This window comes from Xyrauchen texanus, chromosome 31 (assembly GCF_025860055.1).
Source record: "Xyrauchen texanus isolate HMW12.3.18 chromosome 31, RBS_HiC_50CHRs, whole genome shotgun sequence".
In the NCBI taxonomy this organism is placed as follows: domain Eukaryota; kingdom Metazoa; phylum Chordata; class Actinopteri; order Cypriniformes; family Catostomidae; genus Xyrauchen; species Xyrauchen texanus.
Window position 1 is genome coordinate 39,159,182 of NC_068306.1, and position 572,659 is coordinate 39,731,840.

Sequence of the window (572,659 nt, forward strand, 5' to 3'; positions counted from 1 at the left end):
GAGTGGTGACTCAACCCCAGGGGTCCAGCTGGTTTGGAGTCAATTCGGTCAAGCGCAGATAGGCCTGTTCGCTTCCTGGGATTCCTCACACTGCGACTTACAGTGCATTTATTACAGGGACAATCCCCCCAGAGCAACCTGGAGTTAAGTGCCTTGCTCAAGGACACAATGGTGGTGGCTGTGGGGATCGATCGAACCAGCAACCTTCTGCTTACCAGTATAGTGCTTTAGCTCACTACGCCACCACCACTCCTAATCATCAGGTTCCTTAGAGGTGCTAGGAAGCTGAACCCTCCAAGACCACACTTCGTTCCCTCATGGGATCTCTCCGTGGGCCTGTGGGAAACCCCATTTGAGCCCTGGAGTCAGTTGAGCTAAAGGTGGTCTCTTGATGTCTGCCCTCCTGACTGAGCTCACGTCCATCAAGAGGGTAGGGGACCTGCAGGCATTCTCTGTCAGTGACATGTGCCTGGATTTTAGTCCGGAATACTCTCAACTGGTCCTGAGGCCCTGACCAAGCTATATGTCCAAGGTTCCCATGACCCTGTTTAGGGATCAAGCTGGGGAAGTGAAGCTGGTTACTTTCATAACCTCTGTTCCCTGATGGAGGGAATGAGACATTGTGTCCCTCCTGCCACAACACTGAACTACCCGCTGAAATGGCCGGGACCCTGTCTTGGCTCCTCAGCACAAAACCTGAATGAGTGGTTGCGAGCCAGCTCTTTTTATACAGGTATGTCTGGGGTAGTGACATGCAAATTCCACTTGCCAATTCCCATTGGCCTTTTCTCAAAGATCAGAGGTGTTCGGGGCTCCCAAGGGTGATCCCTAGTGTCACTACATCAACACTAGTGTTGTCACGGTACCAAAATTTCAGTAGTCGGTACCAATACCAGTGAAATTTCACGGTACTTGATACCATTTTCGGTACCAAAGCAAAACACAAAAACAGGTTACTAAACAACAGTCTACAAAACATTAGCAGCAGAACTAAAACAAAAAAATGCCATTGAGCAACACTTCAATTTAAATATATTATTTTTTAATTATAACAAAACTGAACAATGTACGCTTAAAGTATTTTTGAACACTTATATAAGATTTGCTTCAACTTTTGCAACTTTTAATTTAAATGTTTACCAAGTACTAAAAATCAAAACCTAAATAAACAAGCATAATGCAGCTTTATTAATAAGAGAGCACTTTGCACATTAGTTTGGAAATAGATTTTAATTAATTCTATTTTTATTCTAATGAATAAAATGAATAAAAAACTATTTCCAAACTAATGTGCAAAGTGCTCTCTTATTAATAAAGCTGCATTTTGCCATTTTTCTTCTTGATAAGAAATGCATATGGACATATATATAGATATTATTATTAAATAAGTTCTAATCTAGCTGCATGAAGCTGTGACCTGATCACACACACACAAGATGAGACAGTCACAATGTTGGATGAAACTGCTTTTAATGTTTATTAAAAGCAGTGCAGGCAAAAGTACAAAACAAGGGAAATCCAGTGAGAGTAGTCGAGGGGGAGCGTAAGGTCGGAAGCCGGGGAAACAACGATATAAACAAGGGGGCAGATCTAATGAGGGAGGTGAACGATAAGCGGGGAAAACAGTTAACAACTAGGGCGAAGGACAAGACGAGACTAGCGGGAACAAAGACAGGGGAACGAGAGAGTTGGCAAGCTAAACAGGTAATCAAACAGTGGGGAGGTCAAAACTAGACGAGACTAGCAGGGGCAAAACTAGACGAGACTAGCGGGGGCATAAACACGGGAATCTAAATACATACAATAACCAACCCGAGTGAAACGAAAGGGTTGTGATATATATAGGGGAAGGTGCAGGTGTGAACAATGAAGGTGACGAGACGAGTGCAGGTGAATCTAATGTGTGGGGATAGGATGCGCGTGAGTGTAGGTGGTCATAATGTAGGGGTGATTGAGAAAGTGCCGGTGGTCATAATGTTCTGGCCACCGGAGCGTGCATGCGAACATGAGTCAGAGGGGGGAGAGAGTTACGAGCGAGAGCTCGTAATTGCATAAAGAGCGTGAGTGCTCGAGGGAGGAAAAAAGAGCGTACGAGCTCAAGGGGGTGGAGCGAGGGAGCGGGAAGTGAGCACGCTCGCGGAGTGGCAAGCGTGAGCGCTCGAGGAAGCAGGGATGGGGCAGAGGAGCGGGGTTCGTTACAGTACTCCCCCCTCTGAATAGGACGGCTCCTGACAGCCGCGCTCGGCTGCGAGGAGCGCAAGGGGACAGAACGAGCGTGGGATCTCGCGGGAACAGAACGAGTGTGATCTCACGGGGAACAGAACGAGTGTGATCTCGCGGGGGACAGAACGAGAGTGTGATCTCGCGGGGGACAGAACGAGAGTGTGATCTCGCGGGGGACAGAACGAGAGTGTGATCTCGCGGGGGACAGAACGAGAGTGTGAGCTCGCGGGGTGCAGAACGAGCGTGTGAGCTCGCGGGGTGCAGAACGAGCGTGTGAGCTCGCGGGGAACAGAACGAGCGTGTGAGCTCGCGGGGAACAGAACGAGCGTGTGAGCTCGCAGGGGACAGAAACACACAAAACACACAAACCATATGGGGACAGAAGGCATAAAGGGAAAATGAAACAGTCCATGGGGGTCAAATGGGCAGTTCAATGCAAGGTCAAGGGGAACATAGCGGACAGGCGGGTGGTCGGGAGATCTGGGGGGCAGCCTTAGGGCAGAGACTGGGTCAGGGGGTCTGGAAGGCGACTGGAGGACAGGGACTGGGTCCAGGGGTCTGGAGGGTGACCACCGGACAGGAATAGGGTCCGGAGGCCAGGGAAGAGGCCACAGGACAGGTAGAGGGTCCGGAAGTCCGGGCTGAGCCGTGAAAGGCGGAGCCGTCAGAGGCGGCACCGTCGTTGGCTCTGGTGGTGGGGTCCTGGAAGGCTCCGGAGGTGGAGCCGATGGAGGCTTTAGGGGCTGAAGGCCTGGCAGGCTCTGGAGGTGGAGCCAAAGGAGGCTTTAGGGGTGAAGGCCTGGAAGGCTCTGGAGGTGGAGCCAAAGGAGGTTTTAGGGGCGAAGGCCTGGAAGACTCCGGAGGTGGAGCCGAAGGAGGCTTTAGGGGCGAAGGCCTGGAAGACTCAGGAAGTGGAGCCCATGGAGGTGGCGCCGTAGGAGGCTCCAGAGGTGAAGCCCTGGAAGGCTCTGGAGGCAGAGCCGAGGGAGGTGACGCCGTGGGAGGTGGCGCCGTAGAAGGCTCCAGGAGTGAAGCCCTGGTAGGCTCTGGAGGCAGAGCCGGGGGAGGTGGCGCTGTAGAAGGCTCCAGGAGTGAAGCCCTGGTAGGCTCTGGAGGCAGAGCCGGGGGAGGTGGCGCCATAGGAGGCTTGGGAGGCGGAGCCGCAGGAGGCGAATCTCTAGAAGGCTCTGGAGTCTTAGGGAGCAGAGCTGTAGGAGGCTCGGGTGGTGGAGCTGTGGAAGGCTCAAGAGGCGGAGCCCTAGGAAGCTCTGGAGTCTTTGGGAGCAGAGCCATGAGAGGCTCGGGAGGTGGAGCCGTAGGAGGCTCTGGAGGGGGAGCCGTAGGAGGCTCGGGAGGCAGAGCCATAGGAGCCTCTAGTGGCCGAGCCCTGGGAGGCTCGGGAGGTGGAGCCGTAGGAGGCTCTGGAGGGGGAGCCGTAGGAGGCTCGGGAGGCAGAGCCATAGGAGCCTCTAGTGGCCGAGCCCTGGGAGGCTCGAGAGGCTTGAGGGGGGAGCCTTGAAAGACTCGAGAGACGAAGCCCTGAGAGGCTTGAGAGGAGGAGGAGCCCTGAAAGACTCGAGAGGGGGAGCCCTGAGAGGCTTGAGAGGGGGAGGAGCCCTGAGAGACTCGAGGGGCGGAGCCCTGAGAGGCGGAGGAGCCCTGAGAGACTCGAGAGGCGAAGCCGTGAGAGGCTTGAGGGGTGGAGCCATGAAAGGCTCGAGAGGGGAAGCCCTGAGAGGCGGAGGAGCCCTGAGAGACTCGAGGGGCGGAGCCCTGAGAGGCGGAGGAGCCCTGAGAGACTCGAGAGGCGAAGCCGTGAGAGGCTTGAGGGGTGGAGCCATGAAAGACTCGAGGGATGGAGCCCTGAAAGACTCGAGAGGCGAAGCCGTGAGAGGCTTGAGGGGTGGAGCCATGAAAGACTCGAGGGATGGAGCCCTGAGAGACTCGAGAGGCGAAGCCGTGAGAGTCTTGAGGGGTGGAGCCATGAAAGACTCGAGGGATGGAGCCCTGAGAGACTCGAGAGGCGAAGCCGTGAGAGGCTTGAGGGGTGGAGCCATGAAAGACTCGAGGGATGGAGCCTTGAGAGACTCGAGAGGCGAAGCCGTGAGAGGCTTGAGGGGTGGAGCCATGAAAGACTCGAGGGATGGAGCCTTGAGAGACTCGAGAGGCTAGGCCGTGAGAGGCTTGAGGGGTGGAGCCATGAAAGACTCGAGGGATGGAGCCTTGAGAGACTCGAGAGGAGGAGCCCTAGGAGGCTCGTGAGGGGCCCTTGGAGACTCGTGAGGCGGAGCCCGGGAGGGCTCAGAGGGGCGAGCAGAACCCGACAGAGCCGTGGGAGGCTCTGAGGGCGAGCAGAACCCGCAGAGCCGTGGGAGACTCTGAGGGCGGAGCAGAACCCGGCAGAGCCGTGGGAGACTCTGAGGGCGGAGCAGAACCCGGCAGAGCCGTGGGAGACTCTGAGGGCGGAGCAGAACCCGGCAGAGCCGTGGGAGACTCTGAGGGCGGAGCAGAACCCGGCAGAGCCATGGGAGACTCTGAGGGCGGAGCAGAGGTCTGCAGAGCCGTGGGAGACTCTGAGGGCGGAGCAGAGGTCTTGAGCACAAGACGAGACTGGGGAGAAGGGGCCCTCTTCCTTCTCTTACGTCTTCGGCCAACAGGGGACGTGGCCATGGGGACGGTCGAGGCTACAGGCGCTGGCTCAGGGGGGGTCGAGGCTACAGGCGCTGGCTCGCTGACCGTGGCAGACATGGGCGCTGGCTCACCGGCCGTGGCAGGCAGGGGCGCTGGCTCGTTGGCCGTGGCGGGCATGGACGCTGGCTCGTTGGCCGTGGCGGGCATGGCCGCTGGCTCGCTGGTCGTGGCGGGCATGGGCGCTGGCTCGCTGGTCGTGGCGGGCATGGGCGCCGACTCGCTGGCCGTGCCAGGCTTCGAGGCTGGGGCCGTGACAGGCCTCGGGACTGGGGCCGTGCCAGGCTTAGGGACTGGGGCCGTGCCAGGCTTAGGGACTGGGGCCGTGGTAGGCTTCAAAGCGGGGGCCGTGGTAGGCTTCAAAGCGGGGGCCGTGGTAGGCCTCGAGCCGGGGCCGTGGTGTAGAGCTGGTTCAGTATCTGCCTCCCCACAGTAAACGAGGAACCAGCGTACAGTAGGGCGAGGTCAATAAACTGAGCCAGGTTGAGGGAGCAGCGACCACCAGGCATTAATGATGAGGTTGGCTCATTCAGTCCACATTGAAAAATAGTCTTCAGAGCCACCTCATTAAAATTCACCTGGTTGGCCAGGGCACAAAAATCCACAACATAATCCTCCAAGGGTCGACTCCTGGCGCAAACACACGAGTCGAGCCGCTGGCTCCACAATGTTAAGGGCGGGGCTATGGGTTACATAACCGCTGCCTCGCAAAAAACCCCTTGGTCAGCGTCCAAGAGCCGCCAAACCTCTCAGGGGTTGAAGGCTCACGGCGCCAGAAATGCGCTGGGAGCATCAACGGGCTCAGGGACAGACACAGGTAGAACAGGGTGACAAAAGTCAAACAAAGTGCTTACCTGCTGTCCCTGGGCCGTGAGTGCGTGGTAATCTCTCCCAGCCGCAAATCCGCGCTCAGAACACGCCACAAAAATCCGCTCTAGAGAGCTGCGCGAATCCGTGGCGTACATTGTGACTGTCTACGGTGAGGTTGGTTATTCTGTGACCCGATCACACACACACAAGATGAGACAGTCACAATGTTGGATGAAACTGCTTTTAATGTTTATTAAAAGCAGTGCAGGCAAAAGTACAAAACAAGGGAAATCCAGTGAGAGTAGTCGAGGGGGAGCGTAAGGTCGGAAGCCGGGGAAACAACGATATAAACAAGGGATATAAACAAGGCAAAACTAGACGAGACTAGCGGGGGCATAAACACGGGAATCTAAATACATACAATAACCAACCCGAGTGAAACGAAAGGGTTGTGATATATATAGGGGAAGGTGCAGGTGTGAACAATGAAGGTGACGAGACGAGTGCAGGTGAATCTAATGTGTGGGGATAGGATGCGCGTGAGTGTAGGTGGTCATAATGTAGGGGTGATTGAGAAAGTGCCGGTGGTCATAATGTTCTGGCCACCGGAGCGTGCATGCGAACATGAGTCAGAGGGGGGAGAGAGTTACGAGCGAGAGCTCGTAATTGCATAAAGAGCGTGAGTGCTCGAGGGAGGAAAAAAGAGCGTACGAGCTCAAGGGGGCGGAGCGAGGGAGCGGAAGTGAGCACGCCACGGAGTGGCAAGCGTGAGCGCTCGAGGAAGCAGGGATGGGGCAGAGGAGCGGGGTTCGTTACAGTACTCCCCCCTCTGAATAGGACGGCTCCTGACGGCCGCGCTCGGCTGCGAGGAGCGCAAGGGGACAGAACGAGCGTGGGATCTCGCGGGGAACAGAACGAGAGTGTGATCTCGCGGGGGACAGAACGAGAGTGTGATCTCGCGGGGGACAGAACGAGAGTGTGATCTCGCGGGGGACAGAACGAGAGTGTGAGCTCGCGGGGTGCAGAACGAGCGTGTGAGCTCGCGGGGTGCAGAACGAGCGTGTGAGCTCGCGGGGAACAGAACGAGCGTGTGAGCTCGCGGGGAACAGAACGAGCGTGTGAGCTCGCGGGGGACAGAAACACACAAAACACACAAACCATATGGGGACAGAAGGCATAAAGGGAAAATGGGGCAGTTCAATGCAAGGTCAAGGGGAACATAGCGGACAGGCGGGTGGTCGGGAGATCTGGGGGGCAGCCTTAGGGCAGAGACTGGGTCAGGGGGTCTGGAAGGCGACTGGAGGACAGGGACTGGGTCCAGGGGTCTGGAGGGTGACCACCGGACAGGAATAGGGTCCGGAGGCCAGGGAAGAGGCCACAGGACAGGTAGAGGGTCCGGAAGTCCGGGCTGAGCCGTGAAAGGCGGAGCCGTCAGAGGCGGCACCGTCGTTGGCTCTGGTGGTGGGGTCCTGGAAGGCTCCGGAGGTGGAGCCGATGGAGGCTTTAGGGGCGAAGGCCTGGCAGGCTCTGGAGGTGGAGCCAAAGGAGGCTTTAGGGGCGAAGGCCTGGAAGGCTCTGGAGGTGGAGCCAAAGGAGGTTTTAGGGGCGAAGGCCTGGAAGACTCCGGAGGTGGAGCCGAAGGAGGCTTTAGGGGCGAAGGCCTGGAAGACTCAGGAAGTGGAGCCCATGGAGGTGGCGCCGTAGGAGGCTCCAGAGGTGAAGCCCTGGAAGGCTCTGGAGGCAGAGCCGAGGGAGGTGACGCCGTGGGAGGTGGCGCCGTAGAAGGCTCCAGGAGTGAAGCCCTGGTAGGCTCTGGAGGCAGAGCCGGGGGAGGTGGCGCTGTAGAAGGCTCCAGGAGTGAAGCCCTGGTAGGCTCTGGAGGCAGAGCCGGGGAGGTGGCGCCATAGGAGGCTTGGGAGGCGGAGCCGCAGGAGGCGAATCTCTAGAAGGCTCTGGAGTCTTAGGGAGCAGAGCTGTAGGAGGCTCGGGTGGTGGAGCTGTGGAAGGCTCAAGAGGCGGAGCCCTAGGAAGCTCTGGAGTCTTTGGGAGCAGAGCCATGAGAGGCTCGGGAGGTGGAGCCGTAGGAGGCTCTGGAGGGGAGCCGTAGGAGGCTCGGGAGGCAGAGCCATAGGAGCCTCTAGTGGCCGAGCCCTGGGAGGCTCGGGAGGTGGAGCCGTAGGAGGCTCTGGAGGGGGAGCCGTAGGAGGCTCGGGAGGCAGAGCCATAGGAGCCTCTAGTGGCCGAGCCCTGGGAGGCTCAAGAGGCTTGAGGGGGGGAGCCTTGAAAGACTCGAGAGACGAAGCCCTGAGAGGCTTGAGAGGAGGAGGAGCCCTGAAAGACTCGAGAGGGGGAGCCCTGAGAGGCTTGAGAGGGGAGGAGCCCTGAGAGACTCGGAGGGGCGGAGCCCTGAGAGGCGGAGGAGCCCTGAGAGACTCGAGAGGCGAAGCCGTGAGAGGCTTGAGGGGTGGAGCCATGAAAGGCTCGAGAGGGGAAGCCCTGAGAGGCGGAGGAGCCCTGAGAGACTCGAGGGGCGGAGCCCTGAGAGGCGGAGGAGCCCTGAGAGACTCGAGAGGCGAAGCCGTGAGAGGCTTGAGGGGTGGAGCCATGAAAGACTCGAGGGATGGAGCCCTGAAAGACTCGAGAGGCGAAGCCGTGAGAGGCTTGAGGGGTGGAGCCATGAAAGACTCGAGGGATGGAGCCCTGAGAGACTCGAGAGGCGAAGCCGTGAGAGTCTTGAGGGGTGGAGCCATGAAAGACTCGAGGGATGGAGCCCTGAGAGACTCGAGAGGCGAGCCGTGAGAGGCTTGAGGGGTGGAGCCATGAAAGACTCGAGGGATGGAGCCTTGAGAGACTCGAGAGGCGAGCCGTGAGAGGCTTGAGGGGTGGAGCCATGAAAGACTCGAGGGATGGAGCCTTGAGAGACTCGAGAGGCGAGCCGTGAGAGGCTTGAGGGGTGGAGCCATGAAAGACTCGAGGGATGGAGCCCTGAGAGACTCGAGAGGCGAGCCGTGAGAGGCTTGAGGGGTGGAGCCATGAAAGACTCGAGGGATGGAGCCTTGAGAGACTCGAGAGGCGAAGCCGTGAGAGGCTTGAGGGGTGGAGCCATGAAAGACTCGAGGGATGGAGCCTTGAGAGACTCGAGAGGCGAAGCCGTGAGAGGCTTGAGGGGTGGAGCCATGAAAGACTCGAGGGATGGAGCCTTGAGAGACTCGAGAGGAGGAGCCCTAGGAGGCTCGTGAGGGGCCCTTGGAGACTCGTGAGGCGGAGCCCGGGAGGGCTCAGAGGGGCGAGCAGAACCCGACAGAGCCGTGGGAGGCTCTGAGGGCGGAGCAGAACCCGGCAGAGCCGTGGGAGACTCTGAGGGCGGAGCAGAACCCGGCAGAGCCGTGGGAGACTCTGAGGGCGGAGCAGAACCCGGCAGAGCCGTGGGAGACTCTGAGGGCGGAGCAGAACCCGGCAGAGCTGTGGGAGACTCTGAGGGCGGAGCAGAACCCGGCAGAGCCGTGGGAGACTCTGAGGGCAGAGCAGAACCCGGCAGAGCCATGGGAGACTCTGAGGGCGGAGCAGAGGTCTGCAGAGCCGTGGGAGACTCTGAGGGCGGAGCAGAGGTCTTGAGCACAAGACGAGACTGGGGAGAAGGGGCCCTCTTCCTTCTCTTACGTCTTCGGCCAACAGGGGACGTGGCCATGGGGACGGTCGAGGCTACAGGCGCTGGCTCGCTGACCGTGGCAGACATGGGCGCTGGCTCACCGGCCGTGGCAGGCAGGGGCGCTGGCTCGTTGGCCGTGGCGGGCATGGACGCTGGCTCGTTGGCCGTGGCGGGCATGGCCGCTGGCTCGTTGGCCGTGGCGGGCATGGGCGCTGGCTCGTTGGCCGTGGCGGGCATGGGCGCCGACTCGCTGGCCGTGCCAGGCTTCGAGGCTGGGGCCGTGACAGGCCTCGGGACTGGGGCCGTGCCAGGCTTAGGGACTGGGGCCGTGCCAGGCTTAGGGACTGGGGCCGTGCCCGGCTTAGGGACTGGGGCCGTGGTAGGCTTCAAAGCGGGGGCCGTGGTAGGCTTCAAAGCGGGGGCCGTGGTAGGCCTCGAAGCGGGGGCCGTGGTGTAGAGCGCTGGTTCAGTATCTGCCTCCCCCACAGTAAACGAGGAACCAGCGTACAGTAGGGCGAGGTCAATAAACTGAGCCAGGTTGAGGGAGCAGCGACCACCAGGCATTAATGATGAGGTTGGCTCATTCAGTCCACATTGAAAAATAGTCTTCAGAGCCACCTCATTAAAATTCACCTGGTTGGCCAGGGCACAAAAATCCACAACATAATCCTCCAAGGGTCGACTCCCCTGGCGCAAACACACGAGTCGAGCCGCTGGCTCCACAATGTTAAGGGCGGGGCTATGGGTTACATAACCGCTGCCTCGCAAAAAACCCCTTGGTCAGCGTCCGAAGAGCCGTCAAACCTCTCAGGGGTTGAAGGCTCACGGCGCTCAGAAATGCGCTGGGAGCATCAACGGGCTCAGGGACAGACACAGGTAGAACAGGGTGACAAAAGTCAAACAAAGTGCTTACCTGCTGTCCCTGGGCCGTGAGTGCGTGGTAATCTCTCCCAGCCGCAAATCCAGCTCAGAACACGCCACAAAAATCCGCTCTAGAGAGCTGCGCGAATCCGTGGCGTACATTGTGACTGTCTCACGGTGAGGTTGGTTATTCTGTGACCCGATCACACACACACAAGATGAGACAGTCACAATGTTGGATGAAACTGCTTTTAATGTTTATTAAAAGCAGTGCAGGCAAAAGTACAAAACAAGGGAAATCCAGTGAGAGTAGTCGAGGGGAGCGTAAGGTCGGAAGCCAGGGAAACAACGATATAAACAAGGGGGCAGATCTAATGAGGGAGGTGAACGATAAGCGGGAAAACAGTTAACAACTAGGGCTGAAGGACAAGACGAGACTAGCGGGAACAAAGACAGGGGAACGAGAGAGTTGGCAAGCTAAACAGGTAATCAAACAGTGGGGAGGTCAAAACTAGACGAGACTAGCAGGGGCAAAACTAGACGAGACTAGCGGGGCATAAACACGGGAATCTAAATACATACAATAACCAACCCGAAGTGAAACGAAAGGGTTGTGATATATATAGGGGAAGGTGCAGGTGTGAACAATGAAGGTGACGAGACGAGTGCAGGTGAATCTAATGTGTGGGGATAGGATGCTGCGTGAGTGTAGGTGGTCATAATGTAGAGGTGATTGAGAAAGTGCCGGTGGTCATAATGTTCTGGCCACCGGAGCGTGCATGCGAACATGAGTCAGAGGGGGGAGAGAGTTACGAGCGAGAGCTCGTAATTGCATAAAGAGCGTGAGTGCTCGAGGGAGGAAAAAAGAGCGTACGAGCTCAAGGGGGCGGAGCGAGGGAGCGGGAAGTGAGCACGCTCACGCAATAGTATCCAGCTGCAGAACCGCAGCACCACCAGTTTCAGAACCCCAGCGCCAGAACCGGAAGTGAGGGGCGGAGATTACGTTCTAAACCGAGTAGCGCCACCTAACGTTTTGGAGAGTAGGCTACACCACCAGTTTCAGAACCCCAGCGCCAGAACCTGAAGTGAGGGGCGGAGCTTACGTTCTAAACCGAGTAGCGCCACCTAACGTTTTCGAGAGTAGGCTACACCACCAGTTTCAGAACCCCAGCGCCAGAACCTGAAGTGAGGGGCGGAGCTTACGTTCGAAACCGAGTAGCGCCACCTAACGTTTTGGAGAGTACTTTGCTTTTATTACAAATGAAACATCATACTTTATACGTATGTTATAATGATTCTTTAAGGTACAGTACAATAAGCATTTTAAAACATTGATCTTGTGTAATTTAATTGTATATAGTTATCCGTTTCATTGTATTATGAGAGTTACTTCCTGATCATGATGGTGAAAAATAATGCTTGAAACTTATGGGCATTTTATATAAAATATACTTTATTTCACAAGAACATGTGCAGCATGCATTTTTCTTTATGTAAAATAAAACATGTCAAAAAAACTAAAAAAGAGAGTACAAAAATATATACAACAAATGACCAATTCACCCCTAGGCCCATTTTATCATGACAATCCTGTATAAATTAAACTTAAAATGTATCAAATGAGGCATTCACTCTCAGGCCCATTTTGTCCTTACATTCTTGTCAAAATAACTCCATGTCATCCCTGAACACAAAATGAAATAGAAAGGGCTCTCTGGAAGCTTCTGACTGTTCCAGGAGATTGTTGCGGGCCTTTTCCTTGTGGTCTTCATTCATTCGAATGAAAAGAGGCTCTTCCACTGGACCCCTGAGCAGATGGCTGTTGGAATGGAGCCATTTCACAGCTTCTTTCATGTGCCGGATTATTGGGAGCTCCTTCATTACAGAATATTAAAGGAAAATGTGACTTTATAAATGTGACATATAAATTTATTATATGTTATTAGATTATATATATATATATATATATATATATATATATATATATACACACACACACACACACACACACACGCCTCACTGCTGCTAAGCGTAGCTTGTACTTCACATGGAAGGGACTCTTGTAGGGTTTCTGCACTGGAATATATATATCTTGGTTAATTTAAAATTAATCAGAAGAGGGTGCAAATGTAACGGTGGGCTGGAGTAAATGTCCAGTATCTACCTTTCAGAGAAAACCCCAAAGTTCTCCAGAAGAATAAGAGTCCACCATCTCCGTATGTTTGGAAAGTCGCACTGGAAGACAAAAATAGAGAAATCTTGATATTTCAACTGCTACAACATCATAAAGGTCAATTACTTGAACTGGTAATTACTTACAGATGTAAAATCAAAGGGTGCTCCCAAGACAAGATGTAGAGCATACTGGAAAACTGCAAAAATTAAGGAACATTATCTCTGTAAACGTCAAATTAAAAAAAATCTTCCTTGTTCCGTATTTAACAACTTTAAAAAATTAAAATAAAAACACCACCACACCAATCATTGGTTTAATTATATCAAAACAATGTCTCACCATCAACATGAAGACTCCACAGTCTACATCACCAATCTGTTGGGGGATATCCTAAAAAAAAAAAAAAAGCACGAGTTTATTAAGGGTTTGACACTTCAGCACTCCCAACTTTAGCAGACTTCTTTATAACAACCTTGTTTTTCAGTAGCATCCATGTGCCAGGTGCAATTTTGGCTGTCATCTTACTGCAACAAAAATACAAAAATAATAAAACAGATTTGTTAATATGAAGTTACATTGTGCAGCACACAGTTTGAAGCTCTGAATCCATGCAAAAACACAGTCAACAGTATTTGGGTCTTTCTTGTAAAAACTGTCACAGCATGCAAAATCAGAACATCATGCAAGTAACCATTAAGCAAGTTTATTAAACTCTTGAACGGCAAAACTTGAACACACACATTGAATTTTTCACCACATGATGTCAAAAACTTTAGACAACGTTACACAACTCACCATGCTCTCCGCCATGCTTGTCTCATTGTCAATAACTCCGCCCCTCACTTCAGGTTCTGGCGCTGGCGTTCTGAAACTGGGGTTCTGAAACTGGTGGTGCTGCGGGTCTGCAGCTGGATATGTCTCCGCTCGCGGAGTGGCAAGCGTGAGCGCTCGAGGAAGCAGGGATGGGGCAGAGGAGCGGGGTTCGTTACAGAAGCGTCCTCGCTCGAGGGACGAGTGTCCCCTAGGCAGAGTCTCTCTCAGCCGGGTGCAGTTTCAATCTCTCTCCCTTAGATCGGGACATTCGCGCAACTCATTGAAGAGGCACCGACCACACAGAGAAATGTCAGTTTCTGAGTTTATAGTTATTAACATGAGCTGCTTCTGTATTATTTGAACTTTAATAAAGTTATATTGCATTCAATTGTACTGCATTTAAGATATAATGCCGGGATGTTTTCTTTAAAGGGCTCCGCCTCCGCTTATTCCACAACGGTACATGCTTCTGAATGTACTTTTTTTTTTATTCCCTAATACTTTGGGATCTACATAAAATAAACTGTGAAAGTTTCGAGTGCATCTGGACTGATCTGTGTAATTCTTCCTCCATCAGGCGTGAATTGCTGCTCTCACGCGTCATTGTTACAGTGATTTCATGTTACGTTAAATGAGATCAAACGACTATATAACAACAAACATTTTTCTCGTTTCACGTTTCAGCCCTAATGCAAATGATAATATGCTTTAGTTGCTTCAATAAATCCGGGTGTCTGTCTTTCATGTGCTTTATTAAATTTGATGTGTTTCCTCCTTTTCGTCAGAAAATTGCAAAAGCAGCATTTATAAATAGGTTTTTGCTGATATATGATGTTTCCGTAACCTATGAATTTCCAAACCTGGCTTTTTCCACTTTACTTTTCGACAAGATTCAGTTGAGACTCCGCTGCAGCTTTCCTTGTCGTCATCTTTTTTTCTTGTTGTGAGCGTTTGAAAGTTCCCGACTCTGCATGGGTACCGGGTCCTCCAGAAATTCTGGTATCGTAAATATTTTTTTTTTGAGTACCGACTTGGTATCGGTATTTTTTATTCAGGGCCTGGTGTGTATGTGTGTGTGTGTGTGTGTGTGTGTGTGTGTGTGTGTGTGTGTGTGTGTGTGTGTGTGTGTGTGTTGTGATTTACGAGGACAATTTTGTAAGTTACAAACTGGTAATTACAAGGTTATTATGCTATAAATGTGATTTATGAGGACATTTATAGTGTCCCCATAATTCAAATCGCTTAAAAATCATACTAAACAATGTTTTATTGAAAATGTAAAAATGCAGAAAGTTTTCTGTGATGATTAGGTTTAGGGGTTGTGTTAGGTTTAGAGGATAGAATGTATAGTTAATACAGTATAAAAGTCATTATGTCTATGGAAAGTCCTCATAATGATAGGTAGACCAACATGTGTGTGTGTGTTGTGTGTGTGTGTGTGTGTGTGTGTGTGTGTGTGTGTGTGTGTGTGTGTGTGTGTGTGTGTGTGTGTACCATTCAAAACTTTTGAAACACTTGACTGAAATGTTTCTCATGATCTTAACAATCTTTTGATCTGAAGGTTTTGTGGACAAAAATATAATTGTGCCACCAAATTAATTTATTTCATTATTAAACTAAGATTTATTTTAGCTAAGACTTGGACCAAATAATAAAGAAAATCAGCCAATAAGTGCCCAACATAGATGGGAACTCCTTCAATACTGTTTAAAATGCATCCCAGGTTAGTTACATTTACATTTTACATTTATGCATTTGGCAGACGCTTTTATCCAAAGCGACTTACAGTGCACTTATTGCAAGGACAATCCCCCCAGAGCAACCTGGAGTTAAGTGACTTGCTCAAGGACACAATGGTGGTGGCTGTGGGAATCGAACCAGCGACCTTCTGATTACCAGTTATGTGCTTAGACCACTACACCACCACCACACCACTACACCACTAGTTGATAAAATGTCAAGTGTACATGTCTGCAAATACTAGGCAAAGGGTGATTACTTTGAAGAAACTAATATATAACACAATTTTGATTTATTTTGGATTTTGTTTAGTCACAGCATAATTCCCACAATTCCCATTTATGTTATTACATAGTTTTGATGACTTTACTATTATTCTAAAATGTAAAAAAAAATATATATATAATAAAGAACAAGTGTTTCAAAACTTTTGACCAGTTGTTAAGTAGCCCAATAGCCAGTGGGGAAAAGCTGTTCTTTAGCCTTGATGTCCTCGCACAGATGCTTCTGAGCCACCTCTCTGATGGATGAACAGACAAAACTAGCTAGATGTCTGAGCGGTGTCTGGAGAATAGCATAGTATTTATAGACAATTGAAACAGGATTGGGGGTAGGCCTGACCTGCTAAAGAGAGATGGACTCCATCCTTCCAGGGAAGGTGCCGCTCTCCTCTCTAGTAATTTGGCTCATAATATTAATAGTGATAGCATTTAACTAACTGGGGCCCAGGTGAGGAAGCAGACAAACTGGTTAATCTGAATGTCTGCTATCTGCCGTGAGACATCACACAGGTCACATTAACTACAACCCATAGAGATTGTATCCCCTAGATATCATATAGAGTCTGTGTCTTGAGCAAGATCGTAGTTTGGATGTGCTTTGTTTGACTGAAACCTGGCTTGAACTGGATGAATACATAAGTTTAAATGAATCTACTCCCCCAGGTTATTGTTATAAACATGAGCCTCGTTTGAAGGGTCAAGGAGGAGGTATTACTGCAATGTACAGTGAAGTTTTTGATATTACTCTGAAGACAAGATATAAGTTTGTCTTTTGAACTAATAATGCTTAATGTGACACCATCAGATATAAATAAAAAATCTCTGTCGTCTTTTGCCCTTGCTACAGTGTATAGATCACCTAGGCCGTATTTTGGTTTCCTTGGTGAATTTGCACATTTTCAATCAGATATAATAGTTAATGTAGATAGAGCTTTAATTGTTGGTGACTTCAACATTCACATAGATAATGAAAATGACACATTGGGATTAGCATTCATCAATATTCTCAACTCTCTTGGAGTCAGACAAAATTTGACAGGACCAACTCATCACTATAATCACTTTTTAACAATGCACCCAATCTCCAAAAAGGTTTTAGAAGTTTGAATATTTATTTTAGGAATTATAGGCTAAAAGCAACCCCAAAATACCTAAATAAAGAACTAAAGATAAACTTTTCTTTGATAATTATTGACCTAGGGAGTCCTAGATGTAGTTCACTATAGCAGTTAACATTGAATAATATACAATAATTTACACACCATTTATAGAGCCGTTTTGCTGAAAAATTATTGGCTGCTGGCGGCCATGTTTTTTTATGAGTCATATTGTAGAATATGTAAGCATTTGGCTCCTACAAGAAGCATACCAATTTTCAACTTCATTGATAATACAGTTGCAGAGTTATTAGCATTTTTTAGTTGTAGCTAAAAAAAAAAACCTATAGGCTAATGGTTTCACAATTTTGTATGCAGACTCAAAACGTGTTGTTGTACATGTGTATCAAGTTTCGTAACATTTGGCCTTTTTGCTTGACAGATATTGGTCAATACGCACAAAATGGATGACTCCTGACCAATTAGTTGTCAGGAGGGTTCATAGTAGACACACACCAATTTTTGTGAGAATCAGATATACGGCCTAGGAGGAGTTTTAAAAAGTTGCCTTTTTAGAAAATTAGAATAGCGGAAACATTTTATAGAATGCCATAAAACGAAGATATACATTTTGTAGGCCTTGGTGCAAGGACTTAAAGAAAAAATAATTTTGAGATTATTCAACTCGGTTGCGGAGTTATTGGTGAAAATGTAAATGTCCTTTTTATAGTGCCACAATGTGGCTGATTTTCAAAAAAACTTGGTACACAGCCTCATTCTAACACTGTCTACAAATATCTCAAGTTTCGTAACGGTCAGCCATTCAGATTTTGGCCATGTTTTTTTATTTGTCTAACTGATATTGTAGAATATGTTAGCCTTTGGCCCCTACAAGATGCAATTTTCAACTTCATTGATCATATGGTTGCGGAGTTATTCACATTTTTTTGTTGTAGTGCCCCCTAATAGGTGAAACGTTTTACAAATTTGCGTGCATCCTCAGAATATCCTGTTGTCTATGTTTATCAAGTTTCGTAACATTTGGCCTTTTCGTTTGGTAGATAATGGTCAATACATACAACATGGACGATGCCAGACAATTCGTTGGCTATATCTGCGTAACGCTTTGGCGAATCAAAATTCCTTTGATACATTTAGTAGACACGTGGCAATTTTAGTGTGTATTGGACATTTGTTGTTTGAAAAAGTAGTTTTTTCAAATTATGCAAATTAGCGCAAAACGTTTCAATTTGGAAATTATGGAGATATTTGTTATGTTCGTCTTGAGCCAAAGAATCCAATGATGTAAGACACTTGAATGTGCAATAAACGGTTTAGGGCCAAAACGTAAACATGATCACTATAGCGCCACCTTGAGGCCGATCGGGCTGAAACTTTGATACGCTATAGTGTTCTGGGGGACTACCATCCCTCAAGTTTCAGCTCTCTACGACTTACAGTTTGGCCTGCATGATCAGTTTTAGGGCAGAATAATAAAAATAATAATAATAATAATACAAATCCTTACAATTACAATAGGTTTCTAGCCATTTGGACTTGAACCCTAATAACAACAGCAATACTAGGTGTTCATTAATGTGGCGAAGCAAGCGGATCAAGGGAGTAGAGAAACAAGGCAGGCTAGATACAGGGCTTTAATAATGCCCGCAAAGGATAAATACCCACATGTGCACCAGATCTCACACACACTCCAGCGAGAGTCACTGCAAAAATATGCACACAGCACTCAGTGAAAGAAACACCACCAAATGGGGACGACTAGCCTGCCCGCTCCAGATACCCAGCTCCTGGAAAGACAAAAATAACCACAAATTCAGCTCGAATGCCAGCAGAAACAAAACACCAAAGCAAAACACTGAAACCCAAAACAGAAAACAAAGCAAAGCAGTTAAGCAAAGCAAAACAATTAATCAAAACAAAGCAAAACAATTAATCAAAAGCAAAGCAAAGCCAAGCAAAGCTATTAAACAAAACCCCTAAAACAAAACAGCAGCGTTCAAGCCATGCAGCGACAGAGCAGGAAGAGATGTACTAATGGGCTGATTTATTCACCTAAAATGTAAATAAATGTTGAAAAATTATCCACATACCTTTAAAGGTGGCCATAGAAACATAAGTAGGTTTTACATACCAATATGCGGAGCCCATACCATCTATCCAGCAGCAGATTCTTCAATATTCACTAAACGGGAAATTAATACACAGATCATGCACCTCAAAACCTGCGCCACATACTGAACACACCCATAATAAATGGAGGATACACTTACCGAGCAGGAGAGCAACAGTCACCGAACGACACATAGCATAAGAGCATTCATTATTGCGGAACAATCCGACTCCAATGAGCAGCGATCAGCTGCACTATACGGCACAGCGAGCACACCCAAGCATGCACCAGCTATCCAAGCTAATTAAACGTTACAATTAGCGATATACAATAAGCAAGAGTACAAACACGCAAAACAAACACATACCTCTGAAACGGAGCAGCGATCAGCCACACTATGCAGCACAGCAAAACACTCCCGAGCAGACACCAGGTCTAACGCGGAGCAGCAGAAACAGCAATCAGCCACACCATGCGGCACAGCAAACACACCTGAGCAGACACCAGCTCTAACACAGAGCAGCAGAAATCCGGAAACAGCGATCAACTGAACAAATGACGCACCCTCTATCGGACCTTGTGACGCCTTTTTTTTATACCCCCCTAAATGCGGCCTAATAATAGATAAATGCCAAAGGGGCGTGGGCATCAAACAGCCTTAAAGATAGAGGCAAATAACTAAATTTCACCACAATCTACCCCCCACTTTTGCATTGCCGACCCGACGATGGACTAACCAAATGATGGCCACAGGAATCAATTCCAAGGCCTGAAGATAGCAGTCACAGAGTTAGATACAAAATTAGAGGGGAGTAAAGCCCCGACTGTACGAGGAAGATGATGAAAATTAGAGTGGCGGCCAGCAGTTACTCACCCAGTTCGTCGCACCACCGTTTCACCTACCGCAGATGGACCTCCGGACGAAGGGACCGATCCGGATGTGGGACCTACCTCTTAACACCTCGGACTCGCCAAGAGAATTTTCTGGTTCCACATGAACCAAGTCTGAAAGCCCCCTCACTAACTGGGGACTGGTTTGCATAGGCAAGACTAATGTTCTGGACTCGAAACTCTGTGCAATCTGACCATGTATAGGTACCACACCCACCAAATCCACCTCGTCTTCATCCTCCTGCACTGACACCTCCAGTGGTTCACCACACTCCTCAAAAAGGTGCACATCCTCGAGAATCCTTCTGGACTCTACCCTTTAACAACGAAAGGTGTACGGTCTTAACTTTACTCAGGTCATCCACGGGTGCAATTGAATAGACCGCACTGCCCTCCCAAGGCACCCGCACCACCTGGTACACTACCGGACTTCAAAGGTCCTGGATCTTATGGCGACCCTTGATGCCATGATCACGAAGGTATACTAACTGACCTTCTACAAATGGTGCATCCCGGACATGCTGATCATTGTTCTACTTGCGTCTAGTTGCCATGATCCGCAACAGCTCTTGTGCACCCTCAAAAGCCACCTGCAGCCTGGTTTGATGTTCCCGGACCCACTCATGCACACTGCCCGCAAATGGCTCATCCACCCTACCTAACAAAAAGTCCACTGGTAGCAGTGGTTCCTGACCAAACATTAAAAAAAATGTGTGACTCACCAGTGGATTGATGAGGGGTGGTGTTATAGCAAAAGAGGACCTGGGGCAGACATGCTACCCAGTCCCTCTTCCTGGAAACCGGCAGAGTGCGCAATAAATTGTGCAGGGTCCGGTTAAAGCGCTCGCACTGGCCGTTTCCGGCTGGATGGTAAGGTGTGCTATGAGACTTCTTCACCTCATATAGACCACAAAGCTGGCGGATCAACAGAGACTCAAAATTACGCCCCTGGTCAGAGTGGAGAGGGCCTGGAACACCAAACTTAGAAAACCACTCCGTAACCAGGGCCTGGGCCACAGTCTCAGCCCGTTGGTCTTGAGTGGGAACAGATAACGTATATTTACTGAACACATCCATCATAACAAGTACATTTTCGACCCCGAACTAGGTGGCTCCAACACAGTGTAGTCAATGTCTAGGATTTTGTTCGATCTGGAAGCCAAAAGATGACCCATAAAACTTTGAGCAGGTGGCTGCATATCCTTAGCAGACTGACATCTTTCGCACAATGTCCGATGACATACCTGGCCAGTAGCACTGCCTCCGAACCAGTTCTGAAGTCCTCTCTATACCCTGATGGCCATGTTGTTGATGCAACTGTGTTAGCACTTCAGTCTTCAGAGCAACAGGCAACAGTAACTGGAGGAGTTCCTCTCCACCGTTTGGGCAATAAACCCTACGATAAAGTACCCCGTTTCTCTCCACAAAGCGATCCCATTGACGGAGCAATGTCAAGGCCAGAGCAGACATCTGCCGACGTTCTTCTGGACCAGGACGGGCCTTCCTCCTCCAGAATGGCAAGATCTCAGAGATGACCGGGTTCACTGCCTGCAATAAACCAGAATCAGCAAGTGACTGGCTAGGCAGGGTAGCAATCATTGATTGTTGTACCTCCCATTGTGGTTCTGCTTCCACAAACTGTTGCAATGATGCAGGCACTATCATCCCTGGGCCCAGTCCACCCATCACCCCACTCCCCGGTGGATTCTGTCAGGAAAGGGCATCCGCATTCTTATTACTCTTCCCCGACCTGTAACGGAGCTCAAAATCAAACGCAGCAAGCTGGGCAGCCCAACGCAGATTTGCAGTAGACAGATGGCTAAGAGGATTGTTATCTGTAAAGACCACACACTGCCTGCCCAACAGGTACTCTCGAACCTTCTTGGTCATGGCCCACTTGAGGGCCAAAAACTCCAACTTCATGGGGCTATAGTTAGACATGTTGCGCTCTGTGGGCCTCAGACTGCAACTGGCATACGCAATAGGTCGGATTTTGCCTTCCTGCTCCTGGGAGAGGACCGCTCCCAGTCCCCCATGACTGGCGTCAACTTCCAGGATGAATGGCTGAGAGAAATCAGCGTATGTGAGTACAGGGGCAGTGGTGAATTTTACCTGTAACTCCTCAAAGCTCTTCTGACACTGCTCACTCCAGGCATCACTAAACTCAAACCCAACTCGCTTCCGGGGCTTGGCCTTAGCACCTGAGAACTCTGCTACCAGCCTATGCAGGGGGGCTGCGATCTTGGCAAATCCCTCCACAAAACGCAGATAGTAGCTCGCAAAACCAAGGAAGGAGCGCAACTCGGTAGCACTGGACGGCCGTCGCCATTGGGCCACAGCCTGGGTTTTGCCAGGATCTGTTGCTACACCCTCAGACGAAATCACATGGCCCAGGTACCTCACCTCTGGCTGCAAGAACGCACACTTTTCAAACTTAGCCTTGAGACCCTCCCACTAAAATCGGCTCAGGACAACCTCCAGCCGTTCCAGGTGCTGTTCAATAGATGAAGAGAACACAATAATGTCATCCAAATAGCAAAAGTAAAGATTGACACTGCTGGTCTCCAAACAAACATTCCATTAATCGCTGAAACATACTGGGGGCATTGCAGAGCCCAAACGGCATTCGATACCACTCGAATAATCCGAATGGGGTGCTTATCTCCCTCAGCGACTGGAACCTGATTATACCCACTGGCCAAGTCCATAGTGGAAAACCAGCAGGCACCAGTCAATGAATCCAGCGACTCCTCAATACGAGGCAAGGGAAATGCATCTTTCCTAGTTTTAGAGTTCAGTTGATGGTAGTCTACGCATCCTTCTTAACCAGCACAATTGGTGAGGCATACGGGCTACAGCTCTCCCAGATTACCTGTGCATCCAATAACTGGTTAATATGTGCCCTAACCACTTTGTATTCCGATGGGGGTATGCGCCGATACCGCATATGAGGTCTGTGCATCCCAAATTCCCCTCAAAAGTGGAGAAAACAGACCGATACTTCTGGAGGAGGGCCCTGACCTTGATCTGCTCCTCCTCTGAAAGAAGAGACAAATCCACAGCATCAATAGGTTCTCGCGCAAATAACTACATTTCACCACATTAAGTACTGTGGCTAAATGTCAAGAATAAAGCATCGACTGAAACAGATATTCCATTGCAGATTAATAGAAATGACTTCATGAATTTATTTATTGATAAAATTGAAATAATCAGAAATAAAATTGGAACTATTCAATCAACTGTCACAGCACATCAAAACAGTGTCTCATCCTTTTCCTAATCAACAAATTCAATTATTCGCTGTCATAGGTCATGAAGAGCTAACCCAAACTTATCAAAAAATCAAAAGCCTCAACATGTATGTTAGATCCAATACCAACTATGATTTTAAAAGAGTAATTTCAGAACCTCTTCTTAATATGATTATCTCCTCCCTATCCTTAGGACATGCCCCAAGAAATTTTTAAATGGCAGTTACATAACCGTTTATTAAGAAGCCACAGCTTGATCTTGGAGAATTGGCTAGTTATAGATTGATTTCAAATGTCCCATTTATGTCGTAAATACTAGAAAAGGTAGTATCAAGTCAAGTCAATTTTATTTGTATAGCGCCTTTCACAACACACATCGTTTCAAAGCAGCTTTACAGAAGATCAGCATTAACAGATAATAAAACTGCAATGTCTATAAAGTTGATGAATCATCATTGTGTAATTAGATAAAATACGATTCTTAGTGTTTAAAAATAATTACATAATAATTGTATTAATAACCCCATTAAGCAAGCTGTAGGCGACCGTGGCTAGGAACAAAAAACTCCATAAGATGTAGATTAATGGAGAAAAAAAACCTTGGGAGAAACCAGACTCACTGTGGGGTCCAGTTCCCCTCTGGCTAACATCATGAATATAATGTAAATATTACTTATGTATGGTTAAAATCATGATTTAAAATTATTTTAAAGTAAGTGTTAAGGGTCAGTGTTTAAACATTGATTGTGTTTGAACTGTAATGTAACTGTATTAATGACCAATGTCTTTGAAGTCCATCCTTGATTAATTGCAGAAGTTCACATAGATGCAAATGTCCTTGTAATTGGCTGATGAAGGCTTTTGTTGGCAATAGTTAGTCTATGCATTCCATTTCGAGATCGTAGTCCATCAATAGACCAAGGTGATGCAGGTTGGAGTTGGCATCAGTTCATCCTCTGAAGTCCATCATAATAGACTGAAATGATATTTGGCTGGCACCGGCTGCATTTAGTCATCATCATTCAGCAACATGTAGCAGTGGAGTCCAACACGAAGCAGGAACAGAGCTGGATCCAGCTGGTTCTGGTGACCTCAGGATAGGAGTCCCGAGGTTCTTCGCTGTTGAAGATGATGTAACAGTACATCCATCTAGAGTCAAATTAGATTTTAGCGGCTTATTTTTAGAGTTTTTTGGTCCAATAATTAGTACCTCTGTTTTGTCAGAATTGAGTAGAAGGAAATTTCTGGCCATCCAATCTTTTATTTCATTGATACACTCTGCTAATTTAGAGAATTGTGATATCTCATCAGGTTTTGAAGAAATATAAAGTTGTGTATCGTCAGCATAGCAGTAGAAACTTATTCCACGATTCCTGATTATATCTCCCAGGGGAAGCATATACATGGAGAAATGCAGAGGCCCTAAAACTGATCCCTGTGGGACTCCATAATTTACTTTTGTTTGGTTTGACAATTCCTCATTTACATAAACAAAGTGGTAGCAGTCTGCTAAATATGACATAAACCATGCTAATGCAACTCCACAAATTCCAACATAATTCTCCAGCCTATTCCAGAGAATGTCGTGATCTATTGTGTCAAATGCAGCACTAAGATCTAAAAGCACTAGAAGAGAAATGCAGCCGCGATCAGATGATAAGAGCAAGTCATTTGTAACTCTGATAAGTGCAGTCTCTGTACTGTGATGAGGCCTAAATCCTGATTGAAATTCTTCATATATACTATTTCTCTGTAGAAATGAACATATTTGGGAGGATACTACCTTTTCTAGTATTTTTGACATAAACGGGAGATTTGAAATCGGTCTATAATTAGCCAGTTCTCTAGGATCAAGTTGTGGCTTCTTAATAAGCAGTTTGATAATTGCCGTTTTAAAGTTTCTTGGGACATATCCTAAGCATAGCGAGGAGTTAATGATATTAAGAAGAGGTTCTGAGATTACAGGAGATAACTCTTTTAAGAGCTTAGTTGGTATAGGATCTAACAAACAAGTTGTGGCTTTTGATGTTTCGATAAGTTTTGTTAGCTCTTCATGACCTATGACAGAGAAAGATTGAAGTTGCACGTGATAAATTATTAGGCACTGTTTTCTGAGGTGCGATGACAGATGATTGCATAATTCCATTAATAATCATAATCATAATTGATTATTTAAATTTTATCTGTACAGAAATTCATGAAGTCATTACTCTTGAGCTGTGATGTAATATCTGGTTCTGTTGAGGCTTTATTCCTAACCAATTTAGCCACAGTACTGAATAAACATCTAGGATTGTTGTGGTTATTTTCTATGAGTTTACAAAAATATGCTGACCTGGCAGCTTTTAGTGCCTGTCTGTAGCTACAGACACTATCCTTCAATGCACCACGAAATACTTCTAATTTTGTATTTTTCCACATGCGCTCAAATTTTCCGAGCTGCTCTCGAGAGCATGAGTGTGATCATTGTACCATGGTGCAGGGCTTATTTCTTTAATTTTTTTTAATTGAAGTGGGGCGACAATATCAAGGGTGCTAGAGAAGACTGCATTTATATTTTTAGTTATTTCATCAAGTTCGGCTTTGGGGTTTATTGAGTGTATGAGATAGATCTGGAAGATTATTAGTGAAGCTATCTTTAGTGGTCGAAAGAATAGTTCTACCTGAACGATAGCGTGGTGTAAATTGAGTAACATTAGTTGATTGCAGCATACAAGAGACGAGGTAATGATCCGTGATGTCATCGCTCTGCTGCAGAATTTCTATATTATCAACATCAACTCCCATATGAAATAATTCAATCTAGCGTATGATTATGGTGATGAGTTGGTCCTGTTACATTTTGTCTGACTCCAAGAGAGTTGAGAATATCAATAAATGCTAATCCCAATGTATCATTTTCATTATCTATGTGAATAATAATTGTTAAGTCACCAACAATTAAGTCTCTATCTACAGTAACTACAAGATCTGATAAAAAAATGCTAATTCACTAAGGAAATCAGAATAAGGCCCGGGTGATCTATACATTGTAGCAAGGGTAAAAGACGACAGAGATTTTTTATTTATATTTGATGGTGTCACATTAAGCATTATTAGTTCAAAAGACTTACATTTATATCCTGTCCTCTTGAGTAACACCAAAAACTCCACTGTAAATTGTAGCAACACCTCCTCCTTGACCATTCAGACGTGGCTCATGTTTATAACAATAACCTGGGGGAGTAGATTCATTTAAACTAATATATTCATCCGGTTTAAGCCAGGTTTCAGTCAAACAGAGCGCATCCAATCTATGATCTGTAATCATTTCATTGACAATTAGTGCTTTGGTAGAAAGAGATCTAATGTTTAGTAGCCCTATTTTTATATGATGTGTATTTTTAATTTGTTTGTTTTGTTCAAGTTTGACCTTAATCAAATTTTTTCTAAATGATTTAGTGAGGGTATTATGTTTGGTAGTTCGGGGAACAGACACAGTCTCTGAGATATCTAGGTGATACAGTCTCCATGTGTTGTAGTTTATGTGACCTGTGTGACATCTCAATGCAGCTAGCAGACGTTTGGATTAACCAGTTTGTCTGCTTCCTGATCTGGACCCCAGTTAGTCAATTGCTATCATTATTAAGACTATGAGCCAAATTACTAGAGAGGAGAGCGGCACCTTCCCTGGAGGGATGGTGTCCGTTTCTCTGTAGCAGGTCAGGTCTACCCCAAAAACTCTTCCAATTGTCTATAAATCCTATTTTATTCTTCAGACATCCAGCCATTCAGTGACACTAATCTACTATAAAGTTGTGAGTGTCCTCCCAACTATTTTAATTTCTACAGAGAAATGGTATACATGAACAATTTCAGTCAGGATTTAGGCCCCAGGAGTGCCACAGGGATCAGATTTAGGGCCTTTGCTTTTCTCCTTTTACATGTGTGGCGAAGCGAGCAGATCAAGGGAGTAGAGAAACAATTAAACAGAGAGAGAGTTCTCAGATGATACCCCTCTCAGGAGGTTTACCTCTATAGCAAGTAGCGACTACGCCACCCTGGTATAATTATCCAGGGAAATACCCAATAAGGGCACACAGGTTCGGTTTCTCTTACGTAGACAATGAGACATGGATATGTTTATTATGAAAAATATATTTATTCGATCACAGTAAAATAATTAAAAACACAGAAGAAAAAGGCATTCAACATGATATAACAATAAAGTGCCAAAAGCACAAAGCTGCTGTAATAGAACGTCACCATAAAAATGTACAAGGCTGGCTAGATACAGGGCTTTAATAATGCCCGCAATAATAAATACCCACACTTGCACCAGATCTCACACACTACAGCGAGATTCACTGCAAAAATATAAAAAAATTAAGCTCGTAAGCCAGCAGAAACAAAACACCAAAACAAAACACTGAAACCCAAAACAGAAAAACAAAGCACTGAAACAAAAACAAAGCAAAGCAGTTAAGCAAAACAAAGCAAAATTAAATCAGTTAAGCAAAACAGAACAAATAATCAAAGCAAAGCAATTAAACAAAACAGCAGTGTTGAAGCTTCAAGCCATGCAGCGACAGAGCAGGAAGAGATGTGCTAATGGTCTGATTTATTCACCTAAAATGTAAGTAAATGCTGAAAAATTATCCACATACCTTTAAAGGTGGCCATAGAGACATGAGTGGGTTTTACCTACCAACATGCGGAGCCCATACCATCTATTGAGCAGCACATACTTCAATGTTCACTAAATGGGAAATTAATACACAGATCATGCACCTCAAAACCTGCGCCACATACTGAACACGCCCATAGTAAACTGAGGATACACTTACCGAGCAGTAGAGCAACAGTCACCAACAACACACAGCATAAGAGCGTTCATTATTGCGGAACGATCCGACTCCAATGAGCAGCGATCAGCTGCAGTATACGGCACAGCGAACACACCCAAGCAGACACCAGCTTTCCCAGCTAATTAAACGTGACAATTAGCTATATACACAATAAGCAAGAGTACAAACACGCAAAACAAACACATACCTCTGAAACGGAGCAGCGATCAGCCGCACTATGCGGCATCGAAAACACTCCCTAGCGGACACCAGCTCTAACGCGGAGCAGCAGAAACAGCGATCAGCCACACCATGCGGCACAGCAAACACACCTGAGCAAACCCAAGCTCTAACACAGAGCAGCAGAAATCCGGAAACAGGGATCAGCTGAACAAATGACGCACCCTCTAGCGGATCTTGTGACGGCACTAATTATTGGACCAAAAACCTCTAAAAATAAACCGCTAAAATATAATTTTATTCTTGATGGATGTTGTTACATCATCTTCTACATCGAAGAACCTAGGTGTTAGACTATTTGATACCAATATATCCATTGACAATATAATTTCCAATGTTTGTATAACAGCCTTCTTCCACCTCAGAAATATTGCTAAATTACGACACATGCTCTCTGTTGCTGATGCCGAAAAGTAATTAATGCATCCATGACCTCAAGACTTGATGTAATGCATTACTGGGAGGATGTCCATCAAGTTCAAACACTGCCTGAACCTTGGACTTAGGTTGGGCCCCACAGAACCTCTTGAAATGGAATACATAGACTATCATTGAATTGCCAACAAAAGCCTTCATCAGCCAACTAACAAAGGACAATGCATCTATGTGAACTTCTGCAGTTAATCCAGCATGGACTTCAAAGACATTAGTCATTAATCTTAAAGTTAATAAAAAAAAAAATGTTTAACACTGGACCTTAACGCTTAATTCACAAATTTTAAACCATGACTTGTACTGCACACAAATAACTAATATTGGCATTATATTCATGTTCTTTCGCCAGAGGGGAACTGGCCCCCATAGAGAGACTGGTTTCTCCCAAGGTTACTTTTCACCATTAACCAACATCTTATGGAGTTGTGTGTTCCTTGCCACAGTCACCTTGAGCTTGCTCACAGGAGTTCTAAAGACAATTATTATTTTATTTTTTATACACAATTTACAAATAATATTTAATGAAAAGTATCAATACACAATTTACAAATAATATTTAATGAAATGAATCAAAGACTTTATAGATATTATAGTAAAAAAAAAAATGTGATGCATGATTTCCTGTAAAGCTGCTTTGAAATTGTGAAAAGTGTTGTGAAAAGTGCTAAACAAATAAATATGACTTGACTTATACAAGGGGTGGGTGTTGTACTTTGAGAAGCTTTTATCTTTTTTCGAGTACTGTACCATGTGGATATCTGCGATGTTAGGAAGGCTGGATTTACTGATATGCTGTGCAGTCTTGGTCACCTGCTATAAGGCTTTTCTGTATGCAACAGAGCAGTCGCCACACCAGACTGTGATGTTATTTGTCATAATGCTCTCCACTACACATTTGTAAAATTTTGTGAGGATAGGGGTGCTTATGCCAGCTTTTTTTAATCTCCTCAGGAAATGTAGGCATTGTTGGGCTTTTTTCACCAGGGAGGTGGTGTTCAGGCTCCAAGAGATATGGACCGCAAGGAATTTGAAGCTGTCGACACTTTCCACCTCAGCAACATTGACATACAGAGGGAATGGATCGCATGTGACTTCCTGAAATCAGCAATTGTCTCTTTAGTCTTTGTGACATTAAGAGAGAGATATTTATCCTTACACAACAGCTCAAGGTCTCTCCCTTCCTCTTCACACGCACATCATTGTTTATGATGAGCCCCACAACTGTTGTGGCACCAAGCAAACTTGATGATTTGGTTGCTTGTTTGCTTGGTGACATATTCGTTGGTGAGAATCATGAACAGCAGGGGGCTAAATACACATCCCTGGGGTGTTCCTGTGTTTAGGGTGATGGAGTTCGAGGTTTTGTTTTGGATCCCAACTACATGAGATCTGTTGGTCAAGGATCCAATTACACATTGTAGTGTTAAGTCCAAGCATGAAGAGTTTATCAGAAAGTGTCTGGGGGATGATGGTGTTGAATACTGAGTTGAAATCAATTTAGAGCATTCTAACATAAGTATACTTGTTGTCCAGATGAGAAAGGACCAAGTGAATAGTGTGTGTTATTGCATCATCGGTGGACCAGTTCTGCCTATAAGCGAACTGCAAGGGGTCCAGTGTGGGTGAGAGGGCAGCCTCAATGTGTGTCATCACTAGTCTCTCAAAGCACTTCATGATTATGGGTGAAAGTGCAATAGTGCGGTAGTCATTGAGGCAGGTTATTGTTGCCCTTTTAGGCATGGGGATGGCTGTGGCAGCCTTTAAGCATGCAAGAACAACAGCCTGTGAGAGTGAGATGTTATAGATATCCGTGAGGGCATCAGTCAGCTGTGATGCGCATTCCCTCAGCACCTGGCCTGAGATCCCATCCGGACCAGCAGCCTTACGTGTGTTCAGCCTGAGCAGGATCTGTTTCACTTCAGCCACCGTGATAGACAGTTCCTGGTAATCCGCAGATGAAGAGAGTTTTGTGGCTTGTGAAGTGTTGGCTGCATCATACCGTGCACAGAATTTATTCATTGCATCATGTAGAGAAGTGTTTTAAAAATGGGTGTTTCATTCATTTTGACACACTTCGGTTTAAGCCCCACCCACTTGCCGTTGTGTCCCAATACAGATACAGATAATTTTGCCATAGCAACAGATACAGATACAAATAATGGTAGATAAAATCTACATTGACCTGTTTCAGTGACATCACATTTTCCATGTAGCCACCATATGTGTGAACATTAGTGGGAGGACACAATGGAGGTGAATGGAAAAACACTCGAAAAACAATAAAAAGGAAAACCTTAAAAAACGCTTTTGATCCATGCCTAGACTCTCTCAGCGATAGCTTGCGACTTATGTCCAGCACTGGCCGCTCCTCCTCAACCATCTGTGAGAGCACCGCCCCCAGCCCACTATCTGAAGTGTCTGTCTGTAAAACAAATGGGAGAGAGAAATTAGGTGCATGTAAATGTGGCCCACCGCAAAGTGCAGCTTTCACCTGTGTAAACACCTGTTGATACTGCTCCATCCACTGGACTGGGTCTGGAGCTCCCTTTTTAGTGAGATCAGTCAGCGGGCTGGTGATGTCTGAATAATTAGGCACAAGCCTTCTATAATAGCCAGCCAGCTCCATGAATTGTCTCACCTCCTTTTTGGTCTTGGGCAAGCCGCAACCACTGCAGTCTTATCAATTTGGGGACACACCTGCCCGTGACCCAAGTGGGACCCCAGATACCATACCTCCAACCATCCAATGGCACATTTCTTGGTTTTTGCCGTGAGTCCCGCTTGTCGCAGAAACCTCAGAATAGCCCTCAAATTCTGCATATACCGCTGTCAATCATGACGGTACATGATGATATGATCCAAATAGGCAGCAGCGTAAGCCGAGTGCAGTCCATAAGGCACTGAAACGTAGCCGGGGCCCCGAACAAACCGAACGGGAGTGTCACGAATAGGTGAAATCCAAATGGTGTGGAGAAGTCCGTTTTGGGATCGTTAATGACATCAACGTTAATGGGATCTGCCAATAACTCTTTGTCAAATCCAGTGATGAATAAAAGCGAGCATTGACTTTTCTGTAATCCATGTAGAATCGAACCGACCCATCGCGCTTAGGAGCTAGAACGACTGGGCTAGACCAGTCACTGTGGGATTTTTCTATTTTCCCCATATAGAGCATTGCATCTAATTCTTCCCCAACTACTTTTTTTTGTGTTTGGGAAAAAAATAGGGATGACTACGTTCAACTACCTTGGGCGTAGTTTCAGTGTGGTACAGTATGAGGTTTGTACATCCAGGCAGAAGCGAGAACACAACTTTATAATCTCTTTATAATAGAAACATGTGGGTATGAGTCTGGCTGAAGGTGTTGACCATCAATTACTTTCACTTTTTCTAAGGTGTGTCCTAGGGTTTCATCTTGCATCTGCTCCAGAGGGAAATCTCTAAGGGCTGGGGAAGTCAGGACTTCCCCCTCCCTTGCGTCATCCTGACATGGAGCTGATGTAGATGGCCCTGGCTCCGGCTCCCCAGCCAGCGCATAGCACATCTCACATGTAAAAACTTTCTAGCAAGACTCATTCACACATATTCCTTTTATTTGTGCCCAAAGACTCTAACCTTTAACCAAATATTGTTGGATAGTGGTCTGTTTACAAAGGCTTGATATGTACTTCCCCTGATACTCACAGGAATTCTGTACAGTCAGGCTCGATTGGGGCAGCCAGCGGAGTGTCGGGACCTAGATCAATGTTCCCACCTTCATCCTGGTACATTGGTCCCAGAAATGCCCATGTTCCCTGTGACTCCAACCGGCCGGCAAAGGAGTTACACCTGCACTTGCGACAGCGGATTCAACCACCTGAGGGGGAGAGTGCAGAGACATCTGGGTCACCGGCAGCAGGGAAACCCCCTTTGAATGGGGAGCTGCCTTCAGCGGTACCTGTGAGAAAGAAGAGAAGGGGGAAAACAAGAGGGAGGGGAGATAAAGTGGGAAGGCTCCAACCTTGGATACATTGACACATAGTTCTCAGCCAGTTGGTTGGCTTCCTCCAGTAACGCAGGTCAGTGACGCTGGACCCACTCCTTCATTATTTCTGGCAGACGACGGATCAGCTGTTCCAGCACCACAAGATCGATGACTGCCTCTGCGTCATGGTCCTCAGCCAGCAGCCACTGCCGGCAGGCGTCATGGAGTTGTTGTATGAAGGCAAACAGGCGGCCACGTGCAACCATCTTCATCGAACGGAAGAGTTGTCAGTGGTATTCGGGGCTGTGACAGACCAAGATGGACTTCTTCAGGTCGTCGTACACCAGGATACTCCCCACCGGTAGTTGTCACACCATGAGCTGGGCTTCCCCGGACAAGGGTGTAATGAGTCTGACTGTCCACTGAGCACACGGCCAGCTCCAGGTCTCAGCTGTCTTCTTGAAGAGGCCAATGACTGCCTACCATCTTTTGCACACATCACCTGCCGCTCCTTTGCTTGAGCCCGGAGCACCTCCTGGAATCACCAATCCTGGTGCTGGTGCAACTCAACAGGGCCTGTTGTTGAGCATGATGCATGCTGGTAAGGGATTGTATAACTTTCGCCAATGGCAAGGAATCCATGCCAATGTATATTTCCTCCAAATTCCAGGGTTTTGGCACCGGTGTAATGGGGTTAATTTGTGGGGTAAAGGAGGAAATGGGAAACGTGGCTTCAACTCAAAAAGGTCAGTCTTTAATAATAACTAAAAATAGCTTTCCAGCATTGAACACACAGACAGCTTGGTTCGACTTGGCTTTCTCTCTCTCCGAACAAACGCCACCATGCCCCCATAATAAATACACAGAAAGCGGCATATTAGTGTAAATGACTAATATGTTTACATTGTAGTCTGGTGGTGTGATTAAAGTATGTGCTTCATAATTTTATGATGTGTTGTTTATTGACAAACATTAGTATATACACATTAAACATATACTGTACAATAAATTCACATTATAGAGATTTTTTATTTTTTACAATGTGTTACAATTATGACATACCTTTTTCTAGGTGTTATGAATAACATTGTCCTATACATTTCTAGTTTAATTGTGTTGATATTATAATAGTATTATAAATACAATTAAAGCATGTACAGATAACTGACATGTCTGAATCTGCTCTTCCCCTTCATAAACTGCTTGACTTTTGAAAAATGAATACGTCACTTAAAAAATACAACTTTACTGAAAGTTTTTTGAAAATTATATTCTGGTACTTAAACAGCAGTATCACCTTTACAAGATTTATAAATAGAAACAACTATTTTACCAGCTTTTGGCACAACGCCTCACACTGAAGGCAGATGGAATTTTGTCACAAACATAGCAGAGTGATGGACTATGATGTTTCAATTACGGTAGGCACTTTTCACAGAGGAGGCAACAAATACAGCATCAAAATTCATAAACCAACCTATCACTCATTGTCCGGTGAAGTCCTCTTCAAACAGCATTAAAATAACTCCTGTGCTGTGAGTTTTGACAGGACGCTTATGTAGAGCCAAGCTGTAAGAGCTAATTTACATCTGTGACCATTAGAATTCTGCAGATAACAGCTATTCCTTACGTGAGAACATGTCTGTGAGTTGAACATTTAATTGGCAATTAAGATGAGGTGTTATTTACACACAAATGTTCAGTCTGTATGTTTTATTCAGATTCATCTATTTTTCACATGTAACATGTAAACACTTGTAAAAATATGAGAGATATCAGATTACAGTTGCTAATGAAAATCCTGTAAAAATTTTAAGGTTATAATAAATCTTGAGCTTCTTGTAAATTAAAAAGAAGCAAAAAGCTGATTATACTGGGAAAAATGTCCTATGTCAAAAAACTTTCATTGAGGAGGGTAGAGTTCAAACTGCCTCTTGTGTGACATAGGAGCGAAAGCCTCCTCTGCATAGATATTCATGCATAGATTCCTTAGCTGTTTCTATGGACTGCGATACTGTTTCCACACAAAATAAGTTTATGTAGCGTCTGAGCAAGGAGCTCGGTCAGAGGCATCTCCTCCACACACTCACTTGCATTTAAACTGATTCAAACAGCTCTCCTTGTTGAAAGTTCAGTTGGCGCAGCAGTTGGCGTATTCAAATCAGCCAAACGAGGCATCTATGTATATCTATGCTCCTCTGTTGTAAACAACACTGTGCTTTTTTTATTTTTTCCCCATAATTCATGTGTTAGTTCTTACATGTGTGAACTTGCCAACGCACTTGACCTCGACCCTTGTGAATTTTTAGTAAAAAAGTTTTATATCTTGATCTATTTCTTACACCTAGCATTTTGCTTCAGAAGACATTAATTAAATCTTATAGATTCCATTTATGATGGCTACATGTGCTTTGTGGAGCTTCAAAAATTGCATTTTATGGACCTACAGAGCTGAAATATTCTTCTAAAAATCTTAATTTGTGTTATGCAGAAGAAAGAAAGACATATCTGGGATGGCATTAGGGTGAGTCAATTATGAGAGTATTTTTATTTTGGGGTGAACTAATCCTTTCATTCTGATAAAAGTAATGGCCAGCAACCATGCAGCTTGAAGCGTTTACATATTTCCATTGATCATGGAATAAATAATAACTTGCATGCTTTAATACTGGGGGGGTATTACCTCGCCCCCATCCCCCCTGGAATCTACGCCCCTGGAGACATTCCTTCCCTCAGGCGTTGAACTAGCTCTCCCTTTTGGACTTAGTTGGACTTGATTTCAGGCATCCGACAGAACCCATCCCATTTGTGTATCTCAATTGATCAGTTTTGGTTTGTGTGTCCCATGGCTATCATTGTTTTCTGGTATTTCTGCATTGTTTGTTAAAGCAATGACATTGCCTCGTTATGCAAAAAAACCAAAAAACAACAACATCGGAGGGGAATGAAAGAGATTTTAGCTTATAACATGGCAATTTGTAGCTGAGATGCTGGACTTTGCATTATTAGGCTATGGCAGAGACAGAGGAGGCTGTCATGCGGCACTTTATCACCGCTGGCATCATAGTTCAAAGCAGTGTGTGATCCAGACAGACTAGCAGTGACTGGTGGACTCATGTTGTTGCCACTCTGATGAAACGATTTGGCTGTCAAACTTCAGAATACGTGCAAGAAGATTCCATTAATAATGGAACAATCTGCCACCACACAGCTTATTTCCACCACCACTGTCAATATTTTTCCTGCAACAATGTGTGACATATAACGTGTCTTAACGTAGTGTGAAAAAGTGATGTACGGCAAAAATCTACTTGAGATCTGTTTAGAATGGTCACACTGAAACAGATTACCAGAAAATTTGAAACCAGACTTGCTAAATATGATCGTATTCCAATTGGATATGCACAAAAATAAGATTTGTACTGATTGTCTGAACATGGCCAAAGAATTCTGGTGAGTCCTGTACATTCTTATCTGACTCTGTGGAGAGAGATGGAATTGTTTTAAAAACAGGAGGTGGCGGGCACCACACCACACACGTCCTTCTGCTAAATAATTTTCCAAAATTATGTCTACTCCTATGGGTATAGAAGGCCGTAGAGCAATCTCAACTTCTCCCTGCACACGATTCTCAGTGTCTGCCTGACATCTGATTCTAATGGAATTTTATGAATGGGCACAGAAAATATTTGTAACATAGTCCCTTGGAACAAAACACTATTCCCAGCACTCAACTCAGAAGAGAAGTGCAATTCCGACTCAAATATAAAGGATTCAGAGGACCCCATATAATGCAATATTTTAACCAGAACTTTGATAGCACAATTCACCAGGAAAACAAATCCGATAGTGATGAAAGGCCCATAGTCTCAAATGGGATTTGGCCAGTACTATACTGATCCCCAGTAATCTCAGCTGACACAACAGCTGACAATTTTTCACCAAGAGCACCTGTAGATGCACCATCGTAAATAAACACCTGTCAGTAAGTAACTACTGGTCGTGAAGTAGTAAACTTGTAAACTTTATTTTACCTCTGAGCACTGGACAGTGTTTCTTCCAGTGCCCCTTTTCCAGACAGTTATCCCTTTTACAAGTATAGCTTAGTTACTTTTCGACTCTCATATAACTTTGGTGAAGTTGATCTAACCCCAACCTCTTATTTGCGATATTCCCTGTGCATATGTTCATTGTTACTTTTGTGAGTCAACAAAAACTCATCCTCAAGAAAAATGACGTTGGCTGCTGTTTTTACCTTGTGTTTGTTGAGGTATGTGGCAATTTGATCCGGAATATTGTTTTTAAATTGTTATAGAACTACCAGATTGCAAAGACTCTCAAAAGAATTTATGCCAACAGACATGCACCAATGGGTAAAATGACAGGTAAGCTCTTTAGCATCCTGACATGAGTTTGTTTACACCTTTCTCCAACCCTAAGCCATCGTCGATAAGCTTCAGCGACAAGCTCATATGCCTTTAAAACAGAATCTTTCATGGTCTTGTATACCTTCACATCTGCTCCTTACAGGTTGATAAAGGCCTCTTGTGCTTTATCCTCAAAAACACGTTGCAATAGGAGAGTGTGCTTGGCATCATCCCACACTCTATAATCAGCCACATTCTCAAAAAAAGAAAAAAATATATGGATCTTTATTCATAATTTTTTTTAAATAATTTTTGTTATCCTCATATTTGGCAGTCGGCCAACATTTGAACATGTTTGTTCAGCTGAGGAAACAGTGGCCCCTGCTTGCCATTTTTTTTTCACAAAGAATCTTAGACGTTCGGCTTCTTCAGCCAATTTAATCACTTGAGATTTAAACTTTTCAAATTCTAGTTCACATTCTTGTGCCTGTACTAAAATTCTATACTTTTCAAATTCAAACTGAAGGTCTAAATCAGGTTCTTGACTTTGCCTTTTCATGAGTTCCTTTTGCTAAACTAAAGTTAACCCACAATTTTACATTCCCGCAGCCGTATGTGGAGTTGAGGTGCCCTTCGGCGATAGCGTTTCATCCAACCACGTCTCTAGTCAATACTAACCTCACCACCAATTTTTCTTTAATGGCTTTCCTATGTTGGTTTAATTTATTGCCTTTAGTTAAAGGTTTTTTGAAGTTATAAAGTTCAAGAACAAGTGGTGTAAAATAACTAAATACAAATACATCATTACTGTACTTAAGTAGCTTTTTTCTAAATGTGAACATTGAGTATTAAAATGTAACTTTTCTCTACCTTTTTAGCCAAATAAATAATTTTTACTCTGATACAAACCCTCTTTTTACACAGTACCCTGATTAAAATAGGCTTGTTACATTATTTGCGAGTGCATGAGAGTGCAAGCACAGACACTCAGCATATGCACACATAGAGTGTGCGTTAGACCAGCATGGCTTGATTTTATGTACTGGCAAAGGTCTGAACATATTTAAGCCTAAACGTGCTTCCAAATGCTCAGATAAGATGCAATTTACCCTAGCTTTATACAAACCTGATGGTCTACATTTTTTTTGGCATTGTATATAAGCCACAGAATACAAGGAACACAGAAACCTTGGATAACTTAAAGATATTGTGGAATAATGACAGTATGTCTTTTTACCGCATTATTTTACTAAATTTATGATTGTAGTCAATGGAGGAATTTCATGCAATTTAACTCTAAATAAATTGGATCTGGCCCCTTTAAGATGGAGTTTTTAACACCTGCTTTCCAGCACACTCTCGTCTACACAAAATTTTGTTAAATTTAATTGAATATGTGTTCACAAGAGTTATGTTAAAATTACGTTTTTGCTATGGGTTATTTTTGAAGGATGCATAGGGATTGCATGTGTAGAGTTTGACCACGTTCTGTTCACACGTGAGAACTGGGTATGTAAATTGAGTATCAATCATATCTTATTTACAGATTTATAGCCCAGAGCATTTTCCAATTAAGTGAGCATGTGTAATGATAATTGTATTGTTCTAAACTGTTGTACATGTCCTTAAAGCCTGGTGCATAAAATTATTTGAGTGATTTCAGCATGTGTTGAATGCATAAAATACTGTGAGTTTATCATGTGTTAAATGTATAAAATGCTGTGAATGATATAAGCATGTGTTAAGATGATGTATGCTGAAGTCTATGGGTAAGCTAATGCCCTGTTTGTATTTTCTTTTGACATTAGCCTCTGCCATATTTCGTTAAAACCGTATTTCAGTTCCATTTAATTATTCGCATTTTGCATAAATTTTTTTTATTTAATTTTTTGTAATTCTTTTTTTGTAATTCAGTTTTGTATTTGGCCCCATCGACCGCTTTTTTTTTCTTTTGTTATTTAACAGCCATCAGATAATCCTTTTTTTTTTCATTTTTAAATATGTTACAGCTGAAGATAGGTGCCTGTGGGATACAGATTGGAGACTGTCTTCAGTGCTGCAGTTGTCCAGTGAACAGACGTTGGCCAGGGGTGACATGGCAAGATGATGAGACTTCTGGATGAGAAAGAGAGTGCCTGATTCCACTGTTTGAAATTCTATTCCAAAGTTGTGTTCGACAAGATACCTATCCAGTGACTGTCTACAAGAGAAAATAGAAGTATTATACTGACATTAGGCGATATATCCTTTTCCTCCAGAGGAAAGAAAAAAGAAATATTACAGACTGATTAAGAGACTTTTTGCCCACAAGTGAACTTTCATTGATTTTTTTAATGAGTTGGAACTGAGATAAATTGATAATGATAGTCCAGTATTACAAAACATTAGTGGTGAACATGGAGCAGGTAGTAGTATGCATTATGTTCAGGAACAGATTCAAGAACTCAACAGAAAGCATGACAAGACCATGGCAGCTATCGACAGTTTCAGTAGAGAGCCTACCATGTCTTATTTTTATGTGCCAAGAGAATGTCACATCCAACCATTTAGTTGTGATTTCAGCAAAGATGGGAGTCATGTTGATAAGATTATTAAAGGGTGCAGCCTTAGAAGAGGTCAGATTAAGGATGGGTAATGAAACAAAGAGACCATGTGACGTCTTTTTGTACCTAAGAGAAGCTTTTCGAGAAAAGTGCAGTGTGTCTCAGTTATTTCAAACATTATATAGCCGTAAACAAATGGAAGGTGACGATGTTTGTACTTACTCTCATGCTTCGTCCCAAATTCTGAGTTCTATCCTGAAGCAGTCATCAAATGCAATATCAATGAGGGGAATAGGTATGAAGGCCTTAGAAGGGAGCTTTGTAAGCTTTGAGAGACAAGCCACAGACAACACTAATTGAAATGCGAGAGGAAGCGCTTTTTAGTAGTCACTAGAAGATCCTAAATCTTGTTTCACAAAATATGTCAGCAACAGAAATGTTGTGTCTGAGACAGCAGAAGGTCAGTGTGCTGCTGTTTGTGTACCTGAGAAAAACCCTGCTACTCTTGAAGAAGTTTTAAAAATTGTAGCAGAACAAGGAAAAGCTATAGGAGAGCTAACACAAGCTGTTGAGAAACCCGCTTTGTGGTGCACTAAGTTAGAAACTGTGGCTCATTGTAAACCCAAAATGCAGCCAAGGTTTCAGATGATGGTCAGCCAATATGTTTCTGGTGTAATGGTGAAGTAGGTGCTCTGGAAAAAATTAAGAGGATTTACTAGATGTATAGGTATGTGTTTGAGTAAAACATTTTTGATTTATTCTATAAAGTACTGAAAACATTTCTCCCCAATTCCAAATAAAATTATTGGAATTTAGAGCATAATTTTATTAATGTTTTTTTAGAAAATGACAACTGGTCAAAATAACAAAAAAGATGCTGTGTTTTCAGACCTCAAATAATGTAAAGACAACAAGTTTATATACATTTTTAATCAACACAGTACTGTTTTAACTTAAGAAGAGTTCAGAAATCAGTATTTGGTGGAATAACCCTGATTTTCGATCACAGCTTTCATAGATCTTGGCATGCTCTCTACCAGTCTTTCACATTGCTGTTGGATGACTATAAGCCACTCCTGGCGAAAAAATTCAAATTTTCCTGTTTCAGCTTATCGTGGCCCGTTCGGCCCTGTTTCTCCCTATGGCCAGTCCGCACTTGGCTGTAGCTAAGAGGTGTGTGAAGAAAAACAAACATACTGTCACAGAGAATGCTAAATCATCTGGCGCACCGGGAAAAGTCAGTTTCTCCCTATGGCCAGTCCGCCCCTGGATGTAGCTAACATACTGTCACAGAGAATGCCAAATCGTCAGTGCAGCAGGGAAACATGCACCCTTGCTGTGAGTCAGGCAGTTCAAGGGCAGTACATTGGCACAGCCAACATACTGTAGATATTTGTTATGACTGACTACTCCAGCCTGCTGTGGAAAAACGTCCAGTCGGTAATCTAAAGATTAGTGGAATAATGGCCTCTTGTTTACTTGAAACCATGGGTATTACCCTACCAGAGTGTGGTTTTCTAGAAGTCAGAGATTCACAGAACTCTTCTGCTGTACCAGCCCTCATTGGCATGAACATCATTATCAGATGTAGACAACTGGTTCATGCAGAGTTTGATACTACCCTAGGTGGAGAGTTGCAGTATGATAGAGTGCCAGCAGTCTATAGTGGCAAAGCATAGTCTGAGTAGCTGGAAAAGACATGGTACACATACCTGCTTCATAAGTTGCAATGGTCAAGGGTGCAAAGAGTGTGTTAAATAATGGTTCATGGGACTTCCTGTTAGAACCAGCAAACACAACCTTCTTGTGTCTTCAGAGAAACTGTTGTTTCCTGTACAGGTTGTGAATCTCTCCCCAGAATATATCTGGTTACAGGCCAGAACCAGACTTGGTACTTTGTCTCGTGTCGAGAGTGTGAAGTCCATTGTGATGTGTGACGTGATATTTCAGAGATCAGTGTAAACACAAAAGGCAGTCAGTTATTAGAGGACATTTTCAAAGAGTTTCTCAACAAGCTACACATTGGTGGTACTCCTGAAAAGCAGGCAGAGCTGAGTGTTGATGAAGTACTCTGATGTTTTTGCTTTTGAGGATGAAGGCCTTGGTTTTACAGAAAGGGTGCAACATGAGATTCATGTGGTGGATTATGTACCGGTTGCCTAGCCTTATAGGCATATTCCACCCACTCAGTATTGGGAAGTCTGAAGCTCTAGTGCTTATGCTTCACCTGTTGTGCTAGTTAGGAAATGGATGACAGTCTCAGGCTTTGTTGATATTACAGGCAGCTGAACTCAAAGACCAAGCATGACACATTTCCTCTGCCCAGGATAGATGAAAGCTTTCATGCATTACAAGGAAGAAAGTAATTTTCTTCCATTTATTTAGCAAGTGGATGTCATTCGGTTGCTAATGGACATATAAATAGACATAAAAATAATAGGACATATAACAGAATGGTGTATGAACATGTTCAAGTGGTAATGTATGTGCAAGGTAGGGGTATGAACATTTATTAAATATGTGAATTTACACAATAGAAATGTATTTACATTATTGCACTATGAGGGAGTCCTGGGCCAGTTTAATTGTTCATGTGGAAAATGGCCTGAGGGTAAAAAATGTTCTTGTGCCTGGATGTCATGGTGCTCAGTGCTCTGTAGCGCTTGCCAGAGGGCAACAGTTCAAAGAGGGATTGGACAGGGTGTGTGGGGTCCAGAGTGATTCTACCTGCACATTTCCTCACTCTGGAGAGCTTGACACTGGGGTCTTTTGCAGTGCAGTCATTTGTGTACAGGGAGAAGAGCATTGGAGAGGGAACACATGCCTGAGGAGCACCAGTGCTAATAGTTAGGGTCCCGGATGTGAGTTTCCCCAGTCTCACTAGCTGCTGCCTATCTGTCAGAAAGCTGGTGATCCATTGACAGATTGGGATGAGCACAGAGAGCTGGGTCAGTTTAGTTGAGAGAAGATCAGGCATGATGGTATTGAAGGCTGAACTGAAGTCCACAAATAGGATCCTTGCATAAGTCCCAGGCCTGTCGAGGTGTTGCAGGATATAATGCAATCCCATATTGACAGCATCATCCACAGACCTGTTTGCTCAGTAAGCAAACTTAAAGGGTTCCGGCAGGGGTCCCATGATGTTCATCAGGTAGGGCAAAACCAGTCTCTCAAATGACTTTATGACCACATACTTGAGAGCGACATGTCTGTAGTCATTAATCCCAGTGAATTTGATTTTATTTGGGCCCGGAATCATGGTGGAACATTTGAAGCAGCAGGGAACTTCACACAGCTCCAGTGATCTATTGAAGATATGTGTGAAGATGGGGGCAAGTTGTTCAGCCCAGACAGGCAAGTGAAACACTGTTTGGGCCTGAAGCTTTCCTAGTCTTTTGTTTCTGAAAGACCCGCAAAGAGAGAGATTAGAGCTTTGTTGTCATCAGAGTGTCAATCAGCATTTGAGCAGCTGAAGGAAAAGCTTACTTCTGCTCCTGTCTTAGGGTATGCAGATTGCTATCCTCCTTTCACATTGGGTAGTGTCTTATACCAGCAGTAGGGTGCATGTTGGAGAGTCATAGCATATGCCAGTAGGAGACTTCGTAAAGCAGAAAGGAATGACTGAAATTACAGTGGCATGAAGGTTGAGCTACTGGCACTCAAGTGGGCTATCTCTAAAGAATTCTTTGGTTATATACTGGGTTCCAAGTTTGTGGTTATCACAGATAACAACGCTCTGTGCCATCTAAAAGTGGGCAGGCTCAGTGAGCAAAGATAGATCACTCAATTAGAGGTGTTTTTTTCGGTGAAATACAACCCAGGACATCATAATGCAGCTGCTGATGCCCTTTCTAGGCAGTCTTCAACAGGGGAGCAACTCCTGAGGATGTAGAATATGATGACTTTATTGCCATCAGCAATATAATAAACCACGGAAGAGCCTTAGAGCATGACTTAGTGATGGCTGGTGAAAAGTGCTGTAGGGTTAGACAGATTTGTGCTTTAGAGTGTGAAGTAGACCAAATCAGTTACCCTCAAGGAAGTACACCTACTCTAATGAGTTATACAACAGCAGAACTGAAGGATTTTCAATTGAACGATCCCACTCTCAGTTCTTTCAGATTCTTTTGGGAATGTAAACAAAAGCCCACCACTTGTGAGAAATCTGTTCTATCAAAGTGTGTACTGTCACTGATAAAGCAATGGAAGTGTGTTACAGAGCTAGATGGCATGCTGTGGAGCAAATGCTGTCAAAGGTGCATCTTGACAAAGATGCCACAGCTATGGATACATCCTCCTATGAAGCCATTTCTGGCTTCAAGGCACCTTGAAGTCGAGGCAGCAGATTTTACTGTGCTTGAACCCACCTCTGATGGTCATGAGAATGTGTTAATTGTGACTGATGTTTTCACAAAGTTCACACAGGCATTTCCAACCTAGGTTCAGAGGGCTGATACCACTGCCAAGATCCTTCTGAAAGAGTAGTTAATGAAATATGGTGTGCATGAATGTGGCAGAGAGGAGGGCGGGGCCGGGTCGTGATGCTGCACACCTGGCCCCAATCAGGCTAATCAAGCCCTCGAGAGGGTTAAAGGTGACCGGAGGTGGTAGTTAGAGAGAGAGAGAGAGAGAGAGAGAAAGTGTGTTACGGAGAGGTGCCCTGCATGTATTTATTTTTGTGACTATTTGTTTTATTAAAAGATTATTTATATTGTCAAGTCGGCTCTCACCTCTTCCTTTCCATTGAACTTTGTTACACTGGTGCCGAAATCCAAGAAGGAGGAAGGCTGTGCCGTAGTAGAGTCCTCGCCACTACCATCCACCCCAGCAGAGCAGCCGCGGCCATCCGCCGGGGGATGGAGGAGCCTGGCCACCTGAGAGCAGAGGACTGGCTGCTGACTGCGAGGGGAGTAGGGGCTCCTAGCTGACCACCTGGAGTGGTCAGGGCCGCTGCCAGGGGCGGGAAGACCCCTACCGTCCACCGAAAACATGACGGGGCATTCCGTCCACCAGGGGCTGGAGGACTGCCTCCAATCCACCTGGGGAGGCACGGCTGTCTTCCACTAGATGGTGGAGGAGTGACCGAGGACCAGACTGTGGCATATCGGAGAACCAGCAAGTACGTTTTTCTTTTCTCTCTCTCGCTGTTACTCCGTGTTAGCCTTTCCCTCTCGTTTTATTTGTTGTTGTTGTTTTTCCCTCCCCTTGCCACCCTTCGTGGTCTGAAGAAGTGGGGATTAACTGAAGGGCAAGGCTCCTAGAGTGTCTGGTCCAGAGAGGGTTAAGCCTGACACTGGCACATCTCCTAGAGTGTCTGAACCAGAGATGAAAAAGCCTGTACCAGCACCAAGAAGAACTAAAAGGGCCACTGCTGGCATACACTCAAACCCATTTAATGTGCCAAAATCAGCATACAATGCTGTTTCACTCAGTCCTGAAGTCTTCTCTCAGGTGTTAACAAGCCTGGGTAGTGTGTTCTTTAGAGAAGTTATCAAAGAAGTGAAAAATATGCATTAAGTCCTCAGGGACAATGACTTTTAGCAGGGGAGAATGTAGCCAAGTGGAGGAATTTCATGTAATTTATCTCTTGTCATAAATTGGACATGAACCCTTGAAGACCGGAGTTGTGACACAGGAGTTTTGCAACACGTTGCAGTGTGCAATAGAGCTCCCGGTTTTGTTCATCAGTTGATAATTATTTGAATAAATATACAATTATAATATATTGTTAAATTGTATTAAATAGGTGTTCAAAACTTCACATGATATGAGCGCAAATCTATCATCTATCATCGTGTTCTGCAACTGCTTTTGGGTCCTTGAATAATTTATAACGTTAGGAGTGCCCTACTAGGGTAAGATGGTGCCCCCCTAGGGAGTTGGTGTCCTACGCAGACTGGGTAGTCTTCTTATAGGGAGCGGCATTACTGGATTAAACCCCAAAAAATATATTTTGGTTTTCTGTGGTGATTTTTTTCAACCCACCTGCTACATGATAATGAATGGAAAACTGGGTATTACGTGCTTTTGCTTCTTTCTACAGGGCTGGTAGCACAGAGTATTGACTCAATATGGAACCTGTGTGCTGTTTAACATTAATTGGCTGCTTTCAAACTCTCACATGTGTGCATATGTCTGCATGTGCTATTAAGAGCACTCATGTCGAGTTACAGCCTGTCCAAGATTTCCCAGGATCATACCATTTTTTGGCCATCTGTACACCCGTATACACCGCACTTGTTTATGTGCACAGCACACTATTCAAAAAGATGACAATGATCAAATGTGACCTATATGAATTTTTAGAAAGTCTGATTCATTTTAGTGAATTGGATCATTTGGATGATTCATGTATGTGAAGCACTTCTAAGCAGTTCTCACCCTCTCATATGAAGCATTAGGAAGTTCCATTCATTTTAGTAAATCAGTTTGTCAGAATAATTAATTTACATGAACGGTATTAAAGGACGATTAATTTGAGTTATGCATAATATGCGTCTTACTTGTTGCTGAATTTTAGGTAAAATGTTGCTCTTCACTACTTTTTTCGATTATGTTTACATTTAATTACACACTGGTGTATCTGTTCAAATCCTGTTAAATACTGATGTTTTTTAATGTAAATGTTTTATATATATCTTTTTTGTAAAGATAATGCTTCAGTGTAGCGAGGCCCTATTGTTTAGTGTAGTGTAGCTAACTATTTTTTAAATACACACTTTGGTTTTGGCTCTAGAGCCCCCACAGCAGGGTGTTTGGGTGACGTCTTGGCAGCATACTCGGTCAGCAAAGCTTTGTAACAGCAAAGCGTATGATATCAGATCAAATTTACAGATCAAAAAAAATGCTGGCTAATGATAAATGTAGATTTTCAAAATTGTTCTTCATGTCAGTGCTAATGACACTAGTGATAATGTTTAAGAGGTGTGTGAACTTGTAAAAACGATGTCAGAGAATGTAATATGCTCTAGCAACCTCCCTGCTTGCAGTGGTGATGAGTTTTATAGTAGATTAGGATCACTGAGCAGTTGGATGTCTGAGTGGTGTTTGGAGAATAGCATAGGATTTATAGACAATTGAAAGAGTTTTTGGTGGTACACCTGACCTGCTAAAGAGAGACGGACTCCATGCCTCCAGGGAAGGTGCTGCCCTCCTCTATAGTAATTTGGCTCATAGTCTTAATAATGATAGTATCTGACAAACTGGGGCCCAGGTCAGGAAGCAGACAAACTGGTTTATCCGAACGTCTCCTAGCTGCTTGTTGATTGTTGGTGACTTCAGCATTCACATAGATAATGAAAATGAATAGCATTTATCAATATCTCAACTCTCTTGGAGTCAGACAAAATGTGACAGGACAAATTAATCGCATAATCATATGCTAGATTTAATTCTGTCATATGGATTTGATGTTGATACTAAAGAAATTCTTCCACAGAGTGTTAACATCTCAGATCATTACCTCGTCTCTGGAATGTTGTGATCAGCTAATGTTACTCAATATACACCACACCATAATTCAGGTAGAACAATTTTTGGACCACTAAAGATAGCTTCAATAATAATCTTCCAGATATATCTCATAAGTCCCAAAGTCTAGAAGAACTAATAAATACAGTCTTCTCTAGCACTCTTGATAGTGTCATCCCCTTCGATTAACGAAAAAGCCAAACACACTGGTACAATGATCCCACTCATGCTCTCAAGAAAACATGTCTCAGAACATGGAGCACAAGTGGAAGAATACAAAATTATAGGTATTTTGCAGTGCATGGAAGGAGTGTCTGTAGCTACAGACAGGCATTAAAAGCTGCCAGGTCAGCATATTTTAGCAAATTCATAGAAAATAACCACAAAAGTCCTAGGTGTTTATTCAGTAATTTAGCTAAATTGGTTAGGAATAAAGCCTCAAGAGCTAACAAAACATATTGAAACATCAAAAGCTACAACATGTATGTAAGATCCTATACCAACTACGCTCTTAAAAGAGGTATTCCCATTCATTTCAGATTATTTTACTCTGGATAGGGGCACCTGGCAGGTTTGCCCGCTTTCCCCATTATTGTTCTGTCTTGCCCTGGAACCATTAGCAGCCATGATAAGAAAGGAGGAGGATTTTCCAGGGGTGATGGTGGGAGGTGTGGTGCATAAACTTCTGCTTTAAGCAGATGATATTTTATTATTCATCTCTGACCCTTCTAGATCTATGCTTTGCCTCACCAGAATTATGAATTCCTTTTCTAAGTTCTCTGGATACAGAGTTAACTGGTCTAAATCCGGCACTAACAGCATACTGCCCGATAACGGCTTTTCAGCCAGTTGCCTTTCAGTGGCCCAAACAGGGCATTAAGTATTTGGGTATTTTATTCACAGCAAAGTTGTTTTATTTAGTTAGAGATAATTTTGACCCTTTAACAAAAACGTTTTTGAGGGATTTGGTCAGGTGGGCTTAATTGCATTTATCGATGATTGGGAAGTTTAATGTTTTTAAAATGAATTGTATTCCAAAATTCAACTACCTGCTACAGTTATTCCCTATAGATGTCTCCCTCTCTTATTTCAATCAATTTAATAACATAGCAAAGTCCTTCATTTGGATTAGGAAATGTCCCAAATTACGTTTCAGTAAGCTGCATAGGCCGATTGATAAAGGTGGGCTAGGCCTACCCAAGATTTTTTTTATTATTATGCATTTGGTCTCAGATATTTGGCTCATTGGTCGCTTCAATGACAGCTGCGCCTCCTAATCTGTACTATTTTTGGGAGTAGCATACACCCCCCTAAAGGGGCAGATACTCTAGAAGTGGTGATTACTGCTTTTGGAAAAGGTCATGAGGCATCAGTGTATCACCTGTTAATTCAGAGTCTGGGTTGATGGAGCTTCAACTTTTCACAAGAGATCATGGAAGAGAGATTTAAACTTGGTATTGGAGGAGGGAGTATGGGCTAGTATTCTAAAAAATATTAAGTCTACATCTAGAGATTCAAGGGTGCATCTGATGCAATTTAAAATTTTGCATTGATTATATTGAACACCCTCTAGATTGTGTAGGCTTGGTCTTAAAGACACATCCACCTGCTGGTCATGCCAATCAGAGGATGGAGACAAAACCTATGTATTAAGATCCAGGAGTTTTGGTTGAAGGTTCAGAGTCTTGTGTGGGATGTATTGGGCACTCGAGTTTCATTTTGCCCCAGACTCTGTACTTTGGGCGATGGGGCAGTCATCGATGTTGAGAATAGACACATAAGAATAAGAGTTGGGTCCTATCCAGCGTCATGATCGCCAGACAGATTCTTTTAAGAGATTGGAGGCCAGCTGGAGCGCCCTCATTTCAGGAGTGGTGCCAGGAGATGTGGAGGGTGGCGGCCTTTGAAGAAGGGTCTTTTAGAAGACTAGGGAAATTGAATTTGTTTATGGAGAAATGGGGCGGATATCTGACATTGCTGGACATGTGATTATAATATTTTTTTCTTTTTTGTGTGTCTCTATAATCATGTGTATATTCTCACATGTGACCATGGGGATGTTTGTAGGGTGTCAGGGCAGGGTTGGGTATTGGGAGGGGGAGGGGTGGTTGTGGGGTTTAAAATGTTGATTCCATGTATATATGTTTTGCTCTTGTTTGTTTAATGTAGGTATAAATAAAAAAAATGTAATTACAAAAAAGAGGTATTCCCTTTAATCTCAGAACCTCATTCCTTACTATCCTTGGGACATTTCTCAAGAAACTTTAAAATGGCAGTTATCAAACTGCTTATTAAGAAGCCACAACTTGATTCTTGTAAGGGACTCGACATGGAGGTGAAGGTAAAATCCAAAAGCAGGAAATTTATTAACAATCAGCACCCAAATCCAAAACACAAGGTAGAGACGTAGTCGTGAAGCAGGCAAAGTAGTCGTTAACAGGTAATCAGTCCAATCAGGCAAACAGAGCAAAACAGTAATCCAAAAACGGTAATCCAATAAAGCAGGCACAATGGTCATAACAGGTAGGCAATGAAACAGACAATGAGAATAATGCTTGGTAGGCAGTGAAACTGGCAACACTTCGCAAAGTCATAATGAAAAGCATGGCTATTTATATGGTTCAAACAGTAAGTCACCATATAAGAAATGGTACAGAGTCAGTATTCAGGAGAGGGCTCCCTCTGGTGGTCGGCTGAAGGGATACAGCCTTGTTTGTTACAATCCTGGAGAACTGGCTATTATTTATAGACCGATTTCAAATTTCCCGTTTATGTTGAAAATGCTAGAAAAGGTAGTGTCTTCACAACTATGTTCGTTTCTACAGAAAAATAGTATATATATATATATGAACAATTTAGGCCTCATCACAGTACAGAGACTGCACTTATCAGTTACAAATTACTTGCTCTTATCATCTGATCACAGCTGCATTTCACTTCTAGTGCTTTTAGATCTTAGTGCTGCCTTTGGCACAATAGATCACAGCATTCTCTTGAATATACTAAAGAATTATGTTGTCATTTGTGGACTTGCATTAGCATGGTTTAGGTCCTATTTAGCAGACCGCTACCACTCTGTCTATGTAAATAAGGAATTGTCAAACCAAATAAAAGTCATGTATGGATGTGATCACACGATGGGGGTTCACTCTGAACACAGGCCGTGTTATTCTCTGTGGTTGGCCTTGCTTTTCCACTGATAGTGGTACTTGGTGTTCAAACTTGATCTCGGCATTTATTGACATTCACTTGGAACAATCTCCTCCTGTTGCTGATTCTCCTTCGATGTGGGCGGAACTTTCCTGCAGTGGTTGGCATGAACCCATGTAGCTCTCTCTGCGACCTTCACTGCCGTGTGAGTTGGAATGGTCCCAGCCACCTTTTTGCCTTCCAGCTCTTTCTCCTCAGGTCACGAATCACAACGAAATCGCCAGGACTGATTTTATGCAGGAAGGTTTCAGCAACCTTCCCCTGAGTGGCTTTCACTTGAACACAAACATTGGACAACAGAGAAGACATTTCTTTGCAATAATTCAACATGTCATTCTCACACAGATCTGTTGATGGCAGCCTTTGTTTCCCCCCCTCTATTCCCATGAATGGTGGTCTACCAAAGAGTATTTCAAATGGACTTAAATTTGTTTTGACTCTTTTTCTCATTCTGGTGTACATCAACACAATTGGGAGTGCTTTAACCCATGTGAGCCCAGTTTCCTCACAGCACTTAGCCAATTTGTTCTTGATCGTTTGATTCTCCCTCTCAATAGCGCCTCCACTGGCGCCGTGGTAACTGCAGTGTGTTCTCATGTCAATTCCCAAAATCTGACCCACCTGCTTTATTGCTTCATTGACAAAGTGTGTCCTATTGTCCGAGCTGATTTTTCTTGGAATTCCCCATCTCGGAACAATCTCGGTTAAAAGAGCTTTCGCTACTGCTGCTGAGTCTTGTTTCGAGGTTGGGAAGGCCTCAAGCCATTTGGACCACATGTCAACCATCACTAGGCAGTATTTCTGTTTCCCACAAGGGGTTAACTCAATGAAATCCATCATCAGATACTCAAAAGGCCCCCCTGATGGTGGTTGAGATACTAATAGGTGTTTTTATCCCTCTTGCCACGTTATGTGTTACAAATGACAAATCTTTTGCAAAAATTTTCAGCAAATATCGTGAAACCCTCTGTAAACCACAATTCTTTCATTTTGCGCAACCATCCCCGCTTTTGATACATGGTCTAACCCGTGTATCAACTTTCCATAAAGAGGAAAGAAGTGTTTGGGTAAACAAGGCATGCCATCACAGCTCATCCACACATTCTCCTTAAAACTACAGCCAGCCGCCTTCCACTTGTTTTTCTCCTCGCCTATGGAAAAAGTTTGCATGCTCTGTAAACAAGAAGAAATGTTAAGGTTATTGTCAGATATCAAAAGCACATGTAGTTTCTTTTGTCTCCATCGCTGCTGCGTCTGCTCGTGCGTTTCCTGTTGAGACTGAACTGTTATCGTTAGTGTGTGCTGCGCATTTGCAAATCGTGACCTTATCTGGTAAAAGAATGGCCTCCAAAAGCTCAGACACAAGAGATGCGTTTGATATTGGACGACCATCTGAGTTCCAAAAGTTTTTTTTTCCTGTGCTTACATAAAGCATTAAAATCGTGTGTTACCCCAAAAGCATAAAACGAATCTGTGTAAATTGTCACACATTTGTCTGCCATAAGTTTACATGCTTCTGTTAAAGCAACCAGTTCAGCTGCCTGAGCTGAATAATTTGATGGCAGTTTGCCAGATGTCACGACCTCAAATTCAGTGGTTATCGCGTAACCAACCTTATTTTTTCCTGTTTGTGGATCTTTGGAAGCCGAACCATCCACAAAGAGGATATTGTCACAATTGTCTAATGGCGTGTCTAATAGTTCTGGACGCATTGTGCACACCTGTTCAAGCGCTGACAGACAACAGTGATGTTCCTCGCCATCCTGCTCTGTGGGGAGGAGGGTGGCAGGATTCAAAGTTGTGCATCTTTTAACATTTATGTTTGGCATGTCCAATAAAATGTCATGACCGAAAGAACTAGGTCACGAGTACAAGCGGCCGAAATGGGCTTCCTCAGAAGGGTGGCGGGCTTCTCCCTTAGAGATAGGGTGAGGAGCTCAGTCATCCGTGAGGAGCTCGGAGTAGAGCCGCTGCTCCTTTGCGTCGAAAGGAGTCAGTTGAGGTGGTTTGGGCATCTGGTAAGGATGCCCCCTGGACGCCTCCCTAGGGAGGTGTTTCAGGCACGTCCAGCTGGGAGGAGGCCTCGGGGAAGTCCCAGGATTAGGTGGAGAGATTACATCTCCACACTGGCCTGGGAACGCCTCGGGGTCCCCCAGTCAGAGCTGGTTAATGTGGCTCGGGATAGGGAAGTTTGGGGCCCCCTGCTGGAGCAGCTACCCCGGCGACCAGACTTCGGATAAGCGGTTGAAAATGGATGGATGGATGGATGTCCAATAAAATTGTGTGGTACCTCAGCCATCGGGCTGTAGATAAATGTGACATTCTCTGTTCTTGCAAAATCATGGAGACTGCGTGTGGAACCATCAAAGTTAAATCAGAATACCCCAGAAATTCCCTGGATGCCAGTACTGCCAGTTCAGCAGCCGCCACAGCCCTCAAACAGTGTGGTAAACCTGCTGCTACTGCATCAAGTAGAAAAATATGCCACAGGTCGCAGTCTGTCTCCATGAGTCTGCAAAAGAACAGAAGTTATAAACCCATTTTTCTCATCAACCATCTGAACAAATGGTTTGTTTACATCTGGAAGACCCAAAGTGGGAGCCAGAGCCATTTGTACTTTCATGTTAGCAAATGCCTCCTCGGCTTCGCTTGTCCAAACAAGCTTGTCACATGACCTCAGCCCTTTCCCTGTCATCAGGGCTCATGAAGGCTGTTCAAGAATAGCATAATTAGGAATAAATGTACGACAATAAGCACACATTCCTAAAAATGACAATAATTGTTTTTTCATAATTGGTTTTGGCACATCTTTTATGGCCTGTACACGTTTGTCACAGATGGATTTACTGTTTGGTATGATAATATGTCCCAAAAACTTTATTTCCTGTTTCACAAACTGCAATTTTGAAAGACTGACTTTGTGTCCCTCTCCTTCTAGGTGCTTCAAAAGGGACACAGAGTCAGCCGCACACGTAGCTTCATCACACGCACAGATCAACAAATCATCCACTTACTGTAAGAAAGCCGTTCCAGCTGTCAGTGTTAAGGGTTCAAGGCTTCTTCAAAGCGCTTCATTATAGATCGTCGATCGTCTGTGATTCAGCGTACCCCTGGCACAATCGTGTGAACGTATAACCCTTATTGTCAAAATCAAACCAAACTGACTTTTCTGGTCCAGTGGGACGCTAAAGAAAGCATTAGCCAAATCCACCACAGTAAAATACATTGCATTTTGCGGAATTTGTGACAAAATTGTGTAAGGGTTTGGTACATGTGCCGCCCTAGCAATGACAGCTGAATTTACGGCCTGAAGATCTTGCACAAATCGCCACTCAGTCGGTGAATGTTTATCTCTTATTTTCTTCACAGGGAAGATTGGAGTGCGCACTGGAGAATTATGACATGGTATAATTATGCCCTCCTTCAATAAGGAGTCAAAAACTGGCATAATACCCTGCAATGCCTCCCGTCTGAGGGGGGTATTGTGCTTGACACGGTCTATAATCAGATTTTGGGGTGATTACAACCGGTTCACAGCCTTTTATTAGACCCACATCGTACTTGTGTTTTGCCCACAGCCTAGGAGGTACTTCTGTCAGAGCAGGGTGAATGTCTGAGACAGAAGTAGCCCCCCTCCCATTTTTCTCCACTGCACTCTTCACAATAGCAGTTACAGTTCTCTGTACTTCAATCTAAAAATCTCATTTTGACATAAATGCTCCTGCACTTCTGTTGTGTTTCACTTCTGCACTTATTTCAGCCCAATCTGTTGCTTTTATGCATTCTCTCACAAAAGGACTCAGATCTGTCCACAGCTGCTCTTTGGCCTTGATCGCTGATAAATGTGGCACAGCTTCTCCTGCTATCAAATAGAACTGCATTTGTTTTTCTGTCAGGCAAGCTGAGAGCACACACACATTTTCTGTCCAGAAAATCTTATCAAATTTCACATTCTCATTTTCTACCCCGTTAAACCACCCCTCCTCATATTGTGGTTCCCGTTCAATTACGACATGTGACGTGCAATGCAATTGGTCAGGCGTCATATTTTCTGTGTTAAATTACATTGTTCGATCTTTTGCCAATTTCAAGATCATTTTTGCCCAATCATCATTTTTCACACGCCATTCATATGCCCACTGCGGTTCAAATTTAGAACAACATATTTGTGGTTCTTCCTCAATGCTAATTCCAAAGGAACCCCCCATAAGGGTCAAATTCAATTCACACATTAAATCTCTGGCCATTAGAGGTACCGGACAAGCTGGTGAACACAGAAACGCATGTTTAAATGTTCTCCCCCTCTCTGTCTCACACTCCAAGGGCACTGTGAATTTTTCAGAAATCAAATGGCCCGAGGCCGAAGTGCTCTTTATGCACTGAACATGTCAATTTTGGGACACATGGCAAGTCACATGGTCGTATCTTGGAATAGCCAGCCCCAGAATCTACCAAAAAATCGACTAATGTCCCATCAACTAACATTTGATATCTCGGCATTTGTAAAAACCCTGAACTTTTGTACATTCTCAAACATTCATCCGAAACATTATCACATAAAGCTTCATCAGTCACACTCAAAGATTTGCAAGCATTGTCTTCACTGCAGAGAGCAGTATGTAAATCAGTGTATGTGTGCGTGTTGTATGTGTGTGTGGTTAAAAAAATGTAACTTCCCTTTTCTGTAGCCAGCAGCTGATCACCCTCAGCTCACCCCCTCCTCGCTGCTCTCCACTTTGCTTGCTTCAGTCTGCCTTTTTCTTCCCCGGACAGTCTGTAGCCCAGTGTCCCTCTTGTTTGCACAGTTTGCATTTCGTGCATTCTCTGAACTCATGGTCGTCAGTCTCACACAAGCCGCAATTCCACTTCCACTGGTCTCTGTAGCCTCTCTTCTTTTTGTCGGCCCATTTCTGCTGCGGTTTCGATGTGCTGACATTAGATTGTAGTCGCACAACTGCCAGCTGAAGATCTTTCTCCCCCTTTGCCTTGACTTTTCTTTCTTTGTCAGCAGCTGTTCCTCTGCATGCACAGCGTGTGCCAGGGTGGAGGTCAGCCGCCCGCTCTTCCATTCAGTGTAAATTGCTTTCACCGTTTAAGTGATCTCAGGTCTCAGAAAAAAAAGTTCATTCAGGTCTCCTTCTCTGTCCGAGTCGGGAGGAGCTGCTTGTGGTGCTTGTCTTCTGGGCGGAGAGCAGTCGAGGTCGGGGTTCAGTTTCAGGGCTTTCAGCTCCGCCACAGGATAGTGATGATTATACGCCGGCAGCGCCGGCACAATCACCGTTGCATGTGGGGAAACAAACATACTTTTCATTAGTCGGTTCTGGTGGTGCTGACACACAAACAGAGCTTTCACACATTTTATTTTAGTTTTTTCCTACACTTTTCAATCCTACATGCTAATTCTTTCTGCATTTGCTTTCGTTCTCTTCTGTCTGCTTCCTTAAGCCAAAAGCCCACTGTCTGTTCACATTCTATACACACATGTTCAACGCAGCCACAACAACCTTTTTGTGCCTCGCTGCCCTGTTCCACTGACTCTCACACCACTCTCAGTCTAGTCGTGCTCAGTGTTCCCTCTCCTGGGGAAATCGTGGTATTTGATCAGTTTCTCTATGTCCTCCATACATTTTCTCCTATAGTTTTTCTCATTTGACAGAAAACCGGTCTATCAAATTTGGCAAGCTTGCTTTGAGATTTTCCCATACTGGCTGTTTCTGTTTCTCTGTGGATTTACCATTCAACGCACATCCAATAATCTGTCGGATGTCTCCAACAGATCTGATTTCTTAACCCAAGATCAGATAAGGGTGCACTCCCTAGTGCTTTGTTAATTACGGTTTACTCAAAATCTTTCTCTGGAGTACATTCCAGCACTCAGTATTTTAGCTAACCTAATTAAACAATTTTTGCGAGAACTCAGTCTCTGTTTAGAAAACCTCTTGACCTGTTCGTAGGTCTCAGTTTCTGCTCGAGAACCTCTTGTACTCGCACCACAGAAAACAGTCTCAGCCACTATGGTTCACTCACTCTTATACCAAAAGAAAATAATTTAGTCGTCTCTTATCAGAGATATTTGGGTTGCCACGGGTTCGTTTTCATTTGATTCCAGTGGAGTTTCTCCTGGCCCTGATGCGGTCGGTCCCTCTCTCTTAAGCTTACGAGGTAGAGCTGGAACTTCTCAGTCCAGGTGGCCAAACACCATCCGCTCTCAGGTCCAGAAGGCACTTCCAAGGAATCCCACTATTCTGACACCAAATTGTTGTGGCAAAAAATTATTAACCAACCATTATCACTGCGTAAGAGACACACTGAATCAAACAGTCTTTTAAAAGAATTTATTCTTGCAAGAAGGACCCAGTCATTACACAGGAATTACTCTGTGCCATGAGTGAGACCCTGAAGGGGAAGGCTGACTTGTTTTATATACCTCTTTTCCCCAAGGTCTTCAACAGAAGCAGATCCTCCCCCTCTACATTCCTCAGACACAGGGGCATTCCCTTGCAATGACTATTACTGATCAATGAGTATTAAAATTTCTACAACATTTCCAATAAGTCAAAACAACCACATAAGATATGGCACTTATCTGCTCAGATGACATGTTTTCAGATATCCATCTTTTCCTTTCTTTCATTATTTATTTGTCCATTTACTCTGATAAGATGTCCTGTATCCATGTGTAGTCCTTGACCTAGGACTAAAGGATTTATTTATATAAATTATTACCATTATGAAGAAAAATACACACGTGTGCTAGCAAGTGAAAAGTTCTGCAGTGATTACAGTTTCATTATTGAATTACACTACACAGATGTGTGTGTGTGTGTGTGTGTGTGTGTGATTACACAACAATACATAAACCATATCAATAAAATATTTTACCTGTTGAGTAAGAAAAAAGCCATCACTGAGTTGCTTTTAAATCCTTTCAGTTGTTGCCACCTCTGATAAGCCAAGCCGATGTTGATTCGAGTTTTATTACAGACTCCTTTTGCTTGTAGACAATGCTCTGTTCGGGGTTTCTTTGTTTTTACAACCGGTGATTTGGAGGTTTGCTGTTTTGAATGATCCATGGTATATTTTTCTCGTTAGTTGTGAAAACAATGTTTTAGCTTCAGCTACTCCCACACCATACACGCGCTACAGAATCTTGTTTTCTCTGTTTACGGATATGACATTTTAACCACTGGATTTTAAAGCTTCAAAATTTTGGCACCCATTCACTTCCATTGTGAGGACCTGTGGTGCTGAAATATTATTTTAAAAACCTTAATTAAAAAGTTAAAAGTAAATAAAAAATCTTTCTACATTTCAATTCAGAAGAGTGCTGAAGAACTTCCTGGTGATTATTTCAAGTGTTGCATTATTTGTCTATTTTATTTAATTTTGGAGAGAGATTTTATTCTATTTAAAATTTAATAAGGACTGGATATTGATTTTGTCCTTGCAGTGTTATTGAGATGCTCCAGCAAATAACAGACAACTTGCTATCTATGTATTATCTTTAAAACATCTAGCACAGACGGATAAACTTTCAGCTCCACAGTGACCTAACCAATATCATATTTAAACAGAGCTTATTATGTCACAAAAAATTAAGTTAGTTTAGAAACCTAGCTAGTAGGCTCAGCTGGGGAGCCATTTCTGACTTGACGATAATTGTACATGCCAAAATTATTTAGCTATATATGTCATGTATTTATTGAATAGATTAAGCAATGCATTTTTCCAATCTGTTACTAAGACAATGTTTACTAAACAACATGTACGGTTAATATTGAAACTGTAAGGTTAATGATTAGGAGTCTTTGAAAACCATCTTAAATTGACTGTGTAAGGAGTCATTGCTGAGATGAGACAGGAGATGTAGGATCTAATTGCAAGCTTTAATAAAGATGATAAAAGTGAAAAAACAAACGTGAACTCAAATAACAACAAACAAGAACTGACAAAGGCATGCAAAAACTAGAGGGTATATATACAAACAAGAACTAATGAGGGAATGGAAAACAGGTGAGAATAGTTGGGAACAGATGGCAGTGATGAAGGCAGAGCATACTGGGAAATGTAGTCCGGGGGGAAACACTTCAAAATAAGAGTCCTAGGAAACACGAGGGAGACAGACTGTGACATAACTCCCCCTTAAATTGGTGACTCCTGGCATTCCAAAGATGGCTAAGGAGGGCAGGAAGATACAGTTGAGGAAGGGAACCCAGAATACAATCGTGTGGCCAGGGAAGAGACCCCAGGGTAAGGATTGGATCCAGAGGCCACAGAGCAAGGACAGGGTCATGAGGCCTGGGAGGCAATCCATTCAGAGGAGGTGGAAACATCGGAGGAGGATCCATAGGCGGATCTGGATTTTAAGCAACTGGAGTAGGGGTTGGAAAGTTGAGAGGTGGAGACTGTGGTGAAGCAGGCTGAATCGAAGGAGATGGAGTTTCTGGAGTTAATGTTGGAGTTGTTAAAGATTCAGGAGGCAGAGCCAAGGGAGGTTTGTTGTAGACAGGTGGAGTGAAAAGAGGTTTTACGAAGGCATGCGGAGCCTGGAGGGGTACGATGGGAGGAGCCATTTGAGGCGGAGCCAGGAAAGGCGGAACTGTTGAAGGCTCAAGAGGTGGAGCAGTGGGAGGCTTGAGGGGCAGAGCCAAGAAAGTTGGAGCCGTGGAATGCTTGAGGGGCGGAGCCATGTGAGGCAGAGAAAGGTGGAGCCGTGGAAGGTGGAACCAAGAGAGACTTGAGGGTTGGAGCCAAGGAAGGCGGAGTCATGGGAGGCTCGAGGGGCAAAGCCATTGAAGGCAAAGCCGTGGGAGGCTTGAGGTGCAAAGCCATGGAAGGCAGAGCCGTAGAAGGCTCGAGGGGTGAAACCATGGAAGGCGGATCCATGGGAAGCTCGAGGGGAGAAGCCATGGAAGGCAGAGCTGTGGGAGGCTCAGTGAGAGCTGGCAGTGACTGGGAACTGACCTCCATGATCGAAAGCATAGGCAGCGACTGGTGAATGACCTCCATGGTCATGAGCACTGACAGTAACTGAGGAACGAACTCCATGGTCATGAGCACTGGCAGCGACTGTGGAACAACCACCATGGTCATGAGCACTGGCAGCGACTGGGGAAAGACCTTAGTGGTTGTGATCACTGGCAGCGACAGGGAAGAAGGTGTTCTTTTCCTTCTCCTTTTCTGGACAGCTGGGAGCGTAGATAAGGTAGCGGGCGAGGTCACAGGCATTGGCTCTGAGACGGTTTAGGCTACAGGCATGGGAAATGGCTCATTGGCCGTGGCAGGCATAGGCGCTGGCTGGTTGGCAGTGGCAGGCATGGGTGCTGGCTCGTTGGCCGTGGTAAGCTTGGACAAAGGAGCCATGGCATTCTTATACGAAGGAGCTGAGGAAGGCTTGAATGAAGGAGCCATGGAAGGCTTGGATGAAGGACCCATGGAGGCTTGGACGAAAGAGCCATGGCAGTCTTTGACGAAGGAGCCAAGGAAGGCTTGGACGAAGGAGCCGCGGAAGGCTTGGATGAAGGAGCCATGGAAGGCTTGGACAAAGGAGCCAAGGAAGTCTTGGATGAATGAGCCATGGAAGACTTGGAAGAAGGAGCCGTAGAAGGCTTGGAGCAAGGAGCCATGTAAGGCTTGGGGCAAAGAGCTTTGTTTGCAGGTTTTAGCCCAGGGTTCCTGCCATAATCCAGTGTGAAAGGGGAACCGCAAAGTTTCAGAGCCTTCTCAACATATTCACAGATTGTCCAATGAGGATCAGCCGGAGGCAACAGATTCTTCAGTGCACTATTCAGACTTGTCCAGAAGAAAACCACCAGAGAGCAGATTAGATTTTTAGGTTTAGAATTTGCTAGTTCTAAGAACTCACGGACGTGATCCTCAACTGGATGGTCCCCTTGCTTAAGACCCTGAAACCCTGGGTCCTCCTATACAAACTGTGACAGAACAATCTGGCCAAGAACGGACCCAGCAGAAGAAACTTCAATTCACGCCACCCTCAGCCAACAGAGGGCACTCCTCGGTCATCAGCAGGAGCAACTCAACACCACCAGCCATGGCATTGAACAGATGGCAGATAGGATAGCCAAATTAACATCTATGCTTCAGAGACTGCAAGTGTCTCCCAGTGCCGATCTCACCAACACTGTTGCTGAAACCACTCTTCCCGCAGTTATCTTGTCCATCAGACACTCCGAGCCCAGATTAAACCCATCAGCTGCCTACTATGGTGAGCCCAAAGCATGCAGATCATTCCTGTCACAATACTCATTAGTTTTGACTTTCCAGCCATCTTCGTTTTCCAATGAGAATTCTAAAGTGCCGTACATCATCACCCTCCTCTCTGGTTGGGCTCGGGAGTGAGGAACCGTGGTGTGGGATAATCAACAACTGTGCTGCTCATGCTTCTGAACTTTTTCCAAGGAACTCTGCAATGTGTTTGACCAGTCTCTTACATGAATGGAGGTGGCAAGGGTGCTGTCTGACCTTCGTCAAGGTGAAGGATCTGTCTCTGACTACAAGATTGAGTTTTGCACCCTTGCTGCCTTGTGGGGATGGAATGAGCTGACACAGTGGGATTGGTTCCTGAAAGGGCTCTCCGACTGGATCAATGATGAGATCTGGACCTTCCTAAAAGCCTTGATGACCTTGTGGATTTGGCCCTCAAAGTGGAAAACCACCTTTTCATCTGACGCAGGCATCGAAGAGCTGTTCCACCTAGGGAGGCTTCTGCTGTGTCTCCACCATTGACCAGCCCATATGAACCAGTGTCTGATGATGAGGCCATGCAGGTTGGGAGAGTTCGGCTGTCCTCCAAAGAATGCCACCATCTATCCAATGCCATCCATCACCACGTCAGTACTTTGTGCTTGTACTGCGGACGACTGGGGCACAGAGCCACTTCATGCTCATTAAAAGACCAAGATCACCAGTAGGGCAGGGATTACTTGTGGGCGTCACTCTGCTGCTGAAATCTCCCAGTAACAAGACCCTTCTATCAGCCTGGTTACAGCACTCCAACTCTGTTTTTTCTGTAACTGCTCTGGTGGACTCTGTAGCTGAGGGTAACTTTCTGGACTCTGAATGAATCATCAAATTGTCTATACCTCTGTCTCCTCTCAAGGAGAACTCTCTGTGGAACACATCTTACCATGGTTACTCATGTCACAACACCTTTCATGCTTATCATTTCACGCAACCGTGTTGTCATACGGTCACCCTCAGCTCCAGTGGTCTTGGGACATGTGGTTGGTAACCCATAACCCTCATGTTAACTGGGGAGATAGTTTTGTTTTATCATGGAGTGCTTTATGTTTGTCTCATTGTCTTGTTTCTGCTCTCTCCCCAGTCTTGTCCTTCTCAACATCACAAGAGGAACCGGTGGACATCACTTGTGTACCAGAGGTTTACCATGACTTAAGGGCGGTATTCAGCAGGTCCCAGGCTGCTTCTCTGCCTCCGCAACACCCGTACGACTGTACGATTGATCTGTTGCCAGGCACTTCTCCAGCTCGAGGTTGTCTCCATTCGCTCTCAGCTCTTGAGAGGGAGGCCATGGAGAACTACATCTGCGATTTCCTGGCAGCTGATATTATTCATACCTCTTCTTCTTAGGCTGGGGCAGCATTCTTCTTTGTTGGTAAGAAGGATGGCTCCTTCAGACCCTGCATAGATTATCAGGGGCTGAACGTCATCCAGGTGCAGAATCATTACTCTTTGCTATTGATGTCATCGGCATTTGAACTATTGCAGGGGTCCACTGTCGTCACAAAATTGGATCTACGCAACGCCTACAACATGTTCAGGATTAGGGTAGAGGATGAGTGGAAGACATCTTTTAATACCTCGTATTGTCATTTTGAGTACTTGGTCATGCCTTTCAGCCTTTCCAATGCCCCAGCTGTCTTCCAAGCTCTAGTCAATGTCATGCTCCAGGACATGGCCAACCAGTTTTTCTTTGTACACCTTGATGACATTTAGATTTTTTCTCGTAGTCATAGCGACCATGTCCAGCGACTGCTAGAGAATCAGTTTAAGATCTCAGTTTATGTGTGTGGTCAAAGGGTCTGGTTGTCATCTAAATACTTGCCACTCAGGCTACCCTAACGTAAGCTGGGACCTAAAATCATTGGACTGTTTACCATCCATAAGGTGCTTAGTCCAGTGGCAGTTCGACATAAATTACCCATTCGGTTTAAAATAATCCACCCGGTCTTTTACGTTTCCCAAATCAAACCCGTTGTTCGATACCCTCTTCATCCCAAAACTCCTGTTCCTCCACCTCCCTGTCAGATTGAGGGGGTTCTAGCTTACTTTGTTAGACGTCTCGGACGTGAGGAGGAAGAGCAGGGGTTTTCAGTACCTGGTAGACTGGTAGGGCTACAGTCCAGAGGAGAGAATTTTGGTTCCAGCCCGTGACACCTGGAACCCACCCTCATCACTGATTTCCACCAGCATCATGGTGGACCTTCTGGGGATGTCAGAAGATGTCCTTAAAGGGGGTGCTGTCATGGTTCTGGTGGGTCTGCTGTGTTTTTCCTATGTGTATGCATGGTGATTGTTTCCATTTGTGTTTTCCTCCTCATGAGCTGCGCAATTGCCATTTCCATGGGAACGCACATTCACGCCGATCACAAGTTATTAATCTCACATGCAGTTTATTAACTCTGCCTATATATACCCTCTTTTTCACATGTTCAGTGCCAGATTGTTCATTGAGTTTTGTCAATACCATCTCACCATCTCATAAATCCATTCTTGTCTTGTTTTTTCCCTTGTTTTATTTTGTTTCTCTGCCCAGTGTGCTCCGGTTACTCCTGCTGCCTTGACTCATTGGATTACCGCTCTGTGGACTCTATCATTGGAATACTTTCCTGGAATTACTAATCACCTGTTTCATTATCTGTTTCTCACCTGGGTCTCACCATGCTGATCATTGCTGTCATCATCCTGCCATCACTGTGTCCGTCTCCAGCCATCTGCATCTGTTATATCATCTTATAATAAATTGAGTTTGTGTTTTCTACATCCCTATGTCCTGCTTTACAAACTGTGACACTTTCAATGCAAGTCAGTCCACTTGGCGGCCACCTTTGGAATGCTCCCAGGCATAAAAGCAGCATAAAAGTAAAGCTCCAATCCACTTGAATGGGTAAAGACAGAAATCTCCAAAAAGGTTGGTCAAAGAACATATTTCAAATCAGCAACTAAATCTGACAACAAGAATATCTTAAATTGTGCATCTTTAGCTCAGAACATGCTAAAAATATGCTATTTTTCAGGCTGGTCTAGTTAATGGGCATTGTTGAGTTGACTAAAAGTCAATGTCTGTACTTGAAAGGTGATTGGCTCTTTTATCTCTAAAGTGGGATTTCCTTTTCTACATCTAATTTCTGCTATTCATTTTAATTGAAGTGGTCTGTCTTGGGCTAAATCAGGTGTCAGAAAACTTTTTGACATGGAATGCCATTTTTTATTTACCTGGTCAATGGCTGTGCCCAAAACAAAAAACACTTGCATGTATGTGATTTTCGAAGTTTGAGTCCATGTGTCTGATTTTAATAGTTTATTTTTCATTACAAATGTTATTATCAGCATAACAGCATAATTTTTGCAAACCCTGATGATTATGATATAATCATAATCCTGCATATGAATTTTCAGAGAGAATCTTAATTGCTTTAATGAAAGAAAATATGTCCTTTTATACAAAATGGGTTAACAGTTAATATCACAAATTTGCTTATTTGATTACTGATCATGAAATTGTGTGGATTCTCAGAGAAGCAGGCATTTTTTTTTTTTTACAGTATATGACGTTTTTCACACCTACATTCCAATCTACATCTTTATGTAATCCTTCTTCATGTTCACGCAGTGTGTTTTCATGAGCTGAATGGAATACTAAACAATTTTAATGTGTGACGAGACTCGCGCTGCATGTGCAAGTCATTCGGGCATCACAATCCGATCAACTATTTAGCCCTTTTCGGTGAATCGCACCTGCAAAATCCTAAAACTATATTTCCAGGTTTAATTTATATTTTGAATTGACTTTTTTTTTATGTAATTTTGAGTGTGACTATGGTTTAAGTGGGTGTACCTGTACAGTATGCTGGGTTGGAAATCTCAAGGATTAATAGTGGTGTTTTCCTTATTACATCACGCATTGTTCTGAAAACAAAAACAAACAAATGAAACACGGAATGTAGGCTGCCATCCGCGCAGCCTGACTGAAGCAAATCAAAGTGTTTACTTACAAGATTAACTGAAAGTGAAGCGCTGCTGGCTCATGATGCGCTGTAACGGTGGCGGCCCCGTTCTAAATTTAAATTAATAATTGTAAGTAAAAATTCAGGTGTCAGACAGGTTTAGGCCCATCAACATGGATACTGAATGTTGCCCGCTGGTTCACGGAGAGCTTGCATGTACCTGAATGATGACTGTGGGCAATACTGCAGGACGCAGAATGAGAGTCCAACATATGGGAATAAAGGTAGGTCAGAAGAATCAAGGAATCACCTGACACTTCCACTTTAGACCTTTAATTTTACCGTCACACCTTGACCATGGAGCTCTTTGGCGACTGAAGATCCTCTGAACTCATGCCACTCCACTTTCACTCAAGAAGTGCAATCAACATCTATGAACAAATCCAGGCCTAACTCTCTGGTGATCAGCACTGTCAGATTTGTCCATTTGTGGTTTCTTCCTCTCTTCTCCGTTCACGTTCCTAATCCAAATCACCATACACAAAAACAAACTTTCTCGTTACTTTCTCTTTTTTCCTCGTGAACGACCATCTTCCTGGTTACCTTGTAGTTGCTTTTATCATTGACACGTGGTAATCTGACAAGCAGCCATTTGGTGGTGGTGGATCCTTAAAGGGGCAGTGCGCAGTTCTGCTCTGCCACATCGCGAATGGCTTGCATGCGCAGTGTGAGTCTCATCACATTTTTATATTGTTAAGCTTCCCATTCAGCTGAAGAATACACGCTGCGTGATCACGAGGAAGGATTACATCAAGATGTAGTTTGGAATGCTATATATATAAATTATTATTATTATATATATATAAAATAGTATACTCCTCTCTCGCAATTGCTGACATGCCAGTTATTACCCCTCTGCATGCCAATGCTGGCATGCATGCCATAGGTTACAAATCCCTGGGCTAAATAGTTGATGGTCCAAACAAGTAAGCTCAAAAGCTCAAAGAGATAGGACAAATCATGAGATAGTTGCTAAATTTGACAAAACAGCCTCAAATAACACCACTAAACTAAATAAAATCTGGTCCCTCAAGCAAAAAATAAATAAAATAAAAGTAATAAAATCTTGTTGAGTTTAAGTTTGCAGAAAGGCAAAGAATGCTGTTTTTAAAAGCAATGTGTGTTGCCAACCATTAAACATGTTTAGAACCTATGGTCTTTTGGGAATAATTAGATCTAACGGTTGCTCTGCATGTAGTAAAACAGAGAAGTGAACATTGTATGTACTGTAAGATCTTCTACTGGGTGAGGTACAGTTTGAGTTCCACAGCTGAGGCCTGCCTGCCTGCCAATATACAAAAATCACAATATAATACAAGTTTGTATTATTTGGTAGATTTCTGAAAAATGTTTCTTCAAAAGTTTCCACCACGATGCTAAGGTATTGTGGCCAGTTGACAGGGCACTGCTATGTGGTTGCTAATTGCTCTGAGTCGTTGATTGGGCATTAGGTGGTTGCTTACTGGCTTAAGTCAAAGACCACACTATGCCTCTAATGGCGCTTTTCCATTACCAGTACCAGCTCGCCTCAGCTTGCCTCGCCTCAGCTTGCCTCGCCTCGGCTTGCCTCGACTCGGCTCGCTTTTCGCTCCGTTTTCCATTGCAGACAGTACCGCCACAAATAATACCCGGTCGTCATAGCGACACCGCAGGAAACTGCCGTGACGTAATCTTATACGCGACACACATCCGCTACCCACACACACAGGACAATGGAGGAAATCGAGTGTATGCTGTTTTTGATCCTCGGGATGTGGCTGTTTCTCACAGCAAGAAGACAAACGTTGTTTCATGAGAGGCTGAGGGCAGCAAAACGAAACACTGCTGAAAAAAACAGGAGAGTTTGGAAATTACTACAGAGTTCAGACTACGAGACGAATCCGGTTGTTCACAGCCGACGCAAGAGGTTAAGTTATGCTAACATAGCTAACGTTTGCATATGTGTAAATACTATACTATATGCAAAGTATTTAATCAACTTTATAGCTACCAGTATTACGTACTAAAATGTGCATGGTTTATGTGTTTCAGATCTGTTTAGCTTTGCAAAGTCGCCGCGGCAGACCGTCTGTTTGGGCTTTCAACCGAGCTACTGATTCACTGACACTGGACGGCTGACAGTAGAACAGCAGATCTACAACAAGAAAATATGTCGAAGCACGGGTAGTGGTTGAAAACGCTTTTGGTAGACTGAAGGGAAGGTGGCGTTGCCTCATGAAAAGAAATGACTGTGATGTTACAATTGTGAAATCTATGATTCTTACTTGCTGTGCTTTGCATAACCTTTGTGAGAGTCACGGAGAGGACTATGACAATGACTGGGATGCACCTGCAGCAGCAGAGCCTGTGGTGGCAGTGGCACAGGGTGTTGAGGAGGAGGGCAGAGATGTACGAGAGGGTCTGATGCGTTATTTTAATTGCTAAATAAATACATTATCATTAAATATGTTGTCTCTGCAGTTATTCATTAAAGGTTATCACAGTATACAATCTGAAAATACTTGTTCAAACCCTTGTAAAAAAGCAAACCATCAAAAAAAGACACAGTTTGTAATAAGTTTCAAAAAGGTTTTATTTAAACACGCATACAAATAGAAAAAATATAATATTAATATAAATTCACACATCCAACTATATACATATGTTACATGTAGTGCAAACATTTAATGAAAATAAACAAAGGGGTTTCAGTCCAGGGGCGGTGGAACAGCATCCCGCCGGTTCAGTGCCTGGACAAGCTGGCTCAGGGTTCCCAGAAAGGCCTGGTTGAAGGACGACTTTGCAGCAATCTCCTCTCTCCTTAAAGCCGCTTCGAGTTCTCGGGCATGTGCTGCATCATCGAGTGCCATCTGTAAATGGCGCTCCGCTGTGCCATAATAATAGTTTAGTAGGCTATATCTGTGCAAACTATTTAAAAATGGCGGAGTTATTCTGGATACTCCGTCTGGCTGCGCAATGATGACGCAGTGAATAGTGACGATTCTCTCTGACCAATCAGCAGTCGGCATTGTTTTTACGTCACATTTTAGTATCGCCTCAGCCCGCTCAGAACCTCGCCGGAGGTGGTACGAAAAAAAGTACCCGAAAGCAGGTACAGGTACAACTTTTACACAGTGGAAAACCAAACAAAGTCGAGTCGAGTTGAGCCGAGGCGAACTGGTACTGTGTAGTGGAAAAGCGCCATAAGTCTCTGTGATATTCTGGTCTGTAGAGATGGCTCAAGTCCCTCTAAAATGTATGATTATGGGATTTTTTCATTAATTTTTTTGTCCGACAGTTGATAATAAAAAGTCAGATTCAAGGACACACAAGGACACTTTCTTATAAATTGCAATCATATCTTGCATTGTCCTTTAGTTCAATAGGGTTGCAGTCCAAGGACATTTAGTTATGCAGAGCAAGTTCACATCCCCTACTTTTTTGTTCAAAATATCATACCTGCCCTATGGTAACCTCAGGCAGGCTGAGTTAGGTCTCCTCTTGAGAATATGTATGGATTACTGTGTGTGCCTTTTTTCATGTGCTGAACAGCATTATGTTGAGCCCATAACCAAGAAAGCAGTCATCAAACACACCAACATAGAAGGTCAGCAGTGTAGTCTCTCCGATTCCATGCATTCTCAAAGTCATCACATTCAAATTTATTTTCCCTGCATGTCTTGTAATAGAAAGGGAAGTACAGCGAAAATACCAGAAAGAGGAACTGAATGCGTCCTTTTATTGCAGATCTACTGAGTAACAGCATAGGTCTGACCTGCAATTGTATGGTCACTTCTCCAGATGACATACTGTATTAATAGTTTATTCATCATACGAACACAAAGTGTATAATTTTGTACATTTACATTGATTTGTTTAATAGACACATTTATCTAAGTGCTTTGCAAATGAAGATACATCTTTTTTTATATATATTCATTGTCTTCTAACCAGAATAATTACTATTTAGACTTTACTATTTTTTATAGCTTTTTTAACTTTTTTTTTATAGCTTTTTTAATAATCACAGAATAGATAATTAAGTGCAAGTGCAATGACAAACTGCATTAATTATTTTTTTTTTCCATTGTATTGCTTCTGTTGGCTTAATTTATAGATTTACACTTTTAGAATATTGTCTGTTTAAAGTCTTTGTGGAGCGGAGGGGGGCGGGGCCGGGCTGGAATGTCTCACGCCCGGGCCTCAATCGGCCTGATGGGGCGCGCGAGGGATAAAGGCGGCCGGTGACGACGGTTCGAGAGAGAGAGAGAGGGGTTAACCTAAGGGGGTTAAGATGGGCAAGGAGGAGGCAAGAACCGGCTTGTTCAATATAAATAATAATTTAATGAAAACTTAAACCAAAACACACACATTGGTGCCGAAACCCGGGAAGGAGGAGGGATGCCTGTTGCAGAGTCCTCGACACAGCCATCCACCCAGGGGAGCGCCGCTGCCATCTGCCGGGTGACGGAGTAGTTTTTTTGTTTTTGTTTTCCCCTCCTCGTGCGCAAAGCACGCCCCTCCCCAGGGAAAAGAGGGGGTTAAGATGGGCAAGGAGGAGGCGAGAACCAGCTTGTTCAATATAAATAATAATTTATTGAAAACTTAAACCAAAACACACACATGACATACATGCCCGTAATTCTCTCTCACTCGCCATTATCCCTCACGTGCCCCATCAGGCCGATTGGGGACCGGGCGTGCGACATTCCAGCCCAGCCCCACCCCCCTCCGCTCCACAGTCTTTTTAAAAGCCACTGTACTTACAACTTACTACAAGGTATTTCCCCTTGAAATGTATAATCATCTCAAGTTGTTTAAAATGTACATAATTCATATCTTTACTGCTAAAGAAAATAATAATTTAATGTATTATTGTAATTTTATAAGTTCATCCCCATCATTGTTAAATCCTTGTTTTATGTTTTTAGTTTACATTGTTATTTTGTGCCGTGCAAAGACTAGAGTATTATGGTTTTACTTGCATTATCAACTGAGGATGTACAATATAATCTAAAATAATAAAATCTTCCATTGAACTCATATCAACCATATCACAACCTTCACCTCTTAAATTGAAGTGTAGTACAATGCAAACATTAATAGTAGAAAAAATATTTGCAAGATCATTAAAATATGCTGGTCACTGATGGTGCTTTTTTTATCTATTAATGTAAAAGCATTTTAAATGTAGTGTCAGAAAAGTGCTATGTGTAAAATTAATTCAAATATGTAAATTAGGAGTGTTATTTCTTTATCAAAACAAGTAATATTTATGTTTTAAATGTTTAATAGAATAGTTGATTGAAATATCATACAATAAAGAGTGCTGTATGGCCCTACAAAAGCACAAATGTGATTCGGCTGCAGGCACAAGGCCGCAGGTAATCACAGTCATGCTGATTTAGGGACATACAGCATGATTGTGTGTGTGATATTGCTTTTATACAACAGTTCAAAGATGTAAATAATAATAATAATATATATGTAAATAAAAAAATGAGGAAAAACTAAGGACTGTCTAAAAAAAAAACACACATTTGTGATTCCCACGCAGTAGTGTAATGTTAGTCAGCTTGCTTAAGATACTGGGAATTCTGGTCAAATACATCCTATTTTCTCGGTGTAAAAATAGCTGTCCAAGCAGGGGTCCTCACTGAGTATTTCGCGGTAGCCAGTGTGCAAGAGTCATTAGAAACCATTCTCTCCTCCACCATGTTGACTAAATATCCTCACAATGTGGAAACTTCAGTAAAAGATAAGCTTCTTCAGTATGTTTTTGATTACTCCAACTGTTGTACGATCATGGAGTGAGAGACAATGCTGATGACTTCAAAGAAACCACTCACTGTGGTTGATGTGTGTTGACTCAATTCACGTCAAATTAACAAGCTCATAAAAATTGTTTTTGTCGCCACCTGCTGGCTGAAACCATTTATGTCACAGGGAAAAATTAAAAGACATAAAATACATCTACTGTAGCTCTTTTGCTCATCTGTGCTGCTCTTACTCTTTAGTTTAGAATGCCACAAACACAAGTGGAATGATACAAACAGTGAAGACATCACTACTCATGGAACGTCTCTCGTCCAATCATATTTGAGGACCAGAACTAACTGTTGTCTAATATTAAGCAGCTACCAGCAAAAGCATCTACAAAATGTTTTATTATGTTTTGAGTAGCACTAGTTGAGCTCAACAAGTCCTCACACCGTAGAAATACAGGGAGCACATCATTACCTGCAATGATTAAAGGAGATAGGGAGGTGGAGAAAAGAAGACACAATTGTGACAAATTTGATCATGGTTTCAACAAAGGCACAATCAGTGCTGTTAATAATGCATAATTGGTTGTTTTACCACAGACCAATTATGCCAGCCCAAGTCTTAATGAAATGTGAAATCATGCTCAGATAATAGGCTCTTATAATAGAATTTTCCAGTTTTTAGAAATGAGATTCACTAACGGAAGACAGGACAGAAGCTTATGCAATGAATGGACACTGACACTTTGTGTATTCATGTGGAACTGCATGCATTTTTTCTTCAAAGAACTAGTGATGCACGTCAGCAAATTGTTCTTTTGAACCCTTTTTGTGAATGATATATGAACATATTTAATTCTAATATGTTTACATTCAAATGTTAATCTTGCATTTTACCTATTTGATTACTGTTTCTGTAAAGCAGTTTAATGGTCCAAAAGCTAATACACATTTAGACAGAAAAACTAATTGTCTGCAGTGTTGTGTGGTCAGGTTGACTGTTCAACAACAATCAACAAAAAAGTTGTGAATCGTGATAGCAAACATTTTTCTGTTATGAAGAAATAATGATATACTGTTTAACAATCTTTTACAGGATTGAAATCACTGCTGTGAACATTCGATTCTTATGCTTTTTTAATTTTATTTTTCTGAGTGAAATATTCAAGGGCAAAACTCACCACCACAGTGCTGGGTGGTTGCTTACTGGCCCACCCCGTCAGTGACAGTCAAGGTACTGGAATAATTAGGGAACTCAGTTTTGCAGTTTTGTTGAGAGGAGACCAAACCTTGCTGGAATAAATGAAAATACATTTTTCTATGAGTTTTCTAACCATTGTGCCAAAATTACGAGAAAACCTTTATGTATACAATTTTAACATGAACAATTGCAACTACTGGGCAGCGTTAATCTTCTCTTAAATCATCTTTTTCATCTTCAGTCTTAATTCAGAGACTTCAGAGGGTTGTGATGTATAATGCATATTGTGAATAGCAATTTTAACTTTAGAATATATTGAAGGAGGCCTGCAGGAATAAGATGAGACTAAAAAAGACTAAAAGCGTCCGTTTAATGCTAGAAAATATTCTCTGTTAACTTTGCAGAGCTTTGAACATGTTATTTAATATTCCGATGGTAATACCCCTTTCCTCTCTTCATCTGAGCTCATCACATATCAGTGACAGAGAATAATTAACCAAAACTCACTTCAAATTTTTGAGTCCAAATCATTCCTTGATTTTTATCCCAGGTGTGTATGACTTTCTTTCTTTGCCAGAACACATTTGAAGGGGGGGTATTGCAAGTGGGGTGGGCAGGCTTCATTCATAGCACAATCATCCTCATAGTACACCTGTTAGATTTCTCATTTCTGTAGCCTATAGGTATTTTCATTCTGTGCTTTTAGTATCAGTTAGTTTTGGCCTTGTTTGGTTTTTTTAAATGTATGTTTATCTCCACACTCCACCGACTGTATATTACACACCACAACTTAGTAGCGAGGTCGCCTCTCTCTTGAATTCATGTTTTATTATATTCAACCAATAATCAAATAAAAATTTTTTTCAATTAACATTTTTATTGATTCATAAACACAGAACAAAATAATAAACTCAACATATATACACTGAATCAACATTTAACATTTAACCCCCCAGAATACCTCTCCTCAATCACCAAACCCACCCTAACTCCCAAAGAACACCCCTGTTTTCACAATTAGATACACAAAAAAAAAAAACACAAAAAAAATATATAATAATCATATACTGTAATTAAAACTAAACATCTCTCTCCCCAGCCCCTCCCTGAGAGTACCCCCAAAACACCAAGTAATTGCCCCACTTCCAGTTAAACAAAATCTGAATTTTGTTTTTTCAATTTGTGCTTCCCTAAAAACTTACCGTCTACTGCATCGTGGTGTGCCGATATAGCGGCAACAAACACCTTCAAGGTGGGGGGTGGGGGACAGCCACCCCCACAGCCTCTCCTGTAGGAAGGAAAGAACTGATCTGACTGCATCTCTGGGGGTCTTAGCGTCAGGAAGAACACCACTTCGCAAACACACGCCTCTTCAGGGTATACTGCTGTAGAAGGAGCTCTGGCCTAAGAGACCGTGTTTAGCACTGCGGGCAGTAGACCACTTAAGTCTTCTGCATCCTGCCCAGGGAGGTGCTGTCGCGAGGAGCGTGAGGTCCGAGAACCAAGTTTGGGTGGGCCACGAGGGTGACTTGTTCCTCGTAACTCTTGAGAGTGTGCTATTATCAGCCAGTGGACGAGGTAATTGAGTATGCAAACTCCCATTTCCCTTAACAGGGCAAGGGCTGGCTATGCAACCTATGTGAAGACGCAATGGGACAGGGACAGGCCGAAGGGGGGGACCTTGTACTGACATGCCCAACCGTCTAACGCGAACCATAAGAAGGGTCTGTGTCAAGGTAAAATCGAGACTTGAAAGTATGTGTCCTTCAGGTCTACAGCCACGAACCAATCTTGATGCCAGATGCATGTCAAAATTTGCTTCTGCATCAGCATCTTGAACCGGAGTCTGTGCAAGGCCCGGTTCAGAACTCAGAGGTCCAGGATTGGCCGCAACCCACCGCCCTTCTTCAGAATGATGAAGTAAGGTTCTGTAAAACCCTTGCCTCACCTTGGTTGGAGGGACAGGCTCTATCGTGCCCTTCTGCAGAAGGACTGTGATCTCCGCACAAAGGATGGTGGCATTCTCACCCTTCATTGATGTGAAGTGAAAGCCATGGAACCGGGGCAGTCGTCTGGCGAATTGAATCACATAGCTGAGTTGGATGTTTCTGGCCAATCAGCGTGACGGGTGGGTGAGCAGGGAATTCCACGTTGGGGAGCGATGCACTGACCCGAGGTGGCCGTGCTGAGAGAGTTCTCAAAGCACTTACCTCCCTCTGCATGCCCGGTGTAAAGCGGGCCAGCGACTGAGGACGAGGGCCTCTTGGGCCATCCTCGAGACTCAGGGTGTGGTTTATGTGGTGCAGCGGGGCACGAGTGGTCTACTCATCAGCACCAGAGTTCCAGCAGTCATCTCCTTCCTTGGGTCTCCCGTCTCAGGGGCGCTTAGGAGCCCTCTTGGGGGTCTTAGCGGTGGGTCGAGAGGTGGGGGGCATCGCTCTCCTGCGGGGGGCTCTATGTCGGGGCAGAGAGCTTGGTTCAGGCTGGGGCAGAGCCGCTTATACTTGTGTCACCACAGGGGGACGCCCTCGGCGAACAGACGAGGTGCGCACTCTTGAAACGCGCTTAGGCAAGATGTGTTGGTTGGCTTCGTTCTGTTGCTTCACTGCCGAGAACTACTGGGTACAAGTCCTTGACAGTGTCAGCGAAAAGGCCTAACAGGGAGATGGGTGCATTTAGGAAATGTGCCTTGTCCGTGTCCCTCTTCTCAACCAGGTTCAGCCACAGGTGGCACTCCTGCACCACGAGAGTGGACAACATCTGCCCGAATGCGTGTGCCATGACCTAGGTTTTATGGAGGGCGAGGTCGGTCACCGAGCACAGTTCTTGTAGCACATCGAGATCAGAACTACCCTTGTGCAGCTTTTTTAGTGCCTTGGCCTGATGGACCTATAAGAGTGCCATGGCATGCAGGGCAGAGGTGGCCTGACTGGCAGCGCTATACGCTTTGGTCGCCAGACACAACATAGTCCTACAGGCTCGGGAATTGATTGCCGGGTGACTCCGCCAGGTGGCGGCGCTCAGCAGGCACAGTTGTGCCGCAATCACCTTATCCACCTGGGGTATTATGGCAAAACCCTTGGCCGCTCCACCGTTGAGGGTAGTGAGAGTGGACGAGCTGAAGGATCGGGTTCGGGCAGTGAAAGGTTCCTTCCACGTCCTCGTCAGCTCATCATGCACCTCCGGGAAGAAGGGGATTGGAGAGGGGATAAATATACGGGGATAAATATACTCTTTTAGTGCTGTCGAAATGCCTAGGAGTGTTGCTCTACTCTAAGCATGCAGATGGGGAGAAATCCACTGGAATGCACCATATAGCCAACAGCAAACGCTTCTTTAGAGGAGAATTGGAACAGCAGTCGATTCAGCTCGCTGATACACAACCACTCGGCTCCAAAGAAAAAAATCTGAATGAATCCTGCATTCCAGTTCTCTATTATACCGTATGTCCGGGGGAGTGGCATCTCAAAGATTTGAAGGTGTTTTGGGGCTCCCAAAAGTGACCTCTACATCGACACAATGTTGAGTGAGTGATAGAAGGGGACCTGAAATTAATCCATTTGTTTGTACTGTCGCTACCTGGTTTCTATAAAGTAACTTGTTCCATCCAATGAAAGTTTTCCCGAACACGTACATTTCCAAAATCTTAAAAAGATAATCCCATTCTACTATTTTAAACAAAATTTTGGCATCAAGTGAGATTAGACCCCGAAGCCGCCGCCAGGCGCCGCCATTTCCGCCATTTCGAATTTCAGCCGCCGCCAGCCAATAATTTCGTAAGCCAAATTGAGCCGCCATCTGATAAAGTTTGGCTGAGCCGGCTAGAATTATTTGCATAAAATAATAATTCTATCACATAGTGACATACACACACGAAAAACAATACACGAGATCTATTTTCCCACTGGATTCATAACAGCACAGTCTTGTGCTCGTTGCTACGATACACAGACTCACAGTGAATTGACGACCAATTAAAATGGCTTGTTTTCCGTACAGAAGAAGCGATGCATTTTTTTCTCGCACTGAGGTGAAATGGCGGAAAGAAGCAAGCTAGGTAATTTTGATCTCACTTCTCACATACTTTCCTAATTCCTACTTACTTTTTTTTTTTTAACTTAGGCCTACCCAGACTTTTGTTAAATCTTCAGGGCACGGTTGCACAAACACCTGAATCAAAGATTGATGTTATGAACCAAATATTCTGGAACGGCGAGATTTATAGCACGGAACGTGATATTACTGCAGTAACAAACCACCGTTTCCACATTGCTAATTCACGACGCATGCTTCAGTGTACATTGAAGTGAAATGTGCAAAACTTTGTCCAAAATAATACTGATAACAGTGTGTGTTTATATTAAGGCGAGACACGGCAGGCAAAAACATCGTTTTTTTTTTATACAGACTACAAAATAAATATGTACATACGTTGTGAAAGTAAAATCTGGTGTTTTCTTTATTACATTGTATTGAATTTTGTAGAAATATAGTGTAAGCCATGCATTGCTTGGAAATATTGAGATCTAGTAAATCAGTATAACATAGACATCTGTAGTGAAGTGGCAGCTTCAGCCATTTGCAGCTGTGAAAAGTTTGGCGGCTGCAGCAGCCATTTAGGTTTTGGCTGAGCCGGCTAGCCAGCCAATAACTTCATCAGCCAGCCATTAAGTGAGATGGCAGCGACTGGAGACTGATCATTCGCCACTGACCACATGATATTGATGAAATGCTCAATGTTATTAGAAGAGCTTTGGCCCCAATAAACCCCACCTGATCTATATGTATAAGAGATGCCATAACTTTACCTAATCGGTAAGCCAGAATTTTTGACAATATTTTTACATCTTGCTGGATCAGGGAAATTGCATGGTAACTTTTACACTCGCTTGGATCTTTGTCTGTTTTAAGAATCAGATTGATCCGGGCTTGTGTCATGGTTGGCGGAAGCTTTCCATTCTTTAATGATTCTGTGTAAACTTCTAACAAATGTGGAGCCAGCAGTGTAGCATAAGATCTAAACAAATTCAGAGGCAAACCATCTGGCCCTGGAGCCTTGCCTGGAAATTTAGGGAGTTCTAATAGTTCCACAAAGTTTCTTATATCTTCATCAGTAGACGAAGATGTGGAACTGTAAAGATCAATATTCTTTCAAGAATTCTTTAAAAGCATTATTAATATCAATGGCCGAGGTAAATATTTCACCACCAGCAGATTTCACTGAGGGAAAGGTAGAAAAAGACTGCTTTATGTATCTAGCCAAAAGCTTCCCTGCTTTGTACCCTACTCAAACTTTGACTGTCTTGCCCTGAATAGCCAAAACTCCACCTTCCACTACAAAACAGTATTATATCTGTATTTCAATCAGAGGCCATCAGACGACATTCGGCACTTCAGCTCTGCCTTAACTCCACAAGTTGCATTGGATTTTTTGATGAATGAGGCATATTGTATTATCCGACCCCTAATAACCACTTTAAGTGCCTCCCAAGCTATGCTCACAGAGGATACTGAGGACCAACTAGTTTCTATATAAACATTGATTTCAGCCTTTAAAATTTGCAAAAAGATTTTGCAAAAGGGATATATTAAAGGGCCAATTATATGATATTTTTTTCTCCATATGTGGCAACACGACTCTAAACTCACCAGGGCGTGATCTGAAACTAAAATGTTTCCAATTTACCAACCAACAACAGATGAAATGAGGGACTTAGATATACAAAAAATATATATATTCTAGAATAAATCTTATGGATTGATGAAAAAAAATTATAGTCCCTGCCAAATGGTTGCAAAATCTCCAAATATCTGTAAGACCAAGATTTTTACACCTTCTGTGAAGTGTCAGTGTTGTTCTAGGGGGCTTGCACACTTTTGCTTCACTATGATCAAGGACTGAGTCCATCAAAGATTAAAGTCTCCTCCTAATATTATATCATGAGGAGTGCCAGTGGCTTGCAACATTCATTCAAGCCCTATAAAAAAGCCATGATCATCAGTGTTAGGTGTGTAAATATTAGCCAAAATCAACCTTTGCCCCTGAATTTCTGCTAAAACAATAATGACTCTTCCAAATGTATCTTTAACCTGTTTGAGACATTTGAATTGTGGATGTTTACTTATCAATGTAATGACTCTCCTGCTCTTACGTGATCCAGCACTTAAGAAAACATGTCCACCCCATATCTTACCAAAACGTTTATCTTCCTGCGGGGAAAGATGCTTTTCTTGAAGAAACACTATATTATATTTCTTACATTTAAGAAAATAAATAACTTTCCTTCTTTTTATGAGATGCGCCAACTTAGTATCTATTCTCAGTTTGGCCAGAAACATCAGAGCAAAAGTTTAACCTTCCGTTGATGTAAGAGTTACTTGCATTCCTTGAATCGTTCAAATTTCTCTCTTGTCAAATTCGCAAAGTCTGGGAACATGACTGTGGTTCTTCCAAGAAAGCTTTCCTTTACTCCTCACCTCGCGAAATACAAGATCTTTATCGGATGATGTCAGAAAAATTTCTATAGTGTTGAGTCCTGCAATGAATGGAGATTACAGTCAGCATATATGCCATCGATACAATTTTCACTTAAATTAATGTATTCTAAAGCAATACAATCACTTTTGTTGCAAAAAATATAAATATTTAAATACTTCTTAACTATAAACCAATGCTTCCGGAGAGGGTGGCGATCATGTGGACTCTAGCGTGACGTATTCGCATTGCTACGATACAGAAGTAATCTCACAATCTCCACTCCATTGAGACATCCAGGATAAGCACACCAATGCAAAAATGTGAGTAAAGAAACAGATAAATACAGATCTAAATCAAATCCAACCAATCTACTGTACAGAAGTCCTCTGCCTCACTTGTAAACAGTGCTGCTCTTCCAACAGTCATGCACGTGCGTCAGTTCTCACGTGTTTCAAATGCCAATGCATTTACGTTCACTACATTCACTTGCATTTTAAGGACCCACTGAGCTAGTTTTTAAGGACCTACTGAGCTAGTTTTCTTCAAATGTGTTCTAGTAAGGAAAGACATCTTTATTTACAGTCTGTGAAAGAGGGGGTTGATATTTACATTAAAGTGCAAAGAAAAAATTTAAAAAAGCAAATCAAAAGAAAGTAAATTTGAGTTATTTGTTCAATGTATGTAAATTGTCATGAAAGTATTTCAAAGTATGTCTGTTTACCTTTTATGGTTTAAAATGCCATGGCTATTTAAATATTGAAACACACATAACAGTTATAGAGCACACATATGTAAACAAGTGACATTCCATCATAAACAGCAGAAACTGTGTATATCGATGGCAGAAACTAAGCTTTCCGAAAGTTTGAGTCAACTGAATCAATTGCCAGTGATTGGAAAATTAAGCTTTCAGAAACAATGGGACGTTCATCGCAAATGTTTTGATAATTAATTAATTAATTACTCAAAGCTTCAGTATAAGGTTCAATTTACTGCCTTATTGTGGTCAAAAAAATATGCACACCTAGTAAGCCACTGTGGCTGGCAATGTTTTGAAGCAAAAAAATATATAAAATAAAAACATTAAAAAAAAGATTAATCAATGCTGTTATATCGTTTTTGTGTCATTTACTAAATTGTTTACGAATAAGTCATGACCGAATAAAGGTCAAGATACAAGGGCTTCATATAAAAGTTAAGAGATTGTGTTAAAATTAATATGATTGTAAATTAATGACTCATTATTAACATGTAGTTTGGAAAATAAATATGTAGGTGGGCTGGCCAGTAACATTTTGCTAAAGGGGAGTGCAATGTGCTTATGTGACTGTACTGGATTCAAACTTGTTCAGGGTTTTGCCATAGTCTTTCTAGCAAGTCAGTCTACTGTCAGCCATCTTTGGAACGCTCTCGGGAGGCTATTTCCAGTCATGCAAGTGCAGCTCCTATCATAAGACCAAAAGCTCAAAAATGGTTTGTCAAGATTAGGTTCAAAGTACATATTTCACTACCACCACTGGAGTCACCAGTTCCAATCCAGGGCGTGCTGAGTGACTCCAGCCAGGTCTCCTAAGCAACCAAATTGGCCCGGTTGTTAGGGAGGGTAGAGTCACATGGGGTAACCTCCTCATGGTCGCTATAATGTGGTTCTCGCTCTTGGTGTGGCCTCCACATGCGCTATGTATCCGCAGTGAAGCGCTCAACAAGTTACGTGATAAAATGCGTGGATTAATGATCTCAGACATTGAGACAACTAAGATTCGTCCTCTGCCCCCAGGATTGAGTCGAGTCACTATGCCACCACGAGGATTTAGAGCACATTGGGCATTCCAAATAGGTGAGAAAAAAAAGAACATATTTCAAATCAGCAATAAAATCTGACAATACTGGAATCCTAAATTGTGATTTTATTTTTACCTCATGTTACGATTTATTTATTTTTTAATAATTATCCCGGCTTGTATAGCTGATTGCACAAGCTCTGATGATGACACAGCTTATTACGATTGGTCAGACTCACTAGTGTGACAACGGTTGCATGTGTCTCATGGGCTGCTTTCGCAACTGTATACTTCACTTTCTACTCTTACTACTTCTGCTATGTCAGTCTATGGCAGAAATAAGAGTAGTTTATTAGTATGCCATTATCATTGTGTTTATTGTGACACCTCCAGTTCGGCGAAAACTTTCACAACTCTGTTTTTATAACAGTACATCATTTTTATATCATGCAGTATATATTTTTCATAGAGATATCATGTTTATTCTTAAAGATTTTAAATATTGACTCCTTTATTGGTATTAAAATAATTCAGGCTTTTATTTTTTATTTATTTATTTATTTTATTTTTATATAAGCAATGTATTAAGCAGCACAAACTTTTCAAATTAAAATATTTTATTATTAATAATCAGAATTCCACTTGGTCTGTAATAAAGAAATCAAACATTGCGCAATCTTTCGTTACCGGCTTAGGTTCAGCATGTGACTGGAAGCGCAAAGGCTGAGTTCGGAATGGCACACTAGCATACAACTCTTACTATTTCAGCCATAGACATATATGGCTGATGTATAAAGAGCAGTAAAACTTGTATGTCATTCTGAACTCAGCCAAAGTGTCCGGCTTGACGGCTTTTGTTTTTATTTATTTTTCTTTTTAATACAACTTTATTGAGAACAAATCAAGATATACACAAAATAATAAATTAACAATAGAATATAATCGAAATACAATACAGACTGAGCAGATAACCAGAAAATTTAAAAATAAGTCCAAGGCTTGTTTAGCTTTTATATATGAGTGTTTATTTTATTTTTTTTTAATCTTTTTTTAACACATTCAAGAAGACGAAACAGAGGTCTGACATTAATAAATCTACATCTATGGATAAACTGTTTAGCAAGCTGTTATACATAGTTTCCCTTTTTTTGTCCTCCATTAAAACACCAAATTTAATATCATTGTATATCAACTTGGTGAATAAACATCGTTTTCAGATATCCATTTTTTAAATGATTCCTAAAAAGAACTTATATAATTACAAAGAAAAAATAAGTGCTTCAATGTTTCAATATCAGAAACACAAAACGTCTAGGTTACGGATGTAACCACCGTTCCCTTATGGAGGGAACGAGACGTTGTGTCGGAGAAGCGACACTAGGGGTCTCTCTTGAGCGCCGAATATGCCTCTGATCCATTGAAAAAAGGCCAATGAGAAGTTGGCAGTCAGTATTTGCATACCCGCCCCGGACATACGGGTATAAAGGCGAGGCAAATACTAGAGTTCATTCAGGATTTTTCTGAGGAGCCGGAAATGGTTCTGGCCACTACAGCGGTTCGGCTCAGCGACGTGGCCGGGAAGACACAACGTCTCGTTCCCTCCGTCAGGGAACGGAGGTTACATCCGTAACCTAGACGTTCTCCGTCTGTCGCTCTCTCCACGTTGTGTCGGAGAAGCGACACTAGGGGTCCAATTTAAATCCGCCATGCGCTGAGCCGTGTACGTGTTCTGCTGACACAGGAGCGGGCAGGTATTTGTTACGTGCCATACGACCAGCTGTGTCAGACTGCATGTACCCTTCCCCAAAGCCCCAGAAAAGTCGTCGGAATCCTTATGGTTACCCTAGGCAGGGGAACAAGGCGATGCTTGCCAACCTGGGAACGGGCCAAGCCTGGCTGGGCCTCTTTTCTCTCTATGCTTCTCCCATAGAGCAATAGACAGCCGGGCCCTTACACACACTGAGGGAAGGGGTCTTACCCAATTCCCATTCTTCCAGGGGGGAAAAGACCCTGCGGAGACCACCCCTGCCCAACTGGGGAGGTACGGTGGTGAACAGTATCACGTGAAATACACACAGGGGGAGTCCGCGTATGAGTCCCTACTCTGTGGATCACCTATTCCAGTACAGGGTAGATCTGAGTACCCGCAGTGGATTGGGTCGGCAAGTTCCTCCGCCGAACTGCGGACCCATGAGGGCTAGGGAGGAATCGACCAGGGATTCGCGTTGAGTGGAGTCTCCTGGGAAAAAAGACGCACTGTTTTACCTCAAGCGAGGGAAAGGGCGTATATGCAAGCGATTCACCCGGCCAGCCCATCAGCATGTTACCGAGTTCTACTGGCTCGGACCTGAGAAAACACAGGATGAAACTGACTCAAACCTGAGATTGTAATATCTCGCAAAGGTGTTGGGTGTCGCCCAACCCGCTGCTCTACAAATGTCTGCCAGGGAGGTACCCTTGGCCAGTGCCCATGAGGACGCAACACTCCTTGTCGAGTGAGCTCAGACCCGCAAGGGGGGGGGGGCATGGCCTGGGTGTGATAAGCCAATGAAATGGCATCTACAACCCAGTGGGAAAGCCTCTGTTTGGAAACAGAGTTTCCTTTCCGCTGTCCCCCAAAGCATACAAAGAGCTGCTCAGAACGTCTAAAGCTCTGCGTGCGGTCCAGGTAGGTACGCAAAGCATGTACCGGACACAGCAACGAAGGGGCTGGGTCTGCCTCCTCCCGAGGCAGCGCTTGCAGGTTCACTACCTGGTCTCTGAAGGGTGTGGTAGGAACCTTGGGCACATAGCCCGGTCGCGGTCTTAGGATCACATGAGTGTCTGCCGGACCGAACTCCAGGCAAGTGTCGCTGACAGAGAATGCTTGCAGGTCCCCGATCCTCTTGATGGAGGCGAGCGCGATCAGCAGGGCAGTCTTAAGAGAGAAGGCCCTGAGTCCAACTGATTCTAGCAGCTCGAAGGGAGGTCTCTGGAGGCCCGCGAGGACTACCGAGAGGTCCCAGGAGGGGAACCGGCTTGGCCGGGAGGGATTTAACCTCCGGGCGCCTCTTAGGAACCTGATGATTAAGTCGTGCTTACCAAGGGACTTGCTGTCTACTGCGTTGTGGTGAGCCGCGATAGCAGCGACATACACCTTTAGGGTGGAAGGGGACAGCCTCCCATCCAGCCTCTCTTGCAGGAATAAGAGCACCGACCTAACTGCGCACCTCTGTGGGTCTTCCGCCCTGGAAGAACACCAATCTGCGAACAAGCGCCACTTCTGAGCGTAAAGCTGCCTGGTAGAAGGGGTTCTGGCTTGGTTGATCGTGTCTACGACGGTAGGTGGTAGACCAGCTAGATTTTCCGTGTCCGTCCAGGGACCAGACGTGGAGTTTCCAAAGGTGAGAAAGAAGGTCCTTCCTCAGGGGGATTCACCAGGGAGGGGCTGTCGCGAGGAGCACGAGGTCCGAGAACCAGGCCCGGTTGGGCCAGTAGGGAGTCACTAATGTGACTTGTTCCTCGTCCTCCCTGACCTTGCACAGCACCTGTGCAAGAAGGCTCACTGGGGGAAATGCATACTTGCGTAGCCCCGCGGGCCAGCTGTGTGCCAGCGCATCTGTCCCAAGGGGAGCCTCTGTTCGGCCGTACCAGAGCGGGCAGTGGGAGGTCTCTCTCGGGAGGCAAGCAGGTCTACCTGGGCTCTGCCGAACCGTTCCCAAATCAGCTGGACCGACTGGGGGTGGAGCCTCCACTCTCCGCTGGGTAAGCTTTGTCATGACAGTGCGTCCGCTACCACATTGAGCTTGCCGGGAATGTGAGTGGCACGCAGCGACCTGAGTCAAGTCGTGACATGTGGCGAGAGCGTACGCCGCCTTGGCAATTTATGTACGCTACCGCAGTGGAGCTGTCTGACCTGATTAGGACAGGTTTGTCTTGAATTAACGGGAGAAACCGCAGTAGGGCAAAGAAGACAGTCAACAACTCTAGGCAACTGATATGCCAGCGCAGCGGGGCCCCTCTCCAACGGCCCACGGCTGCGTGCCCTTTGCACACGGCACCCCAACCCAATCTGGAGGCGTCGGTAGTGACCAGGACGCGTCGGGACACCTGCTGCAGGGAATTCCTATGAGGTCTGTCCAGGGTTTTAGTATTTTTCGGTAGGCAGGGGTGATTGTCACACGGGGCGTGCCGTGGCGCCATGCTCGTCTCGGGACTTGAGTCTGAAGCCAGTGCTGAATCGGTCTCATATGCATCAACCCCAGTGGCGTGGTCGCGGCGGAGGATGCTATATGCCCCAGGAGCCTCTGGAAGAGTCTTAGAGGGACCGTAGTGCCTGGCCTGAATTTGGCGTCGCATTTCAGCACCGACTGCGCACGCTCGTTGGTGAGACGTGCGGACATTGAGACTGAGTCTAACTCCATGTCGAGAAAGAAGAGGCTCTGGATCGGGGTGAGCTTGCTATTTTCTCGGTTGACCTGAAGCCCCAAGCGGCTGAGGTGCCTGAGCACCTGGTCTCTGTGAGCGCATAGTAACTCTCGGGAGTGGGCTAGTATGAGCCAGTCGTCGAGGTAATTGAGTATGCGAATGCCGGCTTCTCGGAGCGGGGCAAGAGCTGTCTCTGCGACTTTCGTGAAGACGCGAGGGGACAGAGACATGCCGAAGGGGAGGACTTTGTACTGAAATGCCTGGCCGTCGAACGCGAACCGTAGAAAGGGTCGATGTCGCGGCAAAATTGAGATGTGGAAGTACGCGTCCTTCAGGTCTACCGCTGCGAACCAATCTAGGTGCTGGACGCTTGTCAAGATACACTTGTGCGTGAGCATTTTGAACGGAGTTTGAGCAGCGCTCGATTGAAAACTCGCAGGTCCAAGATTGGTTGTAAGCCCCCGCCTTTCTTGGGTACAATGAAGTAAGGGCTGTAGAAACCCTTCTTCATTTTGGTTGGAGGGACAGGCTCTATCGCGTCTTTGAGTAAGAGAGTAGCGATCTCCGCACGCAGGAATTTTGCATGTTGGCCGTGCACTGCGGTAAAGCGGACGCCCGTGAAGGGGGGCGGGGGCCTGGCAAACTGAATTGCGTAACCGAGTCGGATGGTCCAGGCCAGCCAGCGAGACGGGTTGGGAAGTGAAAGCCACGCATCCAATCTCCTCGCTAGGGGAATCAAAGGGACGGTTATTTTTGACGTACGCGGACGCGTCCCGAGGCTCTGGTGCTGAGAAAAGACTCAAAGCACTTACCTTGCTCCGGACATCCGGCAGGGGGCGGGTTGGTGACTGAGGAGGAGGTCCTGTAGTGGCGTCCTCTGGACTCGTCAGAACCGGCCGGCCGGGGAACAGACGTGGGGCTGAAGGCTGGCCTGGGGCCGCGTCCAGCGTGCCGGGACTGTTGAGATCTGGGGGCAGAGTGCCGTGAGAACGGCATTTGCGGGCCAGATGACCCAGAGGCAAAGGAAATAGCTCTTTTATTGAGAATTTGGGTACCGCTGCCCCGGTTAAGGGGAGCGGCAAAAGAAAAGTTAAAGGAAAATTCTCCTCCCGGCCCTCCACCGGGGGACGGAGTGGTCTTACCATCTCCGGAGCTAACGTATTGGGCTCTGGGTCGTCCGTCTCAGGAGCGCCTGGGAGCCTTCCGATTCCTCAAGGGGGTCCGTGAGACGGGGGGCGTCTGCTTCCTGCGGAGCGCTCAACGCGTGGGCTGAGAGCTGGGCCCAGGTTGAGGCAGAGCAGCTTGTCGTTTCCTCGCAGGGGGACACCCTCGGCGAGCAGACGGGGCAGGGCCCGGGGCAGCAGGTTTGCGGCGGGGCAGGATATGTGATATCGCCTCCATCTGTTTCTTCACCGCGGAGAACTGCTGGGTGAAGTCCTCGAAGGTGTCACCGAAGAGACCAAACTGGGAGACTGGGTTGTCGAGAAAGCGAAGCTTGTCGGTCTCACGCATCTCGACCAGGTTCAGCCATAGGTGTCGTTCCTGGACCACGAGGGTGGCCATCGCCTGCCCGAGTGACTGCGCTGTGACCTTCGTGGCTCTGAGGGCGAGGTCGGTCACTGAGCGCAGTTCCTGCAGCTCGTCGGGATCAGGGCTACCCACGTGCAGTTCTTGCAGGAGAGCCATGGCGTGCAGGGTGGAAGCGGCAGTTCCGGCAGTGCTGTAGGCCTTCGCTGTTAGCGAGAATGTTGTCCTACAGGCCTTGGAAGGGAGTACAGGGTGACTGCGCCAGGTGGTAGGGTTTCCAGGGCATAGATGGAGCGCAACAGCCCTATCCACCGGGGGGATCGACGTGTACCCGTGGGCCGCTCCGCCGTCGAGGGTAGTGAGAGCGGATGAGCGTGTGGCTTTGTGATGTCGTGTGGTGAACGGTGCCCTCCACAGCGACGTCAGCTCATCGTGCACTTCCGGGAAAAACGGGACCGGGGGGGGGGCGCGGCTGTGAGCGGCGTCGGGAGGGGAAGCAGTCATCCAACCGCGATGGCTGTGGGGAGGACGGGGGATTCCAGTCCAAGTCCACGCTGGCGGCGGCCCGGGAAAGCATGTCGGACATCTGAGCGTCAGCCTCGGCTTGGGCGTGCTGGCCCGAAGGCGGCAGCCCAAGGGAGTCATCTGCATCAGACACCGCGCTCTCCGATGCAGCGTCAAGCTCATCCACCTCTAGCTCTAGAGGATAGGCAAGCTGGCTGTGAGGCGAGCTGCTGTTGCCTCGAGCACGGACGGGAGTCAACGAGCGTGCCGGGGGACGGGTGGTCCGAGGGGGGTTACCCGACGGAGAAGCACCCGCTGCCATCCCCGAATCGCTTCCAGCGCCACTCGCACCGTCCTCAATCCCGTGGGAAGAAGGAGCAATGCGAGGTGCGGCTGGAGTGGCTTGCTTACAGTTGTAAGCGAGCCGCGACCGCAACGTTGTCATGGTCATGTTCTCGCAGTGAGACACGAGACAACACCTGTGTCCATCTGAAGCGGAGAGCACTCTGCCGCATCCAGGAACTACACAGGGGCGGAAAGGCATCTTTACAAAGACCCGTCCTGAAAAGGACGTTCCACGCCGCTGTGTATTTGCTCTTTTAGAGAAAATGACTCTTTTAAAGAAAATCACTCTTTTAAAGAAAATTACTCTTTTAAAACTCGTCTGAGTTTTTATACTGAGCTGTCGAAGCGCCCAGGGGCAATATGCACTGCCGTGCAAGGAGAAGAATTGCCGCTGTAATGCGCCCTCAATCCAACAGCATGCAGTAGCGTCAGAGGAATACAGGAACGGATGTGTTTCACTGCGAACAGCATGCACAACCATCGGCTCCGAAGAAAATTTCTGAATGAACTCTAGTATTTGCCTCGCCTTTATACCCGTATGTCCGGGGGTGGGGTATGCAAATACTGACTGCCAACTTCTTATTGGCCTTTTTTCAATGGATCAGAGGCATATTCGGTGCTCAAGAGAGACCCCTAGTGTCGCTTCTCCGACACAACGTGGAGAGAGCGACAGACGGGGAACCTGCAAATGTTTATATCGATGTTGAATCTTTGTCTCAGAAACTCATTACAAGGGTAAATATAAGTGAGTTTCTTTAGCTTTCGAAGAGATGGGGAGAGTGAGGTAATTCTTTCTGATAATATTCTCTTTAGGGTAGTCTTTCAACATATTTGTCCTTTTCAATGGTAAAGGGAAGAGCACAGAAGTGAGAGGACTTTTTATCATTTTATTTGTAAATTTTCTTTCCTGAAAATCTGATTCCATTATATAAAGTGAAGGTAACTGTGGAATTAACATTTCATAAGACAACATACCTTTTACCATATTCACCAATGCTAGTGGATTTGCCTTGATAATCACTGAATATTATTTTTCACTACACTTCACATTATATTTGTCACTAAAATCATTGTACTTGAGATGATTACCTCTAGAATCCATCAAATGTTAAATTCTAGTAATCAAGATTCATCCAAATATTGCTAAGTCTCTCTGTAGCCAAGAACAGGTTGTAGCCTTACTTTTCTTTATAACGAGCTCGATGTTTAGTGCTTCCCTAGATTTTGATCTTTTGTTACAACCACACCTATAAACTTTACTTCATTTTTAACTGGAATTCTGTATAAATCTATCAGCCGGTGTTCATGTATAGTAAGTAGTTCACAGTTTTTAAGATTTAAATATAACCCTGAAGCTTTCGAAAAATCATTAATCTTTTTGATTACTAAAGGGATCTGTTCAGAATTCTTCAGAAACAAAGTAGTGTCGTCCGCCAATTAAGTTATAACAGATGAGTACCCAGGACATTTAAGACACTATAAAAGTAAATTATTTGTCAACTATTTGCATTTTGTTTAAACCACTTTTGTTGAAGGGTGAGATTTTGCAATGATGACACAATGTGCGTAAAGTCAAAACTGACCATGGTGTGCAGTTCCCACATCTAAGCGTAAACTTTCTCAGAGTGGGGTCAGACTTTGATCTGACCTTGAAGTGTGTGTGTGTGTCCATTTTCTGCATTGTGGGCTGATATTTGTGTGTGTATGTGTGTCCGTGTTCAGCATTGTGGCTGATATTTAGGGCCAGAGCACCGATGGACATTATTGTTCTTCTAGGAATTTATTATTTTAATATTTTGTTTTTAGTTTTCGAGCATGTTTAGGCCTCAAAAATGTGACTTGTTTCATATTGAACTCCGTCAGGCCGCTACAGACACGCCGTTCAATAAAAACTCAAAAGCTTTGTAATTTAACATCACCAAGGCCTTTAGATTAAGACTGACTAAATATAATGTTGATCTGATTAAATCGGAAGCTTTTGAGTTATTTGTGTGTGCGTGTGTGTGTCCGTGTTCTGCATTGTTGGATGATATTTGTGTGTGCGTGTGTGTGTGTGTGTGTCCGTGTTCTGCATTGCTGGATGATATTTGTGTGTGTGCGTGTGTGTGTCCGTGTTCTGCATTGTTGGATGATATTTGTGTGTGTGTGTGCGTGTGTGTGTCCGTGTTCTGCATTGTTGGATGATATTTGTGTGTGTGCGTGTGTGTGTCCGTGTTCTGCATTGTTGGATGATATTTGTGTGTGTGTGTGTGTGTGTGTGTGTCCGTGTTCTGCATTGTTGGATGATATTTGTGTGTGTGTGTCCGTGTTCTGCATTGTGGGCTGATATTTGTTTATGTGTTTGTTTGTGTGTGTGTGTGTGCGTGTGTGTCCATGTTCAGCATTGTGGCTGATATTTGTATTTGAAAAAAAAAAAAATACAAATTTAACTGAATGAAATTAAAGACATTTTGAATAATTTGATAATGATTTGTTTGATATTTATTAAGTGTTTAGATTTTTCTGAGTTTTATTGTACTTGAATTAATTAAATATAATATTTTAGTAATTTATTACTAGAAAGGCCAATAATAATTTGCCTTAAATACTGGCTTATAAGCAAACTTGACAGTTGATCTCTGAAATAGAGCACTAATTACAATAACTTTATACAACAAATAAATAAATAAATAAAACATATAATAAGTTGTAAATTGACAAAGATAACCTTACTCTACTTCAGTTAATAATTAATTAAATCATATCTATGCTTAATTGGTGCATTATATTGGACTCTTAAAATAGTGTTATTAGTTTTTTGTGTGTGTACAATGATGCAACTCACTGCTTAACTACCATTGTACAATGTATCGTCTGGCTGAGTGTAATTTATTACTATAACATTTTGTTTTTAAATGTTTATTGCACAATCTGTCAAAGCTTAATTATTAAAAAGAATATATATTTTTTTACAAAACAAACGTTGTTTTAGAATATAAAAATAAAAAAATATATTTTTTGGCATTTAAAATAATTTTTACTAATATATGAAGGTCTACATATTCTCCAGATATTCAAATATATTCCAATGCATTGTAGCTGCTTTTGACTTGCATCTTCTCATTGCATTTCCACACCTCTGACCAGCAGATGTCCTCAGCGTGCAGCGTTCGTTTAAGATGATCTGCACAGCACCGATCACTAGTGATCACCGCCGGTTGGAAATATGTCAGAGTGTGGTCCAACTTGCTCTGATGACAGGCTAATGCATATGCCAAAAAAACTGTCGCGATGGCGAGTGGGCCATGTCAGGTGGTGCAGTTGCTCTACCTCGACTGCGCAGAGTCAAGGCATGATGGGAAACGACTTGCTGATGACACAGCTTAATGCTGATTGGCTTTAACAACCGTAACACATAATTGTTTTTACATTTTTTATATTTTTAATTATCATGTTTAGGGTATAAATTATGTGTTCAGTCTCTGTATGGGATATGTGATTGATATTATATTTCTGAAATATCTCAAATATGTGTCTTTATTAAGCACGCAATTTATGGAAAGACACGTCTTATTGGCGAAATTAAATAACAGGTACATTAAGTGTATTTTTCATCATATTTATTTTAATTTTAAAGAAACAGAATTAATATTATATCCACTTTATCAGCAACAGTGCAAAACAGCATGTGGTGGTAATGCACTGTTTAGTTGTGATCCGCCAATAAAACAGATCAAGAAGAAGAAGCAACAGCGTATAAACCTGAATCCCGTGATATCTTCCTTATCTCGAAGGTATCCGATCCACTATGAGAAGTGAGAATTGTCCGATTTCACAGCACTTATTTCACTCCTCCCCTGACTGCAGCCGCCTCTCGTCTACTTTCAAGATGAGGCATTTGACATCTCGAACATGTCTAATGATTTTACGAATCAACTGGTAGTGATGGGACATTCAACACCGAAGCTTCGATGCGTGTGTCGAAAAAACAGGAATGTTCGACTTGAACTGCATCTCGATTGGCCGATTGACGAGATTTGCTGGTTGCAGCCAGAGGAGGAGTTAAAAAGAGAGCTGTAAAACCGGACGAGGGGGGCACGGGCAAGATGGCGGACTGATCAGTTGTACTTTTGAGTGCACATGTTAAATCTCAACCCTCACTGAAGATTTGGGTTATGATTTTATTTGTTTAAAGTGTAAAAAAGGAGATAATATCTAAGAAAAAAGTACAAATCTGATGACTAACACGAAAGATAGTACCAAGGTTGATGTACCTGACACGCTCCAACAGCATAACTATATCATGAAGCTACTAATGCCGGGCCCGATAAACGAAACATTGAAGAGTTGGATAACTCGCCTTGTAACACACCAACTAAGGGCTCCCACATTTGGAAATAGGATCTAGGTGAAGGAGGGCACACTGTTATGGAACCCTACAAGAAAAGACAAGTGTTGGAGGGGATGGAACATTTCTGTTCAGAGGAACTTCTATGTTTAACATTCACTTAAAGAGATTGGTTCTTTTACTTGTTCATAAAGTGTTATAAAAGTAAATTGTAATTCCCTCATTTATATGTTCTCTCTAAAGTCGGAGATTTCTTTTTAATCTTTAAATGCTAGAGGTCTAAAGGATAATACAATGCACAAGTCTACTTTTTATTTTGTAAAGGTATAAAGCACACTGCATTTTTTGCAAGAGACTCATTCATTTGAAGAGGACAGTACATTTTGGAGAAATCAATGGGGAGACAAAATAACTTTTTCTCAGCATTTGTTCTGGGGCCATATGTTTTTATAAGTTCCCTGGGGAGGTAGTAACATTTAAACTCGATAAGGATGGTCACTGGATGGTTGTGGTAGTTAATTTAGAGGGGTCGTTTGCAATTTTTATCAATATTTATGGTTATAAGAAAACTGTTCAAAACAAAATTTAACTTGGAACTCTTACAGAAGTCATTGCTGAATATAAACAAACTTATGGTATAGGATTTACTGTAATGGTGGAGATTTTAATATGGCTCCGGATGAATGGTTAGATAGATATGGCACAATTCATAATTATTTACATTATAATATAATGCTGAAGGAATTCATAAACACTTTTATTCATATTTGAAGAGATAGAAACCCTCATAGCAGACCGTTTCCTTGAATTAAACCCAATGGGAGATCAAGGTCCAAAATAGACCTTTGTCTGGTATCCCCTGAAATCACAAATTTGGTTACAAATGTTACAATATCTGCTGCTCCCTTAACAGACCATTGTGTAATTCAATTTACTTTGAATCCAGAAACTAAGTTTAAAAGCAAAAAATAAATACAAATATTGGAAGTTCAATGCTGATTTGTTGAAGTCTGAAGAATGTATTAAGGAAGTAAAGTCCTTAGAGGTAGAAATTAAAAGTAATATAGAATTAGATACTGCAGGAAATTGGAATATTTTAAATATAAGTTCAAGAACCTCTCCATTAAATGAAGTAAAACCAGATGTAAACATCAAAGGGAATATGAATATAAATTGGTTCAAGAAATGAATGAATGTTGTAGGATAACATAAAGATTTTATAAAGCCTTTGACTCAGTGGAACATCCATTTATAATGAAAACTTTAGAACTTTTTGGTTTGGGGTCTAAATTTACTAAGTTAATCAAGTTGATGTATAATGACATTAATAGCTCAGGTCCTCTCCCTCAAGGAACATCTAAAAGATTTGAGGTGAAACGTGGAATTCAGCAGGGCTGTTCTTGCCCCCTTTATTATTTATTTTAGTTGTAGAACTAATTGCTATTTCCATAAAAAATAGCCCAGACTTAGAAACTTTAATATATTGTATACCACAGATAGTTCCGCTCCTCGAATCTGATTGGACGAGAGATGTTCCATGAACACTGATGGTGTGACAGCATCAGCACTCAGACGCTTCACTGTGTGTGTATCACTCTGCGTTCATGTTGTTCTAAACTAAAGTGTATCTGTTAGGAGTTACTGGCTTTATTTTTGAAATTACATATGTTAGCCAGCAAGTGGTGGCAAAAGATCATTTTTGTGTGTAATATGAGCCAGTTGGTGAAGTAAAGTGAATTCGTTAGTCATTGTTTACATAGAACTGCGCTCAGGCGCTGGTATTACTAATACATTACCAAAGCTAGGAAATAGCTTTAAACGGCTTTAAACGGACAACTTCAGGATTACGGCTCATGTTGAGAGACACTACAGACTGATTTATTACAGAATTCAAGTGCTTACCTTTATTAGAGTTTCCACATTGGATACATACTGTTTAAAATGGCGGAGGACATCGCTGTTTCTATAGTGAATGACTCTTGCACACCGGCTAACGTGAAATAGAGAGGAATACCCCTGCTTGGACGTCCATTTTCCACTGAGACAGCTGACAGCATCTCTGATTGGGTGTGGCAACAGGTGATCGCACACTCTCCATCTTTCTCTCTCACACACACACACACACACACACACACACACATCCAGCCGTCTATCCTTGTTTGTCCACTAACTTGTTAGAAACAGCACAAGCCATATTATTTCTGAAGTGAACTTTTTGAATTACTAACGGAGGCTTGGATGCATCATTTGTTTTGAACCAGCAATGGCAGATTCTGATTCGTCACGTAAGAACGTAGTTCCATGCACAAATGTATTTTTATGACCCTACTCGGTTTTTCCATTTTTTTAAAAAATGTACTTGTTCATTGAACGGTTGTATTTAAGCAATATCACACGAGCAAGACTGCGATATGGCCCTACATCAGCACTGCTGTAATTACCTATAGCACTCAGCCTGCAGCCGAATCACAGCAGTGCTGATGTAGGGCCATATCGCAGTCTTGCTCATGTGATATTGCTTAAATATTCAATGCATACCTTATGATATTATCTAGAAATTATGTTTGCTAAACTGAAGACCCCACAATCCTCCGACTGGCCATAGTTATTGTTTTTTATTTCAGTAGATGCCACCAGACACCCCAGTATATTACAGATTTGGACATTTCTACAATCTTTCAATGTACTTCTTGGTAATTATTGAAGTCAACATAACATAAAATGTGCGTATTTTAAATGAACATGGATGGATTGAGTAATTTAAAGGAAAATACCATATTCTTTTGTCTTTACTTTAGCAACACATTAATTTGACCCGAACAAATGGAGCAGGATTCTCTATTGATAAGTATACAATGGTACATGCTGAAACAAATGATACTATTATGAAAAGGCATTACTGTTTTCTACTCATATTTACAAACAAGGCACAAGTCCATCCAAGATGTGGCAATTACCTTAAGCACTTTAAAGACAAAACAAACCAACCACCACTGTAATTAACATTTTTATTACAGACCCTAGTCATAGCAGTATATTTTATCTGAAACAAAAATATAACAAGTTTTTAACATGTCATTAATGTAACACTGTAAGCTGAAGGCGTCTAGTGTACTGCATTCCAGCGAAGTATACACAGAGCAACAACTCTAGCACTCTAGAAACACTCTAGAAAAGACTGAACTGCTGCAAATGATTTACCTTGAGCCATTCAAAGATAAAACCTGATATGAAATGCTTACCTGAAAACCAAATTGTGTTGAGCCCAATATGCACTGACTGGACCCACCTCAACAATTATACATTTATTAACGTCCTAATTCATAAATATAATACTGTGTTATATGGAACGAGGAAGAAGATAGAATTGAATATCCAAAATGCATTACCAAATATCTATTGTGCTCTAAAATACATCAGTCCAAACTCCAAATTAAATCTTCTCATTCAAGCTCTATGCACAGATTAAGGAATGTTCCAGGATTGACTCGCATGACAGTTTGTATAAACAAAAAACATGCTTTGATATTTAGCAGTGGATGTCTATGGGGCATTTTTCTGATTTTACAAACTGTTCAATGGTTGCCCCATTGACTTTTATTGCAGTGCATTTCGGTTTATTGGGGTTTCTGTTTATTATTTTTAATTAAGAAACCACAATTAGTCTAATTATGTTCAACAGATACTCCCCATGGAGCTTAACTTTAAACCAGAAAATGTATTTTTTAACCGATCGTTGCAATTGCACATTTAAGATTTAGATTTTAGAGGCAAGAAAAAGGGATGTAGTTGACATAAAATAAATTATAACAGAATTATATGCCATAACAGGAGCAGTCACAACCCCAGATTTATTTTAACAAAATATTCAATATAGTTTTTATAGAGCATTCTCTTCTCAGCTGTACATGATCAGTGAAATTAATTTACAACAAAATGTTTAAAAAAAAAAAGAAGAAAAAAAAAAAAACCTTATTAAGCAACAACATAGTTGCAACATAATAATAGTAATAATGAAAAAGTCCAGACAGGTAAATCATAAAAATGTAATACTCCAGTCCAGTTATATCCCTTGATATAATACATTTTTTGTCTTGTTTTAACCATATACAGCAAAGGTTTCGTCCATGTACAAATGTATTTATTTGCTTACAGAGCAACAACTATTAAACATTTGCATTCTATACAAAATGTACTTTCCAAAGAGCATTAACTAAATAGGAATGAAAATGCACATCTAGCATATAAATATATTTTTCTTGACAAGCTGTAATTGATTTCTTGGTCACTATATACAACAACAGGAGTAGCAAATCCAATAGCTGACACTATACAAATCAGATGTAGGTTGAGGTCAAGTCCCAAGTGCAGCGTCCACACAATTCTTATTGCATAAAAAAAAAAACATTACTTCTAGCCACACACGGCACAATTGCGTATTTCAGTTCTGAAATCGACAACCATTAGCTCTAAGAAATACTGTAAACAAATGTTAATAATCTGTGTAAACACACTCAATGCTGCAAGAATGTGCAATGTTGAAGCATTACAGTCTGACAGTGTTAATGCAGATGTGCAGCTGCAGTAAAAACCCATGAGCTTTGTTCATCAACTCAAACAAATAAAACCTGCTTTATAAAACAAAACAAAAAAACAGTGCATCATAAAAGTACATTAAACGTTTGTCTCTGAACAGTGTAGCAGGTCAATACTTCAGTTGGATATGAGAACCGACATGAGGGGAAGTCATGTAGCAAGATTTTCCATATATGAATCTTAATTTGACCAAGTGTTGTACATTTACATAACATTTATGTTAGATCTGTAGCAACATGACATGCTTTGTCTATTATAACAGCAACATGTAGCCAGGCTGTCTGTTCATAAATATCATTTGTAATAGGTTGTAAACTTCAGTTTAGAAACATCTGAGATCACATTGGCTGTGTTCGGAATGGCAAACTAATATACTTCTCTTACTACTTCTGCAGTATACAGTATAGCCTAGTTTCTATATTGTACACATCAACTTCAACTTTCTGTACGCACACAATACCCAGATTTACCAAATGTGTAGCAGCCTATACAGAGCATGCCTTCCAGTGAATTCCAATTCCAGTGTGATGAGTCATCCTGCAGTAATATCAAAAAGGCCATTTTTCTCACACTGTGTAAGGTGTTAAAAGAATGTAAAACATTTTTTAGTCTTGCGACATCTGCATTCTGTTATATGCACTGCATCTATGTTTTTTAGTGGTAGGTAGGGCTGTTAGATTCCAGAAATTTTGGAATCGACTCTGATTCCAGATTTTGGAATAGATTCCATGAGATTCATTTATTCAATTCTTTTTCAATTCCCAAAAAACGGGAGGTAGAGTTAAATCTCATAATAAACTGCTCACTTCAAAGCGCTCTTTGCTCCATTTATAATAGCATGAATGACATTCACAATTATTAGGTCCATTCTAAAATTAAATCAGGGCCTGTATGCACAAACCAAAGCGCGATGATTCGATCTCATGAGATAAAATCAAGGAAAGTTTGAGTAGATGTGCTTGTATTTCAAAGAACTACCACAAATAGTATTAAGGGGGTCGCACCCGGGATGAGAAGCGCCACCTCGTTGCAGCTAGGACACGGCACAGGTATTAAACACGAGGCACGTCGATGCGGTTCAGGTTGCAGACAGTACACACAAAAGTTACCAAAGTTTTTCCTTTGTTCAAGAATGAACAGGGTTGGGAGGGTTACACTTCAGATGACAGAATACATGCTGTAAAATGTAATTTGTAATGTATTCCATTAGATTACTCAAGGTCAGTAATATATTCTAAATACTTTGGATTACTTCTTCAGCACTGGTAGATTATTTTCACTTGTTTTGACTATAAAAACTCTGACAGTACAGTAAGACAAAATACACATTTTCAAAACCTAAATATCTTATGCAGTGTATTTTCTAAAACAAGATCAATCTAATTGATCTTATTTTAAGGATTTTTAGATATTTTTACAGGAAAACAATACAAAAAATATCATCAAGAATATGATTTTTGCTCTAATATCAAAGGTCTTACTAGAAAAAAAGATATTTTGATCCAATGTGAATTTTCTTGATAGAAAATATGATTGTGCCTGATAACATGAGCATGTAAAAAGGCTAGAATTAGCATCTTCTTGTGCTCCAAACTTACTCCAAACGTACTTCTCTGTCTGCTCGTATGAATGTAACACATCATAAGAAAGTGTTTCACCGCTGTTCAAATGCTCTTTGGATCGCATCATTTCTATGTAGAAATGTTTTCCATCTGAAAGGACTAAATATTAAATGAAACAAATTACAATTAAATGCAAAGTAATCTCTTCAGTAATCAAAATACTTTTGAATGTAACTGTATTCTAACTACCATTGATTTAAATTGTAACTGTAGTGGAATACAGTTACTTATATTTTGTATTTTAAATACATAATCATGTTACATGTATTTCATTACTCCACAACACTGGGGATGAAGAACACTAAAGTAAATAATCGATGTCCTTTGATAATTATTTGGGTTGAATTTAATAGAAAATATGCGAGCTGCGCTCCTTGACACGGCAAAAATTTGAGTAACCTCCGCAGTCGTTGCTGGTACCGTCAGCAGACACTGAGTGGCGGCGGTGATGTGTGTACCTTCATTGCAAACAGTTCTTTCTAATATTAGAACATGCCATGTTGTCCACCAGACACATCCAGTGTGTGACCCCCCTTTAAACTATTTTGAAATTGTCTGTTACCACTCACAATGTGTGTAGTGTAGAATGTGCAGTAACTGTCCACTACCGTTTGTACACTAAATAAAATGTCCAAACAATAAACCTCAGATTTATTAAAAAGTCCAACAATATAAAAAATATATATACATTTCTTTATGTGTATCTACATGTTTTGTTTTTGTATTATTGTAATTTTTTTTAAATATAATTGAAAGGTAAAATTGGGTAAAATGCGGGCTAATTAAAAAAGAAATATATGCAAAAGGTTTTAAAACTGTAAAAATGTTGAGAACGAGTACAGACACATTAGATTCTCACTTTAATAAGTGCAGCACACTGATTATTTAATATTTTACATACCGATTTATTGATGTGAACTGGGAAGCGGACTCAACTCTGCCATCTCCTTGTTGCAGACTTGTGTTGTTATTGTATGCCAATTTACTGTCACAATTTGGTATGTTACTATATTATTAGTTTAATCCAAAGTAAAATACCAGCAGACTATACAGGTAGATGAAGGGCTTGTGTGATTGCTTCATACAGATGAACAAACAGAGCGGATTTACAGATGCTAAGGACAACAAATGACTCAGAGTCAGGTTGATGATCGTGAAGCTGCAGTCATTTATAATCTTTTAGTAAATTGTATTAGTGCTGTTAGGCTTCTAAAATGTGTAGTAGTTCAGTGGTTGAGGAAATAAACACAGTCCGAAAATATCAACCGGTTTTCTCCAGCTTTGGAGTCGATTCCAATGTTTCAAGTCGATTCTCGATTCCCAACACCTCGGAATCGTTTCTTATTGGAATAGATTCCTAGCCCTAAAAGTAGGTTTGAACGGCCCCTATGCAGTGTGTTTTAAAACGTTGTGTGAAGTTGAAAGGAGTTCAATTCAGAAAAATGCGTATTGAGGTACATGCTGTTTTTGTTGCGGTCTGTCTAACGTCTTGTTTGAACAGCCCCTACTGTAGCTTTGGGATTAGATCCATGTCATTATGTCTGTAATGGAATGCTGGAGTCTGAGCCACAAATGCCACTTCACAACTGAGTTCAACAGAATAGCACTAATACCTTTGAATATTACTACTGTTCATAAAAAATAAAGGTAGTTCACAGTAGTTCCATCTCTTTTTTGAAGCTTAATTACCGTGGTATCTGTAGTAGCACTTCTTTTCTCGTTTTACTCTTTTACTTAAGTGTTGAGAATATAACCTGGCTAAAAATCTTTTGATCTTATAATTGAACGCACTTGATCTTGAATGCCTGTTTTCAGCTATAAACAATATAAAACAGTGCTGTTTGTTTTCTATGTATTCTCTGCACTCTTGTGGACTTAATCCCGATTTAAATATATGGTGATCACTGGTGTCTTCTAGCTTTTTTCCCCCTAATTAAAATATAACTTTTAAAATTTGAATGCAAATAGAAAATTGGTCATATTTAAGTGAAAAATCTGAATTTAGTTTCTCAGCCCTTTTGACAGCCATAATGCTATCAGGTTCACTTACAAGTTTTAAAAATAACAGTAGAAAGTTTATGGTGTACAGTGTGCAGTATTCTAGTATGCCATTCCGAACACTACAAATGTATCTCCAGTAAAGATACAGGCTTGATTTCTGTAATGATCAAAATTAAACATTCTATGGAGTATTTTAAAGCTCTGCATTTGTTGAAATACGCAATATTCCAGAACTTTCGGCAGTCACTGAAAGCTCTTTCTATTCATAGTTTCAACTCATAGTTTGTTGAGGATTAAGAAGAGAAAAAGAAAACAGCTCCCATCATGAAATATCTTCATCATATCTTCACTGCTGTAAACCTGATCAGTATCTTCTATGGCATGAACTTATTCAACTGAAGTAAACGGTTGTCTGCTCGTTTGTTCGGCACGCTTTATGTCGAGATGAATGTGTTGAGCGTGAATGGCAGATGTTCATTCCATCACAAAAAAATGGAGTCACACTGCAGACACCTGCTCGTCTGAAACAAAAACACAAATGGACTATTAATACAAGAAACAGCATCCTGCCTACTAATATTAAACATACCAACAGGACAAATTCATGAGTTCATTTAACACTGCATTGAACACCCTCTCTTAAAAATCCAGCAAACACTTTGGCACATACAGCAACAGACAAAAGCACAGCTTAAGCACACACTCACAACAACAACAACAACAACAACAACAACAACAACAACAACAACAACAGTGTATTTGGATTCCTAAATCTACCTGTCAGTAAAAAAATGTCATACCCAATGATAACAGGTGAAAGTCACAAAAACATGTCCAGGTCATATTTCACCCAACATCAAAAGTAAAAAAATAAAAAAAATAAAAAATAGCAATCATGTTTTAGCATAAGGAAAAAGACTATTTTTCATTAAGAGTTTTTTTGTTGTAACATTATTTTAATGACTATTAAGCACAATTCTCTTTGCTGTGTGTGGACATTTTACTTTTGAGTGAGCTTGTATTATTTCTATTTAAGTAGATTTTACTTGTATTTTAAATATATATAGTTTTTGTATAACAGTACTGACAAATGGGAGGAAGTGAATACTTTTTTTTAATAAAAAATAACAATGCCAAAAAAAATGTATTGTCTTAAAAAAGGCTTCATTTTCTTTCTGAAAATGTTGCTTATTTCTTTCTTCTAATTTTGGCATGACATACATGTTCTTGTCAGGTTTGGTGTGTCTTAGTCAATGTGTTTCTGGGCTCTGCTGCATTCGGTCACGTACCCTCCTCACTATCTGCATGAGGCAGCAGAATAACACTGGGCGGATTGGACAGTCTCTGCTCAGCCAGGCTCTGTCGGAGTTTGCACCTCTGCAACGCCACACTATACTCGGGCGGCTTTATGTGTGGCTGCCGTAAGACTCCTCCCTCCTGCAAATGCACGTCCCCCAGAGTCAGGCCCTGGTAACCCGGTGGAGTGGGGGGTGCTGCTTTGAACCTATCGTCTTTACAAGGCGATGTGACACAGTACACTGGCAGGAAGCAGGTGGAGAGGGACAGGAAGTGACCGTGATGAAAGGGGAGGGAGCACAGAAAGAAAAAACAAAACACAAAAAAGCCAAACATCAATTAAAGAAATGGGGTTTGTAAATCAAAAAGACATTCACTTACAAACTGAAAACTTCAAATAAACAACATGCAAGAGACATGACACAAGCAGATTTACATTTATAAAGCACTAATCTTTAGATTTCCAGATCTTTATGTGATTTTGTTTAATATGGTATAATGATGACAAGATTTCTGACACTTTCCACGAAAAGGGTACAAAATGATGCTGGAAAATCTTAAATTAAATCACTTTTTTTGTCATTTCATGGTCATTGAATTATGAGATTTTCTATTTATTTGGCATGTGTTACCAAAATATGAGACTGACATTGAAATTGACATATTGTTGGTTTGTATGAATATAAATTCCCATAAATCTAATATTTAATAATTACCTTTTTTTCTTCTTTTTTTTGCAATAACAGTGATACAGGGTTGAATAATTGAGAAGACAAGTCCTTTCAACACTAATAATAGTGTAATAAAAATAATATATTATTTTCTTCTCTGCACACTATAGTGTAGAAAGGGTCGAAATGATGTCACTGATTTATTTTAATAGGAGGAAAACCATACATAAGACTGTGCACAAGAAATATGGGGCACAGCTGGATTTTATGCTTTTAGTGATTCAAATATGTTAATCATTTTTTAATTATTATTTTTGGACACAGTCAAGAAGCTTAAGCCAAAAATCTATACAAAAAACAACAACAACAGACATATAGTCCCTGATTTTTACGGTTTGTATGTATAAAACACATACAAACTTGATAGCACAAAAAAAAAGTCTAAACTAGTGTTACTAAAGACTATTTCTAATGTAGCCTTCTGAGGATTGCATGTTTCAAGCATAACAGTGTTTCCCTTGATGAATATGCAATTTATGGAATGCATAGTATTCGCAAATTGATGTATCATGCCTGAAAGTAATTTCAGAAATGGTAATGTGTTTGTTTTAAACATTTATTTTAAGTGGCGAAACATTGCTTGCAACTGGCGGGTGGCTCTTTTTCTTCTGTCTCTCTCGTGCGCTCTGCATCAGTTTTGATTCAACTTTTTCAAATTAAACTTTTTCAGAACATATAATGCAGAAAACAATGCTTTAGAATTGGTGTCATTACGTAGTTTGTCCAACAGAGCGTGCTCCGACTCCAATGTTTACAGAGCTGACTCTGAGCTGCCGGTGGTTTTGAAGACAGTGCGGAGTTAAGCAGTGTCTTCTCGGTAAGTTGCTAATGAGTAGGTTACATACATACTAAAAAGTTAATAAACAATGACCCCATAATTTTCCCTTTTCAATATAAATAATATAACATTGACCCTGTCCCTGACAACAATGTCACTCATGTGTATCACATCTGTTGACTATTGTTTGTCAGTGCAGTCAGTAACGTTGCAGATTGAAAGGTAAGTATCACAGCATATTTTTGCAGCTCAGCAGACAACAGTGCGGTGGTGGACTGTGTCTGTTGAGTGTTGATTTCACACTATGTTGTTACCTAGTTGGTGAAGCAATGCTGGAAAGTAAATAAACAGCATCCATCTTTTACAACGAGCTTACAGCTAACAAGCTAACCATGTAGCTACTTTCATTGCTTGTCAGCTGAGTGGAAGCTAATGTGTAAACAAGTATTCACCAAAATGTTTTGTTAAGGATTCACAGTTTAGTACCCCCTTCAACCGAACAATTCCAGTCGTTGCATTTATACAATTTTATATTTAAAAGTGTGGTTTTCCACCATTCTAACAGAATATTTAACAGAATATGGTGTAACACCGCTGCCGCTGTTTATCTCTTGGTTTCTCTAATGCAGTGTTTCTTAATCCTGCACTTCACATTTTGGATGTTGCATTTCTCTGACACACCAAGTTCAATTCATGGAGTTGAAGCAGGTGTATTATAGGAAGACATCCAAAATGTGAAGTTATAGTTACTCCAGGACCAGGGTTGAGAAACATTGATCAAATGTATGTAATAGTTCTGTCTCTAAAGACTGTGGGAAAAGTAACTGTAGGAAATTTGTACCCCATTTTTGAAAAGTGTCTTCAGTAGTGCAGTAGGGGAGCCAAGGGGGCAACTTTCAATTGATGTCAAGAAAAATGTACAGTGCCCAAGATATATTTAAAAAATCCTTGAGCATCGCAAGCCCAAAGAGCTGCACATTTATCATCCGATCCCTGATGAGAGGACAGTGAAATCTGCAGGTGTCATTTTCCACACTTCTAAAACAGACAAAACGACACATGTGGAGTTGTCTGTGGTGGGTGAAGCCTTACCTATGAGTCCTTTCTCTGTGCTGGAGGTGATCGTTTTATACGCAGGATCTGTGCTGTGCTGTCCATCATTGGCAGAGGGATCTGCTGTCTTTCGTTTGATAGTCCCGTAATTGCCCTCATATGTGTCAGACAATGAACTGGAGGAGGTCCAGCTCTGTCTGAACTGGCTGAGTTCAGAACCGTCTCTCGTGTGACTGTCCTCAGGCAGACCTGGCCCGATTTCCACCTCAGCGATGGGGCCGCCCATGGGCGTGTGGCGATGGTTCAGCAGGTCCAGAGCTCGCTGGCCCGGGAGTGTCTGCAGGCTGTCGTGTGAATTACTGGAGCAGGAAGTCCAGCTCCCACGTCCGCTGTCTGCTGTCTCACAGGTGGAGGTGTGCTCGGGGGCAGTCAGCTCTTCAGTGCTGGTGGAGGAGGTGAACGTGGAGCCTCTGATCATGTGTCGTGCTAAAGATGAACTGGGAGATCAGAGCAGCTCATAGTGAATGAATATACAGTCACGAGCAGTCACTTTCATTAACAAAACTAGATTAACCTTGAAGATCTAGTCTGATCTAAAACAAAATCAGCTAATACACTTTACATTAAAATGTACATGTCCATAGAGGTAGATCCACTACAAGATCGTCAGTGATGGGTATGTGTTGCAATCGGAAATGTTTTGTCTCAGAACAGTCACCCACTCAAAACATCAAAGGCAACGGGTTTGAGTCATGTAGTGTGCACAAGGCTTTATTCTACATGGTGCTGGGCTCACATTCATGAACGGTGTCATGTTGAGATCACATGACCAGCTGAATATTACTTGTTTTCACTTGTTGAATAAATGAACCATGGCTGACTGGGAATAGTACATTTTACAATGACATCAATAACTGAAAACTAACTGAAAACTCAAATGCTAAGTGTCAGTACAACATGAAACAAAACAAAACAAACAAAAGATACTGAATGTACTTTTTAAGCCTATGATCATCTGCCATATGAAAATAGCACACCTCTCCTCAACAAGCATAATCTGAGGCATCACTCAAACATTTGGGATGAGTGACATGCCTAAATTGAATCCTTCAGGGTTTTGTTGAAATTATTAACCCTAAATTAGCCTCTAAGATAAAGCAAAATTAACAGTGATGCTTACGTTAACACAAATAAAGAAATATGACATGGCCAAAACAACAATAAAACTACACATTAAATATATACTTTAAACACATACTAAAACCAGATTAAAGAAACATCACTGATAAATGAAAATCTCAGATTTTTAGAAGTCTAAAATTATTGCAAAATCTTAGAATATGCAACCAATGGATGTTTTTAGTAAAGGTCACCTTGCTATTCATATGGAGCCAATGTTTTTCACAGGCTCTAGACTAGCAGCACAACTATTGTAAAAAAGTTATAGTCAGGCAGTAACTTGTGGTGATTTATAATGTCTGACACTGTGAGAGAAAACCAATAAGCCACGTCAGCAGGACCATGAATGCTGAACCCAGTTTAGCTGGACTGGTTCCAATCTGCATTTACTACAGGACAAATAAACATCATTTACAAAAACAGCTCTATGCTGATCTGAAATATAACACCCACTGCAAACTTGGATGGCTAAACAAACATATTATTCATGTTTTATGTCCTGAAGCTTGTGAAACTTGCACTAAAAAGCTTCTGCTTTAATGACTATAAAAAAACAAAGCAATGTACGCATTGCTTCCCAGGCATAATTAAAAACTCATACTAGATTTCGACATTATCTGAACAGAATTCTGGTCTGATTGCTTTAAAAAGTAACGGCACACTTCTTCTTATTAAGCTGCTTTATTTGAGGCTTCGTTCACACACAAACGGTGTGGGATGAGTTATGCACCAAAGTTTAATAGTAAGGGTCAGTGTTTAGTTCAAATCACTTAGTAACCTAATAGAGATGCTTGCTTTAAAAAATACCCCACTTATTAAACAGAAACATCATTAATAGTATTAAAAACCTATCCTGTTTTAGGATGCATTCTTTATACCCAAGCCTCCAACAGTTCCAGACGTAACTTTAAAGAGCCAGATATGTGCCAAAACTAAACAAACAAATAGAACGTTTTGCAAACAAACACAATCCGCGCAAAGGAAAACTCAACTCTCAAACAAACAGAAAGCGATTAAAATGTATTGGTTTAAAGTCAGGATTGGTTTAAAGTGAGTATAAAGTATAGTAGGTCATTTTTATCTCGTTATTACAAAAATATTTCTTGTTTTTACCTAATCAGGAAAAAATAGAAAAAAATATATAAAAAAAATAAAAATAAAATGCATGACATATTTTATTATTACCAGAAAGGATATTTTTTTTTTCTTCTAGAAAATGAGTTGTTTTTACCACAAAATATATAGTAACAATGACATTAATATTAAGTATGTACAGCAATGCACCATTGACTGTTTTAAACAAGGACGCTGTTCAGCCCAGTTGTGAGGAAATTAAACATTTTTCCAAAAGTAATTTGGATTTTGTATTCATTCAACAATCCTTTAGAATTTGTAGAACAATGAAAAACATATGAAACACATTTTTTTACTTGTAAAAGTGCATTTGTTCGTGGTACTCAAATTACCCTTTGTAATCGCGAAGCACTTTCTGTTTGTTTGAGAGTTGAGTTTTCCTTTGAAAAGTGGATTGTGTTTATTTGCAAAACCTCCTATTTGTTTCTTTGGCCCCATATAACTGGAATGTTTTCAATACACCCATTAAAAATGAGATCCTTGCTACACCCTCACATTGATTATAGCCATTTACAATTTCTGCCTAATAATTATGTAAGTAGATACGATAGGTGAAAAATAAATGTATATAAGAATATGCAGTAGTATTTGGATTGGTTATGTTACAGAATGTATGAAGACAAAAATTCTAAACTTTTTATTGTGAAAAATTATTGGTGTACTCTCGATGCACATTGATATATGCTGTATATATACAGTATATATTAGTGCATGCAATTAATTTAAAGAGTTTAACACATTTACTGATAATACAGCATTAACCAACACTTTTTGGGAGAGCCCGGAGGCATTACACTGCTGGACACACATCAAACACACAAAAAAGTGCTTCCTCATCAGTGATCAAATCATGGAGAAAGGAACTCTTAATGCTATTTGATGTACAAAAATTTTAACTACCACAGAAGCACGTCAAGTCTTAAGTATCAACTAAACGCAGAATGAGAGTTTTTTTGTCTGTAAGCGTGGAATTCAAAGCGGCTTTTAATATTGGCATTGACGCTCTGACTCAAATCATGAATGCAGCTTCGCGGTTACTGTACAAAAATGGATAGCCACATTCTATTGGCTGATTAATATTGTGGAGGATGAGAGTTTAAGAGATTTAATGCCCATTGCAATGAATATGCAACCTATGTGGGCACTAGTTCTTTCAATAAGTCAAACTCACACTTAGACTTTGGGAGAAACTTTAGTTTTTCTTGAATTGGTGCTTTTTACTGCATTTCTATCTTTATACCGTTTGTAAAATGTTAATAAACCATTATGTTTTTACATATTGTTTTGTTTTCTTTCCTTAAATGGAAATAAAGGCATTTTTACAGGAAAACAATTATATATAGTGTCACATTTCAGCCTTTTCAAAATCTGCGATTAATCACAATTAACTACATAAAATTATGATATTAATCGCGATTAAAAATTTTTTTTACTAACAGCACGAATATATATATACACTAACCGAAAGGATTATTAGGAACACCATACTAATACTGTGTTTGATCCCCATTCGCCTTCAGAACTGCCTTAATTCTACGTGGCATTGATTCAACAAGGTGCTGAAAGCATTCTTTAGAAATGTTGGCCCATATTGATAGGATAGCATCTTGCAGTTGATGGAGATTTGTGGGATGCACATCCAGGGCACGAAGCTCCCGTTCCACCACATCCCAAAGATGCTCTATTGGGTTGAGATCTGGTGACTGTGGGGGCCATTTTAGTACAGTAAACTCATTGTCATGTTCAAGAAACCAATTTGAAATGATTCGAGCTTTGTGACATGGTGCATTATCCTGCTGGAAGTAGCCATCAGAGGATGGGTACATGGTGTCCATAAAGGGATAGACATGGTCAAAAACAATACTCAGGTAGGCCGTGGCATTTAAACGATGCCCAATTGGCACTTAGGGGCCTAAAGTGTGCCAAGAAAATATCCCCCACACCATTACACCACCACCACCAGCCTGCACAGTGGTAATAAGGCATGATGGATCCATGTTCTCATTCTGTTTACGCCAAATTCTGATTCGGCGTAAACAGACAATCTGAATGTCTCAACAGAAATCGAGACTCATCAGACCAGGCAACATTTTTCCAGTCTTCAACTGTCCAATTGTGGTGAGCTCTTGCAAATTGTAGCCTCTTTTTCCTATTTGTAGTGGAGATGAGTGGTACCCGGTGGGGTCTTCTGCTGTTGTAGCCCATCCGCCTCAAGGTTGTGCGTGTTGTGGCTTCACAAATGCTTTGCTGCATACCTCGGTTGTAACGAGTGGTTATTTCAGGCAAAGTTGCTCTTCTATCAGCTTGAATCAGTCGGCCCATTCTCCTCTGTCCTCTAGCATCAACAAGGCATTTTCACCCACAGGACTGCCGCATACTGGATGTTTTTCCCTTTTCACACCATTCTTTGTAAACCCTAGAAATGGTTGTGCGTGAAAATCCCAGTAACTGAGCAGATTGTGAAATACTCAGACCGGCCCGTCTGGCACCAACAACCATGCCATGCTCAAAATTGCTTAAATCACCTTTCTTTCCCATTCTGACATTCAGTTTGGAGTTCAGGAGATTGTCTTGACCAGGACCACACCCCTAAATGCATTGAAGCAACTGCCATGTGATTGGTTGGTTAGATAATTGCATTAATGAGAAATTGAACAGGTGTTCCTAATAATCCTTTAGGTGAGTGTATATATATAAACTGCATCCAGAAATTATTCACAGCGCTTCACTTTTTCCACATTTTGTTGTTACAGCCTTTTTCCAAAATGGATTAAATTCATTATTTTCCTCAATTCTACAAACAATACCCCATAATGACAATGTGAAAGAAGTTTGTTTGAAATCTTTGCAAATTTATTAAAAATAGAAAATGAAAAAAATCACATGTAAATAAGTATTCACAGCCTTTGCCATGACACTCAAAATTGAGCTCAGGTGCATCCTGTTTCCACTGATCATCCTTGAGATGTTTCTACAACTTGATTGGAGTCCACCTGTGGTAAATTCAGTTGATTGGACATGATTTGGAAAGGCACACACCTGTCTATATAAGGTCCAACAGTTAACAGTGCATGTCAGAGCACAAACCAAGCCATGAAGTCCAAGGAATTGTCTGTAGACCTCCGAGACAGAATTGTATCGAGGCACAGATCTGGGGAAGGGTACAGAACAATTTCTGCAGCATTGAAGGTCCCAATGAGCACAGTGGCCTCCATCATCCGTAAATGGAAGACGTTTGGAACCACCAGGACCTAGAGCTGGCCGCCCGGCCAAACTGAGTGATCGGGAGAGAAGGGCCTTAAGTCAGGGAGGTGACCTTGAACCCGATGGTCACTCTGACAGAGCTCCAGCATTTCTCTGTGGAGAGAGGAGAAACTTCCAGAAGAACAACCATCTCTGCAGCACTCCACCAATCAGGCCTGTATGGTAGAGTGGCCAAACGGAAGCCACTCCTCAGTAAAAGGCAGATGACAGCCTGCCTGGAGTTTACCAAAAGGAACCTGAAGGACTCTGAGACCATGAGAAACAAAATTCTCTGGTCTGATAAAACAAGGATTGAACTCTGGCCTGAATGGCAAGCGTCATGTCTGGAGGAAACCTCATCACCTGGCCAATACCATCCCTACAGTGAAGCATGGTGGTGGCAGCATCATGCTGTGGGGATGTTTTTCAGCGGCAGGAACTGGGAGACTAGTCAGGATCGAGGGAAAGATGAATGCAGCAATGTACAGAGACATCCTTGATGAAAACCTGATCCAGAATGCTCTGGACTTCAGACTGGGGTGAAGGTTCATCTTCCAACAGGACAACGACCCTAAGCACACAGCCGAGATAACAAAGGAGTGGCTATGGAACAACTCTGTGAATGTCCTTGAGTGTCCCAGCCAGAGCCCAGACTTGAACCCAATTGAACATATCTGGAGAGATCTGAAAATGGCTGTGCACCGATGCTCCCCATCCAACCTGATGGAGCTTGAGAGGTCCTGCAAAGAAGAATGGGAGAAACTGCCCAAAAATAGGTGTGCCAAGCTTGTAGCATCATACACAAAAAGATTTGAGGCTGTAATTGGTGCCAAAGGTGCTTCAACAAAGTATTGAGCAAAGGATGTGAATACTTATGTACATGTGATTTCTTTCCTTTTTTATTTGTATACATTTGCAAAGATTTCAAACAAACTTCTTTCACGTTGTCATTATGGGGTATTTTTTGTAGAATTTTGAGGAAAATAATGAATTTAATCAATTTTGTAATAAGACTGTAACAACAAAATGTGGAAAAAGTGAAGCACTGTGAATACTTTCCGGATGCAATGTATATACACTGGCTGCCAAACGTTTGGAATAATGTACAGATTTAGCTGTTAGGGAAGAAAATTGGTACTTTCATTCACCAAAGTGGCATTCAACTGATCACAAAGTACAGTCAGGACATTGTGTGAAAATACCAGGAGATCAGCAGTTACAGAAATACACAAACCAGCCTGTCTGGCACCAACAATCATGCCATGGTTGATGTGAACATTAACTGATGCTCCTGACTCATATCTGAATAATTTCATGCACTGCATTGTTTCCATACGATTGACTGATAATCACATGGATGATTGTTGGTTCCAAACAGGCTGGTTTGAGTATTTCTGTAACTGCTGATCTCCAGGGATTTTCACACACAACAGTCTCTAGAATTTACTCATAATGGTGCCAGAACAAAAAACCATCCAGTGATTGGCAGTTCTGTGGTCGGAAATGCCTTGTTGGTGAGAGAGGTCAACAGAGAACGGCCAGACAGGTTTAAACTGACAAAGTAACTCAGATAACCCCTCTGTACACTTGTGGTGAGAAGAATATAATGTCAGAATGCTATTCTAAGATGCGGGTTGGCAGCCACAATCAATGTCCAGATTTTGCTCTTATGGAAAGAATTTGGTTTTAATGTTGTGGCTGATCGGTGTACATATATTTTCATGCACTTTTGTCTTTGTCTGATTTAATTTGCCTTAAGTTAAAAAACTTGTTCACTCAAAAATGAAAATTGTGTCCTCATGTTGTTCCAAACCCACATGACTTTCTTCAGTGAAACACAAAAGAAGATTTTAAGCATATGGGTTTGGAATAACATGAGGCTGTAAATTATCACAGAAATTTTGTTTTAATATGAACTATTCCTTTAAAGCCCATTTATTTTATTGTTATTATTTCTTTTACAATTAAATATAAATATGTAATAAAGATATAATGCAGTCTGGTGAGATGATGTGGGATGTCCTACCTTGTGCCAGGCTGACTGCAGTCAGATTGTGTGTTTGTGATGGCCTCCGGTGGGCAGATAACAGAGGATGCTGTGGGCATTGAGTCCACAGAGCAGTTACTGACGATACTGGAGCGGGACGATATCTCACTGGAGTCAGACAGATCGGACCGGCCCACTGGCATGAGAGCATAACCTATCAGAGAGGCATAAAGACAGGTCAGTGTGTTAAAAGACTGCGAGAACATTACTGAGGACCATGTACATGGACTGAACATCTCAATATCAACATCTGAATTTTATTATACAACATTATAATAGATGAAAACCATATAAAATGACAAATACAAATAAACAAGCTGAACAGTGAAGAACCAATCTGATTTAAAACCAAATCATCTAAAATATTAAAGACAAGTCCGTACAGTTAGATCTATAAAATAACACTGACATCAATCATAACATACACGTGCATCTAATTACTGAACAAAAATAGCTTCATTAGTGCAGTTAGATGATTACACAACACTTAATAATGTGGAAAACACTGTAAACAGGAACATCTGACATCATCACAGCTACTTTACTGAGGCTTGATGAACAACACTGTTTAAAACTATTCTATCAAAAACCTCTGTCTCTATATCAGACAGTTTTTCTCCTTTTGTGTCTGTCTATCTGAAGCTTTGCCATGGGGTTCAGACTGTCTGTCTGCAGCTCGTCCTGTCTCACTCCTCTGTCTGTCTGACCAGCATTGCTTCTACTGGTTTTGTCCCTGGATCTGCTCCTGTCTCTAAGGATCCTGAAGGGGGACCTGAAGCGTTTGCGTGGGGTCTCTGCTGAGGTCACTTCCTGTCTCTGTCTACTCTCTTCCTGTCCGTTGCTCTGACAGGTCATCTTCATCATCTGTCTATGGAGGAAAGCCCCACCTATGCCGTATGTGCGGCTGGCGGCGCCACTGGCTCCCGCTCTACTGCTGACCTCGCTGGTGAGGGATGAGGACGAGCCCGACAGGTTCAGCTGACTGCAGTTCTGCTTCGGAGCTCCGCCCACTGCAACACAATTTTTGGAAGATTTCAATCATATGTGGACCACAGTAATTTTATGCTAATGTATGGATTACAAAACATTAGGAGGTTTTCTCAGCAAATATTGATATGTGCAATTAGGAATTTCATAAGATATCTATACATCGATTATTGAGCTGCACGCAATTTTAAACTTTTTAAGGCATCTACATACAGTATTAACATTAGCTGACATGTAAATTAGAAGCCTTATTTGTGTGCTTTCCAATTCACTGTCAGTTGGCCTTCCGTGTAATGTAGTCTGGTGTAATAGCTTTGGGAGAACACAAGAGGGTGATATAACATTTACTGTACTTAAGAAAATTGAATATTCTAGGTTCAACACAAGTTAAGCTCAATCGACAGCTTTTGTGTCATAATGTTGATTACCACAAAAAATCATTTTGACTTGTACCTCCTTTTCTTTAAAAAAAGCAAAAATCTGTGTTCCAGTGAGGCACTTATAATGGAAGTGAATTTGTGAACGTTAAAATACGGTTTCAAAAGTATAGCCACAAAACATAAAAGAAAAGCATGTAAACATGATTTAGGGTAATACAATCACTTACAAACCTTCTCTCTGTAAAATAGTAGCCAATTTTATAACTTCTTTGCCATGAAGTAATGTCAACAAACCCTAAAACTACTGTAAAAATTATGATTTAAACAACTTTACAGCTCAAATAATAACAATTAATGTACAGTTAAGTGCTTTTTTATAAATTATAAACTTTACATTTCTGCTTTTAAATCCTCCAAAAATTGGACACACTCACTTACATCATCATGTGCCCCACTGTAACGTCGATTTTTGCTTTCTTTTTAAGAAAAGGAGGGACCAGTCAAAATATATTTTTGTGGTTATCAACATTATGCCACAAATACTGTCGATTAAGCTTAACTTGTGTTGAACCCAGAATATTCCTTTAAAACTGAAGGATGCGTAGATGCAGTGCTGGAGCCAGTCCAAAGTTGTGAATCTAGTCACCATACACACAAAAGTTACAAAGGTTTTTGTACTTTGACATTGATGAGTTTGCAGGTTAGTGTATGAAACTTTTGTAACTGCGCAACCTGATCGATTAGAAATGGTAACTTTTTTTATTACGTTTCTCTATATGCAGCTTTGAATACTGTAGGTTTCTTCAAGCTGTCAAACCACAAAAAACTGAAAATACATTTTGTAGGCTATATGAAAGATCTGTATCCACAATATTTCATCCAGTGATGGCTAGAGTAAAAAATCTATGGCAGTGGTGTGCATACCTTATAGAAAATATTTGTTTATAATTTCAGAACGCACCATGTTTTTGTCTGAAAAAATGCCAGTATACTGTAGATTGATAAACATTAGGAAAATTGTGAAAGCAAATGAGTAAATGGTCATGTGTTTCATTGAGTAAAACCTGAACGTTTAAGAAAACATGTGACTGATATTTGGGGTCATACCTTTGCGTGGAGATCCCTGAGGAGAGACTGTAGGACTGGAGTGCAGGGACGAAACGGTGGATGTGTCTTCAAGTCTCTTTACACACGTGTCATCAGTTGCTTTCTTTACCATCTGAGGGGAGTTTGGACCTGTAGAGCACAACAGACCGTCTCAAATCCATTACACTGTCACAACACAAACAGCAGAGGGAGCCATTCACTGCTGTTTTAACACATTCCACTGATATTGTGGAATAGATCAAGAGTTATCAGCCTGTCTTGCCATTTGAACCTCCATGATGTAAACCATTTTCTTGGAAGTACCCCTAGTATTTCAAGTAATGTGAAACTTTCAATAAATATAATTAATTTCACACTAGGATATATGTAGTTACGTTTAGTTATTTGTAACTTGTAGGGCTTCACAAAACCCAAGGTAACCCACATCTGCACACATGTTAGATGTTCAATGACCTATAACACAATACACAAGCATAAAGCTGCACATATCAGAATGTACAAACATAAACGTTTGATGAGAAAAAATGTACATTATGAAGACGAGTGATTATGAAGTGTCACATACTGAATGAAGCTGCCAGATCTTTAGCGATGCTCTTCTTGCGTAGAGGGTAAAGACTGACAGGTGGAACCTGAAGCACCTGAGAGACACGGTTCTGAGACTTGGCCGAGGACAGACCCGTGCGCATGGACACTGGAGACATGTCTGATTTAGTGGACCTCCGCTCGTTCAGGTTCTTAGATACTGCAGGACAACAAACACACAACATGATCAACTAAGCATTTCAGGGCTGGACTCTCAGCAGCTGTATTAAAAAAACCTCATAAGGTAATTCCAAGGTAATATGATACAATGTATAATGTTACAAATATTCATAAAATAAAAAAATTTTAATATAAAAAAGTTTGCTTGATTTACACCTTTAAATAAGGCGGAACCATGACATCACATTCTATGAAAAGGGTCCATTCCACATTATTTAATACCTGCATGTGTCTACTGCAAAGACTACAATAGTCTTGAGTAAAACAGTACCTGAAACCTTTCTGAGCACCTCTGTGTTCTGTGATAAGGATGCCCACTAGATGGCAGTGAATAGGCACAATTGTTTTAGATGCTGTTCAGTCTCCTGGTCCTGGCTGGAGGATCCCAGCACTGCACTTTTTGGATTCCACCCTTGTTCAAAGCCCATTGCTCACTGTATAATTTTGGCCACGATTCTGCCGTCTGAGACAAATTTGGGAAATCCTGAAGGATTTTTTGTCGTCGTACGGCAAAATCGGCAATCTTACAACATTTAGTGTGACATGCTCACCACCGGCCGATTAATTGCATTTGACCAAACTTCGTTGGAGACTAAAGACCATCACAGTGTCAGACATTTTGCATCACACTTATAGTGTGACTGCTAACATGATGGCCAGATGAGATAGTCTGCTGAATTTTTTACATTTTGTGTGACCGATAGGTTACTAATTCTAAAAGAGGAGTAAGACATACTATAACCAGCCTTTTTTGTTTTCCCAATGTAAACGCAGAACTTGGTCATTTTTTGGGCCACAAGTCTTTCTTACTTCCACAATGAATCTTTGCTTGTGCTAGCTAATTATTACTGTAGACTACCTCACCGACTCGTGTTCATTCTTCAAATCTGTAATTTTCTGTATTTGATTAGGCTGTCTTATTATAGGCCTATTTGAAAAAATCCATCTTTCTTTTCATATGTTATGATCAGTGGTATTGGAGCTACTAAAGCTCCTCCGGGCAAATCTCGCTGCTTCTATTCCGCAACTCACGTTCACTGATTGGGATGATTGGGACCACAGTCCACTACGATGTGTATCGTACAGTCTGACAAGGAAGAATCTTAAAGGACAGTAAAAATCCTATAGTATAGCGGGTTTAACACACCTAATTTATGGATACATCCAAAATGTGTATGTGCGATTGGGAAAAACTATACCAGAGAAATCTGGACTTCTAAAACTCAAACAGAAGTGTGTCTGTGCTGGTCACCAGATGGTTTGTGAACTGATTTTCAAGTAACTAATACATATTCAAATATGCAAGTCAGGTCACTCGGTGGCCATCTTTGGAATGCTCCTGGGCTGCTATTTTCTACTTGAATGGGGAAAGACAGAAATCTCCAAAACGGTTGGTCAATATTACGATCAAAGGACATATTTCTAATCAGCAGTAAAATCTGACAACACTCACATCATACATTTAGTTTCTTTACCTCAGATTACACTAAAAAACTAAATTTTCCTGGCTTGTATAGCTAATGCGTATGTGCGTTCTGGAGCTGACTGATAGACAATGTCTGTATCTAAAAAGTGATTGGCTCTTTTATCTGTAAGGCTGGACTTCCTGTCTACATCCATTGACCGTTCCAATATCTCCCATTAATTTTAATAAAAGTGTCACGGGGAGATGTAGCGGAAAGAGAGGATTAGCTGTGGATGTGTGTGATTATTATATATATTTTTATAATTTATTTATTTCTGTGTGAATATTAAATGTTGATTCCATGTATATATATGCTTTGTTTTGTGCATCAATAAAAACGTTAAATCACAAATAAAAGTGATCCATCTCTGCTAAATAGTCTCTGTTTGAACTCTAGAGCTTAGGTTAGCAGTGTGAATAAGTCACTTTTTCAGCTAATCAGCCATCATATTTTGTTTCATTTTTCTGTTTGTATATACAATTACTTGTAGATATATCATTTTTAAAACTATATTAGCTAATTAATCTGTTATCAGACACATTCTTCAGCTTTCAATCTTGCTTCTGAACAAAACTGAGCAATTCTGTAATTTGGCAATTAAAAACAGCCATTTGGCTCTCAAAATGTTTCAGTTTATGAGCCAATGGCTCTGTAATTTTTTTTTACTCAGTCTGGGGCCCTGAGTAAAGATAGGTGAAGAAGAATAACCCCACTAAGTCTGCAGTCTGTTGATCAGTTTACGCACACGTGCTGTAGGCCGGTTCACACTGCAGCGACATGATTTGGAACTTCTCCTCGTCCGTCTCCACCTCCAGGTGTGCCAAATACTGCTTCACCTTCCGCGCCATCTGAGCATCCTCGTACAGTTTTTTGGCATTAAGAAAAGAGCTGCGCCTCACACGCTTCTTATGATTGCCCTGAACGTCCAGCAGGTTTGAGTTGGTGCTGCCCTGACTCAAAGACCTGAGGAGGAGAAGAACAGGAAGTGAGAGAAAGAACTGACACGCTCTTGTGACCTTTGCTGGACGTCTGCAGCATCACAACCTAACAGATGACATCACAACGGCAGACACTGTATTGCCCTGCAAAGACAAAACACAGTAACTATACATTATGTCCAAATTGTGTTATGACATTTGTACAGGTGGATTAGACTCAACTATGCTCAGATTCAAAGAAAATAGAGTGACACAATTTTAAAATTCCACATTTGTCTGGATAATCAAAAACTGAAGCCATATTTTGTTGGTGTAGTTACTGTGTTCTGACATTGTAGGCCAGTCCCATCTGACAAACCTGAAGGGTTTTCCAACTCATGTACTTACTGTACAAAATACTAACATGTCATGTTTGAACAGCCTTAAAAAAACACCTGTTGCCATTCAGAAAACAGCAGTGTAAAGCAGCCATACAACACATGTTCAGCTCCATTAATGTCAAAATAGATGATCATGAACTTTTAAAGGTGCACTCAGTCATTTGTTTACACATATCAGCAACAACATTAAAAACACCTGCCTAATATCGTGTAGGTCCCCCTTGTGCCACCAAAACAGCGCCAACTCGCATCTCAGAATAGCATTCTGATATGATATTCTTCTCACCACAATTGTACTTAGCGGTTAACGTCGACTTTGTCAGTTCAAACCAGTCTGGTTATTCTATGTTGACCTCTCTCATCAACAAGGCATTTCCATTCACAGAACTGTCACTCACTGGATGTTTTTTGTTTTTGGCACCAGTCAAAGTAAATTCTAGAGACTGTTGTGTGTGAAAATCCCAGGAGATCATCATTTACAGAAATACTCAAACCAGCCCGTCTGGCACCGCCAATCATCCATGTGATTATCTAATCAGCCAATCATGTGGCAGCAGTGCAGTGGATAAAATCATGCAGATACAGGTCAGCTTCAGTTAATGTTCACATCAAATATCAAAATGGGGAAAAATGTGATCTCAGTGATTTGGACTGTGGCATGATTGTTGTGTCAGATGGGCTGGTTAACCAGTTGAAGTCAGAAGTTTACATACATTTAGGTTGAAGTCATTAAAACTAATTTTTTAACCACTCCACATATTTAATATTAGCAAACTATAGTTTTGGCAAGTAGTTTAGGACATCTACTTTGTGCATGACATGAGTCATTTTTCCAACAATTGTTTACAGACAGACTGTTTCACTTTTACTTGACCATATCACAATTCCAGTGGGTCGGAAGTTTACATACACTACGTAAACTGTGCCTTTAGGCAGCTTGGAAAATGTCAGAAAATGATGTCAAGCCTTTAGACATTTAGCCAATTAGCTTCTGATAGGAGGTGTACTGAATTGGAGGTGTACCTATGGATGTATTTTAAGGCCTACCTTCAAACTCTTTGCTTGACATCATGGGAAAATCAAAAGAAATCAGCCAAGTGGACCTCCACAATTCTGGTTCATCCTTGGGAGCGATTTCTAAATGACTGAAGGCACCATGTTCATCTGTACAAACAATAGTACGCAAGTATAAACACGATGGTGCCATTCAGCCAGGAAGGAGACATGTTCTGTCTTCTAGAGATGAACGTAGTGTGGAGCGAAAAGTGCAAATCAATCCCAGAACAACAGCAAAGAACCTTGTGACGATGCTGGAGGAAACATGTAGACAAGTATCTATATCCACAGTAAAATTAGTCTATATCGACATAACATAAAAGACTGCTCAGCAAGTAAGGATCCACTGCTCCAAAACTGCCATAAAAAACCAGACTAGAGTTTGCAAGTGCTCATGGGGACAATGATCTTACTTTTTGGATAAATGTTCTCTGGTCTAATGAAACAAAAATTGAACTTTTTGGCCTTGATGTCCATTGTTATGTTTGGAGGAAAAAGGGTGAGGCTTGCAAGCCAAAGAACACCATTCCAACCGTGAAGCAAGGGGGTGGCAGCATCATGTTGTGGGGGTCTGGTGCATGGAGGAGGGAGGGACTGGTGCATTTCACAAAATGTATGGCATCAAGAGGAAGGAACATTTTGTGGATATATTGAAGCAACATCTCAAGACATCAGCCAGGAAGTTAAAGGTCGGTCACAAATGGGTCTTCCAAATGGACAATGACCCTAAGCATACCTCCAAAGTTGTGGCAAAATGGCTTAAGGACAACAAAGTCAAGGTATTGGAGCAGCCATCACAAAGCTCTGACCTCAATCCAACAGAAAATTTGTTGGCAAAATTTGTGTGGAAAAAGCGTGTGTCGATCATGAAGGCCTACAAACCTGACTCAGTCACACTAGTTCTGTCCGGAGGAATGGGCCAAAATTGCACTTACTGTGAGAAGCTTGTGGAAGGCTACCAAAAATGTTTGACCCAAGTTAAACAATTTTAAGGCAATGCTACCAAATACTAAATTTATGTAAACTTCTGACCCACAGGGAACGTGTTGAAAAAAATAAAACCTGAAATAAATAATTCTCTCCTATTATTCTGACATTTCACATTCTTAAAATAAATTAGTGATCCTAACTGAGTTAAGACAGGAAATATTTTCTACGATGAAATGTCAGGAATTGTGAAAAACTGAGTTTAAATGTATTTGGCTAAGGTGTATGTAAACTTCTGACTTCAACTGTAGTTAGATGAAGAAAGTGTCACACAGCAGGACACTGATGACAATGCTTAAGATTTCATGTCAATTACTCATAACTATTTGTATATATTTATTTACATAATCAAATAAAAAAAAGAAAACGGTGAGAACGTTAACCAGAATATATACAAATATAAATATATGTAAAATATAAACATACCTCTTAAAGTGCAGATCTTTGCAGATATTTTGCAGATTAATTTCTCATATTTTCTCTATGTGAGTTTTTTGTATCTTTATATCGGCAGTATTGTAATTCCTTCCCCTGATTAATTTTGAGAAAAAATGAAAAGCTCTGGGCTTTTACAGGTGCTGTTTTTGCCATCCTTTAAACAAAGTAAGCCTCAAAGACCCAAACTGCATTATTCAGCAAGGTGTGAGTGAGCAATCTGTGCCTAATAAGACTGTCATAAGATTATTAAGCACCCAGTACAGTATTTTGGTATGAATAAATTATACAAATGAGTATGTACTAATCATAGCTTTAATGTTTGCCATTTTACTGTTTTATTTATGCTGCTGTTATTGTATTTGTTGTAACTTGCAGTTATTTGTCATTTTGTGATTATTCAGAGCTCATCTTATACTTAATATGTTGTTTTTGGTAGTCACCATTATTGTGATTTGTATGTCAAATAATGAGGTCGACGCTAGTTACAAAGTAACTGTGTGCATACGGAAATGTGTTCCAATGAGTAGGTGATTTGAAAATAAAAGTCCTTACATGATTTCAAAATAAAGAATTATTATACTTTTGTGATCTATTCAGTCAGCCATGATTTGTTTATTCTGATACCGAAAGTGTCAAATAACACGGTTAGAGAGAGGTGTACAGGGGTAAACGTTTTTAAATGGGAAAACAATTACAGAGTGCACCTTTAAATGAAGACGAATGGTTTAGAAAAGGAGGGAAATTAACTGGAAATGCATCCAACAACAGAAGCAGAGGAACCATATGAGGTGCTGTAGTGTTCTTCTTCAGGGAATGTTCGGGTTAATGATCATGACACATTGAGGACATGCAGGATGCAGCTCAGCACTTGAGACAGACTTACCCTAAACTCTTCCACCTTTTCTTCCTGCCAACAAAGCCCACGAGAGGAGGAAACCAGGTTAACAGAAAAGAGAGAGAATACACTCAGACAGACAACGAAACCACCACCGAAGACTGGACATGGATCAATCACAAACAGAGTGTGTGTTGTGGAGAGATGTTTATGTGTCCACCCTGAATATTTAGTGGGTGCGAGTGATTCAAAGGCAGGATAAAAGGGAATTTGATGTTTCAAATGAAAACAGAGTGAGAAGGATGTCTTTTACATTTAATGTCAACATGAAACACCATTCCACCCATTTTACTACAGTGACATATTTCAGAGTGAAACAGACTAGAAGGGGAATTTTTCAATAAGAAAAATAGGCTTGATTTTATCCATCAGGGATTAAATGGATTGTGTAAAATGGGAAAACCAGGAATGTGTATATAAAAAGTACATTTTGATTTCATGTTGACTTTAAGGTGGGTTTTTTCCCCCCATTTAATATTTCAGGCCTTCACTCCGTTCTGTGCAGAAATCAGTTTGAAGTCTTCACCTCTGTCTGAACATGAGCGCTGGGTCCATGTTTGCTGAAGTCATGCGCACAACATGCCGAATCTCCTTGGCGATCATTCGTAATTTTTCAAAATTCACCAAGCCATCCACACTAGAGTCGTTACCTGAGCAGCATCAACAGAACACAGAGCAAATGTGTCAACTTACGCAATTTAACACTATTTAGACATCAGAGGAGAAATTGTTAACACGTGTATGTTTTAAATATTCACATTACTTTTTGCATATTAAGGCTCAATCGATTAAAATATTTATATATCTATCATAGCATTCAGTTATTTTATTAAGAAAAGAAAATTAATTATATTTGTGTAGTTATTAATTAGCCATTGGTCAATGTGATATAGGCTATATATCACATGCCCAAACTGAAACTTGAAATGCAACTTCAATGAAAGTTATAAATTCAAGTTGAATGTGTTAACATCAACAGAAAAAAGAAAGAAATAAGCGTTAAACATATTTAATTAATCATTGAAACACGTTAACTTTTATAGTACATACCTAGTATTCACACAAAATGTATTTACACACCCTACACGGACATTACAGCCATTCATGTTCTGACCTTCATGTAGGAAGGTGAGGTCTTTCTTCACCACAGGAAACAGCGGGATGATTGGTGGCTGGACGCTCTGGCTGCTCAGTATGTTGCGGTATTTGGCCATGTTGCGTGATGGGTCAAAGATGTCCTGAAGATCCCGGAACAGTTTCTCATATTTGCTGGGCAGTTTCTCCCATGTGCTCCTTAATCGAGCCACTGGAGCCAGATTAAGACCACTGAAGACCACAAAAACAAAACACTTCCTCTAAACATCTTCCATCACCACATTCCTGTATTTAGGTGTTACGTTACCACATTTATTGAGAATGAGTACACTGGTGTTTTTTCAGCTTTTAGCACTGCAGACCTTTGGCACTTTTCCACTGCACATTACGGTTTGACTCGTCTCAACTCTACTCGCTTTACTTTTCTGAGCTTGCATTTCCACTGCATTTTAGTGCCTCATCAGCATGGGTGGGATTATAGGCTGATCGTCATAGTTGCGCCGCCTCTACTGCCGTGACATCATCTTAAACACGACACAATCTGACCAAAATAATAACACGACTGCTAGCTGTTAGCTACTAGCTCTACTAGTATCTGGTCAACTAAATAAAGTGAAGCTTTCAAGCAGAGTATAGAGTTATATAGACCATACTCCATCGTGGATCAAAGCCAGTTCAGGGCACTCTCCCTCCCATTGCTCAGTTTAGATAGCGTCCATTTGGTCGAACCACTTCCACTTTTCCTTGATAGTTCTGTAGTCACTTTTAAGTTTTTTTTTTACTTTTCCCTACACTGTTGGTAGGTCCGGTGGTAGCTGTGTGGGGCCAACAGCTTATACACTTCTTTGATTAGGGGGATATTCAAAATGTGTAGTGTTGGGGGGCCTCCAATAACAGGGTTGGGAACCACTGCTCTAGTCTATGTGAGAGTGAATGGCTCGTCCTTTTGGTGCTGTCATGCATTGTCTTGTCAGTTATTGGCACGAGTGCATTGCTCTTATGTCATTCTTGCGGCATGCAGTCGTGCCAATCATTCTGAAATTGTCTCTTGTGACCTCGGGCGTGAGTCGCGTTGCGCTTGCTTTGTGCTGCGCATCCGGGTCACGAACCGTAGTCATGTTGTGCCCTTGCACAAATGTCCAATCTTGTCTGTAGTATGGCATGGGTGCATGTTGCCTTTGTCTCTGGAGATATGCGTTCGTGTCATTCAGGTGATGTGTCTGTGAGAGCGTGTGGCTTTGATTAGTTTCTGTATTGCCACATGTCTTGCATCACACCCTGCCTCATTGTCTGCTCATTATTAGTTTATTGGTTTCACCTGGCCCTCATTAACCTGTTTGATTTCATTTTATGTTACAGCCTTTTTCCAAAATGTATTAAATTCTTTATTTTCCTCAAAATTCTACAAACAATACCCCATATAATGACAATGTGAAAGAAGTTTGTTTGATATTTATTAAAAATAAAAAATGAAAAAAATAAAATGTACTTAAGTATTCACAGCCTTTGCCATGACACTCAAAATTTAATTCAGGTGCATCCTGTTTCCACTGATCATCCTAGAGATGTTTCTACAACTTGATTTCTGAAAAATGTCTGCAGCATTGAAGGTCCCAATGAGCACAGTGGCCTCCTTCATCCATAAATGGAAGACGTTTGGAACCTGCAGGACTCTTCCTAGAGCTGGCCGCCTGGCCAAACTGAGCGATCGGGGGAGAAGTGCCTTAAGTCAGGGAGGTGAATAAGAACCCGATGGTCACTCTGACAGAGCTCCAGCATTTCTCTGTGGAGAGAGGAGAAACTTCCAGAAGAACAACCATCTCTGCAGCACTCCACCAATCAGGCCTGTATGGTAAAGTGGCCAGACGGAAGCCACTCCTCAGCAAAAGGCAGATGACAGCCTGCCTGTAGTTTACCAAAAGGCACCTGAAGGACTCTCAGATTATGAGAAACAAAATTCTCTGGTCTGATGAAACAAGGATTGAACACTTTGGCCTGAATGGCAAGCATCATGTCTGGAGGAAACAGGCACCGCTCATTACCTGGACAATACCATCCCTACAGTGGAGCATGGTGGTGGCAGCATCATGCTGTGGGGATGTTTTTCAGTAGCAGGAACTGGGAGACTAGTCAGGATCGAGGGAAAGATGAATGCAGCAATGTACAGCAACATCCTTGATGAAAACTTGCTCCAGAGCGCTCTGGACCTCAGACTTAGAAGATTCATCTTCCAACAGGACAACGACCCTAAGCACACAGCCAAGATAACAAAGGAGTGGCTACGGGACAACTCCTTGAGTGGCCCAGCCAGAGCCCAGACTTGAACCCAATTGAACATCTCTGGAGAGATCTAAAAATGGCTGTGGACCAACGCTCCCCATCCAACCTGATAGAGCTTGAGAGGTCCTGCAAAGAAGAATGGGAGAAACTGCCCAAAAATAGGTGTGCCAAGCTTGTAGCATCATACACAAAAAGACTTGAGGCTGTAATTGGCAAGTATTGAGCAAAGGCTGTGAATACTTATGTACATTATTTTTGTTTTTTATTTTTAATAAATTTGCAAAGATTTCAAACAAACTTCTTTCACGCTGTCATTATGGGGTATTATTTGTAGAATTTTGAGGAAAATAATTAATTTAATACATTTTGGAATAAGGCTGTAACAACAAAATGTGGTAAAAATTAAGCACTGTGAATACTTTCCAGATGCACTGTATTTCAGTTGGTTTTGTTTGTGTTCTTTTCTCCCTCGATAGAGTTTGTCAAATATTGTATTTTAAATAAAAGCTCATTGATACCATCTGCGCTTGGGTCCTTCCTTAAAACACCCCATTCTGTGACATCAAGAATCTTTGGAATATTTGATAAATCATCAATTATTAGGTAAGGTAGAACACGTTGGAAACTCCAGCAGTTTGTGGAAACACTGTGGAACCCCAAGATATGTGTTGTTCTGAAAAAATGACCTAAAGACTGACTGACCTGATAATGGCAAACATGGAGTTGAAGTTCTTGCACTCGCGACAGTGCAGAGCAATCTTGATGAAGTGTTTGATAGTCTTCATGCGTTTAATTGCGTTGGACTCGCGCAGTATCTCAGTTGCAACCCAGAAGGTCTCCTGGTTGATGACATCCTCAAACTGCTTCAGATGCCTGTTGCTACCACCACCCGGATCCAGCTTGAACAGGTCATCCACGTACTCTGTAGACTCAATGTTGCGGAACAGGCTGAAGTCTCGCATGGACAGCTGAGCTGCGGCCTCCACCGTGCTGAGCTGCAGAAGACTGATCTGACTTTCCCTCAAGAGATCCTGAGCATCTTCATCCGAGCACAGCGTCTCCGTTTCCATGTTGTTCTTCAGGTAGTACCTAAGCACACAAATCAAAGATGGTATTAATAAGAATTGTCTTTTGTTTTTACCGAAAAATATTCCAAAGAATGGAAGCAGCTTCAGTTCCAAACCCGTATGATTTTCTCTCTTTCGTGGAAATTCTTAACAGTATTCACACTGCTCTTTTTAATACAATTAAAGTAAATGTTATTGGGCTTTTGAGCTGCAAAAAGGCACCATTAAAGTAGTTAATATGACTCGTGTGCTATATTCCAAGACTTCTGATGTCATATGATTGGGAACAAACCTAAATTAAAGTTATTATTCACAGATAATCACAGATTAATTTCCATTTTCTGTTCAAATCATGGAAAAGTGGAGTGTAGCCATTTGACACCATATACTGTAACAAGGAGACAGTGCACACATTTTATTGTCTTTAATGTCTTGACACGCTATTCATGTGATTTGAGTTGACAGAAAGACAACTAGACATGTTTTCAGTGATTTAACCCTCCTATTATGTTCGGGTCATTTTTAGAAGTTTAAAAAAATGTGAAAACTAATCTTAAATCCGTATTTGGTGAAAATACCTTGATATTCTCCACAAAAACAGTATATATATATAATACTGCATCTTTATTGTTATAAATAAATTCTCTAAATAACTTGTTTATGCAATGTCAGAGTCTTTTAGGTAATTGCTAGGTGGTTGCTAGGGCATTACTTGCAACCACCCAGTTGCAAAATGGCTGCATACTGGCCTAAGTCAAAAGAGACCATCCCCAAGTCTCTGTTACATTGTAATCCCTAGATATGAGTGGAGACCAATTCAATAGAAGTCTATGGAATTTTTTGTTAATTTTTAATCTCTTGAGGCAGCCGTTTTTATTGTGTGATATATATATATATATATATATATATATATATATATATATATATATATATACACACACATACACACACACATAGAATTAAGTATTCTAATTATCGTCCTTTTTTTTGTTAACTGAAAATGAATGGCTTACTGTGTATGTTACTGTAAAATAATAGTTAATTGATATATAGATTAAGCTCTTTCCAGATTAAATGCTATTTTAAAAAGCTTGCATTTAGTGTGAAAAACAAGCATATGGCAATGTTCATGTTTATAATTAAAAAGAAGGTTTTGTTTATCTACAATTCTCTAGCAGGTCTTTTTTTTGGGGAATTTTCTTCAAAACAGAAGGGATAGATTTTGGTCTGTTCCTCATGTATAAATTCAGAAGACTTGGAATATATCACACAAGTCATATGGACTATTTTTATTATGTTTTTTTTAACCATAAAACCAGAGGTGGGAGGACATAATCCAGAAGTGCGTCAAAACAAAATTAAATGCCCATTGTTTTATTTTATTCCATTACATTTATAGTTTCTATTAATAAAATAAATTATACCTTTCATATGCCCATTCATAATAATAGCCTAATAATAATTATTATAGTAGTATTACTATTATTATTATATAATTATTGTTTTTATTATTATTATTATTATTATGCTATTTGTTACGTAAGTAGGAGAGGCAGACGAGGAGTGGGGATCTAAACACGGGTTCTTTATTGAACAAAATGAAAATAAACAAGACAGGAACAAAGGAAACATCCACGAGGGGAAAAATGAAACCAAAACATGAAAACATAAAGGGAACACGAACAGGGTGAACAGGGTGATCTATTTCAGACATCCACAAACAACGATCGACAATAACTGGGGAACAAACAGGGTTTAAATACACAGGGTGATCAAACAGGACACAGGTGAGAACAATGAGTGACTGCTGGCAGTGATGAGGGCAGGGAACTATGGGAAGTGTAGTTTTAAGACAGTTGACAAGTGAAACACTGAGCAGACAACGGGGAATCATGACACTATTACTATTTTATAAAAAATATAATCATTTTTTTCTTACCAGATGAAGGCTACATTAGGCTACATTAACTGATGTGGATATAAATGTGGTGAATTTAAGAGACGGATAGACGAGCTCTACTGTGAAATCGAATAATTGCGCTTAGGTTGGTTTATAAATGAATACATGGGAATGATTATGTGTGAATCATGTGATACATCAACATAGACATTTCAAGGAGTGGAAAAATTATATAATGTAGTGTTTTAATGAATGTTACTCTCAACAAACTCAAACACGCACAATAACACAGACGAGACTGCGGCCATCCAGTTTTAAATCACACTGTTTTCATTCATAAGGTTTACACTTTAGTAAAATTGGCTTCACAGACTCATGGTTTCATTGTAATTTTGTGTATGTTTGTTTGAAATGTCGCTTTATCCTCGTGCTTCTTGGATAATCAGTCAAATTGTTTTCTATTATTCGGATGAATTCTTTATTTATTTTTTTGTCATTATTCGTGCCTTTCTGAATATGGTATTCGGCTTGGGGCACATCACTAGTAAGTGTCGTTTATTCTTGTCTGGGTTACTCTCACCTGCCGTTGAGCTGAATGCGGTCAGCTAGTTTGGAGAGCTGGTCAGGCAGTCGGCGCTGTTTGATGACCCCCTCAGGACTGACAGACACCTCACAGAGCGAGTAGGTTTCAGACGCGGCAATGAGACCAAACTCACTGACTACATGTGAGACGACATCTTTAGCTGTGGTGTCTTTACTGATGATGATGTAACAGCTCTGCTGGTCAACCTTGAACACACGGATCACTTGGTCTGGAATGTCTGTTATCAGAAGAAAGATGTTGATGTTTACTGGCCAAGCAAGACTGCACTTACAATGAATTTGTTTCCATCATTAAAAATACAATATAGCCTCAATATACACACTGTAAAATGAGGGAAAATATACCTTAGAATCCAAAAGTCTAAGATCACTAGTGCAAATCTTCTTTGTGCTTTTCTGATTACAAATATTATTAACAGCAGAACATTAAGGAAAATTAAGATGGATTTCAGAGTGTCCTAGTATTTGGTATGTCCCTCTTTTGCTTTATTGACTGCATGCACTAGCGCTAACGTGAACAAAACCTGATGATTATGTTATCCAGCAGCATGATTTGAAAATGTTTTAAAGAACATCAAAGTAACAAATCCTAGATTTTTAATGTGGTCTCTGAATTTTGGACACCACTGTAAATACAGTACATTAATGTGCATATATTCATTGCATTGAGTATAAACTCTTCAAAGGGGAGGTAAATAGTAACACTCAGTCATGCATGGAGACATAACAAAGCTGTAGTAAGCCATGCAAATAATCATCATCAAGTGTAAGTTGAGTGAGGTTGAATGGGCTCTTACGCAGCTGAAAGCACCAGAGCAGGCACAGTAATGATGTAGCAGAGACACAATATGATGAATGAACATGCACTAATGCACTGCCTACACGAGCCATTACACTGCACAGACGGTGTGCTCACAGAGACAGCCCTTGCTTTTGACCTTTACAACAGTCATCTGAGGGTTGAGCCCTCCACTCAGAGGGCGAATTGTTATAAACACTACAGCTTGACCCACGTGATGCAGAGATATTGAGTTTTGACTGGGAAACACATCAAGGATTTGTCATGAATGGTGTAACTCACTGATACTAAGAGTAAAAAGGTAACTGGATATTGGAAACTTAAGTTGTCACCCTTCATTAATTAAATTTTTTCTGTAATGTAACAGTATTTCAGCTTTCTTATTTTCTCAACAAATAGTGGAGTTGTATAATAAAATATCACACAGAATTGCAGTTACACTGCAAAAGATTTCTTAATTAGTATTTTTGTATAGATTTCCATTGAAAAAATCTAAACTTCCTTAAAACAAGATACATTTACAACATTATGTAGGATAATAGGACTAAGAAGTTTATTCTTCTTAACCCACTGGCAAACAGATTGGGAGAATTAAATAAGGCACACAATCTGATAAAATGTCTTAATATCTTACGCAATTTGGCTCCTTAAGCATATTTTTGTGTAGTAGGTAATAGTAATTTGTGTAGGTAATAATAAAGCACGCGATACTAACCATATAGTACTGGTCTGATTCATTTGAACTAATCATTTAAATTGGCCTTATTCTATTTTTTATAGTCATCACCCAGTGTTTCCAGAAATCCCTATGTGCAACTTACACATTTTTGTGGTGTTTTATTACAACCATAATTCCCAAAAAGTTGGGACAGTATGGAAAATGCTTATAAAAAAAAAAAAAGAGTAGTGATTTGTAAATTATATTCACCCTTTGCTAAATAATCCAGCACTTTCAGAACAATGTTCCCCAAAGACAAATTGGAAGGATTTGGGGCATTTCAACCTATAAAGTGCACAATATAGTTAAAAGATTCAAGAAATCTGGTCAGATCTCAGTGCAGTGATATCAAGACTAAAACCACTTCTGAATGCACATTATCTCCGATCCCTCAGATGTCACTGTCTTAAAAAAAACATCATTCATCTGTAATTGATATCATGAACAAGGGCTTGGGATTACTTTAGTAAACAAGTTAAGACTTTACTATGCAAAGCAGAAGCCCTAAATCAACACTGTCCAGAAGCACTGCCAAATTCTCTAGGCTTGGTCTCATCTTAGATGGAAAGTTGAACAGTGGAACTGTGTTTTTGGTCTGACAAGTCCACATTTCAAAACACAACCATCGTGTTCTACGGGCCAAAGAGGAAAAGGACCATTCAAGCTGTTATCAACATCATGTACAAAAGTCAGTGTCTGTATGGGCCAGGGGTGTGTTAGTGCCCTTGGCATGGGTATCTCACACATCTGTGAAGGCACTATTAATGTAGACAGATATGTAAACATTTTGGAGCAGCATATACCGCCATCAAGCACATCTTTTCATGGACATCCTGGAATTTTCAGCAGGACAACTTCAAACCACATACTGGCCGAATAAGCAGAGAGTGCAGGTGCTAGATTGGCCTGCCTGCAGTCCTCACCATCTCCAATTGAGAATGTGTGGTGCATTGTGAAGCGCATTAGATGGAAACGAATACCCCATACAATTGTGCAGCTGAAGACCTGCGTAATGGATGAATGGGGAAACAATTCCACTTTCTTCAACTTGTGTCTTCAGTGCACACATGCTTAATAAGTGTTATTAGAAGAAATGGTGATGTTTCACAGTGGTAAACACTCGACTGTCCCGACTTTATTTGGAGTGTGTCGCAATCATCTGATTTGAAATGATTGCACATTTGTTTTAAAACAATGAACTTCACAAGGTAAAACATCATATAATGTTTAATTGCAGAGCTTCGAATATAGCAAAGGGTGAATATAATTTACAAATCACTCCTTTTAGTTTTTATTAGCATTTGACATACTGTCCCAACTTTTTTGGAATTGCGGTTGTAGAGTTATTTATTGTCAATTAGTTGTATGTTCCTCTTCTTACTTTTCCTCTTACTTTTGGCAATGTACTGTAGCGTAAAAATGTCCACGCCACAACCCGGTAACCACATGAAAACGATTAACATCGTACAAAAGTGGCACTCCATGAATGCTGATATTTAGTATAACAGCACTAGAATGCTTCACTTTTATATCACTAGCTGTGTTTACATCCAAATATTTAGCATTTTTTAAGTGCATTTTTAAAACGTCGACTAAAGAAAATGAGTCCCCATACACTATGTCATGCCATTGTCTTGAGGGAGTCCACCTTGTCATGCTGGAGCAATTAAAAAATAAATAATAAGTGTACAGCAGGTTTACTTACAGTAGAAGCCAGCCACTGGATGAGCCAAACACACAGTGAGTAAAGACAAAGAGAGATGATGACAGATGACAGAGAGAACAGTCAGATCTGACTGAAGAAATACAACACTCTACAACTGGACTAGATCTCATCTGATGCTGTAGTCCAGTCTTCTCTTTGACTAAAAAGGAACAGTTCACCTAAAAAAAATATTTCTGTAATAATTTACTTAGTGTTGTTTCAAACCCATATGACATTTTTCTGTGGAACACAAATAGGCATTTTGACTGTTTAAAAAAAAAAAAAAAAGTGGGCCCCCTTACCACAGGTATACCTACACTTAACCAAACAAACCCAAAATCAATAAGCAAGCTTAAACTGTGCAAATAAGTCAATATACTCAAATGTATAAAGTAAAAAAAATGCAAAGCTATCAAATGTAGTTAATTAGCACAGGTGAAACTGCTTCAGAAAATGAAGCAAAATGAATTATAATTTTTTTTTAGGAAACCAAATGTACTAATAAGAAAGTTTTACCAAATTAAGATTAGGTAGATGCTTATTACACGGCTCTCTGGAATACTTGATTCTGATTGGTCAATGGCAGTCATTTTCACAAATATCACCATGGCAGTTCTTAGATGTACACACGTTAAATTACATGCTAATCACTCTATACCTTTTCTTCAGTGATTATATATTATTTTGGTAACACTTTACAATGAGGTTCCATTCGTTAATATTAGTTAATTCATTAGGTATTATGAACAATTAACAATATATTTTTTACTAAAATTATTAATCTTAATTAATGTTAGTTAATAAAAATACAATTGTTTATTATTAGTTTATATTGCATTAACTAATGTTAACAAATACAACTTTAGATTTTAAAAAAATTATCAGTATAGGCTAAAATTAACATTAACTAAGATTAATAAATGCTGCAGAATTATTGTTCATTATTACTTCTTGTTAAATAATGTTAATAAATGGAACCTTGTTGTAAAGTGTTACTGATATTTTAAAGTAGTTCTGAAAGGTTCCATCTGACCATTGGCATGCATATAGAGCCGGAGTGTGTAGCCAGTGATATTTACAATTTGTGCAAATAATTATACAGTTATATTAAAACAGTGGTAGGGGGCCCCCTGGTGGTCGCAGGACCTATGTCGCTTATTAAATAGGGCCCGCAGCGAAAACAAAAGGTGAAATATGAATAATCTTTGCACGGTTTTTGCCACAATTAAAAGTGAATGGTGACCCTGTCAAGCTCCAAAAAAGAAACGAAAAAAAAAACCCACCATAAAAACAAAGTTTATACCAACATAAAAAAAATTATAATTAATAAATAAATGAAAAAATTAATAGAAAATTATTTACATTTCTCAATCTGTGTTCCACGGACGATAGTCAGCATATACGTTTGGAGCAACATTAGGGTGAGTAAATAATGACATAGTGGGCAAAGTATTCCTTTAACACCTACCCTCTCTACCCCTTCATCAGGACACATAATCACAACAAATCGAAATTTCACTGAATTATTTCTTTCACTGAACACTGCATAACACAATTTCAAGTCAAATCTCTTAAGATTCTTTGGCTTCCCACATTGCTCTGATTCCAGAAAATGCAGTGGATCTAAAACTAGTTTCGGATTCTGATTTGTCATGAGACAGATACTGGTGAACAACAGGGGAAAAAAAGGAACTAACTGAAATCTTTATCTAGCATTTTCTGCTATTTCCATGTGTTATATCATAAAGAATGCATTCCTTATTCTAAGTGAAGTGAGCGAGCAGCAAAGTGATGCAAAAGATCCAGGTTGACTAACATTTACTCATCTACATTTACATTTATTTTCCTTACCTATTATCAAGAAAACGCTTTCTTTAAAAATTAGAAATTAAATTAACCAGAACTTTTCTTATGATGTCTTCTTTATTCTAGTTTTAGAAAATGAGAAGTGTATGTGCTAGCCATGTAATGAACATTCTGATAAGAAGCAGACTGTACTCTTTCCCTAACTGATATCACATGCATATATCATTACCATTGGCCACCCTGCTCTCTAGATATCAGTCGAGCTCTAATGTGAATAAGAAGTAAACTCTGTGATGTGTTACCTGAAGGGTTGTTAAAGTCTAGTGCGCTGGCCACAGGCTGTAGCAGGTCAGGACTGCTGGAGGACAGGCTACCCGGGATGGGCATGATCGCCACGCTGTGACGGCACTGTTTGGTGCCCACGATACTGTCATCCTGAGACTGAGCCACACCACCATCACTGTAGACACACAGAAAGATTTCATTCAACACATATTCTATTACCACAGTCACTGCTCCAAACACACAACACATGTTGAGTTACAATGGACATAACTGATGGAGAAGCTTTTCAAACGGACATTAAAATATATAAGAGCAGACACAACAGCACTAAAGGAGCATGAAGGAATAGTAAAAAAAAACTTTTGTTCCAACCGACAAAATCAAAAAAAGCAACATAAAAGTAGTCCAAACAACTTGTATGCTATATTTCAACTGAAGCCATACAATAGCTTTGTATGAGCAACAGATCAAAATGTAAATAATTATTCACTGAAAATGTGTATCTCAACTGGCACTCTCAAATCAAATAGTGCACCATTAGGCACAGTCACGTTAAGGGATGGATTATCATTGAAAAATGACTTTTCATCCGCTCTTCACACAAAGCTCTCGTATGACTTCAGAACATTTGGAATATAAGGCACAAGTCATATGGATGACTTTTATGGTGCTTTTTTGTAACTTGAGAGACCCAGTCCCTATTCACTTTCATTATATGGAAAACAGCAGCCAGAATATTCTTAAAAAATGCAACTTTGTTTTCCATGGAAGAAAAAGTCAGATCGGGATGTCATGATGGTAAGGAAACTCCATAAATGCCATTTTTGGGTGAACTAAATTGCCTTTAATGCTGTTATGCTCACTGATGGACACATCACTGAAAAACACACACTCCATTAATGACAGTAACATAGAATGAGGACACAGGCACACAGCAGATATACGACGAGTGTGTGTGTGGCAGCAAACAGCGCTGTCTCTTTAGAAAACTCTGTGTCAATCAGATTGTAACCTTTACACACACAGGCTAATTACGATGCTGCTGTCTTCCTTTCAGAGTAGAGAGAGAGAGCAGCAGATCTCTCCATCCTGAGAGCTGAACAGCATCACACTCAGCTACAGGAACTACCCTACCCCTTTTATAATTTTGACATTGCTCTAACATTGATCAAATACAACTCACACAACCAAAATACTGCGTGAAAAATAAATGTAGGAAGATGGACAAAACATTGTTTAAAACTGTTTGATGCAGTAAATGATGTCACAAAATCCCTCTCCATATACTGTAGTTGTACAATATACATCAAAGTTCAGAGGTTCTGATTGGTTGTGATCGTATATCATTGTGCAGCCATTTCTTTTTGTGTGGACTAGAGGTCGACCGATATATCAGGTTTGCCAATTAGTCAGCGCCAATTGCTACTTTTGGAACAATGATTCTGTCACTGTTTACAAACTAATACGTAACGAGATGATTTTGTAGAAAAGACACATATGAAGCATGGACATTTATATATAAATATAACCTTTATTGATTGTTCAGTTAATGTTGATTTTGATAGACGGTGTCCAGATAGAAAAAGGGAAAGTTTGAATAATTACGGATATAGTAATACATTGTAAATGATTGTAAAAGAGCATATTTTGTTTCTCTTATCTGTTTGTGTGAGCAGCTGGGAACATAGACATTTCAAAATAAAGAGTCCCTAGTGTATTTTGGTCTTGTTTATGGTTAAAAAGTCCCACATTATGATCCAAATCTTACATTTTCTCACTGTTATTGAAACAGCATCCCCCTGTACAAACTGCATCTAGCATTTCATTCAATATGGACTCTTGCAGCTTCTATGTCTATGAGGCCCAGTCACAGTAAGGAAAGACTAAGAAATTGTTCATAGAAATAAAACACAGTTAATAAAACAGCTGACTAATAGGTTATTGGCTTTTTCTGCCACATTAGTTATTGGTATCTGCAAAATATCAGTTAACTTCTAGTGTGGACAGACAAATGGAACACTGGGCATTTTGCAATGAAACTATTTCATGTGAGCAAAAATATTTATGTGAAATATCTCTTTTGCCAAAAGTACTAATTACACTACTCCCTAAATCTATACAATGCAAATGACCCTAAAAATCACTTCTAAACAATTCACACATTGTTTAAGAAAAGGAGTGTTAGTGTAGAATTGTGCAGGCGTCTCTTACCCAAACAGTCCCCTGTGCAAGTGAAGCAGCCATAGAAACAAAAGACAGGTGACATGAACCAATAGAAGCATAGACAGACAGACAGACAGACAGACAGACAGACAGAAGCCAGCAAAACATGCACAAACACACACTTTTACTAAAAACACACTCATATTCTAACAAAAAACATAAATCCTATAAATAATAGTTATATGTTGAATATTTCAGATATTGTCACAATGACCTTGTTGGTAATTGAAAACGAAGCAACATTTTGAAAATATTACTACTCCCAATTATCTCAATGCACTAGCTCAAAAACATTCTTTATAGTTGGTTCTTATTAAAGAATCAGTCAAACCTATTAAAAATTGCTCTGAATTTAAATTGAAATTTGGAAAATCTGATTCATTTCAGAATCATCAACTGTTCATTATAAAGAATCATTTCCACTCTCATTGTCTCTCAAAAATGTCTCTGCATGACATTAAATATGCTTAGAATGTTTTAGTAAAAAAATTAATATATATATATATATATATATATATATATATATATATATATATATATATATATATATGCAGATATATGATATATACTACTTTTTATTACTACAGTATGTATTGTTAGTCTATCAAATGGCTGTGTAATGCAACAAGTGCGTTGGAGGAGTGTCTCATTTTTTGGCCTCTCCGTTGGCTAGCACAGCTGTTTTCAGCACCACGAAAGAAGAGCCGAGTGTGTCAGTGTCTCCCGCCCGTATATAGCCTCTCCATAGCAAGCCCCATGCATAGCCTACTTGTGGTGACAGATGGAAACTGGGTAACATGTGACCCCAGGCTAGATATGCATGGTCCATGGAAAACAGCAATATGGTCAATCAAGGTATGGATGGAGGACCACCGGATCAAGACCCTGTTATGGCCAGCCCAACGTCCAGACCTGAACCCCATTGAAAACCTCTGGAATGTGATCAAGAGGAAGATGGATAGACACAAGCCCTCAAACAAAGCCAAACTGCTTGAATTTTTGTGCCAGGAGTGTCATAAAGTCACCCAACAGCATGTGAAAGACTGGTAGAGAGAAGAACCAATGAAAAGATAATGCTGCTCGACTGATTCGGAGTGAGATCTCCGCTGCTAATCCGGAGCCAGTCATGAGCACACTGCCCAGGTATGGGAAACTCTCCACTCTCTCCACAACTGCTCTATCACCAATTGGAAGATGGGGGGGTGGAGTGTCCGATGGCAAAAAGTACACAGGCAGGTACTTAGTTTTGGTGGGGCTGATGGTAAAGCTCCTGGTTCAGAAGCAGCACCCCCAACTCCTCCTCTGAGTGAGCAACAATTACCAGATCATCGACATACATAACATGGTTGAGCAATAGGGAGCCATCCCTTGACCACACCTGGGCATCGATCAGCCTCCCACTGTATCTATACCAGATGGAAATTCCTCCGGTACAGCCATTGAAGGCTTCACGAACTATGTGGTCGAAATAGATGTTAAATAATGTGGGAGCAAAGGACATCCCTGCCGCACCCCAAGGTGTACAGGGAATGGCTCTGACTCGCAGCCACGTAATTTTACCCGGGCCTGCTCACCATCATGAAGGTCCTTAATGATCGCGAGCAGAGGGTCAGGACTCCGAAAGCACGAAGAACAACCCAGAGCCCATGCCTACTGATGGTATCATAGGCCTTGTCCAGGTCAATAAAACAGAGATGTAGGTCTTTTTGGAATTCCCTACACCTCTGCTGTAGCAGACGGACAGAAAATATGGCATCTGTGCAGGACCGGCCTTTTCTGAAACGCATTGGGGCTCCGCAAGCCTCTCCTCAGCGTGCCTAGCGAGGCGATATTGAATAATCCTTGCCAGGACCTCCCGGCACACTGAGGAGTGAGATGCCGCTGTACTTATGCGATTATCAAATCAGCTAATCATGTGGAAGCAGCGCAGTGCAAAAAATCTTGCAGATAAGTGTCAGGAGCTTCAGTTAATGTTCACATCAACCATCAGGATGAGAAAAAAAAAAGTGATCTCAATGATTTTGACCGTGGATGATTGTTGGGACGAGCTGGTTTGAGTATTTCTGTAACTGCTGATCTTCTGGGATTTTCATGCACAACAGTCTCTAGAATTTACTCTGAATGGTGCCAAAAAACCATCCAGTGATTGGCAGTTCTGTGGACAGAAATGCCTTGTTGGTGAGAGAGGTCAACAGAGAATGGCCAGACTGGTTCAAACTGACAAAGTCGACGGTAACTCAGATAACCACTCTGTACACTTGTGGTGAGAAGAATAGCAACTCAGATTGCGAGGCGGGTTGGCATAGCTTTGACAGCACAAAGGGGACCTACACATATATATTGGGTGGCGGGAGCGTGGTCAAGTGTTCGTCTGGAGAGAAAGCAGTATGGGTACACACAAGCAGTATGAGTGCTATAACGTCTAAAACCTGTTTCTGATTGCAGTATGAACTGGGGAGAGTGATAAAAGGAGAGACAAAGGAGCGAGTCAACAGTTTTCTGCTGGGTGCAGTGTGAAGTGTGTGTGTGACCTGAGTTGAAAAGCCAAAGCTGAGAAAAAGCTGTTGATAAAAGAGTTAAACTCATTTCAGTTTTGAGTTCAATGTACCAGAGTCCCACTTCCTCCTTCCCTAGAAATGAACTTTGTTACTCATATATATATATATATATAAATTGAAATATATTATACTTAGATATTGTATATAATATATTATTTTTACATGTATTACTATCTTGAAATATATAATTACCACCCAGTCCTAATATTGAGAAAACCTTAACCTGTGAGTAACAGTAAAGCTAAAACACACACACACACACACACACACACACACACACACACACACACACACACGACACACACACACACGCACACGCACACACACACACACACACGCACACACACACATGGATATTCTGGCAGTGGTATTGTTGGTGTAGTTACACATCTTGTGTGTGTTTGGAGTGTAATTAGTGCTGTGGAACAGAAGGTCTAGAACATATGAAACTGCTATTCACAGTTAGCAGAAAATACAATATATTTTTTAATAAGAACAAAAAAATAAGAGAGCTGCTGTAGGGAAATATTAAGGGTGGGATTTGATTGCATCAGGAATTCCAACAGAAATCAATTGGATTGTAAAAAGCGAGCATACTGCAGCTTAAAACAATGCCTAAATAGCTGTAGTTATTTAAATAACTTGATGAAAGATAACAAAGACTTTTTTCCACTTTATATAAATGAATCATAAAATATGATCAGTAACATTTAAAAACAACGTAAACAACATATTTTTATTACACGCTGACTTTAAACTCAGAGAATGAGACTTCAGTTGCCTCTAGAAACAAAAAGAATATGACAGCAGCTTCATTTATCAGTGTGGTATTCTGTCTGTGCCATCTGCTCAGAATACACCACTGTTGAGCTCAGAGAGATGCCAATCAAGAGCTTTTCAAATACATGAGTTAGATAGGTGGTGAAACCATGTAAATTCTCAAGCTTGTTGTTCAGGAGAATAACATGAAGATCAGAGAAATATAAACATTGAATGAAGATTATTATGAGGAAACAATCTTTACACAAATACACAAACTCAGACTTGAATGTTTGGCCAGTGCATTACACATATGCAAGTAAAAACTTAAAGAGACGTAGCTAACATAACACACACCAACTGTGAGCCATCACAACACAATAAGGTATTGAATGTCTCAAGCCAATAAGGGTGCTTAAGCATTTTGAGTGCTTCAGTGCAGTATGGGGTATCTTCAACTGTCTTGCTATCCAACAAATTTATGCTTCAATACAGGACAAAAAGCCTTGACTACGGGATTTTTCTTTGCCCACTAAAATATGTGACAAAAGGCATATCGAATTCGACATCGGCCAAAACATGGGATGTCCCTGCTAAAACGGGACAGCTGTAAACCCTAGCAGCATTAAACATTGCATATGCCACCTCTCCTGCTTTTTAGGCTGTTGTCTGAGACTAATATTTTAATATGTGGATATGGCAAACCTTCGCAAGTTTGCATCATTACTGTCACAACTAATGAGGATGTGAGAGCAAAAGCGAGTCCAGTCTGAGCAAAAACAAATCAGATCTCTCCTCAAATAACCTGCAGTTTAAACAGTCAGTCTGAAAAAATGTATTTGAAAAAAAGCCCTTGACTTGAAAGAGAAACCTGACTATTGGAGAAGACACTCATTTAAAAATGTTTTGTGGCAGTGCTGAGAATGCAATTAGACAGTCTGACACATTTTGCAACCCAACGGCAAATGAAATTGAGTTTGCTTAGCTACAATAACAGTTTCTGTATACACAAACTAGCGTAGAGTATATATGGGGCTTTACAGAGCACGGAGTAAACGTTTAATCTCCTCCTGAACACCAAGCAACTTCTACACAGGCTCCACACAGGGATTTATTTGTCTGTACCTGAAGGGTTTAGGTGGTAGGATGCTGAATCTGGTCTTCTCCAGCATCTTGCGGATCTTGTTGCGTCCTCCAGACACTGTGTTGGCCTTCATCTTCTTGTGACTCTTATTGTCAGTAGGAAACTCCATGTCTCCAGGCAGATCGGGGATGGAGAAGCGGTTGCTCTTCTTCTCCTGAATCTTGGGGATGTGAGGACCACCGTTCTTCTTCTCGTGCCACACACGGCTCTGAAGCTCTTTGAAAACTACAACAGAGACGTGATGTAAAGTCATGGGTGTAAAATACTTTGGTGCTTTGATCTGGCGATGAATACACTCAATGACAGAATTTAATAATCGATAATACAGCAGGAATACATTTCTATAATAATACCCAAAACTGTGTGCTAAGCATCTTTAACGAGGGAATGAACTATATGCTACTCATCACATTGTGAATTTCAAATGATAGGCTGATCAAAATCCACAGGTTCTCAAATTTAAGAATTCACCATCCATCTAAAAATCAGGAAATAGTTGCTGTTTTACAATCTCAAAAATATTTCTTTACCTTACACACATTAACGTTTTTATTTATGAAAATGGGCAGGCATGCAGGCACAACCAACAGCCATAATGACAGTTATGAGGGGCGATATGTTACACCAATGAGATTTGCCTGTGAGTGGAGCTACTCAGAGCAACAGCCACATAAATAGAAACCAAGCGACCAACAAAATGTACTAACGCTTTTCACTTGTCAACGTTGGTCAGGAGAAACTCAAATTCACATTGCTTAAGAGAAGTTCATTTGAAACAATTTGGAAAGAATGTGGCAATGCTCCTGTAATGTAGTTATAGAACATTAACACCCTTGAAATGTGTGTCAACCAATTAGAATCAATATTTCAATGCTGTAGTATAAGAATACGTTTGTGTTTTTTTTTTTCCCCTATGCATTCTGTGACGTACCAAAGATGTTGGTCTTTACAGTCAAAGCAAGGTGCGTATTGTTCTTCAGAATGTCCATCGCTTTGGAATACGAGATGTTCTCAAAGTTCTGCCCATTGATCTCCATTATCTAAACAAGAGACAACAGGAGAAATAGGATAATGTATACACTGTATATATTTAAATATTAACATGGCAAATGTTCTTTTGAATGTGTTAGTGTAACAGTGATGAAGAGAAGAGTGTGTTCAGCACCTGATCACCACGTTTGAGTCCGGCCTCTGCAGCTTTACTGGCCTTCTCCACGCTCTCGATGAAGATACCAAAGCCCCGGTCACTGCCGCCCTGCAACGCGAAGAAAAGCGGAGACTCTCTGGATGTCTTCTGAAGGGTGATCTGACGACACTTGGCTTTAGCAGCACATGCGATGTTCAGCAGCCGCAGATGACCCTTCATTTTCTGAGACAGAGTCATAAACAAGTATGTACTTTAAAGTATGAGCTGAGATATTCTTCTAAAAACATTTGTTTGTGTTCAGCAGAAGAAAGAAAGTTATAAACATCTGGGATGACATGAAGGTGTGTAAATGATGAGAGCATTTACATTTTTGGGAGAACTATCCATTTAAAAAAAAAAAAAAAAAATCACACTGTCATCAATCTAGTCAAAATTAAAGGGGTTATTTTATACATGCTTTGGCTTCATCTGGAAAAACAAAATGTGTTTGAGGAGCAAAAGTAGACAGTGATAGGGCAATTATTGAGTCTAAAATGGAAATGACTAAATGTTAACTTCTTATTTATAGAACTGTTGTATAAAAGCAATATTACACTCACATTCACACAATTGCAAAGAGTATCAGCATGGTTGGTTGTGATTACCTGCAGCAACAATGCTGATATTCAATACAACAGCACAACTTCTAGTGTTGATATTCCTTAAAGCTGAAGCGTGTAACTTTTTTGAGCCATTTGTAGGTCAACTGTAATCACTGTATAAACACTAAAACTGACTCTGTGGCACTAACATTAATCTGCTCTCTTTGTTTCGAGCAACCCGTCCAGTCTGATAGCATTAAAGCTAAAGAGTGTCAATTCAGAGACACCTAGCACCAACAAATGGAATTTAAAAATAATCACAGGTTTCACAGAACGCCCCATTTTCCATTGGTTGTAGGTTGAGGCAGCCCCACTTAAAACTTACACCACTGGTTGAGCCAATGTTTCTATGTTCTGAGTTGCTCAAAAAAAAGAGACATTAAAGTGTTAGACTTTTAGTTGAAATCAACCTACAAATGGCTTACTTATAGTTGACTTTGCATAATCAGTTCAGACACAAGAAAAAAAATATTTATAAAAAAAATTAAACACTTCAGCTTTAAATAAATCTTGCAAATTTTGTTTGTTTTATTTTATCTGTCATGTGACTCACTGAGGAATCCAGTAGCTTCTCAAAGTCCTCCAGGAACTGAGCCATGACAGGATCTCCTTCAAAATCATTAAAATGATTGTTCACCCACAACAACACGATCCTCGTCACCTGCAGGAGAAAGCAGTGGTCATGTGATTCGGAGTAAACACCTCATGTTTGATGATTTGATGAAATGAAAATGTTGCTGAGATACAAGCACCTGAACCCACACACAAACATACTGACCGTGTCTCTCAGACTATCCACTTTGAACCATTCCAGCAGTTTCTTGCCCACTTCCATGGGGCTGGACAGGAAGGTGCGATATGTGAGCAGGAAGTCCTCAATGTAAGTAGGGTCCACCACTGAAGGCTCTTCCACTAGATGCATGATCAGACGCTCAGGGGTGCCCTGATAGAGACAGATAGAAAACATAATAAACACAAATCATTATATACAACAGATCATGACTTCTACTTCAGCACAGAAGGAATCATGTGACTGATGCGAACGTCACAAAAAGCAGCCCTTCTCTAGAGGATCAGAAACCAACACTAGCCGGCCTGAAACGGTCCAGAAACTGAACTGAAAGGGTATGAAAACCCAATTTCTTATGTAAACCAGACTTAGCAAGTGTGAAAGTTGATTTTGAGTGCAGTGACACTAAAAATCTGCACAGAACACATTTTCAGAAGGAAGACAGTAAAATACTACAGCACTTCAAAAATATATAGTGAGACACATATGGGAAATCAACTTCAAGTTAACCAATAGAACAGTCTTTCTTTCTGGTAAATAATAAAACATTTAAAAACAAACTACACTAACCATGATTCTAAGAGAAATATACATCAGAGAATCAGTACAGCAGTGACCGCTCAATCACATGAGGAATATTTTAAGAATATTTTTAATCAAATAAAATTATACTGTTTTTATACGTGTGTGGCAGAACCACACATCCCTCACTTGGATAATCATTGCCCTGCCACTCCTCAGGGAAGTCCTTCAGCCAGGCTCACAACAGGAGTGGGCGGCTGATGAGGCACACCTGAAGTGAATACAGCCTCATCACCACTGCCTTTAAAATCAAGAGCGTTTTACTCCAGTGCATGCACGTTGGTGTACTCGCAGGTCCAGGAGCAGAGTGGGGAGGAACTCCAGTGTGAGACGCCGGAGAGTACCGCACATGTCATTGCCAACGGGCTAGGAAGCCGGGCCACATTTCCCTCACACTCACTGTGGCCTCCAGGGAAGTTAGGCCGCCCCTTGCACGCTGGAACCAGGAGGGGAGCACGTGCAGCCATCGTACCCCACTTACATCCTGGAATGTCCTATTTACACTCCCCGACCTGCACTAAGACCCTATCTCACCACGAGGAAAGGCTGATTCCCACTTTCTTTCATACTCACTTTGAACAGTCTGGCCATTCTCTAATGCCCTCTCTCATCAACAAGGCGTTTCCATCCACAGAACTGCCGCTCATTGAATGTTTGATACTGAGATCACATTTTTTCCACATTATGATGGTTGATGTGAACATTAACTGAAGCTCCTGGCCCGTATCTGAATGATTTTATGCATTGCACAGCAGCCACACGATTGGCTGAATAGATAATTGCATGAATAAGTAGGTGTACAGGTGTTCCTAATAAAGTGCTTGGTGAGAGTACTTCCGGAACAAAGACAGCTGTTGTGCTCTATATCCCACACTGCCTTAGTGATGTCACCCTCGAGACAAAAGTATTTTCAGTGGCGGAGCATGTTATTTACACTTTGATGAAAGATTATGTAGACAAAATTGTTTTTGTTTGGAATAACATGCAGTGATGAATGTTGCACATTAAGAAAAAGAACATCCTCACCTTAATGACGATGTGGCCCTTCCTGGTCCCGGTGCGGTCTAGCTCTCTGTGCTCCTTTACCATGACGATCTCGCCCTCCTCCTCCACCTTGTGTGTGTTCTGCTCCACATGGTTGAGGATGCGGCAGTAGTCCTCTTGAGCGATACATACAAACTGATCCACAACAACATGAGGAAGAGCAATGAACTGATAGTACAGCAGAACGTTACTCTGCACCAGACAAGGATAATCCAACAGCAGCAGTGTGCATTCATTGTGCACACTCATGAGTGAAAGTACAGAGTTAGTGTGCTCAGTGTGTGTTAGAAGATGTGTGTGTGGACTGTGTGAGGACTGGAGTCATAGTGTAAGAGGAAGTCGAGGTAAAGTCAGTGTTTAAGGAATCAGAAGTGACACTATAAAAAAAACCACTGCTCTGGTGCAGCTATATTAGGAGGCATTTACATTTCAGGACCTAATGATGGAAGACCACAGTGTGTTCAGTCATCTCTGTTCCTTTAATTATAACAGCGTTCACTCTGTCAAATGAGCATGCTGTGAGCAAGTTAACATACAAATTGGGCTTAATGTAATTTAAAAATTTGTTCAACCAAAAATGAAATCTCTGACATTTTATACACACCCTCATGCCCTTCTAGACCCAATGGACGTTCTTTTATCAGTGGAACACAAAAGGAGATATTAGGCTGAATGACAGCCTCAGTCACCATTCACCTCCATTTCATGGAAAGATAAAACGACAAAGTAAAAGGTAAAGAAGGTCATCAGTCCCTAACATTCTGCCAAACATCTCCTTCTGTGTTCCATAGAAAAAAGAAAGTCACACAGGTCTGTAACAACCGGTGAACAATTGACCCTTCGCCTAACCCAGCCTTAAAAGCGCTTCTGATCAATCCTGTCTTAGCAACTGTTGCCCTGCCGCCATTACTCTGACTCTGTTCACTGAAAATCATGCTTAACGCAGCAGCTCTGAAATCTCATTTGTGCTTCTGCTTATTCAAATTTGTCGCGTCACAAATCTGTGACGTGCACATCCTGACGTGCCCATTTTGAATATGCATAAGTGCAAAATGAGATACAAGCGCTTCGATGGATAATCTGCTCTACTTCATCTTTTGTGTTCCACGGATCAATGAAACTTATGCGGGTTTCTAATGACATGAGGGCAAGAAAATGATGCACTTTTCATTTTTGGGTGAACAATCAGTTTAATTGATCTACTTCGTGTCATCGTAGACATATAGCAAAGTATTGCACTTTAAACATTATTCCGGCAAGTGTGATCTGTATAAATGACTTAATGATAATGTGAACAACTAGAATTGGTCTTACCTGGCAGTCGTCTCCTCTGGTGCGCACCACTCCATTCATGAACTGTTTGTCTAAAGACGGTGAGATGCCAAAACTATTGCCCATGCACAGGATCTCTGCTCGGCCATCTCCATAAGAGATCTCCACAGCACCGTTCAGGATCACGTACCACAGGTCCAACTGCACACAGAAACACACACACAACACTCATGAGTGGACTATGATAACAGACTGTACACTCAACATGTATACAAACTCAGAATCTATAGCGCTCAACATGCGACGCTTTAAAAAGATTACACGCATGTTAATAAAGAAGTACAATGAGATTTATGCAGATTAGAATTATTCTTAAGATCATGTTATTATGGAGATAATGATAGTGTCATTGGCATTACTTTGGCAGTAATGTTACCATAGCAAACATTCTTTATGCTTTTGTGTGTCACAACTGCAGGCAGAAGGCCCTTTCCAAGAATAGCCTGTATATTGGTGTCCAATTGTTTTTTCAAAGCAATAAAGGCACCAATCTCATAATCTTTATAGAGAACGCGATTACATACATTACACTATTGTCAAACATTCAATTAAAACAGCATGAAAAGCAAAAAAATTGTGTTTTCGGTCAGTTGAACTATTAAAACTGTACTACTCAACCCTGTTAACCCATTCTGGCAATTGTTGTTTTTTTCTTCTTCACTCTTCACTCATTATGCTATAAAATAATGAAATTGTAAAAATGTCAATGCTTTGAAATTTTATGGACCCTTCTCACAGACTGTGATGACAAATTTTGAAACTATTTAATGCACATTTATATCAGTATACTCTGCAGTTGCAAATCTGTAAATGGGAAAAGAGTCCATACAGACATGTCCAAAATGTTTATAAGGTGGCAAAAAAAAAAAAAAAACTGAAAATACAACCGCTCCTATAATATTAAGTTTGACCACCTCAGGGTTACAATCCATAACTTCTGAGTTATTGATTGATTCTGAGTTATTCTTTTTTGAAAAAGAACACAAATTGGACTTCAAGTTTCAAGTTCTGTGTTTACACTATTCATGGAAAGTTCCAGAAACTGCAATAAAAACTCAGAAACATTTTGACCCTTCCTCGCTTCCTCTCTTTTATTTCTCTTTCTCATCAGCACAGAAATTGTGCTTGTTTTGCTGACCTTCACTGTTGCCCACACACACACACACACACCAACACACACGCGCACACACACACACACCCCCACACACAGCATCAATGCTGAATGTGACATTCAAACCATCTTGTTTTAAACTAATTTATGACGAGCTCTGTGCAGCTTTAGAGAGTCTGTCTGTGTTTCATGACTAATGGCACAAAACCCCGTTTTAAGGAAGCTCAGAAAAGCTGCACTGCTCTCTAGAGGAGTATGGGTATACAGTAGAGTGAGAAAGTGTAGTACAGAGGCTCAGAGGAACAAAACTGCTGCTTTAGTATAATTAATCTGATCATGAGCCATTCATTGAAAGTAAGCTTGAAGTCTTGAAATACACTAGATCAGACAGATGTGGCTGATGTACAGACAGTTCTGTTCTAGTGTGATGTTTAAAATCAATCTAAAACTGCAACACAGTAACCCATTTTACTTCCATAGCATGCTTTTTTCCCTGGGTAAAACAGCATATTTAACGAATATGGTGGGATCAGATTTTATCCTTTGGGAAATGACTGGATGATGAAAAGTGGGCGTTCCATCCCAGAACAGACTCAGACCTGAATGTGTGTTTGGAGTGGATTTTGAGGACTTGTTCTCTCCTCAAACAACATCGTAAAAAGCCTTTTGAGGAGGATATTAATGCCACCCTCCAGAACAGCCTTATGTGTCACAATGCTAACGTTTATTTTTCAAATCTATTATTATTCACTATCAACCCTATAATGCAGTTTTTATCAAATATGATATGAAACGTTTGACAGCTCCTGTTTCATGCCCTGTTCAAGCTGTCAAGCCAAACATGTTTCACATGTTTATGGCACCATCTAGTGGTTATTTGTGGAAGAAAAAGAGTGGTTTCAACATTTACATCATCTATTTAAAATTGCAGCGGTCTTGCGTGAAAATGTACTCTTAAAGTATGTTGGGATAAATGACAGCTTATTTTAATAAAGTAAAAGTGACAGTAATGATTATATTGTAACTGATATTTTAAAGTGAGTATTTGCTGAATATAAACAACTTGTGCTTGGTTAAAATTATGTATATTATTTTATTGAAAAAGCCAGTAGAAATTTAAAATGTATCAGACATGATACAACAGTCTTTTGAGGTATATCTCTCAATATCCATTCCATTCATGCCCACTATATATATATACACAGTATATATTAGACATGCACAGAAATTTAGGCCACCGAGTTTCACTCTTGATCGATCTAGCCATTATCAAGATGCCACCAAGCAAATGCCAATGTCTGCGTTGTGGAAATACTTCAAAGAAGTACCGCCACTCCCAATACGCATACTACGCGGGTTTTAGTTCTATTACTGCTGTTTTGCACTGTTGTCTTATATAAGTGGATATAAGTTTACATAAACAGAATACAGGCCCTCTGCCATTCTGTGTTCTGCCTGTTGTTTTCATTAAAATGAACGTAGCATATTTAAACTTTTTGAATTTGCAAGAGCCAGGACACAGACAGTTATCATATATTACTGAAAAGTTTTGCTGGAAAAAACAACAACACAACAAAACAACTTCACAAATATTATAATTGGACTGAAAAATATATGTGAATCTTAATTGTGCATACAACTTACATCTGACCGTAAGTGTAAATTGTGTTGACTTCAAATGAATTCATAGTTGATGTCTGGGGGTTAAAGAAAATTAATAGTGTGTCTCTACCTCCTGTTTGTCATGGAGTATGATGGTTCCCTCCTGTTCCACCACCTCAAACATCATGACCCCACACAACTCCCTTCTCACAGACATGGTCATGTTAGCAAACGCCGGCAGCTGATGCATGAACTCCAGGAGCTGCTCTGTAGAGAGAGAGACACACCGGAAAATGAGACATACCAGCAGGGGTGGAAAGAGTACTCAATTATAAGTACTGTTACTTCCCAAAAAATGTAGTGTGAGTAAAGTAAAAGTAGCTGTCCTAAAAACTACTCAATTAAGAGTAAAAGAGTTGCTCATTTAAAAGTAATCACGAGTAGTGATTATTGAGTACTGAGTTGCAAAACCTGTACCCCATTATAATGAACACTGTATGCCAACTTTTAAAATACATCACTTATCTATAATGAACACTACATGAATCTGATTCCAAAAAATAAAAGGGAGACATGAGAACAGAAATGAAAAGATGAAAAGTTATTTTCAATCCACTGATCACCATTTTAAATCATAATGTATGAAACAATTACAGTAAAATCAGTTTATATGTAGGGTCTAAATTTCCCTTAATGCCGACAGAGCCTTATTGTTGTGCATAAAACGTGTTCAAACAATAAGAGGAATGCAAAAATATGCTAAATAAGCTGGATCACTTGGCACGTCATGTCCTGCACAATAGAGGAGGTAGAGCAGGCATGAGAAAAGCTGTTTGAACAGGGGCTGCATCACACTTAAAAAGGAATAATTCACCCAAAAATAAAAATTCTCTCATCATTTACTCGCCCTCATGCCATCCTGGATGTGTATGACTTTCTTTCTTCTGCAGAACACAAATTAATTTTTTGGGAAGTACATCTCAGCTCTTTTAGTCCAATCAATGAAAGTGAATCGGTGATAAAATATTGAAGCTCTGCAAATCACATAAATCAGCATGTTTTGTTAGATAGAAGAGGCTGTGCTTTATGGTGGAAAAGGACATGATGCCTATAAGTGTGGTGGACGGTGAGGGATTTCGTGAGCTACTGAACTACATTGAACCAGGCTATCGCATCCCTGAGGCTGGCCAAGTTGGCCAGGCAATATTTGGCATCCCAGGGTCATCAGTGCCATCAGAGAGGGTGTTTTTTGCAGCTGGACTTACAGTGAACAGAATGCGTGCACAACTCACCTCTGAACACGTAGATATGCTCATTTTAAAATCCAGTAGGCCTTGGTCTTAAATATGTTGTGGTGAGTTTAAGAGTATTTTACCACGCTCACAACTCACTCCTTCCCGTGTAGATATGTAATTTGTTTTAATACAAACCAGTAGGATTTCAGATTATTGTGGAGGGTCATTTTTTATTTTCCTTTTATACAGCACTTTATATTTATTTAAAAAAGGGTTTGGTCTGGTCTGCCTTTGCTAGTCTAGAACTTGCAGTAGTTGTGCACCATTTTACATTTTGTCAAATGGTGGTGCCGTTTGTTTAATTAGGAGAGGCATAAATTAGCAGCCGTTTCGAGCAAGAGCCTTACTGTTCTATTATTTTGTTCGTTTAAATAGCTTGAGCTTCGTATTGTTTCACATAACTAATGTGCCGCTATTATTGTTTAAATAAATAATTTGAAAAGAAGTGCATTTTATATCTTATTAATTATTAATGATTAACCGATTATTGATTGTTAAAGTGTTAAACAATCAGTTAAGGAAAATGCATAAAATCTGCAACCCTATTAAAAATAAGAAAATCCATTAAAATCACACATTTTCTGACTTCATATTACGTCATCCACAGTTAGGTCATTCATCTCTCATAAGTACATTTAATTGTACCCTTTTTCCTATTTTCAACTACTTTTCTGCATCAAATCAAAGGTTGCTATGTAGTGGATTCATCTTGAAGCAGGTTTGTTTGGTTCAAGGCCAGTCTTTTTTGAAGACTTTTCTATAAATAAAATGAAGACTACCGCCAGAACAAAGGCCACAGAAAAAGCAGGTAGCAACAGTTCCTACTTCTACAGAGGGGCCTGTAATTTATATTTACTCAACAAACATGGATTAATGTCTTTACCAATGTCATCATCAGTCCGATCCACAGCATCTTTCTCCAAACACTCTCGCACCAGATCTCTGACCAGAAGAGCCTCTGAGGAACGCTCTATATCTTCATCTTCCTCCTCTTCCTCCGAGTCCACGGGAGCTTCAGGGAGACCGGATAGATCTACGTCACCCATCTCACTCTCTGTGGCCTGTGGAAGAACAAACATCATTGATTCTGATAAGCAATGTGACCATCTAGCTCAGTTTAAGAGTGAAAATCACAAGGTTTGTTTCCGGAAGGCTTTGCATTGCTCTTTTGCTGCTATGCAGCAAATATTTTAACATTAATGTCAATGTGATCAATACTAATGTAATTTAGTGTATTTTACATCACTAGCGTGTCCTTCTCAATAATGTGGGAACAGAAAGGCTCTTATCAGCCAGATAAGGACAATTTTGTGAACTGCCTAAAGTAGCTCAAACTCTGAATGCAAATGTCACAGCCAAAGTAATGTTTGCATAATTTCCTGTCATAAGCCATATCTGCAGCACTATTCTAAAATAGCCACAGAAGCAGTGCAAATAAAGTAATATCCAGAGCAAACAATGGGAGCTTTTCAAACATTCCAAACTAAAGTAACATAAATAAATAAAAACTGGCCCTTCAACAAAAGCCTATTAGGGAAGGGTACATCCATACAGTAATGCTATGCTCCCTTCAGAGTGCCCACATAAAGAACTCTGTAGAGCATAGGGATGATCACTTTCGATTGGAATTCGCCTAATGTCAAAAAATACTGATGCACTGTTATTCCTTTTCTGGCTTAATTAAAGGTACACAAGATTTCTGGGCTCTTAGGCTTAGCTCATCTGTGGTTGAAACATACAATTGCTATATACCTGCAAAACACAGTGCTGTTTTTACATAGGTTTGTTTTTCAGCACATGTGAGACTGATGGTTTGAGGTTTACTCATGGTTACCTGTGATCAACAAGAGCAGATCTGACAAGCAGCATATTTCAATGGTGTATATGGGTAGAACTGCCATTTTAATATTCTTTTAAGCATTATATAATGTAACATTGTTTGTAAATGTTAATAAAATATGTTTATAGTGATATAATGACGTTGTTTCTTCTGAATTATCGGGAAAAACATGCTTCTAAACACTTCTAAGACTACAAGTCTGAGAATGTGGCATAAGACAATGAAAACTTCTATAAGACATACAAAATGTATCTTTAGTAAGTATATTATTAAACAAAACACAGTAAATAATATTCTTTGACTTCAATATCAAATATACCATGTTAAACTTTATTTCAGACATTTTTGTTGGGGCCCCTGGGCTGAATTAATTGTTCAGGCCCTACTTACACCATACTGTGATACCTTTTTGGAAAAAAAATAAATAAAATACTAACTCTTTATATTGGAACTCTTTCTGCACTGGTTTGGATCTGATTGGACGAATGGCCTAGGACAAGTTCATTTAGAATTGTTTTCAAATAATCCAAAATAGCAGAAAACGAAGGAGCGGAGCAACAATTTGATAAGGGTAAAACTCTTCGACCGGACACAAGGAATCTCAGGAAAAATTCATTTTGTTTCTAGGACATACGGTTCAAGAGTTATTTTCCAAAAAGTGCATTTTCTTTGTTTTGATCATTGTAGCGCCACCGTGAGGTCGATCGGGGTGAGACTTTGCGCTGTTGTAGATTGGAGGAGAACTACATTCCCCATAAGTTTCAAGTCTCTAGGCCTTACTGTTTGGTCTGCACATTCAGTTGTAGGGCAGAAAAATTATATAAATAAAAATCCATACAAATAAAATAGGGTTTCAGCCCTTCAGGCTTGAACCCCTAAAAAACAAAGTGTTTCTAAGAGAACCATATATAGTTACAAACACAGCAAAACAACAGATTTCCCCTCCCCTCTCAAAGCATTCAGTAAATGCTCCGCTTGGACTCATCTGAGCTTTACATATCCCGCACCTCACTACATTATTATATGTACATGCATAAATGCAATGGCATACCTCTATATAATTATCAGGAAAATATATAAAAAATAGACATAAAAATTGATAAAACTAGACCAGTATTGCAGTGAATGCAATGCGCTTTTAATTTGTCAATTAAGACAAATTAAATTAAATTTGCTCCTGCCACTTCTTGACCTATGCGTAGGAAACCATTAAGAAAAATATTTCAATAATGTCTCTGATTTAAAACCCAGCAGAAAACATGCCAATAGAGCTCAATTCATTTCTGTGAATCAGTTCTAGCCGACTAGCCAAGTACCTATCCAAATTAGGTACATCCCCTCATCCTCGAAAAACGTAAATATGCAAGGTAAAAAAAAAAATATTACACAGGCTCAGCACTCGGTCATCACAGGTTTAATAAGAAAAACAGGGCAAACCTGGTAGATGTCAGATAGGCTACTGCTCCCCGAGTCACTGGCGATGCTGCATCCTGATTGGCTGGGAGGCATGTGCATCTGTTGGTGGGGGTGCTCAGTCAGGTGCATCTTACTGAGGTCACCAGGAAGCTGTTAAGACAAGACAGGAAGTGGGAAAAAAAATGTATTTCAATTATTAAAATAACAAAGTTGAGTTCAGTACACCATTTATAATGCAGAACAGGTTTCAGTCTTCAGCTATCCATAACTGTGTGCATTCTCTGCATCATGAATGTATGATTAGATTGAGCAGAACATGATGAAGAAAAATATGAAATCCCTTCATTTCAATCTTTGTTACCCTGAGAACTCCTGTCTGCCACTTCTCAACAAACCCTGATGCACTGATATGATCACGATCTGATACAGAGACTTTCTAACTCCATCTTCAAAAGAGGTTTTAAAAAGATTAAATTAAAGACTAACTGTCGACTGAAATGTTTTTGTTTTTCAATGGCAGATGCCGAATATCTACAAATATCAAGAGAGCAGATTGACTGAGTGGGGAGACTGAATATTTACTCCAGCGTATATTTTTCAGGGTAGGTTTATTTTTAAAAGTCAATTTCAATATAGACACATACCTTAAAATCTTAGCTACATAATAAACCTTTTAACATTTTTACCATTATTGCCCTGGAAAAAATAGATAGAGATCACTGAACACATGCTGACCTACAAAAATATCAAAACATTGTTTTGGCCAATGAATACTGTAATTGACCAACTGTATGATTTTAGGACGTTTAAAACACTTGACAACCTACCCCAATAAAAAATGTGACAACAAGCCACAACCTGACTTTCATGAAAAATACCCCCACCCCTTTTGGTAAACATCAGCCTTCACAATATAGTTGACCCTTGCCTAAATGTATGTCAGTGTGGTTTAATCATGTTAATATGTTTACTGGAGAGCTAAAAAAACAAAAAAACATGATGACAGTAAACACTTAGAGGAAAGTTCACAAGAAAATTCTAATTTAGGAGTTTTGAACAAGGTGTCTGCAACCAATATATAAACCTTTGTTAGAGAAAACTCACATTTGCACCACTTGACTTTTGACTCCAAATCTTATCATTACTGAGATATAGCCCGTGGGAAAACAAGCCTTGGTCTGGCCTAAATATATTACAATTCCAATACACTAATTTACACTTCACCAGCTGTTGGTAGATTTTGCAATTGACATGTTGCATAGGTAACATGATTTGTTATCTAGGCAGACACTGTTAACACCTGATGCCAATAATCTTAAAATGGTCAAATATCAGCTTGGCCAAAATATTGGTCAATCACTCTTAAAGATTTATGAAACTACTTTAGAAATGTGTGGTATGTGGCTATTGATGGTGAATATCTAGAGAGCCGTGTGGCTGATGACTGATGTAATACAGGCTATATAGGATACATATGATAATGCAACTTAACTGTGTGACAGGGCGGAGAGCGGGGCTGGGTCTTAATTAGCCTGATAAGGGACCGGGTGTGTATAATCACGAACCGGCCCCGCCCTCCGCCCTGTCACATTCTGTTATTGTCATCTCGCAATTATACATAACCATCTGATTGCAGTTATTTAATCTAACCATGGTTATTTGAGACATGATTTGATGAATTGATTATTTGGCATTCAAATTCACATTTTAATGCCCAAATAAGAGAACTTTAAGCTAATATACTGTATTGATGCCATGAACGGCACGTTTATGTGTCATTCAGAGTGTCAACTGCGAGTCTGAACGTCACTGAGCCGCACTGTGGACGTCATCCAGCTCCTTTCCTGAAGAGCGTGTGTGACACGTTCTCATGCACGCGCTGTCAGCAGAGGTTCATGCCAAACGGCCGTGAAAATATAAACAAATAAGTGTAAACTTTTTTGTTTCAATTTAAACGATCGTGTTAATGGCAAATAATACTGGTTTATACAAGCAGTGTCAATGATACACAGTGACACAGAGGAGGAGACGCACGCTGTATTTCTGTGGAGTGATAAAATGATAAAACACAATCTCAAAGGTTTTGCTTCATGACAAATAAGAGCTGTTGGGTTTCATCAGAGCATTCAAATAACACGCGAAAGTGAAGAAAGAAATGAGGACAGAAATATTTTACTATTGCATAATATAATAAAATATATATATATATATATATATATATATATATATATATATATATATATATATATATATATATATACATTTTATTCAATTTTGTATTTAAAAAAGATATAATCGATGAGTTCAAAAAAACAAGTGTAAACGTAAAATTGACCAAAACTAAAGTCTCTCGAAAAGAGAGACATATTTTAAGTATTAAGAAATATTCTGATATTTAAAACATTATTTTTCATGTCATTCATATGTTTTTAAACCCTTAAAATTAAATAATATTTTATTCCTATTTTATTATTTGAAGTTAAATAGGATTTGGTGTATAAAGCACACATGCAGAGAAAAAGCACACCTTAAAAATATATGACAATTAATCGTGAAAGCCCTTAAAGAGACAATTAATCGTGGTTAGTAGCCATGTAAAACAGTCAGTCAGCTGTTATCACAAAACAAACCCCTGTTGGGATTTATTGTGCGATAACAACCGACTGTACATTATCCCTTACTAATATCAGAACGGCCTAATATCGGCCTGGATGATATATCGTTCTATCACTTGCCAATTGTCAATTACTACCTCAATAGAATGTAAGGCTGCAACAGATAAGGTAAAAAAGGCAATCCTAACACAATCACAACTTGCAGAAGCAGTTCACTCAGAACTCACTCAAGACCTAAAAACCGTACTTGACTCTAAGCTGAACCAAATAGTGAGTTGTATCCCTCTATTGCTTACCAGCCTAAAAGCATCTCTTTATGGCCACCCAACTCCATGATCAACATTTGTCAAACAGACAGAGCAGCCAACCTCTCCATGTAATATTAAACAAAGTCAGTCTGCACATGAGACTACTACACCCTCCCCCATCCAATGACAACTCCACTCATCTACTTCAAACACCAGTCCTCTGACAGAAGAACGGATTATGCCTTTAAAAACAACTGCGGTGGGCTATGCAAGGAGCCCTCGAACCAGGACTTGTTATACAAGTGGTCAAATGCTTGAATTTATCTCTATAAGACAAATACTAGTGGAATACTAAGTACTTGTTTATAATGGAAGCTTTGGTGCATAAGTGCTACAGTACTGAGATATCTAGTTATACAAGTCCATGCTGCTATAGTTTCACTTTTTTTCCCTTCTGGTCCACCACATTGCAACTTCTTCTGACCAAGAACTGCCCATTTAAAAAAGATGATACAAACTACATTTGGCTTTATTAGATATGACATTAAAAGCCGGTTAAATCTGAAATTGGATAACACTTTACAAAGCTGAATATACTGTTGTGCTCATGGATATCTAGTTAACATGCTACTAAGATCCACACACAAAACTCTCGAGTACCTTTCAAAGATTTGATGCCTCTGACCAGGAAAACCATTGCAAATCAAGTGATTTTTTTCCTTAGAAAAAAAACCTCATTTTGTTTCTTTTGCTTTGACGGACTGTTACAGATCTGTGCACCCAACTCCCGGGGGTTGAGAAGCAGTTGGACAATCTGATTTGAGCTTGCAATTTTCACTTATGTTCACCATTTTTGTGTTATATGCAACAGACGGTCAGTGAATGTACTGTGGGCAGTCTATGGGTGTTTGTGTATTGATGTTTAGTATCCTAACCATTAGATGGGGTTCCATCCACAAATTTTAAGCACATTTTGGGATACTGCATACAAAAACTGGATGGAATATCATTACTGTCATAAGGCATTTCAAATGTTGCTCTGGTTATTCTGAAATACCAAAGCCTGTCATCAACATGATTGTCTGCATAACTTCCCAGAAGGGACTATTGTGTTCTCTTAAACAGCGCTGCTCTTTCGCAATTTTAATGCAATATTTAGATTTTGTGCATTAATTAAATTTGTAACTTGGATAAAAACATGACTAACAATGACACTTCACAGTACAAATCAATCAGCAATAGTGAAAACTCAAAACCAATAAATGAAGAGCAATAGTGTGGAGTGTGGCCTATATTTGTCCTTGTAATAATGCAATATGAGGCAAACAGTTCTTCATGACCCTCATCAGTTCACTCCAACTGAGTCTCTTAATTCCCAGAGGTCAACTGTTAGTATTCCTGTATCCCATCGGACCACAGAAGAGTTGAAATGGTGAATCCAGTGTCTTTGTCCGTCAGAGTGATGGTGGCGTCACACCTTTCATCCTGTGAATGAGCTGCAGCATTTGAGAGATGTGTAAAGACCATTAATGATTCGTAATGATGGCATTAGGGCAAACAGAGCAGCCCCGCTAATTGCAGCAGTCGTACTGTGCCAGTTCACAGCTCTGAAAGCCCCCGGGCAGAGGGGCTCTCCTCTGTGCCTGAATTAATGATGCTGCCATATTAAATATAAATGTGCACTCCCTTCTGCCCTACCGATCACATCAACAAGACTCCAGGATTTCCACTCTTAGTCCTCCACTCTCAGTCTTGTGCTAACTGCAGCACTGTGACAGCACTAATGCATCATAATGCTTTAATCAAGAAATATCTGTGAATTGAGACACTCATTCAGTGTTTTTAGGGCCAGACTCTCTCCTTTGCTCATGGAGGTGTGCCATATAAAATATGAAATACTGTGTAGATCAGAGATGCCCAAACTATGGCTCGTGGGCCAAAGTTGGCCAACAATGACATTTGATTTGGCACGCCTTGGCCAGTCTCTCTCTCTCTCGTGTCTTTGGGAGAGTGCCAACAAAACTACATCTGGTAAGAAACCTGGGGTTCCCTTTTTCGGAATCCCCAATTCCCAATGCGCTCTAAGTAATCGTGGTTGCGTAGTGACTCGTCTCAATCCGGGTGGCGGAGGACGAATCTCAGTTTTCTCCACGTCTGAGACCCTCAATATGAGCATCTTATCACATGGCTTGTTGAGGAGACATAGCGCATGAGGAGGCTTCACGCTATTCTCCACGGCATCCACATACAACTCACCACGCGCCCCACAAAGAGTGAGAATCACATTATAGTGACCACGAGGAGGTTACCACATGTGACTACCCACCCTAGCAACCGTGCCAATTGGTTGCTTTGGAGACCTGGCTGGAGTCACTCAGCTTGCCCTGGATTCGAACTTGCGACTCCAGGTGTGGTAGACAGTGTCTTTAGTTTTATCTGATATGTCATTTTGAAAATGTCATCGATTTATTGCGAAACGGCACGCTGTTAAACACAATGAACACAGACGTGGACTATAGGGCTACTTTTCCTTAGAAATCCTATATTCACTGTGCATTATTACTACAATTTTACTTTCAGAGGCTTTATATGGAGTTAGAATATAAAATAAGGTGCATTTCACTGAGACCAGTGCAGGCAGATAGACAGCACACTGGAGGTTAAGTCATTAACTAAACAAGGGGCAAGGGAGCATCATATAGCTTTCCTATACAGCTTAGTGCGATCACTTCAAAAGTTCATTTTCAGGCTGCAAATTATCTTTGCACCACTCAACATGTTTGGCAGACATAGGACCAGGCACATCACTAGACCCCTTTTACTGGGGCACGTGCCCCAGTATAAATCTGCTGTGCCCCAATAAAAGCTCAAGTTTGAGTTTATTTACTTTATAGGTCATTCATTTAGATTGATAATCCCAGAAAAAAGAAATGAATCTATCTAAATGCAATGCAGTAACCCACCCAATCAACGCTTGTAAAAGCAATGCAGTTTAACCGAAAACACAAATCTGATGCATGCTCGCAGAAATCCAGGTCCATATGGTGCGCGAATGTGCGCTTACTATAACCAAAGCCACTGCAGCGCGCACAACCACACATACGAGTCCAGGGGCCGATTGCACCAGCTATACGCAAGTTACAACTTTGCATAGTTGTGGCGTAAATGGGCACTAATTCACAACTTACACACTACTAAATATTTGAGTGTTGCACCATTAAACTATGAACTAAATATTTATAGAAGCCTCCAACCAGGAGTAACTGATTAAATAAAAAAGCAGACTAATTTAATGACATCAATGTGCTCATGTTTTGTGTGATAGTCATCAATAATTTCGACATATATGATGATGTTGCATTTACACCCGTTTACATTTACAAGAGAGAGAGAAAAAAAACTTTCTTTTAAGTGGTTCTTCAGCATGAAACCGGTCTAATGGTGCAGTTTTCAAAGTGCGTCATCCGGTGTCAACATTTACAAAGATATTAAAATGAATAAATGTCTATTTTTCCAGCCTAGATACAGTTTCTATATATTGTTATTTACAGAGGGCAAATAAACTATTTATTAAATCTACTTTTATTACGTATCACATTTTAATGGGGATATCATTTATTACAGCTGACAGTTACATGAGCAGACAAGGTTTGAACATCAACCGTAGCGAGATAAAACTTAAGTTCACGGCTTTTTAACACTTCTGTTTATAAATTTGAAGGCTTTTTATTGGATCAATACAGGTAAACGTCATATTATGTGACTACGCATTACTTTATGGAGAGTTTACGACCTACTAGTTAAGTCTTGCCTTCAGAACAGGTGGTGCAACAAAATTAAGCACGGTCTTAGTTACAAACTAACTAGTAAGCCCTTAGTGTGAACTTTCCATCCTAACTTACCTGAGAACTTACACACAGCTGGCACAAACCTGCCCAGGTGTCGGCACACAAGTCAGAATTGAGGTAGGCTATGAAAACATGATGAAACTAAAGTACGTTTCTAAATAATACCGATGATCTTATTTTTACATACATTATTGGCTCCTGTAGATGGACATCAGAAAATTATTTGGACGAAGTGGGGATAGGAAGGAGAGATTCGTTTTTGGGGGGTAAACAAACTACACCCTCAGCTGTCAGATGAAAAAGCATCAAGTCTTAGGAAAACCTCTGTCAAGTCTATGGAATTGCAGAGAAAATAAACACATTTTTGTGTTCTGTAGAACTGTCTTTGATTATGATATTATTGAATCAATCTTTTGGATATGAAATTAATCATTTAATTCACTAGCGCTAGTTTAGGACACTACATAAACAGTTGGCAGTAACTATGGCTGCTGTGTGCTAATTACCTTGCGAATAAAAAAGACTTTGGCTTGTTTTGAGTTGTTGTTGCAAGTAAACGTAATGAGTTTCAAACGTCAGTTTAAACTTACACCAATTATGTTAGCTAGCTAGTTATTAATTTATAGAAACAACACTTCTGCATTTATAAAGTTAGAGATAGCTCAGCTAGTTTCACAAGCTAGCAACCAAACTCAGCCAGTTTAGCTTCCAACTCTGCCTAGCGACCAACTCTCTGCTCATTCTGATACCTTTTGTCTAAAGCTGTTTCGTCTGAGGACGTTTTGCCTGACGTTGGATAATGCCATTCCATAGACTTACTTGACAAAGGTTTTCCTGATGTGTAATGTGTAATGTAAAGGAATGCAAATGTGCAAGAAATTTATCTCCGGTTTTGTTATTTGCATATACAGTGTATGCCTTTTATGCCATAAAACACGTTGAGAATGTTCATGTACAGTATGCTGAAGATACTTAAATAATTTCATAAAGATTAATATCTCCACATGTTTACCTTTCCCAGTACTTGTTGCAGTGTAGGAATAGTGGGTTAAGCAAGGTTTTGTATAGTGCATTGTGTTGCACACTTCTTGCACACTGCAGGCTTTCAAGTAAGAAAAAGAAAAAGCGATATGAGTAATGGGGGGTCTGTGCCCCAGTAGATCTTTATGTCCAGCAACACCCCTGCATAGGACGCAATCAGTATATCAATTCTGAATTTATAACGCTAAATTTTATTTTAACATGGTTAGCAGTGATTGGATGATGCTGGCCATTACATTGAATCATAATGAATTATGCTAATTTCTGATTGGTAAAATGCTTCAGCACTGGCTATCGCTTGTATGTTTGAATGCACAATGAGAGAACACTGAAATGTATAGTCCCGCTGTCCACATATGAGGACATACATTTTTAGGAAAACTATTTGTACTTCATTTTCAAAGATTATTTATATTTATTTATTTTCATTTTTATTAGAGGCTACTACAATAGTTATAAATCAAAAAGGGAAATGGAAAATGCACACAGCAGTCGCGCTCGGGTCTCAGGAGGTTACAAAATATTTTGGGTTATGTCTATGGACAGCATTTGTGGCATAATGTTGATTACCACAGAAAATAATTTTGTCTCATTTACACTTTACAGATTTACTATTGCATCAATAAATTTTGTTGCATTGCATGTTGATTTGACGATACATTCATTCTAGTCTTCAGCAAATCAGCTGAAATGTATCTGGTTACCATGACAATGATGTCATGCACTCTTTGTCATCTTGTCAGTCAGTCCAAAATAATGCAAAAATGCATTTTCACCAACAAGCTGAAAGAAGCCGATCCATGTCTTCACACAACATGTGAAAAAGTAAGCAGGGTATTTTCTGAATGTTAATTTACCCCACGAGCTAGAGGTAAATCAGACAAGTGTCACATTCAGACAGTGGAACTGAACTTTTTACATTTACATTTATACATTTGGCAGACGCCTTTATCCAAAGCGACTTACAGTGCACTTATTAGAGGGACAATCCCCCCGGAGCAACCTGGAGTTAAGTGCCTTGCTCAAGGACACAATGGTGGTGACTGTGGGAATCGAACCAGCGACCTTCTGATTAACAGTTATGTGCTTTAGACCACTACACCACCACCACTCCTCTTTTACATAGTACAGATGCTGTTGATTGAGCTTAACTTATATTGAACCCGGAATATTCCTTTAAATGTTGAGATGTGGGGATTGTATTTTGAGTTATAGGTTCCATTGTTGTGAATTTTGTGTTAAAATGTGTACCTGACATGACAAGTCTACTCATAATTACACATGATATATGAACTTATATGGATAGAATAGGCTAAGTGGAATTTGTAAATAAAAAACTAAAATGTGGTTAAATAGTGCAAAACAAAATATAAAACAAAATAAACATTTTCATCCCCTTTTGTTTTAGGCCTATACGTTTTCACACCCCTTTCAGAATGTATGCAAATATAAGAGATAAAAGATTATATATTTTATGTAGTAGGCTACTGCCCTTCAAAAGCTACATTACACAAAATGTAGTGTAACTTACACAAATCATCCAGTTCAAAAGTTTGCATCCCCTTGATTCTTGGTTCTTGTGTTGCCTTCTTGAGCATCAATGAATGTTTGCACCTTTAGTGTCCATCAATTGTCCTTTAGTGTCAAAAGCTGAATGTCTATATAATTTAGCCACTGCTGGGAAGAACTCAAATATGCTGTGTTTTTCTTAAGAAAAGTGGGCTGCTTCACAGCTCAGGACAAAGCAGGGACTTGTGAACAATTATTACACAAACTGTCATTAATCATAGAGAAAGCAACACACCATATTTAAGGGTTTGCTCTTGTGCCAGTAGCTCTACAGCTCACGTGCAGTCTGTCTCATGAACTCGCACGTGAAGAGTTTCACTTAATAATTTATCCGATTTCAGTTTGTTTCTCATCAAAATGTATTCATTCAGAACAAGATACGAGTCGCATACAATCATTTGTTAGACTTCTGAATTATAATTTTGTGTCCTTTTGAAGAAGTGGTCACCATATACTGCCATTGTGACATCACTGAGCACAATTTATTTTTCACAATTTCTCAGTATTATTTCTTTAAATAGGGATCATTTTAAATAAAACTAAACTATACTGAAAGGACAAATTGAAAATGTACAAGTAGAAAAACAAAAGAACATTTTGAAACAACAATAACTGGTTTTAATGACTAATGCAGCGTTCACTTTCTTTAGTTTGTGTTTAAGTGGAGGGGAAAAAGCAGAACACAATAAGAAGTGTGTTGAAGGACAGTTTTGTCTTCATATACCTAAAGCGTGTGCTTCATTCTGAAACCACTTAGAAGTTTGTTCAGCAGGAAACTAATAATAAAATATAGAGGTGTTTTTCTTGCATTTATATTGACAGTTGTGTTTTCTTAGTTGTGAAATTTAAAATAAGTTTAAAATATTGATGTTGAGTTTACGGTTACAATTCAAATTCAGATTCATGAATAGATTAATTCGGACTTGACTCAACAGACTCAGCCTGCTATGGACTCAATTGTTTAAAAACTTTGACTGGACTCGAATAAGGTGGACTCGAACCCAACACTAGTGTTTACTGTCAAGTCTTAAAATAGAAGCAGCACCAGAACTGAGCGTTTCTGACAAAGGGTCATAATGAGGGCAGAAAATGATCAATTATTGCAAATATTTGTCTGTTTATAGTGCAAAACCTTTTCTAATATTATAAGTGAACCTCAAGGAACACTTATGAAAAAAAAAAAAAAAAAAGGTATGTCATGAACCCTTTAAACATTCCGTTAAACTATCAGCAAGATAAACTTTCTCCAAGTAGTGTTTCTAAAAAAAGAAAAAGAAAAAAGAAGACAATTACTGTCAAACTACTAATATCCACCTCTGTCCAGTTCAAATTGTTTGACTTTTGAAAGCCCTCCATTCTCCATCCAGCTCTTTGTGAACACAAGAACGTGTCCTGAATCTGGTTGACCCTAATTATACAGTCGACTAATTATTGAAACAACCCACTGTCCAATCGATAATCAAAAAAGGTAGTTCAGCACATCTATATTCTTGGCTGATCTTGTGATATGAGTGACAGAGTCAGAGGTCTTTGCTTTCCTGCAGAGGTCAGTAAAGTGCATCAGCGTGTCCAGTGGTCTTGATCTTCAGCACACAGTGATGTCATTAATCACACACGCACTGGGCATTAGAGCTATTTGAGGATGGAGCTGAATGAATGAGGCAGAGGATTGCAGGGGTGTGGGGTGCCGTGGCCTCTCGTTAGATGCTTCCTCCTGAGTTAATTCAGTGGGAGTGCCCTCAGCCCTGCAGCGTGCAGCTATGATCAATGCAGCCCAAGTCTGAGCGAGTTTAATGACATTACAGCAGAAGAGTCTTGCAGTATACACATTAAACTCTGAGTGAACCAGAGAAACACTAACAAACCTAACACACTGAACACCACACTGCGACTGACAGTGTACAGCTGTTGATCACCACCAACAGACTAGGAGTTGGGAAACAAGAACCAGTTCCAATAGTTTTTTTTAAATACCAGAACCCAATGATGTTCTTGATGACTTTTGGTTCTGTTAACGATTTTAAACGTGCATTCTTCCACCGATACAGACACTATTATTCTATTATTATACACTACTATTTCATTAAATACTTAAACACTGTTTCCTGTGCTACCATTCAGCCACACTGCAACATCACTTCTAAATCAGCAGCCTGAAATATACACCGTGACTAGTGTAGTCTGAATCCCATACGAATGATTCATATTAATCAGTTCTTTTGAATCTTCACAGCAAAACATACAGTGCTATCTCACAAGTGAACCGCAAATCATTCATTTCATCATGTTAGACTTGTAATGCACCAAGAATTGTTACTGTTTTAAAAGGTAACTAAACACCTGCTCAGAGTCTGACTCCACCCACTAGAAATAGTAAGGGGGGCACCTGAGACTCGTAGTGACGGATTAATTGACAGCTGCTGTCAGACTCTATGTTATTATTATTCCTCACACGGTCGCAAGACGACATGTACATGAATCTGGCGTGGTGAGCTGGAACCTGCTTACGTCAGCTGTCACCGCTTACGTCACGAAGTACCGCAACAGCCAATAGGAAAATTCAACTGCAGTAGCCACCGTTCAACCTGAAGAGGGCAGCACTCAGACGTTTTTACAACATATATTGTAGAATTAAAACACTTTATACACAAATGTCAAAAAAATTACTTGAATCAATGACCAGTACTAATAAAGCCCCATGCTTACAGATAATTAACTAAAAAAAGTTGGTTTAGGGTTTAGTTAACCTTTAAGTAATTAATGCTGTACCGGATTGTGGTTGAAATGTCAATGTGTTATTAAAAGAATGTTCCAGGTTCAATACAAGTGAAGCTGAACCAACAGCATTCCTGACATAATGTTGAATCCCACAAAAAATTATTTTGACTTGACCCACCTTTTCTTGAATCTGGGTTACAGTGAGGCACTGACAATGGAAGTGATTGGGGGCCAATTTTTTTACGTTAAAATACTTACTACTTCAAAAGTATAGCCACAAGACAAACAATATGCGTGTAAACTAGGGATGGGCACAAGTACTCGGGTACTCGGATGTGGCAGCAATGATCGATCATGAAAACGATGATCGATGGTGATCATTCATGATGTGACTTCTCACTTAATTTGAAATTCAGTGACAATTACCTCACAACTAAACACAAACGTGTCAAAGAGGAAGCTTATTTTTAATTTTGATATTGATTACGGTGTGATTTTGAGGGGTACATTGATTGCCAGAGATGCCTCATTGCAACCAAGCTGATATACAACACTGCAATGCTATTGTTACGATAATAAAAAGAGTGTAATTAACTGAGTTTTGAACACCTGTCTCTGCAAAACATTTGCTAAACATGTTTTATTATAATTTAATGTAAGAACTTTGACTCATTAATGTATATTATTTAATAAATGTGAATGTTTGTCACTGACTGTAAACCTGCCAGCCCTGCGTGACGTAACACACACCTGCATCTCGACAAAATGGGAGTTGAAGATTTCAGCACAAGTTTCCAAGTCTGACATAAATTGTCACTCCATTGCACTTTCCCCAGCTGAAAGATGGAAATTCTGACTCTCCGAGTTGAATGGAACACTTCATGAATCATCACAATAACAACAATATGGAGCATCGCGGCTTTTCCCACAGGAGAGAACCCTAGTGGACACACAAACACACCAGGCATGTGGCAGTGGACTCAACGCATATACAGCAGGCGAGTGTTTCAAACAACAGAGCGCAGGTAAATGGAACAAATTGCAGTGTCTTCAAAACTGAACTTCAACTTAACACGCATATTAGAAACGTGATGTTTATGGCGTCTCTTGTTAAGCCAAACACGATTTGAAAATAGACGGTTCAGACAGTCATTAAAAAAAATGGTGAGCACTTAATAAGATTACTACGGTAACCTGAAGGAAGAACAGACTGACGTGTGTTGTGCTCATTGAGTTGGGCAGCGAATCCTCACACAATGACAAAGTATGATGTATTATATTTTGATTATGCAATCTTTTGTACATTTTGTAACAGGTCTCGAGTAGACAAAATGACCAAAATGCCCATCAATAGTGTAAACATGATTTTAGTATGATAAAATCACTTACTAACCTTTTCTGTGTGAAGTTATTGCTGATTTGACAATGATAAAATTACTGTAAAAATGACAATTTAAGCTCAAATAATACAAGCGTTTTAACAGAACAATTAATGTAAGTGCTTTAATAAAATTATAACATCATATTTCTGCCTTTAAACTCTCTAAAAGGCCACATTCACTTCCAATGTAAGTCTCACTTAACTTTTGAAATTGAACCTGAAATATTTCTTTAAAGATACGCAAGCTTTAAAGCTGTAATTAGTGGTATTTTATATATATCTTAAGTAGTCTGTGTTAACAACTTCTGCAAGACTACAATACACACTGATTCAATATATTGTGATACATCAGGATACTGTAATTGGGTCATGACTGGTCATGCTCCTTTCAGTTTTAATCTCTCCCAAACCTCATTATAGTGTCTCTGACCATCTCAGAGTTTGCACTTTTTTTAGACAACCTGCTACTTCTTTATTGAACAGTTGGACAAGAATCCTCAAACCCGCCCATCTGGCACCAACAATCATCCATGTGATTATTTAACCAGCCAATCTTGTGTCAGCAGTACAGTGCATAAAATCATGCAGATACGGGTCAGGAGTTTCAGTTAATATTTATATATTTGCTCTAAAATGGCTTAAAGTGTGATTATTTTTCTTTCTAGGGAAACCAGCCATTGATTCCAAGATTCAAAATGTATACAGCAAAAAGACATTTGTTCACAATGTTTCTCATGAAAATAAACACAAGAATGATAATTAATAATCTTCATTTATATGCACCAAAATAACAAAACATAGTATAAATATTATCAATAAATATTATTAATAGCAATATTTATCAGCAAATATTTACACTGCATTTATGCATGAAAAATGCCACGATGCTCCAAAAAAAATGATGAATCTGATTTATGAATCAAAACTCTAATGACATTGCTGAAACAAAAATATAAATCAGAGATGATGATCAAATAAATCTTGTGTGTCTTTAACACTTTCATATTAGCAAGAAACTAATATGACAGTTTTTTGTGTTTGTTTTTATAAAACTGCAGAATGAAGACTTTTAGACATTACAGCTTCATTTTCTGTTACAGCATCATTTCCTGTAAAGCTGCAAATAAAAATGACTTTTATTTGACTTGCTTTTAGGACACTTAATGGCACATATATTCACAATGTTGCTTAGCTTTATATTAGCAGCAAAATCAGCACAAACGTTTTTGTGAATATTTGTTATATGACCCAGCCCTATTCAAGACCAGCTCAACAGGCACATTTAAAACCAAGCAAGTTACATGGTCATTACACTGAGCTTGTTACTTTTTAAACTCAGCTACAGGAGCTGTTCCAGATTGTGTCTGAGGTGTTGGGAGTAACAGGGCTGTGATCACAGGATAAACTGTAGCTCAGTAAGCAAGGCCAGGGCTCTGTCCCACTGGGGAACATAGAGGGGGGCTCTGCTTAAAGACAGTATGGGCCAGCCCAGACGAGGGCTCGACCCCAAGTCCTGCATGCTCACCTGTCCACACACACCAGAGTGTCTGGAATAAAGACAGCCACAGCAGTATTTAACAGTAAACACCATATGTCCTCATATGTGCAGATGGTATGGACAACCAACAACTCATTAATATAAGACCTTAGCCCTCTTAAATTAGCATTCTTATTTTGTAGGTCTATACCTTGCATTTAATCCAGGATGTAATTTGGAAACAGACAATGCAGCTGTAGTAGGATATGAAATACTGAGCTATTATTCAAAACGGTATCATGAGTTGGGGAAGTGTGTAATTTTTTTCAATGAATGAAAAAAGAAATAAATACAAATCTCCTATCCAAAACCATTTTCTCAATGTTTTTTCATTAAGTGAGCAAATTCATAGAGGAATGTTACAGAAGCTGGAAAAAGCAAACAAAAGAACATATCAGAGGAATGCACTCGTAAATCAGTTTGAGAAATGGATATAAAGAAGAATGGTTATATAAAAAATGTGCTCCATTATTTAGTGGTGACTCTTTACCATCTCAATATTATCCAAACCAATGCTGAGAGCTTTTAGCTGCTGTATCCTGGGAGGTTTAGGGTGTCATGTGAACAGGAAGGTTAGGCGATCAGGATCAATACACTTAACATTAGGCCGTGCACGTTCCTTTCCATCGTTAAATTATTAGTCTTCAAGGCAAATGTTGTCTGCACTTTGAGTGAGCAGCTTACCTTGAGTTCCTGCAACACCGTTTATGCTGACTGAAAGGAAATCTATGACCATCGGCATTACACGACAAAAATTAAAGGTCAGATCCTCGACACGCTTTCTCCTTGAATAAGATTTCTGCCAATAAATGAAGTATAGAAGTGAACAACTCCAAAATGGAGGGTAAACAAGTATTGTATTCACATAACTCATAACTAATGGTTGACTATTCATCCAAAAGCCAGTTAATTTGACTTAAGATTATGACTTAACTTACAATGGTATATCAAGATTTTATGGCAGCTATGCTGATACATAAAAATAAAACAATCTATTGTTTTTTCCTAGCGGTCCTACAACTCTATCTTTCAATAAGGCCTGACTATCATAAAGGGGTCTGCTCTGTTTTCCAAGTCTTCTGAATGTTTCTCATAACCACCTTGCACTACAACTACACATTATCTGATGTTTTACCTTATTTTAAATCAGATGATTGCAACACGCTCCAAAAAAAGGGCAATTAAAGACTAATAACAATTTAATTAGTTAAAATAACAAGGCAAAGTGAAACAGGAAATGTGAAACAGGTGATGCAATCGTGTCATAGTATATAAGGAGACTCCAAAAACAGCCTAGTCCTTCAAGAGCAAAGAACATCCGATACTTGTCAATTTGTTAACAGATGCTTCAGCAAATAATCCAGCACTTTCAGAACAATGTTCCCCAAAGACAAATTGGAAGGATTTGGGGCATTTCAACCTATAAAGTGCACAATATAGTTAAAAGATTCAAGAAATCTGGTCAGATCTCAGTGCAGGGGTATCAAGACTAAAACCACTTCTGAATGCACATCATCTCCGATCCCTCAGATGTCACTGTCTTAAAAAAAACATCATCTGTAATTGATATCATGAACAAGGGCTTGGGATTACTTTAGTAAACCTTTGTTAGTCAATACCACTCGCCGTTGCATCCACAGATGCAAGTTAAGACTTTACTATGCAAAGCAGAAGCCCTAAATCAACACTGTCCAGAAGCACTGCCAAATTCTCTAGGCTTGGTCTCATCTTAGATGGAAAGTTGAATAGTGGAACTGTGTTTTTGGTCTGACAAGTCCACATTTCAGATTATTCACATTGTTCTCCGGGCCAAAAAGGAAATGGACCATCCAAGCTGGGGTCAGCGTCATGTCCAAAAGTCAGTGTCTGTATGGGCCAGGGGTGTGTCAGCGCCCATGCCATGGGTATCTCACACATCTGTGAAGGCACTATTAATGTAGACAGATATGTAAAAATTTTGGAGCAGCATATACCGCCATCAAGCACATCTTTTCATGGACATCCTGGAATTTTCAGCAGGACAACTTCAAACCACATACTGGCCGAATAAGCAGAGAGTGCAGGTGCTAGATTGGCCTGCCTGCAGTCCTCACCATCTCCAATTGAGAATGTGTGGTGCATTGTGAAGCGCATTAGATGGAAACGAATACCCCATACAATTGTGCAGCTGAAGACCTGCGTAATGGATGAATGGGGAAACAATTCCACTTTCTTCAACTTGTGTCTTCAGTGCACACATGCTTAATAAGTGTTATTAGAAGAAATGGTGATGTTTCACAGTGGTAAACACTCGACTGTCCCGACTTTATTTGGAGTGTGTCGCAATCATCTGATTTGAAATGATTGCACATTTGTTTTAAAACAATGAAATTCACAAGGTAAAACATCATATAATGTTTAATTGCAGAGCTTCCAATATAGCAAAGGGTGAATATAATTTACAAATCACTCCTTTTAGTTTTTATTAGCATTTGACATACTGTCCCAACGATTTTGGAATTGGGGTGTAAAATAATTCATTGTTTTGAGTAGGGGAAAATTAAATCACACATATAAGTTCAAATAAATGAAGCTTGATGAGAACTTTGTCTTCCTTTTGAGTTCACAAAACTGACACCTTTAAGTAACCTGAATTGTTTTATATTCTTTTTAAATCTGCGGAAACTTAAATGTAATGAGAACCGGGGAGAGAATTCTATTTCCCAGTATGCTTTGCATTACACGCGACGGGGAGAGTAAACGTTAATATTAAGTGTTATATAATGTGTATTTGTGCAATATTCAGTTGTTAGTGTTTAATGTTTTGTTGTGTTATTTAGAAGAGTTTCTGTTATGTGTTGAGGGTTACCATTATGGTGAATAGTGGAGCTTGATCTTAGGTTGAGGACAGGTACAAATTAAAATTGTTCTACAGAATATTGCTTTACTAATTGTGTAATTGCTATGCTAATCAAAGCATAGCGTTTCCAGTTCACATGCATTCAGCATGCCAGCATTCACTGTACTAGCTAGTTCTTGCTAGTATTAGTTGGTTAAATTCCCTCTACTTGAAGTATTTAAGATGAGATTACATGCTAATTTTAAATTCAGTCACAGTCAAATTTAAAGTTACATGCCATTAAAATGTAATTTAGTTAACTTACTCAGTATTTCAAGTAAAGAATATTAATGTGTGTGTGTGTGTGTAGTACAAAATGAAAAACTGAAAGTTCTATTGACGTAAACTTGGGAGTTAATTGTCTTAAGATAGTTGAAGAAACTGAATGCTTCAATTTTTTTTTAGTTCTGCTAACTTTTTAGGGTTTAAAGTGTAAATATCCCCAAAGTGCTTAAATCAAAGCAGCAAAAGGCAGCAAAGTCCCTTTCAAGGCAACTCAGTCCACTTGGCCGCCATCTTTGCTGCTGGGCAGCTATTTTCTATGGATACAAGCAGCATAAGCTCCTGTATAATGGGCAAGGACAGAAATCTCAAAATGACAAACTGTTAAATATTATGATGAAAGAACCTACCGGTATTTCGAATCAGCTGTTAAATCTGACTACAATGGCATCATAAATGGTTCTTCTTTAGCTCAGATCAAGCTAAAAATGCTATTTTTCAGGTAATGCGCATGCACGTTTTCAAGTAGAATGACAGGTGATGTCTGTATCTAAAAGCTGATTGGCAGTACATTTTCTATATCCTCCATACTGGGCATTTTAATACCAGTGCTCCATCTCAGGCTACATAGTCTCTGGAGGCAGCAACGTTGATAACATCAAACCTCATTGGTTCTCATAATGTCTCGTAACCAAACGTGTGAAATGTCATCATCACACTGTGAAGAGCTTGTAAAAATGTGCCTTTCATTCAGAAGAAATAGTCATATGTTGGAGAGACATTAGGATTAGTTCATAATTGGTTGAACTTTTCTTGATTTTGAAAATATGTAGCTTTGCACATCCCTAATCATAACTGTACTAAAGGAGTGAATTTGTAGATGGTCTAGACATCCCACTTGCACATGACTTGGTATCCCTACTCTGCTCAGTGCATGCAACCAATTCTGACTCCATGCCCTCTATTTTGAGTCCAGATGTGGATGAAAAGCTTTTATGAGAACAGACCATCCAACAGAATGTGAGAGACAGAACACCTGACATCCAAGAGCTGGGGGGTAAAACACGGTGAAACTTGTCCACGGACAGTAAAGAGGGAAAAATAGATGCTAAATGCTTTCTGCAGGCCTTTAAAAACACTGCCAGGTTGTTTTCTGCCAAGTTCAAAGATGGCCAGTCCCCAGGACATTAATGGAGCCGGGAGAGTGCTGCCCAGACACAAAGCTGAGGGCCAATTATTGGCTCCTGAATTATGAATGATGTAGATCTACCAGCTTGGACAGATCAAAGCACTTCACAAGTCAAAGCTAAGGTCCCTGCAATGAACTAATCATCTGTGTGTTCATGAGTCATAACATTTAGACTAGTAAAATAGTAAATTGTTGAGTAGAGCTCCTTTTATTAGAACTTCATTAAGCAAATAATAGGACTGTTTTGAAACAGTCATTTTGTTCTTTTTCTCAATGCAACAATGCTTTACCATTGCACATAGAGTTGGGAACTGAGAATCGGTTCTTATTTGTAATTGGTTCCATTTCTGTTTTTTAAATAGCACAACGTATGATTTATGACTTTGGGTTCTGTTAACAGTTCCTGGATGCAAATTATTTCACCAATGCTGATGGGACACCATACTAAAATACTCTTGATGGTGTTTCCCGACCAGTGTAGTCTGATACCCAAACAGATGTCACTTATGAGGTGGTTCTTTTGAATCTACAGTGTGAAATAAACAGCACAACCAGTGTAGTTCCTGAATGAAGGACTCTTATGAGCCAGTTCTTTTAAATCTACTGCACGAACAGTGTAGTCCTGAGACTTGAAAGTGCAAATTCATTTGACAAATAAATGGTTGAATGAAATATGTTTTCATATTTTTGTTTGTTCAGAATTTGTATTTAAAATAGAATTAGGATGAATTCATGGATTGAATTTATGCCTCTAAAAGTAATTAAAAAGTGTGTTAAGTTTATTTCTGATTTGTTATATCTGCTCTGTTGAAATCTGTCTTCATTTGGCAACAGGCTGCTAAGGACAGTAACTGCAATACAAATTACATTTCTTAATTCCAAATACTTCTTCTTTAAAAGAAAAATAAAGGAAGGTCTGCGCTTCCTTTATTTTTGTGATTAAAATTTTGGGTCTTGGCAGCTGAACTTTCTGGGAGAGCACGGTGACAACATTTCGTTATTTTAAAGAAAGAAACGTTAATGGAACTGTAAAGGAACCGGAATCCTAAAGAGGAATTGTAATCATTAAATTCTTTACGATTCCCATCCCTAGTTGCATCCATTATTTTATTTATGGGTGCAATCATAGTTTCCTACAGATTATGAAGAAGTAGGTAGTCTAAATAATCACAAAATCTCAAATCTTGTTTTCGAAACATTGTGGTAAGTGTCATTTCTATGAAGCGCCGTGCTGAATCGAGCGATTCAGTCCCAAGTGTTTGTCATGGTTTCAATCATAAACAAATTATTATATTGAGATGCGTTATAATATATTGAAACGTGATGCATCACAACTAGTATCATATCATGAGGTAGATGGCAATATCCAACTTAAGAGAATAACAACTGCATGCATACATTAACTACGTTACTGAGATAATTATTCTTTCAGAACCTGATGCGGATTATAGTCAAACAGTCAATCTACGTGTGGCGAGCAGGGTGTGGCCGAGCGATAAGCATGGACGGCTGGGGGAGAATTATCGCAATCAGCAGAGAGAGAGATAAAGAGGAGTCAGAGCTGCAGTTCGAGAGAGAGAGAGAGAGAGAGAGAGAGAGAGAGAGAGAGAGAGAGAAGCAGTTGAAAGGCAGAGTTCTGCCACACTATGTTTTATGGTAATAACATTAATAGTAACATATGAAACCTATTTTACCAAAAACATATAATAAACAAAGATTTTGTTTTGAAATAAAGTAACAACTAGGTCAAGAAGATAAAATGTCTATCTAGCTAAGCCTTCCCCAATATCAGTACACAGTACATTTCAGCTTGCAGTATTAATGACTAAAAGAACAGCAGGGAACGTGCATCACTTATCACCAGAGGACTTCTTTGATGCCAGTAATTTTTATAATTAAGACAAAGACCAGACAACATCAGAAGTCACACTGACTTCATGTAAGGAGGGACAGATCATCTGAATCCTTTTCCATGTGTGTAACAGTCTGTAGAACTGCCATTTAAGAGTGTTCAGCTAGAGTAGATGCAGAAAGATTGAAACACGTTTCCTCTTTGGAAGACACCCAACAGGGAATAAGATACAGTTTAAGACTGAGCACAAGTAATTTATCACAAGCACTTTGTATGAACACATACTGTACATACGCTTTAGTAATAATCACACTCAGTCATGGACTTGCATTCTGGAAACGGCTAAATGTTACAACACAGTTTCCTGAAAAACGGAAGCCCCAAAGGTATTGCTGCCATTTATTTTATCTCAGACTCACAGAGGAAGGGTTTTGTACAGGAAAACAGGGTCAAATTTCTGAGCTTTTCCATAAACCCACAGCATGAACACTTCTGACTTTCAAGTCAACATGAATTGAAATCTTTCATCAAAATATGCCACATTACAGAACTAAAATTGGTTGCGACAGCCATTTCATGTTGACTTAAAAGCTGCTGTGTGCATTCTTTTAGTTCTTTTTTATGTTAAATAGCTTTATCCTTTCCCAGTTTAATGAATCTACTATAAGTAATTTGTGGGCTGACTTCCTGTGCCTCTGACACTAGCTCAGTGACGTTATCAAAACATTGTTTGTTTGATTGGCCCGAAATCTACATTCATCCACAATAGTAACGCCTGACTAATGCTCAGATAAATAAAAGATAACTGCTAAAACAGCACGCAATTACTAACTTAGCCATTATCTGCTCATGGGAACCTTTAATATCATTTCTTAGTGGTAATTCAAAGTAAAGGACTGTTACCTGACCCGAGCCCAACGGACAAACCATCGAGTTTCGTGACGGGTTCAGCTCAGTTTTCCAAGTACACTGTAACTTTGGGTCACACTCAAAATGAATGAAAAATATTAATATTTTGTCATACATTTATTATAAATATTTTGATAATATAATAGGCTACATTTATATAATAAATATAATAATTTTTTCATTTAAACTCATCTCGCACACTCGTTCTCACAGACAGGTTGGGGGCAGTTTACACCAAACAAGTTTTTGCGTGCATTTGCACTGTTTTCATTGGTTTTTCTACATAAACGTGCTGGACGAATGTCTTTGACTGATGCACCATGTCTCCCTGTTTTGTTTTGGGGGGTTTTCTCAGCATTTCCCACAGGACCGCTGCATTTTTATGTTGTGTCAAGTAGAAAAACAAAAACTTTAAAATAAATGTATTTAAAATATTCAAGATACCTGTGTTCTGTTTTATTCGGTGCACTGCGTAGCGCAGGTGTCACAAAGATTCAACTTTCCTTTTCACCCACCAAAGTTTCTGTGCTTGATTAATGGTAAGCATTTACAAAAAAAAATCTGTCTCTATCTGCTGTGCAAATGGGCCATCGTTCCATTTTAAAACTGTGTTTGCTTACGGTTACTTTACTGTTACAAATGTTGCCTATGGTGCTTACATAAAATAAAGCCTGTTGCAACAAATGTACTTGCTTGGAAACTAAATTCCAAAAAGAGTGATTGATTTTGGGTTCAGGCTTAAAATTTGATAGTACCTGTCAGGTCACACAGTTTTGTGGTATGGGCCACGTTCAGGGTACAACTTAATGCCCATACAGTCCTCTAATATACTGTATTTAAGATCTAACCTTTCTCTGCACATATTCTCTGGCATTGATATCATTTAAATATTGATATTTAACCCTGTTCCTTTCTCCTAGAGAATGGATGTAAAAAGAAAAACAAGAAAACTTCAAATACACCACAAACATTTCAATGCTTCCATTTCATGTAACTGCATAGCCTAAATACACCTGCGATTGCAGTAGTGCGACACACCAAAGAATTATGACATCACTTACTTTAGAAGACCATGGCTGCAAGCAGTTGGCATAGCAACGGACCAGGAAAGCCATTTCGCAAGAAGAGAGGAAAACTTTACACCAAATGAGAACACAGAGAGAAAGAATCCAGGTGGATTACAGAAAACTTGAACTGGCCGTGAGAGAATCAAACAATCCAAGTACCCGTTTTAGCAGAGAGTCACCACATACAATCCCGTTTTTCCTTGGAACATTGCAGGAACTAGATCCCACAAAGGGCAGTGCCTAGACTAGACAAGAGATCCCACTCGGAAAAAATTTTTAAAAACCCAAATAAACCCTAGAAACCCAGCTCAACTACTTCTTTAGATGAACACAAATACAAAGGTCCAGGCTGAGGTAGAGGAAACTCTACATTAGGTTTTGGCAGTGTTTGAATCCTTCTGGTTCTATGTTTTTGTGCTGTATCACAGGCCAAACCCAATGCAAACGATTTTTGTGGAAAAGCAGCAGAATTGCGTGGCTGTCCACCTCTGGGGTCTGTGTGCCTGCTGCTGCATCCAGCCTCCAAGTGCACATCCCCTGCCGGAGACCCAAAGAGCTCTCCCTGGAGAGACTTCCATCGATTGGACGCTCCGCTGCTGAAGATGGAACGTCTAAGTGTGAGAGGGACAGAGAAAAGCCCGGCAGAAAGGCATGACATCACCTGTACTGGGAGGGCTGTGGGAGCACGCGGATGGGGTGGGATTGCGCGACTGCATTAGAGCGATTGGCTGCAAGGAGCGCAGGAGCGGAGAGGAGATGAGGAGCATCTTTATTGATTGGAACAACATAAAACCCAGAGTCTTCTGTAATGTCTTCTATGCAAAAGCAGAATTCATAAATGACAATGATGGGCATAAATTACTGCTTCACAAACACGCAGGGAGACGCAGGAAAGTGGTTGTTATGCTAATGTATTCCTTGTGCACATGGGCCACACAACACGATCTGTTGAACTCTTTTGTGATTGTGACAAAGGTGCATTTCTGCAGTGAGGAAGATATGAACCTTTGAAAATCTTGATCCTATTATCAGGTCAGACAGCAAGCAGCAGATTCTGGGACTGCTGGGAATACAAAAACCGAGCATGAAATCTGGGATGAAAAAAAAAAAAAACTGCAACGCAACTCACATTAGCGAGTCCTTTTCTCTGAAGCTGCATGAAAACCCTCTTATTTCTCTGAAGCCAGAAAGTAATGGGAAGTGAATGTTATTCCCATGCCTGCTCGGATCGGCACAGATACTCAAGTATGACATCATCTCTTTCAGAGGCAGCCAATGGGAGCTCAGCACATGGAGCTTCCCGATGAGTGAGAGAGGCTCTGCCTCTGAGCTGGTAGACTATGCCCAGGTTCAAATATAACACAGTTTGGTTTGCGAGCAAGCTGCTGTACAGTGCCTTTAGTATCAATGCAGGCATATGCAGCTCAAATCTTTTATTTGAGATGCAGCAGGCATTCAAAACATAGGTTAAAATCTTTCTGAGGACAAAAGTCTCTGATCACTATACCTAGACACTTAAAATTAAATCATTTTAAGCAGTTATGTGTATGACAATGAACTGTCAAAAAAACGAATTCATGACCCTAGCTAGGTTTATCCATTTCAAGCGTGCTTTAGCAAGGTTTGTTTTGCAGTTAAGAAGTACTGCGGTACATTCAGAGATGGCAGGATATAGAAACAGGGCTGTAGGTCTCAACGACACAGTAAACAGACGACAGACAGGATGTGCTTCCTGTCTGACTTTGTGTAAGAGGTTGAGTGTGATGTCTCTATCCTGTGCACTGCTTAACTAAAGCTAGTCTTAGCTGCCGCTGAGTGCTGTGGCCCACGATTTTCTGGCCACTGTCACTGTTTTGTTACAGATGTTAAAGCTGCACAGCACAAAAGAGGAGTGCCCGTGAGAGCGGACGAGAGGGGGTGGGGTTACAGTATCCCCCCGGGTCTCATTGTCTCCCCGGCTTTTAGAAAGTGACTGTGACATGACTGCTAGGCCCAAACCACCACGAACAATAACTCACACATGCCCTGCACTGAACACACACTGGGCCGTACCTCTTGCACTCAATATTAATGAATTACTTAATGCTAATTAGGAATGTGTGGGGACCTTTTGTAGCTGCTTAAAAAAATTAAATCAAGCAAATGACTCACTTTGTTACATATTGTTCATGAAATGAAGCTTTTACAGCCACTACAACCACTGTTTGAAATAAGCCATCAGCTTGATAATTTTACTATTGCTAGGGTGATCTGTATTAAAGGAACATTTTACCTAAAAAAGAAAATTCTCCCATCATTTACTCACCCTCATGCCATCTCAAATGTGGATGACTTTCTTTGTTCTGCAGAACACAAATGAAGATTTTTAGAACAATATTTCAGCTGTTGGCTCATTCAATGCAAATGAATTGTTGCCAGAACTTTGAAGCACAAAGTTAGCATAAAAGTAATCCAAATGACTGAAGTGGTTAAAGCCATGTCCTCTGAAGCTATATGATAGGTATGGGTAAAAAACAGATCAATATTAAATGTATATATCTTTTTTTTTTATTTTTTACTGTAAATGTCCACTTTCACTTTTTCTTTTGTTTTCTGATAATTTGCATTATTTGTGCATGTTGCCAACTACTGGTTCGGGCTGGCCAAAGATGGAGATTTATAGAAGAAAATTATTTAAATATTGATTTTTTTCTCACCCACACCTATCATATTGCTTCAGAAGGCATGGATTAAAACACTGGAGTCATATGGATTACTTTTATGCTGCCTTTATGTGCTTTTTGGAACTTCATATTTCTTGCCAACATTCACTTGCATTGTATTGACCTACAGAGTTGAGATACTCTTTTAAAAATCTTAGTTTGTGTTCTGCAGAAGAGAGAAAGTCATACACATCTGGGATGGAATGAGGGTGAGGAAATTATGAGAGAATTAAAATGTTTGAGCAAACTATACCTTTAATATTAATAATAAAGGGATTAATGTGATAAAAATAAACCCAAGAGCTCAATGATCATAACATTTTTCTTCCAAAAATTTTAAAATAAAAAAATAAGTTGTGTTAAGATAAATCCTTGCATAAATTAAGTATCTATTTGCGGAAAACAAAGCAATCAGCACGTTTAAATGCACACCAATACATTGATAACTGACAAAAATCAGTTTATTAAAAAAATCCAACAGTGCAAGAAAACGTTTACATGATATTTGCAATCATCAGGGTTTTCTCATTTTCCAAGTCAAAATGTAACCGGTCCTGCACACATTTGATTAGCCAGTGAGAATGGTGGTAAATGTGTTTGCCGATTTCAGACAACATGAACAGCAGCAACAATTGGTAATTGTTGAGTTTAATTTTATGCAAATTTGCATCATCAATGCGGCAATTACCATTCAGTTCCTAATTTACAAAAGGTTTGCATGTATAAAAATATATGTAAACTCGATAGCATGCGCAGAAAAGGTCTGAGCTGATCTACTAATGTTGTCTAAGGATTGCGTCTTTTGGACGCACAAAATAGCACATCTTGGCACTTTTTGCATGAAACAAACAAGCAATTTAGAGGCGTGCCTCCAAGTGCACATAATAAAGTGCCATGATTTATCAAGCCTGATAGTAATTTCAGATGGAAACTGCGAGAACAAATGAATGCGAATGAAAGGCGGGTATTAATTTGATATGCGCTGTAAGGTGTAATAAATTCTGTGAATTTTGATACCTATTACTTAAGGTCGATTTTTACGTCTGTGTCAATCCTTCGCAGTAGGCTTCATGTAGTTATAGTTTTGTGTTTGCATACTTGCTTCGTTCTGCAAGTGCACAGCCAAAATGCTAATGCATTGATATAATTATACACTTCATAATTAAACAAAAGCAAGGTAATTCATGGATTCAAAAGTATTTATTATATTATTGTAGCATTAAAAAACAAGCAGAGAGAAAGTACTTCAAGCTTAACTATATGATTTTAATAAACATATTACAGATGTTTTGGCGCTAGATGTTTTCTTCCAACTTGGAATGCCCAATTCGCACTACTTAGAAGGTCTTCATGGTGGTGCGGTTACTCGCCTCAATCCGTGTGGTGAAGGACAAGTTTCAGTTGCCTCCGCTTCTGAGACAGTCAGTCCGCACATCTTATCTCGTGGCTCGTTGTGCACGACACTGCGGAGACTCACAGCATGTGGAGGCTCAAGCTGCGCTCCGCGATCCACGCACAACTCACCACGTCTCTCATTGAGAGCAAGAAACACTAATCACGACCAAAAGTATGTTACTCCAACTGGGGCCAATTTGGTTGCTTAGGAGACCTGGCTGGAGTCACTCAGCATGCCCTGGATTCAAACTCGCGGCTCCATGGGTGGTAGTCAGCATCAATACTCATTGAACTGCCCAGGCCCCCCACAAACATCTCTTATATAAAATGTATTTACAACCTACTTTATTTTGGTGGTTATAGTGCAACCTAAATTTTTGTGAATGAAACTACAATGAGCCTAATGCATGCTAGCGTGGAACGGAATGACAATGACTTCATTTAAACACTCAAGACGCAACACAATTTCAGTGCTGATTGTGCCTGCTAAAATAGATTACGAGTGGTTAGTGAATGATAACATACACTGATGAATCGTTCACAATAAGACCTGGAACATGAATTAAGAAAGTAAGTAGATTGTGTGTTCGTGTATATATGGAAGTACAGTACTAGGAAACAATTTTCAGAATTGTGCTCACACTCCTCACTACTCAGAACTTCCTGCTATTTTAACAGCTCATCACACACACTTCCTGTAGAGTGAGACAGAAAACATCTACTCAGATCTGAAGCAGTGAATTTGAGCACATACAGAGAGTGAAATTCATCTATCATAGAGATCTCCTCTGCTGTAAAAGCATGAAAATACAAGCCACCCAGTGAAGCAGGGACGGGAGGGGGCAGCGGAGCTGCCATGATGTCATCCTCTAAAATTAGACCAACAGCAGCAGAAGAGATCCTCCCCTCACACGCGTCCAGATGAAAACATCTGCTGCTCTCATGCAGATAAAGGCACAGTGAGAAGGCTGATTCATGATCACCAATGTATGGGGGAACATAGTGACAATTTTGGGAAAAGTCCCAATAAAACCCCTTGGCTTCTCTCAGAATCGGCCCACGTTTCAACTGACTTGAGAGAATGTAACTGACTTTGTTACTGCATAACCTGCCCAAAACCAAACAAAGCACATCACAGTCTTTTTTTACAAGCAATAATGCGAGCACAGTCTTTGCTAAACGTTTTCAGGATTTGACATAAGGAGAAGAGGAGAAGCCTCTGGGTGCTACATCAACTGCTTTTGTATGGAAACAGTTCATCATATAATACATTTGTGGGTAATCTTTAACATGTGTGCCATGATCTATTTATGTGTAGAGAACTTTTTATTTGGAGTTTGCTATTAAAAAATTTCTATTTTATAAAAAAGCAACAAGTAGGATTTATTAACAGTACTAAACAGCACAGTATTAAAAGTGTACATTTTAATCTATGGTTGTACTGGCTAACTGTATACATTTTCCATCCTGCACTGTCATTTAATAGAGTGACAATTTAATATCTGTGTAATACAAGCTAATTTTTTGGTAATATACACTTAGGTCCATAAATATTGGGACATCGACATAATTCTAATCTTTTTGGCTCTATACACACCACAATGGATTTGAAATGAAACAAACAAGATGTGCTTTAACTGCAGACTTTCAGCTTTAATTTGAGGGTATTTACATCCAAATCAGGTGAACGGTGTAGGAATTACAACAGTTTGTATATGTGCCTCCCACTTTTTAAGGGACCAAAAGTAATGGGACAGATTAACAATCATAACTCAGTCAATTACAGCCTGAAGTCTGGAACGCATAGACATCATTAGACGCTGGGTTTCATCCCTGGTGATGCTCTGCCAGGCCTCTACTGCAACTGTCTTCAGTTCCTGCTTGTTCTTGGGGCATTTTCCCTTCAGTTTTGTCTTCAGCAAGTGAAATGCGTGCTCAATCGGATTCAGGTTTCTTCACCAATGAAAGAATTCTTCGGTCATCCACCACAGTTGTTTTCCGTGGTCTTCCGGGTCTTTTGGTGTTGCTGAGCTCACCGGTGCGTTCTTTCTTTTTAAGAATGTTCCAAACAGTTGATTTGGCCACCCCTAATATTTTTGCTATCTCTCTGATGGGTTTGTTTTGATTTTCAGCCTAATGATGGCTTGCTTCACTGATAGTGACAGCTCTTTGGATCTCATATTGAGAGTTGACAGCAACAGATTCCAAATGCAAATAGCACACTTGAAATGAAATCTGGACCTTTTATCTGCTCCTTGTAAATGGGATAATGAGGCAATAACACACACCTGGCCATGGAACAGCTGAGCAGCCAATTGTCCCATTACTTTTGGTCCCTTAAAAAGTGGGAGGCACATATACAAACTGTTGTAATTCCTACACCGTTCAACTGATTTGGATGTAAATACCCTCAAATTAAAGCTGAAAGTCTGCAGTTAAAGCACATCTTGTTCGTTTCATTTCAAATCCATTGTGGTGGTGTATAGAGCCAAAAAGTTAGAATTGTATCGATGTCCCAATATTTATGGACCTGACTGTAGATGTCCATGTAAAACAGCACAGCAATTATTTACAATATCAGTTTAATTAATACATTCATTTAAAAGTTTCATAATCCAGGTTATGGTTTAAAATAAACAGTATATGGATAGAACTATGTAAATGATTAGTGTTAAATGACTTAACTATATGATTTTATTAAACATATGATAAGTGTGTTTTGGAGCTAGATAAATTTTTGGTTATGACATATCCACCATTTATGATGATTCCACCACTTTGATTAGAAGCTAAAAGCATCAGTCAGTGCTCTGATGAGCAACACTACTCATAATAATAGAGTGTTCTAGCAATATTTAGCTTAATTTGGAATTTTCTACAATATTGCTGGATGTTTATGGCAAATCAAATCTTGTGAAAATTGTCCGGAAAAGTCTCCAGACAGTTGCAGATCTGTCCATTCAGTTTCAAGTGTTTACAGCTCTGAGCTGAATCACTGTCCATATAAACAGCTGCTAATGCAGCATCTACTGTTAGATCCGGTCTCCCACAAGACCTCTCTCTCTGTCAGCTGATATCCAAAACCAGTCAACTTCAACAGCTTATGTTAACTCTTCTGAGTAATAATAAAAGAAAGTAATATGAAAGAATTAAAGAAACAAATGAAGTACAACACCAATGTATGTTTGCTCTTTAGAGCTGCACACACTCAGGTTGCCATTACCAACTCAAATTCAATCACTAGATCCATCAGAACGTATGGATAGCTGCCAATCTAAATCGTAAAAAAGGACACAATTTAAAAACATTGTTCTGCTTGTTTGAGCATGGAAAATTAAATGAGTAACAATACAGCACGAGGAATGTGGTGTCTGTCAACTGAAGTGGTTTTTCACTGCAATTCTCTTCCAGTGTAGACAGGCCTGTTGATTATAATAACTTCACTCAAGTCACACTGTTGTTCTAAAAACTTAAAGTGGTACATACAGAATGCTTTTTCTGGCTCAGAACCACCTTTTGGTCAGTGGAAATATGCAGAACGGGACCAGATTGGTCACCAGCATTGGCACAGTGTTGGTGGAAAGAGGTATGCTATCCAAACCACATTGAGCCCCTGAGTCAGTGCAACAAGAAAAGAATCAGCAGTTCATTTTATGCTGAAAGGACACTTTACAACAGTTTATTCGGCATTTTATTTATATATTATTGCTAAAATGTACTTTGTTGCATCTTTATAAGTAGAAGATAACACATAACAAAAATGATTCGTTAACTTTGAAGTAGAGTCATTATGACATCATAACATCATTACAATGGCTGTGATAGCGACGAACTCACATGTTGGGCAGTTAGACATAGTGATGATTGTGTGAGCGCCTTTAAGTTAAGTATGAGCATTATTTAGACTGTATTAGGGATGTCCCAATACCATTTTTTGGAGATCAAGTATGAGTACTGATACTTCTTTTTCAGTATTTGCCGATATCAATATAGTTGTTTTTAATTTTCTAATACTGTGAGATGATTATTTTAGGGCAGCATATGTTTATGATGTTTCAAAAGACATCTTCTAAGAAGGAATTACTAGCTGTCACAAAATGATCAAAAATCACAAACAAAACCAAAAGCTCAACGGCTGACTTAATTGGTTTCAGAGAATGTAACTCAAAAGACAAATTTTTAGCTCTCACATGGTAAAAAATGGTCTATAATCAAAAATTCCATAAAAACAACAAAAACAACAATCTGTTAAGGCTGTGCATCAATAAGGATTCTTTTGCAACTATAAGGGGTCGATTTCATGATCAGAAGGATCTCTGCAAGTTAACACGTAGGGCACAATAAAAACAATTTTATTTGATATTTTTCAAATTTAGTTTTATACAAAATAGCTTTGTCTGAATTCCACAGTTTAATTTTATCATCACAAGAGTGTCTAAATAAATTAATTGAAACTTTATTCAAATAAAAAAGCACTTGATTTTCACCATAACAATGCATTATTTTGATCATATAAAAATACATTTATACAGTTCCTAACACCACAATTCAAAATAAAACATTGGAGTTATTTTCATCAAGCAAAGTGCTGCACAACAAAGCACAACAAATGTGAGATATTGCTTAAATATAATACAATTATTATTGATTTTATTATTATTTTTAAAGTAATTATATTAATTACAGTAATTATACATAGCTATACAGTTGTGGTATATTTCCATTTATATCAAGCTTTTGTTTTTCTCTCTTTAGTTTGTACTGTAGTTTTTTAACAACATCTCCTGAAAAGCAGGTCACTACATGACACAGTGTGTTTAGTAAACCACAAAATGCTGCAATTGAATTAAATATGTAGTCTGTATGTGCTGCACGCTGTAGAGTGAGTCATTAATGTTGATTAAAATGAATTATAATAATCACACTAGGTCATATCGTCACTTTCATGGGCAGAAAGTTTACAAAATGACATTTGTACGTCAGACATTATATGAGCATTCTTAAGAGTAGGATTACAAGCACTTGAGCGCAGTATCAGGCCTGATTCCAATATAGGAATACATTTTATATTTTGTCTCAGGATAATAAGCTGGGTGAAGAGAAAGTATTTCAACATCCAAAAAAATACACTTCACCTTAAAGTCTTTCTGACAAACAGTGGAAAATGTTAAAGAAACACTTTTTTGCAAGAGGACAGCAAACTTTAGCAATCCACAAAACTCTGAAGACAGACACTTGCAGAAGTCATCAAACTTGCACATGACCTGTGAATCATGGAGGCTTCACTGTCAAACAGCCGTTGGAGCATATTAGTGGCTCAGACGTCTTTCAGACTGACAGGAAACACAATACCACAGACCTGCATTCTGCTCTTGTTTACATCCTGTGTTTCATTCTCTCATTTCCTCACTTTAGATCGACAGAGCCTTTAATAACCCTGACGACATGATACCCATCAGATCATACAATGAACCATAAGACATGTGAAATTATTGACTGAGAGAGCTGATGATAACAGTTGAAAAACATTCAAATCAAAGTTGTCTTGTTTCAGTTACAAATGCAGATATTGCTCTGCTGTATACACCAAGGATCAGAAACTATTTGAAATGTTTTTCATTTTGTTTGATCTGGGCAGAAAGAGTATTTACACTGGCTCAGGTGTATTCATCCCCTCACAACAGCAAGTGGACAGTGACTGAATTCAGGCAAGTGGTGTAGTTATGAAAATGTGTTAATCTGTAGTTTCATGAAGAATTCTTAGAACAAAGCATTATTTAGAGGTTACAAGCATTTATACGTCTGTCACGTTTCTGAAATTTGGTGACGATTAATGGTCAAACAAATAATTGCGATTATGATGATTCATTTTCTATTTAAGGCTTGTGATTTCTTTTAAAGCTTTAAAAATATATGAACGACATGAAAAAAAATTAAAATATCAAAATATTTCGAAATACTTCAAATATGTCTCTTCTTTTTAATAAAAAAGTTGTTTTTTAAATAGTTTTCCATGTAAACATTCACTAGATAGATGTCTTTTGACAACTGCGCCACGTTCACTGTGTTTTTAGCATCTCTCATGGGAGCGCAGAATTTTTTGATGCCATGTCAAGTTAAAAAACTTAAACTGATAAAAACGCATCTCGAGACACCAGTGTTCTGCTCTATTCATTGTGGTGCGTTTTTCTTTTTTAGCACAAAAACGTGTCTGTCTGAACGGTTACTGGAAGAAATGCTTTAGCCAATATTACATGAATGCAACTCATACTCCAGAAAATAAATAAACGCTTAACTCAAAGTCACCAGAAATGAACGGTGTTGGTGGCTTTGGTGTTGTTTTTTGCACACAAATAAATCTCACGGGGGAGCATGCCCCCGGAACCCTCTAGATATAAGATTTATTAGGCCGATTTAGAGTTCTGCAACCCGACGGTTTATGGTTGGGTTCGGGCCAGTTTTTCAAGTAGGACGGGTTTGTATGAATGTAAAATAAACAGGCCTACGATCTTGTTTCACGCATGCGCTCTCACTCACAGACACGCATGAACGGACAAGTTAGGGGCCGTTCACACCAAATGTGTATTTGCACGTGCCTGTTCTGCTTTCCCATTGTTTAAACAATTGCTGGACCAATGTCTTTCACATTTGCACCACATCTCGCTTCTTCAGCGTCTCAAGCAGGACCGGCACTGTTTAAACACCATGTCAAGTTAAAAAGACACCTGCACTCTGTTTCATTCTTTGCGCTGCGTCTAGATTATTTTTTGTGTAGTTGTCACAATGATTCAACATTCTAAACAAGTAAAGGCCACAAAGAGGAGACTAGTGCAGGGTTTCATTTTATTCCAGATTGTTCTGCACCAAATGAAGTTTCATTAAATAAATGGCAAGTCGATGCTTTTTTCCTCTTCTGCTCTAGTGTATTACGGTTCTGCTGTGCCTTGATAAAACTGTGTATGTTTACTGTTTCAGTACTGTTAAGAATGTTGCCTATATGCTTACATAAAATACAGCCTATTGGAACAGTACTTGCTAGGAGAAGAAATTAGATAGTAAGCGATTTTGGGTTTGGGTTGGGCTTAAAATCTGATGGTAGCCTATAGTTCGGCTGGGGTAGGGTCCCACACTGTCTCGGGTAAGGGTCAGGTTTCATTTGAAGGCCCGTACAGACCTCTATGGCAGATTTCTGTGCGTACCATCAGATTAAATCCTGCAGGCGCCTATGACTGGAATTAGAATGCCCAATAATCAAATAATGCCCATTAGATGCCACAATACCCATAAAATCAAATAACCGTGATCAGACGGTTATTTAATAATCTCAACTGTCCTAAGCATTTACAAATACCCTGTAACAAATATTTCACTCTGAGACAATTGCAAGGGATTTTGTTCTCTTTTCTATTACATTCTACAATAAAAGTCGTACTTTTTGGTTTTCATTTTTTACCCATTTTTCTCCCAATTTGGAATGTCCAATTCACAATTTGCTCTAAATCCTCAATCCATGTGGCGGAGGATGAATCTCATCTGCATCCGCGTCTAGACTGTCAACCCGTGAATCTTATCATGTGGCTCGTTGAGCGTGTTACCACGGAGGCATAGCGCATGTGGAGGCCCATGCCATCCACGGCGGCAGCTACGCACATCTCGTCACGTGACCCACCGAGAGCGAACCACATTATAGCGATCACAAGGAGGTGACTCTACTCTCCCTAGCAACCGGGCCAATTTGGTTGCTTAGGAGACCAGTTGGAGTAACTCAACACCTGGGATTCGAACTCGTGAACTCCAGGGGTGGTAGCCAGCATCTTTACCACTGAGCTACCCAGATGGGTTTACCTGTTACCCTTCAGCTGGACAGGTAAACCCATCCATCACACACAAGCAGCTGTACCTACAGAAGAACTGCATCATTTTAACAGTCAAGAAGAAAAACTCTGGCAGCTGAACCCTCAGCCAGTGCCAGAGACCCAAACCAATGCACCAGAGGATATGCTCTAAAAAAAAAGGTTTCGAATCTCGAACCGCTCTAATAGATTCTGTAATTTGTTTAAATGATTCAAATTGAAGACTATTTTTTTTTTTTACCCAATCAATAAAGAATCAACTCATATTAAGAGTAATTTGTTCATTAAATGTCCTACACTGTATTTCAATTTGCACAGGCAGTGCAAACAACACAACATTGAGACATTTTTTATTTAATGTCTTTATATTTAAATGTCTTTAACCTGTTGATATGCACTAACTTTTTGAGCACAAACCATGAAAATGACATACCTGAACTTAAATGGTTGTATTTACTGTACCCTTTGGAGCATGAACACAGTTGTAGTGTCATTTGAAAGAAGACACTTTGGGCTTTATTTCCCAAGTTTCAGAATTAATATATATTGTTATTTTTTACAGTTAGAGAAGCTGAAGTTTATAGTAATGGAAATATTTTGTGCTGAACATGTTTAAAAAAACAATAAATAAAAAAAACAATAATAAAAGTACCAAGACAAACCAGAAAAAGCCACAAGTTTAAAGAAGTTATGTTTCAAATTTGAAGATGATTTAACAAAAAATGAGGTTCCAGCAAGCTTTTTTCTCTCGGTAAAAACGCTGGAACCGTACAGAGTAAAATTAAGGCTCCTCTCAAGACGACACAAAATCTGACTGCACTGCTTGGCTATTATGAATAAAACTATGCCGCATTTTTAAAAATAGACTTTGGAGACATATGTGTGGCCCTGCGATGGACTGGCGACCTGTCCAGGGTGTCCCCCGCCTTTCGCCCAATGTTAGCTGGGATAGGCTCCAGCCCCCCGCGACCCTGTACACAGGATAAGCGGTTGACGATGGATGGATGGATGGACTTTGGAGACATGTTCATTTTGTTTACAAAATTCTAAAATATAGTTTTACAACATGAATGCTGCTCAGATTGCACAGTTTGTTGAAGAACGATGACGAAGAGTAATTCTTTAAGGCAAGATATAAACAATGGAGAATATATCAATATTTCTCAGATGTATCACTTATATGGACAAAAAGTGCTATTGGATGTTTCACAATGAACACTTGCCATGGACAATTGACCAATGTGTGGCGAACTGGATTCATCTGGCGATCGTGTTTTCATAACAAAGGTATGAAGTCCCTTTTTGATATTGCATGTTTTCATTTGTACTCCTGCACAAATAACTAAATTGCTGTTTCTGGAGCATTGCTATCGTGAAACAGAGATCGGATATCAATGCTGAACCCTTAGAGTGACGTCACTACTGCGTGCGGAGAAATTGCGTATCAACAGGTTAAACTCTGTGGCGTTGGACGTCCATTAAACGGTACCCTGGATTTATGTGCACTAACATATGATATTGTTGCTATATGATAATAACACTATCCACATCCGCAATGAATAATTAAAGACTTTGCATTCATTTCCACTTACCTGCTCATCTGCATAATCCTACAGGACAAGCACCACACACCCATGGAGAGAAAAAAGAGAACGGAAAGAGTCATTCAATACAACGATTTATAAGTTTACATGGTCTACAATAATTTGAATCATTTATTGTATAAAAATACTGTACATTTCATTGACAGTGGCTCTATAATAATGTCTCTCCTAACAAACTTCTGCAAATAGATAACAGTTAATAAAACATTTTGTTCCAGTACTGAGGCATGTGTTTATGAGATTACTAAGAAGTGTAACTGAAAGTCAAGATGGATGCTATCAGCATGTGGACGTCCCCACTCAGGCGGGGGGAAAGTGAGTCAACTGGGAAAGCCTGATGACAAGAACTCACACTAAACTACGTTTACTAAATTAATCTATGTTTGCTTGTTTAATGTACTGTACAACCAGCAAAGAAAAGAAACCAAAGTTTATTTACCACGAACCAAAAATGACAAGTCATACAGTATCTGAGAGCACTTTATATTATTGAAGTTGGGCTTTTGAAAGATGTGTGGTGTTAAAAATGTTAATATTTAAAATGGCAATCACTGGATTTCTGTGGCTTCCTCCAAAAACTAAAACGTTGTTTAACCTGTTTGCCTGCAGCTAAATGTGTCATGGTCATTGAACAAGGCTTTTGACGTTTGATTAAACAGTGATCTGAATTTAAACTGTAGTGTTTATTAGGGTGTGAATGGACGTAATCGGTCTGAGGAAAGTGAAAGTTGGGTCTTACCGTCGGTGAGGGCTCCGGATTGTCTGTAATGAGTTGCCGCTCTCCTCGAGGGTTGACCTTATGAAAGCGCCGCCGTGACTGTTGCTGAGATCCATCTCTCTGTAGAGCTGTGTCTTCGCTATCGCTGGCATTCTCCACCTGTAAAAAGCCAGCGTCAGAATTCTCAACATCCTGGTTGAACATCCAGTTCTTCCAAATCACAGAGAGCCTATGGAGGCGTAGGAGACTCATGTGGAACACATTTAAAGGACGACAGAAACTGAATGTGGCTAGCAAAGTCGCTATGAGAAAGAGTTGCTCTCCAGCGAGTGTAACGTAGCAGAGCTGCAGTCAGGCCACTGTTTCCTGTAGGAAGCCATACACACACAAATATCCTCTCAGAGCAGAGAGAACGAAAGGAAGATTCCGGCTTTAAGATTAGCACTAAAGTGGCCCCTCTGTGCAGCATATTGTGACTGATATGTTTGCTGTCATTTACCCTCATGTCATTTTAAACCTGTTCTGAATTTTGTTTTCTTCCATGGAGCACAAAAGACGAAAGTTTCAGGAATATCCTGGCAAATAGGACTGGGGATTTTAAGTTCCAAATTAAGAGTATGAAAGTGGTCCATATGACTTGTGTATTCTAAAGCTACACAATAGCTTTGTATTGGGAACAGACAAAGATTTTTCGAGTTAAAAAATGAAGAAAAGTCAAGTTGGAACAACATGAGTGTGAGTAAAAAAAAGACTGAGTTTTCATTTGGGGTGAACTATTACTGTTACTTCAAATACTGCTGCTAAATTGGGATGAATATGTTTTCAGATAAGTAAGAATTTTTATTATTATGATTTCTTTAATCTCTAACCCTCTGGGGTCGACGGTTGCACCGGCGAGTCCTGCTGGATTTTTTCCGTCATTACAGCGGAAACAACTGTAAATACTCTGGGCATACAGATAAGTGTGAGACATCATTAGAGACTATAAAGTGTGTACTTTTATTTGTGTACACTCACAATTACAACAACATCTTGTGATTTTGTAAAATAAAGAAAATAAAAAGGGTGAGCTTTCAGCAGTCTCTGTGATCTGTGATCACAAAAATGAACTGAAACGCTGCGAATACTTATCACACAAACATGAAACATATGTCTAAAGAAAGCTTAAAATGTCTACTTCTAATTAAAATAGTTCAAATTTAAAACAAATATTCTCCTGCAACTTAATCTGTATGAAACCAAGCGATGTACAGTTTCACCTGGCTCAGCTAATTATCTCTAATGTGATCACACCCACGGGCAGAGTGCTATTCAAACGCTAATGTGCTGAGACGATCAATGCAAATGGTAAATGCCCCCGACTGTGCCTTAAAAACAAAGTTCATTCACTTTTCTGCATGTTTGGAAGATGGTACGATACACAGGTGAGAAAACTCCTGGATAGTGACAAAGAGTTAACATTTTCCTCAGAAGAAGAGCGAGACTCTGATGAATGTTTGAATTTTGAAGAGAGACTTGATCCAGCCGAGGATACAATTTCGGACGAGTAAGTCATTTAGTTTTACTTAAATTAGTTGACTCAGGGCTCTACGCTAACTTTTTTCTCAAGGAGTACATGCGCTCCTAAATGAATAAATTTAGGAGCACACAAAAAAATTTAGGAGCACAGTGAAAATGTAATACAGAGTTAATTAACAAACAATTTATTACATACATATTTATACTGCATGTATGATTGTGTGTGCGTGTACTAAGGGACACACATCTGTGGAACAGCACATACCACCCAAATCACACATTGACCCATGCCTACTAAAATCAAAAGGATATCAGTTGTCCAGCTGCTTTTGTATGTTGACTGTCTGGCATACTTAGAGGTCAGCCAGCGATCTCTCATTATGTCAACAATTTGACCGATCATCTCCGCACATTGTCGTATGTGGGATTCATGTAAACTCAGTTTTTGTGGTGGAGTCTGATAAGCGGCCCAAATTTGACGAAAGGTTCTTCTTCTTTCACAATGAAGTATGTTATGTTTATCTTTATTTTCAGCTGCTTCCACTTCTCCTCCTCAGACTGCAGCACTTGCCTCCTACAAGGCTGCTGACACCGAGCCTGATGGTTTATCCTGTCTCATCCAGAGCACTGGATATGACGCCATGAGATGTTATGATTCGCTACACTATCTCTTTTCAGATTAGCGATGGGCATTCCGGCTCTTTTCATAATTGGTATTAAACCAATTCTAATTAAATTATTAAATGTAATTACACTCTAACTTAACCACAATGTTTTAAAAATGCATTGATTGTTAAGAAAAACAATACTATTAAACATTTGCATTTAAAGTATAACTTATTGTATACAAACAAAGTGCATTTAAATCTAACCAATCAAAACGAATACAATCTGAACAGCATAATAGACAGGGCCACCGCTGGCCAAATCGATGCCCTACACGTGATATGAGCGTGAAGCGATCGTCAGTGTTCCGCAACTGCTTTCGGGTCCTTGAATAAACGTATAGCGAGCGAGTAAGGGCAGCCGGTGGACTTTCTGGTGCCATCCTAGGGTAAGATGGTGCGCCCCTAGGGAATTGATGCCCTTCCATTGTTCACCTTTCTCTCTCTGACTGGACCACGTCATCACAGAAAACTCTACTGTGGTTGGCACAACCGCTTGTGGAATGTGGGTCTTGTCATTTTTTTTAATTATCTTAAAAAAGGGGGAGGGGGTTACGTTTGTAATCTTTATTCGCACACTGTGCTCGTAAATAATTTTTCCAGTTCGCACATGTCTATTTTTAGGGGCAAATGCGAGTGAAATACTCGCACTGTAGAGCCCTGTGACATGATATTTTATATCATGTACATATGTTACTAGTTGGACTGTTTCCAGACTTGCCAGCCAGGATTCAGAGTATTGACATTTGAAATATGACTCCTAATAAGCAAGTTTTATTTACATTTAAATGTTGTTTAGTCTAAAGCAGGCATTTAAATTGTATGCTGTATGATATAAATATGATATGAAATATGATATAAAATTATATGAATGTTTAGATTATATTTTATCTAGTGTTTATGCTGCCTCATTATCATCAACAAAGCTTGTGCTTGCAAATATGTGTTCAGGTGTAAATGAGTAAAATGCACTTTAAATATGCCCATATTAGAAAATCAGCATATTATAATGATTTCGGAAGGATCATGTGACAATGAAGACTGCCGTAATGATCAAATTTGATAACAAATTGCATTTTACAATATATTCAAATAGAAAACTGTTCTTTTAAATTGTAAAAAGAGTTCAAAATATCAATATTTTTACTGTATTTTGGATCAAATAAATGCAGCCTTGGTGAGCAGAAGCGACTTCTTCTAAAACTTTTAAACGGTAGAGTAGGTCTAAAATTGTTAAGTAAAGTCATTATGTAAAGAAAATGTATAGTCAGATTACTTCTTTTAACTTAAAACTTGATTTTGATCATTAAGTCTCCTCACATTCATTCTCTTTCTGTCATATTCCTCATTGATAGGCCCAGGGAGGGTCTTTGTCTCCTCAGGTGTGAATCACATAAATATTCATGATCATTTACGCCTCCTCGCATATGACCTTTCTAACACTAAGAGTGTCTTGCAAATGTTAAATGACTATATTGTTTAGTATGAATGAGTGATCAGGATGGTTTTCACATCATTTTGTAGCAAAAACTGTAGGCTTGAGGATAAATGTTTAGCATGTGTTATATGGCCTTATTTTAATGATTTAAAATGTTAGTTTTTAAGCAACTGAAAAAAGCACAAATGTCAAGGCATTTCAAAACTTCTCCAGGGCCCAAAACACCCTCAGACCCCAGAGAGTCAAACTTACATCAGTATCAATGGATCAGGACCAACTCAGGATCTGACATAAATTATGATATTTCATGGATCAACGTCATTATCATCACACCTGGTCCAATAAAATCCAATGTCCCAGCAGTTGCTGATGTTAGATTTAAACTTTTCACAAAGGAATCGCACAAAACTTTTTATTTATTAGACATAAGACATATATGAGGCCAAATATGATCTAATGATGACTTTATATGAATAAGACTATGTAAGATCTAACGGAAGGAACTGGACACCTCAGTATGCACTGGCTTTGTGAAAGATATGCAAATAAAAATGATGTACTACTTCTAAAATATGTCTTTGCACTTTTTTATTTTAGTAAGCAAGTTTTCAATCTAAATCAACTGTTTGCATATTGAATATGTCAAATGTTATTATGTTCTGTGTGTGGACCAATAAGCAGTAAAAATGCATATTGCATGTCTCATGGTTGTTTTCCCACATTTGTCACATTTCTTAGGCTTTAGAATTGTGCTGAGCAGGTTATCTGCAGGTATCACCAATTTAATATGTTTTAATACCCTTTTCAAGTCCTTTTCTGTCAGAGGGAGAGGGGAGACAAAGGGACCCAAATGTAGAGAACAGGGAAACCGGTCAATGAGTTTATTAACAACTTCTCATTTACAAAGTCTTGTAAAGAAAGAGCCTGGCACTATAAATGTAACATTCTCATTATTATTATTACTCTTTTCCTGCAATTTTATTCTGGAAAAACTGGAGAGGTTCACTCTTGCCATTTATTCTACAGCATTTTGCTAATTCTGCACATGTAAATGAACAAAATAACAATATGTTGAAAAATGTGCAAACACAAAATTCCTGACATCTATCGACTTACTATACTTTCACCTATATTTAGGCTACATTGGTTTATTTTCATTTATTTCTATGTTTTTAATTGTATTTAATATTTGTTGCAAATTGAGTGCTTGCTTGACATTTATCAATCCCTTGACACCCCGTGCCTCCATAATTAACATTGTTATACATGCACAGATATAAACTAAAATTCTGTTTCAGCAAATATTAATGTCAGAAACCATTGATGGCACTGATGTGACATTAGTTCCAACTCAAATCAACTTAATTTATTTAAGGAATCACAACTGAACCACAGCACATGCAGGGAAAACACTAGTGCTACTAAAAACTGATTTATTGGACAGGTTTTCAGGCCCCAGAATATGCCACATGTGGTGCTGGGAAAGAGTTCTGTAGTGGAGACATATTAAATTTGTGAGATGGAGTGAAGAGAGCAAAATCTTTTGAAGAGCTGCCATGTCAGAGTGGAGCAGTCATCCATCAACACAGTAATGTGACACACAGCTTTGACCAACCAGGAGACAGATGACAAAGAAGAGTTGCAGCTAAATGTTTGCCTCTGAGCAAGTGTGTGTGTGTGTGTGTGTGTGTGTGTGTGTGTGTGTGTGTGTGTGTGTGTGTGTGTGTGTGTGTGTGTGTGTGTGTGTGTGTGTGTGTAAAAGAGAGAGAGTAAAACCAGGGGTGGGCTATATAAGCATAAATATAACATGATTTTGGTTGATGATGGTATACATCAATTAGGGATGCATAACAATGGTTGACTAGTTAATAGTCATCCAACAACTAGTATTTTAAAGATTGGTCAAAATGACAATTTTCGCCTATGATTTGGAACAAAGCTAGTTTGGTTATGACAACTCTCTGAAAGATTTAGCATGTCAATGTGGGTATGACATATTGGATGCATCTCAATCAGCTACCTAGTTAAGTTGTCAGGGCACTGATCAAGGAGCTGGCCATTCGCAAAATCATTCCAGTCCGCTGAAACTTTCGCTCCCTAAAAAAATCCAACAATTCACTGTAATTATAAAAATATATATATATATATATATATATATATATTAAGCAATATCACATGAGCAAGAGTCGCATCATAGCAGTGCTGATTTAGGGACATACTGAACCCTTGCACGTGTGATATTGCTTATATACAACTGTAACAAGGTTTAAAATGGGCAAGGAGGAAACGGGAACTGGACAAAGCATCAAAATGACACAAAACACAAACATACTGTATGGCTTTCTCTATCCCGACCTTCCGTATCCAGCTTGGCTCTATCTCTCCTCAGCTGAATAGCCCGATTGGGCTCCTTCTTGTCACAACAACAGTTTAATCAACAAGTAAATAATAATTGTTTTTGGATAAACTGAGTACGGTCACAAAAAATGCATTTGTGCATGGAACTATTTTCTTATGCGACAGATCAGAATCTGCCGTTGCTGATTTAAACTAAATTATGCATCCAAGCCTCTCAAAAACATCACTTTAGAACTACTAGTATCATGGCTTGGGCTATTACTAACATGTTATTAGAGAAAAAAGGATGTATATATATGTGTGTGTGTGTGTGTGTGTGTGTGTGTGTGTGTGTGTGAGAGAGAGGGAGGGAGGGAGGGAGGGAGAGAGAGAGAGAAAGAGACATGGAGCACGTGCAATCACCTGTTGATGATGCTGTAGATGTTAGTCAGCTTTCTGAAGATAATGTAATCTTTGTGAAATTCCCAGTAGAAAAAATAGCCTTTTTCGTGGTAGCTGGTGCGCAAGGGTCTTTCACTATAGAAATTAATCTCCTCCGCCATTTTAAACAGTATGTCCTCTCCACTGTGGAAACTCCGGTAAGAGGCAAGCGCCTTGAGTTTGTGTAATTAATCAGTCTGTTGTGTCTCTTAGCTGTGATGAGCCTTAATGCTGAAGTTGTTAGTTTAAAGCCGTTTAAAGCTATTTCCTAGCTTAATAGTGTAGTAGTAAAACGAGCGATCAAGGAGTGCTGTTGAATATTAATACTGAGTGATGCTGACTCGCTTCACGTCACCAACTGGTTCATATTACACACAAAAATTATATAATACTAAAATATGCAATGTCACAATATTAAATGTAAAGAGATAATAGCTCTTAACACATCTGTTCTGCTCTTACACTAGTTTAGAATGGTACGAACACAAGCGAGTGATACACACAGTGATGTGTCGGAGTGCTGATGATGTGAGACCATCATTAATCATGGAACGTCTCTCATCCAATCAGCTTCTAGGAGAGGAACTAACTGTTGTGTGTGTGTGTGTGTGTATATATATATATACACACACACACACACACACACACACACACACACACTGCTGCATCTGGGACGCTACATCTTGCAATGTAAAGGCTGTGATCTGTTGATACTGATTTAATTACTCTATTAACTATATAAACATTTGAATAAACAAAGCAAGACCATTTTTAAATCTGTTTGGTCCAACTGCATCTTAATTATACAATAGTGTGTTGCCAGTCTTGAAGAAAATGTAATTAAAATAAAACTTGCATTTTGTAGATTTGTACATTTTATTTTGTTAAAGATTAGGCAATTGAATTAGATGGAAATGTGTTATTCAATTGAAATGGATACATCTTAAAAATAGGCTAAAATATTTTTTTGAGTGTAGGGGTGTAACGGTTCGCCGCACACGGGTCATAAGTACTGGCACGACGGTTCACCTCAAGTTTATTGACGCATCTGGAGCACAAGATTTTGTGAAGAAAACAAAGTGTCAAATATTCATGCACAGTTACAAACTCCGCTAATGCACCTGAATGGATCTGTAGATGGATATGATCTGCCTGTGTTTCAAGTGGGTCGACTTGATGACCTCACAGTTCTGCACGCATTGTGTGTAGTTGAAAATGGCAAGTGAAGAAATCGAGCCACTGATAGAAAAGCTCCCTGCGTTATTCAGGTCTCCAGTCTGGGAACATTTTCTTTTTGCAGTCAATTACAACAGCTATGGTCAAAAAACATTTACAAAATGGGCACTGTTTGCAGACATCGCTCAGCGCGAGAGCCGTATACTGGTAATCTACTGTATGTTAATAATGCGTGTGAGGGTTTTAAAGCACGCACGCAAGTTCTTCCTGTTTCCTCACGCAGCTGTAATCTATCGCGAGCGTCAATAATGCGTTTTGATTAAAGCCATTAAATGCAGTTATAGTAATACATTAGGGCTGCAACTAACAATTATTTTAATAATCGAATAATCTAACGATTATTAGAACGATTATTCAACTATTCTGCGATTATTGCTACGATTAACCATTAGCTCTTAACGATTATTCAGCTTGTGCCCCGGTTTAAATGGTTGTGCTTACTAGCAATAAAGAGGACAAAATCATCTTTTAAAAATACCTCTAAATGACAATCACTGAATTAAAGGGAGAACAAATATGTTTTATTAAGTTTAATTCAGTAAAGAAATTCACTGTATAAAAAAAAAACAGTGTTTTTGTCTTGTTTTCCATTTAAAATTGTCTAAAAATCCTTAAAACAAGATACATTTAATTGAGCAGCAACAAATAAGATATTTAGACTTGCTTTAAGAGAATGTTTCTTAAATATAAGTGTATTTTTTATACAAGTGTATTTTTTTCACTTGTTATAATTTCTTCTGCAGTATAGTTATAGTAAATGTACATTGTTTTAAAAGAGTTTTAGATATTTATATTGGAAAACAAACCCTCTCTCACCTTTGTTCACTTCAATCCATCTTTCACTCATACAAAGAAAACTCTCTCTTATTAATAAAGCTGCATATTGCCAATTTTCTTCACTAAAAGAAATACACAGTGATATATATTATGACTCAATAAGTCACAAGCCATCGCGTCTAGCTTTAGTAAGTGCGGGCTCGAGTGACGAGCGTCCCGCGACAGAGTGTGCATCAGCCCGGTACAGTTTCAATCTCACCCTCTTAGATCTGGACATTAGCGCAACTCATAGAGGAGGCGCTGACCATACAGAGCAATGCCAGTTTCGGAGTTTGTAGTTATTTACATGATCTGCATCTGTATTATTTGAACTTTAATAAAGCTATAACGCATTAAAACTGCATTTAAGATGTAACATCGGGGTGTTTCCTTTAAAGAGCTCCGACTCTTTTTTGGTATTTTTGTATAATTCCCTCATACTTTGTGATCTACATCACCTGAAGCTGTTTGGAAAGTTTAGAGTGCATCTGGACTGTGATCTGTGTAATTCTTCTCCTCAGTCAGGCATGAGCTGCAGTGCTGCTCTCGAGCATCATCTTTACATCTTTTACGAAAATTAACATTTTTGTCAACAATTTTTTATTGTCGACGTTGTCGATAATGTTGACTAATCGTTTCAGCCCCATAATACATTAATAAATTATTAATCATTTAGGCTGACATCACCTAGGAAAAGAGCCACAGATGAGATGAAACTGCACACACTCCCTTCCATTTTTAAGCAGGCACTCAGTGCTAATTCAAACAGACATGAAACAAAAACTTAAGGATGTGTTCATGTGGGATTTCCACATATGATTAAAATACTCAAGCAGCATTATCACAACATCACTTCTCGTATGCATTTTAATAGCAAGGTTATTCCTTTTATAGTTATGTACAGCTTCCTAATACTGAATATATGTTGAGATGAGTTTGAAATGCACTTTGTTGATGCATGTAATGCAGGTATCAAGTTAAAATGTTGATTTAGTAAGATAAAACATTTCAGTTAAGGACCCTGACAAAAATTAACCATGATTTTACTAGAAATACCATAGTTAAACTATGGTTACTTTTGTAAAACAATTATTTTTAGTGAGGGCAAACCTGTTGAAGTGTTTACCAAATAGTATATTCTTTGGATTTGGCGGTAATATTTTGTTTCTGAACAAAGCATATCCCAAACCATACCAAAACCGTGACCCTAAAACCATGATACAAACCGAACCGTGAGAAATTTGACCCGTTACACCCCTATTGCCAGGGCACTTCTCCATGATTTTATGTAAAATAGGTGCAACATTTTTCTCTCACAGACAGTGTGAGTCTGCTGCTACTGTTCCCATTCTTAATTTCACAGGTTAATCACAGGTTGTGGTGTTTAGGATACTTAAAAATGGGCCGCTGTCACCAAAAGGTTTGACGGAAGACACTAGATAATGAAAATACAACATCTTATTCATGTATAATGATCCTGGAATTGAATATCTGGCAACTGTATCAGAATCTTGTTGTCTTAATCAGTGCAATATCAGCTGCCTACCACAATTAATACAGCCACATTTTTACACAAATGTTACATTTGAGCACATGATACATTGTTTTCCTTGATTGTAATTGCTGTGTATTGCCAAAATTATCGGCCAATATTAGCCTTTCACAGATATTTCGTATCGGCGTATATGTTTCTGATATGTGCAGATATGAAAACTTTTTTTTCAGAACATATAATGCAGAAAACAATGCTTTGTCAATGCAGTCTGTAACATACAGATTTTATTGAAATTGACAATTAAAATAAAAAATAAAAGTATCTACACACAGCTAGTGGCATTTGGGTCATACAGGACATTTAGCTGTTCAAACTCTTTTAGATGTTAATAGTGGAGATGTAACAGTTCAGTAGATAATAATGACACATCACACATCATTCTTGGAAATGTACCTTGCCTTTATAGATATGTATTCTAAAAGTATTCTGAATACGTTACTTTTTATGCAATGTACTGATTCAGAATACAATACTGAATATATTTAAGAAAGTGTATTTAGTATTCAGCCTAGAATACTTTATTGAAGTATTCTGCACAACCCTAATTGTAACTACGGCAACGGTCGCCCCTAAAACCGAGACACGAACACCACCTTTACTGCATAAAAAACGCTTCCAGTACGAGAGAAAGCAGCAAACCAGTCTCATGTGAAATGGCCTTAATTCTGCACTGCTCATTTGCTGCTGCGCATTATATAGAGTTTGAAGTGATATTGGATTTGATAATCTAGCAGGTTTATCCTATAGTCCAGGGGTAGTGTTGTCAAAAGTACCAGTACTTGGGTACCAAGTCAGTACTAAAATAAATAAGATGTAATGATACCAGTGATTCTGCAGTACCGGTAGTACCGAGCACTGACTCCATCCTGTACCAGCACGCATTATGACAGACACACGACAGCTATCAAATGCTCACACACTTATTTGAGCATGTGCTCTGTTATTCCTTTTAACCTTTAATTTAACTAATCAAATTAAAATCCTGATATGTCCTAGTGTTATTATTAAACCATGAAATTCTGCAATCTTAGGGTGTGTTAACACTTGTAGTTCGGTTCTCTTGGTCCAAACCAAAAATTAAAAAACTATACATTTAGTCCTGGTTCGCTTAGCATTCACACTGGCATTTTTAACACCGAACCTAAAGATACAAAACAAAAGGCATCAGTATAAGGTCACAACCTGATTGGACAGATTTTATGGCATATATTTTGTGACGGAACTTGCCGAACATCCAAAACAATGCTAGCTGCTGGGCTAAATGCACTTGTTGGATTCATGTATATACACTATATGGACAAAAGTATTGGGACACCTACACATTACACTTACAGGAGCTTTTATGACATCCCATTCTAAATCCATATGCATTGCCTTTGCAGCTATAACAGCTTTCACTGTTCTGGGAAGGCAAGATTTTGGAGTGTCTGTTGGAATGTTTGCCCATTCTTCAAGAAGAGCATTTGTGTGGTCAGACACTGATGTTGGACAAGAGGGCCTGGCTCGCAATCTCCATTCTAGTTCATCCCAAAGGTGTTCGATAAGGTTGAGGTCAGGGCTCTGTGCGGGCCAGTCAAGTTCTTCCACACGAAACTCATCCAACCATACCTTTATGGACCTTGCTTTGTGCACTGGGGCCGAGTCATTCTGGAACAGAAAAGGGCCTGCCCCAAACGGTTTCCATTAAGTTGGAAGCATAGAATTTTCCAAAATGTCTTGGTAAGCTGAGGCATTAACATTTCCCTTCAGTGGAACTAAGGGGGCCTAGGCCAACCTCAGAAAAATAACCCCATCGCATTATGCCTCCTCCACCAAACTTTACAGTTGGCACAATACAGTCAGGCAGGAAACGTTGTCCTGGCATTCGACAAACCCAGACTCATCCATCAGACTGCCAGATAGGGAAGCATGATTCGTCACTCCCCAGAACACGTTTCCACTGCTCCAGAGTCCAGTGACGGCATGCTTTACACCACTACATCCGACGCTTGGCATTGTGCTAGGTGATATAAGGCTTGCATACAGATGCTCAACCATGGAAACCCATGCCATGAGGCTCCCGGCACACAGTTTTTGTGCTGATGTTAATGCCAGAGGAGGTTTGGAACTCTGCAGTTATTGAGTCAGCAGAGCATTGGCGACTTTTACGCACTATGCGCCTCAGCACTCGGCGACCACGCTCTGTAATTGTAAGTGGACTGCTTTGAACCACTTTGTGGCTGAGTTGCTGTGGTTCATAAACGCTTCCACTTTTCAATAATACCACTTACAGTTGATTGTGGAATATCTAGAAGGGAAGAAATGTCAGGAACTGACTTGTTGCAATAGTGGAATCCTATTAAAGTATCACACTCAAATTCAGTGAGCTCTTTAGAATGACCCATTCTTTCACAAATGTTTGTAAAGGCAGACTTCATGGCTAAGTGCTTGAGTTTATACACCTGTGGCAATAGGACTAGAGGTCGACCGATATTGTTTTTTTCAGGCCGATGCCGATCTTTTGAAATCCGGGTCGGCCAATGGCCGATATTTGGCCAATATGTGCTTGTTTTTAACCTCTTATTTGAACCTTTTATTTGAAAGATAAAATGTAACACAAATAATTACTTAAGATAGACAAAATTTCTCAACAAATACATTTATTGAACACTTGACCAATCTGCACTTGTACACTTAAATTAAAAATGTATAGTGTAAAAACATATTGTATAAATAATGTATAACAAATATATTAAATAAACAAAGCAGGTGTTACTGAACTGCTCCGAGACACCGAAGGTTGAGATCCAAATGCAGCTTTAATTAAGGGGCAATCCAGACACGTAATCCAATATTCAGAACATCCAAGAGAAGCACAGGCATAACTAGGGATGGGTATCGTTAAGGTTTTAATGGTATTACTACTCTTACCGATACTGCTTATCGATCCGGTACTTTAACGGTATGCTTAGCGGTTCTTTTTGTTATATATATATATATATATATATATATATATATATATATATATATATATATATATATTACACAAAGATATAACGCTATATAGGCACAGTGATTTAATTTCAGGAAGGTCTACTAACATTACTGTTCAGGTGTGGTCTAAAAAGAAATCTAATAAAGTAATCAATTGTAAAATAACACTGCATAGTTTATCATAGATAGATTAATGCTTATTAATGCAGAAGTTATTCATTCAAGAGCTGTAAGTGATTTTCTCTTTGCCTTTTGTTGTTTGATTCGCAGTAATGGCTCAATCGTCAACATTTTCATGAGACTGCTTCCCCTTTAAGACCGAGTTCAGATCTAATAGGCTCCTGATGCACCATATTTTCTCCCAACTATTTCCATAACTACGTCCATTTAAGACATAAACTGTGTTTAAGTGAATCTCCAAGCCAGTCGTTTTGACATATTTTTGTGTATATTTGACCGTTTAGACGCGCACATGAAACCCAAAGTAGCCTATACTTTGCTTGTCTCTTTGCGGTGTGTTTCGGAGCGTGCCGCCTTGGGAACGGTGTCTCTTGCCCTCTTTTTATTATTAAACGCGTCCCGCAATTTAGCAACAGTAGCAAGACTGCATTTTACAACAATCACCGATTGTGCTAATTCTGACGTTAAGTTTGAGTTTAAGGGAGAAATGTCAGTGCACTGCTGTGAATTGAAGGAAGTTGTGCTAGACAGAATGCTGCTTATGTATAAATATTCTCGAGTTGTGCTCGCTACGTGCACCGCGTGAGGGAGATCTCACTCTCTCTGACTGCTGAATAGCTAAATTGCATCACAGACAAATGGTTTCATATTATTATAAATAGAAATGGCTGGCGAGATAAAATAACTTTCTCTTTATAGCAATAAAGAATGTATTTTCTTAATTTCTCCAGTACCGAGAGCAGAACCGATAACGTCCAAGCTTACCAAAGCGAGTCCTTCACTAGCCTATAGTGCGTTGGTATCTTTTTATTACTTATTCCTGTGCATTGAGTGACAACCCTCTCAAATATAAGACACACAAACAGAACAAATAAAAGTCTCAGATTCACTGTCTGTAATTGCAAAATTTCTTGCTTACTTATTGTGACATGATAGCAACCCTTCTGCTGTGATAATGCAACTTCAACTACACTATCAATATCCAAAGTAGCCGAACGTCATGTCGCCTATCGCGTTTGTCGTGTTTTTTCTTGAAGTTGGCAGTAACATATCAAAAGTTTTTAATTAAATATAAAGAAGTTATACAAATTTAATCCTTGCTGTTTTCTCCAAGGAACTTAGCTCCTTCCTTAGGCACTGGATGAGGTCTGCTCACTCTGGCAGTGACTCTAGGGGCAGCGTGCGTCGAACACGTGTTCCACAACAACACTAGGCTGCCCACAGATGTGCCTGCCTAATAATCAGCTTGATATACTTGGATATTGGCCGATGCCGATTATGTAAAAAATGCAAAAAAAATCGGCCGATTAATCGGTGCACCTCTAAATAGGACTGAATGAAACACCTGAATTCAATGATTAAGAGGAGTGGCCCAATACTTTTGTCCATATAGTGTGTATATGGTGTTATTATTACCAGCTGAAAACAAAGAGCTAAAAAATGTGTAAAGGAGTCAAAACAGCACCAGGAATTCCTCTGTTGTACACACAAACGAAAATATGCTGCAAGAACAGCTGACGGCGGTTCCGACGCCTGTACTGAACTGTAATGGGCAACATAGCTCCTACGATGAGAAGAACCAGGTATGCTTGAGTTCAGTAAAGGCAAATTACTTCCTGTTATTGGTCCGTTTAGACGTCTTTTGTCCATGCTGCATTCATATATCAGTCGAACCACACCAGAGTTCGTCTGGAAGCAGACCGAGACATACAGAGACATTCTTTGGTGCGCACCAAGGTTCGGATGGCAGAGTTCACACTTGTTCAAATGAACTGCACTAACAGAGCAATCACACCAGAGTTTGTTTTAATCAAACCAAACCTGCCAAGTGTGAACACACCCTTAGTCTGAATAAGCTGAATGCTTTAAATGAAACAGACAGCTCATACACTGGAAACTCTATAGACATTGAAAATCGTTTACGTTGTATGACAGATGTGTTATTTTTATATTATTTATAGAATTAAATCACAGCATTTGTGCTTTAACAATCACGCTGAGCCATGTCGCGAACTGTTTATCCGGAGAGGTAAAACTTCCGTCAAAAATATACATCAAAATAAAAGCCCGATTCATAATAAACGCTAAACGCCTGAAATTTAAGAAATGGCAACTTAAATATATTATAACTGTATAGTAAAATGTAGTACTGTAGAAATTATAATAATGATTATAATAATAATAAATAATGATTAATGAATTATGATTGTAATAATAAAAATTAAGCAATATATCACAAGCAAGAATGATTTTAGATTGTTAAAAATGCAATGGTATGTTGACAAGTAATTGTTCTATTTTTTTATTAGACACAGTTTTGATAATGAACTTAAATTAAACTTTAATACATGGAATTCTGGAAAAATATATATATAAAAAAAAGGAATAAAGGATTTGGGGAAAAAGTAAAACAGATTTCAGTAGGGCCCTACTTAAAAACAAACAAGTGTTAGATACACTTGAAAGAAACATGCATATCTTTTAATTGATTATATACATTGAAATGTATCTTCAGGCTAAAGGAGTGTGTTCAATAGCATATTATCATATAAGCATATTTTTTCTGTGGTATTGAAATTGGTATCAAGAACAGTGAAATTTCACTGGTATCTGTACCAACTACTGACATTTTTGTACCGTGACAACACTATCCAGGGGTGCTCACACTTTTATGGCATGATATCTACTTTTGCATATGCCAACATTTCAGCATTTCAAAATTTTCAGTAATTTGATGATTTTCAATGCAAAAACAAATACTAACTAATTTGTTAAATGGGTAAAAATTTTAAAAGTTCTCAAGTAATTATTTAAGACAAGGAAACAGAGTAATAAAATAACAGAAAAAAACTACAAAAGAAAACTACATTTCTAACAGCAGAGTCAAGTATTCAGGTAAACATTCTCGTGGATTAAGAGGTCTTCGTTGTATGATTACAATGCATTCATATTTTATTTTAGCCAAGAGCAATGAATGCATTTTTTTTAAATGAGGGATCATAAAAATTGCATTTTGTTTTTATTTAGTACTGCCCTGAAGAAGCTATTTGACATAACACATCCTCACATATATGCCACATGACAAAATAGTTACTGAATTTACACACATGATCCTGTTAAGAAGTTTACATTCCCTTGGTTTCTAATATGTTGTGTTGCTTTCTCGATGATCAATGACTGTTTGTGTAATAATTGTTCATGAATCCCTACTTTGTCCTGAGCTGTGAAGATGTCCACTTTTCTTAAGAAAAAACTAAACAAAACAACTACATGACAATGATTTGGTTTCTCAGCATCTTCTGCACATTTGGGTAATTCCTAACAGTGGCTATATATGAGGTCCAGATTTTGACAATTGAGGGACTAATACACAACTATTACAAAAGGTGCAGACATTCATTGATGCTCAAGAAGGCAACATAAGAAGAACCAAGGGGTGCAAACTTTCGAATAGTATGATTTGTGTAAATAAGCATACATTTTGTGTTATATAGCTTTTGAAGGGCAGTAGTACATAAAAAAATATAATCTCTTATAGACTATTTGTATAAATTCAGAAAGGGGTATGGAAACTTATAAAAACAAAAGGGTTAAGCAAACTTCTGCACTTAACTGTATAGGCTATATAGTTTGTGACAATTTATTTTATTTTAGATTTCGTTTTTTCAATATTTAAACACATTCGAGCTTTTTTTAATGTACAAATTCCATGTAGCCTATCCATATGATGTCATATTGCATGTGTAATTATATTCACAAAAATTCACAACATTGTAACCAAAAATTCAAAATACAACCCCCCATCTGAACACATAAGATGTAAGATATAATGCTTGTACTATGTAAAAAGTGCAGTGTAGCTGTCTAAATGTGACATTGTCTGATTTACCTCCGTCCTCGAGGAGAAATGAACATTACAGAAAAATACTCGCTTACATATTCAGGTGCTGCGCAAAGAAATTGATCAGCTTCTTTCAGCTCGTTGTTGAAAAAAAAATGTATTGGTGCATTTCAACTTGTGCTGAATGATAGAATGACAAAGAGTGTGCGCCAAACATATGATGTCACTGCCATGGTATCAGGGGTTGGTTTACAATTTCCATAATTTTTTTTTTTTTAAATCATAATTTTAAATTCATCCTATCAACCATTGTAGCCAAGTGCATTAAAAATTTTGAATTCAATAAAAATTGTGTTAAAGATAATTAATTCATGTTTCCCAGTTTTTCCACAAAACAGTGATAAAAATATATATATATATATATTTACCTACATATATTTTTACAAAACTTTTTTTTTCCTTTTTTTTTTTTTTTGTGTGTGTGCACAGGGGCGAAAATTTCATCAAAATGTTGGGGGGGACAATATTCTCAAGAGCAAATTTTGAAGGGGACACCAATGGGTTTTTTGTTGTTGCCCCGTTTGCATTTGTATTATTTTATTTCATAAACAATTATTTTAAGAATATATCATTATATTATTTACAATACACATATTTTAATTATATTTCTGCCTATGTGTGTGAAAACCTAGTACTTCACCCAGTAACATTTTGGAATTCAGCTGTTCTTTATTAATATTATAACCCAATAATTATTTATTGTTGTCTAGTTATTATAATATGATACAGTATTATTATTACTCTGAGGATTTGTTGTATACTATAGTAAAATATTCCTGTCTTATTTCATTTACTTTCACCTGGAGTTTATTTTCTGACGCTGAGGCTCTATTTTATGTAAGCACTGTACTCATCCATTCACGCATATCTGTGAGTGAGAGCACATGCGCAAAATAAGTTTGTTATTTTTTATAAATTTGCAAAGATTTCAAACAAACTTCTTTCAAGTTGTTATTATGGGCTATTGTACAATAAGAATATAATGAATTTAATACATTTTGGAATAAGGCTGTAACATAACAAAATGTGGAAAAAGTGAAGCGTTTTGAATACTTTCCGGATACACTGTGTGTATAGTATATATATATATATATATATATATATATATATATATATATATATATACCATATTGCATGGTTTGCGTGGTGGTTAAAACTGCTACTGCATGGTATCCAGATATATTTCAGCAGATTTGCAGATACCAAAGACAACAGCGAGATGGAAAATGAGTACATCAAATGTAAGTAGAAAAAAATCAGGGAGCCTACCAGCTGAAACCAGGACATAATTACAGGGCTCGACAATAAGGACTGCCCGATGGCCCGGGGCCAGTGTGAGAGCGGTTTGGGCAAGTTGCTAGAACTGTCACTTGCCTGATCGGCAAGTGCTGCATTTATAAAGTTACTGTTAGCAGACAACGAGCGAGAGAGCATAAAAAATACACAGAGTGAACAAATTCTTCTAACTGAGCACTCAGAGACGAGGGAGCGTGATTATATTTAGCAATATGGCAAGTGCTACAGGAAGTGTGGTGTGAAATGTCACCTGAGTATCTGGACAAACTGACAGCTAGAATGCCAAGGATCTGCAAAACTGTCATTGCTGTATGTGGAGGATTTTTTGAAGTAGTTTAAGAAGTTTTGAACATGTTTTTCAAATTGTAATAGCAATTTTTCACATTATTAATGTCCTGAATATTCATTGTGATCAGTTGAATACCATTTTGATGAATAAAAGTAACAGTATCTTTCCATTAGAGCAAAATCTGAACAGTATTCCAAACTTTTTGCTGCGTATGTGTATATAAATAAAATATTTAGCTTTGGACAGTATTTTTAAGCCATGATGTATCAGCTATTTTTAATTATTGTTTTGGGGCCAGTGAAAATTTTGGCAGGGCAAGTAAAAGTCTGAAGAACTGGCCCGACCGGACCAGTAAAAAAAATCCTTAGCGTTGAGCCCTGAATTACAATGTTTAGAGAATTGTCGGGACACACCTCTTCAAAACAGGACGTCTTAAATGCAACGAGAAAACAATCCCGAAACGAGAAAACAATCCCGAAACGAGAAAACAATCCTGACCTTATGAATTAAAGACTTGTTGCTCCAATTCAAAAGACCTTTTAAAGGCCTTATTTTGCAGGAGGGTGAATTAAGACTTTTTAAGACTTGTGGAAACCCTGAATATTTATCAGGAAAGCACTACCTGATTGATTGGAGAAACTATAGCCCTACCCCTAATTGTAACCATAACCAATGAGGTATAGCTTTCCTCATGAATATGAATGAGTCTCCTCCTGATATCCTACGTTTTTTAAATCCAACCGCGTGGGAGCCGAAATAAAGAAATAAAAAGTGATCTTTAAGAATTTTGTTATTTGAGAAGTTCTATTTCTACTACCTTAAAATTCCAAAAAACAACCTTTATTACCAAATTTTCCTGATGACAACTGGATAGCCAATTAATGAACCAGTGAAAGTATAAAAACTGCACTTTCATTTTCAGTGAGCGTTCATGACCAACAACCCAGAGAGATAAACTTCAAATAATGGTCATTTCCTGTACTCGAGCAGTAGAGTACAACAGCACCCAGAAAAACTTTAAGGTTCACAAACTATACGATGTACAGTCATCTTAAAGTTGTTTCAGAGGCAAAGCAAGTTACATCAATTTGCTTTATAAATTGTTAATCTTTTTTTATTTTCTTTGGAATAATGTGCACTGATGAATCATACACAATAAGAAAAGGAACATGTATTAAGAAAATAACTGTCAATTTTTATGTTATGGTAATTTTTCATAGGAAAAGTTTGAGGTAAAAATGTATGCAGGCAAAAGAGGTTCTGTTGTGTTCAAATATCTGCTGATTGTGAGAATGAATGTTATCTGAGGAATGTGATGTTTTAAAAAACAGCCTGCAGGAATTGCTGCTGTTACATCAGGGTCAATATTTAACTCACCACAATCATTTCTGACGGCTCTAAAGTGATGCATTCACAGCCTCGTCTTCCTCCACGCTGCGTCCCAAAACTGCAGTGACACACAGAAATAAAGAAAGAGAGAATTACACCGATCATTTTCTTGGCTTTAGGCTCTTAATCTATTATTTAGAATTACATGTTAAATATTTTGCATTTTCAGTTTTAAATGAGTTATGATAATGCAAATTCACATAATGAAATGTTTCATATTAAATCAGATATGTGACGTGTATATGTGTAATGGACTAAGATACTTTGGTGCTGAAAATCTATTGGTGCTACTGTATGATATCATACTTAAATGATCCAACTACATCAACATACTCTAATCATCTCACAGCACACAGAACAGAATGGGGCCATTCACACCAACTGTGTTCTTGCATTTTAACTGCCAGTAAACATTCACTAGACCAGAGGTGAAGAACGACTGGCCTCAGGCCCGTATAAGGCCAGCGAGACCATTTTACCCGGCCCATGATGCCATTCGAGAAATTATTTGAAAAGCAAACAATGGCCTTGATTCCATTAACTGTAAATACATATATTGTTTTATTAAATGATAACAACTAGGGCTGTCACTATCAACTATTTTGGTAATCGAGTAATCTAACAATTTTTCTGATGATTAATTGAGTAATCTGAAAAAATATTTAACTCAGATTGTATAAAGTTGTTGAGATGAAGTCACATTTGGCTAAAATGCATTAATTAGCCTAAATTTGTATGTATTTTAAGATTGAAAAACAACATTAAAACAATTGTGCAAACAATATCTAAAAACAATCAAAGCAGATCTATAATATAAAAAGATGTATATTCAAGCTGACAGAGATTGGCTTCTCTAGGTGTGCCCAACTTTTTAAATGCAAGATCTACTTTTTTCTTTATCTAGTTCAGTCTAGAACTCAAATATAGGAAAACAGGCCATGGAAATGAAATATTGATCTTTTCAGAAAATATGTCTGCTTACCAATCTTGTTTAACCATATATATGATTTATTTGTTGCTGTTGTTTTTAACTATGTCATGTGTGCAAAACGGATACAATATTCACAGTAAGCATGTGAGATATATATACTGTTGATGGCAAAAGCTTGTCGCTTACCACGTGCCATGTAAAATGCCCTTAAGCATCTGGACAATCAGTTCCTTACCGAGTAAAAACTTAATTTCACATGCAGAGATTTCTCCCTAAGGAATGCAAAGTTTCATATCACGAGACCCTTGACACGAGACTGGACCCTTTCTGGACCTCCTTCAATTTGCTTATCGAGCAAACAGGTCTGTGGATGATGCAGTCAACATGGGTTTGCATCATATCCTGCAACATCTGGACAGACCGGGGACATACGTAAGGATCCTTTTTGTGGACTTCAGCTCGGATTTCAACACAATCATACCAGATATACTCCGGACTAAGTTAAACCAACTCCCTGTTCCCACCTCTACCTGTCAGTGGATTACCAGCTTTCTGACGGACAGGCAGCAGCTTGTGAGGCAGGGAAAATTCACTTCCACCACCTGTACCATCAGCACTGGTGCCCCCCAGGGATGTGTGCTCTCCCCACTACTCTTCTCCCTGTACACATATGACTGCACCACCAAGGACCCCTCTGTCAGGCTCCTGAAGTTTGCAGACGACACCACTGTCATCAGCCTCATCCGAGATGATGATGAGTCTGCATATAGAAAGGAGGTTGAACGGCTGGCTTTCTGGTGCAGTCAAAACAACCTGGAGCTGAACACGCTCAAAAGAGTGGAGATGATTGTGGACTTTAGGAGGAACACCCCAACATTGTCCCCCCTCACCATTCTAAACAGTACTGTGGCAGCAGTGGAGTCATTCAGGTTCCTGGGCACTACCATCTCACAGGACCTGAAGTGGGAGATACACATCGACTCCATTGTGAAAAAGGCCCAGCAGAGGTTGTACTTCCTTCGCCAGCTGAGGAAGTTCAACCTGCCACCAGTGCTGCTGAAACAGTTCTACTCAGCAGTCATTGAGTCTGTCCTCTGCACTTCAATAACTGTCTGGTTTGGTTCAGCTATGAAATCAGACATCAGAAGACTACAAAGGACAGTACGGTCTGCTGAGAGGATTATTGGTTGCCCCCTGCCCCCCATCAAGAACTGTACACTTACAGAGTGAGGAAAAAGGCTGGTAAAATCACTCTGGACCCCACTCACCCAGCCCAATACCTTTTTGAACTGTTGCCTTCTGGCCGGCGCTTCAGAGCTCTGAACACCAGAACCGTCAGACACAGGAACAGTTTTTTCCCTCAGGCCATCCATCTAATGAACAATTAAATTGCCCCATTGAGCAATAATTATGTGCAATACACAGTTTAATTTTAATTTTAATTTATATTATCCAACATATCCACTTCTGCAATTACTTATATTGCTCTGTACATAATATACAGGTTTTTGTTCTTTATATAACAGATTGTATTAGATTTGCACTACGTGTATATGTGGGTATGTATGAAGGTGAGTGTATGTACGTATATGTATAATTATTTATTTTGTGTTCTTTTTTGTTTTTAATTACCTATGTCTTGCTGCTGTTTTTGGTATTGTTTGTATTGTTGTTGACTGGAAGCTCCTGTCACCTAGACAGATTCCTTGTATGTGTAAGCATACTTGACAATAAAGCTGATTCTGATTCTGATTCTGATACAGCTGTTGTTTAACAGCAGACTCACATTGAGCTTTGACCGACAGCATACAGACAGACCTGCGGTTTCATTCAGAAAATAAAGTTCTCTGGATTCCCACATTGAGTTTTACCCATTGTAAATAATAATGGCCATTGCTATAATAATGGCCATTGCTATAATAATGGCCATTGCTCCACCAAATTTCACAGTGGGTGCGAGACGCTGTGGCTTGAAGGCCTCTCCAGGTCTCCGTCTAACCATTAGATGAGCACGTGGAGGATCGGTGATGATCTGGGGGTGCTTCAGCAAAGCTGCATTCAGGCAGATTCATCTTTGTGAAGGATGCATGAATCAAGCCACGTACAAGGTTATCCTGGAAGAAAACTTGCTTCCTTCTGCTCTGACAATGTTCCTCAACTCTGAGGATTGTTTTTTCAGCAGGACAATGCTTCATGCCACACAGCAAGGTCAATCAAGGTATGGATGGAGGAGCACCAGATCAAGACCCTGTCATGAGCAGCCCAATCTCCAGACCTGAATCCCATTGAAAACCTCTGGAAAGAGGAAGATGGATGGCCACAAGCCATCAAACAAAGCAGAGCTGCTTGAATTTTTGCACCAGGAGTGGCACAAAGTCACCCAACAGCATGTGAAAGACTGGTAGAGAGCATGCCAAGATAGCTGATTGAAAATCAGGGTTATTCCACCAAATACGGACTTCTGAAATCTTCTTAAGTTAAAACATTCGTATTGTGTTATCTTAGCATTATTCGATGTGTGAAAACACTGCTAAATTCTCCTGCATGCAATTTTCCACCGAAACAGTCTGACAGTGTTTCCAGCAGCACATCTCTGAAGCAGCGCTGCCCCTACTGACTCTACAGCATAAAAAACACATTTCTACCAGTGTAACTGATTCCTGATCTCGAGCAGGCTCTTTTGAATCTCCAGTGCGAAACATATGCGTTTCTGGAATAGTTCGATTCCCAAAGAAATTATTTAAAGGAGCCGGTTCTTTTGAATCTACAGCCCAAAACATACAGTGCTTCCATTTTTATACTGAAGTGCAAGTTATGAATGTCCAACTCAAAAGTAAATAAGAACTGTTGAAATCTCGCACGCCTGAAGTTCAACATTAGGCTACAAACCAGTCTAAACTATCTAATAATGAGATTTAAAATCATTATTTTCTGCTTTCTATGTCAAAATGTAAACAGTCATGTGCAAAACACTTGTGTACATAGGGTTGGTAACGCCAGTAAAGGTGCTACATAGAATGAGTTTAAGGCATTTTCATGTCATTATAATTTGTTGGCTTATTAGACATACTGTTTGTATGCAAGATTGTGCAACTCACTCACTGTCTGTACTCCAATTGATAGTCACCACTTCACGCTGCTGCTCATTTGCATAAAGTTAAAATCTGATTTTGAAGGTTTCCTGTCTGGTCACATTGTTGCTGCAAATACCTCTCTGTGTAAACACGGCTTAAGTGTTTATCTTGAAACTTTGATTTCATTTTCATATTCAAGCTGTAACATTGTGTTGTTATTGGTAATGTTAGACATCAGTCTGTCAAAATCAGCCATGTTCCAATTAATGAAAAAAAAATGTTTCCTAGTGTTTCCCTGTTCCTAGTGGAACAGGATATTTAACAAGGGGAAAAATTTAAGGCGACTCTTGATTGTATCCATTGGGAATTGATTTTATTGTGGAAAGTGGGAGTTCTATACCAGAATGGAGCCAGCTGGTTGGAGGGGAGGGTTTGAAAATAAAAGGGTTTGGTCAAGTCAGCAGAAAAGACAAGCTGTTTCAGAGATGGATCAAGTTGATTTTAAGGTTTGTAAGAGCTCCAGTTTGCCAAGAAAATGCGAATGCTCACAAGTGACCTCTTCAAGCAGAGAAATAAATGTCTTAAGGAAAGGAGTGTTGGAACTTGACAGCAATGTAAAATGTTTCCAGGCCTGATCTCATATGACTGTGCAGTGTGGACTTGTCTTTATTTTGCTAGAAGAGCAGCAGAAGGTTACAAGAGGGAGTCAGAGGTCAGGTTTGCTTTGACACTTCTCTTCACACTCCAGTGAGAATGAACTCAACTGTCAGATGCTGTCAGGAGCTGATACACTCCTCTCACTAGACAACTGCGTGTACTGCAACTTCAGCCCTGCCCATGACAATCAAAATAGCAATGAGGCTATAAATCCTTCAAATACCTGCATGTACACTGATGCAGTTAAACAGCACAACACAAATAAGAATCATCTGAACAATTATGTTTTTATTTAGGTTGTGTGGCAAGTGTTAAAATTTGGAACAAACTGTTTGTGTTATGGATATGAATGATACCTCAAATTGTGCTTCTTGAGGAAAGGGATGACTTGCACTTTTCACCTGGCATACGATGAAATGTCAAAAATAAATGACTCGTATTGTCTATATCTATATCATAGAGACTTCGGAGAAGGAAAGGTAATTGAAAGGAACAGGGACGTTTCTTAGAATAGTCAAACTAGGTGATCACCTAGGGCGCCACCAGCTGACCAATGGTGATCTCGCCTAGGCTAGGGGGGCGTCAATGAGGAGTGTGCCAATAAAGAGGCTGCCACAACTTTTTACTGACTTTTTAAGACTTTGAGGCATAAATTAAATCCAATAATTGATCCTAACAATTTATTAGTCTAAATACAATTCTAAACATTTATCCATTTATTTATTTTTTTTAATTCCACTGATTAAAACAAATCTCATAACGTGTGGGCCTCACTTTAATTACATATTGTCATATGAACAACCAGTCAGTAACTGCACTGGTTGTTCAAAACACGTACTGGTCTGAAAGCTTGATTTTCTCATTCCACTTTGCAATTTAATTTCAACATATCATCCGTTGGTATGACATAACAAGAACCAAATAGCAATAGAGCAGAATTCCATAAGAATCCAAATATTAGTATTGTGACCCACGTTGCACTCAAACGTAACTGTGAGAATTGGTGAGTGATTCAGAGGGAAACCACATTGGGAATGCAAGGCCAAAAAAAAAATAGAAAAAGGAAAATTCATTTTCGATATTCGAGAAGTGTTTTTAATAGTTCAATGGGTGCAGAAAGAGGATTCGATTAATTGATTACTGTCACGAACCCCGCTCGCTCGTTTTGCTCCCTCGAGCTGCCACGCTCGTTTTGCTCCTACGAGCTTTCCTGCTCGTACACTATCTCCCCCCTCGGGCTCACATGCCCGCTCCCAATTGTCAAAACATTATGTACACCTGCACTCGCGTCATCTGCACTCCTGTTCATTGTATACTCCTGCACTCGTCCCCATCACCTGTCATTGTTTACAACTGCACTCGTCTCTATAAATATCACAGCACATTCGTCTCCCGCTGGTTGGTTATTGTATTTAGTTTCCCGTGTCTTTGCCCCCCGCTAGTCTCGTCTAGTTTTGAACTCCTCTTGTCCTCCTCTTAGCTTGCCAGCTCCCCTTGTTCCTCTGTCTTTTGCTCCCACTAGTCCCGTCTACTCTGATCCTGTTTCCCGGCTTCGACCTCCCCACTCTCGTTGACCACTCTCTTCCGGATTTGCCCCTTTACTCGACTTTGTTTCCCCGGCTTTTGACCCTACGCTACCCTGACCATTCTCCCTCTGGATTTTCCGTGCTGTACTTTTGTTTGCCTGCAAATAAAAGCAGTTTTGACATACATTGTGACTGTCTCATCTTGTGTGTGTGTGTGTGCGGGTTACAATTACTTGTCCACATCCCTAGCAAGCACCATTCCATATTCTTCAAAGTTCTGTTAGATTTATATTTTCAAAATAGAAAAAGAAAACATAAGACTAAAGTACACAGAAATATTGACATTCATCAAGTTGGTCCAATTTCAGCACATACAAAAACTAAAATGTGTAATTTCTGCGCCACTAGCTTCAACAAACTGAATCGTATTGTTTTCAAATTGCTTTTCTGAATACACCCTCTGCCTGCCATTGGTCAACAGAATTAATGTTGCTATGTCTGGCCAAACAGGTCACTCAGACAAAGAGACACATTTTTCACAGAACCACAGAGCCATCTATGAATGAAAGAGCGGTCAAACTACACTCACTTCTAATATTTTAAAGACAAAAAAAAATTGAATAAACAACAAGGGAGAGTGAAATTCAAACATTTTCATTGATATGCACTTCATATTTCGTTTACAACGATACATAGTTTCTTAATAAAAAGCAATAATTACCTTCAAATGTTTTTACTGTGCAAAGCTTCTTCACTGACAGTTGAACATTGCATAATATTAAATTATTACTATGGGACATGTCTGGTTGATTATTATAATATTATGCTGCTTTATCATTATTATTCTGGGGGCTTTTATTTTGACACCGAAATTGCTGTTGTATTTACTTCAACTTCACAAGGAGCTTTTATTTTGACACAGAAAAGATGAAATAACAGAAAAAAAGAAAAACGGTATCGGCCAAATTGTCATTTTAAACATCGGTATCGGCCCAGAATTTCACAATCAGTGCATCCCTACAAAAGACATTTTTCACACTCCGGGTTTTGGAACGTGGAAGTAAACATTAGCAGTTAAACTTCGATGTGGTGAATGGGAGTGAATGGGAGATCAGAGCAAATATTATTTTCACTTACCCATTAGCTCCAAGTCCAAAAGTAAAAAATCCTCTATTACATTTGAATGACTTTCCAGAAGAGGAAAATATAGAGAGCGGTGGATTAAGAGAGTCAGATGGAGATTATGCCAAATTTACTGTCACTCAGCAGCTGTAATAGAGACCCCCTCACAGTGTGTGAAAGTCATTTTTTTTTTTTACTAATTCCAGGGTAATATAACACAAAGAATAATGTCATAAACTTACACTAAATATTTATAAAATTGCTAAATATAAAAAAGTTTGCTAGATTTAAGATGCTAAAAAAGGCAGAAATGCATCATCACAGCCCGTGAAAAAGGTCTGTGTGTATTTGACAGTTAACAATCTTCTGCATTTCATGAAACGCTGTATCTCCTCCTTTTCTGTTAATCTGTGCCACGTTCATAGATTTGTATAATATCTTGAGGCTGTTTAAATCACACATTAATAATCACATATTACACATTACCATTTTGAAGTTATTTTAATTATGCAGCCCTGAAGGATTGTGAAACTAGTCTACTGATGTGCTCTTTATGAAACTTAATGGCCAAATGAACGCACATTAAAATCATCAAGATATTCACAATATTGGTCAATTTCACATCGTCAGCAAAATTATCTTAAGATTATATCATGAATATGTGATATATCGCCCAGTCCTAGTTTGCTGCTATATGTGAAGTTAGGCCAATTAAGCAGTTTAGAAGAGTTATAAAGAGTTATAAGAGTTATAAAGAGTTGCAAAATGAAACATTCCACACAAGTTTCAAATTTGGAAGTCCGACTGCAAGTGACGTTCCATTGCACAAATTCTGACTTTCTGAGTTGAATGAAATGCAGCAAAAGAATACATATTTCAAAAAGGACTTAAATATAAAAAAAAATATTTAACTATTATTTGTGATATATCATTTATTTAAACCAGAAGCTATCACACTTGACATCATATACTGTCCGTTGTGCCATTTGAAATAATTGTGCATGCTAAAAGTGCAGTGACCACACCTTGGTTTACAATTGTCTCAGCATGTTGAGCTGGGACAGGATTTTAATATCCTAAAAATTACACACATCAGACATGAGGAGTGCAAGAAACATGAACTCAACACATGCTGGAGAAGTGAGACTTTTAGAATAGCTGAACTAATGTTTCTCTTCCTGATACTGATGCTGTTGAAAACATGGGCCATTGATGACAAAGACCAGTCTCCATGACAACAGAGAGTGCTGACACTGAAACCACAAAACCACCGTCAGTGTTTGATTGTGTGTTCTGTTGAGATGCACCACTGAAACAACAGAACCTCACTAAACACACATGACCACGCACAGAAAGCATGGCTACAAAAGAAACTACACAATGCACTGCATGTACAAACAGCCTTTTCAATTTCTATTCAGTTTCAGAAATTTGGCAAAATCTTACATATAACTATTCTACATAAGTATAATAAAAACTGCTAAATACAATATTTTACTGTAATTTTATATGATCATGGTGAGACAAGATTAACAAATGAATACAGGTAGACAACTGCACTTTCGACATGTCAACACAAACACATAAGAGTTGAGATAGAGGTATGGAATACTTACGTCCTAGTTTAATAAAGGGGTCCTGCTTCACAATATCCTTCGAAATTAAAGTGTGTATCTGGTAGCCAATGTTGTCAGATGAGAGTAGGTTTTCCATGGCATTAGTTGTATTAAGGTGAACTCAGTTTCAAACACAGATTCAAGCAACTTCTTTTCAACCCGACAACTAAAGCAATGCAGTCAAACAGGCTCCGGTAAATTTTAAACCATCCGAAATATTCCCACCTTTACAAGAAAACAGATTCTTCTGTCCTGAAGAACAGCTTCTCATTTCTGAGAAATAAATGAATTCAAGAGCCTCTCAAGAGAAAGCTTCAAAATATATCTAAAATCTTTTATAATATATTATTTTCAAATTGATATCAAAGCTTGATTTGTAAATCCTGAATGGGAATGGTTCTTGAATGAGAAAACTTCCCAACTCTCTCTCCAGTCTAAGTATGTGCGTATGGGGTCTGGTAACAGGAGTGTGGGGTGAGGGCCGTTTCCTGCCTGGATGTGCTCATGAAACTCATGGCTGGAGAACTCCACCAACATAAGTTCCGCATTCCTCATTCCCATTGACCCTCGCCCCCCAGAGGTTAACAAACACACACTTCCCTTTACACTTTCAGAGCAAAAGCACAACCCAACAATGAATACAAATACTTCCAATCCACTCACTATATCATCATATAACTTCACTCATATTTCCCAGTGTGAAATATCACAGAGAGAAATTAAAGTACAAGTAAAGGTCTTTTGTCTAAACTACACATTATAATCAACTAATCAGTGGGTTGTCTCAAAAAACAGTTTATGTCACAGCCATGAACTATAACTTGCTACTTAGTTAGTTGCACAAGGTATTAGGAGAAGGACATTCTAATTCTAGACAGCATTTGATTGGACAAAACTGTGTAGAGTGCATGATAAGTCAATGGCTGTGGTCGTTCACTTACCCATTGACTTCCCTAAGCACTTCCCATTGGGGGAATCCCAACCGCCATTTTGGAAGTCTGTTTCACTTTGTTACACTCACAGCCCCAATGTGAAAACTGGCCATTTAAAAATTTGAAGTTGAATGTCACATTTTCAGGGCCACAGGCTGCAAATAAATAGATGCATTTTGTTGCTCTTGTGCGACTACAAAGTTGGCCAACGCTCTCATTTTTTGTTGCGCATGAGAAATATCAAGCAGCAATCGTCCCACAAACGAAACGCCTTTACCCGGATCAGTCAGTGCGGCTCAATGCTCAATGGACAGAGACATGCATTTACACGTGGACCGGTCTCGAGCTTTCAGCTGTGCAGATCATCATAAACAATGCAGCGAGAAGCGCGGGCTGGGCATTGATTATTTGTTTAAAACCTTTATAAAAACCCATAATGTGTCCATGATTAAACTAGTGTAAAAAAGTCTTTGTTTATTTTCAGTTGACTATTTTAATCAGTAAGCTCCTGATGAAAGGAAACGTGAAAGTATTTTTAACTCATTCCCGCTGTATGTTATTTTAGCCACACATAAAAAAAAAGAGTTAACGTTTTACAAACGCTTTAGGCAGCTCTATCTCCTAAAATGTAACGTGAATGTAACATCATAGCAGATAACCTACTTAACCTACCCTTAACCCTCACAAATCTAGTGTACAGTATGATGAAAAGGAAAGCAGATTAAAGCAGTAAGTGAAGTTAGGTCAATTAGCAGTTTAGAATACTCATATGTAAAACTGAAACTAAACAGGCACCACATGTGACTTTTAGATGTAAAAGTGAAAGTTAAAGTGGAGATTTAGAGTACAAAAAGGACTTTGATTAATATTGTTCTGTTTCTCACCCACACCTAATATATCACGTTTGAAGAAATAGATTTAACCACCGGAGTCATCTGGATTACTTTTATGTGATTTTTGGAGCTACAAAAAGGAGCTGTGTCATAGGTCTGGTCACCATTCTCTTGCATTAAATACTTTGTTTGTGTTCGAGAGAGGACAGAAAGTCATACACAACTGGGATTGCATGAGGGTGAGTAAATGATGAGAGAATTTTCATTTTTGGGTGAACTCATTAAGCAAGAGTTTGAAAACTGCTAGTCTGTTGTTTACTTGAGCGAAAGTGATTGAAGTCGTTGTTGTTGCACCTACAGTATAGTGTTCAATTGACCAGAACACTACAGCAATACATACAAAAAGCCACGCATAACTCAGTTTGCAAAAAATGTAGGTATAGTAATGTAATTCAGAGACCAGGTTGCAGATTTCCTTATATTTGATTAGTGACCTAGAAATAGTACACAATCTTAAAATATTTTTCTCATTATATGCGTAACGTATTTATTTTTCTGTTAAATGTAAAAAACCAATATATATATATATAGATATATATATATCATTTTTTCAATCTCATATTTATTAGTGTGAACTCACCCTTTTGAAATCTACTGTATGTCACCCTAACCTACCCCCCTGTCTATATGTGGCAAGTTATGTGAGGTGGTACATACCAGCATCGGGCCAGATACATGTGCTCCTTCACAAACACTGAGCCTGTGAGCAGGATGTACCAGCACGTGGAGATGCTGTCAGCACTGAAAGAGAAACACAGGAGACGACATCAACATCAGCTCATCCTGCCTCTCATACAGTCATTAAAACTCAATCAACCATTCATGTGTAATAATGGCATGTTAACACGTGCATATTTAAGGACCCTCTTCTCCTGAACTCTCTTCAGCACTCTGACATCACGCATTTCATGAAATTAAGAGGTTGACTTTGACTCAAGTGCTTAATTGTAATGATGCGTGGAAATAAGGGAAAGGCAGACGGGTGTGCGGATCCAAATGCGGCTTTATTATTTCACAAAAATAAACAAACTCAGGAACAAATAAAAAGTCCACGAGGGGAAAAGTAAACACAAACACAAACTAACATAAAGCTGAACACGAGTCGACAGAACATCCACGAAGGGCTGGAAAACCTGGAGAAAAAACCGAATGGGGAAGATACATAGGCATAGACATGAACATGAAACGGTAACGATCGACAAAGGAGAGAGGAAATGACAGGGTTTAAATAGACAGACACAGTGATAACAAAATAAGCGACAGGTGCGGATAATAACGCTGTGATAGCGGTGATGAGGAGTGAGGAAGAAGGGAAGTGTAGTTTTAACAGAGACAGTGAAACACAGGCGGAACAAAAAGGAAGACATGACAGGGAGCGTGTTCGGTGAAAAAGAAAACACGGGATGGACAACAAGGAAGAGTGACATGGAACGTGACTGGCGAGGGTGAAACAGAGAACACAGGGCAGACAACAGGGGATCGTAACATTAATACAGAAGCTAAGCACATCATAATTTCATTAAAAAAAAAAACTAAAATAAACAAAAGTGTGTCTGTCTTAGGTAAAACAAAAAGCCACATGAGGTGTGCGTTACAGTGATTTTTTCCCCAGACTGATCACGCTGTGAATCTGGTGACAGTAGGTTAATATTTCTTCAGCTGAAATCGGTCTGTGCTTACTGAAATTCTAACCACTGCCACCAGTGGTCCATACCTGGAAGTGTTGGTGAACATTTGGACACGTGTGTTCTGGGGCCCTATTTTAAGAGTGCTAGCATTAAGCGCAGTGCTATGCAATTAGTCATAAGTGATTCATTGGAAGTCATTGGGCATGGCCATGAAATTTTTGTATTTTCGTGCAAGCATGCGCTAAGTCTTAAAGCAAGTAGGTATGGTGAAATCAGCTGGATTAAGTACAATTTAATTCTGAGGTTTTCTCCGGTTATTATTAAATTCCACCATCAGCATCCTATTATATAGTTAATTCCCTCAAGCACCAGCGATATAAACCAAGACAGCACATTCATAAGAAGTTAATAGTATAAATGGACTGCATGCAATGGATTAGAAGAATACAAAATTACGTTCTTTAGTGCATTAACTGTGTCCTTGCTGATTGTCGGGTATATTTGGATGACAGTGAAACACACCTTTTATAGGCTTGGAAAATTAAATTGTTATCAGAATTTGGATGTACGTTCAGTTCAATTATAGAGAATGAAAGTATTATTAATCATTTTCATCTACTGAAACACAAATCATGGCTAGTATTAACAGTGATTGTATCGGCACGCATTTCACTTCTACCAGTCGATTTTGAAAAATGTAATTAATTTATTAAAAAATTATAAAAATAAAAATAAAATACACTTCAAACTAAGTGAAAATATAATTAAAATAACAAAGTTGTCAAAAAGTCATGCCAGTTCAAAACATTTTACTCCAACTTCTTCCACCGGCCCGTGTTGCAGTGACATAAAAATCACTCTATGACAACAGGTGGAAAAATACCTTTACAAATTAGATCATAAATAAAATTGTAAACATAATAATAATAATTGAAAATAAATAGATTTAACACAAATCTCATAAAGTTTTGTTTCATAAGACAGCTTCAGCTCTGATCATCAGGGATATAATTTGATAATTTGTTCACTATATTTTCAGAGTTTGGACATTATTGAAATGTATTACCAACTGCTGGTGGAATCTCCAAACTGCAAATGCAGGAACTAGACGTTCTTTTCAAACGTTTTCCCAAAGAACTATTTCTCAAGAAAATAGCAAATTGTACTTTGCTCCACTCGATTAATATACAATACACCCAAAGTTTGCGTGCATACACTCACAGAATCGCAAACACTTCCACCTATGCCCACATGCGCTGACACAAAAACTGCGATTAGAATTAGCACTCTTACGAAAATTTGAGAAGATTTTGCATACGATTGTTGCATGTAGCGTTGCACGCTCACGAAAATACAGCACCGAATTTCCAGGCGAATGTCCACTGAGGGTTGTTTATTAGTTGTAAATGGTCTAATACCAGGGTCCAAAATGAACACTCGCCAAGTGCCCAATGTGGGTACATTTTCTATTTGCCTTTTCGAACTCTAGCGGGTGCTTTTCCCTATCAATGTCTGTTTCCCTATCAATGTTAGACAACTAGCTAAGGGCAATTAGCAGTTATTATGGGGGTATTATCATGCAGAGATGTGAACAGAAAACTTAACTAAAACACCCTGACATTGTTTCCTGCATTACTAATCAGCAGCGCAGCAAAACCGCTTCTAAATCTAGAGTGTGAGACAAAGCAAGACCAGTATAGTCCTGTTTCCAAATAAATGGCATGCGGGATCTCATCTTTGATGGATACAAATTACACCGAAGAGCAAGATCTCAATTTTCGAAACAAGGTGATTTTCCAGGTATTCCTGTGTGAACAATGTAGAAAAAAAGTGTAGAGTAGTAGGGGTAAAATCAAGCAATAGAAAGATTATGATGCGTGATGAGTCATTTCGTTTATGATCACATTTATTTTTCAAAGTTCCAAATATCGAGTTTTATAAATTGAAATTCATAACGTCCCATCCTTAAACAGAGCGGTGACTTAATAAATCTGACTGAATGAACTAACTCATTTGAAATAAACCAAGAACCGTTACAGTGTTATGTGTACTTAAGGCTCATGAGACTCAGTGCTGACTGGTCTGCATGTAGTTTAAACGAACATTGAGCTCTAAATGAAGAACGCATGGAATCAAGTGGCTTATTGCTTTTAGGAAATGGTGGCAACAGTGATATGATAAAAAACAGCAATCTTCAATTAACAGTTACTTAAATTGTTAAATTATTTTCTTCCTTGGAACACAAAAGGAGTTGTTAGACTGTATGTTAGCGTCAGCTACCATTCACTTTAATTGCATCTTCTCTCTATTCAATGAAATTAAGTCTAAGATTCTGCCTGACATCTCCTTTTGGGTCATACAGGTTTGGAACAACATTAGGGTGATTAATGATAATTTTCATTTTTGGGTGAACTATCTTTTTAAGATCTGTGTGTGTGTGATTATTCAAATATATATGGTGACAGATAAATGTCCTAATGAATGCTGTAACAGACACTTTCAGTAAAACAGGTAATGCATAAGGTTTACTTACTAGAAGAGAATACGGTTAGCTCCATGGTGTTCATACCGCGCCGTCATGCACATGGACCTATAAACACAGAAGCAGCTGTACTGAAAGTGTGATGATGCAGCAGCTGGTGTGTGTGAGTGTTTTATCTGATGTACACCTCCAGTAACTGCCAAGAACCAAAGCTCTGATCAGAACACTGGGTTGGGCTCACATCCAGTTTAATTCAACAAATTTACTCAATTAATCCTGTTTGCGACACAACATATATAAACAAACAATTAAACTCACTTGCTGCTGTGAAATAATCACATAAAAAGTCTAAGTGAATCCAAATGGATCTAAAACATGATTTTATGGAAACTTGGGTCTGAGACTCGGACAGTCATATTCAAGTCATATAAAAACTTTTTGAGAAAAGTCAAATTTGAGACTTGCAAATGAGAAATCTTTTTCTACATATAGCGGCACAAATTTAGAATAAAGTGAGTCTCTCGTGGACATGCATGAGAGGCGTAAACGTAGCCAAATAATTGTGTTTAAAAAAAAAATGAATTAGTTTGGATGTGATCCAAGACTTGAAACCTGTCAAAAGATTAATGGTACACTCCAGACATTATGTTCTTGCCTTAATTGGCATCAGAACAATTCATTTTCTCAATGAGTCATGGTGCCATCTCATGGTTTGTACATTTGACTGTCATGTATGATAGGCTGGAAGAATTCCCCTTTGTGGGGAATTTCAACTTTTATTCAGGTATTCCCACCTTTGATTCTCACATCACGAACATGAAATAAGATGCAAGATTCAAGTTCGTCTTGGCCTTGAAAGACTTGAGACTGGTGAATATGTCTAGTCTGACAGTGACAGCCATTAATGCTGGTTTGATTTCATATCAGTTACTAATAAAAGAAGTTGTTGATCAGAGATGATGTGGACTGAAGTCAGTCTCACCTTAGCTGGTGTTCTCTGAGGTGAGATAGCACATCCATGTGGTAGAGGTGAGTGTAGATGATGTTCAGATCCTGGAGAAGAAAACACAAACATCAGAACATCTATGGACACATAAACACTGCTGAGCACAGCTCCTAAATTCACATAAATTGGTTTCCAGCTGTTGCCTTATAAAAAATAAAAAAACACCTCTGTATTAGCTGCACAAACTCTCAGATTAGAGTAGAAACAAGCTCTAAGCAAGTATGCAAATGATTGAAAACACACTGAAAGCATATTAAACATGTTTACTTTGGCAGTATCAAAACTCAATAGAGGGTGATAGAGTCACCTGGATTCAAATGGCCAGTATAAGGGAAAGGAGACAGAGCACTTGCCCAAACATGAATGGGAGAAATCACAATACTCAATATGGAGTGTAGGGGATGGAAGTCCTGTGTCTCAGTTAATGTGCTAATCACCTTTTGGTAGAGGCTCTGGAATAGTAAGCCTGGTCAGCAGGAACAGCACAAAACCAACACAGAAGGGCACAAAAATTGGCATGATTTCTTGCTCTCGTTTTTAAGCCTTTATCCAGTTTTTGCCTGATTCTTTGGAAGTTAAAGTTTGTTTTCAATTTAGAAACAAAAAGGAAAAAACACAATGGACACAGAACAGATTTACACTAGACTGTAATGAGAGGCACAGGTGAGCTAACACATAGATAAATATTGTGTCAGAGGGACTGGCTGATAACTTGGTGAAGGAAGGGGTGGAGTTAGTAAAGCACATGGTGTCTGTAAACAAAAGAACATGGCAACACAAAAGCAAAAATACAAAAGAGAAGGGCAACACAGAACATGGATCCAGACACTGTGCATTTACAACTCCAGCATGTTATTGAAGTAACATGATCTATCATTGAAGTTCTCTTCGTTCTGATGCATCATGGGAGAATAAACCTTTTTTCACTAAAGCATTGCGGCAGAGAAGAAATGAGCTGATGGACACCGACTTTCTTCATATCATTATACAGATAGTGACCAATTTTACAATGACATTGATAAAAGAGAAGTTCTGATTTTGTGTGATGCTGCATCTAGAGCACTAGGTGGCAGCGAACATAAACAGACATTTTACTGTTTTGAAACATTAAAATTTTTGGTTATTATGACTAGGTAAAATATTGCAACTTCCAAGACTGTTATAAACTGCAACATTGATTAACAAGTTTACAGTAAGTGGTTTGATCACACTCACTGTAGGAATGGTGTTTGTATGCTAACCATGTTTTTCAAACAAGCTCCGATCGTTCCGGTTGTTCATAACCCCAGAATACACACACATTTCAAAAGTGTCAGTTCTTCATGAAGGGCATAGCGGTCTGGCAGCATTACAGTGGAAAACATGAAGCTCTCTTGAACTTAAGGATCACACAAATTATATCTGGGACCAACACCACTGACTGGCTGAGAAAGTGCTTGTCTCATGAATAATTTCAAGAGAAACCAATGATGCGTATGTTGAAAACTAGTGTTACACATACATTTACTCGTCACATCCACGTGACATTCTCAACGTTGATTTAACAAAAGGAAGAATAAAATGGCCAAAAAAGTACCCAAAATGAACCACTTTAACATTAGATTCAAATGAATGCTTACATCATTGTCTTACATAATAGGCAGCACATACACAATAGGGATGCACTGATCCGATGCCTGGATCAGTTTTGGCTCCGATACTGACAATTTAAATGGATCGGGTATTGGTCAACAAGCCTGATCCAAATCCGGTGCTAAGTTTTAGTAATGTTCGTTATGGTTAAGCTAAAAAAAAGACATAAAAGTACCATTTAAACACAATTAAAGTAGTTCACATGAATACATTTTATTCAAAGCCACTTGAGTCGGTACTCAAACTAAATATTTTTTACGATACCAGAATTTCTGAAGGTGCCGGCGTACCAAGTACCGGGTCTACCCGATTCCCAATCTGAGTCGGGAACTTTCGAAAAGATGACGGCAAGCAAAGCTGCTGCAGAGTCTCAACTTAATCTTGTCGAAATGAAAAGTGGAAAAAGCCAGGTTTGGAAATTCTTTGGATTTGAGGCTGATGAAAAGGGAAACATCATAGATCAGCAAAAACCTGTTTGTAAACGCTGCTTTCACAATTGTCTGACAAAAGGAGGAAACACATCAAACTTAATAAAGACAGACACCCTGATTTATTCAAGCAAATAAAGCAAGTGAGTTTAAAAGCATATTATCATTTGCATTATGGCTGAAAGGTTTAGTCGACATCATCGACATTTAAAATAAAAAATTGTCAAGAACATTTTCCGTTGTCTAATAGTCGTTTGATCTCATTTAACATAACATGAAATCACATTAAACTGTAATGATGAAGCGTGAGAGAAGCAGTTCACATCTGATGGAGGAGAAGAATTACACATCTTATGTAGATCCCAAAGTATTAGGGAATTATAAAAAAAAAAAATTATAATAAATTCAGAAGCAGTCTCGTTTTGGAATAAGCGGAGGCGGAGCTCTTTAAAGGAAACATCCCGGCGTTACAAATGCAGTTATATTTAATGTGTTATAGCTTTATTAAAGTTCAAATAATACAGAAGCATATCATGTTACTAACTTTAAACTCAGAAACTGACATTTCTCTGTGTGGTCGTGCCTCTTCTATGAGTTGTGTGAATGTCCCGATCTAAGGGGGATAGATTGAAACTGCACCCGGCTGAGAGAGACTTGGGGATGCTCAACCCTCGAGCGTGGACGCTTAATGCAGCTAGATTAGAACGTGATGGCTCGCGACTTATTTCATCATAACATATGTCACTGTGCACTTATTATCGTGAAGAAAAATGGCAATATGCAGCTTTATTATCTCTTTCCCCGCCAAACACGGAATTTTCCGTGTTTTATGAAAAAACGCTTCCCCGCCAAACACGGAATTTTCCGGGTTTCCGTGTTTTAGGTGTTATACGGTAAGGAAGACCCCTGCGCATGTTTTGAAAGAGTACGCAACTCTTTGATCAAAGAAACAGACTGCGATCGTCTCAAACATGAAGAAGTGGAGTATTGAGAAGCTCAAAATATCAGACATAAACATGCCTTTTTATCAGCTTTTTGTCTGAAATGTTGTTTTTGACAAAACCTACCTCTGTTCAAGTCGCAATAAAAAAAGAACAAATGAAGATAAAATAAAATCTTTTTTTTTTGCCTAAAAGCAGAGGCCCAGATCTTTATTGTGATATATAGCATCTTCATATATTCATGGAAGAAAATATTCTGCGGGCCATTAAAGTTTAGCGAAAATCATCAAAAACCCTGGCGGTGGCTGGCAACTTTTTTTAAAAAACGCTGGCGGGGAAAGAGTTAATGCACTTTGCGTATTAGTTTGGAAATTGTTTTTTATTAATTCTATTGTATGCTTGTTTATTTTTTATTTTTTTTGTACTTGGTAAAAACTTAAATTAAAAGTTGAAGCAAATCTTATATAAGTGTTCAGAAATACTTCAAGCATACATTGTTTTGTTATAATTCAAAAAAATATATTTAAATTGAAGTGTTGCTCAATGGTGTTACGAATGGAGGCAGCGAAGGCAGACGAGGAGAGTGGATCTAAATGCAACTTACTTTATTAAATAAACAAACAAATAAACACAAAAGAAACAACCACAATGGGAAAACAGGAAACTTAAACACGATGAAACAAAACTGAGAACTCCGGCAGGGAACACATACCAGGCTTAACAACATTCAACGATTTACAGCGGGGAGTGAAAACAACCGGGTTAAAATACATGGACATGGGAAAACGGGAGCCAATGAATAAACAGAACTCAAACAAGATGACAAGATGATAAACAGAAACCAATGGGAAACTAACGAGGGCAGGTGAAAACAATGAACAGCGAACACGAGGGCTAACAAGAAGACTATGGAGCTACAAGAGTGACAAAAGTGAAAACTAAGGAACTACAAAAGTGACAAAAATGACAAACAAAGGGCAACAGTGAGACAAGACAAGGTATACATAACAAATGGTATATTTATGTTCTTAGTTCAGCTGTTAATTTGTTAACTTTGTTAATAAAAGAGTGTTGTTTAGTAACCTGTTTTTGTGTTTTGCTTGGTACCGAAAATGGTATCGAGTACCGTCTACTGAAATTTTGGTACTGTGACAACACTACTGTGAATCACAAAAGGCTGCGTTTAATAAGTATATATATAATATGCACATGCTGCTCCAGCAGGTCAGGTCAGTGAATGGCGCTGCTCTGTTTACACACACACACACACACACACACACACACACACACACACACGCAGCTATTTTTAGCCTTCACAGAATTTAAATAAGAAGTGAATTAAACTACTGTGAACTTGCCTACAAACAGACACATACAAGACTTCCTGGAGAGTTTAGAATGTCAAAATAAAAGTGTGAAGGTGTATAATATTTTATTATTAACATAATTTGTTCACAAATTTTAATAATATTTAAGCTGAATGGGTTCCAAAAAATAACTGTGTGTATGAAGTGGACTGATATCTTACTAAACTAAACTAAACTAAATTGAACAAAAAAGAGAGACATAGAAAAAAACGGCTTTGTTTGTACTGAAGACTGGAATTACTGTTAATTTTGCTGCTACATTATCCAGTATACTAGTTAACAATAAAAGTTTCTCAATAAGCTATAAATATTGAAATAATGTGTAGTTAGAGGTTTGTGTTTCTTCACATATTAAAGAGTACACCCAATAAGCTCCACACAATATTGTAAAGATATTCTCAACTGATTATGCAAAAAAACAACACTGATATCGGATCGGGCGACACTGAGATTTCTGATATCGGAAGAGAAAAAGTAGTATCGGTGCATCCCTAATACACATGTGATAACATCAAGAAAAACATGGTTTAGTTTTTCATGACCCTTTTGAGAGGGTGCAGTTTTAGCTACATATGCATTTAAATACTTGTAAATAGTAAACATTTCCTTAAAGAGTGATAAGAATATGTTGCCTTGATTAGTGGTCGACCAATATATCGGCGATGCCGATATATTCAGAATTTTTTTAATTAGCGAAACCAGCCGATACAATTTCCCGTTTAGCCGATTGGTTGTTAAGGCCACGAGGGTGGAGTAAATCTACTGCTTGCTTGTGAAGGAGCGTCTGAGACATGTAAACAACCAATCACAGATCGTTTTGTTATGTGCCATCGTGTTACGACAATAATAGACTAGTGTGCAACACAGTCTCATTTAAATGGTCCACATATCAGTGCCACGATGTGTTAAAGAGCTCGCCTGTTTCCTTCTCCATTTCTCTCCTCAACAGTTCCCTGTCTCTCGATTCAATTGATAAGGGCCCTTACATAGTCAACGCATCGGTACGCGTACGCGTCTGAAAGGCTACGCGTCGCTACGCTTCGGCCGCCATTATGCGTCGATGCGTAGCCAAATGTGTCGTCCTAGTTTTTGATACGCGACGCACCGATGCACGCAATACTATGCGTTGTCGGTGGGGGCGACATTGCAAGTATTGTAAATTAATTCAAGTATATTATGTTTACAGAAGATTTGAATACAATGGCGGGCGAAGAGGAAAAATTATGCGAGCTTATACGCATACATCCGCATTTATATGACAGTTCGTCGCAATTACACTCCAATAAAATAGCGTTGGAAAATGCCTGGAGGAAGGTTGCAACCGCGATGGGAAACACCGTAGATAAGGTGAAAACGTACTGGAAAAGTGCCCGTGACAGGTTTACTAGGGCGCACAAAAAGTGAATATTACGTGACCCGACTCTACTAATATCACCAGACTCTACTACCCCCTGTTGCGGGAGCGGTGTATTGCATTCACGCATCGCCCGTGACGCGTGCGTCTGCTTGCGTCCACTGTTTAGACTATGAAAGGGAGGGCGTCGCTCGCGTCACTCGCGTTACTTGCTCGCGTTGCTCGCGTTGACTATGCAACGGCCCTAAAACGGCAAACATCATAAAAACTTCTATGATATACTGTCTGCAAATAATTATTCTGACTAACTGCTATCTACCATTTAAAATACAATATTATTTGTATACATTTTTACGTTTATTCATATAATTTATTAAAATCAGTTTTGTGTGAAATTGAGTAAATATAATGCTAAATAAGATTTATTCATTTTTTATCAATTTTATGTTTATGTTATTTACTATATTAAATTGTGTAATATAGCGACACTGTATCGGCTTAGCGTCACCCTGCTCTCTGGATATTGGCATCTACCATTAAAAAAACATATCGGTTGACCACTAGCCATGATGTTAGTGAAGAAAGAGCTTTAAGGGTGATTTCTGTTTAATGATTTAAAGTGTGTTGTTTCACATTATAAGAATCTAATCCAGATCCTCTCAGTGCCTTCGGCTAAATTAGACTACATCAGGGACACAAATTAACCAGGGCTCAAAGCAAAAATGCCACCAAAAGTGACAAAAATGCTGCTGACACTTAATATGTGGGAGTATTTTAGTGAAATATGTTGTTATCTAACATTTTCTATATTTCATAAGATGCAATGCTAGGCTTAGTTATGTGTTAATCGTTCAGTCCTATGATAAAGGCCTTATAAAGGACTGGAGCTGGAAATCAATTACAGGGGGCATATAAAGCCCCTTAAAATGAATTATGACACTGAAATATGCATCATTATATAATGCACAATGAAAAATAACCTCAAATAACACTAATAATGAGTTCATAACAAAATAACTTGCAAAACACCCACCAAATTCCTTTAGGACAATATTGCACTGTATTGTTGCCAGAAGGAAATGTAAGGTTGTATATGTTCTCAACAAATTTTAACGTTTATAGGAATTACGTATGCTACGTATGTCAAACAAAACAGACAATAGGTAAAACGTAAGGAAACAGTCGCTCTTTCAAGCCACTACTGCCGCACTATATAACACACACTCAATACGACTGCACAACACTTCATGAACTCTTACAACATGAACAGAGCAGACATTGTGCACGTCACAACAAAACAACCATTCAGAGAGGTGGACAACTGAACAAACAGTGTTGTATCAGCAGTATCTAAACACTTTACCCTCAAAACAGAGAACAACATCTACTCATGACTGTTAGCTTTCATTCAGCGTCAAAAGAGCCTTTATAACACTTATGTGATCGCTGTATATGGAAAAGATTATTTAGTGGTGTTTGTTAAGACAAGACCCACTACTATTGCTCAAATACTGAGGGTTAGGTATTTGAACTAGGTCTGCACAATTAATCGAAATAAAATCGAAACTGCGATATGACCTTGTGCGATTATTAAACTGGAAGGCCTGCAATTTAATTAAATAAATAAATATTCTGCTCCCTTCAAATATTATTTGCGCTGCTCTGTTCAGTCTATATTAAATTCGAGCATTGTTACAGTGTTTTCAGAGCGGTTCTGTGCTCCACAGCTCCCTCTCATGCTTAGAGTAACAGAAGTGCTCTGAGTTCAGTTCCGTTTGCTTATTTGCGCTAAACGCTTTATTTACACTAAACTGACGCGTCCTGAGTGAAGCGTTTTTATTATTATCTGCGGTAGCAGCGTCTCAGTCTCCGCAAGGCAAAGATATCATAATAAAGACGCAGAATACAAGATGGGGTATAATTCAAACATCTTTATGAAATGATTGCTGAGCAAACAGCATTAACAGTGACACATGTAGAGTCCAGAAACTTCTCTTCATTCTCCTGTCATTTGTTTACCTCACGAGAGAGAGTGTGTCGCCCTTATTACACTCCCCGCGGAAACAAGTAAAAGCGGAACTAATATTACCAACATCCAACAAAATGAAAAGGAAGGAACATACATATAATAAATCTATATTAAATATTTTGATACTATACGATAATGCATTACTAAATTAAATATAATAAAAATAATTAAATGAAATGGTGACAAGCTCATTTAAAAAAAAAAAAAAAAGCTTCATCTTATATACAGTAAAGAATAATTTGTATAAGCCTACTAGTTTTTAAGGCCTAGAATAAAGAGTAACATTTATATTTTGTGTATACTGAATTATTCAATCAACCAACATTATTTTTGACAGCAAAAACTAGGCAACAACTATGGTTTTACCAACAGGGAAATGTAGTTAACAGTGACATTGAGCAGAAAGCTTACATATAACCAGTGTTGACAGAGCTGCTGATAAAAGTTAAATGATCAGCATCGATTGATGAGATTAAAATTGGAGATCAGCTGTTAAAATCCTGATTGGAGCATCCCTAATATTCAAGTTGACCATGTTTCATAAACTAATGATGATGATGATTAGTGGGCTGAGATCCTGTCACAAAATGGACAAAAACAGGTACACGGTGGATATGAAGAAGACATTGTTTCATTGTTTATATATGTATTTGTTTGTGGTTGAAATGAAAAAAGGTCTCAGTTTGATTCTTTTTAAGAGGCTCAAGTGTGAAATCCCCAGTAGCCTTTTTGCAGTTGAACATGTGGAAAATGTTACCATCACAATCGCAGTTCAAATCGCAATCACATTATTTTTCAAAATAATCGCAATATGACTTTTTGTCCAAATCATTCAGCCATAATTTGAACAAACTCAATCTTCATTGTTTAACTCATCCTGTACCATTTGTGCAACAGATGTTATCTATATTAGCATATACCTGCGAGTGTTAATTCATTGTTGACATTGTAGATCCTTTATTGTAGTGCCTGGTAAATGAACAGTGAATACTCCTGTAAAGCAAATGCAGCCTTTTGCTATCCAAGTAGGAAATTTAGCATCAAATGCAAATTCTGACAATGCAAGTCAAACTGGAAACATGCGAATGACAACACTAAAGGATTTGGGAAGCAAGAATCTTGTAAGGAGCATTTAATGGGTAAAGAACTTTGTACACTAGTGAATACAGAGACATTTGGAAGAAACGGTGTGTATATGTCAGGGATAGTAGGCATTTTGTTGTTTATTGCTGTGAATGAGCTTCCTTTGCCAGGGAGTTTAAATGCTGTGGACTCCATGGAAGATAAAATAGGTGATCTTTATTAGCCATGTTGAAGTACACGCTGAATAAAGACATATCATTTGCAAAAGCATTCAGCACATTTCCACGTCCCATGATATTCAGAACCAAATCCCATCTTTCACGAGTGAGATAGTCAGAGGAAATTGTGAAGATGGTGAATCATGATAAACAATTTGACAGAACAAAACAACAAATTGGTAGCAAAAACATTTCTATTGTAGTAAGCTATGTTGATGACATTCACAATGTGTGAGAGAGATTGCTGAAAATTGCTACAAACAAGCAATGCCATGTCTTTACTCTAACTGAACTTGTTATCTTAAAGCTAACTAATGTTGGCCTTAAATCACAAAGTGCCATACAGTGTTGTCACAATACCAAAATTTCAGTAGTCAGTACAGATACCAATGAAATTTCACAGTTCTTGATACCAATTTCGATACCAGAGCAATAATATGCTAATATCAGGGCTCGATATTAACACTTGTTCGGGACAAGTGGATTTTTGAGAGGGCAAGTAAAATAGAATTTTACTGGACAAGCAGACTGATTAAAATGTCAATAATGAAAAAATAACTAAATATATATGCGCCTAGGCCAATATTACTTATTAAAAAATTAATACGTAGTCTTACTCTGCTGTTGAAAAAAATCCAGAGCGTGTAATTTTCGAGCGATCTTGCTGTATGCGAGCGAATGCTTTACATGCGCGTGTGCTCCGAGAGATCTCGCACTAAATTGGATACGCATCTAAATGGTCAAATACACTTCAAAATTCCACGAAAATGTCTTGGTGAGATATTCATGTAAACACTGAGTGATGTCTAAAGTGAATGTAAACAGTGGAGAAAAAAGTGGATTTGTATTAAAACGTCAGATTTGTAAGTGTTAAAACCTAATGAACCTGCTGCTGTCTCGGTGTTGTTAATATTAATCAAACAAACATAATGGGGAAAAAAAGAAAACACTTACTGCTCTTGAATGAATAACTTTAGTAGCTTTAAAAAGTACTGATGTATTATAATGACACAGTAAGGACCAGTAGTAGTTTTATGTTGCATTTCATTCTGAATGTTAACTTGAATGCTTGATAGCTACTGCTGTTAAAAACTTTTATAGCTGTTAAAAAAGCAATTTTACATCATTTTTATTTTGTTCTAGTGTTTTTTAATTTGTTCTATACATCGCTTTTCTATTGTTATTTTAATACTGACTGTTTACTACTGTTGAATAATTACTTGAGAACAAATCATCATATTTCACTACAGACTACTAAAATTTGAGTATTGTGATGATAATGTTTAGCTTTTATTGTACATGGTAGATCATGCATCAATATCATGATGAAAAAGTATATCTCATTCCATAGAAGTGTGAGCGTCCCTCTGCTGTAAAAGATGGCGACTGAGGCTTTTCTTTATTTGACTCCCATACATAACATAAAATAATCATATGACAATAGTCTCCTCTCCTACCCAGTGCAGTTTACATTTCTGTCACAGAGCATTGAGTTGATTGCATAGGTATAATACTATAAGGTTGGCCATCTGTGGCAATTATAGAATATATACAACAGAACCTTTTACATGTTACTACTTGTACTTACGGTTGCAAAATTCCTGGAATTTTCAAAGTTGAAAACTTTCCATGGGAAAGGAATGCATGGGAATAAATGGGAATATATGGGAAGTAACAGAAATTCATGGGAATAAAACTGGATTTTTGCAAAATTGCATGTTAGCCTATAACAGGGAACTTGCAGCATAATCTTGATTTAATGCAACCAGATTTAATGCAAATTCTGTTGAATTTCTACACTGCTCATTCCTTAATCACATGCACACAGCACACTACTTACTGCAGGCTACTTACTACAGCAGGACTATTGAAGCCACACTACTGCATTTGAGCCCAAGGACTACATCCACTCAGGTAAGCTTTGATGATATCACTAGGGTAAATATATTTGATCTATGGTATTAAAGTTTAACAAGAATATACTAAATCAAAATGTGTTTATACAGTAGCTAGCTATCCAGTAAATCAGATATGCTAAATGTAAGCTAGCTAACATCATTTCATTGACGATTTAAGAGGCTAGCTATCATGGTGCTAGCTAGCTCAACTGTGATGCGGTTTCTTCTTCCAGCCAGATTTCTTTAATCATACAAGAACTATAATCTTATAGTTTGATTTAGAGTGCTGATTGAGGAGTGTTCATTGATTCATCTAGCCTATTTCTATTCATTTGTCCAGCATCAATTGTAAAATATTTTTACCATTCCAGAATATTCCAATTGTTTAGCTAAATATTTATATATCTGTGCATGGCATTGCATTAGTGTTTTTTACAAGCTTTTTCTAATCTTATTCTACAGAACAATGCCACTTGCGCCATCTGATGTGTGGATACATTTCACCTCAGCCAATGTAGAAGGAAAGGCTGTGTACATTTGCAAATACTGTGCAAAGACCTATGTTAAGAATGCCACAAAGATGCAGATGCATATACCCAAGTGCCCAAAGTTTTTTCCAATATTTCCAAAATTCCCCAGCTTAACTTCCCATGTAAAGTTTCAAATCCAGGGTGTGCTGAGTAGGGATGCCCCCAACCAAAGATTTTCATAGTCGACTAGTAGGCGTTAATTTAAGCAATTAGTAGACTAGTCACACGTTTATGATATTAATTTAATTTCTTAAATATATATATATATTTTGGGGGGCATCAGAAATGGTTTGAGTTCCAGGGCTGAGAAAAAACATTATAAGTAACATTGCTGACAATGTTCTACATTACAGAGAAATAATAAAGCATAATAATGAGCCTTTAAAATATACATTTTACAAATGCACGCACAAAGCGAGCCGCAGCAACACCAGAAAAAGTGGTAATGATCCTGAATGTGTCGGAAAAACCAGCAAGGTGACTGTCTGAACATTTTGTTAATTTATAGAGAGAAATGCACATTAGGGTTGTGCCGACAGATGATGATCGTGGGATCGATGATGGTCAGAGTGATTGCCAATAGCTGATGCCTTTGACAATGTCAAGACGATGCTTGGCTCATTTTCCCATGAATGTATAACATCTATGTTTGTTTTTGTTTTGCAAGAATTTATCATCTATAAATGTAAATGACGTGATGTATTTTCCCTGACAACGAAATGCCCCACCAGTAGAGAATGCACAGTTGAAGCTTCTTTGCCAGAGATGTTGTCAACTGTTGTAAAACCATCTTTCAAAAATTTTAACAACACACAATAAATTGCACTTTATTTATTTCCAGTTTCATTTGAATTTTTAGTTAAAATATATTTAAAAAAAATTAAGTTCAAAGTTTGAAATAAAGTATATAACAATAAATATTATTGTGTATAGCCCTAACCCTGCTTAACGAAAATTACCCCACAGTACCACCTAGCATCCAACCAGTGTTTTTTCTTCTTCTTTATTTCTGACCAATCAAAACTTGGTCGACCAACACTCTTCTCATCGACTAACATTTGGTAGACTATCAGGGGGCGGCCCTACTACTGAGTGACTCCAGCCAGGTCTCCTAAGCAACCAAATTGGCCCGGGTTGCTAGGGAGGGTAGAGTCACATAGTGTAACCACCTCATGGTCGTTATTAGTGGTTCTCGCTCTCAATGGGGCATGTGGTGAGTTGTGCGTGGATCGCCTCCACATGCTGGGAGCCTCCACGGTTTCATACACAACGAGTCATGTGATACGATGTGCAGATTGACTTGAGAAGTGGAGGCAACTGAGACTTGTTCTCCACCACCCAGATTGAGGTGAGTAACCACACCATCACGAGGACCTACTAAGTAGTGGGAATTGTGCATTCCAAATTGGGAGAAAAGGGGATAAAAAGAAAAATATAAATATGTAACAAAAATAATATATGACATATAATATCTTATTTACTTACTTTATTACTTATTTTCAAAAAGCCAAAATGTGACCAAAATTATAAAACAAAATTATAAAATATAATTAGTAGGGCTGTCGATTTAATGCGTTAATAACGTGCGATGAATTTTTTAAAAAAATGTACGCAATTAATCGCAATGCTTTCCTGAGAAATTCCTGAGAAATGCAAGCTTGTAGTACCACCTGTTTACTGCAGAGGGCAGTAAGTGAAATTTCAGCTGTGTGAGCAACATACAGTTTATTACAGTGAACAAAACATTAACAACCCTTCAGCGGACACACAACACAAACATGCGTTATGTTCTTGCGTTCAAAACACTTGAAGGAGCGTAAATGCGAACTAAGGGATCTCAAGATGTGTTTAAAGATTGAGTATTAAAATATATTTAACTTGACACAGTGACCTAAACATTTTATGTTTATGACACAACACACCCGAGATGCGGCACAAGCATGTCTGACGCAGGTCGTATGGTCTTTACCTCACAAATATTTAATTACCAACAAGGTTAAGGAGGTGTCCTTTAAACTGTTACACCGTTTTTACCCAGTCAATCTTTATTTAAGAAACATGCTTCCTGAAATAGATCCACTTGCTCCTTCTGTAATGCTGTAGATGAATCTGCCCCTCACCTTTTTTGGGAATGTGTCCACGCTGTAGTATTTTGGAGAAAATTTTGTTTGTTTGTACGTACCTCTATTTTAACTTTATAAAAGAGGTTTTATTTGGTTTTCACAGATTTGATAACTTAAGTTAATATTTTCTGATTAATTGTTTTATTTTTCTTGCCAAGTTTTTTTATACATAAGTGTAAACTTATGTCTATAAAGCCCCTATTTGCACTAGTTTGTAAGGACTTAAAATATGATTTAAATACTCCAAAGCATTGAAAAGCATTGCACTATGTAATGAATATAATGTCTTGGCATTATTGTAAAATATATCTGTAGTATTGTGTACTATGTATACCCCTGGTTTGTTTCTGACGCAGCTGTTCATTGACGGGTACTTAAACAAGCCCTCATAATAAATCTCTGATTGACAAATTCACTTGTGAAATGGATTGCTGTGAACTGTATGACAATGATTGACTTATGATCAATAATATGGTAGTAAACAATACATTGTATTCTAAAGCCGTCTTATCAATGATGATCTCTTCTACTACAAGAATGTAATGCATTTTAATTAACTGAATATTTTTATATATATATATCAGGGCTTGACATTAACTTTTTGAGGCACTTGTCCTTCGGACAAGTAAATTTATGTTTCACTTGTCCTTGCACAAAAGTCACTTGCCCGGGTAAAGATTTATAATTTCATTTATTTTTTTGTGTTTTGCTAATGCAGAATTCGAACAAACCATTGAAAGCATTTAAAACATTTACACAATTTCTGTTATGTACTGTTTTGCAGCTTCGTCCCAAGATCCTTTGGTAACATACAGACCGTGCAGTTACTTGAAAGAGGAATTATTTACTGCGTCATCTCAGTTACAGTTCGTACATTATCAGGGCTTGGAAATACTGTGACTTGCTAAAGTAGGCAAATGGCTAGCTAATAGTAATATTTAACTATGTACATTGTACAACCAATACAAATGCTGTTAAAGGATTAGTTCACCTCAAAATGAAAATTTTATGATAATTTACTCACCCCAATGCCATCCAAGATGTTCATGTCTTTCTTTCTTCAGTGGAAAAGAAATTAAGTTTTTTGAGGAAAACATTTCAGGATTTTTCTCCACACAATGGACTTCAAGCGCAACCATTGCTCAGCAATTGAAATAAAGTTGAAATGAAATCTAAATAATAGATTATTTTAAATTAGAAACAATGCCTAGGCAATTAACTGATATGATATGCCTAAATAAATATGATTAAGTTTAACAACACGTTGAAGTCCAAATCGATGCAGTTTAAAAGGGCTTTGAAGTGCTTCAAAGGGCTGTGCACGCAGCTGAGGAATTGGGTCTTTATCTAGCGAAACGATCGTTCATTTTCTAAAAAAAAAAAAAATATTTATACTTTTTATAACCACAATTGTTGGTCTTGTGCTGGGAACACGTTGGAAACGTCACGAAATATTATTTTTTTATTAATAATTATAAAATAAAACAAAGATGTCGGACGATTTTGAAGTTGGAGGAGAAAATTAGATGGAATTTTCATTTTGAGGTGAACTAATGCTTTAATGCTTTTAATGCTTGCTTACAGTAGCTACACAGCTGCCGACGCTAAGTTAGCTAGCTAACGTCACTTACTTGTCAGCCAGGGGTGCGTTTCCCGTACAACGACGTAACTTGCTGCTCCACTACCGTAGTATGATGCACTGTTGAAGAAATCAACTTGCTAGTCACGACTGTTTCCCGAAACCGTATTGTCGCAAATTGGTTGTTCAACCACGTTGGTTAATGATGTCACACATGTGGTGGAGTAAAAACTACTTTTAATGAATCTGTTTGCGATCGAATTAATGCTAGATGTTTTGCTATAAATTACGGACATGTCATCTGAGGACTATCTCATATTTTTCTCAGTTATTTGCTTTATTTCCAGATTCAATCATAGGCTCGTTCTTACGCACTAGAGCACGTTCACACATGCGCACTCTTCAAAAACGGTGCTTTAAATCTATTGACAAACTAAAAGACATAAAGGTATGTCTTCTAAATAAAAGATACTGAATGTCATCTTGCTTATTTGGCTCAAGATAATAATTTATAAAGTCCACATGTTATAATAACAAGAAACTCTGCTTCTAACCACAGGTCGAGAGCTGTCGTTCCAACCACACAACTCTGCGATGCTGTTTGCGAATGTTCGTTGGAACGATGGTTTCGGGAAACACCGACTCGTTGAACTATGATGATAACGACGGAACTTGCGACCATAGTTGGCTAACGATGCTTTTGGGAAACGCACCCCAGGTTGGGTTGCGCCCGACAGACGCAACAGAACATTACTCCGTCTTCATAAATAACACAGTCGAATTAATCTTTCCATTTGGTTAAAAAATTTCGTTCCCGTTTTAATTCCTATGTTGTTGGTTTAAGGTGACTTCTTGTTTTTGGAGCTTTTCTGTTTATAACCTGAAAAAATAACGAGGCATTTTAATGTTTTCTAAATCAGTGTTTGCTGGAAATATACCTCCATCTCCGATGTAAAGCGGATGCGCCTTTAGAGAGAAATTCATATGGATTGCATAATCAGACGGTAACGTTAGGCTATTTTCTTTCGATGCGAATTGGTTCTTTAAAAGTGGACATTTCAAGCTTTAGCCTAACGTTACATAGACTATATTTTGTTTCAGTTCAGTTTCAGTTCACGGAGACCATGAAAGCCCGCCTGATTGTTTTATTTTATTTTGCAAAAGCACGTTTTCTTGTTATTGTGAATTTACACAAATAAAAGTAGTTGCAAATTATGTATTATTATTTTCAGTATGACCAGAAATGATAGAGTATTTAAGTTGTTTCCACTGTTGATAGGAAAACGCAAGTGTTCGCGCCAGCTCTCTGTTCCATGCAGTGCGCGCTCCACACTCCGCACAAACCCTTGGATATGCGTCAAAATCTTGTGTTTATTAAAAAATGTGTTAGTTTCAAATCGATTAAATTAAATCTGTAAAATAGACGTAATGAGTGGCACATAACGTGAAGTAACATGGCATTTTATTTTGTTTGAAATTTAACTTGTCCAGTCGGACAACTAATTTTCTCTTCTACTTGTCCTACAAAAAATCCACTTGTCCCGGACAAGCGGACAAGCCTTAATGTCGAGCCCTGTATATATATATATATATATATATATATATATATATATATATATAATTTGTTAATATTTAAAGATAACTAAGTATAATTATTTCATCATTATATATTGAATTATTGTTATATGAGGGACTTTCTCAGCAAATATTTGTATATGTGATTTAGATATTTTTTTCAATTAATCATCAGCCCTATTATCTTGTGTTAGGTTGAAGGGTGATATTTAACAAGAATGAAGTTAAAACGTTTAAGGTAATAACACCCACTGAGTTCACCTCTGATCGCTGATAAACTCATCTCTCACTCACTGTTAAGTGTTTAGCATGTGCACTTCACTTCAACATTGAGTCTCTGTAGATGAACAATGACTTAAATAACTTCCTCAACACATTGCATCAGCAGAGACAGCAGGAAAGAAAAGACTGCCACACTAGACAAAAAAGCAAAGAACAAGAGAAAGACAGAAGTGGATTGTATAAGCAGGAGTGTTGTGTGGCATGGAAAGTCAGGCGGGCAGGGTCTGTGCTACGCTAAACACAAATCTTCCCATTGCCATGGTAAAGATGGAAAATGTTACAAGTTATGTAAATTCTAGTCATGCCTCTCATTTTCTTGGATTATTCCTTGCGCCGTCATAACAGTGAAAACATACGAAAATAATTAGTAATTCCCCAAGTCCTCCACTAACAGAATGAGCACTACAGTTGATATCCACATGTAATTTAACTTACAACATGAATCAAGTTTCATGTTTCATCAGAGGATAACACTTCCAGTTCAGACAAGAAGGCACATTTGAGGTTAAAGGTTCTTCAATCTCACTGAACAACAGAACAGGAAGTGTTCCAGAAAACGCTGAGAAGACACTGAAGTCAGCCGCAGGACAGACGAATGGCATTAGTGTGCTGAATGGCACGGGAAAAGGCAGGGAAACTTAAGCAATACAGCGTGATGACAAAAAATGCAAATCACACACTGCCTGCAATGCAAGCTTTGACTTGTTTCAGTGTGCTTGAGGGTCCAGTGTGATGAACTATAAAACTGATCCCACAAAAACATCTCCTAAATGTCTTAACCTCCAGTGTGTGACTTTTAAATTTAGGATTATTTCACCCAAAAATGAAAACTTTTTTCATAATTTTCTTACCCTCATGCCATTTCAAACAAGTATTTAATTTTTTTTTTTCAACCTGGATGCCTGAATTTCACATGCAGAGCTTTTATTTTGATGTGAAGGCTTTTCCGTTTTCGGTGTTTTTGACAGTAGTTTCACACCTCTTGGTTTTATGGCCCAGTGCGATTACAGAGCAGCAAGATGCTGTTATTAATGATTACCTTTACAGGTAATGTACACTCTCTTCTGTCATCTACAACAAGTACAATGCACAATGCTCATAAAATATGGTGTTTTCAACGTATTAGCAGCTTCACAAATCCACTTTAAATAGCACATGCAGACTTTACATTTATTTAATTGAATCGCATCCTTTTGTGGTTTAACTCTCTGGGGTCTGAGGGTGTTTTGGGCCCTGGGGAAGTTTTGACATGCCTTGACATTTGTGCTTTTTTCAGTTGCTTAAAAACACATTCATGGCAAAAGTCTGATAACACTGTATTCAGCACAAACTGGGCTATAATAATATGTGAGAAACATGTATGTATAGGTTTGTATTTTTGAGAAAATAATGTTTATGCATGGTTTTTGAAAAAACTAATTTTTTTAAGTCACTGAAATAAGGCCATATAACACATACTCAACATTTGTCCACAAGACTTTTGAGAACTGGATCTTGTAGCCTAGAGGTTGTGCTACAAAATGATGTGAAAACCATCCTGATCACTTATACATACAAAACAATATAGTACTTTAACTTTTGTAAGACAATTTTAGTGTTGATGGATAATATGTGAGGATGCGTGAACTATCACGAATATTTACAGAGGACAGAAAGACCCCTCCCCTGGGCCTATCACTGAGGAATGTGACAAAGAGAATGAATGTGAGGAGACTTAATTATCAAAATCAAGTTTTAAATTAAAAGTAATCTGATTATACATTTTCTTTACATAAAGACTTTACTTAATTTTAGACCTACACTACCATTTAAAAGAAGTATCTTCTGCTCACCAAGACTGCATTAATTTGATCCAAAATACAGTAAAAACATTGTTTGAACTCATTTTACAATTTAAAAGAACAGTTTTCTATTTGAATATATTGTAAAATGCAATCTGTGATCAAAGCTGAATTTTCAGCATCATTACTGCAGTCTTCAGTGTCACATGATCCTTCAGAAATCATTATAAGATGCTGATTTTCTAATATGGGCATAATTAAAGTGCATTTTACTAATTTAACCTGAACACATATTTGCAAGCACAAGCTTTGTTGATGATAATGAGGCAGCATAAACACTAGATAAAATATAATCTAAACATTCATATTATTTTATATCATATTACACATCATATTTATATTATACGGCATACAATTTAAATATCTGCTTTAGCCAAAACAGCATTTAAATGTAACTAAAACTTGCTTATTAGGACATATTTTAAATTTCAATACTCTGAATCCTGGCTGGCAAGTCTGGAAACAGTCCCACTATTAAAATATGTACATGTTTATATAAAATAGCATGTCAGCTAATGAAAACTAAATTACTTACTCGTCCGAAATTGTATCTTCGGCTTGATCAAGTCTCTCTTCAAAATACAAACGTTCATCGAGTCCCGCTCTTCTTCTGAGGAAAATGTTAACTCTTCCTTACTATCCAGGAGTTTCCTCACCTGTGTATCATTACAAACGCGCAGTAGCCTCACTGTCGGGGCCGTGTACCATTTGCCTTGATCGCTTCAGCACATTAACATATGAATGGCGCACTCTGCTGGTTTCATACAGATTACACTGCAGGAGAATATTTGTTTTAAATTTGAATTGTTTTATTTAAAAGTAGAAATCTTAAGCTTTCTTTAGACATATGTTTCATGTTTGTGTGATAAGTATTCGCAGAGTTTCAGTTCATTTTTGTGACACGTTTCAGAAATATGCTTTTCTGAACAAGCCCACGCTGTCGGCTGCCCGGGAAAGCATGTTCGTCATCTGTGCCTCGGCCTCAGCCTGGGCGTGCAGGCCCGAAAGCGGCAGCCCAGGGGAGTCCTAAGCATCAGATAACCCGCCCTCCGATGCCGCGGCGAGCTCATCGGCTTCCATCGCAAGAGGGTCGGCCAACTCGCTGTGAGGCGAGTCACCGCTACCTCGAGCACGGACGGGAATCAACGAGCGTGTCGGGGCGCGGGTGGTCCGAGGGGCGTACCGGCGGAGCTGCACCGCTGCCATCCCCAAATCGCCTCCATCGCCAGCCGCATCGTCCTCAATCCCGTGGGAAGAAGGAGCGACACGGGCGGCTGGAGTGGCTTGCTCACGGTTGTAAGCAAGCCGCGACCATAACGTTAGTCATGGTCATGTTCTCGCAGTGAGAACATGAACCATCCACAAACGCAGCCTCGGTGTGATCGCTACCCAGACACACGAGACAGCGCCTGTGGCCGTCGGAAGCGGACAGCACTCTACCACATCAAGAAACAACACAAGGGCGGAAGGGCATCTTTATAAAGACACGTCCTTAAAAGGACGTTCAACGCCGCTGTGTTTTGCTCTTTTAGAGGAAATTACTCTTAAATAAAATCACTCTTTTAGGGAAAAAACTCGTGAGAGTTTTTAAATCTGCACTGTCGATGCGCCCAGGGGCAGGAATGCACAGCCATGCAAACAGGTGAAAGCCCCTGTTGTGCGCCGTAGAATCCAACAGCATGCAGCAGAGGGATAACAGGAACTCGGTGTGTACACGCAGCAGTTGCAGACACGACCATCGGCTCCGAAGAAATTTTCTGAATGAACTCCCGTATTTGCGCCGCTTAAAATACCCGTATGTCCGGGGGCGGGACATGCAAATACTGGTTGCCAACTCTCATTGGCCTTTTTTCATAGTCCAGAGGTGAATATCGGCGCTCAAGCGAGACCCCTAGTGTCGCTTCTCTGACACAACGTGGAGAGAGCGACAGAAGGGGAATTTCAGTTATCTTGCATTGGAACCTAACGTGTCTCCACAAGCGTTTAACATGCTCAGGGTTGCCAGATAAGAGACGCAACACCCCCAGTTTGAGATTTATACTTGAGCAAATTGGAAAAATTCCACCTAATGTAATACTTATTTTGTGCAATCTGGAAAACTTGCACGTCTCGCTTTCCCCTTTGAACAAACTTAGCGATCTGTAGTGCAATATTCTGCTCAAGGAAAAGTGTTATACGGCCACTCTGTGTCCATTCTTGTGTCCATTCTTGAGGCTGCTTGTGATGTTTGGTGCAACTAATTTTGCAGGTAAACCTTCTCAGTGATTAAATTAAATATAAAAGTAGATCTCGGCCTCATTGACACACGGAGGAGTTATCATTGACATGCGAGCAAAAGCAAGCCAGAGACAAATATGCATACGTATTTATTATTTGTGCAAGTCCCTTCACACCTGTATGTTAATCTAACTCTTGCAGTATTCATTAATCATAGTCATGCAGTCTGTGTTATTCAGTTGTGTGCTGAAAGTCAAACGTTGACATCAACAACAAAAATAATGTCACTTGATGCATGTCCTTGTACTGTAAAACCACGAACAAAACTATGCAACATAAAAGGAAATGCAACCCAGGATACATTAAACCCAGGTTATGTTTAATCTATGGCAGGTCGACACTTGATGTCCAATGTAAAATCTGTCCTGAAGCAAAACCAGTTGAGAAGCACTGAGTTAAAGGGACAGACAAGAGCAGTCTGGCTGTCGCGCTCCTACAGTATATGTTAACTGTTAATAATCATCGGACATTACTTCAAAATCTCACACAGTTGAGGTTATTTTTCATTTAGCAGTTCATTTAACATGTAAACTAACATGCTTTAGTTATATAACAGTTATAGTTACATGATATTTTTTATCATGTTTATAATTCAATTTATTATTATAATTCTGTTAGCTTTCTTATTTTTTCTATTTATTTTATTTTAAGTCTTATTTATCTTATTTTTCAAAAATAAATTTGAGTAAACCTCAAATCATGTAAGCATCTTAATCTGATTATTCCTAATACACTGGATATTGCAAAATAATCAGATTATTGGTGTACATGTAAGCATAGCTACTAAGAATAGTTAAATGTTAAATGCCAAAACAATTATTTAACGCAGTTGATGCATTTACCTAATATGACATTATAATGAGTTCATTCCATTCTGTGTGATTTCTACTGCCCTGTTCAACATTTTAAAGTATTATATAACTTTAGCCAAGACTAAACTTTAAAATGTTAAAATTAAAATAAATTCTGTAATTGTTTAATCATTCGTTAAGCATTTCATTTTTATTTTGTTTGCCATGGGACACAAAGACCCCATTCCCACCTGGTATTACGGTGTGTTTTTGGTGATCGGATCACATGTGGTCAGCACTAAATACAAACGTATGTGATCGGATCACAAAAAACACATATATATGTGCTCAAAAACGTTTTGATGTGTAACATATTTTAACTTTTTGAATTGATTTAATAACAATTAATAATGAATAAAACTTGGACATGTATCAAACAAATAAAACAACATGCATAAACTTTCCTTTTTGTGAAAACTCTGAAATGATAGTCTTTCATTAGTATACTAAAGTATTAGTTACATTTAGAAGTTACTGTACTGTGAATTATTCATGCTTTAGAGACATTTCCGTGTTTTAGACACTTTCAGATATTGCATTATGTTGTGTTATGGAAATTCATTTGAAGTTAATGTTCAAATATTTGTACACATCTATTAGCTGTTTGTATCCTAAGAGAATGAGATGGTTAATTCCCACAGCCCGTGATCTCACATCACTGAGAATCAAAGGAAATCAAAGTGTTTTCACTGGATAAATATGAGTGCTTGTCCACTCCTCAGAGCTCAAGCCAAGCGCACATCAAAGATCTGATCAAAAACCCTGACTGAAGCCGAGTGCAACTCAAAAGAGCTGGACACAGTTCAGAGATGTTCATTTAAAAATCCATAATAAACAGCACAGCAAGATGGTGCTTTTCTGCATCAATGTTATAAATTACATAAATTTAGAGGTGGAATCAAAAACTGGTAGTGCCATTTTTTAAACAATACTAGAACCAGTGTTTCCTTCACTGCTATTAATCACCGCAGCAATCCTCACTGCCACTGAATCTACTGCTTGAGGTGAGACACAAAGTGCTACCAGTAGACAGTTTCCTAAACAAATGGTTCTTTTTTAATCTAAAGCACGAGACATAAAAGGCGACAGTGTAATCGGATTCCCAAACAAATTACTCTTCTGAGTAGGGATCTTAATGATTGAGCAACGATTACGTTTATCGATCATCGATTAATTCATTTCAGGATAAATGTGTTTTGAAATCAAGCCAGCAGACCTTGATGCGGCTGGCTATTCAGTTGCCCGCCACTAGAGGGCGCAGAAGAAGACGCAGAGATGCGAGATGAAGCGGGTTCAACGTAAACAGTGTTGGAACATTTCTCTTTAAATGAACACGAATGTGTTCTGCACACACTGTGTTGGTGTGTTAAAGTACATGACGACAAGCACTGTTGATCTCCTTGTTTCATCCCAACCTTCAATTACGTCAGCGATTGCCGTGAAAGCACATTCAGCTGACATCTCACCATCATCACCTTAGAATCAGTATGTTAAGTACTATGTTTACACAGCGTGTTATGATTTAACTTCATTTTCCGAAAAATCCCACGATCCACAACATGAAGTTTTAATGAACTCAGATATGCATAAGTGATAAACCTTTTATACAAGTTATTTTTAACAGTAATTAAACAATTGACAAATTTGTACTAAACAGCCTAAATGTATAAAAATACACTGAGCTAGGAATATTTTAAGAGGAAAATGCCAATACTTGCATTCCTTAAGTATATTAATGTAAATTATATTTAAACAACAGGCTACATGCACATATTATTTGGAGTCCTCCGTGTGTTTGCAATATTAACATTAACGTTTCTTCAATTAACTGATCGTTAATTTCCATGACGACCGATTATGAAAATGTCTGAAAATTGACATCCCTACTTCAGAGGTAGTTCTTTTTAGTGAATCAAAAAGACAGAGCAGACTGAATTAACTGACTCACTCCAAGTAAACCAATAACTGTTAAGGCTGATTCATGCTTCTGCGTCTGTTGTTGTGTCTGCGTCATTCTGTAAGTACAAAGCCAAAATGCTAAGTACTATTTCATAAATAAAAAAAGAAATGCAAGCAATGTCATTTCTGGATTCAAAAGTATTTATTACATTAATTTAGATTAAAAATTAGTTCAAAGTATGTGAACATATTGAAATTTAGATAGGTACAATACTGTAGGTACATAAGTCAGAAATTGCTTGCTCTTGAGATGCTTAAATAATAATACATGAATATTTTGGCACACTTTTGACATTCCGTGCTGAAAAATTAATCATCAAATTAATGAAATTCGACTCGTCTGAATAACACAAAATGGGTGTAATTTGAAAGTCTGTGTAATGCATAAAGGCAACACTTCCCAGGTGCTTTTTAGTTTGCTGACAAATTAGAAGTGTTCCATTTCCATAACTTATGAAATATGATTATTTACTGAACACATACTGTCAAATATACGGTCAAATCTTCGTGCCGATTGAAAAGATTGTGAGTAGAATACAAAATATGTTATTTCACTCACATATCAAAGTAATATCAAGTAAAGGGCCCAGGGAAAAAAGGTTTTAGAGTTTTGTTTGTAACTTCATGAAACACAAACAGAATATAAAAACAGCAGATGTTCCTGATTAAGAGAACTGCATTAATGGTCCTGAGTCAAAAAAATGTGATGTCATGCCTTTATATTAAAATAAACTTCAGAGACTACCTCAGATATTCTCATCCTGGGGGGCAGTCTCTGGTTAAAGTGGACCACACTTTTGGACCATCACAGCTGTCGTGGTCCGCACTGAAGCAACGTGCAGTTACATTTTTGAAGAAGTACAGGCAATGCCGTAACTGCTGTAGCTACGTGTAGCCATAGGTGGAAATCGTGGGGGGGTCGGGACCCCCCCCCATCTTAGGGTTGTCCCCCCTAAAATATCATTAAAATATGTGTATTGTAAATAATATAATGATATATTCTTAAAATAATTGTTTAAGAAATAAAATAATACAAATGCAAACGGGGCAACAACAAAAAAAACCTTGGTGTCTCCTTCAAAAATTGCTCTTGAGAATTGTTATGTTTATTGCCCCCCCCCAACATCCCCCCCGAATTTTCGCCCCTGCGTGTAGCCTATGCTTTAGATTCAATACAGAAGTATAAATAGTTCTTTACTGTGTTAAGTGCACTTAAAGGAATATATACAAGTTAAGCTCAATCGACAGCATTTGTAGCATAATGTTGATTACTACAAAAAATGTATTTTGACTCTTCCCTACTTTCCTTAAAAAAAAAGCAAAAATGTAGGATATAGTGAGGCACTTGGAAGTGAATGGGACCAATTTTTGGAGGATTTAAAAGAAGAAATGTGAAGTTTATACTTTTATAAAGGCACTTACATTAATTGCTCTGTTAAAACTCCTGTATTATTTGAGCTGTAAAGTTGTTTAATTCCTCATTTTTACAGTTGTTTAGGATTTTATATCATAATGGTAATGAAGTTGAAAATTGGCTTTAACTTACACAGAAAAGTTTAATAAGCTTACTTAATAAGCTATGTTTACATGTCTACCCTTCTCATCTTGTGTCTATACTTTTGAATTTGAGTATTTTAATGTCCAAAAATTGGCTTCCATTCACTTCCATTGTAAGTGCCTCACTGGAACCCAGATTGCTTTATTTAAAGAAAAGTCAGTCTAAATATTTTTTGTGATAGTCAACATTATTTCACAAATGCGGTCAATTGAGCTTAAATTGTATTAAACCCAGAATATTCCATTAAGGCTCATGAGACCCATGAATGTTAGGCTACTTACTGATTATTCATATGACATGTAGTTTAAAATACAAATTTAGTTTTGTTGTAATAAGTGAATAATCTGAATATAAACACTCAAAATGGACTATCGAGCAATTCAATATTTCATCAATAATAAAACAAAGCAATTCTTTAAAAAAGCATTGCACTTTTAAACATACTTACAGTATTGTATCTTTATGTCTTAAATCTGTAAAATCTAGGGATGCACCGATACTTTTTCTCTTCAGATCCGATATCTGAAATCTCTGTTTCGGCCGATCCCGATCCGATATCAGTGTTGTTTTTTTGCATAATCAGTTGAGAATATCTTTACAATATTGTGTGGAGCTTATTGGGTGTACTCTTTAATATGTGAAGAAACACAAACCTCTAACTACACATTATTTCAATATTTATAGCTTATTGAGAAACTTTTATTGTTAACTAGTATACTGGATAATGTAGCAGCAAAATTAACAGTAATTCCAGTCTTCAGTACAAACAAAGCCGTTTTTTTCTATGTCTCTCTTTTTTGTTCAATTTAGTTGTAAGATATCAGTCCACTTCATACACACAGTTATTTTTTGGAACCCATTCAACTTAAATATTATTAAAATTTGTGAACAAATTATTATAATAATAAAATATTATAGACACCTTTAACTTTAACTTTAAAACCATCACACTTTTATTTTGACATTCTAAACTCTCCAGGAAGTCCTGTATGTGTCAGTTTGTAGTTCACAGTAGTTTAATTCACTTCTTATTTAAATTCTGTTAAAATGCACCTCCGGTGCCGTTCTAAATGCTTATTATAAGTGAACCGAACTATTGAGCATCTACATCTGAGATGTTGTTCGTGGGTAGCGCTCAAATATTGCGCACTGCTGTGAAGGGTAAAAATAGCAGAGAGTGTAACGAACATTACTAACACTTAGTATCAGATTTGGATCGGGCTCGTCGGACCGATACCTGTTCCATCTAAAACAGGGTTTTCCAGCATAGAGACGGCCGCTTCCGTCAAATTTCGTTTGCCACCTCTGGCTGTCTACAAAACTCTGGTAGGTGACACTAACAAACACTAACAAACATTGCACTCGGTGGATTGTCATTTGTAACTACAAATCTCGGCAATAATAATAAAATAATTCCGTTGTCGATTAGTCGCTTGATGTCATTTAACACAACTTGATCATCTAAAACTATAATGATGACATGTGAGACGAGAGGAGCGCTTTAGCTCGAGTGTCTGACAGAAACACAGATCACAGCTTGGCGATATATCTTTATTTCACCCTTAATTATAGTTCAAATAAAACGGGAGCATGACATGTAAATAAACACAAACTCCAAAACTGTCATTCTCTGTGAATGTGCATAACACATTTACGTTCATTTAAAGAGAAACATTCCAACACTTTTTACATCTCGCATCTCTGCGTCTTCTTCTGTGAACCGGATAATGAAATGCGGTCCGCAAGCGCCCTCTAGCGGCGGGCAACTGTATAGACTGCAGCATCAACGTCTGCTGGCTTGATTTCAACTGTCATTCTCTGTGCGGTCAGAGCTGCTTCAACCAGTCGCAGAAGAGACCCAATCTGAGTTGAGACCGGGAGAAATTTAAATCACAGGATTAAGACTAAGACTAAATTAAAAAACAGATGACAAAATGAACACTAGTATTCAGTTGCCAGGCCTTTAGTAGTGTATTAACACAAAGCCAATGTTTATGCATTTTTAATGTAACTTTTTTGACCAGTATGAACTTCATTTTGTCCATCATTTGTTGATTGGATTGCTGACTGGAAAAACAACAACAATGCATTTAATTAATGGCATTTACCTGTGTTATAATTGACCCAGTGTTAGACTAATATAAAGTGGTTCAATTTAACCCTGCTCATAAGCGTGATGAAATATATACAGTACATATAAGTGCTTATTTTATAGTTAAATTTACAACAGTTGGTGTGGAGTAGTTCAAACTGAAGTTCTTTGATAGCTCAGGAGCAGTTCGCTCATGTCAACCACAGGACACTGTCAATGTACCTACTGATCGAGGGTTTCAAACCATCTTTTCTAATCTTATTGTCTGTTTGATTACATATAGAAAGTGAACTACATCCAGCAGATTCACAAAAAGACATTTTGCACTGTGGCTGGCACTGACACTGTGTCCAGTAAGATCATTGTTGGTCATTTATTCTTATTATACTCTACATAATTTATACATGTTTTTAACTTATATTTGTCAACTTGATTGTGTTTTAAAGGTAAAATCATTGGTGATACAGTTGCATAGCATTCATGATTACATGATAAAGTTTATTATTCAATTAATTACATTGTACAGTAGCCTACAACAGCATTTGTGTGGTTCACAATAGTACGGAACATTTTTGTTTTTTTGTCACATTGTAGTGCACATGCTGCAGCCGAGCGAACCAAAACAATGAGCCTTGCGATGTGTTTAATAATGAACATGACATCTGAGAAGATTTGTTCTCCTTGCTCCACTTTATTTCCAAATGTTCTACAGTTGCTAGTGTGTTCTCAAGCGTTACGGTTTAACTGGGGTTGAGTTCTGAAAATAAGTTGTATTATTAGCTCGAACAGTAGAATGACGCAAAACAAAAAAACTTACTGAGGCAGGAGACTGGATCTGGTTCAGAAACAATACGATCACCGCTACTTATCCAGCGTTATCAGTTTGAGCTTATTGGTGGCAACATCTGTTGCAAACATCTTTGTATTCAAATGTGGTTTCTTTATTCGGTGTGAAATGGTGCATGTTATCCAGCAATGTGTCCATGTTAACTTGTGCTTCACGTTCACAATATATTGGTCTTGTTCGTTTAAGACATTGTATGATTCTGAATGCTGCTCCCATATACTATGCGACATTATAAAATCAACCAGTAATTAAAGGTGGGGTATGTGATTTGCAAAACGGCCGGCAGATTTTGAAAATACACAACTCTAAGGTCCTACCTTCTCTCCTCCAACGCTGGCCCTGACTCCACCCATTCGAAAAACATGGACGCGCAATCATGCACGAGCTGAAAACTCAGATGCTGCAGTGTTCTAGACTCACTAGTCAAACAGTGCATTCACCTGTCAGACAATTTTTCAGAGCAAATTGTTGACACAGCAGGAGGAGGGGGTCGCATACCACTCTTGAAAGGTGTAGAGCTGATTTTCTCATAACTGTAAAAAAAAAAAAACATCGCCAGCCCTGGCGTCTGTACAGCGGTCTTCTATTCAAAACAGGATTCATAGAAATGTGGAACAACCCCACTAGCACTATAAAAGCTCTATTCTCCATACATAAATACAATCGCTTCCTGTTACTGGGTCACGAGCTTTGAGTATGCGCACGAACGGGACACGCAGCGCCAGGGTGGTGGGGGAGGGGGCATGGTACGACCGTTTGATTGACACATTTTCTGTCCAATGATTCTAGATGGTCTTGAAAATGATTGGCTGGAGTTTTTCGAGTCCTGCCCGTTCCACAGATGATTAAATTGCTTAATTTTCATTTCAGTGCTTCTAATTTACAGCCAGTAAGTGGGTTAGGAATAGGATTTCAAGTTATTTTGAAAAAATGGTCAGAAAAGAAAATCACATACCCCACCTTTAACTGAACTGCCAGAATTAGTAAAAGCCCTACTGAGTTTGTTTGCGATTAGTGTAAATATATGTTTTCAATGTATGTTGCTAATCTAATCAATCATGTTTGATCTTGCCTTGCACCATGTGAGTCCCTACTGCACCTTGTTTAACTCAAACAAAAGATTTAAGAATTAAGGTGTGAATCGTTGAAGCTCAGGGTGTTAAAACGTATGTCAGTTAAGATCTGTCCTGACATCCTCAACAGATACAGTAATCATAGTATCACCATGATATTTTGCAGTAAAATAATTGTAAACACAAAATGAAACATGTTTATTTTATTAACACGATATTACTGTAGTAAAAGCATTGTTACTATCGTCAAATCTATGTTTTCTGGCAAAAATTTTTTTTATGTATTATAAATAGTAATAAACATAATATTAAGAGTGGAGACAAGAAACAGAATGGGAAATATAATGTGCAAAATGCAAACTCGAACCTTGGTCGTTCAGACAACTCAAGTCATTTTTATTTGTATAGTGCTTTTAACAACACACATCTTTGAAAGTAACTTGACAGAAAATCATGCTTTAACAAAAATGAAACCAACATCTATGAAGTCTTAGAGTGATCACTGTGTAGTTTGATTAAATATGATTGTAAATTGTGTAAAATAAATAAATTATAATGGTATTTATCCCCTGTGAGCAAGCTGAAGGTGACTGTGGCAAGGAACACAAAACGCCATAAGATGTTTGTTTATGGAGAAAAATAACTTTGGGAGAAACCAGACTCACTGTGTGGGCCAGTTCCCCTCTGGCTAACCAGCATGAATATAATGTCAATATTAGTTATTTAAGTGCACTGCAGGTCATGGTTTATATTTGCAGGAACACCGGAATTAAACTCCACACCACTGGAGTGACAACTGCAACATGGTTTGCTGTATACTTCTAGTTTGGAAATAGACTGTTGGGATTGAATCTGAATGCAAATAGTCAAAATGTATTGAGACAAATAGTATGGTCACAATACTAACTTCCACCCAAATTTACATAATAGAAAATTGCTATTCTTTTTCAAATATTTTATATTTTATTACATTTGCTTAATATTCTGCTCCCATAAACAATTATTCTGTTCACTTTTTCTTTTCTTTTGTTTTTATTGCCAGGAGAATATAACATAAGATGACACAATGGTATACATATAAATGTATTAATTCACATTTGATAATCCTGTTTAAAAATAGCTAGCCTATCGGCACATTAAAAAGGTTTAGAATCTTGACAGTTTTTGGAAGTCAAAATTGTTTGAATATGTGGCCAAATTGAAGCTCGCTCATAACATCTGTGCATACGTATTAAAATGATAATTCTCTCTAATGAAATGTGAATGAATAAATGCAAACAAATAACTCTCCAATGCGTAGCCATCCTCGAGAAGGCCGAATGCTGCAGCATTAAAAATAAATGTTGCTGTGTTTTTAGGATCGTTGTTCTTATTTTTCTCTTTTATGGTGGTTAGCAAAAAGCTTAACTTGCCAACCCTCTACGATCATGTTGGAGAAGGAATCGTCATTGGCTAGCAAATGTTTGTTTTTAAATCGCCAGACTTTTGAGACATGCAAGCATGATGCAACAAAAAATTATACTAAGCAAACTGAGAGAGGGGGCCTCTTCTTTTATACTCCTGCAATATATTATATTGTATTTATGCTTAATGATTTTAATCACATTTTAGCTTTTTTAAAATGTAAAAATTTCACATTCTATCAATTTATATGATGTCATGAAATCACATTTTTAATAATGATACAAGCTGTTGTCACTGTTTGAAATTTCATACACATTTTTAACAAAACAATTCACAAGGTAAGACACTAATATATATATATATATATATATATAAATAAAATAAAAAAATATTCAGATAATTAAAATGCATTACATTCTTGTAGCAGAAGAGATCATCATTGATAAGACGGTTTTAGAATACAATGTATTGTTTACAACAATATTATTGATCATAAGTCAATCATTGGCACACAGTTCACAGCAATCCATTTCACAAGTGAAATTGTCAATCAGTTGGAGATTTATTATGAGGGCTTGTTTAAGGATCCGTCAATGAACACCTGCGTCAGACATGCTTGTGTAGCGTCATGGATCCGTTATGTCATAAACATAACATCTCCATAGTTAGATCATCTTATCGTCAGCCTGTGAGATCGCCAATACGCGATATCATTGTGCTGGGGGAGGGGCAATAATTTACTTATTTGCTCATTTATCGTTGTCCATCATTTTGAAAAAAAAGATAAATTAAATTTAATTAAAATGTCACTTCACCTATTTGGCAATATTTCGGTTTTAAACCAGATGCAAAATGCGAGCCTGTGGATATCACACTGGCAATTTTCAAACTTTGCCCGATAGTTCAGCCGGTAAAGGAGTCTCAAACCACAAACCTATCTATACATTTGCATGTCCACCATCCTGATGATGCTGCTAAGCTTGCACCAAAAGAGTGAAAGATGGGCCCAGTGCACAGAAGCTGTCTCACAAAGTATATCGCAAAGGAGATGATCTCCTATCATACATTTGAGAAGGCAAGTTTTAGAGAACTACTCCAAACCTTGACAAACAGTACAAGCTGCCTGGGCACAAGTACTTCACCAACACTGCTATCCACGATCTGTACAATAAAACAACGGAGAGCATCACTAAAGATTTGAAAGCGGCTGACTTTGTCTACAGACATGTGGTCAACCATAAACATGACCCCTGTGACAGTCCATTATATTTCAGAGGATTGGAAACTGGAGGCAAAATGTCTCAAAAAGACATTCATCCCGGATAACCACACTGCAGAGGTATGGATGGTTATATAATTTTTAATCATATAATAATAACAGCAATTTGTTATTGCATTGTTATTAGTATAATTATTAGTAGTATCATAAACATGTTAATGTGCTATGCAAAGAAAACAAAATGCTGACGAATGACGATGCCGTTTTTGCCATGGCTCAAACAACAAATGTATAAGAATGATGTGTCGTTTTTATAACAAGCACTCTTGACATAATTTGTGAATATAGGTCTATCACCTTGCAATTTAATTTTGATGTAGGATGTAGTTTTGTAGTCCGTTTTTAAAACAGTTTCAGTATTTAATTTGTATAATCCTCAGACGCGTGTGTCGGTGTCACAAGTGTCGGTTATATGATGTCGATAATAATAGCCTAATAATAATAATACATTAATGGGAAAACGAGCCAAATATCTTCTTTATATCGTCAAAGGCATCAGCTATTGGCGATATCTCTGACTATCGTCAATCCCTGATCTCATCATCTATCGGCACAACCGATATACATATATATCGTAAGTCGTAAAAAGGTTTTTTTTTTTTTTTGCAATTTTTTACCTAATACGGACAGTATTAACACATGCAAGTCTAATGAATACTGTGGCAACTCAAAAACAAAAACAAATACAATGTTAAGCATCATTTAATGAACCAAATAGCTTTCAACTGTGTTTGATATAATGGCAAGTGATTTTCTAGAGCAATTTAGCATGATTACTCAATGATAAGGTGTTGGAGTGATGGCTGTTGGAAATGAGGCCTGTCTAAACTTGATCAAAAAGTGATGATGCTTTTATTTTTTTTTTTACATCAGTAATGTCCTGACTATACTTTGTGATCAGTTGAATGCCATTTTGGTGAAGTACCAATGTCCTTGCGAAACAGTAAACTCTGTAAATTATTCCAAACATTTGGCTGCCAGTGTATAATCCTGCTAAGGTGGCCGAAGGTTCCACCAAATAAAAATGGGATTTGCTCACCAAGAGTATGTATACAATATGTATTTTTTTCTAAATCTTGCAGCCCAAGTATGAATTAGATTGTACTGAGAGAGAAAAACTCGGTACCACAAAGATAACAAATAGACAACAAGTTTTTGTATTGCATTGTCCTCACTGGTTGCACGCAATAAAAAACATCCATCTCCACTGGTGCTGTCCGTTTACATTTTTTTTACAAATAACTCTTTAGAGCAGTTCTTAAGAATAAAATGGTCAAAAAGACCAGTCTTCAATTCTTGAGTTATCTGTCTGAATCATTCTCACATCTGACTTCAAATGAACTGAGAGCTATTACTGTGTAATGTGTCCTTAAGGATTGTGAGACTTACGATTACTAAGTAAAGCAGGTACTAGTAAATAGTGTTGACTAGGGATGCACCGATCCGATACTTGATCTGTATTGGCTCAGATACTGAAACTTTTAGACAGATCAGGTTTCGTTCTGACGAGCCTGATCCGAATCAATACTGTGTGTTAGTCATGTTCGTTACTGTCAAGCTTCAAAAATGACATAAAAGAACCATTAAAAGAACCAGTTCATTAGCGTATGGTGCTGCTCTGTTGACAAACTTACGCACAGGCTGGTGATGCACTCACGGCTATTTTTACCCTTCACAGCAGTGCGCAATATTTGAGCGCTACTCACGAACAACATCTCAGATGTAGATGCTCAATAGTTCGGTTCACTTATAATAAGCATTTAGAACGGCACCGGAGGTGCATTTTAACAGAATTTAAATAAGCAATTTAATAATTTGATTATGCAAAAAAACAACACTGGTATTGGACAGTGATCGGTATCGGCCAATACTGAGATTTCCGATATCGGAAAAGGAAGAGAAAAAGTGGTATCGGTGCATCCCTAGTGTTGATTAATAAAAGTAATATAATTTCAATCCCAGAGCATTAAATGCTCACATCAGACAATTTGAAAACTCAGCACAAGACTGCAGTTTACATGTACATACGTGGATGTTTTAAGTTGAATCTTTCTCACTAGAGTGCCTTACAATAAAGTGAGCAAAACCACTAAAAAAGACCTCAGACAGCACAGAGATTAACTATATTGTTCTGCTAGTATCATTGTTCTTTGCTCAACCAACCAGAAGTGACATTCATCAGAATGCTGCACAATGTCAAAAGGCTTTAAACAGGCAGATGTCCTGAGAGCCACTCACATTCCCAGCATGCTTCAAGATCAAAACAATGCTTACAACAAAACAGCCACTGGGCAACAAAACTAACATTTCAAGTTTGGCTGCATTCTGGTTCTTCTATCAGCTGCCTTGTTTTCCTGAGATTACCAGTTTATGAAAATATAGTGTAAAAGTACATGACCTACTGTGATTGTGTAGGTCATCTTCACTGAGAAATCAAAACTGGGTCAATTCTAATTATGTTTTGCATCTCACTGCATTTCAGTGCCACTGCCGGTAACTAGACTTGCACAGACACAGCACCCACAGTTTTCCATAGAAAGCTCTGCCGATTTCCACAGAATTAAAACTTTACAAAGGCCAGGTATACGATGTAACTAAATACAGCTGTTGCTCACCCATTGAGTGTTTTATCCTGTTCTTTACACACAGAGTTTGGTTATATAACCAAATGTACTCGTGAAAAATTCAAGTAGTAACAACTATATTTACATGAAGTCTACGTGTAGAGAACGTAATGGTTACTGTTGTAACCTCTGTTACCCAAGGGAGGGAACGAGACGTTGTGTCAAATGAAGTGACACAAGGGGTCTTACTGGGATGCCAACGTACCTCTGAACCTGAGAAAAGGCCAATGTCAAGTTGGCAGACAGAATTTGCATACCCCACCCCGGACATACGGGTATAAAGGGAAGCGGGACAGCGAGTGCCAGTCAGGATTTTGCACTGAGGAGCCGAAAATAAGGTACGGCCGTTTACAGTGGTTGGTCTAGTGCTCTGGCTGGAGGGACACCATGATTAGTTCTCTCCCTCGGGGAACGGAGGTTACAACAGTAACCATGACGTTCCTCTTCTGTCACTCACTTAACATTGGGGTCACATATAAAAATGCCACGCACTGACCGTGTTACGTGAACTGCCGAGAGAGGTGCAAGCAGGCTACTGTGTGCTAGAGGCAACTGTGTCGGCTGCACGTAGCCCTCCCCAATGCCCCCAAAGAGGTGTCACATACAGACCTTAGGTTCCCCGCACCCCTGAGGGGGGAACAGGCGCTACATGACTAGCATGGGACCAAGCCCGGCAGCCGCGCCATGTCTCTCACATATGACGTGAAGCGGTGTTAATGCTATGAAATGCATCGGGGAAGGCAGTCTTTCCCGGTCCTATTCTTTCAGGGGGAAAAGACCCTGCGGAGGCAACATCCTGCCCAGTCTAAGCGGAGATAACATGTAGCAAATACACCACGAGGGTTGTGAAGTCGTACATGGGAAATGGCATCAGTGAGCTAACCTCTGTTTGGAGACGGCTTTCCCTTTCCGCCATCCACTGAAGCAGACAAAGAACTGCTCAGAACACCTAGAGCTCTGCGTGCGGTCCAAATAGTTACGCAAAGCACGTACCGGACACAGCAACGAGGAGAAAGCTGGGTTTGCCTCCTCCCGGGGCAGCTAGCTTGCAGGATAACGTGAGAATGTAACGCAATCAGAAGGGCCGTCTTCAGGGAGAGGGCCTTGAGCTCAACTGAATCAAGCAGCTCGAAGGGGGGGTCTCTGAAGGCTCGAGAGGACCACAGAGAGATCCCAGAGGGAAACAGGCTAGGCCGGGGAGGGTTCAGTCTCTGACCGCCTTTCAGGAACCTGATAATCAAGTTGTTCTTACCTATGGACTTGCCATCTACTGTGTAGTGGTGGGCTGCAATAGCAGCTACATACAACTTCAAGGTGGAGGGGGACAGCCTCCCCTACAGCCTCTCCTGCAAGAATGAAAGCACTGACCAAACTGCGCACCTCTGTGGGTATTCGGCTCGAGAAGAACACCAATTCGCGAACAAGCACCACTTTAGGGCGTAAAGTTGCCCGGTGGAGGGAGCTCTGGCTTGGTTGATCGTGTCTACGACTGCAGGTGGTAGATCCACTACAGCTTCCGCATCCCGTCCAGGGGCCAGATGTGGAGGTTCCAGAGGTCTGGTTTGCGGGTGCCAGAGGGTGCCCCGTCACTGAAAAAGAAGGTCCTTCCTCAGGGGATTTTTCCAGGGAACCGGTGCAAGAAGGTTCACTGGGGGAAATGCGTACTTGCCCAGCCCCTGAGGCCAGATGTGTGCCAGCGCGTCTGTCCCGAGAGGAGCTCCTGTCAGGGAGTACCAGAGCAGGCAGTGGGAGTTGTCTTGGGAGAAAAAGAGATCTATCTGTGCCTTGCCGAATTGGTCCCATATCAGCTGGACCACCTGGGGGTGGAGCCTCCAATCTCCGCTGGGTGAAACCTTCCGCAACAGCGCGTCTGCCATCGTGTTGTGGTTGCCAGGGATGTGAGTGGCACACAGCGACCTGATTCACGGCTGACTCCAAAGGAGGAGATGGCATGCGAGTTGTGATATATGATGAGAGCGCACGCCGCCGTGGCAATTTATGTACGCTACCGTTGCGGTGCTGTCTGAACAGATCAAGACGTGCTTGCCCCGGATTAGTGGGAGAAACCCATGCAGGGCAAGAGATACAGCCAACAATTCTAGGCAGTTGATGTGCCAATGCTGCCGGGGTCCTGTCCAGAGGTCAGCGTCAGCGTGCCCGTTGCACACGTGCCCCAATCCTGTCAATAGGTGTCTGTGGTCACCACGACATGTCTGGACACCAGGGGACTCCAGTCCGCAGAAAGCAGAGGTCTGTACAAGGGTTGAAATTCTGATGGCAAGAAGGGGTGATTGTCACACAATATGTGCTATGGCACCATGCCCATCTCGGGACTTGAGTCTGTAGCCAGTGCTGAAGCAGTCTCATATGTATCAACCCGAGCGGTGCGGCTGCGCATGCCATATGCCCCAGGAGCCTCTGGAATTGTTTTAGAGGAACCGCTGTGCTGGGCTCGAAGAGAGCGAGGCACCTGAGCACTGTCATTGAGACTGAGTTTAACTCCATGCCGTTAAAAAGATGCTCTGAACCGGGACGAGCTTGCTCTTTTCCCAGTTGACTTGAAGCCATAGATGGCTGAGGTGCCTGAGCACCTGGTCCCTGGGAGCGCAGAGTAACTATCGAGAGTGAGCCAGGATGAGCCAGTCGTTGAGGTAGTTGTGTATGCGGATGCCCACTTCCCTTAGCGGGGCAAGAGCTGCCTCTGCGATCTTCTTGAAGACACGAGGGGACAGGGACAGGCCAAAGGAGAGGACCTTGTACTGACACACCTGGCCATCGAACCATAAGAAGGGTCGTGTCGAGGCAGAATGGAGACATGGAAGTATGCGTCCTTCAGGTCTACCACTGCGAACCAATCTTGCTGTCGAGCACAGGTAAGAATCTTTTTCTGCATGAGCATTTTGAACGGGAGTCTGTGTAAGGCCCGGTTGTAAACTCGCAGGTCCAAGATTGGTCGCAACCCGCCGTTTTTTTAGGTACGATGAAGTAAGAGCTGTAGAAACTCTTCTCCATCTCGGCTGGAGGGACGGGCTCTATCGCATCCTTGAGGAGCAGGGTCGTGATCTCTGCTCGTAAGGTGCTGGCTTTCTCGCCACACACCGTTGAAACGAGGTGGGAGCCGGGCGAACTGAATCACGTAGCCGAGTCGGATGGTCCTGGCCAGCCAGCGTGACGGATTGGGAAGTGAAAGCCCACATCCAAACAGCGGGACGATCGCTTTTGATGTACCGGGCTGGGCTTTGCGGCAGGGGAGAGCAGGTAATAGCGCGTGTTCTGTGCAGAGCACAGTTCCTGCAGCATGTTGGGGTCGGAACTTGCAGGAGACCCATGGCATGCAGGGAGGAGGCGGCCTGTTTGGTGGCGCTGTAGACATTCGAGGTCAGTGATGACGTCATTCTACAGGCTCTGGAGGCACCAGTCCTGCCAGGTGGCGGCGATCTTGGGACACAAGTGGACCGCAACTGCTCTGTCCACCTGGGGGACCACCATGATCCAGGATAGTGAGAGCGGATGAGCAGACGAGGCGAGGGATCAGTTCCGGGCAGTAAAAGGTGCCCTCTACGACCGTGTCAGCTCGTCATGCACTTCTGGGAAGAACGGAACCGGGGGGGCATGTCTATGAGCGGTGCCCTGACCCGAGGAATCGATCGAGTAGCCGTGAGGGGGGATGGAAGTTTCCATTCCAGCCTCGTGCTCATGGCGGCCCGGGAAAGCATAGAGGACATCAGCCCAGACGAGTCATCAGCATCAGACGCCACTGTGACGCTCTCCGATGCAGCACGATGTCATCACCCAATTCCGGGGGCTCAAAGGAGAATGCCGGCTGGACGCGAGGCAAGCCGCACTCATCATGAGCTAGGATGGAAGCAAGCAAGCGTGCCGGGGGGCGGGTGGATTTACCCGGCGAAACCAAGCCCCCCGGCACGCTTGCTTGCTTCCATCCATCATCCCCAAATCGCCTTCATCACCAGACGGGTTGTCCTCAATCCCGTGGGAAGAAGGAACGATGCAGGGGCGGCTGAAGTGGCTTTGTCTCATGAGAAGAAAGCCGTGACAGCAATGTTGCAATGGCTATATTCTCCCATTGAGAACATGAACCATTCATAAAACGCTGCCTGCGTGTGATCGTGAAATAAACTCTTTTTAGGAGGAGAAACACTCTTTCAGGCGATGAAAGCGCTGTCGACTGGGGCGTAGACTGCACAGCGTGCAGAGAGAGAGAGAGAGCACCAGCTGGAAATGTGCCGTAGATCCAATAGCAGTGCTTATGGCCAGTAGAGTTGAGTGGAACAGTGGTGAACACAGCTTGCTGTTGCACAACCATTCGGCTCCGAAGAAAAAATTCTGACTGGCACTCGCTGCCCCGCTTCCCTTTCCACCCGTATGTTCCGGCCGGGGCATGCAAATTCTGTCTGCCAAATTGACATTGGCCTTTTCTCAGGTTCAGAGGTACGTTTGGCCTCCCAGGAAGACCCCTTGTGTCACTTCATTCGACACAACGTCGAGTGAGTGACAGAAGGGGAACCAAAGTGAACAACTAGTTGTAAATTACATTATTAACACAGTGTCTGAAATGTGTCTTCTCCTGGTGTAAATCACAAAAAAGATGTCTCATTGAAGTTACTACACCAACATTTTTGCAAAATAATTTTTATGTGGCTCGGTGTACGCATCGCATTAGTTTTCTGGTACAACGAACACTAGAGGCACAGCAATAACAACGACTTTTATTCCCTTTTACAAAAATCATGAGTTAAAAAAAATTATCATGATCAGTTTATCAGATTATCAGTTCATAAACACTTTTCCTCACACAATGCTATCTTACGGCATCAAAACACTTTTACTATAGTGCATGACTTGTAAGTTGATACTTGAACTTGGTAAAAACAATGATTTTCCAATGCAGGGAAAAAATAAAAAGAGTACAGTTTGAAGCCGATAACGTGATTAATTTATTATTTCAATGAGCTACCACTTTGTCGAGTGATAAATAATGAAAATAATAGAATTTATTTTTGTACTAAACTTATGTGTGCGCTAATAAATAGCCCACTTGCACCAGTGCTATCAGCCAAAAAGGAAGCATACACCCCTGTTTTAACGGAACTTAACACAAAAACTGCCAAAGCATACACAGGCCCCATAATAATGCTGCTAACAAGAAATAATTACAGAAATATTACTTGTAAAATAACAATAATTATTATTATTATTCAATTTTAATATATTTCTGTAATGTCTTAATGTTGTAATTGTACCGGTGGGGGGGTTGCGTGGCAGGGGTTTCCCCCCGCTGCAAGAGCTGAATTCTGGGAGGAAACTGTCAATGGAATCTGTGTTTTTTTATGTGAGTAAGATGAGAAAAGAGCACTATTGCATAAAAATACATCCACTTTATATTTGCACATGAATTTTGCTACGAGAATATTTCAAACGGACTCCCAAACCCAGCTTCTCTTTTTTTCAATGCCTGGATAATATAACACAAGGTCCAGTGATATAAATACACATGGAATTATGTACATTAAGGAAAAACAGGTATAGACAATATGATGCATAACATAAAACAAAATTATATGATAAGGTCAAATGCATTTCTTTATTTAATTATTGCATATTTGTATTGAATTCAGGGTTTCTCGTGCATGATGAGAAAAAGAGCACCGTTAAAGGGATACGTTATTTGTTATATTATCCTTGTAATAAAAACAGCCGTGAGGTTCTGCAATCAGTTTGACTACACTTATAGTAACATTTGTAGGTAAAGAGCATGTGAAGAGAATTTTATACAATTTGTTTTTCTCCCCATGCCTCAAGAATGAGTGCAGGACAAAATGCATTTTAAATTATTTAATTTAACAAGATAAAATTATTTAAATTATAAATATAAACATTTCTCCTAAAAGTTAACACTTGGTCATACCACCTTTGGCAGCATTTTTTTTTTTTAGCACTTAATTGATCAAATGATGCAAGGTGAACTCATAACAGCATGTCACGTGTCACAGCATGTCACGACTCTGACATCAAATACTTGTAGTGTATTCATTTTCAGTTTAATTTTCGTAAATTCTTAATATATTCAATATATTTGGGTCCTTACCTTGGCAAGTATATATCAAGTAGTTAGGGTGTTACCAGAATACTTTTTCTAGTCACTACATGATATACATGTTTTTTTGTTGGTTTGTTTGTTTGACTTTAAACAAGACAATCCTGAAGCTCTAAAAAATGCAAGTGTTTGTTATGTTCAGCAAGTAAACGAAATATTCAATCTGATTTTGTTGTGGCAGAGGCTACTTTTCTCTGCCCTATTTAGGTCACCCTCAGGGTCTATCGCTCTCCCTCTCTCTCAACCAGTTCTACGAGAAAGTAAAATTATGAGTAACAAGAATTCTGCAAAGCCATCTTACAGCCAGAGATGAAAGCTAAATGCTACTGTATGTAGGGACCAGTCTTTAAATTGGAGGTTCCACAGATTCACTGTTGCCTCGTGTTCTTTCTCAGCTAAATTCTTTGCTGTTACTCACTATCTCTTATTATTAAATACACTCCATCTCTGACCGTGTCACTGCATAGGCACACAGCAACTCTACTGCAATAATAACATTAATACGGTGATGACGGTATCGTGGTAAAAGAGAGAAAAGACACTGGGGCAGCAGTCTTAATCAGGCCCTGCAGGCCTAGCTCAATAAGAAACTTTTTTTTAAGATACACAGTGTATGGAAAGCTATAAATAAGACGTAGCTAATAAGCATTTAAGTGACATTGTGCAAAGAGCAAAGACACTTACTCATGATTATCTCTGAAGTATCACGGTCTCATGTTGACTTGAAGACCAAACCTGACCCGAACCCATTTTTGCCTGCCAGCAGCTAACTAAGCTTTGATTTAGAGGTCTGCACAGGACTGTTTTTTCCATCCCGCACCCTCAAGTTTCTATCCCGCACCAGAACCTTCTAGGGATGGGCACAAGTACTCGAGGACTTGGGTACTCGGACGTGGCAGCAATGATTGATCATGAAAATGATGATCGATAGTGATCACGCATGATGTCTATATTTAATTATAATCTATATTTTTACCCACCTCTAACGACAGATGTAAACAAACATGGATGTACAGGAGCACTGTCATTGCTGTTGCTGCTTCACTATTCCGAGTTTCAAAAGAAATGGGCTTTTGGTAGCGGTACTGAGTGGAATGATGAAGACTGCTACACAAGTTGGAGGTAAGTTATGATAAATGTTTTCTCCACTTTGCTTGTTCGCCATCTCCATTTCTCGTGGTTCAGTGTTGTGGCCACCCACGGTCGAGTTCCATTGGTTGCTCACCATGTGACTTCAGATTTGAGTCCCACTTTTGCCAGACTTCGCTATTGAGCATCATACACTATGAGATTTCCTCTACAGTCTGCTTTTTTTAAACCTCTGTCTAAATGGAATCATTTTACTACAAATTTTCTGAAATGTTTGGACTCCAGAGTAGCTGAATCATCTCTGTCTTACGTCAGCATGCCCTGACCTCATATGTGCTCAAACTGTTAATCTGAAGATTCTGTCAACGCATCGCATCAAAAAGGAAATTTCAGGTAATGTTACAACCTCAAATTTACTGGTAATTTTGAACGGGTCATGTTCACACATGCGCTCTAAACAAAAAATTGCTGGTAATTTTCTGGAAAAGGCTGTATGTGTGAAAGCGAATAATGAGACCAGGTTGTGTAGCAAACTTCAAGTTTAAAATGTTTCAGTTTAAAGTTCAAATGTTCTGTTCTCAGACTTACAGCTGTAAAAATAAATGAATGGCAGGAATGTTGTACTGATTTTGTAATATATTGTAACATGCTTTTTCTTTTCTAAATAATACCTGGTAATTACATTTATAAGAATGTATCCAAGCTAACCTTTTAAACTATTAAGATTTTAACCAGCAAAACAGTTAAAATTCAGAGCAGTCATAGCTTTTTCAAACTTAACCACTTATTGCACAGTAACTTGGGTTTTGACATTTTAGTCTTTTACTGTCCTTAAAGGGATAGTTCACCCAAAAAAATTTTAATTCTCTCATCACTTAAATATATTTTTCCCACCAAAAGCGATCGTTTCTCTTTATAAGGCGTTAATTTAACAGATGTAGTCGTACGGAAGACGTTTATGCTAATCTATTAGCTATCTGTTCTTTTAGGAGCTTCAAAAGTCTAATCACCATCCACTTGCATTTTAAAAACCTACTGAGCTATGATATTTTTCTGTTTTTCTTCAAATGTGTTCAGCAGAAGAAAGTCAAACCAGGGCTACAGACAAAAATTTCAGAGCAGTAGCACCGGTGCCACCAAGTTCAGACTGTTGCACCACCGACTTTGTTGGTCGTGGGGGTGGGAGGATGGGGGCGGCGGTTCCTAATCAGACGTGACACTGTGATATTCATACACTAAAATTATTATAATTCACAATAAATGCAGATGTTACAATAGTCAAATGGAACAGTCTGTTTATTGAGCAAACCTCATTTTCTATATGCCATTGCCTGAACCTTGGATTTAGGATAGACCTCACCGAAATTACCAATCAGGTTGAACTGCAATGCACCTCAGTGATCTCTGCCTAGATCAGCTTTGTATATTTATGGACTACACTCTTGAAATGGAATAAATAAGACTATCAATTATTTGCCAACAAAATCCTTCATCAGCCAACTAACAAGGACAATTGCATCTATGTGAACTTCTGCAGTTAATCCAAAATGGACTTAAGACATTAGTCATTAATCTTCTACAGTTTATACAAAATCTTTGTTTAATCACAGACCCTTAACACTTACTTAGTTTAATCATTTGAAACCATGACTTACACTATACATAATACTGGCATAATATTCATGATGTTAGCCAGAGGGAACTGGCCCCCACATTGAGTCACAGGGGATAAATACAATTATTATTTCATAATTTCATTTCTATACACATTTTACAAACATATTTTTTTCAAACTACACAATGTTGACTCTAAGACATTAGAGATATTACAGTTTTATCTTCTGTTAAAGCATGATTTTCTGTAAAGCTTGACTTGACATACACTTTCTAAGACAAATCTCAAGGTGATAGTACATGATCACACACATACATAGGGCAGTTACTTTATGAAATGCACCAAAATTCTGTCTATTATAATTTTTTATGTTCACACACTCACATAGTACTCTGTTGTTATTTCGTCAATCTCCATGAGACAGGGAAGCAGAGAGAAAGTCAAAATGAGCCGCCAGTGTGTGTGTGTGTGTGTGTGTGTGTGTGCATTTGAGTCTGTGTGTGTCTGTCTATAGAGCTCCGGTTGAAGACAATGAGACCCCAAACACAACATTCAGTTCAGTGACATCATTGGTGAAAATTGTTGTTTTTTTTAACCGGCAAGTGTCACACGGGCTTTAGTATACATTTATGAGAAGGATTGCGTGTCGCAGCATCGTGTTTGGTTGGGACATGGTGTGAGAGTGGGAATTCGTTTTCTTTTATGTTTTTTTTTCATTAGGATGTGGTATTTGCAATAAGATCATAGTAACCAAAGGTAAAAGTAAAACCATGATAACATGGACAGTGACCATAAAACAAATTCTGCAATTTTTCATAAGAAAAACATTTCCCAAAATGAAATTGTATTCCCTCACAACACTGATATATTGATAAAAGTTCATGGTAAATATTTTGTAATACCTGTGATGTGTGGACTGAAAGCCTTTGCTACAATTTTTGTCTGTTCATGGTACAAATTTCTCCTTTATTCCTTTGCAGTGCTGTTTAGCATGTTGGGGCCATTTATTAACATTTTACACTAGTTTAATCATGGACACATTATGGGTTTTTATAAAGGTTTTAAACAAATAATCAATGCCGAATGCGAGACCCAGCCCGCGCTTCTCGCTGCATTGTTTATGATGATCTGCACAGCTGAAAGCTCGAGACCGGTCCACGTGTAAATGCATGTCTCTGTCCATTGAGCATTGAGCCACACTGACTGATCCGGGTAAAGGCGTTTCGTTTGTGGGACGATTGCTGCTTGATATTTCTCATGCGCAACAAAAAATGACAGTGCACAATCAGAGAGCCGGCCAACTTTGTAGTCGCATCAGAGCGACCTCTTGCAAAGTTTATTTGCACTGTTAGGACCATTTAGTCGCAGTCTGGAGCCCTGCTTACACACCTGGGATATCATGAGGGTGAGTAAATGAAGAAAGAATTTTCATTTTTGGGTGAACTATCCCTTTAACGTAACACTCTGACTCCCATAAGGCAAAGCAGCCACAGGGATGAGGCAGGCGGTATAATGGTATGGAAATTGAGCCAAGGCAATATTTGTTTTGCTCTGTTGTGTAATACTTGACACACCCATCTGGGTTCAAATTTGCTATCAAAGCAATGAGATGTTACATGTTTTTGTTTGTTTGATTGGCTGTTGGCATTGCTAGCTTCACTGGGCATGTTTTACTGCATTCAGTAATGACCCAAGAAACCATCCATACCTGAAGGCAGTTCAGAGTCTCTGTAAACACAAGAATTTAAACATCTTCCTCATTGGTTTGTAGAATGACGTGCAGTAAACAAGTCTTTCAATTTGTGAAATGCATTCAAGACCTTAGTTGCCTCGGTGTTTCCCATTAATTCCCAGTGGTTGCCCGCCACAGTTTCATAATAAACCAAAAATATTTTTACACTTCTTATAATAACATTCTCATAAAAAAATATCTCTAACGTTGTGTTTTGTGCCGTTACTTCCTCCCCTTTGCTATTGTAATAATGATCATTTTAGGAAACATACAACAGAAACTTTGACATGTCCTTCTTTCTCTCTGGACAAGTAACTTTTTTACTCGGACAAGTGAATGACCAATTTCTTTGTCCAGATGACAAGCACATGACGATGCTTAATGTCGAGCCCTAGCTCAAATGTATGCTCTAGTCGATTTTGTGTTTTGGCCATTTGTTAACTGCGTTAAACTCCATCTCGTTTACCATGCTTTGTGGGTGTAACTTAATTGCCGTGTCATCACCATTCATATCTATACAACCAATGTGTTTATGATTAAATTACTACTAGAGCACAAAAAATTTTACAAGAGCACAATGTTCTTAATAGGTCTAGCCTCTTAATTTTTACTTCAAAATGCACCAGATTGATGCATTTAACTTTTAAATGTACAAAATTGTTTTACGGTGGTGCATGCCACTGGACCCCCCTAGAAGGTCAGAGGTCCACCCACCACAGTCTCACTAAATCCTATGAGAAACACTTTGCCTTAAATGAAAAAAATACAAAATGAATGACTGGGATTGGACTCGAGAGCATTAACACCATTCAAAGTCCAACTTAAACACTTAAACTCTTAAACTCGGTCTGAAAGTGATTTCCTTGAAGTGACAATGCTATGAATTATCATATGGCCCTTACTTCCAATAAACAAACCTTTGGACTTTGGAATAATATTTCAGCCATCTATGTCAAGCTTACTGTACAAGAGGTTGTCAACACCATGATCCAGACTTATGCCAGTATCAAAGAATAAAATAAAGCAAAAGGCTTAGTGTCTACAATATCAGTGTCTTCATGTGAAAAATATTACTATGCTGATGAACAGATCCAGATGTGCACATGATCAGCTTTGAGAATATACACATAATTGAAATAGGAGATCAAGACTATCCTGGTGCCAACATCACTTAGTCTGGCCTGCCAATAACAGCAAACAAAACGTCAGTGTTATTTACCAATGAAGGATGCCATGCAAGCATAAAACAAGCTGCCATACTTTTTCCTCCAAACAACTTTACAAACATCTACACACTGTACATGACAGGGAATAAAAGTGAAGTAATCCACGTGTTAAGGGAGAGTTTGCATTGGATTTCCTAAATAAAAGGGCAAGGGATACAGGCAAAACACTAGATGAGTGACTTGGAAGTTAAACAATAGATCAAAATGTCCTTTACAGTAGGATTAACCTCAATATTAAGTGAGCAGACTCACAATACATCTTTAGACATGCACCATAATACAGTTTCATTGTTTATTCCAGCATAATTTTCTGTAAAGCTGCTCACTGACTTTTGAGACTGTAATGCCACCTTTTTTATATAAAAAAAAAATGTTTGTTTGTTTTTCAGGGGGCCAGAAGGGGGTGCTATGTGGTCCGGGGAAAAAATAACTAATTTGACTCTTTCATTCTGCTTTCAAAAGACAAATACAATTCAAATACAGTACCGGTAAATAAAAAAAAAAACAAATACAGGTTTTATCCTCTAAGAGCTGTCTGTGTAAGTACTTCACTAGGTTTATCAAAATGGGTGGCACCTCTGGAATGCAGTCGAGTTTTCACTTACACATGTTTGTCATAAAGTTGATCAATGAAAAAAATATTCACACTGTAAGCAAGTGTTCAGATGTTTGTGAACATTTTCTACCTTATTTCCTTATTGTATTACAGTTTAATTCTGTGTATGTGGAGTAGCTAAACATCTGGCAACAAACTACAGAAATAACTGCCGAAACAACTTCAGTAACATTAATTACAAAGCCAAACTTGATTTTATGATAACTAAAGCAACTAAAAGTATATATTTCAGGACCAACCTGTATCAAACGCTAAACTTTATAAATATGTGGTTCACTATTGAAATGATCTGTCAATATAAACTAATTCCCCCTTCATTTTGCGGCTCTTTAAGCGTATTGCTGGATTAATTGATCAATGAACATGATGTTTGAGTCCGATTAGATAAATCATGATTTGTGTGTTTATTTCAGGATTTTTACCTCAGCGGTTCGTCGTGATGTGGGAGTTTTCAGCGCTTTCTTCAGCGATAAATCCACAAAAGAATTCATATTAAACTCTGATTTCCGGGAATACAAAGTTAATATAGTCAAATATAAAAACAAATCAAATACAGTTAAATGAAAAGAAGAAAAAATCCGCTGTGTCTCGAGGAGTCGCAGATGTCTGGCATTGATTTGAGTTAGCATCGGTTAGCATGTAAAGTTGAGAAAAGTCTTGTTATATTGTGTTATTGAACTAAAGGCCGGTCCAAAAACGAGAGCTGGCAAATAGACTCCTTCCTTTAAAGTAAATATCTCCATTTGTGAGAGTTAAGTATCGTAAATAATCCTGAATTCATGTAATCCTTCGAGTAGAAGTGTCCAGCGGCAGTCCATGACTCTCCCTCTCCCTTTCCCTCTCGCTCTGTCTGTGTGTATGTGTGTGTGTCACTCTACTACACTCAGCACTAACAGATTGAAATAGCATTATAGAACTTGATCAAGACACTTAATGTTGTCTGATTTGGATAAGAATGAATACATAATTCATAGATAGAATATATGCCACTGTTATAATACGATATTTCTACCACTCATGAAATCCTGGTTTTGTTCATGCATAACATAGATCACTGGAGGAATATTCTTTTTCATTTTTTTTTTTTTTCTAATTTAATTGCATTGTATTGAAAAATTAGCATGGATTGTTTTATTTAAAAAAAAAATAAAATTTAATTAAAAAAGCAGCATGTACGGAAGCTGGCATGAACAAAGCCTAATGATCCATGTTATGAAATCTGGTCTGGTTTGAGAATGTTCCAGAGAACATCTTGTGTGCTTAAATTAAGTAAATCTGCCCTTCTGTACTAAGGAGTCAACATGGATGATCGAAGTCACAAATTTGCTTGTATGTAATGAGTGACTTAGAAAATGCCGAACCATTGGAGACATTCAAATAGTTAAATAAGGCGATACTGATTATGATGTCATGTACAGACGCGGGCACAGCTAGAATGCTACTACGCAGTGGGTCTCAGATCATTGTTTAAAATAGCAGTATGAAGATTTAGTCTGCAAAAAAAAAAAAAAAAACATGCTACAATTTTGTCAGAGAGAAGGCTGGGGAAAAAAATAAATCACACAGTTGTATTTGTAATGGTCATATTTATTGCACAATATTCCCATAAAAATTGGGAAACATAAAGAAAAGGTCACAAAGAGAGACATTATGTACAAATTGAGAAAAAAATCTAAGCGTATATACAAGTTACAATTTACCAATGCATGCAAAGTAAATAATTTAAATGTATTTTTGTATAAAGAAATTATGAGATATAAATACTGTAGATATATTGGAGAAGACAAATGGATACAGATATTCTATTTACAAAATTAAACTAACAGTAGGTTTCCTGCAGAAGCATCTTCTACACATTTAAATCAGCACAAATAACCAGCAAAGCCATTTTTTCATGTCATGTCAATTAAGACTTAGATGCATGTATTGATACAAAGACATCCAATCATCAACATCTATGCAACAGTTAATACAAGTAACTGTATAAAACAAATCCATTTGAAATGGATGCTTACATTAATAAATCAATGCATTTCCGTCTTTATCTTTTTCTGTCCAAGTACACCATGATTAGCTGGACAGACTTTCCATTTCTTCCAGACATTTCAGAAGTAAACAATCATGTTGCAAGCTAAGAAGAATTTCAGCATTTCAAATCTGAAATTAAAAGATGATTTTGCATGTCCTTGAATTACTACTTAAAAGGTCCAAATGTAGAGTGTTTCAATACCAAATGAATTCTCAACCTTTTTGATGCTGCATCACACAGCATATTGTGTCCAAATGCACATACAAATAATAATAAAAAACACCCCTTAATCATTTCATTCTATTGCAACATTAAGATGTTGGTCATCTGTCTCTGCCCAAGTTTTAAAAGAATATTTGAATTCTCAGAACACGTTTGAGAGTAATCATGCCACGTTGTCACGATTTTGTAATGATGTGATTAAGAAATAAAATTAAAAATCATACCTCAAAAGTTTAATTTAGCATGTTAGAAAAGTGTGTGATATTGAAGGTTTGAGGTAGAGCTCATTTTCACTGACTTGTAAAGGAGGACACAGGGCTAGCTCACTTGTAAATACAATGAGGAATATTATTTGATAATCTCTGTCATGATCGTTCGAGAATCATCTATGATAGTAATTTAAAAATCACAAAACTGATTATATAAGAAGCCAATAACAGTCTTCACTTCTGATGTCATTTCAAAGAAGGTGCAATGAAGATCATAAATGCTTTAGTATTTGGAATTTACATTATGCATGAATGGATGCATGAATGTCTTTGGTTTCTACATTCTTGGGGGGCTAACAAAGAAACAAAATATGAACATGAATAAAAATATACTCCATGTGTCTATTATCACTTTTAAAAGGTCAAAAAGTGACATTCCCATGTTACTTTTCAGGAGTCTATGGGTTTCCTCCATTGCTGCCAAAACATGGCAGCATGTAGTTGTGCTGCTAAATAATGGCAAAGCTTCAGTCCTGCAGTCTGCGGACCCTGAGACTGTTCCCACAGGATGCAATGAAGGCTAACACTAGCTTAGAAGCCCCCCATTTATAGTCCCAGTGGGCTTTAAGGTGCTCAAGCTAGGGAGTGGAGGCCTGGAGTGCACTGCCCTGCTGCTGGCAGAGGAATGGAGAGTCTCTCACTCTCTGTGGCTCTTACAGGAGAATCTGAGCAACATACGGTGAGTGAGTGCTTGCAATAGCCGCGAGCAGGGGCAGGTCATTAGACTCAATCCTGTGGGAATAAAGGAAAAATCATATTATAGTCTTTTGGGGCGATGAAGGCGGCTCCTCACAGCTGCCATATCAGATTTTTTGCCAAATAACTGCATGCCACAAATCATAATATAGTTGTATAAAAGGATGTACAAAGAAAATCTCTTACCCTAGTACCATGCCCAGCTCTTTCACGTGCACTCTAGTCTGTCCTTTCAAGTACTCAGCCAGCATTTTGCTCTTGAAATACATTTCCTGGAGTCGGTCCTCTAGATGCATTATACACTGAAAAACAAAACAAGGGATGAACACGCATACATGAGCTTTACGTACACCTGCCACACTCAATCACACAATGCTATTCATGCAAACATGAATACCAATTACTTTGTTACTTGTGCAATATTCTAACGTCTCTGCATCATTAACAATGTATTACTGCCACCTGGTGGACATTTCTATTATTATTTTTATTCTGCTTTCATTTGGCGAAGAAGCTGATCATGCATCCAATATGATACAACAGACTTTTGAGGTACATCTCTCAAATCACCATTGCATTTCATTCATGCCCAGAGCAAAATGAAATAAATCAGAGAGTTTGAAACTATAATTATATGTATTTCTATAGAAGCAGTCTTCTCTATTATATGTATTTCTATAGAAGCAGTCTTTAACAATATAAAGATCTCATTGTTTTACATTAAAGCTATTATGATGTCATCTTACTATAACCCCCGACACCCAGCAATAACATTTTTACAATTTCCTTTTTAAACGTCAATAGTGTTTGATGCATAAAATACATAATTTTTTATAAAATGTGCTGAATTGTAAATGTCACACATTTCAAAACATTTGTATAGACCAAGAGGAGGAAGTTGCCATGGCCAAACTTCCAAACATTTGGCATCTCTGAAAAGTGCAAGATTTACTACTTTAGCATGTACGGGCTAAGAGAAACTTAAATAACAAAAGTCCAATACAAAAATTAATTGATGGGTCTCAGAAGGACAATAAACTTTAAAGCCTGATGTATCACATTTGATTAAAAAAAACAAAAACAAAAAACACACACATATGTATGTATGTGTATATATATATATATATATATATAGTTCAAGAAAACAGCTCCTTTAAAATAAAAAAAAATAGAATATTCTGACTATTATTTCATATGTCAGACTTTATAGGGTGACATATGAAATAGCTGCACTGTACCATTACCATCACCAATGATAAAGCAAATGATGACGATAATAACAAGCACATATTTCAAGTTATTTTAATGATTCAAACAGAAAATTAACAGTTTATTTTTGCAGATTTAGCTGCAAAATAAAGGGGGTGTCTTAAGGTGGAGCACTTGCTTCTGTTTGACCCATGAAAAAAAAAAAACCTTTTAAAATATGAACATTTAATAAATTTGTGTCTGTGTGTGTGCGTGCTTTCAAAAAATATACAAAACTTTGGCCAAGGAACTTCAGAGGCTCGGTCTCAGACTACTCTTAAAATTTAGGGGCACACTCATAAAATTACAAAATAATAATTTATTGTGGTTGCCTGATAGGTAATTAATATATAATCCATAAAAAACAAAAGTAATCTGATCGTGCTTTTTAAAATGAGACTATGGAACTGAAGCACACACTTGACTGCTGTCAGAATGAAAATCATCTGTGGTAGAAGCACTATGGTGATAGTCAAGCAACCATTTGAAGATGTAAGAAAAAGTTGAACTCACAAAGTTTGGTGACAGGTTGAGTCGATAGAGCTGATATGTAGATTGGAGCAGGTTGGACACGAGGTTGGACACAAGCACTTCTTTGCCTAGCTTGTCAGAGGTTCGTCTCTGACTACTGGCCACCTGCACTGTCCACTTTTCAGTGTCTGCGATAATGCAGACAGCCTCGGCGATAGGCTCATCCAACACAGGATGCTACAAGGAGGAAAGAGATGGTTTACAGAAAAGTAATAGCACACCTCTCCTCAACAAGACACATGATTTGAGGTATCATTCATGTTCGTGGTTTGGGATGAGTTACATAATACTTGGGGTTAAATATCTGTTCAATTCTCTCACAAACAAAAAGTGTTAAGAATATGTCCTGGACCTTTTTGACTCCAAAATCAAAAGAAAGTTACAAATAAGAAATAATATGTTGAATGTTGGATAAAATCTTTTTTTTTTTTTTTTTTAGGGCAACCAAGATTTTTTTTATTTTCCACGATCAGGCTGATAAGTTCTCATTACAAATTTCTGTGCCGATACTGGCCGGCTGGCACTTATGGATTCATTTTCCACTGTGTTGCTACAATGTACACAGCAAATCCGTCAGTTGGTGACGGCATGAGAGGTATACATTGGAGAAAGTACACAATGGAGGATTATTGCATGTTACATTTTTAGTACTGCTTTTCCCACCTGGTTTGTACTCTGCTATAGCACAGAAAAGACATGTCACAACAAAGAGATAAAGACGAGAGGTTTACTTCTTTCACTGAGGGGTTGTGCATACTGCCAGACATGAACATACAGAAAGGTAAAAGTTCCCAGATTCGCTGAAAAGGGCATTTATGGACAAACTACTTTTACGAGTAATATAATTAAATGTTATATCATTTTTAATGAGCTAGCTAGCTAGCATAATCTAAAAAAATATTCTATACAGTTAAACCATCATCATGCTATCATAAAGATACACTAAACATAGACACCATTTTCTTCACCACACCTTGCTGAAATTTGCCAGCTTCCTAGAAATTAATGAGTTACCTTGGTGTTGACAAATGAACAATCGTGAGTCGCAACGGTTGGAACCAGGCCGGGAACAGTTTGTAATCATACCATGCTGAACAGTGCTCATGTGGAAATGCAACTGGAATTATTTTTCAATGTGCTCAGAACCGGATGGTGGAAAATGTGGCTACAATGACATTATTTACTTGAGTTACACACATTTTACCCCCAACCCCTACCCAATTCTCATATGCGAAAAAAAAATAATATTTTCATTATGATATTCTCATTACAGCAATGTGAAAAAGAATTACACATTTAAATTGTACTACAGTAAAACATGAAAAATATAGTATTGAGAAACCAATTAAAAACAATGGGACTAGTAAAACATCTGGATGTGTAATGGTAATGAGAATTGTTGTGGGGGTATGTTTAAGTGCTCTATGCTAAAGTGCTCTGTAAATTATGTCACAATGCAAAAAATCTTAATAGCCATAAAATATAGACTTTATTTTCTTTATACAAAATTTAATTGTATTATTTATTTTATTGTTATTATATAGGGGAAAATATAAGCATGAAGTTTTCTTAACAGGTTTTGTGAGAATCCCCCCCTTAAGTATGAACAATTGTAATAGTGATGTTTCCTTAGAATCTAATATTACTTAATGCCAATTATTAGACATTTGAGCAGGTGTTTAAAGTTTGTACTGACCTGCACAGCATGGGCCAAGTCGGATACGATATTCTGCCTCAGCTTTTCATCATTGGGGGTTCCATGCAGAACAAAGTCAGGTACGTACGTAGGACAGTATCCACCAAACAAGGACCTCCCAAAGTTGGCAATACTTGGTTTAGAGTAGTTCTCAACCAGCTTTGCCCTACCAAACAACATATATATAAAATCTCATTAATTTTCAACATTTTGTGAAGGATATTTAAAAAAAATAATAAATCACAGCTGTGAGGGGGTCTCTATTACAGCTGCTGAGTGACAGTAAATTTGGCATAATCTCCATCTGACTCTCTTAATCCACCGCTCTCTATATTTTCCTCTTCTGGAAAGTCATTCAAAAGTAAAACAATTTTTTTTTACTTTTGCTCTTGGAGCTAATGGGTAAGTGAAAATAATATTTGCTGTGATCTCCCATTCACTCCCATTCACCACATCGAAGTTTAACTGCTAATGTTTACTTCCACGTTCCAAAACCCAGAGTGTGAAAAATGTCTATATCCGATACATTTTTGGCTTTAACCCAAATTCACCTACTCAACCAACATCCAAACAATTTGACGAATCAAAATTCTTTAAAAAAATATTTTTGCAAACTTGTGCAAATCGGAACAGGTTTTTCAGAAAACTTGAAATTATTGATTTTTTATTTCTGTTTTATTAAATGAAATCAGAGGTATACCTTTTGTTTCAGAATTTTGATTCTAGCCCATACAGTTACGAGGATTTTAGCGAAAACAAAATGCGTGTATTATAGCACCATTTGAAGAAAGAAGGTGCTTGGACCTCTAACAAGGTGGTGATGTTGGTAAACATGCTAACACCTCTCTATATTGTTCAGTACTACTGCTAAAAACATGGTCTCTCACCCTGGTAAGGGCACTTCCAGTTCGTCTTGCCAGTCGGCCTGCTCTTCGTTGTAGAACTGCCCATCGTGCTCTTGCCTCGGCAGCTCTTGTCCCACGTCCTCACTTTCGCTGTCCCCCAGTGCACTGTCAGAGCTCTCATTGCGTGGGATTTCCCAGTCGTTCAGTGGAACAGCCTTCTTTTTGTCCATGACATTACCTTTCCCTGACATTTTACTCACTGGCTCACTCAGTGATATCTCTATACCCTTGTCCTGCTCCGCAGAACAGCAGGTTCTACAGCAGCCTGTGCCGAGATATCCTGCATTACACCTACACCTGTCCTTGTCCATGTGCTTGAAGGTTTGTTCAAGCATCCGTACTTGGTGACACAGCTGGGATCCTAACAGGTTTTGTTTGTCTTTTCCTGCATCATTCATCCCTTTTTGTGCTGGTACTTGGTAGATATCAATAGTCCTCGTTTCCACGGGATTGTCTTCATTAAAATACTCATCAAACATTTCCATACAGTCCCCTTGTGTAATTGGGCTCCAATTAGACATTTTCCTTGTGAGGGCCGGTACAAACAAGGTTGTCTTGCCATCGTTGGTCTTTATTTGGTCCCCTTGAGGTTTAGTCTGGGCCTTGGCCTCAGACTGCTGGGCATTTTTTAGGAGATCCTTGTGTCTCTTGATCTCCTTCTCCATCTTTTGTTGTCGACTCTCCATGTCAGATTCAGGAGACATGGAATCACCAATGAGGAACTTGACTTTAGCAGAAGGTTCTTTCTCATCTGGATGAAAGTTTGTGAGCACTGAAAACTTGTCAGGAGGCTTCTTCTCTAGCAAGATGTCTGGCGAATGGAAGATCTTGATGGGCACGCCACCCGCTTCTACCTCTGACTGCACGTCCCCTTGAACTTCAAGCAAGGGTCCTCTCTCGCACGGCGAGGTTGAGCTAACCCTTACCACAGTTTCCAGTCGCGTCTCAAGCAGTGGGCTTCCTGCCTCTCTGCAGACAGGTGCATCACTGACAGTGTCCGCCTTGATGACAGGTATAACAGGACACATATGCTTGCGAACTTCTGGGGCCTCTGTCTCTGTGCAAGTGCTGCTCTGTAAGCTGTTCTCATCAGAGGGGTAGCCATCCTCCGTCTCTGCTCCCTGGGACAAGTAGTCTTGGCTAGGCTTGTGCATAGTGACCAGCACGTAGTCGGATTCCTCCACCTCACCGCGGCGCAGTGATGTGGTGATGAGCGAGCCGGGCATCACAATGGCCTCGTCCTCAGCGCTCTCCAGCAGGTGTTTTTCCAGTAACTCTGAGCAGCGGATGAAATAGGTCAGCACGTACAGAAGACGCTGTACCAGCTCCTGCCGTCGACCAACCACCACTGTACGGGAGAGACGCACAGGTGAACCGATCGCCCCATACAGATCACCTGGAGCAAAGACAAAATCACAATTACAAATTGCATCTCAAATGTCCAACTTAAAGGTTTAGTTCACCCAAAAATTACAATTCTCTCATTATTTACTCGCTCTCATGATATCCCAGGTGTGTATGACTTTCTTTATTCACCAGAACACATTTGAAGAAAAATATCTTAGCTCAGTTGGTCCTTAAAATGAAAGTAAAAGGCAATTAATTTTTTAGAAGCTCCAAAAAGAACAGACAGTCAGAATAAACATCATCAATACAACTCCAGCCGTTAACTTAATGTCTTCTAAAGCGATCACTTTTGATTTGAAAAAGATCAACATTTAAGTACTTTTTTTTAACGAAATCATGCTTCCGGTCAGCGGCGGTATGCGCGTGTGACATAATCGCATTGGCATACGAGACATGCGAGACCAGAGGCACGTGTGACTCACCCGGAAGAGCAGCGCTGTATACAAGTGAGGAGGAACACTTTACAGAAGCTTTGTTGGTTTTGGTTTAGATCTGTATCTGTAGGTTTACACAATGGTGTGTTTGTGTGCTTCTCCCGGATGTCTCAACCGAGAGAAGAACATGAGATTATGTCCGTAACATGCCAATGCGTCACACAAGAGACCATGTGAACTCTCGTGAGTCTTACCGGAAGCAATGGTTTATAGTTAAAAACTAATTAAATATTGATTGTTTTCACACCAAAATTGATCGTTTTGCTTTTGAAAACATTAGTTTAACTGCTGGAGTCACGTTTATGCTGACTGTCTTTGATTTTGAGCTTCAAAAAGGTCTGAACACCATCCACTTGCATTTTAAGGACCTACTGAGCCAAGACATTTTTCTATTTTTCTTCAAATGTGTTCAGGTGAAGAAAGTCACACACCTGGGAGTAAATAATGAGAGAATTTTAATTTTTGGGTGAACTATCCCTTTAAGTGCAAATCATCATAGTACAATTACCAAACCAATAATAGCAATTTGCCAGAAGCCAAATATGAGGATACAATTGTAGAATCAAATGCTGAAGTAATTGGTGCAAGGCACTGATTTTGAGTTGGGATGCAGATCTAAATTTAGTAGTTTGTTAACAACAGTAAGGTTATCTATAACATTTATAAAAAGGTAAAATAAGTTACAAAATTTATAAAGGGCTAAATTACAGTGCAACAGAGTTGGGACTCCTTTTGTTTCATGTTTCATGATTTCTATAAAAAAAAATTATTACATTTTTGTAATTAAAAATAGTACCCTGGGATTTCAAGTTTGATGTATATGTGCATTCTTGTTGTTTTTTGAAAGTATACATATTTTTATGTTCTAATTGTTAGTGACCACCGTAGTGCGTGTTTGTGTCGTATAAGTACACATATGCAACTCTTTAGTCGCACCAGTGTGACCAACAACCAATTTTAGTCGTTTGGAGCCCTGCGTTCTGGAGGGTATCAAGGTGACTGCTTAATGGCCCAAGTCAAAATTGCCCACCCTCAAGTGTATATGATATCTGAAGAGGTATATGAAGTCTCTAGATATGAGATCTTTTGTCTGGGTGAAAGTCCAGGTGAAAATTGAAGTCTGATCACAAAAGTAATGAAACCTTAGGTCAGAGATTTGATGCTTTCAAATATAAAACATTTATTATTTCAGTGGTTACAGTAAATTATCGCATTACACCACAAGGTGGCACAATGCACATATTATGGCAAGATTTTGGTTTGTTTACCAAGCTGTGCCCACAGTGGGTTGTATGGATGCGTTTTTGCCAGCATGTCAACGCTCTGAGAGGAGTGCTTCTCCAGGAAGGTCTTAATGGGTGGTTGACCGTTGGGCATGACTGTGGGTACCCAGGCAAGATGATTGGTGAGAACTGCTGTGAGAAGTGCTGTGAGAAATCTAGTGGAAACAGAGAGGGTAAAAGAGAAAAAATAAAAGTGAGAAAACTCCAGTACTATCCATTGTTATTCTTGTTAACAAACACTAAATAAAAAAAAAAAAGTGTTTACTGAACTATAACTGGGGGAAAAATGAAACAAAATTACATTTTCATGAGCACAAATTAATTGTATTTTTTTTATATGGTTTTTACATAATGTGAAGAATGTGTATAGTGAGAACACTATACAGCTCTGAGAAATGTAATGTCGTTAAACATATATAAATGATGGTTAACACATTAAAAGCACTAAAATGCAAAAAATAAAAAATAAATATACTAAAAACAGTAAAGCGATTTATGTCATACGTGCAGAATGGAAGCATGATTTATTTTTAAAAATAAATAAATTAATATTTATATTTTTCACACCAAAAGCGATCATATCGCTTAAGACATTAAGTTAACCATTGGAGTCATATGGATGATGTTTATGCTGACTGTCTGTGATTTCTGGAGCTTCTAAAGAAAAATCTCCATTCACTTGTATTTTAAGGACCTACTGAGCCAAGATATTTTTCTAGTTTTCTAGAAAGAAAGTCATACACACCTGGGTTAGTAAATTATAAGAGAATTTTCATTTTTGGGTGAACCATCCCTTTAATATGCATTTGGTAGAGCGGGTCGGCCACTAATCGCAGGGTTGCTGGTTCGAATCCCGGCCCACAAGACTCCACATGCCAAAGTGTCCTTGGGCAAGACACTGAACCCCAAGTTGCTCCCAATGGCAGTCTAGCACCTTACATAGCAGCTCTGCCGCCATTGGTGTATGAATGTGTGTGTGAATGGGTGAATGCGTCACAGTGTAAAGCGCTTTGAATAAGTTAAGGCTTAAAAAGGCGCTATATAAGTGCAGACCATTTACCATATGAAATAGCCTGTTTTGAGAAACATCTTTAGAACCCGCCCACCAACATTACTCAACCAGTGGTGTGAGTTGGGGGTGGGACTATCTCCTTGTTCCGCCAAAAGCAGACAGGGGGAGTATTTAGAAAATTGTATAGAAAACACTGCTTATTTTTGCAATTCCATTCAATGAAATTACAGCTTTAAACTAAGGCAGAGATTATTTAGCTTCTATTAAAATGAATGGGAGAAATTGAAACACAACCAAGGTGGAAAAAATGTAGAAAGGAAATCCCACCTTAGTTAAAAGAGCCAATCACCTTTTAGATACAGACATCACCTGACAAATCAACTTTAGAATGCGCATTAGCTTTTCAAGCAAAGAAAATTTAGTTTTTTTAGCGTAATATGAGGTAAAGAATAATAATTTATGATTACAGTGTTGACAGATTTTATTGCTGGTTTGAAATATGTTTATGAATGGTTTGATCTTGACTAACCATTTTTTTTATTTTTGTCTGTCTCCATTCAAGTAGACAGGAGACTCCCGAGAGCATTTCAAAGATGGGCACAGTGGAATGACTTTGACTAAAGGCCATGTCCACACAAAACATTTTTTTTTTTTTTGAAAATGCATTCATTTTGCTACGTTTACGTCTCTCATTCATACTAAAGCAAAGTGTTTTAAATATGCTCTCCATTACCGCATACTTTTAAAAACAAAGACTTTAGGAAACTGGGAACTGAGTTTTCAAATAAAAAAGGGTTAGTGTGGTTGTTGCCTAAGAATCGTAGTTTGAAAGTATGTTGTAAAGTATTGCTCAGTGTTACTCAACTGGTTCCTGGAGGCTTGTTCCATGAGTAGTGCAAGCTCCTTCATGAAGTGGCCGCAGAGCTGGTTCTTCTCGGGTGGACCAGACATCATGGTGAGCCAGACGGGCTCAGAAACACGTGGCATGGTGTACAGGTTGCAGATGGTCGTCCTACAGGGCATCCACAGACAATCATGCACACATACACAGAAGAGCCTTTGTCAGCAACTGAAACAAAGCGCTTTAGTTCTACAGGGCTGCCTCCAGCTTGGAGAGACCTTTGCAGCATATTGAACTTCTGGAAATGTCACACAGTCTGGGAATATGGGCTGCAGTCCAGAGCTGTACACTGAGATGTGACTTGAATTTGTAGGAAATCAGGGAAGGATGACTCTCTTTAGAAGATCTGGTATAAGTGACAAGGTTCAAACAAAATACACATTTCTTTGATTTATCACTTGTCATAGACTAGATAATTCTTCAGATACTAAAGCCCAAATCAAATATATTCAGAAGCTGAATATTAAAAAGTCACTTACTCGCCATCATATCATTTCAAACCAGTATGACTTACTTTCTTCTGTATAACACAGAAGAGATGTTGGGAAAAAAAGACGCAGTAAAATTGAATAAGGATCGAGACTGTCACGCCCCAAAATTCTGGCTAACATCTGGTTCCACAGTTGAAAGCCATACAGGTTTGGAATGACATTAGGGTGAATAAATAATGATTTTATTTTCTATCCCTTTAATTCTAATCGACAAATGTGAAAAGATAACAGGAGCATACTGAGGAAATATTCTGTGTTTATTTTTACATCACTCTACTGAGCAGATATGCAACTATTAGGAGCAATACTGATGCTGATTAGGCACTAGGGAAAATGCAGATGTTTGCACAAATTTCTGAGCACATTACTAACAACCTGACACCTGAAAAAGGAAGAGGACTCCCTGCCCATGCCTTACTACAGTTCCCAGTACTGATGTTATTGTGTAGTGAGCTATATAAAGATCCTGTCTTTACTTTTGATTCATGCTAACAGACGCCCTGTTTTAGCAGTGGATTATTTAAGACTTCTGAATCTATGAGGTCTGATTTTATAAACTGCTAATCCTTCTGAAATGAGGATTGACTGGACACTGAACAGACGACTATATGCACAATAAGTTTGTTACTTATGTATTGAATGTTTACAAAATATGAAATGTTGCGTTGTTAAACGGGTCATGACATGCCTTTTTTATTATTATTATATGTTCCTTGAGGTTCACTTACAATATTAGTAATGTTTAATGCACTAAAACAGACATATTTATAAAACATTATAATTTTCCCCCTCATTCTGACCCTCTGACAGAAACACTCGGTTATGGTGCTAATTCTAGTTTAAGATTTGACAGTAGGGGGCCTGGGCAGTTCAGTGAGTATTGACGCTTACTACCACAACTGGAGTCGTGAGTTCGAATCCAGTGCATGCTGAGTGACTCCACTAAGCAACCAAATTGGCCCGGTTGCTAGGGAGGGTAGAGTCACATAGTGTAACCACCTCATGGGCATTATTAGTTGTTATCACTCTTAATGGGGCGTGTGGAGAGTTGTGCTTGGATCGTGGAAAGTAATATGAGTCTCCACATGCTTAGAGTCTCCGCTGTCTCATGCACAACAAGCCACGTAATAAGATGTGCAACTGAGACTTGTCCGCCGCCACCTGGATTGAGGTGAGTAACCGCACCACCACGAGGATCTACTAAGTAGTGTGAATTGGGCATTCCAAATTGGTGAGAAAGCGTGATAAAAAAATTTATAAAAAAAAAAAAAAAGAGACGACAGTAAATGCTCACTTTTATGATTGGCTCTCTGCTCTTGACTGATCAGCTCTCTACGGCCAGCTACAGAAGTGATTAGGCATTGATGTGTTATTGCAGAGGCAGTCAGATGCAAATGTCTATCACAGTGTGACATCACAATGTGGAGGAAGTAGAGAATGAGTCGTTTTGGCAGCTTTATTTCAACAAATGCTCTTTTTGCAGTGAGGAAGTAGTTTTGAGTTCTGAAACTTACAGTATGTTTTTATAATACAATGACCACAAGTTTAAAGATCAAGGAAACTTTTATTCCTTGTGTCATGACCCCCATGTCAAACCTACATTGAGCATGTTTACATGCACACCAATACTCTGATAACTTCAAAAAAATCTGCTCATTTAAAAAAAAAAAAAAAAAATTTTAAACGGACAAAGTACGAAACCCACGTTTACATGACATGTGAAATTCTCTGCTTTTGACGTCAAACTGTAAAGAGGCACGAGATGTAAACACGCTCATTGTGTGTATCGCAATTCCCAATTATTTTAATTTACTTATCTGGCCATTAGATTTCCTAAATCAATTCTAGTAAGTAAGCTGGTTCACATCTGCAGTGTGTAATTTCTGTGTCACTGAACTGAATTGCTAAAATAAATGTATTTTCAAACAGCTTTCTGAATGCTGTCCTCGCATGTTATTTAACATGCTTCAAAGTTTAGTAAAAATTTATATTTTTTCTACGCACTGTTATATTGGTGCATATAAATATAAAGCTTAAATATTTTTCATTGTATACATTTACAGAAAAACAAAGAAAACATGCCTTGATTATTTTTAACTAGATATTTAATGAATTTCACTTATATTCCATTTTCTCAAAATGATTTATCTGACAGAAAAATGTAGGTAAAATCTTTTTCAAAGCAAATGCATACATAAAGATATACATGCATATCAAAAAGTCAAATGCTGAAAAATATTGAGATAAAGCTATTGCCGGACTCTACTTGAAGTGTGTGATATTATGAAGATTAATAAGCATGTTTTTCTTCCTACAGTTGAATGACCTTGCACCTCTGATGAACACTAAAGCCCTGTCCATATATTAGTCCGTCAGAGTTGGGAGATGTGAAATATTTGTTTGTCTGTTCGCTTGCGTATTATTGACTATTCTGGTCGGTTCTGACAGAGTGTGAAGGAGATAATGTTTCTGTGGCATTGGGGTCAGGTTGTCCTGGCTGTGGCCCAACAGGCATATGACTTGGAAGTATGAGAGGCTGCATAGTGGAGCAGCTCTGAAGCACTCACACCCACAACCCAACTGAGCTTATTTTATACAACCCATGACTGATCCAGAACCCTACACTGCTTTCTGCTTTGTTTTCCTTACAAAAGAAGAGAGTTTGGGGGTTTTGATGCTTAATCGATCAATTAAATGATGTAATAAGAATTTAAAAAAATTATATACATCATATGTATTCTCTATAAAAACACATTAGCAACAGTAACAATCAAAGCCAAATTAAACTAAAGTTAATACTAAATCTAAAAGCATTAAACTGAAGCAAACTGAATTTAAGACAAGAAGCATGATACACTTCTCAAAAAGCAGGGATAGTTATGTTTTATATGTTTAAAATAATGTGTTATTGCTTGGTTTGCTAGAGCATTACACTGGCTCAACCAATGACATGAGTTTAGGGCAGACTATCTGTTTGTCTAACCGTGAAAGACAGGGGAGTGTTCAAGAAAATTATTTGAAAACTTTTTTTATTTTTGCGGTTCCTTTTGGTAACACTAGTGATAGACAAATACATACTTCACCTTTCAGTAACCTATAGTTATAGAAATTGGAGGTCTATGTTCACTCTCGCTGCTAAATTAAATTACCTAGTTTAAAACTTGTTAAAATAAATAACTATTTTGTCTCCTCGGATGTGAAACTTGAGTCACATGTGGAGAATTGTGTGAACCATTTGGTGCATTTTCCACAGAAGTTCAAAAGTTAGTGTTCAGTGCAGCTGTGTGAATCTTCCAGCTCTACCCTACTGTAAGAGCTTATGTCAGGACAGACACTGACATTAATACAGACCATCATTATCAGGTAATTTTTTTTTACTTGTATTCTTATCTATAAAATTTTCAACAACAGGTTTCCCCCATGTGATGGTTCAGTTTGTTAATAAAGGTGCAGAGCATCTGGAAGACACTGCTGTAACACAAGTATTCAGCGTTATCATGTGTCAAACTGCTCCCAGATCAGCACTAATTACACACAGCATGAGTGGGTTACTTGACTGAGTGCCCATTAAACCTTTGGCTGGACTTCTGTGGGGATGCAAATAACACAACACCTGGTGAACAGTTGTCAGCGTCCACTAACATAGTAGCAAAGTCTGCACTGCCCACACTGTCTGCAACACATTCACACCACAAACTCACCTAAATTCATTAAGGCCATCCACCATTCGACTGTAAGCCAAAGCTCTCTGACTGGCATCTGCTGACCTGCGGCTCAGAATCATAGCCTTACAACAAACAGAGAGACACAAATGCACATTTTAAGACATAGATAGTGTAACACTACTTTATACTGTATATTAAAGAGACAAGATTTTAACCAATGTTTGAGCGATTCGCAAATATATGTCTAACCTGTTCAATAGCACTTTTGAGTTTGTTCATGTGGCTCTCAAAAAGTGGAAAATGTGAGAAGAAAAAGTCCTGGAACTTGGCATTTTCCTCCTCATTAGGTGAGAGCAGAAAGATGATGCCAATAGCTATCTTTTTTTTCTTCATGACACCCAGGCTCGGCCCACTGTTTTCATCAGACATGTTGAAGCTCTCCTCCACAGACCTACAGCGCGCACACAATCAAGAGTCATCAGTGCCATTTGCCATTCAAGTAATTTATATTGTTTGAAAGATCAAAGTTGGAACTTGTGCTGAGAGCAAGTCCCCAAATCCTACTTTTCCCACCGTCACTACAGAGAATTTTTTATTTTTTATGTTAATGTATAAATCTTTTAAGGCAGCCTTACCTTGAGCTTTGATGTAATTAAGTGAAAAGTCAGTGATATCAGCTTCATTAAAAATAAATAAATAATTCACACAAAACCTGATAAGAAAATGTCCTTGGCCAATTTTACACCAAAATCAAAAAAGGCAAATAAGAAATTATAAAACCAATTTTTAAGGCGACTTAAATTTTCCGACAGTTACGCACATTTTACCCCAAATACTCATAACAGCAATGTAAAAAAGATGGTCGTTATGATATTCTCATTACCAAAATATGAAAAAATGTATAAAATTTATAAAAAAGTTTAGTATCATAATACTATCATCATGGTAGTTCTCTCTTGGTATGACCTTTTTTGATTGTAATAAAAATAAATAAAAACATTGAAATACAGTCCAAAAAAATGCTGTTGTGCAATCATCAAAGTAAACAATGGGAAAATATGGTGTTAAATGTAGGACAAAACAGCGCAAGTGCATAAACACAGCGCGCAAGTGAATTACAACAGCGTGAGCACCATGACACAGTTCGCACAAAACAATTTAAACCTGCAGAATTTGCAAATCCCAAACTAGATCACAAAAAAAAATATGATTGTGCACACAAATTAACAAGTCAGGAGCAGAAATAACAAAAAAGATCTGTACACACGCGCGCAGATCTGTACACACACGCAAGTTATTTTCCGCACACGCGTTGCAGAACTGTACACACACACAGCTGAAATCTTTACGCACAAGTCGGTTTTGACACTCGGGGCGGGGCCCAATCCTTTGTTAACAAATGCTATTGGCTGCTGACCAAATCCTGTATTGATTGGCTGCATCTCTTCAAACAACAAGGGGGTATTGGTATAAAAAAAAAATGTCTCGAGACCAAAAGGCAAGAGAAAATGTTTAAATATTAAAGAAAAAATTAAAATAAAAAGCATCCTTTAGACGTAGCATACAAGTGGATATTTATCAAAACAATTGTCTGGATATATCACTACACATCTTTCTTGCAATTTTACTAGACTTTACTTTTTCAGTGATGAAAATACAATTTATAATCGTCCATAAACCATGAAAAAGAAGGCTTCCAATATCTCCATTTACTATAATGAATGATATTTACCCATGAGGACAATCATGTAAACCAAATCAGAAAGGGATGAATCTACATTATGGATCCATATAAAAGAGAAGTCAAAAGTCGGGATGTCATCAATCTTAAATGACAGCCAATTATTTAAATCAGACCAGAACCTTTTGGCCATAGGACATACAAAGAACAAGTGTTCCAGAGTCTCAACAGCTGCCTCCCAAAATACACAGGGATCTACTTCCAATTTAAACCTCTTTCTAAGAAAGTCAGCAACCGGATATATTTTATAAATTATTTTAAAGTGAGTCTCTTTGACTTTAGGGGAAATGGGCCATTTGATGAATTTGAAATGTGGTTTATCTATGGACAAGGCATTCATATTTGGAATTTGTACACACAATCCTCTATTATAATCCAAAAACATGCTAGATTTCAAAAAATCATTAATACATCTGTTATTACATTTACTGTCATTTAAATTACATTCATTAATTACTAGTTTTGGTACGGTTGGTGAAAGTCTTATTCTCACATACATCAATGTGTTTTGGATTAACGGTAATAACGGTATTGATTTACACATTTTATTATATTCTCTATAAGTGCGGTTAAGATTATACTTGAGCAAAAATGCTAAATGTCCCAAAAATTTACCATTATCATCTAATATATCATTCACAAACACAATACCCTTCTCAAACAATGATTTATATTAATTGTAATGACCCTGTTATTCCATAGGGTGGATCCATGGAGAGACAAGTTGTGGGTAAATATCATTTTACAGTATTGGAGAAGTTGTTTGTAGAAGTTTGATAATTTAATAGGAATATTAGTTACCTCAAAATCACATTTTAAAAGAAATTCAAGCCCAGGTATTTTATTAAATGGAGATCTAGGTATGTGAAACCACAGAGTAAAGTTGTGATAAGTATGATTTCAACTATTTACTCTTAAATGCCCCAAACATCAAAGTCCAAGGCATTGATACCACCCTTATCATACTCTTTCACTAACTGCGATTTCCTAATATAATGCGTTTTATTTTTCAAAGGAGGGAACTGGGAAGTTTGGGAATCGGATGATGGCAGACAGTAAAGAGGTTATGGTTTCTTTCTAAATTTCTTCTAGCTTTAAGATGTTTTGTGTGTTTTATATATATATATATATATATATATATATATATATATACGTGATTATGTGCGTTTTCTGTCTTTGATAAAAACTGAAAATAGGTGGAAATACAGAATGCAGCAAGGCGTTTAGTGAACCTGTTGAGAGGTACCCTGAACGCAGGTCCATCTAACGTTAATATTAACGTTAAAGTTTCACAAAATGTTAAGTGTAGATAGCTAGATGCCAGATAGTTCCCAGCTTGTTAGTGTGGTACTGCAAAGGCCAACCACTACTCATCAGCCTCTACATTAATTCATTATGTAGATGAAATGCGGCTCAGAGAGGAAGCCAGTCAGGCCCTGGGACCCTTGGGGCTGGGAAAGCACAGCAGGTGCAGCAGAATATGGCCAGGTTAGGAAATCAAGTGTACATTAAGATTCTTATTACACGGCTCTCTGAAATGTTTGATTCTGATTTGTCAGGTCGCAACATTATATGACCGATAATGATCGTTGTCAGTAGCAAGGCTACTAAGTAGCTAATGACCACTCATCCGGCCCTTCTTTCATGTCTCTTATCACACTTCAGACGGATGTGCTCTTGTTTTATTCAAACGCAGCTAGTGACATCTTGCCTCTCATATATATATATATTATATACATACATACACATACACACATATCTTACAGCTACAAGACATTTAGAAAGAAACAACAACCTCTTTACTGTCTGCCATCATCCGCTTCCTGGCTGTCCTTGTCCAACAACAGCCAATCACGAGAGATTTGACGAGATGCAGCCAATCAATACAGGATTTGGTCAGCAGCCAATAGCATTTGTTAACAGAAAGGATTGGGCCTCGCCCCAAGTGTCAAAACCGACTTTTTTGTATAAAGATTTCAGCAGCGTGTGTGCAGAAAATAACTTGGATTACAGGATTAGGACTCTGCAAGGTGTCGGGAAAATTTAAACCGGTGTGGCAGCGAAATGCTGTCATCATCGGCATGGCATCACACTGTACACTTGTGGCATCAACTAAAGGGGTTGCTTATGCTTTGCCTTAATATTTTCACCCACCAGACATCGGACAATAGGACATTTAATAAAAAACAGCTAATAGAAATCCTGATTTGTATACAGTACATGTATTTTGCAATAAACAAATATATTTTTGTTTCATACTTATAAACAGTGTTTTATTGTCAACATTTTTTAATTATATAATTTTTTTTATTCTATTTTTTTTTTTTAATCCAGATTAATCCAGATTTTATTTTCATCAATAAATCACAAATAGACCCAACCAAGGATATCAAGTATCTACTTAATTCCATCAAACTCACAACACAGACTACACCAGTTACATTTATGCAATCAAAGGAGGAGATGCAGAGAGAGAGAGAGAGAGTGTGTGTGTGTGTGTTTGCGTCGCACCATCGGGGGAAGACGCCATTCTCTAGGCTGGTGGTTTGGCTGCGCAACCAGCGCCGCTGGTAGCTACTGGCACAGCTACTGGTGAGAGAGGAGCCCGGGGATGGGAAGGGGGTGATCAACAGACTGCTTAAAGATGCTGAGGAGAAAGAGAGAGGGAAAGGGCAGAAGAGAGGAGCAAGTCAGTGAGTTCACCCTTTCAGAACGATGGAAACTCACATAACACACGTCTACCCTGTTTGAGCTCAAATCTCCACGGCAAGACACACAAACACAAAAGCTTTTTGTAAAGAAACTGCATTCTTCTTGTTAGTGCTAATGACCCTGTATAATATCCCTGAGCAGAAAAGATATACTATCCAACTAACATGAAAAAGCGCCAATTCATCACAGTGACTTGATTCAAAAATAATGTTCCTGAAAACTTCACACTCTTGCACGAAATGCACTGGAACAGAGAAGCAAGATCCTTGCATTTAAGATTTAATTTGCAATACTAGGTTTATATGAATCTTAAAGTCAACATGAAAAGAGAATTGATAGGATGGCAAAAAGTGGGCATTACAGACCAAAATAGAATCAGACCCGAATGTTAGTTTGCTGTGGATTGTGGAGGACAACTTTTCTCCTGAAACACCACTGGCACCCATTCTTGAGGAGACTTTTTGACCATGGAGGTGGAGAGCATTTATTTTTCAAATTCACATTAAATATACATTTATAAATTTGGCAGATGTTTTTATCCTATGTAACTTGGGCCAGAAAAATACTTCACACAAGTAAGCATACACACATGTGAGCACTCGTTCAATGTGCGGTCCGGATGAACATGCTTTTTTTTTTTTTTGCATAACTGTGGCGGTAACAAACCTCAGTACTCAAGAGGGCGATAGAGTTGCGTTCAAATGTCTGTCCCATTAAACTGGATGTGTTAATATTCATTTAACTTGTTCTAAATACATTGACTTTAACTAACTTGCTAATCAATATTTAAACAGATGTTCTGCCATGACAATTGTTGGCTTGAAAGAGAAAACTCATCATAGAACTGGACAGTTCACACTAATATCTGCTATAGTGCCCCTTGCAGCAATGTTGAGACTGCAACGCATAATTACTGTAAGTCATGTTGTGAATTGTGGTCCGACACATTTTGGAATACAACAACACACGAAATCGAGGTTGTGTAGCTAGAAGTGACAATGTTGACATAATTGCGTTGAGTACGTTTCAGCCTTTATAATGAATTTAAGGTTGTTGTTTTTTTTTTTCAGTACATGTGTTCCTCGGAATAGAACCCACATACTAATCCCAAATCAATTGCTATTTGCTATTATATTTGCTTAATGACACTGATGTTGGTTGTCATATTTTAGAAAGGCAGCATTACCAACAGTAGCCTAAACAATGTCTAAACAGCCATCTTTCAATTGGCTAACATTAATTAGGAGTCCATGCAGCCTAGATGTTAAAATAAAGTACTGGAGCAAGTTATTATAATTAGACTTTTTTTCTTCCATGCACTGATTAATCATGCACGATAAGACTAGGAATGTGTATTGAAGTCCATAAGGTAATTTTTTTTTTATTTCATGTTGACTTTATAAATGCCATTTAGCATTGAGGTTGTCATGGTCACACAAGAGACTTCATATCTAGAACAGGAAACCACCACAGCCTTTGAGTGACGTTCAGAATTCGTGGACACTCTCTACGAGCTCAATGGAGATGAAACATGTGGAAAGCAGGGCCAGAATTAGCCTCTTCATTTACTAGCAAAGGTAGGCAGTTTTAGGAGCTGCTAAATATAAGTGTCTGCATGTGATGCTGGATTAGACAGAACAAGAGATTCCAGCTATGCTGGCCTGTGCCATCATCGTCACTTTCCATTGCTTAAGCTTTTTCAGCTCCAGTACATTTCCAGAAAAATGACCATCATTTTAGTGAGCTTTAACAGAGTATGCATGTTTCAGTATCTTTACACCTCTAAAGCTGGTTATTTGTAACTGCAAATCAAACAAAATTTGATTTGCACAAAACTAGATCTCTTTCATAAAATCAACAATGCCGTCAATGCTGCATCAAAAGCAACTTTTGACGGCATAAAAACACTGAATCTAAATATTCCAGAGCAGCATGTTTATTTGTGAGCAGGTTATACAGTAACATAGTCGGTTACATAATTCTTCGGCTCAAGCCAGTGGTCATGTAGGTCAGTTCTGAAAGAGGTTCATAGATCTACTGGGTGAACACCAGCAGTATTTTGATGGAAATGTGGTAAGGCAATCCCACCCCAAACTCACATCACTAGCTATGCCAAGAGTTGGCATGTCAGACCGCTCCACTTCAATCTTTTGAAAGCACCACTGAGCCACCATGGTTACACTCTGAGCTCAACCTAAGAATGGCTTACTAATAACTGACTCTGCATATTTAACTTGGATTGAAAAGGTATTCAACATTGAAAAAAAAATTTAATTCTCACCTGAGCGTGCAATGCCGCTGTCTCTCTCATCGGCTAGTCCTCTGCCAGGCATGTCCATAGGGTTACTGTGGCCTGAGACATAAACAGAAAGATATAGACTCACCAAGGGATGCCATCTCAGTGTTAATGAGTTTGGGTGTCCACAGCACAGTCATTCACGCCAACCACCCATGCAGCTGTCTCACCATAGCATCACCATTGTGATCTACTGTATCTACATCAGCACAGACTCATGCACACAGTGGAGGGAGGGAGAGGATGAGGCAAACGAGAGGTTTTGAGTGGTGATGGAGGAGAAAGTAGAGACTGGGGTGTCTAAACTTGTGATGATCACAACAGGCAGCGTTTTAAGTCCTAAAAGACACTACAGCAACACTACCAAACACCTTAGTAGCACATGCACTAAAACACAAGCAGCATTAATATTAGGGGTGTAACGGTTCTCTGTAAAACAACGAAATGTATGGTTCACCACCCACGATTTGGAAGCATTGGCACCGCGAGTTTATTGATGCATCTGGAGCACAAGGTTTTGTGAAGAAAATGCAGCATCAAATAGACACGCATAGTTTTAATAGCACAGTTCCTTCTATAGTGCTGAATAGCTTCAGATTATTGAATATATGTGCAGTAGAGTTTGAATTACATTTTATGTTGATGCATGTAGCATAACAGTAAGTTAAAATGTTGATTTAGTAATTAGACAAATGTTTAGTTAAGGACCCTGACAAAAATGAACCATGGTTTTACTATAGTAATATTGTAGTAAGCATGACTGTTGTCACCATGGTTTTCGGAGCAGAAATCATGGTTTTGATACAATTAACCATGGTTTATAAGAGTAATACTGTAGTTTCTATATAGTAACCATGATTTTACTACATATTGTAACCATGTTGATTTTGTGGTTACTATGATTTAACTACAAATATCAGAGTTAAACTATGGTTAATGTAAAACAATGATATTTATTGAGGGCAAACCCGTTGAAGTGTTTGTTACCAAAAAGAGTATTCTTAGTTTGGATTTGGGAGTAATATTTTTTTTTCTTTTCTGTACACTACAAATACCGAACCGTACGAAACGGTGACCCTAAAACCGTGATACAAACCGAACCGTGAGAAATTTGAACAGTTACACCACTAATTAATATGCAGACACTCAAACACACACACTCGCCAACCTGAAAAGAAAGAGGCGCTCTTGATGAGGCGGAGAGGGCCCTGCTCTGAGAGCGCCCGGCGAGGGCTGCAGAGCTGAGAGAAACCTGTGCATTATGATGGTCAGAGGAGGAAGACAAATGAAGAGACACACACTGAACTGTTAGTCAAGAACAGGAGAAGACACAGAGAAAGAGACATCTGAATATATCTGATGCCGCCAGGATGTCACAGACATATGTACAGTAATGCCACACAGAACAATCTAGGAATTTATTAGACTAAATAAATTCAAATAATTCAGACTCAATTAATTTAGGAAGACTAATTGTGCAGTAAATTCTGTGGGTTTTGTACACAAGCACAGCTGTAAAATTAAGCTCAAATTTAAATGATAGTATTGTGATTCTCACATAACCAAACCCAGGTCATATTCCACACCAATACTAAATAAATCAAATGCGTATATGTATATTATACATGACCATTAAGATTTTTTTGCATTGTGACATTATTGCCATGACATTTAAACACATTCCTCATCACCTTTAAGGATTCATTCTCATTACTGTCATTTTCAGAACTGTATTTTAAAAACTTTAAATCAGCAGTACAACAAATACCACAATGTAGAAATACTTTATAATGTAAAAGATGTTTCTTTTTACAGTACTGTGAATGTCATTTTTTTAATGTAAAAACAAACAAATTAAAATCTTTAAATATTTATCTATTTCTTCCACACACCTCGCAATTAGCTTCAGAAGACATTAATTAATCCATTGGAGTCAAAAGGATTACATTTATGATGGCATTATGTGCTTTTTGAAGCTTAAATGTTTGGCACCCATTCACTTACATTTTATGTATCAATAATGGGGGATCAATAACATACATAAGAAACATAAAAAAGCCTTTAGCCTACTGTGTATTGGTTAAATGTTGTGCTTGGTTAAAATATGAAACATCTTGTCTCTATACAGATCGAACAGCACAAATGTTAAAGAGACAACTTAATACATAAGGGTGCCATTTTATGTAATCAGTTTGTAAGGCTATATTAACACTAAATGAAAAATATTTGTAGCCATTAATATGCAAGTAATAAAATGTAAGGTATATTCTACTCCATAAAACAATTATAACACATGAATATAGACATGTCAGGCAAAATAAGGTCTTTTCTCATTGTAGCCATAGCAACGTGCACACCTGAAACCGCAACGCAAGCACCAAAACCAACAATGAAAAACAATGCACATGAACTGTTAATAAACTGCGTTGATAAAGCACTCGCCACGTTCCGTGTGAAATTATTTTTAGTCTGAAGGAAGCGAATGAGGAAGAGCAGATGACATTGTAGGTTGACCAATCAGTAGAAATGGTCATGTCATGTGTGCAAATCAAATAATCAAGTTATACACTTATTTAATATGCTTGAATAAATAAAACGAGAAAGTTGAATTCTTGTTTTTCTATTTCTCATAATCTCAAATGATGTCCAATCTACATAAAATGATACGCTGATGATCGTCAGACTCAACCGCACAAAAAAATTTATTAAATTAGGGCTGTCAATCGATTACAATTTTTAACCGAATTAATTACATGGTGTCCCAATTAATTAAATAGCGATTAATCGCATATACAAATATTTGCTGAGAAAGTCCCTCATATAACAGTAATTCAATATATAATGATACTTAGTTATCTTTAAATATCATTTTTTTTATATATATAATATTCAGATAATTAAAATGCATTACATTCTTGTAGCAGAAGAGATCATCATTGATAAGACGGCTTTAGAATACAATGTATTGTTTACAACAATATTATTGATCATAAGTCAATCATTGTCATACAGTTCACAGCAATCCATTTCACAAGTGAATTTGTCAATCAGAGATTTATTATGAGGGCTTGTTTAAGGACCCGTCAATGAACAGCTGCGTCAGAAACAAACCAGGGGTATACATAGTACACAATACTACAGATATATTTTACAATAATGCCAAGACATTATATTCATTACATAGTGCAATGCTTTTCAATGCTTTGGAGTATTTAAATCATATTTTAAGTCTTTACAAACTAGTGCAAATAGGGCTTTATAGACATAAGTTTACACTTATGTATAAAAAACTTGGCAAGAAAAATAAAACAATTAATCAGAAAATATTAACTTAAGTTATCAAATCTGTGAAAACCAAATAAAACCTCTTTTATAAAGTTAAAATAGAGGTACATACAAACAAACAAAATTTTCTCCAAAATACTACAGCGTGGACACATTCCCAAAAAAGGTGAGGGGCGGATTCATCTACAGCATTACAGAAGGAGCAAGTGGATCTATTTCAGGAAGCATGTTTCTTAAATAAAGATTGACTGGGTAAAAACGGTGTAACAGTTTAAAGGACCCCTCCTTAACCTTGTTGGTAATTAAATATTTGTGAGGTAAAGACCATACGACCTGCGTCAGACATGCTTGTGCCGCATCTCGGGTGTGTTGTGTCATAAACATAAAATGTTTAGGTCACTGTGTCAAGTTAAATATATTTTAATACTCAATCTTTAAACACATCTTGAGATCCCTTAGTTCGCATTTGCGCTCCTTCAAGTGTTTTGAACGCAAGAACATAACGCATGTTTGTGTTGTGTCCGCTGAAGGGTTGTTAATGTTTTGTTCACTGTAATAAACTGTATGTTGCTCACACAGCTGAAATTTCACTTACTGCCCTCTGCAGTAAACAGGTGGTACTACAAGCTTGCATTTCTCAGGAAAGCATTGTGATTAAATGCGTTAATTGTTTGAACGCGTTATTTTTTGTAAAATTAATCGCACGTTATTAACGCGTTAAATCGACAGCCCTAAATTAAATACTAAATTATACATTCAAAAACATTCCTGAGAAATGGCTTTACAAAGGCGACACAAAACAAGTGATGCTGTATATAGGCAACACTTGAGCATATTGACAGAAATTCTGCAATCTCAAGCAATTGTACGATGTTAAAAGTAATTCTTCTTAGAGCTTTTAAACTGCATTGCTAAAAATCCTCACCAGGGGTGTTATATTCTATAAATGTAACTTACTGAGGGTTTGTCGCTGTTGGCTTGGTCCCATAATTGCTGTTTGCATCTATTTCTGATTATGTCTGTTCAAAACAGACCCACTAACATTCATAGTTTTTCTCTTATTTTGTAATTCTTGAATGTTAAAACAACAGGGATGTAAGCACCTTTTGTTTGTGGTTGTTTTATTTTACACCTAGCAGCAGGAACATCAAGAAACAGTGCATTTATGTGGGAATTGGCTATATTATATATAAATAGTCATATTTTGTATGTGCCGTTTTTACCTATGTTCCCCAAGAGGTTGTTGGCGAGAGTGCTGTGGTCTGGTCTGAGCACATTTGAGTCCTGATTGATGAACTCCAAACTGTCCTGCAGTCTGTCATAAAATCAAAGAGAAATCACTCAAATAACTAATCTACTTGTGGTGGGGTGTGTGTGTGTGTGTGTGTGTGTGTGTGTGTGTGTGTGTGTGTGTGTGTGTGTGTGTGTGTGTGTGTGTGTGTGTGTGGCTTACGTGTTGAGGCTGCCATAGACACTGCCGCCCGTCCGCGCTGTAAACACTTTGCTGAGCATTAGCTGTGGGGGAGATCTGGGAACACACACAAGAACAAAGGTCAGCACTGTTGACTGTTCATCAAACCATCAGTTTGGGCTATTTAACATTTATTACACTACTGCTCATCAGTCTCACCTTATTTGATGGATTTTGAGTGTTGAGCCTTTGTAGCTCATAGCCACAGAGCCGAACATCATTTCCCCGAGCATGTTAGCATCTGATGAGCACCGTGATGAGCCCTGAGAGAGAGACACACACAGGCACTCAAAAAATAAGTTTTTTTCCATCATCTGAAAGTTTCTACAATTAATTTGAAACTAATTAATGTTGCTCAGTCAAACGCAATGCACAACAAAACACATATGCTTCCACAAACATAAGAAAAAGACAATTTTGCCTTTACAAAACATGAAATTTTGCCTTTACTGAGTAAAGGTGCTATCAGTATATATTTATCCTCAATAGAAAGATTTACTTTAAAAAAAAAAAACACACACATCAGAAACTTTGAAACATATGTGTAAAAATCCTGACCACTCATGTGAGATGAAGATTTCAATCATATCAGTAAGCTCTTTTATTCTACATGGAGGGGATGCCCTCATTGAGGCTGCTATGTTAGCATCACATGACCAGCTAAACACTATTTGCTTAATCTCAGAAACTGCCCTGTTATTGGACACTCATTCATGGATTAAATTAATCCCCGTTTATTGTGCATATTGAATTTCTGTGACAGCACTGGTAAATGAAATCTACCATGTTTGAATGATGCAGCATCCAGAACACTACTTGTCAGTGTAAAACAAACATGGGCAACATACGGCCCACGGGCCAGATCAGGCCTTCCACATGGTTTAATTATTAAAACAGACCCCTGATGCGCATTTATTGTAAAAGTGTTTTTATTTTTCATAGGATATTTCAGTTATCTTGCATTGGGACCTAACGCGTCTCCACAAGCGTTTAACATGCTCAGGGTTGCCAGATAAGAGACATAACACCCCCAGTTTGAGATTTATACTTGAGCAAATTGGAAAAATTCCACCTAATGTAATACTTATTTTGTGCAATCTGGAAAACTTGCACGTCTCGCTTTCCCCTTTGAACAAACTTAGCGATCGGTAGTGCAATATTCTGCTCAAGGAAAAGTGTTATACGGCTTCTGTGTCCATTCTTGTGTCCATTCTTGAGGCTGCTTGTGATGTTTGGTGCAACTAATTTTGCAGGTAAACTTTCTCAGTGATTAAATGAAATATAAAAGTAGATCTCGGCATCACTGACATGCGAGCAAAAGCAAGCCAGAGACAAATATGTATATGTATTTATTATTTGTGCAATTTAGAAATGTTGAAGTCCCTTCACACCTGTATGTTAATATAACTCTTGCAGTATTCATTTATCATAGTCATGCAGTCTGTGTTATTCGGTTGTGTGCTGAAAAACCATCGAGGAGACCCGCATCATGACTCTTTTAGCATGCAAACGGGTAATGTGTTCGAAAAAATATTTACATTACATTTTAAATATAAACATTAAAAGTTCTATAAATTATTAAAAAAAATATATATTATTAAAACAGACCCCTGATGTATAAATATAAATACATTCAGTTTTTTAATGCCTGATAGAAAAGTATCTACCTTTTTAGAGCAATATAATACTTTAGGCAATTGCAGAATAGTCCCATTAGTCACAGATACACTTAATAGTTGAGTACACAACTATTTCTGGGCTTAAAAGTTACAAAAACTAAATCAATGCAGAACATTGTATCTCAAAAGGAAATCAATGTGGCCCCCTATGCACTACTTAAACCCGATGTGGCTCCTTTACCAAAATAGTTGCCCACCCCTGGTGTAAACCATACATCAACAAAAATCACTGAACACTAAATGCAAAGAACGACATGTTCTTGTCTCGTATATACTTGTCTCAATATAATATAATATATATTCACTGGGTTCAAAAAACAACAGTGTGAATGTAAAATGGACTAAGACTAAAGTTGACCAAAAGAGACATATTTTCATTCTTTTTTTTAAAGCCTTAAAAGGTAGTCATATATCCCAAGCGAGGGACGATATGGTTATCTACCTATTCAGACAAAGTATGACATAAAATTGTGAGCAAATGGCATAAATGAACAAAATGCACGTCATGTATTCTCATCAAAATTAAAAGTTCTTTAATACACAATTTAAATACTCAAAGTTTAAAAAAATAAGAGTTTCTCACAAACCTTTCTCAAATAAGAAAAGATCATAAATAAATCTAAGAATTGTGGGCTACATTAATGCTGATCTGGTCCAGAAAAAGCAATAGAACAAACCAAGTGAAGCAAGTGAACAGAAACTGTCCTGAAAAATACATGTACAATTAATTTTTTTATAATTTGATTGTCATCATTATTAAAATAACATTTTAACATAAAATAAATAAATAAATTGCATTGTATCAACTAATATTATATCATGAAATGGTAAATATACTAATGATATGAGCTGTGACCATTTTAAATAATATGTACAATTTACATGTTTATAACACTTATAAGTTTACATTCATTTGTTTAACATGTGCTAAAATTATACTGTCACTTTAAGAGTTTAACATGCGTCTCCCAGCCTGCTGGTTTATTTAAGTATCATCTCTGTTTGGTTTTTTTTTATTGCATCTCTGCTATGTGTGATTTTATTAATTTTAATTTTTTCCTTTTTTTATATATTTTAATAGGAAGTATAGGTGTGTGGATATCATTTTTGATGGACACAATACACAGAAGAAATGCCATTTTTTTTGTGCCAAATTTACAAATATTTTACCTACATCATAGATCACAACATTCTTTTGAATAGGCTGGAGAATTATGTTGGCATTTGTGGACTTGCATTAGCATGGTTTAGGTACTATTTAACGGACCACTACCACTTTGTCTGTGTAAACGAGGAACTGTTGAAATAAAAGTTACGACACATGCTCTCTGTTGCTGATGCCATGCGTTCATGACCTCAAGACTAGATTATTGTAATGAATTACTGGGAGGATGTCCAGCAAGATCAATAAATAAACTTCAATTGGTTCAAAATGCAGCAGCCAGGGTGCTGACGAGAACCAAGAAATATGATCATATTAGCCCCATTTTATCATCTTTACCTTGGCTACCTGTTAAATTTCGTATTAATTAAAAAATTCTGTTAACTACGTACAAAGCTTTGAATGGTCTAGCTCCGCAGTACTTAAGTGATCTTCTACCACGCTATATTCCATCACGTTCATTACAATCACAAAAAAATCCACAAAAGGAGGTAGAACCTTTTCCTATTTGGCTCAAACTATGGAATAGTCTCCCTAACACTGTTCGTGATGCAGACACTCAGTTTAAGTCTAAAGACTCATCTATTGAGCCAGGCATACACCTAATTTATCCATCAACTCACAAATAGGATGCTTTAGTTAGGTCTACCAGAACCAGAAACATCTATCATGATCTATAAATCTGCATAAAATTTAATGACATCTATGCTAATATTATTCTATTTGTTTCCATGTCTCAACCTCGATACATATACCATATTGGCATTAAATTCATGCTGGTTACCCAGAGGGGAACTGGCCCCCACATTGAGTCTGGTTTTTCCCAAGGTTATTTTTCTCCATTAACAAACATCTTATTCCTTGCCACAGTCGCCTCCTTCGGCTTGCTCACAGGGGATAAATACAATCATTATTTAATTATTACATTTCTATACATATTTTACAATCATATTTATTCAAACTACACAATGATCACTGTAAGACATTATATATTAGATACAAATTTCTGTTAAAGCATGATTTTCTGTAAAGCTGCTTTGAAATGATGCATGTTGTGAAAAGCGCTAAACAAATAAAAATTACATGACTCAATATGATTAATAGTTTTTTGGTTCACGATATATTGAAATTCAATACATCATCCCATACGGTCTCAACGTTTCCTTCCCAGCAATGGTCCAGAAAATAATAACTTGCACGATGTAAGTAGTTAGTATGGCTTTAAAATTATATATTATTTTTTTCTGGAATAGCTATTATATCTTTCCACGTTGGCAGCAATATTACTTTTTAAAAGAAAAACACTGGCCCAGATACAAAGCCAAAGCAGTGGGGTGTGAGGGATCTTTTCTACCAAACAATTTGGCTAATATATTTCATGGAGTTCATTGGTCGAGGGGGCACTTGGATATTAATAATTTAAGATAATATAAAAAAAAAATTCAAGCTGGGTGACAGTAGCCCAGTTTTTTATTTAAAATTTTCACATTCTTAATATTTATTTATTTACTTGAATAATTACTTTTATATTCAGATCACATTGTATGGTACATAGGAGTACTTTTGACTGAGAAAATATAGGTTACTATATGGGGGTTTAGGGGTAACCCTTGAGAAAATTTTACAAATGTCTGAAGGGAACATTTTAATATTTTCCTAAAGTGAGAATCTAATAACAATAAACTAACAATCTTAAAAATACTGTTAGCTTAAGTATAAATGGGCTGACTATGAAATAATGGGAATGTTCTCATCAGAAGAAGAGAACTCTACTAGACAGGCTTTCTATTAATTAAAACAAATAATCAGAGATGACATCTCCGATTCATTTTCACAAAATAAAAAAAAATAAAAAACTGTCATGAAAGGCACATAACATGGCGATTAATAAAGCTAAATTTAGACAGAAAAAGAGGTTAGTAAAAAAGGTGACACGTGAACTTGTCCTGTCAGAAACCTGCTTTAGCTGAACTGTCCGAGACATTTATCAGACAGATGAAGATAGTTTCACTTTGCTTTCTTCTCATTTTCTACATTGCTGCTCATCGTGTTTCCGCTGCTGTTGTTAAAATAACTGGAACTGTATCTGTACATGCCTCGAATATATCATGATGGAGAGTGGCAACACACACCAAGCAGTAATGAAGCGTGTTCGGCACATAGCGCTGATCACCCCTTAGTGCTGGTGTGTATAGATCTACTGTTTTGACGCACTGCTCACTAAACCTGTAAAACCATTAAGAAAGGACAACTGTTGTCATTGTGCCACGGTCCGGAAGGAACCAAGCCAGGGTACAGACTCAGACCATGGTCCGCTATTGGCTATTGACCGCTGATCTAGTGGTATCCAGTTATCATCTAAATAAATGTGATTCTTGTAGATTTTTTATCCAAGTTTAAGTATACATACTGCAGAATGGTAGTATAACAAAGCTTAGTGTGCTGTGAAGACTCACCTGAAAGCGGCTTTGTTCTTTGGGCTCCGATGTGCAGGATGAGCTGCTGTCCAGGGAACTGGAGCTGCCCCCTGTAGGCCTTAGCTGACAACACTTGCCAAACATCTTTGCCTGAGCCTCTCCACATACCTTCTGCACACAAAGACATTAAACATTCCTTCAAAGACTCATCAAAACAGTCAAGCATAGATATTGTGTTCACACTTTAGTGTAAGGATGGGCATTCATCAATAATTTGGTATTCAAATATTTAAGTTCATAAAAAAAAAACTATCATTCGAAAATTCTATAATTTAAATGAAGGTAATTAATGAGACGTTGTACAATTATTTTTGTGTTAAAAAAAAAAAAAAACAAGCTTAAAATTATATCCAAAACAAGCTTATATCATGTCCTGTGTGATATATATATATATATATATTTTTTTTTTTTAAACAAGCAATGCGTGAAAACAAAAAAAATATAGAATGAAAGCATTTAAGCTCACGCAAAGTATAGTGAACGCAGTTAACGTACAGGAAGAGTATAAACACTTGACATATAATAGTTGTTTACATTGTATTTCATGTTTTTGTTGAGGAAAACAAGCATATCCACGTGCTCTGTAAACTATACTCATGTATACACACCAGTTTAAATGATGGAATGTCCCTCACCTCACCTGACAAAGTCTTTCTCTGATGCCATGTTTGTTGTTTACAGAAGCATTGCGAGGATTACATTGTTACGGGGTGCAGCTTTCTGTTGAGCGGCGTGTATATGTGTGTGTGTGTGTGTGTGTGTGTGTGTGTGTGTGTGTGTGTGTGTGTGTGTGTGTGTGTGTGTGTATGTATGTATGTATGTATGTATGTATGTATATATATATATATATACAGTGAAGAAAATAAGTATTTGAACACCCTGCTATTTTGCAAGTTCCCCACTTAGAAATCATGGAGGGGTCTGAAATTGTCATCGTGAGGTGCATGTCCACTGTGAGAGACATAATCTAAAAAAAAAATCCAGAAATCACAATGTATGATTTTTTAACTATTTATTTGTATGATACAGCTGCAAATAAGTATTTGAACACCTGAGAAAATCAATGTTAATATTTGGTACAGTAGCCTTTGTTTGCAATTACAGAGGTCAAACGTTTCCTGTAGTTTTTCACCAGGTTTGCACACACTGCAGGAGGGATTTTGGCCCACTCCTCCACACAGATCTTCTCTAGATCAGTCAGGTTTCTGGGCTGTCGCTGAGAAACACGGAGTTTGAGCTCCCTCCAAAGATTCTCTATTGGGTTTAGGTCTGGAGACTGGCTAGAGTCTAGGAGACTCCTTGGTTGTCCTGGCTGTGTGCTTCGGGTCATTGTCATGTTGGAAGACCCAGCCTCGACCCATCTTCAATGCTCTAACTGAGGGAAGGAGGTTGTTCCCCAAAATCTCGCAATACATGGCCCCGGTCATCCTCTCCTTAATACAGTGCAGTCGCCCTGTCCCATGTGCAGAAAAACACCCATGATGCTACCACCCCCATGCTTCACAGTAGGGATGGTGTTCTTGGGATGGTACTCATCATTCTTCTTCCTCCAAACACGGTTAGTGGAATTATGACCAAAAAGTTCTATTTTGGTCTCATCTGACCACATAACTTTCTCCCATGACTCCTCTGGATCATCCAAATGGTCATTGGCAAACTTAAGACGGGCCTTGACATGTGCTGGTTTAAGCAGGGGAACCTTCCGTGCCATGCGTGATTTCAAACCATGACGTCTTAGTGTATTACCAACAGTAACCTTGGAAGCGGTGGTCCCAGCTCTTTTCAGGTCATTGACCAGCTCCTCCCGTGTAGTTCTGGGCTGATTTCTCACCTTTCTTAGGATCATTGAGACCCCACGAGGTGAGATCTTGCATGGGGCCCCAGTCCGAGGGAGATTGACAGTCATGTTTAGCTTCTTCCATTTTCTAATGATTGCTCCAACAGTGGACCTTTTTTCACCAAGCTGCTTGGCAATTTCCCGTAGCCCTTTCCAGCCTTGTGGAGGTGTACAATTTTGTCTCTAGTGTCTTTGGACAGCTCTTTGGTCTTGGCCATGTTAGTAGTTGGATTCTTACTGATTGTATGGGGTGGACAGGTGTCTTTATGCAGCTAACGACCTCAAACAGGTGCATCTAATTTAGGATAATAAATGGAGTGGAGGTGGACATTTTAAAGGCAGACTAACAGATCTTTGAGGGTCAGAATTCTAGCTGATAGACAGGTGTTCAAATACTTATTTGCAGCTGTATCATACAAATAAATAGTTAAAAAAATCATATATTGTGATTTCTGGATTTGTTTTTTTAGATTATGTCTCTCACAGTGGACATGTACCTACGATGACAATTTCAGACCCCTCCATGATTTCTAACTGGGAGAACTTGCAAAATAGCAGGGTGTTCAAATACTTATTTTCTTCACTGTATATATATATATGAGAGTAAAGTGTACACCGCTTATCCAGTACATTTAAACAGGTAACAGGAAACAGGAAACCAGCTTTCTCACAGTAAGCAACATTCTCACAATATCCCACTTATTTTGGTATCCATCTAAACGTACTGAGAGAACCGTTTGCTCATCAAATGTAATCAACTAGAGTCCACACTCAACAATGCCACCCAGTGCCAGTTTTAGTTTGTGTGTTCAGGATTTATCATGCATCTCACTGTATATATGGCCGGCGAAGCAAAACTTTGCAAAATAGTTTTACTATTCTAATAATTATTGCAGAACGAATACTCAAGTATTCAACTACTCGTGCACATCCCTACTTTAGTGTATCAGACTGTAATTGATTCAATGTAATGCTCATAAGCATTATCGTGGAGTCCTAATTTCAATGCGGGTGAGAAACTGATAACCAACTTATCAGGGCCAGTGTTCTCCCAAAAACAGGTTTCATTTTAGAAATGCACCAAAGCAAAACTTTTCTGGTTACAGATGTTATTGTAGAAATAGCCTTTTCACAGGTATATTTGTCACCATGACCCTCAACAAACAGTATCCAGCTGTGGCCAAACGTATTGGCAGTGACAAATTTTGTTTTGCAAATTTTTCTGCTTCAGTTGATTCACATTGTTTCTAGATTACTGTGCAGAGTGATAAGATGCATTTTAAATCATTGCAAAAAGCTTCCTTGGCCAAACAAATTAACTAAATAACAAAAAAACGTGTTTTGTCCAGGACAAAATGACCAGCCAACATCATTTCACTAATTATATCAGCAGTACCTGGGAAATTGTGAATGAGTACTAGTCAGGTGAAATCACTCTATCATTCTGATTGGATTATAGGAGCAGACTGATTGCTATAAAAGGAGGGAAGAAGTGCTTCCAATCATTGTGTTCTTGTTAGCAATGGTTACCTCTAAAGACATGCAGCCATCATTGCTTTGCATCAAACTGGCCTCACATGTAAGGAAATTGCTGCAAAGAATATTGCACCTAAAAGAACCATTTACCGGATCATCAAGAACTTCAAGGAGAGTGGTTCAACAGCAGCGAAGAAGGCTTAAGGACTTCCCAGAGTGTCCAGCAAGCACCAGGACCATCTCCTCCTGAGGAATCAGCTAGGAATCATTTCACTACCAGTGCAGAGCTTGCTCAATATTGGCAGCAGGTTGGTGTGAGTGCATCTGCATGCAAAGTGAGGCGAAGACTTTTGGACAATGGCCTGGTGTCAAGAAGGACAGCAAAGAAAAACAAGGACAGATTGAAATTCTGCAGGAAGTACACGGATTGGACAGCAGAAGACTGGTGCAAAGATATTTTCTCTGATGAAGCACCCTTCCGGCTGTTTGAGACATCTGAAAAATAGATAGTCCGGAGAAGAAAAGGTGAACGCTACCATGAGACCTGTGTCGAGCCAACAGTGCAGCATCCTGAGACCATTCATGTGTTGGGTTGCTTTTCATCCAAGGGAGTGGGCTCTCTCACAATTCTGCCCAAAAACACTGCCATGAATAAAGAATGGTATCAAAACGTCCTGCAAGAGCAACTTCTCCCAACGATCCAGTAGCAATCTGGTGATGATCTGTGCATTTTCCAGCATGATGGAGCACCATGTCGCAAGTCAAGAGTGATAATGAAGTGGCTCGGAGATCATTACATTTCAATTTTGGATCCGTGGCCAGGCAACTCCCTGGATCTTAATCCCATAGAGTACCGTGGTCAATCCTCAAAAGGCGAGGACAAACCGAAGCATATATATTGTGATCAAATCAGAGCACTAATAAGTCAAGAATGGATCACCATCAGTCAGGATTTTGCCCAGAAGCTGATATCCAGCATGCCAGAGTGAATTACAGAGGTTATGATAAACAAGGGTCAACACTGTAAATATTGACTCTTTGCATAAATTGAGTCTTTTTGACAATAAAAGCCTTTAAAATTATGAAACGCTTATTGTTTTCCAGTATACCATAGAAACATGTGAAAAAATAATATACAAATACTGAAGCAGCAAACTTTGCAAAACACAAATTTGTCACTGCCAATACTTTTGGCTACGGCTGTACACTCACACACACACAAAAAAAAAATAGATAATAATAATAATAATAAAATCACACACATTAAAAAATATACTTCTTTCTCCACTGCCCGTCTCCGACAGCCCTCCAGGAATACCAAATATCTGCCCCATTTCCCATCAAACGTATCAAAGTTCTCCAGCCTTCCAGATGGCACTTCATCAAAAGCAGCCACCCTCCCCATCTCTGTGCACCACTCTTGAAACGAGGGTGCTCCAGCTGACTTCCTTCCCCTTAAAACAATCTGTTTGCCGATCATAACACCGGCCAGGACCTAATTTTTTATGCGTTTATCCCCAATATTTATGACTGCCCCATCACCTGAAATACAGAATCTGAGGCCAAATAAAATTTGAGTGCCCAATACGTCACACATAAAACTCTGAACCTTCAACCAAAATTCATGGATCTTAACACACCACCAAAAAACATGGGTTGAGTCTCCATCTTCTGATTGGTATTGTCAGCTGGTGGGTGTGTCTTTAAGGTGTGTTTTTCTCTAGATTCTCTATACAATCTAGAGGTGGTCCAACAGAAACTATGTAAAATCTTGACTTGCATAAGGCGCAACCTAGCATCTCTAGATGCAGACTTAACGTTTTTTTAGAATCCTAGCCCACAATCCCTCCTCCAACACCAAGTTTAAATCTTTCTCCCATAGTCTCTTGATAGAAGTTAAATCTCTGTCCCAAACACTCTGAATTAGCAGGTAGTAATACACTGATGCCTCATAACCAGTCCATAACCGTATGGGAGTCGCTTTAGGGAGGTGTATGCTACCCCCAAAAATAGTACAGAGCAGGTGGTGCAGCTGTAAATACTTAAAGAACTGAGATCTGGGAATCCCAAAATGTTGAAACAAATCTTCAAAGGATCTTAACACTCCACTCTCATATAGGTCACTGAACGTATTAACTGCACTCACAATCCACTCTATCCAGCAGAAAGGGGGCATATACATAATTTTGGGTTCAGGCATATGCTCAAGGCAAAGTTGAAATGTCAGAATTAAACAGTCTGGACACTTTTGTCCATACCACGTGCAAATGCAAGATAACAGGGTTTAACTTTATTTTTGCTTTGCAATGGCAAAACAGGGGCAAGAAATTCCTATTCAATACAAAATCAGGGAGGGGCTCTCTCAGGTGGAAGTGACAAATGAGCCAAATATCTTGGTTAGGCCTAGGCCACCTTTGTCAATCAGCCAATCATGATCTATAACTCTGCATAAAATTGAATGACATCTATGCTAATATTATTCTATTTGTTTCCATGTCTCAACCTCGAGATTCATATCCCGAGGTTCCCAAAGCCGTCTAGATCTACCTTTGTTCCTGCTTGGTGTTGGATTCCACTGCTATGTGTCTCTGAGTGATGACAACTAAATGCAGCCGGTGCTAGCCAGACATCACTTCAGTCTTTTATGATGGATTTGAGAAGATTACTGCTGCCAACTCCAACTGTAAGACATCAGATACTTCATATGCCACTGCCTGAACCTTGGATTTAGGATGGACTCCACCGAAATGACCTGCCGGCTAAACTACGATGCACCTCACGGATCTCTGCCTGGATCACCTTTGTATATTGATGAACTACTCTCTTGAAATGGACTACATAGACTATAATTTAATTGCCAACTAACAAAGGACAATGCATCTACGTGAACTTTTGCAGTAAATCCAGGATGGACTTCAAAGACATAAAAAAAAAAAAACTGAAAGATTAATGACTAAACACTGGAACTTAACACTTACTTAGTTTACTAAGTTTAAACCATGACCTGCACATAAATAACTATTATTGGCATTATATTCATGCTGGTTAGCCAGAGGGGAACTGGCCCCCACAGTGAACCTGGTTTCTCCCAAGGACATTTCTCTCAATTAACCAACATCTTAGAGTTTTGTGTTCCTTGCCACAGTCACCTTCACATTTTCCCATGATGTCAAGCAAAGAGGCACAGAGTTTGAAGGTAAGCTTTAAAATACATCCACAGGTACACCTCCAATTCAGTACACCTATCAGAAGCTAATTGTCTAGCATCATGTTGTGGGGGGTGCTTTGCAGAAAATAGATGGCATCACGAGGGAAGACAATTATGTGGATACATTGAAGGAACATCTCAAGACATCAGCCAGGAAGTTAAAGGTCACAAATAGGTCTTCAAAATGGACAATGACCTCAAGCATGTCTCCAAAGTTGTGGAAAAATGGCTTAAGGACAACAAAGTCAAGGTATTGGGGGTGGCCATCACAAAGCCTTGACCTCAATTCGATAAATCTGTGGGCAGAACTGAAAAAGTTTCTGCGAGGAAGGAGGCCTACAAACCTGATTCAGTTACACGAGTTCTGTCTGGAGGAATGGGCCAAAATTGTGAGAAGCTTGTGAAAGGCTCTCAAATATTGTTCTGACATTTCACTTTCTTATTGATCCTAACTGACCCAAGACAGGGAATATTTTCTACGATTAAATGTCAGACACTGTGAAAAACTGAGTTTAAATTGTATTTGACTAAGGTGCATGTAAACATCTGACTTCAACTTATATATATATATATATATATATATATATACACACATATATATTATTGTAAAGGGAACAATGGAAAGGAGGCGGCGAGAACTGGCTTTTCAACATAAATAATATTTTAATAATACACTGAAGCACGCAAAGACAAACACACACATATGACGGACATGTCCATAAACTATCTCTCTCTTCCGCACGATCCTCTGCAGTCGACCTTTATCCCTCACGGAGGCTTGATTAGCCTAATACGGGACCGGGTGTGTAGGATCACGACCCGGCCCCGCCCTCTGCCCTGTCACAATTAAATATATGGTTTCGGTTGTTTTATTATTGTGTTGGAAGAGCTTTTGATGTGGCAATACACGTTTACTATAGGCTTATATGTTACATAAACGCAAATAGGCTGCGGTGTCATTTATTCAATTTATTGCAATAGTTGTAGGCTAGACCATTTTGTTTGTATATTGTTTTGGTGTTATGAGATGTTTTATTGTAAAACTATTCTCTATTTTGATTATAACCATCGACTGGGTTGGCTTGAATTGTGGTTTAGACATTGTTTTTGTCTATCTCTGCGTCTCAGATCATAAAAAGTGTGCCCCCCCTATTAAAATGAAATGGCCCCTTTCATTCTAAAATGAAGTAAAAAGTTTTGCACAGAGATAATATATACTGGGATAAATTCTGCAGATTCTCTTTATATCTTTGTGAAATCAGGAAAAGGTGCAAATTATGAAGTGCGTTTTCTATGTGTGAGAGAGTTGCGAGCTCTGCCCAGTTTCACTAATGGCTCATACAAACGCCTTTCGTCCTGTCCTGTGAAGAGCACAACGGAACTCGAGCATGTGAGACTGTCATATGACTTTCTTAACAACTCGTGAGCAGGGGCAGTTTGCTTACTCGCTCTCTTCTACTCCCGCTCAATGACTCTCTGTCTCTCTCCCTCTTGTGAAACAATATCCTTTGCCAAAAAATGTCATATGACTTCAGCCGCAGCTCTCTCCATATCAGCAATCTCTAGAGCCTCACCCTAACACATTAGACGGGTTGTTTATTATTCATTTGGCTGCATTAAACACTAACATATAGGAATTAACCAGTCAACAAAAGCAAAAAATTTATCAATATAATGTCATGACAGGATGTTTTTCTTATACGGGTTAGTGGAAATTAATAGATCAACTGTGTGTGAACCATTTCAAAAAACACAGATTTGGGCTTAAGGTCACACTTTACTCTTTTGGGTTTTTTTTTGCATTTCCTCCAAAATTCGAATTACCGTAATGCGTCACTCTGGATGTTTTATTTGTGAAGTTTTTTGTAATTCCTGTTATTCGCTGGTGATTCTCAGTACTGCAATACAAATAAATACTGTATATATACATTTTATGCAAGTTATACTCTCAAGTTGTTTCTCTCCAGTGCATAACTTACATTTTACTATTATTTCTATATTTTATAATGTATAAATGTTATAAATTCAAAATCAGACATGCATTTCCATCTCGCAAAAGAATAGCAAGAATCACAACAGAAAGCTCTGTGCTATGTCTCTGGAGTACCACAAAACTTGTGCAACCGGTTTGAATTGGACTGAGAATTTTTTACTTTAAAGCACTATGGAGGACGTCAAACCTCTCACACAGCTAGACAGCAATGATAGGGGGAAAAAACACAAAACTGTTCCATGCACCAACATAAATTGTAAGGCTTTTTAATTTCACACTATCAAACTTCAGATGCAAAAATGTATTACGGTAAACTATACCAGAAATGTTATTTCATTGTTGTTTCATAATAAATAATATCTGTAATATTGTTGCTGGCTGAAGACAGGAGTAGCAGACAAAGATGATAATGAAGTGAAGAACCCAAGTGCTGTTTATTTACAAAGTACAATAAAAACAAAAACATGAATCAAAAGTAAAACAAACCAGAACCTAGACTAGACTATTACACAAAGTATACCTGACCAAGGACAAAAGCAAACATGAGGGCTTAAATAAATGGACATGGGCAAAAAAGATAACAAGACAACAAATAACAAACTAGAACTGATAAGACAACCAATGACAGGACAGAACTAATAAACAAGATATCAAGACTATTAAACATGAACCAATGAAAAGACAAGACTAATAAACATAAGACAATGACTATGAACCAATGATAACAAAACACATTAAACCACATGACTAGACCAGGAAGTAAACTAATTTCAAAATAAAAGACATACAAATAAAACAAACAAGAAACACACATAGACGTGACAATATCTTAGAAGGAATCAATTTAGACTTGATTTCTTTTGCAACCATGATAAAGCTTCTACTTGTGTTAGGCTGTAATTATAACAAATGTATTATAACATCTGTTTAACAAATCAGGGCTCAACACTAAGGATTGTTTCTACTGGCCCGGTCGGGCCAGAGCTTCAGATTTTTACTGGCCCTGGCAACATTTTCACTGGCCCCAACACAAAAATGACAAATAGCTTTTTTTACCATCACGGCTTTAAAAAAATATGTCTGAATATAAATATTTTTTAGATATCTTATGTTTTTATTACAATGTCCGCCAGGGGCCTAGGTAGCTCAGCGAGTAAAGATGCTGACTATCACCCCTGGAGTCGTGAGAAATAGAGATAATGAGACATATGCATGGAGAGACATGGATTTCCAGTCCAATTGAAAGAAACTGTTGATTTCTTGTGTTCTAATGTGTGGATTACTAATTTTCACCAAAATGCAAAAACGAAAAAGGGGGGTTTCACGCACTGAACACGGAATGTGCGGGGATACTTAAAATGTTGCACAAGAAGTTAACTCCCACTACGAAATTCATCAAGTGGGCTTTTTCCTGCAATTTTCTACACATTGGTAATAGCAGCTGCTAAGACACTTGGAAAAGAGTGAGGACAGTGCTAGGAGTGCGCGCTCGGTGTCTGCACGATCTTGTGCGTGCACGCGACCGTGCCTTGGCGCATCCAGTATATTATGCATTTGTGCATCTTTGTGAGATAAATATACTCAAGCTCGCTCCTCGAAGACTTTGTCCGCTCCGTGCAATTTTTGTGCTCTCTAGATTACACTAATGTTATAAATGCAACACTGCTTTTTAGTTTTTTAATAAATACATTTTTGTAAAATACAGCAGAAAAAAAAATTGGCTTTATCAGATTAGAAGAAATCAAAGATTAATTGATTATCAAAATAATCGTTTGTTGCACACTAATATATATATGTGTGTGTATCAGTCTACAACCACCTGCAGCAGAGCATGTCTCATGACAGCTAATGACAAATGACCTGGAGACGTGACAGGGCAAGCGAGTGAGCCAGAGAGGGCAGGCCCGCCTCCCATCATGTGAATGTAAAAGAATGCTTACACATACAGTGTCAGCTGAAGCTATTATTTTTGGAGATAAGGCTTCTGGTTCAAACTGGTTGCGTGTGTGTCGAAGCTCTCTGGCTCTAGGAGTGGCCTTGCAGGGGGCAGTAATCACTCACCGTGCCAGGGGGGTCTTCTATGCTTCTCTTTCTGGCATCAGAGTCGAAAAGAACGTTCCTTCCACGCCGCTCGCAGTCCTGGTAGACAATGAGACGGATCTGACTCGGCTCCAGCTCTGGGGAGGACCAGCTGAGTGGGGAAACAGACAAGTTTCATAAACAAATTTTGTTAAATTTGTTCAGCATGTCCTAACCTAATATGTGCTCAAACCATTAACCCATTTAATGCCAATTTTTCCCTAGCTAAGTGGGCACATGCTATTTACTCCTTGGATAGCCGAATGAAACAAACTAGATGTCTTTTATGAAAAAAAAAAAAAAAGTATGAGCTTTGTTCTTGTCACAACTGTAACTGAAACTAGGGATGTGCCAGGGTGTTCAACTAGTCCAACAACTGACTAGTCGATTCGTGGGGTCGACTACCAACATAAATATTTTTAGTAGTGGTGGTTTTAATAGGAGATGCAAATTCTCAATTTAATCCTCTCATCATTTACTCACTCTCAAGCCATTCCAGATGTGTTTGACTTTCTTTTCTAATTTTTAAAAGAATATCTCAGCTCTGTAGGTCCATACAATGCAAGTGAATCCTGGATACTATGCAAGTATACTGGAACAGACTAAAATATAACTACTTTTTCAGTGTACACCTTGCCATTGCAGTCTCTAGATATGATCATGATTTCAAGTTTGATTATACTTCCTAGTGCTCTACAGATGTGCAGAGTGATAGATAGCACTTGGAAATGTAATCAACTGTAATGATCGCAAAGGAGATTACTTTTGGATCAAAGCAATTGGATCACTTCTGAAGACATGGATTAAACCACAGGAGTCATTTGGATTACTTTATACTGCATTTAAGTGCTTTTTGGTGCTTCAAATTTTTGGTAGCTTACAGAGCTGAAATATTCCTCTAAATATCTTTGCAGTTGTTCGTATGAATTTTGCCAACACACCTTGATGATTAGAGGTGCACCGATTAATCGGCCGATTTTTTGCATTTTTTACATAATCGTATCGGCCAATATCCAAGTATATCAAGCTGATTATTAGGCAGGCGCATCTGTGGGCAGCCTAGTGTTGTTGTGGAACACGTGTTCGACGCACGCTGCCCCTAGAGTCACTGCCAGAGTGAGCAGACCTCATCCAGTGCCTAAGCAAGGAGCTAAGTTCCTTGGAGAAAACAGCAAGGATTCAATTTGTATAACTTCTTTATATTTAATTAAAAACTTTTGATATGTTTGTGCCAACTTCAAGAAAAAACGTGACAAACGCGATAGGCGACATGACGTTCGGCTACTTTGGATATTGATAGTGTAGTTGAAGTTGCATTATCACAGCAGAAGGGTTGCTATCATGTCACAATAAGTAAGCAAGAATTTTGCAATTACAGACAGTGAATCTGAGACTTTTATTTGTTCTGTTTGTGTGTCTTATATTTGAGAGGGTTGTCACTCAATGCACAGGAATAAGTAATAAAAAGATACCAATGCACTATAGGCTAGTGAAGGACTCGCTTTGGTAAGCTCGGACGTTATCGGTTCTGGTTAACTGCTAATCCCACTTGATGAATTTCTGGTGTCGGTACTGGAGAAATTAAGAAAATACATTCTTTATTGCTATAAAGAGAAAGTTATTTTATCTCGCCAGCCATTTCTATTTATAATAATATGAAACCATTTGTCTGTGATGCAATTTAGCTATTCGCAGTCAGAGAGAGTGAGATCTCCCTCACGCGGTGCCGCAGCGAGCACAACTCGAGAATATTTATACATAAGCAGCATTCTGTCTAGCACAACTTCCTTCCATTCACAGCAGTGCACTGACATTTCTCCCTTAAACTCAAACTTAATGTCAGAATTAGCACGATCGGTGATTGTTGTAAAATGCAGTCTTGCTACTGTTGCTAAATTGCGGGACGCGTTTAATAATAAAAAGAGCGCAAGAGATACTGTTCCCAAGGCGGCGCACGCTCCGAAACAGACCACAACGAGACACAGTGTACACCATTTATGTCTTAAATGGACGTAGTTATGGAAATAGTTGGGAGAAAATATGGTGCATCAGGAGCCTATTAGATCTGAACTCGATCTTAAAGGGGAAGCAGTCTAATAAACATGTGACGATTGAGCCATTACTGCGAATCAAACAACAAAAGGCAAAGAGAAAATCACTTACAGCTCTTGAATGAATAACTTCTGCATTAATAAGCATTAATCTATCTATGATAAACTATGCAGTGTTATTTTACAATTGATTACTTTATTAGATTTCTTTTTAGACCACACCTGAACAGTAATGTTAGTAGACCTTCCTGAAATTAAATCACTGTGCCTATATAACGTTTATCTTTGTGTAATATATATATATATATATAAACAAAAAGAACCGTTAACATACCGTTGAAGTACCAGATCGATAAGCAGTATCGGTAAGAGTAGTAATACCATTAAAACCTTAACGATACCCATCCCTAGTTATGCCTGTGCTTCTCTTGGATGCTCTGAATATTGGATTACGTGTCTGGATTGCCCCTTAATTAATGCTGCATTTGGATCTCTACCTTCGTGTCTCGGAGCAGTTCGTAACACCTGCTTTGTTTATTTAATATATTTGTTATTGTCACGAACCCCACTCCTCTGCCCCATCTCCGCTTCCTCGAGCACGCACCCATACACTCCGAGCGTGCTCGCTTCCCGCTCCCTCGCTCCGCCCCCTTGAGCTCGTACGCTCTTTTTCCTCCCTCAGGCTTTCACGCCCGGTTTGCTATTACGAGCTCTTGCTCGTAAGCTCTCTCCCCCCTCTGACACACATGCACTCCTCGAGCGTGCTCTCTTCCCGCTCATCTGCCAGAACATTATGACCACCTACACTCACGCGCATCCTATCCCCACACATTAGATTCACCTGCACTCGTCTCGTCACCTTCATTGTTCACACCTGCACCTTCCCCTATATATATCACAACCCTTTCGTTTCACTCGGGTTGGTTATTGTATGTATTTAGATTCCTGTATGTATTTAGATTCCTGTATGTATTTAGATTCCCGTGTTTTGACCCCCGCTAGTCGCGTCTAGTTTTGACTTCCCCACTCTTGATTATCCCCTTAGTTTGCCAACTCCCTATTCCTCTCGTTTCCCTGTCTTTCGCTCCCGCTTATCCCGTCTTGTCTTGTCCATAGTTGTTAACTGTTTTCCCCACTCGACCCCGCTATCGTTCACCTCCCTCACTAGATCTGCCCCCTTGTTCATCTCTTTGATTCCCCGGCTCTTGACCCTACGCTTCCCACGACTACTCTTCATTGGATTTGCCCCTTGTATGTACTTTTGCCTGCCTGCAAATAAACGCAGTTTTTGACTTACATTGTGACTGTCTCAACTTGTGTGCGTTACAAAATAACCAACCTCACCGTTGACAGTCACAATGCCCCGCGCTAAGGAGTCGCGCAGCTCACTAGAGCGGAGGTGCACGCCACATTCGGCGCGCGGAGCTACAGTGTGGATAGATGACCACGCGCTCACGGCCCAGGGGCAGCAGGTATGCGCTATTTCTGATTTTTTTTACCCGGTTTCACCTGTGTCTGCCCCTGAGCCCGTTTATGCATGTCTGAGCGCCGTGAACTCTCCACCCCCGGAGAGGTTTTATGGCTCTTCCGACGCAGACCAAGGGGTTTCTATGCAAGGCAGCGGTTATGTAACTCATAACCCCGCCCTCGACATTATGGACCCAGCGGCCCAACTCGTGGGTTTGCGTCAGGGGGAGCCAAACCGTGAAGGCTTATATTATGGATTTTTGTGTCCTGGCGTACCAGGTGAATTTTAATGAGGTGGCTCTGAAGACCATTTTTCAATGTGGTCTGAATGAGCCAACCTCATCATTAATGCCTGGTGGTCGCTGCCCCCTTAACCTGGCTCAGTTTATTGACCTCGCCCTACTGTACTCTGGTTCCTCGTTCACTGTGGGGAGGCAGACACTGAACCAGCTCCACACCAAGACCCCGTCTCGAAGCCTACCACGGCCCCAGTCCCTAAGCCTACCACGGCCAACGAGCCAGCGCCCATGCCCGCCACGGCCAACGAGCCAGCGCCCATGCCCGCCACGGCCAACGAGCCGGCGCCCATGCCCGCCACGGCCAACGAGCCAGCGCCCCTGCCTGCCGCGGCCGGTGAGCCAGCGCCCATGTCTGCCACGGTCAGCGAGCCAGCGCCTGTAGCCTCGACCCCCCCTGAGCCAGCGCCTGTAGCCTCGACCGTCCCCATGGCCACGTCCCCTGTTGGCCGAAGACGTAAGAGAAGGAAGAGGGCCCCTTCTCCCCAGTCTCGTCTTGTGCTCAAGACCTCTGCTCCGCCCTCAGAGTCTTCCACGGCTCTGCAGACCTCTGCTCCGCCCTCAGAGTCTCCCACGGCTCTGCAGACCTCTGCTCCGCCCTCAGAGTCTCCCACGGCTCTGCCGGGTTCTGCTCCGCCCTCAGAGTCTCCCACGGCTCTGCCGGGTTCTGCTCCGCCCTCAGAGTCTCCCACGGCTCTGCCGGGTTCTGCTCCGCCCTCAGAGTCTCCCACGGCTCTGCCGGGTTCTGCTCCGCCCTCAGAGTCTCACGCCCGGTTTGCTATTACGAGCTCTTGCTCGTAAGCTCTCTCCCCCCTCTGACACACATGCACTCCGCGAGCGTGCTCTCTTCCCGCTCATCTGCCAGAACATTATGACCACCTACACTCACGCGCATCCTATCCCCACACATTAGATTCACCTGCACTCGTCTCGTCACCTTCATTGTTCACACCTGCACCTTCCCCTATATATATCACAACCCTTTCGTTTCACTCGGGTTGGTTATTGTATGTATTTAGATTCCTGTATGTATTTAGATTCCTGTATGTATTTAGATTCCCGTGTTTTGACCCCCGCTAGTCGCGTCTAGTTTTGACTTCCCCACTCTTCATTATTCCTTTAGTTTGCCAACTCCCTATTCCTCTCGTTTCCCTGTCTTTCGCTCCCGCTTATCCCGTCTTGTCTTGTCCATAGTTGTTAACTGTTTTCCCCACTTCGTTCACCTCCCTCACTAGATCTGCCCCCTTGTTCATCTCTTTGATTCCCCGGCTCTTGACCCTACGCTTCCCACGACTACTCTTCATTGGATTTGCCCCTTGTATGTACTTTTGCCTCCCTGCAAATAAACGCAGTTTTTGACTTACATTGTGACTGTCTCAACTTGTGTGCGTTACAGTTATACATTATTTATACAATATGTTTTTACATTATACATTTTTAATTTAAGTGTACAAGTGCAGATTGGTCAAGTGTTCAATAAATGTATTTGTTGAGAAATTTTGTCTATCTTAAGTAATTATTTGTGTTACATTTTATCTTTCAAATAAAAGGTTCAAATAAAAGGTTAAAAACAAGCACATATCGGCCAAAATAAATCGGCAGCATTTATCGGCCGACCCGGATTTCAAAAGATCGGCATCGGCCTGAAAAAACCCATATCGGTCGACCTCTATTGATGATCCTCAACTTTTGGGAGAATATTCTGTGGACTGATGAGTCGAAAGTCGAAGACAGGGGTCCTGTTACATCTGGTGTGAATAAACTACAGAATTCCACAAAAAGATAAACATACCTACAGTCAAGCATGGTGGTGGTGGTGTGAGGGGCCAGGGCGACTCGCAATAATTTAGGAAAACATGAATTCTGCTCTCTATCAGAAAATTCTAAAGGAGAACATCCGGTAATCAGTCCATGAGTTAAAGCTCTAGTGCAATTGGATTATGCAGCCAGACAATGATCCAAATCATAGGAGTAAGTCCCTCCAGGCACATCCGTGTCCCACATGAGAGGCATATTTAGTGCTTTTGAAGCAAGGTGACTTTCATAAGGTTTCTTATAAGGAAAATGCGCACAGACGTGTCTGGCATTAAGAGTGTCAAAATAATGTATCTTAAAAAATATATATACATCAATGTTTACGTGTTGCATCAATGACATCGCATCGTTGGTTATTTGATCGATGCATCGACCCAGATCGATGGATCGTTACACCCCAAGAGGAGAGATTCAAGTCTTTCACTGAATCTGTCTGACACTATTTAAATAAATATTTACAGTTAAAAATGTTTAACTGCTTGATATCGTGTACTAGATACTGTATATAACCACAATATTACCATGCAGTTCTGTGCTTTTGAATGCCAGCGAGGATCACTCTGAAGCTCTCTGGTTACACTGAAGTGCGTCATTGTGTTCAGGATGCAAATAAGTGGTTTTGTGCCCCTCTGAATAGATTGTTTCAAGGACTTGCATCGGTTAACAGCAGGAGGCGCTTCATTCATATTGACTTGAATGTGATTAATGTTACATTAACATTATTCTCATAAAATGCCGTTTTTAAAATGTGGACCATGTTTTGGACCAGGATGCTCCCTAGTTGCCTAGAACTAACAGAAATTAAAGTGTTTAGAACTGCAGCAATGAAGCAAGATGGCTGGATCCGTGCAGTAGTAACAACTGTAACACACTTTTTATCTATGGTAGATGAACAAACTTTATGCCAACTAATAGTACATTTGAGAGGTAGATCTCTATAATTTTACTATAATTCCCTTCCATTCCCTTCCCTTCATAAATCCCACCAACATTTAGTCATTTAGCAGATGCTTCTATCCAAAACGATGAACAGATGAGGAACATAAGCAATTTGTAACACAAAACTCAATATTAACAGTATCGAACTGCAAAGTTCTCAGAGTAGCTGGAGAAGAATAGAAGCAAGCGCAGAAGAAAGAGTAAAATTATTTTCATGTATATCTAAAAAAATCTATTCTTACATTGTCCGCAGGTCACACAGACAGTTTCATTGATTATAATGGGTGCAATCCAATATTCCTGATCTTTTCACTGAGGAAATAATTGTGAGCAAATTAAACTACGACACAATTTCATTGCCTCTCACACAAAAATGCTCAGTATCAACCAGTATGGATGAGTCACTTCATTTGTTAACTCAACAACCTTAAAAAAGCCAGTAATGATACCAGAATTAGGGCTAGGCATTTTCCTGATTTTCTTTATTAGAATTTGTGTTTTGGCACTGTTTAAAAAAATATATATATTAAATCAAGAAATTGAGATTGCATGTTGATGAAAAGTCCTATAATGAATAGAACTTGGATTTCTTTAACCAGGTTGCCTTGCATTCTAATTAAGAACATACAATTTGAATCATGTTGGAGTACATTTAAATGTTAAAAAAAATTGAATCGTGAATGGTCCATAAATTTGATAAAAATCGAGATTTGATTTATTTGCCATATCGCCCAGTCCTAACAGAGAAGCTTCAGAGTCAGTAGCTTTCTAATTCCATTGTTATTTTTTTACATCAGGGTTTCCCAAATGGAATATGCAAACCCCTGGGAGTTTGTGAGGGAACACTAGGATTCTTGAAAGAGCGTAGAGGTTGCATATGAAACAAAAAAAAAAAAGTGTAATTTACTGATTTTTTAAAAACACTGACAGATAATTAAACATTTTGTCTGTCATTTAACAAATAAAAAACATTTAAACCTTAACTTAAACCAAGCATGTCAATTTTTCTGTTAACCAACCTTGAGTCTATGGCTTCAATGCCTTTCTCTCCCTGTCAGTCATTTGCATGAGTGTGCACTCTTTCTTCTTGCACGCCCTGCATGTGTGTGAATTTATGTAAATAGACCAAGAATGCGCGCTCCCATCCAACTGACTTTTTGGAGACTGACTTTTTAATGCAGAGGTAAATTATGCGCTACTCACTTTCATTATCATGTTTTAAAAGTAACCTTCATTAACCTGACATTGTTTGCCATGTATTCCAAAAAAGCATTAGATGGGTGACGGCTGTACCTACATGGGCTGTACTGTTAACTGCTTGTGTGTTGGTTCTGTTCACTGCCGAACCAAGTTGTTGACGCAGGCTTCTGATGGGTCTTAAAGCAGTTATTAAGGTGGTTGCCTACTATTTCCTTGCACAGCTGCCAAACCTCAAAACTACTTCCTCTTTTATAATTTTCTCTTCATTTAATAATAATAATAATAATAATAATAAATTAACTAATAAAATAATTAAAATTCAACTTGGTTTTAAATTAACTTTACCATAATACTAAATGACAGATTATGCTACATGTCAGTATGTTGTTGACCAATATCATTATTATAAAGTTTTCTGAAGAAATTCAACATTTTCACAAAGCAACCAAGAAAATAATATATAAGAAAATATCCAATAAACGTTTAAATGTAAATAATTTCTGAAGAGAATATCTTAAGGCAAATATGGTCGGTTTGCTTCCTAATATGTAGTATAATACAGAATTTCAGTAAAGTTAATAATGTTTTGTTTAAAAACCCTATATTTTGGCACATAACAGTGTTGTAGCCGTTTTCCTTGTCAGTGGTGGTTAGACTGATTGGCTGTCTATCAGTTTGATCACCTCTATAGGCTTAAAAAAAAAAACAAAAAAAAAAAAAAAACAGTTGAGTAGCGCAAGTGGATGTTTGGATATTTACATATCGCGATACAAACAATAGCACAAAAAAAACCTCTGTTGATTGACACTTTAAAATCGCCGCCACGATATAGTATTTATTGCCCAGCCCTAATGACAGGTTTTACTTGCTTTTTACTTAAAGCTATGGAGCTTTTACATCTTTCAGAGGAGCAAACTGTAATTTAATGCGTCCGGTCATGTGACTACTTGCATGACCCATGGAAAAAAATCAAGCTACTGCTCTTTCAAAGTTGACATTTTTATTTAATACATCAACAACACTTTTTCGAACCTTCAATTTCAAACTAACTTTCAGTCACAAATTTAACTGGTGGGATTATTCTTAAATATTTGTTCACTTCTCTGGCTTTGTTACAATTTCTTAAACTGGCAAATTGCCAGAAAATCTTCTTCAGATTTTTAAATAATTGGTCATCTTCATACCTATGACCTCTAAACAGAAAAGGTCTGTAAAAATATATGGAAAAGACAATAAGGGTTAAAGCGCCCGGGTTGGGCACAAGGCATAGCTCTGGTACAATTCATTTTACACCCCAACCATAAAGTGTCAGGGGTGGAGACATCACTGAGCACACTGTCAGTTGACTAATGAGCTTCCTTCAGCTGTCAGCTGCCATTGTATGGGTCGCTGTTCCGACAGCTTCTGCATTGCTGCCATTCCACAATGACGGAGATGAACCAAAGTGGGAGCTGTTCGGGGAAGAGATGGGATGAGATATTTACACTTATAAGTTTGTAAGAAGCTGATTAATGGGAAAGCGGGGGTTGTTTATTGGGTGGGATTTTGAGTGGGGGACTTTGAAAAAAGAGAGCAAGGAAAGGGAGCAAGAATGTCAAATAGACAAGTTATTTTTGTGCTCTGCGTCAATGCAGGTGAAGAAAGGCACAGGCCAGGTGCTAGAGTGCATGGCTGTTTACTCTTCCCACCAATGGCAAACTCCAATCATCTGTGCTCATTCCCTTCTGACAGGAAAATTTGTGGAAACATATCTGTGATGATGGCAGAATCATCCACTATATCAGGGTTCAAGACAAAAGACCACATCATTAGCCTAGTTTCCATCCACTTTTCACTTTTATAATTATTTTGTTATCAACAAAGTGAAAATGCATAAAAAAGTTTGCGAAATTGCCGTCTTCTGCGTGTTTCCATTCAAATGGTGTGCGTGATGACGTCATGCCTAAAAAAACACTTTGTTGCATACGTTTTGGTTTATCACAAAATAAATCTGCCCTTAAGCCATTTCCATAGAGAAATGTGTTTTTATCATTAATTCGCCTCCCAGATGTCTCTAATTTCTTTCCTCTGAAGTTTTGGTAAAATGGGGAGATTATTGAGACAATTCATTGAAATTAGCCAGTTTACTATGATTTTAATTAACAAATAAATGCAATCAGAAGGGAGCAGTTGTCCTTATGATAGGACTGTAATATTGGTTCTGATGTTGTGCACCAGTTCTGACCCTAAAGTGAATCGTCATGGCCCTGTTCAAGCTGACAACCTGCACTAAGTAGTGGAGGAAACTTTCAGTCTTAGTATAAGGAACATACATTGATGTGTATATGCGGTGTGCACATTTTCTGAAGCTCAGCAAATGCATGTGATCCGAGGTAAAGAGGGTTAGCTTTAAAATATTTAAATGTTTTAAAATGTTCAAAAGCTAGTTTTCTGTAAGTAAACTCATTGGACAAATAGTTCTGATAGTTTATAGTCTTGAAAAAAAGTGCAGAACATTCTGAAAATGTCATTCTGCTGACTTTTTTGTCTACAGAACTGGGTAAGGCTAATTTAAATTTGTGTAAAGAAAAGACATATGTAGGTCAAAAAAAAATTGTTTTGTTATGGTAATTTATTTTTTCAATTTAATGTTTTTTTTCATAAGGAAATTAATTTAATACAGGGAATTTTGCTGGAATTTTTCAAAAGTTAAACAATAAATTTATAGAATTGGGCTGTTAGTGTTCAAAAAAAGCAAACTGATGCTTTTCTCCTATAATAGTGTATGTTTTTGTATGTTTTCTTTTTTTATTAAAACATCTTTGTGCAGAGAAATTATATGTTTTTGTATTGCGGGCTAATTCCATGACTGCCGTCTATCATTTTGAATGGTGTAAATAAACAGAAGGCTACCGCGATTAATCAAAAACAGTGGCCATTCATTTGTTTTCTGTGCACTTGTCGATGTGCATGATACGAGATATTTGTGTTGGCACACCTGGAAGTGTCATGTTTGCAGCATCAGATCTATATGCCGTTAAGATCAACCTATAATCAACTACAATAAATTGCCTTTTAAGGATGTATACTAGGGCTGCACGATTTTAGCAAAAGTCATAATGGTCGATTATTGCTCTTGATATTGTAATCGTGATTATGAACGTCGATTAAAAATTTTAATTACTATGACGTCACAAAGTCAGCAACCGTGTGGTTCTTCAGAGTAGCAGATTTCAATGGTGGATATGAGCTGTGCTCCAGTTTCTTTTAAGCATCTTTTAAGCATTATAATGTATTGTATTTTATATTGTAATGTTTGTAAGGGTAAGGCAAATTAAAATTATGGTAAATTGATATCTATGGTATAAATTGAATTATTGCTAATTTACTGCTTAATTTATTAGTCAACATACAGTAAATAATATGGCATATTAAATTTTCAAACTTATTAACAGCTGAATTAAATCAACCAAGATACTCTGTTCAGTAAGACCTTTCATGGAGAGACAGGGACCATTCATCCCATTACATCTTCAATGGTGATCTTGTTTATGTAAGATCATCGTTAGATCATTTTTGGCCTCAGTGGTTGCACTTTGGAAATGAAAAAGTCATTTGCTTTTAGAATTTGTGCAATTCGTGAAAATGTTAAATCTACTAATACCAACTGCTTGACAAATGGGTCTTTTAAGAGCAGACGCGATAATGACGGTGATTCCTTAAATATGCTATTTAAGCCATATTCTTTATGTTGGCTACACTTCCAAAACACACTTAGAACAGTTAAGCTGAATTAATTTAATGTTATTTTGTACAAATCAAATTCACATTGGCCTACTTATTAACATGACAAAACAAAACTTATTACATTTGTAATAAATTGTACACAGAAATTGAGCAACGCAACAAACTCTCATTACAATGACTGCCGTCACTCACTGCAGGTTTACACAGTTTGAGATCTGTATTTCGACACGAGCGCAATGCCTCATTAAAAACAAAGCTGTCTAATCAGCATAACTCAATTATTTACAACATGTCTATGACTTAATTAGAACAGGATAATTTTATTATCGTCGCGTTGCTCATTTGCAGTGTATTTAACATCTACGTCCCAAGCGAACGGTGCAATATGCAATGAATCAAAGATATTTACAAAGTGATATTCACTCTTGTTCTACAGCTTCTTTTCAAGTGTCAGGTGATGTTTCTTCAGTATTAATTTTCGTGTGATGTGCGAACAGAGCAACGGACATAGTAGTGATTGGTTAGAATACTCAACCACTGCAAAAACATATTGTAAATAGAAACCATTGATGCAACAGGAGCAGACTTAAACTGAACGCTGTAATCCTCAGTTTTCACGATTATGTAATCGTGGCAGCCGTAATCGTAATTGTGATTAAATGGATTAATTGTGCAGCCCTAATGTATACCTTGTCATCATGATTAACACAGGGTAACGATTGGGGCAAATTCTGTCATGTGACACTACATTTTTGCGTTAATGCCAATTTTATTGACAAAAAGTGTTTCCAAACCAGTTTTTTCTTTTTTTCGAAGAAACTTTTTTCGTAAAAAAAATCCTTGGATGGAAACATAGTTATTGAGAATCACCTTCAGTCCTCAGACAAAACAGACAGTTTGAACCAACAGAGTGCTGTTTTAAGGAATAGATGCTTGGTCTTATGAAGCAGGGCAGGAGCAGATCCGGGGTTTAGTTTAAATACTCCACAGCAGAGACCCAGCAACAGCATTTAGGGGATTCAGCATTCCTCAAATGAGCCAAGAATAACTTTCACTACAGGCTGTCAAACATACAGATATACTGGCTGTGCACAAATTGAGAGACAAAACAGCATATCTATTCCAGCAATACACCAGTTATTCACTTTTAACAGGCTACTGATATTACAGATTAAAATGAGTATGAAAACAAAAATGCTTTGCCGGGAGCTGCGATGTAAACTAAAGCCTACTGGCTATTTTTAAAAAGGCATGAACCCTGGCCCAATTTTATGTTTCAATAAGAAGTACGTCAACAGGCCAAAGAAAACTGTGCTCCTCAAGGCATTTGACGGGGACTTTAATGTCAGAATCAGATTTACAACAGTTGTCAGCGGACGGTGTGATTTTGCTAATACGCACTGCTTCTCTACAAGTTGGCTTTTTCTCTAAACCATCTTTGGAGGGCGTTTTTTTTTTTTAAAGGGGGCGTGTCTACTTCAACAGCTCAAATCTCATGGAAGTTCCATAATGGCTAATATCCCTTACGGCACCTTCAACCTCCTCAGACCTGAGCATGACTGCGGTGTGCATTTTTATTTTGAGGGGGCACAGGGACACCAAGTTCAAGGTTACAGATTAATAAGTTGGAGTGCGTGGCTGGCATTTTTAAGCAGTTTCACATCACTTTTTTGTGATTTGCCACGTCTTTTGTACAGGCAAGTGATTTATTTTTTTATTAAACGACATGCAGAAAAATTCCTTATTACCTGTCAGATATCACTGAAATGAATGCCATGAAATATCACACGTCTCTGTAACAGCCCTTGGCTCAGTAAACAGCTGTGAAAAAGATTTCCGCAGCTAGATTATTGGTTTAGCCAATTGGAAGACTTCCTGCCTGTCAATCATTGTGCGCGTTCACAAGGCAGCCCATAAATGCTTATAAGTGCGGGGCTGTGACAGCACTAGTCTGTATAAACAAACAAAAATGTGACCGCGGGCACAGACACAATCTTTATTTAGCCAATCAGAAAACGTTTATGTGCTTCCTGCCTGTCAATCATAGACTTCTCATAGTATAGACGTTAACTAGGGATGCACCGATCCGATACCTGAATCGGCATCAGCTCCGATACAGACGTTTTTAAATGGATTGGGAATCGGTCCGACCCAAATACGATACTAAGTGTTAGTTATGTTTGTTACTGTCAAGCTCAAAAGACTGTGAGTCACAAAAGGCTGCGTTTAATAAGTAAATATATAAAATGCACATGCAGCTCCAGCACGTTATTGAATGGCGCTGCTCCGTTTACACACACTCTCTGCTATTTTTACCCTTCACAGCAGTGCGCAATATTTGAGCGCTACCCACGAACAACATCTCAGATGTAGATGCTCAATAGTTCGGTTCACTTATAATAAGCATTTAGAACGGCACCGGAGGTGCATTTTAACAGAATTTAAATAAGAAGTGAATTAAACTACTGTGAACTTGCCTACAAACAGACACATACAAGACTTCCTGGAGAGTTTAGAATGTCAAAATAAAAGTGTGATGGTTTTAAAGTTAAAGTTAAAGGTGTATAATATATTATTATTATAATAATTTGTTTACAAATTTTTATAAAATTTAAGTTGAATGGGTTCCAAAAAATAACTGTGTGTATGAAGTGGACTGATATCTTACAACTAATTTGAACAAAAAAGAGAGACATAAAGAAAAAAACGGCTTTGTTTGTACTGAAGACTGGAATTACTGTTAATTTTGCTGCTACATTATCCAGTATACTAGTTAACAATAAAAGTTTCTCAATAAGCTATAAATATTGAAATAATGTGTAGTTAGAGGTTTGTGTTTCTTCACATATTAAAGAGTACACCCAATAAGCTCCACACAATATTGTAAAGATATTCTCAACTGATTATGCAAAAAAACAACACTGATATCGGATCGGGATCGGCCGATACTGAGAATTCTGATAACGGAAGAGAAAAGTGGTATAGGTGCATCCATAACATTAAAATACTCATTGTTTCACAAGCATAGCCACAAGTAAACAAATTGTTAACATGATTTTAGTGTCATAAAACCTTACAAGTTTTTTTCTGTGAAAAAGCTTCATCCAATTTTAAACTTCTCTGTCATAACGATGTAATGCTGTAAACCCGGTAATCAGAATTTAGTCATCCACCACAGTTTTTTATTTTAACAACTTTACAGCTCAAATAATACAAAAGTTTAACAGAAAAAAAAATTATCCAAGTTTTTTCATAAAATTACAAGCTATAAAATTTCTGCCTTTTATCCCTCTAAACAATGTACCCATTCATTTCCATTCTAGTGCCACACGGTTAACTAGATTTTTGCTTTTTTAAAACAAAAGGAGGGGCAAGTCATCACAAATGCTGTCAATTTAACTGAACTTTCACTTAACTTTGAATATTCATTTAATATGAAATGCCCTGACACATTAAATTGAGCGGTTGTAAAACATGCTATGACTGTTTCTGACAGATTAGGAAAAATTTGCTGAAATTCTGGGTGAAAAAACTAATCTAGACCAGCGGTGTGAAGACCACGGGCCACGACTGCTCTGATGTGGCCCACAAGAGATTTTAGAAATAGAATAGTATTTAACAGGAGTTTGGAATACTCCAGATTTTCACGGTTGAAGCACCACACAAAAAGAATTAAGCATTTCAAGGATTGGTATCAGATGAATTATTATCAGAGCAAAGATACTTTGCTCATGTACTTGTTCTTGTTATAATGTCCTGATACCAGGCATCAAACAACAAAGGAGTCCTGTCGTTGTACAGTGGGAGTGGCAGCAAAGAAACGTACATGTTGGGCACACTCTCTAAGAATGACCTTTGTAGCGCTGTGAAGTTGAATCAATTGAAAATAATTGTTTTTTTCTGATGTTTAATTGAAACAGAACAAATTACTCTCAAGTGGCCCATGAGTGAGGACAGTACAGGCATACAGATGTGCAAGTGTATTAAGCTTTCACCTATGCAAATACAAAATAAAAGAGAGTGCAGTAATTTGTATGATTTTTTTTTTTATTGTAATGCAAGTAACAACAGAATAGAAACTAAAATTAAATTACTAAGGAGAGTAATAATGATTAGGAGTTATTACTTGCATCACAATAATCTGATTATGATTATTGTGATGGGTCACACCCAACACTGCTCAGTATCAGCTCTACGTGTTTTGCAGTGACACTGAATGGACATCAAAGGACGAAAGTGGGAATGAGTATAATATTTTGTATAACATCACTGTTCCATTAAAAGTGTTCTTTGTGAATGAAATAGCATATCCTTTATTAATAAATAGGACCAACTGAAGCATACCATAGAGCAAAGTGTGATTAAAACTAATGGTTGGCTGATATATCGCTGTGGGAGATAAATCAGCCGATATTCTGAATGTTTTAATTAATCGCATAGGCCGATAAATTTTCCCATTTGGCCGATTTGTTTCTTGAGGGCGCTGAGAATAGCAATTGCCTGTTAAGCAACCGAGACATGTAAACGACCAGTCACGGTTCGTTTAGTTGTTACATGCCATCGTGCTACTACAATAATAAGCATGTGTTCAACTCAGTCTCATTTATACAGTGCACAATCCACAGGATCTGCTGAAGTTGTGTGAGGTTGGTTTATTACATCTGTTTAAACGAGATATGCACATATTTGCAGACAGTACACATTAGTTTTATAAAAAAAATTGTATCATTAGACAAGACAGTTAAAAGTAACCGGGAACTGTTGAGGAGAGAAACTGAGAATGAAACAGGCGAGCACTTTAACATCGAGCTCAAACACATCTGATGTAATTCACGGACCTCATGAAAATCCAGCATTTTCTTCCCATTGAGCTCATCGAATATCTTCCTCTAAAGTGCATATTCCATCAGCCAGAATCAAAAACCTCAGCATCAAAAGTGCTCTTGCTGGATCCGCAACTTCAAAGTAAAAGCTTTAAAGTAAAAGTAAAATCACGTGTGCTACAATTAAATAACCGTCTGATCACGGTTATTTGATTAACTGCGGTTATTTGGCATATCCACAAAATCCAATTTTAATGACCAAATAAGGAAAAAGTGAATACACTGTATAAATGCCATGAACAGCACATTTGTGTGTCAACCAGCCCCTGTCCTGAAGAGCATGTGAATCAGCAGAGGCTCATGCCAAAGTCCTGTTAAAATATAAGAACAAGTATTATCTTTGATACTGAACACAATGCACTCCAGATCCACTTTAAAAGATCGTGTAATGGCAAATGTTCTTGGTTCATACAGGCTGTGTTAAAGACACACAGTGACAAAGAGGAGATGCACGCTTACTCTTTCTGTGGAGTGATAAAATGATGAAACAAAAACTCAAAGGTTTGGCTTAATGACAAATAAGGGCTGGTCGGTTTAAACAGAGCATTAAAATAATTTATGAATATTAAGAAATTAGGAAAGAAATATTTTACTATTGCATAATAAAATATAAATACAATAAAATATATATTCAATTATATTTAAGTTTTTATTTTAAAACTTATCAAATATATGACTTCAAAAAACAATTGCAAATGTAAAATTGACCAAACCTAAAGTTGACCAAAAATAGAGATATATTTGAAATATTTTGATATTTAAACATTATTTTTCAAGTCTTTCATAAGTTTTTAAAACCTTAAAAGGTAATCATAGTTTATTCCTATTTTATTATTTGATTTTTATATTTGAAGTTAAATATGTAAAAATGAATTCTTAAGATGTATGAAGCATACATAAAAAAAAATGACAATTTTACGACAATTAATCGTCACAGCCCTAAAACAGACAATTAATAGTCAGCAAAATTTCATAATTGTGACAGCCCTAGCTACAAGTAAATGTCTTATTCACTATGCACTGTATATGCAATTGGCTTGATTATGTATTTTTTGAGAAAATGTGTTTGCCATCGTGGACATGCAATCCATGGTTGCTGGACAACTGTGTGTAGTTATTTCCTTCTTCCTAATATATTAACAATTTCTTCATGTGCAAATAAATTACTAAAATTGGATGACTAAACAGAAATCAGAAGAAACTGCCATCCACTTAAAATACAATATTCTTTTTTTAGATTATTTTTTTCCAAAGTTAAAGTTTTGTGTGAAATTGAGTAACATAGTGGTAAATAAGATTTATAATTTTTTTTTGCAATTTTATGTTTATGGTATTTACTAAATTACATTTTGAGATTTATCGACATTGTATCATCAGCCTATAGGCAACCCTGCTCTCTGGATTTCGGCATCAGACATAAAAAAACAAAAAACACATAGCCTGCAACTGCATTTAGTCCCCAAGCAAAAGTTTGAACATCCCTGATCTAGAATTTCAGACTTCACGTTGAGCAGGCCAGCGCTGCTCGAAAACTAAGAATGAGTCCTAAAACCATTGAACGTAATCTCCTATGCGCTACATGATACCCAATCATAATTGTAGCAAACAGCAAGGAAGACAAATATTCTGCAGAGTAAATGCTCTCATTAAGAAGGCAAAACACACCAGTTAACTTCTAGTTCTCCCATAGTGAAGCCTGTAGATTCTGCCCCCAAAAAGGCAGAAGTTGTTAATATACAAACACAAACTTTGTACCTTGAGTTAAACTGATAGCCAAACGTTGGTAAATAAATTAAATTGTACTTTGAGTTGTGCAGTTATATATATATATATATATATATATATATATATATATTTTTTTTTATACATTTTTGCCATAACTTAGCCTCTGAATTTAAGGTGTGCTTTTACAGCAAGTATTTTCTAAAACTTACAAATTAATAAAAGCAATAATTTATATTTGATAATTTACAGCACACAGTTCAAGCAGAAAGCAAGCATACATCAGGTACCTCGGCATCTTTGTGATTCTGCCATTGTCCTTTCCCATCCTCCCCTAGCCCTGGTCTCACTTTTCCTCACCAGAGAGCGCCGCTAAGAATAGCACTGAACTAAATTCACAAAACAACATGAGACTGTCAGGTGACCTCCAGGCAGAGCTGGACAGTGCGTGGACAAAGGCATCTGTACATGCTGGTTAGATACGGTGTAACTGAAGAGAGTGTGAGCTGAACTGATCCACATAAGAGAGAACTAATCTGTCTCGGGCTCCCACCTCTGACCAAAGCACGCAGCCCTGCCCTCAAAGGACAGTCAGTGTAAGATTGCATTGGGAGCAAGCAGGCATTACATAAAGAAAGTATCCAGACCATGACGCAGTTCCTGTTCGCTAGCTGGGGTAATTTTTGAATGCATGCAGTGGGAATTTTTCCAGCCTGAATTCCTAGCAGCTAGCTCAACTAGAATATAAACAAAACCCTGCTTTGCTGCCAAGGACAATCACAAAATATATAGAAAAATAATAATATGAAAAATAAATAGCCTTTATCAACTTTTAAAAGAGAAAACACTTTCTATACAATCACTTAACCCTTATGCAACCTTTTTTATCTTTCATTTATGTTTGTTAAGAGGATGATAAAGTAGACCGTTTTAAATGTCATCTTCAAGCTGAACAGCTTTTGATAGTAATAATAATAACCATTGTGATTTTGCTTCTTTTCATCTCCAATGCCATTAGTATGTTGATTTAATGTTTACATTTTTAAATATTACCTAGTTAAATGCACACTTGCATTTTTGTTTTATCCCCTTTTTCTCCTGATCTGGAATGCCCAATTCCCACTAGTTTAGTATGCCCTCGTGGTGGCGCAGTTAATCACCTCAATCTGGGTGGTGGAGGACAAGTCTCAGTTGTCTCTGCTTCTGAGAATGTCAATCTGCGCACGTGGCTCGTCTCTACCCTCCCTAGCAACCGGGCCAATTTGGTTGCTTATGCAGGGTTTAAACTACACGATTTTAAGCCCGTTTTTCGCTCGTCGTCAGTTTTGTGGTGATCGCTGACAAAAGCCCGAAATCGTAGGCAAATCAGAGCTCGCTCCCATGAGCGATGATCGCAATGTATGAATTATCAAAGACGCGATCTGGGAGAATTGTCGATGCATCGCCGATGTCAGCGAGATATTTGGAATGTCAAATATCTGGACCAGTCGGCGATTCCAATTATGTTTTGACTGAATACAACAGCAGCGTTGACCTACAGCCAATGAGAGAGCAAGAAACAGGGCACGGGAAGTTTCAGTGTGAGTCCTGATGTACCTGCAACAGGCTGCGGTATTGAGAAAGTCACATTGGACCGAAGCAATGGAGGAAAATTTTGTGGAACATTGGCAGGAGAACCAGATTTGATGTTTCATCTGAACTGTACCACAACTGGGTGGAGAAAAAGAGTTGGAGAGAAATTGCCAATTCTCTTGGACAGTCAGGTAAACAAATGGATAGATTTTTCAGTACAAGGTACTTTTTCATATTGTAACCAATAAAATATATGATGCCTTTAGGCAATTAAAAATATACACATCATATTCTGAAACAATTAACATATGATCATGTATTTGTTTTCGTATCTCGTATCACTTCTCGCATGTACTCTGTTTTGAAAAGTAATTAGGAGTCCAGGCAGAGCTGTCGGGGATTCGTCAACAGTGAAATGTCTTGTAATACATTCACCCCTGTCGCCGATTCCTCGTGTAATTTGAAAACGCTACGACTTCAGTGACAAGACAGACAGTTGTGTAATATGACTAGTACCACGATCCAACGTCTTTGAAAGTCGTGAAGTGTGTACGAGGCATTAGGAGACCTGGCTGGAGTCACTCAGCACACCCTGGATTCAAACTCGTGACTCCAGGGGTGGTAATCTGCATCAATAAGCCGGGTCACATAAGAAACCACATTGGCCTGGTTGCTAGGGAGGGTAGAGTCACATGAGGTAACCTCCTTGTGATCAGGATTAGTGGTTCTCGCTCTCAACAGGGAGTGTGGTCAATTGTGTGTGTGGATTGCGGAGAGCAGCATGATGCTCCACATGCTGCAAGTCTCCACAGTGTCGTGCACAACGCGCCACGTGATAAAATGCGCAGATTAACTGTCTCAGAAGCGGAGGCAACTGAGACTTGTCCTCCGCCACACGGATTGTGGTAACCGCACCACCACAAGGACCTACTAAGTATAGGTATTAAAATACATTTAAGAGCTAGGTAATGTATCAAAATGTGAACATAAAATTCACAAAGAAGCAAAATCACTATGGCTATTGTTATTATGAGAGTTGTTCAGCTGCAGAGTGAGGATGACAATTTTAAATTCAAAAATCTACTTTATATACCCCTTATAACACACTGGTTACATTTCTCATTTCTGGACTGTACAGGTATTGTCAGTTTTGCTCTCATTTGGGTTGTCTTTCTTAATTCATAGATTACTAAATATTCGATCCTGCTTGTGAAAATACTGCACATGCCCAAAAGTTGACCGCATGAATAAACAGATGCCTAAAAATGCAATAATTTGCTCAGCTGAACTCTTTATATCATGCAAATTATAATGTGATACAATTTTGATGGATATTGTCTTAAAACATAATATAAATCTATTTAATATAAAATGTATTATACTGTGTGTGTGTGTGTGTGTGTGTGTGTGTGCAAAATAAATAAATAAATAAATTATATATAATGTATATCTCAGCAAAAGCGAATTTTTTTTAAAGCCATGATGTTAGAAATAGCAATAACACAATAGTCGGCCCAATATTCCATATTTGCTCCACTTTCACATGATCTGGTGGATCAATACATTATAAACACTTATTTTTGGAGCCATAGCGTATAGTTGGCACATGGCAACAAGACATCATGAGGTCAAATCATAAGATACAATGCATGAAATCAATTTAATTAACAGATAAAAGCAAATCTTTAAATCTTGCAGGGTTGCAAAGGAAATGTTGATTTCCACAAGGGTGTTTGAGCTGTCTAACCAGACGAAACCCGAGCAAGTGTGTGAGACAGTCAGGTCTCTGAGATTGGAAGTAATGCCCTGTCATGGCAGCAGAGAACACAAAATCTTTTGGCACAATCTAGAACAATGTACAGTATGACGATTTGTCCCTGCCGAAGAAATACGAGTAGCTCTTCAGTTCTTCTTAGAGGGGTTTCCCTTTTAAGCCAGCGTCACAACAGAAGACTCAAAACAACTCGATTTTGGCCTACAGGTATCACGCTTGCCGGCTTTTTTGCGAAGATCTCGTTCTCTTCAGAGGTATGACTAACTTACTGACTCACCACAACTCTCTCTCGCTGTGTGCCCCGTCAAGTGGAGCTCGGCGAAATAACAACAGGAGTACCATGTGAGCATCATGAACAATTGCAAAAGAGTAATTTAGGATGTGATTCATGGAGTAACATTACCTTGTGAAAGTGTGTGATTGTGAATTCATCCCCGAGGCTTACCATACAACACATATGTCCACATGCAGCTTTCACAGTGTAAAGAAATTACGTTATATAAAAACAAACTGTTGTGCCTCCGCTTTTTGATTTCATAATCATTGTATTATAAGAGAAAAACGCAGGAAAACCAATTGGTGAAAGAATAACTATAGAATACATTCAGCATTTGTGATGATCTGCAGCTTAGAGCGATCAAAGCTGAAAATGTAAAGATCAGCTTGACATCTTGTCAATTCTTCAGTAAAAGAAGAAGCTCATTGGTCACTTGAAGAGAACACAAGAGTCAACCCTGGCAACAGAACAACTTTTTCTGTCATGTTGAACTTTTTAATTTATGAACATGTTTCTGTTCATATTTATATATACAGATTTAATGGCTGCATGGCAAAATGTAATGAGCTGGCAACTCTTTAGTATAAATAAATACCAGAGATTTGCACTGTTTTCCAGACTTCTCCAGCTGTGCAGTTCAGTAATGTCTGGGAAAGCATAAACCTGGTGGCCCAAACACAACCATTCAAAGGCATTTCATCACAGGAGTTTAACATCTTTAACTTTAATTTGCACATTCAGCTGTGATGCAGGTTATTTCGATAGGTCAACAACTAAATACCAGTGACTCCTAAATGCAAGGTTGATAACAATACCACTCTGCTTACACTCTACAGTAGAGTACATATGTGATTTAGTGTCAAATGCAGAAGAGCCCACATACCTTTTATAATATGTGAATGGAACTGTATCAGGATGTAATTACCAATTCGATAACAAATTTCAAGAAGTTTAAAAAAGGATTTCCAAAAGCAATTAGCAAAGTTTATTAATTGGTTTTAATTAGATCATATAACTAGGAGAAGCATTCCCCAAAACGGTGCAGTGAGTGTTAATAAACAGCATGATAGAAAGATACATACAAAAGCACAACAGCTTAAAATGTTTAATATAACATTTATTAGTATGCGTGCCGAATTTGACTTTCAGTCAGAAATGAAATTACAATCTGAATAGACAATCAGCGCCTTCGTGAATCCTGCACGTTTAAAGAAAACACATTAACCTAACAACATATGAAGAAGACAACACGCATTTCTGGATGTATTAATCATCCACACACTCACTGCACGAGACTGTTTGATGACACGGTCACGTGCCCTGCCTCTCGCGCGCGCTCACGCCAGCGTCTTATCACAACAAAACAAGCTGCTTTAATAATCACCGACATAAAACTCAAGATTAAATTGACTAAATAACGGACTAAGTGCATTTAAAATGCACCTTTATACTCTAAATTGTATTATTACTTCAGTCAAAAATCATCGCTCTCGCGATGTCATTATTTGAAGTAAACTCGCAACGCGTTCAACACCAAAAGCGTCCAATAGGAAATACAATATATTTGGAGAATAAGTACGCGGTGAGACACAAATTAAATTCGAGAATTCAACAAACGGCCAGGCAATGCTACCATGAGGCTAAACAGACTGCACGCGGAACACCTCATATAACTGTAGCCTAAAATATATTATTCTACCTATAGGTTTGAACAAATATTACAAAAACATAATAAGTGTTCGTTGTGCCCTACATAATTCTAAAGCCACTCTGACTCTAGATGAGATCATCTCAAGTTCGACACGTACCTGAATACCGCATCCTCTTTGCTGCATTTCGCGGGCGGTGAAAATGCATTTCTTTTGTTAAAAAGTTTGTGAAATAACGTGGGAGCCATATTGGACCCACAATTTCGAAATAAAAATCCCTTTTTCGGCTCAATTCCTGAGACACACTTGAATCCTGGAAGTGGACTCCATTTGTGGGCCAGTCATATGACCGACATTAGTCACACGAGCTGCTTGGCAACGCCACTGCTCTCTGATTGGTCAGTTGTTCGCCCTCTCTCTCTCTCTCTCTCTCTCTCTCTCTCTCTCTCTCTCTCTCTCTCTCTCTCTCTCTCTCTCTCTCTCAATTTTAATTTTCAATTTAAAAGTACTTTATTGGCACGATTGTGTTTACATACAATATTGCCAAAGCATTAATACACAAAACAGATAATGACAAGACAAATAATAATAATAAAATAGTAACAAATAACAATAAATATGTAATTAAAATAAGGTGCCAGGTAATGAATCAAATAAAATAAAAACTATAATAACAATATACGCTATACAATATAAAATAAAACAAGCATTTAACAGGACATTATGAACATAAGAAAATAAAAGAACTGTGACTGAAGTACATTAAGGCAGTGATTGGTTTCTGAGGGTATCATCTCAAAAAGAATTTAGCTGCAACTGATGCATGATGGTCTTCCCCAGTAACACCAGCATCTGATCTGTTTCTGCCGAACTGGAAAACTGTGGCATGAGGTTTGAGAGTTTGTGGAGGTATTTCTCTCTCACCTCTGTAAATTTCTCACAGTGAAGAAGAAAGTGTGTCTCTGTCTCGACCTCACCCGTGTCACAGTGAGCACAGACTCGTTCTTCCTTTGGAAGCCATGTTTGTCTGTGTCGGCCTTTTTCTATGTTCAGACTGTGATCACTGAGTCTGTATTTGGTGAGGATCCGTCTCTGTTTTGGATCTCTAACAGTGTGGAGATGTTCTGCCAGATTATATGTTCTGTTTAGGGCCTGATAGCATTCCAGTTTGCTTTGGTTTTTACTTTCATTTTTCCAATGGTACAAATGTGAGTTTTTGCTTTCTTTTATGATTTCTTTTATGATTTGGTTTATTCTGATTTGGTTTTGTTCAGCAGTGCTGGTCTAAAACTGGTGTTTGTTAGTTGTTAGTGGGTTTGTGAATATCAGAGCCAGCTGACAAAGGGGACTAGTTTTAGGCTTCAGCTCTTGGGTTTTAAGGGTTTTTAATTCATGCTGCAGTGTGTTAGGGGAACTTGAATTTAGGTGTGTCCAAAATTTGAGGGATCATTTTTCAATATGTAAAATAAGGGCCCGGCATGCATTAGTAGGTGTTCTTCTCTGAACTCTTAGAATGATTCTACAGAATTCTGCATGCAGGGATTCTATGGGGTGTTTGTCCCATCTAGACTAATCTGCCAGACAGACCCCAAACCTCACATCTGTACAGAGCAATAGGCATTATAATACTATCAAAGATTTCACACCAGATTGTTACAGGAATGTCAACTTGGGTAAATTTGCCTTTAATAGCATAGAATGCTCTTCTAGCTTTCTCTTTTAGTGCATTCACTGCCAGACCAAAACCCCCTGAAGCACTAATATTTAGACCGAGGTAGTCGTAGTGTTGGGTGTGTTCTATTGCAGTGTTCCCCAGAGTCTTTTTTCTGGAAAATTATATTTTATTGACTGTAAGGGCCCAGTTCTGACAGTAGTTCTCCAGCAGGTCCAGGTGCTGCTGTAGCCCTTGTGCAGTAGCTGACAGCAGCACCAGATCATCTGCATAGAGAAGAAATTGAACTTCAGAATGATTTAGAGTAAGACCAGGTGTTGCAGATTGTTCCAATAGCACTGCTAACTCATTAATGTAAATGTTGAACAGAGTTTAACAGGAGATTGTAGAGTTTTATAATATAGACCATCATGCCAAATGCCATCTCTCTCTTTGCTGATTTTTGTCAAAGTCTTTCTTTTTGTTCATGCACCACGTGGTCAGTATCCTTTTGTTGATGTTTTGGGGTCAAAGCACTGGGCAGCAAATGCTGTCAAAAACAAAAGTGTCTTCCTTAAGGGGGCACGAACCAGCCTGAATACTCTACTGGGTAGCATTCAAATCTTGTAGAGTTTTTGTCTTACTGAAGACCTTTGTAGGCTACACAGAAAAGTATATTGTTTGAATATGTATTACAAAGATTGGTATTAGAGATACAAATGTGCATCCCCCTTTGTAATCTCTAGAAAAATTATTAAATTAAGTGCGTTTCATTCAGTAGTTATCACCCCTATGCCCTATTCACTTCGAAAACTTTACCAACCACTGTGAGAGCTTTGGAGGGCTACAAAGTTGTGGGAATTTTTTATTATAATTTCTGTTTGAAGCGATCTTTCAGCATGAATATCATGATTGTTCTCCCTTCAAAGTACCCTTCGGAGGGTGATTTATCCCGTTTGGCTCGCAGGGCCAAAGCCGTTTCCTATCATTACAAACGACAGTGATTGGTCCATCGTTACAGCGCAGATAAAGGTAACAATTACCACGTGACCAAGCCACTCCTTCAGTCAATTCAGTGGTCTGGGTGGGAAATAAAAGCTTGTCTTCCGCTGAGACAGTTTAGTAGGAATTATAATAATTAACGTAATGAATGTATGTGAGGGTATCGCTCATGTTTTCGAGCTAAAAACCCGGTGCTGGACATTTTTTTTTTTTTTTGCTTCATACGTAATGGAGACATTTTCCAAAAGACGTCTGCCGCCCTCATATGGCTATTAGAGGAAACTTCCCACATCAAACCTGTAATATGATCACAAACTGTGTTACATACTTCTGACTTATCTGGAGAAACCTTAAAGACAAAAGGAATCTACAAAAGATTAGAGAAGTCGGAGCTAGTGGTGCCACATGGGGAGAAGTCCGTAACTAAGGCTTTAAGTCAAAAGTTCAATTACACAAATGGTTGTTTTCTCTAAGAGTGTTTTTCCCCCTCTTATTTATTTATTCATTTATTTTTATGTTTGGTTCAAACAAGAAATCTTGACATTATTACATATGGATCATTTGTGTGAATTCAAGAATTCGTACATTTCAGGTTGGTGTAGGCCTACACTGCCACATGTTTTTTTTTATTTTACTAATCAGTCAAGACATGCAGAGTATGTAAAATATTAATGTATGTATGTATGTATGTTACCTTTACATGTTTGTTGTTTTAAAAATGGTCTTGTGGTTCATATTTATGTTTCTGTTTAAATTTAGTAGAAAATCTGCTATTTACTGGCAGGTTACCATTGTGACAATATTATATCTGTTAGGAATATGGGAAGCAGGAGAAGGCAGACGGGTGGTTTGGATCCACATGCGGTTTTATTACAAAATAACAAATAAGCAAACACAAAGAAAAGTCCACGATGGGAAAACTAACTCTAGCACAAAAGAACACACAGCTGGTAGAAAATCCACGAAGGGCTGGAAACAAGGGCACAGGCACGACATGAAACGATACATTCAACAACGATCAACCAAGACTGAACAAAGAACCAGGTTTAAATACAGGAGGGAACAAACAAGGGAATGAGGGACACCTGGAGGAAACAATCAGGGAAAGATAAACAATCAGGGGAACACCAATGATACAAAGAAACTACAGAGGACTACAAAAAACCAAACAGGAACTAAACTAAACTTCAAAATATCAGTACAAAATCAAAAGACAACAGTGAACATGACAGAATAAAAGAAACTACAAAGGACTACAAAAACAGGAAACAGGAACTAAACTAAACTTCAACATAAAAGCACAAAACAAAAGACAACAGTGAACATGACAATAGCAAAGACTTGAAGATATGTCTATACAGAAGTTGTCATTTAAAAGTAAAGTTACCCTGAGAAATAGTCAACAGAATAAAAAGTATGACAACAAGCCCAAGTTTGCCAGTTTGCATTACTGGCCTTGACTATCAAATGTTCAGGAATGATTATTCATGTTAGACTATTCAACATTCCATCTTTCATGAATACATAAAATTGTGAATTATAAACGTCTTATATCATTCTTTTTGTCAGTTGATTCTTTCAGTGCCTTGGCATGATAGATTTTGTTCAATGTTCAAACAATTAAAATCAGTTGTGGAATATAAAATGAAAATCATATTTTACATGACAGGATTAATGTTGAAGTAATAAGTCATTTGTACCACTAAGCACCATTTTGGTTAAAAAAAAAAAAAAGTCCTTATACCTTGGCAAATCAGTAGACTGTTATATATAGGAGTTCATTTATTTTGACATATTTACTGTAGAAAACTTTGTTTGACATGTTCTAATAAAAACTGTCACTATAGCAATACAAATGTTACATTTCCTGTGAAGAAGGGACGCATCGAATAGTTTTATTAAAGGAGACCTATTATGCCCCTTTTTACAAGATATAAGTCTCAGGTGTTGCCAGATAGTGTCTGTGAAGTTTCAGCTCAAAATGCAGAATTCATTTCTGATCCAGAAAAGCAGATGGGATAAATGATAATGGTTGTCTAATAATACAACTGAGGTACTGAATTTAATAATACCTGTGATTTAAGAACACAGTGACAGACAGTAATAATAATAATATTACTATATCAGAGAAGGGAATATTATACAAGAGATAATTCTGAATCTAGAATTTTAAGTTGAAATAAACCTTGTTTGTCTAGTGAAAAAAAAAAGTATATTCTTTGGTTGGAATTGTCACAACACAGAAAATGGCTCTCAATGGAAAAAGGAAAAAGTAGACAGAACCTCTGACAGTTTAGATTGCTGAATTTTTTGTATATGGTAGAATGAAAGTGAAACAAAAGATGATTAAAGATGGTTTTCAGGAAAAGTGGGGTCCACGTAGGTAAAGTGAATGGATTTTGAAAGAGATTAGTTAAAATAATTTATATATATATATATATATATATATATATATATATATATATATATATATATATATACACACACTCACTCACATCTTACACACACACACACACACACACACACACACACACACACACACACACACACACACAGAGGTGCTGGTCATATAATTAGAATATCAACAAAAAGTTGATTTATTTCAGTAATTCCATTCAAAAAGTGAAACTTGGATAATGTATACATTCATTCCACACAGACTGATATATTTCAAGTGTTCATTCCTTTTAATTATTGATTATAACTGACAATAATGAAAAACCCCAAAATCAGTATCTCAGAAAATTAGAATATTGTGAAAATGTTCAATATTGAAGACACTGGGTGCCACACTCTAATCAGCTAATTAACTCAAAACACCTACAAAGGCCTTTAAATGGTCTCTCAGTCTAGTTCTGAGGCTACACAATCATGGGGAAGACTGCTGACTTGACAGCTGTCCAAAAAGACGACCATTGACACCTTGCACAAGGAGGGCAGGACACAAAAGGTCATTGCTAAAGAGGCTGGCTGTTCACAGAGCTCTGTGTCCAAGCACATTAATAGAGAGGCGAAGGGAAGGAAAAGATGTGGTAGAAAAAAGTGTACAAGCAATAGGGATAACCGCACCCTGGAGAGGATTGTGAAGCAAAACCCATTCAAAAATGTGGGGGAGATTCACAAAGAGTGGACTGCAGCTGGAGTCAGTGCTTCAAGAACCACCACACACAGACGTATGCAAGACATGGGTTTCAGCTGTCGCATTCCTTGTGTCAAGCCACTCTTGAACAAGACACAGCGTCAGAACACAAAAAGGACTGGACTGCTGCTGAGTGGTCCAAAGTTATGTTCTCTGATGAAAGTACATTTTGCATTTCCTTTGGAAATCAAGGTTCCAGAGTCTGGAGGAAGAGAGAAGAGGCACAGAATCCACGTTGCTTGAAGTCCAGTGTAAAGTTTTCACAGTCAGTGATGATTTGGGGTGCCATGTCATCTGCTGGTGTTGGTCCACTGTGTTCTCTGAGGTCCAAGGTCAACACAGCCGTCTACCAGGAAGTTTTAGAGCACTTCATGCTTCCTGCTGCTGACCAACTTTATGGAGATTCAGATTTCATTTTCCAACAGGACTTGGCACCTGCACACAGTGCCAAAGCTACCAGTACCTGGTTTAAGGACCATGGTATCCCTGTTCTTAATTGGCCAGCAAACTCGCCTGACCTTAACCCTATAGAAAATCTATGGGGTATTGTGAAGAGGAAGATGTGATATGCCAGACCCAACAATGCAGAAGAGCTGAAGGCCACTATCAGAGCAACCTGGGCTCTCATAACACCAGAGCAGTGCCACAGACTGATCGACTCCATGCCACGCCGCATTGCTGCAGTAATTCAGGTAAAAGGAGCCCCAACTAAGTATTGAGTGCTGTACATGTTCATACTTTTCAGTTGGCCAACATTTCTAAAAATCCTTTTTTTGTATTGGTCTTAAGTAATATTCTAATTTTCAGAGATACTGAATTTGGGATTTTCATTAGTTGTCAGTTTTAATCATCACAATTAAATGAAATAAACATTTGAAATATATCAGTCTGTGTGTAATGAATGAATATAATATCCATGTTTCACTTTTTGAATGGAATTACTGAAATAAATCAACATTTTGATGATATTCTAATTATATGACCAACACCTGTATATTAGTTAGTGCTCTGACTAAAGTCCTTGAGGGACAGTCAGACTGACGGGTCACGGCCTCCGTCAAAGATGACCACATATACTCTCGCCCATTTATATCAGCTAACCTTGGAGGCCAGGATAGTATTATATTGATAGATACTGGTGCAGCAGTCTCAGTTATGGACATCTCCCTTCCAATAACAGAAAGCAAATTAACTCTTCATGGACTGACTGTCTCTTGTACTGTGACTGTTTCACAACCTGTCATATTACAAATATACCCACACAACATTTTCAATTCAAATCTGGGATGGGGAAAACCACATGGGTACTATATTGGGCATGGACATTTTGAATCAAATTGAAGCAGATATTTTACAAGCTTGAGGTAATATTACTCTACACCTATTTGCCATGCCCATTGCACTTTGTGACAAATACGGGGTTTCAGATTTGACCATCACTGCCATTTCATCAAAGAAACAGATCAATCTGATTAAGCAATAATTCAATGCCTTTCCGAGCTCTTCCCTAAATTGTAGTAAAAGAAAAAAACTTGATGTGGGTTTATGCTAAATTTAATCTTTGAATGTTTCAGGTGCATATCGTCCTCCTGAGTTCCAATATCCTCTCAAACGGGATGCTGAGAAAGCTGCACTTGAAAAACATTTTTTTCAATTTAACCTGACAGTAGCTAAAATGTGATATCTATTAAATGGTGTTCAATGATAAGATATGAAAATCCAGATTTCAACTTTATTACAGTAGACAGTGCCAATGGATTTTAGCCATTACAATTATGCTTCTGCTCTTTTGGATTTCCGTTGAATTGTCTTATTATTATCATTTTTTTTATTTAGGCAAGACCATTTTGCTGTGATGATTCTGAAATGCCTTACCCCCAAACCAATGAAAGACATTTGTCTTGTATTATTAGTTATTTAAAATATTGCCAAAGGGAACAATGCGGAAACCTAGTGGCATGAGGTGGTGACCCAATGACGGGTAAGACTCTCCAGTGGCCACAAGGGGGAGCAACCTAAGGCAGGGCTTCACCACCCTGGGGCACCTGCCCAAGATGGGAGGTGTGAGATGGGTAAGAGAGTGGATGGTATGCTTTCATGGGCCAACAGCATCAAAACTGGGAAACAGGAATCTGTCCCAAAGTGAGTTCCACTAAACCCGAGAACTATCCAAACCCAAATGGCTAGATTAACAGTGATAAACAAATGCTCACAATCTAATGACACTATGCTGGCAGATCATATCCTAAAGAAAATCTAATTATTAATAGAATGGGAAATAGAGTTGGCTTTTGAGAACCATCGCGGAACAAATGTGTGCTAAACTTTGATTATTTGCTTGAGTTTTTATTAACTCATCTTGATCTAAAGTATAAGACATTGTTTATGATTTTATGCACTGACAATACTTAAGTTTAAGAGTTCAAATTTTACCAAATTGTGTTGCAGTTTGCAAAGTCACAAGTCACAGTATGTTTAGTGACTTACTTGCAAAGGGAAATTCCCTCACTGATAAAGCTGCTAGAAAAGGAGCAAAATCGAAGATCAAAGAATTAGCTGCCATTTTTCCAGTTCACTCTGATTTTACAGGCTCAGGGTCATTGTCCAAAATGTACCATCCAGAGTATGTGGAGAGTTGTCAGCACAAATTAACTGCCACATTGTCTGATAAAGGATTGTGGATTTTGAACGTTAAAGTTATCCCACCAATGGGATATCGAACAGAATTAATTGATTTGTATCATGGTTTGGCTCACTAAGGTGTCAACAAAACACAGACAATGCTCCAACAGACTTGGTTTTTGTCCAGGTGTTTACACTGCTTGAAAACAAAACCTAAATTTGGGAGACACAAAATTCCAATTGGCCACAGCCCTTGTCCAAGGAGGCCTTTCACACACTTGCAACTTGATTTTATATCTTTACCCTCCGACCATGGTTATAAGTATGAGCTGTTTATTGTGTGTCACTTTTCTCGATGGGTAGAAGCGTTTCCTCTGTGAACAGCCACCGCTGAAAAAGTAGCTGAAAATTTTATTGAGAAATATTCCCAAGATGGGGAATTTGCGAGAATAAACAAGGGACACATTTCACTGGAAAGCTTACCTTTCATACTTAAATCGTACATTCAAACTTTGAATGTAAAGCAAAAATTCCATATTCCGTATCACCCCCAATCGAGCGGTGCGGTCGAATCACAGAATAAATCCTTGAAAATGGCTCTCCGTGCAAAATTAAGCGAATATGATGGTGGATGGTTCAGATACCTTCCCTCCATTCTCATGGCTATGAGAGCAATGCCAAATTGGATGACAGGAATGTAGCCTTTCGAACTTTGAATGGGCCGACACATTCTCTTACCGTACGACACTCCATTGGTGAGAACAGGCTCAACGGGTCTGTTAAAAGTCTTTTTTCTGGAGTATCTGAAATTGTTGACGGAATTTCTCAAAAACATGCACTACACCGCCATTAGCACTCAAAACATGAGAGGTACTACCCATGATCAGAATCAGAATCAGAATCAGCTTTATTGCCAAGTATGCTTACACATACAAGGAATTTGTCTAGGTGACAGGAGCTTCTAGTCAACAACAATACAAACAATACCAAAAACAGCAGCAAGACATAGGTAATTAAAAACAAAAAAGAACATAAAATAAATAATTATACATATACGTACATACACTCACCTTCATACATACCCACATACACACACGTAGTGCAAATCTAATACAATCTGTTATATAAACAACAAAAACCTGTATATTATGTACAGAGCAATGTAAGTAATGGCAGAAATGGATATGTTGGATAATATAAATTAAAATTCAAATTAAACTGTGTATTGCACATAATTATTGCTCAATGGGGCAATTTAATTGTTCATTAGATGGATGGCCTGAGGGAAAAAACTGTTCCTGTGTCTGACGGTTCTGGTTTTCAGAGCTCTGAAGCGCCGGCCAGAAGGCAACAGTTCAAAGAGGTAGTGGGCTGGGTGAGTGGGGTCCAGAGTGATTTTACCAGCCTTTTTCCTCACTCTGGAAGTGTATAGTTCTTGAAGGGGGCAGGGGCAACCAATAATCCTCTCAGCAGACCGAACTGTCCTTTGTAGTCTTCTGATGTCTGATTTCAGTAGCTGCACCAAACCAGACAGTTATTGAAGTGCAGAGGACAGACTCAATGACTGCTGAGTAGAACTGTTTCAGCAGCACTGGTGGCAGGTTGAACTTCCTCAGCTGGCGAAGGAAGTACAACCTCTGCTGGGCCTTTATCACAATGGAGTCGATGTGTATCTCCCACTTCAGGTCCTGTGAGATGGTAGTGCCCAGGAACCTGAATGACTCCACTGCTGCCACAGTGCTGTTTAGAATGGTGAGGGGGGACAATGTTGGGGTGTTCCTCCTAAAGTCCACAATCATGTCCACTGTTTTGAGCGTGTTCAGCTCCAGGTTGTTTTGACTGCACCAGAAAGCCAGCCATTCAACCTCCTTTCTATATGCAGACTCATCATCATCTCGGATGAGGCCGATGACAGTGGTGTCGTCTGCAAACTTCAGGAGCCTGACAGAGGGGTCCTTGGTGGTGCAGTCATTGGTGTACAGGGAGAAGAGTAGTGGGAGAGCACACATCCCTGGGGGGCACCAGTGCTGATGGTACAGGTGGTGGAAGTGAATTTTCCCTGCCTCACAAGCTGCTGCCTGTCCGTCAGAAAGCTGGTAATCCACTGACAGGTAGAGGTGGGAACAGGGAGTTGGTTTAACTTAGTCCGGAGTATATCTGGTATGATTGTGTTGAAAGCTGAGCTGAAGTCCACAAAAAGGATCCTTACGTATGTCCCCGGTCTGTCCAGATGTTGCAGGATATGATGCAAACCCATGTTGACTGCATCATCCACAGACCTGTTTGCTCGATAAGCAAATTGAAGGGGGTCCAGAAAGGGTCCAGTGATGTCCTTCAGGTGGGCCAACACCAGTCTCTCAAATGACTTCATGACCACAGATGTCAGGGCGACAGGTCTGTAGTCATTAAGTCCTGTGATTTTAGGTTTCTTCGGGACGGGGATAATAACTGAGCGTTTGAAGCAGCATGGGACTTCACACTGCTCCAGTGATCTATTGAAGATCTGAGTGAAGATGGGGGCCAGTTGGTTATCACAGGAACGAAGGCAAGCTGGTGAGATGCCATCTGGTCCTGGAGCCTTCCTTGTCCTTTGCTTCTGAAAGACATGGCACACATCTTCCTCACAGATCTTGAGTGCAGGTAGTGTAGCAGGAGGGGGGAGGAGGGGGGTTGCAGGAGGTGTTAATGGTTGTGTGAAATGAAGGTCCGAGTGCATGTGGGGTGTGAAATCGGGCCTTTCAAATCTGCAGTAAAACACATTCAGGTCATCAGCCAGTCGTTGGTCCGCCACAGGGTTGGGGGTAGGAGTCCTGTAATTAGTAAGTTGTTTCAGGCCACACCACACTGATGCAGGGTCGTTAGCTGAAAACTTGCTTTTCAGCTTCTCAGAGTAGCTTCTTTTAGCCACTCTGATTTCCTTATTCAGTGTGTTCCTGGCCTGATTATACAAGACTCTAACCCCACCCCTGTAAGCCTCCTCTTTGGCATGACGAAGCTGTCTGAGTTTTTCTGTGAACCATGGTTTATCATTGGTGAATGACAAAAAATGTCCTAGTAGGGATGCACATATCCTCACAGAAACTGATGTATGATGTAACAGTATCTGTGAGCTCGTCCAGGTCTGTAGCTGCAGCTTCAAAAACACTCCAATCAGTGCAGTCAAAGCAGGCTTGTAGTTCCAGCTCTGCTTCAATAGTCCATCTCCTTATAGTCCTTACAACTGGCTTTGTTGATTTTAATTTCTGCCTGTAGGTCGGGAGAAGATGAACCAGACAGTGATCAGAGAGTCCCAAAGCTGCACGTGGGACAGAACAATATGCATCCTTTAATGTTGTATAGCAGTGATCCAATATATTCCTGTCTCTGGTGGGGCATGTAATGTGCTGTCTGTATTTGGGCAGTTCGCGTGTGAGATTTGTTTTGTTAAAGTCCCCAAGAATAATAATGACTGAGTCCGGGTATTGTTGTTCCATGTCTGTGATTTGATCAGCCAGCTGTTGCAGCGCTAAGTTCCCAGACGCATTTGGAGGAATGTAAACACTCACCAGAATAAACGAAGAAAACTCCCTCGGCGAGCAGAGCGGCTTACAGTTAATAAAGAGCGCTTCCAGATTAGGACAGCACATCCTCTTTAGTGTTGTTACATCTGTACACCAACTTTCGTTGATGTAAATGCATGTTCCACCGCTCTCGTTTTCCCGTTAACTCCAGCGATGCGATCCGCTCTGAACAGCTGGAAGCCCGGCAGATGTAATGCACTGTCCGGAATGGCTTCACTCAGCCAGGTTTCAGTGAAGCACAGTGCAGCAGAGTTTGAAAAGTCCTTATTAGTATGTGTGAGGTGATGTAGTTGTTTTGTTATGAAGAGAGCAGAGATTTGCGAGATGAATGCTCGGCAGTGCTGTTCGAACGCCGCGCTGACGGAGTTTAACCAGCGCGCCAGCTCGTCTCCCTCGCCTGCGTCTCGTAGCACATCTAAACAACACAGCAGCAGCCAACTAAAATGTCCAGTAAAACGTCCGAATATTGAAAAACCGGGAAAAGATGATCTGGTATGTGCTGCCAAATGTTCAGCAGTTCGTCCCTGGTAAAACTGATTGGTAAAAGATTGCTAAACACAGGACAAACTAACAAAAACAACAAAAGAATTGAAGAGCTCCACACCGAGGCGGCCATCTGCGGCCATCTAAAGAAAGCTTAAAATGTCTAATTTTAAATAAAACAATTCAAATTTAAAACAAATATTTTTCTGCAATGTAATCGGTATGAAACGAAGTGATGAAGAATTTCCTGGCTCAGCTAATTATCCCTAATGTGATCAAACCCATGGACAGAGGGCACTATTCATATGGTAATGTGCTGAGGCGATCAAATCAAATGGTAAACGCCCCCGACTGTGCCTTAAAAACAAAGTTCGTTCACTTTTCTGCGCATTTGGAAGATTGGAAGAAGATTTAATTATTAATATATTTTAACTAGTGTTTATGTTGCCTCATTATCATCAACAAAGCTTGTACTTGTAAATATGTGTTCAGGTTAAATGAGTAAAATGCACTTTAAAATATGCCCATATTAGAAAATCAGCGATCATATGACACTTAAGCCTGCAGTAATGATGCTGAAAATTCAGCTTTGATCACAAGTTGCATTTTACAATATATTCAAATAGAAAACTGTTCTTTTAAATGGTAGTGTAGGTCTAAAATTAAGTAAGGTCTTTATGTAAAGAAAATGTATAGTCAGATTACTTCTTTTAACTTAAAACTTGATTTTGATCATTAAGTCTCCTCACATTCATTCTCTTTCTGTCACATTCCTCATTGATGGGCCCAGGGGAGGGCTCTTTTGTCTCCTCAGGTGTGAATTACAATCAATATTCATGATAGTTCACGCCTCCTCGCCTATGACCTTTCTAACACCAAAAGTGTCTTACAAAAGTTAAAGTACTATATTGTTTTGTATGAATGAGTGATCAGGATGATTTTCACATCATTTTGTAGCAAAAACTCTAGGCTACAAGATCTAGATCTCAAAAGGATTTTGTATTTTCTCAAAAATAAAAGATTTACACACAGTTTGCTCACATATTATTGTAGCCTAGTTTGTCCTTAATACAGTGTTATCAGACTTTAGCCATTAATGTGTTTTAAGCAATTGAAAAAAGCACAAATGTCAAGCCATGTGAAAACTTCTCCAGGGCCCAAAACACCCTCAGACCCATGACAGGGTAAGGGTAGTAATTGATATGCTCACACCTCTGCCAGTAGATGTCAAACCAAGTTTCACCACGCCTGTTTGTATTTGTCAACCTGCTGATCACCTCTTCAGATGGGTGGGCTATTCACACTGTAATGAAAGATATGTAACTTATGGTCAACTTTGGGGCCCCGTGACTTCTGCTGGGAATTTATGGTTTAAAAGAAATGTCACTTCTCTCGCACTGCTAACTCCAACAGGGTATAGAAATATTACTGTTTATCCAGACTGAATTATCCTCCCGAGAGATGTTAAAATTGGGGCATTAAAAGATCAATATTGGATCTGTGGTAGCTCTGCTTATGAATGGCTTCCAGAATCCTGGTCAGGATGTTGCTATATAAGTGGTATGACTACACCACTCACATTTAATACACCCAATTCTAAGACCGGGCACATCCTAGAAAAATACTCTTCTAAAGTTAAAAACAACATTAGACCTATGTAGGCGTGAATTACATTGACCACATTTGAGAATTTCACCCGAAGTAAAAACTTTAGAAGGTATTTTTCCTTGGTATGGGACAGTTCATAATGCTTATCTGATTGATAATATCAGCCTTGAAATGGAAACCTTTGCCGACTATGCAATTGAAGGATTCCATTTGATGACCGATGAAGTTAAAAACCTTAGATTAGTGGCCCTACAAAACAGAGCCGCCCTTGACTTTCTCCTCGCTAAAGGAGGAGGAGTTTGTGCTATGACTAGGGAACAGTGCTGCACATTTGTCCCTGATTATACGGATAACATGACTGATGTTCGGCAACACATGATTGCCCTCAGAAATTATATTGACCATCACATGAAAGAATCCTCTAGTGACAATAACCTTGATTTATTTTCCTGGGTAGGTAAAACATTAGGAAATACTGCCTGGAACACTTTAAATCAAACTGGGTCAGCAATTGCTTTAATTCTTTATTTGGTCTTCCTCCTGTATGCTGGTACATGCATAAGTATGTATCTCTGTGCCAAGATGTTTAAGAAAAAGCATGGTGTTTATGCAACTCCTGAAAATAGATTTCCTGATGGCCAAGGAATAGTTTAGTAGGAATTAATTATGTAAGTATTGTCTAATTCTCAAGTGGGGGACTGATGCAAGTGGCTAGAGACATTCCTATATTTTATACATTTGCTTGAGATTATACAAGCATATTCATGTATACACAACCTTTGAATTGGAATATAATCATATACTTCACATTCATGAAACCAGCTTATATGGCATTATCACTGTATTAAGACTCCATGTACTCCTTGTATTCCTGTTTTGTATACATGTTACCAGACACAAGCCTTATATGTTCAATGTGAATGTGCTAGAAGATTACTTCATGCTCGTTCTCTATCCTTGTAAATGGTTTGTGCTTTCTGTGCCCAACATTCCTGTGAGAAACTGGAGCGCTGTTTTGGACAAAGTATATGAACTTGTTGCCCTTTTGACCTGATGAGGTTTCAGAGCTGAATTCAGAGAGCTTGGTGCTAACTTTATAGATGTTATTGTTTCAAGCAATGTGCAGACGGGAGTGTTGCAAATACGCACATACAGGATAAGACACACTTGTGTTAGGGCTGGTGTTTCTGTCTGGTGCATCAATATACAAGGCCACTGCAGCCTTGTCACTTCAGTGGGCCATAACAATATGTCCTGACACCTTGAGTTAACCCAAACCGTGCAGAACGTGCTGTACCAAATAAGGAATCTTCTTGGCACAGTCTCAAGAGGGTATAAAGACCGTAAACTTAACTTTTGGTCATCAGAGAGACCAACAACTCAACTCTCTTGCTCTTTGCATTTGATCTCCAACTTTGAGGCCTCATCTTACTACTTTAACTTCTTTCATTTAATTACTTAGTTCATTAGACAAAGACAAGACATAGTATTGTTAGATTAATTCCAGGATTTAGTACTTTGATATATCCTTAAGATATATCTACTTAACATTTAAGAACCAAACATACATTTTCTTTTCCTTTATAATTTATGTCGACCCTATGTATGTTAGTTTATGCACTTAATACTTGGTCGAAGTAGCTCAAAACTTTTACATGATATTAAATTTTTTTTTTTAGATGAACCTGTGTATGTCCCTTTATACGCGTGAGGGGGGCGGAGCACAAAATGCTATCTGCTAATTAAAATTGGTGAGATTTTAAAGAGTTTCAGAGCGTGGTTATGCCGGCGGAGATAATCCTAAGCTTTTTGGGGAACTTGAAATTTCAACAACTATTTGGACTGGCTCATTCAGTTTTAGAGTCTGACACGACCAAAAAGCTGACTTTCGATTCTGCCTGTAGGTTTGATTCGTTCATTTCGAACAGGTTCTTTGGCAACTGGTTTAGTATCTCGTAAGAGAAACCTAGCCTATATGAGTCCAACTCATATATTTCAAACTCTGTCTCAGTCTAGTAGTCGTCTGCATTTACATTTGTTTTGGTATGTTGTGGCTGATATATAAATTAATATACAAACACACTAGAAAACAAATATATCACTAATAATTTGTATTAGTAACATCATGGAGTAAAAATGTTTACTTAATTCTCAAGACCTTATTTTACAGATATTTTAAAAATAATAAAAAAAATAAGAGCAAAAAACCATTGTAGGTTTATAAACGTTTTATTCGACTACTGTCAACAACGTCTCAACACATGAGCAAGTCCTCTGCAAACTTCTACAGTTAGTGAGACCGACTCACACTTTTTGACGCACAAGTGCACTTAAGCCAGATAGTTTGACGCACAAGTGCACTTAAGCCAGATAGTTTGACGCACAAGTGCTTCAGCATAACAGAGATGTTTACCAGTCAGTGTTGACTTCGGCTGCCATGTCAGATACATTTCTGAATTTGTATGCATTTTCATCAGCTGATTTTTATAAAAATGCTCTATATGCTTACCTTTTTTAAAATTAAAATGTTTAAAATGAAATGGCGGGTGTAGCTAATTATTATCTGTCATTTAGACGGACTGAGTTGTAAAATTTCCTTTGTGGGCTAGGTTTCCCATTGCGACTAATGGTTTTAATGTCATTCTGTCATATGTTATTTTAGGATGGAGGAACACACGTTTCTCAAACCAGCTTGTTATTCGTTCTACATCGGAAAAGCTGCTGAAGGCTAAAACTTTCACCAATATATCCAGGAGTTTGTTTTCTCAACACTGCCAAACATGGAAATTGTACTGTATGTAATATAATCAATGAGCTTGAAGTTATTAAATATGAATTAATTTCATAAAATTAAAAAAATTATGGATTTGGTTTTAAGATGTAGTCTTGGCCCATCTGTCAAAATTTCACATCACATGCACGGTTTAAAGGCTGGTTTAAATGCAGTCCTTTAAAAAAAAAAAAAAAAAAAGATTCACAGAATTATCACTATTATAGATCGGTAGTGAACCTGCATTAAAAGAATCAAAGCATATCATTACATATCAATACATTTCATTAAATGTCACTTTGTCTGCTATAAAATAAAAGATGCAAGAAAAATTGTTGCACAGAATGGACCTACAAGTGGTCCAATGCTCTCATTAATTTACGAACATTATTAAATTAGCCGCTACTTACATGCAACTAACAATCTACTTAGTGCTTAGTAAACCAGCCATGGTTTCTTTTTAATCCTTTATGTCTATTTTTATTTTTTATCCTGATAATTATATAGAGGTATGCATTGTATTTATTAATATAGTGAGGTACGGGATACAGTATGTAAAATCAAGAGCGGAGTTCAAGTAAAGTGAATACAGAATGCTTTAATCTGGTAGGGGAAACCAACTCCATTCACATCCACTGCTTCTGTTCTCTCTGTATTTGTATCTAGAATTTAAAGCATTCAGTGCTAATTGGTTCTCTCAGAAAAACCTTTACATTTTCTCGTTAGGTGTTATAGCCCAGACAGGGGCACTAAGGAGTCTTAATCTGACCCTTCCTTAATACCAAGAACAGGAGAGTAAAAAATGAGGAAGCTTTTAAGATTGGAGGTCTTGGGGCGACCAGTAAGGTTTCAGTCATGCAAGTACAGTTCATACCTACTGAATGAAGAAAGACAGAAATCTTCGAAACTGCTGGTCAGTATTACATTAAAATAACATATTGCAAATTAGCAGTGAAATCTGTCGCCATTGTCCACAAGTCACAACCTATCACCTGGGTTGGGAGGTTTACTTTTGAAATGTATTCCACTACAGATTACACAATACATGCTGTAAAATGTAATTCGTAACGTATTCCATTTGATGTATTCCATCAAAATACTTTGGATTACTTCTTCAGCACTGGTATTTCTTTTCACATGTTTTGACTATAAAAACTCTGACAGTACAGAAATACAAAATACACATGTTAAAAATACATTCTCTGAAAAACCGAAATATCTTATGCAGTGTATTTTCTAAAACAAGATCAATCTAATTGATCTTATTTTAAGGATTTTTAGATATTTTTACAGGAAAACAATACAAAAATCATCATCAAGAATATGATTTTTGCTCTAATATCAAAGGTCTTACTAGAAAAAAAGATATTTTGATCCAATGTGAATTTTCTTGATAGAAAATATGATTGTGCCTGATAACATGAGCATGTAAAAAGGCTAGAATTAGCATCTTCTTGTGCTCCAAACTTACTCCAAACGTACTTCTCTGTCTGCTCGTATGAATGTAACACATCATAAGAAAGTGTTTCACCGCTGTTCAAATGCACTTTGGATCACATCATTTCTATGTAGAAATGTTTCCATCTTGAAAGGACTAAATATTAAATGAAACAAATTACAATTAAATGCAAAGTAATCTCTTCAGTAATCAAAATACTTTTGAATGTAACTGTATTCTAACTACCAATGATTTAAATTGTAATTGTAATGGAATACAGTTACTTTATTTTGCATTTTAAATACATAATCATGTTACATGTATTCTGTTACACCCCAACCTAGCCTTCTTTAGCCCAAACCATACAAAATAAATAAATCTGTGTGTACTTATATTCATTCCTGGAGCACTTCCTCCATTGTCATGTGGCTGTTGATGTCAGGAAGGTAAGCATCAGTGTACCTACTCTTAACCAAACAAAAAGATAATCCAGATCGCAGCAGCACACCCCATTACAACTAACTGCCATGCCATCCTACCACTTTTTTTTATATTTCTATAGAACTAAAGGCTGATTGCATTAATATTGCACCTCATGCATTAATTTAAATCAGGGGTATTTTATGTTCAGTGGTCTAAAATGAACAGTGATGCAAAAGTAATTAACCACATTAACACTGCAATAATACTATTTATTCATCTTCTGTATATTAATCTTTTACACAAAAATATTTTTGGAAATGTATAACCTGCATTTCTCATTTCAAATTGTATTTATCCACAAAGCCGACTGTCAGACATCGGAACATCCATCTGAAAATTAATGGTTAAATCAAGGAACTCAATTAAAAAACAAATAAATGCAAAACTTACTTTATATTCTACTAATAAAATAAGAAGACTAAAGATTATTAGATAATTGTATTAATAGTCCTTACCAAATAACTGCAAGACATTGGTGATTCCAAATTCTTAAGGACTCTGCAATAGAACTATTGTTTAAGTACATAATACTTAGCAATTTAGTCTAACTCTTTACTTCTTTTTCATGTGTATCTGTGTTAATGTTTTGTGTATTCTAAAAGCTGGATAGAATGATTGAACTGTCTCACCCTTCAGAAATGTGCTCATCTCTCCTGAGGTCTTCAACTGCAGAACAAATACAAAGTGACACTGCATGTGTCTTTTGACCATCCAGTATTATCAGAAACAACCACTCACAAAAGAAAAGAATGTGAACTATGAATTGTCACTATAGTGTTCATTGAAAGCTTGCCCTCTTCTAGCTAGCATAAGCTTCTGTATGCAACAAAATCTCATCCATTTAAATTGGACTAACTGGGAAAATCTCACCTAATGCAAGTCAATCTATCCATTGGCAGCAACCGTAAACTTTAAATTTGATTGGATTTATTATTTATTTTGGCTAAAAATGTTTAAGTTAGAATCTACAAGTCAACTGAATGCTTGGTGCATCAGAGTTTGTGGACTTTTAGACAGTCGTGTTGTGTTTTCTGACTTGTCAATGTGTTTTCTGACTTGCCATTATATTATCTGATTAGTTGTTTTGTTTTGCACTTCACGGGCACTGTAAATTTCACGCATTTTTGCACAGCTGCCATTTTGCTTCTTCCCAATTTGTACATTTTACAATATCCAGTAAGACCATGCTCAAATAATTGACACCCTATCAATTATAGCCTCAACATTGCTTTTTGTTTTTTCAGTTTTGTGGCTCACACCATTGGCATATAATGCAACAAGGGGTGCTGAAGTCAAAATATTATTTGTAATAGATCTACCAATTTCAGAGTAGATATAATGAAATACATACACTGCCTGCTTTCTATTTTTGGACCTGTAGTTTTACCCCCCTTCTACAAAATAATGGATTAATCAGTGAATATTGATCCATGGCATTGATCCGAATTCCAGGGAGGAATTTGGTTTTGAAATGTGGTTAATATTACATTGAATAACCCAATACAGATTTAAATAATATAACCTAATATTAACATTGTTTGACATCTGTCATTGTCCAACCTCAACTTGTTGTGATTGAAGTCTTCTCTAATGGTGGTGAGACTGTGGACCTTATCTATAAAGAACAGAGACACATTGACAATGGAATTTTGGTCTTCTTTCAAAATTGTAAATGTAACCAGAAAATTTGAAATAATAATAATAAAAAAAGTTACCAGTCTGGCAGGAAACTGAAACGAGTATGTTTTTCTCAGTCTCTGGAAAAAGGCTTCTTTCTCACTTTCATTTGCAAAGTCAAAGAGTTTTGCTGACCCTGAGGAATTATCTTGGAATTCCACTGGCATTTTCCTAATTTCACTTGTGAAACCTCCTCCAGATTTAACAAGCTTCTCCTGTTGAACTCCATAGTTGTGGTGGCCCATTTTATAGTGTTTATGGCTTGATACATTCTGAATGCTCACAATATCACTGAACGTAACTTTTCTGCATTTTATTGGTTTCTCCTTCACTACAAAACACTAAAATATATATTTTTCTCATTACAGATGTTGTTATTTTAATATAGTACACAATTTCCTAACAAGAAAAGTGTTATAAAGATAAGAATGTGAATAGGCATAAAATGAAAATGTGACTCACCTCCTTTTTCACAACAGGGGAAAGAATTACAACCCTTTTATTTACAGGCGTTCTCTCTTCAACCAATTTGAACACACATTCTGCAAGCACCAGAAATAGAGCATTATTTAAAAGAAATTCATGCCATCTCCTTATAACTTGATGCTCACTCAAGCAAGTACCTGATGCAATATCTGATGGCAAAGTTTCAGAGGGCACTCGTAATGGGGAGAGTCTAAAAAACATCAGTACAACACATGAGATAACCAGATCAATAGTCTTAATAGAGAAAGGCATAATGAATCTATACAAAGAGAAGTTTATGGTTAAAGCGAGATAAATGTAATCAAACAATCATACAGTATGTGTACAGTCTATGCAGTGGGGTCCAAAAGTCTGCAACCACTATTAAAACAGTTATTTTTTTCTGCATTTAGTACAAATGTTTTATTACAAATTATTTCAGAACACCAACGTGTAAAAATGTCCCACTGTATGTCCCATTGTTCGCTTTAATGAGAGTATGCATCTGGCATGGACTTCACAAGTTAGTTCAAAATGATGTTCTACAGAGTTCAAATGGGAAATGTCACAAATGTGCTTATAACAGTGACCAAGAAATAGTACAGAATCTTCAATATTTCTTCTTAATTTCATCATTGTATATGCTACATATGGCCTTACCTTATAGGTGACAAAGAAAATGATTTTGTCACTTTTTCTTCATCAGTGTCAAATGATTGTTCTGCAGGAAATAATACATGTGACACAGGCTTTCATTTTCTTAGCACTACACTAAAATGTTTTTGCATAAACGTATCCCTCGCTGCATTAATAGAAGTAGCCTATAAAATACATACCAAGTATGGAGGAGATGTTTGGAGGCTGCTGCATTGCTATATCCTGTGCATGACTGAGATCAAGAAGAGTTGAGTTTTTCACATTTTTCATAATTCCACCTTCACTAACTAAGACAGTCTCCTCATCTGAGTGGTCATGGGAAAAACAAATAGCATTCCTTAAAATTTACAGCATATCATTTTTACTGATAAAACTAAAGTGTAAAATATTGTATAAACTGGATTGCAATTTTGTTGACATTAGGTTTGAACTAAGAATTAAAGGAATAGTAAACCAAAAAATGTAAATCATGTCCCAATTTGCTCACCATTTTATACCAAGCAAAGTTGTTAATATGACCCATGTGCAATATTTCAAGTGTTCTGAAGCCATACGATAGATTTGTGTGAGGAACATCTGCACTACTTCGATGATACTTTTATTGAGTTTGATCATTTTGGAGCTTGACAACCCTAAACAGTAGAAGTGTTACATGAAATTCTTCAAAATGTCTCCTTTTGTGTTCCACAGAAAAATAAAACGAATACCAGCCTATGGTTTTGGAACAACATGGGGTTAGAGAAAATGACACATTTCATTTTGGGTTGAACTATTCCTTTAAGGGTGCGAATCAATTTCAGAGATTTTTGCATTGTAATTCTACCATAATTATTATCTCTGCGAAACTCCTCAATGGAAGAAAGTGTGGAGTCCATGTTTGAGGTTGGAAAATCTACATCCAAGCAATCCAACAAGAAGCTGGACAAACCAGAGGGCATTGTTATACCTAGCCAGAGAGAGAGAGAGAGAGAGAAGGGGCTTATATAGGTTTCTGATTAAATGTAACAGCAATGTATTGCAGTGAATAGCTTCAAACCCAACTTGTCGAGTCCTGGCTGAAGTCTTTGGAGGCACTGGCAGTCATCATGCCCTGCAGAGAGTAGTTAAGTGCAGTTACGCTCTTCACATTGTAGGACTACTAACCAAATCAGTTTGACTATATACTGGCCAAATAGTAATATACCCAAAAAAGCAAGCATACAGCTTGTTCATTTTAGAATTGTAAGCAAAAACCTGCCTCCTAGGTTTGTATATACAGCATGTTATACCATAAGTAATATGCAGTAGTCAATATCATTTTCTTCACAACCATGTTTGTTTGATTTAAAGAGTTAGAGACTCATGTCTACAAAAACAACCCCTTCTCACACAAAGATCACCAGACTGAATTGTGTCAAACTGTGCATCATTAGAAATGTGAAGGCCTAATACTCCAACCTCGCTATTAAGCCACAGGTTCATGATAGAAATGTAACTGCGAAAGTAATTTCTTAATTTATGTCAACAAATTAAAATAGGAGTTATCAAAATGAAACCATTACAAAAGATGCACATAACCATTAAATGATGTAAACTCCTGTTGATTTGTATCTAGCAGGCTTCAGTGAACCAAATCCAAATCTAGTCCAAAAGAGTGCACATTTAGGCTCCATTTACCATGCGTTTTCAGTGATGTAGATAGCATTTGACCACATTAAATGCATGTGTAAACGCACCCAAGATGCAAAATTGTAGAATTTTAATTGTGATTGGATTAGACAACTAATGGATAAAATGGCTAATTATCGATAATGTAAATCATTGACAACAAATTTGATTATCACTTAGTTGGATATATGCAGCAAGCACGGAGAAGCTCCATCAGTGGATGTTAGTTAACAGGAGGGAAAAATGTGGTGCATGGTAACTGTATACATATGAATTCAAATTCAGGCGTGTATTTTGCAAAACGGTTTGTCTTTACACAAGCGAGTCTCCATTAATCAAATCAATCAAACTGATCGCAATGCAGAAAGAGAGTGCAATCATTTTGAGTAAGCCGTTAATCAAAATATTTTGACTAACAGTTAGAAATTGTGCAATATCATATGTCAATTTCAGTTTCAATGTAATCAGTAGTGTAGCTCTCATGGATATCACACGGATGTCACAGAGGACAAAGCGTGTCAGTCTTTTACGTGTTTTCGATGGTTTCTCTCCTCATCATGTTAGCACATGTAATACAATGAGCACTGACTTTTCAGCATGAGACTGAATTTGCACTACATTTACAGATTATTGTACTATATTAAACTATATATAAAGCTGAATATAATGCATAATAATGCTAAGGATACACATATTTGATACTCCTGATAGTGCCAAAAGTAATGTCTGATTTCTCCAGTAAATTTATAATTTGGCCTATAGTATTTTGGATAAGCAAACGCTACCATAATTTATTATTATTATTTTTTAAATAATCATTTAGAAACATGTGGGGGTGTACCCCCTGTGTCCTGGCCAAATTCCCCCATTTGGCCCTTATCAATCATGGCCTCCAAATAATCCCCATCCATTCATTGGTTCTATAACTCTACTCTCTCCTTTCCACCAATAGCTGTGTGTGGTGGGCATTCTGGCACAATATGGCTGTCATCGCATCATCCAGGTGGATGCTGCACACTGGTGGTGGTTCACTGTGTGCATTGAGTGCCTAGAAAAGTGCTTTATAAATGTAAGGATTTATTATTATTATTATTATTATTAATAATAATGAATTAATCAGTGACAAACATTAAACCATGCTTCAGTCACGTGTTTCAGATGAGAAGCATATTGTGCACTTACAGAGTGCCAAACTCAAGATGGTTTTCATAAAATTTGCTTCGACGACACAAAATTTAGCTGACTGCAAGGTGTAAATGCATTCCAGCAAGAGAATATTCAGATAATGCTGTATATGAATATGAAAGGCAGGTTAATGCAAGGTGTAAATGTGGCCTTAGAGAAATATTGATGGATTCTCATGTTTACTTCATTAAGAATTATTATTAGTTTTCCTCTAAATTATGCGGTATAATGTGCTCCCATACTCTAACATGGTGTCATTTCATTTACCCAGGAAGCTAGTGGAGCTCAATTCTCGTTATAAATATGGTCATAGAATAAGAAAGTTATAAATTACATCATGCCTGCCTCAGTGCTCACATGACAGGGACTTCCGCATACCATACCATTTTAGCATACATAAATATATTATTAAAGCAAACAAATAAAGAGTTGAATGGAGAGAAATGTCATGTCAGAATAAAGGGACGATTAAGAAAATAATCAAAAATAAAATATAGTATGTCTATATTTTCCAAGCAGTCTTTGTTATTTTTAAAAGTTTATTGTAAGCATAATAGAACAGTGAGCTGCCACTGCGGAGCTGCACATCTGTGATAAGAGCTGCATGCCTCATTCTGTGAATGGAATCCACAAGAGGACTTCATCCGAAATAGTAGGCAGCTGACTTGCTGCCTTGCTTCCTAATAAGTTAAAGGGGTCATGACATTTCATGATTTTTTTTATTTTTTATAATTTTATCAGGCCCGCCATCAGGGGTTGTCAAAGAGTACAGATGACCCCGGCCCAAGGCCTAGTGGGGCCCATGCAAAGGTCTATAGTTGACCCTCAATAGGATCAAGCACAACAATTTTACTTACAGACTTATATCACTGAACATAGAATGCATATGTAATTACACGATAAATACATACATTTTTATTATTAAAACACATTTCAACTTGTCATCTGATTCTGATCCCCCTGCTGTTATTGTGAAAATGGTTCGGTCGAAACACTTGGCCAATCAGATGTGCGGAACACACACGATGTGAATTTTGCAAAGCTGGGACTGACTAGAGAGTCAAAATGCCTCAAAGACTAAAATAAGGGGCACAAAAAAGAAAAGAGCAAATAGAGAGCAAAAATGAACGAAAGAAGCAGAGAGGCGATGGCCAAATTTCTTGCCAAGCATGAAATTTTAGGTATGACAAGGCGAAGCTGAACGTGGCAAAAGAGAGATAAGATATCAATATAATAAATAGATATAAATGCCATTATAAGTAGGAATGGGTACCAAAACCCGGTATTAAACAGCCCCTGGTGCTAAATTATTGAAGAATGTAGTATTGATAAGCTCCGACATTACGGTTCTTTTTAATGTGTTGGTGTAATTTACAATCACGCTGCAGCAGCCTCTCTACTCTGTTTCAGAGCTGCGCCACACGCACACACACACACTAGGGGTGACCAGATCCCAACAAAACAAATGTGGGACACGTTACCATTGCTGAGAATTAAATAAAAATTATATGACGTCTTTCTAAATAAAAAAATAAACATTGCTATGTAGGCAGCAAAGACATGTGCACGGTTTGATTGACCTCAAACACAGCCCCTTGATGACAGCCTTCCCTGCTTTCTTCACAGCCATTGGATACAATTATTTTATTGATATTTTAGATTTGTTTCCAGTGAGATATTGAGTTTATATATTGACTTTACTGTTGATACTCTAGAAACAACATTCTTTTAAAAAATGATATATATGTTTATCAATTATTTAACAATTGATAAAAACAAACAAAAAAGGAGTATCGATCATAGTAATAGTATTGATAAAATCCTAACGATACCATCCCTACTTATAAGGCTATTATATTGCAACCTGCTGGAATTACTAAAGCTTGTAATTAGCTAATTTTTTAGACCTGAAGTCAGCAAGAAAATAATCAGACTCTTGCTATGATATCACCCTCTATCAGAAACTGAGAGAGAGACGAGCATCCCCACCATGCAGAGCAGGTCCACTGAGGGAGAGACTAGCATCCCTAAACAGTAAGTGAGTGAGTAACACAAGAATGGGTGGGTGGTGGTGGACGGTGCTGGAGTGGGTGTGGATGAGGGCAGTGCCACAATAAGTAGGGGTTGCTGTTTTTTTTGTTGTCGTTTTATTAAATAAATAAAACAAAAATCATTGAGTAAGAAAAGGCTCTTTATTAGAATAATAGTTTTTCATATTCAGGTTGGCAATGAGAATGTACAAGCAGCGTACAAGAACTCCGCACACTCAAAGTCTGTCGCAATTTGGAAAATGTTGTCCCCCTGTCCATAAATCCTGTCTGAGGTCCACATCTAATGTTATTAACTTATTTTATTTTTTTGGCAATAAAATGGTCATAAAATTTAGTGAAATATAATAATTTAGCACCCTGTCTCTGGATCTCAGCCTGAAACACTTGGTTTTGGCTGCACAGTTCCTTTAAACTTCAATGTTAACATCCACTAACATGGATGATTGGCTAACATTGTGCAACCCCTCAAATACCGCCATATATGAAAGTAAATCAGAAGAAATTGAACAAGCTCCACAACATTATAAAACTACATTTCAGAGTTAACACATAACATATACATATTTTATCTGAATGTATCAAACTGTTCATTCTAGCACAGCAACTATCAAACATTTATGACATTTGAAACATTCGTGAATGAAACTGGTTACTTACGGTTTTGCGAGCAGGTCCAAATGTTTTTAACTGCCCCATCCTTCAATAACAGTTTCTTTGCAAAGCTTGAATCACATTGTGACTGGCTCACAAGCAACTCACACTGATATGATCCTAAAACACAAAGAATCCTCCCCGAAATGTAGTGAATATGCAATGGTAATACAATCCTTGGTGATGTTGGGTTCAACAGGCCAAAGCAGAGACGTCGCTGTTCACAGGAGCGACATCTCCCTTCTTCCGTGTTAGTTTACACACAGAACAGCATGTGTTTCCCCCAGTCAGTGGCAGCAGCAGAATCAGGTGCTTTTTTAAATCTTGCACTTCGACCACTCTTAAAATGCGGAGCACATCGCCGGAAAGCATCAAAACGATTAGACATTTTTACATAGACCAAGAATTAAAATAGATGGGTGCAAAAACAGCCCAGGATGCGTTTATACTCAAAACAGCAAGACACAGAATGGGGGTCTCATTTTAAGAGTTATAAGTTATAACTTGACATAGTGTCTTTTTAGTGACACAAAATGCACGATAAACGACAACACAGTGCATCAAGTGCATGATTGTGTAGAAAAGCATTTAAATCCATATAAGCACATGAAGGTGTCTTGTGCAAGTCCCCTTTAGTGTAGCTGAATCTCCCATCTCTCTCCTCTTCACCTGTCTGACTGACTGAGCACCAGTGGGCGGAGCCAAGTGTGCAATGACAAAAATCCACCTTTTTCCTGAATGCGGAAGTGTTCCATGATTCTACTGCTTTCAATTTCCAGTCTCCAGAGGTTTCACTCATATCAGCATACATTCTTAGCAGGTTTTGTAATGTTTAAGGTGTTACAATTGTAAAAAAAATAAAAAAACATGTGGCTGTATAGAGCAGATACTTCACAGAGTCAAGATGACAGTTTTTTATTGACAGTGCTTCACCAGTGAGTGTAGATGACACGAAGAGATGGTCCAATTAGTTATGTTGATATCATTAACTACTTTGATTTATTATGACAGCCAACAACAGCACAAGTTGTGCCTGAAATTAATTTTTACTCTTAAAAAAAAAAAAAAAAAAAAAGATTCTCCATTGCATCTCTAAAAACACATCTAAAAAAAAACATCTACATTGCATCTCAAGACCAGAAATAGAAAACGGGCAATTATATTCACTATGGCACTGGCCAGTGGCTGCTCTGGAAAACTGTGGAAAGGTGTTGATGTCTTGCTATAGACATATGCAGATGTATTTATTCCTAGTGATGTCACAAGTTCCACAAATTCCAAACAAGCTGTTTTTGCAGCTTGGTTTAAATAAATGCTCTTTTTCAATTAAGAAGGACATTTTCAGTCTGATTCTGACACTATATTTTTATAATGCAATATCTTATATGTCAAAAGATCAAGAAAATTTTTATTCCTCATGTCATGACCCCTTTAATGGCTTAACTGACAGCATTTTTGAATGAATGGAAACTTATAAAATATCTTTAATCATTATTTTATTAAAAGTTTTCACAGTTAATGAAATCAAGTAAAATTTTTGCTTTTCAAATTATTTCTCAAATAGCATTGCGGGCCGGGTAAAATGGTCTTGCAGACCTTATACGACCCTGCCATATACTGTATTATTTCTTTAAAAAAATTTAAGTTCCATTGGTTAACATTAGTAAACGCCATTGGTTGACATGAACAGGTGTTAGAAAAGCTTAGATTTATTGTAAAGTGATCAGTTTATTTGATTAACATATTTGGTAACCCTTTACAACAAGGTTGTATTTGTTAGTTAATGCATTAGGTATCATGAACTAACAATTAACAATCGTTTTTTAAAGCATTTATTAATTTTAGTTAATGTTAGTTTATAAAAATGTAATTGTTCAGTGTTAGTTCATAATGCATTAACTAATAAACTTTTAACTGAAAACATTTATTAGTATATGTTTAAATTCATATTAACCAAGATTATAAAAATGTTCTTTGTAGAAACTGTTAGGAATTAACACATTAACAGAATACTCACTTCCCTGATATAAGAAACAAAATGAGTAGTATCATGATAGCCTACTACTTGGTATTGTGATATTTTAGTTAGTATAGTATCCTGATAACCATACCACGTATAGACCAAGGTTTCATCTTAATCAGCTCCCTCGTTCAGTTGTCAGGGCACTGATCAGGGAGTCGGCCCTATTCGGCATAATGCTGGAAAAGTCGGTGTACTCCCGATGACCAGTCCGCCTCTGCTTTTGATAATCGTACACCTGTAGCACAAATGCTATTGTTGCAGCATTGTTTCTCAATTGGGTTGCTAGGAGACATCTCTGGTTACGGTCAAACACCTGCTATGCTAATGGGAGCATTGCAGTTTTGTTTGCTTACACGTCATTTTCCGAGCATTAGGCAATGGAATGCCTTTATGGGCAGAGATATCAAGAAGGAATATCCCACATCTGAGTTGAATGGAATGCAGCAGGATGCTCAGTGAATGAACACCCTTGCCAGTGCCCAAATTCATGTTCACAACATTAGAAGAAGGGACTACAGAGGGAGCTAAGGAGCTGATAGAGACAAACCTCAAATTTGTTAAATTAGTGATATCAGAATCTGACAGTCTAACAAGCACAGGCACCCATACCTTGCCTCTCCTAGATCCTGAAATCAATGATCGACTATTTGAACATCTTCCACCTGGATTCACAACTCTGAAATTTAGAAAGGGTATCTCAATATGAAAGTGCACTACCACTGCCATCACAGTTTACTCATCTGAAGGATGAATGACGGATGATCAGACCAGGGCTGCGTTTCCCAAAAGTATCACAAGCTTAAAGGTGCACTTTTGTTCATGTCATCTTGGACTTACACTGACACCTAGTGATGTGAATGCAGCATCATTTGAAATCAACAGTTTTCAGTTACAGATGCCATTGTAGAAATTCACTATCCACAATCAGCCATGAATAATTTAATCCTAGAGTGAAAGTGTCCAATAACAAGATAGTTATTGAGATTAAGAGATTAGAATGCAGGTCATGCGATTCTAAAATGGCAGCCCCTCCCCCATGAAAAATAAAACTGCTTTTAGAAGGTTACTATGGTGGCCCAGAGGTGCACAACATAACAAAATGTACAAAGCAAACCAAAGTTTACAACACACACACACACACAAATGGCCACAACACAAAATTAAGATAAAACACACAAAATTAGGACACAACACAAATAAATGTAGCCATAGCACAAATAAATTACGATATAAAAAATTTAATATTAAGCCATAGCACAACAAAATTATGCTGCCTCACAATGATTAGAAGATGCACTAATCTGGTGTTTTATTTTGAAACAAAATACATTTTGTTTTTAAAAAGCCAAATTTTCTTATGTAGTATGGAGGCAACACTGTACCATAAAGAGTTAATTACAATACTCAGTTTCACAATGCACAAATGTCTTTGCCAAAATGTATTTCGTTAAATTAAAATAATACATAATCAAAACATAACTCTTTATTTTACTCACATTGGGAATATCTTATTGTGTCCTGCTGTCCTCCTCAAGTAACTCTGGGTTTTGGAACGTGGAAGTAAACATTAGCAGTTAAACTTTGATGTGGTGAATGGGAGATCACAGCAAATATTATTTTCACTTACCCATTAGCTCCAAGTCCAAAAGAAAAAAAATCCTCTATTACATTTGAATGACTTTCCAGAAGAGGAAAATATAGAGAGCGGTGGATTAAGAGAGTCAGATGGAGATTATGCCAAATTTACTGTCACTCAGCAGCTGTAATAGAGACCCCCCCCCCCCCACAGCTGTGGTAATTCATTTTTTTTAAACTAATTCTAGGGTAAAATAACACAAAGAATAATGTTATAAACTTAAATATATATAATATACATATTTTTTAGATTTACGTTGCTAAATAAGGAAGAAACACGTTATCACAGTCCATGAAAAAGGTCTATAAATAATCGAAACATTATTCACCATGTCGACAATGCCCCCTAGTGGCCGGGAGCATTTATTTTGAGTTGTGGCTTAATTTCTGTGTGTTGTCGCTTAATGTCTCTATGTTTTGAATAAATGTATTTGCATTGTGACTTAAAGAAATAAAGCTACTACATAAATAAATTGTGTTGTGAACTTTTGCTTTGTAAAATTGTGCACTTCTGGACCACCGTAGGTTACTTAGTCTATATGACTTGTCTTCATCTTTTGTGAGTGATCATGATTTTATACATGTGTTTCAAAATTACAATAAATTTTTTTAGGAATAAATCTTTATTTAATGGGGAAAAACTACTCCGTTTTACTGAGATTTTAAGTTGATCGTTGAGAATATTGGTGCCAATGGTTTCTAACAGCAGTTGAAAAAGAGTTGCAACACTGCCATAGACTTCTGTTGAAATCGTAGAATGCGGAAGTGACGCGTGTCATGGCGGGGCAACCGATAGTTCCAAACACTGAATAGTTCCAGCACCAAACCCCATTCATTTCAGTGTTTCTCAAGCACACTCACTAGAAAGTTGATGAAATAACTGCATTTTTTATTTTTGTTTTAACACATTAGCTGACCTCTCATGAATCTAGTCAATAGTGGTATTTTATGTAGCCAGCTCTAGTTAATGTTTATCCTTTAGATAATAGCTAGTAAGATTCTAATTGCAGTTAGCTAACGTGAGCAACACTTCACTAGCTACCATAATCAGATATCATTTGGCCTACATTTACCTCAAATTAATTGCAGTTATTGGCGTTCGATAAATGAACAAAGTTTATCTTAGGTGAATAGATTTGTTGTTAAAGTTAGCAACACTTAGTACAAGACCGTACCATATTAGTAAACCTAATTTCAATAAATGGTATCAAGCTCAACTAGATAACATGGCTAACTTGTATCTAGCAAGGTTGTTCCTTGGTTAATTCAGTCATTACACACAGTAATTTATCGTTTGCTAGACATTGCATCATTGACAGGTGTTCAGCAGCATTAATGTGGATAATTGCAGATTACTTTATTTTTCTGTTGAAGAGCTGACATGTGAAACCATGGGAGACTGACTTTGATGACCTAGCAAGCCAGTTATCTAAAAAAGATCAAAAAATCAATAAGGTTTGTAATTGTCAGAAACAGCTCTCTGTATCATCTAAAATAATCAGAGTTGAATCAATACCTCTAAACAACAAAAACTGAACATTATAACCGTCATGAAGGTAGGATTTATTGCAGGGCTGTTATAATGTATTGTTTTAGCTCGGTGTCCCTAATAAACTGGCAGCTGTATATATGCTTATAGGCTTTATAGAAATACCAAAATTGTATATTGTAAGAGTAGTGGAGTGCAAATGGAACAGTCATACATACAATAACATTTATAAACACTTCTCTCCCCCACCCCACCCTCAACATTGAACATTCAGGGGGAAAAATCCAAATCAAATAATAATATATAATAGTAAGAGATAAAGTATCACTTTCCAGAAATTGCATAAAAGTGAGAGTTTACCCCTCCCTGGCTTACATTAATTCTAGGGTGAGTTTTTCCACATATCCTCATGCTAAAATCGACAGTAAATCCACATTATAAAGCTGATATTTAAAAAGGTTTCTTCCCGGGGGAACATGCCCCTGGACCGCTGAGGAGTTCACTCCCCTGATACTTTTGTTATTAGGGAGATTGCTTGTCACCAGGCATGGTGTTGCCTAGCAGTGGTCAATAGTAGAGGGAACTGCTGAAATGTTGCCAGGGATTAACCCTCGATTCCTGATGGTGAGGAACACACCATGACCACATGTCCGAACCCTTGTAATAGTAGCTGTTGGGCTAGCCTACAGGTGTAAGGTTGGTTTGGGATTCATACAGATTGGTTAATGTATTTGGACAATGACAAAAATGTTGGTTCTGTCCATCAGCACATTGGATTTAAAATGAAACGATGATAAGAAGTTTAAAATGCAGACTTTCAGCTTTAGTATGAGTTATTATTTGGTCATCAAATTCAAAGTTGCAACCAAGTACTAAATATGATCATTTTATTTAGGTTTATAGGAACTTTTGCAATAACTTTTGGTCCTCTGAAATTGGCAGCCTGTCAAATGGCTATAATTACTACATGGTTAACTTGATGCATCTCAAAATACCCACAGATTTAAGATGAGAGTTTGGACTTGAGGTCCATAGTCATTATTTAATTTCAGATTCAATGTACTGCACAGAAATCATGCCAATGCCCAAATACGTTTGGACCTGACTGTAGCTGTGTGCTCTCCCTTTTATGTACTTGGCTTTTGATGCATATTTAATCTATGTCCTTCAATGTATTAACTTACAATGTTTGTGGATGAATGTTTCATCTTTCTTAACTACTCCCAGTTCTCTCCAGAAGCAACAGGCTCGACTCGACTCAAGACCTGGTCTCCCCTGGAGCCTATGACATAGCTAAATTCCACCACAGGAAGCAGACCAAGTACATTTACTCAAGTACAAATTAAAAGTACTTGTACTTGAGCATTTCCATTTATTGCAACTTTATACATTTACTCCACTATATTTGTCTGACAGCTCTAGTTACTACAGTAGTTACTTTTCAGTTCACAATTTTTGATACCCTTCCGGTTCAGTGAAAACCATATGTCTCCAAATGTGTTGATTTTGAATGTTTGTGATAAACTGAAAGATTAGGTGCTCCTTTATGGGTTGAGAAAATGCTTTTACTTCTTATGATAAATAAACTATTTAAAACCCCCCTTGGATTAGCTAGTAAATGCAATGTCACAAAGATGAAACGGCTGTTTTTCTGAGATCATGAAAAGGTGACTTTTTAGATACGTGGTTCTCACAGGTCAGCGATGCTACAAACATCTGATGATAGAATATGATGCACTGCTGTAGATTAAACTACCCAACAGTATATAAAGTAGTTTAAAATAGCACAACGTAAACATCTACAGCAGTAAAATGCCACATACACTTTAATGCAGCAGTAATATTAATCCAAAAACATAATATATAATTGTAAAACAAATTCAAAACAAAAGGGAACATTTTTCTGCAGAGTAAGTACTTTTACATTTTGCTGATAATACTTGTACATACTTATACTTAATGAATGCAAGACTTTTACTTGTAGTGGAGTATTTTCACAGTGTGGTATTAGTACTTCTGTAATCAAGTAAAAGATCTTCCACCACTGTCTGTTTCTGGCAGTGGAATGCTCTCACCCACAAATAAAAGTAACTGCTGCATTATTTGTGGCGTGTGAATGTTTTTGCTATCATTGTATGGACAGGAGTTTGACTCGGTGTGTCTGGACATGTTTTGAGCAGTCATTGTCCAGTGAAGTTTATGGAGCACTCATGGCCAGATCTCCTTTTTTCCTGCTGTTGCGGTGAAAGAATGAATGCAATGGCTAATTTGAACACTTTTATGCCTTTGCTGGCCTATCTTTCTCTCCCTGTAGGAGGTCAAATGAGATTCTATGAAGACTGCCATTTCAAGGAAAAACTTATCTAACCTCTGCCAAGATATAATATATAATAAAATGTTTTGTTGAATGCAATTGGTTGTCTTGTTTATTTTGCAATATTGGCAAAACTTCTTTGTTGGGTTAAATTGAGCAGTAGCTTGCATTAATTGATATTCACTTGATGTGCACGCTTATGTGAATGTCTTATAACATAAGGATTATGACCACAGAAGCATGAGAAAACTATTAATACATACAAACTGTAAATGTATTCTACGTTATGGGAGCAATCTGCCTTCCCACCAAAATTAAAACACAGAAAAACTGAATAATGCTTTATGAACAAGTCTCCCCATCACTCCCCAGATAAAATGCTACTATAAATGTAGTCAACGTAGCAATTAGTGCATATTATGCATTCATATTTACCGAAAATTGCTGCAAATATAAATAATTTCTAATGCTGTCTGTTCTGCTTAAACCCATTCAAACAGGTTGACAGCAGGGATTTGTTTGGAACTATTGAGAACTACATGAACCATGTGACATATTTCAAATAATGTTGCAACTCTTTTTTTTTTGCAATGGTGCTAGTTTCTACAATCTTCTAGGCTTAAGAGGCAGTCACACTAGGCATTGAGCATGCAAAAAAATGTCATTCAACGCAACAGACCAGGATATGATATCATATGGGGGAACTCCTGGTGTAAATAAATAATAGATCACAAAAATCAAAACAAATAATATTATATTACAATTTTTTAAATATTTTTCTAGTTCTTGCATTTCCGCTGTGCTGCATTTGGATGCATTTGAATGGTAATGAATGGAGTGCAAAGTGTAGTGTGACCACCTCTTTACAATGCTTTCGGAAACGCAGCCCAGAATGTTTTGGCTCATAAAAATTAAGTCATGCTGGCATTTCTTGGTAACTTTCTTCATGAAAACTAAAACAAAACCCCAAAAACAACAATTGGAGGGGGGTTCTTGGAGATAATTGGCCTTTGCAAGTCATAATCCATCCCTGCAATAATAAATTTCACTCTGGCTCTGCTCCCACCCCCGATATTGTGCACACGCAAGAACCACCCCTGTTGCTGATTGGCTGGAGTAGTGTTGTGTGGATCGGTCTGATCCATTTTGTTTTTGTCCAATTCACAGAGCCAGGACTGTGTACAAATACTAGATTATTTTTCAGCCCACCACAGAATGGACAGCTAGACTGTGTGGAGATATTTGCAGAATTTGACAAAAAGTGTATTGGATTAGAATTACTGAGTGTACCTTTAATATCAGAGACTATTTAGCAGAGATGGGTCACTTTTATTAAAATGAATGGGAGAATTTGGATTTAGAAAGAGTCCCGCCCTTCAGGTAAAAGAGCCAATCCCCTTTTATATCCAGATATCGCCAGTCAATCGACTCGAGAACCCATGAGCAAAACAAGCCGGGAAATTTCGTTTTTCACCGTGATCGGAGGCAAAGATGCACAATTTGTGTCACCAGCGTTGTCAGACTTAACTGCTTATTTGAAATATTTCATTTGATCGTAATATTGACCAACTGTTCTGAAGATTTCGGTCCTTCCCCATTTAAGGATAGGAGTTGCTCTTGTATGCTGCTTGATCACACCGTAGAAAAAAGCTGCACGGGAGCGTTCCAAAGATGGCCACCGAGTGACCTTGACTCGCTAAACTGACTTCTTTAATATTCATGAGCCAAACCGTCACCATAGCAGGATTCGTACATACGCGTCTCAGACAACCGGTTTTTTTTTTTAGAAATATTTAAGAAAATAACCCCACCTGTCTTTGTTGCATCCGTACACGTTTAATCTAGACAGCAGGCGCCCTCGGCGAGAACGTAGACGTTGTTTAGGGACATCTTGTTGCAGATCTACGAGTTAAAAATATTAAAGAATGAACATATTAAACGGTCATCGCTTGAATCTCACAAGTAGCCTATACTAGGCCTATGGGTTATTTCATCAATGGTTTAACGCTTAGCTATACTTAAAAACAAAAGCCATCATACTACTGGAGTTGGCAGGTCTCATTGGCGTCAAATTGCGATCAGTGATCCTTCCTCTTGAAGATTTTTTAACAATCATACTCAAAAAAAAAAATAAAAATGCAAAACAGCCTAATAATAAATCACGTAGCAAGCCCTATCAGTAATGTTTTGCCTGTTAGCTACAATTGCCTAAAATCCCTTCCCCTTCTCAATGATTGTCCTATTTATTGTAGGCGTTGTTATACGTTCCCACAGCCGTTACCCATTAAGCGTCGAGACTCGCACAGAACGTAACTAAGCAATATTAAGATAACCTTGTTAATATTCATGAGTCATTCCGTCAAGTATAGACGGGGAATCAGCTATTCTCATATTTAACCATTCGTGTCTATAAGGAAATTGGAAGAATGTCCAATCGAGTTGGCAATTTTATGAATAAAACATGCCTAAAAGTTATTGTAATTTTATGCACTTGAAAAAAATCAGCACACTATCCTGGTTTGAAAGAGTATCAAAATGTATTTAGCAACGTTTCGGTTACTCGACATTCGACGGGCATTTAAATACAGAGTGCAACAGCACCAAATGTAAAATATGTCATGACCACTAGTCAAAACATCTGATGACCATGACATCACAACCGATGACAACCAATAAAATAGAGAACACCTAGAAAACACATCACATAGCCTACAGCAGCCCAAATACAAATAATAAATTACACCTGTAGGGTAACCCACATAGCCTGCAGATCTTTTCGTTCATTTATATTCCAATCACATTGCTGTCCCACTCAACTGTAAATAAATAGAATAATCAAAACTAAAATAATTATATATCATAACATGTGAAGCCATATCTATTAGAAATTCTGAAGAGGGAATCACATCTACTCGGTCAGAAAGATAATGATTTAGAACACGAAGACCCCCCTCATGAGAGATATTACACATTTGTTTGTGTTTTTTTAAACATTGTTAACAGCGATGTTAATCCTTTATATCTTGAAATGGTATAGATACACAGATGATGTACTTTGTATTTTGGGGGGATCTAAGCAAATTCATGATGGATAAGGGCCTATATGCCTATTTGGATAACTTCTATATGGTTTTGTGGAGAGTTTGGACTTCAATTTGGAAGTGAGTTCGGAACCTGTCCATTTTCTTGACATGTGGGAATAGAAAACAAATGGTCTCATTACCACTTTATTTACAAGTGACATTGACTGGAATACTCTTTTGCTTGCCTCCAGTTTTTACCCTGGTCCTTTTATAGATTGAGGAGGATATGTCACTCTGATACAGATTTTATTGTAAGTCAATAAATGAAAAATACATTTCTTCAACGGGGTTATCCGCCTGATTTGGATTGAAGAAGCGTTTAGCTCTTCATAAAACACACTCTGATATTCTTAAAACAAATAGCCTACAAAGAAAGTGAAAAAAAAAAATCGTTTACTTTTACTATAGGCCTACAACATATTCACCTACATAAAAGTAGTGAAGTATGTGAAGTATAGTCTAGATGTGGCAGGGAATTAACACAATCACGGACTACAAACGGAATAAAGTTTCCGCCATGAACACCGCTGCATCTCTCCTGGACGAACTTAATACATTTTATGCTCGTTTCGAGGACAACACCACCGCCCTCGCGGAGAGAGCACTCGCGGCTGACGCTACAGAGGTTGATTCACTCTCCGTCTCTGTTGTGGATGTAACCCGATCCTTCCGACGGGTGAACATCCGTAAAGCCGCGGGTCCAGACGGCTTTCCGGGCCGCGTCATCAGAGCGTGCGCGAATCAACTGGCTGGTGTTTTTACGGACATTTTCAATCTGTCCTTCTCCCTGTCTGTAGTCCCCACATGCTTCAAAACATCAACCATTGTGCCTGTTCCGAAGCAAGCCACAATCACTTGCTTAAATGACTGGCGTCCTGTTGCTCTGACCCCCATCATCAGCTTCGAGAGGTTAATCAGAGATTACATCTGCTCTGTTCTGCCCCCCTCTTTGGACCCATTGCAGTTTGCCTACCGCAACAACCGCTCCACCGATGATGCCATTGCATCTACACTACACACTGCTCTCTCCTATCTGGAAAAAAGGAACACATATGTGAGAATGCTGTTTGTAGACTACAGCTCAGCATTCAACACCATAGTGCCCTCCAAGCTTGATGAGAAACTCCGGGCTCTGGGCTTAAACAGCTCCTGTGCAGCTGGATCCTGGATTTCCTGTCAGGCAGACGTCAGGTGGTTAGAATGGGCAGCAACACCTCCTCATCACTGACCCTCAACACTGGAGCCCCGCAGGGCTGTGTTCTCAGCCCACTCCTGTATTCCCTGTACACACATGACTGTGTGGCAACACATAGCTCCAATGCCATCATTAAGTTTGCTGACGATACGACGGTGGTAGGTCTGATCACTGACAATGATGAAAGAGCCTACAGAGAGGAGGTGCACACTCTGACACGCTGCTGTCAAGAGCACAACCTCTCCCTCAACGTCAGTAAAACCAAGGAGCTTGTGGTGGATTTCAGGAGGAAAGATGGAGAACACAGCCCCATCACCATCAATGGAGCACCGGTAGAGAGAGTCAGCAGTTTCAAGTTCCTCGGTGTCCACATTACTGAGGAACTCACATGGTCCGTCCACACTGAGGCCGTTGTGAAGAAGGCTCACCAGCGCCTCTTCTTCCTGAGACGGCTGAGGAAGTTTGGAATGAACCAACACATCCTCACACGGTTCTACACCAGCACTGTAGAGAGCATCCTGACTGGCTGCATTACCGCCTGGTACGGCAATAGCACCGCGCACAACTGCAAAGCCCTGCAAAGGGTGGTGCGAACTGCCAGAAACATCATCGGAGGTGAGCTTCCCTCCCTCCAGTACATATACACTAGGCGTTGTGTGAAAAAAGCTCGGAGGATCATCAGAGACTCCAGCCACCCGAGTCATGGGCTGTTCTCACTGCTACCATCAGGCAGGCGGTATCGCAGCATCAGGACCCGCACCAGCCGACTACATGATAGCTTTTTCCCCCAAGCAATCAGACTGTTGAACACTTGATCTATCAGGATCAATAATTTGCACTACACTTTATTAATCTATAATTTCACTCTGGACTGTCAACTTATTCTCCTCAATATACTACTTCATATACATATATATACAGTGAGGAAAATAAGTATTTGAACACCCTGCTATTTTGCAAGTTCTCCCACTTAGAAATCATGGAGGGGTCTGAAATTGTCATCGTAGGTGCATGTCCACTGTGAGAAACATAATCTAAAAAAAAAAATCCAGAAATCACAATGTATGATTTTTTAACTATTTATTTGTATGATACAGCTGCAAATAAGTATTTGAACACCTGAGAAAATCAGTGTTAATATTTGGTACAGTAGCCTTTGTTTGCAATTACAGAGGTCAAACGTTTCCTGTAGTTTTTCACCAGGTTTGCACACACTGCAGGAGGGATTTTGGCCCACTCCTCCACACAGATCTTCTCTAGATCAGTCAGGTTTCTGGGCTGTCGCTGAGAAACACGGAGTTTGAGCTCCCTCCAAAGATTCTCTATTGGGTTTAGGTCTGGAGACTGGCTAGGCCACGCCAGAACCTTGATATGCTTCTTACAGAGCCACTCCTTGGTTATCCTGGCTGTGTGCTTCGGGTCATTGTCATGTTGGAAGACCCAGCCTCGACCCATCTTCAATGCTCTAACTGAGGGAAGGAGGTTGTGCCCCAAAATCTCGCAATACATGGCCCCGGTCATCCTCTCCTTAATACAATGCAGTCAGCCCTGTCCCATGTGCAGAAAAACACCCCCAAAGCATGATGCTACCACCCCCATGCTTCACAGTAGGGATGGTGTTCTTGGGATGGTACTCATCATTCTTCTTCCTCCAAACACGGTTAGTGGAATTATGACCAAAATGTTATATTTTGGTCTCATCTGACTCACATGACTTTCTCCCATGACTCCTCTGGATCATCCAAATGGTCATTGGCAAACTTAAGACGGGCCTTGACATGTGCTGGTTTAAGCAGGGGAACCTTCCGTGCCATGCATGATTTCAAACCATGGCGTCTTAGTGTATTACCAACAGTAACCTTGGAAACGGTGGTCCCAGCTCTTTTCAGGTCATTGACCAGCTCCTCCCGTGTAGTTCTGGGCTGATTTCTCACCTTTCTTAGGATCATTGAGACCCCACGAGGTGAGATCTTGCATGGAGCCCCAGTCCGAGGGAGAATGACAGTCATGTTTAGCTTCTTCCATTTTCTAATGATTGCGCCAACAGTGGACCTTTTTTCACCAAGCTGCTTGGCAATTTCCTCGTAGCCTTTTCCAGCCTTCTGGAGGTGTACAATTTTGTCTCTAGTGTCTTTGGACAGCTCTTTGGTCTTGGCCATGTTAGTAGTTGGATTCTTACTGATTGTATGGGGTGGACAGGTGTCTTTATGCAGCTAACAACCTCAAACAGGTGCATCTAATTTAGGATAATAAATGGAGTGGAGGTGGACATTTTAAAGGCAGACTAACAGGTCTTTGAGGGTCAGAATTCTAGCTGATAGACAGGTGTTCAAATACTTATTTGCAGCTGTATCATACAAATAAATAGTTAAAAAATCATACATTGTGATTTTTGGAGTTTTCTTTTAGATTATGTCTCTCACAGTGGACATGCACCTACGATGACAATTCCAGACCCTCGATGATTTCCAAGTGGGAGAACTTGCAAAATAGCAGGGTGTTCAAATACTTATTTTCCTCACTGTATATATATATATATATATATATATATATATATATATATATTCATATACTCCTTACTTATTGTATTGTATATTGTGTATTCTATATTGTGTGTGTTGTATATAATTATTGTGTTGTGTAAGTATGTTGTTTATTGTAATTGGTATATGTCTCGTCACTGTAATGACTGCTATGTTGCTCGGAACTGCACACAAGAATTTCACCTACTGTTGCACTTGTGTTCATGGTAGTGTGACAATAAAGTGATTTGATTTGATTTTGATTTGAAAACAAAACTATCGATGTGTTAATTGCGCACAATGCAATAATACTTTTAAGCGATCCTTGTTTTTTTGTCATCTGCGAACTGTTAAAATGTATTAGATTAAATCTGTGATCACATGTTCCTCTACCCATGTTGTATATTTGATTCGTTGTCCTTGTTGTCTTGGATTCATGGGTAAAAGATCACGTCAGTTAAAATAACGAATTAGTGAACATAAATGTTTGATCAGGATAAAATATCTAAATGATCCTGTTGCAGCTCATTTTGTTGAATTTAATATTCTATACACTATATACACACTTCAAATCTAATCACGATGGGACTTAATGATGAGCTCTTGTTTAATGTCATGCTGTAGATTTACTGTTTGTATAGATAACGTTTTTTCCATGTATATGTATGTATGTGTGACGCTTTCCACTAAGGAAGACACGGGAACCAGCGTCGGCTTCAAGGTAAGATTTTTTAATTATACGCTTTCCGTTCGATACACAATCGTATAACACACGTTCTTTTCGTTGCGACTCTGGGTGTAGGCACTCTCTCTCCCGAGGCTCTGTGGCTGCTGCTCTTTTATGCCGCTCTCCTCATGCTTACTGCAATTAGACACAGGTGTTAGACATAATTTAGCTCAGGTGTAAGCGCCCTTACCGCTTTTCTCTCCCGGACGGGCGCTTGACCACGCCCCCGCTGCCACATACCCCCACTGCCCGACTCAGGCCGGGGCGTCATCTGGCCTGCCTACCACTCCCCCCCCATTTCTGGAGAGGAAGTCAGCGGCAGCCATCTGCACCCGGTCTGTGGATCACCTTGAATTTAAAAGGCTGGAGAGCCAGATACCAACGGGTGATCCGGGCGTTAGTATCCTTCATGCGGTGAAGCAACTGGAGTGGGGCGTGGTCCGAACAGAGGGTGAAGGCCCGCCCCAGCAGGTAGTAACGGAGTGTGAGGACCGCCCACTTGATGGCCAGACACTCCTTCTCCACGGTGCTGTACTTGGTCTCCCTCAAGGAGAGCTTCCGGCTGATCAGGACAGCACCGGGCGCTCCTCCCCCTCCACCACCTGCGAGAGTACGGCCCCCAAGCCTCTGTCTGAAGCGTCCGTCTGCAACACAAAAGGGAGAGAGAAGTCAGGTGCATGCAAAAGCGGCCCCCACAAAGTGCAGCTTTAATCTGTGTAAGCGCCTGTTGGCACTGCTCTGACCATTGGACCGGATCTGGAGCCCCCTTTTTAGTGAGGTCAGTCAGCGGGCTGGTGACATCCGAATAATTAGGCACAAATCTTCTGTAATAGCCAGCCAGCCCCAGGAACTGCCTCACCCCCTTCTTGGTCTTGGGTCTAGGGCAAGTCGCATTCGCCGTGGTCTTGTCAATTTGGGGACGCACCTGGCCATGACCCAAGTGGAACCCCAGATACCGTACCTCCACCGCCCAACCGCGCACTTTTCGGGTTTGCCGTGAGCCCGCCCGCCGCAGCGATCTCAGGACGGCCCTTAGATATTGCATGTGCCACTGCCAATCATTGCTATAAATGATGATATCGTCTAGATAGGCAGCGGCGTAAGCTGTATCGCGGTCTGAGGATCCTATCCATGAGACGCTGAAGCGTGGCTGGTGCCCGAACAAACCGAAAGGAAGCGTCCGCAATTGGTGTAATCCGAGCGGCGTGGTGAAGGCCGTTTTTCACGGGATATTGGTGTCAAGGGGATCTGCCAATAACCCTTCGTTAGATCCAAGGTCGAATAAAATCGAGCCGTACCTAACCGATCGAGCAGTTCATCAACACGGGGCATTGGAGTGCGCGTCAAATTTAGACACCGCGTTGACTTTCCTATAATCCACACAGAAGCGTACAGACCCATCGCTCTTGGGAACAAGGGCGACCGGGCTGGACCAATCGCTATGGGACTCTTCTATTACTCCCATCTCAAGCATCGCGTCCAATTCTTCTCGAACTACTTTCTTTTTGTGTTCGGGACAAGCGATAGAGGCGACAGCGTACCACCACGCCCGGCTCGGTCTCGATATGGTGATGTATGATGTTTGTGCGGCCCGGTAGAGGAGAAAACACGTCTGCAAACTCCTTTTGTAATTCGGAAACCTCTGCGAGTTGGCGCGGTGAGAGGTGGTCTCCACAAGGAACCGGGGTGTTGAGATTGCGGGCTTTGTTTACCTCCAGTTCGAGCTCCGCCCTCTCCGGAACTACCGTTGCCAACGTCACAGAGGCCGCCTCTTCTCTCCACAATTTCAGGAGGTTGAGGTGATATATTTGGCGGCGCCCCTCTATCGATGCGTTTAACCTCATAATCGAGATCCCCTACTCGTCGTGTGACCTCAAAGGTTCCTTGCCACTTGGCGAGTAATTTAGAGCTTCGATGTTGGGAGTAATACAAGCACTTTATCTCCGGTCGCGAATTCCGTAGCTGAGCACCCCTGTCATACAGCCGGCGTTGGCGTTCTTGAGCCTGGAGCAAATTCTCCTGTGTTAATTTCCCCAGTGTGTGGAGTTTTGCTCTAAGATCAAGAACGTATTGAATTTCGGTTTTACTATTAGAAGGTCCCTCCTCCCATGCTTCGCGGATGGCGTCGAGGACCCGTGTGGGCGTCGCCCGTACAGCAGCTCAAATGGGGAGAACCCGTAGAGGCTTGCGGGACCTCTCATACTGCGAATAACAGAGGGTCCAGCCACTTATCCCAATTTCTAAGCGTCTTCGGTATGCAATTTACTGAATCATATTTTTGAGCGTCTTATTAAATCGTTCCACCAGTCCATCTGTCTGAGGATGGTAGGCGCTAGTCTTGAATCGACTTAATGCCCAAGAGTTTGTAAAGTTTGCGAAGTGTTCGTGACATAAAAGTAGTGCCTTGGTCGGTGAGGATTTCTTTCGGAATCCCCACCGGGAGATTATTTTGAAGAGTGCCCCTGCAACACTACATGCTGAGATGTTGCTCAAAGGCACTGCTTCCGGATATCGCGTTGCGTAATCCATCAGGACTAACACAAAGCGATGTCCGCGTGCCGTCCGTTCTAATGGCCCGGCGAGGTCCATTCCAATTCTTTCGAAGGGAACCTCGATCAATGGAAGGGCGCAAAAGCGCTTTTGGTGTGGCCGGTGGGTTTACGAGCTGACATTCACCACCTGCGGACGTCGCTGCCAATGCCTGGCCAATAGAAACGGGCTATTAGACGGAGAAGTGTCTTTCTTTCCCCTAGGTGACCGGCCATAGGATTATAGTGAGCCGCCTGAAAAACCATTTCCCGGCGGCTCCGTGGAATCAATAATTGTGTCACTTCCTCCTTTGTTTGAGCGTCCTGCGTCACTCTGTACAACCGATCTTTAATAAGCAAAAAATATGGATATGAAACGGCGACACCCGGCCGGAGTTGTTGACCATCGATTACTCTCACTTGGTCAAAAGCGTGCTTAAGGGTTTCATCCCGCGACTGCTCCAAGGGGAAGTCCCCCTCCGGGAATTCCCTGAGAGGATGGGCGACAACCAAAAGTATGTATAAATACAGATTAGGGGCATCACTGCAGTGACTGTCCCTCAGAGAGGCTACACCTAACTCCTACCCCTAAACCTAACCTTTCCTTACAAAAAATAGGCATGGTTTTACAACAGTAACCATATTACCATGGTATTTTTTAGTAAAATCATTGTAACCACAAAATTAAACATGGTTGCTATATCAACACCATGTTACTGTAGTAACATGTTTAATTGGATTAAAACTATGGCATCCGCCAAAAACAAGCTTACTACAATATTTCTATGTTAAAACCATGGTTCATTTTACCCTGATCAAACCTTTCTATCAACTCCCCAGCCTTCACTGTGAACAAGTCACTAGGAGGAAATCAACCTTTATATTAATTTGTATTTATTACGAGTATTAAAGGAAATGTTAAGAGAAGAGACAGGTAACAGAATGGGAAAAAGTGGGACAGAGGGGTGAATCGCTCCCAGGACTTTCACTTGATAAATCACATCCACATCACATTTACACACTATTGCAGCAACATTTGGCAGCGCAGTTTGTCTTCAGTTTCTGTGTTTCCACCAGATGCAAATAGCTGCACTTTGGCAGGTACTATTTACACAAATTGCAAATACTCTTGTGTAAAATATGTAAATGATGAATCAGAAGTGCTGGGTAAATTACTTCTGAATTGCAATCTGGTAGCTACTAATTATAAATGACATGGCTAAAATTTCAATCATTTATCTTTTGGACTATATTTTTAGGTAATCTATAGCATTTCTAGTATAACCTGAAACATTGACACAATGTTATATATATACTGTATATATTACTCTGTCTGTTACTGAGTGAAAAAGGGTACTCAAAAGGTCATAAAAACACAAAAAGCCTTTTAATGATTTGCATGTATTGTCCAAGATGGCAGAAAAAGTTAGTGACCTATTCTTAATAAGAAGAGTTTAGAAAGAAAGAAATAAAACTATTTTCTTCCAGGTTTGAAATGTTTTTGTCACGATTTTCAGTACAACAGCACCCTTACAAAAAAAAAAAAGCAAAATAGCCTCAACCTAGCCGCTCGTTACTTTAATATGCAAATTTGATTTTGACTGCCACAAATGTTTGCCAGAGGTTTGCAGCTCTTAACCAGTAGTGGCAAACCTTTGACAAATTTGTCATGAAGTCTCGATTTTCGTAAGGGTGTTTAGAAACTTACATACATCATGAGAAGACATGGTCATATCGTTTGAGTGGTGCTTTTTGCAGAAATACAGATTTGTACAGGATTGCAAATGTATTTTACATGGTGTAAAAAATATGAAGGGAGTTGCATGATGCTGGTAGAGCTCTAGGTCCTCGATCAATGACAGACTCAAATATGTTTGAGTTTAACAGGTATTTCTTATAGGAGAGTTATGAAAAGTCCCCCATTTGTCCTTTCAACAAATGTGGTCTTATACTCAATACAAACACCATACACCAAACCATGGTATTTGGATTTGACTGCAATATTAGTAAATCAAAGTCACAAAAAACAGTCTCAAAAGTTATTACAAAAGCAAAACTACATTCATTTAAATTTTTCATGCAAAGTACAAAATCAATTCACAAAATGCAATCAGTTTGCCATTTATTTGTTGATTATATTGCAATCCATTCAAAACACAGAGTGTTAATTCAAATAATCATTAAAATGTGTTCATCAGGAGTTGGTTAGATCTGCAATGTAAAGTTGAGAAAAGATTGAGAAGCACACCTCCAAATGCTTCTTTTGATTTGTCATTGAATTGTTTGCAGTGGACAGGATGTTATGATTTGGAAGGCACAATTTACATCGCAGAGTAATGTTTTTGCACATGTGTACCCTTAAAAGTAAAAATGTTTTTTTTAAATCTAGAGGTCAAATGCTGAGTGAAGGCATATCAGCATGGTAGGCTGATTTAGCATGAAAAGAAAAATTGAAATATTAAAAAAGAAGAAGGGGGAACAGTAATTTATGAACAATTTACTTTAATTGCCTGTTTAATATAATTATGTTATCAATTTAAAAATAATGTAAAGGCAACCTGATTACGAGTATTTGTTAATTAAAATGTTAATTAATCTAATTACAAGTACTTGATTTATGGAATCTGATAATTTAATTCCAGATTGATCAATGAATTGGGTCATTTGAGCCATATGTTTCAAATGTTATAGTATATTTTTCAATATTCTAGTATGTTTTTATATCAAAGTACTTATATGAGTTTCCTGGCCTTTGTGTGACCCAGAAGAGAGCATATGAGGTTACTAAAAGTGTTGACGCTGCAGAGGACACAAAGAGCACCCAGCTGTAACAAAATAATGAGGATAAGGACCTTGAAACACAGTTTAAGATAAGGAGTAAAAACAACTAGTGGTCAAATTAATTAAAAAGATAGACTTAAGTTAAAAAGATAAGCCAAGTTTCTACCAGTAAAAAGATATCAAAAGGCTCTGTGAGATAATGGTGGCAAATAGTATCCATTGGTTACAAAAATAACAAAGGGGCACAGAAATGAGGTAATGCCAGATAACAAACTGTATAGAAGAGGAGGTTTTGGACTAAGACAGTCAGAACAGACAGCTGGCCGGTCTCATGTTTGTTGGTGTTCAATAAACTACAACTTTGGCATCTGGAACTCAAGACTCCAAGAGTTTTCTTACAACTTAGAGAGATTCATCGCGATTTGCCACGACAATGTATGATACAAAACAGACCACCACTGCCAAAATTATTAAAAAGAATTGTTTATTTTTTTTATTTTTTGCACACACTCATCACTATCTTTGTGTATATGCAGAGATGTACATGCCCATAAAATACTTTACTACAAGGAAAAGATGCAAGTGGACTGTTTAAATAACAAAAACATAAATCGATGGTCAAAATTGTGGAAAAACGTTATTCTTTTCTCTTTTTTTTCTTCTTTCCCCTGCAAGTTTGAAAACAAATTTAAGGAAGGAGTGTTCAGGCCATTATTGCAGATTTGCAAATGTCTTAAATATTTTATAATGCTTCAGACATATTATAGTTTGATATTTTGGCATACTGTCCACTGAAATTAGAAGGAATGTACATGTTTTTTTCTTTGGGGGAAAAAAAAAAAGAAAGAATAAAATACAGTATGCATAAAGTTGTGCAGAGCTCAGTGGCATCCAAAGGGAGATACATTTATAATAAAATGATCATAATAAGTTAATAAATAAATAAACCTGAAAATGTAATAAGCTTAGTCAATAATCTGCTAGCAAACAGACCAAAAAGACCAATACTTCAATAAAGACTGAACAGACAGGTAGAAAAGGCCTGAAAGTGAAAGGTGACGTGTGAAGTGCATTTTAAAATCCATAAAATAAACAAAAATAAATAAAAAATCTCTGCAGATATTTATGTTTTTTTCCTGTCCCAAATAATATTGCCCTCATTAAATACAAAGATAAAGTTCTGATACAATTCAAGAGAAGATTAAAATATTACAGTTTTGTTTCTACACTTCAAACCATAGATTAAATAGTTTCACATCTACATTTCTTCAAAATGTACACTAAAATTGAAATACTTTGGGATGGAAAAACTGAAAATCTAGTTTATTTTTCAAGTCAGCCCAAAATTGAATGGCATGCTCACTATTATCAAGTGAGCAACATTTGTAGATCTGTACTACACAGACAAGCAGACAATATTAACGTGATCATTGTGTATGTATGTACTGTATGAGTAGAACTTTCTATTGAGACTGTCTCATGGAATGCTGGGTACACATCATCATGCATTGCTTTTAGCTCGGCCTGATTTGACTTTTCTTTTGGACCCATAAACAAAACCTAAATGAGAATGAATATTGTTGGGGGAAATAACTTTATCCTCAGGCCACTGAATAAAAAATGATCAAGCATGCATACTAGCTGGAACTGCTTCTGTTTTCTGAGGCGGACTTAATTTTGGTTGTATTTCTGCCACATCTCTAAAGGCACACCAACTGTTGACATTCACTGCCAAAGGGAGAATTACTCTTTTAATTACTCTTTTAGCGAGTAAGCTCATGCGTTGTCTTGATGCCCATGGCTCATTTGGATTATTTTGTGCCAGCTAGTTTTTGAAGAATGAAGAAAAAATGGTTAATGAATTTCAATGTCAATATAACATCCTCATGTTTTAGTGACAGTACTATTACATGGAGAAATTGCTGTACAGTTGCTCAATCTCCATCTTGAAATACTCCTTCAGCTCTGGTCTCTTGGATTTTAATGTCGGGGTCAGCAAACCATTTTGTATAGAGAACATTTCTTTATGAATGTGTATGTCTTTAACCTGGGAGAATAAAATGATAAAAGGTTTTTAAATCGAGTTTTCAAGAAGGACCCTCCATGCAAGCAAACAATCTTAAAGGCTAGGTGTGTGATTTTTGCACCACTAGTGGCACAAACTAAACTGCAATCTGTTTGTTTGTGAGACCTGACTCTGCCGAATATAACAACATAGCAACATTGGCTCAACCAAAAGGGTGATAATAGGTCTAGACTAGTTTGACCAATGCCAGACAGAGAGAGTGTCTGAAACTATTTTGAAATCATTATTATTTTGCTACTCAGTTTTGTGACACCACTGGCAGAGTAATTACACACATCACCTTTTAATTAGGCTAAATATAAGGTTCACCCACTAACAGAACTTTTTCTAACAGTCCTAAATCATTTACCTGTGTGCTGTTTTTACTTAAATACATGAAGAATTATCGACAGTTGTGAAACCGAATGATAATGAGGAAATGTGAGATGTGTGAACACATTTTCATAATCCCAAAATGTTCAGTTCTTAAACCGAATTAAAAGGGTTAGTTCACCCAAAAATTGAAATTCTCATGCCATCCCAGATGTGTATGACTTTCTTCTACACAACACAAATTATGATTTTTAGGACAATATTTCAGCTCTGTAGGTCCATACAATGCAAATGTAGTATTATACATGCAGAAGAATTGCAGCAACATGATTTGAATCTAGGAAAAACCCAACCTTTTTAATCCTGGAATTCCTCAAGAGCATAAATTAACAGACGAAGCATCAACAGTCCTAGTGAAGGCCTGTCTTAGGACAATAAATTGGTCAAGACACTCTAAACACCATAATTCAAAGCAAAAAGGGTCACTGGTCAGAAAGGCCCTCAGCGTGACCTTCTGAATTTCCACACAGAGTTAAAGCAGACTTTTCTTTGAAAGGGTTCCAAAAGACGAGATTTGCACGACAGATTTGCACGACTCTCATACTAAAACACCAGGAACATTTTACACAAAGTCACAGTACTTTGCCGACTTAACCTTCTTAAATGTACAGAATGCATTTAAATCCACAATTTATACAATACCTAGTCTTGCTAGGAGATTATGAAAATTGCTTTGAACTGTGGTAACTTGTATAACTGACTAATGAATGATTATAACCTGATGTACCTCTTTAAAATGTGTGTAGTAATTTATCCATGTTGTATAACCAAAGAATTAACCAGTATGATTTGTAACCAGGGATTTTCAGGTTTTGTTACCTACAAGAATAATATTCATGAAAGAATATCAAATTTGGTATCCAAACACTCACTTGGTTACATAGAGGAAGCTGATGACAACGGATATCATGTCTCTTGTGCCATTCTCAATATATAAATGTTCATGATTATATATGCACTATTTTTGAATGCGAGATTTGTAAGAATCCGAAACAAAGGACCATAAAATCAACTGTCGGAAAAGACAGCTCATTTGACCATGTGACTCTGAAAAGTCACTTCTGATTGGCGCAGGACACCTTTGGGGATATGGCCAATTTCAGTTCAAATGTTTCCAAACAGGAAGAACACGCTTTGCTCAGGCTCTTCCCTCATGGACTTCTCTGGATCTCTTCGGAACCAGATCCATGCCATGTGAGGTCCAAGGAAGCGTGGGACTCGAAGTCCAGAGGAAGCCTCTATGGTTCACACATCCAACGGGATTCGCGGATCTGCCATGAGAAGGCCTTGCTTCAAAGCTAACCTCATCATTCATACAGACAATAACTATCTGATCTTACAGAGGTCCAAAACATAGACGAAAACAAACTTTTGATCAAGAACCAAGCAACACAATGAACCAAGGAAACACAAAGACATGCAAGTACATCTCCAATATTGTGCTCAAAGTGCTGGTGTATTAATTAAATACGTTGGGTAATCCGATGTAGACTCAAAAAAGGATAAGTGGTTCTTAAGGCATTGTCAACAGACTCCATAAAGTTCGTTTTCACTGTATTGATAATTTAGTTCACATTCTGTCTCTCTTCTCACCAACCTGTCTCATGTATACGTGTTAGATTAGATTTATGACTATGAAAGATGAATGACTGTGGTATATTTTGATAAATAATCTCTTCCTTGTTTCTAGAAGATTTTGCTTCAACACTGTACCTAAATACGTGTGATATTATTTTCAATAAGCCATGAGAATAATATTACTCCAATAATTGAATTAATCATAATTCACTTATTAAAGCTAATTCCTTACAGTAGAAATTGTGAGCAGATACAACGAGACGTAGTATTACGATTTTAATAGTGGAGAATTTAATTCAGACAAATTAACTAGTTATTTGTCATTTATCTAATTTATAATGGTTTTTGAATGTGACTAATTCCATTATATATTTCACTACATAATAATGTAGAATAAGGACAGTTTAATTTAGTTCATGTTAAATTAATATTTCAAGACCCTAAATTCTATTATATATATTGGTAAGAGAAGACGAGCACTTTAACAGGTCTCGTCTGAATTTAGCATATCAAACACCCTACACAATAAATAGGTGCCAACATTTTGAAGCTCCAAAATCCACATAAGGGCAACACGAAAGTACTCCAGATGACTCTGGTGGTTAAATCCATATCTTCTGAATGATATAATTTAATTTAATTTAATTTGACCAATTGTCACACATTATACATACATTTCTGCATATACATGGTGAAATTATTTATTTTTCACATATCCCAGCTAAGCTGGGGTCAGAGTGCAGGGTCAGCCATGATACGGCGCCCCTGGAGCAGATAGGTTCAAGGGCCTTGCTCAAGGGCCCAACAGTGGTGTCTTGGTGGTGTTGGGGCTTGAACCCACGACCTTCTGATCAGTAACCCAGAGCCTTAACCGCTGAGCCACCACTGCTCATATAATTACCACACATAATAGGTGTGGGTGGGAAAAAGACCAATATTTAAGTCCTCCTTATGTTTTTGGTGATTCTCATTCTTAGTGCATATCGCCCCCTACTGGGCAGGGAGGAGAATTTATGATAAAAAATGACTTAAGCATTGATCTGTTTCTCACCCACACATATCATATCATGTCTGATAACAGGAATTTAACCACTGGAGTCATATGGATTACTTTTATGCTCCCTTTATGTGGATTTTGACGTTTAAAAACATTTTTGGCACCCATTCACAAGCATTGTATGGAGTAAAACATTTCTTCTAAAAATCTTCATTTGTGTTCTGCAGAAGAAAGTCTGGGATGCCAGGAGGGAGAGTAAATCATGAGAGAATTTTAATTGTTTGGCGAACTATCCCTTTAACTAGTTGTTCACTTTGAAACTTATCAGGTGCTTGTCCTGTGTAGGTTATTGCTGAACTAATGGTAAATTCTATCAATAGTGCTGAATCACACAAAGGTCATTTACTGTACACACGTACCTGCTCAAATGAGTGGAGGCCACTTGCTTTTCCCAAACACACCATGTCATCTAGGATGGCTTTCTTCACTTCCTACAGATGCAACAGTGGAAAAATTAGGAAACAAATCTTAATTTATCCATAATGAAAATTAGCAAATCGATCCAAATTTTAAGGTGTTTATTCTGTTTATTTTTTTCAACCATACTTTATTATCACATAGTTCTTCAAAGCATCCCTCAAATCCTTTCTTCTGTACCCATGAGGGAAAAACCTCTGGGTCTGGGACAACGATTCCAACCAGACATGACTGCAAACACAATAAATGAACAGTAGTTAGGATCATGTATTTTTCGAGTAGTTTTATCCAGCTTTACATTTTTGACAAACATCAGTGACTAACCTGCAGACTGTCGCCATGGACGTAGAGCTGAGACACTGGTTCACTACGGATGTAGATATTTTCTATTTTCTCTGGTGAAATATATTCACCTTGAGCTAATTTAAAGATATGCTTCTTCCTGTCAATGATACTCAATGTGCCACTCTGATGAAAATAATTGAAAAAATAAATTAATTAATTAATTAAAGAACACTTAGGATATTAAGATGAAGAGTCAATATGAGAAAATATTTTATTATTGAATCCAGATAAAGATGAGATAATTAGACAAATCTGTAACACTACAATAAGGTTCCATGTGTTAACTTTAATTATCATTAACTAATTAGTTATCATGAACTAACAATAAACAATATATTTTTACAGCATTTATTAATCTTGGTTAATGTTAGTTGATAAAAAATACAATTGTTAATTGTTAGTTCATCTTAGTTCATAGTGCATTAACTAATGTTACTTATACAACTATTAATTGAAAAAAGGTGTAAGTAAATGTTGAAATTTACATGAACCAAGATTAAAAAAAGCTGTCAAAGTATTATTCTTTCTTAGTTCATGTTAACTAATGTAGTTAACTAATGTTAATAAATGGAACATTATTATAAAGTGCTTCCGACAAATCTATCATCTGACCTTCTCTCTGTCTGTCATATCTGATCATCTGTCAATCCTGTATATTTATCCATCCAAAGAACTAGAACAGTCTATAGTTATGGCCAACAGATTTAGATTCAAGCAAAATTTTATGTTTTTACTTCTTATGTTACCTTCTTTTCTGTTTATTCTATATAAACTCCCCAATTTTTTTTCCTTGAGTTGTTTTTGACCTGTGCACTTTGCATTGTTATTAAAAAACGTATTGTCATCATCTGTACATTTGTCTTTCTGTACTTGATGGTTTAAACCCCATGAGACTAGCCGGATAGGCTAGACTAGTGGTTCAGTCCCACATTAGCCAGCCTATTTACTATATTTCAGATTTCAAGATGGTATTTTTTAGTAATTAATAATAGTTTATGGGTACGATTCTTCAAATTATTGATGCAGAACAAGGAGATATAGTGGGAATGCACAAAAGAACGGCATCATCAAATAATTTAAAGTATCCTAAAATAAGCTAAAGGTTTTGAGGCTGACATACTGGTAGCCATTTTCCAATGTCTCCTGTGTGAAGCCATCCGTCTGCATCCAGCGTCTCTGCGGTCCTCACTGGATCTTTCAGATAACCCTTAAACACGTTTGGGCCTTTTACACAAATCTGACACAGAAAAAAAAACAAGACAAAAATTAAATGCTGTTGCTGAGACCTCTCATTCGCTCAGGGCTCAGCATGTCATTAAAGGCCCCATGAAATAAAAATTTGTTTTATGGCTTTTAGTCAATGTCAGCATTGAGGCCATTTATAGGCATTATATGCTTTTAAAATATACTTTATGTTCCTCTTCCTGGACAATGGACCGAAAACATTGATGATTAATCTTGCTCTCACATCTGGCAGAAAATGTCCTACCTCTTAGGGTGGAATAATATGACCATATATTGTGGTAACAACGTAAAGTATCAATCAGTAGAGATTTTGCTATATTTTATATATTGCTATATGCAAATATTCACATGCACACCGTGGGCCTATCTATCAGGATTTTCTCGATGTTTACAGGAGAGCACAGAGCGGGATCACTTGTGTTCCTCAATCATTTTTGACCTTGGAAAAACCCTGATAAAACATCTCCACAGAACAGGACGAATCCCAAACAAGTCAAAATGAAGAAGAGCTTGTTATTAAAACAGGTGTGACATCTGTGGTCTGTTGCACGAAGCTAGTTGAACAAACTCAAGAGTTTCAAAGTAAGTTTCAGGTTCACAAAATTAGATAGAGCCAAAACGGTTTAAATCTGGTTCAGCGATCTCAAGACGCTCGTACTCTGTCAACTTAGTGTTTGATCCGGAGTTCGTGGTTAACCCTGAAGCTGAAGACATTCAGTGTGATTTATGTCTCTGAAGATTAAGAGGGCATTGTGAAAATGTAAAGATTTTGAACATTTACACAACAAGAATCACCACTGCTGCGATAGAAAAAAGTATATGAAAAGTATAATTGAATGTCACAGTAAGAACATACATGCAGCATAAAAATCTATATATTTACTTAAAATGTAAAGCTTATATATTCAATTCAATTAAAACCCTAATATAATTTAATTAAGTGCAAGCCATATCACTTTGTGTGATAGTCTAAAATATAATTGAAACTTTCAATTATAATTGAGATTTGTTCATGTGGAAGACTCGTCACACAAGTGCGTCTTTGAATCGCCTTATGAACACTACTGCAAAACAAAATTCCAAGGTTTTTAGCATCACGCACAGCATACAGGTACAGTTTTTAAAGAAATGTAAATTAACGCAATAACACGTTTTTAATGTGTTGCTCAAAAGATACAAGGTTCCAGAATATCTCAAATAAACCAACTATAATACAGGGGTCGGCAACCTTTTTGACACGAAATGCCATTTTTTATTTCCCTGGTCAATGGCTGTGCTGATGCAAAATGAGTTAACATAGTTAATGTCACAAATGTGCTTATTTGATGACTGATCACAAAATTGTGTGGAATCTTAAATATTTCTTCAATTATGTCATTGCAATCATGAAATCACTAGCACACAAGCAACAGCGAGAGAGAAGCAGGCTATTTTATTGATATGAAATTTTTCGCACCTGCATTCCAATCTACATCTTGATTTAATCCTTCCTCATGATCAGGCAGCGTGTTCTCATCAGAGGAATGGTAGGATAAACACTAGTGTGACGAGATTCGCGCTGCGTTCCACTTCAAATTTGTATGGCCTTCCCCTGTTAACTTTCCTCCGTTTCATGGACTCGGATGTACGTCATTGCTTACGATGCACAAGTGTCCACTACAGGCGGAACCTGTGCAGTAGAACACCCTTAACTTTTGATCACTTGGAGCATGTTGAAGGCGGATGTCAATTTGCGGAATTATTAAGTGATTTTTGCACCTGAGAAAAAAAATATTTTGGAGATTGATGCAACCACAGATTCTGTTAAAGTTTAGTTAATTTCAGAGGCTTATGTATAAATCTCATATGTTTATTTTTATTAGAATTAATTGTTAGAAAGGATTAATCAAGCTTTACAAAAATGAAAATGTAACATAACAATGAACACATTGTGTTTTGTGGTAGCTACAAGTATTATGCTGTTCAATCAGAAATCTCAAAATAATTTTTCTAAACTGCTTAATTGACTTAACTTCACTTTCATCATACATTAGAGTTGTGTGGTGGTGGGGTTGATGAAGTGCAATAAACTGCATGTCACAATCGAGTTGCATTGTGGGATATGGAGCTGTCTGAAGCATACATCAGTGTAGGCTCGCTCCCTCGGTCCAAATCGAGGGGTCGATGGTCTGTCAACCTAAACTTCCCTCGCTCACTTACCGAAGTGGGACGGACTTCCAAAATGGTGGCAGGGATTCCCCCGAGGGGAAGTTCTTACAGGAGTTAGCGAGTCGATGTTAAAAGTGAAGTGGAACGCAGCCTCGCTCTGCACGTGCAAGCCACTCACACACCTCAATCAACAATGTTTCAGTGACCTGAATGTTACACCTACAAAATCTTAAAACTGTATTTCCAGGTTTAATTTATATTTTGAATAGACTACACCATGTGGGTTTATGATTTCTCTTTTTTATTTGTTTAATGTAATGTAGAATGTCTATGGTTTAAGGAGGGTGTACCTGTATGCTGGGTTGGAAATCTCAAGGATTAATAATGGTGTTTACCTTATTGCATGACGTGTTGTTCTGAAAGCAAAAACAATCAAATGAAATACGAAATATAGGCTGCCATCCACGCAGCCTTACCGAAGCAAAGCGGGTGCATTTATTCACGTGACTAACCAAAAGTGAAGCGCTGCCGGCTCGTGATGCATGAATGGTTTCCACGCGTTGTGCATACTGCAGTCTCTTAACATTTTTACTTTTAGTTTTGCCTCCCATTCAGCTGATGAAAACACGCTGCGTGATCAGGAGGAAGGATTGCATCAAGATGTAGATTGGAATGCAGGTGTGAAATGTATATAAATAAAATAGTCTATTCCGCTCTCACCAATGCTGATTCATTATCTAAATTCATTTAATATATACATTTCCCTATGAAGCATGCTTTACTTTTATTTTTTATATTTATATTATTTTATATTTATTTAATATTTGTTTTCTAGAAGAAATGTTTACATTTTATATTTTTGTTATTTTTATTTTCGATGTATTATTTTAAAACTCATGCATTATTTTATTTGTTTCATTGCTTCGGGAAGATCTTGAGATTCTTGAGGAAAGTATATAATGATAATAATAATATTGGTCAAAAATAAAAATCGTTGTAACGTTTATGTCTGTTCTTGTTCATGTTTGGATTATGTCTTATTTTGAATTTACTTCCTAGTTTGTCTGTCATGTGATTTAACAGTTGTGTCACATGATCTTGTTTAACATGTATTTCATTAGTCTCGTCTTGTTATTGGTTCTTGTTTATTAGTCTTGTCATCTTGTTATCATTTCTAGTTTGTCATTGGTCAACTCGTTATCAGTTCTGTATTTTCATTGGTTGTCTAATGACATTTTCCCTAGTCAGTGCATATATAGTCCTCGTGTTCTCTTGTCCATTGTCAGGTATTGTGTAACACTCTGTAGCTCTTGTGTCCATAGCTCTTATCCATAGCGCTCATTTCATGTTCTCGTTCATGGATTCATTTCATAGTTAATTCAAGATGCAGTCAAGTTTCATCTAGTCTTTATTTTATTTCACATTTTGGATTTCTATGTCTTGTAAAAAAAACTGCACTTGGGTTCTTTGCATCATTTTGTCTTGTTCCTGTTTGCCTGTCTACAATGTTACAATCGTTATATATATTGTGATATAAAATGAATCACATCATGAAACAAGATTTTGGTCATATCGCCCAACCGTACTACCTCCTAATACCACCTGTCTCCAACTAGCAAGCATCATGGTTCATGTTTGTGAAACAAGCTATAAACTATTGGCTATTTAAAAAAAACAGCAAAAATCCTGCCACATTTTTAAGAGACAATATGTCAACACAGCAAAGGAAACTCTGCTCATCAATCAACTTTATGAGTTTCTTTAAACAGTAGCACATGTTTCATATACAGAATATAACACACCTCTCCCTCTCCTTTAGCAGCAAAGTAGTTCTTCTCTGCCACATCCACGAGTTTGATGAGATTACATGGCAGAGGTGCACCCACATGACCTATAGAAAAACAAGAAGGAAGATTTTAAGAAAATGTATGGAAAAGCTTTAAGCATGCTTCTAGCATAATTACCAATACAGGTTATGTACAGCCTGCACACTTTTAGTTTTTTACCTTTTTTTTTTTTTTTTAACTATTCTAAACCAACACTTGTTTCCTATCATGTATCTAGGATATTGTCATGCTATATATATATATATATATTTCTAGCCTTTCCCTGAAATAGAATGTGCATTAGCCCAGTTTAAAATGTTCAAAACTCCCTAAACAATTAAACATCTCTATTGGAAATAGGACACTGTATACTGTATTTAAGTGTCTGCAAATGTTCTGCAAAAAAAACTACAATACTCAATCTGGACATTATTTTGAATTCGATGAGCAAAAAAAATAACAAAATTTGAAATGTTTGTGTGTTTTTGTGTTTGTAATGTATTACAACAATTTCAAATCACAGGTTCAAATGACATCAAAGTTCCATTCGTTTTGATGATGTGAACGCTATTTAACGAACTCTAGTGCACACCCCTGAAACCACACCCATGTCCGCTTGAAAAGGTATTCTTGGGTATCATGTGAACTCCGGTACAGTTCGCCTCTTATATGAACGCAAACATACAAAAGCTCAGAAGTGAACCGCTATTCATGATATATAATTCACGTCTTTGCAGGTTCCCGATCGCAATTGTTATGGTATAATGCATTCCTCATACCTTCTTTACTCCAAATTAATCGAGAGTAACTCATTAATTCTTCACATCTGTTGTGTAACACAACCACATGCTCACAGCAGACGAATGCTAACATTCTTCATGTAATTACACATTTCCTGCAACCGTGGCAGTCAAACACAAGAGTCACTCTGTACATGTAAAGCTTTGGTGATAAATCATGATGTGAACAGAGACCAGTGGGGGCAGTGGGGAACACAGACTCGGGTTTGGTCCAGCAATCGAATCAAGAGCCGGTTGCATAAAACTGTTTTAGTCTAACAAGTTAGCTGCATGAAATTTTGGTCATAACTTTCTCAGTCAGTTGCATAAAAACTTAATCTAATTTAAGTCAGAAATTTAAGACAGCAGAACCCTAGGCTAACTTTTGTTTATAATCTATGAGCCAGTGGGGTCTTCAGTTTAGACTTTGTTAAAGATTGACTTCTACGATGGTAACACAATTTCTTAAGTTTATTCGTATTATTATTATTTGAGTTAAAATCACAACATTTGTTTTTTGTATTATTATTAGTTATTTATATACATTATGATAATCAAATTGCTTGTTCAGTTACTTTTTTATTATTTTATTATCATTTTTATTAAAATGTTGATAAGATTTTAATGTTCTCCCCACCTGATACAAACATGCACTAAAGTCGTCACTTACAATTATTACATTATTATTTTTTTAAACCTAAAAAATATACTTTCCAAAAAAAAGAATGCACTTACACAAACTAAAACTTTTAAATACCTCTCAACTGCCACCCCCCCCTTCTAAGAACTCTCCAAATATCAACCCCATTTCCCCAAACTTCTAAAGATCGCCTCCTCCAAACCTGCCCATCTCCCCGCACCACCCCGTAAGAATATTTAATTAATTTAATTTAATTTGACCAATTGTCACACATTATACATACATTTCTGCATATACATGGTGAAATTATTTATTTTTCACATATCCCAGCTAAGCTGGGGTCAGAGTGCAGGGTCAGCCATGATACAGCGCCCCTGGAGCAGATAGGTTCAAGGGCCTTGCTCAAGGGCCCAACAGTGGTGTCTTGGTGGTGTTGGGGCTTGAACCCACGACCTTCTGATCAGTAACCCAGAGCCTTAACCGATGAGCCACCACTGCCCCCAATTAGGGAGGTGTATGCTATTCCCAAAAATAGTACAAAGCAGGTGGCGCAGCTGTAAATACATAAAGAAAAGAGATCTGGGATTCCTGAAATGTTGGACCATATTTTCAAACAATTTCAACATTCCACTCTCAAATAGGTCATCAAGTGTAGTAACCTCCCTCACAATCCACTCTGACCAGCAGAAAGGGGGCTTATTAATACCTAATTTTGGGTTTAGCCATATGCTCGAGGCAAGATTTAAATAAATGTCTGAATTAAACTCTCTGGACACTTTTGTCCAAACCGCATGCAAATGCTAAATAACGGAGTGTGACTTAACTTCTCTGGTTAGTTTAATAGAAAAGCTTTGCAATGGCAAAATAGGGTCAAAAACATCAAGTTCAATACCAAACCAGGGAGGGGTTTCTCAGATGGAAGTGACCAATGAGCCAAATGTCTGATACCGAATGCATAATAATAAAATTAAATCTTGGGTAGGCCTTGCCCACCTTTGTCAATCAGCCTATGTAACTTATTGAAATGTAACCTGGGACGTTTACCATTCCAAATGAAGGACTTTGCTATGTACTTTGTTATGCTATCAAATTGTTTAAAATAAGAGATGGGGATATCTACAGGGAGAGATTGTAGCAGGTAGTTGAATTTTGGAATACAATTAATTTTAATAACATTAACCTTCCCAATCATAGATAAATGTAATGAAGCCCATCTGCCCACATCACTCGAAAACCTTTTTATTAAGAAGTCAAAACTAACTAAATCAATCAAATTTGCTGGGAATAAAATGCCCAAATATTTAATGCCCTGTTTGGGTCACTGGAAATCGCCTGGCTGAAAAGCCATTACTATGCAGTACGCAGTCAGAGACAAAGCTTCAGATTTAGACCAATTGTATTCTGAGAATTTAGAAAAGGTATTAATAATTATGTGGTGGCAAGACATAGATCTAGTGGGGTCATGAAGAATAATAAAATATCATCTGCGTAAAAAGCTTATGTGCCATACCTCCCGCCACCACCCCTGGAAAATATTATTTATGTCAATATACTTATTCCGGCTGCTAATGGTTCCAGGGCAAGACAGAACTATAATGGGGAAAGAGGGCAACCCTGCTGGGTGCCCCTGTCCAGAGTAAAATAATCTGAAATTAATTAATACATTTTCTGCATAAAATACTCCACGAAACAAACTCCATCCAATAGTAGGCATAAGACAGCTCACTTGGGGGCCATATGAAAATCACCAAATGGTTTACTCACCCCACTGTCTCTATGAAAGTCAATGCTTACTGTGGGCATGTAAATATTTTGCAGCCATCCTTAGTATCTGTTCTCAATTTGTCCGGAAACATCAGCGCAAAAGCGATCTTACGTCGATGTAAAAGTTTCATGCAATCTTTGAATCTATCACATTTCTCTCTTGTCAAATTCACAAAATCTGGGAACAAGAAAATACTGTAATTCTTCCAAGAAAGCTTTCCTTTGCTCCTCACCTCGCACAATACAAGATCTTTATCGGATGATCTCAGAAATGATCGGGGCCTGTCTGAACAGTTATGTAGCAGGGTGTATCGAATCTCAGAAATGTATGACATAAAAATAATTAAAAACTAGCAAAGTGTGCGGAGCTCGCTGTTTACACGTCCGGTCCTCGCATGGCGTCACATGACTTAAAATCACAAAATGTTTTCATTACAATCAATTTTGAAGCATTGCAATCTTTTAAAGACAAATATTTTCAGCAAGAAAAAACTGTTTTGAGAGCCCAGTGTTGGTCACTTTTCAGCTGTTCAGAGTCTTGCTTTTCCCACAATGCAATGAAAATTCCCACAATGACTGCCTTCCTAAAGACAACTGTGACCTTGTTTTATGCAACAGGCTTTCTATAGTGTCTTTAGCTAATCAGGCAAATTTTTATATGAAGTCTTAAGTTAATGGCTATGTTTATGCAACTGGCCCCAAGTGTGAAAACACCCTACTGTAGCAATAAAAGATTAAAAAAGGAAAAGAAGGCTTTTAGTTACAGCCTTCAAAGTAAAAGTCTGAAAAACGTATCTCTGCAGCTACCTGTGTGTTACAGGTGATTTCACATGATCAGAAACAACTGTTTGAAGTAAATGCACAACATAAATAAACAGCTTTAAATCTTAAATACCTTTTTTGTGACGAAATTGAAGTTAATCGCAAACAACCCACAAGGGGGAGTAGCTGCCTCACTATTTCCTATGTTTGTAGGGTTGGGGGAAGGATATTCCGACATCACCATATTTATCAGAATACTGAGGGGGCAATTCGTTTTTCTTCAGGACCCATATTTTACATTGGAGAAAGAAAGAAAAAGTGGCAACCCAACACAGAACCTAAATTTTTAGTTAAAAATGTAATACTTCACCTCATGAAACATGAGGTGACACAAACCATATTTATCATGTGAACCCAAATTAAGTCTGTGTCATGTTTTTTTCATGGTTTGATTGAAGCACAAGTTACCCTCCAAGCCAACAACAAAATTTATGGGTGGCATTTTATCCTACTTCTTAAAAGCTGATAAGCTGATACATTTATTTTCCTAACTATATGGCTAGTTGCATTCAATTACTACTTAGTATTGCATCAGAACAGACCTGCAACCCATTTTTGGATCATGACCCACCTTCGGCCTGATTGAATATTATCCTCTCTATGCAGCTGGGAAAGCCACATTACATATTTTAAAGATATAATATGATCATCAATATTTAACACTCAAATGCACTGGAATTCACCTTTACAAATTATTTACTGCACCAGTATCATTATTTTGGGAACTGTGTGTTACAATTTTAATCATGCATACACTACAATGAGAAGATGTTTTCCCTTCAGCACACAAGAGGAACTGACTGAAGAATACTCTAAAATAAGTTTTTGATTAATAATCACAACATGTGTTTGAGTGAAATGATGATGTGTGCTACTAATAGTTTAAGATCATAGAAACAGTCTAAACCACAGGTTTTAAGTCATAAATGGACTGGGAAGGTGTGGGCTTTTTATTTATTACTGATATTTTATAAGGCATGCATTACTGTTACTTAATAGTTTTAACAAACTAATTCCAAGTATTAAACTTTAGTGTGTACAGACAACTCTCCCTGACTGATTTGTGGTCCAGACATAAATGATACTCAAATCATGCTGCTTGTTGAAGAATGGTGTGCTATAACGTTTTTTTTTTCAAGCATTCTGGCTTACAATTTTTTCTGTTGACGAAATGGGCCAAAAATGTAATAGTCTTACATGAAAGGAGGGACCTGAGCCATGTATAAAGACCACAATACCTTATAGACTTTGGGCTAGGAAATTCTGACTTGTAAGCAGCACAGAATGTGTAAGCTGTCACCTTGCAACCACCCAGAACACCCTAGTAACTGTTAGATAATACCCTGGCAACCACCCATACCAGTATTTTTGTGGTAATTTTTACATTGGCAAGCACCACAAATCTAGTTGTTATTATTATAATGGTTTGATGATTGTTTGAAGTCATACCAGATGTCCAGTCTCCAGGAGTGGTAAATGTGCAACCAGCAGTACACTCTGTCTGACCGTAGGCTTCATACACCTGCAAACACACCACGTGAATGCAAGAAGAAAACCATCAGAAAAGAAGAGGAACTATTATTGGAAACTCTGTAAGAAATCAAATAAAAAAAACCTGACAACTGACAAGTGCCCAAAACCCTCTAAAACCAGCAAACAGACCAGCCTGGTAAACCAGATAAAACCAGTAAACCATCTTAGGCTGGTTTAAGACTAACCTGACACCCCAAAGCTGCTCTCAGGAAACCCAGGACTGATGGGGAGGCAGGAGCCGCACCGGTGATGATCATACGTAACCTCCCACCCAGACTGGCCTGTAATATGATCATATCATACAGTCAAACATCAACATGCCTTTTATTTCAGTATACATACTGCCGTATGTTTCACTGGCTTTAGATCACACACCTGGATCTTATGGAAGAAGATCTTGTCCCATATGCTGTCACTGCGGATTACACCTCGACTCACCTCGGCTCCTTTTCTCTTGGCTGCAAAGTTCAGCAGCCAGCGCTTCAGTGGGGTATTGGCCTGACTGAAGATCTGAACAATAATAGAAACATACATTTTATTAAGCATCAAGTTTGACTTGGGCCAGTGAGCAACCACCTGGCAACAACCCACGGGTGCATTTCCCAAAAGCATTGTTAGCCAACTATAGTTGCAAGTTCCATCGTTACCAACATAGTTAAAAAATCTGATGTTTTCCAAAACCGTAGTTCCAACAAACATTCGCAAACAGCATCACAACCGGTGGTCAGAAGCAAAGTTCCTTATTAGTTTGCAGTTTGGACATCATGTCACTTTGCTGAGGCTTCTATATCCTTCATTCCATGTATTTATTTCATTCTGTCAACACTTTGACCATGTTTACTTGCACTTAATAAAATTACTTATTTGGGGTTTTGCAAAAATAGGCCTTTTGAAAAGTCATGCAAACACTAATGTAGCCTTTGGGATTAGGATCATGTTAATGCATAAGTGGCATTTATTTGTTTTTGAAGAGTGCGCATGTGCTCAAGTGCGTGGGGGGAACCTCGAAGACTGATGTAGATGAAATCCCCACTATTGAAGCCTGTACATCTGTCACATTGCACAGTGCATGCAGCTTTCGAGTCTTCAGCAGCTTTCTCGCATTAAACGGCTTTTTGGTGTACGATTAAATTAGCTTTTATAATTAATATTCACTGCAGTTATTACTCCACCCCCTGTGTAACATCATTAATGACAGCTCTATATTGTTGAACAAACGTTTTTTGCTCAGGCTAACACTTTCTAAAGAAAATCTATCAATTATAGTAATTGACATGATTACTCTCCAAGAAATCACTTAATGTACCCAAAATTAACAAATATGAGGGGAAAAAAAACATGAATACAAGAACATTGTGAATCACGTGACACCATGCAAGGATCGTATGTGTGAACGGCGAGCTCTGCGCACTTTGCTAGTTTTAAAACTATTAATGATATAAGCCGGTGATATTCGATACACTCTGTTTCATAACTGTTTCTGGAGGACAATATGTCAAGAATTCAAAATCCTCGGGCTCTGGAGACATTAAAAGAAACGTATGTCTTCAGGCTGATACCCCCAAGAGGGCCGCGAGCCAGGGAGCCGATTTAGTCGGGAGATATGTGGCGAGAGATGTTGAACATGTCTGCTATGCAGGCTTGGAGGACCTTGCTGTGATACGTCGATTGATCACTGCCATGAAGGCGAAGTTCTGGGGACATCGAGAAATGGATCGATTATCTGCAGTCATCGGAAAGGGAATTATCTGCTAATCCACTAGCAACCAAGGTGGGCTTGTAGTGTGTCTGGGAGAAGTTGGAGGACATGGAGAACAGTAGCTGGTGGAATAACATCCGTATTGTCGGAAGTCCTGAGGCTGAAGATGGTCGGGATATGGTGAAATTCCTTGATGGCTCCTTCTGAATCTGCTCAAAATAACAGGCCATAAGCTGGAAATCGAGCAAGCTCACAGGGTTCCAGCTGGAAATCCATGGAGGAAGACAGGCCCCGATCAATTCTGGCCAAATTTCTGAGATCATCCGATAAAGATCTTGTGTTATGCGAGGCGAGGAGTAAAGGAGTAAATTAGAACTTCCTAAACTGACAACTGAGCAAAAAAAATTATCTTGATTCTGAGATAACCTCGGAAGAGCTTGGCGAGGCAATCAAGGCCTTGCCTACGGGCAAGGCTTCGGGGCCAGATGGCTTTCCCGCTGAGTTTTTTTTAGATCTTATGCTAAAGAACTGACTCCACATTTGTTAGAAGTTTACACAGAATCATTAAAGAATGGAAAGCTTCCGCCAACCATGACACAAGCCCGGATCCGTCTGGTTCTTAAAAAGGACAAAGATCCAAGCGAGTGTAAGAGTTACCATCCAATTTCCCTGATCCAACTAGATGTAAAATTTTGTCCAAAATTTTGGCTAACCGATTAACTAAAGTTATGAAATCTCTTATACATATAGATCAGGTAGGGTTTATTCGGGTCTGTAACTCTTCTGATAACATTAGGCATTTAATCAATATCATGTGGTTAGTGGCGAATGATCAAACTCCGGTCACTGCCATCTCACTTGACACCGAAAAGGCAAATTATATGGTAAAATGGGATTATCTTTTTAAGATTTTGGAAATGTTCGGGAATACTTTTATTGGGTGGATTAAGTTACTTTATAGACACCTAGTAGCGGCGGTTCAAATACATGGATTAATTTCAGACTATTTTACTCTGGATAGGGGCACCCGGCAGGGTTGCCCCCTTTCCCCCTTATTGTTCTTGTTTGCCCTGGAAACATTAGCAGCCGCGATAAGAAAGGAGGATGATTTTTCATGGGTAGTGGCGGGTGGCGCATAAGCTTCTGCTTTACGCAGATGATATTTTATTATTTGTCCCTGACCGTAGTAGATCTATGCCTTGCCTCCACAGAATTATTAATTCCTTTTCTAATTTCTCAGGATACAGAGTGAATTGGTCTAAATCTTTTCAGCTGGGAGCCTTCCAGTGGCCCAAACAGGGGAGTAAGTATTTGGGTATTTTATTCCCAGCAAAATTGTGTGATTTAGTTTGAAGTAATTTTGACCCTTTTGACAAAGGTGGGCTAGGCCTACCCGAGATTTTGTTTTATTATTATGCATTCGGTCTCAGATATTTGGCTCATTGGTCACTTCCACCTGAGAGAACCCCTCCCTGGCTTGGTATTGACCAGGACGTTCTTGCCCCCATTTCACCATTGCAAAGCCTTTCTATTAAACTAACCAGAGAAGTTAAATTAAACAAAGTTTAATTTATTAATTAAATAAAGTTATCATGCATTTGCACTCGGTATGGACAAAAGTGTCCAGAGTGTTTAATTCGGACAGTTTTTCAGACAGGTCTCAGTTCTTTAGGTATTTACAGCTGTGCCACCTGCTCTGTACTATTTTTGGGAATAGCATGCACCCCCCTAAAGCGGCACATACTCTGGGAGTGGCGATTACTGCTTTTGGAAAAGATCATGAGGCTTCTATGTGTTACTCCCTGCTAATTCAGAGTCTGAGGGACAGAGCTTCGGCTTCTCTCAAGAGATTATGGGAGAAAGATTTAAATTTGGTGTTGGAGGTGGGAGTGTGGGCTAGGATTCTAAAAAGGTAAAGTCTACATCTAGAGATACATGGGTGCGACTTATGCAATTTAAGATTTTACATTGATTCTATTGGACCCGCTCTAGATTGTATAGGCTTGGTCTTAAAGACACACCCACCAGCTGACAATACCAATCAGAAGATGGAGACACAACTCATGTTTTTTGGGGGTGTGTTAAGATCCAAGAATTTTGGTTGAGGGTTTTATGTTTGACGTAGTGGGTGCTCAGATTTAATTTTGCCCCAGACTGTATTTTAGGTGATAGGGCGGTCATTAATATACGGGTTAAGTGCATAAAGAATTGGGTCCTGGCCAGTGTTATGATCAGCAGGCTGGTTAATCTTAGGAGATGGAAGTCAGCTGGATCGCCCTCATTTCAATATTGGCGCACGGAGATGGGCAGGTCATTTGAGGAGATGTCAAATAGAAGGCTGAACAATCTGGACTTATATGATAAAAAATTAGGCAGATATCAGGCCTTTTTGGAAGGCACTCGGGGAGGGGCGGTAGAGAGGGATCCATCCATCCATCCATCGTCAACCGCTTATCCTGTGTACAGGGTCGCGGGGGGCTGGAGCCTATCCCAGCTAACATTGGGCGAAAGGCGGGGGACACCCTGGACAGGTCACCAGTCCATCGCAGGGGTAGAGAGGGATCTGTAGTTTTAAATGTGTGTGTGCAATTTTATTGTTTTTGAAAGTGTACTTTTCATGTTTTTTTTGTTTTTGTGTTTTTTTAATGTTTCTAAATATTTATGACCACTGGGGTGCGTGTTTGTTATTATATAACTTTATTATATAATTTTATATACATAATTTTCCACATTTTCTGTTATGTTTATTTAATTTGTTGAATGGAATCAATAAAAATTGTTAATAATAAAATACAAGAAAATTGTTAGAAAAGATCTCACAGAGCTTTGTGAATGAGCCTAGTTCTGCATGAACAGCTTGCAATTTAACACGTGTTCATATAAAATCACAAACTGTGAAGGATTTAATTTGATTGGTGCTTTGGCTTACCTTGTCATACATACGGTTTAGGAGACGAGGCACCACAGGGAAAATGGTGGGTCTGAGAGTCTTCATGTCATCTGGTAGAAGACGAATATCACCCTGGAAAAAGCCAATCCTCCCACCATGGCAGATTACCACTGACTACAAAACAGATAACACATGCTATCATGCATAGGTTTTTATTTTCCAGAAAATTGCATTAATAACAGGGCATCTTTCAACATAAAAGAAAACTGTTTTGATAAAGTTGATAGCCATGTCAATGATGCATTTAAAATACAATTGCAACAAATATGCTTTAAAGGAATAAAGAATACTGTTGCGTGGAGGAGGCCGGGTCCGGGGTGAACTGAAGCATGTCCGGACCCCGAGGAGATGACAGTTTGAAAGAGAGAGAGAGCTTCAGGCAGCTGTCCTGCAGTTCTCTCTCTCTCTCTCTCTCTCTCTCGAAACTGTCGTCTTCGGTCGCCTTTATTCCTTGGTCGCCTCATCAGGGTGATTGGGGTCCGGGAGCGCATCATTCCGGCCCGGACCCTCCCTACTCCGCATTACAAATACTAATTGGTTTTCGCATGTCTCATGACCAAACATCATCGATGTCAGTGGCTACAGTGGAGGGGTAATTTTTAAATGAATAATGACTGTGGTGATGGGGGCATTGTCGTGTATCTGTCTGCGGGAGAGAGAGAGTGGTAAGTCTCTTCACCTGGGTTGTCATTATCTCTAAAACCTGTTTCTTGTTGTAGTGATGGCAGAGGCAGACATTAAAAGGTGTGCAAGTCATCAGAATGGCAGAAATGTACGCGGCCTTATGTTTTATGTTGTTTTAAGTTCATTTATATCATTAAAGTTTATGTTGACTGTTCAACTGGTTCCTGCCTCCTTCTTGCCCATCCTTTAAAATGTGTGGCAGGGGCAGTGGTGGCTCAGTGGTTGAGGCTCAGGGTTACTGACCAGAAGGTTGGGGGTTCAAGCCCCAGCACCACCAAGATGCCACTGTTGGGCCCTTGAGCAAGGCCCTTAACCCTATCTGCTCCAGGGGCGCCGTATCATGGCTGACCCTGCACTCTGACCCCAGGTTAGCTGGGATATGTGAAAACTAATACATTTCACTGTATATATGCAAAAAACTGTGTGTATAATGTGTGACCAAAAATAAAGGATTCTAAAAGGACCTGCTGAACAGTCAACATAAACTTTAATGATATAAATGAACATAAAACATAAGGACACACATGCAGTGCAACCGCATTCGTCTCTCTGCCACTCTGATGCCTTGTGCACTTTTTTATGTCTCCCTCCGCCATCACCACAAACAGGTGTTAGAGACAATGACAACCCAGGTGATGAGCTTTACAGCTCTCTCTCTCCTGCAGACAGATACACGACCATGCCCCCATCAAACTTGGTCTGTTTCTCACACAAAGCTATAGTATGGCTTCAGGAGACTTAAAATATATGGTAGCACACAAATTGTATGGACTACTTTTATGGTGTTTTTTTTGTTGTTGTCAATTTTGAGTCTCAGTTTACTTTCATTATATGGAAAAGAATGTCTATAAAATATCTTTCAAAATTCAACTTTGTGTTGGTTTGGAACAACATGAGGGTGAGTAAATAATGACAGAATTGTTAGATTTGGGGGAGATATTCCTTTAATAATATCCAATAATAATAATAATGATTCAATTAAGTCTAATTTAACTTCTAACATTGCAAAGCATGCTTTTTTTTTACATAGAAACAAGGAAAGAAAACTGTTTTTCTTTCACATTAATTCAGCTGTTTCATAAGTGCATTATGAAAATAAAGTTCTCCTCAAAAAAACTCAACAATGTGTGGCTCCTTTAAGAGATACAGATAACTGGGTCACATTAAGACATGGCCTTTTAGTGTTTGCAAAATAGGAAGTGATATCTGCATGCTGCACGTGTGGGTGTGTCTTCATTCACTTGTTTGCGCTGGCAGTTGATGCAGAGCCAAACTGTAATTTGAGACAGCAGAGCTGAACCAATAAAACAAAAAACCTAACTGCTAGTGGGTGGGTGTGTGTGAGTTTTTTTATATATAATTATTTATTTACTAGCAAATATTTGTGACTGAATAATTAGTGATTACATTTTGCATAATAAAAATGGACTTCCTAGGAAGACACTGAGGAAACACAAGCAGACAGAAATGTTTTTAAAAATGTCTAACACAGGTCTCACCTCAATCAGCCTCTCAAACATGTGGGCAAGAGGCAGGAAGGAAATGAGAACATCATCTTGGTTCGGAAAAATTACTTTCTGCAGAGTCGCAAAATAAATATAGACATACAGAAGGGCTGCGGTTAGACTGATAAGTGTCTGTGAACACAACATACTGTACATCACTCGATTAACTGGCTGACTTTTACTTAACTAGCACAAATTGCACGAATTAACTGCAGGATCACTTACATCAGTCACTTTCAAAAAGCCACCAAAGTCGGCAACAACATTCCCGTGGGTCAGCATCACCCCCTTTGGATTTCCTGAGGATCAAAACACACACAAGAGTAACACAAGGGCCTTGTGTGATCTATCTGCCACAATGTATAAACATTCAAGGATGGTTTAATAAGTTTCCAATAAACTAATAAAGAGTTGCAAAGGCGATTTTGTTTTATTATATTTTTTTTATAAAAAGATGGCACAAGCACACTTTTCAAGCAAACATTTTAAAAGAAAAATAAGTTTGTTAGGTTTTCAATGATAAATCAATAGAAATACTGTACAAATATTATTTGTAACACAAGCCACATGTATTAGTTAACATATTATAAAAGCAGGTGTCATCAGAGCTCACATGCTGCTAGAGCTCAGAACTAACTTTGCATTTCTGAGCCATTAAGCTATAACTTTTTAGTTGATGTATGAATTCAGTTCCTCTTAAGTTCCAAACAGACCTTTAGCCAAATTTTGGGATCTTTGTTTTACTTGAAACATGTGATTTGTGCTTTCTTAAAATATGTGACACTGGGTATGATAGGTAGGATAATGAACTCTGCTGTTTCCTGGTTATCCCCCCCTACTGTAATTCTTCAGAAAAATGTTTTGAATTCTTAGACACTCTTGAGATAATCAAAGCATCTAGGTGGAAAGACAGGAAGGGAGGAATCTACACTTGACCCACTGTAAGGGAGTAGAGGCCAAGGCATCAGCAGCTCAAGAACATTTCATTGGTTAAGACTATTAAGATGAAAAATCCTGGGTGAAAATGTGTGAGAATGGTTAAAAGTATTATAAAAATAAAACTGAAAAGTTTCAGTTCAGTGGGCTGCATACATAAAAGAAACCGCTCTTTATTATTCATTCTGTGATCAAATTTTTTTGGGATTTGGTTGCCTTAAAAAATAAGTAGGAAAAAAACACGGAGATGTTGTCTTACCTGTGGTGCCGCTGGTGAAGCAGACAATGGACAGGTCGTCAGGTCGAGGTGGCTGTTAGAACAAACATATGTAAGTGTTATTGCATTTATTGTGCAGTCAGCAGTTGTTGCTTAGCAGGGTAAAAATACATTGTGTATTTTATGAACTGTTCAGCTTTGGTGTTTTGATCGAAAGCTCAGTATATCTGAATCTGTTTGTAGGAGATATGAGGCTAACTCGGGGGATGCTGGGAAAACTACTATATGAACATAGATTCATTGCAGGCAGAACTTAAAAAGACTGTCATCCATCGATTCATTTACCCATTTTCAGGGCAGGGAAACCCCCTGAACAGGTGGCCAGTCCATAACAGTCAAAAGCCTTCCATATAATTACAAATTGTTTAATTAATAAATTAATTGATTACACATTTTGTGCTATTCGATATTCACTCAGATCTGACCAGACAGGCCGTATTGACTATAAAGATTTAAACAAGAATGTTTAAAAGGCACATAATGCACATTTACAGCAATACTGGATGCCATGTGTTACAGTGGGCAGCAGTGCAGTCTCTGCAACTGTGTTTGAATGACACTAAGAACAAACAAGACGTTTATCATTACTGTCTCCTTCTCCTTTAACTATAACACATTTGTTTTCTATGAATACATTTACACAAATTCAATTGAACAAAAATTGCACTTAAATAATTGAATGAAGACTGATAATAGGTGGATAAAATGTATACAACCACTTAAACAACATTATATCCTGCGGAATATATAAGCCCTATCAAAACACAAAAGGCTGCCTTTTACTTTAAACATGTTTTCACAAATAAACAAACACAAATAAGCTGACAAAAGGCATTGTCAATTACACAAAAAAAAAAGGAAACGAAATAAGGAAGCCTTTATTATTGCCATACATTATACATTCATTTTTGCATATATACACTGAAATACTTTTTCTCACATATCCCAACTAAGTCAGAGTGCAGGGTCAGCCATGATATGGCACCCCTGGAGCAGATAGGGTCAAGGGCCTTGCTCAAGTGCCCAAAAGTGGCATCTTGGCAGTTTTGGAACTTTAACCCCCAACCTTCTGGTCAGTAACCCAGAGCATCAACCGCTGAGCAATACATTGGCCATACACTGAAAATACATTTGAAAGCTGACTGCTTTGTGAAAACAGTCCAGATAATGAGTCTAAACCAGGACTGCCCTTAAAATAATTGTCAGTGACCTGAATGACGAGTGTGGCCTGTTTCAATTTCATTCAAAAATGTGTTGTGAAAAACTAGTTCCAGACTTACCACTGGCTTCCTACAGTGCTCCCTACCTAAAGCCTAAAGATGACAACAAACAAACAACATGCTGTGTTATTATTCAACCCCCACAATATTCAAATTATTCTGAATAAATGTACACAATATTCACAAATTCAGATGCAACAATGTACACTCCATGGTTATTGGGATGTAAACAGCAGTAATGAATAGAGGTTATTGGTTGTTGGAATAGAGAAGTAGGCCTATGCTTTGAAGCAAATGTAAAGATTCAAGAGCTCTATGAGGCAAGCTTGAGCACGTCTGATTTTTTCTTTTCCCATACAGATTTTCTTGATATACTACCAAGAAAGTACACAGTGCTGATTACAACCCTGAAATATGCATTGTGCATGTACTCTGGACCATGTCCTTCTGTTGTATACTATTACAGCACATATGCACACAGTTTGTAAAAAGGTGCTTAAAGGAAGAATCAACAGCCGTGGCATTTATAATGAGTTACTAACATTAAATCAGCATAAACTAACAGATAAAACTATCTTGTGTAGTGTTGTAAGTCATACGTAAGTCAAAGTCATAAAACTTCATGGAGAAACACTGTTGTTTAAGCTACAGGATTGTTTCTAGACCACATGCCCACCTCGACATCTGTCAGGGCCTGGATATGAACTCCACACTTCTGTCCTTCCTCCACGAGCTGAGAGTCAAAAGCGTCCATGAGGATGATGCTCTTCAAACCTGGTGTCTCTCCTCTCTCAATATTTCCCAGGAGTACCTTGGCTTTCTCTGTTTTATCACAGATCACTGTGGAGATTTCAGCTGAAACAAAGCACACGTGGAGAAATGGGGCCGGTTGTTTAAACATAGCCATTGACTTAAGACAATACATCTGTTGCATAAAACAAGCTCACATCTGTCTTTAAAAATTACAGTGTAATTTGAATTGCATTGTAGGAAAAGAAGAACACAAAAACAACTTTTCCCTCAAAGAAAACATGTGCATATTAAAACAATGAAGCCAAATTTAGCAATTACAAAGTAAATACTGTAGATGTTGTTAAATTAGTTTGGTTTGAAAGTCGCCTTTTCACTGTTTTTGATAACTGTCATAGGTATTTCTCCCCCAGTGGCATTCGCAACCAGGGGTGGAAAGAGTACTGAAAACTCATACTCAAGTAGAAGTACTGTTACTTCCCAAAAAATGTAGTGTGAGTAGAGTAAAAGTAGCTGTCCTAAAAACCACTCAATTAAGAGTAACAGAGTTGCTCATTTAAAAGTAATCATGAGTTGTGAGTATTGAGTACTGAGTTGCAAAACCTGTACCCCATTATAATGAACACTGTATGCCAACTTTTAAAATACATCACTTATCTATAATGAACACTACATGAATCTGATTCCAAAAAATAAAAGGGAGACATGAGAACAGAAATGAAAAGATGAAAAGTTATTTTCAATCCACTGATCACCATTTTAAATCATAATGTATGAAACAATTACAGTAAAATCAGTTTATATGTAGGGTCTAAATTTCCCTTAATGCCGACAGAGCCTTATTGTTGTGCATAAACATTTTCAAACAATGCGATTAATGCAAAAAAAATACTGGGCAGGGAGAAGAATTTCCCAAATCAAGACTTAAAAATGTATCTGTTCCCTTTACAAAAAGCTTCACTTTGATGCTGCGCTGCTAAGCGCTACGGGGAACAACTCTAGCTGTGAACCGAGCTGAAAAAGTGTGTGTAACACGTCAATGAACATTGACTGGAATTTATAGCCTCGACTGATGTAATCATTAGATGCACCTGTGGCCAGGCTATAAATGGATACGTCACCAGGTGTCGTCAGAAACTCTTTTTTCAGAGCGATTCTGTTTCTGTGTGTTTCACAAACCCTGTCAAAACTTTCTTTTCTCTGTTAGAAGTTAGAATCAGTTAGGCAGTGTGCAGTGAACGTTGTTCTCTTTTCTCTTCTGTTTAGAAAATATTGTATATATATATTTCTAAAAAAGAAAGAAAAAAAGAGAGAATGATTGAAAGCCGCAAACGGTGCGTGTTCCCCTCTTCTCGCTCTATAGCTGAAGATGACACACATCAGTTTTTGCTGTTTGTTTGGGGGTAAGAGCACGCTGCTCTCACGTTAGGATTGAGTCCATTCAGATCACCCTGAGCAAAGTCAGGCTAGGTCAAGGTTGCACTGTTATCAGTATCAACGATTTCCAGGTCTCAGGGCGACCGCGTCCACGGTGATCCCTCTGGACCTTCTGCTCATGAGACCGTTTTTGTTGTGGCCAAAAGCCAGGGAATTTCTTCCAAGGGCCAAAACCCCTAGGCTAAATAGGGTTACGCGCCTCAGGCTTCGTTCCCTTTCTATGTGGTTCAGACCCCGGTTTTCTGCCTTGGGTCCCACTCTAGGTGCATCTTGTTGTCGCAGGCTGCTAACGACAGACGCCTCCCTGATGGGCGGGGTAGCGGCCTTAAGTGGTCGTCCAGCTTAAGGGGATAGGAGGGTCGTCAGCTCAGTTGTCACAGTCACTGTCTCGGGTTGATGGCTGTATTTCTGGGCCTGAAATACCTCCTTCTGAGGCTGCCATGTCTTGGTGCGGGTGGACAATACAGTGGTAGCCTCTTACATAAATCATCAAGGAGACCCACGTTCTTGTCAGCTGTATTTCTGACACGTTGGGTTCTCTTTAGGGCCCAGGGCAAGCTCCTGTCACTCAGGTCAGTTATATCCCTGGATGTCCGTATATGGGAGCAGATTTACGGTCCAGACAGAAAATACCAACGGGGGAGTTAAGAACTCCACCCTAAGGTAGTTGTTGCCCAGAGTTCGCCAGCAAGGGTTTTTGCCTCTTACTGATAGCACCACGCTGGCCGAACAGGGCTTGGTTCTCGGAGCTAATCTCTTCCCTCGACGGCTCGCCTTGGGCGATTCCGAACAGGAAGGATCTTCTATCTCAGGCACAGGGCAATATTTCATCCCTGCCCCAAATTGTGGAATCTTTCATGTTTGGCCCCTAAGGGTACCAACTGTGGGACACAGGGGTCTCTCCTGAGGTTATCGAGACCTTTTTAAATGCCGGGCTTTTTCCACTTGGAACAAGTTTGGGTGAGATCTTAGGGCAGAAGAGGACCTCTTCACCTCTATGAATAGCGCAATGTCTCCTCTACTTCTCCCTGAAATCACCCAGCCCCCTTGGGTCTGGACGTTAAGACACATACATGACCCAGAATGCGTCTGTATGCGTTTCTTTCCCCGGTTTCTCTGCTCCCGGGAGTCTTGGCAATGTTCACCAGCAAGGGTCTTGCCTCCTATTAATGGCGCTGCGCTGGCCGAACAGGATATGTTTCTCAGAGTTAATTCCTCTCCTCGACGGCTCGCCTTGGGCGATTCCGAACAAGGAGGACCTTCTCATCCTTGGCCCGAATTGTGAAACCTTTCATGTCTGGCCCCTAAGGGTACCGAATGAGGTTCACAGGGTTTTCTCTTGAGATTATCGAGACCATTTCAAGTGCTAGGGCTCCCTCCACTTGGAACTGATCTGGGTAGATTTTACAGGGCAGAAGAGGACCTCTTCGCCTCTGTTGATAGCGCAATGTCTCCTCTACTTCTCCCCGAGTCGCCCAGCAACCCCATGGAGGGGTTGATCGTAGTAACGCATTCATAGCACAAATGCACCTGCATGCGTTTCCATCTACTAAAGTTCTTATTACAGAACCAGCTAACTGCCAGTTTGCTTCAGTTCTGGATTTTCTGTAGAAAGAACTGTCAGCGGGCACTTGCCTCACCACTGCCAGGTTCTATGTGGCCACTGCGGTTTGCCACGGCTTGGTGGGCGGGGTGCCCTCAAAGAGGCATCCTCATTATTGCCCGGGCCTACGAGGTGCGCGGTCAAGCTTCGCCAGTAGGTTTTAGGGCACACTCTACCAGAGGGCTCTCCTCCTCTAAAACATTGGCTAGAGGTCTCCCTCTGCAGCAAGTTTGTGATGCGGCAGGTTGTCCTCTCCGCAAACATTCATTAGATTTTTATAGTTGGGATGTTCTGCCACTCCGGGCTCTTATGCCCTTGAGTCGACATCTCAAACTCATGTCTGGACAAGTTTGTGATGCGGCAGGCTGGTCCTCTCCGCTCACATTCATCAGTTTTTATGACTAGTTTGTGTTGCGATAGGGTTCTCTTCGCACACATTCATCAAACTTTATGGGCTAGATGCTTTGCTACTCCGGACTCTTATGTCCTTGAGTCGACATCTCAGCCCATGCCTAAACAAGTTTGTGATGCGGCAGGTTGTCCTCTCCGCACACATTCATTGGATTTTTCTAGTTTGGATGTTCTGCACTCCGGGCTCTTATGCCCTTGAGTCGACATCTCAGCTCATGCCTGAACAAGTTTGTGATGCGGCAGGCTGGTCCTCTCCGCTCACATTCATCAGTTTTTATGACAAGTTTGTGTTGCGATAGGGTTCTCTTCACACATTCATCAAACTTTATGGGTTAGATGCTTTGCTACTCCGGGCTCTTATGCCCTTGAGTCGACATCTCAGCTCATGCCTGAACAAGTTTGTGATGCGGCAGGCTGGTCCTTTCCGCTCACATTCATCAGTTTTTATGACAAGTTTGTGTTGCGATCGGGTTCTCTTCGCACACATTCATCGAACTTTATGGGTTAGATGCTTTGCTACTCCGGGCTCTTATGCCCTTGAGTCGACATCTCAAGCTCATGTCTGAGACCTCTCGCGTTTTTGTGAGTACACTGCACAACCGTAGGGGTCCGGACAGCCCCAAGTGCGGCGGTGTGGGTATTGTGTTCCCCGTAGTGCTTAGCAGCGCAGCATCAAAGTGAAGCTTTTTGTAAAGGGAACGTCTCGGGTTACATGTGTAACCCTTGTTCCCTGAAAAAAGCGGAACGAGATGCTGCGCTGCTTTGCCACACTGGGACGTCCCAGGACTGCTCTTCAAAAAGAAGTATCTGACGACACCTGGTGACGTATCCATTTATAGCCTGGCCACAGGTGCATCTAATGATTACATCAGCCGAGGCTATAAATTCCAGTCAATGTTCCCCGTAGCGCTTAGCAGCGCAGCATCTCGTTCCGCTTTTTTCAGGGAACAAGGGTTACACATGTAACCCGAGACGTTTCTCACCCACACCTATCATATCACTTCTGAAAATATGGATTAACACACTGGAGTCATATGGATAACTTTCGTGATGCTTTTATGTGCTATTTGGATGGTCCAAATTTTGACACCCATTCATTTGCATTGCATTGCACTTGGACCTACAGAGCTGAGATATTCTTCTAAAAATCATAATTTGTGTTCTGTAGTAAAAAGAATGTCATACACATCTGGGATGGCATAAGGAGTGATTTCATTTTTTAAACTTTCAACTTTCCCTTTCATGCATCTTATTAATGTTTTCTGAAGTCATACAACATCATTTTTCAATGAACATCTTAACATTCAATGCGTGTTAATGAGTGCTATGAGAGAAGCTTCTTCACAGTCACATTCAGATTCACGTAAGAACTTAAGTTGTGCTAAGTACTAAACTAACATTTCTCACATGAAGATGTATGAGAATATATAATGCAATATGATACACAAGCAGCATGGAGTACTTTTTTCATTAATTTATATATGAGTGAGTAAATTATGATGGAATTCAATTTTTGGGTGAAATCAAATTTGTATCTGTAATCAGCTACAATAGCAAGTTCTGTGATTGTCGATGAACTAATACAATTTCACATTCATTAGAATTTAAATTTTGTGTCCTGGTATTTATTATTAATATAACAGATCCATTTATTCATGGATTTTGATTCCAGTGGTGGCTGCATGGGATTGTTTCCGATTTCCAATAACTCCAGAGCGTTGTAAAGTCCAAAAGTCAACATGTTTTGAAAAAGGATAGATGTAATATTTTCCAAATTCACAACATGTTTTTATCTAACGAAATATTCTGCCTCAATCCATGTTTGTTGGCGTTTAGACTTTCAAAAACATTTTCACTGTTGTGAAAAAAGTTGCTGGACACAAAGCGAGGCACGCACCTTCCGGGGCAGTCTAGCAGCTAATAAATATATATATATATATATTTGTATAGTCTAGCACTATTATATATTACAAAAAAAGATCTAACATTATGTAGGACTATCTGCGTTCGTTTGGCGCTCCGTGCTCCATTTAATCCATATTATTCTATTTTATTCAAATTGAGGATTTTGTTCGAGGATTTTTATATTTTTTAGGGTGATGACGTCATAAAATATGATGACAGACATTAGAAGCTTCATTCTAAAACCTCAATAGAAGTTTCGAATGTAAATATGACATGACATTTGGTCCAGTCTAGTATGAACGGTCAGAATGAGCGCTATGGCCATTCTAGTAGTTCTAGAATTCTGGTAGTTCTCGTGTTAAATGCAAGTACAAGTCTATTGCTTGATTAGTGTCCTTTGGAAGATCAAAGCGTGTCTCAGCCATGACAGTATTACAAATGTCATAGACAGTAATGTCTTTGTATTGAAGGCCAAGTTTAAAATATATCTCTATAAATGAATGAGCATCCATGCTCTCAGTATCTTTGAGTAAATGAATGATGGCAATGACGCAATCGGAAAAGAGCTATACACACTCGTGCGCACGCGAAAGTCTCTGTGATTTTTTTTTTTGCACAGGTCACTTCGGGAGCTCCGTAAGAAAGCGTTATTAACAAAGTTTTTTTTATTCATAGGCTACAGTACAGGGGCGGAGCCAGGAGTTTTTCAAAAGGGTGGACAGGCAGTGGCAGTCTGTAGTGGCACAGAGATGTTCGGGCATCATTTTTATATCGTCGGACTGAGGGGGGTACAATAACACCTGGGACGGAGAGGTTTGGCGATCAAATGTGTGTTATCATGGGAATCTACAGTAATTGGTTCCAAATTATGCAAAAACTTAATTGCAGATATCATTAACTTATATCAGAAAATCAGAATGATTGTTCGTATGTGTGGGCATGTTCAAGGAACATAGCATAGAGTTGAACAGGGCCCTGGGAAAATGAGTCCTTGACATCATAAAACCTTTTAAAAAAGTTGACTTAACCCTCATATTGTGCTAGAAAGGGGCAAGTACCTTTTGCAAACCTTAGTATCTTTTTAATTCACCACAAAGCACTTAAATACAATTATTTTTACCAAATATAGTGTTCACCATTGGTTTTGTTGTGTTTATATAGCTGCTTTGATGCCTTTTTCCAATAATAGTAATAAAAAACAACTGGATAATATTTATGAAATAACTTAAAACCCTAAAATGATGAAATGAAACAACTTCTAATGCAAGTGCTTTTATAAAATTATAAGCTTCACATTTCTGTGTTTAAACTGGGTGTTCTTGTTTTAAATGTGTTGTAAGTGATTTTTATTAAATGACATGCAGAAAACATCCTTATATACCTGTCAGATATCACTGAAATAGGTGCCATAAAATAACACACCAGCTTCTGTTACAGCTCTAGGCTCGGTAAACAGCAGCAAAAAAGATGTCAACAGGCCAGAGTCAGATAATTTGTTTTGCAAATAAGACTTTCTGCCCATACATGTTCAAATAAGTTCAGGTACAGTCTCCTCCTCCCACGAAACGCCCATGTTCAGACAGCGAAACACTCAGGGGAACCCCCAGCCTGCATCTGCTCTATCAATGGCTATGGCTAATCAATGGATAAGATGATTAGCCATAGCCTAATCAACTTATCCAACTTATCTTCTGGTAGTATCGGCACCGGAACCAGTTTTGAAGTGGGGGGTCCAAAACTGGGCTGGTTGTGATGTCATCACAACAACATTCTGCAGTCAATATGACCAATTTGTACCAGACCAGCTTCCAAGATTGTCAAAATCACGGTGACTGACCAGTTATTTATCTACATAAATATTAGTCAAAAATGGTCTCCTTAAGCCAGCATGCTCGTGTCCATATTCATTCATGGTCAGGAGCTTTTGTAGATCAGTGGTAGACCAATCAGACATCTGCCATTTTTTTTCTCACTTTTCTTAGTGCAAAGGACAAAGTGTCACATTCACCAATTTAAATTAATATCAGGTGCAAAAACTTCAATTATAGTCCTTACCAGGAATATCCTGTAACGTCCGTTGTTTTTCGTGCTTGGAGACTTGCTATTAGCTGTTGTCTTTGCGTAATTAATGGGATATGTCTGTGCAGGTTTTGGGGACTGTTTGGGGTTGATATGAATTAACATTTAAAAGTAATTTGGAATTATAGTTATATTTCAAGTTCTGTTTAATGTTAATTATGTAATTTTATGTTATGGCATGGTTTTATTTTTTAGTTACCCTGGGTGAGATTAGTGTGATCCTGTTTGCAAAAGCTGAAGATTGATTTATTTAACTTTCTATCTGGTGGAAATTCCAGAATGGTTAAAATCACTTACAGCCTTTAATATGGCAGTAATTTTGAGCCAGACCTTTTGATTGGTGTAATAAAGTATTACAGCAGACAAGGGGTTATTTTAAAAACTGTTTGAAATGTTTAATTTTGCTTTCCATTCGGTGGTACTTGTGGCACAGAAATTACACACTTAAGCTGTAAAGGGAATGTAAGGGTTACATGTGTCTTACCTGTGTTAATGATATACCGTATAGCGTCAGGTCCAAGAGTATCATAAAGTGGCACCACCACCATTGAATATGTGTAGCATGCCAGCTCAGAAATGATCCACTGAGACATGGAGGGAATAAAAAGAGAATTTCATGGCTTTTCCTTTTATGGATTTGAACTCTGGCATGTTTATGATTTAGTTTCATTTACCTCTGGCCTGTTCTGTGCAAACACCCCAATGAACTGATCAGTATTGGGCTGACAACCCTGAGACAGCAAACCAGACCCCAAATGCTCCGCCCTGCTGAAGACCTGCAGGAGATACAATTAGAATTCAATGAAGCCGGACAGTTTCTACAGAATCACTGCACCTCAACTGGTAGAGCATACAATGTCAAGACCGTGGATTCGATTCCCAGGGAAGACATCCTGAATACACTGCACAAAATTTTCAGTTAAATGAAAAAATGTAATTAGAAATGCTAGACTTAATTTCCGTACTCACATCTTTGTAAGACAGCCATTTGTAGGGCTGATTGGGTAGTCTGCAGCCTAAAAATGGCCCATCACCTGATCAAAAACATAAGATGTGTCAGCAAGGTATCAAAAACAAATCTGCATAAAATTTGTTCCACTCAGCAGCTTATTCTTACCAAGAACCACACACTTAGAAAGAGGCCATCTGACTGACATGCAAATTACTGACCAAAGTTAATTTTTTCACTGGACATTTAAAGATGGTTTATCTGAAATTAAATATACAGTATCTCACAAAAGTGAGTACACCCCTCACATTTTTGTAAATATTTGATTATATCTTTTCATGTGACAACACTGAAGAAATTACACTTTGCTACAATGTAAAGTAGTGAGTGTACAGCTTGTATAGCAGTGTAAATCTGCTGTCCCCTCAAAATAACACAACACACAGCCATTAATGTCTAAACCGCTGGCATCAAAAGTGAGTACACCCCTAAGTGAAAATGTCCAAATTGGGCCAAAGTGTCAATATTTTGTGTGGCCACCATTATTTTCCAGCACTGCTTTAACCCTCTTGGGCATGGAGTTCACCAGAGCTTCACAGGTTGCTACTGGAGTCCTCTTCCACTCCTCCATGATGACATCACAGAGCTGGTGGATGTTAGAGACCTTGTGCTCCTCCACCTTCTGTTTGAGGATGCCCCACAGATGCTCAATAGGGTTTAGGTCTGGAGACATGCTTGGCCAGTCCATCACCTTCACCCTCAGCTTCTTTAGCAAGGCAGTGGTTGTCTTGGAGGTGTTTGTGGTCGTTATCATGCTGGAATACTGCCCTGCGGCCCAGTCTCTGAAGGGAGAGGATCATGCTCTGCTTCAGTATGTCACAGTACATGTTGGCATTCATGGTTCCCTCAATAAACTGTAGCTCCCCAGTGCCGGCAGCACTCATGCAGCCCCAGACCATGACACTCCCACCACCATGCTTGACTGTAGGCAAGACACACTTGTCTTTGTACTCCTCACCTGGTTTCCGCCACACACGCTTGACACCGTCTGAACCAAATATGTTTATCTTGGTCTCATCAGACCACAGGACATGGTTCCAGAAATCCATGTCCTTAGTCTGCTTGTCTTCAGCAAACTATTTGCGGGCTTGCTTGTGCATCATCTTTAGCTTCCTTCTGGGACGACAGCCATGCAGACCAATTTGATGCAGTGTGCAGCGTATGGTCTGAGCACTGACAGGCTGACCCCCCACCCCTTCAACCTCTGCAGCAATGCTGGCAGCACTCATACATCTATATCCCAAAGACAATCTCTGGCTATGACGATGAGCACGTGCACTCAACTTCTTTGGTCGACCATGGCGAGGCCTGTTCCGAGTGGAACCTGTCCTGTTAAACCGCTGTATGGTCTTGGCCACCATCCTGCAGCTCAGTTTCAGGGTCTTGCCAATCTTCTTATAGCCTAGGCCATCTTTATGTAGAGCAACAATTATTTTTTTCAGATCCTCAGAGAGTTCTTTGCCATGAGGTGCCATGTTGAACTTCCAGTGTCCAGTTTGAGGGAGTGTGAGAGCGATGACACCAAATTTAACACACCTGCTTCCCATTTACACCTGAGACCTTGTAACACTAACGAGTCACATGACACCGTGGAGGGAAAATGGCTAATTAGGCCCAATTTGGACATTTTCACTTAGGGGTGTACTCACTTTTGTTGCCAGCGGTTTAGACATTAATGGCTGTCTGTTGAGTTATTTTGAAGGGACAGCAAATTTACACAGTTATACAAGCTGTACACTCACTACTTTACATTGTAGCAAATTGTAATTTCTTCAGTGTTGTCACATGAAAAGATATAATCAAATATTTACAAAAATGTGAGGGGTGTACTCACTTTTGTGAGATACTGTATCTCTGAAAGCAATTGTTGAATTTCAAATAAAATGTGACAATGTCTTTGATGTCTTTCTAAACAGCTCTTCACAACATACAACACAAATCTGGATTTGAAAGGAGTACTGTAGATTCGACTGTTTCCTTTGTATTTGACTGACACTCACCAGTTATATGTAACCCACGCTGGAACACCTCATACATTGTCTTGGCGTCTTCATGGTAGTATGAAAGCAGCTTGGAGCTGTTGCCCATCATGGACCTGCGAGCGCCACCTTCCAGCTGAAAAAAGATGTGGGAAAGAAATTTTAATAAGAACACTGTACTTAAAACAGTGCACAGTGATAAAACAAATAGATATTTGCAGCCCTCCATGATTAAAAAAATGAAACACATCAAGGTAATTTGCAGAGCTGGAATCTTGTTCTTAAGACCCCTCGAGACTACAGAAACATTATTTTGTTCTAGGTCTCATTATACTTTCTTTTGGCCTGAGAATTTAAAGGGGTCATGTCATGAGGAATCAAAATGTCCTTGATATTTTGAAATATAAGAGATCATTGTACTATAAAACAAACTGTAAGTATCAGAACTCAAAGCTTCCTCTTCAGCCCAAAAAGAGCATTTATAGTTTCCAGTCTGCAAAAATCCCTGCGCATTTATTAACCCTTCAAATTCATAGCTTGTATTTTCAGTGTTAATATAGTGTTATTACAAATTTTATATTTACAAATCATTTTGAAACTGTGTCATGATTCTGTTCAGTTTTATAATGTTATTTCAGTCAAACAACTGTTGTCGTTTGATTGTGTGCTTCACCTAAATTAGAACAAATAGATATTAATGATTGCATGGACTAAGTGCTTTAGGGTATTTCTTTATTGCTTGCAGGTTTTCATTCTTTCATTCTTGGAAAATACAGTTCCACGCATGTTATGGCGGGGGTGTTTGCTCTGCAATTATGTTAGCCAATCATAACATTGGTTATATCTTAAAGCAGTAGTACACAGAAACAGAGCGTTTCAGACAGAGGGTCAGAAACAGGGTGAAAAAAGGTAATGTAATACTACATTTTCATACATTAAACATTTGTTAATTTAGCAGATTTTATCCAAAATGACTGATATCAAAGTCTTTTTAGCAAGTCAGGTCACTCAGCAGCCATCTTTGGAATGCTCCTGGGCAGCTATTTTCTATGTAAACAAGCGGCATGACAGTGCAGCTCCTGTCTACTTGAATGTGGACTAAAATCTCTAAAATGGTTGGTCAAGATTCTGATCAAAGAAAATATTTCAAATTAGAAGTAAATCTGATAACACTGGTATCATAAATGATGCTTCTTTACCTCAGATCATGCTAAAAAAATATTTTCCCGGCTTGTACAATATAGCTAATGCGCATGTGCATTCTCGAGTTGTTTGGCATGCCATGTCTGAATCTAAAAGATTTTTTTTCAAAGTTTTATAAAGCTGATGAATTAATCAAGTTTTAATAACTGTGTGAAAGGCATATTGTCGAATTGGTTGTCTGAAACATGCTTGCATTTGCATTTGCATATATATTTGCATTGGACTGGACTTGGACTTGCACGTGGTTGTTTATGAAACTGTGTGTAACCTGCAGATACAAACAGCATTAGAATACCACACAAACATAGTGAAATGTCTCCCTTGCAACCTGAGGACACAGGTACAGGTTTTTACAGGGTAGAGAGGCTATAGGGACACATCTGTGGAAAACCTGTCCCTTAATTTGATTAAGACAAAACATTAAGTCTACAAATGTGGGATTTACAAAACTTCTAGGAGGATTATGGACCTGGGTGAGCAAACCATTCAGCATTTGACTATTATCACCTTCCTCTTAAAGTTCAAGTAATTTTACTTTTATGAACTTCTGCAAGAAAAACTGTTCAATAATTCCATATATCTGGAAAACAACATTTTTGTTTTTGAACCAGTTATACACATCAGACTAAAATGATACTATATACAGATTATTGAAATCAATATTTAATCCATAATTGGCGTCACCACGTCACCATGATTATTTTCTCTGCATCACCAGTCACCAAATGGAAATTCAAAAATAATGACTGTTTTGGCCACTCCCCCCATCAACCATTGGTCAGAAAAACAGATAGTCCTGCCCTTCATACTGTTGGTAGAGCCAATGTTGCTATGATGGGCTGGTCAGGATACCCTAACAAACAGAGCATTTTTTTTCACTATGTTTACACTTTTCAGGGGAATCTCTGAACACTTTTTCTTTCACAAAACAACAACAACACTTCAGCTTTTAAATACTCTTGAATTTGTATTTTGTATTTATTTATATTAGTTTTATCATCTTCATGATTTTAGGAAAATGAAATTGGCCACCTGCCTTGAATGTTTTGCTTACAGTATGCAAAACACTGACCAGAAATCAGGTCATATTCAGATTCAGGATGTGAGTGCATGAATTGTAAAGGCAAATCCTTACAGACTGCAGACATCAAAGCAGAATGAACTATGAAATATCACTAATGGAAGTATGGGCATATCCTGATATGCTTTTTAAATAGTACTAAAGGAGATCCCAAACTTTTGATGTAGGTCTAATGCTTTTGTGGCTGCTTTTCTTTCACTATCCACTCCAAAAATGTAATTAAAAGTTTAATATTTATTTTGTGAAGAAATGCACATGTAGGCGCTATTTATTTGCCAAAGAAAACAAATAAAACAAATAATTTCAAGTTTTACACATATACATTTAGATTAAAAGGTTCTAAAGCTGTAAAAATCTTTCTTTTTAGACTATCATTTATTATCTTTAGAGTTTGAAAGGGTATAAAAAATGACACAGACAACCTGCGTCAAAACATGTTACTTTAGCCTTGGCCTACCTCTTCTTCCTGTGACTGGTGCCGGAGGTCACAGGGTGGAATAATGGCACGAGGGCGTGTCGCGAACCAGTATGCCAGCACAGCGGTGAGCGCTCCCAAACCCACCAATGTGGAGGTGGGCAGGGATTGTATGAACTGACCCAGATCATCCAGCTCAGGGAGCTGAAGACCAAGCAGCAGATCCCGTGACTGCATCTTCTCCATAAGCGTGGAACTGAGCTCTGATACACAGTGAGATAGAGATAGATAGATAGAGAGAGAGAGAGAGAGAGAGATAGAGAGGGCGAGAGAGAGAGAGAGAGAGAGAGACATTAGCATGTGTAACAGACTGCAGGTGCATTTGTTTTACTATGAATTCAAGCTTTGGCATATCATATGTACTGAAGATCAGCACTGGTCAGGTTATTCAAGATTTTGTGGGGGATATGGGCACCAAGTGTAATGGAATTGCACGTGAAGTAATGAGTGTTTGCCATATACTCCACCCACCTTTCATTGTTCAGACAAACAGATAGTACTGCCTAAAATTTACATAAAATTCAGTCACAAAAACAAAGCAATGCTTTGCTAGTGCCAAATGTTTACTTTTTGGGGAAATCAATCAACAAATTATTTACTAAATTTCACTTATAATTGTCACTACATATTAAACTCTAAACTCTATTAAGCAATTTTACATTGAAAAAATATAATTTATATTTTACATTAACATCATCTAAACTTTCAATTTGTGGTGAGGCTCATGCAATTGCAGCTCAACGAGGGTGGCAAAAATCTGGGCAGAGAGAGCACTACAGGGAGAGAGAGATGAGCAGCTTTTCATTATAAATGATTACTGCCAATCAAACCAAAAGTCAAACAAATCAAACCAGTTTCTAAACATATTTAATTCTAGCCATCCTCTCCCTAAATCTTCAGGACATTTTACACAGTACTCAGAGTTAGGCCTGCCGGAACCGGAAACACTTCTCATATTCTGTAACCCTGCTTTACAGTGAATGGCATATATGCTAATATTATTCTATTTGTTTCTCTGTCTCAATCTATCCTGAGGTTACCAGAGCCTGCCTGAAGCCCTACTCCCATTGCTATGTGTCTCTGAGTGATGACTACTTACTTCAGCCTATGCCAGGCAGAAATCACTTCAATCTACTACAGTGGACTTCACAGTGGATTAATTATGCCAGCAGCCATATCACCCTGTAGCTCTAGACTGATTACCCACTAAATCTAAGCAGGGTTGAGCCTGGATATTTTCTGGATGGAAGACCTCCTGGGGAATGCTAAGGTTGCTGCTGGTAGAGGTGTTTGTGGGGCCAAAAGGGGGTGCTCACCCTGTGGTCTATGTGGGTCCTAAATATCAGGGTGCAAGCATTTATGACAGGAAAAGAAGGGGTGGAACAAACAAAATTGGCAAATAAGAAAGAACAGATCAGTTGGGACAATGTAATTTCTTCACTGCATCAGTGATTCCTAACCTCTTTTTGCCAGAAGTACCCCTACTTAGTAGTAGGAGGAATTTGCAACCATCCTGTCAAATTTGGTGTCCCTAGGATTAATGGTTTTGGCTGGCCAGACATTTTTAATGCAGAAAAAGTAATAACCTTTTTTACAGATCTGGAAGTAGGACCTAACCACAGGATAAATGGGCTTTTATTGAAAAAAATAAACAAATAAATAAATAACAATAAGGAACAAAAATCCAAACAAAGTAACAACAGGGCAAACGGAAGACCGACGGCAAGACAGAGAGAACTAAAGACACAAAACAACCTGGCAGAGACATGATGGTAGATAGCACAATATGAAGGGAGAAAACAGATGTATAACTCAATTAATATAAAAAGGACAAAAGAAGGACTACATGATGGGGAGTGGTAGAAGGAAACGAGGAGGTGGAGTCAGGAGAGCACATGGCTGACACTAACAAACAAAGCCATGTACTCAGACACACAACAAAGACAAAGACCAACACACTACAGAGAGAGGGTAGAATGGGCAGGATCGGGACATACCCAAATGGGAACCATACACTAACATTAGGTGAACCTTCTGTGTTTATGGGGTCTCTGTCTGCCATTTTGAGTTTTCAAAAAACGTTTATGTCCTCCTTAACTGTTTAACTTATTCACGCAAAATTCTGCATTTGTCATCTAGAGACACTAATAGCACAAATTTATCAAAGCAATTTTGATTTGTCAAATAATTTATAAGATACATGCCAATTCATTTTTGACCATGGCCCAAATTACTTATCAACTTTAATCTTATGAACAATCAGACAAATCAAAATTTTTTTATGACTTTTGTCTCACTTTCTCCAAGACCATCACCACACGCTCCAACCAGAAGCCGTGGATGACTGCGGAGGTGCGCACGCTGCTGAGGTCCCGAGACTCCGCCTTCAGAGCAGGTGATAAGGCAGCCCTAAGAACAGCTAGGGCCAAACTGTCATGGGCAATCAGAGAGGCAAAGCACGCACACGCCCAGAGAATCCACAGTCACTTCCAGGACAGCGGTGACACACGGCGCATGTGGCAGGACATCCAGGCCATCACCAACTACAGGACAACATCAGTTGCCTGTGACAAAGATGCCTCCCTTCCAGATGTGCTGAACGACTTCTACACTCGGTTTGAAGTGCAGAACGACGTGGTGGAGAGGAAGACCACCCCTCCTCCCAACGATCAGGTGCTCTGTCTTACCACGGCAGATGTGAGGAAAACTCTACGTAGAGTCAACCCACGGAAGACTGCTGGACCAGACAACATTCCTGGCAGAGTGCTCAGAGGATGTGCAGACCAGCTAGCAGATGTTCTTACCGACATCTTCAACATCTCTCTGAGCAGCGCCATCGTTCCAACGTGCTTCAAGGCCACCACCATCATCCCCATGCCAAAGAAGTCTTCAGTGTCCTGCCTCAATGACTACCGTCCCGTCGCACTTACACCCATCATCATGAAGTGCTTCGAGAGGCTCATCATGAGGCACATTAAGACCCAGCTGCCCCCCTCACTAGACCCACTACAGTTTGTGTATCGTCCAAACCGTTCAACGGACGATGCCATCGCCACAACCCTCCATCTGGCCCTCACCCACCTAGACAATAAGGACTCATACGTTCGAATGCTGTTCATAGATTTCAGCTCAGCATTCAACACAATCATTCCCCAGCACCTGATTGGAAAGCTGAACCTGCTGGGCCTGGACACCTCCCTCTGCAACTGGATCCTGGACTTCCTGACTGGGAGACCTCAGTCAGTCCGGATCAGGAACAGCATCTCCACCACCACCACACTGAGCACTGGGGACCCCCAGGGCTGTGTGCTCAGTCCACTGCTGTTCACTCTGCTGACTCACGACTGTGCAGCAATGCACAGCTCGAACCACATCGTCAAGTTCGCCGATGACACGACCGTGGTGGGTCTCATCAGCAAGAACGACGAGTCAGCATACAGAGAGGAGGTGCAGACAAAACAAAAGAGATGGTTGTTGACTTTAGGAGAGCACACTCCGCTGAACATCGACGGCTCCTCTGTGGAGATCGTCAAGAGCACCAAATTCCTTGGTGTTCACCTGGCGGAGAACCTCACCTGGTCCCTCAACACCAGCTCTATCACCAAGAAAGCCCAGCAGCGTCTCTACTTTCTTCGAAGGCTGAGGAAAGCACATCTCCCAACCCCCATCCTCACTACATTCTATAGAGGGACTATTGAGAGCATCCTGAGCAGCTGCATCACTGCCTGGTTTGGGACTTGCACCGTTTCGGACCGCAAAGCCCTGCAGAGGATAGTGAGGACAGCTGAGAAGATCACTGGGGTCTCTCTTCCCTCCATCAAAGACATTTACAAAAAACACTGTATCCACAAAGCAACCAGCATTGTGGACTGACCCCACACACCCCTCACACAAACTCTTTACCCTCCTGCCGTCTGGCAAGAGGTACCAAAGCATTCGGGCCCTCACGGCCAGACTGTGTAACAGCTTCTTCCCCCAAGCCATCAGACTCCTCAATACTCAGAGACTGGTTTGACACACACGTGTCCTGAGTTGCACTTTAATTACTGTCACTTTATAACTGTCTGCTACCTCAATAACTGCTATGTGCATAGAACACTATCTCATAGTATGTTATGTTTACGTTTTTAGAAACTGTCATCTTTTTGCACTACTGAGTACTGGTAGGCGCTGCACTGTCTATTGTCCTGTTCATTGTGAGTAATTTGTTGTACTGTCCCGTACTTTGCACATGTTTGCACGTGTACTTTATATAGGTATATATAGGTATTTTATATAGGTATTTTATTTCGTTGTGTTGTCTCATGTGGTCCTGTGTTGGTCCTTTGTTGTTTTTATGTAGCACCATGGTCCTGGAGGAACGTTGTCTCGTTTTGCTGTGTACTGTACTAACTGTATATGGTTGAAACGACAATAAAAACCACTTGACTTGACTTGACTTGATGGAATATGCAAAATTTCAGACAAAATTGGTCTAGGAGGGGCTAGAAAATGTTTTTCAGAAAACTCAAAATGACAGAACAATTTTATAAACCGCAAGTAAATTTAAGATATATGTTTTGTTCCACTTGACACATATAACCAGAGGAAAAAATGTATTTGGATTGTAGTCTGTACAGTTGCAGAGATATGAGAACAAATATGACCCGGTACCCAATCAGCCTGATGGGGCGTGCGAAGGATAGCCCTGTATTTTTATTAATAGTAATCTTTTTATTTAATTACATATAATTTATATTGTTAAGCCGGTTCTCACCTCCTCCTTTCCCTTTAACCCCCTTATAGAGAGTACTTATTATAATGCCACCTAGGGTCAGATGGGTGTGTGTGTGTGTGTGTGTACCTGAGACGTGGGGGGAATTTGGGACCATCCTGCCAGATTTGGACTCTTTTAAGGCAAAAAATTTTAAATAACTAAATGGGAACCATACATTAAAGTTTGGTGAACATTGTGTTTGCTGGGTCCGTCGGCAGTTTGGAGTTTTCCAAAACGTATTTTTTTTATCTCCTCCTAAAATGTTTCACTGAATCACATAAAATTTTGCATGTACTGTACAATCTAGAGACACTAATTACTAAAAGATATCAAAAGAATTTTGATTCGTCAAATCGTTTTAGAAGATACAAGCCAATGCACATTTCAACCTATATTTTCTAATTAGTTTTACAAATCAAAGTTCCTTTGATAATTTTTTTTTGTACTCCTCGTAGACTGTTTGTCCAATTCTCCTGAAATTTTCCATGTTTCATCTAGGGAGCCTCAAGACAAAAAGATATCTAAATAAACTTGATTAATCATATTGTTTAGATGATATAAACCAATACATGTATCAAGCTATAGTATATCTTCTAGATGGTTTTACAAATAAAAAATATTTTAATAATTTTTGGTCTTGAGGGTGCCTAGATGATACATGTAATATTTCAGGCAAATGAAGCTAATGATATAGGAGATTGTAAACTATGTTTTTCCGAAAACTCGAAATGGTGGATATTTGTAGTCCTTCTGTAGGCCATTTTGAGTTTTTTGAGAAAATGTTACTTTTCTCAACTCCTAGATTGTTTGTCAGATTCACCTGAAATGTTCTATGTTTCTTCTAGGGACCCTCAAGTCAAAAAGTTATCAAAAGAATGTTGATTTGTCAAATTGTTTAGAAGATATAAGCCAGTAATTTATTTGGCTGTGGCCCAATTCACTTATCAACCTACATCTTCTAAATAACTTTGAGGGTCCTTAGATGATCATGCAAAGTTTCAGGTGAATGGGAATAACAGCCAAAGAGGAGTTTGAAAAAGTAGGTTTTTCAGAAAAATCTAAATGTTATAAGCGGAAATGAAATCAGAGATATACAATTTGTATTTTGATTTGAACCTGTACAGTTGTGGAGATATGCGCGGAAACATAAAAGTGTTTATTATAGCGTGACCTAGGATCTGATTGGGTGTGTCTGTGTACCTAAGTAGTGCGTAGAATTTTGGCACAAATGGACAAATGACAAAAATAATCAAATTTGTGAGAAAGATCCGGTGGAACCCTAACTGCCTTAATCAAAGTAGCAAAAATAGGATATTCCTATAGCACCCCTAGCATAAAAAATTTATGAAATTTTGCATGTGACCTCAGAATGTTCTCTTGTCCATGACATTAAGTTTTGTCAAGTTAGAGTTTTTCACTCAAAGATACAGGCCAATAAGTAATTACAGGCCACACCCAAAAACATATTTGCATATATCTTTCGAACAACTTAACATATCAAAATTCTTTTGATATTTTTTTGTAAGGAGGGTCTATATATGATGCAAGCTACATTTCGAGTAAATTGAGGAAACGGCCAAGGATGGGTTCGAAAAAGTAGGATTTTCTAAGTGGTTGAAAAGTTTTCATGCTGAAATAGAAATCCATGTGACCATATGATTTGGGGGCACTGGAGGATATGGAGAAGCTAAGAAAAATCATTCTAGCCTATACGGTTCTGGAATTATTATTAAAAACACATACGACAACATCCTGCCAGAATTTCTGAAACATCTTGGACCCAAGGCGAAATCAAGGCTTTCTTCGTTCTACATGCGGATAACTCAAGAAAAAAGGATGCCATGAGTCTGGCGCCAGGCAAAAGTCATCGCCATCCGAAACCCGGCAAGGACCCAATCTTTGCAGCCAGCTACCGGCCAATATCTTTGCTATCCGTGTGTTTCAAGCTACTAGAATGCTTGATCCATCACCGAATCAGCCCAGTCTTGGAGAAAACCAAGCAGGCAGGGTTCAGACACATTGAGCAGGCAGGGTTCAGACAAGTATGTAGCACCGGTGACCAAGTTCTTACCCTGACGACATACATTGAAAACGGATTCCAGCAAAACTGGAACCGTCTTCCTTGACTTAACCGCAGCTTATGACACGGTCTGGCATGCTGGCCTCCTGTTAAAACTATCCAAGGTTTTACCAAATTGGGTAGTAGAGGTCATAGAACTCTTCCTCCATGATAGACGTTTCCGGGTACACCTGGTATACAAAAACAGCTCTTGGAGGAAACAAGCAAATGGAATCCCGCAGGGGTCTGTCCTGTCTCCAAGACTCTTCAACATCTATATTAATGATCTTCCAGCAACACAGTCCCGAAAATGTATCTACCCAGAAGACATATGCCTTGGGACCCAACATCGGACATTTGACGAGGTCGAGAACGTGCTGAACAAGGACATGGACTTGATGGCAGACTTCCTCAATAGGTGGAGGCTCCAGTCGGTATGCAGTATCTTCCGGACGGGACAGGGTCGATGTGCAGTCAACCTTGTTCGGTGGGGGCAAGCCACCAACCCGAACTGCAGCTTTGGGGAACCATAAACCATGCAGCACATTGTCAGCGAGTGTCCTCTAACTTATTTCAATGGCGGACTTGAGGCTCTACACCTGGCTGAACAAGATGCTGTTCTGTGGCTGGGCACGCAATGCAAATGCTAAGAAGAAGAAGCAAAAACACAGATTATCTTAATAAAGCGCCACTGTGTGGCCGATTCTCACAAAATTGTGTACACAGATTTGTGTGGAGACCCTGCTTGTTTCATTACCATTGGCCATTCACAACTCAGGTTATTAGGTGCTGAAGATTTAGTGGCTACTGGTGACCATTTTTTAGAATTGATATGTAAAGGATATGTTAGCACTTGAACCAAATAAGGTGCATATTTAATTTCAACTTTGACGATCAAAAGACTGCAGCATTATTACAGTTGTTTTAGTTGTAGTGCCCCATATGGGTATAATTGTATTACAATTTACGTGCATCCTCAACATGGCCTGTTGACTATGTGTACCAAGATTTCGCTAATATCTTCGGAATGATTTCACATATCTAAATTATTTGTATACATTTTTGTCAGGTGGGTCTGTAAATTATTTTTACAAATTGTTGTGCAAATTGGACAAATGGCCTAGGAGGAGTTCAAAAAATAGGTTTTACAAAAAAAAAAAATGGTAGAAAACAATTATACATTTTGATTCTAGCCCTTATGGCTCGAGTTATTAGCGAAAAAGCAAAAATACTTATTATGACGCCACCTAGAGTTGTATGGTGGTGTGCATGTATGCCTGAGTATGGGTGCGCATTTGGAACCACCCTGCCAACATTTTAGAGGATCAAATAATTATTTATATCCGTTAGTTTTAAAATTAAAGTACGTGAAATCATAAAGGTTATCATAAACCACAGTGACGAAAGCATAACCGTTTAAGTACTGGAGGTACACTAATTTATACATAATGAATAACTCATAACTTATCAGTATATAGGAGCTCCAGTGGCCCTCAGAGCAGAAAACTCTGAATATTGGCACATCGGATGTGTGCGATTTAAAGTTCACCGTCTAAAAGTGAAGATAACTGACATAATCAATTGAACTGTTCATGTGTCTCTTGAGTTTGTAATTGACTGGATGTCATCACTAGTTACTGTAGTTAGCGCCATTGACATGCTATTTAATCTAGCTCCAATAAAAATGATAGTTTACATTGTGAAGAGTTATTCAAATCATCGTTCTAAATGTGCATTTAATATACTTTATTGATATCAAACACACTGAAAACTTTATATTTATTTAAATGTTTAAATATCTTTCTGTTGATCAAATTAACGAATGAAATGATAATGGAAATGTTGCTGTTTTGGGACCAAAGTATCTAGAACTCTATGCTTCTTTAAAATAATGAATAAACAAACAAACAAGTAAATAAAACGCACAAGTAGTAGACTAAAGACCTGAAAAACAGCTGCAACAGCAACTGATATTGGTACAGATGTTGGTATTTTCTGAAATTCTCAGGGGACAGAATGATCTAAAAGTAATTAAATGTATTGTTTTATTCATTTTGTTAATGTATTTATTTATTTATTTCTCCCTTTTTCTCCCTAATTTTGAATGCCCAATTCCCAATGTGCTCCAAGTCCTCGTGGTGGCATGGTGACTTGCATCAATCCGGGTGTTGGTGGACAAATCTCAGTTACCTATGCGCCAGAGACCGTCAATCCGAGTATCTTATCACGCGGCTTGTTGAGCATGTTACCATGGAGAATAGCGTGAGCCTCCACATGCACTATGTCTCCGCGGTAACACGCTCAACAAGCCACGTGATAAGATGCGTGACCATTTGCAATATCATATTTAGAAACAACTTTTATTATAACTTTCATTAATTAGTCATTAATCAACATCATGGTCATGCTTAGCAAATTTGGAATCCAGCAAACACAAATGCAAACCAATTTCATACAGTATAATATAATTCTGTTTAAGTAATAATGTTTGCTAAAATGAATGAAAGTAAAGTGTTACAGATTATTATTCTTGCATTTTTATACTTTACTCTGCATGTGACACAATCTATATCAATTTATGATCAGAATACATTGCCGCAAAACGTGTGAGTCACATAACTGTCTTATGGCCAAGCCAACTATTGATAACTTTTAAACAAAGCTCTATTAAAAGCTTTCTCCAATTAACATGGATGACCCATTATACACTGTTAAAACCAGTTACATGATTGGTTGCAAACATTAGGTAACCACATAACACTGTCTCTAAAGTATTCATAATAACTTATGTGGATTAAAACTGAATGTCTGTGGGAACTGCACTACTTCACACCCTAATCTGCAAAGCGTCACAAGCAATTAGCTTGTACTATCACAAGAGATTACGTCCTATTAGTCCAGAAAACAGATGGACAAAAGTAACCCCTGCTTTCTTCTTTCCAAGTCTTCCTTGCTTTCCCCACAATCTCCTTTCCACATACTACTGGTATTATTTGACTGTGTTGAATTTCTGTGTTAAGCATTAACTGAGTGAATTCTTCTATTTCAATTCATGGCCAATTCATTTCAAATTTACTCTCTTGATTTGAAAGGGAGCTATTCTAAAATTTGGACATTTGTCCAACCCTGTCTCACATTGGTCGTGTACTCTGTATATGTCAAAAATAGTTACTTTGATTTTATCCAATTAAGGTAAATCACATCTACACCCAAAAGTTGATTGCATCTATTGTTGCTGCCGCCTCATGTTATCAGAAATCAACATGATTATTAGGAGTACAAAGCTAATTGTAAAACCAGAGTACTAAGCAAGCTGAGGACAAACAGTATGAAATGATCTGACCACAAACTGCCATAAGTAAACCTGTGATTACATCTATCAGAGCATACACTACAGCGGTCACACTGACACGAACAGAGAGGCAGGAAAAGACAAACGCATTAGCCTGCAATGAACCCCACTGGCCACCGTATCACACCACCCTCAGCAGATGCAGCTCTACCCATGCCCCTCCCTCTGCTTAATCCACAATTCTCTCAGTCTACCCTTGACTACATGATACTCAGTTTTAGCTTACAGCTTACAGCTCATGGCTCACAAACACACATACTTAAATATAAATGACACATTAAAAAACAAACAAGCAAATCTACACAAAAAATATGTTTGCCTATTTTTAAGATTTACACTTTAATTTCATAAATAAAATTAAAATAAAATTAATAAAACTTGAAAAAACTATTATTAAATTTGGTTATAGATTACTCTATGTTGTATGAAGTTAAAATGTGTTCATCTTAAAATATGTTTTGGGGTGTATTTGCGCTGCATCATAGCCTGTATAACAAATGCAGAGATACAAGCATTTTAACAGACACAGTTGCACTTAAAATTAACCATATCTAGTAAACGTTCTATTTACAAATACACAGTAAAAAAATACAAATATGAAACATGTGCAGTTGTTACCTTAAAGAGCAAATTGTGCATGATCTGACCTGTAAAAATGTAGTCAGTCTGATTCAATAATGATTCAATAATATTTTTGACACTGAATTTACCACATGGAAGTTACTTGACAAAATATTTTCTTTTACAGTAGGAGAAATTTATTATGGAAAAGTCTTAAAAACCAGCAGGTCATTATGAGTTTAATCCAAAGGACTAGTAGTTACAGCATTACACATGACTAGCCCAGTTGGCATGAGGTTCAAAAGACACACTAATTACTCAGCACATTTAATCAGCTAAATAAGCAATATTTGAATTGTGCACAAATCAATCTTCCTATTACAGCACACCACAAAACCCTGCAAGATTGCTTGTGGTCAAAATGTCAGACATTTAGACACATGACAGCTGCCATAAGAGGTTCTAAATTGTGACATATCAGTGAAATTCTTATAAATGGGTAGTTATTTGTGCTATGCTCTAAAGCAGAAGTGGTGTGCATGAAGATGTGCACTACATTAAGCAATAGCCTGGGTTATTCCAAGAATTGGTTACAGTGATCTCAGGATTCAATTCATTTTTTAATCTCAAGTGAATCAAATTACACATTTTAATGGTTTGTGGTTTGGAATAGAAATAACCTTGGCATTGTTAGTGCAATGCTCAAACTAGTTCAGATATAGGAGTCTTGAGAGTTGCGGTACAGAAGGACATTGGTTCTGAGACCATTTATCAGTACTGAATAATTAATATTTCTACGGATCTAATAAAGATCAACAATGTTAAGAATGTTTTTTTTTGTCTAGTATTCCTCAAAATGTTCCTTTAAAGTCTATGTCAAGCTGCCATGAAATCTGTCACAGAGTGCTTGTTATGGCATAACAAACATTTCAGTCAAAATTACAACCTGGTGTTGGTTAACCTAAATCTTTTAATTATGGAGGAAGGGGTAAAAGATTAGGTTTACCCTTGTCTCTCATCAAACCTTCCTTCCTGCAGAATTAATGAGCGCCACATGGCAGCTGAGAAGCTCAGGTTAGACAAAGTAAGCTTTCAGTGACTATGCGCTATTCGTTAACACATGGCTATGAAAAATGCATGATGTGCTGTATGTACATGATGTGTTGTATGCAGGCAATGTTCAGAATCGGGGAAAAAATAGCAGAAAATGCACATCATTTCCAGCAGACTGAATACGTATAGAAATACTAAGAGCAGCATGTTAGAATACTATTCGAAACAAATAGTTCCTAACAGACTAATCATGAACCTCTCTGTCCATAAAGCAGCAAGGCGACGAGGTGGAGTGAGACGCAATGACGTTTCAGAACCCCCTCGCTGGACAGCTCCCGCCAATCAGTCGAAGTGGCTCTTGTTATGACGTCACTGGCCTCTGCGTAGTGCATGGAGCACGACACCGGCAATAACTAACCGTTTAAACAAGATCTGTAAAAGGCTTATCTTACACCGACATTTAAACAAACATATTTGACTATAATCCTCTCCGATTCATGTCACTGTACTATATCACAAAAATAAAATGATTCTCACGCCCCAACAGGGCATACGATCTTCATCACCTTCAACGCTTAATGCCGCATTATGGAAAAACACCATCATCAGCAACTTACATCCTGCTTTTACATATGATTCGCGGTTATGGCTCGTATCACACGAGAAAAATGCGTCGTGAACATTCAATTACAAGAACATGCGAATGAAATTGCCTTTCTGCCTTTTTGACCGCATAATCTGAGACTATGCAATGGCAGATATTTCACGATGTAGAGGCCCTTGAAGCTTCTACGCTCTAAAAGGGTTTGAATTACCGACCGTATCATATTGTTCAGCTTCAATACATCTCTTTATAAATGCAATATCACTGATTCGCTCACAACAGCTTCTGCATTTCATCACCACAGTACATTCATTGCTCAGATGATGCCGGTAGAAACTGCGACGCTTCACTGCAGAAAAGCTCAACCTCACATTAGCATGAGAAATAAAAATTGCAACTCACCTAGTATAACCCAGACAGAGCCAGCAACTAAAGCAAAGGCGAGCATGTCTTGGTCATTGAGAGCACTGTCGCAGCATTTAGCTGTACGTGGAGCCGAAACACTGCTGCATGGAGCTCTCAGCTACTGTGAGAGATTAGAAGAGAGTCGCAGACTGATGCGAGGCCCGGAGAGAAAGAGTAAATGACAGGTCTGACTGTGGAATTCAGGCTCACGCTCACCTCATGTCTCCTCCCTGATGCTAATGCACCTATGAGGTTTGCATTAGCAGAGCTGCTTGAGGTTAGCACAGATATGGCTAGATAGTCATAGCTGACTCTTATATAGGTCAATAATTACATTATCACTATTTATATCTATAAATAAATGAAAGTAAAAAAAAAAAAAGGAATCCAGGTAGAACATATGCTATTATTTAGCTACTTACAGTATATTTGGTGTATTTCCTTTTATTTTTAAAGACATATTTGATTTTCTTTACCATGTTTTGAGAAACCCAATAATGTGTCAATTGTCTCCAATATAATTTGTATGTGAGTAATTTGGGTGTAAAAGTGGACTGAACAAACATCATATTAATATTTTCACTTTGCTCAGCCTATTTTTTGCTCTATCAATCATTCACCAATTCCCAGATGAATAATGGGTCACATGACACTCATGTTCCTCCTCCTTCCCTGTTTAACCTTGAATCCTTCTGCATGATGCATCATGACTCCAGCAGGCAGCGACTACAGATCACGTGTGATTTAACGTGGCTTTGGCTCATGTTTGAAGATACAATATAAACACTAAATACCATCATTTAAATTTCGCACATGCATACCCATATAAATAGATACTGCATAGTTCTTTGGACACAGAAAATAAATATGTTGGTGTTTGAACCCATCACACCAATTAGAGGAAGAGATTTGCAGACAGTAAACCTTAATCATATGAATTTAGCATTTAGATTCATAACTCTGAGGTTAATCAACACAGTGCCTTTATGCCATTCTCTGGGCAAAACATCTTACACTTTATGCATTTAGCAGATGATTTTATCCAAAGCTACTTAAAGTGCATTGTATCAGTGCATGCATTCTCTGAGAATTAAAACCTTGACCTTTGAGTCACTACCTCATTTCTCTACCATTCGCACTAAAGACATTTGTAAGAATACTGCTAAAGACTTCCATTATAATGCATACCATATAAGCTTAATATCTAGCCCACATCCAGTAGCTGATGATCAGAGACAGACTGAGATCACACTGAGATGCTGATAAATGATGAACAAATTATGAATAGGCAAGTGGTGACAGTAAATGTCTGAAAACATAATGTAAAAGACATGCAGATTTGTTGTGGGCAGATGTCTGGAGACAAGACTGGCTGACCAATGACGCAGCTGCTGTGGATTTGCCACTCAATCCAATGTCACTGAGCTGTCAAAGCAGATGGCCAAGCAGAGATTTAGTACCCAGCTTACTCAAGCCATCCTCTCTTCTTTACTGTATACACTGATATGCTAAACTTTATGTGTGTATGAATTGCTTCAAACAATTCTGTTGGGAAAGGTAATCCATCCTTTACAACTAAATAAAGTTTTTCATAAACCAGCATAATTCCAAAACTGGTATTTTCCTAAGAACTAGTTAAGTGACAAAATTTCACCTTCAAAATTACAGTACAAGACATACAGAACAATAATAATGGATGGCTAATGACAGTGAAGGAAATGTCTATAGATAGGTAAACTGTATATAAACATTTAGTAACCATCCAGAAATAAGGAAAAAAGCTAAATGGAATTAGACACTTAGTGGTCTGTGAAGTGCCTCTTGCTGTCTGGCTGTCATAGACTGCATTTAGTGGTTTATTCTGTCTTGCTGGTGGTTGACAATGGTTCATTTTCTGTTAAGTCCATCATTGGAGGTCACAAATCATAGGAGGACAGCAAGGAAGAAGACTCTGCCCTCAAAAAAGTTTGCCATCCAACACTTACAAGAAGAACAGGACTTCCGGAGCATGTGCTCTAATGGAAATGTTAACCCATAGATCCAAACATCATGGAGAAAAACAAGCACTGCATTTGAATAAACTGCCCCAGAAAGCATAACATCATAACATCAGCTTTAATTTCCACATTACACCAAAGAAGAGTACTTGAGGAGAATGTGAGGCCATCTGTAAAAAAGGTTGAAGGTAAACCATAACTGGACAGCATTTAAACATGCAAACAAATCCACAAAGGTGTGATTCAGGAAGAAAGAGACAAGAGGGTTTTGAATGGCCATGTCCAGATCTCAATCCACTAGAAATGCTGTGGGTGGACTTGAAGCAGGCCATAAATGTACATTTGACACAGCTGACTGAGAATTATTTAAACTTATTTATTTGGTTTCGGTAGTGTTAGGATTAGGTAGGGTTACTTAGGACGGAGTAACCTATATTAATGCAATTAGTACTCCAATGTTACAATCAGATTGTGTTTGCTCATGCACGTGTGCAGTGTGTCAGGTTCACATGCATTCAACTGTAATTTCAACTTTGAGTATGGAAATTCAGAAAGAAGATATTTTCTTTAGCAGACAAAAAAATAAATAAAAAAAAATCCTCCTGTCAACGATTTCAAACAATATTAGTCAGCACTACTTGTTAATTAATGCTCTGGAGAACTATTCCAATTGTAAAGACACACAGAATCTTCTCAGAAGCCCTCAAATGTACCAATAATAAATTGTGGATGGCCTTTTATGAGGAAATCCACAAATATATAACATACATGTACTATTTGAATGCACTTTAGATATTGTATAGTCTAGTTCCTTGTTAATATCAATGAATCAATTAAGTTGTTGTGAGAGCTTTATGTTCTATTCCTGTACTGCATTCTGGTTTGAAAACAAAATAAGATGGCTCCTTTATTATTATTATTATTATTATTGTTGTTGTTGTTATTATTAGGGCCCAAGCATTGAAAGTGCAGAGACCCTATTGTTCTTCTAAGCATTATTATTATTAGATCCCAAGCACTGAAAGGTCATGCAGGGGTGCCCCCTTGAAAATGGTCATGTAAGGGGGCTCTGTTGCACCCCCTTTATATCTTCTGTGGGCATTGTGTGATTTTGGTGAAAATTCAGCTGTATGTTTGGTAATGGGGCTGATCACGTTTATGCAGCTATTATGGATCACGATCATAGCGCTACCAACTGGAAGCAGGAAGTAAGGCAATTTTATCAGATTTTAAAATAGCCCTCTTAAATACTGTTGCAATGGCAGTTTATTGTGCAAGTGAAAGCAGTTTTAAAGTGAAATAAAACAGCTATAAAGGTTTAAGTAATGAAAATGAACTGCACAAAATAACACGTCTGCACAATACACCTTTTTTCACAGACTGTGATGACCAACACATTCTCACACCCCAAATATGGACGCTTGGGCAGGACCCCTTGGCGTCACTTATTGACGCGCTGGGTATAACTTTGGCGTCATTTTACAACGTGTCCGGTTTTTAAACATAAAAAAACAGTTGGAGGGCCATTGTAGCCTATTCTTTTTTATTTTTATTTATTGCAGTCTTGACTCTCGACCCATTCGCGGCGTGAGCTTACCCAAGACGTGAAATTTCAACGCTACATGCTCCGGTTCAGAGATATATAGAATGGCGTCATTTTACAACGTGTCCGGGTTTTTAAACATAAAAAAACAGTTGGAGGGCCATTGTAGCCTATTCCTTTTTATTTTTATTTATTGCAGTCTCGACTCTCGACCCATTCGCAGTGTGAGCTTACCCAAGACGTGAAATTTCAATGCTACACGCTCCGGTTCAGAGATATATAGAAGTATATCGGACTACCCTGCATGTTGAAAAATGACGCCAAAGGTATACCCAGCGCGTCAATAAGCGACGCAACTGCCCAAGCGTCCATATGTGACGAGTTGGGGTGAGAATGTGTTGCAATGACATGTTTACACCTTATTTATCAGCGTAAATCTAACATTTGTTTTATATTATACATTTTTTAAATATTGAGTTTAAGTTTATTACATTATTCTCTGTGTTATTTTACCCTGGAATTCATTTTAAAAACGAACTACCACAGCTGTGAGGGGAGGGGGTCTCTATTACAGCTGCTGAGTGACAGTAAATTTGGCATAATCTCCATCTGACTCTCTTAATCCACCGCTCTCTATATTTTCCTCTTCTGGAAAGTCATTCAAATGTAATAGAGGATTTTTTTCTTTTGGATTTGGAGCTAATGGGTAAGTGATAAATATTTGCTGTGATCTCCCATTCACCATTGTCGAAGTTTACCCTGCAAACGTTTACTTCTGTGTTCCAAAACCCAGAGTGTGAAAAGCTCTATTATCAGAGTACACTCAGCAGGAATTGGCATAAAAACACAAAGCAACCAAAGCCACTTGTCTGACCATGTCCTGATATGAATTTGAGAACAATCTGTGCTTGAAGTGGGGCAGTACGCAATACCTGAACTTCTATATTTGACTCTACAGCATACAGGTGTCCTGAAAATATATGCTAACTATCAGGATGTGCTACCAATGCTATAATCACATTAGGGTTCAGGGTAAGTGTGGGAGGAGACTTGTGGAGTGGAAGGAGACTTGTGTTGCAGTTCTGGGGTGTGTTTGTTGTGCTCAACGTGCAGCCTCTGTACCCTTGCATATAGGTATGTTTTTAGTTGGGTGGTTTGTTTGTATGGAAGGACTGTGCCTTGATGGCGCAATTCCAACTTTTATGTTATATTTTTTCCCTTTTAGGCTGATTATTTAAGAGGTTTTATTCTCTGTCTGGGAAGCAAGGCAAACAAACATTTATTGCTGCGGTACCTTCAATGGGCTGACGGCCGTGTGGGAATGCTGAATAATGGTAAACGCAGTATACACTAAGACCGATCGTTTATGAGTTTGATGCAATTAATATACAAATGTATTTGATGTGGTGATCTCTTCTCTTGTTTTATAGTACCTTTATCAATCATGTTTGGGGATTGAGAGCTGAGATTGGGTAACTGTGTTGCAGCGGTATTTTCATTAAAGTAGGCTATGTTTTGTTTGTTTTATATTGTGGGCTGTATTGACGTGTGCTAACATGCATGTTTCCTTTATTGTTAGAGGGGGCAGACTAGCCACAGTTTCTTGTATATTTTAGATTATATTGTGGATTGTTATTTTGATATTGACGTTGATCGTAAATGTTGTGTGTCATTTGTTTTGTTTCTTTGGTATTGCTCTCACTTTTGTGTGTTCCAGTGCTCAGAGACTTTGTACAGGGCCGGGCCTGCATCTACACTAAAACCTCCTTCGGCGTAGGCGATTTGGGTGGTGTGGCACAGCTGTGTGGTGTGTATTGGAGGTTGGCACTGAAATAGGGACATAACGGTTACTATTTGGTTGTGGTGTATGCTGTGGGGCTCTTGTTTTCTTTTGTCTTTTACAGGTGGTAGGAGGTCCACAAGGGCAGGCCCGACCCTCTTGCAGACTTGAGGAGAGCTAATTCCAATTGTTTTTTGTGAATGTTATTATCGATATGTGTTTTAACCTTTGATGGTTTTACTGGAACAATAAAATTGTTATCTTTCTTTAAAATACATTGGTTGTCCAAGATCAGTATTGTGACTTTTAGAGGGTTTCTCCTGCCTTAAATAAGGAGGTGGCGTAGACTAGACTGCCTACACTAAATTTTTGGCGTAGTTGGCAAGGTATGTGTAATCTTAACTGTTATTTATTGTATGATTGTTAAAATAGAAACAGTGGCTGGTACAGGATAACAAGAGGAGTGACTGCCCGGAGATGCTAAGCGGGGACCCAGAGGCCAGTGACTACAAATAACTTGTTAATTGTTTTTTTCCATTATTTTTGTTTATGCTGTGTAGTAACTTTAGTTTGTTGCAAATATGAGTGTGGAAGGGGAACAGGAGGAACTTCTTGCTCTACATGAGGAAGTACAAAGGTTGCGAGTAGCTAATGCACAAGTTCATCAAGGAGGGGGTGCCAGTTTAGCTGCCAGTAGTACTAGTGGACTTCTTCGTCGATTTATCGGTTTATGATTGGATTGAGAATGTTGAAGCATGTCTTAGAGATAGGTGCATTACTAATAGAGAGAAGGCCCTCTTCCTTTATGATCATTTGGAGGGGGAAGCTAAAGCAGAAATTAGATTTCGATCTTTGACAGATTGGGAAAACCCGGAGATTGTTTTACAAATTCTAAAAGAATTGTATGGTTCCTCCTCTTCCTTTGTTGGTCTCCAAAAACAGTTCTTTGAAAGAAAACAGAAAGAGGGAGAGTCATTAAAAGAGTTTTCTCACTCATTGTGGGCTTTAATGGGGAATATCCAGCGTTTTTATCCAAATAAGTTAATGGATTCAGAGACCTTGGTTAGAGACCAATTTGTTGAACATGTGCGTGATGTAGCATTGCGCAGAGAGTTAAAGAGTATCGTGAGACAAAACCTGTTAAGTTCATTTTTAGTGCTCCGACAGGAGGCCATTAAATGGGCTGAAGAGGGTGAGAGACCTTTTAGACAGGCTCGAGTAGGGCTTTGCCATCAAGGAGCTGACTGTAATGTTGAGGGGGCATGTAATTCAATGGAGACTGGGAAGGGGTTTGATTTGTCCACTCTACAAGAGCAACTTCATAAACAGCAGTTGCAAATTGATAGCATTCTACAAAGCTTAGCTAAAATACAATCTGTATTGGATCAGTCTGCCTCCCGTCCTCTTAATTCTAATTATCAGTTCACTGCAGAAGGTCTTCCTATTTGCCTCTGCTGCCGTAAACCTGGACACGTTCTTCATCAGTGTCGTCAGGGGCCAAGACCACATGTCACTAGTCCATCTGTTGAGACGAATGTCACCCTGGATGCAACTGGACCCTCAGGTATGGGAGATGGGGGGGAACAAGCATTAATAATGTCAGTAGCATGCAAAATTCACCACCTCTTATAGGTAAATGTCCAATTGTTGATGTGGTGATGGGGGGGGTAGAAGTGAAATGTCTATTAGATACAGGCTCTATGGTCACCACCATTACGGAGTCATTTTTTAAAGAGTCATTTAAACATTTGATGGCCCCTAGACTCCGATCATGTGGGTGGCTTGCCTTGAAGGCAGCTAATGGGCTAGATATCCCTTATGTAGGCTACTTGGAATTGGATGTTGAGGTGTTAGGTAGAAACATTCCAGGCCGGGGGGTTTTAGTGGTGAAAGACCCCTTTGGTGTTTCACAACAAGAGGCAGTACCAGGATTATTGGGAATGAATGTAATTGGAGAATGTTATCGAGATCTATTTGTACAACATGGGGAAGTTTTGTTTAGCTCGTTAGATGTTGATCAGGCCAAAGCAGGTTGGGGGAAGGCTTTGCGCCATTGCCATAGATTGGAGGTTTGCCCAGTAAGCAGTGAAGGTAGGGTCCGTGTGCTTGAAAGGGCAGGAGATTTTATACCAGCAGGGTCACTAAAATTTGTAAAAGTCACTTGCCCAAAGGTTCCCTACGCCGCCCCAAAACACATGTTGTTAGAGCCAGGGGGCTCAGATCTTGCTCCGAGTTTGTTGCTCTCACCATCTTTAGTGACAGTGGTAAATGGTGTGACTTATGTACCTGTGGTTAATGTAGGAGTCACAGGGGCCACAGTGCATGCAAAACAGGTGTTGGGCAAGTTACATCAGGTTGAAGGAATAGAAGGACAGCAGTTGAATTTTGTTGGGGAGGGTGAGGAGGTGGCGCATGTGACTGCTCATACAGATATGGGATCTCATATGCCTTTATCTGAGACCATTTCAGCATTACAATGGCCAGGGTTAACATCTGCAGAGAGAAGACAAGTAAAAGAGTTATTGGAGAAGTACCATCAGGTCTTTGCTAAGAGTGAGGGCGACCTAGGGTGTACCGATGAGATTGAACATGAAATACCACTTACTGATAATATCCCAGTTCGCCAGAGATATAGGAGAATACCTCCTACCCAGTGGCAGGCTGTGAAAAATCACATTAAGCTACTTCTGGAAAGTAAAGTAATTAGAGAAAGCAGCAGTCCCTATGCGTCCCCTATTGTGTTGGTACACAAAAAGAGTGGCGAGTTAAGAATGTGTGTGGACTATCAACAATTGAATGCCAAGACACGGAAGGACGCTTACCCACTTCCCCGCATTGAAGAGTCTTTAGATGCCCTGGCAGGGGCACAGTGGTTTTCTACCCTAGATCTGGTGAGTGGCTATAACCAGGTCCCTGTGGCTGAAAAAGATAAAGCAAAGACTGCCTTTTGCACACCTTTTGGGCTCTTTGAGTTTGAGAGAATGCCATTTGGGTTGTGTAATGCACCAGGGACTTTCCAGCGGCTCATGGAAAGAATATTCGGTGACCAGAGCTTACAGTCTGTCCTTTTGTATCTTGATGACGTTATTGTTTTTTCTTCTTCCGTGGAACAGCATTTGCAGAGATTGGAGGTGGTCCTTAGTCGACTGAAAAAGAAAGGACTACAAGCAAAGTTAAGTAAATGCCATTTCTTTAAACAGGAAGTGCAGTACCTGGGGCATCGTGTTTCCAAAGAAGGGGTGGCGACTGATCCAGAAAAAACATCTGCTGTTGCAAATTGGAGGCGGCCTCGTGATGTGACGGAAGTCAGGTCTTTTCTGGGTTTCTGTAGTTACTATTGTCGCTTTGTGAAGGGTTTTGCCCAATTAGCTGCCCCCCTCCATCAAATGGTTGCTGAGGTTCTTAGGACTGCAAAGAAAGGCAAGGCCAAACCAGGTATATTTTTGCCTAATATGTGGACCGATGAGTGTGAACAAAGTTTCAGAGAATTAAAGAGGACTCTTACATGTGCCCCTATTTTGGCCTTTGCCGACTTTACTAAGCCATTTGTTGTGGAAGTTGATGCGAGTCATCAGGGCTTAGGGGCTGTCCTGTCTCAGGAAAATCAGGGGAGGTTGAAGCCAGTAGCCTATGCCAGCAGGTCGCTGCGACGGTCTGAGAGAAACATGGAGCATTATAGCTCTATGAAATTGGAGCTCTTGGCACTTAAGTGGGCTGTATCGGAGAAATTCAGAGAGTACCTACTGGGAAGTAAATGCACCGTGTATACTGATAATAATCCCCTCAGCCATTTCCAGTCAATTAAGTTGGGTGCCACTGAGCAACGATGGGTAGCCCAATTGGCTGCTTTTGATTTTACTGTGCAGTACCGCTCAGGTCGTGTTAATGGCAATGCTGACTCTCTTTCTCGCCAATACAATGAGCAGGCCAGTGAGGATCGGGGTGATAGATTTGACCTGTATGATCGATGCCTCCTTGATGTAACTCAAAATGCAGGAGCCGATGTGAAGTCGCAACAGATTGGGGTGTTTCCCAGTCGTTCCAGAGCTGACTTGGTGGCACTGCAAGGTGCAGATTCCCTGTTAAATTCGTTGCTCTCATTCTGGAAGTTGGGGCAACTACCAACTAAAGAACAACGGGTACAACTGCCAAGAAATCTTCAGTGTCTGCTTCGTCAATGGGATCGGATAACTGAGGAAAATGGCTTGTTGTATCGACGGGCAATGACATCTCATGGTGAAGAGTTTTTTCAGTTGCTTTTGCCTTCTTGCCTTCGCCAGGAAGTTCTGTATAACCTTCATGATGGGCATGGGCATCAGGGGGTGCGAAGGACTACTGATTTGATCCGGCAAAGGTGCTACTGGCCAGGAATGGGAGTTGAGATAGAGAAGTATTGCCAGCATTGTCAATGCTGCATACTCTCAAAAGCTGTTCAGCCAGCAGTGAAGACATATCAAGGCATTCTCCTTGCTAGCCAGCCATTGGAGGTTCTTGCAATAGATTTTACTATTTTGGAACCTGGTACGGATCGGCAAGAAAACGTGTTGGTCATGACTGATGTCTTTTCCAAATATACACAGGCGGTCCCAACCAAAGATCAAAGTGCCATTACTGTAGCTAAAACTCTGGTCGAGAGCTGGTTTTATCGTTTTGGAGTGCCTAAAAGGATACACTCCGACCAGGGGAGAAATTTTGAGAGCGTTCTTATTCGACAGCTCTGTGGCCTTTATGGGATTGAAAAATCTAGGACCAAACATACCATCCACAGGGAAATGGGCAGTGTGAGAGATTTAATCGGACTCTTCATGACCTGCTTCGCTCCCTTCCGCCAGAGAAAAAACGGGCGTGGCCCAAGTACATCTCTCAGCTGGTTTGGGCATATAATACGACAACTCACCGCTCCACTGGACATTCACCGTATTCTGTAATGTTTGGGGTGTCCCCGCAACTTCCGGTTGATTCACTTTTGGGGATGGATGTCTCCAAGGCTGACCAGGAAGTAATTAACTCCTGGGAAGAGTGGGTTCAGCACCACCTGGAACGGCTTTGGCTGGCACGTAATTTAGCATGGAAAAATCTTGAAGAAGCAGCAGATTATCGACAACAGCATCATAACAATCAGGTACACGATCGTGGATTGAGCAAAGGGCAACTGATTTATTTAAAAGATCATCGCCATAAAGGCTGTCATAAGATCCAAGACGTGTGGTCCCCAGTGTTATATAAAGTAGTCAATGTGCCAGACAAACCCGGTGCTCCATACACGGTTACGTCAGTTGATGGTGCTAGTGATGCACGCAGGGTACATAGGACGGAGATGAGGGCAGCTCGGCTTGAAGATCAGCCTGGTGAACCAGTAATACCCCAGCCCTGTCTGCAAGCTGGTGCCCAAGAAGGTGAACTTGATAGTGAAGGAGAGGATTATTTGGTGTGGCCTACTAAAGAGAAGTCCATTCTGTCCGTCGACAGCTTTCCAGAAGGGGCATACCAGGGGTTAACGCCTGGTAGAGGAAAAAGTGTTCAGAGGGCAGATTCCGACGCTCAGGGAGATGTCATTCTAGTTAGTGATGGATTGGAGCAAGAGATATTGCAACCTCATTCCCCTCAAGCCAGAGGTCAGCAGGAGATGCCACAATCTCACGATGAGATGCTGACCCTTCGACGTACTTCAAGGCCAACAGCTGGTCAACATTCAAATCCGTACCATCTGCCGCAATCTGCAGTGACGAGCAGTTATGTTGGGGCGGTAGGGGCTGCTGCTTTCACAGGTCTAAATCAAGCTAATCCTTTTAGACCCTGGCTATAAGCTAGTCCTTGTCGTCGAGGCGATGACATCTTTTTGGGGGGGGGGTGAATGTGGGAGGAGACTGGCCAGTAATTCGTTTCAGGTGCAGGTGGTTAGTTCTATCATTAAGACCGCATAAAGGGTTCTTACAGCCACAGGTGGTGGTTGTGTTGCAGTTCTGGGGTGTGTTTGTTGTGCTCAACGTGCAGCCTCTGTACCCTTGCATATAGGTATGTTTTTAGTTGGGTGGTTTGTTTGTATGGAAGGACTGTGCCTTGATGGCGCAATTCCAACTTTTATGTTATATTTTTTCCCTTTTAGGCTGATTATTTAAGAGGTTTTATTCTCTGTCTGGGAAGCAAGGCAAACAAACATTTATTGCTGCGGTACCTTCAATGGGCTGACGGCCGTGTGGGAATGCTGAATAATGGTAAACGCAGTATACACTAAGGCCGATCGTTTATGAGTTTGATGCAATTAATATACAAATGTATTTGATGTGGTGATCTCTTCTCTTGTTTTATAGTACCTTTATCAATCATGTTTGGGGATTGAGAGCTGAGATTGGGTAACTGTGTTGCAGCGGTATTTTCATTAAAGTAGGCTATGTTTTGTTTTTATATTGTGGGCTGTATTGACGTGTGCTAACATGCATGTTTCCTTTATTGTTAGAGGGGGCAGACCAGCCACTGTTTCTTGTATATTTTAGATTATATTGTGGATTGTTATTTTGATATTGACGTTGATCGTAAATGTTGTTTGTCATTTGTTTTGTTTCTTTGGTATTGCTCTCACTTTTGTGTGTTCCAGTGCTCAGAGACTTTGTACAGGGCCGGGCCTGCATCTACACTAAAACCTCCTTCGGCGTAGGCGATTTGGGTGGTGTGGCACAGCTGTGTGGTGTGTATTGGAGGTTGGCACTGAAATAGGGACATAACGGTTACTATTTGGTTGTGGTGTATGCTGTGGGGCTCTTGTTTTCTTTTGTCTTTTACAGGTGGTAGGAGGTCCACAAGGGCAGGCCCGACCCTCTTGCAGACTTGAGGAGAGCTAATTCCAATTGTTTTTTGTGAATGTTATTACTGATATGTGTTTTAACCTTTGATGGTTTTATTGGAACAATAAAATTGTTATCTTTCTTTAAAATACATTGGTTGTCCAAGATCAGTATTGTGACTTTTAGAGGGTTCCTCCTGCCTTAAATAAGGAGGTGGCGTAGTCTAGACTGCCTACACTACATAAGGCTTAGTACAGCCTCATGCCCATTTCACATCGAAAACTTGAGTTATAAAATGGATATCATGGGTGGGTCATTGATAAGGATTACAAACTTGATAGTCATGAAATCTTATTTACATGAGGAAGAGGACCGCATCTAAATGTAAACAATAGAGCACTTTGTTCTTCTCCACCTCCACAATCAGTCTGGTATCATCCATTGTTGAACACGAATGAGATAAGTTCTAAATTTACCAATATCACGGTCTGTCAAGTGAAATCAAACTCGGCTGCGATTGGGTATTGCTGAAGCCTATAGATGAAGTTACCGTTTACAAACAAGAACTCCCTTCCGGGTTCTTTTGTTGCCCAGAAAAGAACTGCTGTCTATGGCTTCTTGCCTCAAATTGCGATGAAACTTCCAAAATCTGACAAAACAATTTGTATTCGAATTGTATCAATTTGAATTATAGACTTTAAAATTTGAATAATAAGTGTGATTTTGCCAAATGTAATATTACATTGTATTTTATAAATATGTAATTTCAAACAGCAAATTTTTGGTTCTGAATTCTTACACTGTAAATATTCTGTTTTAAAAAATACAGCTTCAAGTTTTCAAGATGAAGAAGAAATTCAGAACACTCAATATTCTAAAATTCAAACCGCAGAAATTCAGATCTACAGAAAGTGGGTCAGAGATCAAGCTTCCGTGTTCCACAGGGAAGAGTAGAGGGTCTCGGAAAAGTCGAACGGAGCATTTTGGCCAATTGCAGGTCGAGGTGCAATAATTCTCTGGCACGAGCGTGATTCAAAAGGTCTCCATCCTGACCATGAAGTGGTTCTTAAAGTTTTACGATTTATATTTTTATGGTTAGCACATTAGCACATTCTCAGCACATGAGACATTTGTGTAAGCCAGGGGTCGGGAACATATGGCTCGTGAGCCACATGTGGCTCTTTATTAAAAATCAGCTGGCTCGCCAGATCTCTCACCAACACATGAACGTTTAAACCTTTATAGAGATACTTTTCCAACAGAACATGTGGGTGTGATTGCAAAGCTTGAAGTCAATGACACTATTTTGATTTCCTTTCTCCCGAATTTTAAAAGGAATCGGTTACTAACGTAACATCGGTTCTCTCTAGATGAGGGAACGAGTATTGCGTAAGCTAGCTTACGCTACGGGAAAGATTCATCTTTTCTGAGATATTGAAGCCAAAAAATTATCCTTAATTTTGTATCCATTGTCAACGCAGTGCGGCAGCTGCAGACCTTGAGCGGGCTAGCTAGCGAGCTCATTGGTTGCTCTGCGGCAACTGCTGCACCCTATAGACGAGCTTGGGCAAACTCGCATCCAATGAGAGGCGTCCACGGCTCACTGCATCAAAGCCCGCCAAAAAGGGCGTGACTAGAGTGCATATAAGCGTAGTTCAGTAGGCTGGAACCCTGGTTTTCATTGAATGAAGCGAAAAATCGCTGCGTGGCGCGAAGCACGGCCGGTTCACGCAATACTCGTTCCCTCATCTAGAGAGAACCGAGGTTACGTTAGTAACCGATTCGTTCTCTTACGAGAGGTTCTCTCGTATTGCGTAAGCTAGCTTACGCTCACGGGAACCCTTTGTCAACGCCGTCGCGCTCAAGCATCCACTGCATGAGCCCCAGGGAATTAAGGGGACCCGGGGAGCCCTTGTGAGTGGGGAATTAATATTTGGCCGGCAAGAGTGCGGGCCAGTGTGTGTGTAGTACATAAGCACATAGACAGAGCGGCGGTGCCGGTCTGTGTGGACTGTGTCCCATTAATGCAGCTCACCAGGGAGCTGTAGCGTATTAAACCGCTAGCAGTTTAGCCTGCAGAGCGGGTACTTCCAGATTGTAAAATCTGACAAAGGTGGAGGGGAAGCCCAGCCCGCTGCCACACATATGTCGTGAATGGAAATCCCGCTGGACCATGCCCACGAGGAGGCCATGCCTCTAGTGGAGTGAGCCTTAATGCCTAGCGGGCATGGTAGGTCTTTTGACGCCGCACGCGGCAGCAATAGCGTCCACTATCCATCTGGACAGTGTCTGTTTCGAGGCGGCGAGACCTTTGGTGCGCCCTCGAACGAAACGAAAAGCTGCTCGGAGCTTCTGAAAGATGCGGAGTGCGCAGTATACAATCTCAGTGCTCTGACTGGGCAAAGGAGATTGGCGTCGCGTTCGCTATCAGATGCTGATAGCGCCGACAAGGAAATGATCTGTGCTCTGAAAGGAGTACCGACCACCTTGGGGACGTAGCCGTGTCTAGGCTTTAAAATGACCTTGGAGTCACTTGGTCCAAACTCAAGACACGCAGCGCTGACAGATAGCGCGTGAAGGTCTCCCACCCGTTTAACTGATGATAGGGCAGTTAGAAAAACGGTTTTAAGTGAGAGGTGTTTCACATCCACGGATTGAAGCGGTTCGAAAGGGCGGCTTTCATAGCTTCGAGAACTATAGAAAGGTCCCAGATAGGAACCGATGGGAGCGCGGAGGGTTCATCCTTCTAGCTCCCCTGAGGAAGCGGATGACCAGCTCGCTTTTACCCTGTGACTGGCCGTGCAGGGTTCAGCGAACACGCGACGGCCGCCACGCATACACTTTGAGCGTGGATGGGGATCTGCCCTTATCCAGCAGCTCTTGTAAAAACACGAGCAGCGGCGACACCCCACATGTCCGTGGGTCCAGGTCTCTGTCGGTGCACCATTTTGAAAACACAGACCATTTTGACGCATAGAGTCTTCTCGTGGAGGGGCTCTAGCGTGTATGATGGTGTTTATTACTCCTTCTGGCAAAGCGACGGGTAGTCGTTGATCACCCACGCGTGTAGCCCAGCGTCTGGGTGGGGATGCCAGATCGTTCCATGAGCTTGCGAGAGGAGATCTGCTCTCACTGGGATGGGCCACGCGCTGTCAGTGACAGCTGCGTAAGCTCCGGGAACCATGTTTGATTCTCCCAGCGCAGGGCTATGAGGAGCACCGAGTGGCGCGTTTCCCTGATCCTCTGCATTACCTGAGGCAACAGCGAGATGGGAGGGAAGGCGAAAGCGGGCGGTTGGGCCAGTCCTGGGCCAGCGCGTCCTCAGCTTCGAGAAAAATATTGGGCAGTGAGAGTTCTCTTCTGACGCAAAGAGGTCTATCTCTGCTCTGCCAAATATGCGCCATAACGTCTGGACTGTTTGAGCATGCAGGGACCATTCCCCTGGGGGAATATTGTCTCTGGACAGTCTGTCTGGGCCGTCGTTCAGGTGGCCTGGCACGTGCTTCACCCTCAGCGAGCGCAGGTGGCGCTGGGACCAACTCAGTATGCGTTTTGTCAGATGGAAGAGGTTCCTGGATCTGACACCGCCCTGACGGTTTAAATAGGATACCACAGACCTGTTGTCCGAGCGGACCAGGACGTGGTGACCCTGAATGATCGGGAGGAAGCGCACGAGCGTGTACTCGACCGCTATCATTTCCAGACAATTTATGTGAAGGAGCTTTTCCTGAACTGACCATAGGCCAAAAACAGGAGAGCCCTCGCAGACCGCGCCCCAACCTGTGTTGGACGCGTCTGTCGAGATGACTTTTCGGCGAGATACAGCTCCCATCATCACTCCCCGCTGATACCACTCGGCCACTGTCCAGGGCTGCAGAGCTGAAATACAGGTCTGAGTCACTCTGATTGGCTGGCGGCCTGTGGCCAAAGCCCGGCGAGACGCACGGGTGTTTAGCCAATGATGAAGCGGGCGCATGCGCAGTAAACCCAGTTGAAGTACTGCTGCGGCTGAGGCCATGTAGCCTAGCACTCTCTGAAACTTCTTCAGAGGTGTGAGGCTGTTCATCTGAAATGACGCGGCTAGTTGCTGCACACGGCACGCACGCTGTGTAGATAAGCGAGCCGTCATTGCCACTAAGCCTAGTTCTATTCCAAGGAAGGAAATTGTCTGACTGAGCTGTAGTGAGCTCTTGGTCCAATTGACTGCAAGGCCCAAACTGTTCAGATGACTGAGGAGAACTGTCCTGTGAGACAGAAGCTCCGTATGTGATTGTGCCAAAATCAGCCAATCGTCCAAATAGTTCAGAATTCGCAAACCCTGACTCCGCGAGGGGTGCGGCGCCAGCGTCCATGCACTTCGTGAATGTACAGGGTGCTAAGGACAGGCCGAGCGGAAGGACGGTGTATTGATAAACCTGGCCGTCGGCGAATCTCAAGAATGGCCTGTGACGGGGATTTATCTGAATCTGAAAGTATGCATCTTTCAGATCGAGAGAAATAAACCAGTCCCCTGGCGCATCATGCGCGAGGAGTTTGCTGGTTGTAAGCATTTTGAACGGTCTTTTTGCAAGCGCTTTGTTCAAAAACCTGAGATCTAATATTGGTCTGAGGCCGCCGTCTTTCTTGGGGACAAGAAAATAACGTCTGTAAAACCCCGACTCGCTCAGGGGAGGCGGCACTCTCTCTATGGCCCTTTTGCACAGAAGAATTTCTGAATGAAGCATGCACGCTGCTTCCGTGTTCACAGTAGTTTCGAGCCGCGCTCTGAAGCGAGGAGGACGGCGATCGAACTGTAGCAAATAGCCCTGTTTTATTGTGCTTAACACCCATTCGGATATCCCTGGAATATCTTCCCACGCTTTGAAGCGTAATGTTAGAGGGTGAGTGGCCAAATCGCTCTGATTGCTGCACACAGCGCGCTGAACAGAATGTGTGAGCCGCTTACTGTGCTTATGCTGGACTGCTCGCAGACAGCATGGACAGGCTGTTCTGTGAGTGACTTCCCGATTGAGGTAAATGGGGAAAGAGTCACGTCTGTTAAGTGATACGCAAGCATAGTCACGGGCACAGGACTTACATACAGAGAAGTGTTTGCTGGCCGTGTGACAGAGCGGGCAGAGAATGGGCGCGCGCATGTATTAGTGAGCACATTTATTGACTCTAACACTCGAGTGGTTCGTAACCGCTTTTGAGTGTGCTCTGATGGGGACACGGAACGTGTAATGCTTGTGTGTAGAGGTGAACACTGGATTGTGGGCACATTTTCTACACATAAGGCTGGTCGTGTGACAGAGTGGCCAGAGAATGGGCACGCGCACGGATTCGTGGGTGCGTTTATTAACCCTAACACTCGAGCGGTTCGTAACCGCTTTATGTGAGTGTGCCGTGATAGGGCCACGGGATGTGTAATGCTTGTGTGTAGAGGTGAACACTGGATTGTGGGCACATTGCTGGGCGCTGTGAAGAGGCTTGTGCAGGAGGCTCACGTGGGCGGCCTGCAGAGGAGCTAGCGCGACAAGGCAGAAAGAGATTCATGGCTTGTGTGGCTTTTTGGACCTCTGAAAACCGGTCAATGATACCACTCACCGCGGCCCGAAGAGACCGGATGGAGAGGCGGTGCGTTGAGGAATGTAGAGCTCTGCTTCTCCCATGTCGGCTAGCATTAGCCACAGATGTCTCTCGGTCACAGTCAGCGGCCATGCACTTCCCTATAGCTTGGGCTGCAGCTTTGGTAGCTGGAGGGCGAGGTCTGTAGCACTCCGTATGTCTGCAACCGCCTCTGGATGCCTGCTTTCCTCATCCCACTCCCGCAGAAGGTCCGCTTGGAGGATCTGTAGGACGGCCATAGAGTGCAGAGCAGATGCAGCTTGGCCGGCGGCGAATAGGCGCGCCAACACAGGCGGAAGTTGTTCTGCAGGCCTTAGGCGGGAGCACTGGTTTAGACCGCCATCTCGCGGAGGGCGGGCAAAGGTGTGCTGCTACCACATCCTCGACCGGAGGGATGGAAGCGTAGCCCTTCTCAGTGGCGCCGTCCACCGAAGCAAGAGAGGTGGAGACGTGGGATCGGACCCTGGCCGAGAAAGGCGTTCCATGATTTGGAATGCTCGGCGTGGAGTTCCGGCAGGAAGGGAGCGGCCCGGTAGCGGGTGCTGCGCGCGGCGGCTCTGTAGAAAGCAGCCGTCAAGTCTGTTGGGTGCCTGCTCAAGGGCGGTGACCACTCGAGCCCGAGGCGGTCGACGGCCTGTGTGAGGAGGCGTTAGTTCCCCTTCGACTCGGGCGCTGGTCCTGCTGGATTCCTGGGCCGAGGAGGAGGCGTGTGAGCCTGACCACTCCTCGCTGTCCGAAGCCATGATGGAACAGCCCTTATCCTCCGCTTCTTAGTCCGAGATGACAGCAGAGCAGCCGCCGGCGGCAACTGCGCGGCGTCCGGTGGGCGGGGAGGGTGAAGGCGTTGCTCGAGGGATGGGCTCCGGCGAGGCAATCGCTTCTACCACTGTTTCCGGCAGCCTTTGAGAGCGGCGCTTTTTCTGCTCGGCTGAACGGAAGGCGGCGCGGCGGCTTCAGTCCTGAGCGCTCGAGTCGAGCCCGCAGGGTCGACATCGGCAGCTCCTCGCAGAGATCGCATCCGCCGGGCGCGGTGAGCTCTGCATGCCCCAGTCCCAGGCAGAGAGCGCCAGATGATGTGGCGGTCTCCGGTGCTGAGAGGAGCGGCATGAGGCGCAAGTGGAGCGAGGCATCTTAAAAAGACGCTCGTACTCTTTTGTGAAGTGCTTTAAGAACTAGCTTGCTTTTAAAAGGATACGTCGCCGGATGGCGTAGCTCGCAGGACGGCTGAAGGTGGCGAAGACGGCCGACTTCTTCGACGCTGTCCACGCTTGCTTGATGCCCCTCGAACGGCGACGCGGCTTCCGGTTCAGTGATGCGTGAGCTTCGCTGAAGAGATGAAAATCAGGGTTCCAGCCTCACGAACTACGCTTATATGCACTCTAGTCACGCCCTTTTGGCGGCTTTGATGCAGTGAGCGCGGACGCCTCTCATTGGATGCGAGTTCAGCCCAAGCTCGTCTATAGGCTGCAGCAGTTGCCGCAGAGCAACCAATGAGCTCGCTAGCTAGCCCGCTCAAGGTCTGCAGCTGCCGCACTGCGTTGACAATGGATACAAAATTAAGGATCATTTTTTGGCTTCAATATCTCAGAAAAGATGAATCTTTCCCGTAGCGTAAGCTAGCTTACGCAATACGAGAGAACCTCTCGTAAGAGAACCTACTTCTAGTTAACAAGGTTTGAAATTAACACCCGCCAAATGCAGATTTTTCATGCCGAGTATTTTGCTGATGTACCAGATTCTACTACCTGTGGAAGGTGACCTGTAAGACTTCTTGGAGTTTTATATTACAATAAATTAAACACAAAAACGCGCATTTGAGCGAAACGTGATTATATTTTGACGACCAGATGAAAGAAAAGCCGCCGATGCGAGTCTGATTTGATGTGCGCGCAGTGAGCTCTGAGTGCAATGAAAGCGCTTCTCCAACACACGAACGCTCAAAAAAACTATTCAACTTGGTTAAATATGAAATGTCTAGGATTGGTCGTCAAGATATCCATGGTCCAGTTGCGGACCGGAGCACGCATGTTTAAGCTTGTCTGGGCATAGTTCAGTTACACTATTTTCCAAAACATGAACCAGCAACTTTTAGGTGGTTTATGTATTTATTAAAATTGTTTATTCGCTGGGAGCAGTCAAAACTACAGACTTAAAAAAATGTCAAAGCTATTACAGAAGTGATATCAGTGATGCCTTTTTTTCACAAAAGATAAATCGATGATGAAAACCGAAGCTTCAAAGAAAATACATAGGAAAAAGTGTCATAGGAAGATTTTATTCTCAATTTTTGTTCGGTAGTGCTCGTAAAAAAAAAAGTGAAGTGTCACTGAACTTGCATCAATCCTGACAGTGTTCAGTTGTAAACAGGTGTGTCAGCATTCACAATCCTGAACATAATCAAATCAGTTTGTTCATCGTTTCTTATGATTATATATTATCTGCACAAGTATATGGCTCCTGTTTGCAAATTCATGTGTGCAGGACAAAAAAAGGCTAACTGTCCCCTCATTGAATTGAAATTATGCTCTTTTTCCAGTTTAGGCAACATTATTTTGTGTAAAAAGATAGTTCTACATTAGATTGCCATTGTTCTCTTATGTGGATTGATATGGTCAAATATGTACTCAAGCTGGTCTAAATATTCTTCCTCAGATTTCATAAACAATATCCCTACATTGTATGTTTTATTTTCAAAATAAAGTTAATAAAACCCATTTTTTTTGTTTAGGGTTCAGCCAGAATTTATATATGTTAAATAATTACCCATGTAATGTAATTACATATTATTTTAGTAGAAGAGAACAATAATACAAAAAGACCAGATATATGAAAGCTTTTTCTACTCATCCTTGGGGACTCATGAGACTGTCACCACATTATGCCAAGACATTGAAGATGCTTAATTATGAGTAGATTTCTGATATATCAAACTGTGTTGCCATGTCGCGGCATTCAATTAATGGCAAAAATGGTAAACAGGAAGTGTCTCATATCTTCTGTGTGCAATGTGTGATTTAGATCCAAATTGAGACCACAAATACCTTTTCTGACAAAACATTCCACTGCACAATTACATTACATTTTTGTCTAACTGTCCCAGATGTTATTGTTTGATAAGTTGTAAGCGGCAGAATACTAGATACTAGATATGATATAGCCTCTAATATCATTTGCTAGACTCACTTGCTAGAGTCAAGAAATCCACTAAGCCCAGAGAGAGAGAGAGAGAGAGAGGAGAGAGAGAGAGAGAGAGAGAGAGAGAGAGAGAGAGAGAGAGAGAGAGAGAGAGATGCAAACACACTAAACAGTGAAAATTTTTTGAAAATGTGGAAAACTGATCGAACAGTGCAGATAGAAGACTGATGGGTTGAAGAACTGACGGCTGATTCTCGGGTTACAAGGGGAATATCTCTGGAAGGAACCTTGGGAATACCCAGGAATTCATTGAGCAGAAAATCCATAGGAAACCCCCCGCACTGGAATGGATCAAGACAATAAATATAGCAATTACATAATATATTTTGAATTTACAAATTAATACTTTCGAACAACTTATTATTTTATCTTTTATTTCCGGCCTATTCACGTTGATCGATTTTTCTTAATTATTGGTCCATGGACTTTGATCGTCGGGGTTATCTCGTTGTTGTTTTTTCAATGCCATAAGCGCTGCGTTTTGAATATGCTGTCTTAATTTAATGTTTTGTTTTGCTGTTTTCCCCACGCAAATGTCATCAACAAAGAACGTATGTAGGCTACAATATGAGCATACTTGTTTGTGGCGTCGCTCACTTGCAGTGTAAATAGGCGGAGCTGGAATCTCAATGCCAAAAATACCAAACTTAATATACTATAGACAAAACCAGAATTGTCATAGCCTACTTCAAAACACTCCCGTTTCTTTGAAATCGCTGCTCTTTCAGGAAGGTATTTTTGACACACGACGCCCTCTATCGATGGAGACGCAGCACATTTCCCGGAACAACCGTGATTTCTCTTTGCACTTGTATGCTGCATTGTAGCAATCCATAATGTATTACTATTTGTATTATTATTATTATTATTAAAAAAAGAAACACCTTTATTAATAATATAACTGGTCTATGTAGAAAGATCAGACTTATTTAAATGTGGTCAGTCTGGTTAGAATTTGAATTCCTTGCATGCATGCGAAGAGATGCATACATGAAGCATACAAATATATATCAAATGTAATATTTGTCAACATATTGGTGCACCGTCAAGCGAATCACTGTAAGTGCAGGTGTTATGTCTTAGAAATTACGTCAGAATGTCAGCCTCACAGGTTTAGTTGAATGTGCTTGGGTGAGATTCATGTGGGCTATATATATATGATTATTATATTTTACTATATTTATTATGTTTCATTATAGGGATAGGTTTAGGCTATAGTAAGTATAATTAACTTTATTTACAACAATAAAAGTCAAAGTATGCCCTAATTTAGACGGCTAAGTAAAAGTGTGTGTAAGTGTGTGTGTGTGTGTGTGTGTGTGTGTGTGTGTGTCTGTTTGTTTACTCAGACTGAATTGTCTCCAGCACGTCGGCAGTCATTCTCACAACAGCATGATTTCTCGGAAATCACCCTGGTCGAGTTTTACAGCGGGTACCTCAAAGAGCATGCGCAGAAGCGCTCCAGTCCGCCCAGCACAGCGGGAAAAACCCGGAGCGTGCTATAAAACAGCTACAGTCTGAGCGCAACTGACAGTACAGAAGGCGCGAGCTTCTCTTTACATAACCTACCCTATAGTCCTAGGAGCTATTGCATTTGCCATTTTCTTCTATTTGGATACAACATCGGAATACACTGTAAGTGTCTTTGCATATGTGAACACTTATTTGATAAAATGACGTTTTATTGCATTTATTTCAGTTACTTTGAAATGTTCATATGAGGCAGTTCAATGCACTTAAAGCAAGGTGTGGGTGTACTTACTAAATACCTGTCTTAAATTAGGCTTTATGATTATTTACATTTTTATTTAGTAGATGCAGTATAAAGGGAATGCACTTAATGTAATTTGCCGCAATTGCAAGACGTTAATGACATTAACAACAAAACGTAAAATTTTTCAATTAGCTCATAATCGGCGTTAGCCTACGTAATTTGGTGGTAAACAAATGATTTAGCGACAAGTTCATTATTACGCATTTGATTATGGCTGATGAATTTTCTCCGATAGCCTGTTTAACCTGTTTCCTGCTCATTATCTTGTCTCTTCCACCATACATTCGAACACAGCAAATTAGAGAAAATAAAATATATGTTTTTTCACTTCTGCAGCAACAATGCCTGTGTCCAGAATGCGAATGAGACCCTGGCTAGAGGCCAGAATTGACTCTAATACAATTGCTGGACTTGTGTGGGTTGACAAGGTAAATTGTTATTAACACTATTCTTTCAAATAAGTATTGCAATGTTTAACAACTGCTAAAAAGTACTTAAAATATCTGATGTCTTACCCGAAGACCATCTATGATTGGTGTTCTTATGGATTTGTTACTACTTTTAGGATCAAATGATGTTCTCCATCCCTTGGAAACATGCTGCTCGCCATGGATGGGAGGTCGACAAAGACGCTTGTCTGTTCAAGCAGTGGGCCATCCACACAGGTGAGACACTAACCATGCATAATTTGTAATGAAGAAATGAGTGATAAAAATAATGATAATTACCTTATATCTCTCTTTTCTGGTTGTAAGGTAAATTCAAGGAGGGAATTACCCAGCCTGACCCCAAAACATGGAAAGCAAATTTCCGCTGCGCCATGAACTCTCTACCAGACATCGAAGAGGTAAAGGACAAAAGTGTCAACAAAGGTTGCGGAGCATTGAGAGTGTACCGCATGCTGCCTGCCATGCCCAAGAAGAAAGACAAACGATCGAAAAATCGAGACAACAGAAGACGGGCGAAGGTGAGGATGATTAAACATTCATGGATTGTTGTTTTTCACTGTTATCAATGTGGCAGCATTAAAATATATGCCTATATTGTGATATTTAAACAGTATGACCTAAACACTAAATATTTGTGTTTTTAGGCTGCATTGTCAAAGATCAAGGCGGAGGACATGGACACTGATGAGATGCAGTCTGATAAGCACACTTACACACAAATGGCGGAGGAAAGAATTACCCAGGAGAACACCATAGATAGCACTGAAAATCTAAGTAAGCATCTACAGTAGCAGCTATACAAACAATTGGTTGAAAACAAATTCAGTCTTTGTGGTTACAATTTAGATACAATGGCAAATACAGTTTTCAGAAAAGAATCTCAATAACTTTGACTAGCTTAACCATAAACTTAGCAGAAGATTTTTGTGCTCAAATATACAATATTCATGTTTTTCTTTTCTTTTTACCTGAAGACACTGCCAGCCCTACTGTTGACATCCCAGACATCTCTGGATATGAAGTTGAAATTGGTCCGGATAGCACAAACAATATTTACACAGCCAAGTTCCAGGTTTCACCAATTCATTCTACAGGTAATAGAAGCGTATGTCTTTTAAACTTATTTAATGTATCAAGTTTCTGTTAAAAATAAATCCTGTAAATAAACTCTAGATCATGTACAATAACTACTATGGATTGTATTTTTTCTTTATCTCACAACCATTAGATTTTGAAGAAAATGAAACTGACGCTATAATTGAGGTGAGTTTACCGTATAAAACACTTCTGTTCATTGTGCTTTTTCATTGAAAGGGATACCCCAATTTACAAATAAATATATACATTATGTACAGATAAGAACCCCAACCTATACCCATTGTGCCCATTTTAGCACATCTCAAAATGCCTGTTAATGGCCAAAATGTTATTGTTGGTAGACTCTATAATCAAAGAACAAGCAAAACTCAGTCACTTACAAGTTCTGTGTTTTGCATTTCCAGATCTCACGGCAATTGGAACGTGATAGTTCACAGTGGCTACAAAACAATTACTCTGGAAAGGGGTTCCTGGCCAATGAAGTAGGCACAACAGAATCTTACCACAGTCCAGAGAGCCAATGGAGTGTAAGCTCAGGTAAATTTTGCATAACATATTTAAAAAAAGAACTCTGACTTTAATGCAACAGTCATTGGTGTCATAATTTTCAGTTGGTAAATGCTTTGTAGTCATAGTCTATTGCACTTGCCACTTTTACAATAGACATCACTTCCTTGGCTGCCTTTCAAATTTATACTTAAAGATTAGCTGTACTGCATTATTAACAAACACAGGAGGTTAGCCTCCAGTCTTGGCTAGGCCCTAATGTGCACCAGTGTTACTTACGTGAACTGTTATTTCGCTTTAGGAGAAGAGCTTGAACTTCGGCTATATACTGAACTGAATCCAGGCCTGCCTGATGATCCGCTCTGCACATACACAGAGATGTGGGACAGCAACACCATGCCGATCATCTGTACACTCTAAAAACTCTTGGAACTTGTGCATTTATCTTACCTCAAACTTCGTCTTACAAACTTTCACCTAAGGACATTGGTTTGGAATGGACTCAAACTCAACTCAACCTTGAACCTCAGGAGCATTAAGGAGGACGTGTCGAGCCATGCAATTCTTCTGAACATTGTCTCATGCATACTTCTGGACATTTTTCAAATATGGTTTTTGTTTGTTCCACTGTTAATTACTCAAGGCCACAATCCTTAATTTAGGACACAACTCAAAGGCATTATTCCAATTGCTCTGTTACATAGAAATTTCTAATATCAGGAGAATGTTAAAAAAACAGGCCTATATTCAGCCTCCTTTGAGTTTATTAAGCTCTTGCAATGCAAGAGCTTGAATGTGATGTGGTTTTATTTGAAGGATGTTTCAGAACCTCTGTTGAAAGGCTAAAATAGAAACAAATGTCTGTTTAAATTGTGGATTGTGGCATTGATAACAGCTTTATAGCTTTGTGACCATATGATCTCATTTAATGTGAATTTGACAGGATCCGTTATATGTTCATGTCAGGAATTTTCTAACAGATGCATTTATTTACCAATCACCAAATTTAGCTTTTTGGGGTATGGGTTGGGGTTCTTAACTGTACATAATGTATATATTTATTTGTAATAAAAAAAAAAGATTTATAATTGTTCAGGCTTATGATTTGCAATATTGAAATATCTTGAGAGAAAATTGTCATGATGAAAGTAAAACCTTACTATATTTTAATACGTCTTGCTGCGTGGTGTATTTAAGTATTTATAATATAGTATATACATAAGTAAGAATAGGCCCTAAAGGGACATTTAAGCTAGAATGTCTTAACTCATTCATTTAGCAAAATTCACAAAATAAACAGATACATTTTGTGCAACCGTACCATAATCCTGGTTTATAAATTAAGACTTGTTACAGACCAACAAAAATGTATAAAATCATTCTCTCTTTCTTCCTCAATATTGACAACAGATAAAAGTTAATTGATGTAACTTTTCCATTGAAAAAGTAGCATGTTGTGCTGAATTCAAACAAGTCTGGTCATTTTTCCATCACAAAACATATTTTATTACATTTTATTTTTTGGTCAAGAAAGACAATAGAGCAGAGGTTTTAAATATTTACAGACCCAAAGATCTCAATACAAAAAAAGCTAGATTTTCTTGGTAACAATATAAATTTAGAATACATTTAATTGAGAAAATAAATTTGAACAAATATTAAATATTAGCTTACATAACTACATTATACTGTACAATGCTAAGCAGCTCATTATACAATGTATATATATATATTTACTGAAAAAGTTAGAAATGTCATGAAAACCCTTCGGGTATAAAGGGAGGGAAATGCATCTGTCCATTCAGGATTTTGCCCTGAGGAGCCGAGAATGAGGTTCGGCCGTAACAGTGGCTCGGTTCAGCGACGTCGCCGGGAGGACACAACGTCAATAGTAACCTAGACGTTCCCCGTCTGTCGCTCACTTCGACATTGTGTCGAAGAAGTAACACTAGGGGTCCATATGCGCTGAACTGTGTACGTGCGCTGCTGATGCAAGTGCGGGTAGGCAGTTGCGTGCCAAGGCGACAAGCCGCGTCAGACTGCACGTACCCTTCCCCAACACCACATAAGATCGTCATAACCTTCTGGTTCCCTACACCCCGAAGGGGGGAACAAGGCGACGTGCCAAGCATGCGAGCAAGCTGTGCCAGCCGCACCTTTTCTCTCTCTATGTTTCTTGCATAGAGCTTAAAGTGGCTGGGGACATCTTAACGCTATCACACGCATCAGGGAAGGCGTTCTTTTCCAATTCCTATTCTTTCAGGGGGAAAAGACCCTGCCCAGGCTGGGGGAGGTAAAGAGTGGTGAAATACATCACATGGGTTTCCAGGTCGCATGTGGAAAATGGCGTGGTGGTAGATCCTACCTATTGAGAGAGAGAGAGGAGTTGCTACAAACACGGCCACCGGGGGGCAGCGGGGACTGCCCAAGGGAGACGCGGTTCCACTCGCAAGGGGACCGTACCACGGAAAAAACACACAGGGGGATAAGTCCACATGGGGGCCTGTCCTGTGGAGCACTTATTCCAGTACAGAGTAGTTTTGAGTACTCGTAGTGGGTCTGGTCTATGTACGTTACCGTTGTGGTGCTGTCTGATGGCAGTTGATGTGCCAACGCAGTGGGGGCCCTTTCCAGAGGCCAGCGGCTGCGTGCCCATTGCACACAGCACCCCAACGCTGTTTGGAGGCGTCTGTGGTGACCAGAACGCGTCAGGACACCTGCTGTAAAGGGACACCTGTCCGTAGAAAACAGAGGTCTGTCCAAGGTTTGAAAGTGTGGCGGCAGGCGGGGGTGATGAACACACGGTGCGTGCCGTGGCGCTATGCCCATCTCGGGACTTGAGTCTGAAGCCAGTGCTGAAGCTGTCTCATATGCATCAACCCGAGTGGCGCGACCGCCACAGAGGACGCCATATGCCCCAGGAACCTCTGGAAATGTTTTAGAGGAACCGCCAAATGACCCGAGGAACCAATCATCCAGCCGCAAAGGCTGTGGGGAGGATGGAGGGTTCCAGTCCAGCCCCACACTGACGGCAGCCTGGGCAAGCATGTCGGCAATCTGGGCGTCAGGGTCTGACTGGCCGTGAGACGAGCCGCTGTCACCCCGAGCCCGGGCGGAAGTCAACGAGCGTGTCGGGGGGCGAGTGGTTCGTGGGGATGTACCCGGCGAAACAGAGCCCACTGTCATCACCAAATTGCCTCCATCACCAGCTGGGTCGTCCTCAATCCCGTGGGAAGAAGGAGCGACGCGGGGGGTGGCTGGAGTGGTGTTCCTTTTTAGGAAGGAAAGCCGCGACCGCAACGTTGCCGTGGTAAGGTTCTTGCAGTGAGAACACGAACCATCCACAAACGCTGCCTCGGTGTGATCGTGGCCCAGACACAAGAGGCAGCGCCTGTGACCGCCAGGAGTGGAGAGAACTCGACCGCATCCAGGAACTACACAGGGGCGGAAGGGTATCTTTATAAAGACGCATCCTGAAAAGGACGTTCAATGCCGCTGTGTATTGCTGAGAAGTACATAGAATGAGAAAGCTGCTAATATGCGCCGTAAATCCAACAGCATACGCTCTTTTAGAGATGAAGTGAACTTGTGAATTAGTGTCTTGTGAATACAGCTCGCTGATCACACAACCGGTCGGCTCCAAAAAAAAAATTCTGAATGGACAGACGCATTTCCCTCCCTTTATACCTGTATGTCCAGGGGTGGGACATGCAAATTCTGTCTGCCAATTTCTCATTGGCCTTTTCTCAAGTTCAGAGATGCGCGAGGCTCTCAAGAGAGACCCCTAGTGTCGTTTCTTCAACACAACGTCAAAGTGAGCGACAGACGGGGAACAGAAGATCATATGTTTTATGTATATTCTCCATCGACCACTTTGTTGAAAATCCTGCCGATAGAGCATTAGAGAACAATGACCATAATCATGTCAGGTAGGTCATTTCTAAGTCATTTTGAACACACATAAACATCAGTTCATGATGAATGTAAATGTAATAATAAAGGTTATGTCAAGTGAAAAATATAATAATTCAAGTTAATGGATATTAAGAAGTACAATGTTAAGGAGGTATATATTTTACAAACGGTTTATACAGTATTTGGCATTTTTAGTACCAGTTTTAGCACTCTGAGGGAGTATTGCCATGAAATGTGTTGATGCTGCTTTTAATGTAATTTTCTCATCCGCTGAAACACAAGGAAAAAGGAAAAATCTGATTAAAACATCAAGTGAGTAGTTTCTTAGTTACTTTGATCAAATCAACCCTTGATAAGATAAAGTTGTAGAATAACTTCTATCTGGCATGTGTAGTACAGTTCATATATGTAGGTTATTTGTCTTCTACATTGTCTGTATTGTTACAAATCGTAAGAATTTGTAATGTTTGGACAGCCATCCCATTAGTGTCACAGCATCTGATGTTTGCCATGCAGCTATTTTACAAGACCAGGTTCCTTCAATAATGCAAAGACAGAAGCATGGAATGCAAAGCGATAGAGATAGATTAAAACCTACTATGCCCCTGAAAAAAAATGTTGTTTTCTTGTTTGAGGAAACATCTTCCCTCACTAGACACAGTTCAAGATTGTACTACAGCATTCCAAGACTAAACCACTTACATTTCTCACATATACTCATTAAAATATGAAAACATTAAAAACATGTTATCAGTTGTTGTTTGAAAGACAAATAACTTTTACCGTAAAATACCTAAACCCTAAAAGGTGTACAAACTTTAAAGGAATGACTTACAGAATAATACCTAAATGGTTCCTATCGCACCCATCGGCTATAACATTTGAGGTCTTAAAGTTCAGTGCTGCAAGGACTGTATTCTATCCCTACTGGGTGTTTCTTTAACTACAGGCACTTTTGTGTGTGATCATTATTAAGACTTAAGTTTGAACCAGAGAACGAGATAGATGGAAGAGTCAGACAAGTTCTGTTCTTTGGTTTGTATGCAGCTGTGTTGTGTTCTGTTGTTATTATCACTGTGGTGATAAATACACAAAACGAGTTTTATCTTGAACACACCATGTTGTGAGCAGAGGCTGTGTTCTGTTGTAATCGCGCACTCTCATGAACTTACACAGGACAGCAATGGTCAGTGAGCATTTTCACTATAATACATTAGATTTTTGATTATTTCTTACCAAAACTTATCGTATGCCTTCAGAACAAGGCATGAGTCACATACATTAATTTATTAAACTTCTGAATTATACATTTGCATCCTTTATGAAGATTGAAGAGGTGGTCACCATAAAATGTTGCATATTCCACTTCTCACGCTCAAGATGTGATTTATAAAAGTAAACATGCCGTGAAAATGTGCGCATCGCTACGCAAGCTCCACCCCTTGTGTACGCTCTATTTATTGCTGTGTTAATTGACGACTCCAGCTGGACAAGTAATGAACTGAACATATTGATTATAAACTCTGCTTTTCATTTAAAACACGGTATTTCGAATAAAAAGTATGTAATTAAGCACTTGAATTAGAAGTAATCATTACCCAGCCAATATTAGGCTATATTAATTTTATGAAACTAATTGAAAAGGCATTCAAATATAAGCTGTGAAAAGGAAATATTCGCAATGGATGCGCTGCATATGGAGGACTTTCCCATGGCATCTTATAGAGGGAACGTACATAAAATGACAGTGAGTATTTCTTGGCTTGTGTGATATTTTCGATTCCCAAAGATGTGCACTCAGAATTGTGTTCTAATTCAGAAATCATGTCCTGAGGTAAAAACAGCATTTGAATAAAGATGATCTGTGATGCACACTTGACTATTACTGACTAGAAATGGCTTTGTAAAACAGACGGTATAATGACATACACTGCTGGACACATTCAGTAGTTGGAGAGACTGTATTAGGGATATTTTTCATCAGAAACACAGTCTTGTACTGCAGCAAACAGGTACAGAAATGCACGTAAAAAGCGCATTAAATGTGTTGCCTGCTCCATTTCATCCCGAACCTTATCACAATGAAAGCCCTGTTTGTAGTCTTATAAAAACATGAAAAGATCTTTTACTGTTCAGGAGTTTTTCAAATATAAAATATCAGTCTGTGGCAGGGCGGAGGTGGGCCGGTTCGTGATCATAATACACACCCGGTCCCTTATCAGGCAAATTAAGCCTCCGAGAGAGTCAATGACAGATGGTGGTGCGACGAGAGGGAGAGATAGTTTACGGACATGTCCGTCATGTGTGTGTTTGTCTTTTAAGTTTATCATTAAAACTATTATTTATATTGTCAAACCGGTTCTCGCCTCCTCCTTTCCATTGATCCCTTTACACTGTCTAATATAAGACAAAAGTCTCTGGTTGATTTCTGTTTTTGTTTTTACTTTAGATTTCACATTTGTTTGGATTCACATCTTATAAATAAAACTGCACTTGAGTTCAGTACATCATCATTGTCTTGCTTCTGGTTGCCTGCTATAAGTTACACCAACAATTTTACTGTAATTTTTATGCACGTGTGAAAGGGGCTCATATGTTATAATATTAAACAAGCAACATTTTCAGTGTTGTCTATACAGTGACCTCAAAAAGTATATTTACACTTCAATACAGTAACCCAGATTTAAAGTAATGAAAGTTCTCTAATAACTTACCCTCATATCGTTTCAATTATGTATTATTCCTTTCTTATGCAAGGCAAAAATTGCATAATTTCTATTGCAATCAATTGTAAATCGATTTTCGATGAAAATCTTTATGTCTGTCGCATGTGTATGAGAGCTATGAGGGAAGCTCTCTGAGCTCTCGCTCCATATAGCAACATGCACCAGCCATATATCAGCACCATAATATCATTATGCAATTCAGGCCCTGAGAATGTTTTTAAATATTGTGCGCATCACCCTCTCATTCATACTGCTTACATAAAAGCCTTGGACAAACATACTATGTATGTGATCATTGTTGTTGATGCTTAAAGCTACCTGACATTGTTATGTTGGAGCTGCTTGTCTGTGTTTCTACTGAACTTCTTGTCACGCCATCTAGATGTTATTCTTTAGGGTTTTCAGGTCAGAGCAGAAAAAATCTACCTGAATGAGATTAAAGGTATGAACTCATATAGCCTGTCAAGCAGGTCAATATATATACAGTACACACTCTAATAACACAATACTAGTGCATTTTTCACATTATATAAGTCTTTTAAAAATAAAATATCTGGGCCATTGGTGTACTGTTTGGTTTAATGTGGCCCGCGGCTCATTTATCCTAAAAGCATTTTTCTTTTCATTGGATATTTCATTTATCTTGCATTAGGACCTCCACAAGCATTTAACATGCTCATGGTTGCCAGATAAGAGATGCAACACCCCCAATTTGAGATATATACTTGCGCAAATTGGAAATATTCCGCCTAATGTAATACTTATTTTGTTAAATCTGGCAACTATGCATGCAAAGCGCACTCTTTCTAGCTCTTGCTTTCCTCTTAGCAATCCTTTTTCAAACTTAGCGATCTCTAGTGCAATATTCTGCTCAAGGAATATTGTTATACAGCCACTCTTGTGTCTATTCTTGAGGCTGCTTGTGATGTTTCCTGCTACTAAGTTTGCAGGTACACTTTCTCAGTGATGAAATTAATTATAAAAGTCCTCGGTAGATCTTGGCATCATTGACACACAGAGGAACAATCACTGACACGTGAGAAAAAGCAAGCGAGAGACGAATGTGTATACAGTATGTATTTTTTATTTGTGAAATTTGAAAATGTTGAAGTCCCCTTACACCTGTATGTAAATCTAACTCTTGCAGTATTCATTTATCATAGTCAAGCAGACCATTATATTCAGTTGTGTGCTGAATGGAAAATCAAACCACTGACAAGACCCATATTATGACCCTTTTAGCATGTAAAAGGGTAATGTTTTGAGAAAAAATATTAAACCCAATTTACGACAAACTTAAACAATTCTATAATATTCAAGTTCATGTTCAAATCAGACAGACACACTGAGGAAGAGCCACGAAGTTCTCAACCTTGGGTTATTTCCTTTTAAATCCGCATGTAAGTTTAAACTTTTGATCGGTGGGAGATTGACTGGTGAGCAGTAATGCGTCACTGCTGTCCAGGACGCATCAGGATGCCGTTTTAAACCTCAAATGAGATGTGGTTTTTGACTACCTCTGTATATGTCTTTATGATCCAATCACAAAACATTTTACAATTGGATCATCCGAAACGCGTCTTAATACTGTAAACAGGGTCTAAAATGCCAGAGCTAGGGAATGCTATAGAATGACTTCCGGTGGAAGTCGGATAAGCAACACGCAGCTTCAACAGAAAACAAAACAACCCTTCAGCAGGCAGCACAACAAGAGGACGCATTCTTGCATTCAAACACATCTTGAGGGAGCGCAAATCAGAACTAAGGGATCTCAAGATATGTTCTAAGTATTAAACTACGTTTAACTTGACATAGCGACCTAAAAATGTTATGTTTATGATGCAAACAAAGTGAGACAATCCAAAAGCATCTGTCTGACGGAGGTGTACATTGATGCGTCCTTAGACAAGCCCTCATAATAAATCTCTGACTGAATAGCTCCGTTCACACATAAAATTAGGTAAATTACAGGAAAATGTTTGGGTTGCATTTACTGGTAAATGTGCTGTTCACACATATAGTACCATCAGGGGTGTGGAAATGTATAGGTAATGATACAACTTAATGAGAAATTGCCAGATCAAAATCTACCAGTATTTTCAAATAAAGGTTTTCACACATGACCTCAAACCTGAAAAAATGCAGTACATGTTAATACTGTATGTGTGAAAGGGGTTATTGACAAAATCTGGTTTGTATTGCTGTGAATGTATGCCGATGATTGACTTGTGTTCAATAATATGCAAATAAACAATATATTGGATTCTAAAGCAACTTTTGTGTTGTCTTATCAATGCAGCTCCTCTGCCACAATAATGTAATGTATTTATGAATATATATATATATATACATAAAAAATATTTAAAGATTACTATTTATAATGATTTTATTATATATTGAATTATTGTTGTTTAAGGGTCTTTTTAAGCAAATATTTATATGTGATTAACTGACACCTACATTTTGAGTTGAGGGTTTTATTAATGCAGTGGCTGTTTACACTGAAAAGCATTTCTACAGAACGGGATGATTCCAAAACAAGTCAAGAAAATGAAGATGAGCTTGTTATTAAAACAGGTGTGACAGCTGTGGTGTAGGTTCACAAAAGCCAACACAGAGCAGAATATGCAGTGTTTCACATGACGATAATCACTCGTAATACAAGCAATCTGTTCCACCTCCTCAAAATTAAGCACACAAAAGAATATATTAAGCCAAAAGACACGTTCCACATTAATTCGTTAATTGTTTTTTCTTCAAGAATTGTTTATACTTATTTAATATTTATTTTTAAGTTTATAATTATGGTAATATTGGTTAACAACATATCAGACTGAAATGTGGCATAATGTGAAATGTATCATTATGGTTAGAATGTTTTCAATCACAGTCAGTTTTTACTTTTGTCAAGTTCCATATAAAGAGGAAACTTACTATTACTCAAATAGTGATGTAAAACCACCGTATTTGACACACCCTGCCAGGACAGTAGATCTTCATTGTGATCCAGACACTTAAATCATCTCTTAAACATGCCAAAAGTGTACTTGACTACAACATGCATCTCAATATATGCCAGGCTATAACACTCTTCTCCATCATTTGATGAATTACTGATGATATGATTGGTTGAAAATGTTCACAAACATCTCTTTTAAATAAAAATAATTATATCTCCTATGTTTGCGGTAATAGCAAGATATAATTGCACCAGGCAATTTTTGTGAATGAAGCGCAATCTCCACTGAAATGAGGCATTTGCACGGAATGGAATGACACTGACTTAATTTAAATAATTAAAGTTCACCCAAAAATTTAAATTCTCTCATTATTCACTTAACTTGATGCCATCCCTGAAAAGTGTATGACTGTCTTTCTTCAGCAGAACACAAAATTCATAAGCAGAACACATTTTTAGAAAAATGATGAAGCTCTGTAGGTCTTTATAATGTAAGTAAATGAGTGCCATCAGGCTGCTGGCTATTTGATGGTCCAAAAGGCATATTTAGGCAACATAAAAATAATCCACACAACTCCCTGATGTCTGCTGATCATTTTAGTGACGTTTTTTTTTCATTTTGTAATATATATATTCATTTTCCACCCTGTATCTGACACTCTCTCTGAACATTTTTATTTTTTTGCCTCAACTTCTCTAAACGTCAAAGTAAACTCCCACTGTTCTGATTGGCTTGCATCATACAGCCCTCAAATAAAGCTTTTTTTGAAACTCAACCAGAAGAGAATGAACAACCCCACAATATTATAAAACTATTTCAGGGATTTCACATAATTGCATCCAAATATATTAAACTTCATCTCAAGCACAACTGTTAACACAGTATGTGAGTGACGGTTGCGTCAAAAGCAAAAAACCCTTTATAATCCATGATGCTGTCTACCATGGAAGCATCCATTGCAGTAAACATTACACAGATCTCCCATTGCATTTTGTGCAAAAAAAAATATATATGGATTTTACGATGTTGACAACTTTTTGTTACAGAATATGCTTTAACACACAAACGTTCACCAAAAATGAAAATTCTCTCATTATTTACTTCCTCATGCCATCCCTGATGTGTATTTTTCTTTCTGCTGAACACAAACGAACATTTTTTGAATAATATCTCAGCTCTGTAGGTCCATTCAATGCAAGTGAATGGTGGCCAGAACTTTGAAGCACTCTTGTGTGTGCACACACGAAGCTATCTTTAGCTTTAAATTAGCAGCCTATATTTATGTGAGTCACTATTTTTTTTTTAATGGGGTAACGCCATCACTGAGTCAGTCAACCACAAGGGTATCTACCTAAAAATAACTGGTCTGTTTAGGGGCCACTGTTGGTATTTCCCAAAATTTATAATAAAGCCACATTGACAATGAAAGCTGTATATAAGAAAACAACAAGGGCAGTCTGTAACAATAGTACACACTTGCAGGAGTGGATATAAGTTAACTGCATCAGGAAGGATGTGGTAAGAAAATGTTTTGGTGACATAAAATATTGCCCTACGCCTCTTTTACACTCTAAGGGCAGCAGGTTATGGCTTGTTGCTGCTTTTTAACAACAACTGCCTGTAATCTTATCTGAAGATATTTGGGTCTACTCTGGTACCACCTGAGACTTAGTACAACTGTAACATACTGCAATTTTCCACTGAAAAGAGGGAATGTGCATTCACAATACATAACTGAATATTTGCTTGTACTATGAGTGATCATCAACCCACCAGGAAAAGTCCCGTTTCTCCCTATGTCCAGTCTGCCCCTGCCGCCCACTTATTCAGCCATCTGGGATTGAGGCAAAAAAATAAATAAATAGTAAATCGGACCAAAAGACAAAGGTACTAGGCTGTGTACTTAAAGTCTTTCATGAGGGCACAAACTACAATCATGAAACATGAACCATGAAGCACTGCGAATGATGTCATTGAACAAAAAACATTGGGAATATAAAGGGCTGTCCCTTAATTGTCAAACAAATAATTGCATTTAAAACATTTTTACATATTTAACTACAAATATAAAAATCAAATAATAAAATAGGGATATATGATTTCCTTTTAAGGCTTTAAAGGGATAGTTCACCCAAAAATTCAAATTCTCTCATCTCTCAAAAATTCTTCAGCTGAGGCATGGCAACCTTGTAGCTCTCGGTAGGTCTGCCTGTAAAGGTTTATAAGTTATCGTTGAAAATCAATTTATCTATGGGATAAATTATCTTTTTCTTAAATTAGGAAATGTTTTGGGACTGGCAGCTTTAGTCACCACTCACTTTCACTGTGTTGAAAAAAGATGCTATAAAAGTAAATGGTGAATAAGGCTGTAAGGAAAATAATATGGGCATGGAATGACATGAAGGTGAATATATGATGACAAAATTTTAGTTGCAGAATATCTCTGTAATATACCCCTTTAATACAAAATAATTATGAGACAATTTCTTTGTTTCAGTCCTCAAATATATCCATTGAAAGAGACTGTGCAATGTCCCCATCCCTCAACCACTAGCCCATTAGCAATAATATAAACACTCAAGGTTTCACCAAATGCAAGTTGTTACAAAAATACGATGTGATATTTAGAGCTTACATAATATGTGTACATGTGCTTTAATAATTGTGGGGAAATGTAACAACACTGATCATGCACAATTAATCAAAATACAGTTGAAATCAAGAAAAGTTAGTCTAGCGGTGTTCTTAGTCCCAGGTTCAAAAAATTGTCTATCCATGATTTTCCTGGACAGTGAAATTACCTACATGCTTCTAACATGGATGGTACAGATTTCGGGTTTGCATCTTATTCCTATTACCGAACACTGAAACATTACTAACAACTATGGCTGGGCATTATGTTGAAAAATCATTTCGAATATTGCAATGATTTTAATTGCTTTTAATTTGGACATTAAGATTCATAAAGAGCCTCTGCTGCTTGCAATCACACGTTGGACTTGTAATCACACGTTTATCATATTAGTTCATACAGCAAAAAACTGTCAAAATAATCACAATATAATTTTTTATACAAATTGTGCAGTCCTAGCATTTGCTCTTCTAGATCACCTCCCTCAGCAACAGTTAATGCTTTCATAGTAAACAAGTAAAGTCTTGGAAGTGTGATGAGATGAAAAGTAGACTTGAGGATATGCAGTTGTTTCCAAGAATTCTTAATCTTGCTTCACGTTACCATGATGCCCGCCTAGCTTCAGTTAGACTCAGAAAAAGCTCAGAGGCCATTATATTGGTATTGAGGTCTGTTGGAAATGGAAGGTGTGGTATATGAAATGAAACAATTAAACATGTGAATGCATTTTGATTTTGACTGACATTTCACTTTTCTTAAATCACTCTGGTTATCATCAGAATCAATATGGATAAAACATCCAAAATCTATTATCAAGGAAGTATACTGCACATTGCATAAAAGTTAGTAGCAGATATACAGTACCTATCAGATATGATTTACAGCACAGGAAGCAACTGCCACTCTATGAAAAATTTTGTGATAACTGTAGGTGAAAGTCCCTGTCAAAAAATGATTTTGTACCAAAGAAATGCTTGATAGCAGTTTGATCAAGTTAAGCTTTTCTGTTTATTAATAGAGCTGCATGGAAAAGAGACGTTTTGCTAAGATTTTTTGCTAATTTACAGAAACTACCAGGCACATTGTATTTAACTTTACCACAGTATGACTACGTTAATGTCTTGATCTGAAAACTACAGTATGTTAATGACTCAAGAAGTTAACTTTTAACTTCTTGGAATGGTGGAGGACTTTGAATCACTTTGAAGCACTGCAAACTATAACTGAATAACACCATAACAAACAAGGTAGCCTCTAGGCATGGCATGACCTATATAATATATGATATGGGACTGAATACATATTCTGTCAATCTCTTTACTGAATATAGAGATCATGTTCCAAATACACCACTTGTACAGTTTCAAATGAATAACTTTGCAGCAGTGCAACACAAACGTGCCAATGAAAGTGGCAACATGACCTATGACCTAACATAAGGGCTATAAACAAATGCACAAAACCTTGGCTAAATAATGTTTAATATGCAAAGCTGGTGAACTGTAGCCAATACATTATCAAACTACATGGACTAAATAACAAGGCTTTCAGATAATCAATCAACCAGTCTGTCCATAAAATAGAATGTGAAAAGATACAAAAATAAAAAAAAAATGAATGTTACAATTGTTCAGAAAAATAGGTTTGCATTATATTTATGACTATACTCATGAAAACTATACTTTAAGTGTCTGGCAGACGTTTACTTAAATAAGAATGATAAAGAATCCCCAGTGGCTTCATAATAGTGCTTAAGGATATAACTCTCAACTGTCAACTCTGCTGATGCAGAAACCTAGGTTGCTAGGATTTCTTGTAAATCACGTGACTTTTGCTCTAGCAGTCATACTGCAGTGTGACCAGGTGGAGTCGCCCTTGAGGGGAAATGCAGGCATTTACAGGAAATCCTTGAGTGTCTGTGGAATTCACCCAGTTTCCCTGGATGCCACACTTTGACCCTGCCTAACTATTGTCTAATTGTTTGTTTGTGACGTGTAAATCATATAAAGCAATAAAAACATAACCAGAAAATCTATTTTTTCTGGTTTTGTTTCAGGAATTAGATTTTACATTGACAATCATTTTGTGACACTTGTCAGCTTACTCAAAAGTAAATAAAAATGTCCTTAAAATAAAAAATTGACATTTTTATTTTGCACAGACCCAAAAATAAAAAAAGGACAGGTCAAGCAAATATTGGCATCTGTTTAATTTGACCAGTTTCCACTAAGTAACGATTAATTTGTGCAAAAATATCGTAGCTTGACTGAATGCACAGCAACAAAAGAACAACCGAAACAAAATGTTCTTCCTTTTAGAAGTTGACAAGCCAATTTATATTGCTATCCTAACAATGAACAAATATGTTTAGTTGCATTTCAGAATTCGTGTTTACCATTTTTTCTCCATGGCCCTTTCAGAACAAACCGGCTTTTTGAGAAGAACTGCCCCTGATAACCTGAATGAGATAGTGTTTCAACCCTTTTGAGCATTGTTAAGGCTTTGTTTAAAAGCTTTATGTTTCTACAAAAATATAAAGCAGAATATATATATATACATATATATATATATATATATATATATATATATATATATATATATATATATATATATATAAACCATTTACAGATTGAAACTCAAACATACACTTGTAACTGTTTCTAAGAGGAAGCTACAGGGACTGTGAATTCCATATCACATGGATTCAACAAGAAGTCACAAAAAATGTTGAACAAAGCAACATGTGGAACTATGCATGTGGTAGTGAAGAGCGATTTAACAGACATCATGTCATTGTGATTGCAATTCTGAAAATACAGGAAGCTTGAACAATCCAAGCTTGAATGAATAACTTTAATGTCATATGACAACTGCAGTAAAGTTTCATCAAATTAGTTTGTTTGATTTGAATGTTGAGGCTTGTAGAGCCTGAAATTCCAGTTTGTATAATGTAAAGAGTGATGAATGACCAGGAACACAGAGTAATGCTGCTTAATTTAAAGTAGGCTAAAGGATTCACACCTTACATAATATTGCAGTCATACCAGCCATCCTCTAGTCTGCATCTCAGTCCTGGTCCAAATTTTAGTCCCTGTCCAGCCTTACACACACAAAACTCCATATCCAGCATGAATATAATGCCAATATTAGTTATTTGTGTGCAGTGCAGGTCATGGTTTAAAATGTGTAATCTAAGTAAGTGTTAAGGGCCAGTGTTTAAACAAAGGTTTTTTTATGAACTGTAAGATTAGGCCTAATGTCTAATGTCTTTGAAGTTCATCCTGGACTAACTGCTGAAGTTCACATTGATGCATTGTCCTTTGTTAGTTGGCTGATGAAGGATTTTGTTGGCAATTAAATGATAGTCAATGTATTCCATAGACATACTATAGTTTCAGAACTGAAAACTTCCTCCTTAATAGAAAAAGAGCATTTATTTAAACCAGGCTGTTGAAACAGCACATATGGAATTTGTGGAACTTGTGACATCACAACATGTGACGTCACAACATGTGACGTCACAAGGACCAAATACATCTGCATATGACTGCCTGTTCAGCAAGACATCAATACCTATTTTTCATCATTGCACCCTTGGCCCAGCCCACTGGTGCTCACAGTCAGTTACACGGGTGAAGAGGAGAGAGGTCCTGTCATGGGAGATTCATCTACAGCAAAAGGAATTACACAGGACACTTTCATGTGTCTATTTGTATTTACATGTTTTTCTACACTAGCTGAAAGGCTTTGACTGATATCATGCAGACATTTTTTTGCTGATGTATTCTCTTAATAAATTAATTAATTAATGTGAGATTTTTCCTACTTGAGTGCAAGCTCTATTTTTAACTTTTATAATATTAAAATATATATATTTTTTATTAATTAAAATCAGTTCTGTATATTGGTCATTGGGCATGTAAACATACAAATAATCGGCATCATATATGTTCAATGGAAAGAAAAATCTATGTTTCTCTGTTTACAAAAAATCATTCTGACGTCACTGGACTTCGTGTTGCTGATGGCACGCTGCACGAGAGTTTGTTTGTAGCCTATTTAGGCTGCTTAGCATTACTTATTCTTATACTCAAACGTTCATCGTTATATTCATCGTTCATAGTTATATCTTTTGTCATTTTACCACGTTTAAGGTTTTTCCACTTTTCGAATGTTATTTTACCTGTTGCTGCTGGCACCTAGCTAGAGTCTGTGTTTTTTTAGCCTGCTAGTTTTTTTTTGCATCGCTTATATTTCTGTTTTCAGCCTTTAATCCTTAACATCTGCCATTTTTAAGCACACATCGGGTTTTCCCTCGTATTATTCTCTTATCGCGTATATTCCACCTGCATCTGCATTCAATTTTTATCGCGATTAAACCGCGTGCATTTTTTCAGCGCGCACCCGTTTTTTCTTCTCTGCGGTAAACAGATTATTGCAGCGATCTCAAAGCACCGCTTATCAAGAACCAACAACAACAAAGAATTTTGTGAGGGATTCACATCAATCTCAATCAATCTCAATTTCACAAGTCATGGCATCCGCTCATGTTATTTCTTCCTGCATTTCATGTCACATGTTTATAATAGCCTCCTCTGTCAGCAGTGAGGGATTCACATGTGATAAATGTAAGGAATTAGTCAGGCTGACGGAGAAGGTTAATGAGTTAGATGGGAGTAGTACAGAGAGCAACATACACACTTTGGTTCCGGCTGTAGAGCCCCTGCAGCAGGACATTTGGGTGACATCTCGGCGGCATACTTGCTCAGTAAAGAGACACCACTCTCCCGTTCCTATTAGTGTTTCCAATCTATTATCCCCACTTAGTGATACACCCACTGAGAATCATGTTGAAAGAGCCCTTGTTATTGGCAATTCTATTGTAAGGAACGTGGAAATAGAGACTCCAGCCACTACTGTTAATTGCATTTCGGGGCCAGAGTGTCTGACATAAAATCTAATTTACAAGTGCTGGCTAATGCTAAACGTAAAATTGCATTTAAAAAAAACTTTAAAATTGCTATCCATGTCAGCACTAATGATCTCCGGCTTCGCCAGTAGGAGATCACTAAAGACAATGTTAAAGACGTGTGCAAATTTGCAAAAACAATGTCATATACTGTAATATGCTCTGGTCCCCTCCCTGCTCGTCATGGTGATGAGGTTTATATCACTGAATGGCTGGATGTCTGAGTGGTGTCTGAAGAATAAAATAGGATTTATAGACAATTGGAAGAGTTTTTGGGGTAGACCTGACCTGCTAAAGAGAGACGGACTCCATCCCTCCAGGGAAGGTGCCGCTCTCCTCTCTAGTAATTTGGCTCATAGTCTTCATAATGATAGTATTTGACTAACTGGGGCCCAGGTTAGGAAGCAGACAAACTGGTTAATCCGAACGTCTGCTAGCTGCCTTAAGACATCACAAGTCACATAAACTACAACACATAGACACTGTATCACCTAGATATCTTATAGAGACTGTGTCTGTTCCCCGAACTACCAAACACAATACCCTCACTAAATCATTTAGAATTTTTTTTTATTAAGGTCAAACTTCAACAAAACATTACTAAACATTAGATCTCTTTCTACCAAAGCACTAACTGTTAATGAAATGATTACAGATCATAGATTAGATGCACTCTGTTTGACTGAAACCTGGCTTAAACCGGATGAATATATTAGTTTAAATGAATCTACTCCCCCAGGTTATTGTTATAAAAATGAGCCTCGTCTGAAGGGTCGAGGAGGAGGTGTTGCTACAATTTACAGTGAAGGTTTTGGTGTTACTCAGAGGACAGGATATAAATGGAAGTCTTTTGAACTAATAATGATTAATGTGACACCGTCCGATATAAATAAAAAATCTCTGTCGTCTTTTATCCTTCTACAATGTATAGATCACTTCTACAAAGTATAGATCACCCGGGCCTTATTCTGATTTCCTTGATGAATTTGCAAATTTTTTATCAGATCTTGTAGTTACTGTAGATAGAGCTTTAATTGTTGGTGACTTCTACATTCACATAGATAATGAAAATGATACATTGGGATTAGCATCGATATTCTCAACTCTCTTGGAGTCAGACAAAATGTAACAGGACCAAGTCATCGCCATAATCATACACTAGGTTTAATTCTGTCATATGGAGTTGATGTTGATAATATAGAAATTCTGCAGCAGAGCGATGACATCTCGAATCATTACCTTGTCTCTTGTATGCTGCAATCAGCTTATGTTACTCAATCTACACCCTGCTATCGTTCAGGTAGAACTATTCTTTCGACCACTAAAGATAGCTTCACTAACAATCTTCCAGATCTATCTCATACAATCAATAAACCCCAAAGCCCAGAAGAACTTGATGAAATAACAAAAAATATAAATGCAGTCTTCTCTAGCACTCTTGATATTGTCGCCCCACACGTTTAAAGAAAATTAAAGAAATAATCCCTTCACCATGGTACAATGATCACACTCATGCTCTCAAGAGAGCAGCTCGGAAAATGGAGCGCATGTGGAAAAATACAAAATTAGAAGTATTTCGTGGTGCATGGAAGGATAGTGTCTGTAGATACTAGATGTTTATTCAGTACTGTGGCTAAATTGGTTAGGAATAAAGCCTCAAGAGAACCAGACATTACGCCGCAGCACAAGAGTAATGACTTCATGAATTTCTTTACAGATAAAATTAAAATAAACAGAAATAAAATTGGAATTATGCAATCATCTGTCATAGCACCTCAGAAAACAGTGTCTAATAATTTTCCTCACGTGCAACTTCAATCCTTCTCTGTCATAGTTCATGAAGAGCTAACAAAACTTATCGAAACATCACAAGCCACATGTTTGTTAGATCCTATACCAACTAAGCTCTTAAAAGAGGTATCTCCTGTAATTTCAGAACCTCTTCTTAATATTATTAACTCCTCGCTATGCTTAGGACATGTCCCAAGAAACTTTAAAATAGCAGTTATCAAACTGCTTATTAAGAAGCCACAACTTGATCCTGGAGAAATGGCTAATTATAGACTGATTTCAAATATCCTGTTTATGTCAAAAATACTAGAAAAGGTAGTATCCTAACAAATATGTTAATTTCTACAGAGAAGTAGTATATACGAAGAATTTCAGTCAGGATGTAGGCCTCATCACAGTACAGAGACTGCACTTACCAGAGTTACAAATGACTTGCTATTATCAGCTGATCGTGGCTGCATATCTCAGATACTCTCAAAATAAGCCACTACAATATAATTTGACTATCAATGGATGTACTGTTACATCATCTTCTGTCCTTTGAAAATCAAATTACCAATGTTTGTAGAACAGCATTCTTCCACCTAAGAAATATTGCTAAATTAAAGCACATGCTCTCTTGTTGCTGATGCCGAAAAAAGAATTCATGCGTTCATGACCTCAAGACTAGATTATTGTAATGCATTACTGGGAGGATGTCCAGCAAGATCAACAAATAAACTTCAATTGGTTCAAAATGCAGCAGCCAGAGTGCTGACGAGAACCAAGAAATATGATCATATTAGCCCCATTTTATCATCTTTACCTTGGCTACCTGTTAAATTCCGTATTAATTTAAAAATTCTGTTAACTACGTACAAAGCTTTGAATGGTCTAGCTCCGCAGTACTTAAGTGACCTTCTACCACGCTATATTCCATCACGTTCATTACGATCGCAAAATTCTGGCCTGTTAATAGTTCCTAGAATATCAAAATCCACAAAAGGAGGTAGATCCTTTTCATATTTGGCTCCTAAACTATGGAATAGTCTCCCTAACACTGTTCGAGATGAAGACACACTCCCTCAGTTTAAGTCTAGACTAAAGACTCATCTATTTAGCAATAATAACATGTGAAGTGGTAAAAATGTGATAGCCTATATGTGCGCCCCTCATGCAGTTGCTCCAAGTGAGTGCAAATGTTTTTTTACTGTTACTATTTATAAAACCTTTTTTGTTTTGTATACAATTCTGATGATAGTGAAACTTTGTAGTATGGCACTTTTAGTACCACTGTCTCCTTAAGATGATTCGCTTATGTTTTCCTCTTTTGTAAGTCACTTTGGATAAAAGCGTCTGCCAAATGAATAAATGTAAATGTAAATGTTTTCCATTTCTATGAATGCAAATTGTTCATAATTTCGCTCCCCCAAAAAATATTATTTTGAAAACATTCTTGGTTTGTTAATAAAACAAAATATAAGATCCATGTATGTGTCATTAGTTTTATTTAAACATGCATTTTAATTTATGAGTAATAAGGTCCTCGTTTTTTGTGGGTTAAAGTCCTCGACTACAAACTTATTTGAAAATGCCCATTCCTAATTTACACTTGGTCACTTCATACGTTTTTTCTGATCTAATTGCTATCCAGGCATTAAAATACCAAGTGTATATGCCCTCTAAGACAGATATGATATGGATATAAATTCAATCAATCAAACTACTTCCAGATATGGCTAAACAATTAACCGAAATAAAATAGAAATCTAAAATATGTGATTTTCAAACCCAGTTTGCACAGCTGTTTTGTCTATAGTGTGTAGTGCTTTTTGAAATACATATAAACAGGATCAGTGAGCGGTTTTGTGCTCCATACTAACAAATTCTATCTATCTGCCGATGTGCTCTGCATTCGGTTCGGTGTGTTAACATTCTTTTATGTTATTTAAAGTGCCCCAGATTTACTTTCATTGCACATCATTTCACATACCTTTATGCTTGGCCACTACAATTTAATGTACACATTTAAAATAACCCCATGAGAGTGTATTTTTTTGTTGACAGCAAGGCATATGAGAGCATTTCACATTATTAAAAGGCTGTTGCCAACTCGACTACAAACAACAGAGACTTCCGTCCTTTCAATTTTCAAAATAAAAGCTTCCGCCAAAATAAAGGCTTGAGGGTTTAACCGGACTGCATAGTAAGACAAGAATTATATATATATTTTTGTAAAATGACTATTGAATAATAAAAATAATAATAATACATAATTATACTAATAATGATCATTATTATTCTCATATTTTCTATACAATACTATATTTCTATAATAATTTATTAACTTAACATTATTATTATTGCAATAATATAATATTCAAGTTGACTGGGTTTACAAAAAAATGAACTTTTCATCAACAGAAAAGTTAACTGACCCTTTCACAAAGACACATTCCAGACTAAACTTGGTCAAGTGTAAAAGCATATGTCTTTTCAAGCCACATTTGTAAACTTTCCTCCACTCAAACAGCACTATGTCAGCAAAGGCAAAATGTGAAACACATCAGACATGCATGAACATACTGTATCTTACTCCCGACAAGCCCCAAGAGCAAAAATACTGTAGACATGTGTTGTGGAATCAAATAATAAATCCAATATTTTAAATTCGCTGCCTGACATTAGCATAATAAAAAGAATTTATCAATTTTATTTGCATTAAGCATGGGAATTGAAGAACTGATTTATCTGTGGCAGAGACACATTGATGAAGTGACCAAGTGTAAATACCCCCTAAGACTTTGTGCGGTGTAGCCATAGGCGGAAATGGGACCCCCCGTATCTGAGGGTTGTCCCCCCCCTAAAATATCATTAAAATATGTGTATATTAAATAATATAATGATATATTCTTAAAATAATTGTTTAAGAAATAAAATAATACAAATGCAAACGGGGCAATAACAAAAAAAACCTTGGTGTCCCCTTCAAAAATTGCTCTTGAGAATTGTCCCCCCAACATTTTGATGAAATTTTCGCCCCTGGGTGTAGCTGCATTGATACTGAGCATGCTTCATGGTTTGAATGCATAGACCTGATATAATGTTAGTTAAATTTTTTTAAATCACTTAAAATTCTTGTAATGTAATTTTTTTTAAGCTTTCAATTGATCTATAGATGTTTTTTTTCTCCTCAAAAATCCATGAGCTGTGCAGTTCCCCTGAAGCCTTTACATAGTTAAAATGAAAGTATTTAAAATATTTAATGCAGTGCATCATTGTAATGCATTGACTATTTTTAACACTACTTCTAAAAATACTTTCAGGTTTTTGTAGGTTTTGAGTAATGCATTACTTATTTACAGTAATACAACATAAATAAAATACAGGCTTCATGCAGGCTCTTAAACAAGGTTACTGTTTGTCTCTAAATAAGTGTCGAAGATAGGGCCACACCTTCTATCATGCCACACAAAGCATTTGTCATGAGGATGTATTTTCATTAATTTAAGCTAGTCAAAAAAGATGACACGTATGATTATGTAAAATGCTATTTGTGTCATGAAGATAGATGTTGGATCCAGTAAGACACAAGAAGACATACAAGTTATATGGCAACCAGTGCTGCTTAAGCAAGCCTTAAATGTGTGAAACATGCATAGGAATACTTTTAGAAATAGGGTTTGTGACGCTGGTGTGCTGTTGAGATCTAGTACTTGAAGACAACAGGAAATATTGAAGGTCCAAGCAAATTATCATATGATGATCGACTAACTATTGAGTAATAAAAAAGATGTATACAACATAAAGTCAAGCAGTGTTTGACTGAACTTGAGCTAAATAGCACACTGTATTAGGGAGCTGAAAAAACTATATTTAAGTGGATGAGTATGACTAATGAGCATATTCTGTTTGCATAGTACACAGTGCACTCTGCTGGCCAGATTCACTCCCTGAAAGCAAATGGCCTTTTCATAAAAAATGTATTTGATTACACTATAGCTATCAATTCTACCAGAACTAGAGGTCAGGATAAAGACAGCAGATTGAACTAGTCATTTTTTATGAAAATAAAGAGTAGAGTAGGTGTAGTAAATATTTTAAGCATTATATAATGTTTTTAGTGTCATTCTTGAAAGCTATTAAAAGAGTGGTACAGTGCATTGATTCCATTCACATTTTACATTATTACATAAGCTCACAAAAACAGAATCGAGTTATCTAGTCTTGATGTTCTATTAAAAGGCCTATAATTATATCTTTCGAGATTAGAGTGCCACCTTCTGGACTACAGGTAGACCTCTAAAACAAGACACGTTTCAGTTTTAATCTGCCTACTTGGCATGATTAATTGTGCAACAAAAAATAATGCAAAACAAAAGCATAATAAAATAAGTATATTTTGTATTCCGTTGTTTCACACATTTTATCTTTATGTAGCCTTATTTAAATACATTTTGTGTCAGAAATTCTTCATGTCTCTTTCAAATTATACATATGGAACTCATGTTTTCGACTCTTGCACGTTATCTAAATAATAATGCATATTAAATATGTTTCCTCAATAATTGTGCATATTAAATGCATAAAGTTTAATCATTAGTGTCATTTGGCAGCACCTTTGTTGACCCTGGTTTCAATTACACTGTCAGTTTTTATGCCTCGCACTGTAGATCCAAAAGATCTGGCTCAAAAGATTCATTTGTTTGGGAATCGGTCTTCTGGTAGCACTATATGTCTCGTCTTGTGCTAAATTCAGTAGTAGCATTGATTCTATGACACTTAAAAGTAATAGGAAACACTGTTTGAATATTTTATTGCGGTGTTATGGATCAACTGGGGATCATGTTAACTCACATCCCAGTTACGTGAATGTGATGTGAATAATTTGCTTGATCAGCAGATTCGTTCAATGTAGTTTGTCAGTGAGTAAAGAAAAGACGTTTTGCACACTATAAAAATGTTGGTATATTTTCAAACAGTTGTTTCATCGATGTCTGTTCTAATGAATTTGACACAGTTTGAGAGAGATTTTAATGGTTTCACATGGTATCATCTGGTTACCCATGTTGACGTGGGACATTGGTTTTTAATGGGATTACAATTGTCAAGAACAGTAAATTGCAAGTGGAATTCTTTTATATACAACACTAAAGCATCATAGGTTGAAGTGTGTCAATAATATACTTCCAATTGCTTTTTTTTTCTTTATAATGAATAATGGCTTATTTAACCATGATAGTTTGAATAACTTTCTCCTACCATTGAAAATCAATAAAGTGATCTGCAAATTAGAACTGGATCATTAGTTCAGTGGTAAGTCTTGCTGAAATGTCACTCAGCGTTCTGGGTTTAAATCCTGGTTCATCAAGTGCAGTTGTATCTTTGCTGCAGGTTATGATGTACTTTCAATAGGTCTATTGAGAACTATTTTGTAAAACACAGACACAATTTATTTATTGTTTTAAACACATCTATCAAAAATTTCAACCAAATCTGACAGCCAGTAATTACAGTATAACCTACTGAATTTTCTGAGAATAGTTCAATTACTGAGAAGATAATTATGAATTATGCGGTCTATCAGGGAACGGAGGTTACATATGTAACCTAGACGTTCCCCTTCTGTCGCTCTCTCCACGTTGTGTCAGAGAAGCGACACTAGGGGTCCACTTATAAAAGCGCCATGCGCTGAGCCGTGTACGTGAACTGCTGATACAGGAGCGAGCAGGTATTCTTACGTGCAGGACGACCAACTGTATCAGGCTGCACGTACCCTTCCCCAATGCCCCATTTAAGCCATCAGGATTCCTTATCGTTACCCTGGAGGGGAACAAGGTGCTGGCCACCAACCTGGGAACGGGCCAAGCCTGGCCGGGCCTCTTTTCTCTCTATGTTTCTCGCATAGAGCAACTTAGGCAGGGGCCCTTACGCGATTGAGGGAAGGGGTCTTAGCCCTTATTCAGGAAGGAGAAGACCCTGCGGAGGCCACGCCTACCCGAGAGGGAGGCAAGTTTAAGTGGCAAAACCATCAGAGGCCTGCTTAGGGCCTATGTGGAAAAGTTGGTGCTGGTGGTGGATCCAGCCTATAGAGGGGAACATACAGCACGGAGGCCGAGGCAGCCATGACTGCCTAAGGGAAACACGGAGTCAGCTCGCCAGAGGGACAGAACCGTGGTGTTACACACAGGGGAGTCCGAAGGAGGCCTTACCTGTGGAGCACCTATACCAGTACAGGGTAGCTTACGGTACCCGCAGTGGCTTGGGTCAGCGAGTTCCTCCGCTGAACTGCGACCCACGAGGGCTAGGGAGGAATCGACCAGTGTCCCAAACCTGAAATCTCTCTGGGAATGAAGGCGCACTGTTTCCCCTGGTTAGGGGAAGGAGCTAGGTGCAAGCGATTCACCTGGTCAGATTGTGGAGCGTGCCACCCGAGTTCTCACGGGCTCGGTACCTGAGAGAACACGGGACGATACTGACTCAACTTCGGAGATTGTAGAATCTCGCAAAAGTGTTAGGTGTTGCCCAGCCCGCTGCTCTACAAATGTCTGCTAGGGCAGTGCCCTAGCCAGTGCCCATGAGGACGCTAACACTCCTGGTGGAGTGAGCTCGGACCCGCAAGGGGGGCACGGCCTGGGTGTGATAAGCCAGGGAAATGGCGTCGACAACCCAGTGGGCGAGTCTCTGCTTGGAGACAGCATTCCCTTTCTGCTGTCCCCAAAGCAGGCGAAGAGCTGCTCAGAGCGTTTGGTGCTCTGTGTGCGGTCCAGATAAATACGTAAAAGCACGTACTGGACACAGCAGTGAAAGGGCTGGGTCTGCCTCCTCCGGGGCAGCGCTTGCAGGTTCACTACCTGATCCCTGAAGGGCGTGGTAGGAACCTTGGGCACATAGCCCGGTCACGGTCTTAGGATCACGAAAGTATCTGCCGGACCGAACTCCAGGCAAGCGTCGCTAACAGAGAACGCATGCAGGTCCCCGACCCTCTTGATGGAAGCGAGCGATCAGCAGGGCAGTCTTGAGAGAGGGGCCCTGAGTCCAGCTGAGTCAAGCGGCTCGAAGGGGGTCTCTGGAGGCCCGTAAGGACAACCGAGAGATCCCAGGAGGGGAACAGGTTAGGCTGGGTGGGAGTTATCCTCCGGGCACCTTTTAGGAACCTGGCGATTAAGTCGTGCTTACCAAGAGACTTGCCGTCTACCGTGTGCAGTGGTGGGCGCGATAGCGGCGACATACACCTTGAGGGTGGAGGGGACAGCCTCCTCTCCAGCCTCTCCTGAAGAAACACGAGCACTGACCTAACTGCGCACTTCTGCGGGTCTTCAGCTCGGGAAGAACACCAGTCCGCGAACAGACGCCACTTTAGAGTGTAGAGATGCCTGGTAGAGGGGCTCTGGCTTGATTGATTGTATCTATGACGGTCGGTGGTAGGCCGGCTAGATCTTCCGCATCCCGTCCAAGGGCCAGGCGTGGAGGTTCCAGAGGTGCCAGAGGCGTGCCCGTGCCCCTGAGAAAGAAGGTCCTTCCTCAGGGGAATCCGCCAGGGAGGGGCTGTCGTGAGGAGCGTGATTTCCGAAAACCAAGTCCGGGTAGGCCAGTAAGGGGCTACCAGAATGACTTGCTCCTCGTCCTCCCTGACCTTGCATAGCACATGTGCAAGAAGGCTCACTGGGGGAATGCGTGCTTAGCGCAGCCCGCCAGAGCCAGCTGTGTGCCAAGCGTCTGCCCCGAGGGAAGCCTCTGTCCGGGCATACCAGAGCGGGCAGTGGGAGGTTTCTTGGGAGGCAAACAGGTCTACCTGAGTCTTGCCGAACCGATCCCAAATCAGCTGGACCGACTGGGGGTGGAGCCTCCACTCTCCGCCGGGCAAGCTTTGTCTTGACAGTGCGTCCGCTATCACATTGAGGTTGCCGGGGATGTGAGTGGCGCGCAGTGACTTGAGTCGCTGCTGACTCCAAAGGAGGAGATGACGGGCGAGCTGTGACATGTGGAGGGAGCGTACTCCGCCTTGGCGGTTTATGTAGGCTACGACCGTGGTGCTGTCTGTCCTGACTAGGACGTGTTTGTTCTGAATTAACGGGAGAAACTTCTGCAGGGCCAGAAAAACAGCCAGCAGCTCTAGGCAGTTGATGTGCCAGCGCAGCGGGCCTCGGTTCCACCGGCCTGCGGCTGTGCGCCCATTGCATACGGCGCCCCAACCCAATTTGGAGGCATCGGTTGTGACCAGAACGCGTCGGGACACCTGCTGCAAGGGTACTCCTGCCCTTAGGAAGCAGAGGTCTGTCCAGGGTTTGAAGGTTTGGCGGCAGGCAGAGGTAACTTTTATGTTGTGCATGCTGCGGCGCCATGCTCGTCTCGGGACTCGAGTCCGGAGCCAGTGCTGAAGTGGTCTCATATGCATCAACCCCAGCGGCGCGGCCACCGCGGAGGATGCCATATGCCCCAGGAGCTGTTGGAAACGTTTTAGCGGGACCATGGCGCCTGGCTTGAAGAAAGCGAGGCATTTCAGCACTGACTGAGCACGCTCGTTGGAGACGTGCTGTCATTGGGACTGAGTCTAACTCCAGACCGAGAAAAGAGATGCTCTGGACTGGGGAGAGCTTGCTCTTTTCCCAGTTGACCTGAAACCCCAAACGGCTGAGGTGGCTGAGCACCTGGTCTCTGTGTGCGCATAGTAACTCTCGGGAGTGGGCCAGTATGAGCCAGTCGTCAAGGTAATTGAGTATGCGTATGCCGGCTTCTCGGAGCAGAGCAAGAGCTGCCTCTGCGACTTTCGTGAAGACGCGAGGGGACAGAGACAGGCCGAAGGGGAGGACTTTGTACTGATACGCCTGACCGTCGAACGCGAACCTTAGGAACGGGCGAATTGAGTGTCGAGGGCGAATTGAGACGTGGAAGTACGCGTCCTTCAGGTCTACCGCTGCGAACCAATCTAGATGCCGGACGCCAGATAGAATTTGTTTCTGGTTGAGCATTTTGAACGGGAGTTTGGACAAGGTCCGATTGAGAACTCGCAGGTCCAAGATCGGTCGTAAGCCGCCGCCTTTCTTGGGTACAACGAAGTAAGGGCCGTAGAAACCCTTCTTCGTTTCGGTTGGAGGGACAGGCTCTATCGCGTCCTTTAGTAGAAGGGAGGCGATTTCTTTGCGCAGGGAGAGGGCATGTTGGCCGTGTACTGCGGAAAAATGTACGCCCACGAAGGGGGGCGGAGACCTGGCAAACTGAATTGCGTAACCGAGTCGAATGGTCCGGTGCAGCCAGCGTGACGGGTTGGGCAGTGAGAGCCACGCCTCTAAACTCTGTGCTAGGGGCACCAAGGGGACGGGTTTTTGGGACGTACCCGGCGGGGCTTCGCAGCGGTGCGGAACAGGTAATGCGGCGTCGGGAGGCAACGTGGCGTCCCGAGGCTCTGGTGCTGAGAATGAACTCAAAGCACTTACCTTGCTCCGCGCACCCGGCAGGGGGCGGGTTCGTGACTGAGGAGGAGGTCTGATGTTGGCGTCCTCTGGACTCGTCTGAACCGGCCGGCCGGGGGACAGTCGTGGTGCTGAAGGCGGGGACACCGCATCCATGGAGCCGGGACTGTTGAGGCCTGAAAGCAGAGTGCCGTGAGAACGGCATTTGCGGGCCATGTGCCCCATAGACAAAGGAAATAGCTCTTTTATTGAGAATTTGGGTACCGCAGCCCGTGTTAGGGGGTGCGGCAAATGAAAAAACAAAGGATTCTCCTCCCGGCCCTCCACCGGGGGACGGAGCGGTCTTACACCTCTGGAGCTAACGTCTTGGGCTCTGGGTGCGTTGTCTCAGGAGCGCCTGGGAGCCTTCCGGGTCCTCGAGGGGGTCCGTGAGACAGGGGGCGTGCGCTTCCCGCGGTTTGCTCGACGCTGGGGCTGAGAGCTGGGCCCGGGTTGAGGCGGAGCAGGGGTTTGCCTTCTGGCCGCGGGAGGACGCCCTCGGCGGGCAGACGGGGCATGGGCCGTGGCGGCAGGCTTGCGGCGAGGCATGATGTGAGAGATGGCCTCCGTCTGCTTCTTCACCATGGAGAACTGCTGGGCAAAGTCCTCGACGGTGTCGCCGAAGAGGCCGAACTGGGAGACAGGGGCGTTGAGGAAGCGAGTCTTGTCAGCTTCACGCATCTTGACCATGTTCAGCCACAGTTGACGTTCCTGGACCACTAGTGTGGCCATCGCCTGCCCGAGTGCTTGCGCTGTGACCTTCGTCGCTCTCAGGGCGAGGTCGGTCACTGAGCGCAGTTCCTGCAGCGTGTCGGGATCAGGGCCACCCCCGTGCATGTCGCGTAGTGCCTTGGCTTGGTGGACCTGCAGGAGGGCCATGGCATGCAGGGCGGAAGCGGCGCGTCCGGTGGCGCTGTAGGCCTCCGCTGTCAGCGAGGAGGTTGCGCTACAGGTCCGGGAACGGAGTACGGGGCGACCTCGCCAGGTGGTAGGGGTACCAGGGCATAGATGGATCGCAACCGCCCTATCCACCTGGGGAATTGCCTCGTACCCATGGCGCGCTCCGCCATCGAGGGTGGCGAGGGCGGACGAGCCTGTGGCAATGTGACGAGTGGAGAGGGGTGTGCTCCACGAAGAGCAAGAGGGTCGGCCGTCTGGCTGTGAGGCGAGTCACCGCTACCTCGAGCACGGACAGGAATCAACGAGTGTGTCGGGGCGCGGGTGGTCCAAGGGGGCGTACCCGGCAGAGCTGCACCCGCTGCCATCCCCAAATCGCCTCCATCGCCAGCTGCATCGTCCTCAATCCCGTGGGAAGGAGCGACACGGGGGGCGGATGGAGTGGCTTGCTCACGGTTGTAAGCAAGCCGCGACCGCAACGTTGTCATGGTCATAGTGAGAACATGAACCATCCACAAAAGCAGCCTCAGTGTGATCGCTACCCAGACACACGAGACAGCGCCTGTGGCCGTCGGAAGCGGAGAGCACTCTACCGCATCCAGAAACAACACAGGGGCGGAAGGGCATCTTTATAAAGACGCGTCCTTAAAAGGACGTTCAACGCCGCTGTGTTTTGCTCTTTTAGAGGAATTACTCTTAAATAAAATCACTCTTTTAGGGAAAAAACTCGTGAGAGTTTTTAAATCTGCACTGTCGATGCCTAGGGGCAGGAATGCACAGCCGTGCAAACAGGAGAAAGCAGCTGTTGTGCGCCGTAGAATCCAACAGCATGCAGCAGAGGGATAACAGGAACTTCGGTGTGTACATGCAGCAGTTGCAGAACACGACCATCGGCTCGAAGAAATTTTCTGAATGAACTCCCGTATTTGCGCCGCTTAAATACCCGTATGTCCGGGCGGGACATGCAAATACTGGTTGCCAACTCTCATTGGCCTTTTTTCATAGTCCAGAGGTGAATATCGGCGCTCAAGAGAGACCCCTAGTGTCGCTTCTCTGACACAACGTGGAGAGAGCGACAGAAGGGGAACTGAGATATTCTTTTAACCTATAGAACCATTTATTTAATCTTGTGGATGTTCCATGTTTTGTTCACAGCTCATACTGAATGTAAAAGGCCAGTTTATGTAATGAGACTCATTCTGATTATTAAAACTGTACTTTACTTGAGTATTACCATGGCATTTTCTACTACATATTACAGGGAAATATTGTACTTTTTCCCAATGCTAACTATGTATAATAATGTCAAAAAGTCTTTGATTAAAATATTTGTTTAAGAAAGCAGCATTCTCAGTACCTTCGCATAGTCATATCGGTGCAAAATCGGTGAACAATCCACATAGAAAAGGTCTGTTTTCATTCCAGCTCAAAAATGAACTATATTGGCCAGCATATCGGTAATCAGTTAATTTTCCCCCTCTAAAATTTTATTGGTCTCAAAACTCCATATCGGTCGGGCTCTATTGATGATATTACTTAGATTTTTTTCTTCTAAAAGAAAGTTTCCATTGCAAATATCAGTTAAATTAAGAGAGAATCAACTACATTTACACAGCATCATATAAACTTGATCAAATAAATCTCTAAATTGCAACATCCTCCTGTTTTACTAACCCATCACTTCATTTTAATAGCTGCACACACAAACTGCACAGCAGAGAGAGCACAGCGCACTGAAATGTAAAAAACCCAAACCTTTATTTCCCCCCGCCAAGCAGGCATAGTCTGCGGTGTGGGAATATTTCGGTTATTTAAAAGACCCACAAGGCACCATCAATGTTGATGTTACCAATTAGTAAACTTTGTCCAAAAATTTTTTTTTGAAATGGCTCAGGAAGGGAACAATTCAAACCTGAGGAGCCATATCTGTGATCAGATTTTTATGACTACCCGTATTTTCCAGAATATACATGTTGGGCCTCATAGATACAAGACAAAGGCATTCCTAACAAAGTCGTAAAGCCTGACTGAGGCCCACAAACACAAAATTATAAACCTTAATGATAAAAAAACTGTGCCAAAATCAAACAAAGGGAGTACAAAACAGACTACAAATTGTGTGAATTTCCAAAGGATCGAACTCTCAACTCCAATTGGATGAGGCGCTCAACAGAACACCCCTCAACCATGATGTCTTCGGGAGTAGAAATACCTTCAAATTCCTTCTAAGCATTGCTTCCAGTGACTTTGCTTGCCGTGCATAGATGCAGCTCATCGCTGCTCTCAGGTGTTGCCTCAATGCACAAGGAAGTAAAGTACGACTTGAAACTGCGGCCATACAATCTCTATCTCACTGGAGGAGTTCAGATTACTCTGTGTTCCACCGAACAATTTCATTGAGATCCGAACGAGACCGCCGAGCAATCCCTGCAGAAGTGAAGAAAGAAGAATCCCCTTCCCTCTTCAATCAAGTTGATGTCACTGATTTCTCCACCACTCCGCCAAGAATCAGCAGCCATGCCGCCCACATTCGCGGCAATACCCTCTTGTCGGAAATCTTGCGTGACGTACTCTCCACGAGTCACGTCTGCCATTTTCTGCATGTCACTCCACACACACACACACACACACACACACACACACACACACACACACACACACACACACACACACACACACACACACACACACACACACACACACACACGAGCTACGGATATCAGTTTTCCTAAGAGAACAATCTAATATTGAGACTGTTATACTGTCTGGTTATTAGTCCCTGTTTTCTTTTTAATATTCTATTGATTTTGATAATTGACAGTTATCTTTGATGATTGTTGAATTTGAAGGATCAATAACCTAGTGTTAAGTCTAATCAATGTTCCATTGATTTTAATAATTAATGATTATCTTTGATAATAACTAATATTCTATTGAATTTGATGATTGTTGATTTAAAGGATTAAAAAACTATCATTGATTTTAATCAGTGTTCTATTGATTTTAATAATTGATAATTATCTATGATAATAACACTATGTCCCCCTTGCAAGGGACATAGAACGCTTTGACCCGAGTAATCGAGATTCAGACATCGACGATTATCTCAGAGAAGTTGAGCTCTGTCTGGTTGACATTCCTTATGCTTTGTTGCGTGGAAAAACTCAAGCTCATATGGAAGACCACGGTAAGGAGTGCCCATGTGTTCATGTAAACACTACCGACTGGTACACAAGACTGCTACTCTGCTATGTGTAAAGCCCTAAGTGAAGAGTATTCGCTGTATATCGACGAAGCCTCCGCTACCATAGCCGCATTCGTCATCACACAGAAGAGCCATGAGTCTTCGCGTGAGTATTACAGACACCTGAGGACTGCTTACATCCAAGGATGTAACGTACCAGGTCTGGAGAAGGAACGGGCTTTCAAGTCTCTTTTCCTTCACAACCTCCATGAGAGCGTGCGATATGACGTCACGATGCACTGCAGAAAGGGCAACCCCACCATGCAGAAAATGAGAAGTTACGCACAACTGGCATGGGAGACATGCGTGCGCCCTGCCTGATGGCATGAAGGTGATACCAGAGTCCTGGGGATCCAAGCCTCAGACCTGCAGACCTATCGCTTGAAGGCAACGAAATGCCTCACGTAAAGACAGGACCCCAGAGGTATCGATCACCCCGCCAGCGGGGTGGGCAACAGAACCAGGGGGGTGGTGACCAGATACACCACCATGGGTCATGCCAGGCCAAAACAGCAAAATGTTTGCCGGCCAAAAGGAAAGGAACGGTTCGAATGAAAACCCAAACAAGAAGGTGAATGGGTAGACAAGGGTTCAAACCCCTTCAGAGAATACAATTTGAGAAGGGAAATGGAGGATATAAGGAGATGCTTGATAGAGTAAAAAATGCAGCTTGATGCTCATCCGTCATTCACCAGGTCCACCAAGTCCTCAAAGGAACACAGCACTAAAACCCCATCAGTATGACTTGACGATGTACCCCCTCCCATTAACGCCAAAGTTTACTTTGTAGGTTGGGGAAAGTGGAAAAGGGGAGCCCAAGTTTCTTCCCAAAACAGTCACTCCTATAACACCACACCTTCCTTTTCTGACCATCTTGGGTGACCTTGTCCATAAAATGCCAAAAACATACATCAGTAGTAGCAGTGGGGTGCACCAGCTCCCACGCACTACTTGACACTGGTTCCGAAATAATGGGTTCTAACACCTTCGCAGAGGTGGATGGAGCAAAGCTCTCCCATGGCCAGACAGAGACCTGCAACGTAAGCATCACAAGCTACACACAAGTTAGGTCGCCTATTACAAAACGGGCCTGGATCGACATTACCTTCCAAGGGATGACGCTAGTACACCTTGTTTAATTATGTCCCATTAATATGAAACCACTGTTAATTGGCCAGGACCTGCTGAACTGACTGGCTCCTCTCATTGACTACCATCATGGACACATGGGCTCAGGTTGACACACCGAGACCACTTGGTCCAGAAAACAGTTCGCCATCCTCAGGGTGGGCAAGTCGCCATCCAGAAATCCAGCAGAGACTCCAAGAACAATTACAGTGCCTGGGTAAATCCCTCCAGGGTACTATAGTCACTGTAAATTTGTACTCCTAAAAAACTTTGCACGCTTTAGGGACTTTGAAAGAGGTTGTCAGAAGACATAACATGTGTGTACCATTAGAGATCTAATGCAGGACTTCATCAGCAGTGCTATCTGACCTGACATGTTTGTCCTGAATTAAGGGGAGGAACTCCCTCAGGGCAAAGAAAACAGTCAGCAACTCTAGGCAGTTGATGTGCCAGTGCAGCGGGGCCCCTTTTCAACGGCCCGCAGCTGCGTGCCCGTTGCACACGGCGCCCCAACCCGATCTGGAGACATCGGTCATGACCAGGACACATCGGGACACCTGCTGCAAGGGTACTCCTGCCCGCAGAAAGCAGAGGTCTGTCCAGGGTTTTAGTGTTTGGCGGCAGGCGGTGATGATCATCACACGGTGCGTGCCCGGGGAAGCATAGCGGACCTCCGTGCGTCAGGCTCAGACTCGGCGAGCAGACCTGAAGGTGGCGGCCCAGGCGAGTTATCCGCATCAGACGCCGTTGTGCTCTCCGATGCAGCAGTGATGTTGTCATCGAATGTCCGGGAGCTCAAGGGACCGGACGGCCAGCCTTTAAGCAGACCGCACTCATCCCGAGCTCGGGGGAAGCAAGCACGCGTACCGGGGGGGCGAGAGGTTTCGAGGGGATTTATCCAGCGAAAAACGTCCCGTTATTCTCCCCAAATCGTCTTCATCGCCCGCGGCACCTGCCCCAATCCCGTAGGAAGGAGGCGAGGCACGGGGGGGCAGCTGAAGTGGCTTTCTGTCACTACAAGAGACAGCAGAGATTGCAACGCTGCCGCAGGCGGCTATGTTCTCACACCCATTGGAGAGAATGCTCATCCTGAGCTCGGACGGATACAAGCAAGCATGCCGGGGAGGCGGGGGGTTTCAAGGGGATTTACCCGGCAAAAACGGAGCCCGTCATTATCCCCAGATTGTCTTCATCGCCCGCGGCGCCTGCCCCAATCCCGTAGGAAGGAGGCGAGGCGCGGGGCTGAAGTGGCTTTCTCTCATTGCAAAAGAAAGCCACGACCGCAATGCTGTCTTGGCTATGTTCTCGCACTGAAAACATAGACCATTCATAAAAATGCAGCCTGTGTGTGATCGCACCCAGGTACGCGAGGCAGTTTTTATGACCATCAGAGGTGGGGAGATATCAACCGCATCCAGAAACTACACAGGGGCGGAAAAACGTCTTTAAAAATACGCGTCCTGAAAAGGACGTTCAACGCCGCTGTGTTTTGCTCTTAAAATCACTCTTTGTAGAATAACTCTTTCGAGTTGTCTGCGCTGTCGAAGCGCCCAGGGGCAACAATGCACAGCCGTGCAAGGAAGGAGAAAGCCGCTGTTATGCGCCGTCGAATCCAACAGCATGCAGAGCGTCAGAGGATTAAACAGGAACTGGTGTGTGACTCGCAGCAAACTGCATGCACGACCATCGGCTCCGAATAAATTTTCTGAATGAACTCCCGTATTTGACCCGCTTAAATAACCGTATGTCCGGGGGCGGGGTATGCAAATACTGTCTGCCAACTCCTCATTGGCCTTTTTTCATAAGTCATAGGCATATTTCGGCGCTCAAGAGAGACCCCTAGTGTCGCTTCTCCGACACAACCTGGAGAGAGCGACAGAAAGGGAACACACTTTTTACCATCAGAGCATAATTTTCTATAAGCTTTGATACTATGTGTGTTGTGAAAAGCACAAATAAATACGGGCCCAAGCACATCTGGTCCATTTCCACCCGGTGGATTTTGGAAAACAATGCAAGGCGGACACATTCATTTGGCATCTGACATTTTTCTAAACAATTTTGAAGCAATTTGGGTAAATATAAGAGGACTACTTTAAAGACTGTTGTAAGAACCAGGCTTCCTGCTGCCAGGCATAGATACAGTGTGAATAATTGATTTATTAAGCTGATTAGACAGCTTAATAAAGCTTAAGAGCATTCGTGAGAGTGCAGAACTTTGTGTGGCATGTAATTGAGCTTGCGTCAAAATGCAGGTCTCAAACAGTGTAAACCTGCAGTGAGTAAAGCTGTCAGAGTTTGTTGCGTTGCTCGATTCCTGTGTACATTTTGTTAAAAATATTTGTTTTGTTATGTCATGTCATGTTAATAAGTAGGCCAATGTGAAATTGATTTGTACAAAATAGCAATAAATTAATTCAGCTTAACTGTTCTAAGTTTATTTTGGAGGTGTAGCCAACAAAAATAATATGGTATGAATAGCATATTTCAGTAATCACCGTCATTATCGCATCTGCTCTTAAAAGACCCATTTGTCAAGCAGTTGGTATTAGTAGATTTAACATTTTCACAAATCACACAAACTCCGATTGCAAATGACTGTTTTTAATTTCCAAAGTGCAACCACTGAGGCCAAAAATTATCTAACGATGATCTTACATAAACAAGATCACAATTGAAGATCCACCTTTGAGTCTTTTCACAAGTATAATTTACTGTACTGATGTACTATACATTTGGGTGTCCAGTTATACAACCCACGCTGCACAAATGTCTGTTTTCCCTATTCTATATGTATCACTTGATATAAAAACTAAAATAAAAATGAAATGTAGTGAAAAAATAAAAATAAACTATCAAATAATTAAAAACAAAACTAAAACTAACAATGAACTACCAAACAAAACGAAAACAAATAATTGGAGAAAAACATTTAAAACAAAATAGAAATAAAAATGAAATTTTTAAACTATTATAAACTTGCTACACACTTCTTGCCCTATTCAGACAGAATTTGTTTTATATGGGGACGTGGGGTAATGTAACAATTACAAGAGCTTCTCAGTTTAATCCTGTGCCACTTGGTCACGTCAGTAATTTTCCTGGACATTTTCCGGACTGCGCATTCCCAGGTCAGTAAAAGCTACTGCGTAATTACCTACTATAAAATGATCTGTAAAATTAACCCCTAGTAATATTAATCCAGTGCGAATTAATAAAAAAGCCAGTAAAGCTGCACTTTCCAGCACTTGAGCCCTTTAAATATTTACCCATGAATAAGAGAAACAAGCAGCTTTTGATAATGATTTGAGCAGTGAGCATGGGAAATTGTGTTGAGCCCTTGCATTTCTTAACCTAAAATTACACAATGTGAAGGGATTGTCCATATTTTTTTTATTAAAAAGTGTAATTCAAGATTACAGGACTTTTAATGTCACCAGTTCTGTTATACAGTATTAAGCCAGACAGTCCAATCAGTTTCTTCTAATAATCACACATACAGTGTGTTTTACACACTGTATACATACAATATAATCATGTTTAATATGTCCTGCGTAAAAATTAAGCACATTATCTATTTTCTAATTGGTCAGTTACACGTGACAGCAGTGCGAAAATGCTGTATACACATTTACATTAAGTGATTTTTAAAGACATGGCAGTAATAATTACTATAAGAACTGATGTCAGGAAAACGAATCCCGTCCGAATAGGTCTTTAGCCACACTAACAGATGTTGAAATCATTAAAGCCGTGATTTATTACCATGGCAGCAGTGAAAAGTTGCTTTCGCCCAGAGGAGGGTAGTATCGTCTACTACATTTACTCTGTTACATTTACTTGAATATATTTGTGAGAAAATTTACTTTTAAGAGTAGGTTTAATAGTGGGTGAACTTTACCTATACTCAAGTACATTTAGAATGAAAGTGATTTATTTTTACTTTAATTAATATGTTTACTAAATGCGTAATTTATTGAGAGATTTTTTAAAGGGATTTTACAACAGCGGAACTTTACAGTTGCACTCTGTCACTCAAGTCAAGTCCCTGGCTGCAGCAGCAAGCACTCAAAACAAACACTTTTGTCATGCAATGCCTTAATTTTACACCAAGACAAGCGAATATTTCAAGATTAGAAGCAGCTGCAACTTAGTTTTGGCGATAGTGATTACGTGAGCTTGTCTATGTTGTGGTGATGGTCATTTTCAGGGTGATTATGTAAGTATGGCTCTTATGAATCAGTTTCTTAATATCATTTTTTTTATCAATGCTGTAATATATCAGTGCCTAATGTATATCCGTATAAACATTTGCGTTAAGTGTAAATGCCTTTTGCTCTGCATATCACGTGCGTGCGTGTCTACCGGAGCGCATCTCTGCACGTGAACAATGCACAGCAACTTTGCGTTTGACAGATGTGGCTAGTTTTTCTCATGGACAACAGAGAACAATCTCTGAACTTAAATGCTGCCTTCACGTGCTACCGGAATTATTGTAAATATGAGTTTCCCACTTGGAAGTTGCACATGAACAACTCCAGTTACGACTGGGAAACTCGTAACTGGAGTCGTAAACTTTCAACATGGCGAAGGAGACTACAATTCTGTAGTGAATGATTTATTAATTTTTCTAAATACATTTAATTGTTAGCACTTACTGTTTTGATCATATTAATTTATGAATATCAGCAACCATTTGATGCATGTTGTAAATTTTTAGACCGTAAAAATAGCTTGTATTTGACCAAAAAAAATATTTTCGTCAGCAAGCTGAGTGATACTTTTATGGTGTCAAAACTTTAGCATGACGTACTTGTAATTACCAATTCAGAAGTGGGAAGTAGGTTAATTCTGATAGCACATGAAGGCAGCATAAGCCCAACACACTTTAAGGGTAAACTGCCTTATCTTAGTATTTTACTGTACAGAACATATTATCTAAATTCTTTCTTTCTGTATTATCTTTCTACACAGTAACTGAACTAAGAATCCATTCAGGACTTAACAAAGCTGTGAAATAGTGGAGCCATTAAAGCATGATCTTGCTTCTTATTCAGCACTATATATGATTGGATCTGTGGAACATTGTTTTTCATCGTATTAATTACTAGAAACTGGTTTCCAAACTTCTTTTCTAATTGAAAGATTCGTCCAAACCTGAAAAGCATCCTTGAAGTGATAGTTCATCCATAAATTAATGTTCTGTCATCAATTCCACACCCTCATGTTGTTCTAAACCTGTGTGACTTTCTGTATTTTCTGGAACTCAAATGATGTTAGACAGAATGTTAGAGACTGACAATCTTAGTCATCATTCCCTTTTAAAATATGGAGGAAAAAACATGCAGTGAAATTAAATAGTGACTATAGGTCTAACATTCTGTCTGGCATCTCCTTAATTGTGTTGCATTAACGAAAGTATGTAATACAGGTTTGGAACAACACAAGGGTGAAAGATTAAAGAATTTCCAATAATAATAATTATTATTATTAAATTATTATTATTATTATTATTATTATTATGTAATACATGTTAAATGTGTATTATGTCATGGAATATTTGAGATTAAACGTCCATTGTGTTACATATGAAAGTAACTAGTTGCTCACTACTTGAGTATACTTTTAATCGGATACTTTTTACTCTTACTCAAGTAATTATTACTTTTTTCAAGTAATTGTACTTTTACTTGAGTCCAGATTTTGGCTACTCCACCCACCTCTGCTTTTTTTCCCTAATTAATTGCATGCAATTTTGCCTTCTTTTGAAAAAATTTAATATCACGAAGGCATTCAAAACCCGTGGGTGAACCATGGCGCTCATAAGTGAAAGCGATCAGCAATAAAAGCATTCGAGTTTGGACAGGAGATTAATGTAAACACCGATATCAGTTACAATTGGTGTCTTCAGTGAATGTAAACAGGCAGGACCAAAAATGTGATACAGTCTAAAAATCAGAGCCTTGCTGTGTAAACGCAGCCTTAGTGCCCCAGATTGGATTTGAAAATGTTAGATTCAAAGTGCTTTTGGTTTTCACATGGTCATCCAAGATGCTGTGTCACATGTGAGTGAAATAAAATCTGATTAGGTTCACTTTTAACTGCAGTGTGTACTAGCCAGTAGTTTTAATGAGCGTAAGTACGCATGCACACACTCTTTTTAGTGTATTTGTATTGCTTCAAAAGCATGCACACACTCTTTTGTCGAAAGCTCACAGGCGTCATATTGTGCACTTGCGTCATCACAACCGTTACATGACCACCAGTGACCAAAAAAAACTATGTTTAGCCCAAAACCTTTAATAAAATAAACCAAACCGAAGAAAATGTACACAATGACCTCATTTGACAAATGTATCGTCAAATCCTAACTCTTAAGTAACTATACGACATAAAGCTATTTTAGGAAGTAGGCTACTTTCGCTTTCACAATCGTCAATTGCTAGATCGTAGACCATGAAGTTTTATAATTCTCATACACAAACTCATATCCATTGTCCATTAAATACAGGCCACACAAGACATGTGTAAAACATGGTCTATACAACCAATTTGTTGCGCGATATTTGATTGTTATCGAACAAAATAATTGACCATATGAGCAATCCTAATTTATTATTATACACAGAAAACCATTGGATTAAATAGGTTACGATTAAAGTTAGAAAAATATCGTAATCGCTTACCTGACAATTGATTATATTCCAAAAGAATAACGTTTTTTTCTTTTTCGAATTAATAAACAGTGGAAAATGCAGCAGGAGATTTATAACGCTGTTTTCCGGCCATTCTTTTACTTTCGCTTATTCAGTGAATCTTGGGAGGGGCTTATATCTGCTCCTGATGAAGATGACACCTCGCTCAAACAAAGATTTACTTGACACAGAAGAATAATCGTGATCACTGCGTTTATTAGTTTTAAGACCGGGAGCGATCTTAAGTTAGTTAACATGTATCTCAGAGTACAAATATACACTCAAAATATTTTAGCCTATTTTTAAGATTTATCAATTTCAATTGAATAACAAATTTCCATCTAATTTAATTGAATAGTCTTGAATTAAATGTCATTAATAAAACTTTTTATTTATACATTTTATTTAGTTAAAGATTAGGCAATTCAATTAGATTTTATATTCAGTTGAAATGGATAAATCTTGAAAATAGGCAAAAATATTTTTTGTGTGTATATATCTGTAATCTTGCAACTATATGGCAACAAATGATTTGATTGTTTTCTTTCAGAATAAGTGCCCTGTTTTTTTTTTGTTCTTGCAATGGAAGCAGGTTTTTTTTTTTTTTTTTTGAGATTAAGCTATCAAAACATCCCAATAAAAAAAACAAAATACACTAGAATAAAACAGGGGTATATACACTTACTAAATTATCTACTCATAACTATCTAGAAACATGAACACAATTTTCGAAGAGTAGGCAACAGCTGCAAACAGATATCATTAAGCAGCACACAAAACTTAACAGCTGTGACAATTAAGAAGCAGTATAAGTTAAAAAATATACACTTGATAATTTTGATTCTGCAATGCTGCACTGCTACATTACATTAATTTCCTGGCCCTGATTACTGCAAAGTCACAGTATACAGTTATATTTTAATTTAAATAAATTGTAGAAATACAACAGCCAAAAATACTGTGAAAGCCATACAACTAGTAGTCAGGACACACACAACTTTGAGTGAGTGACAGATAGGGAACTACATTCAACAAGAACTTCACTGTAAAAAAAATTAATACTATTCTGTGTGTGTGTACAGTCAACAGAATTGTATTAATATTTTTTACAGTGAATTTGCGAGTGGAATTTGCATGCCACTCCCCCGGAAATATGGATATAAATGAGGCGGCTTGCAACCACTCATTCAGATTTCTTCTTCGGAGCCGAACAGTGTAGAGTGTATCCACTAGCATTCCATTCACCTCTGTTAAAGTGTAAAACGGCTGTTGGATATACGGCACATTACAGCGGGTTCTCCCCTTCTCACACAGATAAGTGCAGATTTTTGATCGCAGCATCGGAGAGCAGGCTGTTACAGTCTGACGTGGAGGACTCGGCTGGGCTTCCACCTTCTGGTGTGATCGCCCAGTCTGAGGTCGACATGGAGCTGGCAGCCATGCTTGCCCAGGCTGCCGGAAGCATCGGAATGAAGTGGAACCCTCCACCCTGCCCTGAGTGTTTGCAGCTGGATTACTGGTTCTTGGGCTCAGAGTGCCACACGCAGCCGCGCTCTACCCCAGTTCCTTTCTTGGTGCATGAGGAGCTCACAAAGTCGTGGCGGGCACTTTTCACTGCCCGGACCCGACTCCCACGTTCCTCCGCTCTCACTACCCTCGACGATGGGGCGGCCAAGGGGTCCTCAGGTGGAGCAGGCGATTGTGGTGCACCTGTGCCTATATCTATATCTTCACCTATACCTAAGTTTTATGGAATTTTATAAAATGTTGCCGCTATTCAAATTTTCTAAAAAAGCTACTATTTCTAACTCCTCCTAGGCCATATATCTGATTCTCACAAAAATTGGTGTGTCTACTATGAACCCTCCTGACAAAAAGTTATCAAAGAAATTTTGACTCGTCAAAGCGTTGCGAAGATATAAGCTAACTAATTGGTCAGGAGTCATCCATTTTGTGCGTATTGACCAATATCTGCCAAACGAAAAGACCAAATATTACGAAACTTGATACACATGTATGACAACACATTGAGTCTGCATACAAAATTGCGAAAACATTAGCCTATAGGAGGCTCTACAACTAAAAAATGCTCATATCTCTGCAACAGAATTATCAATGAAGTTGAAAATTGGTATGCTTCTTGTAGGGGCCAAATGCTTACATATTCTACAATATTGCTCATGTTCACTTTGCAGCAAATCACTTTTCAGCAAAATGGCTGTATATGGTGTGCAAATTATTGTATATCATTCAATGTTATCTGCTATTGTGAACTACATCTAGGACTCCTCAGGTCAATAATTATCAGAGAAAAGTTGAACTTCAGTTATTTATTTAGGTATCTAGGGGTTGCATTTATCATGAGGATTTGACCAAGTGTCTCCAAAAGCCTATCATTCCTAAAATAAATATAAAAATTTCTAAAACCTTTTTGGAGCTTGGGTGCATTGTGGCTTTATAAAAATTATTATTTTTATTTTTTTAAATGACCACCATAACAATGATCCTGTTTCAGGATCGTTGAACACAAGACATCAGTCATAGTTAACACCAGTTTGCAAATTCAGCAACTTACAAAACACATATACATATACAAATACATTCCTTTTTTGCATACTTTGAAAGTTCTTCAAAGGCTTGAACGTGTTAATTGCTGCTTGCAGCTATATTTTCATGTGTTATTGTAGTTTACCTTGCTAAATAATTACAGATTAACACTGACATTAGCCTGACATTTAGTATAAAGAAATCGTTGAAATAATTAGAAAATTATGAAGCAAGGTAGCTTGAAATTCGTCAGCGTTAGCAGGCAAGATCAAGTTAGCTAAAATGACACAGATCAATTCTTATGGCACTATATTTCACATGCTTTGCAGTTATGTAAGCTTACCTGTCCAATAAGAAGAATGCCAGTTCAGGGTCAGTTTTGATCTGCAAAACTGCTTAGCCAGACGGGATTCAGTAGATAAAGTTTTTGATTTTTTTGGCTTACTCGAGTTTGTGTAGGAGTCAGTGTTGTGCTGGGAGCCAGCCGTTTGCTGGATTCCATCTCTAAGACTGTTGTTACTATTGTATAGTGGAAGAGAAGCTATTTGTTACGAATCAGACGAAGGCAGATGAGGAGTGGGGATCTAAAAGCCGCTTCTTTAATGAGTGAAACAAGACTGTAAACAGGGTAACTCAGAATGAAACAATACGGGGAACAAACAAAACATCCACGTGGGGAAAACAAAACATAAACATCAAGGAAAACACAGGCTGGGGGAAACATCCAAGGAGAGCAGGAGAACACAAATCATTAGAACATACCTTTACATTTACCAACATCTACATTCATCGACCGACAGGGACTGAACAAACAACGGGGCTTAAGTACACAGGGAGAGTGATGATCAAACGAGACACAGGTGAGAACAATAAATGACAGGCAATGATGAGGGCAGGGAAGTGTATTCTTCCCTGCCCTCATCATTATGGGAAGTGTAGTTTTATGAGAGGTGACAGGTGAAACACTGAGCAGACAACGGGGAATCGTGACATAACCCCCCCTCAAAGGAGCGGATTCCAGACGATCCTAAAAAAAATAAAATAAAAAAAAAAAACACACAAAAACAAAAAACAAAATCGTCCAAGGAGTGAAGGGGGGCTAGCACAAGGGGCAAAGAGACAGTCCAAGGGGCACAAAGGGTCAGACAGGCAGCCCAAGGGTTTCACAGAGGGCAAGCAGGCAGTCCACGGGGGCACAAGGGGCAGACAGGCAGTCCAAGGAGGCACAAGGGACAGACAGGCAGTCCACGGGGGCACAGAGGGCAGATAGGCAGACCAAGGAGGCCACAAGACGGGGACTGGGTCAGGTGGCCTGGGAGCTGGCCACAGAGCAAGGACAGGTTCAGGAGGCCTGGGAGGCGGCCACAGGAAAAGGACAGGTTTAGGTGGCCTGGGAGCTGGCCACAGAGCAAGGACAGGTTCAGGAGGCCTGGGAGGCGGCCACAGGACAAGGACAGGTTCGGGAGGCCTGGGAGTCGGCCTCAGGACCACAGCCATGGGGAACTCCGAGGGCAGAGCCGTGGCAGGCGGAGCCATGGAAGTTTCTGGTGGCGGAGCCATGGAGGGCGGAGCCGTGGAAGACTCAGGTGGCAGAGCCATGGGTGGCTCTGGAGATGGAGCCGTGGGAGGCTCAGGAGGCAGAGCCGAGGGAGGCTGAGGAGGCGGAGCCGTGGGAGGCTCGGGAGGCGGAGCCGTAGGAGGCTCATGAGGCGGAGCCCTGGGAGGCTCAAGAGGCGGAGCCCTGGGAGGCTCGAGAGACTTGAGAGGCGGAGCCCTAGGAGGCTCGAGAGACTTGAGAGTCGGAGCCCTGGGAGGCTCGAGAGACTCGGGAGGCGGAGCCCTGGAAGGCTCGAGAGTTGGAGCCCTGGGAGGCTTGAGAGACTTGAGAGGCGGAGCCCTGGAAGGCTCGAGATGCGCTGGCTCTTGGACGGTCATGGCTACAGGTGCTGGCTCTGGAACGGTCGAGGCTACAGGCGCTGGCTCTGAGACGGTCGAGGCTACAGGCGCTGGCTCACTGACGTTCGAGTCTACAGGCACTGGCTCACTGACGTTCGAGGCTACAGGCGCTGGCTCACTGACGTTCGAAGCTACAGGCGTTGGCTCACTGACGTTCGAGGCTACCAGCGCTGGCTGGTTGGCCGTGGTTGGCGGAGGCTGGAGAGCAGAGGCCTTTCTTCTCCTCCTCCTCCGGGCGGATGAAGTTGGCAGTGCTGGCTCATTGCTCAGTAGTAGTAGTAGTATGTTTTGTTTAATGCCATGTCAGCAATCAAAGCTATTTTCATGGCAAGAATTCAATTACAAAAATACAGATATCATATAAATACAATAAAAACAAAACAAATATAGATAGCAAGTCATATTATACAATATTTTTTTTAAGATTAGCATATGACAAGAAATCCAAAACCTTTTCAGGCACAATCTCATTAAATAAGTCTTTTAACGAGGTAACTTCATAGAAGAGCATTCTACTTGCGTTAAGACCAGGACAATCTAGTAAAATATGTTTGACAGATAAGGGAATATTACAGAACACACATAGGGTTGGGTCTTCACCTTTAAGCAAATTCCGGATGAATTACATACAACTTATTGTTCTTGCACAAATTCCACTCTTCTTGCCACTTAATTAAAATGTATCGGTTAATAATCGGTCTGATATCTGAGGGAGGGATTTGACATTCGTTAACTTCCTGATTAAGAGCTTCCTTAGCAGCTGCATCAGCTTGTTCATTTCCTGAAAGACCAACATGTCCTGGAACCCAGCAAAAAATAATGCTGAAGAACTGATTTAGTAGATAATCCACTTTGGTTAAGATGCAGTCCACTAGAGGATGATCAATTTTTAAAGTGTCCATTGCTTGAAGGCAGGATTTAGAGTCAGTGAAAATTATAAAAAAATTTTGCAGAGAATTTTCAATGTGCTCCAGAGCTAAAAGTAAAGCACGTGCCTCAGCAGAGAAAATTGAGCATTTTTTTGGAATACGAATTCCATAGCGTTGATTTCCAGTCACCATCGCTGCCGTTACACTGTTTTCCATCTTCGAGCCATCTGTGAATATAGGTACATGGTAGGGGAATTGGTTTCTTATATCCAAATATTGCTGTCTATATACATTTGGATGGGTCACCCCTTTCTTCTGATGAGTCAAGTCCAAATTGATATTAGGCTTCTTTAATTTCCAGGGAGATATAGAATTGAATTGTATTTGGTTTAAAATGCTCAAATTTATATTCAAGTTCTCCAAATGAGGTTTAATACGAATACCAAAGGATCTGATACTTTTAGGTTTGCTCTCATACAAAGGAGTAAATTGTGGGTTGAAGATTGACGAATAAGCGGGGTTGGTTTTATTTGCCTTTATTTTGATAGTATATTGGAGTGAAAGCTTCAATCGTCTGTTTTGAAGTGAAGGTTCATTGGCTTCGATGTACAAGCTTTGCATCGGCGAAGTTCTAAATGCTCCCAAGCCGAGTCGTAAGCCCTGATGATGTACTGAGTCCAACATCTGCTTATATGATTCTCTGGCAGAGTCATAAATTATGCTTCCATAGTCCAGCCGGGAATGAATTAGTGTTCTATAGAGTCTCAAAAGAACCATGTAATCTGCTCCCCATTTTGTTTTTGCCAGTACTTTCATTATATTCATAGCTTTAAGACACCTGTTTTTTAGTGCTTTCAAATGGGGAATGAAAGTAATTTTGTTGTCAAAAAGAAGTCCTAAGAACTTAATTTCTTTAACGACACTAATCAGTTCTCTATTAATGAAGAGTTCTGGGTCAAGATGAAGGGATCGTTGGATACAGAAGTGGGTACAGACTGTTTTTGATTTAGAGAATTTGAATCCATTTTCAACTGACCACTGATATATTTTGTGAATACATAACTGCAGTTGTCTTTCAATTGTACTCATGTTCTTCCCTCTATAGCAGATGCAGAGATCGTCCACATATAGGCTGCAGAATATATTAGATCCAATGATGCTCTCAATGCTGTTTATTTTAATACTGAAGAGAGTGACAGAAAGAATGCTTCCCTGAGGAACTCCAATTTCTTGTTTGTGAATATCCGACAAAGTGTTTCCTACTTGGACTTTAAAATATCTGCTAGCCAAAAAATTGGAAATAAAAATGGGTAATCGTCCTCTAAAACCCATGTGGTAAAGATCTTTCAAAATCCCATATCTCCATGTTGTATCATATGCTTTTTCCAAGTCAAAAAAGACGGCAATAACATGTTCTTTTCTAATGAAACCATCTCTAATATAAGTTTCCAGTCGGATTAATTGATCCAAGGTGCACTTTCCACGTCTAAAGCCACATTGATAGTCACTTATTTGTTTCTTCGACTCCAGAGTCCAAACGAGTCGATTATTTACCATTCTTTCCATCGTTTTACAGAGGCAACTGGTAAGAGCGATTGGTCGATAGTTATTTGGATCTGAATGGTCTTTTCCTGGTTTAGGTATAGGAATTACGGTTGCTTTTTTCCAGGAGGGTGGTATTTGTCCAGAAGACCAGACAGAGTTGAAATTATCTAAAAGAAGAGATAATATGCTTTGGGGTAAGTGCTTTAAGAATTGATAGTGAATTTGGTCTGGCCCTACAGCAGTGTCATGGGAACATTTTAAAGAGTGTATTAATTCATCCATCTTGAAGGGTTGATTATGTACTTCTTTGTTATCAGAACAGAAGTTCAATTTTTCCCTTTCCTGCTCTATTCGAATTGACTGGAACTCAGGGAGGCAGTTTTCTATGGACGAATTCTTTTCAAAAGATTCTGCTAATGTATTTGCTATATCCATTTCCTTTGTCTGGAGAATATCTAGTTTTTTAATATGTTGGATATTAAATCTATTTCCAATGCCCTTCATTTTGCGAATCATGTTCCAGATCCTCTTCATGGGAGTATAGCATGTTAAACTTGATACAAATTGTCTCCAGCTTTGCTTTTTTGCTTCATTTAAAATTCTGCGAGCTTGAGCTCTACAAATTTTAAAGGATATAAAATTATCCGTTGAAGGCTGTTTATTAAAAAGTCTTTCCGCCTTTTTCCGTGCCCCGATAGCTTTTTTACACTGCTCGTTAAACCAGGGGTTAGCTTTACAGTGCAATTTAGAGGATGTCTTTGGAACTGTTTCATTTGCAATATCAATTAACTGTTCAGTAAAAGTTTCTATAGAGTTCTGATTGTCTTGAGTTGCTGAAATAAATTTTTCATAACACATAATTTCGAAAGAAGGCCAATTTGCTTTTTTAAGTTGCCATCTTGAAGGTCTTTGCTGGACATCCGATTGAGGAAATGAGGTAATAAGTGGAAAGTGGTCACTCCCACATAAATCGTCCCAGACCTGCCATGTACAATCTAAAAAGATTTCAGCACTGCATATAGTCAAATCAATTGCAGAATACGTGCCATGACCTGGATGAAGGTAGGTTTTAGTTCCATCATTTAGTAAACACAAGTCATTATTATGTATAAAATCCTCCATTCTCTTTCCTTTAGCATCACATCGATCTTCTCCCCATAAAGGATTATGGCTATTAAAATCACCCATAAGTATACATGGAGTCGGCAATTGTGCTACAAGTTTGTCCAATTCTTTCAATGTAATAACTTCGCTGGGAGGTATGTAGATAGAGCATAATGTAATGACTCTATGAAAGGTGATACGTACTGCTACTGCCTGTATTTGGGTATCCAGTACAATGTGACTGTGAATAATATCCTTTTTAACCAAAACGGCAGACCCACCAGAAGGTCTTTGTGCGTTTGGTCCATAAACATTAAACAGTCTAAAATTTTTAACAGTCAGGGGATCATTTGGAGATAAGTGAGTCTCTTGAATACAATAGGCAAGGGGTTCAAAACAGAAGTTAAACGTTGCAGCTCTGCAAAATTAGCTTTTAAACCCCGACAATTCCACTGGACTAAAAGATCACTCATCTTCAAGTGGGAAGGATAGGTACAAGTCCTTTATTCTTACACTTAGGGGAGAGACTACGACTTTGACTAGTCATAGGTTCTGACATTTCGACATCTTTTGGGTTGTCATGTTTTGAAGTTCTGTTTTTATCTTGGTTTGGTAGTAGAGTTACTGAATTTTGAGATTTCTTTTTCTCTCTGGGTTCTCTTTGTTCCAACTGGGTATCTTGAGTCGGATTAGTTTGGATACATACATTCTTGCTTTTTTGTGGAGATGAATTCTTATTACTACTAATAACTTGAGGTTTGTCTGTAGAAATCCAAGTCAGTTCCATCTGAGTACTAATTTCTCGTATATTTGGTTTGACCACAGCAGAGTAGGATCTAGTCAGCGTGAAGGCAGGGAGACTTTCAACAAGTTTTCGGGCTTCAGGATAGCTCACCTTCTTTGTATGTTTAATTATTTGTATTTCCTTCTCTTTAATCCAAGCAGGGCATTTCTTTGATGAGGCTGCATGGTCACCAAGACAGTTTTTACATTTAGCGGAATTAGTACAATTTGTTTCATGGTCATCCTTACCACAATTGTGGCAAACAGCCTTATTTTTGCATCCAGCAGAACCATGACCAAATTTCTGACATTTAAAACATCTCAACGGGTTTGGTATGTAGATATCTACAGTGACACTTAGGTATCCTATTTGAATTCTCTCTGGCGGGAGAGGTCTGTGAAAAGTCAGAATGTATGTTCCTGTTGGAATTATTTGTCCATCTTTTTTTATATTTATTCTTTTGACATCAATCACACCTAGATGATTCAGTTCTGAGGTTATGTCAGCTTCATCCATGTCTTGCAATTCTCTGGTGCGGATCACTCCTTTGCTATTATTCAGAGAAGGGTGACAGAATGCTCTCATAGTGACTCCAGCCAGTTTTGTTGCTCGTAATAAGTTCTCTGAGTTTGCTTTCCGAGCGCACTCCACCAAAATTTGTCCCGATCGCAGCTTTTTAATATCCTTGACTGTTCCTGCTATTCCTGTGATTCCTTTCTGAATAGCAAAAGGAGACAGTTTAGTGAGAGGGCTGTCAATTGATAGAGACTCAAGTAAAATAAATCTTTGCCAACTTCCTTCTTTTGAAGAAAAAAGGTTAGTGGTTAGTTCGACTTCCAAGTCTTGTTCCAGTATCCGTTTTTTGGTATTTTGTTTATTTGCCATGTTTAGAAAAAATAAATTCATTATCTCTGCTCCTCACCCACCTCGGAGTCCTACAAGGGGATGTACGGTGCCGCGGGAATCCACCGGATGCACACCAAGGATAGAGAAATGATATACTTGAGCATATAAATACAAGATTTATACTACTCAATTGACCCTACGCCAGTGCCTTCTGGAAGAGGTGAAAACTAAATAGTTGGTTGTAATTCTGAACCAAGTCCAGGGCAAATCCTGACAAGCCGATTGATTGGAATGGGCCATTCCAACCTCTCGTCTGAATGAAGTAGGAGCCAAAGTGATGTGTTGGACATATGGCGGCCACAGCAGGCCAAAATCCTCAAGCACCAGGATCTCTTCCTCCACTGACACGAGTCGCAACTCACGGCATACAAGTTGCCCCATTTGTCGCCTCTTACGATCAGCAAGGGGGTGCTAGGGACCTATTCTACCCCGGGTCCCCACGGGGTGCTCATTGCTCAAGGCAGGCGTGGGGGTTGGTTTGCTGGCAGGTGGAGCGGGCAAAACAGGACGAGCCATGGACGACTGGAGGGTCACCACTGTGGGAGGAGAGGCAGGTGTAGGGTATGCAGGTCAGGTTTGGGGAAATGTATAATTAATTTCAATGATCGTAATCAATGATTAATCAGACGATTTGACCCGGATACCCATACACATTGTAAAAACGCCCCAAAAAGGGCTTATATAGTCCAGGAGTCTGCTTCAAAAATACATAGATAATTAAACACCACGAATTATAATTAATTAGGAATATACATTATATGCAGACAGGCTATATTAATTTAATTAGACCCTCAATGGAATTGACCCGTAGGCTACCACAACCAGTCAGTTCGTCCAGCGAACAGCTTTGCTAAATATTCCTGATCAATTCCCTTGAAGGTTTATTCTTAGTTATAAGCTTACTCATCAAAGCACGTTAACTTACTTTGATAATATCAGCTCGTAGCTTAAAATCGCACATTAAAGAGGCTTTGTTTTATGATCAACACACACAGACAATCAAGCATATAATTGGGTTTAATACAAGGAACTAGAATATATCACTACACTTGACAAACAGACACTTAACATGTAACATAAAATAAACATAAAATAAACAGAGTAGAAGCAATAAGGAAAATAAAGAGATTATTATGGATAGCAACTTATTACAACAGTTAACCCTTAAGAGCCAGCAAATGGAATTACACACTTTAACGCGTTTGAATTTTAGGTGAAATAATACTTGCATAAAGGAACTCTGTGTGTCGCTGAGCAAGTCTGCACGTATGTCGGGTCCTCGTAGCGTCCTTTGAGACGGAGGATTTCGGTTCGGTGTTTCCAGAGCGTGGAGTTGAAACTCACTTGTTGAGAGAGAGTTGAAGGGTTGTTCCGAGAAGTTGCAATGTTCAGCAGAAGAGAAGAGAAAAATGTAAGATGGCTTGAAGAGATCCGGGAGAAGTCCAAGGGAGGTCCAGAAGTGAAGTAAGAGGAGAGGAGTTGAAAAGGAAGAGAGAGGAAGAAGATAAGAGCTAAGAGGAAGAACTAAGCTGTAAGGAGATGAGGGAAGTAAGAGGACTAAGAGAGTGAGAGGAAGTGGGCGCAGCAATTTTATACCCTTAGAAAACATGTCCCACCTCTCATTGGCTCGACCAATGAGAAGGGTTTGGGTTCCAGGCAGGAATTTGGTTTATTGCTCTTTTGTTCTCACATTTCTCATTGCATGTGCAAGAAAGAAAACTAGGAAATATACTTGTAATACTAATATGTTGTTGTTATCGACATATCATGTACACAGTCATTTCAATCCTCGAAATACCAAGTTATAGAGACCAAATATGCCACACATATGATTTCGGGTAACCATGGTATGCAAAGTCTGAAACATTAACCCATTAGAGTTTGCAAGAAAACATAGATCAAGCACATTTAAGGGAAAATGTGAGTGTAACGAATGAGGTCGGAGTCAGACAAGGGATGAGGATCCAAATGCGGGTTTATTGATTAAAGGAAACAAACAGGCATGAATAAACAAAACTACCACGATGGGCAAATGAAAACAAAACACGAAAACACAGGAACTGGAACACGGGAACACAGGCATGGAATAAACAAAACTACCACGATGGGCAAATGAAAACAAAACACGAAAACACAGGAACTGGAACACGGGAACACAGGCATGGGAGCGAGCACAAACTACGTACAACAGCATTCAACGACAGACAAGGACTAAACCAAAAACCAGGATATAAATACAAAAACATGGGAAAAAGGGGCCAATGAACAAACAGAACACAAACTAGGTGACAAGGTGATTAACAGAAACCAAAGGCAAATTAACAAGGGCAGGTGAAAACAATGAACAGTGAACACGAGGGAAAACAAGACTATGGAGGTACAAGGGTGACAAAAGTGAAAACTAAGGAATAACAAAAGTGACAAAATTACAAACAAAGGGCAACAGTGAGACAAGACAGGGTAACCGTTACATAGCCCCCCCCTGAGGATCGGATACCAGACGATCAACAAAACAAAAAAAACAGGAAGAACAACTGACAAATGACAGGGGGCACAAAGGGCAGACAGGCAGTCCAGGGGGCAACGAGAGGCAGACCGGCAGTCCGGGGGGCGACGAGGGGCAGGCAGGCAGTCCAGGGAGCAACGAGGGGCGGACAGGCAGGCCAAGGGGGGCACAAGGGACACGGAGACAGAAAAAGGAGGGCGAGAGGGCAGATTCGCAGTCTCTGGGGGTGTGTGCTGGGAACCAGGTCGGGTGGCCTGGCAAGCTTCCACCGGGTAGGGGCGGGTTTAGGTGGACTGGGAGATGGCCGCAGAGCAGGGGCCGGTTCGGGGGGCCTGGGAGGTGGCCACAGGACAGAGGCCGGTTTGGATGGCCTGGGAGCTGGCCACAAGGCAAGGGCCGGTTCAGGGGACCTGGGAGGTGGCCATCGGACAGGGACAGGTCCAGGAGGCCTGGGAGGCAACTTCAGGACAGGGGCAGGTCCCGGAGACGAAGCTGTGGGAGGTTCTGGAGGCCCAGGAGGCGGAGCCAAGGGAGGCGGACCCATGGAAAGCTCTGGAGGAGCAGGAGGCAGAGCTGGGGGAGGCTCTGGGAGCTCAGGAGGCGGAGCTGAGGGAGGCTCTGGGGCTCAGGAGGCGGAGCTGAGGGAGGCTCAGGAGGCGGGGCTGAGGGAGGCTCTGGAGGCGGGGCTGAGGGAGGCTCTGGAGGCTCAGAGGAAGGCTCAGGAGACGGAGTAGAGGAAGGCCTAGGAGGTGGAGCCGAGGATGGCTCAGGAGGTGGAGCCGAGGGCGGTGGCGCCGTAGGCAGTTCTAGAGGCGGAGGCCTGGAAGGCTCCGGGGACGGAGCTGAGGAAGGCTCGGGAGACGGAGCCGAGGAAGGCTCGGGAGACGGAGCCGAGGAAGGCTCTGGAGGCGGAGCCGCAGGTGGCTCTGGAGGCGGAGCCGCAGGAGGCTTTGGAGGTGGAGCCGCAGGAGGCTCGGGGAGAAGAGCTGCAGGAGGCTCGGGGAGAAGAGCCCTAGGAGGCTTGGGAGGTGGAGCCGTAGGAGGCTCGGGAGGCGGAGCCGTATGAGGCCCGGGAGGCTCTGAGGGCAGAGCCGTCGAAGGCTCGGGTGGCTCGAGAGGCGGAGCCCTGGAAGGCCTGAGAGGCGGAGCCCCGGAAGGCTCGAGAGGCTTGAGGGGCGGAGCCCTGGTAGGTTCGAGAGGCTTGAGGGGCGGAGCCCTGGAAGGCTCGAGAGGCTTGAGGGGCGGAGCCCTGGAAGGCTGAAGAGGCTTGAGGGGCGGAGCCCTGGAAAGCTCAGAGGGCGGAGCTCTGGAAGGCTCGAGAGGCTTGAGAGGCGGAGCCCCAGGAGGCTCGGGAGGAGGAGCTCTGGAAAGCTCGGGAGGCTTGAGAGACGGAGCCCTGGAAGACTCGAGAGACCCGAGAGGCGGAGCCCCGGGAGGCTCGAGAGGCTTGAGGGGCGGAGCCCTGGTAGGCTCGAGAGGCTTGAGGGGCGGAGCCCTGGAAGGCTAGAGAGGCCTGAGAGGCGGAGCTCTGGAAAGCTCGGGAGGCGGAGCTCTGGAAAGCTCGGGAGGCGGAGCTCTGGAAAGCTCGGGAGGCAGAGCTCTGGAAAGCTCAGGAAGCTCGGAAGGCGGGGCTCTGGAAAGCCCAGGAGGCGGAGCTCTGGAAAGCTCAGAAGGTGGAGCTCTGGAAAGCTCGGGAAACTCGGAAGGCGGAGCTCTGGAAAGCTCGGGAAACTCGGAAGGCGGAGCTCTGGAAAGCTCGGGAAACTCGGAAGGCGGAGCTCTGGAAAGCTCGGAAACTCGGAAGGCGGAGCTCTGGAAAGCTCGGAAACTCGGAAGGCGGAGCTCTGGAAAGCTCGGGAAACTCGGAAGGCGGAGCTCTGGAAAGCTCGGGAGGAGGAGCCCTAGAAGACTCGAGAGACTTGAGAGACTTGGGAGGCGGAGCCCTGGAAGACTCGGGAGGAGGAGCCCTGGAAGGCTCGAGAGGTGCTGGCTCTAGGATGGGCACGACCACTGGCGCTGGCTCTTGGACGGACCTGGCTACTGGCACTGGCTCTTGGACGGTCATGGCTACTGGCACTGGCTCTTGGACGGTCACGGCCACTGGCGCTGGCTCTTGGATGGTCACGGCTACTGGCACTGGCTCTTGGATGGTCATGGCTACTGGCACTGGCTCTTGGATGGTCGAGGCTTCAGGCACTGGCTCTTGGACGGTCGAGGCTTCTGGTACTGGCTCTTGGACGGTCGAGGCTTCAGGCGCTGGCTCAGGGACGGTCGAGGCTACAGGCGTTGGCTCAGGGACGGTCGAGGCTACAGGCGCTGGCTCAGGGATGTTCGAGGCTACAGGCGCTGGCTCAGCGACATCTGAGGCTACAGGCACTGGCTCATTGACGTTTGAGGCTAACGGCACTGGCTCATTGACGTTTGAGGCTATCGGCACTGGCTCACTGACGTCTGAGGCTACAGGCACTGGCTCGGGGACGGTCGAGGGCTCAGGCTCGCTCACAGTGAAATGCGAGGGCTCTTAGCTCGCTCACCGTGGCTGACGAGGACTCAGGCTCGCTCAGTGACATGCGTGGGCTCTAGCTCGCTCACCGTGGCTGACGAGGACTCAGGCTCGCTCACAGTGACATGCGTGGGCTTTAGCTCGCTCACCGTAACATGCGTGGGCTCTGGCTCGCAGACCGGGGCTGGCGCGGGCCGGGAGGCGGAAGCCCGTCTTCTCTCCCTCCTCCGGGCAGACGAAGTGGGCCGCGCTGGCTCATGGAAGGCGACTGGCGACGCTGGAACGCTGTTCCTGGTCGGCGTGACTTCAGGCTCGCTGGCCAGGGCAGGCGTAGGCTCTGGCTTGCAGACCGGGGTCGAGAGGGGCGGACAGGCAGGCCAAGGGGGGCACAAGGGACACGGAGACAGAAAAAGGAGGGCGAGAGGGCAGATTCGCAGTCTCTGGGGGTGTGTGCTGGGAACCAGGTCGGGTGGCCTGGCAAGCTTCCACCGGGTAGGGGCGGGTTTAGGTGGACTGGGAGATGGCCGCAGAGCAGGGGCCGGTTCGGGGGGCCTGGGAGGTGGCCACAGGACAGAGGCCGGTTTGGATGGCCTGGGAGCTGGCCACAAGGCAAGGGCCGGTTCAGGGGACCTGGGAGGTGGCCATCGGACAGGGACAGGTCCAGGAGGCCTGGGAGGCAACCTCAGGACAGGGGCAGGTCCGAGGCGAGCTGAGAGGGCTCTGAGACGCTGTGGGAGGTTCTGGAGGCCCAGGAGGCGGAGCCAAGGGAGGCGGACTCCATGGAAAGCTCTGGAGGAGCAGGAGGCAGAGCTGGGGGAGGCTCTGGGAGCTCAGGAGGCGGAGCTGAGGGAGGCTCTGGGGGCTCAGGAGGCGGAGCTGAGGGAGGCTCAGGAGGCGGGGCTGAGGGAGGCTCTGGAGGCGGGCTGAGGGAGGCTCTGGAGGCTCAGAGGAAGGCTCAGGAGACGGAGCAGAGGAAGGCCTAGGAGGTGGAGCCGAGGATGGCTCAGGAGGTGGAGCCGAGGGCTGTGGCGCCGTGAGGGCAGTTCTAGAGGCGGAGGCCTGGAAGGCTCCGGGGACGGAGCTGAGGAAGGCTCGGGAGACGGAGCCGAGGAAGGCTCGGGAGACGGAGCCGAGGAAGGCTCTGGAGGCGGAGCCGCAGGTGGCTCTGGAGGCGGAGCCGCAGGAGGCTCGGGGAGAAGAGCTGCAGGAGGCTCGGGGAGAAGAGCCCTAGGAGGCTCGGGAGGTGGAGCCGTAGGAGGCTTGGGAGGCGGAGCCGTATGAGGCCCGGGAGGCTCTGAGGGCAGAGCCGTCGAAGGCTCGGGTGGCTCGAGAGGCGGAGCCCTGGAAGGCCTGAGAGGCGGAGCCCCGGAAGGCTCGGGTGGCTCGAGAGGCGGAGCCCTGGTAGGCTCGGAGAGGCTTGAGGGGCGGAGCCCTGGAAGGCTCGGAGAGGCTTGAGGGGCGGAGCCCTGGAAGGCTCGAAGAGGCTTGAGGGGCGGAGCCCTGGAAAGCTCAGAGGGCGGAGCTCTGGAAGGCTCGAGAGGCTTGAGAGGCGGAGCCCCAGGAGGCTCGGGAGGAGGAGCTCTGGAAAGCTCGGGAGGCTTGAGAGACGGAGCCCTGGGAGGCTCGAGAGGCGGAGCCCAGGTAGGCTCGAGAGGCTTGAGAGGCAAAGCCCTGGAAGGCTCGAGAGGCTTGAGAGGTGGAGCTCTGGGAAGCTCGGAGGGCAGAGCTCTGGAAAGCTCGGGAGGCTTGAGAGACGGAGCCCTGGAAGACTCGAGAGACCCGAGAGGCGGAGCCCCGGGAGGCTCGAGAGGCTTGAGGGGCGGAGCCCTGGTAGGCTCGAGAGGCTTGAGGGGCGGAGCCCTGGAAGGCTAGAGAGGCCTGAGAGGCGGAGCTCTGGAAAGCTCGGGAGGCGGAGCTCTGGAAAGCTCGGGAGGCAGAGCTCTGGAAAGCTCGGGAGGCAGAGCTCTGGAAAGCTCGGGAGGCAGAGCTCTGGAAAGCTCAGGAAGCTCGGAAGGCGGGCTCTGGAAAGCCCAGGAGGCGGAGCTCTGGAAAGCTCAGAAGGTGGAGCTCTGGAAAGCTCGAAACTGGAAGGCGGAGCTCTGGAAAGCTCGAAACTCGAAGGCGGAGCTCTGGAAAGCTCGAAACTCGGAAGGCGGAGCTCTGGAAAGCTCGAAACTCGGAAGGCGGAGCTCTGGAAAGCTCGGAAACTCGGAAGGCGGAGCTCTGGAAAGCTCGGAAACTCGGAAGGCGGAGCTCTGGAAAGCTCGGGAGGAGGAGCCCTAGAAGACTCGAGAGACTTGAGAGACTTGGGAGGCGGAGCCCTGGAAGACTCGGGAGGAGGAGCCCTGGAAGGCTCGAGAGGTGCTGGCTCTAGGATGGGCACGCACCACTGGCGCTGGCTCTTGGACGGACCTGGCTACTGGCACTGGCTCTTGGACGGTCATGGCTACTGGCACTGGCTCTTGGACGGTCACGGCCACTGGCGCTGGCTCTTGGATGGTCACGGCTACTGGCACTGGCTCTTGGATGGTCATGGCTACTGGCACTGGCTCTTGGATGGTCGAGGCTTCAGGCACTGGCTCTTGGACGGTCGAGGCTTCTGGTACTGGCTCTTGGACGGTCGAGGCTTCAGGCGCTGGCTCAGGGACGGTCGAGGCTACAGGCGCTGGCTCAGGGACGGTCGAGGCTACAGGCGCTGGCTCAGGGATGTTCGAGGCTACAGGCGCTGGCTCAGCGACATCTGAGGCTACAGGCACTGGCTCATTGACGCTTGAGGCTAACGGCACTGGCTCATTGACGCTTGAGGCTATCGGCACTGGCTCACTGACGCCTGAGGCTACAGGCACTGGCTCGGGACGGTCGAGGGCTCAGGCTCGCTCACAGTGAAATGCGAGGGCTCTAGCTCGCTCACCGCGGGCTGACGAGGACTCAGGCTCGCTCAGTGACATGCGTGGGCTCTAGCTCGCCACCGTGGCTGACGAGGACTCAGGCTCGCCACAGTGACATGCGTGGGCTTTAGCTCGCCACCGTGACATGCGTGGGCTCTGGCTCGCAGACCGGGCTGGCGCGGGCCGGGAGGCGGAAGCCCGCTCTCTCCTCCTCCGGCAGACGGCGGGCCGCTGGCTCATGGAAGGCGACTGGCGACGCTGGAACGCTGTTCCTGGTCGGCGTGACTTCAGGCTCGCTGGCCAGGGCAGGCGTAGGCTCTGGCTTGCAGACCGGGTAGGCGTGACAGGAGGAGCCCGGACGGCTGAAGGGTCTCCACAGTGGGTGGAGAGGTAGGGTCCTTCTCGGCGAAGCCCACGTGTACGGCGAGCCGCAGACCAGTAAGGTCGCTCTAGGAAGTCGTGGAGAGTCCAATCACGCCGAAGCCGGCGCAAACGCCCCTGAGCGAAACGTGTAAAGTGTCCCTGAAGAAAACCACCAGGGCTGAGTCCGGAAGTCCGTGAACTTCGCCAGCGCGAGGAAGTCGCTGATGTGGTCTTCAACAGGGCGGTCCTCTTGTTTGAGGCTGAGCAACCGGTAGTTGGTCCGAATAACCGCTGGATCCATTGTGTGGTCTGTCGCTCTGTAACGAATGAGGTCGGAGTCAGACAAGGGATGAGGATCCAAATGCGGGTTTATTGATTAAAGGAAACAAACAGGCATGAATAAACAAAACTACCACGATGGGCAAATGAAAACAAAACACGAAAACACAGGAACTGGAACACAGGAACACAGGCATGGAATAAACAAAACTACCACTGATGGGCAAATGAAAACAAAACACGAAAACACAGGAACTGGAACACGGGAACACAGGCATGGGAGCTGAGCACAAACTACGCACAACAGCATTCAACGACAGACAAGGACTAAACCAAAAACCAGGATATAAATACAAAAACATGGGAAAAAGGGGCCAATGAACAAACAGAACACAAACTAGGTGACAAGGTGATTAACAGAAACCAAAGGCAAATTAATAAGGGCAGGTGAAAACAATGAACAGTGAACACGAGGGAAAACAAGACTATGGAGGTACAAGGGTGACAAAAGTGAAAACTAAGGAATAACAAAAGTGACAAAATTACAAACAAAGGGCAACAGTGAGACAAGACAGGGTAACCGTTACAGTGAGATGGCACATTAGATACATGTCAATATTTGTATCACATGGATTATATATATATATATATATATATGTATATGGAATATATAGGATTAAAAAGTGTTCATTTCTCCTTCTCAGTAAGAATTGAGTGAGAATCAGCCCTGTCTGAGCATTCCTTTGGAGGTCGTAAAATTCTTCTTTCTTTGGGCAGGAGAATGATTCCTTTGTCCCGTCTCACTCATTTGCATGTTTATGACGGTAAGAGATTTTGGGCTGAATGACTCAAAAGATGGTAAACATAGCCGAAATATCATTCTACGGAGATCTTATATTCGAATTCGGCTAGGACAAATCGTAAGGTTTAATTTGATACCAAGAAAAGTATATTTGGTAACTTTTCACATGCCCTTTTCTCACGTGGTGAAGCACAGAGTCTCACATGTGCGGGGTTTTTAAAAAGCACCACGAGGATCCTCTGTCAATGGTTCCTTGTCTCTTTGTCAATACATTTATTGTGCTTGTGGAGACTGGTTGGCGCTATTTCAGTAATTAGGGGAGGTTTTAACAGTAAGTTCTTGTTTGTTCGGAACCCGCCGAGTTAATGATTATCCTTCATTGATTCCTCCAGTCACTACAGTCCCCCCTTTTCGCCAGGTGATGTCCCTGTTGGAGACATCATCGGGCGACAATCATCACAATGGCGGATGGCAGGTGAATCATGAGGGTTTTGTAGCAGGTGGTTATTCGGACGGAGGGTTCAGTTCGATGAGGTTCAAGGTGGTCTCTGTCGTGGTCCCCTCTTTCCGGGGGTTCCGTCGGAAACCTACGGACATGCTTTCGTGAGCTTGGCTGTGGATGTTTTGCATCTCGTTGGGCCCCCGGTACAGGATGAAGGCCGGGCCAAGTGTCAGGAGGTGGCTGATTCCCATAGAGATGCACAGCGCAGTGTCCGCTGCGGTCCAGGCTCGGACAACAGGTGAGGTGGTCAAGATGGGCATTCGAGACAAGGCTTGGAGGGCTGTGTCGATAGGAGCAATGTCAATTAACTGGGAGCCCCCCCTTTCGATCCATAGTTCAAGTTCTGGATCTAGGTTGAGGTTTTGATTCTGGAAAAAAAGATGGGATTTCCAGTTCTGTTTCATACTCTTCGCCTGGGAGATGGTATAGTGCCAGGTCATCGAGGTGGAGGATGGCACCTTTCGGGACTTGAATCCACATGCTCTGGTTGGGCAAGGTGAGTGTAGCTGTGCGCACCGGAGTGTTAACGAGCCACCTGTTGCCTACGATCTCGGCTTGGGTCTCGGTGACTTGAGTGCGAGGCTTGGCATCGGCGGGGCAGCGGGTATCGCTGCCCAGGTGTTGCAGCCCACAGATTCCGTCAGTGTTGTCTCTGAGGAAGGGTTTACTGGGGCAGAGGTAGTGAATGTCTTTGGTCAACGTGCACATGTGCAGTTTTGGGGCCAGGTACAGCCGTGGGTCGCTGTCGTGGTAGGCCACCACGTCTGGGGTGTGGATCTTGATGTGTGTGTTACTTTTCCAAAACCCGATGTTGACAATGTCCTTGAGCCGGTAGATTTGGCTTGACTCTATGATGGGTAGGTTCAGGAGGAAACCCACTTCCCTCTGTTCGGGGTCGACATAGAGTGGGATGGCGCTGCCCAGAGAATAGGCAAGGTGTAGTTGTAACGGGTCAGTTGTGGTGGTGATGGTGGAAGCCAGCACGGTTTGTACAAGGCTTAAGGGTATCAGGTACGGTGGAATTCTACCCATGGCTAGGCTGTCAATGGAGGAGCTCACCTCCCGCAGCATGTCTGTCACCAGGGCTGTGACCAGCTGCGTTTGAGCAAAGTCGTTCTGGAAGACAGTAAACAGCTGTTTCATGGAGTTCACTGTCTGGTTCAGCATAACGCTGTGAGTGTTGAGAATTACCACAGTTCCTCTCAAGGTCTTGCCGATGGTCTGCAGGGATGCACTTTGTGTGGTGAGTTGCTCTTTTAGCTGTGGTATCTCAGTCTGAATTTCGGCCGTAACGTGAATGCCTCTGTCTGAGTTGACTCTCAGGGGCAGTCCGAACCTGGAGAAGATGTAGTTCATCAGGAGGTATGCCGTGGTCTGGGCAGTGTCGTTGGGTGCTGGAAGACACTCTACCCACTTTGTGAACTGGCACACAACTGTGAGGAAGTATTTGTTGCCCCTCGTCGACCTGGGCAGAGGTCCTACCCAGTCGATTTGGAGGTCTGACCATGGGAATGTGACTCTCCTGCGTTGCAGTGGAGCTCTGTGGTTTGGGTTTGCCGGTTGAAACTGGCAGCAAACCCGGCATTCTCTGACATATTCTGTCACATGTTCCTGCATGTGGGGCCATTATGCCACTTGCTTCAGTGTCTCATAAGTGGCTCTGGCGCCGTGGTACCCGGCACATGGTGCGTTGTGGGCATAACTTAGCATGACCCCCCTTAGGCACTGTGGCACCACAAGCCGTGGCGCTGTGATGTCATCAGGTGCATACCACAAGATGTTGTGTATCACACGCAGCATGTGCTTTATGTCATGTAGTCGTCTGAGGCACGGGTTGTCAGTGAGGTCAGACGGCGGTGGAGGGTGGTTGGTGGGGTCAGAGAGGTGGTTTAGGAAAGTCTTTATGGATGTGTCAGAGGCTTGCATGTCCGCTATGTCGTTGTTTGACATCTGCGGAGCCAGCGTTAGAGGCTGTGAGGGTGGTACTGTTGCAGGAAAAGTACTTTTGCTACGGGTTATCACTGCAATGTTCAAGGTGGTCGGGAGGGTTGGAAGTGACCATAGAGTACCGTGCAGTGCGCCAGTCCTGGCAAGTGCATCGGTTTGGTCATTCAAGTCTTTGTCGAGGCCTGGTTGCCTTGAGTGTCCTTTCACTTTCTTCCAGTAGACAGTTATGTTGTAATTTCTTGTAATGTCATCACATTCTTGGAACAGGTGTTGGTGTTTGATAGGCTTGCCGTTCGAAGTTTTAAAGCCATTTTGTTTCCAGTTTGGAAGGTGGCATGTGAAACTGAGTCTGGCGTAGTTGGAGTCTGTGCAGATCAGGAGTTCTGTGATGTTATGGGTTGATGCGATTTGCAGAGTTATGAGAATGGCTGCAACCTCTGCATACTGTGATGACTGCAGGCCCAGCTTGAAGTGTTGTGGTGGGCACGGCAGGTCATTTACCCATAATACACCTGCTCCTGCTTGACGAATGCCCTCTTGGTTGTAGGAACATCCATCGACGTAGGCTGTTTGGAGACTGTGTATACTGCAAGATGTTGGTCCTTTGTCAGTTCTGTTCTGCATACCTGGTCTTTGTCCACTGGCATGACTGAAGTTATGGAGATGATCTTGAAGGGGGTTGTGAGCACGGAGTTGTCTGTGTGCCCTTCGGGTATCATTGAAGCTGGGATGGGCCCAATAATTGGTATTGTTAGTTCAAAGTCATGAAAGTCGTGGCTCACTAGCCATCCTGCCCGGTAGGCTTTTGGAATTGTGATGTCCATTGCCATGCAGTTGTTGAAGAGGATGTAAACAGCACGGGATGACACTTCAGTGAGGGGCGTGGCTTCCAGCGTGAGTCCAAGTTCAACGCATTCGGGTGAAGGTTGAAAGAAACCCAGCGTGTGGTTTAGGGTTTGACCACAGCGCATGTTGAGCTGAACCTTTGGTGTATGCTGGTACTACAGTTTCCTGTTCGTTGACCAAGGTGCAGACCTCTGGAATGGTCTGGCCTGACCGGAGGTTAGCAGTATTGGTTGGAATCACAGGAGGCTGTAAAGTCAGTGGGGCCCACAAGACCTCATTAATAATGTCTACATGAGCGTTGAGGTGAATCAGAATGTCTGCTCCGATGTGGACATCATGGGGCAGGTCTGGAAGGATCAAGAAGTAGTGGGTCAGACACCGGTAGTTCCAGTTCAAGTTCAAGGCGCAGATCCTTTTGGCTGTCACCATTGTTGATGGGCATGAGTTCAAAGGAAAGCGGGTGCGCTTGCTGGCAGATGGAAGGTCCGGTGTGTCTTCAATGAGAGCATTGTATAATGAGAGGCTGATGGCTGAGTTGTCTGCCCATAGTGCAAGTATGATGTCAGTGGCAGTTACACCATTCAAGTGCAGGTCAGCTGTGACCTTGGGGCAGAAGGAGTCAAAGTCTTGGGTGAGTCGGTGCAGAGACACACAACCAAAACAGCACTTTCTGGTATCTTAGGGGCTTGGTCACTGGTGTGACGGATTGGGTTGTCAGCTGCAGGATGTGTGGTTGTCAACTGCAGTGAGTGGGTGTCGCTGTCACTTGGTGATGTGATAGCTGGTTCGGTAGTCTGTTTCTGAAGAGCAGTAATTTGGGTGCTTGGTTCAGTAGGAGGGCAGTCAGGCAGGGTGTTGGTTTCAGGCCTCACACTTAGTCATGAGGAGTCCGACCTGTCCACTTTGTCTTCCTTGTGAGGTTTCTTATGGAGAAGCTCTTTCAGGATTTTCAAGAGCTCTGCGGCCTCTGACGTGGCCTCACTGTTTTTCTTTGGGGTAGGCTCGGACTTGGACTTGCCTGAGGCATGCCGCGAGGCGTTCCGCTGCGGGCTGTCTGGGCTTGACGTTCTCGTCGACGGGGTTCGGTTCTGTCTGGGCCGTCGGTTGGCTTCCCACGTGGCTCCACCCTTTTGGTTGTGGGATGGTTGTGGGCCGTCGTAGAATCTTTCAGAGTGCCCGCTCTGGTGCTTAGGACGGGCACCATCATGGTTGTGCTGCCCTCTTCTGTCATGAAATGGTCTTGACTCGTGGTAAAAAGGTCTGTTACTGTGGTGCTGGTGGGTGCCCTCTAGTGCCAGCTCGGAGCGCTGATCAGTGACAGGGCAAATGGTTGGAATTTTTACAGTCTTTTCAGAAGCAATTTTCTGCTTGATGAAAGCTTTATGGGCCAAGTCTCGCAGTTGTTGGGTAGTCATTGTGTGAGGACAGGCCAGGGCCCCTAAGTGATGTCTCACTATGGGATGCAGATTTCGGAGAACCAAGGTTCTGAAGTTGACATCTTCTTCCATGCCCGGTTCATTTCGTGCTCCAAAGTAGGCTCGTCGGATTCGTCCGTAGTAGGCCTGTGGCGTTTCCCGCCGAGCCTGCTTGAGGTTCATGGCGGCGATGAGTCCTTGATCAGTGTCTGGATCAGAGAATTCTCTGATGAAAGCCTGCCACAGCTGTTGGTAATTTGTTTTGACAGTCTCTGGTTGACAGTCTAGGAAGCTGCATACGTCATGGCTAGACGTAATTCTGAGCAGGTACAATCTGTCCCGCATGGTCACGTGGAGAACAGTGTGCAAGTGAAAGTCTATGTCTTGCAGGTAGGCGTGCACGTCGTGGCCTCCTGCAGGATTTGGGGTGAAAGTAGGGATGTTTCTGGCCAGCTTGTCAAGTTCTTTGGGAGCCATGCCGTGGTTAGTGACCAGGCTTTGGTGTGCGGGCTCCCACCCTTTTGTTGCTGACGGGGGTTCTTGGAGGCTGGTTGGTGACATGTTGAACAGTGGGCTCTCACCCCCCTTTTCAGCTCTGAGCTCTTGGCTGAAAAGCATGGTCTTACTGGTCAGGGGAAACTTTGTGTTGTGCGTTTCCCTTTTCTGTTCGCGCTGCAGTCTATAAGAATGTTTCAGTTCTCTGTGAACAGTGTCAAGTTCATATTGGAGATGGTCTCTGTGCTGAATAAGTTCATGGATTTCAGCTCGGGCCATGTTCAGGTGTTTTTCACAGGCTCTGGCTTTAGCATCTCTGTCTTTTAGTGCAGTCTCTGCTCTTGCAAGGAGAGACTCGCCTTGTTGCAGCTTTTCATCGAGTTCCTCTCTGGCTGTTCTCTCCATCTGTTCTCTTTGGTCTGTATCCAGGAGAAGATTTTCCAGGGCATTTTGAAGTCTCTCTACTTCCTCTTGCTGTTCCTTGGTCTCGAGGCGTAGCTGATCTAGATGATTCTGAGTTTTGGCTTGGTTCCTACGGGCCTCCTCAGCTTGGAGTTTTAGCGCTGCGGCCTCCTGCTCCAGGTCGAGGTTGCTTTGCTCATTTATCCGTGCCTGGGCGATGAGATTGTGGGCAAGACTTCCGATGATCTTGGTCCATTCTTTGTGGTTGTAGCTCTGTGTTGGATCGTGGGCCATTAGGTTGTCCAATTTGGCGTCCAGTTGCTCTCGACCTAGGGGCTGTAGGTCCCTGGCGTCCTTGGGTAGGACGGTGTCCGTCATTGCACTCAACCAGGCCTTGAGGTGATCCCAGTGGGCTGCGGGACTGGACGAACGGGACATACTGGCTTACTGTAGGCGAGAGAAAAGAACAGCACACACAAAGAGGCCAATGCAAGTACGCGTAGGGTTAGCGCGTTACAATGAGGTGGCTATTATCAGCCGTAATTTTGACTAACTGGGGTAGACAGTTAGACAGTTAAGTGGGCCGAATTTTGCGGGTCAGTGCAGGTCTAAATAAAGAATTTGACAAGGCGGCAGCCCACAAGGGTTATCTGAGGATGCGGGCTGCCTGTTTGTCTCTTTATTCAGTTTTCCTTGATGGCTCTTGTAGGCTCTGTCTTAATGTGAACTGGAAGTACACACTACGACAGAACAGAACAGCAGAATAAAATAGAACACAATTAATGTTAGGAATAGATAGGCAGGAGAAAATGGGCCTAAGTCTACCACCCCTGCTAATGTTTATGATAGGACCAACAGGGTGGGGCGCTATCGAGGTATAAACTCTAGGAAGATGGTGTGACTTAGGGGAGAGAAAGAAAAGAAATGGGCCGAATGCTTAAATGACCGGGGGAATGTCTACTATTATGTGGCCTATACTGGTGGATGGATTTTACCTTCTTTTAGTTTGCCTGGGGTGAATCGGTGTCACTCTGCTGGGGACCAGCGTGTGGTCAATCTTTCCAACAGTCCCGAACACTGGACCGCAGTGTCCCCGGGCCCTCTGCTACTATCACGGTGCGCCCTCTCAAACAACTTGACTTTAAACACAACTGGCAACACCAAGGTGTCAACTGTCAGACGGCACAACAAGATTGGATTTTCCCTAGAACCCTCGTAAGAATGGCCCCTCTTTAGGCCCTGGTTTAGGTAATTATTCCAACTTGCCATGTGTGTCGACTGACGGGGTTGACTCTCTTTGGAGTGCCAAATTGCTGATGTCGTTGCGTGCCGCACCAATGAAAAGAGACAGAAGAGTCCGAGATTCACATACAGCCAGCGTCGGTAACGCCAGTCGGACAAACCAGCTTGCTGGGAACCACCAGAGATGACTGTCGAATCACCACAGCACACTAGGGAATTCTACATGCAAATACAGAACAGGATTTAGTCAGTGAAAGTCTTAAAGTGAATTAAGGCTTTCTTGTTTAAACCAAATTGAGTAATTATGTGCGTAGAAATAACAGGCAAAAGCTTTACCAAATAATGATAAATAAAGGGGAAATTTGATAATGATGTTAATTATCTGACCAATCCAACCACAAGAAAAGACAGAAGTAAACAATGGACAGACAAACTTAATTTAAATTAAATTTAAACTTGTTAAACTCAATTTAAATAAGCGTGTAAAAGGATGTCAAGTAGCATCTAAGATAGTAAGGATACAGTCGTAATAAAGTATCAAAGAGGGAGAGGAAAAAAAAGAAATAAAGGAAAACAAATTATTATTTTTTTTTTAAATAAAAAAAAAATTAAAAATAATATTAATAATAATGAATAATAATTAAATCACATTAATTAATAATAATTGAAATGAGAGACTTAATTCAAATTTACATTCGAAATTTGTTTGTTTCAAACCAAATTTGAATAAGTGTAAGAAAAGTTAGAGATCAGAATTGTGTCCGATGATAATCAGATTGCTGTAAGATATCAGTGATGGTATCTGAAATGACCCAACTGGAATGAGACTTAACTTTAAATTTTAAATTCAAATTTTGTTTGAAACCAATTAAGTGTAACAGTCGGAGGTAGAAGAATTGTTTAACATCCAATAATATTAGCACAAGCAAAGCTTGTAACTGCAAACATGGATTGACAGTCAAAACCGCCCTGTAAATCTTCACAAGGAGAAAGGGTTTGAGGAAAAAAAAAAAAGACCTACAATGAATGTCAACACGATGGCGTACTTGTGCTCGCGCACGATGACGTCATGGGGTGGGAGTAATTTGGGAACTAAATTAAATAACTATATATGACCTGTCTGCTAATGCCCACACGATGGCGTACTTGCGTACTTGACGTCATGGGGTGGAAGTAACTTGAAAACTAGTCAAGCTTTTACAGGCTGCCCTCTATTGTTTGTTAGTAAAATAACACCCTATATTTCAGTGTGACTCAAATCTGGGCGCGTTACGCTGTGATTTTCTGCAAAATCACAATTATTCAATTGAGACCTCGGCGGGTCTGTTTTTTTCTTTCTTTCTGGTGCTATGCTTTACATAAATGGCGTGGCAGATTCTTTTTTTCCTGCATTACGAGTAAATGTGGACAACAGGAATTGTACGTCTGTGTTCGGCTCCCATACACATTAGAAATATAGCACTTATTCAAAATGTATTAGGTTTTCAATTGATTAGCTACGTCAATGTAAACCAGGAGTAATTTTTAAAACGTTTATAATCTCAGGCCTTACTAAGATGAGAGAAGGAGCATCGCTTCACTCAATGTTCTATCGCCCTGACAGAAGAGCATCGTTCTGAACAGGGCTGGTTTGTAATATTAAAATATAGCGCGTCTTCACAGAAGCAATTTTAATATTATGAACTGCAGTTTACTTTATCACTCAACAGTGGCACCAAATGTTTAGACATTATTTAGCAACTTGTTAATCGTGCTGAACTGAGACGGGCTTTTTGTGCCTTTCAGTTCGGCGCGTTCGCGTACAAAATTAACAACAAAAATACACAAAATTGACAATGCATTGGTTCACAAAACAAAGCTTAAAATGTGCTTAAAACATTCTCCACCATTAATATGTAGGGTATGCAGGTCAGGTTTGGGGAAATGTATAATTAATTTCAATGATCGTAATCAATGATTAATCAGACGATTTGACCCGGATACCCATAAACATTGTAAAAACGCCCCAAAAAGGGCTTATATAGTCCAGGAGTCTGCTTCAAATATATATAGATAATTAAACACCACGAATTATAATTAATTAGGAATGTACATTATATGCAGACAGGCTATATTAATTTAATTAGACCCTCAATGGAATTGACCCGTAGGCTGCCGCAACCAGTCAGTTCGTCCAGCGAACAGCTTTGCTAAATATTCCTGATCAATTCCCTTGAATGTTTATTCTTAGTTATAAGCTTACTCATCAAAGCACGTTAACTTACTTTGATAATATCAGCTCGTAGCTTAAAATCGCACATTAAAGAGGCTTTGTTTTATGATCAACACACACAGACAATCAAGCATATAATTGGGTTTAATACAAGGAACTAGAATATATCACTACACTTGACAAACAGACACTTAACATGTAACATAAAATAAACATAAAATAAACATAAAATAAACAGAGTAGAAGCAATAAGGAAAATAAAGAGATTATTAAGGATAGCAACTTATTACAACAGTTAACCCTTAAGAGCCAGCAAATGGAATTACACACTTTAACGTGTTTGAATTTCAGGTGAAATAATACTTGCATAAATGAACTCTGTGTGTCGCTGAGCAAGTCTGCACGTATGTCGGGTCCTCGTGGCGTCCTTTGAGACGGAGGATTTCGGTTCGGTGTTTCCAGAGCGTGGAGTTGAAACTCACTTGTTGAGAGAGAGTTGAAGGGTTGTTCCGAGAAGTTGCAATGTTCAGCAGAAGAGAAGAGAAAAATGTAAGATGGCTTGAAGAGATCCGGGAGAAGTCTAAGGGAGGTCCAGAAGTGAAGTAAGAGGAGAGGAGTTGAAAAGGAAGAGAGAGGAAGAAGATAAGAGCTAAGAGGAAGAACTAAGCTGTAAGGAGATGAGGGAAGTAAGAGGACTAAGAGAGTGAGAGGAAGTGGGCGCAGCAATTTTATACCCTTAGAAAACATGTCCCACCTCTCATTGGCTCGACCAATGAGAAGGGTTTGGGTTCCAGGCGGAATTTGGTTTATTGCTCTTTTGTTCTCACATTTCTCATTGCATGTGCAAGAAAGAAAACTAGGAAATATACTTGTAATACTAATATGTTGTTGTTATCGACATATCATGTACACAGTCATTTCAATCTTCGAAATACCAAGTTATAGAGACCAAATATGCCACACATATGATTTCGGGTAACCATGGTATGCAAAGTCTGAAACATTAACCCATTAGAGTTTGCAAGAAAACATAGATCAAGCACATTTAAGGAAAATGTGAGATGGCACATTAGATACATGTCAATATTTTTATCACATGGATTATATATATATATATATATATATATATATATATATATATATATATATATATATGGAATATATAGGATTAAAAAGTGTTCATTTCTCCTTCTCAGTAAGAATTGAGTGAGAATCAGCCCTGTCTGAGCATTCCTTTGGAGGTCAGTAAAATTCTCCTTTCTTTGGGCAGGAGAATGATTCCTTTGTCCCGTCTCACTCATTTGCATGTTTATGACTGTGTTTATGACGGTAAGAGATTTTGGGCTGAATGACTCAAAAGATGGTAAACATAGCCGAAATATCATTCTACGGAGATCTTATATTCAAATTCGGCTAGGACAAATCGTAAGGTTTCATTTGATACCAAGAAAAGTATATTTGGTACCCTTAAAAATGGGTTTACACTGTTAGGCTATTAAATATAAGGCCTCTTATTAACTATAACTAGTTTTACTACACTACTAGACAGTCTTACTAGTTTGATCTAACATCAGACACACAAAACATACGGGGATTAAAACATATTTCACTAGAAAATACATTTCTAAGTTTAAAACTGAAAACACACACATTCTCTGTTGCCAACTTTTCACGTGTCCTTTTCTCACGTGGTGAAGCACAGAGTCTCACATGTGCGGGGTTTTTTAGAAAGCACCACGAGGATCCTCTGTCAATGGTTCCTTGTCTCTTTGTCAATACATTTATTGTGCTTGTGGAGACTGGTTGGCACTATTTCAGTAATTAGGGGAGTTTTTAACAGTAGGTTCTTGTTTGTTCGGAACCTGCCGAGTTAATGATTATCCTTCATTGATTCCTCCAGTCACTACACAGGATCCTCCTCCACTACACCCACAGTGTATGGCGAGCCACATGCCAGCAGCATTTCCGCCACAAAATTGCGGAGCGTCCAGCCGCGCGTTGCCGGTGGCAACCGCTCCTTGAGCGAACCGGCCAGGCCGGCCCGGAAGAACACCACCAGGGAGGAGTCAGGGAAGTCGGTGGCACTTGCTATGTCCAGGAAGTCCCTAACGTGATCCTCCACTGGGCGGCTTCCTTGCCTCAGATCTAGGAGGCGGCAGCTTTCCTGAAGAACCACTAGATCCATTGTGGTCGGTCGTTCTGTTACGGATAAGATGAAGGCAGACGTGGAGTGGGGATCTAAAAGCAGCTTCTTTAATGAGTGAAACAAGACGGTGAACAGGGTAACTCAGAATGAAACAATACGGGGAACAAACAAAACATCCACGTGGGGAAAACGAAACATTTTGGTGGTATTCACTAAAACATCCAAGGAGAACACAGGCTGGGGGATACATCCAAGGAGAGCAGGAGAACACAAATCATTAGAACATACCTTTACATTTACCAACATCTACATTCAACGACCGACAGGGACTGAACAAACAATGGGGCTTAAGTACACAGGGAGAGTGATGATCAAACGAGACACAGGTGAGAACAATAAATGACAGGCAATGATGAGGGCAGGGAATTATGGGAAGTGTAGTTTTATGAGAGGTGACAGGTGAAACACTGAGCAGACAACGGGGAATCGTGACACTATTACAGTCTGAGGCAAGGCTTCGGGACCGCGCATAAACATCACATCCTTTGGATTTTCCTGGCAAAAGTGACCCACTCCCTTCGCATGAAAATCAGTCTACAGGTTTTAATAGGCAATTTAGGAAGTCTGGAAAGGGTTAATTTTTTAAGTTGCGTTACAAGCCGTTCATACATAGGCAAATAAAAAAGCCAATATTACATGAAAAATTTTACATATTTCACCTTTAAGTAAACTGGTGGTATTCTCAATCAAGACGTTAACATAACATTGTTATGGGAAAAATCCAAATATAACTGTGGCAGGGTCGGAGGGCGGGGCCGGGTCGTGATCCTACACACCCGGTCCCGTATTAGGCTAATCAAGCCTCCCGAGAGGGATAAAGGTCGACTGCAGAGGATTGTGCGGGAGAGAGAGATCGTTAACGGACATGTCCGTCGTGTGTGTGTTTGTCCTTTGTTTCAGTTTATTATTAAAATATTATTTATGTTGAAAAGCCGGTTCTCGCCTCCTCCTTTTCATTGATCACGTTACAATAACCATCTGCTACACCAATGTTAATAACAATTCCATTGTTACAGTTTACAGAACTTAACAAGTTAAGCCGTAGTTCATACAATATAATGTAATTACATTACATGTCATCTCTGATAATCTTGTTGAGCAATGTAATGACACTGTTTAAATATCTCCTCAAAAACAAGAGTAAAAGCTGTATACAAACACTGTGATATCCCATTTTTGTTTGTGTGCATGTGAGGTACAGGGGTGTAAAGTAAGGAATTACAAATACTCACGTTACTGTAATTAACTATTTCCCAAGAATTTTACATTTTAAAGTAGTTTAAAAATTGTATACTTTTATTTTTACTTGAGTACATTTTAAGTGCTGAAACTGTACTTTTACATCGCTATTTCCCACCGTCTGTGTTCGCTACTTCCCTGTCCTAATTTTATATTTATCTATAAACATGATTGGCTAGGGAGATTCTTGTGACTCCCATCAAATCAAATCACACATAAAAAACTTGAACAGCAGCTGCAGATCTGGCACCAACTGGGGAGAATGCCTCAAGCACAGTTTACAGCTAAACATAACCGGCCGCACCTGAAAGGGATTTTCGGAGTGAAAAAGGCCAATTGCATGATCGTGTCATGTGATTTTAACTTACTCAAGCCATATATCAGCATTAATCCTGCCTCTAATTTGAAGTAACATATTGAGGTAAATTTAATATTTCTGATTACTAGATGTAACACAGTTAAAGGATAGGCAAGGAGGAGGTGCATAAAGGAACATAAATCATAATTTAATGCAAACTTAAACCAAAAGCACAAACACATAAACATAAACACACGCATGATGGACATGCCCGTAATTCTCTCTCTCTCGAACCATCGTCACCGGCCACCTTTATCCCTCGCGCGCCTCATCAGGCCGATTGGGGACCGGGTGCGTGATATTCCGACTCGGCCACGCCCCCTCCGCTCCACACTCAGAGAGACAGAGAGAGATTGAGGAGAGAGAGAAAAGCTCACTCACTGGTTCTCTGATGTACCGTTGCATGGTCCTTGAACACTCCTCCACACTCAGGCGGACGACAGCCGCTCTAACCCCAGGCGAACCGGAGTCAAACCTTCGACCCCCAGTGGGCAGAACGCCCCTCCGTTTTTCTGGCAGCAAATGGGGACACTCCTCCGCCCCTGGCAGCGGCCCTACCGCTCCAGGCAGTCAGGGCGTTTATTCCCTCCTCCCCTCGCGGACGCCGGTCTCCCTCGACCCCTCCGCATCTCTGGGGACGGCAGGGCACTCCTCCGCCCCCGGCAGCGGCTCCCTCGCTCCAGGCGGTCGGGGTATCCAGTCCCCACTTGCCCCGCGGATGACGGCCGTTCCCCGCATCCGGGTGGTCGGGCTACTCCGTCACCCGGCAGATGGCAGCGGTGCTCCCCAGGGTGGACGACAGTGTCGAGGACTCTGCGACGGGCATCCCTCCACCTTCCCTGGTTTCGGCACCAATGTAACACAGTTAAAGTATGGGCAAGGAGGAGGCGAGAACCGGATTGTCAACATAAATCATAATTTAATGCAAACTTAAACCAAAAGCACAAACACATAAACACACGCATGACAGACATGCCCGTAATTCTCTTTTTCTAGAACCATCGTCACTTCACATCGCGCACCTCATCAGGCCGATTGGGGACCAGGTGCGTGATATTCTGACCCGGCCCCGGCAACGGAGTTATGCAACTTGATGAAAACCTTGAGTGCGCTGAAATTTGTTGCTATGAGGAAAAACATTGAGTGCGTTGAAATACTCTCTTCTTTAGCATTGTCCATTTCGGCTGGAGACAACAAACAAAAACAAATACACTCCAGGCCAGCATTCTTTTTAACCCATCCTAACTTACTTGCTTCCCAATTCACCATAAGGCATGAGTAAATGATCAGTTCTTACATTGAGCTTAAAACCCCAAGGTTTGTCAATGAGTCACTTTCTTGAGTTAGCCACAAAGAAACATAAGCTCCACTACATAAACTGACCAGTGATCCTGAATGACCCTCCACTTCACACACATTTTCAAGTCGATTGGACCAAGGGTTCCACAGTTAGAGCCAATTTTATTTTTTTATTATTATAGTGCCACCAAGAGGCAGAGGCATGCAATTTATTATGTGTCCTCAGAATGACCCCATACATAAGTGTAACAAATTTGGTGGTAACATCTCAATCCATTCCAAAGTTATAACCGTTTTAGTATAGGTGGCCCGCCCACAAGGTATGTTTTGGTGTACTGTTGCGACATTGAATCAAAAATTCAAACTTTTCATATTGGGACTGCTGAATCATTCTGCACTGGTTTGGTTCCAATCATGCAAACTCCCTAGGACTAGTTTGTTCACTGGAAAAATGTATTTGTCTCTAGCCCTTATGGTATGATCTGCCTGATCAGTTTTATGACAGAATAATAATAATAATAATAATAATAAAAATCCTAGCAAAAACAAGAGTTCCCCTTCTGTCGCTCTCTCCACGTTGTGTCGGAGAAGCGACACTAGGGGTCTCTCTTGAGCGCCGATATTCACCTCTGATCTTATTGAAAAGGGCCAATGGGAGTTGGCAGTCAGTATTTGCATACCCGCCCCGGACATACGGGTATTTAAGCGGGGCAAATACGGGAGTTCATTCAGAAAATTTCTTCGAGCCGATGGTCTGTCTGCAGTTTGCTGCGAGTTACACGCCACTTAAACGTTCCTGTTTTCCTCTGACGATCTGCATGCTGTTGGATCTTGACGCGCACAACAGCGGCTTTCTCCTTCTCAGTGCACGGCGTGCATTGTTGCCTTGCTTCGACAGCGCGAGACACGCATACACACACACTGTGTATTAAAAGAGTTTTTACTAAAAGAGTAATTTTCTCTAAAAGAGCAAACACACGGTGTTGAACGTCCTTTAAGGACGCCGTCTTTTCAAGATGCCTTTCCGCCCCTGTGTCGTTCCTGGATGCGGTAGAGTGCTCTCTGCTTCAGACGGCCACAGGCACTGTCTTGTGTGTTTGGGCGCGATCACACCAGGCGGCGTTGTGGATGGTTCATGTTCTCACTGCGAGAACATGACCATGACCACGTTGCGGTCGCGGCTCGCTTTCAACAGAAAGCAAGCCACCCCACCTGCCCCCCGCATTGCTCCTTCTTCCCACGGGATTAAGGACGGTGCGGTTGGCGCTGGGGGCGATTTGGGGGCGGCAGCGGGTGCAGTTGCAGTCCCTTTCTTCCCGGAGGTGCATGATGAGCTGACGTCTACGTGGAGAGCCCCGCTCTCCGCTCGTCTAGGTGCCACCCGCTCCACTCTCTCCACCCTCGACGGCGGAGAGCGCCACGGGTACGACGCGATTCCCCATGTTGATAGGGCAGTTGCGCACCATCTATGCCCCGGTAGCCCTACCTCCTGGCGGGGTCGCCCGTACTCCCATCCAAGCCCTGTAGGATCGACATCCTCGCTAACGCGAAGGCCTACACTACGGCTGGACGTGCTGCCTCTGCCCTGCATGCGATGGCCCTCCTGCAAGTCCACCAGGCCAAAGCTCTCAGAAACATGCACGGGGTGGACCTGATCCTGATGTGCTGCAGGAACTGCGCTCAGCGACCGACCTGAGAGCTGACGAAGGCCACAGCGCAGGCACTCGGACAGACGATGGCCACCCTAGTGGTCCAGGAACGCCATCTTTGGCTCAACCTGGTCGAGATGCGTGAGGCTGACAAAAACCGCTTCCTGGACGCACCTGTCTCCCAGATTGGCCTTTTCGGTGACACCGTCGAGGACTTCGCCCAACAGTTCTCCGCGGTGAAGAAGCAGACGGAGGCCATTTCAGCACATCATGCCCCGCCGCGAGACCTGCCGCCACGGGCCCTGCCCCGCCTGCCCGCCGAGGGCGCCCCCTGCGAGGAAACCAGCTCCTGCTCCGCCTCAACCCGGGCCCAGCTCTCAGCCCCAGCGTCGAAGCACTCCGCAGGTGGCGCATGCCCCTGTCTCACGAACCCCTCCAGGACCCGGAAGGCTCCCAAGCCGCTCCTGAGACAGCCGACCCAGAGCCGAAGACGTTAGCTCCGAGGCGGTAAGACCGCTCCGTCCCCGGTGGAGGGCCGGAGGAGAATACTTTGTTTTTCATTTGCCACACCCCTGACGGGGCTGTGGTACCCACATTCTCAATAAAAGAGCTATTTCCTTTGCCTCTGGGTCACCTGGCCCGCAAATGCCGTTTTCACGGCAATGTGCTTTCAGATCACAACAGTCCCGGTACACCGGATGCGGCGATCCCACCTTCCGCCTGCCCACGACTGTCCACCGGCCGGCCGGTTCAGATGAGTCCAGAGGACGCCAACATCAGACCTCCTCCTCAGTCAAGAACCCGCCCCCTGCCGGGCGCGCGGAGCAAGGTAAGTGCTTTGAGTCTATTCTCAGCACCTCAGCCTCAGGCCGCAACGAAGCCGCCCAACGCTGCATTACCTGTTCCGCCCCGCTGCGAGGCCCCGCCGGGTACGTCCAAAATACTCGTCCCTTTGGTGCCCCTAGCGCAGAGCTGGGAAGCATGGCTTTCGCTTCCCAACACATCACGCTGGCTGCACCGGACCATTCGACTTCGGTTACGCAATTCAGTTTGCCCGGCTCCGCCCCTTCAGGGACGTCCGCTTCCGCGAGTACACGGCGAGCACGCCAGTTCCCTGTGCACGAAATCGCGACCCTCTTAGCCAAGGGCGCGGTAGAGCCCGTCCCTCCAACCGAAATGAGGAAGGGTTTCTACAGCCCTTCATTGTACCCAAGAAAGGCGGCGGCTTACGACCAATCCTGGACTTGCGAGTTTTCAATCGGGCCTTGTTAAAACTCCCGTTCAAAATGCTTACGCAGAGAAATATTCTGGCTGGCGTTCAGCATCTAGATTGGTTCGCAGCGGTGGACCTGAAGGACGCGTACTTCCACGTCTCAATTCTGCCACGACACCGACCCTTCCTACGGTTCGCGGTCGACGGCCAGGCGTTTCAGTACAAAGTCCTCCCCTTCGGCCTGTCTCTGTCCCCTCGCGTCTTCACGAAAGTCGCAGAGGCGGCCCTTGCCCCGCTACGAGTAGCCGGCATCCGCATTCTCAACTACCTCAATGACTGTCTCATCCTAGCACACTCTCGAGAGTTACTATGCACACACAGAGTTGGAGTTAGACTCGGGTTGGAGGGTAGAGGGTAAAGGGTAAAGTCCCAAATTTTTTTTTTAACTATTTACTTAGAGAGTCAAGAGAATTGTACGACATTAGTTTTATAGAAACAGTTTCTTCAGCTTGATTTGGATCTGGTCTTATCACGACTTCCTTTGAAGCCATCTTTGCTACTTAATCAGCCAATCTGTTTCTTCTCACCTCCCCTGCCATGTGGCCTGCGACCTTTATGACAGCTTATTTCGTTGGCAGTTGTGCTAGTCTGAGTAATTCTGCAACTAGTTATTTGGTGTGATATGGGTTTTCCTTCTTCTGTCTTGAAATACCTCTCTTCACCCCATATACATATGTTGAGTCTGTGCACATGTTAATGGGTTTTCCTTTCGCCAGTTGTCATGCTCTAATTAATGCAAATAGTTCAGCGGCCTGTGCCGATTTTTATGGGAGGGAGTAGGCCTCAATGATTCAGTTAGGAAGTTTAGTCACGGCGTAGCTGCACCAGTATACGGAATCATTTAGCTTCGAATTTGTTTGTACGGTCTAGATTGTCATGAGAGTCATTACAAAAAGCACCTTTGGTAAGCAATTTGTGTAAGAAGATTTTTGGACCGTGTATCACGGAGATCACCTACCTGGTGAGATGTGTGCACAATGAGCGGAACAATATGCTCTGCATCTTGCACCATCAATGCTGCAGCAGCCACGGCTCGCAGACACGCAGGGAGGCCTTTGGCGACCAAATCAAGGGTCTTTGAGAGGTACGCAACTGGCCTGTAGGTGCCGCCATGGGATTGTGCAAGGATCGCTGCTGCTGTACCTGCCACCTCGCACACGTAAATGTGGAATGTTTCACCATAGTTGGGTAAGCTTAGGGCTGGTTGGGAGCTAATGCTGCTCCGGAGATGCTTAAAAGCCATGTCCATCTCAGCTGTCCACTTAATGGGTTCTTCGGCCCCTGAGAGTGTGGCTTCTCTCAGAATCTTGTCTTATAGAGAGCAGTTCGGCACCCAGGCTCTTTTGCAGTTTGTGACCGAGATAGTCAACTTTCAGTTTCCCATTGCAGTTTCTCTTTGGATGCTTTGAAGCCAGCCTGTGCCAGAACGTTGCAGACAATAGTTGCTGTGCAGGATGCAGCATCGGGGCAGAAAACTAGAATGTCGTCTGCATATTGTAGCAAACAAGTCTGTGGTGGAAGCTTTGTGTCTTTCAGCGAGGCGTGCACTACAGCAGAGAATACAGCAGGTGAGTCTCGGAAACCCTGTTGCAGGTGGCACCAAGTGTACTATTGGCCCCCGTATGTGAATGCGAACAGAGGCTGTGTGGCATGAGATACTGGTACACTGAAAAAGGCAGAACACAAGTCGATTACAGTCAATTGAGTGTGATCTGCAGGTATTTATTTTATAGTTGTACACACATCAGGCACCACCGGTGAGAGTGGAATGATTAAATCATTAATCTTGAGTTAGACGCAAAGTGCCATTGGCCTTCTTTCATAATTAATTGGAGTGTTATATGGAGAATTTATAATACCTTTACACAGACATTGTTGTATTATGGGACCTATACCTTTATCCTTTTCCTTGGATAGTGGGTATTGTTTTGCAGTGTACCAACATGTCAGAGCGGAGTTTTGCAACATATCTGGTCTGATATCATTGAGGCCTGCCTTGTCTTTGTAGGCGGCCCATAGTGCCTGGTTGACATTTGGCAGTTCTTTTTTTGCTGCTGAGGATTCAGCAGACGTGAAAATGCAGACATCACCACAAAATCCTGTATACACAGACTGGGAATATACTGATGGGAACAGCAATTGGAGAGAGTTAAAGTCAACTTAGCCCCAATTTTATGCACCAGATCACGACCTAATAAGCAGAATGGAGATTCTGGTCAAATTAATATCTTGTCTATATGCTGCCATACTCTGCAGGAATGTGAGGAGGTCTTTAAAAAGCGTCATTGTCTCCCCATGCCTAGTCTATGTGGTTCCTTTAAAGTCTTTACCTGACCTAGTTCTTCCTTCCTCTATTTGTGGCTGATCAAATTTTGTATCCAACAAAGTCACTTTATCAATTAATATCAATTCAGTTATTTCTGGAGGTAAGGTTTTGGATAGTATGAATCTATAATCACATCCAGTCAATTGACTGTGTCGTAAGTTTCTTTAAAACATTCACGTATTGTAGAAGATACTTAACTGAGTTGGGTAATTTCTTCTTTTTTTTTTTTTTTTTGCTAGTGCCTCTGTCATAGTTAGTGGAACGATTATTACAGTTAACATTTTCATCAGTGGTATGCAGTATTAAACATAATTACAATAGGAATTTTATGATCGTAATTAAACTTTTATGGTCATGTACAGTACTATTATGCCTATGCTATAATAGTGTTAATTCAAAAGTAATTCAACTTCTGTAATTTCGATGTCTGAGTCACAATCGATGGTATTTCCCCTCCGAAATTTTAATGGGTCAGTAGGTGTTTATTCCTTTCAGACCGTCTATACTTTTATCATGTTCTTCATTGCGTATTGGCATTGTGTTGAAAACCAGGGGCCCTCTGATCTGCAACCATGCCAATAGCAGTTTTTGATTCTAGTTATTTAATGGAAATGTTATTACTTGAGTGCCAAGTTGTACTTGAATTTTATAAATTTTAACCATCGAGGTGTGACTGTAACATACACATATCCCATGTATGTATCAGAGCTTAAATATATATATTGTAATTTAAAAAGTCATAACTCATCAGATTTGCAAACGCGGATAAAATAAGGTATAACCTTCTATGGTATGGTTCTGTATTTATATTTCTGAACGTTTTTATAATTTTCTCTTAACCAAGGAAATTCCTTTTCAAAGTTTCACCAGACAGCTTTCATTCAATACATAAAAGATGATCTTTTCTATATTCAGACAACAGTCACTTTCATCATATCCCTTCATAGGGCTTATATTCACACTTGTCCCTTTATTTACAGGGCTCATACAACACACACATTCTCATATGCAATCACGCTTCAGTCATAATTCTCACACTTACAGATACAGATACTCTCACAAGCACACCAAAAAAAATGTCAAACAATAACAAACATGTAACAAACAACATACAATTCTCCAAACACTCAGTTCTAATGCCTGCTGGACTGGGCACCTTCTTCTAACACTTTTTTTTTTTAAATTTTTTGTAGAACTTTATCCGTCCTCTTCCCACCTTAGTGAGGATATGTTAAACTGCTACAGTCAATCTGAGGTATTTTACCTCCTTTCTGTGTATCTCACAGAGCAAACACTCCCTTTCCAGGGGCACACTGATGCAGAGAAACCCTTTCCTAATTCAATTTCCAATTTTATATTTAAATTTTGTTTTTGATGTGCATTTGTTCAAAATGGAGTGATCAGTTCCCTTTCTGCAGCTCGCAGAGCAATAACGTTCCCTTTTTTAGGGAGTCCAACAAATGCACACACTATACGGTTCAGAGATACCCCAACAAACAGGTCAACATAATTTTGTTAAACAAATTGACCTTACCTGTTTGTGAGGTATCCCGGACGAGCCCCCAAACTGTTAGAAATATTTTGGATCTAGTCTCGATCTCCAATTCCCCGGTCCCGTCTTTCTATGTTCATGCCCAGTGAGGTGCAGTCGTGAGTCTGAGTCTCTGTAGACTTCGCGAAGGAAGTAGAAAGAATGACAACACACACAGTCGGTCTGTATTCAATCTACTCAATGTTTATTAGAGCAAGCATGTCATTTATATTTTCATGAGACAATAAGCAGCCAATGGGAAAGCGGTAACAAGGCCTAGGGTCAAGGGGGAGAAAATGGGTGTAGAGGCCATATACAGATGTTCCAGCAGTGATGCCTTACGGTTGACCTTGTGGACGGGTGTGACCTTAATCAGATCACAGAAATAAGTATGCGGAACATGATAAAGAGGCAAAACGGTCAGCAGTTGCTAAATATATTGACTCACTATCGTGCGCACTGCAGCCTGCATCTGGGGTCAACTGAACATACATGGAAGGCCAGAAACACATACACAGAGCAGAAGAGCATGTACAATTTCATATTTCTCACAGTAGAGAAAGCTGATGACAACAAATATCATGTCTCTTGTACCATTCTCAAGATATGTATAATCATTTAACATGATTAAATATGCACTATTTTTGAGAGGGAAATTTATAATACTCTGGAACAAAGGACCATAAATCGACTGTCAGAAAACAGCCTTCTGATTGGCGCAGAAAACCTTTGGGGATTGGGCCAATTTCAGTTCAAATATTTCCAAACAGGAAGAACACGCTCTTGTCTCTTCATCCTCTTCTCTCTTGCCTCCTTCAGCTCTTTGCTTCTGCCTGCACGTGTTTCGTCTGGTCGCTGAAACACTCAGGTCCCAAAGAAGCTTGGGCTCGACGTCCCAAGAAAGCTCATCATTGTCTACGGCCTCGCTTCAAAGCTAACCCCATAATTCATACAGACAATAAATCATCATTCATACAGAGATCCAAAACATCGATGGAATGAACTTTCGACCAAGCAACACAAAGAACACAAGGAAACATGCAAGTCCAATATTGTGCTCAAAGTGCTTGTGTATTAATTAAATAATTTGGGTCATCTTATAGCAAATCGATGTAGACTCAAAGAAGGATAAATGGTTCTTAATGTATTGTTATCAGACTCCATAAAGTTAATTTTCACTGTACTGATCACTCTTTTCACCAACCTGTCTTATGTATATATGTGTTAGATTAGATTTGTTTAAAATAGTAATAACGTTTGTCTGTGTTCAAATACGACGTGACTGTGGTATATTTTGATAAATAATCTCATCCCTGTTTCTAAAAGATTTCACTTTAATGCTGTACCTAAATATGTGTGATATTATTTTCAATAAGCCATGAGAATAATATCACTGCAATAAGTGAATTAATAATAATTCCCTTATTAAAGCTAATTCCTTACAGTAGAAATTGTGAGCTGATACAATTAGATGATGTATCACAATTTCAATGGTGGAGAATCTATTAAAACATATAATCTAGTTATTTGTCATTTATTGTAAGAAATGTTATTTCTAGATCTCAGCTATGTCTAAGAGAGAAAGGCTGCGTTAGCGCATTCCATTCTGTATTTATCAAACATCTGTTTCATATTAGCATGGAGTTGGAAGAGCCCCCTCCTCACTCTGTCTGTGTATACTCTGTCTGTGTGTACATTGTATTAGTGTGTATGGCAAAAGGTCCGACGGGCTCTCCAGGACCAAGGAGTTTGCCATATAGGTCCGACAGGCTCACAAGGAACTTTTGCCATATGGAATTGTTATATGTGATATCGATATGAGGTAATGTATGCTCTTATTGGTTAGAGATGTGAACTCCCCTTCACTATTGCAGTATATCTTTGGATGCCACACATAAGATGAGCTGAGCTACATTTTGTTTGCTCCCCAACGTTGGATTCAATGCTTTGTATTGATTCATTCACGACTCAATAAAAGACGGAGAGAAAAGGCACTGCTATGGTTTAAAAGACTTTTATTTCTAACATTTATCTAATTTATAATGGTTATCAAATGTGACAAATTCTGTTATACATTTCATTACCTAATAAGGTACAATAAAGACAGTTTAATTTAGTCCATTGCTCACATACTTCAAGACCATACATTCATGCTATGGTTTAGAAGACTTTTATTTCTAACAATTGGGGGCTTCGTCACCGGGATTCTCCAAATGGTATGAATCTAATTTTCCTTTTAATGAGGGGTTGATTCTTACTGTTTGCTGAGAAATAATTTTGAAGTATATGATTATAATGTTATGATAGTGCCGTATTGCGTTATTGAAAGACCATATAAGTCACCAGGGATTGGTGACACCTCGTGTTTTAGTTAATGTGGGAAGAGCGATAAAGGACATGATCAAGTTTATTTGTTGTTGAGGGGTGTACGGTCTCCTCGTATTTTTGATAAATGCGGGAGGATTTTCCTCGTGTTTCTAATGAGATGCGGGAAGAACACATAAAGAGACATGAATTCCCTCTTTTTTGTTATGTGAGTACCTCATAAGTTTTTGATAAACTACGGGACGAACGTAAGGAAACGTGATCAATTTTCTTCGTTGTGTGATATCCTTACTTTTGTAAGAAGGATTGTTGCGAGATATTTCATAAAAAATCTCTGTCGTTCTTCTTCTTTCTTTGCTTCCTTGACTAAAATTCTTTACTAACAATTGACACTGCAGAATTTTTCTTCTTGGTTTTCTATTTGATTATTTGAATTTTGTTTATTCTGATTTAGAGGAGAACATTTTTGTGTGGCTTCAAAAATGGGAAATAAAATAAATCCACCTTTATTTAATGAATCTCCGAAAGATTTTATGGAAAGAAATAATCAAGCCTTTTTTACGGAACCATATCTATCAAATTTAGCTGGCTGGTCAGTTGACAAAACACAATTAGATCTGTTTCCGTGTGAAGGTTCCTTTAAAGATACAGACATGTCTGCAGCGAAAGACATGATTTTCGAAAATTGGGGTGATCCAGATGGGACTTCGATTATATGAAACAATCCTACAAAACTTGGAAAATGATGAAAAAGTACTGGGATCGCGGACCTGAGATAGATAAAGCTGCTGGAATAAACAAAGATCGCAAATTTTCTCCCCCACGGGCTGATCTCAGTGCACAGCCTGAAAAGAGAGAAAAAAGTTTCTCTCACACTGCTCTTCCCCCGAGTTATGAATATTTTCAGGCTCCTTTAGTGTGTGAGCCCATAAAAATAAACTGTATCCTGATTTGAAGGCTGCGACTGCATTTCCGTTCTTGGAAACTGCAGAAGGATTTAAGGTTCACCCGTTGCCTCTTGCTGATGTTATAGCTATCAACACGAATAATTTTTTAATGATGTCGATTGATGACCTTGGCAAGCGTTTACGTGAGCTTTCCTCTGCTAGGGTCTTTGCTTCCTCCAAAGGAAAAACTCTTATAATATTACAGGTTGATGCTGCAGCTCAGAAACGTCCGTTCCATAACAAGACAAAGCCTGTTAGATGTTATTGTTGTGGCCGTTCTGGACATGTTGCAAAGTTTTGCAGACAAAGAACTGAGCAGCCGCCTAATAGAAACCAGATGCGTAAGCACTTTAATGGCTATGAGCACGAAAACCCTCCTTCGTTTTCTCCTAACCAGAGACAGAGTGTAACAGATTCAGGGAGATATCCAACTGAATGGAACCGCGCCTGACGGTGCGAGAACAAAGAGTCTGAGTTTTCACTACTTTCAATGCAATATCCAAATAAATCAAATGTTTTGCCATTCCTTGAATTAAATGTGGACCATAAACCATACATGTTTTTAATCGATAGCGGCACTTCGGTGTCCTCGTTATCTTCCGATTTGTACTCAGGCTCCATCACGGGAAAGAAAATTAGTCCTGTAGGGATTAATAATGTTCCTGTGAAATGCGAATTGACGCCCGCCTTACCAATTACTTCTAAGGATGTACCGACATTGTTTAAAATGCATGCTTTTGCAATCATACCGAATTCTCCATTCTGCCTGTTAGGTAGAGACTTGATGCATAAACTTGGTATGAAATTGAATTTTGATTCTAACTCTTTGACACTTCTGTTTCCTTCAGTTTTTTTCCATTACAACCGACACAGGAAGTGCTCTTGTTGAAGATTCGTCTGCAACTGTGCTGCTACCGGAAATTTTGGGAGTCAACCCTCAATTGTGGGCGGAACACAAGGATGACGTAGGGTTAATAGATGTCCAGCCCTACAGGGCGAATTTGATAAATACTAGGCCTGTGTTTCAGAAACAATACCCGCTTTCAAAGGAAAAAGAGGAGGGAATCAAAACTCTCATTGCTCGATTTTTGGAAAAAGGCATTCTGGTTCGAACTCATTCACCTTATAATACACCAATCAATCCAATTAAGAAAGCTAACGGTACTTGGCGTTTAACGCAAGACCTGAGAAAAATTAATGATTTGATCAAACCACTTGCTCCTATTGTACCAGAAGTTCAGGCTATAATTAATTCTATTCCTTCAGAACATACATTTTATTCTGTTATTGATTTAAGCTCCGCATTTTTCAGTATTCCTGTTGATCATGAAACTCAGCCACTGTTTGCATTTTGTTTTCAGAATTGTCAATACAGTTGGACGCGTCTCCCACAAGGGTTCAGAGATTCTCCGGCTGTTTTCTCCGCTGTAGTACACGATACACTAAAAAATGACAAACTCCCTCCAGACACCTGCCTGCTCCAATATGCTGATGACATTCTGGTCACTGGTGTCTCTGAGGACATGTGTGCTGCTGCCTCATAGATTAATTGCAATGTTCTGGCTGAGGCTGGTTTCAAGGCATCTAAAGACAAACTTCAATGGGTGCAGAGAAAAGTCAATTACCTTGGACATGAACTATCACAAGGCCAAGTTCGTCTGTCTGCGGACAGGATCAAAGCCATTGCTACATTTAAGCATCCATCCACACGGAAGCAAATGCAAAGCTTCCTGGGACTGGTCAATTACTGCCGCCTGTGGGTGCCTAATTGCTCCATGTATGACAAAATCCTGCGAGAAGCTACGCTGGGTGACAAAGAAGATATTACATGGACAAGTGAGATGAATCAAGCATTCAAACATTTGCAATCATCACTCTTAAGGCCGCCTGCCCTTGGCCTACCCTGTTACACACAAGACTTTCATCTATACGTGTACGAACGTGGTGGCACAGCCGCAGCAATCCTGGCCCAATAGCATGGGGGCACTTTCCGTCCAATAGCTTATTTATCCAAGACCCTTGATTCGGTGGCTAGGGGACTTCCGGCTTGTTTGCGTGCAGTGGCTGCCACAGCAATCATGATACAGGATGCTGAAAAGGTTGTTTTGTCACATCCTCTCATTGTACATGTTTATCATCAGGTAGGAGCCATTATGCATAATATTTCGACTCAACACATGACTGCCCAACGCAGTTCCGGCTTTGAGGCTATATTGTTAGCTACTGCTAATGTAACGTTGAAAGTAACTTCTGTTATTCATGGCCCTACTGTACATTTGCATAGGTTGCTGACACAAGGTGAATTTGAGAGCGACGATCACGACTGCCTGAACAGGATCCAAATTTCGACTGCTTGCAGGCCAGACGTTTCCACGTCTGTCCTGGAGGAGGGAATGCATTGGTATATTGATGGATCCTGCTTTAAGCCAAACGACAGTACATATTTGTGTGGTTATGCTATTGTTGAATCGCCTGATAAAGTAATTGTAGCGTAGTCACTGCCACATAAATCAGCACAAGTCGCAGAACTGATTGCTTTAACAAGAGCTTGTCAATTGGCAAAAGGTCAGTGTATCAACATATATACTGACTCCAAATATGCGTATGGCGTAGTCCATGATTTTGCTAAATTGTGGGAGGAAAGAAATTTCAAAACCTCCGAAGGAAAACCAATTTCGCATCATAACATTGTGGCCGAGCTGATTAGTGCCGCACAGCAACCATCGAAGCTTGCTGTAATTAAAGTAGCTGGTCATAAAACAGGTGAATCTGACGAGGCCAAAGGAAACAGATTTGCGGATGAAGTAGCGAAATGGGCAGCAAAAGAAGCAATACGTAGTCCGCATGTAAATGAACAAAACAATGAAGTGCAGATGATGAATTCATCGTTGATTAATGATTTGGATGTTAAAATCTTACAAGCGAATCCTACTCAAGATGATTTGACTCATTGGGCAGCCAATGAAGTAAAACCAGATCAAGTTGGTATCTTAAGAGATAAACAAGGTAGAATCGCACTACCAGCATCTACTGTTGTAATGCTGTGTAGGCATTATCATGGTGTATCACATGTGTCAAAAGAGAAAGTGATACAAAATTTGAATCAATCATACTGCATTGCAAACGTTCGAAGAAATACTTTGTTGATATTGGATGCTTGCCTGGTGTGTGCGCAAACAAACAGGCACAAGGCAATCAGCCATGATGCTTTACCGCATCCTGAACTTCCTTTCCAATATTTACAGATCAATTTTACACACATGCCTCCATGTGGAAATCACAAGTATTTGCTCATGATTATTGATCGATTTACTAAGTGGCCTGAGGCTTTTCCGTGTGGAAAAGAAGACGCAAAGACGGTAGTGAAGGTTCTTGCCAAAGAAATTATACCGCGTTTCGGTATTCCAACTGTTATAGCAAGCGACAATGGAACTCCATTTGCTTCTAAAGTAACACAATTATTAGCTAAAGAACTTAGTATTAATTGGCATTTTCATATCCCGTATCATCCTCAGTCTCCGTCAAACGTGGAACGTTTGAACAAAACGATAAAAGAACGTCTTAATAAAGTGTGTCTAGATACGGGCAGAAATTGGGTTGATTTGTTGCCTGCCGTACTGACTGAAATGAGAATGTCTCCGTCAGCCACTACAAAAATGTCTCCCTTTGAAATTCTCATGGGTAGACCTTTCCCGACCCCTTGGGTCAGAGGTCGCGCTGGCAATCTTTCCACAGGTGACACGGTGGTGACTGCAGAATATGTGGATTCCCTCATTAAAATATTTAAACGACATAAATGATATCTCTCTCTCCCTCTTCCATCAGAAGGGCCAACTCATCCTTTCGTTCCAGGACAATCGGTGTTGATTAGGTGTCTGAAACCTACGAAACTTGGAGAACCGAATTATCTGGGGCCTGCCACTGTGATCGCTGTGACAAGGACAGGTGTTCTGACTGATCTTCAAGCACAGTGGATCCACACAAGCCGCGTGAAGCTTGCTCCAGAGGAGGGCCTTACTGATTCAAGGTGAACGGTGAAAGCACTGGAGGAGCTGAACACGCAGCGCCAGTGCCCAACCGGAATCTTTGAATTAGGAGGACCTGAGGAGGGACCCGGAACAGTCAACATGAAAACATTCCTACTGACACTCTGCATATAGCAGGTGTTCGTGCTTCCCTATGCCCATTCAGCATCAACACAACAGCAAGGAGTCACAAGTGTAATTCCAATTCCTAGAAATAATGTATGATGGTTTATGTTTTATGGTAATGTTACAGGAAGATGTTTCTGTTATGAAGGTACGGGTACATGAAGGTACGGGTAAACACCCAGAAACGAAGGTACATAGAATGTGATGCCTCAAGTGACCCTGAAGTATATCTAGACAGTGTTGGACAGCCAGAGGTATTAAATGTTTGGATTAATTCTTGGCTAAAGATGGAGGAGGAATATTGTAAGGACCTCCTCCAAGGGACGACACTTGACACAGCGGCTCAGAGGTGAGGTTCTTTATTCTCTTTTAACTACAACGTGCACAGAGCACTTTTAAACAGTCAGTTTTGACCACACACAAACACAGTAATTGGTATGCCACTCTCTCTCCCATGGAGGCCCTCTGGCTGCCTTTTATGCCGCTCTCCCCGTGCTCACTGAAATTAGAGACAGGTGTTAGACATAATCTTGCTCAGGTGTAAGCGCCCTTACCGCTTTCCTCTCCCGGACGGGCGCTTGACCACGCCCCCGCTGCCACAAATATGTAAAATATTTGGTGACAAATGCTATACATACATCCTGGGTCACATTGATGATGATGGTGAATTCATGAAGGTATGAAAGGAAATGGATAAGTTGAATAAGGAATTAGCTGATAACATCAGGGAATATGGGGACATTTTTCAATGTGTGTGGGTGGTTCGCACCCTGGATGTCTTCCATTATATCGATTGCTGTATGCATTCTACTTATGTTATTATTTGACCCATGTTTGCTACAATTACTAATGCAAAAGAGTGACTGTTATGTTTGTACATATATACCAGAAAATGATGAAGATGGTAATATCATAGCTGAGGGTATAAATAATAGACAAAAATTGCTGATGAATTACAGAGAAGAGAAGTGGATGATATAAATGGGTTTGGAGATTGGATTACAAGTTGGAAACAATTACTTGTATCTTCTTTAATACCAATTGGAGTTATACTGTTAATCCTTTCATTTATTGTTTGCTGTATTATTCCATTCATTAGGATGTTGATTTATCGTTCTATGAATACTTTTGTATCCTCTCAATATTCCTTAGCAAACAGAACTATCAAATACTAATGACTTTGAAGGAAATGTTTGATTGAAATATGTTTCATGTATTATTCTGTAATAATGGACATGCTGAGAATAACGTAATGTGATAATTATGTTATAGGATAACTGTCATTATCAAAGGGGGCACTGTAAGAAATGTTATTTCTAGATCTCAGCTATGTCTAAGAGAGAAAGGCTGCGTTAGCGCATTCCATTCTGTATACATTATCAAACATCTGTTTCATATTAGCATGGAGTTGTAAGAGCCCCCTCCTCACTCTGTCTGTGTATACTCTGTCTGTGTGTACATTGTATTAGTGTGTATGGCAAAAGGTCCGACGGGCTCTCCAGGACCAAGGAGTTTGCCATATAGGTCCGACAGGCTCACAAGGAACTTTTGCCATATGGAATTGTTATATGTGATATCGATATGAGGTAATGTATGCTCTTATTGGTTAGAGATGTGAACTCCCCTTCACTATTGCAGTATATCTTTGAATGCCACACATAAGACGAGCTGAGCTACATTTTGTTCGCTCCCCAACGTTGGATTCAATGCTTTGTATTGATTCATTCACGACTCAATAAAAGATGGAGAGAAAAGGCACTGCTATGGTTTAGAAGACTTTTATTTCTAACATTTATCTAATTTATAATGGTTATCAAATGTGACAAATTCTGTTATACATTTCATTACCTAATAAGGTACAATAAAGACAGTTTAATTTAGTCCATTGCTCACATACTTCAAGACCATACATTCCTTCTAAATATATAAAAAATAATATATATATATATATATATAAATATTAATTCCTTCTAAATATCCTTACTGCATGCCGATTTTCAACTCAATCAGACTAACGGTTGCGTAGTTACAGCCAATTTCATGTTTTTTTGGTATTATAGTGCCACCATGTGGTAAAAATTCACCAACATTTCTGAGCGACCAAAGATGGACCTCTTACCAAGCCTGCCAAGTTTGGTGAAGATATCTAATTTCCTTCAAGAGTTATAGCCATTTACGTAAAATTGGCCATTCCCACTTTCAATGTTTTTGCATACCTTTCCCATCTCGAGTCGAAAGTTCATACTTTTTTCAATAACTTTTGATAATGAGACTCAATAGAATCATTTGGCACTGGTTTGGTCATGATCGGACGAAAAACCTAGGACAAGTTCGCAAAAGTAAGTTTTACGAAAAATCTGTAAATCGGTAGTTGCGGAGTTATGAGGTATTTTTGTTGTTGTAAAAAATAGGCAAATGTTTTTGCGATTTTGTTTGCAGACTCAAAACGTGCTGTTGTACATGTGTATACATTTTCGGAACATTTGGCCTTTTCGTTTGGTAGATATTGGTCAATACACACAAAATGGATGATGCCTGACCAATTCGTTGGTTTATATCTTCGCAATGCTTCGATGAATCAAAATTCCTTTGATACATTTTTGTCAGGAGGGTTCATAGTAGACACACACCAATTGTTGTGAGAATCAGATATAAGGCCTAGGAGGAGTTTGAAAAAGTAGCTTTTTTAGAAAATTAGAATAGACGAAACATTTTATAAAAGGAGATAAAACGAAGATATGCATTTTGTAGGTCTTGGTTCAACGACTATTGAGATTATTCAACTGGGTTGCAGAGTTATTGGTGAAAACTTAAATGTCGTTGTTATAGCGGCACCTTGAGGTAAAACTTGGTACACAGCCTCATTCTAACACTGTCTACAAATATCTGAAGTTTCGTAATGGTCAGCCATTCAGATTTGATGTTATTAGTTGCTGAAATTTGATTGGCTGCTCCACTTGAGTGATGAGACTGTCACTCCAGTCATCAGTGCAGCAGCATCGAACTCTTCAAAGCGAGTTTTGGCTCCATTTCTAACACAGGCTTTTCTGTGTAATGAGATGGCCATTTTCAGGGTGATAATGTAACTGGGCTCTTATGACATCAGTTTTTAAGTGTAAATTTTTTAAATCAGTGCAGTAATATATCAGTATGCTTTGTCCCGCATGTCATAAGCAGTATTTATGCATATACTCCGCGCCCTCGTGGGGGTACTGGAAACTACTTCAGGTGGATTAACTGTATACATCCAAGTTAATCAATGCCATTCGTGTGAATGACAACTGGAGCGTGGGGTGTGATGTGCACTAGGCAATCGTCGCGAAGAGAATGGCTGTGTCTGCAATCATTCAATTATTCACTATTTCCTATATAGTGAATGGCAGTTAGTGCACTACATCTCAGCAGTAAGTGAACGAAATGAGTTAATTCAGATGCGTGTCGGAGCTCTGGGGCTGGTGCAAAACGTCACATATGAAATTTTTAAATACTTGGGCCTTATTTGTTATTCTTATTAAATAATATATTAATACAATAAATCTTCATTCTGTTTGTCATTTTTAATACATACTGTGTGTTAATATAAAGAGTAAACACATTTGATCAAGTAAAGAGTACATTTTAAAATGTATCTGTATGTTTTGTCTCTCTATATGTTGTTATGATATTTTAATCCAGTAATGATTTGTCAAAAAGTAATTTAGTATATTCAGCATGAAATAAAATATTGCAGGAGTGAAGGAAGCAGTAAACTCCTTGCTCGTATGTCTTCCCCATGGTGGATTGTGGGAAATTAACCATCATTGCGTGCACTTGAAATGTACACTTGAAATTAGAGTGCATTGTGGGTAAGAATGAGTGTACAAAAGTAGGGAACGAGTGCTCACTCAGAAATAGTGCACTATATAATGTGGTTTCAGACACAGTGAGTGTTCCACGACCGGAGTTGGTGCCCTACGTAGGCTGCGTTCTCTGCATTTAGGGAGCGGCGGTACTGCTGTACAGAACTAACGATCTAAATACTTACAACACTGAAAACTGTAACTACACTGAAATAAGAATCCACACAGGATTGTAAAAGATTTGAAATAGCAAATGAAGGCATTATATTTCAGCATTATATACAATGTCCTTGTGGGATTTAAAAACGATTTAAAAAATGCAATTTAAAAATGCAAGGTTTTCTAAAAGTGAACTCTGCATTAGACATATAGTTTTGACAGTCTTATCTAGTTTTGATTAAAAAAAAGTGTAGAACATTCTGAAAATGTATTTATTTATTTTTTTGTTCACTGAATTATTGGGCAATATTAATTAAAACAAGTGCAATAATAGAAAACAATAGGCAATAATTAGGCAATAATACATAAACCTAATGTTTTTTTAATTTATTAATTTGATTTAATTTAATGTTTTGCTTTTGTTCTGGCAATTTATATACATTTGGTAATTGATATTTTTAATTTAATGTTTTTTTGTTGTTGTTTTGTTTTTTGCATCTAGCAATTTATTTAATTGATCAAACCCAGAGAATGCTGCCGATATGTTTCAAAAGTAAGATATAAAAATTATTTAATTTAGTCTTGGGCTAATGTTAGTGTTCTAATAAAGCACATTGTAACTTTTTTCTAGTATTGTGTATTTATTTTTTATTTAATACACATTCTGCATGGAAGGTTGTGATATTAAAAAGCATACTGAAATAACTTTACATTGGAGAGGTAGTTAGGTGCTAATTTTGCCATGGAGCGAACACGGAGCAGGGTTTCTCTAAACCAGGTATGCGAGTGTAAGTGAGGACCGGACAACCCAGAGTGGAGCTGGAGCGGAGTGATTAAAGAATGCTTTGAGTAAGGAGGGGAAATTGTTGCTGCTCCACTCCGCTCACATACTCTGGTGGCAACATTTTAAAGCTGAAAAACAAACACGAGTCAGCATAAAAAGAATCCATAAGACTCTAGTGGTTAAATCAGTATCTTCAGAAGTAATGTGATAGGTGTAGATGAGAAACAGACAAACAGATCACTTTCACATTGTTCTTGTGTTTTTGGTGATTCACATTATTTTCTGCATATCGCCAATGCTGTCTAGCAAAAATGACAAATATTGATCTGTTTTCTCACCCACACTTATCATATCAATTGCAGAGTGCGCCATTCATACGCTAATGTGCTGAGACGATCAGGAAAATGGTAAACGCCCCCAACAGTGTTCAGAGGTTTGATATAAACAATTCATTCATTTTACTGCGCGTTTGCAGCGATACACAGGCGAGAAAGCTCCAGGATATTAAGGAAGAGTTCACATTTTCCTCAGAAGAAGAGCGGGACTCTGATGAACATTTGTATTTTGAAGAGAGACTTGATCCAGCCGAGGATAAACTTTCAGACGAGTAAGTCATTTAGTTTTCATTAGCTGACATGCTATTTTATATAAACATGTACATATTTTACTAGTGGGACTGTTTCCAGACTTGCCAGCTAGGATTCAAAGTATTGACATTTGAAATATGTCATAATAAGCAAGTTTTAGTTGAAATTTAAATGCATTTAAATGCTGTTTCGGCTAAAGCAGATATTTAAATTGTATGCTGTATAATATAAATATGATATGTAATATGATATAAAAATAATATGAATGTTTAGATTATATTTTATCTAGTGTTTATAATGCCTCATTATCATCAACAAAGCTTGTGCTTGCAAATATGTGTTAGGGTTAAATAAGTAAAATGCACTTTAAATATGCCCATATTAGAAAATCAGCATATTATAATGATTTCTGAAGGATCATGTGACACTGAAGACTGCAGTAATGATGCTGATAGAAAATTGCATTTTACAATATATTTAAATAGAAAACGGTACTTTTAAATTGTAAAAAGAGTTAAGAATATCAATGTTTTTTCTGTATTTTGGATCAAATAAATCCATTCTTGGTGAGCAGAAGAGACTTCTTTTAACGGTAGTGTAGGTCTAAAATTAAGTAAAGTCTTTATGTAAAGAAAATGTATAGTCAGATTACTTCTTTTAACTTAAAACTTGATTTGGATCATTAAGTCTCCTCACATTCATTCTCTATCCCTCATTGATAGGCCCAGGGGAGGGTATTTGTCTCTCATGTGTGAATTTTGTATTTTTTATTATTATTAATAATATATATATATATTTTATTTTTTATTATTATTTATTTTATTATTTTTTAATTTATTAGAACAAAACACAAATTAACAAGACATAACAGCTTATACAAGTAAGGGACCAGTGAAATACATACATACATATATATATATATATACACAAACACACACACACACACACACACACACACACAACAAAACACACAAAAAAGAAGAAAAAAGAAAAAAAAAACTGAATTATAGGTGTATTGATATAGTAGTGTCTAAATGTGTTGTGATAAGTTTAAGGTCTAGGTTAATTTAATGTCATATAATAGTATTCATTATTATTAATAAAAAAAACATTCTGGTGATGTTGGTAAGATAGAGAAAGAGAAAGATATAGATTTAAACTTTGATATGGAACAATCAGTTATAATAATAATATGAATAGTTGTAGTAGTAGTATAATACTAGTAATAATAATAACAATAATAGTAGTAGTAGTGGTAGCAGTAATAATAATAAAAACAATAATAGCAGTAGTAGTGGTGATAATAATAATATAATCTCAGCTTTATGAAATTTTAGACTAGTCAATAAAATGATTGCCGATATATGAAACTCTCTAGGTCTGGGAGCTCAACCACCGCCGGCGAGCACATCCAACAGACCCGCCCGACACAGACACCAACCCCAACTCTAATCCCCCCTCCCCCGCTGCCGGCAATCCATACCAGCGGTTAAGCTTCTGTGCGCCGCTGTCTTCCTCCACAAAGGATACTGGGGCACCACGACAGGCACCTCCAAATCAAGCTCACCTGGTCTGGTTGTGACCCGGCAGATGACCAGAAATCATTGTTTGGTTTACATTTTGGTTTTCAATTTTTTGCTGGAATTGTGGTGTGCACCAGTTGTCTCCACAGCCAGAGACACCACATCCAACCCAGATAGCACTCCGATACAGTCAAGTTAAAATAAGAGAAAGGACCGCCGGCAGATGGGGCAAAGGGAGGGGCCAGGCAAACCAAAATTTGCACAGGCAATGCCTATGCAAGATGTGCCTGTCACGAACACCGGTGAAGGTGCCTCCTCCTCCAGCCTTCGGAGATCGCATTCACCCGAGTACTGATTACCTAGGTCTGATTATTCCCCAGCTGTTTCTTGTTACGCTGCCCTATTTAACAGTGTCTGTGAATTTCTCCATTGCGAAGTCTTGTTTGCTCCGGCGACATTTCCAAGCAAGTTTAAACCTGATCTCGAGATATTCTGTGTACCAACCTAGCCCGTTCTCCTTGACCACGATTGTTAGCTACCTGCCCCGTTTACCTCTTGCCTGTTACTGACCACAATTGTTTGCTGCCTGCCCAGACCCTTAGCCTGCTCTGGTAAGGTCTCTGCCTTTCTTCTACACTCTGTCTGCCTGCCCATGACCCTGCCTGTACTTCCTGAGTTCTGATTATTCAATAAAACCGCTGATGGATCCCAACCAACCTGAGTCTTCATTACAGTGCCAAACGCAGCCACCGACAGTACTAGAGCAGCCCCCAGACCCAGACAGCTAATATAGTATAAGTTATGAGTGTATAAATAGAATGTTTTTGGAATTGGGTTTTATAAGGGAGGCAGGTGGGAGGGATCATAGATTGTTCTATTCTAACATAACTATCAGTACTACCGCCACTACTACCCCATCCACAATAACAATAATAGCATTAACTATACCAATTACATGCATAATTTACATGCAAAGAAAATAAATTAAATATATTATAGCATATAAACCTATTTTTTTTTCCCCTGTCCCTTTATTAGAACAAAGTATGGAAATACTTTTAACAAAATAAATACGAGATAAACAAACCAATAAACCAAAAACAAACAAAACAGATATTGCATGATATTATGTGAAGTGTAAGTGTGAGGTTGTGTTGTATGTGTGTGTACATCTCTATTCAGTATGTACTGAAGAAAAGGGTTAATTAAAAAATATATCAATCAATAAATATAAATACAAATAAATTAAGAAAAAAAAAGGGGGGGGGGGGGTAATTCTGTAGTTTTATAGATATGTGTTTGTAACAAAAATAGGAAATAAACATTATTGTGTAATCAGATTTTAGCCATTAATATGTTTTTAAGCAACTGAAAAAACCACAAATGTCAAGGCATGTCAAAACTTCTCCAGGGCCCAAAATACCCTCAGACCCCAGAGGGTTAAGGCCTTTCTGAAAATTAAATTTTGTGCCAGAATATGATGTTCATATCCATATTCATATTACATTCATTAACATCACACACCTGAACTGTATATAACATATTAAAGAGAAGAACTAGGGCTTTCACATGATATAATATATGTGTATGATTATTTAAGTCTAATCATTCTTTATCAATAAGATTTCACACAGCAATGTTTACAAATATCTTCTCCGGCCACCATACTTCAGAATCAGAATCAGCTTTATTGCCAAGTATGCTTACACATACAAGGAATTTGTCTAGGTGACAGGAGCTTCCAGTCAACAACAATACAAACAATACCAAAAACAGCAGCAAGACATAGGTAATTAAAAACTAAAAAGAACACAAAATAAATAATTATACATATACGTACATACACTCACCTTCATACATACCCACATACACACACGTAGTGCAAATCTAATACAATCTGTATATAAAGAACAAAAAACAGTATATTATGTACACAGCAATGTAAGTAATGACAGAAGTGGATATGTTGGATAATATAAATTACAATTAAACTGTGTATTGCACATAATTATTGCTCAATGGGGCAATTTAATTGTTCATTAGATGGATGGCCTGAGGGAAAAAACTGTTCCTGTGTCTGACGGTTCTGGTGTTCAGAGCTCTGAAGCGCCGGCCAGAAGGGAACAGTTCAAAAAGGTAGTGGGCAGGGTGAGTGGGGCCCAGAGTGATTTTACCAGCCTTTTTCCTCACTCTGGAAGTGTATAGTTCTTGAAGGGGGGGCAGGGGGCAACCAATAATCCTCTCAGCAGACCGAACTGTCCTTTGTAGTCTTCTGATGTCTGATTTCAGTAGCTGCACCAAACCAGACAGTTATTGAAGTGCAGAGGACAGACTCAATGACTGCTGAGTAGAACTGTTTCAGCAGCACTGGTGGCAGGTTGAACTTCCTCAGCTGGCGAAGGAAGTACAACCTCTGCTGGGCCTTTTTCACAATGGAGTCGATGTGTATCTCCCACTTCAGGTCCTGTGAGATGGTAGTGCCCAGGAACCTGAATGACTCCACTGCTGCCACAGTGCTGTTTAGAATGGTGAGGGGGGACAATGTTGGGGTGTTCCTCCTAAAGTCCACAATCATCTCCACTGTTTTGAGCGTGTTCACCTCCAGGTTGTTTTGACTGCACCAGAAAGCCAGCCGTTCAACCTCCTTTCTATATGCAGACTCATCATCATCTCGGATGAGACCGATGACAGTGGTGTCATCTGCATACTTCAGGAGCCTGACAGAGGGGTCCTTGGTGGTGCAGTCATTGGTGTACAGGGAGAAGAGAAGTGGGGAGAGCACACATCCCTGGGGGGCACCAGTGCTGATGGTACAGGTGGTGGAAGTGAATTTTCCCTGCCTCACAAGCTGCTGCCTGTCCGTCAGAAAGCTGGTAATCCACTGACAGGTAGAGGTGGGAACAGGGAGTTGGTTTAACTTAGTCCGGAGTATATCTGGTATGATTGTGTTGAAAGCCGAGCTGAAGTCCACAAAAAGGATCCTTACGTATGTCCCCGGTCTGTCCAGATGTTGCAGGATATGATGCAAACCCATGTTGATGCCATATGGTCCTGGAGCCTTCCTTGTCCTTTGCTTCCGAAAGACACGGCACACATCGTCCTCACAGATCTTGAGTACAGGTAGTGTAGCGGGGGGGGAGGAGGGGGGTTGCAGGAGGTGTTAATGGTTGTGTGAAATGAAGGTCTGAGTGCATGTGGGGTGTGAAATCGGGCCTTTCAAATCTGCAGTAAAACACATTCAGGTCGTCAGCCAGTCGTTGGTCCGCCACAGGGTTGGGGGTAGGAGTCCTGTAATTAGTAAGTTGTTTCAGGCCACTCCACACTGATGCAGGGTCGTTAGCTGAAAACTAGCTTTTCAGCTTCTCAGAGTAGCTTCTTTTAGCCACTCTGATTTCCTTATTCAGTGTGTTCCTGGCCTGATTATACAAGACTCTATCCCCACCCCTGTATCCTCTTTGGCATGACGAAGCTGTCTGAGTTTCCCTGTGAACCATGGTTTATCATTGTTGAATGACAAAAATGTCCTAGTAGGGATGCACATATCCTCACAGAAACTGATGTATGATGTAACAGTATCTGTGAGCTCGTCCAGGTCTGTAGCTGCAGCTTCAAAAACACTCCAATCAGTGCAGTCAAAGCAGGCTTGTAGTTCCAGCTCTGCTTCAATAGTCCATCTCCTTATAGTCCTTACAACTGGCTTTGTTGATTTTAATTTCTGCCTGTAGGTCGGGAGAAGATGAACCAGACAGTGATCAGAGAGACCCAAAGCTGCACGTGGGACAGAGCGATATGCATCCTTTAATGTTGTATAGCAGTGATCCAATATATTCCTGTCTCTGGTGGGGCATGTAATGTGCTGTCTGTATTTGGGCAGTTCGCGTGTGAGATTTGTTTTGTTAAAGTCCCCAAGAATAATAATGACTGAGTCCGGGTATTGTTGTTCTGTGTCTGAGATTTGATCAGCCAGCTGTTGCAGCGCTAAGTTCCCAGACGCGTTAGGAGGAATGTAAACACTCACCAGAATAAACGAAGAAAACTCCCGCGGCGAGTAGAACGGCTTACAGTTAATAAAGAGCGCTTCCAGATTAGGACAGCACATCCTCTTTAGTGTTGTTACATCTGTACACCAACTTTCGTTGATGTAAAAGCATGTTCCACCGCCTCTCGTTTTCCCCGTTAACTCCGCGATGCGATCCGCTCTGAACAGCTGGAAGCCCGGCAGATGTAATGCGCAGTCCGGAATGGCTTCACTCAGCCAGGTTTCAGTGAAGCACAGTGCAGCAGAGTTTGAAAAGTCCTTATTAGTATGTGTGAGGAGATGTAGTTCATCCGTTTTGTTGGGAAGAGAGCGGAGATTTGCGAGATGAATGCTCGGCAGCGCTGTGCGAACGCCGCGCTGACGGAGTTTAACCAGCGCGCCAGCTCGTCTCCCTCGCCTGCGTCTCGTAGCGCATCTAAACAACACAGCAGCGCCTCCAAATAAAATGTCCAGCAAAACGTCTGAATATTGAAAAACCGGGAAAAGATTATCTGGTATGTGCTGCCGAATGTTCAGCAGTTCGTCCCTGGTAAAACTGATTGGTAAAAGATTGCTAAACACAGGACAAACTAACAAAAACAACAAAAGAATTGAAGAGCTCCACACCGAGGCGGCCATCTGCAGCGCCATGTTGTATCATGAACATTGCCAAAATTATAATCCCCCCTGGTAAACCCATTTTATTAAAAAGCTACAGTCTAACTCCTTTTGAGGACACAGCCTTCATAGGAAGTTCTCTTTCATCATCTTGTGTTCGAGATCCACCTATGGGAAGGGCATCCGCACCTGACCTCTGCAGAAGCATCCAATTGCACCAAGTCTGGCCTGACAGACAGAAGCGCATGTCCAATGCTCGGTAAGGGACCCGCCCCTTACCAAGTGCATAAAACACTCGTACGCGCTATCTTACCTCAGTTGTTATTCGCTTCTCGCGACCTCTTTGCTTCGCAGCTCTACGGTTTTCGCTGACTTCACCACAGTCAACAGGAGGAAATATCCATTCGATCAGCCTCCGCCAGGCGTGATTGTCAGACGGTTGCGTTTAGTTGCGATTATTTCGGGTTGCAAGCCACCCACGCTCGCTACCTGGATTTACTCAGGCTGCCCGCCTGTTTCTCAGCTTTCACCTCTCCGATGGATCACAAGCTCTCTGGTCCCACTAACCCACTGGACGTGCAGTCGTGTGCATGCCCTGCCGCCTGCGGTTCACTCATTGCCGCGAGGGATGCCCATCCCTTCTGCGTGGTGTGCATGGGACTAAGACACGCGCAGGAAGCGCTTTCACTTCCTGAGAACTGCACCCATTGCCTCGCCCTGCCTAGGAAGCTTCTTCGATGAAGACTCAAAGTTGCATCCTCCCAAAGCACGGACGAACATTACGACTCGGACGCTGGAGTAGGTGAAAGCGTTACAGCTCCGGGGACTTCCCAGAGCATGCCTGCGCTCAGTTGGGCTGACCAGTCTAACGAGGGCCTACTCGAGGAAATCCTTCCCGGTATTTCCTCGTTCGACTACGAGCCGCCCGGCTCAGGCGAGGACGAGGACCCCGCTATACTTGAGGGCTCGGACGACGAGGAAACCACCCCGTCCGCCCAAGCTCCCCGGTTAGCGGCTCGGCTACACTGCCGCACGCGGTCCTTCTCGAGGTGTGTGAGCGGCGGCCGCTCGTCTCGGCATGGAATGGCCGGCCCTCCAGAACGCCGCCGACCAAGAGAGGGATGTGTATGACGGCAAACTCCTAGGTCCCCCTCCCGGTCCTAGGAAGCAGCTCATGCCTGTACTCCCTGCGTGCGCTAAGCACATGCGACACTATTGGAAGGACCCGCTAGATCTTAAGCACGGCTTAGCGGGTCTGGAGGTTAAGGATATGGCAGCGTGTGGCATGGGCGACCCTCCCACCATCGAGCCCTTGATCGCCAGACACCTTAACCCCTCGCAGGGAGGGTTACTGGCCCCTCCTAAGCCAGTTCTCCCTAATAAGATGGACCGCTTCTCAGCATCTGTCTTCCAGGCCTCGTACAAGGCCTCGGCTCTCGTGATACGGGCTCTAAATGTTTCCTCCCTCCTCTCGGCCTACCAGGCCGAGCTGTTGGAGGACATGAGTACTCATTTGGAGAAAGGCGTGCCATCGCCGACGCTGTGGAAGGAGATCGTTACCATGAACGACCTGGTCCTTCGTAACGCCCGCCAGGCCGTCCAAGCCGGCGGACGCTCCATGGCCCTATGTGTTGTGGGGGAACGGGCCCTCTGGCTCAATCTCTCTGGTCTGCCCGACAGCGAGAAAAGACGCATAGCAGGAGCCCCAGTGGAACCAGGCCAGGCTCTTTTTGGCCCTGCTGTTGCACTTATGCAACAGCGGTGCGATGATAAGAAGGAGGAGGATGAGGCGTTTAAACTGTGCCTGCCTAGAAAGGCCACTCCACACCAGCCCCCCGCACGGCCCCCTCAGGCCCCAGCCACAGGACGGCCGTACCATAACACAGCCAGGCCTAAGGCTCGCAGTAGGCCACCCAGCCAGCAGCCTAGCCAGCAGCCCAACCATCCTCTTAAGCCCTGGGGTAAGACATCCTTCGCGGCAGCTGCAGCGAAAAAGCCCACCCACTCTACCCCGTCGGACGGGAAGAGGAAGAGGCCTACCTGATGCTCAGCTCCAGGGGCTTCTCGGTCCAGGTTTTCAGGCGACCAGCCCAGTGGACACAAGCTTGAGTTTTTCCCCCCCTTTACCCAAAAGGAGGAAGTCCTCAGCTCGAGGGCCCCTTTTCCCTCGTTCGGGTGCCCAACCCCAATTCAATATGGACATGTCACAAGTTCAGGTGTGGTCCATAAAAGAATTCCCCTCCTAGCTTCCAGTTCCAGAACTGGGGGGAAATTCACTCTCCAAGAGTGCCCTACCACTGTTGAAAAGTGCTCAACCACAGTCTCTTCACAGTTTGCACAAACCACTTCACACACATTCAATAAAGGTTCAATTCCCTGTGTGTGTTTCAAAAATAAAAACAACAAAAAAACAAGAACAACAGAAATATCAAACACTGAGAGCGAAAGCTCTGCCAAGTACTGTTGTTCCTCTGAAATTCTACATGTCGCCCCTAAGTTGTCCACTAGATGGCGCCATTGTATCACAAATGAACAATCCGGTTGTATTGCCTGCCCTAGGCAACTCGCCGGTGAGTGTGGGCTCTCATTTCGAAGGGCTACAGACTTCAGTTTGCCAGGAAACCCCCACGTTTCAGCTGAGTTATCTTTTCTCACACAGAAGAGAGCTCCGCGCACATTCTGAAAGACGAGATCTCTTCTCGAGAAGGGGGCGGTGCGAGCGGTGCCTCCGCATCAATGTCAACAGGGTTTTTACTCCCGTTATTTCCTGATTCCAAAAAAGGACTGTTCACTTCGTCCTATTCTGGATCTCAGAGTGTTGAACAAACATTTAAGGAAATACAATTTCAGAATGTTAACCCACAACGTTCTCTCTCATGCAATAAAACAGAGCGATTGGTTCACGTCAATCGATCTGAAAGATGCGTTTTTCCACATCAACATTTACCCGCCACACAGGAAGTTTCTTCATTTCGCCTTCCAAGGCATATGTTACGAATTTACAGTGCTTCCATTTGGCCTAGCACTCAGTCCAAGAGTGTTTTGTACGTGTGCGGAAGCAGGGTTAGCCCTGCTGAGAATAGCGGGGCTCAAAATCCTGACTTACATAGACGATTGGCTGATTATAGCCGATTCGAGAGAGATCGTATTGCAAAACACTGCCCGTGTGCTCACTCACATCACAGCGCTCGGCTTCAGAGTGAACGTGAGCAAGAGCAATTTCACTCCCGCGCAGAGAGTTACTTTTCTGGGTCTGGAGCTGAATTCAGTTCCAGTGCGCGTGCGTCTCTCACAAGAGCGTGTTCTCTCCTTAATGAATTGCCTCTCACAATTCAAAGAAGGAACGAGAATACTTTATCGCGCATGTCTCAGGCTACAGGGTCTTATGGCTGCGGCTATACATGTCCTGCCTTTGGGCCTTCTGAGAATGAGGGCGTTCATGAAGTGGGTTTTAACTCTTCATCTCAGCCCTTTAAGCGATCTCCGCGCTCTGTCACAGTGGCGCCGTGCAGCAGCTGCGCCACTGGAGGAACGCAGAGTTCTACGCGCATGGGACCCCTCTCGGGGCGATTATGCTGCGGAAAGTAGTGACGACAGACGCGTCCTTAACAGGATGGGGAGCCACGCAAGAGGGCAGAACAGTGAATGGTGTGTGGCCAAGCACACTTCACTCAGCCCATATAAATTATTTAGAGCTCCTCACTGTGTGGAAGGCTCTGAATCACTTTCTGCCCCGCATGCAGGGGCATCATGTGCTGGTGCGCTGCGACAACACGACAGCTGTAGCATATATCAACCGCCAGGGGGGGATGCGCTCCTCCAAGCTGCATGCTCTCGCTCACAGGCTGTTAGTATGGAGCAGAGCACTTCCTGTCGTTACGGGCGACCCATGTCCCGGGCATACTGAACAGGGGCGCAGACCTCTTGTCAAGGGGAAACCCGCTCTACGGAGACTGGCGCCTCCATCCTCAGATAGTGTGTCTACTGTGGAGGAGGTTCGGCCAGCCAACCGTAGATTTCTTCGCCTCGCGCATTGTCCTATGTTGTTCTCGCTACGGGATGAGGACGCCCCCCTCGGCGTGGACGCACTGGCCCACCCGTGGCTGAACGTGCTGCTTTATGCATTTCCTCCCCTTTGCCTCATAACGCAGTCTCTGGCCAGGGTGAGGGAACAGAGCTTGACCATGATTTTGATAGCTCCCAGGTGGCCCAAGGCGCCGTGGCTCTCAGAGGTTATCCCTCTGCTGTATGCCCAGACATGGCCCCTCCCACTTCGCACAGACCTTTTGTCTCAAGCGAACGGGGAAATTTATCACCCACACCCGGTCAGGGCCTGGCCCGTGAGAGGGCCAACTTAAACACATTGGGGCTCACCCCACGTGTTGTGGCCACCATTCAGTGTGCCAGAGCCTCTTCGACACGGTCTCTTTACGACTGTAAGTGGCGTGTGTTCGAAGAGTGGTGTGAAGGGCGACGGTTAACGTCATATCAGTGCTCAATCACCGACATCTTATGCTTTTTGCAGGACCTTATGGACAAGGGAAGATCCTTTTCCACTATTAAGGTCTATTTAGTGGCTATCGCTGCATGCCAAGCGGGTCAGTGATATGCATGCACTCTCTGTTCATCCCTCGTGCACTAAATTCTCTCTCAGTGGAGATAAGGTTTTTCTCAGGCCCAACCCGACCTTTATGCCAAAATGCTTCCCGGCATTCACGTGTGAGGTGATTGAGCTCTCCGCGTTCCACCCAGCTCCTTTCTCCTCCACAGAGGATCAGAGGTTGAACGCTTTGTGTCCTGTACGTGCCCTGCGGGCATACTTAGACAGGACCAGCTCGTTTAGAAAAAGCGACCAGCTTTTCATCTCTTGGGGCCCCCCGCACTCAGGGAACCCCATTTCCAAGCAACGCCTTTCTCATTGGCTTGTGGAAGCTATATCTTTGGCATATGAATCAAAGGGAGTGCAGCCCCCAGAGGGCATCAGAGCTCACTCCACTAGAGGTATGGCTGCCTCTTGGGCTCTATTTAAGGGAGTCTCTTTGCAGGACATATGTGCCGCTGCAAGCTGGGCCTCTCCCCATACGTTTGCCAGATACTACCGGCTAGATGTCACCAGAACCCCGGTAGCTCATTCTGTCCTGGGTGTCGGCTCTTTGTAGCTTTGTGCTCTTAGGCCCTCCACCCCTCCTTAAGTCTGGGCTGCCTAGTCCAGCACTTTAAAGTCACTAAACATGTTTCTACTCTACACCTGCCACCATATATTCACCATGAGAGTGCGGTCAGGTTTATTCACGAATGCATGTTACCATATGCTATTCTTTGTTGCTAAAGTGGCTTCCTCACTTTGTGGGGTGGTTTCCGTGTGACGTGTCATCCACCGCCTTTCGAGGTGACCGTCCTCTGGCTTTCAGGGCCTCATTGTAGTGTATTGGGCAATCGGGGAGCTGTCCATATCTCCCATAGGTGGATCTCGAACACGAGATGATGAAAGAGAACAATAGGTTACTATCGTAACCCGGTTCTCTGAAACATCGAGTGGAGAGATCCACTAAGCTTGCCCCGCTTGCTGCACGAGAAGCTGAATATGCTCACTGAGGTAAGATAGCGCGTCACGAGTGTTTTATGCACTTGGTAAGGGGCGGGTCCCTTACCGAGCATTGGACACGCGCTTCTGTCTGTCAGGCCAGACTTGGTGCAATTGGATGCTTCTGCAGAGGTCAGGTGCGGATGCCCTTCCCATAGGTGGATCTCTCCACTCGATGTTTCAAAGAACCGGGGTTACGATAGTAACCTATTGATATGTCACCAACATAAATGTGATGTGACCTCAAAATGCTGAGTTGAGGGAGTGCAATATAATTTTAGCAGGTGTTCAGATGAGATTGTCGAAATAATTCTGCCCACAGGTAAACCCATGTTGTTATGGTTAACGGATATTACAATTGATATGCCATAGCCAAAGGATATTATAACAGATCATATTAATCTTTATACAAAAAATAAGCAGAAATTAGCTTGTTGCAGTACTTCAGCAAATAAATACTTGCACTGTGGGAATAAACGTTTAAATATATTACAAAGTAAAATCTTTAAATCCTTTAGCAATTTTGGGATCTACCTTTCCCCTTTGGTGAAAATGTGAGTATGCTATCCACAAACATAATGGCTCATTTATTTAACTTACCCTCATATATTCACTTCAATTGTCAGATTTGTCTGTGTGCCTTACTATCTAACAATATGTTACTTATACTCTTATTTACGGTCTTGTTGTATATACACACATTTCATCAATGTTTAGTATGTTTATTATGGTGTAAACCATAATGATACAGATTAATTAATATACATTTGTATGATGTTCATATTTAGGTCCAATGATAAGAGTTCATATAGTCAATATTACATATAAAATGACTAGAATAACACCATAACCTATATGAATAGCATGTCAATGCAGTTCAATTTTACATTGTTTTATCTGTGAAAGGAGTGAAATTCCTTGAATGCTTGTTCCACCAATGTGCAGTCCTCTTACACATCATATACATATTACACTTTTTTGCATAATGTACACATTTGACATAATAAACATATATCTATGCACATTACACAAACAGATTATTCACAACTGCAACGCTAGCAACATATGGTGTAATGCTTGCACTGTCGAAGCCTCTGCTTAGTTTCAGCTTTCGTTGTTACTTCATCAAAATTAATTTACATAATGTTTTTTAATTCACACTATCATGCATTTAAATAATAAATTACTACGTTGACTTTTGGTTAATTGTGTGAAAAATATTGATTATAAACGCTTTTTAGACAGAAAAGTTTTAAACCCGCTGCACCACTGTCTCGTCAACTGACGTAATGCGCGTGCACGCGAGGGGCATTCAGATTCTGGCAGGGCCGGCGGACCTTCCGCGGGGCGTCTGAGGCAAACGCTATTTTCGAGCGATCTGCTGCCGCTTATTGTATGTATATGTATGTATGTATGTATGTATATATATATATATATATATATATATATATATATATATATATATATTTATAGCATGCAGTTTATCAAGAATAATGATTGATCAAACTAGACAAATTTCCATTTGGCGTTTTAATTCCACATTTCAAAGTACAGTAACTGTCATTGAAACAAGATGTCAGATCACTGAAATATAAATAACAGAAAAATACAAACATTATACACACACACACACACACACACACACACACACACTAAAGAACATGCAGGTTTACAATTAAATTTTGGTAAAAAAAAAATAAACCCTTTTGTAAAAAACACTATTGTAACACTTACAATAATTGTTAATAATATAAAGAGGTCAGCTCTGGGATGAAAAGAATTACCAGTAAACATAAGCAATGAGGATATTTGGTACCAAAGAAAGTGCAGGATCAGGGTGGCTACAGGTAATAACAATTAAAATTTAAGACTTTTAAGACTTTTTAATACCACTTCTAAATGAAATTTAAGACCAAACTTACGATGGAAATACAAATCAAAAGTGAAAATATACAGTAATATTTCCAAGTAAACACACTGTCTGTTCAAAATGAACAGTATGGTAAAATGATAATAACCAATTGAGTTTAAGAACATTGACTAAATGTGTGTAATGCGAAAGGATAACACAACAATGTCATTTCTGTCCTAAATTATATTTATTAGTACAATATTTTCTAAACATTTAGGTCCAATGAACAAATACGTATAAAATAAGTAAATATAAAAAAAAGTTCCTTTTGAACAAAATAAATAAAATAACAAATAAATGACAATTCCAGCTGCTTTTAAAATGAAGACATTTAAATAATAGATTGTGTGTGTGTGACAGAGAGGGAGAAACTCAGATGGATGGATTGCAGTTTGTGGAGGACTCATCATGGACAGAGAGTAGACAGCAGTGTGTAAGAGTGTTTCTATGGAGGTGTGTGGGAATAAGTGTGTGTGTGTGTGTGTGTGTGTGTGTGACGTGTTCTTATGTCTACATGACAAATAATTTTGTCTACTCCTGAGCTTTTGTGAATATACTTGGAAAACAATCCTTTTATATAATAATAAACAAAACACTTTGGCACTTGAGAAAGCTTTCCCAAAAGAGTGTACTTACCAATGTATAACACTGTGCATGTGCACAATATGAACACTTGAAACAGAGGCATGCCTGTATAAGGCATATAAGAAAGCCTACCTTGGACAAAAAACAATCACATTCGGGTAATACAGTAACGCAGCGTTACTTACATTAGTAACTAATGTAAGAGATGATTAGGATTAGAATTATTTCACCCGTCAGTCCACGGTTGGTGCTGGGACGGTTCCTGTCTTTAAGCTGTTCATCACACATTCACTGTGCTTGGCAGTCTGTAGAAAATGCCTGATGAGACATTATGGCATATGCCTGAGTTCTGCTGATTTATCTTCCAGCTCTTTCTCAACCTCTTTGAGTTCTGTGATTTTTTCTTTGTATCTTTTTCTGAGAATGTTTGACTTGGTGATTAGCTGGGCCATGAGTGTGCCTGATTTACCCTCAGCTTGCTCTGCCAGTTTGTCTGTGTCTTTTTCTAGGCTGTTTGCTACCTCAATCAGTATGATCTTCTTCTTTTTGAGCTGCTCAAGGTGGTCTTCTGCAACTCTTCTCTTTTCTATTTGTGCATTGCTCGCATGCTTTCTCTTTATATAGCCATAGTGTACAGTGCTGCTCATGAGTTTATGAACCTATGCTAAAGAGGAATAAAAAAAAAATCTTCTTTTGGAAATTGATCTTAATGCCTTAATAAAAAATAAAAAAGGAAAAATCCAACCTTTAAGGACACTAATTTTCTTTTGTGAATGAATAATGTAAATACTGTAAATGAATAAATAAAATGTTCTTCCTTAAAATACAGGGGGCATAAGTATAGACACCCCTATGTTAAATTCATTACATATTGGCAGGTTAACGCCAGACTCTACTACCATTCTAAAACTCAATTTGCCTGTTTTTAATACATTTTTCATTTTAATTTGTCTAATTAACGTGTAGTGCCCTATCCATAGTGGTTATTCACTTGACAAATTAGTAAAGCTTAAATTATATGATACACAAAATATACAAGAGGTTAGTTAATGAATATAGTTATGGCAGACTTACTTTGAAATGCTGAAGTAGGTCCTGGGCAGTTGCATGGCCCATGAACTGTGCTCCATAGAACCTTGACTGGACGTGGTCATTTAACCAATAACGCACATGCAAGTCCATTTGTTTGCTTTTGGTTGTCTGGTTCAGTGTCTCGTCGAACATAATTACAAACGCACCGCATTTTTGAACTTCGGTGATGAGCTCTTTTTTTATATATGGCGCCAATCCAAATTTAGCCACGTATCTGGTCTTGTCTTTTCCACAGGTAAATGACTGTACAAGCCCGGAATCTGGAAACATTGCTTTGAACACTTCTTCAACCCCGTCAT

At 40.2% G+C, this 572,659-nt stretch overlaps 5 protein-coding genes across 10 annotated transcripts; 1 reads left to right on the plus strand and 4 right to left on the minus strand.

Moving 5' to 3' along the window:
- Nucleotides 1-11,916: 11,916 nt before the first annotated feature.
- LOC127625328 (sentrin-specific protease 3-like) lies at nucleotides 11,917-13,267 on the minus strand. The gene is made up of 6 exons (XM_052100564.1): nucleotides 13,203-13,267; nucleotides 12,880-12,931; nucleotides 12,747-12,797; nucleotides 12,551-12,595; nucleotides 12,396-12,466; nucleotides 11,917-12,106 (listed from the first exon to the last, which is right to left on the minus strand). The coding sequence occupies exons 1-6, from the start codon at nucleotides 13,226-13,228 to the stop codon at nucleotides 12,094-12,096; spliced, it is 258 nt and encodes an 85-aa protein (XP_051956524.1). The 5' UTR covers nucleotides 13,229-13,267; the 3' UTR covers nucleotides 11,917-12,093.
- A 79,887-nt stretch (nucleotides 13,268-93,154) lies between these two features.
- LOC127624685 (rap guanine nucleotide exchange factor 6-like) lies at nucleotides 93,155-272,387 on the minus strand. 2 transcript variants are annotated; one of them, XM_052099517.1, is made up of 31 exons: nucleotides 271,978-272,387; nucleotides 224,295-224,365; nucleotides 223,364-223,420; nucleotides 219,860-219,943; nucleotides 208,440-208,509; nucleotides 188,439-188,576; nucleotides 187,688-187,705; nucleotides 151,093-151,221; nucleotides 148,699-148,876; nucleotides 146,651-146,787; nucleotides 143,790-143,948; nucleotides 142,458-142,610; nucleotides 140,838-141,002; nucleotides 140,613-140,720; nucleotides 139,437-139,640; nucleotides 139,203-139,311; nucleotides 138,253-138,496; nucleotides 131,605-131,762; nucleotides 126,252-126,492; nucleotides 123,407-123,793; nucleotides 120,444-120,655; nucleotides 119,856-119,979; nucleotides 119,318-119,341; nucleotides 115,381-115,598; nucleotides 112,970-113,149; nucleotides 112,405-112,533; nucleotides 110,818-110,940; nucleotides 109,910-110,084; nucleotides 102,367-102,824; nucleotides 99,759-100,007; nucleotides 93,155-98,990 (listed from the first exon to the last, which is right to left on the minus strand). In XM_052099517.1, the coding sequence occupies exons 1-31, from the start codon at nucleotides 272,182-272,184 to the stop codon at nucleotides 98,968-98,970; spliced, it is 4,932 nt and encodes a 1,643-aa protein (XP_051955477.1). In that variant the 5' UTR covers nucleotides 272,185-272,387; the 3' UTR covers nucleotides 93,155-98,967. The 2 variants fall into 2 exon arrangements, with proteins under 2 accessions (XP_051955477.1, XP_051955478.1); XM_052099518.1 differs by lacking the exon at nucleotides 119,318-119,341 and having other exon boundaries at nucleotides 93,156-98,990.
- A 752-nt stretch (nucleotides 272,388-273,139) lies between these two features.
- Nucleotides 273,140-339,482, minus strand: fnip1 (folliculin interacting protein 1). Of its 3 annotated transcripts, none has more exons than XM_052099519.1 (18): nucleotides 339,291-339,482; nucleotides 315,743-315,872; nucleotides 305,147-305,278; nucleotides 300,009-300,112; nucleotides 299,832-299,906; nucleotides 299,602-299,693; nucleotides 296,262-296,345; nucleotides 295,079-295,150; nucleotides 292,597-292,732; nucleotides 288,594-288,795; nucleotides 288,381-288,466; nucleotides 284,153-284,299; nucleotides 282,261-282,430; nucleotides 279,134-280,547; nucleotides 278,247-278,412; nucleotides 276,533-276,727; nucleotides 274,958-275,073; nucleotides 273,140-274,807 (listed from the first exon to the last, which is right to left on the minus strand). In XM_052099519.1, the coding sequence occupies exons 1-18, from the start codon at nucleotides 339,377-339,379 to the stop codon at nucleotides 274,729-274,731; spliced, it is 3,489 nt and encodes a 1,162-aa protein (XP_051955479.1). In that variant the 5' UTR covers nucleotides 339,380-339,482; the 3' UTR covers nucleotides 273,140-274,728. The 3 variants fall into 3 exon arrangements, with proteins under 3 accessions (XP_051955479.1, XP_051955480.1, XP_051955481.1); XM_052099520.1 differs by lacking the exon at nucleotides 339,291-339,482 and adding an exon at nucleotides 334,150-334,609; XM_052099521.1 differs by lacking the exon at nucleotides 296,262-296,345.
- Nucleotides 339,483-386,982: 47,500 nt separating this feature from the next.
- On the minus strand, nucleotides 386,983-504,342 carry acsl6 (acyl-CoA synthetase long chain family member 6). Of its 2 annotated transcripts, none has more exons than XM_052099630.1 (21): nucleotides 504,234-504,342; nucleotides 426,315-426,535; nucleotides 423,595-423,709; nucleotides 421,555-421,619; nucleotides 421,260-421,361; nucleotides 421,070-421,169; nucleotides 413,077-413,255; nucleotides 412,461-412,493; nucleotides 411,163-411,214; nucleotides 410,193-410,266; nucleotides 409,962-410,039; nucleotides 407,758-407,892; nucleotides 403,505-403,639; nucleotides 403,315-403,410; nucleotides 403,046-403,118; nucleotides 397,568-397,656; nucleotides 393,493-393,609; nucleotides 392,352-392,495; nucleotides 392,157-392,258; nucleotides 391,970-392,041; nucleotides 386,983-388,564 (listed from the first exon to the last, which is right to left on the minus strand). In XM_052099630.1, exons 2-21 carry the CDS (start codon nucleotides 426,516-426,518, stop codon nucleotides 388,424-388,426), a joined length of 2,106 nt encoding a protein of 701 aa, XP_051955590.1. In that variant the 5' UTR covers nucleotides 426,519-426,535; nucleotides 504,234-504,342; the 3' UTR covers nucleotides 386,983-388,423. The 2 variants fall into 2 exon arrangements, with proteins under 2 accessions (XP_051955590.1, XP_051955589.1); XM_052099629.1 differs by lacking the exon at nucleotides 504,234-504,342 and adding an exon at nucleotides 439,120-439,376.
- Nucleotides 461,330-464,942, plus strand: irf1b (interferon regulatory factor 1b). 2 transcript variants are annotated; one of them, XM_052099631.1, is made up of 9 exons: nucleotides 461,524-461,661; nucleotides 462,137-462,228; nucleotides 462,366-462,465; nucleotides 462,556-462,767; nucleotides 462,894-463,023; nucleotides 463,224-463,343; nucleotides 463,478-463,512; nucleotides 463,752-463,884; nucleotides 464,156-464,942. In XM_052099631.1, the coding sequence occupies exons 2-9, from the start codon at nucleotides 462,142-462,144 to the stop codon at nucleotides 464,272-464,274; spliced, it is 936 nt and encodes a 311-aa protein (XP_051955591.1). In that variant the 5' UTR covers nucleotides 461,524-461,661; nucleotides 462,137-462,141; the 3' UTR covers nucleotides 464,275-464,942. The 2 variants fall into 2 exon arrangements, with proteins under 2 accessions (XP_051955592.1, XP_051955591.1); XM_052099632.1 differs by lacking the exon at nucleotides 463,752-463,884 and having other exon boundaries at nucleotides 461,330-461,661.
- Nucleotides 504,343-572,659: the final 68,317 nt, after the last annotated feature.

Bases quoted from the DNA above. Each gene is read 5' to 3' on its own strand.
- acsl6 (XM_052099629.1), bottom strand. From the start codon at position 439,165: ATGCTCGCCTTTGCTTTAGTTGCTGGCTCTGTCTGGGTTATACTAG. The intron at 423,710-426,314 runs GTAGGCCAAGGC...ATCTTTTTTCAG, and splicing joins ACCAGTCACAGGAAGAAGAG to CTGGAAGGTGGCGCTCGCAG. The intron at 392,042-392,156 runs GTATGGTTGAAA...TTGCATCTGTAG, and splicing joins AAGAACTATGTGATAATAAA to GAAGTGAAGAAAGCCATCCT.
- irf1b (XM_052099631.1), top strand. From the start codon at position 462,142: ATGCCTGTGTCCAGAATGCGAATGAGACCCTGGCTAGAGGCCAGAATT. The intron at 463,513-463,751 runs GTGAGTTTACCG...TTGCATTTCCAG, and splicing joins AAACTGACGCTATAATTGAG to ATCTCACGGCAATTGGAACG. The intron at 463,885-464,155 runs GTAAATTTTGCA...ATTTCGCTTTAG, and splicing joins CCAATGGAGTGTAAGCTCAG to GAGAAGAGCTTGAACTTCGG.
- fnip1 (XM_052099519.1), bottom strand. From the start codon at position 339,379: ATGGCTCCCACGTTATTTCACAAACTTTTTAACAAAAGAAATGCATTT. The intron at 295,151-296,261 runs GTTGGCGAGTGT...TTTATGTCTCAG, and splicing joins GAGCGCCTCTTTCTTTTCAG to GCCACAGTAACCCTATGGAC. The intron at 280,548-282,260 runs GTAAACAAACCA...TCTTTGCTCCAG, and splicing joins CCCACTGTGGGCACAGCTTG to GTGATCTGTATGGGGCGATC.
- LOC127624685 (XM_052099517.1), bottom strand. From the start codon at position 272,184: ATGCTAACTCAAATCAATGCCAGACATCTGCGACTCCTCGAGACACAG. The intron at 146,788-148,698 runs GTAAAGACATTA...CTCTCTCTACAG, and splicing joins TCGGACTGATGATGACATTG to AGCAGCTCCTGGAGTTCATG. The intron at 120,656-123,406 runs GTCAGTCAGTCT...TGTGGTCTTCAG, and splicing joins TCCATGTTTGCCATTATCAG to TGGTCTTAATCTGGCTCCAG.
- LOC127625328 (XM_052100564.1), bottom strand. From the start codon at position 13,228: ATGAGACAAGCATGGCGGAGAGCATG. The intron at 12,798-12,879 runs GTTGTTATAAAG...TTTTTTTTTTAG, and splicing joins GGATGCTACTGAAAAACAAG to GATATCCCCCAACAGATTGG. The intron at 12,596-12,746 runs GTGAGACATTGT...GCAGTTTTCCAG, and splicing joins GTGGAGTCTTCATGTTGATG to TATGCTCTACATCTTGTCTT.